This window comes from Podarcis liolepis, assembly GCF_965112155.1.
Source record: "Podarcis liolepis genome assembly, chromosome: 14".
Taxonomy (NCBI): domain Eukaryota; kingdom Metazoa; phylum Chordata; class Lepidosauria; order Squamata; family Lacertidae; genus Podarcis; species Podarcis liolepis.
The window spans coordinates 41432419-42009134 of NC_139569.1; the positions used below are offsets into that span (position 1 = coordinate 41432419).

General features: G+C 44.5%; 1 protein-coding gene and 1 long non-coding RNA gene across 25 annotated transcripts; one reads left to right on the top strand and one right to left on the bottom strand.

The window, feature by feature from the left end:
* Positions 1-14363: 14363 nt before the first annotated feature.
* Positions 14364-455958, bottom strand: SEMA6D (semaphorin 6D). 24 transcript variants are annotated; one of them, XM_083475637.1, is made up of 22 exons: positions 455719-455958; positions 435068-435243; positions 296525-296592; positions 207691-207715; positions 61072-61231; positions 60603-60714; positions 58752-58812; positions 58567-58629; positions 56678-56779; positions 54680-54770; positions 50251-50370; positions 47000-47088; positions 44552-44769; positions 44292-44423; positions 43015-43170; positions 40278-40451; positions 38612-38752; positions 38446-38523; positions 36667-36758; positions 36226-36282; positions 29459-29626; positions 14364-18865 (listed from the first exon to the last, which is right to left on the bottom strand). In XM_083475637.1, exons 5-22 carry the CDS (start codon positions 61178-61180, stop codon positions 17559-17561), a joined length of 3270 nt encoding a protein of 1089 aa, XP_083331763.1. In that variant the 5' UTR covers positions 61181-61231; positions 207691-207715; positions 296525-296592; positions 435068-435243; positions 455719-455958; the 3' UTR covers positions 14364-17558. The 24 variants fall into 24 exon arrangements, with proteins under 24 accessions (XP_083331763.1, XP_083331760.1, XP_083331764.1 ...); XM_083475634.1 differs by lacking the exons at positions 29459-29626; positions 36226-36282 and having other exon boundaries at positions 36667-36728; XM_083475638.1 differs by lacking the exons at positions 207691-207715; positions 296525-296592; positions 435068-435243; positions 455719-455958 and adding exons at positions 108107-108127; positions 280199-280204.
* LOC310693725 lies at positions 14367-27088 on the top strand. The gene is made up of 2 exons (XR_014519367.1): positions 14367-19335; positions 25876-27088. It is a non-coding gene; the product is annotated as an uncharacterized lncRNA (long non-coding RNA).
* Positions 455959-576716: the final 120758 nt, after the last annotated feature.

Sequence of the window (576716 nt, forward strand, 5' to 3'; positions counted from 1 at the left end):
GGCAGCAGGAGGCCCCATTAGCTAAAGTGGTGCTTCAGGTTAAGAACAGTTTCAGGTTAAGAACGGACCCTCGGAACGAATTAAGTACTTAACCCGAGGTACCACTGTACTTGAAACCATTGAGAGATACTTCAAGTGAATATCAGATCCTTGTTTCCCTTATCTCCCTTTTCTAACTGGTAAGAATTAGAAAGATGTGGGTTTAGTTTCCACAGGGTGCATGAGTTCCCTGTGGGGAGAGACTGTGGCTTTGTGGTAAGCACCTAAAGGTTCAGTTCTGTGTATCTAAGATAGCTGGGCTAGGACTACAGAGCTGCTGCCAGTCAGAGGAGACTGCATTGGAATAGACAGCCTAATAGTCTGACTTGGTCAGAAACACCTTCATGGGTTCATTTGGATGAGACTGTGACTTCTGAATACAGCAAAACTTTGCGGCACTCTCCAGATATTTGAGAGAGAATATTTCAAACACATATTTTTGTGCAAAAGTCTCTCTTGTTTTCACCTGAGACACCATAGCAACTAGTTTACAGGCATCGTAATGTCTTGCTATATTAGGAATGCATAGCCCACAATTTGTCTCTTTGAAAAGTAGATTGATTGGGGGGGGGCATTGTTTTCTCCAAAGAGAACTTCTGTCAGTTTCTGCTAACAAAATCTGAAACATAAAAGCATTCAGGGGAGGTGGAGAACGGGTAGCAGATAACAGTTGTGAATATACAGTTGGTTTTCTGGACTGGCTGCTGCTATAGTGGTAGTTCTGCCTCCATTGCTGGAGACCGTATGTATCTGAATACCAGTTGATGCAAACTACAGATGTGGAGACTTGCTTGTGGGCTTCCCATAGACATCTGGCTACCCACTATGAGACTATATGCACCACTGGCTAGGCTGTTCTTAGGGAAAATACTTAAGGATAGAACTGAAAAAGAATGACGTTCTCAAGAGTCATGGGCCAGGAGTCAGCTTTGCCTGCTGAACAGCAGCCTGAAGGGGGAGAAAGCCGCTTCCGACCTCGGGAGGAGGTGGTGGTGTGGGCTTCACGCCCCCAACACGTGCGCGGAGGCTGGCTCCGAGTCTCCGCGCGATCTGGGGAATCCGCGGGCCACGCCATCCCCTGGCCAGCCAATCGGCAGGCTCAGGGGGTGTGGTTTGCCCCATTTAAGACAAGCGCGGCCAGGGATCTCCCTCTTTGGCCGCTCCCTGCTTCGGTTTCCCACCCGCCCGCCCTTCAAGGTTCCCCTTCTGACCTTGCTATGGACCTCGGTTGGTCGCCGTTAAGGTAGGATTTTTTTCCACTTGGCAAATTGGCACCGGCCATTTGGTTTTTCGCCTACCTCATAGCAAATCGTCACAGCTTTCTTGGTTTTGGCGGTTAGTCATTGGTATGGGTATTGTTATGTAGATGTGGGGGGGGGGGAGGAGCGCCATCACCTCCCCCAAATATTGAAGGGTAGTCTGATAAAGGATTCTGGGGAGTGTGGCCTCGTCCCAAGCCTATGGAGGTCAGGGCTTAAAGTCCACCCCCGAGCGGTGACCCCGGGGGAGTTCCTAGTTGATGTGCATCAGCAGGGCTCCCCCTGCTGGTGTTAACCCTTCCCGGTCTTCAAGCAAACAGGCTGAAGCCAGATAGTCGGAAAGGACCAATGCCTAAGCCAATACTGCTCATCACCTGTAACCAATAAAGTTGTGGCCAATTTTAGCCCATTAACCTAAAATAACGGTGTCATGTGTCTTTATTCCTACTGGTGGGAGGCGGGAACTCACCACGCAAGTGATTCCACCTGCAGCTGATCAGCCTTCAAGGGCACAGAGGAGAAGGTGATGATGAGAACCAGCTGGCTTCTTAAGCAGAGCTTCCTGCAGCAGTCAGACACTTGGTAACAACACTTGCTGCTTCCTGCTTGTCTTGATTGTTGCCCTCATGATCACCAGATTCCCTGATCCCTGGACTGTCTGACCATGTAGATTGCTGTTCACCTGACCCTGGGACTGGACCTGACTTTGGATGCTGACTCTATACCCAGGCAAGTGCACCTCAGAGACGCTTCTCGTTGTCTGGTCTCCCGCTCTACGGAGCTCTGCACGTTGTTGCTCAGCAATGGGACCATGGCATCAGGTGTGCTTTAAATGCTTGGAAGGGTACACAAAAGCAAGGCCAAAGCCGCTGGTTAGGCAACTCATTTCAAGCAAAATAAAAAAATTCCTTCCAGTAGCACCTTAAAGACCAACTAAGTTAGTTCTTGGTATGAGCTTTCGTGTGCATGCACACTTCTTCAGATACACTGAAACAGAAGTTGCCAGATCCTTCTATATAGTGAGAAGGTGGGGAGGGGTATTACTCAGAAGGGTGGTGGGAATGGGAGATTGGCAGATAGCTGAGATGAGCCTGTTGACGACTCTTAACGACTGTAATAGGTCTTACAGGAAAAGGCAAGGGGTGAAAAGGTGAGAAATGGCTTAGTCATGTATAATGGGTCTCTCCATGGTTTTAAGTTTGGTAATGAGTTGCAATTCAGCAGCTTCTCTTTCCAGTCTATTTCTGAAATTCCTTTGTAGTAAAACAGCTACTTTGAGATCTTGTATAGAATGTCCTGGGAGATTGAAGTGTTCTCCTACTGGTTTCTCTGTTTTGTGATTCTTGATGTCAGATTTATGTCCATTTATTCTTTGGTGTAAGGTTTGGCCTGTTTGTCCAATATAGAGAGCTGAAGGACACTGTTGGCATTTGATGGCGTACACAATGTTGGACGATGAGCAATTGTATAGTTCATTTCAAGCAAGTCTGTGTTGTGCCTGGTGGGCTTCCTGTAAGCATCTGGTTGTCCACTTTGAGAAGACAATGCCATACTGGATGGCCCATAGGCCTGATCCAGAAGGCGCTTCTTATGCTTTTAATGTTCATGGAAGAGGAGAGACAACACTCCCTTCCTTCCACCATGCACATTAGGTTATATGTGAAGTGAGTGTTTATCACACAACCCTGTCTGTGATGACCTACCGTAGTTGCATGACTCTAGTTTTTTAAAAAGAGGGGGGTTGTTATTTCCCCTGGTTTGCATACCACTTCCACCACAATAACTGGAGCTGTGGCCCAATGGGTATGTAAACCAGGTGGTCTAAGGCCTACAGCAAGCATAGGCAAACTCGGCCTTCCAGATGTTTTGGGATTATAACTCCCATGATCCCATGATCCCTAGCTAACTTCCATGATCCCTAGCTAACAGGACCAGTGGTCAGGAAAGGCCTACAGCATCCCAGGGCCTCTCCAGGGGAATATAGTGTTTAATGATAATGCATTTCAGTAGTCTAACTAATTGGTTACCAGGCCATAGGAACACATGCAATAGAACAAGTGGTAGAATGGACACTAAAGCTGCCATTTTGAGTGCACTCCTATTTTTCTTTAACCCCCCAATTTCAAGTTTAAAAACAAAACTCGATCACATGAGAGAGTGACACCCTAGTTTTCTATTTATTTGTTGTTGTTTAGTCGTGTCCGACTCTTCGTGACTCCATGGACCAGAGCACACCAGGCACTCCTGTCTTCCACTGCCTCCCGCAGTTTGGTCAAACTCATGCTGGTAGCTTCGAGAACACTATCCAACCACCTCGTCCTCTGTTGTCCCCTTCTCCTTGTGCCCTCCATCTTTCCCAAAATCAGGGTCTTTTCCAGGGAGTCTTCTCTTCTCATGAAGTGGCCAAAGTATTGGAGTCTCAGCTTCAGGATCTGTCCTTCCAGTGAGCACTCAGGGCTGATTTCCTTCAGAATGGAGAGGTTTGATCTTCTTGCAGTCCATGGGACTCTCAAGAGTCTCCTCCAGCACCATTTCTAGCCATTTACCCAGAGCAGCATTCAACAATAGCATTCCCCAGCCAATACAGTCCGTTCTACCACACCACAAAATTCTGCCACCTCATTGCTGCATGTGTAGATCAATCTCTGGAGGATGGGGGTCTCACAGCTTCGGAACAACTTCTGAGAATGCGTCTAACTGTGTCATTTGAAGCGGTGACAGTGCTGTTGCTTCTCTTAGCTGTATTGTATTTGCTGGGTAAAAGTGCACCATTCCCACTCTACAAATGAGGACTTGAGCATGAATGAATGGCAGCACCTGTGCAAGACTGTTTAGCTAGGCCAGTGATGGCCAAACTTGGCCCTCTAGCTGTTTTGGGACTACAATTCCCATCATCCCTAGGTTAGCTAGGGATGATGGGCATTGTAGTCCAAAAACAGCTGAAGGGCCAAGTTTAGCCATCACTGGGCTAGGCCGTGGCTTGCATTTTCCTTCAAAACTGGAATGCTCTCCATGTTTGGCTGCCCCCCTTGATATGAGTGACCAGAGCAGTTGTCCTTTTGCATTCCCCCACTCCTGGTGCTGTTTAAGCACTTAATGATCATCTATCCAGATTACCAGAAGCCCATGGGTCTAAATCACTTGTTAAGGGTTTAAGCTGTCATTTAGTAAGTATGTTAATTGATATTGCAAGGGATATCTCCAGGTATCTTCCTAAATGCCAATTATCTGGTTCAACATTCTGGCAATTTGAGTTTGTTAGTAAGAATCTAATTACACTAGTTTACTGCTGATGGAATTACACAAGAAGATTTCTCTCTTACATACTTATTAGGGCACCATAAGTGATCCTTAGCAGTCTGTTGCTATTCAATTAACAAGTAATAACTTTCTTAATGAACCTAATTGAAATGCTTATATGAGTCAGGCACCTTACAAATAAATAAATAAATCAGTCTCCCCCCCCCCTTGGAGTGCTCTTCAGATACACTATTCCTGTTTACTTGAGCAAGAACCAGTAAGAGCTATGGTTAGTTGGGTAGTTCCTGCTTGATCTGTCACCATTTAAATTAGGTTGCTGTGTTGTGTTTCAGCACAATCAATGTCCATAGGTCCCACATGTCCTAAATCGAGTCTATGCTAATCTCCTCCCTCCCTGCAAACTTGTCTATAGGGGCTGAGCCACACAACCACTATTCCCTCACCAATTATTCCCAACTGAAAAAGGAGCGTTGAAGCCAGCCTTAGGTTGTGATACCTATAAACTTATTCATTTATTTATTCACGATCTGTTTACCTACTTACTTCAACAATGCATATGCTGTTTCCAAGCAGTGCCCACAACAGGTTTGCAACAGGATGAAAATCAGTTGAAATTAGCCATAAAACCAGAAACAATTACTTAAAATGCTCCCTGAAATTTTAAAAAGGTCTTCGCCAAGCACTTTATATAATAAAAACCCCCAAGTGCTTTGCACAAGAGCAACAAACTAGAAATAGTAACATTAAATAAAACCTCCTTAAAACAGAAGAAAACAATTTATCATAGCTTTGAGCAGTGTATAGAGAATAAAACTATGGCTGCCATACGTTCGGACTTTCCTGGACACAACAGAGATGCAGGCGGATTTTTGCTGAATTAGCAAAATGCGCAGGAAAACCCAGACGTGTGGCAAGGGGGGTAATTTTTTAAAAACCAAATCCATAAAAATTACAAAAAAAGCCCCAGAACTATTTTTCCTTTGGGAGAAAAGTTCAACAACTTGGGGAGGGGGGAGGTTCACTTTTGGGAATATGGCAAACCTAATAAAACGAGTTAGAGTTCAGGAAAGCTTGGGTAAACATATAAGTTTTTAAGAGGCGTTTAGAGGCAGTTGTTGTCTCCCAAGTTACCTGGAGTAGGGTATTCTGAAAAGCAGCTGTGATCACTGAGAAGGCCCACTTCTGAATTGTCAACAAATGATAATCCACTGCTTTTGGAGAACCCTTAAGGGTTTCCTTACAATATATTTAAGCTCAGTTTGGTTTGTACTCGAGGAGGTGGTCTGCTAGGTACCCGTATTTTTCACTCTATAAGATGCACCAGACCATAAGACGCACCTAGTTTTTGGAGGAGGAAAACAAGAAAAAAAATATTCTGAATCTGAGAAGCCAGAACAACAAGAGCGATCGCTGTGCAGCGAAAGCAGTGATCCCTCTTGCTGTTCTGGCTTCTGGGATAGCTGCGCAGCCTGCATTTGCCCCATAACACACACACACATTTCCCCTTACTTTTTAGGAGGGGAAAAGTGAGTCTTATAGAGCAAAAAATACGGTATGTTGGCCCTAAGTAGTTTAGGGCTTTAAATCTCAGCAACAAAACCTTGAACTCTGCTTAGTAGCTAATAAGCGCCCAACACAGATCTTTCGGCATTGAAATACATAATTTGTTGTTTTTTTTCACATGGAGAGAAATTATCTCTTTGCTACCTGTGGACTTTATCTGCTCTCCTCAGTTAAAGTTGAACCCTCTTCATCAAAGTGGGGAGGAGGAACCATCTGGATTTGATTACTCTTTTTAAAAAATTATCCATCCATTCCCTAAATCAGATGTGGGGAATCTTTGTCCCTCCAGATATTGCTAAACTACAGCTTGCATAATCCCTGGCCACTGGCCTTGCCTGCTATAGCTGATGGGAATTCTAGTTAACATATGAAGGGCTAAAGGTTTCCCACTCCTTCTATAAATCTTTAGTGGTCTTGCTCCACTTCCAGACCAATCCAAATTGCTTTCCTCCCCCTCTTTTTTGTTGACTTGTTGTTGTTTAGTCACTTAGTCGTGTTGTTGTTTAGTCATTTAGTCGTGTCCGACTCTTCGTGACCCCATGGACCAGAGCACGCCACGCACTCCTGTCTTCCACTGCCTCCTGCAGTTTGGTCAAACTCATGCTGGTAGCTTTGAGAACACTGTCCAACCATCTTGTCCGTCTCCTTGTGCCCTCCATCTTTTCCAACATTAGGGTCTTTTCCAGGGAGTCTTCTCTTCTCATGAGGTGGCTAAAGTATTGGAGCCTCAGCTTCAGGATCTGTCCTTCCGGTGAGCACTCAGGGCTGATTTCCTTCAGAATGGATGGGTTTGATCTTATTGCAGTCCATGGGACTCGCAAGAGTCTCCTCCGGCACCATAATTCAAAAGCATCCATTCTTCGGCGATCAGCCTTCTTTATGGTCCAGCTCTCACTTCCATACATCACTACTGGGGAAAACCATGGCTTTTACCTTTGTTGGCAAGGTGATGTCTCTGCTTTTTAACATGCTGTCTAAGATGCTCCACTTCCAGACCAATCCAAATTGCTTTCCTCCCCCTCTTTTTTGTTGACTTAGTATGCCATTTAACTTGCCTCCCCTTTCTTTTTTGCTGGAGACAGCCTATACACACTTAATCGCCTTTGTACTGTGACTTTAAAAACCAATGGAACACTTAATTCATTGTTGTTCTTTGCCACATGTCAAGAATATATTGGTGCAAAAAGGGATTTCAAACTATCAAACACAAAGCCATTGGACAGCAGTATGTCTGACATTGTCTGATGACTATTTTAAGTTCCAGTATTGGCTTTATTCTGTGGGTGGTAGTGGATCATACGTGCATTTGGCAACGGATGCCGCAGTTCTGCATCAAGACTTCACGAAGCTCGGGTGAACCAGTGCAAAATTTCAATGTCACCTGGGAGTCGCTTCTCAAACAGTAGTTTTCGGACCAGACAGTTGGTTGAAATATTGCGAAGCACATACATATCTGTTGGATTAGCCCAGGGGTCAGCAAACTTTTTCAGCAGTCCACTGTCCCTCTGACCTTGTGGGGGGGGGGGATGAGACTATATTGGGGGGGGGATGAACGAATTCCTATGCCCCACAAATAACCCAGAGGTGCATTTTAAATAAAAGCACACATTCTACTCATGTAAAAACACCAGGCAGGCCCCACAAATAACCCAGAGATGCATTTTAAATAAAAGGACACATTCTTCTCATGTAAAAAGCGCTGATTCCTGGACCGTCCGTGGACTGGATTTAGAAGGCGATTGGGCCGGATCCGGCCCCCGGGCCTTAGTTTGCCTGCCCATGGATTAGCCCTCTGATACTTTTTTGTTGTACAAAATACAAACTAAATATAGTGAATGGTTCAGGAGGTAAGGAGGGAGTGGTGGTTGTGAGAGATATATGGAACAGTTTGTTTTTAAACTGGCATTAAACAGGCAGTTGATCGTGGTGGACTGATGCCAGCTGCCATTGGTGCCAAACACCCATTTTATTCCTTTTGGAAGAGTTACTGTGTGGGCTGCAACCTTTGCTTAAATTTTCCAGTTACCTGGATTTAGTGTCACAATAACAGGATAGAGAGTAATAGCTTTTGTCGTCTATCATGTCGTTTGCCTGTATATTAATGAGTCCCTTAGTACTCATTGCGTTGAAAGGCCTTAATGGCCCCTTCACAGCCAGCCAGCAGTAGTAGTTATAGGGTCAAATATACATATGTATACTCTGGCTGAAACAGAGTGAGTAATTGTGCATTAAAATATATTTCACCTCTTACAAATGTCTGTGAACAATTTAACCGAAGCAGTGCGAAATTGCTACTAATGGCCTAGCGGAAACATTACAAATAAGAGAAATGGCGGAGGTCAGGCTGTCAGTTCTCATGCTGGTTACAGAAACAATGCTAGCATGGGACGAGAACACTATATAATCAGTAAGCAAGACCTGTCCTCCTTTTAGCTAAATAAAGCAAAACTAAATGAAACTAAGCCCATTACAATTATAGGGTCAAGGACACGTAGTGGTTTTAGGCAACAATTGCTTGATTTGCATGCGGGTTCCGTCCCGTCCCCCCCCTTTTCCTTTATAAGAATAGTAAATAAATAAACTACAAGCATTATTTTGTTATTATCTTCAATTAGAACAATAAAAGTGCAGTAAACAGGGCTAAATGTTCTAAACAATGAAAACCATTAGCAGCTGGGAAAAATGAGAAAATGTCTTCGCTTGGCACAAAAAATGATTTAAAAAGTAGTGCCAGGTAAACTTGCATGGGGACAAAAGTGCATGGATGGGGTGGCACAACTGAGAGCGCCTTCTTGCCAGCTGCCATCCACCTCACTGCAGAAGTTAGCAAACATATGGAAGAGCCTCTGCTAATGATCCTTCTCCACAGGAGTTTTTGGAGGCATCAAAACATTATTTTATTGATTCTGACACTGTTCACACTGTTATTCCCCCTCCACCCATCTCTGTGCTTCAGTCGTCAGCCTTGCCTTGCCTGCTTTTAAATACTTGCAGCTAAGACTTGCATCCTAGAATCATAGAACTGTAGAGCTGGAAGGAACCGCTGGGATAGTCCAATCCAACCCCCTACACAAGGCAGGAATGTGGGGCTTGAACCCACAGCCCTGGGATGAAGAGTCTCGTGCTCTACCAGCTGAGATGTTCCCATGGCCTGCCCCACATGCAGATTTAGAAATAATTACAGTGGTACCTCAGGTTACATACACTTCAGGTTACATAGGCTTCAGGTTACAGACTCCGTTACCCAGAAATAGTACCTCAGGTTAAGAACTTTGCTTCAGGATGAGAACAGAAATCGTGCTCTGGTGGCGCGGCAGCAGTGGGAGGCCCCGTTAGCTAAAGTGGTGCTTCAGGTGAAGAACGGTTTCAGGTTAAGAACGGACCTCCGGAACGAATTAAGAACGTAACCAGAGGTACCACTGTACTCCTTTAGCGGAGAAGATTGGGACCAGCCAATGTGTGTCCCTTCTCAGTCCACTGTGCAACTGCTAACTGCTGGTGCCTGCGCCCCCTTCTTACAATTATTTCTTATTGAATGGCCCTTCATCATCATCATCATCATAATTTATTTATACCCCGTCCATCTGGCTGGGTTTCCCTAGCCACTCTGGATGGCTTCCAACAGAATATTAAAAACAATATGGCATCAGACATAAAAAACTTACCTAAAGAGGGCCGCCTTCAGTTGTCTTTTAAAAGTAAAATAGTTGTTTATTGCCTTGACATCTGGAGGGAGGGCGTTCCACAGGGCGGGTGCCACTACCGATAAGGCCCTCTGCCTGGTTTCCTGTAACCTCACTTCTCGCAGCGAGGGAACCGCCAGAAGGCGCTCGGCGCTGGACCTCAGTGTCCAGGATGGATGATGGGGGTGGAGACGCTCCTTCAGGTATACAGGACCTTCAAACGTAGGACTCCTTCAAATGGAGGGCTGTCAGCCCTTCAAAAAGAGAACTGTCTATACTAGTGCTTGTGGTCACCCTGCACCCATTACCATGGCAATAGGTGTTTCAGATTCCAATTCTAGATGTAATTACATACTCACTGCTACTGAATTCAGGCCCCATGTGCACTGTACATCTGAAGTAGTAGCATACCACTTTGAACCGCCATGGCTTCCCTCAAAGAATCCTGGAATCTGTAGTTTGTTAAGGGTTCTGAGAGTTGTTAGGGGACCCCCTGCCGTTCCCTGGGAAGAAGGATTGACTGTTAAACTACTCCTAGAACCGTAGCTCTGTGAGGGGAATTCTAGGAGGAAAGAACAGAGTATGCATGCAATCAATAAAAATTTCCTGAAATGTCCCCTCTAATATTTGTCTTGCTTGGAGTACGTTATGCCTCTATCAGACAAGATGATGAAGGCCTTCACATATCAGGGACGGGAGGCTCTCAAAATTGCCAGACGAGCTGAAGCAAGTGCTGAAAAGAAGCAAAACTCAAGGCTCTGTTTCCCGTCTCTGACATTGGGCAAGGTCGGAATCTGACAAAAAGCATCGCTAGGGCCCTATTATCACCCTGACCTTAAGCTGCAGGATCTTTATGTAATCATCTCAGTGGAGAGCAAGACTGCGAGCATTGGGCTAAGTGGGGTATTCTGTGACCCAATGTTTCCAATCAGGATGCATATTGCACACTTGGTTAGATCCCAGAAGGAGTTTGAGCCTCTTTCTCCCCTTCAGATATTTCCTCTCTCAGGGTTGTTGTGAGAGGAGAAGTGGAATAAGCCCATGCTCCTTGTTTTTTTTTGAGGGAGAGGACCAAATGTGATGGATAAGGACTCCATCGCCACACATGAACGAACCCAGACACTGTGCTCTAAACTACACTAAATCTGCCATTGAATTTCCCCCTCTGTTTGCTGCTCTGTTAGTCTTTGGGTTGAGACCCTAAAGGTCAAATAACTTACCTTTTTTAAAAGTGTGTTTCTGTGCAGATTTTCTCTGGTCCAAAATTAATTTTGCAAGAGTGGCAGAGTTTGGTTTCTGGAACAGGGATTAAAATCACAAGGACAGGACTAAGGGCCAAATCAGATGATGCATGTAGTGAAGTCCCACGTTGCTGCTGCTTGAGATTAAATTTGCTAGTGGCAGTGGAGAATCAGAATGGGAACTATGCTGTGTGTGTGAAGGATGGGTGAACCTCCTTTCCCACCATGATGCTGTGTTTACAAAAAGTACCCAACTGAAGCTGCTATTTCCCCAAGAGGATAGCCCTCATTATTTTGCATTTTTTTAAAAAAAGCAATAGATGAACTACAACTAGAGTTTTGAGGGGAATAATTAAGTTTGACCCTGATGTTGGTGTGAAACTGGCAATGCTTATGTGCTTCGTATCATGCTTCTTTGATACAGACGTGGGTGGCACTATGTTCTAAACCACTGAGTCTCTTGGGCTTGCCGGTTGGAAGGTCGGCAGTTCGAATCCCCGCGACGGGGTGAGCTCCCATTGCTCTGGCCCAGCTCCTGCCAACCTAGCAGTTCGAAAGCACGTCAGTGCAAGTAGATAAATAGGTACCACTGTGGCGGGAAGGTCAACGGCATTTCCATGCGCTCTGGCTTCCATCACAGTGTTCCGTTGCTCCAGAAGTGGTTTAGTCATGCTGGCCACACGATCCAGAAAGCTGTCTGTGGACAAACATTGGCTCCCTCAGCCTGAAAGCGAGATGAGCGCTGCAAACCCAGTCACCTTTGACGGGACTTAACTGTCCAGGGCTTTTTTTACTTCTTTGAGATCTACCATCTTTAAATACACTACATGCTACCAACTTTTGGGGGTCAGGGGGCACATATGTAAATTTGAGAAAGTGTGTGGGCACAAAAATGGGTGTGTGGCATAACACAACATGGCTGCCACATCTAAACAAGGCAGGACTACAAAATGGTGTAGACATTGTTCACCATACTCACAGAAAGCAGCTCTTTGCACAACTCTGTCTCAGATGGGTGGGTGGGCAGGTACCCAATCTGTACATTTACTGAAATATGGACATGTTTGATAAGCCATGCTTAATGTAGAAGAGAAAACAAGGTCTCATGCTTTGTGGATTTTTGCAAGCATATTTGCTTTTGGGAGTGCAATCTTGGTGACTTCTGAAATAAATAAATCAGTGCAAAGACACCGTAAATATTCAGCTGTCTCTTCTGTAAACGGAAACTCACGTTTTCTGCTCAGATTGTGTATGTATGAACAGAACAGTATTATGAACTTAATTTTAAGCACATGCACATCTCTTGGCCCGTAAAAAGTTGTAGGTTAAGCTTCCATGTATTTACATTTCATACTCAGCCCACCTCCTCAGGTTAGCATCCCTTCTTCTTTCTTCTCCCCCCATGAAAGTATGCAGTGCTTGTTGTCAAAGGAGCCAGGAAATTTGATCCCTTTGGTAGATTTACCTTTGCTTCTTTCTCTAGAAGAATTATACCAGTAAAATTCAGCACCACTGAAGAAACTGGATGAAATGGGTGGCACAGCAGTTGTCAAAAGCTGGCCAAGAGACCCCTGGGAGGTGGTAGTGGGAATTTGTGTTCACTGCTTGTACAAATTATGTGCCTCCCACAACAAATGTGGGTGCCCGTGGGATCAAATGCATGCTTGTTCTACAAGTCATTGAGATTGTGGCAGCTCAGCGTACATTAATAAAATCAGGACTCTCCACGAATTTTATTTAAGGCTCAGTATAGACATTCCACTCACACAGTCAGGATTTGTTAGCATTTCAGATTCAGGGAACACTGTGCAACTGGTGCTACAAAACCCCCTTTTAAGCCTTAAGCAGCAGAACGAGGCCAGGAGAATTCAGAGGTGGGAGAATAGACTGTGCCACTTCACACCGCATGCAGATGGCGGAACACATTTATGAATGCTCCCTTATGTGAGCAACTCAATGCAAACAGAAAGTTAGCACAGCAGGGGACAGACTGGGCTGCAGACCCTTGTTCCCCAATGGGCTAATTCTTTTATTTTTTTTTTTTTAAAAAACTTTCATAAAGGTTTTTGTGTATGTGTGTGGGTGAGTGTTCAAAAATAATTATTTTCCATACATAGATAGATAATCTGGAGTGGGGGAATGGATCCACAGACAAATGGATTGGATGATGCAGGAAAAGGTAAAGGTAAAGGGACCCCTGACCATTAAGACCAGTCGCAGACGACTCTGGGTTGCGGCGCTCATCTCACTTTACTGGCCAAGGGAGCTGGTATTTGTCTGCAGACAGCTTCCGGGTCATGTGGCCAGCATGACTAAGCCGCTTCTGGTGAATCAGAGCAGCACATGGAAACGCCGTTTACCTTCCTGTCAGAGTGGTACCTATTTATCTACTTGCACTTTGACGTGCTTTCGAACTGCTAGGTTGGCAGGAGCTGGGATTCAGCAACAGGAGCTCATCTCATCGCGGGGATTCAAACTGCCGACCTTCTGATCGGCAAGCCCAAGGCTCAGTGGTTTAGACCACAGCGCCACAGATAGAGGGTGGCTAATCTCTGAATGACTCCAACTGATTACTGTGGACAGGACTGGCTCCATGTTTGAAGGAGACTTCGATGGGTGCTCTCCTGTGTAGATGGATTACCTGTAGCATAGCAGAGTGGTAGGCTGTTTTCTTTAACTGTAAGAAGATGCCAGCTGTCATTCATCATTCCCATGACGATCCAGACAGCATGTTTATTTTGGGGCATCAAGGGGAAAACAAAATGGCAGCTGGGACTCGATATTGGTGGTGACAATGAGGACTGGCACACACACTGTCAGGGTGATGTGGCTCTAGCAGCTGCCCAAGGATGCCACGGGCCAAATATGGACCAATGCCTGTAATCTGGAGGACCATTGGGCCAGGGTGTCATAATATGCCCAGTATCCCTGCCTATTCTATGCATCAGGTATGAACAGTGAAAAGACACAGAGGTAAATGCAGTTGCCCATCTTGAAACTTCAGAAACAGGGTTAAAAGACTAGCATGTGTAGGTTGTATGTGCAAGTCCTAGGAAAATAACAGCAAGCTGCACTAAAAGACGTAATGCCACCAATTCAGTGGGTTCTTGGAGAGGGCAGGTGCTATGTTGTATGAAATGAACTCCTCCTCCCAGCATGGATGGCTTTACTTGCTTCAATAGATGGGTCCTGACCAGAGGGCATTGGCAATGGGCTTCAGCTACCTATGTGCAGTTTCCCATTCATTCCCAAAAGCTTAGCATAGGGATTGGGTTATGCTCACTGCTTCTAAACGTATAATCAAGTGAGATGCTTGCTACTTTTGAATAGTTTATTTTGACTTTACATGCGGTGTTAAAAACCCAAAAGGACGTATTATTTACACATCCACAATACAAGTTTACAAGATATCTATACATGTTAAAGTACTCTATAGACCATATAGAGCAGCTTTCATTTTTTTAGGGTTACTTTTATAAGCTGTACCATTAAAAAAGATACAATCTGCATTTACCTTTGCACAAATGGATAAAGCATGTTTTTTTATTTATTTTTTAATTAAAAAAAAACAAACCCCAACCCAAAGCCCAACAAAAATTATAAATTAACAGAATAAAGACTATGTTGAATGTTAAAAAGATTTCAACATAAATACTGAGCGAACTCACATTACCATCTAACAAGGCAGCACAATGTTACAGAAAGTTATTTGGGTTCACATAACATTTATGTTTCCGTTTCACACAAGTATGTATTATTCATTACTATTTGTAAAGTGAAGTCAATTCTTTTTTTTGTCATTTGATTCTCATTTTAAAATTATTAGTTGCAAGAGTGAAAATATTTTTAGGTGGGGGGAAAACGATCCTAAGTATTTTTGGAGGGGGAAGTAAAGGTCTTCAATGGTCAACATACAAAATGGAAAAGGGAGAATAATTCTATATATTCAGGAACAAGGATCCCTTTTATTTGAGACAGAGAGAGATGGAGATATTTTCTTTCCCCCCTTAACATGAAATAGAAGCCAGTGTTTTGGATGGAAGGTACTTGTCCTATCAGCTCACGACTATCCCCCTGTGTGGGCTATACGCTGATGGCAACGTTCAGCAAACAAGTACTAGGGCATCATTTGCAAGCTAAGATCACCATCTGTGATGAACATCAGCTGCAAACACGTACCACAGCAGCCCAGTAAGAAGCGTGCTCAGCTTTAGCAGGTGTTCCATTACCCCAGAAACCTCATATGATTTCACATTATAACTGTTTGATCCTTAAGCTAGTTAGGGGTGGGATGTTTAGCGCGAAAAAGGTTGATTTAATGCTGCTGTCTCCTCAGCTTAGAGGTTGCCTTTTCATTGTTAATTAATTGTTCTTGTGGGGATATCCCCCCCCCCTCTTTCTTTCATCTTTTCGGATACTGTTGAGAGAACTTACAGCTGGCATGTGGGGAATTGTGATGTGCTGTTACCGAGAACACTTGACAGGGGTTTAGTGTAGGGTTTTCTTTTTAAAAAAGGAAAGAAAATCATTTTCATGAATAAGGCACAAAATGCACAGATCCAGGTAAACACACAGAATATTTACAGAATATTGTCATTACCGGCATGACTATGGAGAAACCACAAGCTAAACAAATTGATTGCACTACTGTCAATTTTTTCTTGGGCGGATCCTGCCAAGCCTTACTGATTTATCTTCATTTCTGTTGGAAAGGGCTAGAAAATAATATTAATAATGTGAACATCTTATTCCACATTTCTCTTCTGTCTTTTCTTTTGTAGAAAAGGGACATGGCTCACATATGCCTCACAAGTAAACATTTCAGAGTGAGGAGGGCCACGCTATGATGGTGTAAACCAGCCTTCCTCCACCTGGTGCTCTCCAGATGTTCTGGTCTGCAAGTCCCATCAGCCCCAGCCAGCACGGCTGTGTTGTCCTCCAAAACATCCAGAGGACACCAGCGTAGGAGAGGCTGGTGTAAGCACTTGCCATGGATGTAGGCAGTAGTAGTTCCTCTTATCTCACATTGGGCTAAGCAAATATACATGCCATAGGTTTGCTCCTCAATTCCTTGTTCGCTAAATACAGGTGGGTACATGAACTTGTTGGGGGCCAATGAAGCAATTCTTTGCATCTGGAAAATATTTCCTTTTTTCTCTTAGGGTCTTTTCTACTTGGGAATGTCGCGTTTCCCCCTTTCGTTGCCCTTCTCATTCCCCCTGCCTTTCTTTATTTTGTCTCGGTTTGGGGGAAGGCGGTGTTTAAAAACAAACAAATGAACTGCTTTTTGAACCAGGGAGTCTGACCATAATGGAAACTTTGTTCTGGATGAAGAACAGTTAGAAGTTCTAAAGTTTGCATTCAGGTTGGGAAGTCAGGTGGACTGAAAGACCAGCTGAGCACTGGAGATGGGGGAGAAACCAATTTGGTTCACATTTTCATGTTAACCTACCTTAATTTGTGCTTCCCGAAGCACCATGCAAGCCCTTTGGAATTTGCATTTCGCTGAAGTAAAAATTTCCAAACTGCTGCAGAAATTGGGCAAACTGAATATCAGAAAAACGAGAAACCAAAATGGACTGATCTAACCATCCTTACTGCCGTGGACCTCTATTAATGCTACACTTGGAATTTAGACATCTGACTCTATAGCAGCATAATTTAGAATGAGCACATTTGCACCATTTCACATAGTAACCAGTTCTGCCCAGGGCAGAAATCTGACAGCACAAAGCTTCCCACATGAGATCCGCTGTACACCTCATGCAATCCAAAATAATCTGAACCAGAGCCATCTGTCTGTTTAGTCAAACTCAAATGTAAACGTTTCTGTAACTTAAAAGATGCAATGAGATTGAATACCTCCTAGCTTTGTGCGCACACTCACACCCTCACACACAAACACCTTTATTCTCATCATAAACAAAAATGTCATCCTTTGGAGGAAAAGAAAAATGCTACAGTTGGACGAGAGACCAAAGTTCAGCAAGTTGCTTATTAACCAACATACTTGTTGAGACATTATCATTTGCTGACATTTGTGCAAGAGGCAAGGCAAATGCATACATATTAAAATGTTCACATTTCATGGGAAGACCACACATTATGGCAGTCTAAAAATGAACCCCATTTTATTGTTATCGTTATTATTATTATTATTATCTTCAAGTATTTTTGCTCGCAGATCTTTTCCCCCTCCCCCTTTCCTCCCCAAGTACTTTCGCTCAGGTAGTTCCCCCTCCCATTGTGCTACATTTCTCCTCTGCTCCAAACAAAAGAAACGTGAAGGGCCAGCACCTTCCTTTGTTATAATCTGTTGAGCAAGCTGAGCCTTGCTTTAAGCCAGGTGTGTGGCAAAAGCCCAGATGTTGCTGGAGTAAGAACAGGTTCTTTGGCGGCTTGTTCATTCTCTCTCTCTCTCCGTGTGTGTGTGTTTCTCATGACAAGCGAGTCACTGTCTTATCGTCTGTCCTGCAACATCATGCCACACCTCTTGACAGAATACGCAAGTCTCAGTAGCTGTATTTGTTCAGTGGTCTGACTGAAGGCGTCTGGGGAGCGAACGAGGGTTTGGGCGGCACGTCTGGTTTGAGGGAGGGCGTCCTCTTTATCCCTGTCCGAGGGAGCGTTCCATTGCTCGTGTAACTGCTTTGCCTAGACAAGGAAGGCTGTAGATGGACACTCACTGGTGCCCCTTGCATGTAGTCCATCTTGGAGCCTCCTCCGGGAGGTATGTATCCCCCGCGGTTAATACTAGGCTGCCGCGACAGCAGCACGCCATTGGGCGAGTTTAAGTTTTTAGGGAGGGCTGATATAGAATGCCGCTGCGATGAATTTTTGTGGTAGCCCCTCTGTCTTTCCAAAGAGGTCATGGGTACTGCCGGCGTGGTAGGGACGTCCACCCGTTTTGTCGGACTGTTTCGCGGAAGGGTGGATGGAGGAGAATACAAAGAGGCTTCCCTGTTGGGAACTTTAGGCGGGATCTCAGTCATGTTTCCCATGGGATCCAGCATTAAAGTTTGGTGAGCCACCTGGAGGTCTCCCATAATGGCTTTGGGGTTGCTAGGCATTTCGTTCAAATGTTTCAGGAAATCGTTCAAGGTGTTCCTGGAATCCACAGACCTCCTGTGGTCTCTCTTGCCCGATGACTTTGAGTGCGGGTGCTCCATGTTCTGCATCTTCTTGTCTGCTTTGTGTGCGTTGGAATTTGAGAAGGACATGTTGTAGTCATGGGTGGCATTTGGAAGAACAATAGCGCTGGGGATGTGTCCGTGACTTAGAGGAGAATGAGGTGGAGGACTGGACGGGAAAAACTGAGGGCTCTTCAGAGGAGTTTCTTTTCTAGAAGCACTGAGGTTGTTCTGTGCTTTGTCCATCTGACTTTTCATAGACTGCAAAGTCTTTTGCTGCAGCACCGGCGTGGATTCTGGTGTTGGAAGAGCTGCCAGTTCTGGCGGTTGTCCTCTATGGTCCACCATCATCATGGACTTTGTGTCGGCCGTTGGCGGCATCTCTTTTCTGCTTGTTAACAAGTTTGAATACAGCTTGGGAGAATCGATATTCTGTTGATACTCCTTGACTGGGCTATCGAAGAGGCCGTTCAGCTTGGCAAAACTCCCGCTCGAGTCCGTACAGGACTGAGCTGACTCTGCGTCTTTGTGTATCTTCCTGGACTTTCTCACAAACATATCCCGGTAACAGTAAACAGCCACGCCTGCAATAAAGGCTCCCAGCAGAAAGGCGGCAAAGACGCATGTGATCAGGACATTCATGTGCACCATTTGGTTAGAATCTCCTGACTGGACTTCCCACCTGACACCTACAACAAACACATGTGGTATGGAGAGATTAGAGCGTGTTTTATTCTGCATGACCGTAAAACAAAGCTTGCTTATCTTAAGCTGCAGTACTAACCAGACATAACAGAAACCTAGCACCACTGCACTTGAGAGAGAGAGATTTGCACAGTAGGGGTAGGAATCACGTCTTCTGACATGGATATCCTCCTCAGGGAGTCATTAGTGGTGTATATATACATATACCAACAGATGTTTTTAAGTGCTAAGTGGTTTCTGATGTATTTAATTCAGGTGGAGACTAAAAACATAGCGGGCACAATCCAGCACAATTTCTATTTATTTTAATGGGAGAAAGTTGAAGCACGTTCATAACTCTCACATTAACCCTAACCTTAACCCCTAATCCTAACCTGAAATTGTTTGAAGTTGGCAATGATTGCACCCCATGTACGAAACAGTCCTCACTGAAATCTGAACATGTTTAGAGTTGGTGTCAGGGGCTGCCTCAGGTCTCAGCTCACAAAAGACCAACGCCAAGCTCTTCTTATATACAGGGATGTTTATTGCAGTTCATTATAGATTCCACAACCGAGGCGTGCAGCCCCGTGTCTTTAACGTCAGACGTTTGAAGTCCCCTCTGACTCGCTCCCTCCCCTGCACCAACTTAAGAGGCTTGTGCTAGACCACCTCTTCCTGTCTTTCCTTTTCCGCAGGGTCTTTCTGCCCCCCTGGGTTCCTTCCCTCCTGCTCTCTCCTGAAGCGGATTCCTGAGATGCCTGTTCCCCCCTCCTTCGTGCTTTGGGGCTGGGCTCCTCCTCCGGGCTTTCTTCATTTCCGCGCGCCTCCACATTTGAACTTGGCGCGCGCTCGCTACCCCTGACCTTCCTTTTGACACTGACACTACTCCCTGTACTACTCTCCCCCTCTTCCGGCAGGACGTTCTCCCCAGATCTCCTTCCCCTGTCTCTTTCCTGCTCCGCTCCGTGTGTCACACTGGGAACCCCCCTCTCTTCCCTTCGTTCCTGCTGGGAAGTCGGCCCCGATCTCCCACTCCCGCTCGGGGTTTCCCTGCTGCTTCCCTGCTCCTGGCAGGTCCCCCCTGTGACCCCCCTTGTCCTGACTAGGGGCGCCCCCTCCTGAGAATCCTCCGATTCACTTGAGAGACTCATGGAAGATCTCAAGTCATTGTCCTCCTCTTCCTCACTGTCCTGGGATTCTTCCTCGTCGCTCTCCGTCTCCTCCCTCACCTGTGTCTCTGTCTCTGAACCCCTGACATCCATCCCCCCCTCGAAGCCCCCCCTTCCCCCCTCCCGCTGCTCGGGCGCAGGTTCCGGGGGCTCCGTCGTTGCGGAGGTCGCTGCCGGACACAGGTCGTCGACGTCGATCTCCTCTGCTTCCAGTTCATTGTTTGTGTACTCGAACCCATTGTCCTCTCCCAACATGTTCACGTCCTCCCCTCCCCCTGTTGCCTGGGTGGGGTCTGCTTGCCAAGGACCCACCCGCCACCTCATGCGCCAGTCCTCTTCTGGTTGATCGTCCCACCAGTAAGAAGGGTCGGTGTCCACCCCCGAACACGATCCCCTTGGAGGGCTCGACTCTGGCGTCGTCTCCTCTGCGGAGGAGAACCCTCGGAAGGTGCTGGCGGAAAGTGTGGGCGTAAAAAGCCAATCGTCGAAAAACTGTGCTGGCATGGGCCTGTGTGGGAAAAGGGCATGGAACTCGTCCTTGAGGAGGGGTTCGTCCAAAGCGTAGTCTGGCACCCAACTGTTGGTGCTGGCCGGGGCGCCCTCCCTGGCGAGAAAATATTCTACTCCCTCTTCCCCCCATCTCGAGTCCAGAATCTCTGTGACCTCGTTGACTGGTTCGTCCTTAGGTGACCTCCCCCTCTTGGGCGACTCCCTGCTTGGTTCTGGTGCCGTCCCTGACTCCTGAAATCTGTGTGGGGCCTTGTAGGGGGTGAGCATCGACCTATGAAAGACCGGGTGCATTCTGGAACCCTCGGGGAGGGTCAATCGAAACGCTACGGGATTGATCCTGGCCTCAACTTGGTACGGCCCTAGTTGCCTGTGTCCTAGCTTCTTTTTAGCTAACGACTTGGCCGGCACCGCTTGGGCCGCTAACCATACCCAGTCTCCCACCTGGATGTCTTCCCCCTCCCTCCTGTGTTTGTCGGCCTGCACCTTATAGGCTTGTTTAGCTAGCTCTAAATGTCTCCGTAGCTCGTCGTGCACCTCTTGCAATTCTGCTGCGAAATGGTCGGCTTCCTGTGGCTCCCCCTCCCCCGTCGTTACGAGCCCCGGGAAGGTTCTGGGATGCCTTCCATTGTTAGCAAAGAACGGCGTCACCCCTGTAGACGCGTGCTTCGTGTTGTTGTAGGCAAACTCAGCCATCGGCAGGTAATCCACCCAAGCCGCGGGTCGCTGATTGGCGTAACATCTCAGGTACTGCTGCATGATCGCGTTGACCCTCTCTGCTTGGCCGTTGGTCTGCGGATGTCTCGCCGACGACAGGTTGATTTTGACGTGCAGGATCCCTAGGAGCTTCCGCCAGAAACTGGACACAAACTGGCGCCCCCTGTCAGACAGAATGGACCGTGGCAAGCCATGCACCTTGAACACGTGGTCGATGAACAGTTTGGCTGTCTGCTCCGCTGTCGCCACCTTCGCACAAGGAATGAAATGCGCCATCTTGGTGAACAGGTCTACAACCACAAGCACCGCCGTCTTGCCTCGCGAACTGGGCAGATCAGTGACAAAGTCCAGCGCCACCCTCTCCCACGGTTGCAGTGGCGTTTCCAGTGGTTCCAGCAGTCCCGCTGGCTTCTGGTGCACTGGCTTGGACCTCTGGCACGTGTCACACCTGGCGACGTACTCCGCGACCTCCCCTCGCATCTGGGGCCACCAAAAGTCTCTGGCCACTAATTCTGTCGTCTTTTCCTTGCCGAAGTGGCCAGCGCTGGGTGCGTCGTGCAACTGCTGCAGAACTTTCGCGCGGAGATCGTCTCCCGGAATGTAGAGAGCACCTTTACGGGTCAGCAGGCCGTCGCGTATCTGGAACTCGTCGTCCTTCGCTGTGCCCCTCCGCACCTCTTCCATCTTGGACTGTGCGAATGGATCCGCCTGCAACGCGTGACGCACCGCCTCCAGGTCCACGGCGGCTGAAGCGCACGCCCACGCCTGCGGTGCAAAAATGTGCTTGGCTGCCACCGGTGCCGCTGCCTCGAGATACTGCGGTTTCCTGGAGAGCGCATCTGCTATGACATTGTTGTCGCCTGGGATGTACTCTATCCTGAAATCGAAATCCGCAAAGAACTCTGCCCAGCGTATGTGCCTCTGGCTCTGTAGCTTCGCCGTGCGCCAGTACTCTAGGTTCTTGTGGTCCGTGCGGACCTGCACGGTGTGCTTGGCTCCGATGAGAAAGTGCCTCCACGCCTTGAAAGCTGCGTGGATGGCCAGCAACTCCCTGTCCCAAATGGTGTAGTTCTGCTCCGACTTGCTGAGCTTCCGGGAGTAGAAAGCACAGGGCCTCCAGTTTCCCTGCGGGTCTTCCTGTAAGAGGACGGCCCCCACCGCTCTGTCAGATGCGTCAGTCTCCACCCTCATGGGCCTGCCAGGATTCACGTGTAGCAGCTGTCCTTCGGACGCGAAGAGACTCTTAAGTCTCCTGAAGGACTGCTCCGCTTGGTCCGTCCAGGTGAACTTCTTCTTCTTGGAGCTGAGAGTGTCCGTGATAGCTGCCGTCTCCTTGGCGAAACCCTTGATGAACTTGCGGTAAAAGTTGGCGAAGCCGACGAACCTCTGGACCTCTTTCCTATTTCGCGGGCTCTTCCAGTCCAACACCGCGCGGACCTTGGCACTGTCCATGGCTAGTCCCCTGTCGGACAGCCTATAGCCCAGAAAATCCACCTCCGTCACGTCGAATTGGCACTTCTCCAACTTGGCGTAGAGCCTGTGCTCCCGTAGCCTCTGCAGGACCTCCTTCACGTCGCTCTCGTGAGCCTCCGGCGATTCTGAGAAGATCAGAATGTCGTCGAGGAAACATACGCACTTCTTGTAGAGGAGTCCCGCCAGCACATGATGCATAAAAGCTTGGAAAAAGTGGGAGCCATTTTGGAGACCAAACGGCATAACTCTGTATTCGTAGGTGCCCAACGGCGTGAACATGGCCGTCTTCCACTCATCACCCTCTCGCACACGTATGAGATTGTAAGCTCCGCGGAGATCCAACTTGGTGAAGATCTTCCCTTTCCGCACCGTCGCGAGCAGGTCGTCGATCTTGGGCATGGGAAAGGCCGCGGGCTTTGTTTTTGAGTTTATGAATCTGAAGTCTACGATGAGCCTCTTTTGGGGCGTGTCCTTCTTCTTCACAAAAAACACAGGACTGCCCCCTACAGCCTTCGATTCTCGGATGAATCCCCGCTGCAGATTGTGGTCTATGAATTCCCGGAGCTCCTGCAGCTCCTCCTCGGACATGGAATACAGCTTCACAGGCGGCAGTGTTGTCCCTGGCAAGAGGTCAATAGCGCAATCGTAGGGCCGGTGAGGTGGCAATTGGTCAGCCTCCTTTTCGCAGAAAACCTCCAAAAACCCCTTGTACTTGAGGGGTACTGCTTGCGCCATGCTGAGACGTAGCTGCTGCCCCTCCTCTTGGCCCTCCTCCTCCTGACCGGTCTGGATGCAATGCTGCGCGCAATAGGACGAGCCGAAGGTGAGCTGCCGCTGGTACCACGCCATGGTCGGGCTGTGCCTATCCAGCCAACTCATGCCTAACACTATAGGCGTGTCTGACAGGCGGGTGACGTTGAAACTGATGACTTCTCGGTGATTGCCAATCTGCATCACCATGGGCGGCGTCTGTTGTACCACTTGCCCCCCCAGCAGTTTCCTGCCATCCACTGTGACGACGTTCAATGGCAGCGTGGCTGGCAGAAGCTCTATGCGATGCTGCTTGACGAACTGCACCCCCACGAAGTCTGCGTTGCTCCCACTGTCAATTGTGATGGGGACCTCCAGGGTGCGTCCATTAGGTAGCTGGAGGGTTGCAGTGAGCTGCACTACAGGTTTGGGTGGCAGGGGGTCTGTAGGCTGCAAAAGCGCTGGGGACTGCTCTACTGACTTGCCTGGCTGTGCCCCAACATTGCTGATTCCAGCCAGGCATTGTCGTTTCCCTGAAACAGCTCTTCATGCTGTGCTGCTGCATTTACTGTTGCCAAGGCTGCAGTGTGCTGCCGGAGCCTCTGGGGACACTCTTTCGCCATGTGCGTTGCACAGTCACAGATGTAACACTTTCTGTTCCCTCTAGGAGGCTTCTTCTTGACTGTTCCAGACGCTGGGGCTCCGGCCACTGACTGAGCCTTAGCACTCCCCAGTTCCATAGGCTCCTCCCCTGGCTGCAGCTGAGGGGAGAGACGCGGACGTCCTGGATCTCTGGGAAAGAAAGGAGGCACTCTGGGCGGTGCGTGAAGCTGGCTACCCCCCTCATTGCGCCAAGGGCGTTCTTCCTGGCGCACTCCAATGGCAAGCGCTCGCTGCACCACGTCTGCCAGGGTTTTAGGTCTGTCCCCCCTAGCCAACTCGTCCTTCACAGGGCCAGATAGCCCCTCCCAAAATAAGTCTCTGACAGCCAAAGAATCCTTCTCCCAGCGCAGCACATTCAGCAAGGCGAAGAAGCGAGCATGATACTGACGTACGGAAGCCTTGCCCTGCCTTAAACCATGGATTTGATGGCGTGCCACATCCACATCCACACTAGACTGGAAGCAAGCGTCCATGCATTTGATAAATTCATCAGAGTCCCTTCGAGCAGGACAATCCTCACGCCACAGATTGCGCAACCAAGCCCTCGCTTCCCCATGCAAGTGGGACACAATGAACCCCACTTTCTCTTCCTCATCTTTAAAGTCGTCGCGAAGCAAGTGCAACGCATATTCTACGTCTGCTTTAAAACTGGGGTATTGCTGCAGGTTCCCATCGAAGTGGGCTACCAAGTTGCCCCCTCTTCTGCCCAGTGCTACTCCAGCCGCTTTGGTCCCCGGGAACCCCACCTGGCATGCATGATCCCACCTGGCTTGCAGATCTTGGCACCGCTTTTCTGCCTCTTCCCCCTTCTTCTGGGAGACCACTACCTCAGTGGTAAGCCGGGAGACTGCGTTGCGTAGCTCAGCTATCTGCTGCTCCATACTCAGGGCTGCCAAACTTCGTGAGCTTTGCAAAAAAAAATTTTGCGTAGTTTTGGAGGGGACTTACTGTCAGGGGCTGCCTCAGGTCTCAGCTCACAAAAGACCAACGCCAAGCTCTTCTTATATACAGGGATGTTTATTGCAGTTCATTATAGATTCCACAACCGAGGCGTGCAGCCCCGTGTCTTTAACGTCAGACGTTTGAAGTCCCCTCTGACTCGCTCCCTCCCCTGCACCAACTTAAGAGGCTTGTGCTAGACCACCTCTTCCTGTCTTTCCTTTTCCGCAGGGTCTTTCTGCCCCCCTGGGTTCCTTCCCTCCTGCTCTCTCCTGAAGCGGATTCCTGAGATGCCTGTTCCCCCCTCCTTCGTGCTTTGGGGCTGGGCTCCTCCTCCGGGCTTTCTTCATTTCCGCGCGCCTCCACATTTGAACTTGGCGCGCGCTCGCTACCCCTGACCTTCCTTTTGACACTGACACTACTCCCTGTACTACTCTCCCCCTCTTCCGGCAGGACGTTCTCCCCAGATCTCCTTCCCCTGTCTCTTTCCTGCTCCGCTCCGTGTGTCACACTGGGAACCCCCCTCTCTTCCCTTCGTTCCTGCTGGGAAGTCGGCCCCGATCTCCCACTCCCGCTCGGGGTTTCCCTGCTGCTTCCCTGCTCCTGGCAGGTCCCCCCTGTGACCCCCCTTGTCCTGACTAGGGGCGCCCCCTCCTGAGAATCCTCCGATTCACTTGAGAGACTCATGGAAGATCTCAAGTCATTGTCCTCCTCTTCCTCACTGTCCTGGGATTCTTCCTCGTCGCTCTCCGTCTCCTCCCTCACCTGTGTCTCTGTCTCTGAACCCCTGACAGTTGGTCTCCACCATAATTTATCCTACATTTGATGTGTTATATTTTCCCCAATTTACACCACCAGCATCATGCATATACATTAATATGCAACATCTCTGTGATAATATGGATGTCTAATCCATTTGTCCATCATTTCAATCCAATGAAAGCGCTCCAGTTGTCCAGTTTGGTGGAGCAACCCCACAACACCAATACAGCCCCCCCCCCAATTTTGGAGATTTCCCCCTTCATTCTTAATGCAGGTTTTGCCCCCTGTGCCAAGATAAATATTTCTGCTGGGCTGTCTGATCAGAAGGATGTGAAATGATGGCATGGGCTTGCTGTAGCACTGTGCTGCAGTTTGGTCTTTCCACTCATCCTTTCTGGGCCCCTTGCTCTTAGCTAACTTATCAAAGCTGACCACAGGCATCAAGCAGGGCATGGCTGTTGGAGGAACCTTGCTGACCAGTTCACGTTGCCCTCTTAATAGGGGTATTGTTCTACAGTTGCACCCCTCTCTGACACCCGCTTGGCTCTTGGGATCAGGGGCCCTCTAGATGTTGTTGGACTCCCAACTATCATCAGCCCCAGCCAGCATGGTCAACAAACTGGAATGATGGGAGTTGTAGTCCAACATCTGGAGGGCTACATGGTCTCCACCTCTGCTCTGGATCTTATAGCTATTACAGGCACCTGCAGAGACCTGGTCGAGCTCTTACTTAGGTCTATCTATACTTCTGATAGGAGAGAGTGCACTGATATTGCCTACTCGTCCTTATAGCAGTGCCATGCTTTTCCTTGCTCCAGAAACCAAGGAAACTACAATATCAACAGCTGTTTGCCTTCCTTGTTCTGTCTGGCAGCTGGTTTTTATTTTATTTATGAAAGTATTCACGACCTGCCCTCTATCAAATTGATCTCAGGGCAGAGTATAAGAAGATATTTTAAACCACTGTTCAGTTAATAAGACAAAACAATGAACAATAAGCTTTAAAAAAAACCTCACAGGGTGGCTTATTGTTACACAGCAGAGTTAACAATTCCTAAATGACTGAGAAAATAGCCAACCTCTCTGCTACGCTGCCTTCCCAACTGCAGGCAAGAAGAGCCACCACAAGAGAGAAAAAGGAATGCTACCAGTTTGGAGAGGTCATTTTCTTTTGCAAATGGAAGCAAATCATAGTTATGGGGGTGAGCAGACAGCAGAACTACCTCTCTGCATGCCAGGAAGGCTCTTTTTCCATGGCTGCCTTTAATGGCTGTCCGTTCTAGATGCCATCACAAGCATAAGGAGACTTCCCTTGACAGGATGGCAATCTCTGACCTGCACCTCTGTGTCTATTAATCTGGAGAACTGGACTATATGAGTAGCATTACTACACTCTGCCAATCCAAATGCACACACTTTGTCCTGAAATATCCTTTTAAGACTCACAAATAGTAGCTGGTGTGGTATTAACATTAACGATTTCTGCTAGAAAATTGAGGTTAGAAGGTGCTACACTGCCAAGCTGCAATTAATAACTCGTGGAAGGATTTCTCTTTCAATTTCCTGCCCGACTCATGAATCAGAATCAAAAGCGAGATAGGATTATGCAAATATTGTGCAAAACTCTATAATGTGCAGATTTGCATTGTTAGAACTATGCTAATATTTTTACTCCCCCCTCCAAAATGAACGCTTTCTCACTTTGCTATTTTGCAAGTGGTATTCTCTGCAGCTTAAAAAAAGAAGTCAAGATTACCCACCCATTTTAAGGCCTAGACTTCAGTGAGTAATGAACTTTTGGAACAGAGCATCATTTAAAAACCATCCGGCTAATGAGAGGTATTAGTAGTTTTCATAATATAGAATGCATTAAATTTTGTACTAGAAGATCAAACAATAGTATTAAAAAAGGAAAAGAAAATCAAACTTGCACGTTAATATCAGAGCTTGCAGGTTTTTGTTTTTATTTAAAGCAACCACAGACATTGCACCGTTAAGAAGATGTTAGTTTGGCAGAATGCACCTAATTGTGTTATTCGGCACAGTGGGAAAGTTAAAACAAAGAAGAGTGTTATGTGTGGTTTGTGTGTGTGTTAAGAGGCAAGGCCTTTGAAGAGAGTTGAAAGGTTCAGGGTTATTGGTTTTAATGGCATTGTGCAGAAGAGGGGAAAGGAGGGGAAAGGCTGAGAAAGGCTTACTACAGAAAACGCTACCGAGCGTGACTGAGAGAGCGCGTGAGCAAATCCTGGCAAAAGCAGACTCGTTTTAAAGGACAACCAAGCGATAAGAAACACCTGAAGCAAATTACGAATGCGCTGCCACAATGGCCAAAAGGAAACCTGATACGTTTCGCTGAATACTTGAATGTGAAAGGTTTGCTTGAGAACTTATGACTTATTTTTTCTTTTTTTGAGAAAAGGATCATGCAGATATGTGCCATTTACTATGAGGTGTCCAGTTTGGGTATCCAGATAACAGAGGACGAGCCAGTTTGGATGAGAAGATGAGGGGCCTGTTCAGATGTGAAGCTCACTGGTGACCCAGGGCCCCCCACACTCTCTCATTTATTTTTCAGTTGTGAGGATGAAATGGGCTATTCCATTTTTATCTTCACAACAATCCTATGTGCTGGATTAGGCAGAGAGAGAGAGAGAGAGAGCGAACATCACTCAAAGGACTCAATAGTACAGCGTCCTTTTAATGGAGGCCTCTCCAATCTGTGTCCAACTGACACCTCATAATGCGGAAGCTGCTATTTGCAGGGATTTCCCCCTCCCCAACTTCCTCATGGATACACAGATCAAACAGACACAGTATATGAACCACTGCCTGATCTATGTACCTACGGTCAACCATGCAGTACCACACTGCCCTTTATGGAGTACATGATTCTTCTTACAGGGTGATGTTAACATGTGGAGTTGTTCTTAGCGGGAGAGATTTAGGAAACTCAAACTCCCACAGTTTTGAGGTGTATCTCACAGAAAGACACCTTAGCGCCGATAAAGGATGCAGCAGTTGGAAGGAAGCTGGTGCTGCAAGAGTTTTTGAGGGCCTTTTGTTAAAAGCCAGAATGCTCTCATTTCTGCTGTGGTGGATTAATGTGATTACTTTTGCAAAGCTGTGCTGCGGCGAGCCTTATGCGAGAGAGTAAAACTTCGACATTGTGGGCTAGCCAAAAGGAATATCGCAGACCCATAACAAAGTACACAAAAGGCAGTGTGGTGCAGGAGGACGCTTTTCCGGGAGTAAGCCCCATTGAACTCAATGGGATTTGATGCTCGGCTGACATGCGCTGTTGAGCATGCAATAAATGCGTATGCAAAACAAAATGCGTATGCCAACAAAATTTGGCTGGGGGTGAGAATAACAGGATGAGCAGGAGTTTTCAACAAAGTGTTCAACACAGTGATGCAAACTCTGTTTTGCTGCTCATCTTGTCTCCCCAATCCGCCCCCCTCCTCCCTGCTCCGTTGGCCAAAATGACACCTTTTTTATTACATACAAAGGATGATATTGCATGCACATTTTGATAAGAACAAGCGTTTGAATTTGAAACTGCTGAAGCTATCAGGTTTCCTTTCAACCGTAATAAAACCCCTGATTAGGCCTTACCCTTCGGGACCCCTGATAATGAATCAGAGTAATCAGAGGTGTTTGGGTCATCTTGGGCTACAAATTTCCGGGAGCCAGTCACTTTAGGTTTCCAGGAACCAATCACTTTGGGTGAGAAAACTGGGATACTTTCCACTGTGGTAACAGAAGTTGAGGGTAACGCCATGTCTGTGGTGGCAAACAGATTTTGCTTTTATTAATGTGCATTGCAGTCAGGTTCCTGCCCCCCACTCTATGGTGTGTGTGTGTCTTTTTTTATATGAAACCCTCAACAGTTAGTGACTTTGCACGATGACTGCTAAATTGTATTTGGAGAATAGGCTTAATAGGAGTTGCACGAGGAACAACGGCATTATACTGTGACTTGCTCTTTAAAATCAGATTTAAAGTCAGGGACAGGAAATGTATTGCGAATTATTGCCATTATTCAATGACTGTGGTGCTTAAATAAAATCAATAAGGAAGATGGAAAATGGAGGAGGGTGGGAAGGAGAATTTAGGAATGGAGGAAGCTGCCTTATTCTGTGTCAGGCTGGGTTTCTGATTCCCCCCCCCCTGTCAATTTATTATTATTACATTTATATACTGCCTTTCATCCGAAGATCAGAGGGCAGGTTACAGTATAAAAACACGTAACATAATAAAAAATAAAATCATAACCTCCCACTGCCCCCCCCAAGTTTAAAAGGTCATTGATTGTTTCGTTAGCCAAATGCCTGGGTAAAAAGGAATTTTTTTATCTTCATTACATATCTTTAGGCACCAGACAAGCCTCCCTGGGGAGAGCATTCCACATTTGGGGAGCCACCACAGAAAAGGCATTTGAAGAGCTAATCCCCATTACCTAACACATTTATGATGGGGGGGAGTCATTCTAAACTGAGTGTCTTGCTTTGCATCCAGCTACTGGAATCAATTTAGCAATTTGACATAGATTTATATACTATGCACACAATCCTCTGGGTGCAGAATTGAGACAAGACAGTACGGAATGCTTGTAATACATTTATTGTGACTTTATTTCCCATACTTCTCTCTGTGTGTGTTTAAGACACTTTGACTAGAAGCAATATACCGTATTTTTCGCTCTATAGGACGCACATTTTCCCCTCCCAAAATTAAGGGGAAATGTGTGTGCGTCCTATAGAGCGAATGCAGGCTGCGCCGCTAAGCCCAAAGCCAGAACAGGAAGACAGAGCACTGCAGAGTGCTCTGTCTCGCTGCTCTAGCTTGGGGACGGCTGCGCGCAAACCTCTGCAGGGCAGCGGGGTGAAGGCACCCCGCTGTCCTGCAGAAGCTAGCAAGGCTGTTCCCAAGCCAGAACAGCACGACGGAGGGCTCCGTCTCGCTGCTCTAGCTTGGGGACGGCTGCGCGCAAACCTCTGCAGGGCAGCGGGGTGAAGGCACCCCACTGTCCTGCAGAAGCTAGCAAGGCTGTTCCCAAGCCAGAACAGTGAGACGGAGGGCTCCGTCTCGCTGCTCTAGCTTGGGGACGGATGCGCGCAAACCTCTGCAGGGCAGCAGGGCGCTGCGCTCCAAAGGCTTCAGGGATCTTTGAGGTTGGCGGTGGGGGAAAGCAGCGCTTCCCCCCACCGCCAGCCCCACAAACTCTGGTGAATGTACATTGAACACACCTTGTTTTAGAGGGGGAGAACAAGAAAATCCCCCCCCCCCTGTTCTCCCCCTCCTTCGGTCCGGTGCGTCCTATGGTCCGGTGCGTCCAATGGAGCGAAAAATACGGTATGTATAGAGAGGTAAGGAGCTCACAGACTTAAGAGTCCTCCTGACTGAGCAAAGGTCTCACTGAGATCTCCTCCCAGACCTTCTAGCGTGTGTAACATTTAGTGTTATGGCATCAATGAGGTCTAGCCTCTTGCAGTGCCAACAGGGCCTCTTCTAATGGGCCTTGGGAAGAATATGGCAGGTGTGGATGTTCTGGATATCTCACTTTCACTTGCAAAAAGGAAAAGGGAAAAAGGATTGTGCCTTGAGCTACAGCAATACCAGCTACTGTATAGCTACGGTGGATTCATAGCATTGGGTGTGAGCCTTTATCAGAAATAGCAAGGAAGCTTTCAGGCAATTGGTCTGTAATCATGAGGGCCAGGAGCTTGCTATAACTGGACAAAAGCAAAACTTGGTATTCGTAGCATTCTATAGCTCATATGCCACAATTCATGTTGACATCAGGGGTGGTGTCAATTTCTAAACCTCCTGTGCATATCTGCAGTGGAAAGCTTTGGGTGAACATGACTACAAATCCCTATTAATCGACAGTGTGGGAATCAAGTGCATCATGTCAACATTTAAAAGTAAACCTGATTTTTTTCTTCATCCATTCATGCACAGGCAGAAAGGGCACATTTTTCACACAAGGGAACTGCGACTTTCCTTCCTCCCCACCAGAATTAGTTTTTGGACAAACAAAATCCATCAAACACCATTCTTGTTTCATTACAGAAGTGCAAATAGCATCAAAGAATCGTCTGCTGTCAAACTTCCAGAAGCATTAAAAAGCATGTGGGAAAAAATTGTAATTGGCAGATAGAATTAAGGAAACATCAGAGGAGCGTACTCTGTACTGGATTGTGCTCTCATTGAAGTCCAACATGGAATTTTGCCTTTTGAAATAAAGAAAAAAGCAGCAGTCTAACCATTTAGGAGGAATTTGGGATGGAAATGCTAAAAAAAAACCCCGCCACCAGAAGGGAACTGATGCCCCTGTTACAAACAGGGCTTCAAAGCTTCTATTGGGAGATTCGACACAGATAAAAGAAAGTACAGTGGTACCTCTGGTTACATACGCTTCAGTTTACAGACTCCGCTAACCCAGAAATAGTACCTCGGGTTAAGAACTTTGCTTCAGGATGAGAACAGAAATCATGTTCCGGCACTACGGCAGCAGCGGGAGGCCCCATTAGCTAAAGTGGTGCCTAAGGTTAAGAACAGTTTCAGCTTAAGAACGGACCTCCAGAACGAATTAAGTACTTAACCTGAGGTACCACTGTACTGCTTCACACAGCACAAAGTTGAACTGTGGAACTCCCTCCCACAGGAGGCAGAGATTGCCTCCATCTTGGATGGCTTTAAAAGAGGATTAAACGAGTTCACGATTAGGTTATCAATGGCTATGCTTGACTTCACAGCTGGATGCAGTAATACTTCCGATTGTCAGTTGCTGGAAACTGCAGGAGGGGAAAGTGTGCTTGGGCTCTGCTTTCAGGTTTGCCACAAAGACCTTGTTGGCCACTGGTCTGATCCAGCAGACCCTTCTTAGGTTCATGTTCTGACACCTGCCTCCTTGATCATTTGCCTCCTGTGCTGCTCAGGAATTCTGGGAAACCAAAGCACTGGGAGGCTCTGAAAGGTTCAGTCTGCCATCTTGATTCAAAATGGTGTCCCATTGTATCCAAACATGGACAAGACCCCTGCTCCCAGGAACCTTTCAAATCACAGAATTGTAGAGTTGGAAGGGGACTCTGGTGATCATCTGGTTCCAACCCCCTGCAAGGCTTGCCCTGCAGACCAACCCCTTGAAACAGTCTGCCTTTTAAATTATCAAATTATCCAAAGCAAGTTGCATAATTTGGTTACAAGGTCTTAAGTCCAAATGCATAGTGAACAGACATGCCAACAACCCTTCAAACCTATATAACCCACTAATTGTAAGGGCCGGTCTTGCTTGAGAATTCTCAGAAACAAATTATTATTATTATTATTATTATTATTATTATTATTATTATTATTATTATTATTATTAATTATTATTATTACAGTGGTATATCGGGTTAAGTACTTAATTAGTTCAGGAGGTCCGTTCTTAACCTGATACTGTTCTTAACCTGAAGCACCACTTTAGCTAATGGGGCCTCCTGCTGCCACCGCGCCGCCAGAGCCCGATTTCTGTTCTTATCCTGAAGCAAAGTTCTTAACCTGAAGCACTATTTCTGGGTTAGCGGAGTGTGTAACCTGAAGCGTATGTAACCCGAGGTACCACTGTATTATGAATAATACTGAGATTATAAATGGGTAATGCACTCTGTCAGTTTCTAGGGCTGCCCCAACCCAGGCAACGATAAACCAGAATCTGGCCTTGGGAGCTGTGCTAATTAAGGCTTTTAAAGTCCAACATAGTTGGGAGCAGCAAGGCAAGGCTTCTCCTTCTGGGAACAAGAAGACACAGTCAAAGCACAGGGCAGGGCTGTTTGAAAGCTCTTTTACAAACAGTCCTGCCACTGCTTTTTGCATCTCAGGCACCATCATGCAAAATCTGGTGACCTTATCTTAAGATGCGTCCAAAATGTTGCAGTCCAGCATCTTGATGTAAAGCGGTGTCACAACAGTAGCCAAACATAGATGGGAAACCAGCTCCTCTCTCTTGGGAATCATTGTGTTAAGTTTGGCAGCGATATCTCAAGAGGTGTCTGAATGCATAGCGAGTGGACAGACAGACAGGTGGACAGACAAACCACAACTCAGCTATGTCAGGTATAAGAGCTAATGGTGATGATAATACAGAATACCTCCACATACAGAGACAGTGGGCAGCTAGCTAACCTTGGTGGGAAACTGAATGCTGGACTAAAAAGTAAGAGTCCCTCCTGGATCAGACCAAACACTGTTCCCATAGTGGCCAGTCAGATGTCTATGAGAAGCCAAAGTAGGAAAAGTGCTGTTCCTCTACCACTTGTGTCCTCCAACAACTTCTATTCAGAGATGTACTGCCTCTAATCCATACGATATAGCCATTATGATTAGTAGCCATTAATCCTCTCAGCCTCCATGGATTTGTTTAATTTGCTTTTAGAGCTGCCCAAGATGGCAACTATGTGGTGTGAAGAAATGTTCTGAGTATTCTACCACACCATTGGATGGTATTGAGTTCTACTATTTATTTGTCATAGTTTTACATATATCGCTCTATGTATACCTCAAAGTGGTCTCCATTAAAATATTGACTTTATTATTAATGTATAACACATATATTATAATATTTTGAGAGCGGAAGAAAAACTTCCCCTTCTACATTTTCTCCATAGTCTGGTCATATTACCCCTCTTACTCAGTGTAAGTTGCAACCTTTCTTTCCGCCCCCAAATGATAATCTGGACTGCACCTTTCCCAGATTTACAATATCCTACCTGAGATGTGGCAACTAGAACTGAACCAAAACATTTAAAGCCCTAAACGGCCTCGGTCCAGTATACCTGAAGGAGCGCCTCCACCTCCATCGTTCTGCCCGGACACTGAGGTCCAGCGCTGAGGGCCTTCTGGCGGTTCCCTCATTGCGAGAAGCAAAGCTACAGGGAACCAGGCAGAGGGCCTTCTCGGTAGTGGCACCCGCCCGGTGGAACGCCCTCCCACCAAATGTCAAAGAGAAAAATAACTACCAAACATCTGAAGGCAGCCCTGTTTAGGGAAGGCTTTCAATGTTTAATAGGTTATTGTATTTTAGTGTTCTGTTGGAAGCCACCCAGACTAGTTGGGGAAATGCAGCCAGATGGGTGGGGTATTATTATTATTATTATTATTATTATTATTAAATTGTGGCCACACCATAGTAAATTACAATGTGTAAAAGGCATTGTAATATTAGCAGTTTTATCTTTGATCCCTTTCCTAATGATCCAGGCAAGGAAATTATTTTTGTATTCAGTTTTTAATTCTAAGTTTACATATCTAACTGTGCGGTATATTACAACCACTTTCCTTACTGTTGTTACTTTCCCTACTCAGGTAAGATGCTGAGATTTCAGTAACAACACACAAAATCCCAGACCACCGATTTTTGGAACTGAACTCTATGTTTCAGTACCTAAACCAAGACACCTCTTGGAAAGCTATTGTGTAATTTCTCTTGCCGCATGAGAGCTGAGGGATCAGAGTTTAGGAGGGGGGAAATCCATATGTAGGCAATTGAAATAGTATTGCAGACATGAAAAGCCTATTGTAAGTTTGCCTGTTGTTTGGAGAATGGTTGGGTTTCCTCCGTAAAGGAAGCACAAAGACAAGTCCTGTGATGCAAGCGAGTGGGAGGGGGAAACCCCCCCCCCATCCTTCTCACTCTTACCAACAGCTTATTAAAGGCAAAGCCGTCCCCTCATTTGCTCTGTAATTTTTCTGGAAGAAGCACAAAAAACTTGAAGCGATCTGATGCTAAATGCCACCTATTAGTGGATATGATGCTATTAGCACAAATGCATTTCTGAAAACCTTTGAAGATATCAACACATTTCCAACATTTCAGAAATACACATTTTTTGGGGGGGGGGAAATGTGCATTTGCTTTTTATAAATAGCCGGGACGACACAGGAGGAGGAGGAAAGGGAGGAGATGAAGTGGACCAGGCATCTAACTGCTAGGGTAGCATTCATGAAGACATGGTTGAGTGGAGGGGGAAAGAGTAGAAGCTTAGTGGAAATTTCGTGCAGTGAGAATGTCATCTATGTTAATCAGGCTCTTTCACTTAATAAAAGATGTGTCTCAGTTAACAATGAGCTCTTAAGCATGCAGATACACAAGGTGAAAAGTGCTAAGTGAGAGAAAGACTTGGCTGTTCCTTGACCATCAGAAGAGAGATGAGTAAAAGCAGAAAAGCAAAAAATATGGAGGTCTTGCCAACTGCACCAAAGGAAAGAAAAAGGGAGGAGGAAAAGAAAAGTAAAAAAGAAAAGGGGGACGAGGCTGTCTGAAAATGCTGAACTGAAGGAAAGAAAAGTTCCATTAACTGGGGGGGAGGAGAAAAAAATGATTGAAAAAAACTAACCAGATGTTGGATCGCCAAATATTTTGTAATCTGGTGTAGTTGTAGTAGGCAAAATTTCTAAAAGAATTAAAGGAACACGTAATCAGTGAAAAGTAACCGAAAGGAAAAGCAAAATAGATTTCCAAAGCTGAAAATCAGAAAACAAAACACAATAGGTTCACCCAAAAGGAAGAAAAAAAAAAGGAAAAGGGGAGGGGAATACCTGTTTTAATAAGTTGACATCTAGACCTTCATGAACAATACATGAAGGCTGGGAGAAAAATGGCCAAGGGGGGGGGGGGTTCCACCACCCAAGATCAAGTGGCTTAGGTTTGTGCTAAATGGTTTACAAGGGGGCGGGGTGCTCCGTGCCATTTTTGTGTGACATCTACACCGACTAGAGTGTGGCCCGCAAACCAAACCATGCCACATTTTCAAGTTGGCCCTGGGACTTGTGCTTACCGTGGCAATCCCCGAGTTGTGCGGTGTTGCCATATTCCACATCTTGCTCATATCCTCCAACGCTGTGGTTGTATGAAACAAACAAAGATAACCTGCAATTAACAGCATTAGTTGGGGAAGAAACCAATGGCCACCGTCATTCTCAAAAGAAACACAAAAGCCGCAAAACATGTTCATTCAGCATTTGCTAAGCAGCAGTTCTCAACCTGTGGGTCCCCAGATGTTGTTGGACTACAACTCCCATCATCCCTGAGCTCTGGCCTTGCTAGCTAGGGGTGATGGGAGTTGTAGTCCAACAACATCTGGGAACCCACAGGTTGAGAAAGGCTGCTGCTAAGGGGAGCTGGGCGCTGGATATACAATGAAGGGAAGAGATTTCGTCTTCAGTGACCTCTACTTGGAATCTCAACCATTTAATGGCTATGCCTTCTTCACAATAATCCTTGCAACTTCAAGCCGGTTAAATAGCCACGGCCAAATAATACCCAACCCACAGGGAAGATTTCCTACACAGGCCCCAATGAAATGAACGGGAAGCAGAGATTACTACGACCACGTGGTGTTGTATCTGCTTACAACAGGCATAGGCAAACTCGGCCCTCCAGATGTATGGGACTACAATTCCCATCATCCCTGACCACTGGTCCTGTTAGCTAGGGATGATGGGAGTTGTAGTCCCAAAACATCTGGAGGGCCGAGTTTGCCTACTTCTATTCATCCCAAAGGGTCTTGCTCAGGAGAACTTACCACTATGCCTCCCAAATTATCTAACGACAGAGCTGTCCAACACAATCTGACCCATAGTTCCCTGCCCTGTTTTCCCTGGCAACAAGGCACCATAAAACCTTTTATACTTTTACTAGCTCCTCTGATCACTGTATTGGGGAGTGGAAATGTAGGCCACGTTGGACAAATATCATGTCCAGATTCAGAGGCAGTATGGCTATGAATTATCAGTTGCTGGGTTATTGCAATGTGAGGTCTATTGCCACCACCCTTCCACTCATGTCCTGCTTCTGGAGACATTAGGTTGGCTTCTATGTCAAACGGGATACTGGTAACCCTTTGGTCTCATCTAGCAGGGCTCTCCTAATGTTCCTACGCTCACACAACCCTGATCCCATGCTGGGACTTCCCCAGGGAGAAATGTCCACAACTGTGCTGTCATCACTGAGATGGTCTTGTATCTCGTACCAACTGATCAGATATTAGTTAATGATGGGCCACAGAGCAAAGTTAAATTTTATTTGTCCAGCTGGTTCATATGGGTGAAAACGGCCCTTCAGACAACCTGGTCCCAGATGGTTTAAAGCTTCACAAGATTATTAACCCCTCTATAAATTGAGCCCAGAAACGACCATATTTTTCGCTCTATAAGACGCACCAGACCACAAGACGCACCTAGTTTTTGAAGGAGGAAAACAAGGAAAAAAAAATTCTGAATCTCAGGAGCCAGAACAGCAAGATGGATCACTGTGCAGTGAAAGCAGCAATCCCTCTTGCTGTTCTGGCTCCTGGGATAGCTGCTCAGCCTGCATTCACTCCATAAGATGCACACACATTTCCCCTTACTTTTTAGGAGGGAAAAAGTGAGTCTTATAGAGCAAAAAATACAGCAGTTGGTAGTTAAGATGATTTTATGAGGTCCATTCTGCACATCTCAACCAATGACTTTCTGTTTCAAGAACACCTGACCCATGCTGCATATTAAAACCTATTTAAAGGTGCTGGCGTTGACTAACACAATGCCGTTTATTTATTAAAAATCCTGCTACTTACAACATGCTTGATTTCACTCTTCCGCAGGTCCCATGGTTCAGCCAGCCACAGTAAGGATCTCGAGACGCAATGCAAGACCTGTGGCGAGAGGAAATTAACCTTTTTTACTGCCTCCTAACCTTGGTGCACTCCATTGTATAGACATGTTTGGACAGAGAGGGCTTACTTTTTGCATGACCCGTGACGCTCACAACGGCTGAGTGGAATTCTAATGACACAGCTGGAGAATGCAACAAATAAGGCATGGTGCTCTTTGTCCAGTTGCAGGGAGATGACCTTCTTGTCCTCTTCACCATCCCCATTACACCTGTTCAATTACACAATTACACGCTGTTATTTCTTTTGACCCCCTTTAAATAATAATAATAATAATAATAATAATAATAATAATAATAATAATAATAAATTTATTTATACCCCGCCCATCTGGCTGGGTTTCCCCAGCCACTTTGGGTGGCTTCCAACAAAACACTAAAATACAATAACTTATTAAACATTAAAAGCTTCCCTAAACAGGACTGCCTTTAGATGTCTTCTAAAAGTTTGGTAGTTATTTTTCTCTTTGACATCTGGTGGGAGGGCGTTCTACAGGGCGGGTGCCACTACTGAGAAGGCCCTCTGCCTGGTTCCCTGTAACTTGGCTAAACTTTAATCCAGTTTATCACTTCTGAATTTACTATGAGGTGGGTTACATCCATCTATGAAAAAGCTGCATGCCAGGAATAAGAAAAGCCCAATTTCCTCGGAGCTTTTAGGAAGACATATGGGTTGATCTCAATAGAATTAAGGGTGGGAGAGAAAATATGGCAAACTGCTGTTTTATGAAGCTAGAACAGATTCCTAAATTAATAGAGGGTGGAGGGAGCCCGTGGCAAGGTGGTGCTTGGTGGGTCCTTTGCCACTATAAAAGCAAAGGGTAAAGGGGCCCCTGACCATTAGGTCCAGTCGCGGACGACTCTGGGGTTGCAGCGCTCATTACGCTTTACTGGCTGAGGGAGCCAGTGTACAGCTTCCGGGTCATGTGGCCAGAATGACTAAGCCGCTTCTGGTGAACCAGAGCAACACACGGAAACGCTGTTTACCTTCCCGCCGGAGCGGTACCTATTTATCTACTTGCACTTTGTGCTTTCCAACTGCTAGGTGGGCAGGAGCAGGGACCGAACAATGGGAGCTCACCCCGTCGCGGGGATTCAAACCGCCGACCTTCTGATCGGCAAGCCCTAGGCTCTGTGGTTTAACCCACAGCACCACCTGCGTCCCTTTGCCACTATATAGATTACTTATTTTGTATTACATACATACATTATTATCATCAGTACCATGTTTATATCCCACCCCTCCTCCATAAGAAGCCCAGTAAAAAAGGCTTTTATCCGCATAAAAATCTTTGCTCTGATATTCCTTGTTATCCCTTGGAATGATTACCAACTGCAATTTGGACAAACCCTACAATTTCCACAGGGAAACTGTCCCTCAATTGTTTTCTGATTGAATGTTCTGGTGGACCCCGTACTCTTTCTTTCATTCTAGTACGTATCAACCAACGTGTTTTGTGTGTGTTCATCAGCAAACAAGGGACTTGCTCCTACACCGGGGAATAGGGCAGTTTTTTCTGTCTTCAGAGTGGCATGCACAGGGAATTAGAATGCAAGGCGAGCTCACAAATATTTTCAGATGCTGCTCAAATAAACATTCCCCTAAGCGCTGGGAAAGCATCAGACAAGGGGGTGAGGTGGGAAACACATTTAAATTAGGTGGCAAAGCAGCAAGTGACTCAAACGAGACAGACGCTGTACAATGTCACCGAGCAGTTCTTGTAAAAGTATACCTACTTTGCATGATTGTATGCATCAATCTCTTCCAGTAACACGCTGTCATTCAAAGAAGAAGGTTTGGTCTTTGCCAAGATTTTAAGTACCATTCCAGCTTCAGAGCCAACAAAGATGACTGTGTAGTTTTGATACGGGCCGGCAGAGTGGTCCACTGCGATCGCTGTCAACCGATACCTGTCAAGACCAAGATCTCCTGTATAATAATTCCTCTACATTAGAGACCCCAAAAACTTGTTCCTCCTAGGTGCTGAATATGGAAGTACCACTGCTTTTGCCTGGTTTGGGGAGGCAGCAGCTAACACCACCAAATTATACACTCATCTCTATTTATGCTGTTTTCAATCAACACTTTGGGGGATGCTTTTAGCTCCCAATGGCCCTATGGCTGGGAATGTAGGGAGTTGCAGTCCTTAGACATCTGGTGGGGCAAAGGCTCCCCATCCTTGCACTAAGGAATGAGAGGGAAGGAATGCTATGTTTAACAAGCCAAGTGTTGTGAACAGTTGAGTAACAACCGGAATAGTCACTGTCTGGAAACACAGCTGAGTGACAGTCAAAGACTCGGACTCATCCTCCAAAGTGGTTTTGGAGAACCATTTATGGTTTTGGCAACTGTAATCAAATCCCACTCATGCTAGCTCATGCTTCCATAGACATCCCCCACAGCTTGGTGGCCAATTTGCTAGTGTGTCAATGACAAGAAACCTGATACCCATTCAAGGGGGACTAGAATAAGTGATCTGCTGATGTGGCAATCCTTGAACTCAGTGGAACTTGCCTCTGAGTAGGCATATCGAGGGTTGCGCTGTGTTTCCTTTCTCCACCAAAGCCAGTGGGTTGTGGTTGGAATGATTCACTCAGAAAGTCTGCAGGACAATTTGAGCCAGTGTGGAGCTAGTGGTTCAAGGGTTTAAGCCCCTACTCAGCCACGAAGCTCACTAGGAGACCTTGGGCCAGTCCCTGTCAATCAACCTAACTTCCATCATAGGGTTGTGAGGATGATATGAAGAGGTGGAGAACCTCGTAGCTATGTTGCTGTTTATAGCATGTTGTACCATCCTAGATGGAGGTGGGTGAAGAGCCGAGTGTAAATCACGCTTAATGCTGCCAGGCATTTTTTTCTAGACCAGATGTTTGCTTTGCAACAAATATTTGGCTGGGGATTGGCTGTGTTATCTGCATGGTTCCTGGGAATGCTTAAGAGTGAGGTTTGCATGTGGAACATTTTCAAGAATGTACTTGGGAGAGGTTACTGGAGTGGAGGGGCAGAGCTGCCTCTTATTTTGTTCAGTTGCTAATGATGCTCTCTGATGGAATTTTATGGCATTTTTGTATAGAAAATCTAACAAAGCCAATTCTGTAACAATGCTTATTTTGTTTTCCTGTTAATCATGCCATCTTAAATGTCTATTCTCCATTATTTGACCTTCATTTGTAAGGGTGGGGTTTTTTTTGTTTTTTGTTTTGGTATTTTGCAATGTTATGTCAGATGCTTGGAGCTGGGTTGCAAAACACATTGAGATTTTTATTTCTTTGGAAATACAAAGCCGTATAGAAGAAACGGTAAATAAGATAAAGATCCCACGTCTGACAACATTGCATTTTGCATCTCCCTGCCCTCCCACCGCAACCCTGGGCTTCACATCACTGGCCACAGGGGCAGGAAAGCAGAGCACAACATTATGCCAGACATGTACACTCTGCCCTGCGCATGGCCAGCCATGGGTTGCTATCACACATAGTCCTGCTCTTTGTGACACCTGCGAGAACCAGCTCTCCCATACTGCACAACCTCTGGTTAGATCCAAAGAAGTGTGTAGTTGTTTAAATCAGAGAAGAGCTTCCCCCTTTGGGGCAAGTTTTTGCAGGCGGCACATACCAGTGGTGGGGACAGAGGCAAAAAAGGCTGGAACATGATGTAGGGTTGCCATATTTTGAAGAGCAAAAAAGAGGACACATTTGAAGACTTCTACTTTTAAATGTAAGGGTGGTGCTGTGGCTTAAACCACAGAGCCTAGGACTTGCTGATCAGAAGGTCGGCGGTTCGAATCCCCGTGATGGGGTGAGCTTCCGTTGCTCAGTCCCAGCTCCTGCCAACCTAGCAGTTCGAAAGCACGTCAAAGTGCAAGTAGATAAATAGGTACCACTCCGGCAGGAAGGTAAACGGTGTTTCCGTGCGCTGCTCTGGTTCGCCAGAAGCGGCTTAGTCATGCTGGCCACATGACCCGGAAGCTGTACGCCGGCTCCCTCGGCCACTAAAGCGAGATGAGCGCCGCAACCCCAGAGTCGGTCACAACTGGACCTAATGGTCAGGGGTCCCTTTACCTTACTTTTAATTATGGATCACTGTGACGATTCTACCCGTGAAAAAGAGGACATGTACTGGAGAAAAAAGAGGGCACATGGAAACCCTCAACAACAGATCTACGAATTGCAGAGTTCCCTGGGAAGGGGGACTGACTGTTAAACCACTGTGAAAACAGCAGCTCTGTAGGGGGACAGGGTGTCTCCTAACAACTGTCAGCAGTCTTAACAAACTACAGTTCCCAGGATTCTTTGAGGAAGCTGTGACTGTGGCATAGCACTGCTTTAAATGTATAGCGCAGATGAGGCCTTAATCAGTCCCGTGTAGGAAAACCTGATTTCCCCAAAGTCCTGCCCGGTGTGGCTGGCATAGTATTACGTTTCAGATGTGCAGCGGCTGAGCCTCATGTCGCAACAAGGCCTCCTTCCTTACCTGACCCTTGTCTTTGTAAACCAAGGCTCCTCAATGACGGAGGGAACGGCGGAATCCATCAAAGGGTGGGATTTGATGAAAGAGAGGGTTTCATCTGGGAAATCAATGGAGGTTTTGTAAGCCTCTGCTAGGCCGTGTTTTGCACAGCACCCAGGTCTGAAAGGAAAGCAACATTTTTTTCCCATTTTTTTTTTTTTTTTAAGTGAAGGGAAGGGGCAGAATTCTGAAGGAGCAGCGCGAACAGCCAAGGCAAACTGAATTTGGAGCCCAAACGAAAACTGCTACTTTGGGACCATTTGAGACAATCGCTCAGCACAAGGCTGGCCAATTGCTTTGTTATTTCAGGTTCATGATGAGGGAGTCATCTGAATTTCTGTCTAGATTTTGGGATTTTGCACATTTTTAGGAAGGTTTACTTGCAGCATGCTGACGTGCCAAGCCTTTGATTCCCCACTCCTGGCTCATTCTCAACATCTGGACAGGTGGGGGAAATGTTCTTCCATTAAATATCAGACAGGTGCAATCTCTATCATCTTCTCATTGCCTACTGAAGAACTTTCTACTCCAACAAGTCTTTCAAAAATCTCTGTATTTGTACTTTACTTAGTGCATGTATCACTTTCCACACGCGTCTCAGTGCTTGCCTTTTATATATATTGAGCCATTTTCTACTTTCTAAGCTTGGGTTTCAGCTGTTTTGCCTTTGCCCCCAGAAAACCTGCTCTTTTGCACTAAATCAGAATAAATGGCAATCTGCTATCAGAAAACCCGGTAGCTGTTTGCTCTGATTCAGCACTAAACTGCGGGTTTTCCAGGAGGAAAATGGCAGGCATAACAAATTCTTTAGTTGAGCCATTTGTCATCGGAATATAAGAACACAAGAAGCTGTCTTACCCCAAGTCAGACCATTGGGTCATCTATCTCAGCACTGTCCACCCTAACTGGCTGCTGTTTCCCAAGGTTTCAGGCAAGGGTCCCTTCCAGCCCTAACTGGAGATTTCAGTGATTGAACCTAGGTATTTCTGCATGCAAGACAGAGGCCTTGCTCCCTTGCCATGTGCAAGGTGCAGTTTGAAATTAAACATAAACACTGATTTGATCTGTTATTTGTATGCTGCTTTTCCATCAACCAATTTGAGCTCAAAGCAGCTCACAATTCCCAGCCAGAGACACATGGATGGACCAACGTGTTCTTCACTGATTCCAAAACAGCTGTACAGATGGGGCCATGACAACAACATCCTAATAACAGATTATCATCCATTTATTTCCTTTACCTCGGCCTTGGTACTTTGTCTTCAGGTACAGCTGTCCAAACAGAATCTGGAGTCTTTTGTTCCTTAAATCTTCCTTTGAAGACTTTCTCAATGTCCTCCATGCTAAAGGCACACACTGCGGAGCCGGGGATGCTGTAAAAAGACACACGGGAGAAGACGTTGCAGAGAAGCCAAACAACAAAGCGGCGACGGATTAAGCGTCGGCAGTGAACCGGAGAACTTCCCTCTCTCTTTTTGACGCCGGGTCGCTCATCTCTTACCTGTTAAGCTGCGTAGTGAATACGCCGACAACAGTAGGGGCTCCGTTGATTTCTATTATGTCTGTGATCGACTGGAGCACGTCAAAGTAGAAAAACGAATCCCCGGGGACGGAACAGTTGAGACGCGCTTTCAGGAATGACGTCCAGTGCTTCTCCAGCACCCTCTGAGAGCCACCCATGTCGTTTTTGCATATGCGAGCTACACGGGAGTACACAGCCTTGCGTGGGGGACAATAGGAAAGGAGGAAAGTCAGGCTGGCAACTAATCCATCTGGAAAACCACCACTGTTATAACAGCAACTTTGGTAAAAGGAAAGCAACTTCTTGTAGGTTCCCTACGCCAACTCCATTGGCAGGGGTGGGGAACCTTTCTCAATGTATTTATTATTTATCCATTATTTTTGTTAGTCGCTTTTCTCACCAAGTGACCCAAAGCAACTTATATTAAAATGAATCAAGATTAAAATGTTGACAATAGGACCCATAGAGGGGATTGGGAGGGGGGAGTCCCGAGATTCAGAGTGATCTCTTTACATGGATGTCTATTTGGTATAGTTATAAATTCATATTTGTAAATAAAAATAACAGGGTGGGGGGGAATCAAGAACATCCATGTAAGGACACACAATTATACAAATAAAAGGCAGGACTTAGGCAATGGACCACAATGCCACCCATCAAATTAAGGTCCAAAAGCCTAGCTAAAGAGAAAAGTACAGTGGTGCCCCGCAAGACGAATGCCTCGCAAGACAAAAAACTCGCTAGACGAAAGGTTTTTCCGTTCGCGATTTGCCTCGCAAGACGAATTTTTCGTATGGGCTTGCTTCGCAAGACGAAAACGTCTCGCGACTTTTTTTTCTTTGACTAAAAACAAAGACATGTTTTGTTTATAAAGTTAATTTATTTTCCCTTAAATTTTTTAACTGCTCTTTACAGTATGTGTGACTTTAAAGAGCAGTTAATAAACTGTTGTTGTACCAAATTTGGCTTTGTTTGGACTTTTTTTGACCATAGGAACGCATTAATTGATTTTCAATGCATTCCTATGGGATTTCGTGCTTCGCAAGACGAAAAATTCGCTAGACAACAAAAATTGCGGAACGAATTAATTTCGTCTTGCGGGGCACCACTGTATTTGCTTGGCATCTAAAAATGGATAAAGATGGCACTAGAAGTGCCTCCCTGAGGGGGCATTACAGAAGTGGGGGGGGGGAGGAAGAGGCAACCACTGAAAAAGCTTGATCTCATGTCCCCCCCCCCCGAACCTCCTATGGAAGGGACACATGAAGAAGGGCCTCAGATGATGATTGCAAAGCCCAGGTCAGTTCATGTGGGGAGAGGTGGACCTTGAGGTACTGGAGTCTTGAACTGTACAAGGCTTTGTTGGTCAAAACCTGGGGAAAAATTGATAGGCGGTTGTGCCAGAGCTGGCATTGTATGTTCAGACTGCCCTGCTCTGGTCAGCAATTTGGCTGTTGAATTCTGCACCAGCTGCGGTTTCCAAATGGTCTCTAAAGGCAGCCCAATTTATAATGCATGCCTGTTGTCCAACCTGGAGGTTTACTTTCAATATTTATATAATGTCATGCAAGCTTCTCCAGACTTTCCTGCTTTTCTTAACCATTGTACAATAGGCTAGTTTCTACACACATTTTCTATCCTCCATCCTGGCAAACAAGAGGAATTATCAGAGTTCAAGGTTACATTCCAGCGAGGTGAAAACACTCATGGAAGGGGTGAAGCAGTCTCGCTAAAGGGTGCCGTGTGGGTTAGGAGTGGGCTTCGGAGTCTTGAGGGCCAGAGACAGATGCCACCGGAGCTAAGATTTCTCATTCCCGCCACAGAAAAAGGAAGTCATGTTTTGATTAGGGCTCAGCAACTATGAAAACCTTGGGTCAAACCTAGCCCCATACTACCTATCTCTCCAATTGCCCAGCTCAGAAATGGGGTGTAGATGAGCCCCAGGTCTTTTTTGAGGGAAGGGAGTCAAATTAGTCCTCCAGCAAATCTAGTTGCCGACCAGTTTATAGAGACAACCAATTATAAATCCTGGTCTTGTCTACATCTGTGTTGCAGCACTAAAATAAGAGCAGGAGGTTCATTTGATTCACAGGTGAATTTTCCAAGCGATTGTGTTCCAAGTGTTTGGGTAGGGAGGAGGCCAATTTGGATTTTCACTGACAGGGTGAACCTCTTTACAGATGGAGTCCAGCTCTAGAGAACAAAGCTGTGAGACTGGGTGTTGGGTTGGGTTGGGTTGGGGGGACACAAATTCCACCACCTCCTTCAGCAATTAGAAGTATGAGAAGTGCCAGCTTATTATTTTCAAAACCAGTCGTTGAACAGAAACGACTGCGAGCCACTCCATAGCAAGCATATTTTCAGCCCGCTACAAATCACCCAGAGACTTTGTAGCTTATCATAACAAACAGCTGTATTTACTCTTACCTTGCCTAAGTTATTATGCTCCACGGCAATCTCTCGAAAGAAGAAATACACAAAGTTCCCGTATTCAATGGCATGAAGGAAATGGGGCTCTGCAAGATTCAAGGAAGAGGAGATCTATGTTGGGAGGATTTTGCTTGGTTAAAAAAGGAGGCACCTTGCTACATCTGGGTTAACAGCCCAATATGGCATGAGAAAGAGGCATGGGGTTGCAGCCAACCAAGTATTACTCAGAGTAAACCCAATGGCATGACTATCTTAGGTCCATTCATTTCAATGAGTCCACTCTGAGTGAAAGTTGCTTGGAAACTTTGTAATGGCCACTATGCTAGCACAGGGGTGAGCAACCTAAGGCCCATGGGCCAGAAATGGCCCATGGAGGTTATTTAACTGGCCCACAAGCCGCCCCTGAACCGAGCTGCCTGCCCGCGCACTGCGCTAAACTGCGGTGCTGAAAATTGCGTCTGCGCAGACACCAAAAATCGCGGGCACGCACACGCGATCCAGCCCACAGAGGGATCCTGCGGGACCGATCCGGCCCAGGTAAGATAAACCTTGCCGACCCCTGTCTAGCACAACATCACAACAGTGAATTTTAGGCAAACGATGAAGCATTACTGACACTGTGCAGGTGCGGCTCGGGAAAGCATTAGAAAACCCCATGTAAGAATAAGAGATCATCATTTTTTTTTAAAGGAAGCTCTTCCAAGAGCTGCTGGCACATCACAGAAGTTCAGAGTTATTCTGTCAGAAACAAATCACCACCATAGGATCTCAATGGAAGAGGAATGCATAAAGTTGTCTCATACCATGTTTAAGGGGAAGGACTGGAGCTCAGCAGTACTGGAACACATCCTTTGCATGTAAAAGGTCACAGGGTCAATCCCAGGCACCTCCGCGGAGGACTGGAAATGAGCCTTCTCTGTACACCAGGAAAGTTGCTGGCAATGCAGATCAGGAGTAGCAAACATTGTGCCTTCCAGATGTTGTTGGACTCCAAATCCCATCAGCCCCAGCCAATGTGGGATGATATTAGCTGTAGTCCAAAAATATTTGTAAGGCACCACACTAGCTATGCCTGGTGTAGACAACTCTGAATTAGATGGACCAATGGTCTGAATTGGAGTAGTTTTCTATGTTGGAGTTAGACCATTGGTTCATCTAGCCCAGTGATGGCCAGCTGTAACTGGCACCAACTCTCCAGAATTCCCAGGCAGGGACTTCTCTCAAAACTTGGTACCCAAAGTCCTTTTTAATTGGAGGTGCATAAGAATGAAAGGTAGTATTACAGAGATGAGGAACCCATGACTTCTCTATATGATTTCAATCACCCAATTCCCATCAGCTCCAGCCAACATGGCCCAGTGGTCAGGGATGATGGGAACTGCGGTCCAGGAACATCTGGAATACCAATGTCCCCCATCCCTGCAGTATTGGCTCTGCCAACATTTATGCTACTGCAGAGGAAGGAAAACGGCATTCAAATAAACCTGGCACATACTAGGTTATTACTTCCTTTTTGCAATGAAGGGGGGTGGGGGTGCATTTCCTTCAGAGTAAAGAATGTCTGCATACACCCAAAAGAGGGACAAACCTATCAGATCGAGCGTATGATACTGTGGTTAGAGTCTTGGACCAAGAATTGGACAGCCCATATTCAAGTCCCAGATCAGCCATGAAGCACACACAGTGGTATGATTTCAGTTAATTTATCAATTGCCTTCTCAACCACCATCTCAAGGGGATTTACACATCAAAGACATTTTAAAGATGTTCAAAACAGTTAAAATCTGTAATCTTGGGCCAGTCACTACCTTTTGGCTTAATTGACTAGGGAACCCTAGAGTTCCTTAGATGAAAGGTAGGGTATATAAAGGGAAGAGTCAATGGGTCCAGCCTGTTCCATGTGCCTCTCACAAGATGCTCTCTTGCAGCAGCTCACTAGAAAGCTCTCTTAAGGTTACAGGCATTACAGTCTTCATTAGTGTTACAAACAGGCTGCTGTTGCAGCTGCTATGCAGATCTGGTGCCTACGGATGCCAAAGTGTATCCTGTAGTTACAAAGTGAAATCCACTATTCAAGGCACTTTAGGACATCCAAGTACAGATGAAGTTGAGCTTCAATGAATGTGCAGACTTTAATGTCGGCTAATGGACTGTAAAAAGGCCTCCGAGGAATTGTATTGCAGCTCCGGCCTTTTGTTACTACAGCTTCATTCATTAACTTATTGCGGATTGGGGGGTGGGGGTGGGTGGGAAAGGGTTTCATTCCTGGGCCAGATCTTTTGCTGGATGAAGACAAAAAGAAGAAGTGGGCTTTGGGTTGTGCTCCACTGAAAGGAGAATATATGCTCACAGCCATGGAGCTTGCCCCGATTCTTTTTCACACACCCACAAACTGCAGCTGGTTACATATAATATCAGATCCTTCATGCCACGTATCAGGACGTGGGTGGTTGTAGCTCTTTCATTTAAAAGAACTTACAGAAGAAAAAGATGCAATTTTAATTTTGTGGGCAACTGTATATAGAACTATATCAAATTTTGATATGACTAATGCAGAGCAATCTTATACATGGCTACTCAGAAGTAAGGCCCACTGAAATCAATGGTACTTTCCCCTAGGATTGGAGTCTTAAGGGGCTAAATAAGTTATTCCCAGACTGCGTACTGGGACACAGATTAGAGAATTTACCACTATGCCTATTTTAGATTCACTTCAGTTAAACGCTATGTTTGAACCTGCACAAACTGTGTTTAGTTTTAGCTATGGTTTGTTTGAAGCAAGACAACTTCAAACCATAGTTTACAAAGCAAAGTCTGTGCTTCAACCCATTGAAGTTTTCATTAACCATGGTATAGGTGGTTCGGATGCAGTGCGGAACTGTGGGTGATTGAAATCTGCAGTGAAAGCTGTGTCAGAAGAGGGAGGGAACGAGGAGCAAGGTCCCAAGGCTTGTGCACGTAACCATAAACAATGGTTAGGTTCAAACAAATCAGTGAAAAAAATCAAACAAGTATACTCTTACAAGTGTACCTCCAATTTTTATTTTTAAATGTGCCTCAGTCCTCAAAGAGTGAGCTAAAGATTTGAACACTGAGAAAGTCTAGTCATCAGCAAAAAGAGTGATTGCTTTGTAATTATTGGGTTAAACGAAATGGAGAATATCACCACTCCACAATGCACACAATCTCCAGCTAGGGGCCTACAAAGACATTACAAGCTGCAATTATTAGTATTTCACTATAAGTACCTTTAATCCACTTGGAGTCGTATTTTATTGTTCTCAATGCTGACCCGTCCCCCATGCTTCGGTAAATTACCGCATCACTTGCCAGAAAATCTGCAACCGTTGCAGAATAGAGTTTGCCATCTGAAACAATAGAACAGATGAGGCATTTAGTATCCATTTTAATTCTGAGTAACCTCTTATCATTTTTGTATTCTTTGGGCCACGGGGGTTATGCAGACACCACAGGCTGGAACAATCTAGCTCCCTCTTGGGTGGTTAGGCTCTGAAAGTTGGCATCCCTTCGTTGAAACGGTTTCACAGACATGGAACCCATCTGCTTGGACTGCATGATGCAGCCTCCCCCAAACTGGTGCCCACCATATGTTTTGGCTTACGTAAGAGTGCACAAACGAGTCCCAAAATATGAAAACAGTACTGTATTGAACTCTAATGTATATATTTTTAAAAAATGCTACACTGAAACAACAGGGGATGAAAAATATATTAGAAGACAAAGCACTGGTTGAAAGTCTGTTTCAACTAATTAGTCCTTTTCCATCCTGTCCGTTTAAATATGGTATCCTCGAGATCACAGTTCGCTCTATAGGACGCATCAGAGCATAAGACACACCTAGTTTTTGGAGGAGGAAAACAAGAAAAAAATAATTTTGAATCACAGAAGCCAGAACAGCAAGAGGGATCTGGCTTCTGGGATAGCCTCTTGCTGTTCTGGCTTCTGGGACAGCTGAGTGAAGCCTCTTCAAGGCAGTGGGATGAAGGCTGCCCCTGCTCTCAAGATGCTTCGTGCAGCGAAGCCAGGACAGCAAGAGGGATCGCTGCACAGTGATCCCTTTTGCTGTCCTGGCGTATGGGATAGCTGCGTGCAGCCTCTCCCGGGCAGCGGGATGAAGGCTCCCCCTTCTGAAGGCAGCCCTTTTCCCTTCTCGGGGAAAAGCCCCCAAGAGCCGCACACACGCTCCATGTGGCTCTTTAAAGAGAGTGCTGAGCAGAGCCTCCCGCCTGCATTCGCTCCATAAGACGCACACACATTTCCTCTTACTTTTTAGGAGGGGAAAAGTGCGTCTTATAGAGTGAAAAATACGGTATACGTCGTTTTGGTCCATTATCATACAGGCTCCCTCATTGTTTGAACATTATCCTTGGTTTACAGAAGAAGAGCCCTTCTGGATCAGGCCAATGGCTCACGAGTCCAGCATCCTGGTAAACTAGGTAATTGTGGGAAGCAGTGCTGTGCGGTCAGTGGTCTAGGGGGACAAGGCTAGGAGAACGTTCCCTATACGTTCCTGGAAAATCAGAGTATTATCTACGTGGGGCTGCCCTTGAGACTGACCCAGAAACTCCAGCGGGTGCAGAATGCCGCGGCGAGACTCCTTATGGGGTCTTCGCTGTGAGATCACATTCATCCGGTACTATACCAGCTGCACTGGCTCCCGGTGGAGTACAGGATCAGGTTTAAGGTGCTGGTTTTAACCTTTAAAGCCCTATACGGCCTAGGACCCTCGTACCTATGGGACCGCCTCTCCCGGTATGCCCCACAGAGAAACCTACGGTCTGCAAATAATAACACCCTCAAGGTCCCAGGCCTCAGAGAGGTTAGGCTGGCCTCAACTAGAGCCAGGGCCTTCTCGGCTGCGGCTCCAATCTGGTGGAATGCTCTGTCACAAGAGACTAGGGCCCTGCGGGACCTGACATCTTTCCGCAGGGCCTGCAAGACAGAGTTATTCCGCCAGGCCTTTGGTCAGGGCGCAGCCTGACTCCCTCCTCTGGCAACCTGCACAAAATTTTGCTTAACGGTTGCCATCAATTTGATTTAATTAATTTTTATAATGAAATATTTTTAGATTGTTTGACTATTTGACTGTTTGATTATTTGATTGTTGTTAGCCGCCCTGAGCCCGGCTTCGGCTGGGGAGGGCGGAATATAAATAAAATTTATTATTATTATAAAGCCTGATGCCTCCTTCTCAAAGCCAAGGAAGCTTCTGCCCAGCTTAGGGAGAGAGGCTCAATGCTCACACATGTGACGTTGCCCTCACAAACAGGTGCCTCTGGCCCTAACCGTTCCCCTGCGAAAAATTTCAGCACATGCCACTGATTCGGAGGCATACTAACTCCAACACTGTGGGTAGAATGAAGCCATTGCAGCTAGTATTGATCAGTTCCAGCCAGCATAGCTGATGGTCCGGGGTAATGGGAGCTGTGGTCCAATGGTATCTGGAGGGCACTAGGTTCAGGCCATTGGTCAGAGGGCAACATCTGGTGGGACTTCTCTGGGTCAAATTAGTCAAATGAAACCTTACGTTCAATCTTATGATAATTTTATTGAAAAACAGTGCATTTAAAATGTACTGGTGTCATAAAGTACAGGGAAATGTAAATTCACACATTTTATTAGGTATGTTATAATGGATCCTTGTATAATTATACAGAGACTTTATGCAGATCAAGAAAGTAATACATATTAGAAGCTTCCATTAACATACTTTTCATTAACATACTTTTCTGTGTATCTGAAGAAGTGTGCATGCACACGAAAGCTCATACCAAGAACTAACTTAGTTGGTCTTTAAGGTGCTACTGGAAGGAATTTTTTTATTTATACTTTTCATTACTTCACTTTTGTTCTCTTGGATTAATATTGCCTATTGTATATATGTGAAATAATAAACAACATCTCATGACCAATGAAGAAAGGTGCCTTCGATTAAAATAGGTTTCTCTCTCTCTTTCTCCATGGACAGACAGACAGACAGAATGCAGCAACACAGAAAAAAGATACAGAGGGCAACCACCATCTTAGAAGAAGCATTCTCTCCTGTACTAAAAAGGTATGCATCTTTTAAGATAATGCCTACTGTCTCATTTAGCCAAACCTAGGGACACAGGTGGTGCTGTGGGCTAAACCACAGAGCCTAGGACAGAAGGTTGGTGGTTCGAATCCCCACGACGGGGTGAGCTCCCATTGCTCGGTCCCTGCTCCTGCCAACCTAGCAGTTCGAAAGCACGTCAAAGTGCAAATAAATAAATAGGTACCGCTCTGGCGGGAAGGTAAACGGCATTTCCATGCGCTGCTCTGGTTTTGCCAGAAGCGGTTTAGTCCTGCTGGCCACATGACCCGGAAAAACTGTCTGCAGACAAATGCCGGCTCCCTTGGCCAGTAAAGCGAGATGAGCGCCGCAACCCCAGAGTCATCCATGACTGGACCTAACGGTCAGGGGTCCCTTTACCTTTAAGCATACAAAACTGTAGCATCCTCACAACGTAACAATGACTGATTGATTGATTGATTGATTGATTGATAGATAAATAGATAGATAGATAGATAGATAAATAAATAAATAAATGTATATGTGCCTCATCTAAAAACAAACGGTTGTCTCCAATTTAGCACCAAGTCAAGGTCACTTAGTGGCATACTTGTGCTGGCGAAATGTTTGTTATTGTGCAAGAAAACGTCTAAGCAGGTTTGCTGGCAACTTTGTTGCACAATAGACCGTGCAGTGAGTTTTTGCTAGTGCAATTTTCCCAAAACGAGAACTCGCCTGTCTGCCCGCTCCAGATCCCTTGCGCTAGTGGATGGAGAATGTTGGATGCAACCCAAGGAATCAGAGCCACACAGTCCACCAGCCCTTGGGAATTCCAGAGCTAGAACATACAGTGGTACCTCGGGTTAAGAACTTAATTTGTTCCGGAGGTCCGTTCTTAGCCTGAAACTGTTCTTAACCTGAAGCACCACTTTTGCTAATGGGGCCTTCTGCTGCCGCCTCACCGCTGCCGCACGATTTCTGTTCTCATCCTGAAGCAAAGTTCTTAACCCGAGGTACTATTTCTGGGTTAGCGGAGTCTGTAACCTGAAGTGTCTGTAACCTGAAGTGTCTGTAACCTGATGTTCAACAGATGACTGCCCAGCCTCTGCTTGAAGACACACACTAAGGAGAACTTCTACCACTCCTTTTCTAATTAGAAATGCTACCCCGCCCCGCCCCCCCCGCAAGTGTGCAAATCTGTGCAGAGTCAATTGATTCATGAACCAATTAACAGTGCAGTTCTATTCAGACGTATGCCCCATTTAAGCTATAGGATTGCAGTGTAAAATTTCTTCAAGTCTGTTGAAAGCCCTACTTACAAATGGAAGTGCAAACAGGATTCTCTCCTCCACCCCAGTCATAACTTAATTAAAAGTTGATGGAACCACCAGGGCTACAGAAAAAGAAACTACTTTGGGGCCCAGAATGTTCCAGGACAGGGGTGTGTGTCATTTAGTCATCTCAACCTAAACCAGTTGACAATGTGATTACTAATTTCCCAAAAAGATGTATTAGACTTTAAAGAAAAAACCCCTCTGCAGAGGCACATTGATGTGATACAATTTCTTTAAGCTTTCTCTGTATCATTTTTCACCAGGATTCATGAGAGAAAATGTTCCTACCAGCAAAGAGGGCGACGTTGGTTTGCCTGGCGTCGAACGGGCACCTGGCTAAGCCGCTGAATTCTTCTCCATCGTACTCCAAGGTATTCAGCTGTGGAAGAAAAATAAATTGTTTGGCGGTGTCACATCAAGCTCTGCAGGAAGCGTGATTTTTTGGGGGGGGGCAATGCTGCTTTGCATACACCATCATTCACTCTGTCAGACTTGATCTAATCTTCCATTTAATGCTTAAGAACTGGTTCTCAAGGAGCTGTGCAAAGGACGATAGCTTTTACATCCACAAGGCTATGCGTCATGGTGTCTATATGTGACCTCCAGGTTCAGGGAGGCAGAATGCCACTAAATTATCAGTGCTGGGGAACAACAGCGGGAGAAAATTTCATTCAGTCCACATTTTTAAGCAAACTAACCTAATTCACATTTTCCCCTCCAAATATCTGGGACTGGAACGTAATAATCCTTGGGATTTTGCATCCCTCCAAATTTTGTGGTACAGGGTTGTTTCCGATGCTACTCAGAGCGGACCCATTGAAATTAATGAACCTAAATTAGTATGACCATTAACTTCAATGGGTCTACTCTGAGGAGGACTAGCACTGGATCAACCCCCAGTTCTCAGCTCGACACCAAATGAAGATCACGTTTTTATTGCTACAGTCAATGACCAGCACTAAGGAAACAAAATACGAAGCACGTAACACACATTAACTGAATGTGTATAACAGAGTAAAAGAGAATAAAATTAGGTAAGGCAGACAAAAAATAACACAGAGTAAAATAAAATGGGCATCATAATCCTCTCATCAACTCCAAGCGTCTGGGATCAGTTCCTGGCTGTCTGCCGCAACACAGCCCTTGGTCAAACTGGGATGCAAGTTGATTCGAAAGAAGGACATAAAATGCATCTGATCATCCTGGAAAATTTGATGAAGATTTTTACACTAGTCACTGTAAAAGGAGCAGTACAGGAGATTGGAGGGTTTAGATCCTACCTTTCAAGGAAACGATTCTCAAATGCAGATCACAACAGGCTGCAATAACACAAAACGTAAATCCTCACCCCTGGAGCCTTTAGTCCTCAGACCTGGTGCCAGAGGTCAGAACAGCTTTCTCGCCATTGGTTCTGCAACCAGCATGGAACAGAGCTTTCTGCAGTGATGAGCCACTAGGTAAAGGGACCCCTGACCATTAGGTCCAGTCGTGGCCGACTCTGGGGTTGTGGTGCTCATCTCGCTTTATTGGCCGAGGGAGCCGGCGTACAGCTTCCGGGTCATGTGGCCAGTATGACTAAGCTGCTTCTGGCGAACCAGAGCAGCTCACGGAAACGCTGTTTACCTTCTCACCGGAGCGGTACCTATTTATCTACTTGCACTTTGATGTGCTTTCGAACTGCTAGGTTGGCAGGAGCAGGGACCGAGCAACGGGAGCTCACCCCGTTACGGGGATTCGAACCACCGATCTTCTAATCGGCAAGTCCTAGGCTCTGTGGTTTACCCCACAGCGCCACTCGCGTCCCTTGATGAGCCACTAGTCATGGCTAAAAAACAACTGCCAGCCCTGCTTGCTGATGTGCTCCCTGGTTCACATCACGTCCAGCCAGATCAGCAGGGCTTTGGCTGAGGATTGCTCATAAAAGTGAACCAGTGTGGCTAGAATGCAACCTTGGGACACTAAGGTTGAATTCCCCACTTAGGCTATCTCTGTTCACTGGGTGAACAGAGATAGCCTAACAGATGCTGATGGACTCCAACTCTCATCAACCCCAGCTGGTTTCGGACTACCACTCCCATCATCCCTGGTTATGGACCATGCTAGCTAGGGTTGATGAGGTACACTGGCTAAATCTGGGCTGGTTCCTATCAAGTCAGCCTCATATATCTCACAAGAGGGAAGAGAACCATGAACACCACCCTCATCTCCTTGGAGGCGATGATGAGGAAGATACCCACAAGAGCAACATGTAGAGAAGCTTCTGTCTTAGTGCGCTGAGGTCCTTACCCTAAGGTAGCGGCACATGGGGTTAAATGCATTGGTTCCACAGACAAACACCATCTCATCATTCCTGGGGACAAAGACTTTAATAAAATTATGGCATTCGTCCTGGAAAAGAAGAAGAGAGACTGGTTTATGTTACCATTTACTCACAAATATGGTTTGTTTATTAGAGAAGTGGAATGTCGAGATGACAAATTTTGAGTGACACAAGAACAAAACTAAAAGAGATAAAAATTCAAAAGATCCTGACATTTATATTGCAACATCCCTGTTTCTGATTGTGTTTTATTATGAATACACACACACACACACATTTTATATACCACTTAATCAGAAGAACCTGTAAGCCGCTTACATAAAAATATAAAGTGGTTGTCGCTTTGACAACAAGTACAACATAATAAAAGTGAATGAATATTGATAAAATCAACAGTTTTAAAACAAATATGCACAATAAAATTACATGTCTAGGTAGGTTTGCATAAGCAAAAGAGATTTTAGGAGATGTCATAAACAGTACAGTTTATGCCTGATATCCATTGGCAGGGAGTTCCAAAGTGAAAGCACTGCCATACTAAAAGATTTGATTTCTTGCATGTTGGCTGACACTTGTAAAAATGCCAGTTCTATATATGAAGGGGTTGAGTGAGCACATAGGGGATAAGGCCTTCAAGAAAACCGAGCCAAAACTGTTAAGGGGTTCATATACTAACAGTAACACCTCGAATTGTAACCTGTTAGAACTTGGACTTTTAACAGATCAGCAGGCTGTGTGCAGATCTTTGAGCACAGCACTGGAGAAATCTCACTCCTGCCAGGAATCGTGCTGCAATAACTGCACTTTCTGCACTGAGCGTAAGAGAAGGTGCACATGGTGTGTATTGCTGTAACCTAGTCTTGGGAGTTGGTTATGCCTGGAGTACTGAGGAAAAAGCTACCAAGGGGCAGGAGCAGACACAGTTATCATATCAGCTGAAGCAGACAACAGATGTTCCTATATACTGAGGCTATCTGAGCATTTAGGGGCAGTTGCATAAAATGCAAATTCTTGTGTCTGTAAGTAGAATCCAAGTCCCATCTCCACGATACATTTAAAGCAGTATCATATCACTTGAAACAGGCAAAAAATCCTAGGAACTGTATGTACAGTGGTGCCTCGCAAGATGAAAAGAATCCGTTCTGCGATTCTCTTCGTCTAGCAGTTTTTTCATCTTACGAAGCAAGCCCATTGACGGATTAGCGGATTAGCGCTATTAGCGGCTTTTAGCGGCTTTTAGCGGCTTATCTGCTGATCGGATCAGCTGATAAACGGCTAGAAAAAGGGGGGGAGGGGAAAAAACCAGCAGGAACTCGCAAGACATTGTCATCTTGCGAAGCAAGCCCATAGGAAATTCGTTTTGCGAAGCACCTCCAAAACGGAAAACTCTTTCATCTAGCGAGTTTTCCGTCTTGCGAGGCATTCGTCTTGCGGGGCACCACTGTATGTATTTTTTTATTCACTAATACGGCTTGATTGTAAGGGGAAAAAACCCAGTGCAGTTGTTTGTTATGGGTGCAAAGAGTTGTTAGGAAACCTCTATTCTCCTCATAGAGCAGAGGTTCCCAGAGTGGTTTAACACATTCAATCTCTCTTTCCGCGGGTCTCTAGGAATTGTAGTTCTGTGAGGGGAATAAGCACCGTTCATAAACTACAGTTCTCAGGATTCTTTGGGGGCAGCAATGACAGTTTAAAAATGACATGATACTGCTTTAAACGTACTGTTCAGATGGGGCCTCGTTCATTATCAGTTGTACATTGGCTTCAAGCCCAACTTTTAAAAACATAAACAAGGATTTAAATATTTTTCTGCTTAAAAAAAAGGTGTATGGGGGAGGGGAACGACAAAACGTACTTTGTGTTTTCCCTTCATGGCGCAGTTCTCTCTGTCCTGTTGCCTTGACCGCCATGTTAATTTCTGTTCCAATAAAATGAAGAAATGAAAATAAGAACATTCTAATGTTTAATGTAGAATTATTATTATTGTTTCTTTTTTAAAACAACAACAACCACCCCCAAATTAAGCTGTTATTCCAATACCTTGCTTGGAGCAACTTCTCCCTTTGGAATGTCGTTCAAGTTCACAGTGTAAACTTGATCCCTGTAAGAGCAGAGGAAAAATAGGAATAAGACACTATCAAATCCCCTCAACTCACTGAGAATGAACATTCAAATAGGAAACGAACATTAACTCTCAACACACCAGGTCTGAGAGCGTTTATGAAGGACTACACACATGAAATGGACTTTATATTGATGTAAATTACAGAGGTCAGCTGTGAGAATGGACTAACATCAAGAGAAGGATGAAGAGGAGATTAAAGAAGAATGAAGTAATTCTTCATCAGGAAGTAGAGAACATATGTTTGCAACAGGAGTGGGAAACCTATTTTTTAAAAAAGAAATTGTATTAAATTTAAATAATTTGGACTGATTTGTATTAATTTGGAAAACCAATAAATAATAATATTTATATAAAAGAGAATGAATATCCAAATAGCACCCGCCTAGTTCTGTTAAATGGGGATACTGTGCCACTGGGATTATGAAGGAGGACTTCGTAATGGCACCAAAGCTCTCTTACTGGGGTGACTATCTTGCAGAAGGACCCTCTCTGCTATGCCACAGAGAAGGCCCATAGTGAAGAATAAGTGCAGAACAACAGTCACACATTTATTTTAAAGTCAAATAGTTTTCTCAAAGTTACAAAGAATCAAGTTAAATACTAGTTAAATTTTAAAAAATCCAGTTATCCCAGGGCACCAAATGGGCAGAATAGCAGAAGGCAAGTCTGCATTTACTACTGATGAAGCAATTGCGTAAACTACTGTCAACTGGGTAAAATAATGTCTGTATGAGCTTGCTTACTTTTCCATAAGTTAATGGCACAGAGAACAAAAATGGGGGGAAACGAAAACAAACAATTCAGATAGCGGCCAGGAATACCCCCCAAAGGAGTTTGACCACACAACTCCATCTCCCTGCAGCTACAGTTCTGGAACAGATCCATAAAACCTCCACACCATATAGCTGGATCATACTACACTGGGAGGAGAAGCATTTGGGTATCAACTAGGGATGGAAGAATATGTCAATCTGGCTTCTGTCAGTTTCTCATTTCATTACAGTTCTCCACATTTGTGCCGTGATTCATGCAGCGATTTGACACTTTTCAAAAAATACATTTTTTGAAAAATTGTCAGCATTTTAGTGCTAATTTCCCCGAATAAACACAATTTCTGACCATTTTTCACATTTTCTCAAGCCATTAAATAATGCACTTTAGCATGTTATTTTCAACCAATACATACATTTTTATGCATGCTTTACCATAATCTAAGGGGTTTGGGGGCACATTACTTGCATCTCTATAAATTTGGAAAAGTGCACATTTTGGAGGCATCCCAGTTCGTTTATTGTTTCAGAAAGTGAGAATTAGGCAAGTTCCCCTTTAATTGCCAACTTAATTGCATTTCTCCTTCTTCCCTAGTACCAAGGACACCTACTCAAGGGAGGCAGTTGGCAGTGCTGCCAGAAACCAGGGACTGATAGACTTGCACATACCTGGTTTCCAGTCTAGAAATGTGTGTCTCATACATGCATTACCATTTAACCCTACCAGGCTTCTTGGGGGTATCTGTATAAGCCCTGTTCAAAAGAGGTGGCTGGATTAGATGGTCTGATCTAGCAGGGCTTCTCTTCTGTAATATATTGTGTCCCTCTCCCTCTGTGCATTCATTTTCCCCTTCCAATTCTATTTCCCGATCCCATTCTCTACAGATTACTTTTAAACAAGGTGCACAGATTAAATGCAAAACCAACCAGGGCAGGGGTGGGTAGGAGGGAGGGAGAGAGAATTTTAATTTAATCAACTGACTGCGGGAAAATTACCTGCCAGCAATATAAAGTGTGTCTCGAATTTTCAACATCAGTTGAAAGTCCAGCCTATGCTGGGATTCATTGCCTGAAGGGCGTCCTTTAAATACTGGATATTGCCTTGAATCTGCAAGTAAAAATGGGTTACGCCATCACTCAGGATTATAGAGCTAAAGAATCAATAGACAACATTGATTAGCTGTATATACTGGGAGCAGAAGGCTTAAACTAAATTCCTTGCATAATGCGCTGAATATAAATGAATAAATGGCAGGAACTCTGCAAACACGCTTTAAAACAAACAAACTTGAACTTACTGCACACTTTTGAATGCTATTATTATTATTATTATTATTATTATTATTATTATTAATGATGGAATTGCCTAATAAGTGAAAAGCCAAGTCAATCTCAGAAGGAACAACTGCTTTCCCTCAACAACAACAAAAAATAAATGGCAAGTTTGTTCCCACCAGTTACTCACAGTGGTAGTCGACAACATTAATAGGGTCGTCGTCTTCTGGGAAGCTGACGGCAGCACTTTGGGAGGCGGTCAATAGCATCACGCAAGCAGAAAGCAGCAAGAGCCTCATGACTGGTGTGTACGGAGGGTGTAGAATGAGCCACTTGGTAATACTATTTACCTGCAGGGTTTTAAAAAACAAAAAAACCCTCTCAAAATAACAATAAAAGACACAGAGGGAGGTTGATTCTACTTCAATGCCCGGAGCCAATGAGCGACTCCTTAATTCACACTTTATGCTAGTGAAGATTGTGTAAATTATGTTGCATGAAAGGTCTCTTTGTGTTTGTCGACAGAAAAACTGCTATGTGACAGCCCTGATTAAAACTTTTCTGCGACATATTGACATTTGCTAATTTTTGAGCTAAATTTACAAGTGGGTTTCTTTTCTGGAGGGAGCTGACGAATGTCACCCCGGCTGAATCACAAGGATTGCAAACAGAACATGCAGCCTTGCTGACTTGGCAGGAAGATTGTTAACGTTGGGATTAGAATATTAATTAAACTGCAATCTCTTTCCCTTCTCCAACTAATTGCCACATGGTACCCAATAAAGCCTTTGCCTGTAAGTTAACCAAAGCTCCTTTACAAAATTCAAGGCACATCCAATCCATGTAAACTCCAAGCCAAGTTTTTATTTTTACCTGGGGGGTGGGGGTGATTCTCTGTAAGAGTATTTTCTTGTTCCAAATTATCATTTGAATACTTAATATCCCAGGCTGGCTAACAAAACTGAGCTAGATGACCAAACTTGTGCGTTTCACAAATCAACCACCTCAGTTTATGATAAAGCTGCAACAATTGTTGTTTTGCCCCACAAAACATAAGGAATATAGGAAGCCGCCATAAAACAGGTCAGATTATGCAACTTGCTAGACCAATACTGTCTACTCTGACCAGCAGAGGCTGTCCAGGCTCTGAGGCTGAAATCTTTCCCATTATCTGCTTCCAGATCCTTTTATGGCGCAGCATTTTCAGAAGACATTTGGAGGAGAAGAGGCCTGTTGCTATTAGTAACTGGCAGCAATTGATGCTATTGTGCATTTTTATGGATTTTATGGATTCTTATCTACCTGTTGTGACTTAGGCCTGTGCACAGGGCAGTATATAAATCATCTAGATAAATAACTAGAAAGGGCATGGATTGAACCTGGAACATTATGAACACAGAAAGCTGCCCTGTACAGAGCTGGACAATTGGTCCATGTAATAATAATGAAGATGATAAATTATTATATGCCGCCGAACTGACTGGGCTGCTCCAGCCACTCTGGGATGCTTCCAACAAACTAAAACATCAAACCCAGTAAAAGATTTAAAATTTCCCTACAGGGGGCCTTCAGATGTCTTCTAAAATAGTACCTTATTTCCTTGATATCTGATGGGAGGGCGTTCCACAAGGCGGGTGCCACTACCAAGAAGGCTCTCTGCCTGGTTCCCTATAGCTTTACTTCTCACAGTGAGAAAACCTCCAGAAAGCCCTTGGAGATGGATCTCAGTGTCAGGTCTGAACGATGGGGAAGGAAATGGCTTTGGCCCAGGTATCCTGGGCCAAAGCCGCTTAGGTCTTTAAAGGTCAGCACCAACATTTTGAATTGTGCTCGGAAATGTACTGGGAACCAACGCAGATCAATGTTACATGGTCCCGGCAGCTGTTCCCAGTCACCAGTCTTGCAGCCACATTCTGGATTAGTTGTACTTTCTGGGTCACCTTCAAAGGTAGCCCCACACAAAACAGGGCTAGTTCAGTATTGACTGGCAGTGGCTCTCCAGGGTATGATCCACAAGGCCTCCTTGAAAGGTCTGAGAATTTTACCAAGGGTATAATGGGGGAAATGTTCTGCTAGGCAACCTGGTCTCAAGCTGTTTAGGGCTTTTATGTGATAAAACCTTGATTGCAGCTCAGTACCTAACAGGCAGGCAAGTGCAGATCTTTCACCACGGGTGTAATACGTGTACAGCCTTGAGCATGCTAGCTGCTGCATTCTGCACTGGCTACAGATTATTAAACAAGTGCAGCCCTATACACAGTATATTACAGTAGCGTTACCATGGGGCTACCAATGCGTTAACCAAAGTAGCCTGATTATTCCTATCCAGGAATGGGCATCAAAACCCAAAACTGGTAGTGGGTGCTCCATGCCACCAAGGCCACTTGGGCATCCAGTGGCAGAGCTGACTCCAGGCACACTGTGTACCTGCTCACAGGTGTGCAACCCCATCCAAAACAGGCAATACCTGGATCCAGAGATCCCCCCACTCTCAGAGTCTCTGTCTTGTTAGGATTGTCTCAGTTAATTAGCCCTCATTCAGCCAGCCATCAGAGAGTTCAGCAACATCTGGAAAACCACTGGTTCACTATTCCTGTGTTGGTCCATTTGTGCCTTCAAACCCAGCGTCTAAGCTACTGTGTGGACAGGCAAGGTACACAGCCTTTAATGAAATTCTTAAGCCCGACTCCTAGATCCCCTGCTCAGTTTTAGCTGAATCACAAACCTCTTATAGTCTTCTAAAAATGGTAGCTAAGGAGAGATGGTCTGTGATCTGAGCAGTGTGTAAAAATGCAGAGGGGAAAAGGGGTCAACATTTGTAAAGCGTACAATTGGAAAACTTTCGTAATCCCTTTTTTTTTTGCCCCAGATGAGCACTGGTTTACAAGAGTATTCACGGGAATGCAGGATGTGATTCTAGACCTGGCTACCATTGCAAGCTTGAGCTCATCCCAGTCCTTAATTGATTTCTGGGCCGGCTTGCTTGAATGAGGTCATTTTGGAATCAGCCCGGATGGGGGTACTACTTGGCAAAGCAAATTGCGAGGGAGTTCTTAGCCATTAAGAGCTGACCCGAAAAAGATGCAATTTCTAACTGTTAATGATGTTTCTGCATCACAGGTCCACCAGTCCAGAACTGATGGGCTGCCCTCTTTGCCAAGATTGATGAGCAGCGGTGGCTAACAGACACTAATGATTCCTGGCATTTTCCCTCTGCTCTTCCCCGTCCCGACAGCCTCCCATGATGAAGCATCTAACATTAAATTGCTAATGAATAAACGTAAACAAACCAGAAGGACTAAGCTGGAAGGAGAAAGAAACAGCACAACCCAAATGCAACCAAACACAAGGTATTTTGTAACACAACCGTTTCAGAGCGGGAGGCAATAAAGCACGTAAGAAGGACTCTGCTGTCCTTCTCTGGGGTGGAGGGACATTTTTGATCCAAGGGTCACATTTTCTTCCAGGGGCCACAAGCCAGTGATGGATGCGGCCAGAGTCAAAAGTGGGCAGAGCAATTGATGTGGTCTTAGCTTTGCATGTGCAAAATTCCAGTAATGCAAAAACCACACACACACACACACACACACACACACACTTTTCTATCCTCCATGAGGAATGATCACAGTTCAAAGACACATGTCAGTCATGTCAGCAAAACACTCAAGAAGGCTGTGGAGGGGACCAAGTGTGGGGAGAACCTGGGGAGAAAGAATGGTCTACTAAGAGTCCTGGGGGTTGGACAGATAGGCCTGGAGAGCTTTTCTGTGCATCAGCTGAGCAGCCTCAACAAGCCTCTGGCTTGTGAGGAGACCCTCCTCAGAGCCTGAAGAAGATGTCCTCTTTGGAATCCGAGAAGGGTCTCTGCATGAGCTGGAGGGGTGACAGGGCTTCCTCAGCTGACATGCAGGGCAGTGGCTGTTGCTACTGCTGCGCCACCCCACATGCCAGCTGTTGTGTGGGGAGGCTGAGCACCCTCAGCAAAGCCCCACTGGCCCACCAGCTCATGAGGAGACCCTCCGCAGAGCCCTAAGAGGTCCTCTTTGGGCTCCAGGGTGGGTCTCCGCAGGAGCCAGGAGGGTTCTCTTGGGTCCACCCCATTTTACGGAACTTTGCGCATGGGCACAGGGGTTCGGAACATGACCCCCAGAATAAATGGAGACTAATCTGTACAGGAAATCTAAAAAGGCAACTGCCTACCTGATGAAATTTTGAAGAGCTTTGCTCTGTGGCTAAAACAACAACACTATAAAATTTATATACCACTTGACTTAAAAAACAAAAACAAATCTTGGTGGTTTAAAACCCTCTCAAATAACAACGACCTGTTCTTCAACAGAAGGTCCTAGGATGGGTTACAGCATTATAGAATACAGCATTAAAAAGTTGAAAGCAAATCACAATCTCAACTAGAGTCGGTCCTAATATTGTGTGTGTGTGTTTAGTGCCAACGGGGAAACGACTTCCCCCATTTTGCGGGAAATGGACGAAATATTCCACACTCCATTTCACAGCTGCAGCCCTGGATAGTAATATTGATAGACCTCAAAGAGTTGTTCTGAGATTTACTGAGAATAATGTATCACTTGGAAGGACAGCATAAATATCATCCTGGTTGCCTAAAGAGAACAACAAGGCCTTGTGAAATTCTCATCGAGGCAGTTACCTGCATCAGCACAAAACCCGCAGGTCAGTTTCTCTTTGCAAGTGCGCTCAGGGGACAACCGAAGTGCAATCCATACTGAAGGCAGGGGTGTAGCCTGCACAATGAATCAGGGAGTGGTATTTGTGCAGGCCTGGGCTGTCACCCACCAAACTGCTCTTGATTCACGAGGCACACTATGTACTCTAACACCAGCTATGACGAATGGACTGTCTAGACATGAATTTGCAACCAAATCTAGGAGGTCGCTTAGTATAAGGAGTTAAAAAATACAACAACCACCACCCCACCTCTGACACACCTTCCCTCTCAGCCTCCAGGATCAAACCCAAACAATCCCTCAGCTCACCCACAAAAAAATCTAACACTGAGAAAAGTTCCTGGAAAAAGCGGGCATTGCCTTAGTCTTTCTCACTAGACTTGCTTTTTATGGGGAGGCCCAAGATGGGTGGTACTTCTTCTGGCTGCCCAATGCTGTTTCCCATTCAACTGCACTCTCCACACTCAGTTCCGGGTACAGCAAGTTTGTTGGTCCTACAGATTCCCATCCCTCCACTCACAGCTCTTTCTTTAAATAATAATTTTTATTGGTTTTTACAAATATTTTCAAACATAATAACATTTTCACATAACAATATAATAAAATTTTGGCTATATAAGCCTGAGACTTCCCTCCTCCCCGGCTGATGGTTTTCAAACTTATTCTCTATTATTGCATTTTCTTATATTTTTATTACTATTAAATCACGATCTTATATAAATGATTTCTAAGTTGCACTTAATAATAAATGGCAATTTTAACCTCACAAAGCTTCTTGTAGCCCTACTAGCGATGCCAGTTTACAGTTGTCTTTCAAATATAACATAAATTTATTCCAGTCTTTCAGGAATGTCTGGTCCTGTTGGTTCCAAATTTTCCCTGTCAATTTGGCATAGTCCAGTAATTTCATCTGCCGCTCTTCTTTCATTGGTAATCACAGCTCGTTCTTCATCATCTCCTCCTCCTCCTCCAGCTGCTGTCCAAGGTTTATCTTGTTCCTCTAGTAGCCTCATTTGAGGAGTTAATTTTTCAGCCACAGCTATCTTCCATGGTGTTATTATGACCTTGAGCAGGCCACTGCCTCTCTGCCTAACCAACCACACAGAGCTGCTGTGTGGATAAAATGCAGATGTAAAGAACCAGGTATTCCACCTTGGGGTTTCTTGGGGGAAAGACAGGATATCAACAACTACAACAACAACAACTGATGGGTTGTGATTTTCCCAGGAATATCTGGGTGTACTAGACTAAATGGACTTCTCATCTGATCCCTCCTGGAAGATCTTTTTGAGGTTCAAATCCTTGAAGGTCATTAGATAGTTATGATCAAACTGCTGTACCACTGACAAACCTACCAATAAGGTAATTCGGTTAAGAATTCCAAACCGCCATCCAAAAGAGTAACCTTTCAAGTTAAGTCCTGGAGTCATTTGTTTCGAATAAACAGAAAATCAGCAGACATCAGAGAAGAACCAATTGATCTTCTCTGAGTTAACCACACTTATGGATTGTGAGTTGCTCTTCTTGCCCTTGGAGAGCTGTATAAATTGGTTGACTGACATTGGAACAGTTGGTGGCGCGCACTTCTGTACACTGCGGCCAGAGAGTCAGATGGTAAAGTTACACGGAATGATTTCATGCCTGCATGTGCCAGGTTCTTATCACTGCAATTGGACAGCGCTCCATTGCTGCCATCAAGGAGGTTGGGACAACAGACTCACGAAAACATTTCGTACACATTCGGTCACCATTTTGCGCATGTTCTGATTGCAATGGCTAAATTATCAAGTCAGAGAAAAAGACCCCTGCAAAACAGGTTTGACAGAAGCCAAGTGAGTCCAAATGATGCCATTTTATTACAGCATTTGACATAATGACTGAACCCAGGGAGGTTTACAGGAAAATAAAAACTGGGATTTGAGGGCAAATATGGTGTACTGTATATTACATGAATGTTCCCTTTCCTATGAGCAGAGGTAAAGGTAAAGGTACCCCTGACCATTAGGCCCACTCTGGGGTTGCGGTGCTCATTTCACTTTATTGGCTGAGGGAGCCGGCGTACAGCTCCCGGGTCATGTGGCCAGCATGACTAAGCCGCTTCTGGCGAACCAGAGCAGCGCACGGAAATGCCGTTTACCTTCCCACCAGAGTGGTACCTATTTATCTACTTGCACTCTGACGTGCTTTCGAACTACTAGGTTGGCAGGAGCAGGGACTGAGCAACGGGAGCTCACCCCGTCGCGGGGATTTGAACCGCCAACCTTCTGATCGGCAAGCCCTAGGCTCTGTGGTTTAACCCACAGCGCCACCAGAGCAGTGGTAGATGTATGCAATACCAGGAGCACAGTCAAGTTGCCATTGCATGAACTGACCATTGATCCCAATGAAATCTTAAGACATGTATAGGATTGCATCCTAAGTGCATACAAGTTGTAGGTAGGAAAAACACTGATGCCCTTGAGCTCCGCTTGTGGGCTTCACCTAGGCATCTGATTAGCCACTGTAAGAACAAGGTGTGGAACATGATGGGATTATGGCCTGATTCTGTGGGGCTTTTCTTATGTTCTGTCAGCTTGAATGAAAAGAGATGCAGAGGCTCAGACTTTGGCAAGTCTCTGGGAAAGAAAACTAAGAATGCAGCCACTGAGAATCTCTCTCTCTCTCTCTCTCTCTCTGCCTGCTGTTGCAATTCTGACTTGGTGAATAGATGGAATACTTCACAATTCCGCTGAGCAAAACATTGAGTCGCCCAGAGTCCCTTCTTGAGGCCCAGCAGCTCCTTGAACCCCTTTTAGATACTATTTTCATTGCAAGAATACTTTCAATTTCCCAGAATCATGTGGCCCTCTTTGAAAAGCGATGCAGCCTTAAGTTGTTAAATCTCTAAGAGAATTGCTCGGAGAACATGTTTGTCTCTGAGCTCACTACTGGTAAGGACCTGACCTCGGAGAACACATCCTGGCACACTCTCATTAAAGACCTCCTGAGTGGAAGAAAAACCTGCAACAAAGGCAAAAAAAATTCATGGGAACATGAAGGTGAGATCTTTTTATTCCTGGTAATCCCTTTTAAATAACTCTCACCTTTTGCTCCCTCATTCTGTCAAGGAAAGTGCCTATAACTGCAGAGAAGAAAGATCTTGCCCAGTGCAGGAGATGAAAAAGTCTGATCTGAGCCAGATTAAGTCTGCAAACCCTGTCCTGTAATTTATGTTAGCTTTTTTGGGTTGGGGGGCGGCGGGATAAGGCACGAAAATGAACAGGAATAAATCTGCTCAGAGTCTATCCAGATTAGCCTAGTTGATCTGTTAAGTAACAAGCTTGTCCACCCTCGAATTGGAGCAAATTGTTGCTGAGGCACTAGAGAAGAGGGCCACCATGCTTTTTGGGTCTGTGTGCACATTTACAAAGGGGAGAAACTGTTGTAGGCACCCCACTTTCTACATTGGTTGCAGAAGAATGCTTCTTTCAAGCCTAATTTCAGTAGGGGGGGGGGAGTGGGACAGATACCCTGCAGGCATGAAAGAACATCTCTGCAGGCCCAAGTGTGCCCACAGGCATGGCACTGCCAACCCCTGCACTAGAGAGTGTAGGTTACATTTTTTGGAAGTGCAACAGCACGGATCATTCCGTTTGTAGCTTAAGGGTTAATTAAGTAATTTTTGAAGTAAACTAGCCAGGAATGGGATGGGGGAGGTGTGGCTTAGCAATGAGAAACTGCCAATAAAACAAAACTTTAAAATTAAGTAGACATTAAAACATGTATCAAATATAGACAGACAGAATAAAATTGACAAATGTACATCATAAAGTTTGTCTGGGTATGGTTGCCTAAACAAATAAGTTTTAGCATGCATTGAAAACAGTACAGCAAAGGTGCCTGGTTAATAATAGTAATAACCACGATTATAATACAATATTTCTGCCCTGGATATCTGATGGAAACCTTCGCTAGTATGTTTCCACTGGCAATTGAAGACTTTTAAAAATTTATACAAGCATTTCCAGACTATTGATCACCAACTTGCTCATCTGTATCTTTCTTTAGCTTATTTGCAATATGGTTGAGCAGTCTGTTTCAATCGTTTCATAGAAGTAATGCTTAAGACAAGGATGAAGAACTTCAGACCTGGGGGTGGGGTCACATGCAACAGCTACCTGTCCCTTTAAGATCCCCTGAGGCCACACCTCCTTTGCTAGGCCACACCCCTCAATGGACCTGCTAGGACCTGCTTACCCTGAGCATTTTTGCCTGGAGGGAATGAGTCCTTGAACTCCGATTATGCCTCTTGCTTGCCTGGATGAAGGATATAGAGACATGTTTATGTGCACAGTGGTGTACTGTGCTAATGTAAAATTTACATTCTGTGCTCTCCTCCAAGTCATGACTTCAAAGAACTAGGAAAACTTGCTAAAGCAACTGAGGCATTGGAGTCTCTTCCCTCCCTTCTCAAATGTCAAGGTTGACAGGGTCTATTTTGTTCTACCTAGTCTTTTATCAAGCCCATCATTTTGTCCGTCTGTCTCTGAAGTAGGTCATCTGGGCCGTAACTTACTATTCCTGTGTAGTTCTGTGTGGCTTCAGAGCACCTCTACCAATGTGAACCTACGAGGACCCTTCAATTTTCATCTGAGGCTCTTTCCAGGGTGCTCTTTCAGAGGGTGGTGGAAATGAAGAGAGCTTTTCAGTGGCGAATCCTCGCTTGTGGCAGGCTCTCTCCAGTGAGGTCTGCCTGGTGCCATCATTAATATCCTTTCAGTTCTAGCTAAAAACTTATCTCTTCTCCCAGACATCTGATGGATTATGAAGATTTTGCTGTCTACTGATGATTAGTTTTGCTGTTTAAGTTTCAGCTGCTTTTATTGTAACACATTTTTCTTTTTCTGATTTCAGGGCATGCTTCAAATTATTTTGCAAATAATATGCGCAAATAATATTTATGTGAAACAGTAGTACAGTGGTACCTTGGTTTACAAACTTAATCCATTCCGGAAGTCCGTTCTTAAACCAAGGTGTTCATAAACTAAGGCGTGCTTTCCCATAGCAGCGGGGGACTCAATTTACAAATGGAACACACTCAACAGGAAGCGGAACATGTTCTTAATCCAAGGCAAAGTTCACAAACCAAAAGACCTACTTCCGGGTTTGCAGCGTTCTTAATGCAAGTTGCTTATAAACTAAGCTGTTCTTAAACCAAGGTACCACCGTAGTAGTATAAATAATGAATTGCAACTCCATCATTTTCAAGACTGATTCCAATATACTTGTGGCCATTCCAATATTATCGTATTTCAATTAATTTGTTTATGTAACACTTATATGAATCAACATTAGTTATTGCCACAATTCTGCCTTTTCCTATTTTGCAATTATTGCGCATCTGCAAAAGTATTTTTCTTTTCTTTTCTTTCTTTTGCACAAATCCACCAAAGTTTTTGTGGAATATTGGTCACATTGAAAACCAGCTTCTTTACACAAAAAGCTATGAAGAATACTGGGTCAACCAACCTGGAAACTTATATCATAGTCTTAAACAGAAATTGTACTGTGACACCAACGATGGTTCTCATCTATGGGTGAAACACCCATGAGGCCAGGGGAACTCATGCTATTGAAGGAACAGCAACAACTTTTGCCTAAGACTGCAAAACCAATGTTGCAATGCAACACTGAACGAAATACACATATGATCAGGACCTTTCACTGAAGCAAACGACTCACATTATTGAAGGAACTGCAACAAGTCCTATTTAATGCTACAAAACCACCAATGATGCAACCCAACTATGAGTAAAACAGATGTACAACAGGGACTTTCAGCTGAAGCAAGCAACTAGTAATTTTGAAGGAATGACAATCTCAAGGATCTGGCCAAAATTTGAACAAGCAGATGTTTGGGGCTAGGACAATGGAACTGGGTTTCACACATATTGAGCTCCACAAATCCCTCTGCATATCACTGGAGTTGAATGAACCCTAACTAATGGTGGGTTGTAAGACATGATCTACTTATATCAGATCATTCCCATTAATTTTAGTAGGACTGTTCTGAAGAACATGTTTTTAATCACGGCCACTGGTCTGTTACATCCAAATTAACTAAACACATTTATATCCCACCTTTCCTCCAAGAAGATCATGGTGGTGCAACATGACTCCTCCCTTCCCCATTTTATCCTCACAACAAAGCAGATTGGGCTGAGAGACTGTGACTGCCCCAAATGTCACCCAGCTTTGTGGCCAAGTGAGGATTCAAACCTTGGTCTCCTACTCTAACCACAACACCACTCTGTGAATGGTCTGGACATCAACAAAAATGCATAATTTACAACAGTGAGGAAGGTCCATACTTGTCATACAAAAACGAAGTGGACTAATCATTCAAACTAGCTATTATTCACAACAGGGTACAGATCCCCTGGGTCAACTGGTTGGGGAAATCTATAAACAAGACAATGACTCACACCATTAGCTGCAGGGCTATTGCGATTACCGTCGATCAATCTTGGATTACAGCACAACATTAGTTGGGCAGAGGCTACAGAATACCATCCTTCATTCTTCATTAGGCAGCCTATGGACCAAATACAACCTGCCAGACTTCTCAGATTGACCCTTAGAGATGATGTCTTTTCTTCCCCTCAGCTCCCTGATACTAGAGCTGGGAGTCCAAAACATTTGGAAGGCCACAGATTCCTCATTCCTAACCTGGTAAATGCTAAATCCTCAAGGGCCCTCAGGAAGAGGAACTGATACACAAATATCGCCTAGCTCTTAAGTTTTTGTTTGTTAATAGATCCTGGCAGGGTCGGAGTGAAACAGGAATAGCGACGTTCCCAAAAAGGGGACTCAGGAGTGAGGGGAAAGAGAGGGAGGAAAATAAAGCACATGGGCCTTTGTTTAATTTGCAGTGCCTTTCAAATTAGTTATGAAGTATGAAATAGCTGAGTAGTGGTTTGAGGAGTAGCAGCAACACTCACAAGTTTAGTGAATAAATTCAACTTCTAGACAGCTATGGAAAATGATCCTGTATACGTAGCAAGAAGTTATATGCACGACAGAAATATCCTGTATGTTCCGGTTTGTGTGTGGGGGGGGGGAAGGCAATATAAAAAGCCCAGAACACCCCCCTCCACATTTGGCTCCCCCCAAAATTGCTAGGGATTCTTCACAGGGATAAAGGTAAAGGGTAAAGGGACCCCTGACCATTAGGTCCAGTCATGACCGACTCTGGGGTTGCAGCACTCATCTTGCTTTATTGGCCGAGGGAGCCGGCGTACAGCTTCCGGGTCATGTGGCCGGCGTACAGCTTCCGGGTCATGTGGTGAACCAGAGCAGCACATGGAAATGCCATTTACCTTCCCGCTGGAGCGGTACTTATTTATCTACTTGCACTTTGACGTGCTTTCGAACTGCTAGGTTGGCAGGAGCTGGGACCGAGCAATGGGAGCTCACCCCGTCGCAGGGATTCGAACCGCCGACCTTCTGATTGGCAAGTCCTAGGCTCTGTGGTTTAACCCACAGCGCCACCTGCGTCCCTAATCTTCACAGGGATACCACCTATGTATTTGGAGCTGGCTCAAATGTGGGTGGAAGTGGCTATTGTTGCTTAGGAATCACAGTCTTCTTCCCTCTCCTATTGCAAAAGGTTGTAGTCAAATCAGTGGTTTCCACAGAGCATCTTGGAGAATGCTGAGATCATGTGAACATGTTGTGATCGTGTTCAAGCCTCCCTGAAAGATCACTTGCCCACCGCTATCGAGAATTCCCAATGACATGCAGAATGGAATTGAGCACTGGGTGTTTTCCAAGGCTCACAGTCTGTGCACGACTACTGTGAGGACCAATGGCAAGAGGGGTGCTTCCTGCCTTGGCAGATATAGACCTGGCCTGAGTGGCCATCCATGCCCATTGCACGTTAAGAATGGCAAAAGCTTCACAACAAATATTCGGGAGCTCCTTTTCCTGCAAGTGGAAATGGAAAGTTCCCCCTGGAGGCTTGCAACTCACCAGGCGAAAAACCACACCTTCCAATTTCTTTCTTTTTTTGCCAAGGCAGAGGTGGCAACTCTGTAAGGTCCGATAAATTATTGTACCGCCTTAAGTTGGCCTCCCTACTAACAAATGTACATTTTGCATGTAAATGAAAGCTTTTAATCCACTAGCTCCTAAATTACTCAGAACATGGGTTGTTGTTGTTTTTTTAAATCCGACAATTCCGTGGGGAGGAAGGGGGAACTCTGCGCATGATAAGGAGCAAATAAGCAATCTGTTGCTTTAAGATACTGCAAAAGCTTTAAAGAATAACAAAAAAGAGCTATGTATTAACACCTCTTGATCTGTTTCAAAGTTGTTGTGGTTTCATTTATTATTATTTTTTTTAAAAAAGGTTTATAATGAAACTACTACTGAATATCACAGCTTTGATCTTAATTGGCTTCAGTTATTTGCAAGCTTTTAACTTTTCTGGGAGAGCACCACATCGCTCTCTCTCTCCCCCCACCCCCTAATCCCTCCTACAAGCTGACAGAACGCTTGGAAGCGGATAGGGTGACTTTTAATGATGCAAATACTCACTGCTTGATTAGACACACTTTGAGGACAAGAAGTCTCTTGTGGTAAAATAAATAAATAAAAATACTCCGCTCCAGCTGGAAAGGAAACCAAGGCACCATCCTAAACCATAAGTGATGGCTTCAATTAAATTGATTTAAAATTCATTTTTTGACAGGTCCATTTTGCTCCGTTTTCCCATCCCGTTCCTACCACCGCCACCCCCCTCCTTCTTTCGCTGGGGCGAAGTGAAAAATCTTCCAGCCGAAAGCAGCCTTTTGTTTCCACGGATAAATCTACTGTCAAAAGTCCTCTCTGTTTTATATCACTCCTGCGGGACAAAGCTGCTCTTGACAGTTTGCCAGGGTCTCCGCTCTCGCTGGGTTTCTAGGACAAAGTGCAAGGTACCGTTGTTTATGCAGGCTTCTGATTAACTATCCTGACAGCTCTATATACTGTTAATTTAAACTGACTGCCTCACACTGCGCCCCTCAGATCATTATGTCATCTTATTTTTTTTTTGCATCAGAGGCACCCCATGAGCTCCAGATGAACACAATGGAAGTTCAAGCCTATGTATGCTGCGTTTTCACAAGCCTCGCCCCTCACTCCACTCCAGAAGACATAATGACAACTCCTGGGGGGTCTGGGGGGCCTTGCATTTAATCACACAACGGGTGCTGCCCAGATAACAGTGGGTGACATGTCTACATGAGCCCTGAAACTGAACTGGATCAGAGCAACAATGGAAGGTTGCATGCAGAAGTTCCTGTGTTCAGTCCCTGGCTCCTCCTGTTAGAAGAAGAAGAAGAAGAAGAAGAAGAAGAAGAAGAAGAAGAAGAAGAAGAAGAAGAAGAAGAAGAAGCAGCAGCAGCAGCAGCAGCATTTGGATTTGATATCCCGCTTTATCCCTACCCGAAGGAGTCTCAAAGCGGCTAACATTCTCCTTTCCCTTCCTCCCCCACAACAAACACTCTGTGAGGTGAGTGGGGCTGAGAGACTTCAAAGAAATGTGACTGGCCCAAGGTCACCCAGCAGCTGCATGTGGAGGAGAGGGGAAGTGAACCCGGTTCACCAGATTACGAGTCTACCGCTCTTAACCACTACACCACCCTGGCTCTTAGAAGGCTCAGAAAACAGATGGTAAGAAGCACCGACTTGTAAGACCCTGGAGAGCTTCTGCTCAGGAGACAATGCTTGGAACAGGAATAAGACCATGCTGTGGGTTAAACCACAGAGCCTAGGGCTTGCCGATCAGAAGGTCGACGGTTCAAATCCCTGTGACGGGGTGAGCTCCCATTTCTCGGTCCCTGCTCCTGCCAACCTAGCAGTTCGAAAGCACGTCAAGTGCAAGTAGACAAATAGGTACCGCTCTGGTGGGAAGCTAAACGGCGTTTCCGTGCGCTGCTCTGGTTCGCCAGAAGCGGCTTAGTCATGCTGGCCACATGACCCGGAAGCTGTACGCTGGCTCCCTCAGCCAGTAAAGCGAGATGAGCGCCACAACCCCAGGGTCGTCCACAACTGGACCTAACGGTCAGGGGTCCCTTTACCTTTAGCCGCAGTAAACAACTAGGGGAAGGACCCTCGGCACCAGCTGTCCCATTACTTCCAGGGATTAGAAAAGGAATGGGGAGCCTGTAGCCCTCCAGATCCTGCTGGACTCCAACTCCCATCACCCCTGGTCAGTATGGCCAATGGTCAAGGGGCGATGGGAGTAGCAGTCTAGGAAGCATCTGAAGCGCCACTGGTTCTGAGGCCTAGATTAGAAGGAACTTTGATCTCAACCAAACTCTTCCAGGAGATGTGTTAATGCAGTTGTGGGGAACCTAAGGCATGGGGTGTTGTGCCGATGAATGTGGTTTTCAGGCTTCTCTGTCTAACTGTTGTGAATCTCTTGAGGCTATAAAATGGATCAGACAAATGTACGGAGAATAACAGTGCAATCCCGTATGTGCAGATGTTAGAGAGAACTTCCTGGTGGTACAAGTTGTTTGAGAGGCTGCCTCAGAAGGTATTCATGATTAAGCAAAGGGTGGGTGCACATCTATCAAGTAGGGCTGGGTGGTATCTGGTTTTCAACATCATGATATATCACCAGCTAAATATTGAAATATACTAATATATCACAATGTCTGAAATGTATCTTGGCTGCTTTTTCCACTCCACCTTATTTCCTTCTCCCTCCTTAAGGATGAAATAAGGTAGGAAACCAGGCAGAGGGTCTTCTCAGTAGTGGCACCCGCGCCATGGAACGCCCTCCCATCAGATGTCAAAGAAATAAACAACCATCTGACTTCTAGAACAGTGTTTCCCAACCTTTTTTGGGCAAAGGCACACTTGTTTCATGAAAAAAATCTCGAGGCACACCACCATTAGAAAATGTTTAAAAAATTAACTCTGTGCCTATATTGACTATATATATATATATATATATATATATATATATATATATATATATATATAGTATATATAAAGACTATATATAAAGTATATATAAAGACTACGGATTTGTGTCACTGCCCATTTCCATGAAAGATTTATTCATGCATTTTGCACAATGCCACAATCCCACATGCAACTTTTAAAAAGGATGGGAAACACTGGGCTATGCAGCTGAGGGTGCACCGCTTATTGCCAGCAGTGCAAAATAGCTCTGCTTTGCTAATACCTGTTTAGCTGAGTAGGAAGGAGTTACAGTCCAGCAGCGTAGTCCTGTGTTATCCTAGTGCATTGGCCTTTTCAGGAAATTGGAGTCAGCGGGCACAGTTGTGAAAGCAGGGGACAGATTGGAGGTTTCAGCCTTGGGTATCTGGATGCCTGGCCTACCCAAAGATGGAAAGCAAGGGCAGAGGAGCAGACCTGGTTGCTGTCTGACTGTATGCTTAGAGCAGGGCTGGAGAAGGGGCGTGGGGCGGGGCTGACGTTGTCGGTCATCTGGAGGCTGCCCCGGAGAGACGGAGGCACGCACTCCCCTGGACCACCTTGACGCGCATGTCGTAACCCGGGTCACCTCAGTCGTGCGAATGCGCGTCCAGCCAGGCCTCCCCCGCCGCGCTTCCCATTGCTGGGATTTGCCCGGCTTTCAATCTCAAGGGAGGGAGGGAGGCTGCTCAAGACGCGAGTCGGAGGGGCGGCCTTCCGGCGGCTACGAGGGAGGATTTCGCCCCGCCGCCTCCACAACCAGGCGCCCCATCCCTCCACCTTTTGCACGCGCCTCCTTCCCGCACGCTTATGCACCCGTTCTTACGTGCAAAAGGCGGCGGCAACTGCAGCTCCTCCTCCTCTAGAGACGAGGCGGGCACTTGCTGCTGCTGCCACTCGCTGGAAGCTCACGATGGCTCTCCGTCAGCGAAGGCTTAATGGTTCCTCCCCTCCTCCTCCCCCCCCCCCGCTTCCAGGACGAATGGTACAGCCGGAGAAAGAGCGACACTCGAACTCCCGTGAGGAGGAGGAGCCTCCGACTCCCCTTAACACCTTCCGCGCCAGCTGCGGCTCTCCCTCTCTTACAACAGCCCTTCACATTTCAAGCGGTATCTCCTACCACTTTAAAGAGCGGCGACTTACCCCCCCCAAGGAATCCTGGGAACTGTATTTTGTTAAGGGTGCTGAGAACCGTTAGACTCCCACGGCACACCAGGCAACATCTCGTGGCACACTAGTGTGCCGCGGAACACCGGTTGGGAAACACTGTTCTAGAAGACACCTGAGGGGAACCATGTATCGGGAAATTTTTAATGTTTAATGTTTTACAATTTTTTATGTGCTGTAAGCTGCCCAGAGTGGCTGGGGGAACCCAGCCAGATGGGTGGGGCATAAATAACAAAATTATTATGATGATGATGATGATGATGATGATGGAAGAAACAGCCGAGATATGTTACCCACCCCCCCAGCTGAGCAAGCCCACTTGCCACACTGGCTTGCAGAACACTCCTGGCGCTGGAGGGAGTTTCAGACGCAATATATTACCTGCTCAGAAATTCTGAAACTGTTATCACGCTCTGAACTTCAAACCAGTTTCAGGCGATACATTGACATACCGCCCAGCCCTGCTATCAAGGATACCACAGTAGTGGGCTTCTTGCATCATCAATCTAAGGGCCACATTCCTTTTGCGGCAATCTTCCAGGGGCCACATGTTAGTGTCGGGAGAGAGCGACATAAATGGGCGGAGCAACAAATGCAAAAATTATCTGTGTGCCAGTTTTTAAACACATTCCTCCCCATCCAGGCCAGGAAGCAGCAATATCAGGCTGCAATGATACATGCTAGCTAGGCAGCGCTAGTGAGGCCTGGGGAGAGGAATATGGTCTAAGGAGAGTCCTGTGGACCAGATGAGGTCCTGAGAGCCTGTGGTTCTCTACTCTTGGAACTTTGGGGCTTTCTTCAGCTTTAGGATCCCAATATTTTCAGTGTTGGTGCTCAACTTTAAAGCTCTAAGCAGCCTTGTTCCAGTATACCTGAAGGAACCTCTCCACCCCCATTGTTCTGCCCGGACACTGAGGTCCAGCTTCGAGGGCCTTCTGGCGGTACCCTCCCTGCGAGAAGCCAAGTTACAGGGAACCAGGCAGAGGGCCTTCTCGGTAGTGGCACCCGCCCTGTGGAACGCCCTCCCACCAGATGTCAAAGAGAAAAACACCTACAGTGGTACCTCTGGTTACGTACTTAATTTGTTCTGGAGGTCCATTTAACCTGAAACTGTTCTTAACCTGAAGCACCACTTTAGCTAATGGGGCCTCCTGCTGCCGCCGCGCCGCTGCCACGTGATTTCTCTTCTCATCCTGAAGCAAAGTTCTTTACCTGAAGCACTATTTCTGGCTTAGCGGAGTCTGTAACCTGAAGCGTATGTTACCTGAAGCATATGTAACCCGAGGTACCACTGTACCAGACTTTTAGAAGACATCTCAAGGCAGCCCTGTTTAGAGAAGCTTTTAATGTTTAATAGACTATTGTATTTTAATATTCTGTTGGAAGCCACCCAGAGTGGCTGGAGAAACCCAGCCAGATGGGCGGGGTATAAATATTATTATTATTATTATTATTATTATTATTCAGCTTACTGCCAGGTAAGAGTAAATATGGCAAGACCCTATCAGTAGCTATTCAATGTGACAATGAAAAAGTGGAATGCCAGTATACCTCTGTAAATCAGACGATGGGGATGAGGAATATTTTCACCATTGCGCTCTGACTTCCAGTAAAATCTGGCTGGTTGCTAAATGGGAACCAGCCACCTTCTCAAATTTAATTAACAATAGCTGTGACGAGTTATTTTGGCTCTCTGGTTGAGAAAGCACCCTCTCCCACAATATATTGATTGGTGTAGAATACACATGCTCTCAGCCGCTATAACGTTAACTCCATTTAATCCCGAGAGCCAGTATGGAAACAAAAACCTGGAAGGACTCCATAAATCTCATGGGGTGATGCTGGGCAAGTCTGTTTTATCTCTTAGCCCAGGAATGTAGAACCTGGGGTCCTCGGGACGTTGTCGGACTCTGACCATTAGTCATGCTGGCTGGAGCTGATAGGAGTTGAGAAGCTACCTCGCAGCGTTGTTGTGGGGATAAAATCTTCTGGGAGCAAGGAAGAAGCACTTCCATCCTGGCCAAGGACCATTCTTCTATTACATGATTTTGCTAACAATTCCATCTAGTTTCCATATTAAAGGTAAAGGGACCCTTGACCATTAGGTCCAGTCGTGGACAACTCTGGGGTTGCGGCGCTCATCTCGCTTTATTGGCCAAGGAAGCCGGCGTACAGCTTCCAGGTCACGTGGCCAGCATGACTAAGCCGCTTCTGGTGAACCAGAGCAGCGCACGGAAACGCCATTTACCTTCCCGCCAGAGCGGTACCTATTTATCTACTTGCACTTTGTGCTTTCGAACTGCTAGGCTGGCAGGAGCTGGGACCGAGCAACGGGAGCTCACCCCGTCGAGGGAATTTGAACCACCGACCTTCTGATTGGCAAGCCCTAGGCTCTGTGGTTTAACCCACAGCACCACCCGTGTCCCATATAGTTTCCATATTAATCTCTATCAATATGTAGATATGTGTTTTGAAATGTTTAAACTACTGAGAACAGAATCACAACATTCGAATCAGCGTGAAATCCAATGGAGAGACTTTCCTGAGAAGGACTGGTTGTTAAAACTACTCTGGGAACTGAAGCTCTCTGAGGAGAATAGGGGTCTCCTAAGAACTCTCAGCACCTTTAAAGGTAAAGGTAAAGGGACCCCTGACCATTAGGTCCAGTTGTGTCCGACTCTGGGGTTGTGGCGCTCATCTCGCTTTATTTGCCGAGGGAGCCGGCGTACAGCTTCCGGGTCATGTGGCCAGCATGACTAAGCCGCTTCTGGCGAACCAGAGCAGCACACGGAAACACCATTTACCTTCCCGCCAGAGTGGCACCTATTTATCTACTTGCACTTTTGACGTGCTTTCGAACTGCTAGGTTGGCAGGAGCAGGGACTGAGCAACGGGAGCTCACCCCGTCGCGGGGATTCGAACCGCCGACCTTCTGATCAGCAAGTCCAAGGCTCTGTGGTTTAACCCACAGCACCACCCGCGTCCCCTTCAGCACCTTTAGCAAACTTCAGTTTCCAGGTTTCTTTGGGTGAAGCCATGTCCATTTAAAGTGGTTCAATACTGTTTTAATTGTATGGTATGGATGTGACCAGAATCATATCTGAATCAACAACATTGTGGCATAAGCTGGTCTCATGGGGTCAGGGTACCAGATTCAAATTTAACACACTGTATTGCTTTTAATTGTGACATGAAACAATTAGCTAATGTGCTGTAATAACGGATCTGTAAATGCTTCTTTCGTGCTGGAAAACAGCTTCTGCTGCGAACGTTTCACGGTCTCTCCTTGCTCAAAGAAGATTAAAACTTTAGAAGCATTTGTTTGCACCGTCACTCTTATTTACTGTTTTACATCAAAAGGCATTAATCTGCCATGTGGACATCTCATATTTCTCATCTGAGACAAAGTGCAATAAAAACATGGAAGTCAGGGAAAGGCAAAACCAATTTTACAACACAGACTGAGCAATTGTTTTGCAGCATAGCCCTCAAATGTAAAGACTCTTACATTTTCTTTTTTTTAAAAAAAATGCCTAATCAAATGCAGACGCTGTTCCAGTCACGCTAAATTTTCACATAATGGCAGGAGAACATTTCTTTCTAGCCGAGCGTCGGGCATTTGGATCACATTATTACATTTGCTACTGTGTGGTTTTTGTTTTTTCTTTAACTTTGGGAATGTGCATTTGCAAACACATTTTGTACTGGTGTGAATGCCTTGCTCACACAATTGCTACAGCGGGAAATGTTTGCTCCACTCTGTTGTTGTTGTTGTTGTTGTTGTTGTTATTATTATTATTATTATTATTATTATTATTATTATTATTATGTCTGCAAAGGTGGGATTGCTACAATGCATCCACACCATACATTTAAAGCATTATTATACCATTTTAACCAGTCATGGCTTTTCCTGAAAGAATCCTGGGAACTTTAGTTCAAGAGTGCAGAGACTTGTTAGCTGAGAGCTACAATTCCCTGAGTTCCCTGGAAAGAGTGACTGACTGTTAAACCTCTCGTGGTTTGACAAAACAGAACGTTGCTGGCCTGCTTTCTTTCCATCCCGGATGAATTCACAAGCCCTGTTGTCTGAGGTTATAAGGTCATGATGATATCTGCATCCTATTAACTTTTCCATTATTTTGCTTTGGATTTAATCCCAAGGTCTTCCCCTCCGCAAGTCATTTCCCCCTGGTCTCTGGTTCCCCGTTTCTGTCTCTCCAGTTACATCATAAAAGCACTACAGCATCATAGGAACATGTCCCATGATGCAACAGTCTTATTATTTTAACGAGGGGAAATGCTAGGAATAAACCCTTCCTCCTTGTTTGCAACCTTCAAGGTCATTTTGCGCCACCAGTAGGATCAAATGGTAAAGGTTTTTCCTGGATTGCTTCTGGGTTGTTGTAGAAAACGGTGTGTTAATTAGGCTGAAACCAACTCGCTAACATGCCAGTTTTCCATGTACAGAGGGGTGGCGATGTGCCCTACTTTACAGAGGAGGGTAGTCTTCTATTTTAGGGGTGGGGAGCCTTGAGCCCGTGGACCAAATATGGCCCTCTGAGCCAGAAGCTCCATGCAGACAAAACCCTCCCTTCAGAGTTTTTGCCTGGCTGCAATGTGTGAAGAACTGTGAGTGGAGAGACTTTGTGCTGGCCACCAGGCAATGGCTTTCCCCACCTGCTTTGCCCCACCCTCCAGACCGAGGAGTCTTTCCCCTGACCATGCCTTTAAGAATAGCAAAAGCAGTTGGGAAGAGAGAAGAGGTGTTCAGAAAACAGTTGTTGTGAGTCTTTGTTTCTCAATTTTGATCCTTTTACATGGTCTTGTATGTAATTATGCATTGAGACTTGCTGTTTTTTTAACTGTTCATAGTTTGTTTGTTTATTTATTATATTATTATTTATTGCCATTGTTAAGTATAAACTGCTTCCTTATTATTTGATGACGTTTAATTTTACTGTTTACCATTATATTCTAATGGCTTATTGAGTATTGCTTTATCTGATATGTTTGTTTCAAAGTTTTGTTTATATTACAACTTTTTGTATTGGGTCAGATTGTTATGAATTGTGTGATATCTGCTGTTTTTTATTATTATTTTGGGGGGTTTCTTCAGCTTGTAAACCGCCTTGCGTATGGTAATATGGAAAGGCAGTATGAATACAAATTAAAAGTGAACTGAACTGAACTCTTGCCTAGCTGGAAGCTGATGGGGTTTATTTAGATGCTAGCCTACTGTACATAGGCTAACAACTAAAATATGTGGTTGTTGCCTCACCCACTTTTGCCTGTGGCCCCATCCTCAATGGCATGTGGCCCCCAGCAGCTTGCAAAGAAGGGAATGCGTCCCTCTGGCTGAAAAAGGTTCCCTACACTTGCTCTGTTGAAGACATCTGTTTGTAGAGCACCCAGTGTAAATCTGCTTTAAAGCTGAATAATTGTAACAAGGGAGGTGAGAGGCCTCAAGGTGTCTCTCAGTAGTTAGCACCTGAACAGCAGCAATGCATAGGTAGCAGCCTTGTATAGGACCAGTAGGGCCCAGGAAAGGTTTCTTCTTATTCTCTGTTTTTTTTTTAAAAAAATAATGTTTATTAAAATTTCACAAACATAAGAGAACCTTCAAAAATAAAAAATACAACGACAAAACACATAACAAATACACAATAAAATAGAAAAAAAGAAACAGTTAACAAAAGAAAAGAAGGGAAAAAACCAAAAAAAACTGAAAAGCAAAACAGATAATAAATTAGTATTTTCATATCTTAAACTTCATTCACTACTTTCTTGACCTCCTCACACCTCCCTTTTTGTATTCCAGTTCAAAATATTTAATTCAGCAAGTCCTTACCCTCTAGCATTTATCCTCACTCAAGATATTAACCTATTATCAATATCAATTATCCAATTGTCGATCCCTATTTACATTATCTTAGAAATCTTTTTACCAATACCACTTATTTTCCATCAGACATTGTTTTAACATTCCTTAATTTTACAGTATTTTTTTTACCCAGGATAAAGACCAGATCAGAGAATAAGAAGAAATTAAGGTTTCTTCTTATTCTCTGATCTGGTCTTTATCCTGGGTAAGTTCTCATTCACTCTGATGCAATGCAAAAAAACAAAACAAAAAACTTTCTAAAAAGCAGCACAGGCTTTAAAAGGTCTAGACTTGACAATGGAAGCAGACGAAGCAGGCTTAGAATGGTTTGCTCAATCACTGTAAAAGCAACTCATAAAAGACACATTAGAAACAAGCTCTGCTTCGTCTGTTACTCAAAAAAAATAAAACAAAAAATTCCATAAACTAAGAGGTGATGCAATCGGGTCGTTCATGGCCACGACTGCAAGATTTTGTGCTCCTGGATGGGGAAAATGAAACACTTTTCAGCGACACATCTTTGAAATCGCCATCTTTAAAAAAGAAGGGAAAAAAGCAAGCATCAAAACCTTTCAGCTTGACCCCTGCTGGAAATATAATTAAGCTGCAAAATGTGTCATTTGATCAGCGTTGTCCAAGATTACCAAAAGTCATGTGGTTAAAATATCTGCAAGTCACCTCCTATTATTAAGCCACGTTCTACACATGCGGAGCCTGGATAGCTCAGTTGGTTAGAGCGTGGTGCTGATGATGCCAAGGTTGCCGGTTTGATCCCCTTATGGGACAGCTGAATATTCCTGTATTGCTGCAGATTAGAGTAGATGCTCCATGGGGTCTCTTGCAACTCTACAATTCCATGATTCTGTGTAGCAAAATGAGGTGGTGTAATGGACTGTACCACTTCTGGCTTCAGTTGGACACTTCTAATTGCTACATTATTCTTGTTTACCCTCCCCACCAAAGACCCTTAAAGAAATACAGTGGTACCCCACAAGATGAATGCCTCGCAAGATGGAAAACCCGCTAGATGAAAGGGTTTTCCGTTTTTGAGCTGCTTCGCAAGACGAATTTCCCTATGGGCTTGCTTTGCAAGACGAAAACGTCTTGCAAGTGCTCCAATTTTTTTCCCGCTCCCCCCCTTTTTCTAAGCCGCTAAGCCGCTAATAGCCTTTTAGCCGCTAATCCGCTAAGCCTTTAATAGCCGCTGTCAGGGGTTCAGGGACGGAGGCACAGCGGAGACAGGAGATGGAGAGCGAATAGGAAGAATCTGAGAACAGCGGGGAGGAGAATGACAGTGATCAGAGGGATTCCATGAGCCTCTCCAGCGAATCAGAGGATTCCCAGAAGGGGGCGCCGGTGGTCAGGAAAAGGGGGGTCCTGGGGGGGACGCACCAGAAACAAGGGGCCAGTGGGGATTCCCAGAGCGGCAGCTGGAGATCAGGACCAGCTTCTCCACCAGAGCATAGCGGGGGGGGGGAAGGTTCCTGTGTGTCAGGGGCAGCGTCCCCTCCAGCAGGGAGAGGGGATGAGTCAGGGCTGACCGCGCCTCCATCGGAGAAAGGGGGAATGGAGGGGAGGTCAGAACCAGCCATCCTCCCGGAAGGGAGGGGAAGCAGTGACGGGAGTAGTGTAACGATCAGAAGAAAGGTTGGGAGCTGGGCGCGCGCGCCAAGTTCAAATGTACAGGCGCGCGGGACAGCAGAGCCCCCGGATTGGGAACCAGGTCCTAAAGCCCGCCGGAGGGAGGGGGAACAATCCGGGGATTCATCAGCGTCGGAAGAGTCTAGGAAGAGCAAAACCCCAGGGGGCAGGAGGACCCAGCGGAAGAGGGAACGAAGGAGGAGGTGGAGCAAGGCAAGGATCTTAAACTGGTGTCGGGACGGGACCGACTCAGAGGGAGCTTCAACGGTCTAGGGTTACAGACGTAGGGCTGCGCGCCGCTATTGTCAAACCGCAAATGGACTTCAATAAAGACCTTTGTATATAAAGAGAAACTGGCGTTGGTCCTTTGTGAGCTGGGACCTGAGGCAGCCCTGACAGCCGCTAAGCCTTTAATAGCCGCTAAACCGCTAATAGCGCTAATCCGCTAATAGGGTTGCTTCGCAAGACGAAAAAACCGCTAGACAAAGAGACTCGCGGAACAGATTAATTTCATCTTGCGAGGCACCACTGTAATAATCTAGTACATACATCAAGGAGAAAGGTCTGCCTAGTCTGTGACCTGCGTGCTCATTTTCCACTTGCAAGGAGCTGATTTTTTAAACAAACAAACACAAAAGCAATTTAAAAAAACCCCTATGAAACGGGAACAGCTCGTTCTGCCGCATGTGTGCACCAGCCCGCCATTAACAAAGAATTAAGAAATGTCTCATTTTTCATTTCTGATATGCACACATATCGGAGCCAAGAAATTACCGCCCAGCAGCTGATCTCTCTGCAACCTGAAGAAAACCATTAGAGTCTGAGAGGCAGAAGATTTTTTATTGTTCCTTTTATGGATCACCTGAAACTGGGCTCTTTTTTTCCCTTGACAGATTTTTCCACTGTTTTCACACACCCCCACCTCCTCCTCCCACAGATCTCTTTCTTCAGGTGGAAAAATAACAGAGACCAGCTACCTCTGCGTCCCGTGCCAAAGCTGGCAGTCAACCAGCAGTGGAAAGCGAGCCTCTGCTGGCTTGCTGATTATCCAGTCCTAGGGAGTGAATGTGCCACTTAAGAACAATGCCAAGCCTGTTCTCTCTTGGGTCTCTGTGTGTCCAAGCTGTTATTATTTCAGTGCTGTTATAAATGTGAAGGCAGGTACAGTAAATTATATTCTTGCCTTAATTTTTAACCCAGCTTTAACTCTTAATGAACAGAGGGGAAACAAGATATTTTATTGGGTCCCTAACACTATTAACTGTCTTCATTATAGGATTCTCTTTTAAGATGTGCAATTTTCCAGAGTCTAGCATTTTCCCTCGCCTCCTAATGATCCACTGCTCTTAAACCTTCTCTTGTTCCCCAACTGAATCTCTGGTTTCACTGCAATCTCTAAACCCTTCCCTTGCCTTAAGGTCATAAAGCATGGGTTGGACTCCAAATCCCATCAGTCCCCAGCCAGTATAACCAATGGTCTGGGACAGGCATCCCCAACCTGCGGCCTTCCAGATGTTTTGGCCTACAACTCCCATGGTCCCTAGCTAACAGGACCAGTGGTCAGGGATGATGGGAATCCAAAACATCTGGAGGGCTGAAGGTTGGGGATGCCTGGTCTGGGATGTTGTGAGCAGTAATGTGAAACATTTGGAGGCCCCCAGGTTGGGAACAGCTGACCTACATACCGTATTTTTCGCTCTATAAGACGCACCAGACCACAAGACGCACCTAGTTTTTGGATGAGGAAAACAAGAAAAAAAATATTCTGAATCTCAGAAGCCAGAACAGCAAGAGGGATCGCTGCGCAGTGAAAGCAACAATCACTCTTGCTCTTCTGGCCTCTGGGGTAGCTGCGCAGCCTGCATTCGCTCCATAAGACGCACACACATTTCCCCTTACTTTTTAGGAGAGAAAAAGTGAGTCTTATAGAGCAAAAAATACGGTACTTTTGCTAAAGTCCAGATGAGTGATGAGCAGGTGGACCTCTCACCTCCTTCAAACACTGTTTAACCCATAGTTATGGTCATTTCAGCACCAATCATATGCCCCCTTGCAGTAGGGTTTTACTTCTGAGTAAAAATGCAAACGATTGCACTAATACAATTGTACTAAGATGATTGCACTAATGCTAATGTATATATATACACATACACACACATTTGTAACGAGCATTTGTTGTTGCTTTAATAATTTTACTCAACATTTTTGAAACCACACTGTGTGCTTCTTGCAACAGATAAACTGCTTATAAAATAATAAATGGCTATTCTTGCTAGGCAACCATGAAGAACTTGACTTCCACAAGCCTTAACATTAAGAGTTTAGCGGGTGCAGAAGGGAAGGTGATCGTACAACAAGCTCACAACCCTTAGTTGTCGAGGGAGGAACTCGGAAGCATCGCAACAGCCCATTCAAGGCAGAAGGCCTCCTCGCGATATTCAGAACCCACCCGTTCTAAAACTTGGCTTCATCCCAATGACTTCAGGGAATAATCTTGAGGTTTAAAACTCTTGGGAACCTCACTGCCAACCCAAGCTCTACATGAGACAGTTTGGCTCAAAATGGGTGAGCGGTCACTTAGCATGACCCCACCGCACAAAAGAGGAAATACATCACAAAAGAAGACAACAAAGCGGCAAGACATAAAATTTGCACGTGCTAACTTCTATGCATGAATGCAAACTTGAGAATTAATTACTAGAATTCAAACAGAAATGCAAGACATCTCACCATAGTGGGAAGTCTGTTGGCCAGGTGACTGGTGTGCCTGCCTAGTCCTGTGTTCAGGAGTTAAACTGTTGATGGGCAACTTCCAAGGCACCTCTTGCTTCCCTTCTTCGGGCATCTTTCAACTAGACTGTCATCCAACAGAGGGCCGGCATCTCTGAAGTAGGTTGTTTGGCCACATAAGGGTCTGCTGGATCAGGTTGATGGCTCATCCATTCCAGTATCCTCACAGTGGCCAATCAGGTGCCTGCGGTAAAGCTACAAGCAGGGCCTGAGCACAAGAGCACTTGTCCCTCCTGCAGCTTTCAGCAGCTGGTATGCAGAAGCATTAATGCCTCTGACTGCCCCATCTGTATCCCCAAGCGCAACTATTTATCCAGGCCAGGTCATGGCATAAATGATGCTGATGTGTTCTCTGCCCTGTGGTAATGCAGTGGTATTTCTGGTTGCGAACGGGATCCATTCCGGAGCACCGTTCACAACCTGAAAGGAATGCAACCCGCATCTGCACACGCGCGGGTTGCGATTCGCCGCTTCTGTGCATGCACATGACATCAATTTTTTTTTCCTGCGAGTGTGTGAGGCAAAGCCCAGAAGTAACCCTTTCCAGTAGTTCCAGGTCGCCGTGGGATGCAACCTGAAAAGACGTAACCTGAACCGAACGTAACAGGTACAGTGGTACCCTGGGTTACATACGCTTCAGGTTACAGACTCCACTAACCCAGAAATAGTACTTTGGGTTAAGAACTTTGCTTCAGGATGCGAACAGAAATCACACGGTGGCAGCAGCGGGAGGCCCCGTTAGCTAAAGTGGTGCTTCAGGTTAAGAACAGTTTCAGGTTAAGAACAGACCTCCGGAACGAATTAAGTACTTAACCCAAGCTACCACTGTACTGAAGTTCATACATTAGTGACATTCCCTAAAGGTTGGGAATTTGTGGACATGGCCTAATGGCCACACTGGGTTGTTGGAATAGAGCACTGTTTCCCAAACTTTGGTCTCCATCTGTTTTTGGACTACAACTCCCATCAGCCCTAGCTAGCAGGAGCAGTGGTCAGGGATGATGGGAGTTGTAGTCCAAAAAAACAACAACAACAAACCAGCTGGAGACCCAAATTTGGGAAACACTGACCTGCATAGTGTGAGCAATATTGCAGCTGTTAAGTCTGCATTCTTCACGTTATTCATTGGTTCCACTTTACTGAGAAGAGAGGAGAGCTGGATTTTGCTAGTTTCCCCTCAGGGATAAGGTGGAAAGGGTCTGCTGGGGATCTTTCAAGTGCCAAGGTGACAGAAAGGAGTGCCTGATATCGCCCATGTGCAGAGGTCCTTTTGGCAAATGTGTTAAGGACCATTTGCTTCACAGGCTTACCAGACAGAGGACCTGGAATCTGTTCCAGGACATTATTGCTTGGGGAAACGCAGCAGGACCAGCTGACAAAATTATTCCTTTCGAAGAAAAGAAATGAGTGGCATGACTTCGACGTTTTTTTAAAAAGAAAAACAAATGGAGAGAGAAAAGGCATCCTACTGCAGTGTGGTCCATTATTTGCATCAAAGCTGATTTAGTTCCACGGCCTTTGAGCCAGCTTAATTCTAAGTACCTACTGCTTAACTGGACTCTGGATCTGATTGATAATAATAAAAATAATGCAAACAGCGGGAGAGAGGGAAGAGCTCATCCTTCAGCCACTAGCCACTGACCGAGGGGGTTTTTATGCAGGCAAATATGATGCATTAATATTGCCAAGGTCAAAAAGTCTGAGGGTAATTGTGCTGTGTTAAATGTATTAATCAAAGCTTCCGAGGGGCCAATTTAATCTGTAAACATTTGGGCACAATCCAAATGTCACCTGCCTGTTTGGGTTGTTTCCAGTGTCATTAATTTGGATTTTTGCATTGTTCTTATGGATAATAATCCTTCGCTCCCATGGCAACATGACAAGAACAATATAATGAATTGTTTTGATTGTTAAAAAAGAAATACATATTTATTTTTTGTTTTATTTTTAAGTTGCCCAGCCTCTCAACAAGTTGACTGCAGGAATGGAGGGAACTATTCACACTCTACAGCCATAACTCAGTGGTTGAGTCTATGCTTTGCATGCAAAAGGTCTCAGGTTCAATCTCAGGTGTCTCTGGGTGGAGCTGGAAAAGACCTCTGCTTAGAGAGACACTACTGGTCAAGGATACGTAATACTGAGCTAGATGGACTAATGCTCTGATGGATATAAGGCAGCTTCTAGGGCTGGGCGATATCTAGGCTGGATCTACATTGACCGGTTAAACGTTATTAAACATACAATTATATAATGTTCAATGCATTTTCCCATTGATGCTGGCTAGCTGCTGTGCAGCGCCTTCTGGTGTCTCATGTTAATAACACCTATTTAACGTTAAAAACCACGATTGCAACAACAACAACAACAACAATAATAATAATAATATAATAATAATAATTTATTATTTATACCCCACACATCTGGCTGGGCTTCCCCAGCCACTCTGGGTGGCTTCCAACAAAATATTACATCTGCCTTCAGATGTCTTCTAAAAGTCTGGTAGTTGTTCTATTTGACATCTGGTGGGAGGGCGTTCCACAGGACGGTGCCACTACCGAGAAGGCCCTCTGCCTGGTTCCCTGTAACTTGGCTTCTTGCAGTGAGGGAACTGCCAGAAGGCCCTGGGAGCTGGACCTCAGTGTCCACCCCTGGTTTTCAGCATTTTGATAAATCACCAGCTAAACATCACGATATGCTAATATATAACAATGTCTGAAATAAGGATGGAGCAATGTAGAGATATTGACTGGCTGGAGGTCCCAGGCCTCAAGGAGGTTAAACTGGCCTCAACCACGGCCAAGGCCTTTTCGGCTTTGGCCCCAGCCTGGTGGAATGCTCTATTGCAGGAGTCCAGGGCCCTGCGGGACTTGACATCCTTCTGCAGGGCCTGCAAGACTATGGTTGTAATTCGTGGGCAGTCATTTAATTTTATCCTGATTCTAATTTTTAAGCTATATTTTAATCAATTGTTTGATTGTGTTTTAATGTATTTGATATTTGATGTTAGCCGCCCTGAGCCCGGTCTTGGCCAGGGAGGGCGGGGTATAAATAAAAATTTACTTACTTACTTACTTATCCCACATTGTGTTTTTTGTGTAGCGCGCGCGTGTGTGCGCACACACACACACACACACACACACACATCATGATTCACAATAAATTGCCAGATCAAAAATGATGAAAATGATTATTACAATAAGGACTTCAGACGGGTTCTGGACAATACTGTTCAGTTTCTGTTAATTGGTTCTCGTGGGAAACTTGCAGATTCTAGCTTCACCAATTAACTCAAGCTGGTGTCAATTTACTCTTGGCAGAAAGCCCAGGTCTGCTTGACCTAGAAACTACTCACTCTGATTGGTTAACGAGCAGCACTCAACTCTGTTATCAAGGGATTGTTAGCTCAGTTTGGTGTGAGGTGTGTTAGGAGTTAGAAGTGCTGTGTATGGTTTTGGTTGAGAGAAAGAGAGAGAAAGAGAGGATTTATTTTGCTTTTGTTTTATATGCAGAAACTCTGCTGGTTTTATTTTTTCCTTTTAATAAATCCTGTAAATAGTTATTCTGAGTCTAGCTGACTAGTCATTACCGCCTCAACTAGCTTCTTTGCTGTGCAGGAAAACTCTGCTACGTTTGGGCTAAAGCCAGTAGGGCTATGCCTGACACTTCAAAGTTCCATGAGGTTATGGGCATTGTGCTGCCAGCCTGAGTTGCGGTGGTGTCAGCATCAACGGCGTTGGTTCCAGTAGTTCCAGAAGTTGTTGTTCCTGTTGGTGCAGCAGATGGACACTGGCTGGTTCCTGACTGTTGTGAGCTGGTGACGCAGTGGACACAAGGACAACAGCTGCAGCGTGTGAGTGCTGGGTGCTGTGGTTCCTGTTTTCTCTCTCGGTGGTCGTGAGTAGCTGGTTCCGGGTTCCAGGGACATCGCTCTCAAGATGGCCTCACAACCAGTTCAGATGGCTTTTGAGCGTCTGAATGACTCCAATTACTTGCTGTGGTCGGAACGCATGCAGGCAGTGCTGCAGAGGGATCGTCTCTGGCAAGTGGTGAGTAAGTTTCCTACGAAGCCTGATGATGAAGACCTCGATAAAGACCAAAGAGCAAGGGCCACAATTGTCTTGGGGCTGGAAGATTCCCAGTTGCCATATGTGAGGGGAATCAAGACAGCTAGAGGTGTGTGGCAAGCACTTAAAGAACTCCATGTGCGTGAGACAGCGGTTTCCAAGCTGTTCATTCGCAAGGCATTGTACAAGGCAATGTTACAGCCTGGGGTTACAATGCAAGAACACCTACACAGTTTACAGTTAAAGTTTTCTGCACTACAGGAAAGAGACTGTGCGTTAGACCAGCAGGAGAAGGTGGCTATTATTTTGAGTTCTCTCCCGGAAAGCTGGGATAATTTAGTTTTGTCTCTAGAAGGCATACAGGAGCGTGATTTATCAGTCAGTTACGTTACTGGGCGTTTGATTGAAGAATGGCAGAAGAGGCAAGAAAGGTTGTTGGCTGCAGAGGCTTCTACAGGTGGACGGTTTGGAAGGAGTTCTCATGCCGTGCCAGAGGTGAAGCAAGAGCAGCGTACCGGTGAGGAGTCAGCGTTTGCTGTTAGGCGTTGTTTCCGATGTGGGTCTTCAGCGCATCTAAAACGACAATGTCCGGAGTTGGTCAAGTCTCAGTTGCCGGTGCAGGAGCAGAGACGAGATCAGCAGCAGCAGCAGCGTAAAAAGAAATTCTTCAAACGAAAACAGTCGGCTCAGCTGGTGACCGGCGAGGTCAAGAGTGCTGATGAGAAACAAGCGGTCTGGGTGGTCGATTCGGGAGCATCTCGCCACATCGTGAATTCAGATGAATTGTTTGTTTCCAAGAACTCAGCACAGCGCAGCCAGGTGGCTCTAGCAGACGGAAGTACTTCCGAAGTGATTTCGGGGGGCGCAGTTTTTGTTCCTTGTCTTCGTGAATGCCTGCAAAATGTACTTTGTGTGCCGTCATTAAGGAGCAATCTGATGTCTGTAGATTGTTTGCTGAAAGCTGGGTTCAAAGTGTATTTTGAAGGAGACAGTTGCATTATTAAGAAGGCTGGTGAGATTTTAGGCACTGCTAAGTCAGAGGGAGGCTTGTTTTGGCTTAAAGCAGGATCTCAAGTTGCAGCAGTAGTCAGTAAATCTCAGCCTGCAGTGAATAACAAAGCTATACATGACAACTGTGTGCACTTATTGCATAGGAAAATGGGGCATGCTTGCTGGAAAAGTGTACTAAAAATGTCTGAATTGGCTGATGGGGGTAATTTAAAGAGTTGTAACAAGTACCTTGATTGTAATGTGTGTAAAAAGGTTAAAACCCACAGAGTCTCTTACCCCAGAAGTGACAGAGTTAGTGAGTCACCGCTACAGCTGGTTCACATGGACGTAATTGGTCCATTTGCTGTAAGCAGGGGTGGATCGCGCTTTTCACTAACAATTGTGGATGACGCCACGCGTTACTCTTGGGTTTTTCCCATGAAAAATAAGGGTGACGTGTTCACTAAGTTTAAAGGCTGGGTGGCATCTGTGGAAAGATTTCTGTCCGTTAAACTCAAAAGGATTCAGACGGACAGAGGTGGCGAATTTATGTCAAATGCCTTTAGAGATTGGTTACAAAAGCGTGGCATTGGGCATAGAAAAACGAACGTTTTTTCCCCAGAGGAGAATGGCGTTGCAGAGCGAAAAAATAGATCTTTACAAGGTATGATGTTTGCCATGCTTGAGGATGCTGATTTGCCCATGTCTTATTGGGGGGAGAGCATGCTCACCGCGTGTTATCTCCAAAATAGGCTCTTTCATCAAACAATAGGTACAACCCCATACTTTAAATTGTTTCAGAAAAAACCCAAAATTGACCATTTGCATGTGTTTGGATCAAAAGCCTGGGTATTAATTCCAAAACAAATGAGAAAGAAGGGAGATCCTAAGACCAAACAGTTAGTGTTTGTGGGTTACCAGGAGCTGGGAAAAGGCTTCCGCTTTGCTGAAGGGACAAATGGCATTGTGATCTCCAGGAATGCCAGTTTTTGTGAACATAGTGGCTGGGAGAGACTACATGCCAATACTGAGGTTTGGTTTGAACCTTCCCAGGAGCTTCATGACTCTGAAGGTAGACACAGAGAGTCAGAGTCTGAGGGGGAGGAAAGTTCAGATAAGAGTTCTCAAGAAAGTGGAGTTAGCCAAAGACCAGTTGCTAAGCAACAAAAGAGAGGTCGTAGTTCTGAGGAGGAAAGTGGGTCAGAAGAAAAATTTTCTCCCAGAAGATCTAAAAGACAAAACAAAGGAGTGCCTCCGGTGCGTTTTTCCCCAGATACTGCAAATGTGTTTAGTGTAAGTGCAGAACCCAAGAGTTTTCAGGAGGTGTTAAAGTTACCAAAAGAGGAGGCAGAGCGCTGGAAACAGGCAATGGAGGAAGAGATGTCCTCTCTGAATGAGCATAAGGTTTTTACACCAGTGGCAGCGCCTGAGGGGGCAAAGATTGTAGGCTGCAGGTGGGTGTACAAACTTAAACCTCTGGTGACAGGAGAGTACAAATACAAAGCTCGTTTAGTGGCTCAAGGATACTCTCAGAGGCCTGGAAAAGATTATGACGAGACTTTTTCCCCTACTGCTAAGGGGGACAGTGTAAGGTTGATTCTAACGCTTGGAGCAAAGAGAAAACTCCTGTTAAACCATTTTGATATCCAGACTGCATATTTACATGCATCAATATCAGAAGACCTGTATCTAGCCGAACCGCCTGGTTATGAGACAGGTTCAAATAGAGTGTTGAAATTAAACAAAGCTCTATATGGTCTCAAACAGGCTGCAAGATCTTGGAACAAATGTTTCCATGAGGCTTTAGTGTCATTTGGTTTCAAGCAGAGTACAGCTGACAATTGTGTTTATGTACGTGGTACAGGCAGTAATCAAGAGTTTTGTCTGATTTATGTAGATGATGTATTGTATGCCTGTAAAACAGATAAACAAACTAAAAGGTTTGCCAAGCAATTGTCCAGTAAGTTCAAAGTGAAGGACTTAGGCCCGGTTAGGACATATCTAGGGTTGGAAGTGTGCTGGGCCCAAGATGGCAGCTGCCTAATTAGTCAGCAGAACAAAGTTAAACAACTACTGATTACATACAGGATGCAGGATTGCAGAGGGGCAGCGGTGCCTATGGATCCAGGTTTCATAAAAACACTTCACATAGATGAGAGTCCTGAATTTGAACATCCTGATGTATATCACTCTGTAATTGGAAGTTTATTGTATCTAGCACAGTGGTCCAGACCTGATATTAGCTATGCAGTAGGCATATTAAGTAGATTGGTCTCAAAACCCACACTAAATGCCTGGAAAGGGGTAAAACAAGTTCTGAGGTATCTCAAACAGACAATTGGCTATATGTTACAATTAAATTCTTCAGAGGATGAAATGTTGAGTTGCTACTGTGATAGTGACTGGGGAAATTTGCCAGATAGAAAATCTGTCACAGGACTAGTTATAATGGTCGGTGGAGCTTTAATCAGCTGGCGGTCACGCAAGCAAGACGTTGTAAGTGTGTCATCAACGGAATCAGAGTACGCCGCATTGAGTGAATTGTGCAACGAGGTGATTTATTTCAAGCATTTGTTAACAGATTTAAATGTAAATTGTGGAGAACCAGTACAAGTTTACATTGATAATCAGGCTTGTATAACCTTAAGTAAAACAGAGGGTTTCAAATCGCGTTCCAAACATATCTCTGTAAAATACCAAAATGTACGTTGCTGTGTACAAGACAATGTAATCACCTGTACTTATGTGTCAAGTGAAGAAAATGTAGCAGATGTGTTAACTAAACCATTGGCAAAGATAAAGAACAAGCGAATGTGCAAGGGTTTAGGTTTGCTGGAAAAATAATCTCCTACATAGGTGTATTTGGTGTTAATTGTTCAGCAGAATCTGTGAGGGGGTGTTCAGTTTCTGTTAATTGGTTCTCGTGGGAAACTTGCAGATTCTAGCTTCACCAATTAACTCAAGCTGGTGTCAATTTACTCTTGGCAGAAAGCCCAGGTCTGCTTGACCTAGAAACTACTCACTCTGATTGGTTAACGAGCAGCACTCAACTCTGTTATCAAGGGATTGTTAGCTCAGTTTGGTGTGAGGTGTGTTAGGAGTTAGAAGTGCTGTGTATGGTTTTGGTTGAGAGAAAGAGAGAGAAAGAGAGGATTTATTTTGCTTTTGTTTTATATGCAGAAACTCTGCTGGTTTTATTTTTTCCTTTTAATAAATCCTGTAAATAGTTATTCTGAGTCTAGCTGACTAGTCATTACCGCCTCAACTAGCTTCTTTGCTGTGCAGGAAAACTCTGCTACGTTTGGGCTAAAGCCAGTAGGGCTATGCCTGACACTTCAAAGTTCCATGAAATACAGTCATACCTCGAGTTGAACGTGCTTCTGGTTGAACGCGTTTGAGTCATGCTCCGTGGCAACCCGGAAGTAACGGAGCGCGTTACTTCCAGGTTTCGCCGCTTGCGCATGCGCAGATGCTCAAAATGATGTCATGCGCATGTGCTGAAGCGGCGAAATGCGACACGCAGACACGCTGTCGCGTCTTGCATTCCGTTTGGGATGCGAACGGGGCTCCGGAATGGATCCCGTTCGGATCCCGAGGTACCACTGTATATTGATATATCGCCCAGCCCTAGAAACTTCCCTTGTTCTTAACTCAAGGAACTAGATTAGGACCAGAGGTAAGGAACCTGCGGCATTTCAGATGTTGTCAGATATATAGCTCCCATCACTTCCAGCCAGCATGACCAGTGGTCAGGGGTAATGGAAGTTGTAGTTTAACATCATCTGGAGAATCAAAGGTTTTCTCATCCCTAACTGCCTTAGAGCCAAAGCAAGCGCCTCTTAGGAGGTCTGTAAATCTCTCTAGTTCAGTACTGGCAGTAGCTCTGCAGGGTCTGAGGCAGGGTCCTCACCTGCCAACAAGACCCTTTAGAGCAGAGATGGGGCACTTGTGGTTCTCCAGACGTTCCTGGATTTCAGCTCAGCATCCTTGACCCATAGCCAGGTTGGCAAGAGGAGTTGGAGTCTAGCAACATCTGGAGGGTGAAACAACAACACTTGGAGTGCCAGAGACTGGAACTGGGACTTTTCTGCATGCAGTGCATCTGCTCTGCAACCCAACTACCTTCCTTCCAAAAATAAATGCATATGCAATACAGTGAAATGGCCACATAGGAACTGCAACACATCACAGCTTCTCGGAGCTTACACAGGTGGTGTTTGTTGGGGGAATGCAATCATCTGAGGTTCTGTAGGACCTACATTAAATCTTGACCTGGAAACTCATGAAGCAGCTCTTAGAAGCAGCGATCCAGTGGCAGCAGTTTGTTCATTTCCAATTCAGTTAAATAAACCAGTTAAGACCTCACGGCTTGGTTGTAAACGGATCGATTCATTTTAAAGATTTATTTCCTGACCTGTTTACTTTCATTTCCCCAAACTTCTTCCCTTGTTCCCTTTGTCTAACAAAGGCTTCGAGCCCCTCTGAACAGGGAAGTTTCCAGAATTTGTAGAGCACTTGGGATACTGTCGGTGCAAAATAAATGTTGGGTAACATGAAGGAGCCACTTCATGGCTGAGTAGGGGTTTTTTGAATTTGGGGCTTCTACCTCTAAGCACAAACACCAGATCCATTGCAGCATACCAGTTATTTGTTTGGTTAAGTTTATGGCTTAATTCAATGGGCCTACGCTAGTTTAGACCCAATTTTACAATGGATCGGGCTTATGAATGGTATATTGAAAAACTAAATGCAGTAATTAACTTTTTTACTTTTTTCATATAGGACACTCAACGTCCTAAATCCAGAAACAGTAAAACCAATGTTCTCAGGTTTAATTTGGTTTCTTCCAACATACACCTTAATTCCAAGTACTAATTTTCCTAAAGCCACTTCCGGCTTGCCCAGGAGGTGGGGTTGCGGGCTTCACACCCACCCCACCTGAGCAGGGGCTGGTCGCAGCCCCCGCGAGAGCAGGGAAATCCTGGCCGGGCCTGCCCCCCCCCAGCCAGACAATCAGCTGGCTGGGGGGCGTGGCCTGTCCTATTTAGGGCCGGCGGAGAGGGGGCTCGCCCTCTTTTCGCCAGCGGTGACCCGGGGGAGCTCCTAGTCGACGTGCCTCGGCAGGAGACTCCCCCGATATAGTGTTAACCCTTCCCTGTGTCTCCAGCAAATGGGCTGGAGCCGGATAGTCGTTAGGACCAATGCCTAAGCCAATGCCTCTCATTCCTGAATTCAATAAAGTTGTGGCCTAATTCGCCCAATTAACCTTACATTATGGTGTCTCGTGTCTTTATTTATCCTGGTGGGGGGCGGGAACTCGCCACGCAAAGTGCTTTACAACTTGTGTTGTTAAAAGGGGAAGCCAAAGCAGATTGTGGGGAACCCAAAGCAGACTGATTCAGATTAGTTCACTTCCAACTAACTCAGAGAAATTAATTCACTGGTTCAAATATCTCTGGATTACACCTGAAAGTATATTTTTCTATAATTTCTGAATGAACTGAACATGAATTAAGTTCCTTTTCAGTGGAACTTTGGCTGATTTCTAATTCAATTCAATAATTTATAAATCGAGAGTCTTCATCATGCTTAACTCTGTGTCTGATTATGACCCTTGCATTTACAATTTTTACCAACCTGACAAGTAATGCTGATGATTAAGCTTAAATATTGTAATATGGGGGGGATGGATATAAAACGGTTGCTCACATTACACCATGGGTGTGTTTTGGTGCCTCCTTAATCTTCTGAAGTATAGCAGAGCAGCTTGAAAAATTCAAAGAGCTGAAAAAATTGCTGTGGACCACATTAATGAATTGGGAATCAAATCGAACTGGAATAAAATTAGTTCCCTTTTGGAGGGCAGGACAGGGACTTGAACTGGAACGAATATCTTTTTGAAGAGGATAAACTGGAACTGAAGCTAATTCTTTTTTTACATGAACTCCCCAAGGACTGAATCAGACAGAAAGCTAAACTGAAGTTCAGTAATACATGAAGAAGCCTTTGGGAACATCCTCAAGGAGACTGAAAGCATCTGCTTCTGGTTTCAACTAACCACAGTTTGTGGTTGTGTCTGAAGCAGAATGAAACAACTTATCCAAACAGGCCAACTTTAAAATGCTGGTTATGATCTTGGCTTGTTTGGATAAACCGGAATTAAAACTAACTATTGGTCTGGGTTTAGACAAAACAACCAACTGTGGTTAGTTTAAAATGGATGCTGATGCTTATCAGCTCTTCATGGCCTTACCAAAGGAGAGGGGAGCAGGGACCGGACTCATGCACTGCTAAACTATGGCTTGGTAATACATACATCCCCAGAGTGCCTCACTGGAATGGGGCAGGGATGCTATGCTAGCTTCTTAGCAGGTGGATCACTGCTGGTTACTGTAAGGGTTAGGAGTAAATTGGCAGGGAGATTGATGTGCTGCAAATGCACCAGATTGGCTTTGCTGGCGAGTTTGCACTGAGCCAATCTCCACACCCTATTGGTAAGTAAAAGCGAGCCGCCTACTGGAAGTCATAGGTGCCAACTCATTGGGGCCCTGGGTGACTGAGCACCCACAAAATTCCCCACGAAGGGGCCGGGCACCCACAAATTTTGGTGCCAGGGCCATGCACGCTGCATGGCACCAATGTGCCAGGAACCCACAGTTGCAGGGCTAAGCTGGCTCTCCTGCTGGAAGTTCAGCTTATTGACTCTGATACACCCAAATCAGAAAAAGAATATCTGACGTGCAGCAGGGAGAGATGATATCAGGGACTCCTAGATTTGTGTGCAACTGCCCTATGTGGTGAAATAATGAACTGCAGCTGAACACCCAGTGCTATACCAGCTGCACTGGCTCCTGGTGGAGTACAGGATCAGGTTTAAGGTGCTGGTTTTAACCTTTAAAGCCCTATACGGCCTAGGACCCTCGTACCTACGGGACCGCCTCTCCTGGTATGCCCCACAGAGGACCTTACGGTCTTCAAACAAAAACATTTTGGAGGTCCCGGGCCACAGGGAGGTTAGGCTGGCCTCAACCAGAGCCAGGGCTTTTTCAGCCATGGCCCCAATCTGGTGGAACGCTCTGTGACAAGAGACTAGGGCCCTGCGGGACTTGACATCTTTCCGCAGGGCCAGCAAGACAGAGCTGTTCCACCAGGCCTTTGGCCAAGGCACAGCCTGACCCCCTCCTTTGGTAATCCTCACAGAACTCTAGCCCAATGGTTGACATTAATTTGATTTGAAAGCCTCTCCTGCCACTTTCACCAATCATGGATAATCATGGGAACGGTAGTTTTTTAAAGGGTGCTGAGAACTGTAGCTTTGTGAGACCAGCACCCTTGACCAACTACAGTTCCCCAGACGCTTTGGGGAAAGCCACAACTGTTGAAGTGGTTACAAGGGTGCTTTAAATGGATGGTGTGGGTGTGGCCTTCCTCTTTCCCCCTTCCGCTTGGCAGGTGTGCCTGCTATGCTGCGTTGGGGCAGGCCTAGAAGTACCCAGCACAAAAGAAACTGCCCGTTATGGATGTTAACTTTAGTTACCATAGCCAGACAATGCTGCCAGTGGTGTGGAAGAAAAAATGGCTGTTGCCAGCTGTGTTGTTCACAGTCGGATGGTTTCTTCAAATGGTTATAGAGCCAGTAGCCTGGTGTGGCCAAAGACAGGATGATGGATGAGCAACACAGAGTGTCCAAGTCAAAAGAATGGCAGAAGTTCACTTCAGGGTTGTTAAAATGCAAATCTAGTTTAGTTAACCAAAGCGTGACGGGCATAGAAAAAAATTAAGGAAAGAAGCACACCTCAATATCTTATTATGCACACGCAAATATTTATATATGCAAGTTTAAGTGGAGTTAATATTAGCCCCAGTGAATGTGAATAGCTGGAGAATGTGCAGAATAACCAATATGCGTGCATATTAACATGATATGCTAGAGAGTATGCCTACACTGGGTGACAATCCTACATGCACCTACTTCAGAGTAGGCATGAATAGAATTGAATAGAATTGTGCTGTTAATAGCACAAATAGCAATTTCCTCCATTGTGGGAGAAATGAAACACATTTTTTGGATAATGCACACGTTCACTGACGCGTAGAACTCCACACAACAACTATATTCCTGATAGAATTTGTTTTAATTTTATCTTTGTCTTAAACTGCAGTTAACTGCAATTAATTATGTGTCTAAATTTATGCACATTTCCCAAATCCTCCTGGTTAATGTGCAACAATTACCAGATACTGTGTGTGTTCTCTGGCTTTCCCAATTAATGTTCTTAAATTTACTGTAACAAATCCACACTGAACCCTCAGATTTAATCTTTGTTGTTATATAAACACTGACATTTGGAACGGAAGCATCGTCTCCTCTCTTTTAATATTTTTTTCACAATAAATGAGCCAACAGCTGCTTTAAGGCATGACCAGGAAAAGAAAACAGACATCTCTCTCTCTCTCTCTCTCTCTCTCTCTCTCTCTCTCTCTCTCACACACACACACACACACACACACACACACCCCTATTGAAAAACAGTTTGATAAAGCTAGTAATGTGATTTTTCACTGAACTGTTCTTCCATGTGACATGGGAACAAATCTGAACATACTTTCTTTTCAGCCTGAAGTTGGCAGCTATTCACTGAGCAGAGTAACAACTTAATAAAACGGCTTAGATGGATTTTAATGGCAACTGCTGCAGCTTATCGAAGGCATAAAGAGAGATCATCTGTCCTCCCAGTAGTTTTGATGAAAGCAACATTTGGGCTGTTTTAATTAGATTCAGGATTTTTCAGACTGAAATTAACACCACACTCCACCACAGTAAACATTCTCCTGTCCTTTTTCTCCTTAGCTGCTCTTGGGGTAAATTATTAATTTCTGCAGCCATGAGATGTGTGTTGACTTTCTGGACTAGAATTATAGGTATGTTTAATAAGTAAATATGCAGCCGCCTTCTCGTTTTCTCTTTACCTTGCCAAAAAGAAAAGTACTTTACAACCCAACAAAGCTGAAAATGTCAGTTAAGAAAGAATGCAAGAAATAGACAGACTACAATGTAAATGTTTCCCATATTTTATGGGACAAGTGCTAGGCTGGAAGCCTTCTCTTGCTGAGTACGGGAAGGAATGGAATGAGAATTCCCAAAGCTCTTGTCTTAAATCTAAGAATCCTAAGGGAGAAGGGAAGTGATTGAACAGAGGTGTTTTTTCATCTTAATGTTGGCTTTTCTGTGAAATCGACAACAGAACAGAAACATTGTTTTCTCCCTTCCAGGATAATTGGGCTTACCCAGCAAAGTTTATTATTGGTGACAGAGACAGGAGTACAAACAAAAAGAAGCAACGTGTCACAACCAGCTTATGGAACTCACAGCCACAAGGTTGTGGTTGTGGCCAGTACCACAGATAGCTTATATAGTGGTTCTCAACCTGTGGGTCCCCAGATGTTGTTGGACTACAACTCCCATCATCCCTAAGTTCTGGCCTTGCTAGGGGTGATGGGAGTTGTAGTCCAACAACATCTGGGAACCCACAGGTTGAGAAAGACTGGCTTAGAACATGGGTAGGCAAACTAAGGCCTGGGGGCTGGATCTGGCCCAATCGCCTTCTAAATCCGGTCTGCGGATGGTCTGGGAATCAGTGCGTTTTTACATGAGTAGAATGTGTCCTTTTATTTAAAATACATCTATGGGTTATTTGTGGGGCATAGGGATTGGTTCATTAGATAGATAGATAGATAGATAGATAGATAGATAGATAGATAGATAGATGATAGATAGATAGACAGATAGATAGATAGATAGAGTCTGGCCCCCCACAAGTTCTGAGGGACAGTGGACTGGCCCCCTGCTGAAAAGTTTGCTGACCCCTGGCTTAGAATCAGGGAATCATAGAGTTGGAAGGGACCCCGAGTATTATCTGGTCCAGCCCCTTGCAATTGCAGGAATACGCAGCTGTCCCATACAGGGATTGAACCTGCAACCTTAGCATTATCAGCACTGCGCTCTAATCAACAGAGCTATCCAGACTCTTTTTTTAAAAAAGATAGGATTGGGCAGGTTCATGCAGGAGAGGTCAATCAATGGCTATCATTGACAGCATCAGCTAAATTGTGGAATAGCAGATGTTGGAGACCATCGATGCAGGTGAGCAGTGGAACTTCCCATCCAGACTGTGAGCTTTCCACAAGCATCTGGCTGGCTGGCTGCCTACTTATGGAAGCAATTTTTAAAAGCATCCCACCTTGGAAACCAAGGTATTAAATTGTGATTCATTACAGAATAAATCCAGATGTTCTAAGCCATGGGTTGGGTTGACTGTAACCAACACAGGTATGGTGACATTGATTTTTTAAAAAAAATATATTAAAAAGCTGGAAGAGGTGTTGTCCGCCCCACCCCACCACTACTCTTTTGCTGCACTGTATTCCTTTTAACCAAATACAGTAGCTCAGTTTTGCACAAATGGATGGGACGTGTTCAGACTGGCTGTTTTCAGGAAAATGCAAGAACGCAGCACACGGGACCCGCTGCTGTAACAAACTGCTGAGATCAAGCTGCCAAACAAACAAGCAAAGGCTGTGTACATGCTGTACCTTTAAGGACCCCCCCCCCCAAAAAAAGGAATATTGGAAACTGTAGTTTAAGGGTGCCAAAATTGCAGCCCTGTGGAGGGTAAACTACAATTCCCAGGATTATTGGGAGGGGGTGCGTAGGTTGAATGTACTTTAAATATTTGGTGTTTGAGCAGCCTAAACTGAACTAAAAATGTTCAGATGGACCACTATAAAGCGCTCTGGTGTTTTGGAAAAAACCCCAATGCATTCAGATAGCTGGCTAGCACAACAGGGGCTGAGGCTGTCACTGGATTCCTGGCAGAGATGGCTGCATCACACAAAGCAGGTTTTGAAGATGATGTCCTGGCCTAAAGAGCACAGGTAGTGACAGACTGCAGAGTTAAGAGGAGAAGGCTAGGGAAGTGTTTGGTGTAACTAAGGATGCCAATGAAATCAAGCAGATGCTTAAACAGCCTCTGGCTTATACTTTTGGCTCTGCTTTTGAACATAAATTTAAAATTTCTACATGTTAATGGATTTCAAATGGAACAGCTTTTTTTTTTTAAGCAGCTGAGTTTTCGATTAGATACTACAAAACACATTTAAGGTTTACGATTGAAAATGGGGGGGGGGGGTTACAAAACTCATCTAGAAATTTCTGCTTTTTTGAGCCAGAGTAAATGTTTATGAGATATCTGCCAACCAAACAGAATATGCCTGCCATTCAGCCCATTATACATGGTTATGCACAGCTTCATTTACTGAGTCAGATATGCAACGCTACAGGGTGCTGAGGTTTTCAAAACTCCCCCTAGCAGAACTTAAAAACAGCTAACCCTCTTTCACAACAAAAGTAATATTGCAGCAGTTTGGTGAAGAGACCTTTCTTCCATATAGCAAATGCTCTCTGAAAGAGCTTTGCCGAAGAAAAGTGTTTTCAGAAGATTATTTTTTTATTCATTTCATCGGTATGGGAGCAATCCCACACAACAGCAATGTAATTTTTAAAATAAAAACATGAACATCAACAACAACAACCTTCTTTTCTAGCACTAAAGCTTCAGTCCTATGCACCTTTATCTGGGAGTAAGCCCAATTGGGCTTGCATCTGAGTAGACATGCATAGGGTTGCTTGGTAAGAACTTTCAGTGCGGATCTCAAGTCAGCAAAGCATCTCAAAATCTGTTAAAGACAATGTTTATAGCCGTTCACAGTGTGAGTCATTTTGGTAAGTGAGCATTTGCTGTGGCTGCTCTTAGTATAAAGGATGCATCTATTTAAACCAGCAGTCCTAATTGCACAGTACACAGAAACTACGGTCTTAATTGCATACTATATCTATATCTATATATCACATTCAGCCAGTGACCAGTCAGTCACATTACTGCTGATGTATGCAAAAACGAATAAAAATGCCTACCCCAGTCTATTCCCGCTACATCTCTCGCCCCTATCTCTCCTAACAGAGATGGGGTTTTGTGTGTGTGTTTGTGTGCATAAGAAGAAGAACACTATTAATATATGTTCAACAGAAATCATAGTATGGCAAATGCAGCTTTATCAACCGTATCAGGCAATTCGGAGACCAGGAAACTTGTGCTATTCTGGAACTGCACTGTTAATGGGACTAAGCAGGAGAGCAGCTACAAACTGCAGCATAGTGACTCAGTAGCATCCTCTGCCTGCAAGCTACCCCCAACCAAAGCCTGCTCACTTGCAAGTGAGTACCTCCAGTTTCAGGGTAGCATTTCCAGGGGGCAACCCATTCAGCTGCTTTGTTCCAAACATATTCATCTTTGTTCCGAATTATTTGCAGTTTTCTTGCAACCACCCAAATCAAATAAAGGAGCTCCCTTTAAGGACGATGAAACATTTTCCACTTCAGAGGAGCTGGTGGAGTCAGAATTTCTATGCAAGATTTACAAATTACGAAATGGGGGGTGGACTGTGAAGGAGTAGGGGGAAAGCTTCTTGAACCCTTTTCCTAATTACTCTGTTAAGGCAGCTAGATCAGATGTGGCTGTTCTAGAAATATATAAAGCAAATAGGTGTTGGGGGGGTGGAAATGAAAGGAGAAGTTTCACTTCTTTCCATTTCAACAGGAGACTGAGATGGAAGGGAGGAGGAAATAGCAGTCCTTGCCACTACGCGGGGCTAATTCAGAACTGACTCCCTTATTTGTTACTATCCATAATTGATGGGTAGCTTGTAATAGAGCTCCCTCTATCTCCCAGAGCTTGGCTACTAAGGAGCACGGGAAGCAGCAGACTGCTTCCACCAAGGCTAGCCACTAAATCATTCAGAGTTTGGCTTGCACTTAGCAGGTGGGCTGGAGAGAGTAGGGGAGACACACATACAGACAGAGAAACAGGGGTCCAAGCCTGTGTTTTCCTGCATGCAAACTAATCCAAGCAACTTATGCACAGCTCCAAAACAGAGGAGAGGAGAGCTGTACCAGCAGCATCCCTGGCAATGTCATTGACAATGATGCTCATGGAGGCGGTGTGTGTGATGCTCTCAGACAAATACAGCCGTTCCCAAGTGACCCAGGTAGTTGCTAGTGTCATGGGGACAGACCTTTTCATTTGATTTATTCATGTGTGTGTGTGTGTCCCTGCCTCTCCAGTCGACAAAGTTCCCAGATACAAAGATCTACAGAAGAGGAGAGCAACAGAGAACGGTGATCCAGGGACCTCCAGGATCCCTGCAACCAATCTGCAAAGCGATGCCTACATGGGAGTTTTACAAACCACCCCCTTTTCCCCATGTCCCAAATACTCACACTCGCACAACCATCTCATGGCAGTGTGGGTCAGCACCTTTTTCTGCCCAGATTGCCAGCCCCTCCAGGAGGATAAGAAGACCCTGGGCTGAGCAGAAACCGACAGGTGGGCACATCACCCCTCTCAAGGTTTGCCAGGTCTGCACCACCGGAACCTATTTGCAATGCCAACGCTAAAGCCTTGGAGTGCTAAGCAGTTTCTGAGCGTTTGCAAAGCCTCAATGCTCCCGTGCCCCTAAAAAAAACCCAGCAGCCAGATGCATCACAGCCTTGTGACTCACCCATCCTGGGGTGGAGAGGACCTGCTTCCTAGAGGTAAGGGTTGCAGCTCAGTGGTGAAGAAGGTCCCTGGTTCAATCCCCAAGTAGGGCTGGAGAGACCCCTTTCTGAAACTCTGGAGAGCTGCTACCAGCCAGTGTGGACAGTACTGAGCGTGATGGGCCAAAGGTCTGAGTTCCTGTGCTCCTAGGCTCTCCAAGCAATCGCAAGCCTGAGTTTTCAGGAATCCCGAACCAAGCTGGCCAGCCAATGCTCTGCGGACCTCCGATGTTTTACCTGCTGGTGCTGCTCAGATCTGACACACCAGCACAAAACCAGGTGCCAGTTGCTGCTCTCCGTTCCCTACCGGTCCATGAACGATTTCCAGCCCTTCTCCTCCTCTAATCCTCTGTACCGCCAGAGGGGTAAAAACAAGCACTCCCAACCCTACCCCTGGTGCAAAACCGTCTTGCGACCAAAGCCCCCCAGCTGTCCGCAGGGCTCTTGGCTCCTTCATCCTCCTCCTGTTCCTTCTCTCCTGCTCGGCTGGCCCTTCAAGAGAGCAGCATCTCTCTCCGCCTCCTTGTCGCCCAGCACCCCTCCCTCCGCAGCCGCCGCTTTCTTCCCAAAGCGCAGCCAGCCCTTGCGAAGGGAACCGCTCCGAATCCAAACTTGGCTGGTTCGCTCTCCCAGCCCTAAACCCCGCACGTTTGCTTTCTCGCCTGCAGCCGAGAACGCGATCTTCTCGGTCCGATTCCTCCAAACCGAATAACTCACAACGAAATAAGCGTAAAGAAAGAAAGAAAAAAACACCTACGCACAGAAAAACGGGGAAGGCAAAAAAAAGAAAAGAAAAGCGCAAGAGCGCATCCGACACTGGCAGACCTTGCAACTTTTCAAACGACCATCTAACACGCAGGTCGTCGCCTCCGAAACGCTTTTCGGCAGCTCTCACCTCCCCACAAGCGGCAGCGCCTGCAAGCAACGAATCAAAAAGAAAATAACCCAGGGACCGGGGGGGGGGGCGCGGATATCCGCACGTCTCTGCTCAGAAGCCCCATTGACTCCAATGCGACTGACTCCCGGGAAAGTATTGTTGCAGGATTGCGCCTTAACCAACACCCGGTTTCGTCTCGGGACTCTTCCCGTCCTGCCTCCCCGTGCACGCATAGACCTATATATAAACACCCAACACCATTTTCCTGCCCCAGCGAAGCTCCGCCGCGACGCGCGTTGCAAGACGATCAGCTGTCCTGCGTGTGTACGCCATTCAGACAATAACTAGCCAGCCGTGAGATGCTGAGACGCGCTGTCGCAGCTCGGCTTCTGCCAAGCAAACCGGGGGAGGAGGAAGCGGGGGGGGGGAATGGCTTTTGCGATCGGCTTGTGTGTGTTTGTGGAAACGTAGCTCTCCTTACCTCATCCACGGGCTTGGTGGAGGGGAGATGGAGAAGGAAGCCGCCGCGGGAATACCAAGAGCGAAGGGTGGAGAACGAATGGTAGTAATAATAATAATAATATCTGCGATCAAAATATCAGAATCGAATCAAGAGTCGAGCTCCAGCTCGGCGCTTCCCCGCGAGCGTCGCGTCTAGCCGTCCTCATCCTCGCAAACCTCCTCCTGCAAAAACTCGCGGCGGCAGCAGCAGCAGCAGCAGCGCCGGGACGCGCCGGCAGCAAAACAAACCCGAGCGAGGCAAATGGTGTAATACGATCCATCTCCAGTCACTCCGGCAAAAGGAGCCCAGAGGGGGGAGGCAGCTGCCGCCGCCGCCGCCGCCGCCGCCGCTTCCCTCCCAACCATCAGGCGGCTGGAGAGCTCAGGGTCCCACCCCCTACAGGCTGGGATAAGGCGAGCAGATTTGGGCAGCTCGCCCTCACTGGCTGCGGCGAGGCCCCCATCTCTCCCTCCGCCCCTCCATCGCTCCCTCCTTCGCTGTCTCTTTCCCTCTGACCCTTCAGTGGCCTCCCCACCACCACCCCCGCTTCCAAGGAGCTGCTACAACTCCAAACACCTCCGTTACACTGGCAAAGCTCGCGCAGTGGTCATGAAGGAGCCGTCTTTCTCTCTCTCGTTTTCCCCTCCCTCTCCTCTCTCCTCTCCTCTCCTCTTTTATTATTCAAGCCTTATTTCAGACATCCTGAGGACAAACAATAGCTGCCAACAGGCTCTGAATGCACACAGCCCTCCAGGAAAGTTAAGAAAGTTAAGACCCAATTCTTTTCCCCCCTTCTCAAATCATTCGCTTTGTCTTTGTCCCCAATCTTCCCTGCAATCCCTTCCTTCCTTCTCTTTTTCTCTGCGCAACACCTCTTCAATGGTACTTAAAATGCTGTTGCTAATAATACGTTGGTTACCTGCCCTCCTCCTGAGGTTCCAGGACAGGTTACAACAATTTAAACACAATGTTAAAAACACAACGTGAAATCACAGAAACAAGGTGGGCTCTAAAAACCAACTTTCTTTCTTTCTTTCTTTCTTTCTTTCTTTCTTTCTTTCTTTCTTTGCTTCCTTCCTCCCTCTCTTTCTGTCTCTAAGCTTCTCCCCTCAACACGGTTTTTTTCTCGTCCTTCACCAGCGAGCCCACAACTATTCTCCAATCACACAACTTTATAAACATGTATAAGTTATCAGAAGTCAGACAGGTGGGGGAAAGAACTCCCATCAAACCACACACACACACACACACACACACACACACACGAACACGTTTCCTTTTTCTCAAAGATTGCTTGCTCAAAATTTCTCATTCCTACTTTAAATGACAGTCCTTCAGTACACTGTAATTTGGCAGGATAATGAGAGTCCATTTTCACAGACAAGGTAAAAAAAAGGGAAAGGAGGGGTGTGGGAGATCTGAAATGTCTTCAATAAAATAGGGGAGTAATATATAGGGTTTTTTGGTTTTTTTAAGTACCATGGGTTCAATCTTGGAAATAAATGCCAAGAATTGACGATGATTTATTAATTTTTCTGCTGAAACATGAATCATTGAAGGCATAGAACGGTAGGGAAAAAATGCACCACTTGGAAAATTGGGGAGGGGGATGTTTCTCTGAGCTTTATTATTTGAGCTTGGAGGGAAAGCAGAATTTCATTTCAAAAAACATATTGCAGCAAAAACTGATTTTCTCTATCAAGTCCAAGGCTGAAAACCTGCTAAGTAAAATCACCGGGAGTTTGGCCACAGGAGCAGCAAGGCACCCCAAGGCTTCAATATATTACTCCCCGTGGTTATTCACTAACTCTGCAAAGTTGTTAAATTGCACTTGTAACTTTGCCTTAAAAGGCGCTTGGTTCCTCCTTTCACAGACCTGGTCAAGATCTCATATTTACTTGCAAGAAATATTTGTGGCACAATTCTCCCCGTGCAAAAAGCAGAAGCTGACAAAAACTCCTTTTATTTCGATGGGAGTTTTGCTTAGAGAGTTAACAACTGATGTGATTGTGGGGTAGAGGAAGAGAGAGAGGTTTAAAGGTTTGGCCCACAGTACATTCTCTTCAGTGACTGCCAACAAAGTTTCCCAGCCATGGGAATGGGCCATTTTTGGCAGGCAAACCTTTGGATATTTCACTCTGATGTTTTCGGGTGGTGACAGACTGAAGACTACATCACTGCGGCCTTCTGTACAGCTGACATTCAACAGACCCATTTTCTGACACCAGAAGCTTTTGCCTCTTTAGAAGCATAAGGGTATTCTTCACGTCTCTCTTTCCAAGAGAGTAACCCAAATGATGCGGGTGTCAAAATCTGCACACTCAGTGTAGAAACTAGGGTGGTAACCACATATGTCATCTAAGAATCAAACTGCAAACCAGAAGGAGATATATAGATATATATGGAGATGCAATGTGTGGGTATCAAGGGGAAAGTCTGTGAGAGGCTTGAAATGTTTTGAGGCAGATCCAAGATGGCATGAGCATTGCAAAACCCGGACAGCCACAAAGCCATGCCCACAAATACACCCCACTGGTTTTCCTAAAGCAGTGTCGCCTAGAAAGTAATGAGGAGGAGATAATTTAGCGGCAGTACGATAGCCACCATGAAATATTGGAAGGGCTGCCCCATAAATGATGGAACAAATCTGTTTCTTGTTGCTCCAGAGGGCAGGATCCAAACCAATATGTTCAAATGACAAGAAAAGTGGATTTGGACAAAACATTAGGAAGAGCTGACAGTATAAATGGTTTGACAGTGTGACAGAGCGTCTCAGACGGTGGGGTCCTCTACGTTTAAACTGGCATCGTGCCACTTTCAACAATCTCCCAAAGAACCCTGGGAAGTGTAGTTTATTAAGAGTGCTGAGTGTTGCTAGGAGACCCCTTGATCCCTTGCGGAGCTACATTTCCCAGTTTCCTGGGAAGATGGGTTCATTGTTAAAGCACTCAGAGAATTGTGGCTTTGAAGCTTCAAAGCAGCCGATGCAAGGGGACAGCAGCCCTTGCAGAGAGCTCTCGGCACTAAGCAGGATTGCTTTCCCCCATTGGCAGAGGGCAAGATCCTTCTTAGTGCTGGGCTTACAAGAGTGATCAGGGACGTGGATGGCACTGTGGGTTAAACCACAGAGCCTAGGACTTGCCAATCAGAAGGTCGGCGGTTCGAATCCTCACGACGGGGTGAGCTCCCGTTGCTCGGTCCCAGCTCCTGCCAACCTAGCAGTTCAAAAGCATGTCAAAGTGCAAGTAAATAAATAGGTACCACTCCGGCGGGAAGGTAAACGGCGTTTCCGTGCGCTGCTCTGGTTTGCCACATGACCCAGAAGCTGTACGCTGGCTCCCTCGGCCAATAAAGCGAGATGAGCGTCGCAACCCCAGAGTCGGCCATGACTGGACCTAATGGTCGGGGGTCCCTTTACCTTTACAAGAGTGATCAGGCATCCCAACTCTTGGGTGTGCCCAAACTCAGTACTCGAAAGGAAGTATGGAGAAGTCTCTTCCCTTCTCTTTTAAGCCTGATCTAGCTGTAATCTTAAAGATGGCGATGGAGACTCCCAATCGCTTCTCCCCCCCTTCCCTGAAGCTACCAAATCCTCTTTTAAATCTAAATCTAGGAAGCTGCCTTATACTCAGACCATTCGTCCCCCTTGCTCCCTATTGTCCAAATGGACTGAAAAAGCAGGGGGGTGGGTTGAACTTGGTACCTTCTGCAGGCAAAGCAGATGCTCGACCACTGAACGATAACTAACCATCAACACTTCTTCCTATACACATAAGAATGTAACATGTCACGCTCTGCAGTTTGCCTGGCTGCCAGAGACATCATGAGGAATGGCAGGCCAACTGTTTAATGTGGGGGACAACGCTTTGTGCGGGGCCACTGTTATTATTTTTACATTTAGGTTTTAAAGTACTTATCACAGTTGTATTTCATAGAATTGTAGAGTTGGAAGGGACCCTACAGTCCAGCCCTCTGCAGTGCAGGAATATGCAGCTGTCCCATTCAGGGATCAAATCAACACCATTATCAACACCATGTTCCACCCAACTGAGCTATCAACTTCATTTCCCTCTGATCTCACTACAGTGGTGCCTCGCAAGACGAAAAGAATCCGTTCTGTGATTTTCTTCGTCTAGCGGTCTTTTCGTCTTGCGAAGCAAGCCCATTGACGGATTAGCGGATTAGCGGATTAGCGCTATTAGCGTTATTAGCGCTATTAGCGGCTTTTAGTGGCTTATCTGCTGATCAGATCAGCTGATAAGCAGCTTAGCGGCTTAGAAAAAGGGGGGGGGAGGAAAAAAAACCAGCAGGAACTTGCAATACATTGTCGTCTTGCGAAGCAAGCCCATAGGAAATTCGTTTTGCGAAGCACCTCCAAAACGGAAAACTCTTTCGTCTAGCGAGTTTTCCGTCTTGCAAGGCAATCGTCTTGCGGGGCACCACTGTACTAACATTTCCCCCCTCTCTCTACACACACCTGACAGATTTTAATATTTATATTTTTCATTTTTTTGTTTTTATTTACAGTGGTACCTTGGTTTACGAACTTAATCCGTTCCTGAAGTCCGTTCTTAAACCCAAACCATTCTTAAACCGAGGTGCGCTTTCCCTAATGAGGCCTCTCGCCGCCGGTGCCCTTCCACCGTTCGGATTCCATTCTTAGACCAAAGTAAAGTTCTCAAACCAAGACACTATTTCTGGTTTTGCAGAGTTTGTAAACCAAATCATTCTTAAACTGGACTGTTCTTAAACCGAGGTACCACTGTATATGCATATATACCATTTAGCTGTCCCACAATCTGATAATAATTGGCTCGTGGTGACATGGCCTTTTTACTGGTGGCACCCATGTTATGGAACGTGCTCCCTGGTGAGACAGGAGAGGCCCCCATCTGAATTGAATTCTGCTGACTTCTGAAGCTGTACCTGCTTACACAGACACCCCTGTGACTTCTCAGCCCGAGTCTCCTGTTTTAATTACTGTGTTATTCTAATGGGATTGTTTTATTGGATCTTTTAATTATGAATGTTTATATTTAAATGTTTTAATGGGATTGTTTCACCGTGTATTTTAACTGTGTACTTTAATTATGGATGCTTATACTTTAATGCTCCTGTAATTGGTTTTTCTACTTGTAAACCACTTAGAAGCCCTCCCCCCCTTTTTGGATAAATAAACAAACAACGCCATGTGTCTGATGAAGTTGACTCTGGACCACTAAAGCTCATGCCATAATCAATGCGGCAGTCTTTAAGACTCTGCAAAGACTCTTTGCTATTTTGGCTGCAATGGTAGGTGTCTCCAGAAGAAAGTCTCACTGGGTTTTAGTCCTACAGAAGTGTGACTAAGATTACAGCCTAAATTGGCTGCCCCTTTGGAAAGGAAGACAATCTAGTTTGCACTTGGAGACTTGAGCAAAAATTTGTATTGTTTGAGTTGAGATGCCGTCAACATACCCTTTGAGGGTGGAGCAGAGGGGAGGAACAGGAGAGCAGACCTTTTCAGTGGTGGCTCCCCTCATATGGGAGGCAATCCTTAGGGAGGCACACATGACACATCACTTTCTAGTTTAAGACACCAGGGGGAAATGTTTCTTTGTAACCAGGATTTTGGCCCTGGAGGGTTGTAGATGTTTGTGGCCTCTCTTAGTGGGATAGGCCTTTTCTCTCTATATATATATATTATTAATTGTATTTATTAGTCACTTCTTCACCAAAGCAACCCAAAGTGATTTATAAAAATGGTACAAACATTAAAACCAATAATAAAAAATGAAGCAAAATGTGAGCCTCATAATCTTGAAAACATTGAAAAAGGCCCCCCCCCCTCTCTCTGTGTGTAGGCACAAATTCTGCACAACAATTGCTTGTAAATTCAGGCCTCTATTGACATGATAAACCATCAGCTACATGGGGAGGAAAGCTCCTTAAATCCTGCAGACATAATATGCCAGCATTGTGTCAATAGCAAGCAGATTAAAGAGCACATTGTGAAGCTATTTAGCCTTATCTTTGAATTATCCTGGAAGTTGTTCCTCACTGCAACTCTTAACCCGACCCCCATTCTGACAACTTTTGGGAAGGAATGTTTTAAGAAAATTAGAAGCAGAGGGCTATTGAATGCTTGTTTATCTTGGAATAGATTCTTTTTAAAAAGGCACACACTTCAACACATTTGTGATGCAGGTGGGGGTGGGCCTGTCTCTTTTAATTTGACAGCTTGGACCGAGTAAGAGTGGAAGTGGATGCTAGCTAAGTAAATAAACACACCTAGCAAACCAGGATGTGGACAGGAGAAGAGCCCTGCTGGATTAAGCTGCAGGGTCATCCAGTCCATCACACACTATGACCAAGCAGATACATATGGGAAGCCAACAAGAGCGCTCTCCCAACTTGCGATTCCCAGCCACTGGTATACAGAGACTCACATCCTTCAAATATATAAAAGGATGTCATATAGAGGAGGGAGAAAGGTTGTTTTCTGCTGCTCCAGAGAAGCGGACACGGAGCAATGGATCCAAATTACAAGAAAGAAGATTCCACCTAAACATTAGGAAGAACTTCCTGACAGTAAGAGCTGTTCGACAGTGGAATTTGCTGCCAAGGAGTGTGGTGGAGTCTCCTTCTTTGGAGGTCTTTAAGCAGAGGCTTGACAACCATATGTCAGGAGTGCTCTGATGGTGTTTCCTGCTTGGCAGAGGGTTGGACTCGATGGCCCTTGTGGTCTCTTTCAACTCTATGATTCTGTGACAGTGGAGGGAGAACATGGCCATTGTGCTTGGGAGCTGCTTATAGTGTCATCCTCCATGACTTTGTCTATACCTCTTTTACAGCTATCCGGGTTGGTGCCCATCACTACCTTTTATAGTAGCAAATTCCATCATTTTAAGTACAGTGGTACCTCGGGTTACAGACGCTTCAGGTTACAAATGCTTCAGGTTACAGACTCTGCTAACCCAGAAATAGTACCTCAGGTTAAGTACTTTGCTTCAGGATGAGAACAGAAATCGTGCTCCAGTGGCATGGTGGCAGCAGGAGGCCCCATTAGCTAAAGTGGTACCTCAGGTTAAGAACAGTTTCAGGTTAAGAATGGACCTCCAGAACAAATTAAGTTCTTAACCCAAGGTACCACTGTACCTGCAGTGTGAAAAAGAACTTTTCTTGCCTGCCCTGAATCTTCTCATATTCACTTTCATTGGATGGCATTATGCGATTGATAGTTGTACTTTCAGTCCCTCCCTAATGATCCCTGATACGGAATTTGCCTTTCTTACAGCTACCACACACTGGATTCACATCTTCACCAAGCTGCCCATTACAACCTCAAGGCCTTGTTGCTGGTCATTCGCGGCCAGTTCACATGCCATTAGGCAGAAACCTTCCTTTCTAACCAGGCCTTTGGTTGATTTGATTGGCATCCTATGCCCTTTTAAAATGTGGTTCTTTTTTGTAGTGGGGGTGTTATTGGGTTGTTGTTTTTGTTTCGATTGTATATGCCAAGCGTCAGCAACCTTTTTCAGCCATGGGCCGGTCCACTGTCCCTCAGACCATGTGGTGGGCCAGACTATATTTTTTTTTGGGGGGGGAAATGAACAAATTCTTTTGCCCCACAAATAACCCAGAGATGCATTTCAAATAAAAGGACACATTCTACTCGTGTAAAAACACCAAGCAGGCCCCACAAATAACCCAGCCTGGGAGTCATTTTGGACTCACAGCTGTCCATGGAGGCGCAGGTTAATTCTGTGTCCAGGGCAGCTGTCTACCAGCTCCACCTGGTACACAGGCTAAGACCCTACCTGCCCGCGGACTGTCTTGCCAGAGTGGTGCATGCTCTAGTTATCTCCCGCTTGGACTACTGCAACGCGCTCTACGTGGGGCTACCTTTGAAGGTGACCCGGAAACTGCAATTAATCCAGAATGCGGCAGCTAGACTGGTGACTGGGAGTGGCCACCGGGACCACATAACACCGGTTCTGAGAGATCTGCATTGGCTCCCAGTACGTTTCCGAGCACAATTCAAAGTGTTGGTGCTGACCTTTAAAGCCCTAAATGGACTCGGTCCAGTATACCTGAAGGAGCGTCTCCATCCCCATCGTTCAGCCCGGACACTGAGATCCAGCACCGAGGGCCTTCTGGCGGTTCCCTCACTGTGAGAAGTAAGGTTACAGGGAACCAGGCAGAGGGCCTTCTCGGTAGTGGCGCCTGCCCTGTGGAACGCCCTCCCAGCAGATGTCAAAGCAATAAACAACTATTTTACTTTTAAAAGTCATCTGAAGGCAGCCCTCTTTAGGGAAGTTTTTAATGTCTGAAGCTGTACTGTTTTTAATATTCAGTTGGAAGCCGCCCAGAGTGGCTGGGGAAACCCAGCCAGATGGGCGGGGTATAAATAATAAATTATTATTATTATTATTATTATTTTAAATAAAAGGACACATTCTACTCATGTAAAAACGCGCTGATTCCCAGACCGTCTGCGGGACGGATTGAGAAGGCGATTGGGCTGGATCCGGCCCCTGGGCCTTAGGTTGCCTGATATATGCTGTGGTTTTGTATTCTGATTTTGTTCTGTGAACCGCCCTGAGACCTCTGGGTGTAGGGCGGTGTATAAATTCAATAAATAACTAAACGAAGTCCCAGTGTCTCGCCAGCATTATGATGGTGAGATGGTGACAAAATCTCCGCAATACGATGATGTGGTTGGAAATTCTGGGTCTGCTGATTCATTGAGCAGCAGCATGTCCCTGTCTGTCAGCACTGACTCAGCATCTCAGAAATGCTGACAGACATCTCCTAAGCCTTGGCGGTGAGTCATGTCCTGATCACTGGTGAGGCAAAGTAGGCTGAGGCTGAGGAGAGCAGCAGCTGCTGGAAAGGGTGCTTAGTGCAACCACCCAACAGGTGCTGGTGGCTCTAGCTGTAGAATCAGAGAATCACAGATTTGTGGAGTTGGAAGGGACCCCAAGGGGGGGTGTAGTAGTTAAGAGCAGTAGACTCGTAATCTGGTGAACTGGCTTCTTGTCTCCGCTCCTCCACATGCAGCTGCTGGGTGACCTTGGGCTAGTCACACTTCTTTGAAGTCTCTCAGCCCCACTCACCTCACAGAGTGTTTGTTGTGGGGGAGGAAGGGAAAAGGAGATTGTTAGCTGCTTTGAGACTCCTTAGGGTAGTGATAAAGCGGAATATCAAATCCAAACTCCTCCTCCTCCTCCTCCTCCTCCTCCTCCTCCTCTTCTTCTTCTTCTTCTTCTTCTTCTTCTTCTTCTTCTTCTTCTTCTTCTTATTCCCAACTGAAAGTTATCCTTGGTAATGGAGAGCTGCTCTACCTCCATGTATCTCTATGTGGCCCTCTGCTTATTGGCAGCCCGCACACCTGGTGGCATCCAGTTGGTGACCAGCCAACAGCAATGGGGTCCCATTGATAGATAGCCCTAGTCCCCCTTCCTCCCATTTTAAGATCTTAGTAGTCTAAATTATCAGAATGAGCAGTTGGGAATAATGTGGTCTGTATAATATTCCGTGCTGATAAAATTACATTGACCCATTTAGAGTGGTCTTCAATGGTAGCCCTACTCAGATTTGACCCACTGAAGTCAACGAGCATTGCTAGTTTTGCTTCATTAATTTCAGCAGGTATACTCTGAATAGGACTTAATTGGCTACAAACCTTAGATGAAGAATGGGCAACATGATTGGCAACAACTGTCCAGTTTTTTGGACCGGGTTCTATCCTAGCCCTTCCTGGAGATGCTGGTTGGACCTGGAACTCACGGAGTTATGGCCAATTCCCACCAAGTTCATCTAGCCCAGCCAATGGTCAGGGATATTAGGAATTGTAATTCAACAATATCTAGAAGGCCACAGGTTCCCCAACCCTGATCTGGATATAATCAAGGATGGAGACAAAGCACCACACACAGTATGGATCTTCCGAGCAATTGAGGTGATAGCAGACCTTCGCTCATCATCATTCACCGAGATACGAGAGCAGCCTTAACATCACAGAGCTGTATATTTCATTGCACACTTGTAATCCTTCAGCACAAGGATAAAATAACTTAACCGCATCTACATACTGCAAGGAAACAGGGCAGGTTTTACGGATCCACTGATACCATTTGATACCTGATGTCCATTTGGTATAAGAACAATACTGTCCATCTTGGTTACTCTGCAAAAGTACTCAGCATTTTCACATGTCAGTTTCATTCTGCTCAGCGCTGTTCATACGTACAAAGTTTGTGTGGCATCGGATCATAAAAATCAAATAAAATCCAGGCCATATTGCTTTCCCATTTAAACCAGATTTATCGTTTCTGCAGAGAATCCAATAAACAAATAAATAAAAGCCCTGCATAAATGTTAAGTCCGGATTAAACAGGAGGCAAACGATGAATTGGCATTTTGATGAGGATACAGTGGTACCTCGGGCTACAAACACCTCCGGTTACAAACACTTCGGGTTACAGACTCTGCTAACCCGGAAGTAGTACCTCAGGTTGAGAACTTTACCTCAGGATGAGAACAGAAATCGCGTGGCAGTAGCGGGAGGCCCCATCAGCTAAAGGGGTACCTCAGGTTAAGAATGGTTTCAGGTTAAGAACAGACCTCCGGAACGAATTAAGTTTGTAACCAGAGGTACCACTGTACTGTGGTGTGGATGCTACCAAACTTCTATTCGTGAGCAGCCCTGAGTTCAGAATAAACTGCCACGTGGAACTGCCCTTTTATATAGCTGCCAATTGGTTGCCTTTATGGAAAGAAAATGGCCCTGTTTCTCCCTTATTTTTCTTCCCATAAAGCACTGCTTCTGTCCCAGTGCATTTTGGTGCTGTTGGAAATCTTTTCACGCTATTTTCTCCCCAAGTATACACAATTCAAATGTAAATTGGTATGTAACTAATTACTGTGTAGCTTTAATACTTGTTTATCACAGTAACGGCTTTGGAGTCACACTTGCAAAACGGCGCACGAAGAGTCTTGCCATGAACTATGGTAATTATAACAATGAAATAGGATGTAATTATTAAGGCTGCATATAATTAGGGCTAAAAATTAGCATTCAAACTGGTATTTAGAGACTAATTTGCAACCCACAAGCGGAGTTACTGGTAAATATCAATCCTTAACTGATAATATTAGTTTAGTGTGGACTGCTAACCTTCAATCAGGATAATCATAGAGAGCTTGGTTTCCTTCGCCCCTGGTGGGTCTGATGTGGTGAAGAAATGCTGAGAGGTGGAACAGAGAGTTAGTGAGTATGGAGCGGGGGAATATTTACTGGGAAATGTCCCTTTATCTTCGTTGATTTATTAAACAAACAAACCGGTTCTACTCTCTTCTACTTAAGAAAGTGGAATCCTAACAAAGAGAAGCTCAGACAAGACCAGGGGTCCTCAAACTTTTTCAGCAGGGGGCTGGTCCACTGTCCCTCAGACCTTGTGGAGGGCCAGACTATATTTTGTGGGGGGAAATGGATGATGAGCGGCACATGAAAGAGCTCCAGAGAGCGGCTGGCACCAACAAAGCCCAGCCCCTTTCCTCCTCTAGGCAGGGCAGGGAGAAGCCAGGAGGAGGGAGGGAGGCGCCGCCGCCGCCGCCGCCGCCGTGTGAGGGAGGGGGAGGGAGAGGGAAAAAACGTATGCACTGGTGATCCACATGGCAATTCCTGGACTGTCCACGGGCCGGATTTAGAAGGCTATTGGGCCTGATCTGGCCCATGGACCTTAGATTGCCGACCCATGGACAAGACCCCATGAAGGGATCTTGTGTTAAACAGGTAATCTAGACCAGGGTTTCCCAAATTTGGGTCTCCAGCTATTTTTGGACTACAGTTCCCATCACCCCTGACCACTGGTCCTGCTAGCTAGGGATGATGGGAGTTGTAGTCCAAAAACAGCTGGAGACCTAAGTTTGATAAACTCTGATCTGGACTATTGTGTGAAAAACACAACACATTGTCAACTGTCCCAATTTTCCCAGGACATGCCGGAATTACAGAAGCTTCTGATTGGATCCTGGAATGTCCCTATTCCCTGCTCCAGCACTGCTGCTACTGAACTTGGGAAGAAGGATAAGCCGGCGCTTGCAGCTGGCGCTTGCAGTGGTGCTGCGCTCTCTGGCACCAGAAGATGTGTCCCTTTTGGTGCCACACTCTCACACGAGTCAGCTGGCTTGCACAGGCGCGTGCCACCGAAATACCTGAATCCTAATTTTTGCCATTTAGCAATGACAAACATAGACAGCATCTTAAAAAGCAGAGACATCACCTTGCCAACAAAGGTCCATATAGTTAAAGCTATGGTTTTCCCAGTAGTGATGTATGGAAGTGAGAGCTGGACCATAAAGAAGGCTGATCGCTGAAGAATGGATGCTTTTGGATTATAGTGCTGGAGGAGACTCTTGAGAGTCCCATGGGCTGCAAGAAGATCAAACCTATCCATTCTGAAGGAAATCAGCCCTGAGTCCTCACTGGAAGGACAGATCGTGAAGCTGAGGCTCCAATACTTTGGCCACCTCATGAGAAGAGAAGACTCCCTGGAAAAGACCCTGATGTTGGGAAAGATTAAGGGCACAAGGAGAAGAGATGACAGAGGACAAGATGGTTGGACAGTGTCCTCAAAGCTACCAGCATGAGTTTGACCAAATTGCGGGAGGCAGTGGAAGACAGGAGTGCCTGGCGTGCTCTGGTCCATGGGGTCATGAAGAGTCGGACACGACTAAACAACAACTTTTTTTGCCAGGGGAATGTTGGAGAGCATGGGATGGGTCCAGGGGTATGACCTGATAGCAAATGAGGCTGGTGGATGAAGTTCAGCAGGTCTAAGTTTGGTCAGTGCCTAGATGGAGGGGCTACCTGGGAAATACATGCAATGCTGCCTTGGACTTCATGATAGAAGAAAGATGGGATAGAGATGTAAGAACATAATAATAATAAACCTATACTGTGGAACTTGTTTCCTCCAGGATCACATCCACACCTGGCATTTTAGGCACTGTTATGCCACCTTAACAAGTCACGGAGGATCCTGGAAACTGTAGTTTGTTAAAGGTGCTGACCTTGCAGAGCTGCAATTAGCAGCACCCATAACAGACTACAGTTCCCAGGATTCTCCATGACTTGTTAAGGTGGCATCAAAGTGCTTTGGTGCTATGGCGTGGATGTGACCCAGTAGTCATTCTTTGCTTTGAAAACCTTTCCCCTCTGCTTTTCGCCACTCTTCCTTTGCCTACTTTTTGAGCTTGCAATCCTGAGACCAGGGCTTCATGGTCTCATTAACTGATGTGAGCTGTTTTGCGCGACAACACTTATCTGAAAAGCTTTTTAAAAAATCTTTTAATCTGCTGTTAGATTGGTTAATGCTGCTGACTGCCACTGTGAGATGTGGAGGGTCGGGTGTCCTTTTTTTTTTAGTTACTGCATTGTAATTTGTCATCTTCTGATTGTTTTACTTATAATTGTGAGCCACCCTGGCGTCGTAATTGAACTGAAGGGCGGGATACGATATTGTAATAAACAAACCAACCAGCCAACCATCAGACCCATGCAATTATTTGTTTGGCTTTCTCTTCAGGGGAGCAGGAGCTTTGATACTCCTGTGGAAAAGGAGTTTGGGTGTGGTGGGATGTCATGGTGGGAAAGATTCTTGGGCTGTGTACGCACTGCACATTTTAAACACATGGCTTCCCCCATATAGAAAGGTTTATTGTTTTGTGTACATTCAAATGTAAGATAAAATATATGCAAAGGGACTTGACAGGAAGTCAAAGTTGAAGAAAAGATTTTGGAAGATAACAGGGGAAAAAAATATTTACTTTAATTATTACCATTTTGTGTGCAGGTGTGGGTGTCTGCACATATGTGTGTTGTTGTATGCAATGTTTTGGAGAAAATAAGACGGTAAATAACAAATAACAAACTAAATATCGATGTATGTAATTTTTATTTCTTAATTATATTTAGTGGTAGTATGGCTGTATTGTTTTTTGTAACACAAAATCATTCAATAAAAATTATTTTTTTTAAAAAATTAAACACATGGCTTCCCCCAATGAATCCTGGGAACTGCTGTTGACCCTGCACAGAACTGCAATTCCCAGCACCCTTAACAAGGTACAACTGCTAATACAGTGGTACCTCAGGTTAAGAACTTAATTCGTTCTGGAGGTCCGTTCTTAACCTGAAACTGTTCTTAACCTGAGGTACCACTTTAGCTAATGGGGCCTCCCACTGCCGCCACATGATTTCTGTTCTCATTCTGAAGCAAAGTTCTTAACCTGAGGTACTACTTCTGGGTTAGCGCAGTCTGTAACTTGAAGCGCCTGTAACCTGAGGTACCACTGTATATACCTTGGGGGGAATTATGTGCTCTTTAGATGGCAAGACCAAAGTCCTTTTCGGGGGCCTAATCTGGCCCCTGTGGCATTTTATTTCCTGGGGTAAAATCTTGAAAAAACCTTTTTTTTAGGATTGAAGTTGTTGAGGTTAACAACTTTGGTCGGCCCTCACGGCCCTTCACTTGATCAAATCTGGCCCTCTTTGAAAAAAGTTTGGACACCACTGAATGGCGTATATGCAGACTAAAATACCATATTGGTCTGAATATAAGCCTCACCTTTCCCCCAAATTCCTACCTTGTAAGGTGTAGCTTATATTTGGGTGCAGCTTATATTCGGGCCAATACGGTAAGATCAAATGCAGGAGTTGAAACCCATGTCCCAATGGTGCAGCTGCCCACCTTCTCTACTGACGTCACAGCCTGTTTATTGGCAATTATGTCAAATTCCCCTTGGAAGCAATAAGCCTGATCTTTAATCTGCCATAAGGGACTTGATCCAAGCTTCCTGTTCATTGTTCCTAATCCCTGCCACTTGGGAGAATGGGAAAGTGAGGCAGTGGGGCTGTGTCTGTTGCTGAATTATGGGCAGGCCATTGCAACCAAGGTAGCCACCCGAGCCCCGTATTCACAAAAGCATGTAATCCCCACACCAGACATCCCACTTTGTACTTGAAGACATCCCTGAAAGCAGGCACAGGACTAAGGATCATCAGGGTAAATAGCCAGTATCTCATGTAAACACTCTGCTAAATCCAGTAGAACAATCTCTTTAGTGTTGTTGTTTTTTCAGTGGAGAAAAATGCTTGAAAGAATGCTTAGGGGACGGAAGCTCACGGGCCCTTTTCTGGCATCTGGCTGCGCATCTCATCCATGACCTCTTGGGTTTCTCTCCATATTGGCCCGTCTACATTCAGACTTTATGCTACTCCAGCCTTCCCTGACCTGGTATGCTCCAGATGTTGCTAGCTGGACTCCCAGGTTCTACCAGCTCTACCTAGCATAGCCAATGGCCACGGTTTATGGGAAGGGTGGTCCATCTGGAGTGTACAGTGGATGCTCAGGTTGCGAACGTGATCCGTGCGGGATGCATATTCGCAACCCGCAGCATTCTGTGCACACGTGGGTTATGATTCAGTGCTTCTGCACATGCGCAAAGCACAATTTAGCGCTTCTGCGCATGCGCAACCACCAAAACCTGGAAGTAACCCGTTCCAGTACTTCCAGGTTTTGGCTGTCCATAACCCGAAAAAACGCAACCTGAAGCGGCTGTAACCCGAGGTATGAGTGTACCAGGTTGAAGGAGGCTTCTCTACTCCATCTGTCCCAAGGGTCCAGCTACTCAAGCGAGCTCTACAGGGATCAATCTGAATGGTTTGCTGCAAGGTGGAGGTCCAAACTTAGGGAGAGTGGAAAACTGAATCCAGTAGAAATTCTGACTATTAACTGGTATATAAAATATACGGAATTCAACTCCTGGGGCTAGAACTTCTGCTAGACTGATGTAAGTAGGATTAGCAGAGAAAGGAATGTAAAGGGCACATGTGTTAGCACTTGGTACCCACTTATCATGCATGCAATGACTCAGAATGGGGCAATGAAGCTTATGGGTTCTCTAAAAGCATCCTGGTATCCTCTTCTGCTAAAGCTGTTGTGGTCAAAGTGGCGCGGTGGGTTAAACCACAGAGCCTAGGGCTTACCGATCGGAAGGTCGGCGGTTCGAATCCCCGTGACGGGGTGAGCGCCCGTTGCTCGGTCCCTGCTCCTGCCAACCTAGCAGTTCGAAAGCATGCAGTGCAAGTAGATAAATAGGTACCACTCCGGTGGGAAGGTAAACGGCGTTTCCGTGCGCTGCTCTGGTTTGCCAGAAGCGACTTAGTCATGCTGGCCACATGACCCGGAAGCTGTACACCGGTTCCCTCGGCCAGTAAAGTGAAACGAGCGCCACAACCCCAGAGACATCTGCGACTGGACCTAATGGTAAGGGACCTTTACCTTTATCCTCTTCTGGACCGTTACCTTTATCCTCTTCTGCTAAAGCTGTTGTGGTCAAAGTGCCCTGTGGTATCTGCCCACAACAGTTCCCCAAACAGTTCCCCCCCTTTTACTGTGTAGCCCCTGTATCGTTATAATTTTGGTGTGCATTGTGTTCTGTAGCTTGACCTGTATTTTGGAAAAACTATTCTATTTTAAAATGTATTTATTAATTAAAAATGGGTCGTTTGGAGACCAGACTAATCTGAAAGAAGGGCATTAATGCCATATTTGAAAACAATTAAAACATCTACTCTCACAGCCAATAAAATCAGGGACAGGTATTTCAGCCATTAGAGGTAGCCAAGATGAATGCCCCAGTGAATGCAGGAGGGCTCATTTCAAAGTAGACATATATAAGATTCTACTGATTAAACACTTTGGGTATTATCTGGGTTTATTTACCAAGGCATATGGCATGCATAGGTGGAGGGGTGCAAGCTTGATGTTCCTGCCAGCAGAAAATCCACTGGCTCACATTAGATGGCCAGAGATGCAGCCCAGGCAGCCCGCCAGCTACCTGCCAGAGCTCAATGCTCCCTCCCTTCGCTCTGTCTCAGTTTCAAAATGATTTCACACATTGCATCATCCTTAGCTGAGCAGGGAGCAGGGAGGTGTCTCCAGCTATTTCAATTTCTGGGGGCATTTACTTGCAATTTCTTTGACAACAGAAGTGGTAGGCATGCCTGGTCACTGACTATCAAGGAGCTTTCTAGTGCAATCCTGTACAGGTGTGCTCAGAGGTCAGGCTGAAATCTAAACAACCTTCCTGCTTTGGTGGAGCTGGGATTGGATTGAGCCTCAGCCCACAGAGCAAGGCAAGCATCACTCCACCAGCGGACAACTCCCTGTTCCACCTGCTGAATGGGTGAGCGCAGGTGGAATACTAGTGGCAGGATCCCTGCTGCTGGCAACCCGCCGAAAGCTTCAAAGCTGGGCACTGCAGGAGTGGGAAGGGGCTGAAGAAGCCTGGAATCTATTGGCCCTACTGCCGGCAGAACCGCTCTCACTTACAGGAATGGACAAATCTGTCAACTTCAATTCTCCAGGTTTCTTGTTCTTCCAATCGCATACTCAGTTCTCCCCATTTCTGTAAGAAGCTGTGATTTTTATTATAATTTTTATAAAGCCCTCATGAAAATTCATCAGCATTTTAGTGCAACCTTCTACTAAACATATTTTTTGGATTGTCTATAGTGTGCATCTTTGCCAAACAATTTATTCTACTATAATGCATTGTTGTTCAATATTGTCACCAACATATGCATTTTGATGCACCCCTTTCCCCTAGTAAAAGCATTTTGTACACCCTACTTGGCTAGAGAACTTCATTGCAAAATTCAGAGAACTGTGAATTTTCGAAGGCTGGCCGTGTTTCACTTCACATACTGTTGTGAAATGTGCAAAGCTGGCAGGTTTGCTTTTAAATGTGAACTGAATTGAATGGCTCTCCCATCCTTCATTACATCAGGCCTGGTCTGGACATAACCACCAGCTTCAAGGTAGATGGAAGGGTGATTTGCTTGACCCTGCCTTCTGCCCTAAATGGCCTGAGCAATGGGTTTGTGGTTGTGGTGGTGACTCCCACAATCATTCACACCCTGCCTCTGTGTGCCTGAGGTCTGGAGCTCATTCTGTCCCCTGCCAGCCATCTCTTATCTGTACCCAGACTCTCTCACAGCAATCAGACCACAATCCTATAACTATACACATTGGGCGTTCTTCAGCATTTGAGTTTGATTTGTTGTTCCTTGGCTAAGTACAGCAATGGACTGAATGCCATGCTATCAAAACATACATATCAACGGCAAAGATTTTCCAGAGTACACTCGATGCCAGTTTACTGCTGCCAAACCAGAGTGACAGCACAAGTGCCACAGGTGTCGGCAGAAACCTACTGCCGTATCACTGAGACGGCAGACGCGTCACTTGCACTTTCTGCAAATCTAAAGATGGGAGAATGGCTGGGAAAACAAGAAACAGGGAGAGGTGTTGTTTTCCAAATGATAGCTTGACAGTTTGAAGCACTAAAAAAGCCAACAACACAACAACACCTAAGAATTGACAGCGCAGCAGAAGAAAACGATGAAGAAATTTTTAACAATGTTTCAGGACTACTCATCAGAGGAGGCTGCTTTATACTGAGTCAGACTGTTGATTGATCTAGCTCAGAATTGTCTGTATCGGGATAGGGAACTTGTGGCCCCCTTAAGGTTGCTGAACGGCAGCTCCCATCAGCATGTCCAATGATCAGGAGCTATGGGAGTTGTCGTTTAGCAGCAACTGAAAAGCCATCAAAGTTTCCCCATCCTTGATCCACATTGGCCGGCACTGGCCAGAGACGATCCTAGCCCTACTTGGAGATGTGGGACTTTCTGCACACAAAGAATGGAACTTTCTAGTGATGGCTGGAGACTGATAGAGCAGAAGATAGTGAGCCAAACAGTATATAGAGGCAGAGGTAATGACAGGCATAAGGTAAAGGTAAAGGGACCCCTGACCATTAGGTCCAGCCGTGACCGACTCTGGGGTTGCGGTGCTCATCTTGCTTTATCGGCCGAGGAAGCCAGCATACAGCTTCCGGGTCATGTGGCGAGCATGACTAAGCCACTTCTGGTGAACCAGAGCAGCTCACGGAAACGCCATTTACCTTCCCACCAGAGCGGTACCTATTTATCTGCTTGCACTTTGATGTGCTTTCGAACTGCTAGGTTGGCAGGAGCAGGGACCGAGCAACGGGAGCTCACCCCGTCGCAGGGATTTGAACTGTGACCTTCTGATTGGTAAGTCCTAGGCCCTGTGGTTTAACCCACAGCACCACCTGCGTCCCTTACATGACAGGCAGAACCATCTAATTTTGTCTTTATTGTCCTCCCTGATGACTTCTAAAGGGCCACACTGAGATGAAGAAGGAGGAAGCAGATAGCCAGGCCACCCTCTGGACTGGTTAGGTGTAAGAAACAAGGTGGGCCTGGAGGAATCACAACTGAGGTTGGTGGGGCTGCTCTAACACTGAGCAATGACCCTTCCTCTACTTTTGTGGTTCTCCGAGCAGTGAAAAGAATGCTTTAGACAAGTTTTCCCAGGTATTTATAAAGAGACACACACAAAAGAAAGACTCTGGGGGAATGCATCTTATCACCCTTTGGAGCACTGTGCCCGTGTGTTTTCCCTGTTTTAGAACGCAAACATTTTTGGCTCAGCATGAACACCCCAGCCACAGGGCCATGAAGAATGTGATGGCGATAAACATTATGTAACCCACCCCCAACATCAGTAAACAGAGCTGCTGTATAAAGGGACGAGTGTGAGGGGATGTATAGTGTCTGGCAGAGAAAGGGCTCCCTCGTTCTGAGAGGGAAGGGCGCCAGCTGCATGGTTTCAGTAGGAGGACTGTCCACGACACACTGGAACAAACAGAGGCCGCAGCCCAGCTGTGGTGAATTAACTCATTCTCTCGGGACTTGATCCTGAAATGGTTTAAATCAGCAGGAAAAGCCTCCGTTAATTTCAGAACTCATTGTATCCAATAAACAAGGGTGGTCAACCTCTACAGCCAAGGCAGGAATCCTTAAATCCATCAAGATGAGAGAGAGAGAGAACTCACACTTGTTTTATAATAAGTGAACAAAGGGTTTACAGTAAGGAGAAAGCTACTTCCTTGAGTTCTCCTGGTGATGTGCCTGGTTAATTTTTTTAAATTATTATTTTTATACACTGCCATAAAAAACCCCCACACATACACAAAACTTTCAGACCAACAGTTTATATAGAGGAAACTGTACACTGGTTGATTCTTATTCCCTTGTTTTACGAAATTTGCCAAATGAATCCCCAAATCTGTTTTTTTTTTTTTTTTTTTTTTTATAAAATTTTTATTGGTTTTACAACATTTTTAAGAAAAACAAACAAACATTAAAAATGACAAACATACACGTATAGTTTCAAACATATTTTCATAAACCTCTTTTCTTGGACTTCCCCATACCCCCCCTCTCTGCATCCCAATGTCCGTAGTTCAACTAGCAACTCCCAATTGTTGCTTTCCAATCTCTATCCTCTTAGTCCTCTTTTATAATCTAACCTTATATCCCTGTACCCCTTTGTTTCTGGAAACCACGGCATTTTAGCATTCATTAAGTTTGTAGTAGTCCTTAAGATAACTTTTAAATTTTCTCCATTCTTCTTCCACCGTCTCTTTTCGTTGGTCACGGATTCTGCCTGTCATCTCGGCCAGTGTCATATAGTCCATCACTTTCATCTGCCATTCTTCCAAAGTGGGTAAATCTTGTGTCTTCCAATACTTTGCGATGAGTATTCTTGCTGCTGTTGTGGCATACATGAAAAAAGCTCTATCTTTCTTTGTCACCAATTGGCCGACAATGCCCAAGAGAAAGGCCTCTGGTTTTTTAGGGAAGGTACATTTAAGTACCTTTTTCATTTCATTATAGATCATCTCCCAGAAGGCCTTAATCTTCGGGCATGTCCACCAAAGGTGATAAAAGGTACCTTCAGTCTCTTTACACTTCCAACATTTGTTATCGGGCAAATGATAGATTTTTGCCAGCTTGACTGGGGTCATGTACCACCTGTATACCATTTTCATAATGTTTTCCTTTAAGGCATTACATGCCGTAAATTTTATACCGGTGTTCCATAACCATTCCCAGTCAGCTGACATAATATTGTGTCCAACATCCTGAGCCCACTTAATCATTGCCGATTTAACTGTTTCATCCTGTGTATTCCATTTCAACAACAAGTTGTACATTCTAGATAAATTCTTAGTGTTGGGTTCTAACAGTTCAGTTTCTAATTTTGATTTTTCCACCTGGAAACCGACTTTCCTGTCCTGTTTAAAAAATTCCATTATTTGGCGGTATTGGAACCAATTTTCTACTTTATGCTTCAATTTCTCCTGACTTTGTAGTTTGAACTTATCTCCATCCTGTTCTAAAATTTCCCAATACTTCGGCCATCCGACCTCCATATTGAGTTTCTTCACTGCTTTAGCCTCCACTGGCGACACCCATCTAGGGGTTTTGTTTTCCAATAGATCTTTATATCTTATCCAAACATTAAACAATGCTTTTCTGACAATGTGATTTTTAAAGGCACTGTTAACTTTACCATACCAAAGATATGCATGCCAACCAAAAGCGTTATTGAAACCTTCCAGATCCAAGATATCCGTGTTCTCGAGGAGCATCCATTCTTTGAGCCAGCAAAAAGCTGCTGCCTCATAGTACAATTTTAGGTCCGGCAGGGCAAAACCCCCTCTTTCCTTAACATCTGTCAATATTTTAAATTTAATTCGGGGCTTTTTGCCCTGCCAGACAAATTTCGAGATATCTTTGTGCCACCTCTTAAAACATTCCATCTTATCAATAATCTGCAAGGTCTGAAACAAAAATAACATTCTAGGCAATACATTCATTTTAATTACTGCAATTCGGCCTAACATTGACAGTTTCAAATTTGACCATATTTCTAAATCTTTTTTAATTTCTGACCAGCATTTTTCATAGTTGTCCTTATACAAATTCTGATTCTTAGATGTTAAATAAACCCCTAGGTATTTAACCTTCTTGACCACAGTCAAACCTGTTTCCTCTTGAAATTTCTCCTTTTCCATATCTGTTAGGTTTTTCCCTAAAACTTTGGTTTTTTGCTTGTTCAACTTAAATCCAGCTACCTGGCCAAACTGTTGTATTATTTCTAAAACCCTTTTCGTACTAGTGTTTGGCTCTTGCAAAGTCAATACTAGGTCATCTGCGAACGCTCTTAACTTATAATGTTTAGCTCCGACCTGCACACCTTTGACCTGCTGGTCATTTCTTATCATATTCAGCAACACCTCCAGAACTGAAATAAAAAGTAATGGGGAAATCGGGCACCCCTGTCGTGTTCCTTTTTCTATCTTAAGTTCCTCAGTCACAACATTGTTTACAATCAGTTTAGCTTTTTGTTCAGAGTATATTGCAGCCATACCATTCTCAAAGCCCTGACCTACCCCCATCCCATGAAGATTCTTCCTCATAAAACTCCAAGAGATATTATCAAAGGCCTGAATCCCCAAATCTGATTGCACTCTGGCAGAATTCAATTCCCAGGCACTGCTTTGTCAAGATCTTTATGGGAGTCTCACCAAGAAAATTCCTTCCCTGCTCTTGGAATTTGGTGTGCACCAAGAAGGCGTTCTGCTATGGCCTTGAAAGACTGTAACAGGGAGCATATCCTCAGATCAGATTACCTTTGCACAGTAGGCCATTTCCTTTACACTTGCACAATCCTCTCTACCTTCACTGGCGATGGCTGTGGCTTGGGAGAGGGTGTGGCCAGGGTCAGATCAAGAGGCCTGGAGGACCACATTTGGCCCTTGGGACTGCGGTTCTGCATTCCTGATATGTAACTAACAAGCTGCTGTTTTGAAAATTTGCAGCACGGCCCCAGCTTCCTGTTGTGAGAGAGGGCAGAAATTATCCTTCTCATGTAGTTCATGGAACATGATTTATAAGAGTATGTGCTATGTCCAAACTGTCCATCATTATAACAAGCAGAGGTGGTTGAAAGGGTCCTTTTTCATTCTACAGCATAATGCCGTCTCGTACCCAGCACACATGAACACACAAATATTCTCCATTCAGAATATCAGCTTAAACTTGGATGATGTTTCTCTCTTGCCTGGATGGAGGATCTGGAGGGGTACGTGACAAAGTGAGTAGAAACTGATGGCTATGTTCTCCTTCCACGGTCAGAGGCAATATGCTTCTGAATACCAGTAGCTGCAAGCTGCAAGAGGGGAGAGGGTTGCTGTTGTGCTCAGGTACTGCTTGGGGTCTTCCCATGGGTTTCTGGTTGGCCACGGTGGGAACACAATGCTGGAATAGATGGGCCATCCAGCAGGTGCTTCCTATGTAATTATTATTATTATTATTATTATTATTATTATTATTATTATTATTATTATTATATTTTTTATACCTCACCCATCTGGCTGGGTTTCCCCAGCCACTCTGGGCAGCTGTTATGTTGTTGTCACATTCTAATATTGTTTATTATGTTGTTGTTATGTTCCATTATTATTTGTTAAAATGTATACTGTGCTCTCCATAGATTGTAGAGTTGTAATGGACCATTGGATCAACTGATCAAACCATCTGCAATGCAGGAAAGATGCAGCTGCCCCATAGGTCAAGGTAAAGGTACCCCTGACTGTTAGGTCCAGTCGTGGATTACTCTGGGGTTGCGCACTCATCTCGCTCTATAGGCCGAAGGAGCCGGCGTTTGTCCGCAGACAGCTTCCGGGTCATGTGGCCAGCATGACTAAGCTGCTTCTGGCGAACCAGAGCAGCGCATGGAAACGCCGTTTACCTTCCCGACAGAGTGGTACCTATTTATCTACTTGCACTTTGACGTGCTTTCAAACTGCTAGGTGGGCAGGAGCTGGGACTGAACAACAGGAGCTCACCCCGTCACGGGGATTCGAACCGCTGACCTTCCGACTGGCAAGCCCTAGTCTCAGTGGTTTAGACCACAGAACCACTCACGTCCCTCAGCTATCCCATACAGGGATCCAATTATCAGCACCATGCTCTAACCATCTGAGTTATCCATGTCCTCCAGAAGGAACTCAGGGTTTGAAACTACAAACAATAAAATGGATAATACAATAACAACTTAAAAACAATTCCAATATAGGTGCAGACTGGGAAAGCTCCCCTCTTGGCTGAGAGAATGGATGCTTCTTGAAAACACGGATGTGTTGGATTTGGAAAGTTTCAACAATGTATTTGGTTGGCATGCATACCTGTGGTATGATAAGGTTAAAGCACACAAAGCGTTTAAAAACCATATTGTTAGAAAAGCATTGTTTAATGTCTGGATAAGATATAAGGATTTGTTAGAAAATAAAACCCCAAGATGGTTGTCACCAATGGAAGCAAAGGCTCAGAAAAAACTCAATATGGAGGCCAAATGGCCGAAGTATTGGGAAATTCTGGAACAAGAGGGAGATAGATTAAAATTGCAGAGTTTTGAAAAATTAAAAAACAGAGTGCGAGACTGGCTCCATTATTATCAAATAATGGAGGCATATAATTTGGACAAAAAACTAGGCTTCCAGGTGGAAAAATCAAAATTGGAAACAGAATTGTTAGATCCCAAAGTTAAGAATCTGTGAAGAATGTATAACTTGCTGTTGAAATGGAATACTCAGGATGAAATGGTGAAATCTGCTATGATAAAATGGGCACAAGATGGTGGACATAATATTATGATGGCTGACTGGGAACAGTTATGGACCACTGGTGTGAAATTTACGGCATGTAATGTCTTAAAAGAGAACTTAATGAAAATGGTCTATAGGTGGTACATAACACCAGTCAAGCTTGCAAAAAATTACCATTTGCCTGATAATAAATGTTGCAAATGTAAGGAGACTGAAGGTACTTTCTTTCACCTTTGGTGGACATGCCCAAAGATTAAGGCATTCTGTGAGATGATCTATAATGAAATGAAAAAGGTATTCAAATATACCTTTCTGAAGAAACCAGAGGCCTTGCTTTTGGGCATGGTTGGCCAATTGGTGCCAAGGAAAGATAGAACTTTTTTATGTATGCCACAACAGCAGCAAGAATACTTATTGCAAAATACTGGAAGACGCAAGATCTACCCACCAGGGAAGAATGGCAGATGAAACTGATGGACTACATGGAAATGGCGGAAATGACTGGCAGAATCTGAGACCAGGGAGAAGAGTCGGTGGAAGAAGAATGGAAAATTTTTAAAGTATATTTACAAAAACATTGTAAAATTAATGAATGTTAGAAAGATGCTGGAATGAATTGCATGGTTTTAGCAGAAAGGTTATAAAGAATTGAGTAAAAATAGATTGTTAATGGGTCAAAGTATAAAATTTAAGGTTAAATTGTGTCAAGATAAACTATGGAACAAAGTTGGAGAAAGAGGGAAAGGACTTGCTGAAACAACTAATTGAATTAGAATACAAAAAGGGAGGTGTGAGGAAGTCAAGGAAACAAGTAAATGAAAGATAAAGATATGAAAATACTGGATGTTAGTGTTTTTAAATGTTTTTGTTTTTTCACTCTTATTGCTTTGTTGTACTGTTTTTGGGTTTTATTTTTTTCCCTTTTCTCTTTTTTCTTAGTATCGTATTTTTCTTTTATTTTTGAAGTATTGTAATCTTTTTTCTTTTTTATCACTGCCTGCTTTTCTTTTTTTTGTAATTGTTAAACTTTAATAAATATCATTTAAAAAAAGAAAAGAAGGGAAAGCTCCTCTCTTAAAACACTTGTTGAAAGAGGAAGGTATTCAGTAGGTGCTGGAAAGACAATGTCTGTCCAATATTCAAGGGGAGGGAATTCCCTCAGGACACTTAAGGCCTGATTCCTACCTTGTGCAGAATGGAGCTCCTGATATGATGGTACCTGCAGGAGTCCTCAGAACATGGTGATCAACTGGGTATATAAGGAGTATGGAGCGTAGCAGGCAGGCTAGGTGCTTCCTCACACACGTAGTACGCCATCCCTGACTCTACAACCTTGCCTGTACATGCAGGAATGGATATGTGCAAGTAAATTGCCTATGCATGTTGAATTGTAGACACACAGGAAACATTAAGAAACAATAGGGTTTTCCCCTTGAAGAAGTCAGTGGCACAGCTGTCAGAAACAGCAGGAAACAGCTCCAACAATGAGTAGGAAACCCAGCATTTTTCTGCAACCATCTCACACTCAAACCTGTGGTTAGTAGGACAGGCGATTACTCACTGCATATAAATACCACAAGATACATTTATCTGTAGATTAGCATCACATTACTCTGGTTACATTACACAATTCAACATGAATAATCTTGGTTGGAAAGCTCGGATTTCAAGCGTTGCACAAAAGCCACAAAAGGGATAACAAGCGATGTCTCAGGTCTCCCTCCATTCTTTTCTATCTTTCAGCAAACTTTTAAAAAGAATACACTCCACTCCCCCACCCAACAGATTAGGCACTTAGGCTGCGGTTTCATTTTTCAAACTGAACCATAGTCTAAAACATTTACAATAGGGAGGAGCACCATTTTGGCTGCCCCATCCAAGGAAAGGTAATACAGAGTCAGGGGATTTAAAACTAGTTTAAAAAGAATGAAAAGACATCGTATCTAAAACCAACAATTAAAATACAATTTGCCCTGACACCTGCCCAGTGATCAGCATCATCTGCACCTTGGTTTCCAAAAGCCTCTCTCAACAGGAAGGTCTTATCCTGCCAGCAGAAAGACAACAAAGACAGAACCAATCTAACCTCTTTGGGGAGGAAATTCTATAATATGGGAGCAGTCACAGAAAAGGCTCTGTCTTGCATCACTACCAACTGCGTTTCTGATATTGATGGGACCATGAGGAGGTGCTCACCTGAGGATCTTAGCACCTGGGCATCTATGGGGAGATATAATGTTTCAGGTAGTCTGGGCCCAATACAGAAAGCAAAATATATCTACCACCAATTCACTCTGTGTCAATAGCATACCCACAATAAAACATTAGTCTGGATGGGCCCAAGTATTGTGTGCATGTTTGTGAGGAAGGGGGAAATGTAGATGTTCGGAAAAGTGAAGATAGAGGGTTTCTATCACCCTTCTATATTATTATTATTATTATTATTATTATTAGCCTTTTAGCTGTCTCAAAGACTTATAAACATACAATAAAAACAGCCTAAGACAGTTTTCAAAACAGTAGAAACAACAACTGAAGTTAGGTTTAAAAAACAATTCAAAATGGACACCTAAGGCAGAAAGACCTTTTCAATCATCTGGAAATGTTTGCCATAATGAAAATGTCTTCGATTGTTTCCAGAAGGTACACACAGTGAGCACCTGCCATTTCTCAACAGACAGGAACAGCTACACTGAAATTCCTGTTCCGACTCTTACTGTGGGGTGGGCTTCTGGGATTTTAGGAACTTCAAGGAGAAACATGAATGCAGGGACCTACCAGTTATATAAGGGGGGAAAAGGGTCTCTAAAGAAACCTGGTCCTGAGCTGTATGCTGAGAACTTGGAATCACCCAGTGGGATAAACACAGAAGTTATGAAAGAATAATTCTGTCACACCAAGCCCAGTTAACGCCTAGCACAAAGGATGGTGGTGCCAAACGCTGGCAGGCAATTGGAAGGAAGTGCAGAATGAGCAGGCAGACCCACCAAATGAAGAGGAGAGGGGGTTACTGCATTCGTTAGTAGCTTCCATATAAAGAGTCCCACAAAGAACATCATTAGAACCAAGGGAGGTCTTCATAAACCTCTGGACAAGGTTACCTAAAAGAGAGTCTTCTCCACTGCCCGGTAAGGGCATTAAGATCAGCAGATGGAATCCAGCTTGTTTTGGCATGGGCTGATGGTGATCAGCTTGTAGTAACAGAGAGATGAGCTTTTTCAGTGGTAGCACCTGTGATGTGGAATGCTCTCCCAAACCTATTTGACTGAACTGAGCTTTGTCCAGACCACAGCATCTTCATAACGGATTGAGTATCATTGGAACTGGAGGGGGAGAGTAAAGGAGGTATCTCAAAGAAGATGGACAAACTGGAGTTTGTGTGTCATGTGTAATGTGACCACATCCATGCCATATCTGCAAAGCACCTTTATACCACATAAATCCGTCATGAAATCCCAAGAATCCCGAGAACTGTAGCTTCCAAGTGGTCTCCCAACAGCTCTCAGCACCCTTAATAAGCTACAATCCCCACGATTCTTCCAGGGGATGCTATGATTGTGAAAGTGGTATAAGATTGCTTTAAAAGTATGGTGAGGCGGATTGGGGTGGATTGAACCTTAATGAGTCCATTCATCCCTCTCTCATGCATGAAAGGGGTAAAGGGACCCCTGACCATTAGGTCCAGTCGTGGCCGGCTCTGGGGTTACGGCGCTCGTCTCATTTTATTGGCCGAGGGAGCCAGTGTACAGCTTCCGGGTCATGTGGCCAGCATGACTAAGCCACTTCTGGCGAACCAGAGCAGCGCACGGAAACGCCGTTTACCTTCCCGCCGGAGCGGTCCCTATTTATCTACTTGCACTTTGACATGCGTTCAAACTGCTAGGTTGGCAGGAGCAGGGACCGAGCAACGGGAGCTCACCCCGTCATGGGGATTCAAACCGCCGACCTTCTGATTGGCAAGTCCTAGGCTCTGTGGTTTAACCCACAGCACCACCCGCATCCCACCATAAGGATCCAAGAATTAGTTTACTACTGGTATGTAGTAGGAATGGAGAACTGGCCATCTGGATGTTGTTGGGCTACACCTCCCATCATCTTGGACTGATGGCCTTGCCAGATGTGGTTGATAGGAGCTGGAATCCAACAACATCTGGAACACCCTGAGATCCCCACTTGGTATGCGTGACATACAAAGATATGCTAAGATACATACAGTGACTTCTGCAACCTCCCTGGCAAATAAACATAGAGCCCTGGGAACATAGAAAGCTGACTTATACCCAGGCATATTTTGGGCTCATCTAGTTCAGTCTTGTCTGCCCAGAGTCTGACAAGAGGTTCTCCAGGACTTCAAACAGGGTTCTCTCCCAGCCCTACCTGAAGATGGTAGAGACTGGACCTTTTGCATACAGAGTAGACGCTCCATTACTGAGCTATGGCCCTTCCCCTTTCAGGGTTCAAGAGGAGAAGTGTGCATTTGAGTTTCACATGCCTAGAAAGTTTGGTATTTTGAAGGAAACCATTGAAGGACTTTTCCCGAGGCAAATGGTTGGCAGGCAGATGAGACGGGCGAGGCATTTGGATAAGACCCTGAATGTTCTGGGACAGCGTTTTTGGGAAATCATTCCACAGCTGAACTGAAAGAAGGGCTTTGAAGGTTTCTATTTGGGAGATATAGTATGTTTTGTGTTCTGTCTGTCACATTTTTCATGATTTTGTGATTGGGTTTTAGTTCTTTCTGTTACTAACTCCCCCCAGCCCCAGACTGGATTTCTTCACAACGATGAAAGGACCCTTCTTCTCTCACTGAAAGAATTTATTATAGAATGAAGCTGAGAGAAAGACCGGACTATAAAGGAGGAGATGATTGCCTCCAGCATATATGCACTAATTTAATTATTTTGCATTTGCTTTACAGTTAAATGCATTATTGACTTGCCAATAAATGGTGTCCAGGTTTTATAACGAACGTATCTCTATGCTATGTGGAGCATCCTCTATTCTAATACCAAAGTCCTTCTCCAAGTGTGGCCCCTTACACAGCAAATGGCACAATCCATTCACAAAGGGATTCACAGCCACAAGGAAAGCCCATATTTTGCAAAAGACGACGACAACAACAACAACAACAACAACAACAACAACAACAACAACAACAACAACAGTATCATCTTTAGAGAGAGAAAAAATTCCCTTCAAAATGGCCCAGTGAGAATTGAGCATACTTAGAAGATGCAGAATGATGACTGAGGGCCTTTCTGCACTTACCATTTAGATTTGGCACACTGGATTTTCGATAAGGCATTTTTAAGAGTGAAATTGCAGCTGACTGTCTACAGCTTTAGCCACGTGTCACTGTTATGATCGAGTGAGTGTGGCAGATTTTCCTCCCCCCCCCCCCTAATGACGGGCTATGCCTGAACTGAAAAAAGTTCTGTGGCTTTACACCCCTTCCTGTTCCTCCTGCCAATAAATGTCAGGCTTATATGCATGCACATGGGGGCAGCTGTTTTGTGGCTTTTGTTTGTTTATCTTATGCCTAGGATTTCAGAATTCTTTTTTTTAAAAAAATATTTTTTATTGATTTTTCCATGTACAGTGGACGCTCGGGTTGCGAACATGATCCGTGTGGGATGCATGTTCGCAACCTGCACCAGCGCGTCTGCGCACACGTGGGTTGTGCTTTGGCCTTCTGCGCATGCGCAAAGCGCAATTTAGCACATCTGTGCACGTGCGACTGCCGAAACCCGGAAGTAACCCAATCCGGTACTTCCGGGTTTCGGCGGGTCCGTAACCCGAAAAAACACAACCTGAAGTGTCTGCAGCCCGAGCTATGACTGTATACTTCTTCTAACAATATATCTTTAACAATTTTTCATATTTCCACCCTCCTCCCCTGGACTTCCCTCATACTCCCATTTTTTTTATTTCCATATTGTTCACCCTGCGTATTGTTTACCCAACATTTCCCCAATACGTATAGTCCTATTTTTTGTTGTATACAGGTGTGATTGTTTACTCAAACCCCGCCAATGAGTCCATTTCTTTATGTTGCCTCTTCATATATGTTGTAAATGGTTCCCATTCTCTTTTAAAGTCTTTGTTGTCCTTTTCATGTATTTTTTTCCTGTTAGTTTTGCCAGTTCTGCATATTCCATAAGTTTTCCTTGCCATTGTTCTTTCATTGGTATTTCTTCTGCCTTCCAAGTTTGTGCTAATATGATTCTTGCAGCTGTTGTTGCATACATAAATAATTTCCAATCTTCTTCTTTTTTTTTTACACCTTGGTCTAAAATCCCTGGGAGGAATGCTTCCGGTTTCTTAACAGAAGTTTCAGAATTCTAATCTTGTGGGGGCATGAGTGATGAGAAGAGGAGTTACATGTCTGCCTGAGTTACGGCGAACCTGGTTATTGTGGTGAGACTTTGTCAACAGCTGAAGACTGCTGGGCAGCCCTTTGACTCAGTACCATTGGCTCTTATCTACCACCTATCTCTTCTGAACTGAGCTCAGAAACTGACAGCTCACACTGGTTAGAGGGCAGGGGCACAAAACAGGTGCCTCCTGAAACATGGCCAAGCACACAAAAACTGGGGCAATGCCGCACAAATGAAAATATTGAGGATTCACTTCACACAAAGTGGGATCTGTGCACTAAGGTGGAATGCCTGGGGATGAACAAAGCTGGCGAAAGTTCCTCTTTGGGAATGTGCCCATTTGAACAGTCCCAGTAAGTAATAATTTGGCTTGCCATGACATAGGGCAAATCGGTCAGTTTCAGTTTCCCCGTTTTTCATTTCCACAATCTTCAATTCTCCACATTTCCATATTATTGTTAACAAGCACTAAAAGCATGGTATGGTTGTCTTCCTTTTAAAAAGCTCCTTGTTAAAATCCAACAGGATTTTAGGGCAGATTTCTCCCAATACATGCATTTTGGGTAGAGTTTTGGAATTTAATTTTGAGGGAAAGGATAAATATTACTAAAGAAACTACTGGTTGTTGTCCGAAATTAATGCTACTGAATAGTTTTGGTGATACAAATGTAAATGTAATGTTCAAAAGAATTGGTATTCTATATGATCTTGGGAGCAGGAACAGTATTTCCCCCCATTTTTTGAAATAAATTTTATTTGATTTTAAAAGTATAAAATTATAACAATACAACCATACACACCCGCAATTCAACTCAATGGAAAACAGCCCCAAATCTTACACTTGCCACTTGGTAGTGCTCACTCTGGAATATCACTATAATGGAGAATATCATACAAAAATTTTGACAAGGACTTGAACCTCTGGACACTTTTTATATGATTTGGCATTCCTTTATAACATATACAGCGAAACCATCAATTTCAAGACAATCCTTGTCACAAGCCTGGTAAATTTGAAACTATGCTCAATAAAGCTGATAGTTTTTACTTGGACTTTGTTCAGGGGAGCGGGTGGAGCTGTGGTCTAAACCACTGAGCCTCTTGGGCTTGCCAATGAGAAGGTTGGCGGTTCGAATCCCCACGACGGGGTGAGCTCCCGTTGCTCTGTCCCAGCTCCTGCCAACCCAGCAGTTCAAAAGCATACCAGTGCAAGTAGATAAATAGGTACCACTGTGGCGGGAAGGTAAACGGTGTTTCCATGCGCTCTGGTTTCTGTCATGGTGTTCTGTTGCACCAGAAGTGGTTTAGTCCTGCTGACCACATGACCCGGAAAGCTGTCTGTGGACAAACACCAGCTCCCTTGGCCTCAAAGTTAGATGAGGCCCACAATCCCATAGTCTCCTTTGACTGGACTTAACCGTCCAAGGGTCCTTTTCCTTTGTTTTATGTTTACTTGGACTTATTTTTAATCATGTGCATCTCTCATTCTTTTGGTTTTTTATCTTTTAATCTTTGTCTGTTGTTATAATTGTTCTCTCTGTTTTATACACATTATAAAATGGAATAATGATGCATTTTGAAATGTTACTTTCCCTGATACATGCATCAACTTGAAGATTTTACTCAAGCATGTATACTTTTGTACACGTTACCTGGCTGGAGAATTGCGTTGCAGAATTTGGAAAAGTGCAAATTTCAAAGGACTGCTGGGTTTCAGTTTGTGTGCTGTTCATTAAGTGCCCATAAGGTAAGTTCGACTCTAAATAGGAATTCAATCCAATTTCACCCCCAATTTCTGCCATGACGTGTGAAGGAGGGCCAATGACTGCATGGTTGGAGAGGCTGGCTGAACAAGCTGCAAGAGCAAAGACAGGGTCAGCAGCGAAGCCTCTGCTTTAGCATGAACACTGGCATATTCCCAACAATGCTGACTCCTGGCGCCTGCCTCGGAAGGAAGGATGGCTCCCCAGGATATATTTGCCAAGGCCACAGGGGCTGTGTGCAAAAGTACCCTAAATCCCTATTAAGCAGACTTCGGTTGCAGAGAGAATCTCAGTGTGGCTGAAATTTAGAGCCGCCTGCATCCTCCTGAGCCTCATTTATTGCCATTTGATTTTCATAAGCAAAGACAGGGCAAGCTGTTTGGGCTTTTTGTTTAAGTTACCAAAACATATTTCAGAGACAAGAAGTTGTTGTTTTTAACTGCTCCTGACCTCAGTTACAGCAAAGTATGATGTTGATGAATAGGAAGGTGGGATTTTAATTTCAATTTTAATGCCGTTGAGCTGCAGAGGATTTCAAAGATAAAACATAATGAAACACATCCCATGTGGAAGTCAACGTACATGTTATGTTTTGGGAGAAATGGTTGCTTATGATCAAGGACAAGAGAAAAATAAAACACCTGGTAGCTTCTATATTAAGAAAGAGAATTTTGCCTGGGCTTTCTCATGGCAGTCTTAACCAAGCAAATGCGAACATTTGTCTAAACTCCTTCAATCAAATGCAGATAAATGAGATGAAATGGATTTCCTTAAACTCCTGCAATGCATAATACAGCCCACAGTACGTGCGTAATCTGTGATGACATATAGGTTTTCGCCCTTGGCGATACGCAGTGGGTTGTCCACATAGAACGATGCCTACTTTGGTGTCAATAGGAAAGTTTTACCCTCCAGAGTCTGATTCTGTGGGACACTGGTAGGTCCCTCTAATTAGCTGTCAACAGTGCTAACCTTATCAGAAATGACAGTTTGTTTGGAAAATTATTCCTGGTTGTTTTGGGTTTTTGTTTTTTGGTAGGGAAATAATATTTTGCTTCCCGTTCTATATTTTACCACTGCCCCAAAGAAACAATTCCATAGTATAGTCACATTAAAAAATCTATAGGTAGCATGATGATTTTTCAGTTGCCAAGAGCTAATGTGCAGAGCCATTCTATGAGCAAACATGCATTCAGCCTTCATTCCATCCTAACGAAAGGATAGGCTGTAGGGTTGTCACCATGAAAAATTGAGATTCAGCCAGCCATCACTCAACCTGTCTTAGGAATGTCACCACCTGTATAAGTGGGATCCAGGTTGGGCGCAGGAGAAAGGCATGCACAGCGTTTCGTTGTGAGCATGAAAATACCTCTTCCAATGTACAATTTTCAAGAGCATAGGCACTACTTAAGTTACTGCAGAGAGCTGGAGATATAATAATAATAATAATAATAATAATAATAATAATAATAATAATAATAATAATAATAATAATAATAATAATAATTTATTATTTATACCCTGCCCATCTGGCTGAGTTTCCCCAACCACTCTGGGCGGCTTCCAATCAAGTGTTAAAAACAATGCAGCATTAAATATTTAAAACTTCCCTAAACAGGACTGCCTTCAGATGTCTTTTAAAGAGAAGATAGCTGTTTATTTCCTTCACATCTGAAGGGAGGGCGTTCCACAGGGTGGGCGCCACTACCGAGAAGGCCCTCTGTCTGGTTCCCTGTAACCTCACTTCTCGCAATGAGGGAACCGCCAGAAGGCCCTCGGTGCTGGATCTCAATGTCCAGGCTGAACGATGGGGGTGGAGACGCTCCTTCAGGTATACAGGACCGAGGCCGTTTAGGGCTTTAAAGGTCAGCACCAACACTTTGAATTGTGCTCGGAAACGTACTGGGAGCCAATGTATGAGGTCCCAGCGGCCACTCCCAGTCACCAGTCTAGCTGCTGCATTCTGGATTAATTGAAGTTTCCGGGTCACCTTCAAAGGTAGCCCCACGTAGAGCGCATTGCAGTAGTCCAAGTGGGAGATAACTAGAGCATGCACCACTCTGGCAAGACAGTCCGCAGGCAGGTAGAGTCTCAGCCTGTGTACCAGATGGAGCTGGTAGACAGCCGCCCTGGACACAGAATTAACCTGCGCCTCCATGGACAGCTGTGAGTCCAAAATGACTCCCAGGCTGCGCACCTGGTCCTTCAGGGGCACAGTTACCCCATTCAGGACCAGGGAGTTCCCCACACCCTGTCAGGATTCCAGCCGAGGTCACGGGTGACTGGCCTCACTCGAGGCGTCCGGCTGGGATCCTTGCTGACCTTCCATCTGCGTCTCCCGGCAGGCAAGGTCATAAATCGGCGATTCCCCTCAGACGTGAGGAGAACACACCCTCCTCCTTCTCTCCCTCCCTGCATTCCCCCCAGGGAGGGGAGGAAAGACAGACAGGAGTCCTATTTACATGTTTTATTCCTGTCACTCAGCAGTACAGAGAAAACGTGTCTGTACCCTCCAGACTCCAGCAGAAGAATCACAACTCCACCCCTGTACTTCCAGCACAGGTCAGATGACACTCTGAGCTAACATCCGGTGCTCAGAACAGAGAAAGGACTGCCCCCTTTCTCCACTAGTACAGTTGCAGACCACAACATCCTGTTTTGCATTCCAGCCACCTGCAGCTGACTTTTGCATTGCTGCTTTTTCCTGACACACCCACCCGCCCCGTCCCCCAAAAACAGTACTTCTGTCTTGTCAGGATTCAACCTCAATCTGTTAGCCGCCATCCATCACAAGTGCATCTTATCTTCCAGGTTATGCCACTTTGCCCATACAACAACCAGTGGAGCACTTAGGCTGCATCCACCCCATACATATGAAGCACGTTTAGAACACTTCCCAAAGCGTGTTGTAGCCTACCCCTCACAGAGTTCCAACTCAGAGAACCTTTAACAAAGGACTGGGTAATTTAAAGCCTTTGACTTAATGTTCTGGTGTGTGCTCCTTTACATAGCTCAAAATGGAATATAGAAAGCTTCCTTCTACTGAGTCAGATTTTAAACCCTTGAGGCAGAGGTTATGGGATATTGCATACAGCCATCTTCACTCTTGATCATATGTAACCTGAGGACTGTTCGTGTCCGGAATTCAGTTTGGGCATGATTTTCAATTACCTTCGTATCTTACGAATTTGTCAGTGCCCAATTATCGCCGACTGTTTACCAAAGCCAGATTAAATGTATTTCCATCTGAAGTTCTAAACCATAGACTGACTGGTATGCCTCATCAGAACAGACACTGCTTATGTTCTCAGGCTGTCGATTGTATGAAGCATAGAAACATAGACTCCATTACAGTATTAGGAAAAACTGCTTGAAAAAAAATGTGTGCATCAGGCAAAATTGCATTAAAAATATGAATATTAAGAGTAATCTGCATATAAGCAATTTTCATGTGGACTTCCTCAAATTGCCCAGCTCATGCAGAAATGCAGAGAACTGAACATAAGACTTGGAAAAGGAGAAACAGGGAGAAACTAAAACTGAATGGTTCAAACCAAACTTTGAAATTCATCAGCAGACTTGTTTCAATGGCTGTGGCTGATCTTTCACCATTTTGGACCAACCACTATGCAACACAGCTTGCCTCTAGATAAATTACCAGACTGCTCTGGTTTATCCCCAGCCCTTACAAAAGCACTAGCATCAGGGCACTCCAAACAGTTTTGTGGTTCTGTTGCTCACATTTGCTTACTGATCTTTTCTTTTTTTAATTTCCAAAAAGCGAAGCCCCTAGGGATGTCAGGGTGTGCTATGAGAAGAACATGACAGCACTTCAAGAAAGTGGGAATGCACACATGCTGCTGGGTGTGATCTGGTTTTGGGAAAAGCCAAAGGAAATCAAGGGGTTGGCAGTTCATGTTGGCAGCACATCGCCAAGGGCATCCGGCCTTAACTTAGAAAATCTGCTCACATTCGCAGAATGCGCTGGGATTATTAGCATAGCAAATTGTACAATAAGCAACTGAACCATGCTGAAGTAATTACAAAGTCTGCCAAACAGTGTTTAGTTGGGGGAGAAAGGTCAAGGTAATAGACCTAATATCTAATGTGATGGAGAGAGAGAGAGAGAAATAGGGAGGGAGGGAGGGAGGGAGGGAGGGAGGGAGAAAGAAAGAAAGAAAGAAAGAAAGAAAGAGAGAGAGAGAGAGAAAGAAAGAAAGAAAGAGAGAGAGAGAGAGAGAGAGAGAGAGAGAGAGAGAGAGAGAGAGAGAGAGAAAGTGAGGCAAAATCAGGCTGAACAGCTCTGTATTTGGCAAAGGATACAGAACTCTCCCTCTTTGTATTTTCCCCCTCATGGGAAGTGCAATCTCAAGGCTACATCACACTTCAAACATGCATCCAAGATATTGACCAACATATCCACAGGGTAAACAGTGTAAGAGCCAGGGGTACCAACTCTAAGGTGCCTAGATCCCTTGGGGGGGGAGGTGCCCCCACAAACTGATGGACAATAAATAATAATAAATAAATAAAGACATGCAGAACACACCCAATGGCTCCACAGCTGTATAAATGCAATATATAAAATAAATAAGATAAATGTCCCTAGGATGCACTGCACTGTACTGTTTCTGAGCACAATTCAAAGTGTTGGTGCTGACCTTTAAAGTCCTAAACGGCCTCGGTCCTGTATACCTGAAGGAGCGTCTCCACCCCCATCGTTCAGCCCGGACACTGAGATCCAGCTCCGAGGGCCTTCTGGCGGTTCCCTCATTGCGAGAAGTGAGGTTACATGGAACCAGGCAGAGGGCCTTCTCAGTAGTGGCACCCACCCTGTGGAACGCCCTCCCACCAGATGTCAAAGAAAACAACAATGACCAGACTTTTACAAGACATCTGAAGGCAGCCCTGTTTAGAGAAGCTTTTAATATTTGATGCATTACTATATTTTAATATTTTGTTAGAAGCCGCCCAGAGTGGGTGGGCGGGGTATAAATATATTATTATTATTATTATTATTATTAACCTTCTGGTGGTTCCCTTGCTGCGAGAAACCAAGTTATAGGGAACCAGGCAGAGGGCCTTCTCAGTAGTAGTGCCCGCCCTGTGGAACACCCTCCCATCAGATGTCAAGGAAATAAACAACTACCTGACATTCAGAAGACATCTTAAGGCAGCCCTGTTCAGGGAAGTTTTTAATGTGTGACATCTTAGTGTATTTTTGGTCTTTGTGGAAGCCACCCAGAGTGGCTGGGGAAGCCCAGCCAGATGGGCGGGGTATAAATTATTATTATTATTATTATTATTATTATTATTATTATTATTATTACTACAATTACAAAGGTGAAATTTGTATTCATTGATCTGCAGTGGCGGCTAGTGCCCACTGACACTGTAGGGCAGAAGGCAAGGAGGCCAACAGAAGGGATAGCCAGAGTCAACAACAGGCAGAACCAACTAATTCTAGCGCTCTTCTCACTCTCCTCCTCCCTGCTGAGTTCTACAAAGACAGCACTAAGACTAAGGAAGAGGAAACTGCCACAGGCAACGCTACTCTTGGGCTGCTTGTAAGTCAGATGGCAACCAGGTGGGATTTTGCTGAGGGCAGATTGATGACTGGTAGGGCAGTGCCCAGATCTCCTTAATAGGGCAGCCTCTGCTGTTGCTTTGCCCAGTTTGCCTCTGGCTCCGCCCACCATGGACATGTGGCCCTCAGAAGGTTGTGCAGAAGAGAATGTGGCCCTCGGGATAGAAAAAGAGGTTGCACTGTCCCTAAGAAGCTCAACGAACAAGCAACAAAAGAAAGAGGAAACCAAAACAACGTTGCCAATCCAGACAGAGAATGCAAAAAAAGTGCGGATGCTGATTTGTGTTCATTTGCATTTGTTACTTCATTTAAATACATGCACAATGAAAACGTCCCCATGTCTAGATATCCCAACAGATGGGTTGCTTGAGAATGGCTCACGCAGCAACCTTACAAACAAAGGGATGAATGATACTAATTGTGGGGCTTATTTGGGTACCGTTCTGCTTGCCAGGGACTATCAGGTTTCCAGCTATTAGGTGCCAACCCTAAAGTCACCCAGCTTGCCTAAGGAAATGCCCCCTGCCCAACAAGTATGACTGATATATCCAAATACAGGCATAGTTGGCTCTGTTTGACTCAGCCAATAATTCTCCCCCCATCAGAACAGAGTTCCCCCTGTCCTGGGACTTTCGCAGTCAACTTTCTCACTGTGTTGTGCACTGGCAAGCGTGACGGCCGCTATCCAAAAGGCAACCTACTAAAGGAAGACGAGACGAGCTTCCTGAATTCATTGCTAAGGAGCATCCCTTTCCACATCAAAACAGGCATGTCACCACAGTGGGCAAAACGCCACTCCGACAGATGGACAGGCAGAGAGAGCCATGCCAAAGACCCAGTCGGTACATCAACCCTGAGTAATAGGGAGCTGGAGCCCGGGCCAAGAATGTCAAAATGTCTGGTGGCAAAATTGCTGCCATGGCCAACGGCTTAGCAGGCGAGGCACTGCTGTTGCTGCTCCAAGTGGCTCTCGGAGCTGGGGAAAGCGAAGCCTCTCATCCCCGCTCTGCGAGAGGAGGGGCAGAATATCATGCAGACCCCTCTACCTTCTCCACATCTAGTAGGAATGGCCCCAGATCATTGGATGAAAGGCTGCCTTTGCAAGGCAATATTTGTGACACAGAAAGGGCGGAAGAATAGGCCAGTTTCGCTTTCTCTCTGTTTTCTGTTTCTCCAATTCTTAAGCATGGTTCTCCACATTTCCACAGCAGTTTGCATTCATTGTTATTTTTCAAAACCCTCATGAAAATTTTACTGTGAATCTCTCCTATTAAGCACAGACCTTTATATGCAGTTTTGACTAATGCACACGTTTCTCCATGCAATGTACTTTATTTTCACTAATATGTGGAATGTCGTCCTTAGTGAAGTGTACCTGTCTCCATCATTACTAACCTTCAGGAGGAATCTGAAAGCATTCCTGTTTACCCAGGCCTTTGGTGGCTGGAGAATACTGTTCCTGGCAACCTCGAGATCACTGGATAGAAGCATGTTTGTAATTGCAATTGCTTTTCGACTGTTTTTAACTGTAACAGCTTTTAGATGTTTTTCATTGTATTTTGTTGTTAGAATGTTTTAATCTCTTTTAGAATGCCTTTGCTTTGTTTTCCTTTGTAAATTGTATATCTGTTTGCTACCCAGGGCCCCTTTATAAATTATAAGTTCAACAAACAAACAAACAAACAAACAACCTCACCCAATATGCAAACATAGGTCACACCTACAACATACATCTAAAGCACATTTAAAGCACATAGCTTCCTCCAATGAACACTGGGAGCTGTAGTTTACCTCTCACAGGGCCACAGCACCCAGCACCCTTAACAAACTACAGTTCCCATGATTTTTTTTGGGAAAGCCATATTCTTTAAACACGTGTTAAATGTACGGTATGGATGTGACCACAATTTAGGAGGAGAATTGCAGTATGTAGCACGTGGTTCAGTTAACATCTCAGCAATCTATCATTCCCTCTATTTCTGATGTTCAGGACATGTGTGCTGCTGCTTATGTACCCAAAAAGACACCACCCATTGCATGAGAAGGAGGTATCAGCAGGTCTGTGGGAACCCCAAGGTTTACAGAACCCCCAACAACCCGATGAACCATGAAACGAGAACTGAGCATCCTCAACGGCCACAGAATGCTGGCTGGCTGTTGGAGGGGAAAGGAAAATGAGTGGAGAGGGGGAAATACAACAGAGCATGGTCCATGTGGGCAAATGGGGCACCAATCTCAGCCAGTCTGCACCTGCCTGACTTCTGACTTATAACCAGTCCAGAGGGCGGCCCTGGCTGTCTGAATCCTCCTCCTTACTCTCAGTGTTGCTCTTGTAGAACTCAGGGGGAGTGAGAGCAAGGGGACAAAAGTAGAGTGAGTTGCCTCTGCCAGTTGTTGGCTCTGGCGCCACCTACTGAGGGCCTCCCCGTCTTCCCCCCCACCAGCCCCATTGGACACTAGCCACCACTGGGGAAATGGAAGAGTGTGCCATGGAAGGTGTCATGGCTGGCTAGCTGGCAGAGTGAATAGGGGCACTCCATGCCACAGCATTTTGTAGATGTTGTGGAAGTCCCATTGGTTTTAATAAATTGGCTAACGGGTTCTCAGAGTAGTGCCCCCCCCCCACAGGCCTGTCACCTTCTGCATATCCTTCTATAGCACCTGGTTCCGCCACCACCACCAGGAATTAACATTTAAAAAGGGCCCCTAAATGCATATTGCTAGGAGGAAACAACATTAGTTACACATTACCAGAACAAAAACTAAATTAAGCAGCAGCTCATTTCCTTTGTGCCATCAATATTTTACTCAACCGTAGCTGGGATGCTTACAGTCACCAACAAGAATTAATCATTCATGTGCTAATGTACATCCATTTTTATTTTTTTTAAATCATCACTTAAGTAATCATTTTCTGCCTATGCTGAGATGTGTGATGCTGGCTTATAAAAGTGCAGGGGGGGAAAATATCAATACAAATTAAATAAAATTTAAAGGTTGATATCTGTGAAACAGATGCAAGGGGAAAAGTCATCTGTGCAATAAAATGGCAATTATCTTCAAACACAATCTCCTCCTCGCCCCACCAGTCTTAGTGAAAAATAATCTGCAACAGCCTCTGAGGTTTAATTTTGCTGCTGCGGTTCATACCCCAAATAATTCCATGTATCGCACTGTGGCCCATCCAGATCCTTCAAAGCGGCCGTCTACTGCCCTTCTCTGAAGAAAGCACACAGACACAACTGTTTTAACTGCTACTTATATTGTTTGGCTTCCCCACAGAGATTATTTACAGAGAGATGCACTGCTCTTATAATGGTATCATCCCACATTTATACAACCCCTTTCATTTCCCAAACTAAACATTAAATGCCTTACTGTAATGCTACAGCATCTAGAGATAAACCCACACTGGCTGGGCCCGATGTGCAGCACAAGAGAGTTGGGGTGAGGGAGGGAGAATGCTTTTTGTTCCTACATCAGCCTTTCTCAACCTGGTGCCCATTGGAGGTTTCCGACCACAGCTGGCAGCATGTCAGCAGTGGCTGATTGGAACTGTGGTCCAAAACAGCTGGAGGGCACAAAATTGGGGAAGGCTGATCTATGGAGCAGGAGCAAGAGAGCCAAAATAGATAAAGGTAAAGGGACCCCTGACCATTAGGTCCAGCCGTGACCGACTCTGGGGTTGCGGCGCTCATCTCGCTTTATTGGCCAAGGGAGCCGGCGTACAGCTTCCGGGTCATGTGGCCAGCATGACTAAACCACTTCTGGCGAACCAGAGCAGCGCACGGAAACGCTGTTTACCTTCCCGCTGGAGCAGTACCTATTTATCTACTTGCACTCTGACATTCTTTCGAACTGCTAGGTTGGCAGGAGCAGGAACCGAGCAACAGGAGCTCACCCCGTCGTGGGGATTCAAACTGCGACCTTCTGATCGGCAAGACCTAGGCTCTGTGGTTTAACCCACAGCACCACCCGCCAAAATATAAGGACATGATTTGCCCCTGTGCGCCTGGTTTTTGTTTATTTCTGCATTTCGTATCATCTGCAGAGAGACCGTTGTGAAAGCAATTAATTGTAGACTCTGGATTTCATGCTCTTATAGGGCCCCCGCCTCCAGCAGCCTGCTTTCCACCTGAGCCAAAGAACTGCAGTGACTCTTCCTCCTCCATCCACACTCAGATCACGGCTTGTGCAAAGGGTGGTATATAAAACATTTAAATCAGGGTGGGAAACTCTGGGAGGTAAAGATAACACTGTGGTCCTCTCTGATCAACCCTCAGGGCTGTCCTCAGGCCAGATCCAGCTGCTCAGGCCATATCTCTCCCACAAGAACTACTTCCCTGAGACTTTTTCAAGTGCATTTGTCCAGCTAGACTGTTTTCTTGAAGTTTGAGAAGGCCCTTTACTTGTCTGGATGGAGGATGGAGAGAGAAGCATGTATAACTGTGGGTGTAGAAAATCCTGGTTTGTTTTCTTGGTGGTTGGAAAAATGACCTATTGTGCAAAGATAAAAGTTGTGGCAATTGTTCCTCCCGCTGTTTGACCTATGGATGTGCCCAGTCTTGCTTCTGGCCTTGCTCACGACCAGGATGTGGTCACTGAAAGATTCCCTAGGATGGAATGTGACCCCTGGACTGAAAAAGATTCCCCATCCCTGATTCAACTGAATATAGAAATCTGCAGACTTTTGGGCTTCACCACCATAAAAAACTCCCCTCCCTTCCCCGGAAAACCCGACAGCTTGCCCACTAAGGGTAAATGTAAAGGGACCCCTGACCATTAGGTCCAGTCATGGCCGACTCTGGGGTTGCGGCGCTCATCTTGCTTTACTGGCTGAGGGAGCCAGCATACAGCTTCCAGGTCATGTGGCCAACATGACTAAGCCGCTTCTGGTGAACCAGAGCAGCACACGGAAACATTGTTTACCTTCCCACCGGAGCGGTACCTATTTATCTACTTGCACTTTGATGTGCTTTCGAACTGCTAGGTTGGCAGGAGCAGGGACTGAGCAACAGGAGCTCACCCCGTCACGGGGATTCGAACTGTCAACCTTCTGATCGGCAAGCCCTAGGCTCTGTGGTTTAACCCACAGCGCCACCTGTGTTTTGGGATATTTTAATCCGTCCCACTAAAGCCACTGCACTTCTGTGATTTTCTCTTCCTCTTTTTTGCACCTGATGGTCTAGCATGGATACCCAAGATCTTTGGATCCTGTTGAGCCTTTCCTCTCATGCAAATAAATTGAAACAATCTAAGCAAGCACATCTTTGGGAGAAGCCACAACCTCATCTGGTAGTCTGGACACAACCATCAGAATGTAACTTTATGTAGGACAACTTCTGCCGAATAGCTACTAAAATCCAGCATGCCACTGCCGATTCTGAAACTCTTGTCACATGCCAGCACTCGCTCGGAGAACTCTACTTTATTTCAGCATCATTAAATGATAATGTAAGGTCACCAGTAGCATGTGAAGCAATAAATGGCTGCTAGATGACGTGTCCACCAGACCTGAAAACCATTAATGATGAAAACTGCACTTATGATCATACATTAGGCAGAAAAATAATTACACATGAGCACAGACTTTTAAAAAGGGCATCTTAACTACCCTCTTGATGTATTGTTAGTAACAGAGAATCAGCCAGACTTAATGGCAGGAGAACCTGTTGATCAGGTTGGCTGCTGCACAAAGGTAAGACTTCTACCTACCTGCCAACTCTACATAGATGTACAGATGTGTGTGTGTGTATCTGTTTCTCTTTTACTTGGGAGCAGAGCATGTCTCCTCTTCAGGGTGTGACATCTGCCATTGCATATCACGAAAGGGCAACAAATTACTAGATATTTAATTTATTGTTATTGAAGTTTTACTGCCAGGGAGGGGGAAGAGCTGGTGCAATTTTCTGCTTCAGGTTCCCTATGATCCTATCGTGGAGGGCTCTGTTCCACACACATCTCACTGTCATCTTTGGTGCAGAGCTTTTCCAGGGGTTCTGCAGTGCTTCAAAAATCTACAAAAAACTTGTTTGACACACAACAAGGCCCCAATAGATATGGCAGCTTCAGGCTCTCAAGGCCGGAATGCTCTGCACCGTACTTCATCATTAGCCGTAATGTTTACTACACCGAAGGATGCATTACTTTTTATAGAGCGCCTAAGAAAAGATTTGATGGATTTAATATCGCATGACAGTCCATTGTCTTGCTGAGAGTTTATAACCTGCTACTGCAGCTTTAACCCCAGCAACAAACACCCAGCTTTTACTCATCGCAAAAACAAGCGGTGATCTCCCTGCCCCCCACTGCCAGTGGTCTATGCCTAATGGCTCCAGTCAATGTAAAAAGGAAAAAAAAAAAAGACAGGGAAAGAGATGATGTGCTGGATGATGGGACATCTGAAGGACACCAGGTTGGCTAATGCTATCAAACAGGTTCATGACCAGAACTAGTTGTGGAGGTCAGAGTCAGGAAGATTTCCAAAGCTGGAGACTAATGAACAAAACAGGGAACTGTGAACCCATCAAAGAGCAGTTGGAGACACTTATGGTGTCTTCACATTACCACCTTAGAGTGCAGTGAAGTTTTTGTATTTTTCTGGTGTTTCACAGGTCTTTCCCTGCTAGCTGTTTGCATCAGGTTTGTTTCTGTGTGTCTACACACAAGAGGGTGTTGACGTGTAGGAATGTTTTTACCCTATGCAATGATGTTCACACCACAGTTAGAGACAATCTAGGAATGGCTTAGCGACTCCAGCTGGTGCGATGCTGATTTGAGAAGCAATGCATCAAATGGTGGTAACAAATTAGAGGATACATGTGCATTTTGGGAAATGTCATGTCAACACAGATTGAAGACCCAGCACTGGAAACACTGTAGTAAATGGGAGTGTGAACACAGCCTTCTAGAGTCAGATCCTCCTCTACCTGGTCATCTGCCGAAACACTGCTTGCAGTTGGATCTTCTTCCTTCGAAGTAGATCCCTCCTTCCAACCAGAGTAGACCCCTGGTGTGAGTGACTCTGGGCTTCCTGTTGCCATCTTCCACCTTAAGGACCAGAGGATGATGAGGGAGAATCATGCTGTGATGGCCTGGGAATCGGATTCTGATGCTGAACCTGAGGAATCCCAGCCTGCACAGGATTCCCCACCTCCAGAACCAGCTGAGCCGGGGCTGGGGCATGAGCCTGAAGGGTCCTCACCTGTGCTGGATCCTCAGGTGCAGGCACCAGCTGAGTCTGCTCTGGCTCCTGAGGGGATGGAGGACCCATTGCCTGCAGGTGCTCCACTCTCAGCCCCATCAGGGGAAGCTGAGGTTGCCTCTCCTGAAGCTACAGAGGCTTAGGGCAGAGAGGCAGAGGGAACTAAGTTCCCGCAGGAGGAGTGCTTGCCTCCAGGCCAGGAGAGGCGAATCACCTGAGGATCGGAGCCGCCCTATGCCTCAGGGGAGATAAAAGCCAGCCAGCCCCAGTCCCAAGTTGCGGGAGCAACATTGTTGGTTGTCAGTTCCAGCCTGATCCCTGTCCTGCTTCCCTGCCAGAACTCCTGACCTCACCTGACGCCCTGCCTTGCACCCAGCTTCAACTTCTGCGGACTGCCTTCATTTTGCACCATCGACCTCGGACTGGACTCGGACCTCGCCTCTCGGTTAGCCCCCAGGACCAGCACACATGCTATGTAACCCCACATAATTATACGACAGACTTTCTTGCTGTACAGGTGGTCATTGCATTGGAAGGGAGGGAGATATTTGCTCTGACTTGGCAGAAAACAACCTTTGCTTTGTCGTATTCAGCAGGGTCATCTCCTAGCCCAATGTAAAGAATGGGGAAAGGTTGTGGCTCAGCAGCAGAGCATCTGCTTTGCATGCAGAAGGTCCCAGGTTCAATCCCCAGGTAGGGCTGGGAGTGATGGCTGTCTGCAATTCTGAGGAGCTTCTATCAGCCAGTGCAAACTATATTAAGCAAGGTGGGTCTGCGTCAGCACAAGGAAGTTTCCTATGTTCCTAATGCTAATCAGACACATTTGGACCATATCAGCAAACACTGACTCTTCAAGCCAATGGCATCAATCCATGCATTTGACACATTTGTAAGAAAGCTATCAGTTAATATCCCTGCCCTGGCACAAGGACATGGGAGTCATGAAATCTTTAAGTAGCTGTTAGGAGTTGAACTGCAGGCTGAGGCAGAGTTTGCGCGTCCCTTAATAAAAGCAGGGCAACTTATCTTGGGTCTGCCACCACCTCCCTTTAACGCCAACGAAAACTTCTCAGCGAGTGTGGGACCATCTCTGCTATTCTTCTGCTTACTTCCAGGAAATCATTTGACCTTGTAAAATTGCAAGTATGTTTTTCGTTTTTTAAAAAGGCGTTATCGGTAATGTTGTCAGCTACCGTGGAAGGAAAAGCACATTTTGTTATTGCAAGATGAAGGCCATTTTCAAGTGTAAGGAAACAAAAGAGATTCTGCTGTAATGAAGTTGCTGGAACGAGAGCACACGGTTGGAAGCTGGTGACTTGATGAAATAATGATTTATGGATTCTTTGTTTCCGATGAGCAGTTGTAATATTTTAATACATTTCCCCACCAAAGTGTTTTTCCTGTCCCTCTCTTGTATTTGTATATGGAGATCCTCTGCTGAGATAGCTCCACCGGAGACAGCTTGAAAGAAGATTCTCAGAGGAGAAAAAGCACATCTGGCCGAGTTCTCGCCAACTTCTGTTTCTGGGGTTGCAACCCTGAGCAAACACCTCCTTGGATTGCAGCTTTGGCTCTGCAGTCGTTTCTCGGCTCCAGATGTACACTTCTGCTATCAAAGTTTGGCTGACTTGCTGCAACAGTGCCTTTGTTGTGTTGTGGAGCAAAGGAAGTTATTGGGAAAAGAGAATGTAATTGAAACAAGCAACTCTATGCTCAAAAAGGGCAATCCTAGCCCTACACATTCCACCTGCTGTAACTTTTATCCCTTGCCAATGTATTGCACTGATTTGACCACTTAAGCTTTGGCAAAAACCAAAACCCAAGACTGAGCTCTTCATCCAGCAAGAGCCAGGACATGGGCCAAGGTCTACAATGAAATCCAGAACCTCCCAGTGTCCCTGTTTACTAGGGACAGTATTGGATTCACAGAAGCCATCCCAGTTTCTGAGTTGATACCAGAATGTCCAACTTTTTCTTTGGATGTCCTTATTTTCATCAGAGAAATGTTAGAAATGTTGGAGGGTATGGTAGGATGTCCCTATTTTCATTGGAGGGTAAGGAGTCATGTGACTCCTGAATCAAGGGGATACGTTAACTATACAACCTTTGGAAGACATCTGAAGGCAGCCCTGTATAGGGAAGTTTTTAAACATTTAATGTTTTATTATGTTTTTATATATGTTGGAAGCTGCCCAGAACAGCTGGGGCAGCCCAGTCAGATGGGCGGGGTATAAATAATAAAATTATTATTGTTACGGAATAGGACATCCCTGTTTTCATTGAAGAAATGTTGGTGAGTATGAAAAGGGCTTGCAACCATGTCATTTTCTTGGCCTACTCAGAGTAGACTCATTGAATCTAATGAGCACAACTTAGGCCCATTAATTTCAGTGGGCCCACTCTGAGTGAGACTTAGCCAGATGCAGTCCTTCTACATTTTCTGCTATTTGTGAGATTTGGCAGGGTCGCCTCCTGATCCAGGATAAAGAATTGGCCATAGCTCAATTCCCTGCACCTCCAGGGAGGGACCCCTGTCTGAAATCCTGGAGACTTGCTATCAGCCGGTACAGAAAATACTGAGCTAGATGGACTTCAAGCAAATGTTGTATATGCACAATGGGGCTACTCACATCTTCTGCCAGGCTGGTGGATGAACAAGGCTCAGTCGGTGTGGCCAAAGCACAATCCTTCTCCCACTCTACCTGTTCAGCACATGGCCCATTTAAAGGTAAAGGTAAAGGACCCGTGACAATTAAGTCCAGTCATGGACGACTCTGGGGTTACGGTGCTCATCTCGCTTTACTGTCCGAGGGAGCAGGCATACAGCTTCCGGGTCATGTGGCCAGCATGACCAAGCCGCTTATGGCGTACCAGAGTAGCGCACAGAAACACCATTTACCTTCCCGCCAGAGCGGTACCTATTGATCTATTCGCACTTTGATGTGCTTTTGAACTGCTAGGTTGGCAGGAGCAGGGACCAAGCAATGGGAGCTCACCCCATCACGGGGATTCGAACCGCTGACCTTCCGATCAGCAAGCCCGGAGGCTCAGTGGTTTACACCACAACGCCGCCTGTGTTAGAAGGTGTAAAAAAAGACATTTCTGTATCAATGGCAAAGCTAACATAAAACTCCAGGGCCATTAGATCTTCAACGCAGACAGGCGCATGAGCAAACTTTTTGGGAGATGATACACAATGAAATGAAAAAAATGTTTAAAATAACCTTTGTTAAGAAGCCAAAAGCTTTCTTATTAGGAATTACAGATACTGACATTCCAAAGGAGCAGAAAAGGCTTTTCATGTATGGAACAACAGCTGCCGAGATGTTACTAGCCCAGAGATGGAAAGAAGACAGGGTCTCTACCAGAGAGGAATGGTAAACCAAGCTGATGGATTATGCCAAAATGGCAAAACTGACTGGAAAACTCAGAAACCAAGAGGATAAAAACTTTATAAAGAAGGGGGGGGGGATTTAAGTTGTTTAGGAGACCACTGTAAGGAGATGGAAACATGGGCAGGATTTTGATCTCCCTTGTACTGTAACAATTGGCATGGATAATATGGATTGATATAAAAGTTAGAGTATGGAAGAATGCAGTTTTAATGTTCAAAATAAGACCCCCATAGAAGACCGTTAGAGATTGGGAGGAATCTCTGTATATGGATATATATTTGGATTTTTATAACTTTGCATTTGTAAAACCAAATAAAAATGATTTAAAAAAAAGGGGGGGGGGAGAAATAAAGACTCATCACAAGGAAAAAAAGAGAGACCCTGGCCTCTAGATAGCTTTCTTCCAGATGCCAAATCCAGCCAAGTGGAACCGAGTTCAAGCAAACAAAATTAGCACATTGAGAAAGTGGGTCGGCTAGAGCTGTGCAGAGTTCAGTATCTGGAGAAAGAATATAAGAGCCTAAGAACAGCCCGGCTAGATTGGGCAAAAGGCTCATCTAGTCCAGCAATCTGTTCTCACGGCAGGGAGCACCACGCTGAAGACCTGAATGCAGGAAGACTCTCCTCACTTGAGATCTTCGGCAAATGGGTATTCAGAGGCACATTGCCTCCAGCAGTGGAGGCAGGATACAAACACCACGGCTAGTAGCTATTGATAGCCTTATCCTTCATGAATTTGTCCACCAGCTCAATTCAGTTCTCCACCCTCTCATTTATGTAAGCCTGAGTTCTTATATTTCATTCCTTAAAGCTCTGTGAGCAAAACTTTATTTTGTGCGTCTTTTAACTTACAGCGGATATTTAGAAAGCCAGCACCAAATAACTGCACCCATTATATTTTCTAGAACAGGGGTGGGATCCTTTATCTCTCCAGATATTCCTGGCCTAAAGGTAAAGGGACCCCCGACCGTTAGGTCCAGTTGTGGCCGACTCTGGGGTTGCGGCGCTCATCTCGCTTTATTGGCTGAGGGAGCTGGCGTACAGCTTCCGGGTCATGTGGCCAGCATGACTAAGCCACTTCTGGCGAACCAGAGCAGCGCGCGGAAACACCGTTTACCTTCCCACCGGAGCGGTACCTATTTATCTACTTGCACTTTGACGTGCTTTCGAACTGCTAGGTGGGCAGGAGCCGGGACCGAGCAACGGGAGCTCACCCCGTCGTGGGGATTTGAACCGCCAACCTTCTGATCGGCAAGTCCTAGGCTCTGTGGTTCAACCCACAGCACCACCCGCATCCCTACAACTCCTACAACTCCCATAATCTTTGATCATTGGCTATGCTGTCTGGAGCTGATGGGAACCAAAATTCCACAGTATTTGAAGGACCAGAGGTTCCCCATCATCTTCAGGTGAGGCGGGGAATGTCCCTCCTTCTCTGGAGAGCTGATGCCAGTCGGTGTAGACAATGTCTAGATGAGTTAGATGGGCCAACAGTCTGACTGAATATTAGGCAGCTTCCCATGTTCCCCATCCCTGCTCTAGATGGAAACGTATCTGGCCTCTATTCTGGTTCATTATAAGTAATTTGTCTTGTCCGACAACCATCTTTGCTTTCCAGAGTCTGAATAGCAGTGAGTTGTTGAGAAAGCCATTCCATCACCTGACTGTTATTACTATTATTATTATTTTACCACAGGGCCTATTGAGGCAGAATTCAGTGTGCCCTTTTGTCACACTTTTATTTCTTCTAAATTAGCTCTGAGTAATACATGATTAATTTAGCAACAGCTCTGGCGCTCTGTGGAGACCTCCTCGCCATTTGCCCTCATTACCTTTCGGGCCAACAAATAGGGAGACCACATGAAATGGCAGCCCCATTGAGCTCACCAATTCACAGTGTTCAGCAGGTACCCATCCCCACAGTTCTTCCTGTTTGCACACCTTGCTTTTTAAACTTACTATGAACAAACCAAGCAGAATCCGCCAGCTGTACATACCTGGCCATCATAAATATATCTATTGATCATCTTGTGGAAAAGGCTTTCTCTAAATCATGTAAGTTTGTAATTAAAACTCAGACTTCCAAAAACTTTCCCGCTCCTAACACGTGAACCTTTCCCCCCACTTTCTTTCACAAAAATTTGCTCTCTGGTTTTTAATTTTTAAGTCACCACAGCCATATTTCCATTTTTTTTATATGAACTCGGAGCTATCTGAGCTTGTTCAAAACAACTACCAGACTTTTAGAAGACATCTGAAGGCAGCTCTGTTTAGGGAAGCTTTTAATGTTTGATGCATTACTGTATTTTAATATTTTGTTGGAAGCCACCCAGAGTGGCTGGGGAAACCCAGCCAGATGGGTGGGGTATAAATAATAAATTATTATTATTATATGCACCACCAGTGCTCTTTTTCTAGAAAAAGATGTGCTGGAATTCACCACTTGTTCTTTTGGAATGGCAATGACACCCACCTGGGAGGTGCTGGAACTCAGTTCCAGCTGAAACCCCCCCGTACACCATGTTTAAAACAGCCATATCTATTCTTCTTTGTAAATGTATTCCATTATTTCAAACAGCAAATACAGACAGAACTCAACGGTCCAATGCAAGCAAATCATAGAAAGCCACAATTTTCACAAATACACAGAAATAAATTTGTGCCTCAAATTACTACTAATACTCTTGTCTTCCTTAACAGAGAACCTTTGCAACCCTGTAATTTTGACAGCATGTATCAGCAGCTCCCACCATTGAGGTCACATCCACACCATACACTTAAAAGGGACATGGGTGGCACTGTGGTCTAAACCAGTGTTTCCCAAACGTTTTTGGGCAACGGCACACCTGTTTACCGGGAAAAAATCTCGCGGCACACCACCATTAAAGCCCCGCCCCGTGACGTCAGCGCGCAGCGTCACGCCGGGAGGGACGCACAAAAGTGAAAGTTTTTTCCCTTCCCCTTGCCGGGGTGGGAGGAGGCAGCAGAGCGAGGGATTGAGGGACGGCGGCAGCTGAGGCGGCGGCGGCTGTTGTGGTGGTGGCGGCGATAGCGGGCGGAGGAGGAGCCGTCGCCGGGAGTTGCTGCTGCTGCTGTTGCTGCTGCTGCCCGGACATGCCGGCCTCCTCCTCCTCCGCTGTCTCGCGCTCCTCCCTTTTGCGCGCGCTGCCCCGCCGCTCGGCACCAGCACCGCGGAGCCGCCCCCGGCTCGACGCGGATCCTCGCCGCCGCCTCTCGCCGCCCGACTCGCCCGCCTCCCTCCCACGGCACACCAGCCGGTGTCTCACGGCACACTAGTGTGCCGCGGAACACCGGTTGGGAAACACTGGTCTAAACCACTGAGCCTCTTGGGTTTGTGGATCAGAAGGTCAGCAGTTCGAATCCCCGCAACGGGATGAGCTCCCGTTGCTTCTGCCAACCTAGCAGTTCGAAAGCATGCCAGTGCAAGTAAATAAATAGGTACCGCTTTGGTGGGAAGGTAAACAGCATTTCCGTGAACTCTGGTTTCTGTCACGATGTCCCGTTGCACCAGAAGTGGTTTAGTCCTGGTGGCCACATGACCCGGAAAGCTGTCTGTAGACAAACACTGGATCCCTCAGCCTGAAAAGCGAGATGAGCACCACACCCCATAGTCACCTTTGGCTGGACTTAACTGTCCAGGAGTTCTTTACCTTTTACCTTTATACATTTAAAACGTATGGTTTCCCCTTAAGAATCACGGGAACAGTTGTTTTTTAAGGATGTTGAGAACTGTAGTGTGTGTGTGTGTGTGTGTGTGTGTGTGTGTGTGTGTGGTAAACTACAGTTCCCAGGCTTTTTTGAGGAAGTTGTGTGCTTTAAATGTATGGCATGGATATGACCTACGGCGCATAAGATGCCGGAAGAGTAATGGTCTGCAAATTCCTGTTCATGAAAGACACAAATGGGAGCCACACTTTTTCAAAGTGATCGTCATTTACCATGCTCCTTAGTACCTTGCTGTGTCAAATGACCCTCAAAATAACACACAGCAGCAGGCAGCGATATGAGAGGAAGCAAATAGATGCTATGGCAGCTGAGGCAGCTACCAACTATTTCAATTTCAAAACATTCTGAACCCAGGGCAAGAGTGGCAGTGGTCTCAGCATATCAGGCACCATCTTCAGGGTCTCATGGGATGAATAAGAGCAATGAAGGGGGGGGGCTGAGGGATCTTGGGCCACCCTCTCACTGCTCTGGCACTCTCATTAAAGGGGGACCCTATAAAACTATTAAATCCAAAAGTCTACCATTGAGTACCTTCACACCTTTGCAGATGATAGGAAACCTGGAGATAATCTAAGTTGGAGAAGCTAGTAGGTTCAGTGTGGAGAACCTGATCAATGCACAGAAAACCAGCTCACTAGATGTGATCCTGTCCCCCTTCTTTACATTTTGAATATCCCTGGACTTCATGTGTTGCAGGTGCAACCAATGGCTTGGACACAGTTCTGTTTCTTGATAGAAAGCACTATTGAAAGACTTGCCAGGGGCTTAAAGAGTTGAGCCGTGTGGCCTGAGATGATGATGATGATTTATTGAATTTATATACCACCTTATACCCGGGGGTCTCAGGGCGGTTCACAGAGTAAAATCAAGATATAAAACCACAAAACAAAAACAAAAACAATCCAATAGCCCCCCAATTATGCTGATTATCAAGCTACAATGTCTTCTTGAGTACTTCAAACAAGTTGTGTGGTTCTTTAGCTCCTTAAGACATACAGTGGTACTTTGGGTTACCGTACATACGCTTCAGGTTACATACGCTTCAGGTTACACACTCCGCTAACCCAGAAATAATGCTTCAGGTTAAGAACTTTGCTTCAGGATGAGAACAGAAATTGTGCTCTGGCGGTGCGGCAGCAGCAGGAGGCCCCATTAGCTAAAGTGGTGCTTCAGGTTAAGAACAGTTTCAGGTTAAGAACAGACCTCCGGAACGAATTAAGTACAGTGGTGCCTCGCAAGACGAAATTAATCCGTTCCGCGAGCCTCTTCGTCTAGCGGTTTCTTCGTCTTGCGAAGCAACCCTATTAGCGGCTTAGCGGATTAGCGGCTATTAAAGGCTTAGCGGCTATTAAAGGCTTAGCGGATTAGCGGCTAAAAGGCTATTAGCAGCTTAGCGGCTTAGAAAAGGGGGGGAAGCGGGGAAAAATCGGAACACTTGCAAGACCTTTTCATCTTGCAAAGCAAGCCCATAGGGAAAATCGTCTTGCGAAGCAGCTCAAAAATGGAAAACCCTTTCGTCTAGCGGGTTTTCCGTCTTGCGAGGCATTCGTCTTGCGGGGCACCACTGTACTTAACCCGAGGTACCACTGTACAGAATCATAGAATCATAGAGTTGGAAGAGACCACAAGGGCCAGTATAAGGCACTAACATTATTTTGGGATGATTCCTTTATGTGCTCAATGAATTGCATATAATTTCACAGGTGTAATTGTGTATGTGTGTTTAAAAAAATGCCCCTGTGAAATTCTACAATATCTGTTGAGCACATCCGCAAATGATGTGGATGCGATTCTTTTGCTCTGCGTTCTGACCCTATTCTAGTAATCGGTCTCTTTTGCCTGTTGTTTGGTTGTCTTAACTGTATCTTGTTTTGAAACTGTTTTGTGGGTCTATGGACTGCTATATATATATATATATATATATATATATATATATATATATAGACAAAGCACTCAAAGCAAACGAGTTGTTGACCAAGGATTTAAAAGTTCTCCTGATGGAGAGAGAGAGAGAATACCTAAGCAATACTCCACTCTTGCAAAGCACTTGTGCACATTCCAAAAATTATCAGGCGGCAGCTTGCTCTTTAAAAATGACCCAGTCATACTGCATGAGGATTTCCCCAACCAGTGTCTCTCCCCCCCCCCCATCTCCTGCAATTAGATCAACTTCTAACACACAAGAAATACACCTTGCTTGTTTTGCTGGGTGCACAGGCATGTTTTCTTGCATCAGAATGTACAGACATAACTGCTGGCAAACGATGAGAGACCTGAAGAAGTTTTATTATGCCTCTAAACACCAGGTGCTTTCTGTGTGTCTGCTGGGGTCCAGAGTGCCTGGAATATTGCTTCTGCACTCCCCTAAATTTAATTTTATTAGCTCTAACCTGGTGGACGGGTGTAAGTTTCAGCAAGGATATAATAATTATTAATGTAGCTCTTCAATGAGTCAAGGCAATTTGCACAGATTATTTCTTGCATTTTCAAGAAGGTGAGATTACGTACTTTGATCCTGCACAGGAGAGCACTGAAAATCACTTTGCATTGTCTGGGATTGCATTAAACTATGCTGGCTGTCTTCTGAGTACCTTGCAAGACAATGGATCACCTCTGCTAAGGGATGCATGTGAATGCTGTCCCAGAAGAAATCTTTCTGAGTCCTTTCTTGGGAACCTAGGGTCAAGGTTAGAAGGTGACCCCATTTTGAAGAGCTGAGATGGCTCTGATAATAAATTTACCACTCCTTCCTGTGAACACTAAGGAAGAGCATGCCAGTATTCTCAGTCATCGTTCCACTCTGTCTTGTGGTGGTCAATCTGCATTTTAGTATTCAGTTCAGAGGAGGAATGGGCAAATTTGTCAATTTCAGTTTTCTATGTTTCTCATTTTTTTAATCTTAAAGCTAAGATTTTTGCTGCAATTTCCAATTCCCTCCTGAAAAAAACCCCATGAAAACTTCTCAGCATTTTTGTATGGATTTCTCCCAATAAAGAGCTTTGTATGCAGTTATGACTAATAATTTTGTATTATGGTGCTGGAGGAGACTCTTGAGAGTCCCATGGACTGCAAGAAGATCAAACCTATCCATTCTGAAGGAAATCAGCCCTGGGTTCTCACTGGAAGGACAGATCCTGAAGCTGAGGCTCCAATACTTTGGCCACCTCATGAGAATAGAAGACTCCCTGGAAAAGACCCTGATGTTGGGAAAGATGGAGGGCACAAGGAGAAGGGGACGACAGAGGATGAGATGGTAGGGCAGTGTTCTCGAAGCTACCAGCATGAGTTTGACCAAACTGCTGGTGGCAGTGGAAGACAGGAGTGCCTGGTGTGCTCTGGTCCATGGGGTCACGAAGAGTCGGATATGTCTAAACAACTGAAAAACAAATGACTAATAAACAGATTTTTCAATCAAACTCCACCCCCCAATATTATGAGAGCCAGGGTGGTGTAGTGGTTAAGAGTGGTAGACTCGTAATCTGGTGAACCGGGTTTGCTTCCCCGCTCCTCCACATGCAGCTGCTGGGTGACCTTGGGCTAGTCACATTTCTTTGAAGTCTCTCAGCCCCACTCACCTCACAGAGTGTTTGTTGTGGGGGAGGAAGGGAGAGGAGAATGTTAGCCACTTTGAGACTCCTTTGGGTAGTGATAAAGCGGGATATCAAATCCAAACTCCTCCTCCTCTTCTTCTTCTCTTCTTATGCTCTTTTCCATGCCATTTTCACTAATATACGCATTTTGAGTCAAGAACAGAATCATAAAATTTGGAGAAATGCAAATTTCAAAGGATGGCTGAGTTTTGGTTCACATATTAATTTATTACGTCTATTACATACAGTTTTGGAAAGTGCAAAATAGGTTGTTTCTTATTAAAATGCAAACAAAGTAGAATTTCCCCTCCCACTCCTCGCTCTGGACACCACTACCTAAGCAGGATGTTGACAAATGAGAGATGACAGCAGAGTAGGGTGATGTCAGAGACCAGGCTGAGGAGTACAACTCTGATGAGGAATGGTGGGAGCCTCCGCCAACATGGCCACGATCCTCAAACTCCACAGGAGCAGTGTTGATTTGGAACAATGGCTCTCTGAGGGGCACAGTTCGGAAGGCAATAGCTGGACAGATCTGGGAGTTGAACAGCAAGAGGAAGAATGGGAAGAGAATGAGCTAGCCGACTCTCAGTCCTAAGGCTAGAAGATTAGATAAGGTGGCTGCACAAAAGACTCAATAGTTGAGACATCAGGTGGCTAGGAGACAAGAGGATGGAAGTGACTAGAGAGAAGTGGGAGGAACCTTAACTGGGGAGCACCTGCACTCCGAGAATGGTTGCTTGTTCTTTTGCTGGGTTTATTAAACATTTCTGGTACTGGTAGTAAGAGACTGCTTTCTCTTTGTACTGCTTATCTACGGACAAGGGGGGAGGAAGCTGAGCCCCCAAAGCCTGACAGTTGACTAGGACAGTGAGGAACCTGGAAACAAAGTCCTATGGATGAACTGTGAAAATAGCTGGGCATGTTAAGACTGAAGAAGAGAAGATGAATCTGAAACATCATAGAGGTATTCAAAAATTCCGAAGGCCTGGCATGCTGAAGATGGATCACTGCATAAACGATGGAACTTGCTCCCACAGCAGACAGTGATGGCTGCCAACTTAGATAAGCTTTAAAAGAAGATTAGGCAAATTCATGGAGGATTGGGCTACGAAAGGCTATTATTCTACTTCCACAGTGAATGCCAATTGGTGGGAATCACTAGTGTGATGCTGAGGACCCACTAAGCTTCCCATGGGCATCTGTTTGGCACAGGATGCCGGCCTAGATGAGCCTTTGGCCTGATCCAAAAGGGCTCTTCTCATGTTCCTATTCCTAATACGCTCTATACAGCTGACTGTGCCCCCAAATACCCCAGTAATAAGATCATTAAGTTTGCAGTTGATACAACGGTGGTTGGTTTAATCACGGCTGGAGAGGGGGAGGCGGCTTATAGTAAGGAAGTTGAGCAGTTGGGGGAGTGGTACAGGAAAAACAACTTACTCCTTTACTTAAAGAAAACAAAAGAGATTGTTGTGGACTTTAGGAAATGTAAATTGAATATTCAGCCACTCATTGTTGAGGGGAAGTGTGTGGAAAAGGTCTCGGTGTTTCGATTTCTGGGAATGGAGTTGAGAGGTGACCTAACCTGGGGGAAAAAACAGTAAAGACCTGATAAAGAGAGCACAGCAGAGGTTATATTTTCTGAGAATCCTCTGGAGAAATTATCTCTCAAAGGACCTGTTGATGGCATTTTACCATTGTACTGTTGAGAGTGTATTAATTTATGGTCTGTGTGTGTTGTTTGGGAGCTGCACGGTCAGGGGAAAAACAATGCTGTCCAGGGTTGTAAAGACTGCGGAGAGAATAATTGGGTGCACTCTTCCCACCTTGGATCAAATCTATGCTTCCAGGTGTCATAAGAAAGCTGCAGAGATAGTGCAGGATAGTGCGCACCCCGGAAATGATCTCTTTCAGCTTCTGCCTTCTGGAAGAAGGTACAGGGTTATAAAGACTAGGACTAGCCACCTGAGAAACAGTTTTTATCCAAATGCAATTTTGGTTTTAAACGCAGTGTAAGGTAGTCTCTGCGGGAGTATATTGTATTTAATTATGGGGTATCAGAGTTTTTAGGGGGTTAACCAGGCTGGGATAGCAGGCTTGTTTGGTTTTTGAATGTCTGATGTAGATTTTTTCAATTTCGTTGTTCTGTATGGGACAATGACAATAAAGATTATCGTAAAAAAATAATAATATCGTAATCACAGACTACTGCATGTAGCTGATGGGAGATGGAGTCCAACAAACTCTAGAGAGCCAGGTGTTCCTTAATCTTAATTTAGAGCAAGACTGACCAGGTGCCAAGGGAAACAGGCCTCCTAGCTGTTTAAGCTGCAACACATCTTTGACTGAGCAGCTGACTATACACATACAATTAACCAACAGAAACAGCAAACATACACACCCATTTGCCTGTGAGTAAAGTCACTGAGGTAAATGGGGCTATGTAAAAAAATTAAACCTTTTTGGGATGATGTCTATTTAGAACTTAAAAAATTGTTAGGGGCCTCTTTAACAAAAAACCAAAACTAAAACCCAGTGGCCTTCTTACTGGGAATCACAAGATTGGATACTCCTCCGAAGGTGAAATATATCTTTCTACACGGTACCATTGCCATGAGAATTTTAATTGCGAGTAACTGGAAAAGTGATAAAACCCCTTCGAGGTCAGAATGGCTACAGAAATTAGTCGGATATGCAGAGTTAGCCAAATTAACTGAAAGAATGAAAGATAAGTCCAAACAAGTATTTATTACAAAATGGGAACCTCTGAAAAGATATCTTAAAAACAACTGTGGAAGTCTGAACTCGGTTGCTGCTTTTGAATAACCTCTGTGGTTGTACCAAGTAAGAAATAAGGATACAGGAGAAGTAATATTTTACTGTAAAATGAATAGATAGGTTTATGCAAAAACTTAGTTAATTAGAAATGAAGTATGGAGAAGACGGGAAGTCAATGAACTACAAGGAGATTTATTGTCAATTATATAAATTTATCCTTTTTGGTGAATGGTGTAATTTGTAACAAGTGACGTAAATACTTTCTTTTTTTGCATTTTGTTGGTGCGTAAGCAAAAATAAATAAATAAATAAATAAATAAATAATAAGTAGTAAATGGGGCTTGCTGTAAAGTATACCTGTATAGGATTGCACTGTTAGCTGTGTACAAGCATGCTAGCTTGCCACTGCAATTGAATGCTGATGTGACTCACGCATGCTGCACAACATGATGTGTCGCATGCATGCTGCGTGGGTTGGGCGTGTGACATCAGCATGACGTGTGGCATGCACAATGGATGTGCACATGGTTGCCACAGAATATTGAGGGGTCCTGGCCCCCTCCTTGAGAATTTTGGGGAGGGGACTTGGCCCCCCAGCCCCCCTAGATGATGCCCCTGGTTGTGTAGAAAGGGAACTTTCTGCAAGGCGTGTTCTCATTAATAGAGAGCACGTGTTGCAGTTGGGGCCAGGCAAGACACCTGTCAGGGAACTGCCATCGGAGCATCAGGTGGTGGAGGGGCTCAGGGAGGAAGAAAGAGACTCAACAGCTGAAGCAGGGACCAGCAGGGGGAGGAGTGGGTCTCTGAGGGAATGCGAGCAGGAGGGAGGGCTCAGGGACGCTTCCAGCGAGAACAGTGGGGAGGTATCTGAGTCTCCCATAGGGAGACCCACACCTCGCCGGAAACTGTCACGCCGTGAGTCCAGGAGACGCGTTTCCGTTAAGGAGCTCCTTTGCTGGAAACGCTTCCGCAGACAGCCACTGTCGGACTCTACTAGTGACTAGAGCAGACATGTCTGAGGAGCTCCGTCACACACGGAGGTTTGTGGGGTCGCACAAACTCTGAGGGAGCACATTTTACACACAAGCAGCTAATCAATCCCTAACAGCAGTCCGACAGTCTCTGTACGCTGCCTGTGCAAGAGAAAGCATCATGAGCGAACCAACCGGAACCGGAGGAGCGGGGGCTGGAGCTGGTCCAAGCTTGGAAGATAGATACCGAGCGTTGGAGGTCCAACTGGCGCTGCAGACGGCGAGGCTGGAGGAGAGAAGGGCTCAGGATGCAGACAAGAAGGGGAGAGCCACTCAGTTCCCCAGAAAGGTACCAGGATTGGTGCAGAAATTTGGGGGGGACCCCAAGGATAACCATGCCTTTAGGACAGAGATGCAATATGCCATTAATGTGCAGTTCGATGAGTTCCCTGATGAGGAATCGCGAGTTGCTTTCGTAATTGGGCATCTTGAGAAAGGGGCGAGAGACTGGGTTCGACCCCTAATGGCAACGCACAATGACGTACTAAAGGACACGATGAAGTTCTTTCGTGCAATGGATATCATGTTTTCCAGCGATATTGAGGAAGGGGTGGTGCGCAGACAGCTAATGGCTTGCAAGCAGGGAAGTCGATCTGTCCGTGAGTACTGGACTGAGTTTACCATGCTGATTCACAGACTGGGTTGGGATTTATCGGCGCCACCCATTCAGATGCTATTTGAAGAAGGTCTTTCTTCGGCGGTGAAAGACGAGCTGTCACGGAGCCCCAGGGCGGGGTCTATGGATCAGCTGACCAAATCTGCGCTGACCATAGGAGCGCGGCAGGAGGCAAGAGCCTTGGAGAGGCGGGAAGGGAGAGGGGAACGTTGGAAGGAGTTCCGCATTCCAGACATTCCTGAGCCAGCTTTCCCGCCGGCAGAGCCGATGGAAATCGGAACAGCGCGCACGCGCGCATTTTCAAAAACCAGCGAGGGGGCTAAGAAGGAGGGAAAGGGCGCCCGGAAATGCTATCTCTGCCAACAGCCAGGCCACTTTGCCAGAGTCTGCCCCCAGAGGAAGGAATGGCAAGGGATGGTGGGAGCTGTTGAGGGGGGAGAACAGGGGGGAACGGAGCAGGTAAAAGCCAACGCCTGGTTGCCACAATCGGGGCACTGCAGCCAGGCCAAAGAGCAGTGAAAGTGCCCGTGCCAGAAGCTCCTCGACCTGCTCTAGTGATTGAAGTGTCGCTAGAGCTGCAAAATGGGCACCCCCTAAAAATAAAGGCGCTATTGGACTCAGGCAGCTCCTGCAATTTTATGAGCAAGGAGTTTGCTGCTGAACACCAGATACAGACCATCCCTTTAAGCAACCCCCTGCAGGTGACCACGATTGATGGCAGGGAGTTGTTGGGAGGAGGAGTCAGCTTGCAGACTGTCCCAATGATAATGAGGGTGGCAAGGCACACAGAACTGATAGCGTTTAATGTGGCCACCCTGGGAGGCGCTCCCATCATTTTGGGAATGAGCTGGCTAGCTCTACATGATCCGCTGGTTGGCTGGCATCAAAGAGTGGTGTCCTTTGGTTCAGCACATTGCTTAGAACACTGCAAAGGGGAAAAGGGTTCAGCAGGGGCCCAAGCCACCCTAGCAGGGACTGAAGTAATGGAGAAGGTGAAGGTACCACCACAGTATGCAGATCTCAGCGACGTGTTCAGCGAGAAGGAAGCTGACCAACTACCACCTCATAGGCCCTTTGATTGCCAGATCAATTTACTCCCTGGAGCACAGCTTCCCGTGGGCAAGTTGTATGCCATGTCAGACAGAGAAATGCAGGAGTTGCGAGGGTTTATTGACAAGAACCTGAAGAGAGGCTTCATCAGAGAGTCCAAAGCAGCAGGGGGTAGCCCAGTGTTTTTTGTGGACAAAAAAAACGCGGACAAGCCGAGACTTGTATGTGATTTTAGGAGGTTAAATGCAGTGACTGAACCAGTGGTTTTCCCTATGCCCAGGATTGATGATATTTTGACCAGGGTGAGGAAGGGAAAGATTTTTACAAAGCTGGATCTAAGGGGGGCGTACAACCTGATACGCATAAGGAAAGGGGATGAATGGAAAACCACCATGTTTACCCCTTTGGGGGCATTTGAATACCTCGTTATGCCATTTGGATTACAAGCAGGCTCAGCGTGTTTTCAATCTTTTATGAACCACGTACTGGGCCCTTTGCTCTACAAGAATTGCGTTGCTTTCCTAGATGATGTGTTGGTGTATTCGGAGAATGAGGAGCAACATGTGAGAGACGTCAGAGAAGTGTTGAGCAGACTGCAAGCCAACAGGCTGTGGGTGAAACTGGAGAAGTGTCGGTTCCATACCAAGGAGGTGGAATTCCTGGGGTACCGCCTGTCAGACAAGGGATTGGCCATGGATCCCGGCAAGGTACAGGCAGTGCTGGAATGGAAAACACCCAAAACCAAGAAGGATGTGCAGAGGTTCCTAGGGTTTGGAAACTTTTATCGTAAGTTCATCCGCAACTTCGCCCATCTGACGGCGCCCATCACTGACTGTCTCAGCAGTAAAAAGAAGTTTGTATGGACGGCGGAGGCGGAGCGAGCGTTTGAGGAGCTGAAAAGGGCCTTCGCCTCTGAAGAACAACTTCTGCATGTGGATTTACGAAAGAAGCTAAGGGTTGAAACAGACGCATCTGACAGAGCCATAGGGGCGGTGCTTCTTCTGCAGCCGGGGAAGGAGGAGTCAGAGTGGCGACCGTGTGCCTTCTTTTCGCGAAAGCTGAACAAATCCGAGAGGAACTACACGGTGTACGGCCGAGAACTTCTTGCTATTCATGAGGCGTTCCGGAGATGGAGGCATCTGCTAGTTGGTGCACAACATAAGGTGCAAGTGTGCACGGACCATAAAAATCTAGAGTACTGGAGAACTGCGCGAGTGCTCAACCAAAGGCAGTTGAGATGGGCCCAGGAGTTCTCCAAATTTAACTTTGAGATTTGTTACGTGCCAGGCCCAGAGAATGTTAGGGCGGACGCTCTCTCACGCAAACCTGAATATTTGGAGGGGGAGGGAGCACCCGAAGAAACCCATATCATTCCAGAGGACCGCTGGGTGTGTGGAGCGACTTTGGTGGGGCAAAGGGAATTGGTAGAGGGTACGGTGCATGATGCATACGCCCAGGACAAACTCAGGGGTCTCAGGAGGGAGGAAGACAAATCCGGTGGTTTTGAGGAGAGAAACGGGGCATTGTATTATAAGGGAGCGTTATATATACCTGAAGGGGAATTGAGGGAGAAGGTACTCAAGCAGCTGCACGATAGCCCCACAGCAGGGCATTTTGGGCAACACAAGACCATGTGGCTGGTTACCAGGGAATTTTGGTGGCCCAAGGTCAGGGAAGATGTGCGGGAGTATGTGAGAGGGTGTGAACAATGCCAAAGAGCCAAGGGGGAGAGGCGGGCGCCGGCTGGTTTATTAGAACCACTGCCCACACCTGAAAGACCGTGGGAAGCAGTGGCAATAGATTTCATGACTGATCTGCCAAGGTCTAGAGGGAAAACAGCCATCATGGTTGTAGTAGACCTGTTAACTAAAATGGCCCACTTCATAGCCTGCTCACATGCGGTTACAGCAGAAGAAACCGCCAAATTGTTTGTAGAGAATGTGTTTAGGTTGCATGGCGCCCCCTTGAGGGTGGTTTCAGACCGAGGGAAACAATTTACTTCCAGGTTCTGGAGGAAGCTCATGAGCTTACTGCATGTAGAGGTTAATTTTTCAACGGCCCGTCATCCAGAAACCAACGGGCAGGCGGAAAGAGCAAATGGGGTTCTCCAACAATATTTGCGGTGTTATGTTAATGACAGAGAGAATGATTGGGTGGAGAAGCTGGCGTTGGCAGAATTTGCCTACAACAATGCAGAGAACGTGTCCACGGGGATGAGCCCCTTTTTGGCTAATCACGGGTGCCATCCCAGAGCCTTCCCAGGGGGGGAGGGGGAGAACTGGAGCGTTCCAGCTGCAGAACAGTTCGTTGAAGAAATGGAAGCGATCCATCGCCAGCTCCAACTCAACTTAAACAGGGCTAAGGAGGAATATAAGAGGCAGGCAGACAAAAACAGAAGGGAAGGTGAAAGCATCAGGGTGGGGGACCAGGTGTGGCTGTCAACCCAAGGGTTGCCGTTCAAAGGAGGTTGTAAGAAATTAAGACCCAAAAGGCTGGGTCCGTTTGAAGTCATGCAGCAGGTCAATCCAGTGGCTTTCAGGCTCCGGTTACCGAACCACATGAAGCTGCACCCAGTTTTTCACAGGTCGTTGCTGTCACCGTATAGAGGAGACAGTGAAGGGAGGGTCACTAGGGGACCAGCAATGGAGGAGAAGGAACACAGCTACCATGTAGCGGAGATCCTCGATTCCAGGTGGAAGGGAGATCAAGTAGAGTATTTGGTAATGTGGGAAGGGGAACCGGAGTCGGAAAACACCTGGGTTAGGGCAGAGGATGTCAATGACGAAGTTTTAATAGAGACTTTTCATCAGAGGTTCCCACGTAAACCTCAGCCTGTAGCGAGGTTCCGAAGGGAATACTTTGCCACCACCGACGAGGAAGAGGAGTTGGAGGGGTTCCCAGATTCTGAAGAGGAAGAGGATTCAGCGAGCCAGGACGACGATCGATGGAGGGAATTGTTCGAGACGTCGGAAGATGAGGAAGATTCTTTTCGGGGTTTTAGCCCTTCACCTCCCAGGGGAGAGGAAATGGGAGGAGGTGAGGGGGGCCCTGGAGGGGAGGTGGATGTCAGGGAACTGCCATCGGAGCATCAGGTGGTGGAGGGGCTCAGGGAGGAAGAAAGAGACTCAACAGCTGAAGCAGGGACCAGCAGGGGGAGGAGTGGGTCTCTGAGGGAATGCGAGCAGGAGGGAGGGCTCAGGGACGCTTCCAGCGAGAACAGTGGGGAGGTATCTGAGTCTCCCATAGGGAGACCCACACCTCGCCGGAAACTGTCACGCCGTGAGTCCAGGAGACGCGTTTCCGTTAAGGAGCTCCTTTGCTGGAAACGCTTCCGCAGACAGCCACTGTCGGACTCTACTAGTGACTAGAGCAGACATGTCTGAGGAGCTCCGTCACACACGGAGGTTTGTGGGGTCGCACAAACTCTGAGGGAGCACGTTTTACGCACAAGCAGCTAATCAATCCCTAACAACACCCCACTGTTGCCGGGCAGTTTGGTTAAATGGGTCTGGCAAGGATTGGTTGCCCGAGTTGCTGAGGTAAAGTTGATGTTGCCAATTTGGGGGTGGGAACATAGTTTATTTAAGCCATGCTCACAGCGATCTGCTTTCTCTTTCGCTGTGGGCACCGGATCACCCGCCTGCCTTCCCTTGTTTGGGCTTGCACTTGACCTTGCTATGCCTGTCATGGGGTCGTCCGCCTTGGTGCGGGGGCCTGGTAGGAATTTGGTTCACATGGCTGATTGGCTGGTGCCATTTAGTTTTTGCCTACTGCGTAGCAAATCGTCACAACTTGTAAGGTTGGCAGTTAGGCATTGGTTAAAATTGGTTGGTGGAGGGGTAAGGAATTGGCTGGGCCTGCCCCTCCAATGCTGCTGCTGCAAGGGAGTTCCATTAAAGGAATTCAGGGGCTTATCATCCCTTTGTCCAAACCCCTGGAATCGGGTTTGGGCCGCGTAAGCCCCTGGGAGCATGAGGGGAAGAGCTGAGGGCCTGTGTCGCAGCTCCAGTTCTACCCAATATTGTTTCCCCTCACTGACTTTCGCTGGAATCCGGGAGTCAGTTCTGTTTCCAAGGCGGAGGAACAGATAGTCATAACCAATGCCTAAGCAACCACTCACATCTATGTATATGTTATGTACTGAGTTGAATAGGATCCAAACTGCAGCAGTCTGATTGGTCCCAGAACAATAGGATCCAAATTGCAGCAGTCTGATTGGTCCTAGAACAATAGGATTCAGAATGCAGCAGTCTGATTGGTCCAAGAACAATGCAGCAGTATGATTGGTTGGCAGGAACCACCCAATCATGCTCCAGATATAAGTGAATCCACAACCTGATTGGCTTACAGTAGAATTCCAGAATTAACCAATAATGTGCAGCCCATTGTGTAAATAATGTATATAAAGCAGATACTTTGAGGGGACTTTTATTCATTCCTCCTCACCACTATGAGCTGAATAAAGAGCATGTGATGTGCGAGTTATTGGGGTCGGGGTGTTTTGGGGGACCTCAGTACGCAAGTACAGCGCTTTCACGCTACGCTGAAAAGCTATACCTGCCAACATGCCGTCTCCTGTGCAACAACAAAAAGTACAGGAGCCGACACTCTCCATTTTGTCTGGTCACACTCAGAGGAAGGTAGATAAAAGTAGGAAGTTGGCTGGGAATATTCAGAGCAAGAAAAAAAAGGGGGGGGGGAGTCCAGTGCTGCCGATTGTATTGAGAAGCAGTCCCTGAGTCTGAAAGGGCTGAGAAAGATTGCTTTTAATTAATGGCAAGTAATAAATTCATTTGGAAAACTGCGACGGACTCCCAGATCTTCAGGGAAGAAGGAAAGCATGTCCAGCTTGGTTGGATGAATTATTTATTGTGTATTATTCTTTTGGCTCCACTTGTCTTGCCCACCTCCGTGAATGGGGACACCCATTAGCTCAGCCTCCACACTACATGGAGGGGAGGGGATGTCAAATACTGCTGGTGCCAAACCGGCCTCATTCCTTCCATTCACCGAATGTCACTCAGTCAGTCTCTCTTTAACCTGCGGGCGGCCTTTGGGAGAATTAAGATGGAAGCAACTCACAGTCCTAGTCATGTAATCCTGTTAGCACAAAGCGATTCTCAATAGCTCTCGATGGTGCGTAGCAGAATTGGCTCGATGAATTAAAAACAAAACAATCCTGTTTTTTTATGTACAAATCAGCGCTTGTTGACATGCTATTAAATTGTTTTAATAGCCTGCACTTATGGAAGCATATATCTTTGTAGTTAAAATCCAATACCTTGTAAAGTGCCCTCTATACACAAAATATTAGGAGAGCTATAATCACAGAGTTTAGCTGTGTACTAATATAGGAAGAATAAATGGCGTGTCAGGTAGAAAGTGCTCCACAGATCTCTTTCGCCAGGCTGAATGGAATGTCGCCCAGTGGAGGTTATAGATAATGATAGCGCCCTCTAACCGCTGCCTGGTCCTTGCATAAGAGGTGCTTGAAGCACTACAGGGATCTAATTTTAGTTCATTAGCTGTACAAATTCACTGATAAAAAAATTGCATTCACAACCAACATTTCCGCACTCATTTCTGTGTCACCATTTGCATCATTGCCTAGAGGCAGGCATGTCTGTCAATTTCAGTTTCTCTCATTCTCTCTCCCCACCCCTCTGCCCCAATTTTGTTCAGTTCTTCACAGTTCTACATCAGTTTGTGATTTTTTAAAGAAAGTCCTTATGAAAATTCACCAGCATTTAAGTACGAATTTCACTTAATATACACAGTTTTGTATGCAAGTTTGTCCATTGTACACATTTTTGAAAGGCCACCTTCCCTAATACAACACAGTTTAATGATATTTTCACTAATACATGCTAATTTTATGCAAACTTCCACCCTGTCTGCATGTTACTTGGTTGGAGAACTGCAAAATTTGGATAAGTGCAAATTTCCAAGGATGCTTGGGTTTTGGTTCATCTAGCATCTTGGAAAATACAAATTAGGTTGGTTTGCCTTAATTGCAACCTGAATTACATTTCTTCCCCATCCCTAATTCTGCTCCCCCCACCATGATCTCAAGGTAGTATACATAAAAGTTGTTTCAATTTTTATTCTCTGTGTGACTGGATTTGGAGTTAGGTACCCCTGCCTGTATGGGCCAGTCGTGTCCGACTCTAGGGTTGTGCGCTCATCTCACTTAAGAGGCCGGGGGCCAGCGCTGACCAGAGACACTTCCGGGTCATGTGGCCAGCGTGACGAAGCTGCTCTGGCGAGCCGGCACCAGCGCAGCACACGGAAACGCCGTTTACCTTCCCGCTATAAAGCGGTACCTATTTATATACTTGCACTTAGGAGTGCTTTCGAACTGCTAGGTGGGCAGGAGCTGGGACCGAAAGACAGGCGCTCACCCCGCCGCGGGGATTGGAACCGCCGACCATACGATCGGCAAGTCCTATGGATTGGGAGTTAGCCTGGTCCAATTACACCACTATACCAAGCTGGCTTGCTCCTTATAGCTGAAGGCCATTTTACATTTGGACTTGGGTATACCCAAGGACAAAATACATAGTCCTCTTGTTGAAATATGAAGAGAGCATTCTTGTAAAAATTTGGGACTTGTCTGTTTAAAATGGCCCACTTGGCAAACATGAACCCAGAATCAGGTTGGAGAATTTGATCCAGCTGGGGGGCTGAATCCAGAACTAGCCCACCCTTTGCAGGCCATTTTTGATATTTGGGCAGAGCCAACCACCTGTCAAGTCAGTGCAGGCTTACCTGTGATCTTAGTCATGTAGTCCCACAGCACTAAGACTAGAGATAAGCATTTGCCTGCTTTTAGAGACTGGGTACGTGCTAATCTCACAGTGCTAAGACTGGATGCTGCCTTAGCATTCCATCCTCCCAAAGAAAACGTTCCTACTTGTATCAGCCCCCAAGCTACATGGAAGGTAGCTTGTGGGGGCTTGTGGGGTTCATTAAAAGAGTTGCACAGAGCTAAGGATCTAAGCAGCTTCAATTGGGACCTTAGGTAGCCTGGTCACCCAGACCCAGTTACAACTAGTAACCCCAACCTTTGAGGTTCCCTGTTTCTGAGAGGCTCTTTCCTGCCTAGGAGCCTGGTTCTTCTGGACCTTGTCATAGTCATTACTGAGCAGCAACATGCAGAGCTCAGTGGAGTGTGAGACCAGCCAACCAGAAGAGTTTCTGAGGTGTACTTGCCTGGGGATAGAGCCAGCATCCAAAGTCAGGTCCAGTCCTAGGGTCAGGCGAACAACAATCCACATGGTCAGACAGTCCAGGGGTCAAGGGTCATGGGGATGGGGTCAAGGGTCAAGACGAGCAGGAAGCAGCAAGGTAAGAGTAGGAACTCGAAGCATTGTTACCAGCAATGTCTTGGAAGCTCTGCCTCAGAAGGCTGAAGCCAGCTGGTTCTCATCAGCACCTTCTCCTCTGTGCCCTTGAAGGCTGATCAGCTGCAGGTGGAATCACTCTGCCTTCTCTCCCTTCAGCAGGTGAAGCTGACTCCTGGCCCATGGCAGACCTTGATATGCAGGCTTCATGAACAGGTTGCTGCCTGCACCTACACTTAATTATGCCAACATCCTTAGGGTTGGTAGGAGTTCAACCTTCTGTTTCTGTAAGGAAGGCAGGAGCATTGTCCACAAGTCCTTCTGGGTCCTTTGCTGCAGAGGGGCTTGGCAATGCTTCTTCTGAGGTGCTGGAAGTGTCTGGGATAGAGCTGGAGGCAGGAGGCCCCATAAATTCACGACATGTAGGTCTTCATCTGATGGGGATGCATCTGAGAAAGCCACTTCCGAACTCCACATGCGTGGAGGCTGGCTGTCAGCCTCTGCGTGATTAAGGGGATCCCTGGCTTCGTCATCCCCTAGCCAGCCAATCAGCTGGCTTGGGGGGCGTGGTTTGCCCTATATCACGCTGGCGTGGCTGGGGATCTCCCTCTTTTGCCGCCTCAGCTCAATGGGTTTCCCACCCTCCCGCCCTTTAGGTTTCTCCATGGACCTTGCTATGGACCTCGGTTGGTCGTCGTTAAGGGGCCTGGTAGGAATTTTTTCCACTTGGCAAATTGGCACCAGCCACTTGGTTTTTTGCCTACCTCGTAGCAAACCGTCACAACTTCCTCGGCATTGGTGGTTAGGCATTGGTAGGGGTATTGTTATGTAGATGAAGGGGGGAGGAAGCGCCATAGCCTCCCCTGCATATTGAAGGGTAGTCTGGTAAAGGATTCGGGGGGCGTGGCCCTGTCTGAAGCCTATGGAGGTGAGGGCCTAAGGCACGCCCCCGAGCGGTGCCCCCGGGGGAATTCCTAGTTGATGTGCATCAGCAGGACTCCCCCTACTGGTGGTTAACCCTTCCCGGACTTCAAGCGAACAGGCTGAAGCCGGATAGTCGGTTAGGACCAATGCCTAAGCCAATACCACTCATCACCTGTAACCAATAAAGGTGTGGCCATTTTTAGCCCATTAACCTTAAAGAACCGTATCCTGTGTCTTTAATTCCAATGGGGGGAGGCGGGAACTCAACACGCAACAGGACTAGCTCAGCCATTACAAGACCTGGCTCAACACTGGGCATCCTTGGGCCATTGCCAGAGCCCCATGACTTGACGGGACCTTCTGTCGACAACTGCACTATGCCCTGCTTAACCATTTCCTTCCTGGACCAGAGCCCCAACTAGCACCAGGCAACTGGGTTTGGCCGCCATTTTGATTTCCCACAATGCCCTCAGAGAACATTGCGCTGCAGCATTATGGGAAATGGAAATAACAGCAAGATGCAGTTATTGGGGGTTATTTAGAGCACTGACATTGCCTGCTACTGCAGAAGGACCTATCGATAGAGCAGGGGGCAGACCTGGATCCCCCTCAAAGCTGGCTCAGTCCCGCACTGCCTTTTTTAAAAAAAAACTCTTCCAGTGTCTGTTAGCCTTGAGAGACAAAACATTTCCTGCCCAGAGCAAAGCTGTCAAAATGGTTCATTGCTGTTCATTGTCAAATGGAGATCTTTCTCAAAAGTCAAATGTTCCAAAGGGTCACTGTGCCATTGTGGGGCTGAGTAGCCCTCAAATGGTCACCACGAGCCTCGGGATGGTTTTCCAGAAGGTCAGAGAATGGCTTCTATTTGCATCTAAAAAGAGGCGGCCTGGCTTTCTTAGTTGCTTTGCTGCTTTCTCCAAACAGAGCCCCATATGTAGAATTTCCCCTGCAGATGGCATGACAGAGCATGCATGGGAATGTCTCCAAAAAGCTGCAGCCCCTTTCGTTTGTTCCGCGCACAACAGATTATCCCTGGTGTCCTATAATTCTCTTGTTAAGTGTCACCGAATGTCTTAAATGTAGCAAAGACATCTGGTTCGCCAGCCAAAGGCTTTCAGGAAATCCAACTTCCAAGCCGTAAAGCCAGTTTTATTGAGACGTCGGTTTCTGGATGCATATTGTAGGGCTGCGTAAACTAGTGTTTACATTCAAAGAAATTCATGCTTCCACTGGGAGCAGTTCTGGCCTCTAAGAGGAGTCTTCTTTTGGCAAGGAAGAAAGCATGTCCAATCAATAGACCTGCTAGAGGACAGGCGGATATGCAGAGACAGACGGCTGTCGACAGAGAAGACGGTCACTAGCGGAGAATCGGATGTCCAGTCCGCTGACTTGGAGTCCAGTCAAATGTTGGACCCATCTGCCAATGTGACTTTTGAGTTGCTTTGGCAGGACTGAATTCATTTGTGAAATTTCAAGAGAGACAAAGGAAGCAGCACGGGGTGTGTGGGGGGGGGAGCAGCGAGGGGAGGAGAGATGTGCAAAACAACTTCCACAGCCTGACATGTTCCACCCTAAATTAGAAGCTAAAGAAAGCAGGCTGTATTTAAGGCATTTTAATATAAATTAAGTCAATGGTGACATCTTTAAAATAGCGCACTCAGAATGAGTCTGTAATAACAGACTAACAGATGTTGGCACTTTTATTATTAATTATACATTTCATTATCATGTGATTATTGTCAAACATTGTTTGATAGCAAAAGCCGCATCCATGAATCACAGCATTTGCTATCAAAGCCGCTGCCCGTGCCTGCATTTTTAATGCGCCGACTTTAAGAAATTAATGCAGTGTGGTTAAAAAAAGAAAGGAAAGAAAAGAAGATATTGGCAGCCTCCAATCAAGCGTATTCAAATGACTGCATAACGCGAGAGCACGCCATCTAAATAAATAAGGAGAGCTTTTGTTATTCTGCTGCCCCCTTCCCTCCACCAGCCAAAGAAACAGTGGCTGACACTTTCAAAGGGAAGGTCCATTGCTCATTGGCAGAGTTGCGCTTTGCCAATAGTCTCAGGCTCAATTACCAGCATTTCCAGTTAAAGGACCTCAGACAGAAGGAACTCTGCAAGTCAGTGCAAACCATGACGGCTAGGCAGAACAATGGACCGACCTAGTACAGTCATACCTCATGTTACGTCCGCTTCATGTTACATTCTTTCAGGATATGGCCCGCGGCAACCTGGACGTACCGGAAAGGGTTACTTCCAGGTTTCGCCGCTCGTGCATGCGCAGACGCACAAAATGATGTCACGCGCATGCGCAGAAGCGGTGAATCGCAACCCACACATGCGCAGACATGCAGACGCTGGTTGCGTTCTTTTCATGTTGCGAACAGGCCTCCGGAATGGATCCCGTTCACAACCAGAGGTACCACTGTATCCTTGAAAATTTGCACTTCTCCAAATTTTGCAGTGCGGTTCTCCAACCAAAAACGTGAACGCAAAGGAACACCAAGAAGAGCCGGCAGGGGGCTGGAGTAGATTACCCTCAATTCTATGATCCCATGATCAGGCCAGTGGCCCATCTGGTCCAGCATTCTGTCCTCACAGCAGCCATGGGAAGCCCCCAAGAAGGATCTGAGTGCAAGAACCCTCTCCTGCCGATCCTGCAACTAGTACTGAGGCATATTGCCTCCGACAGTGGAGCAAGAAAACAGCAATCGTTGCTGGCAGCCATTGGTAGCCTTGTCCTCCAACTTGTTCTATATTAGGAGAAGGTGTGCATAAAAATGTACATATTCGTGGAGCAAAATGCCCCCAAAATGCATTAGATCAGGCAAATTTGCATGCTATTAGGATACATGCGTACAGTCCTTCCTTGGGTTACAGACACTTCAGGTTGCGTTTTTTCGGGTTACGAGCTGCTGAAACCCAGAAGTACCGGAACGGATTATTTCCGGGTTTCTGTGGTCATGCATCCACAGAAGTGCTAAATCGCGCTTTGTGCATGCTCAGAAGCATTGAATCGCAACCTGCACGTGCACAGTTGCAAATGCTGCGGGTTGTGAACGTGCATCCTGCACGGATCATGTTCGCAACCCAAGCGTCCACTGTACTAAAATACTGATGAGTTTTGGTGGTGATTTTTTGGAGAAATTTGGAGAATGGAAGCGTTGCCAGATTTGCCCATTTCGGCAGAAGGCTAAATACTAATATCCATATTTCACAAGAAACATCATAATTCAAATGGTGATGGGACAAGTGAACAGGTACTTGATTCTACCACTGCATCAAAAATAACATTCAAGGGTACAATATAATAATAATAATAATAATAATAATAATAATAATAATAATAATAATTTATTTATCTGGTAGAGTTTCCCCAGCCACTCTGGGCGGCTTCCAATCAAGTGTTAAAAACAATACAGCATTAAATATTTAAAATTTCCCTAAACAGGGCTGCCTTCAGATGTCTTTTAAAGAGAAGATAGCTGCTTATTTCCTTCACATCTGAAGGGAGGGCATTCCACAGGGCGGGCGCCACTACCGAGAAGGCCCTCTGTCTGGTTCCCTGTAACCTCACTTCTCGCAATGAGGGAACCGCCAGAAGGCCCTCGGCGCTGGACCTCAGTGTCCGGGCTGAACGATGGGGGTGGAGATGCTCCTTCAGGTATACAGGACCGAGGCCGTTTAGGGCTTTAAAGGTCAGTACCAACACTTTGAATTGTGCTCAGAAACGTATTGTGAAATATATCTAGAGGGTGACTAAATTCCATATATGTTTGCCTCTCCCTCTGCCTTACGTCCATTTAAAGAACCATCCTGAAGCGCTGAGTCTCTGTAAGTGTCTTCGAATCACATTACATGTAGCCTTAAAACTGCAGCATCAGCAATTACTACTGTAAATAGAATAAATATCTCCAAAAGAACACTCTGGAGGCAGGACTCAATTTACCCGGTGTGCCACATTGAGTAGATCAGGGCTCTCCTGATCAGTAGAAAGACCTAACATCTGAGACTGGGCGGGTGGGCAAGTTTGCTTCATATCTGCAAGGCCAGCAAAAACCACCATCATTCAATAAATGGTAAAATGCCACAAAACAAGTTAGTTCCAAACATCTTCTCATTTAAAAATAGTCAAGCGGCACAAGACCAAAGTGAATTTATTGTGAACTTTTTTTTTAATAAAAAAGAATGGATTGCAAGAGAGGGTTAAAGAGTATTTGCTAAAACAAGCCATAACTATCCTTGTCAAACTCCATCATCCCGCAATGCATGACTGACACACTTTTTCGCTTCTGCAGGGCAGGAAAGAACTCAAGGACGTGAATGGTAATAACCGTGCTGCCTTCCTGTTCCTCACGTGCTTGATCTCAGGATCAAGCCCTTTCCCCAACGAGGCCCTTGCTTCATTTTCACTGCCGGCACCCAACCGTTACAGTTTCTCTGCAGCCATCGCTCACGAGAAAGCCATTTTAATGCCATTTTTTTCCTGGGCTTATGTTCTTTAAAGTGCTTATAATCTATGACTGGAAAATATCCATTACCCAAGAGCTGTGATTGTAACAGCAGATTACTCTTGGCTGACTCACAGAAAATTGTATAGTTCAAAAAGGGGGGGAATGAAAAAAAGATGCAGGGCTTTTAGACAAGAACTTTTTTTAAAAAAAACAACAACAACTCAACACAGGAGAAACACTGATTATCCAAATATCAGTTTCCCATAAGGAAAGTAAAATTAAGATTAAAAAAAGTTTTGCTGGGTCCTCCCATGCTACTGTAGCCCTATTGTTGAACACTAAAGATTTATTTATTTTAGTTGTTTGTGAGCCAGTTACTTTAAATAATCTCCAACGCTCTAAACCTAACCTCATTTTCAACCTCACTGAGTGTTTCCTCCCTCAGCCATCCAATGAAACAGACAGGAAGTTTAGTGCAGACAACAGGAAGTACATCACACAGTATATAATGCATTTATGGAATCAGGTGTCAGAAGACATTGTGGTGGCAGCATGAACAGTGGTCAGGGGTGATGGGAAGTGTAGTCCAATGACACCTGGAGGTCACCACATTGGCCATATTATGGGATTAGACAAATTCAAGTAGAAAGGTCCATCAATGGCTACAAACAGTGACAGAAGAAGGCAGAGAGTTCTGTTCCTATTTGTCTTTGTTGCAACCAGTGCTGTTTCCATTCTGCTGCAGTTCGGTTTCTGCCAAATACTATTCATCTTGCTAGTGTCATTTATGTTAATTATTTATGTGAGTTAAGAATTCAACATAATCAATTTTGTAATTATTTCTATGTCATTATTTTCAGTGCTAGGACATTTAAGTGAAAAACAAAACACCATCAATTACCCATCAATTGGGGACCCTTCCTCAACCAGCAAATAGTGATTGGTGCTTGATGAACTGATTTCCATTCTGAACATGGAACAAATAGGTGAAAGCCGACAACTTCCACTTCTGTTTCTGTTGGAAATCTCCAACATCCCTAGCTGCAAGTCAGAGGGAGAATGCTTCACAGTACCATTTGTTAAGGGAAAACAAGGGGCTCATGTCACCTATGTGGTTGTGGGAGATGGGATAGGATGTTGGATTATTATTGTATTTATTTGTTTGATTTTTATCCCACCTTTTTCTCCAAGGAGTGCAAAGTGGTGTACATGTCTCTGCCCCCCTCCTTTAATCCCCACAACAAGCCTGTGAGGTATGTTAGGCTGAGAGGCAGTGATTGGCGCAAGGTCAACCACTGAGCTTCATGGCTGAGTGGGGTTTGAACCCTGGTCTCCCATCTCCTAGATTGACACTCTAACCACTACACCACACTGGCTTTCCAGATAGGCCTTTGGTCTAGTCCAGGAGGACTCCTCTTAGGTTCAGTCCAAAGCACCAACACCAGCTGATATTTCGAGAGGCGAAAAAAGAGGGAAAAACTGGGACATCCCTGTAAAATCCAAGGTTTATTTGCCGAAATTATACCTCTACTAATTGTGAATAATGAATGAATCAAAACAAGTAATAAACTCCTCGCAAATAAATGGAGAGGAAAGGAAACCACATTAGTAGAGTCAATAAGTTTTGCTGATAGTTTGTCTGGTGCCTGATGTTGAATTACACAAGAGAATTGGACTGAGGCCAAGAATTGGTGGACGGAGTCTAGTCATCCAAGATCTGTTATCTCAGGTGTTTCTCCGAGTTCATGATGGAAATTCACCTGGAAGGAAAGAGGGCCATGCCTTATCTGCCAGCAGTTCAAATACTGCATGTAAGCAATTTAGGTCAAAATGGCAAATCACTCAAATCTATGCTAGTGGCAGGCAAAGCCTGAGGCAAATGTTGGGAGAGTAACAAATGAGAATTTCACCTTCTTACAATGGGTTACTTTTTACATGGTCAGGGTTCAAGCACACATTCCAGCCAGGCAGAAAACTCTCAAGGATAGTGCAGAGCTATGGTGAGGGTTATGGTGAGGGGAGATTCCCAAGGGTCAGGCAAAGACACTTGGAGGGCAACATTTGACTTCTGGCCTCAAGGTTTTCTATCCCTGTCCTAGACCCTACAGTACCACTGCCAATCAGAGTAAACAATACTAGCAGAGGTAGATCAGCAGACTGACTCAGTGTAAGGTGATGTCATGTGTTAATTCATACAGTGGTACCTCGGGTTAAGAACTTAATTCATTCCGGAGGTCCGTTCTTAACCTGAAACTGTTCTTAACCTAAGCTACCACTTTAGCAAATGGGGCCTCCCACTGCTGCCGCACCGCTGCCGCACGATTTCTGTTCTCATCCTGAAGCAAAGTTCTCAACAAAGCCTTTCCCTACTCTAAATAAAATTTCTGGAGCAGAGGTTCTCTTAAAGATCTTGACTGAAGGATGCTCCAAGAGGAGATGGCAGAAGTGTTCCATCAGATAATCCAGACTGCAGCCATTTTGGGCTCTAAAGATGGGGAACTCAGGTTCCCTGAGTCACTTGCTTGCAATGCTTCTGAGCTGTGGCCCTGCAGCAGCTGTTGGACTCCATCTCCCATCACTCCTGACCATTGGCTATGCTGGCTGGGGTTGATGGCATTTGGAGGGCCACAAGTATTTTCCACGTATTGAGAATTTTCGGAATCAGTTCTCTTGACCAGAGTTGGGCATATAGACATGGTTGAGTTGGGAAAGAGAGTAATTGAAGTTTATCTATCACACATAAATTGTGAAAGAACTGCTGTGACCTGAGCATGACCCAGGGCTTCTGCAGACCAAGTATGCTGATGACTGCCTTCAAGAATCTTCACCTGGGTGGGCCTTCTGGGAGTTCCTGCAATGCTTCCCCTGAGCACAAGCCGCTGAAGACATCATTTAAGAATGCAAAAGGTCTTGATGGTCCCTTTGATATGAGCATTACTGTAACGTGCACTGGGACAGGCTCCTTCTTGAAGAAGGTGGGTTTTTCATACCTCCTCCACATGTGCCTATTTCCCCCCATATAGTGATGTGTTCCATACAGCAGATTACCTACCAATTGTATTTGTTAAAGGTAAAGGTACCCCTGACCGTTAGGTCCAGTCACAGACGACTCTGGGGTTGCGGCGCTCATCTTGCTTTACTGGCCGAGGGAGCCAGCGTTTGTCCATAGACAGCTTCTGGGTCATGTGGCCAGCATGACTAAGTCACTTCTGGTGAACCAGAGCAGTGCACGGAAATGCTGTTTACCTTCCCGCCGGAGAAGTACCCATTTATCTACTTGCACTTGACATGCTTTTGAACTGCTAGGTGGTCAGGAGCAGAGACCGAACACCCTGTCGCAGGGATTCGAACTGCCGACCTTCTGATCGGCAAGCCCTAGGCTCAGTGGTTTAGACCACAGCGCCACCCACATCCCTTACAATTGTACAGTGGTGCCTCGCAAGACAAAATTAATCCGTTCCGCGAGTCTCTTCGTCTTGCGGTTTTTTCGTCTTGCGAAGAACGGCTATTAGCGGCTTAGCAGCTATTAACGGCTTAGCGGCTATTAATGGCTTAGCGGCTTTAAGAAAAAGGAAACAAACTCGCAAGACGTTTTGTCTTGCGAAGCAAGCCCATAGGGAAATTCGTCTTGTGGAACGACTCAAAAAACGGAAAACTCTTTCGTCTTGTGCGTTTTCCATCTTGCGAGGCATTCGTCTTGCGAAGTACCACTGTATTTGTTAGGGGTATGCAAAAGATGCAGATGAATCCCAAATCAGGAACCGAAGTGGGGCTGCTTTGGACAGATATGGAACCTTGCAAACTTGAAGCAGAATCTCTCTTCTTGGGAACTCTGAAGGATTTTGGGGTGCCTCAGATATTCAGATGCTAAAAAAATACAAACAGTGCTGCAGACCCTATTGGCTGCTCCTCACTCCTGCACTGAAAAACAAGGGAGTAAGGAGTAGGGCCACAGTGAGCACAATGACATTGTGAACATCTCCTCTCAAGTTTGTGCATATGGTGTGAATGTCTGTAATGAAGGGCCTCTGTTGCCTATACAGGCAACTCCCCATTTATGTGACCCAGCAGGGCTCTTCTTCTGTCTTCTGTCTTACAGTGTTTTTATCATTAAGCCAGACTTGGACCAGTCAGTCCTTCTAACAGGGAGAACATGTCCCTCCAGATGTTGCATCATCCCTGACAACTGACATGGTCAGACCACACCTGGAATACCATGTCCAATCCTGGGCACCACAGTTTAAGATACAGGACCGTCTGTATACCTGAAGGAGCGTCTCCACCCCCATAGTTCAGCCCGGACACTGAGGTCCAGTGCCAAGGGCCTTCTGGCGGTTCCCTTGCTGCGAGAAGTGAGGTTGAAGGAACCAGGCAGATTGCTTTCTCGGTAGTGGCACCTGCCTTGTGGAACGCCCTCCCACCAGATGTCAAGGCAATAAACAACTATTTTACTTTTAAAAGACAACTGAAGGCGGCCCTGTTTAAGGAAGTTTTTAATGTCTGGTGCTGTATTGTTTTTAATATTCAGTTGGAAGCTGCCCCAGAGTGGCTGGGGAAGCCCAGCCAGGTGGGGAGGGTATAAATAATATATTATTATTATTATTATTATTATTATTATTATTATTATTATTATTATTATTATTATTTCCCCTCAAACCTTATGAAGAAAGGTTGAAGGAACTGGCTATGTTTATCCTGGAAAAGAGGAGAGTGAGAGGAGATATGATAGCCATCTTCAAATACCTCAAGGGAACAAGCTTGTTTTCTCCTGCTCTGGAGGGTAGGATTCGAACCAATGACTTCAAGTTACAAGAAAGGAGATTCAGACTAAACACCAGGAAGAACTTTCTGACATTGAAAGCTGCTCAACAGTGGAACGGACTCCCACAAGAGGTGGTGATCTCTCCTTCTTTGGAGGTTTTTAAGCAGAGGGTGGATTGCCATCTGTCATGGATGCTTTAGTTGAGATTCCTGCATTGCGTGGGTTGGACTAAATGACCCCTGGGTTTCCTTCCAACTCTATGATTCTATGACTTTGCTGGCTATAGTTGATGGGAGTTGGAGTCCAAAAGCATTCAGAAGGCTGCAGGTTCCCCATGCCTGATATAGAGGATTCATTAAAACAGAGGACTTTCCCCTGCAAAGTAGGCCACTTTAGGGCAATGGGCTCCCCCAAGAATCTAATGTTATGCACCAGGTTTTGGAATCCTTGGATGATTTGTCTTTCAGCAGTTAGTGAGAGTATGTGCAGCAATAAAACATCACAGAGAGCCTTGTGGCACCTTAAAGACTAACAGATTTATTGTGGCAGAAGCTTTCGTGGCCTAGACCTCACTTCATCAGATGAATGAACTGTTAAGAAATACAGCCTGTGGCATTTCTCTGCAAAGCAAGGGCGAGACATTCTCTCCACTCCCTTCCTTCATTTTTCTGTGAGATCATCCTGCTCTAAATTTCATCTTTCCTTTTATTTCCAATGTTCCGGCTGTGAACGCCGTTGCTCATGTTGTGGCTAGTACCCACTGGGACTGGATAGAGCCAATCACAGGCAGAACCAATTAATTCCACTTTTGTCCCCATCCTGCTCTCTGCTGAGTTCTACAAAGGCACTCATAGTTAAACTTGCTTGCAGAGGAGGCAGTGATGCCCACCATATTGTGCGGATGTACAGAGGAACTGGACAACTTCATGGCTGCTAGCTCTGATGGCTATACTCTGCCCCATGTTCAAAGGCAGCAGTGCTTATGAATACCCATTGCTGAAGTCAGGATAGCTCCACTGGTTAGAGCATGGTGCTGATAACATCAAGGTTGCAGACTTGATCCCCATATGAGACAGCTGCATATTCCTGCATTGCAGGGTATTGGACTAGATGATCCTTAGGGTCTCTTCCAACTCTATGAGTCTATTGGCCTCATCCTGCAGCCTCTTCTTATGTTCTTCACAGGTACAGGCACTATTTTTCTCAAATTTTGTGTGTGAAAAATTAGCTTGCTTCCCCCTTCCTTCAGTATACCTGAAGGAGCGTCTCCACCCCCGTCGTTTACCCCGGACACTGAGGTCCAGCTACAAGGGCTTTCTGGCGGTTCCCTCCCTGCAAGAAGCAAAGTTACATGGAACCAGGCAGAGGGCCTTCTCGGTGGTGGCATCAGCCCTGTGGAACGCCCTCCCATCAGATGTCAAGGAAATAAACAACTATCTGACTTTTAGAAGACATCTGAAGGCAGCCCTGCTTAGGGAAGTTTTTAATGTTTGATGTTTTATTGTGTTTTTAATATTCTGGTGGGAGCCGCCCAGAGTGGCTGGGGAGACCCGGTCAGATGGGAGGGGTATAAATAATAAATAAAAATAAAAATAAAAACAAAAATAAAAACATAAACTTGCTCCCCTGAATAACAAACAAGGATCCTCATGGTCCAAACATTACATTCAACAAGTGTGCAATCTGTGTACGCACTCATGCTGTTATTCATACAGAGCATTCAATGAACACACAGTCTGGGTACCTGGGTACACGATTGCAGAGTTACACATACCATCAAGCGTGCATTCTTTCGCACAAACACTTACACATATGTAGAGACAGCTTGCACCTTTGTCTGGTGCAGCATGTGAGCAATGCTTCACTCTCCTTGTTTGCTGATGAACTCTTTGTCCCAGTCTGATGTTATGCAGGCGCATTTGGGGCTATGCCCTGCTGATCTCAGGGGGATTTTCAGATTACCCGTCGGTGTGCACAGAACTGCAGCCTTAGTGTGTCTTATTTCCCTTTGCCAAATGTTTAGAGGGTCTGTGTTTAGGGCTGATCCACCTCCGAGGCAAAGCTTCAGCTGGTGAGTTTTGTAACTCAAGAAGCTTCCCCAGACCAAGTCATATTAAAAGACCATCCCAATTAATGAAGCAGCTGTGGGAAGGATTACTGAATCAACCCCAGATTTCGAGTGAGCTTGTCTAGCTATAAACCGGCCATTAGCCATGCAAGGGTTTTCACCTCCAGTCACACCATGTCCTCCTAGACTACTTAGGGTGAACACGGTTTAGTTTTATGAAGTTCAGCTAAATTAGTCTGTGACCTTTTCAAGATTAGCACATGTGGTGAATTTTCTTCATCGCCTCTCCCCGCCCCCAGATCTCCAGCAGGAGTGCTTATGGACTGCATTTCACAGAACCGAAGAAATGAAAAATATATATAGAGGAAGGGTCTTTATTCACATTATGCAAGGCTGTGCATTATTTGCACAACAGAATATGAGAACAGCAAAGGAACACACCAGTGAATGATAAAGAACTAAAAGTGGTCATAGTGCTTTTCCATCCAGGTCCTATGGCTAAAATTAAGGGGGTGGAGGGAGGAAGAAAAATAATAATAGAATTTCCACTAGATCTGATTCTCCACTTTTTGATAAGGACACCACTTTCCACTTTGTGGAAAGAGGGGGGCAGATAGGGGGAAACTGCAAGGTGGAGAGGCTAATAGTCACTTAGTTTGGGGCCTGCTTCCAGCCTCACTATCAGATAGATGCCCTGCCTTCTTTAGAGATAGAGAATGGCTTTTTCTGGAGAGCTGGTGCAGCGTGCTGGCTAACAGACCATGCTATCAAAATGCAAGTGCCAAAGACACATGAAGACAGAGGCAGCACACAAGTGTTTATAAGCCAAGGCTAGAAGGCTCCAAGCATAGATGGGTGAAATGGAGTGTTTGGTTTTGTAGGACAGCATTGATATAGTGGGCATAACAGAAACCTGGCAGAATGGAGAGAACCAGGAGGGAAGGATTTACCAGAGGTGGCATTGATCTGTACATCAAAGACAGCAATGAGCCCAGCAAGTTAGAAATCTCAAAAGGGAACTGTCACGGGAAATGGGGTTGCTTGTGTGTAAATCTCCAGCCTTTCCAAACTGCTTAGGGGTGGTTGTGTTTTCCCTGACTGAGCAGCCCTTTGCGCTGCTGCTCAGTCGCTAGCAGAATCCGTGAGTGGGCGTCTCCTAAATTTCCTCCAGCATAAGAATTCCTTAACGGACAACCTTTGCCTCGCCTCTCTGCGCGGAAGCCTTCTGCGCAGAGTGGGCGTGCCGAGTGGTGGTGGTCCACCCTCCCCACTGACTTCACTGGAAGAGTCTCGGAGCCTCCCCTCCGAACTGCTCTCTGCCTCTCCCTTCTTCCTGGTGTCACCTGGACTTCTTTCCCCAGAGGACGTTCTCTCTCTTCCCTTACTAGTCCCCTCTCCTGCAGAATCTGGGAGCCTCGCCTCTCCACTATGCTCTGATGTCAGTTCCCTGACAGGAACATACAATTTGAAGACTGGGAAAAGCTGTGGAAAACAGACTTAAAATTCACAGATTGCTCTCTTCTGAAAGAAAATTACATGAAAATGATGTATAGATGGTATATAACACCAGTACAGATTGCAAAAATGTATAAAACTGGGTCAAACAGATGCTGGAAATGTAAAGAAAAGGAAGAGACCTTTTACCATATGTGGTGGGAATGCAGAGAAATTAAAAAATTCTGGGAAATGATATATAATGAGCTGAAGAAGATGTTCAAAATAACATTTATTAAAAAACCGGAGGCTTTTCTGTTAGGGATTGTAGGACAAGTCCTGCCAAGGAAAAGAAAGAATTTATTTATGTATGCAACAACAGCGGCAAGAGTCTTGATAGCACAAGGATGGAAGAATGAGGAAACCCCGACAAAAGAACAGTGGCAAGAGAAATTAATGAACTATGCAGAACTGGTGAAATTGACATGCAAACTATGAAACAAGGACAACTGTGACTTTAAAGAAGAATGGGGACCTTTTATAAATTATTTAAAAAGACAACAAAATGAATTGGACTCCTTGGCAGGTTTTGAATAAACATACACAAATTTATTGAGGGTTAATATAGTAGACAGATAATATAAGGATGTATACAATTTTATAATATGCATAAGATAAACTTGGTTGAGAAATCAGAGAGAGGAGCTGAGGGAAGTCATAGAGGGGAGGGAGGGAGGGATTGTTGGGGAGGTGGAAGAAAAAATGGAGGGGGAATAATGAAGATGATTTGTTTGAATAATTTGTTACGTGAAAATTGTTAATAAAAAACTTTTTTTTTAAAAAAAGAAATCTCACAAGGGACAGACTGCTCCACAGAATCACTGTGGGTGGTGGTGGTGGTGATAATTTTATTATTTACATGCCATCCATCTGACTGGGTTGCCCTGGATCCGGCCCCCCAGGCCTTATTTTGCCTACCCATGTGTTAGATGGTGAGATACTGGTGGCATTTTGCCTTTTCCAATATACTAGTGCCATGTGGTTTCTGCCTTATGCAGATATGATGTTTCAGTTAAACAGTCTTGCATATGCTTTTAACATTAGAGTTGAACACTGCCATCCCCCTTTTTTTTTAACCTGCCTCTTTGCCTGCAAGTGGCTTTCTCTGTTGTTAAAGTAGAAAAAGCAAGCAGTTAATTTATATCTACATTAATAAAGAGAGAAAGAAATCACAGAGTGGTACTTGGCCTGTACAACCGTGCACGCTGCAGTTATTCAAAATGTGATCACAGTCATCACATAACACTGCTTGGAGCTTTTGCTTCACAGTGATTCTCTAACTATGTTTCCCTCCCATCAAGCTGTACCTATCAATAGGAGGAAAGTTTACACGCCATCAGATTGTTGCCATGGGAATGGGTTAACTAGTTCTGAGAATTAGGGGAGGGAGAAGTTTGTGTCTCTATCATATCTGTCCTTGACTCTCATTGGGCATCCTGTTTCACACCTAAAGAACTATGGATCTCAAAAGTTTAACACTGCTGTTTGTTGCAAGGGAGTTAAAAGGGTTTTTTTTTTTTTGTAAATAAAATTGCAAAATTATTCCAGCCTCTCTTGAGCTACTTGCGTACTAAGGCTCTTATTTTGGAGGGGGAAATCCACATATTTCTGTTTGTCACAACTATATAAGGCTGCGTAGACCAGGGGTCAGCAAACCTTCTCAGCAGGGGGCCAGTCCACTGTCCTTCAGACCTTGTGGGGGGACCGGACTATTTTTTTGGGGGGGGGGGAATGAACGCATTCCTATGCCCCACAAATAACCCAGAGATGCATTTTAAACAAAAACACATATTCTACTCATGTAAAAACATGCTGATTCCAAGACCATCTGAGGGCTGGATTTAGAAGGCGATTGGGCTGGATCTGGCCCCCGGGCCTTTGTTTGCCTACCCATGGCATGGACACTCATGTTTCTTCACTCCAACTGATTTGGGAAGCAGTGTAGACACAATGTAAGCCATATCTGTTCTGTCATTTCTTAGGAAAGAGTGTGCATTGATAAGTTTCTCCCCCCAAACCAGAATCAGTCCAAATTGAGGAAAAGACAAACCTAGATGCATTGTTCATTACCGATCAGTCAATGGTCTGTATTTTCTTCTTATACACCCGACTCCCCTTGATTTTACGGTGAGCCTAGAGTACCATCACGCTACAGATGGGAATATTTTTGTATCAGGCATGATAGTACATATGGCTCCATAGTGATGGCGTCCAAAGGTCTTCCACCTTCATTGGCACTATAAACACTACCGTGAGGAAACATAGTACATAAAGTAACTCAGTCCCTCTGGTAAGGCGTGAAGGATGCCAAGGATATGGGTTGTTTGGACTCATTCAATTTACAGTCTTGTGAATAAAGGAGCTCATATTCCAAAATGGGCCATGTGTTTGTCTGTCTTTGGATAGGTAAATTTATCCACTATCAAAGCTTCCCATATGGTTCCTTTGTGGGCCATCTGGTGTCTGAAGGGGGAAGGGGAGGAGGTAGAGAATCTTTGCCACTTTGCGGCGATGATGGTTGGGGCTGCTAACAGGCGGGGATTTCAACAAGGACAGCTGCATCCTTGCTGGACGTCCTCCCCCCCCCCCACCTGCACCAAAACACTCTTTCCTGAGCTCATTCATTCTTTATGTGAACAAAATCACTCCCCAGCCATTTAGCAGGTTTAAAAAAGAGCAGGTCACTTTGCAAGGCCTTCCACGTACAAAGGGGAAAAAAGACGGGTGACAAATTTATCTATTACCAATTTGGAACATTTTTAAAAATAAAAAACCAAGGTGGACAGGTGGTCAGCCGGTGATTGATCCTGAACCATAAACATTCAGGGGTGCTTGTAAGTGAAACCTACACCTTTGTGTAAGAGAGCCAATATGATATACTGTGGTACCTTGGGTTACATACGCTTCAGGTTACATACGCTTCAGGTTACAGACTCCACTAATCCAGAAATAGTACCTCGGGTTAAGAACTTTGCTTCAGGGTGAGAACAGAAATCATGCTCCGGCAGTGCAGCGGCAGCAGGAGGCCCCATTAGCTAAAGTAGTGCTTCAGGTTAAGAACGGACCTCCGGAATGAATTAAGTACTTAATCCAAGGTACCACTGTACTGGTTAAGAGCATGAGACTAGGACATGGAGCACCAGTGTTGAAATCCCCACTCAGCTAGGAAGCTCACTGGCATAGGGGCCGACTCCTGGGGGGCCAAGGCAGTTTCGGTCCCCCCATTTTTTTTAATGAGGGGGCCGGGCCCTGCCAATATTCAAAGGCATTGAGTGCATCAGCCCACCCGATCCTCTGAAGAAGCTGGCACCTCTGATTACTGGGTGACCTTGGACCGGTTTCTCAGTTCAACCCACCTCACAGGGTTGTTGTGTGGACTAACTGAGGAGTGGGAGACCCAAGTACATCACCACGAGCTCCTTTTTTTTACTTTTTATTATGTATTTTGTGTTTGTATTTTGTGATTTTATGTTGTAACCGCCCTGAGACTTGCGGGTATAGGGCAGTATACAAATTTAATTAAATTATTATTACTATTATTATTCTTATTTAGCGAAAAAGTGGGATATAAATGCAACAAACGAATAAAATAAATAAGTTAGCAAAGGTCATTTGGGCATCTAGAGATTCCATTGCTATAAAGTTCATTATGTTTTGTTTATTTCATTTACTGTAGAAGATTTATATTCTGCTTTTTTACTAGAAGCAACAACAAAGTGGCTAACAGCACATATGAACTGAAAGATACATCAAGAAGCACTCAAAACACCCCAAACACAACAACCAGCCCCACAAAGTCAGGAGCTGACACCACAGTTCCTTCCTAAAGGGCAGCTGCTATAACTTAGGAGCATAGGAATATAGGAAGCTGTCTTACAACAAATCAGAGCATTGGTCCACCTAGCTCAGGGGTCTGCAACCTTTAAGACAAAAAGAGCCACTTGGACCCGTTTCCGAAGAAAAAAAAACTGGGAGCCGCAAAACCATTGCAACATTTAAAACAAATATAACACTGCATATATTGTTTCTTACCTTAATGTCCGATCTGACAGCGGGCGGGAAGGTGACGTCAGGAAAGTGCGTGACTAACGCATGCACCGCCCCCATGCGACGTCACAGCCAGTACAGTGCCCGCCACAGTGGGGAGTGTCGGGGCGCACAATGCGCCTCCTCCCCTCGCTAGTATCCGCCCCGGAGTCGCGGCAAAGGTGTAAAAGAGCCACATGCGCCTCCAGAGCCGCGGGTTGCAGACCCCTGACCTAGCTCAGTCTTATCTACACAGACTGGCAGTGACGCTCCAGGGTTCTGGGTAGGGTTTTCTCCCAGCCCTATTTGGAGGTGCTGAGGATTGAACCTGGGACCTTCCGAAATTCAGGGGGAGGGGCACGGTATATCCTGTGGTGCTGTTGGTTAGAGTGTGATGCTGATAACGCCAAGGTTGCAGGTTCGATTCCCATTTGGGACAGCTGCATAGCCCTGAATCGCAAGGGGTTGGACTTAATGATCCTCAGGGTCCCTTCCAACTTTATGATTCTACTATTCGATGATGATCATCATCAGCAACATGTATTTTATGCTGTGTTTGGGATTTGAAATGCTTTTTATTTATTTATTTATTTAAAAAAATATTTATTAGAATTTCAAAGAAGTTACAAAAAAAGGAAAAAGAAAAGGAAAAAAAAGGAGAGCAGAAAATACAAAATACAAGAAAGTATAAACAATTAAAAACAATTCCATCTTTACATGTCTTATCTTTCATTTACTTGTTTCCCTGACCTCCTCGCACCTCCCTTTTTTGTATTCTAGTTCAATTAAGTATTTCAGCAAATCCTTTCCGCTTGGTTTTTATCCTAATAATTTATCTTAATGTACTATAATTTTACATTCTCGTTTCACCACTTAAAAAATCAATTTTTACCTAATCTTTTATATCATTTCTACTAAAACCACATTGGTTCATTCCAACATCCTTCTAGCATTCCTGGATCTTGCAATGTTTCTGTAAATAAATTTTATTTTTTTTCCAATCTTCTTCCACCAACTCTTCACCTTGGTCTCGGATTTGAAATGCTTCAATCATTCTGCATTTTAATTTTGTGCACATCACTTTAAGACATATTGAAAAAGTGATGAATACACACACACACACACAGAGAGAGAGAGAGAGAGAGAGAGAGAGAGAGAGAGAGAGAAATACCTCCGCGAATGTCTGCCTTGCCTAGAGTCCATTCCGGTGAATGTCTGCGGCAAACCCGGAAGTACCAGAATGGGTTACTTCCGGGTTTGCCGCTCATGCATGCGCAGAAGCGCAAACTGCTCCGCGCATGTGCGCAGATGTGGTGCTTTGTCCTGCATCCTTTTTCGCTAGCGGCTGGGGCTCCGGAACAGATCCCGGCTGCAAAACGAGGTACGACTGTATACACACACACACAAATATATGCATGGTTCCCACCACCACACACAATAAGGTGGTACCAGCAGGTTGGGGAGAAAACCCTGAGCCTGCCAGTCTCTTCTCTTTAAAGAAGGGGGGGACCCCTCTAAAACCATCCAATGATAACTGAAAATACTCAGTGCTTACAGAATGTTGAGCATCTCCAGATAGCACTTGGAGAGACATTTTGTGGCGATCACGCACAAAATCACCACTGTGATTGCTTCTGCGCTGCCACCAACCCATTTCTCTCGGGTACACACGGAGTCCAGACAGTTGTCAACATTAAATCAAATAAGCAAGTTTATTTTATAAGCATTAACAAGGTTATGGTTTCAGATCATTTTTCTTGTCAGTTTCTTAATCTTAGTTTCTTTACCGGCCTATACCTTCCTAATAACTTCTAACTGATTATCCCAACTGTCTATCTGACTCCTCCTAACAGTTCCTCTCGCTCTCTCACATCAAAACTCGACAAACCCACTGCCTATTCCTCCCTCGTCCATCTCCAACTCCCAACTGACTTCCCAACAACTCCAACCCTAACTCTAACTCCTCCCCTTGGGTTCTCACTGGCCAATCACTTTGCACTCATTTAACCTTTTCCGTATGACCCACCTAGGAGGCAAACGCCACACTGTCTCAAAAGCTTGAGAGGTGCTATCAGCCAGTGTAAACGATATCAAGCTAGAAGAAGCAATGGCTCTGAAGATTCCTATTTGGGAAGGGGATGTGGCTCAGTGTCAAATTATGTCAGGGGATGGAATGAGGAGGAATGGTTGGGACCGCCCCCCGAATCTTCCTGAGAATGGGAGGACAGTATAGATTTGCAACAGTGATTTGAAACAGTAGAATCATAGAATAGAATCATAGAGTTGGAAGAGACCACAAGGGCCATCGAGTCCAACCCCCTGCCATGCAGGAAACACCATCAGAGCACTCCTGACATATGGTTGTCAAGCCTCTGCTTAAAGACCTCCAAAGTAGGAGACTCCACCACACTCCTTGGCAGCAAATTCCACTGTCGAACAGCTCTTACTGTCAGGAAGTTCTTCCTAATGTTTAGGTGGAATCTTCTTTCTTGTAGTTTGGATCCATTGCTCCGTGTCCGCTTCTCTGGAGCAGCAGAAAACAACCTTTCTCCCTCCTCTATATGACATCCTTTTATATATTTGAACATGGCTATCATATCACCCCTTAACCTTCTCTTCTCCAGGCTAAACATGCCCAGCTCCCTTAGCCGTTCCTCATAAGGCATCGTTTCCAGGCCTTTGACCATTTTGGTTGCCCTCCTCTGGACACGTTCCAGTTTGTCAGTGTCCTTCTTGAATTGTGGTGCCCAGAACTGGACACAGTACTCCAGGTGAGGTCTGACACTATTACTTCCCTAGTTCAGAGGCTGCAAAGGGGAGAAGCTGGGAAATATTGAGAGAGGAGCAGCAAGAAGAAGAAGAACCAGGGGGGAGACAGCTGACAGACTCAGTGTCTTTGGAAAGCATTCCTGACACACACACACTCTCAGGACCCGGCGTGCATGGAGAGTAGGAGAACAGAAAGCTCAGAGGCAGAAAGCTCAGATCAGCCGACACAGGGATGACGTAGAATAGGAGAGAGGGGTCGGGACTTTACTTGGAGCAATGCCATTTTCTAAGACATTGCTTTGTCTCTCACTGTGAATATTGAATAAAGTACTTGGTAAGAATTTATCTGCTTCTTGGCTGCCACCAGGAGAGGGACAGGATTCCCTGAAGCCTCACAAAGCATTTGCTTTGTTTGCCATTACAGTGGTACCTCGGGTTACATGCGCTTCAGGTTACAGACTCTGCTAACCCAGAAATAGTACCTCAGGTTAAGAACTTTGCTTCAGGATGAGAACAGAAATCGTGCGGCAGCAGCGGGAGGCCCCATTAGCTAAATTGGTGCTTCAGGTTAAGAACGGACCTCCGGAATGAATTAAGTACATAACCAGAGGTATCACTGTACATGTAGCACAACATCATCATACCGACTCCGCTATATTTTCTGTGGCAGCCATGCAAACAGAAGTAGAGGCAGAAACCTGACAAGGGGGCATAATAAACCTGCCTTACAGCTAAGACAGGCATGGCTTAGACTCAGCTGGGAGAGCTAGAGTACAGTGATGCTGAGGCTGAAGGAAAGGAACAAACAAAAAAACAATTTAGTAGCAATATTTCCCCCCTGTAAAGTCTCGAAATGATTGGAGCCATTTTTATAGGGGATTTGCTGTAATAAATTTCGCTACCAATGAGGTCAATAAGAGAGCAGAGTGACTCCAGGGTTTTTATCTACTGTGCACGGGTTATATTGCCGAAGGAACTAAAGAAAAAAGAGCTGGTATGAGGCCTTGCATTTTCAAGCCTCGGTTGCTGTAGTTTCCCTTATTTATAGCTATATCAACACAGAGGAGGGAATGCCGAAAGATACATATGGTGCTGCACTTCATAAAGGCACAGCAAAGTAACAAAAGATGAAAGGACAACTTGCCCCAACTATTTGAGGAAGTGTCAAAGCTTTTGTGGCAGAACACCCATTCTTTAATAGAGCATTTTTCTTGGACTCCCAGAAGGGCAATGTTTCCTTTGGGTCTGGGGCCCTGAGCTGGAGGATACTTGTTGCAAAACGCACACCAATGCGCCAAGACATATGCTGCAATGTTAGTGTTTTCATGATGACAAGGATTCTGAGGGTGCCCCCTATTGGTTGCTCCCCCAAAGTGAGGCCTTTGTGAAACTTGTGCATTCATCTTACAGCGTGCACCGTGAGCTTTCAAATTCAACATTAGCAAACAAAGCAGTCTACTTGTGTGGACGCTTGTGTACCCTCAACAGGTCTTCTTTTCATTCCTTGTCCCACAAAGAACACGTGCGTCGACACAAATGGCATCCATCACGTGCCCTGCTACAAATAGCTTTTAAAGTCCCTTCTAGTTTTAAAAAGCAGATTGGGTGGGAGGTTGCTTGCTCTTGATGGGCTTATGCTTCTTCTGAAGGACAGGTTCATAGCTTGGGGGTTCTCCTGGATCTTTTGTTGTAGCTCAAGACCCAGGTGGCTTCAGTGCCCTGGAGTGCCTTCCATCAGCTTTGGCTGGTGTTCCAGCTATGCTCCTCTCTGGACAGGAATAGCCTAACTACTGTTGTCTATGCTCTGGTAACCTCAAGGTTAGATTACTGCAATGCGATATATGTAGGGCTGCCTCTGAAGACGGTTTGGAAACATCAACTAGTGCAGAATTCAGCGGTCAGGTTGCTCACCGGAGCAAGACGGTTTGAGCACATTACACCAATCCTGGTCCAACTGCAGTGGCTCCCAATTAGTTTCCGGGCCCAATTCAAAGTGCTGGTTTTGACCTATAAAGCCTTAAATAGCTCAGGACCACCAAACCTCAAGGACCGCCTCTTTCCATAGGAACCTACCCCAGACCCTGATATCATCTTCTGAGGCCCTCCTTCGTGTGCCTCCTCCTCGAGAGGTCCAGAGGGTGGCAACACAAGAACGGGGCCTTCTCTGCAGTGGCTCCCCGTCTGTGAAATGCTCTCCCCAGGGAAGTTTGCTTGGCACTTTCATTACACACCTTTAGGCGCCAGGCAAAAACGTTACTTTTTAACCAGGCCTTTGGTTGATTTGACTGACATCCTATGCCCTTTTAAAGTGTGTGTGGGGGGTGTGTGTTATTGGAATTTTTTAAAGTTTTGATTATGTATTTTGTTGTTTTATATTCTGATTTTATCTTGTGAACTGCCCTGAGACCTGTGGGTATGGGGCAGTATATAAATACTAATACAGTGGTACTTAATTCGTTCCAGAGGTCCGTTCTTAACCTGAAACTGTTCTTAACCTGAAGCACCACTTTAGCTAATGGGGCCTCCTGCTGCCGCCGTGCCGCCGGAGCACTATTTCTGTTCTCACCCTGAAGCAAAGTTATTAACCCGAGGTAATATTTCTGGGTTAGCGGAGTCTGTAACCTGAAGCATATGTGTCAGGGAACTGACATCAGAGCGAGAGGCGAAGGGGAGGCTCCCAGATTCTGCAGGCGAAGGACCCAGCACCAGGGGGAGAAGCAGCTCGGTAGAGGAGGAAGGAAATCAGCGCAACACCAGGGATAAAGGGGGGCAAATGGGGGAAGCGGAGGGAGAGCTCCGGGATTCTTCTCTGGACATCAGTGAGGAGAGCACAGGTCCTCCACTACCCACGCCCTCCCTGCGCAGAAGACTCCCGCGCAGTGAGAGGAGGAGGCAACTGGGAGTCAGACAGTTTCTATGCTGGAAAAGGTTTAAGAAACGCCCACAGACAGATTCTGCTAGCGACTGAGGCAGCCACGCTGAGATGGGCTGTGCAGTCAGAACGGTTTAACCAAGGCAATTAAGCCTAGAACGGCGGCAGTTTACGCACGAGTAACTCAAACCCATTACAGTATGTAACCTGAGGTACCACTGTACTAATAATGAAGGAAGTTGGCAGGCAATGCTATTGAACTCCCTGGACTGGTTGTAAGTTAGAAGATCGGTGGGTAGGGATTGGCTGAGGGCAAACAGGGGTTGGTAGGGTACTGTCACATATGCCATAACTGATCAGCCTCCACTGACCTGTGGGCAGCATTGGGGGGGGCAACCTGGGGGAGAGGGTAGCATTAGCAGAATGAGTCTCTGGGGTTCCACTCTCCTTCCTAGAACAATTAATGCGGCCTTTTTTGAATTCCCATGCAGGGCTAGCGAGTTGATGCAAAAGGGGTTGCAGTTCTTTCCGGCTTGGTATATACCACATTTTCCGCTCTATAAGACTCACCAGACCACAATACGCACCTAGTTTTTGGAGGAGAAAAACAAGAAAAACAATATTCTGAATCTCAGAAGCCAGAACAGCAAGAGGGATCGCTGCGCAGTGAAAGCAGCAATCTTGCTGTTCTGGCTTTTGGGATAGCTGCACAGCCTGCATTCGCTCCATAAGACACACACACATTTCCCCTTACTGTTTAGGAGGGAAAAAGTGAGTCTTATAGAGCAAAAAATACGGTAAACAATAGTGCTTGTGTGGGGTGTGCAATGATGTACACAGTAGGCCTAGACAGTCTCTCACCCCCCCCCCCAATATGTCATTATGGCGCACTCTATTTAAAATGAACGTAGCTAAAAATATAACAGGAAATCAATGAGTAGCAGATGGAGACGGGTCGGGGGAAGGAGGGGGATGGGAAAGCCTGTCAACTGGGCCAGCTTTGTCATTGCCTTGGGTAAACATGGAAGATTGCAGGACAGCAGATTAGACCAGACTGAAAGCAAGATGAAGGCTTCTCCTTCAAATGAAATGGGCTAGCTTTTGGAATGTTTTCTGAAGGATGCAAACAAATGAACGATTTCTGGCAAGACAGATCCATCATCCGTGGGACTTGGCCATGGATTGCATTTGACAAGTTGTGTGGCCGACAGGTGAATTAATTATCTTTACATGTCTGCTGTCAGGACCTGGTTCCCAACACTCCTCTGACAACCATGTACTCAGAGTAGACCTATAGGAATTAAATGATCTGAGTTAGTTGTGTCCATTAATTGGAACAGATCCACTCTGAGCGGGAGTAATATTTGATACAACCCACAGTGTATGGACAATGCTTCTATGACTTAATTTAAAACTCCTCATGGACTGTGTAATTTGAATTCTAAGATCTCACTTCCCTGGCCCAAGGCTGCCTAGACTCTCTGTGATGTCAGAGAAGATCAACCAATGGCAACTAGAGAGGAGGGCTAGTCAGAGAGACAGAATGAGAAGCCCAAAAAAAGGCCCATCATTGTGGAGCCGGGGGGCGGGATGTGATTTCTCTTCAAAAACTTCCATTATCCTCTCACTTTAAACTATTTTGGGAAACTGTAAAATCTCGATGAATACCCTCCCTCTACAACAAAACCCCTTACAAAGCAATCTGGATTTAGCAGCAAAGCTTTGATGACTACAGTCCATTGAGTTAGTTATCCTGGTTAATTGGATTGATGGTGACAACTGTAATTACCAGAGATGAGACCGCTTCTCTTGTAATTACTTGTCAATCTTCGGAGTGAGTTTGACTTTAAGGATATGTACAGTAGATTCTCCCAATTACAAGCAGGTTAAGGAGAGCATGATATATTGGAACTAATCATGTTTGTTATTGTGTAGAAGAAGTAAAGAAAAGGCAGCAGCAGCCAAGAGAATGTCTAATCAGAAGCAACTTTCCAGATTCAAAGGCATTAATCCACAAAGCTTTACCGCTACGTGGCTTAGCAAGATAAACACACTACTGAGGAATTGAAAGGATTTTTTTTTTAACCTAAAGAATTACAAATTACTCAAGAGCATTGCAATGCCAGCAGTCACATTTTTTGTTATTACGTTGTTTAAAGAATAAATGACTTTTTATTTCCAAAATACACATTAAAGATGGGAATAGTTTGAAATACTGTAATGAGCTTTTGCGTGTAGGTATAGGTCCCAACATTTAAATATTTGCTACCCGTACAAAACCTCTGCAGAACAGAAACTCATGCCTTACCAATAACTGTGATTCAGAATTTGCTTAATGCTCACAAGTCAATTGTTATTTTAATTGAAACGACACAGGAGGGCAATAAGGGAATTCGGATTATACTCATCTGTACCTGGAATGTGTTTATACCAGAACTGCTCCAACCTTTACAGACTGTAGTCCAAATCCAGAGATGCACAAGGATAGATCACCTCCATCAACATTATAACCCTGGTCTAGGGCTGAGCGATATCAGCTTTTCAACATTGCGGTATATTACCAGCCAAACATCGCGGTCTGGAGATATACAGTCATACCTTGGGTTGAAGTAGATTTGGGATGAGTATTTTCGGGTTGCGCAGTAGCGGTGAATCGCGACCTGCGCAGACGCGGGTTGCGTTCGCTTCAGGATGCGAACGGGGCTCCGGAACAAATCCCATTCGCATCCAGAGGTACCACTGTACCGCAATGTTGAAAAAACAAGCTGCGTTGGCCTCAGCCTGCGAGGCGCCAGGTGAAATTGCCACAGCTTTCACCGTGGGAGCTGAGGCAATTTCACCCCAGCGCTTAGAGGGCTGGGACAAGGCAGCTTGTTTGCATGGCTCAGCTGGGAAGAAGAAGAAGAAGAAGAAGAAGAAGAAGAAGAAGAAGAAGAGGAGGAGGAGGAGGAGGAGGAGGAGGAATTTGGATTTGATATCCCGCTTTATCACTACCCGAAGGAGTCTCAAAACGGCTAACATTCTCCTTTTCCTTCCTCCCCCACAACAAACACTCTGTGAGGTGAGTGGGGCTGAGAGACTTCAGAGAAGTGAGACTGGCCCAAGGTCACCAGCAGCTGCATGTGGAGGAGCAGGGAAGCGAACCTTGTTCACCAGATTACGAGACTACCGCTCTTAACCACTACACCACACTGGCTCATCCCTAGTGCCCCGCCCCCTGCTTGCGTGGGAGCCAGTGCTGGGCTGGGGGAATCCTTTAACCGCTCGGCTGAGGGGAGCAGCCACCGCGCACTCCTCAGCCGAGTAGTTTAAAGATGCAGAGGGAGGAACAAGCTGTATCAGTGCCTCACCAATGCAGCCTTTTTCTCCCTCTTCACAGTATGAGGGCAGAGGGGGCGGGCAGTTTCACACAGCGATATATCGCTGTTTAAACCGCCACCGCTCCTGAGTCCCTCTGCTAACAACACTCGCTGGAGGAAGTCGCTAGCAGAGGGACTCGGGAGCAGGGGTGGTTTTACCAACGATATATCGCTGAGCAGGGTGGATTTGATTTAAATTGATTTAAATCACGATTTAAATCACTAGTCAGTAAGATTTGATTTAAATCTTTTTTTTTAACAGAAAGACTCATTCTTGCTGGTATAATCTTAATATATCCAACCAGATGAAGGTTTCATTTTTAGAACAATCAATTTCCAAAGTAGTTTTTACAGTTATATCAAAAATTACTGATTTGGTTATACTATTAGAAATAGACAGATAATATTAGAAATAGACAGATAATTAGGAAATTATTGTGAGGTTTAATAAGTTAACTGTTTATATTTGGACAACTTTTCTGCTGTACTTTATTGGAAGGAGAAAAATAATCATTTCCTTCATAATAATGTAAACAATTTATTTAACTAAACCAATAACAATATAGCATATGTTTCCATGCTTGTTAACTGATGTTGTTAAATGGTTTGGTGTTTTGTTTTGTTTTTGAAACTTAGACTGAGTTTTAGCACACATGAAAAACTCAAAACAAATCCTTATTTCCTGATGAATAGCCTCTGGACTATAATGTAACTTAAATAGAAATCTCTTTAGAAGATTTTTCCTCCAGAAGCATTTTATTTTAAAAATCCAATTTAAATAAAAAGAATCTGATTTAAATAAAAAAAAGTTTTAAATAAAAAAAACCTGATGATGATGATTATTAATTATTTTTAAAATCATTGATTTTTATCCACCCTGTCACTGAGTGAAATCGACATATCGGTCTGCCCCTCCTACTGGTCCTGGGTGATATGTTGATATATCACCCAGGCCTACCCTGGTCACCCGCTTGACATGCTCTGAGAAAAAAATAAATTGCCAACTGATGTGGAAATGACAAGATCGGGAAAACAATAAGTTGAGAGGAAGCAAAATTCAAAGATTCATTTATACCTAGATACAAGTAGTATTTTATGGGATATGTTAATTATAACTGCTGGTACACAAATATGAATAGGCTTGTGATTTTATTTCCAGCATTTAAAAAAAAAACCAAATAAATACTAAGAGTGGTACATTTAAATATATTACAATTTATTTGATATTCACAATATAAATTATCCCTCCATTTCATTACATGAACAATATATGCCCAACTCATATTTGAGCGATGACCACAACCTGGGATTGGGCATGCAAAATTAGTTTTGAAATGTCTTGGAGGCCCAGGGCTGTCCAGTTCACTTCAGCCTTCAGCACAAATTTTTGGAAGAGTCTTAAAAAGGAATAGGATATTTTTCATGCTTTTTAAAAAGGCACAATGCCTAAACTCTTTCCAGAGCAGGCACATCATCCTGACGTCACCTGAGATTTTAATAACACAAGTGGTGCCCATTATATATGACCTCTTAAGTTGAGTAACAATGGAGCAAAGTGCCCTCCTTTTATGCTCTAATCTCCGAAAATGAGATCCAGACATTTCCAGCAATCCTTTGATTGATACTATTTGAAAGCTGAACAACTTGGTTAATTAGCAGTCCTGTAGGGGCACTCTCTGAAGTGCACTGAAAACTATAATTAAAATATTACATTACAGCAGTATGAGAAGGCAATCTACTTTTCTTTTCTCTCTCTCTCTCTCCTTCTTTTTTAAAAAATTCTAAGCCTAAAAACACTCTTTCCCAAAGGTGCTCTGCTATTCTCGTATAGACCTCTACAAAGGACCCATCCTTTGTGATCTAGCTTCAGAGGTTAGGCGCTTGTCCTTTTGTTATAAGAAAGAAAGATAAAACACCTCTCTTGTTAAGGATCTAAGCTCGAGCCGGTCACTTCCTGCTTGATCTCTGGATCTTTTAAATCCCAAACACAACTAAGGAATTGTGACTGTTCCAGTTTATAGAACCAATGCCATTGACAAAATATACTTAACTTAAAGATATATATATATATATATATATATATATATATATATATATGGGGGAGGGATCAACAGGAACAATACATGATTGACTACATTTGACCCTTTTCACTGTGTATATATGTTTCTTTTCTGATAACAGAGATGGGCGGGGTATAAATATATTATTATTATTATTATTATTATTATTATTATTATTATTACTCCCAGCCTATGAACCTGTTCCTTCAGAAGGAATGCAACCCTTCCCAGAAAAGATTGTACACAATCCACAGTACTTCTATCTTATCAGCATTCAGACTCAGTTCCATAGCCCCTATTCAATCCATCACTGCTTCCACACCTGTCCAGCACCTTAACAGCATCTCCCGGTTCCGATGGAATGGGTGTCACCAGCATGCAGCATTTATGATGCATCGCTAACGTTGACACTTCCTGGGAGTGTTCACAGAACCAAGCATTACAGAGGTCATTCGTGGGAGTTCTTTGCACACCAGGGGAAAGCGAAAGCCACGGAGGTACACTTGCAAATCTTCCTCTGTTAAAATTTGCATCCTGCCTTTCTACCAATGGTGAGCAAGGCAGCTGATGCCCATAACGTGAATACAATAAACTATAAGAAAATGCAATACGACAGCAATACAGTACAAAATAAATAACACGAAAATGAGTCTTGTAAAATGTCAATAAAAGCAACCCGCTGTCTTTTGCTTTTTGATAAAAACCCAATATCAATGTATTTACATTTATTTTGCCTTTCTAAGTAAGGATGTCACCTACAATGGAAGGTCATTAGAGATGGGGTTAGTTGGGCCTCCCTGGAGAAGGAGAGCAGTCACCAAGAAGGCTGCATCCATGCGAGGTTTCAGACAGATTAGGTGTGGGGAACTGTATTACTGGACATTCTACAGGTGTGTCCTCTATTACTATATAGCACACACACTCCCTCAGATGTGGGGAACCTGTGGCCCGCCAGATGTTGCTGGGTTCCATTCAGCATGGATGAGGGATGCCAGTGGCAGTGCCTGAAAGAGTTACTGCTGGTCAGAATAGATGATAAAAGGTAAAGGTAGAGGGATCCCTGATCATTAGGTCCAGTCGTGACCGACTCTGGGGTTGCAGCGCTCATCTCGCCTTATTGGCTGTGGGAGCCGGCGTACAGCTTCCGGGTCATGTGGCCAGCATGACAAAACTGCTTCTGGCGAACTAGAGCAGCACACAGAAACGTCGTTTACCTTCCCGCCGGAGTGGTACCTATTTATCTACTTGCACTTTGATGTGCTTTCGAACTACTAGGTGGGCAGGAGCAGGGACCGAGCAACGGGAGCTCACCCCATCGTGGGGATTCGAACCACCAACTTTTGATCGGCAAGTCCTAGGCTCTGTGGTTTAACCCACAGCGCCACCTGCGTCCCAGAATAGATGATACTGGGCTGCAAAGGGATGTCAGACTTGGCACAGGCACTCAGCACAGGCAGCTTTGCATGCACCTTGCCAGACGGAGTTTCTCTTGATTTAACATCTCTGGCCAATGTAGAAGAAGCACCACTTATATGCCATTTATTTAGGTAATACTGATCACAGAGCATTAGCACATCGCCACAGTGGAAACCTTTTCATTAGGCTGACTTTGAGAAACACATACATGCATGCTTAAAATGCTGGAAACAGTGGCTCATAAATCATTAAAGATGGACAGTACTTACCTCCTTCAGATGTTAAATGTTGAAACTAGAATGGAAAGAGAGAGAGAGGGAAGAAATGAAGCAATTCATACAATCTCATTCATGTGCTGTTATGATTTGTTCTACGCAGTTGCAGTTGCACCTACAACTAGAACTGAACTGACATAAAACTGACATAAACATAATCTGATTTATACAGTCTGCTTTATACAAATCAATGGGATTTCAGTTTTTGTTAGGATAACTTCCCCATTTAAATGAAATTGGAATGTTAACTAAAACACAGAAAGGCTGGTTTAGGATGCAATGCTAAGCTGAGCATGGATGCATGAGTGTGCAGATACCCACAGCAAAAAATAAATAAATCCATCTGTTCTGCCTCTTCCCTGTTCTTCTGGCTGCCATGCTATCAAACCATAGTTTGCCTTAGTAGTATGTTGAACCCTGGCTCATGGTTTGTTTTGCTCTAGACAAACCACATGCCCTAGCCCAGATTTGTCCTTGGATTGTTTCTTGTGGTTGGTCTGGTGGAGATGCTCCAATATATTGGTTCACATCAATGTCCTAAGTCTTTACTGATGCAAGCGAGTTCAGCAAAGCATGGCCCATTTGGGCTGATGGGGGCACTGATCTCAACCAGCCCCCACCTGCCTGCCTTCTTATTTATAACAGTTCCAGGGGGGTAGCCCTGGCTGCCAGCTTCCCCCTCAGTATCAGTACAGTGGTACCTTGGGTTAAGAACTTAATTCATTCTGGAGGTCCGTTCTTAACTTGAAACTGTTCTTAACCTGAAGACCACTTTAGCTAATGGGGCCTCCCGCTGCCGCCGCCACCGCAGCGTGATTTCTGTTCTCATCCTGAAGCACAGTTCTTAATCCAGTGTACTATTTCTGGGTTAGCGGAGTCTGTAACCTGAAGCGTCTGTAACCTGAAGCGTCTGTAACCCGAGGTACCACTGTAATGTCCTTGTAGAACTCAGGTGGGAGCAGGATGGGGATAAAATTAGAATTAGTTGATTCTGCCTGTCATTTGTTCTAGCGTCACCTACTGTTGGCCTCCTATGCCTTCTGCCCTACGTATCTTCATGTGCAGCAGCCACCAGTGGGAAGGGTCCAGCATGTAGGTGTATGCATGCTTCTGACATTAATTTAAGAGCCTCAAGGACAGAGTACCCAAAATGTTTGAGGATTGGCTCTCAAAAATCCACAGGTGTTGTGCAGTGGCATTTCAACTGTTGACACCTCTCTCTCAAAAGTGGACACAGAATCATAGAGTTGGAAGCGACCCTGAGAATCATTAAGTCCAGCTCCGTGCATTGCAGGAATATGCAGCTGTCCCATATGGGAATTGAACCTGCGACCTTGGCGTTATCAGCACCATGTTCTAACTAACTGAGCTATCCAGGCTGACAAATCGCAACAGCTTCAGAGGTAATGATGGGCACCATGAAAACAGCAGCATTTCTTGCAGGAGCCAGTCTCGGATGAAGTAACTTGTGCTTTGGGTAAGTTTTGCTCCGTAACTTTTATGCAAAGACAAATCTCCAAGACCAGCTGTTGGGAAAGCCCTTCCCTTGCAGATCTTATTCATCCCTGAATTTCAACGCATTTTGCAACAAAGCCTGCAGATGTATCAACTCCTTTGGCGCAATCAACTACACAGACCCAGATATATAAATACATATCCTTTTTATACTTTGTGACTAGATATAGAATCCTTTCATTTTAAATAGTTCAGGGATAATGAAGTATTTCAACCTTTTCTAAAAAAATTGCTGCAAGAATATACAAGCTGTTAAGTTTAGTTTAAAGCTCAGGGTCCTCTTTAGATTTAGTTTCCCTCTCCAAACCCTTAAAAGAAACAAATTATATTTCAACATGTAACAATGCCGACTAAATGTGATGATATCAATTAGCACACTTTTGTTTAGAGCATAATGTATCCAAGTACATGAATAATCCAAGAAGATTAACATCTTGCCATGGAACAAGCTTTAGCTGCCTGCTCACTCATACATTCCCAGGGGAGAGCTCCAGAGATGTATTAAACTGATTTACTGATTTTTGTTGTGTTTTATACTTGTTTTATGAAAGAAACGTTTTTGTTGATTTTATGCTGTGCACTGATATGATATCCCACCCCCAAAGTTGGTGCTATAGGTTTTGATTGGGTGTAAATTAATGAATGAATGCGAAGAGGTTGTAGTCCTCTTCGGACATTATCACCCTAAGATGGAAGACAAGTAGAGTGGCACTGTGGAGACATGCCCCAGGCACTGCAACTGTGTGATGAAACGAAACTTCTGCAGCAGGGAGATTTATGTATCCACAGAAGCTCTTCACTTGACTGAGGATCCTGGAAGATCAGGGTTCTCAGTCGCATGCAGAGTCATCATGGATCCAAAAGCTCCATGAGATACAGAAGTTTACTTTTATTGTGTGAGTGGTTCAGATAATTCGCATGACCTCACGAATGGGTCTAAATATGCATCCCAGTGGTCCTAAGACAATTCAGCTAAATGCACTTAAAATCTTCATAGTGATGGGCAAGAGATTTGATGGGGAAGCTGTGAACCAGAGCTTGCCCACCCTTCAAAATTCACCTTTCTCCAAATGTTGAAATCACTATTACATATAGCAAACAAGCCCCTATCACCGATAGTTGTTCAAAACATTTCCCCACCTATTTCTAACTCCTGTGCTTATATATCTCGAATTTCTGATAAGATGCCACATATTTTGGACAGTAACCACTTTTAAGATGTAGTGTTTCAAATTCAGCAGGTGGTCTGAGCAGATTCCGATTACCGTAATTTTCGCTCCATAACACACAGTTTTTTCCTCCTAGAAAGTAAGGGGAAATGTCTGTGCGTGTTATGGAGCGAATGCCTACGGATGGCAGGGGAATCTGCTGCAGTTGTGAGCAGTCCGTGGCTCGCTTTGAAACAGCAAAGCGGGTGTAAGCGGCTCCTGTCAGCGAGCCCAGCCAGGGAGGAGGGAGAGAAGCAGAGCGGGGTTGGCTGCTTTAAAACAACCCCGTGCTCTCTGTCCCTGCCTGCAGTTTTTTGCTGTCCGATTTTGGATTAGCCATTGTGTGTCTGTGTGCTTGAGCTATCGTTCTCCTCCTCCTGCTTCCCGTTCACTCTCCCAGCGCCCCTGCGCTCTCCTGTGACTTTAGGATTGATACTCTGTGTGTGTGAGGCATCGTTCTCCTCCTCCTGCTTCCCGTTCACTCTCCCAGCGCCCCTGCGCTCTCCTGTGACTTTAGGATTGATACTCTGTGTGTGTGAGGCATCGTTCTCCTTCTCTTGCTTCCCGTTCACTCCCCCAGCGCCCCTGTGACTTTAGGATTGATACTCTGTGTGTCTCTCTGTGTGTGAGGCATCGTTCTCCTTCTCTTGCTTCCCGTTCACTCCCCCAGCGCCCCTGCGACTTTAGGATTGATACTCTGTGTGTCTCTGTGTGTGAGAGGCATCGTTCTCCTTCTCTTGCTTCCCGTTCACTTCCCCAGCGCCCCTGCAACTTCCAGCGCCCCTGCGACTTTAGGGCGACTTTAGCACATATCCACATGGATCCTCAGGATTTTTGCATTGGGCTACCCCAAACTCACCGTCAGATCACATGTCTGTGGCCACAGCATGAACGACAAAAATCATACATCCACTGTTTCGTTTAGAATATTTTTTTCTTGTTTTCCTCCTCTAAAAACTATGTGCGTGTTATGGTCTGGTGTGTGTTATAGAGCGAAAAATACGGTAGCCTAAATAGATACTAGACAGCCTTGAAGTTGTAGAAATAAAGAAAAAGGAAAGAAATGCATAACCCTGTTGAATCAACTCATCACACAAAGTAAAAGTATTGTCTGTAAATAAATCTTCAATTTTTCCTAGTTTTCCATTCTTTCTCTTATGATAAACCCTTGCTGGTCAAAATGTATTAGTTGCAAGTAATGGCATTCTATGAGATATTCCGAGAACCAATTTTCCCCTGAGTTTGTTCTAAATTTTATTTATTGCATCTCTGATTGATCATGTTCTAGACCAGGGATGGCAAACCTGGGGCCCTCCAGATGTGGTTGGATGGCAACTCCCATAAGACCCAGCCAGTTTGGCCAATGGCCAGGGATGATGGGAGCTGTAGTCCAACAAGGTCTGGTGGTTCAAGAGTTCACCATTCCTGATCTAGACTCTTGGACTTGCTCCTAGATCCATTCATTTAGCAGTAATGAATGAATTAAAAACTTTAGAGGGTACTTTTACAGGGAAACAGTATACAGTATTTGCTAGATAGAATGAATATCCTTGCTCACTTACACAATGAATTTTAATACCATCAATCCATTGTAGCATGGGCATTCCATAGCGGCAAATCTAACATCCGTAAGCTTCTTTGCTTAATATTTTGTGTTTTAGATAATCCTATTTAGATCTAATTAAAATTAAAACATTTCTTTGTTAACTGTACTGATCTTCCCTGCAAAAATTATTAAGAAGTATGCCAGAGGTGGTTTAAATGCTTTCTTTTTATTGTGCTTTAAGAGATGTGAGCAACAAGACAGTTTTGCAGCCTCAAGAATTTATCTGAAACTTTGGTAACTGTTTTCTCTAAAAGTAGGACTAAAAACAGAGTCCATCTGTGGCAAAATACATAGCTAATGTTCCATGGAAGATAACCCTCTCTGATATCCTGGAAAGCTACTTCCAGTCAGTGCAGACAATACTGTTTTCTATGTTCCCAGAAAGCCTGGGGATTAAGGCTTTCTGGGAGATGATTTATAATGAAATGAAAAGGGTATTTAAATATACCTTTCTGAAGAAACCAGAGGCCTTTCTCCTGGGCATGGTTGGCCAATTGGTGCTAAAGAAGAATCAAACTTTCTTTATGTATGCTACAACAGCAGCAAGAAAATTTATTGCAAAGTATTGGAAGACACAAGATTTACCCACTCTGGAAGAATGGCAGATGAAGGTGATGGACTATATGGAACTGGCGGAAATGACTGGCAGAATCCGAGACCAGGGAGAAGAGTCGGTGGAAGAAGATTGGAAGAAATTTAAAGACTATTTACAGAAATACTGCAAAATTAATGAATGTTAGAATGATGTTGGATTGAAGTTAAGTGGTTTTTAGCAGCAATGTTAAAAGGAATATGTAAAAATGGATTGTTAACAGGTGATAATTTAAAGTTATTATATTTTAAGATAAGAGATTAAGGTAAAATCAAAGAGGGAAAGGATTTGCTGAACTAACTAATTTGAACTGGAATACAAAAAGGGAGGTGTGAAGGGGTCGGGGAAACAAGCAAATGAAGGATAAGACATGGAAAGACTAATCTGTTTTTTAATTGTTTTTATCTTGTATTTTCATTTTTTATTTTTTTCTTTATTTCTTCTTTCTTTTTTTGCTTATTTTTGTAATATGTTGAAACTTTAATAAATATCTTTAAAAATAAAATACTGTTTTCTATGTTCCTACACAGCTCAGAGCATCTCCCACTGATTTTAATGGAACTTCCCATTTTTGAATATAGGAATCTTAAGGCATGATGATTAACTAGGGATGCCCTTTGATAATGCTCCAGCGGTTGTTTAAAACTGAGCTTTAAAATGTATCTTCTCTCAAATTTTCAGGGACGAGATTTTGAAATTAACCTTCCCTTAACAGTATGAATGAGGAACGTTCCCTCTGGCATGATATACAATGAGACTGAAATATCTTTAAAGTTTTGCTCTTTATGCACCGGAGAAGGAATGTGCTAGCCAATTCCTTTGATACTTTTAGTCAGAACATTTCAAAAGTTACTTTAGAAACAATCAAAACAAAAGAAATCCCAAATCTTTGGTTTACAGAATTACTAGATTGCATTTTTTTCTTCCTTTCTTTTTGGCCTGTGCGGAACAAAAGATTTGATGTAATTGGAATCAAGCCTGAACAGAAATGCGGGTATCCAGACTGCTTAGCTTAGCTCTTGGGTAGGTTAGTTAGAAGGACACTACAACCTTCGTGTGTTCTGGAAGGTTTGTAATCCATATTTTATTCATTGCATGGATGAGTTTGGGGAGATTAATGCTCATCACACCAACTTGTCACTAAATTGTCTAGACAAAATTTATTGCTACCTTGCTGCTGTTCCATTCAATCACAAAAACAAACATGGCAAATGACACATCATAGGGCGGCAGTCAATAAAAATGTATATGTGAAAAATCTAGGCACTGTATAATAAATAGAATACGCAGTGGGACACTCCCATATAGCAGTAAGCTAAGGCTAATTCAATTCATCACAAAGAAGGGAATCGTAAGGACTCACACAAGGCCTGTCAACATCACCAAAACCATTAATGTTACTAAAGTGTAAAATGGTTAAGGCCAGGCCAAGGCTGTGAGTAGCCATCCTTGAATGGAGACCTGGAGGCCATGGGTGCTATCCAGCTACACAGTTGTGACAACACAATGACTTTTAGCTATGCAATGTGACTTCCCCACCCTTTCCCCTCTCCCCTCTAAATCTGAGGGAGTTAGGAAGAAATCCCACAGCAGATTTGGGGAGGGGTGAGAAGGAAAATTGCATGGCACAGCTAAGAGTTACTGTACTATCCTAACTTTTTGTTGCTCCGTATTCCTAAACCCAGAGTCCCTAGGGCCCAGTGGCTGTGGTGGAGGAGGAAACTGAAATGCTGCGGTCAAACTTGTCTGAGGAAGTCTACACACCTGGTATTTTTGCAAGCAGGAAATTTCCTGTATTGGCATATGCAGGAGTAGATGACTTTTGAGTCACTTCCAACTCTGTGATTCTATATGGTATGTCAATGCTCCGTTCTTTTTTTGTGTGTGTGTCTGGGTGTCTGGACAGAGTTATGACACCTGAGTGTACAGCCCAAAGGCCACAATCTGATTCAAATCCCAGAATCCAGTGAAAAAATTAGTTGTCAGAAATCCTGGAGCCAGTCATTTTAGACCAGGGGTCAGCAAACTTTTTCAGCAGGGGGCCAGTCCACTGTCCCTCAGACCTTGTGGGGGGCCAGACTATATTTTTTTGGGTGGGGGGAAATGAACAAATTCCTATGTCCCACAAATAACCCAGAGATGCATTTTAAATAAAAGGACACATTCTACTCATGTAAAAACACGCTGATTCCCAAACCGTCTGCAGGCCGGATTTAGAAGGCGATTGGCTGGATTTGGCCCCCGGGCCTTAGTTTGCCTACCCATGTTGTAGACAATAGTGAGCTTCAGGGACCAACAATCTGACTTGGAATAAGTTGCAACTTGGTATCTAAATTGTTCTTTGTGTGCAGGTTTGTTTGTTTTTAAACCATCTCCTTATACATTGAGGATACGAGAATAAAGGCTATCTACAACAATGTGCTTAGCTAGAATATTTGGTGGCGCAAAGCCCAGGCACCCTACTCTCTCCCTGCAGCAAATCTGCACTTGTGCCTTCAAAAAGGGGCATGTTTAAAAGAATTAATGTGGTAACAGGTTCATTTTCAGGAAGCCAGAGATGTTATTTAGATAATTACCACCCAATTAAATCTAAGGGCACAGATGTCTTCCATTAACAGAGACAGGGAAACACACAGTTATGAAACATTAAAATTAATAGCTGAAACTACCGAAAGACCTAAGAGAAGGGAAGTTATCAAGAGTAAATTAAGAGCCTTTCCAGATACTTAGCGCTATCCTTGCACTATTCATTGACAGCAATACAAGACCTTGTGCTCAAATTGTTTAGGATATTTATATCCTGGTTTGTAGAACCAAGAGCTAATTTCTCTAACCTGGTGCTGTCCAGGCTTTTTGGAATCTAATATCCATGAACCCAACTGGTGTTGACAATGGTCATGGGTCATGGAAACTGAAGTCCAAAACATCTCAAGGGTTTACCCACTTGGAGAAGGCAGCTCAATGTGTTCTCAATGCTGCTTACAATGAATGATCAAAATACACCCAGATAAGCACATCCTTTTGTTTGTAAGCCAGCTTTCCATAGTTAAGCCCATGCTCAACATGAAAAAAACTACATACTTGCAAACATAACAAAAGCAGTCACAGACAATAAATAAGACATCAGAAAGCACACGACCAAATTGAAACCATTTCCACATAAATCATAATAAGATCTCAAACAAAGATACAAAAAATTAATATCAAGGATAGCAACAGTTGCCCTGTCCAAATCTAGCACAAGGAAGAGAAATCATTTGGTGCCATAGTTTGCCATCTGTTTGCTTTTTAGTTCATGGAAAAAATAGGAACAGGATTCGCCTTGCTCTTGGGTGGGGACGAGGGTAGAGGTTCAGACAACACAGTCCTTTAAAACATGGAATACAACTTCTTTTTAATTAACAGAGACAAATGTGGGTGGAACAATGAATATAAAATGTTACATTTGTACAGTAGGCTGTGTTTTACACATAGTCACACATCCCTCTGTAATTTAGGGAGGCAAGAGGCATTGTCAAAGTTCAAGGACTCCTTCCAGTTGGGCAAAAGTCCTGAAGAAAGACTGGTTATGGGCATGGATGAGGAGTTCTGGCCTGGGGAACGTCCTAAAGGCCAGGTAGAGAGATTTGGAGGGGTGCACCTGGCCCCTGGGCTTGAGGTCTCCCACCATGATTTAGGGATTTAGAGCATCATCAGGATGCAGAAGTCACTGAGTTGCATTTCTCATATTCATCAGGCTCCCTGCCCTGCCTCTTTGGCCTTGAGTGTCTTTTAAAAAAATATTGTAAGCCTGCAGGTAGGGGCTGTCCTGTTCTGATTGTTTGTAAGTTGATCTGGGATCCTTTCTGGCTGAAGATTGGGCTACAAATGCTCTAAATAAATACATAAATAAGCTCAGCAAGGCCATGCGGCCTCCAAACATAGCAGGCTTCCTGGCTTCACCTTTTCAAAGAGCCATTTTCTGTCCAATTAGAACATTGGCCTTTCTAATCTTGAACTGGAAACACGGTTCACACCCAGGACATCAAAAAAGATGTGGTTCCCTAGCTGGAGACACTAGGGACTCAACATGATGGCTGTGCTTTGCCTACATGGTTGGAGGCAGTATGCTTTGGAATACCAGTTGCTACATATTGTAAGAGGTGAGAGCACTCTTGTGCATTGGGTCTTGCTAGTGGGATTCCCATTGCTGGATTACATGGGCCCTTAGCCTCATCCAGCAGGGCCCTTCTTATATTCTGTGCAAAGCCCCTTCCCCTGTGCTGTTGCAACTTCTTTGCGGCATTCCAAATCCAAAATCCAAAGGAGAGCCAACAAAGAAGCTGAGCCGAAATCCCTAATCCCCATTCTTCGGTGGATAAAATGGATGATCTATTGGCATCAGAAGTGCAACCGCAACCCAGAAGAAAGTGCACATGATGAGCCCATAGCCCAGTACTCTTCTGGGCAAAGGATAGCACATTTCCATCCTCTGTCTCAGAAGTCCCTGAACAATCAGTGTCTTCCTCACTCCATCTGGTTAGCAGACTGCTGGAACAGGTTGGGCACCTATAATCGAATAAGCACTTTTCGGTAATGATGGGGCTAATAACAGAGATGGAGTGGCTACTCCTATCTCTATAAAGTACAGTTTGACTGGCAGAATCCGAGACCAGGGAAGAGAGACAGCGGAAGAAGACTGGAAGAAATTTAAGGACTATCTTAGGAAACATTGTAAAATTACTGAATGTTAGAATGACGTTGGTTTAGAAATTATGTGGTTTCTAGCTGTAATGATTAAGTAAAAAGAAAAGAAAGGCTAAAAATTTAAATGGACAATAAGGGAGAGGATTTGCTGAATTAATAATTGGAAAGTGGAATACAGAAAGGGGAGGTATGAGGAAGTCGGGGAAGTAAGTTGCAAGAAAATAAGGGATTGAAATTATACTTGTTTTTGTTTCTTTGTTTGTTTGTATTAATGTTTTGTCTTGTTATTATATAATCTGTGAAATTTTAATAAAAATCTTTTTTTAAAAAATATAAAGTACAGTTTGATTGTTGGTGAAGCATTATCAGAGCTTTGCTCTCCTATAGCTCAGCACTTGCAATAGAGCAGATTTCTGTGGGGTGGCGGTTGGGTGATCTTATTTTTACAAGGGTGCTGGGGGATCTCCCAATTTTAAAAGCCTTGTTGCAGATTGTAGATTCTCAAGGCACATTTCTTAGGTAAGAATGCCCATGGGAATGAAGCTACGCTGTGTCATTCCCATAGGTCTTCTCATGGGAAAAACATGCCAGAAAGTTTTCCAAAGAGACACCTCGACACTGCTACCTAGGGATGGATGAATCTGTCAATTTTGGTTGCTCTTGGTTTCTCAATTTTATGTCCAGGGTTCCATATTTCCAAATCTGATTGGGCCTTAAAAAAAAAAAAGTCTGCATGAATGCCCATCAACAAATTAATATGAATTTCTCCTGATATGCAAATTGTTTTATGCACCTTTGCCAAAATCTACACATTACCCCCAAAACATTTTTGTATGCTATTTCCATTAATATATGTTCAACACTTTACCCCAGTATATGCAGTTTTTTACCCATTACCAGACTGGAGAGCTGAATTCAGAGAAGTGAAAATTTCAAATGACGGCTGTTTCTGTTTACTTATTGTTCCGGAAAGTTTGAAACCTATAGGTTCACTTTTAAATACACACTGAAATGAACTTGTCCCCCATCCCGTAAGGCAAGCCAGCACCCCTTGAATATTTACATATTCCGCTGTTCCACATTTTGAGGGGCATTTCACTCCCCCACCCAAAACGCAAAGCAAAGAACTTGGATGAAAACTTCGACTCAGCGCTACTGAAGAAATGTCGGCAGGCCTTGGAAGAACAAAGCATAGAATCCTCAGGCATCCAGTAGCAGAGTGCATGGGGAGGACATGACCTGATTTATAGCTTCCACATTTATTACTAAGCATTTTTAAAGAAACCGCTGCGGCCATGTGCAGTTTCGATTTTAAGGTTAACCTGATCAAGAAGATTGACGTCTAGTTGGAAACGTCTGCATCTTCCTCAATGGAAAAAAAAGAAAGAATGTCTCTCAAGAAAATCCAATGCTAGATACCAAGCATTTTATTTACTACGGTCACTTCCAAGTTTCATAACAACTGCTACTCTGGAAAAATCCTTAGTTCTGTGATACAGATAAATTCTGTCTCTTCCTCTGGTCCTCCTCCAAAGTTGGACTCTGCAAATTTCTAATCTCCATTGCACTTTGCAGCAAGGCCCGACCCCAAATTCCTATGTTTTATGTGGGCCAAAGTTTTGTTATTGGCAATGAACTAGACTTGGACACCAATTAGTATCTGGGAAGATTATTAATTTCTTTTTGGAAAATTTCCCCCCTTAGTGATTGGATCATTTCAGCTATTAATATACACAACAGAATCTTCTCTTTGGTGACACTCTGTGTAAGGGATGCATGAATCTGTCAATTTTTGTTATCACTCTCTTTTTTCCTATTTTAAGTTCTGTGATTAAGACATGCAACAGGATCTTTGATCAGTTTCTTGCTTTTCCAAGCTTAAGTCTGGTATGTTACATTTCTGCACCCATTTCTGCTTTTTTAAAAAAGTCTTCACAAAAATTCACCAGCAATTTAGCGAATGTTTCTCCTAATACACTCATATTAATAGGCCTTATTAATATGCCTTCTTTAACCTGAAAGGAGATTCTGAGTAAACATCAGGAAGAACTTTCTGACAGTGAGAGATGTTTGACAGTGGAGAGGGTTTTTAAGCAGAGGTTGTCATGTATGATACTTGTCATGTATGATCTAGTTGAGATTCCTGCATTGCAGGGGGCTGGCCTGGATGACGCTTGGGTCCCTTCCAACTCTACAATTCTATGATACCATAAATGCATCCATTGGGGGAAAGTATACATAAAAAAAAAATGGGACGCGGGTGGCACTGCGGGTAAAACCTCAGCGCCTAGGACTTGCCGATCGCATGGTCAGCGATTCGAATCCCCGCGGCGGGGTGAGCTCCCGTCTTTCGGTCCCAGCTCCTGCCCACCTAGCAGTTCAAAAGCACCCTCGGGTGCAAGTAGATAAATAGGGACCGCTTACTAGTGGGAAGTTAAACGGCGTTTCCGTGTGCGGCTCTCTCTGGCTCGCCAGAGCAGCTTCGTCACGCTGGCCACGTAACCCGGAAGTGTCTCCGGACAGCGCTGGCCCTCGGCCTCTAGAGTGAGATGAGCGCACAACCCTAGAGTCTGTCAAGACTGGTCCGTACGGGCAGGGGTACCTTTACCTTTATACATAAAAATGCAAACTGTGGAGGTAACGCTCAAAACATGTATTACAGAAAATCACTTGCCAAAATGAGGCATATTAATATGACTTTATGAGGAGAAACATGTGAGATTAAGAGATTGTCCCAGAGGAAGCCATGGGCAGCTGGTGGCAAGGGGACAAGACTGTCCTTTCTGTTGTACTGAATGAACACGTACAATACTTCCATCTACTGTTGACATCTCTGTCTTCTTCCCTATCAGTCCTAATGCGCACCAGTCACCACTGGTATGTGTACAACCTAGATCAGAGCTATGGTGCCAGAGCAAGAGCCATATCTTGCCATTTTCTCAATATCATTCCCCAGACGTTGTAACTAGTCTTGTGGATTAAGCACATCAACATATTTTTCTTTGTAGGACCAGTAACAGCTTGGGAGAGGGTTGTTGATGACGTGATTTAATATTAGAGGACAAGCTGTCTTTTGAGGAGGTTTGTTCACTATCAGTGATTTGTTCACTGAGGAACCCCTGATGAACCCCCAAAGGACTCCTGCCCCCTCAGAACACACTTTGAAAGCAACCTCAGTGCTTCATAATGATAGTACAGAGTTTGAAAATGCTCTTCTCATCTCTGTTTCAGTAGCCTTCTGTTATTAAACTTCCCATTGCTCAGGGAATAAGGAAGGAAAGCCAAAACTCTGTTTTGGTGCTTGAGGCTAAAAAAATTATTAATGGGAAGCAGCAGTCTCTCCTCAGACTTGTCTGCAGAATTTTTGGTCTATGGCCATTCAATGGGAGCTAAGATTTTCATAAAAGCCAACATTCATTCCCCTGAATTTGACCGTTTCTGGAATTCTGTTGGGCACGCGAGCCTTCTTCATCAAAGTGTACCAGGTTGAAGAAACCTGATTTATGGAACAAACATGACAACATTGTGAGCTTTTATCAAAAGTATAAATCTTCAAGGGGAAATGTGCCAGCAGGGGGGGGGGGAATTGTTCCCCACAGCTGTGAACTGCAGCAAAACAATGGCTTAAAAGTGCAATCAATAACCTCCCATCATAACACACTCAAGTACAGCAGGGTCCCTTTCAAGGTGGTGTTGGAAGGCGACAACTCCACCTTTTATTTAGACCACAAAATGCACTCAAAGGATCACACCAGACACAGAAAGGTATGTGTCATAAAGCTCATGGCACCAAATTGCAGGGCTTTGATCTTGCTTTACTGTTGACTCTGTCCTCCTTCCCTTCATTCATTGGAGGAAACATTTCTGAATTATGTTGTGGGCTGGCCTTACTGAGAGCTGAGCTGAGAGGATGGAAGGGCAATTCTGTCAGTTTCTGGATAACACACCACTAGATTCAACCTGCAGTTCTGTACAGTGCCTTCTACTTGGGCCAGGTAGCTAAGCGTCTTGGACTGGCCAAGGCATGGTCTACACCAGGGTTTCCCAAACTTTGGTCTCCATCTGTTTTTGGACTACAGTTCCCCTCATCCTGGTCCTGCTAGCTAAGGATGATGGGAGCTGTAGTCCAACAACAGCTGGAGACCTAAGTTTGGGAAAAACTGATTTACACAGAGCCATGAGCATCCAGTTCTAGTCCCAGAATAGCATCACTTGGGTGGTCCATCTGGCCTGGACAAAGATAACACCCAACCCCCTAGAATTACCCAAATCTGATGCTGCTGCAGCTTATCAGCAACCCTTCCTTATGGGGAATTGTTTCTCCTAGTACTGCTTCAGGCTATGGAAGATTAGGAGCAGGGGCACCAGAGAGCTGGGGAGAGGAATGTACGCTAACATGCTCAGGGCACTGCCAGTGCATGACGGAGTCAATCCAGTGCTCCTACAGGTACTCTTATGCTACTTCTGAACAATCTCAGTACAGTGGTGCCCCGCAAGACGAATGCCTCGCAAGACGGAAAACTCGCCAGGCGAAAGAGTTTTCCGTTTTGGAGGTGCTTCGCAAAACAAATCTTCTATGGGCTTGCTTCGCAAGACGACAATGTCTTGCGAGTTCCTGCTGTTTTTCCCCCCTTCCCCCCTTTTTCTAAGCCACTAAGCCGCTTATCAGCTGATCCGAAAAGCCGCTAATAGCGCTAATAGCGCTAATAGCGCTAAGCCGTTTATCAGCTGATCCGATCAGCAGATAAGCCGCTAAAAGCCTCTAAAAGCCACTCATAGCACTAATCCGCTAATCCTTCAATGGGCTTGCTTTGCAAGACGAAAAAAACCGCTAGACGAAGAGAATCACAGAACGGATTCTTTTCGTCTTGCGAGGCACCACTGTACATGGCAGCGCTGTCAGGGCCAGGAAGCCAGGTCTTCAGTGGTGCCCCTTCCTGCTGACACCTACTGACAGTCCCAAACCTGATTCTCCCTCCCATAACTGCTTCTTAGATTAGGAAGCAAATCAGATGTGCTAAACGCGCACACATATTTAACACAGACATCTCTGACCTGCTGACCTCCAGAGGTTATTGGACACCCAACTCTCAACAGTCCCAGCCAGCATGGACAATAGTCAGGGATAGAACAACAACATCCGAAGTTGGAAAAGATTGTTTTGGATGAAGGACAAAAGAACTGAACAACTTTTAATTCCTTTTAATAATGGGGAAAATTTGTAACTTATCTTAAAAACCATTGTAAACAGTTAAAATCGTTAGTAGGATTGAAATATCACTTGTAGCTTAATGGTGAATTTTGGACACAATGGTGTTAACAGCTTTAGCAAAATACACATATATCTTATGGGGCAATAGGACAACTTTAAAAAATAAAATAAACCCAAACAATTACTGTATTTTTCCATGTATAAGATGCCCCCTATTTTGGGGGACTCAAAATTAAGAAAATGGGGGGAGATTGCCCCTGTGTATAAGACTACCCCCCCCTTAACATTATTTTTAGTAAAAAAAAACCTAGTCTTATACATGGAAAAGTATGGTAATTTCAAAGTGTGACAGCGTGTGGATATAATTACCAGCCTCATAATGGAATTTTTAAATGATCCCTCATCAACCAATTTGTGCTGAATACACTGGATACCTATTTATTCAGCCTCTCTCGTGCTCATCCCAAGGTCTTTTGCCTCCCACTCCCATCCGCTGCCCCTGTGGCATAAAACATTAACTTCAGACATTGAAGGGAAGTAAAACTACAGCAACAGATAAATACCAAAATCCCCCAAAGGTATGGTTTCTGGAGAAAATGGATATTTTAATTCAGTCACTTTGGCTTGCTGTGTTTCTGCTTAATTTGCAGTTCCTTCCCACAAGAGGGGCAGACAGTGCCGGGTTGGGGGGAACTGGGCATAGATTATGGCTCACCAAAGACACAAACTTTCGGACTGTTTGGCAGCCAGTCTATTGTTACTCCTGGGAGCGTTCCAGGTCTCTCACAGCATGTGGGAGCACAACATGGGCTCAGGACGCTTTCTCTAGGCTTTGTGATTTTTATCCCTGGAGACTGAGGCAGTGCAAACACCAGCAGAATGTGATGCATGTACATGAAAAATGGAGCTGCCTTGAATTGGAATTGAACAGGCCACTGGTCTGTCTAGCACCGCTTAGCGTGGTCTATTCTGAGTGGCAGGCTAGGCCTCAAGTCTTTCTAAGACCCAAATACTTCTTTTTTTTTTAACAATAATATTTATTAATTTTCAATAGACATAACAAAAAAGAGAATATGCAACAACACAACACCACAAAAACACAATAAATAAAAAATAAAAAAGAATAACAGACTTAACATACCTAAACAGAAAAAAGAAACTCAATTAATTAATTAAGATCCATTTCCATAAACATTTTAGTTGACTTCCTCTAATCTCCTCCATCTGAATTTCCTCTTAATTTGAATGTAGCAGTTTCCAATATCATTATTTCATAAATTTTTTTTGTTTCAAATACTTTTTTTTTATTCATTAAATTTGAGGTGGAAAGGACTGAACTTGATGCTCCATCATGCAAAGCAGGAGGAAACAGGAATAAAATATGCTCTTTTTCTCACAGACCTTCAGTGCCCCATATAGTCAGTGGAGGTTTGTGCCCACTGGGCAGAAGATGGGGAAGCCAACAACAAGTGCTGTGCACACCAAGGGCAGACAGAGCTAACTAAATCTGGCTTTGCCCCCATCCTCCTCCTCCTCCCCTCTGCTGAATTCTACAAGGACAACACTGAGTTCTAAGGAGGAAGAGGAGGAAGCTGAGAGGTAATGCCAGCCCCTAGACTGGTTGTAGGTAAGGAGATAAGCAGGTGAGAGCTGCCCGAGGCCAGACTGAGCTTGGTGGGGCAGTGCTTAAAGTACTAGCATCCACCTGTGGACAAGTGCGTCACTTTGGGTTTTTTTCTGTGCACATTTATTTGCAGGGCTGCATGTGATACTTCACCATTGGTCACCCCACAGATTATCCCATCAGCCGTGGTGTCAGCCATTGTGATTTTAAGCGTTTTAACTAGTGACTGTGTATAATCCGCTTTTGTCTTTTTACACTGCCCGGATATGTTTCACATGATAAGTGGCAAGGAAATACTTTTAGGTGTATAAAATAATTAAATTAATGGGATTCCTGCAACTAACAATGCACTAGGATCCTCTTGTTACAGTTCTGGGACTCCTGCAAATAACAAGGCAATAGCACCCTCTCTTACGGGTCTTCTTTACATTCAAGCATGCAACTGGACAAACAGACTCAAATTCTACTCAGCCATGAGGTCTGTTGAAAGTCCTTGAGTACATTTCCTATGGCCAAGGGCTCATCCACACTTTGTCTTGTCCTGTCGCTCCCCACCAGGAAAACCCACTCTTTGCCGCTCAATCGGAGCAAACGTCAATCGGGTTTTCAGCGGATTGAAGTTTGCTCTGATTCAGCAGTAAAGAGCAGGTTTTCCCAGGACAACTGGAAGGGGAAACAGAAAACTGCTCACACACATGCTTTCTAGGTCCAGGACAAGTGATCAAAGCATGTGATCAGTGTTTGGGAAGCTGCCAGTGACATGTATTCTGCATATTTGTCAAGAGGGCAGGGGGAAGAAGAGAGGTTTTATATATCTCAGGCAACTTGACCTTAGGAAAGATCCGTTTTTTGGTTTCTCAAAGTGTTACTTCCTTTGTTTTGCTCATCCATGGAGGACGAGCAACTGAAAATGGCAGGACTGTATTCCAGATAAGGAGGTTAGCAAGTCAGCTGCCCTGGGAAGCAAACTCCTGACCTTTTCAAGTGAAAGGTAAAAGCCAAGCTAGGAGGGGCTTGTGTACAGCCCTCTGCCAAGACAGAGCTGAGCAACATGCTCAGGAGAGCAGTAAAGCACACAGCCAGGCTAGCAGCCCAGGCTAATGCAAACATAATGTGCCATGCAAAAAGATATCCATCAAGGCTTTAAGATGACAAATCTAGCTGTGCGGCAACATAACACCACTGCAAAAATAAAAATATCAGACTGGTGTCAGATTTCGGATCTGGCCTCAATATAACCCCATACATATTCATTTCCTTTTCCATTTGTTGCCCTTAAAAATAAACCTGTGGTCTTGGTTCACATGCAATGCCAACCTGAGCTGTGCCCCTAAATAGAATGGTTGGAGGGTGGAGCAGCCTTTCCACTGCTCTGCCTCCAGAACCGCAGGATAATAGTGTGCAGAGCTCATGAGGGAAATATATTTCAAGTTCAGCCCACCTTGGATTTCCTTCTCAGAACCAAACACGGCACCCCACAGTGACCTCCTGAGACCTCTGTGAAGTCGTTCTACATGCTAGGCAGAACAAAGCAGTCACATTTTGGGCTGAGCTACTTCAGACTCCCCTCCCCTCCGATTTCCGAACTCTTCCCCACACAGAAACCCCTTGGCATGTAGTAAACACTGACATGTTCAGAGACTGGGCTACACTAATCCTCCCGATTGCGCCACTTTTCTAAATGCAAAAAGGTTTCTGTGTACAGTGGTACCTCGGGATAAGAACTTAATTCATTCTGGAGGTCTCTTCTTAACCTGAGGTACCACTTAGCTAATGGGGCCTCCCGCTGCCGCCATGCCACCGGAGCACGATTTTTGTTCTTACCCTGAAGCAAAGTTCTTAACCTGAGGTACTATTTCTGGGTTAGCCGAGTCTGTAACCTGAAGTGTCTGTAACCCGAGGTACCACTGTATAAATGCAGGGAGAATATTCAGAAATATGAACACCCTCACTGCTGCCCCCGACTGCAGCCTAAATGAGTACAGGGCAGAATTCTGCCGCCCAGTTCTGTGTCAGATGTTGAAGGGATGAGGAGAGAAGCCATTCATGCATGTATACTAGGGGGTGCTTCTATATTGTAAACTGCCCTGTGATCCTTGGATAAAAAGTGATATAGAAATTTGATAAATAGTTCTGTTCTATACTACCTAAAATGTATACAAACTTATTCATGTATGCATGAATATTACTTGCTCAAAACGGAATGGATAAAAAAACTTATGGAATATGCAGGAATGGCGAAACTTACCGGAAGAATAAGAAATCAAGATAGCAAACTTTTTATAAAAGAACGGAAATGGTTTGTTGAATATTTACAGATAAATTGTAAACAGATAAAAACATCGGCAGGATTATTGTAATAACCTGCAGTTTCATAAGTTTCATAAGAGCATATATTTAAAGAAGATGAATAAATGAACAAATTAAGGTTATTTGGATATGCAGAAGCTATTAAAAATAAATTTAAGGAACAGCAGAAAGTGAGGGAAGGAAGTCAAGTTTTGAAATGTCAAAATGATTGTAAAATCAGTGAAATGTTTAAATCTGAAAAGTATAAATATGTTTTAAAAGAAATTTGATAAATAAAACAAATAAGCATACAAAACCCTCAGGCCTGGGCTAATTGGGCTTTGAGAATTTCTTCAGACAGCATCCCTTCTTTAGGTTCATCCCTCCTCAAGTGCTTCTGCCTGGCTGAGATGTGGTCTTGAACTATAGTGGGAGAGGCATGTATAGAAACCGCTGACTTTTGGGATGTATCCTATTGCATGAAGGTAAGATTCAGACCTGTTACTCTACCCACTTTGCCTCCTGGAAGGCGACCCATAAGGCAAAGTGGCCTCAGGCTGAAAAGGTTTCCCTACTGCCCCCATTTGCATTTTATGTTTAGTTTGCTCCTTTCTATTAATTTTGGAAACGATTCAATCATTCCCTACAAACTTAGATGGCAGTTTGAGGCAGAGTGTGTTAAGAGAGAAGGTGGGGGAAGTAGGAGCATGTTTCACTTTGTACACTGGAAACATTATTATTATTATTATTATTATTATTATTATTATTATTATTATTATTATATTATATGGATACTACAGGTGTTTTATGTGGATTATGGTTACAGAAACAGACGAATACAGATACTGATTGGAGCAAAACCCTTTACAACCGACAATTATCTCACAAATTATATGCATTGTCTTGGTTTTCCCTTTTGCTGTGATGGTTTGGTATTTAAAATTCAATACAATTTAACATTTTAGAACTTCAATAAGCAGGTTGTCTACTTAGCAATTATCAAAGGAGTACAAGCAAAGTCACAGCACACCAAGAAACTACAATGAATCCTACAATATACCCAGGTAGATGTGTGTGTGTGTGTGTGTGTGTGTGCGCGCGCGCATGTGTCTCCGCAAAATAAAATCATATCACTGTTACTTCTGAAGCAGCTTTTAACAAGCGGCTGGTTAAACAAATTAATTGGCAGCCGGCAGCAGAGAGATGATACATTAAAGCAAATATTTGCATTCTCAGAAGCATAAAAGAAAGCCAGAAAGTACTATCATAGCTGTGATGGAAACTTAATAAATAGTCTTACTTACTACATCTGAATCTGAAGTATTTTCCACCTTCACATATTACCTGACCTTCCTCCCCATCCCCTTAACAACTTTTGATAAGGCTTGGGAAAGTGCATTGATGACTCTCCACCTCACATGCTCTTTCAGCGCATGACGAGTGGTTGTCTGAGCCCCTCAACCGAAAATATATAAAAAAGTGTGGGATGATTAGAGGTGTTAAGAAGGCATCAATTTCCTTTCGGAATTATAGAAATCGCATGCAGCAATGTTTTCGTTCCGCTGCATTTCAGTTTCTGAGAAAACTACATTGTTGTTCTGGTTCCTACAAGATGGTGCACTCAAGATCAAGAGGATGGCTTCGCCCCAAAAGCTTTACTGCTCAAGTCAGTGCAAGACTATGCAAAACTCTAGAGCCGGTGTGGTATAGTGGTTAAGAGTGGTAGTCTTGCAATCTGGGGAACCGGGTTCGCGTCTCCGCTCCTCCACACGCAGCTGCTGGGTGACCTTGGTCCAGTCACACTTCTCTGAAGTCTCTCAGCCCCACTCACCTCACAGAGTGTTTGTTGTGGGGGGGGGGGGGAAGAAAAGGAGAATGTTAGCCGCTTTGAGACTCCTTCGGGTAGTGATAAAGCGGGATATCAAATCCAAACTCTTCTTCTTCTGCTGCTATTCAAAGGCACAGCACCTAGCTACTCACAAGGCGCAGATACACAAAGGCACATCAGGTGATCTGGCTACTTAAGCAAAGGCACTGATCCAACAACACGTCCCTGCAATCCCCTTATAAAGGAATAGGACAGCCACAACTTAGCACGGCAAGTGGCTCTGTTCCTTAGCAGGCAATCTAGCACTTCGCCTGGAGGAGGGCAGAACCTGTTCCAGCTGTTTGTGCCTCCATTAGCGTCACTGGGACCTAGGTGATGGGGGAGATGCCCCTGCTTTCTGAGAGGTGGGTGGGGCACCCCATGCCACAGTAGCAGGGCTAGACAATTCCATAGGTAGAGTGGGTGGCATAACAGTCACAGAGGAAGCATCAGAGATGGCCTCTGACAGCCGCAGAGAGGGCAACAGGACTTGTGGCTCTTGTCACGGTAACTGGAGGGGTGTGAGAGCAGGTTGAAGGAAATCACACACACTTGGGTCCTCCCCAGGATCCACAGCATCGGACTCCCCTGAATCAGGCAGTCACCACCTCTTTGCATCATCCTGACTTGGTCAGTCCTCGCTCTCTCATTCTGGGCCTGTGACTATTGAACCAATTAATAGTCTAGCCGTCTGGGCTAACAACTATTTGTCTTGCTGCCCGCTATGACAAAACGTTGTGTAATTTATTATGTTATTCCACATCAATCATTTCAACATTAAGAAAAACCCCCAACTCAGACTGTTTCCAGACTGCTGACAACCACAACAGAAAATACTGATCACATTTGCAGAATATAAGCAAACATCAGCAATTCCCATTCCCATTCCCACTAGAATTCTCTGATGATACAATTGCTGATACCTATGTCATCCACAACCATCTTGCTGCTTCTTTTTGAACAGCTCTTGGAATTCACCCTACTCTACCGCTGTGGTTTGTGTGCATCCGGTGAGCATGCCTAATTCATGCAAACACCTCTGGAAACGCCCCAGTCCTCTATGTTCTTGACGTAGGAGGGAATCAGTGCACGGTTAATTCACTATGCCCAAATACTACTGACTTCTATTGGAGTGCGTATGGCTTGCAGAACTGCGCCTTTTACAGTCTTTTAACTCACCTTCCTCCCTGCCCCTGCCCCTACCCCATTCTGGAGGTGTTGCAAAACTGGATTCTGAACTCCTATTATTAAGGAAGATCCCAGGTCCTGACTTGTCAACGTGCCAACAAAGACTATTATGCTTGCCTGAACTGGTCTTTATTTCTGACTGAACCACGAAGGTCCTTTCAGAAAGACTGAAAGTATATGTGTGTTTGTGTTTGTGTGTGTGTTTGTGTGTGTATGGAATACAGTTATGCCAAAGAGCTTCCAACATCAACAATTCCTCTCCCGCTAGATTTCTACAGTCCAAATCTCTGGCAGCATTCAAATTTGGATATTACATGCACATTAGAAGTTGCTGTGAATATACGCAGAGAGCAAATTTATTTACAGTTAGCAAATCTTTTCCAGAACGATCTGTGCATTAATACAGTGCTCAAGAAAGGAGGCAGAAACATGATGGCAAGCTGTATTTTCTGGGGGAACACACATTTGAAACTGCATGGGAGAAACAGGGCAATGGGGAAGCAGCAATTTTGAGCGAAAAACTGACTTGTGGCTAAGAGTTAGGTACCCCTTTCCACCCTCAATGGGGCTGCTTCACACCCTCTTTGAGTAATTTTATCTGAATGGAATAAATAACTAACTGATAATGCATGTACAGTGGTACCTCGGATTACATATGCTTCAGGTTACATATGCTTCAGGTTACAAACTCCGCTAACCCAGAAATAGTACCTCGGGTTAAGAACTTTGCTTCAGGATGAGAACAGAAATCGTGCTCCGGCAGCGCAGCAGCAGCAGGAGACCCCATTAGCTAAAGTGGTGCTTCAGGTTAAGCACAGTTTCAGTTAAGAACGGACCTCCGGAATGAATTAAGTACTTAACCCGAGGTACCACTGTACATAGAGATTAGCTATAGTACGAAAGGAACATTTGCATTTGTCGCTCTGTCCACTTTTGCTTCTGGCCCTACCCATCACCAGCATGTGACTCCAGAATTTTGCCCAGAAATGCATGAAACCTTCAGGCTGAAAAAGGTTCCCCACTTCTGAAACAACTAGATCCAAAAGCCTTATGGGAGGCTATACATCCCCTTCTAGGGAGGGAACACCAATATTAAGTTACCTATGGACTACCTAGCTATGAATATGTTAAAAAGGCAAATCAATATCTATCCACATTATTCACAGTGTGATGGATAACGCAGCAAGACTGACTTGATTTACCTTAATTTGCAAATCAATTGGCTTCACACTTATGAAAAACTGCTAATCAATTTTAGATCAAAATTAATTGAAACACAGAGAGAGCAGCAAGCATAGTCAAAATGATCTTTCATAACCCGGACAGCATGGGTGAGTTATTTCATTTTCTATTTTATTTCGGAAGGTGTTTGTGGTCAGGACTTATTAAGCAGTATTTGAAGGAGAAAGTGTTTGCCCATTGTTCTGTGTACCTGTATATGTGTTTTAAGCTATCTGTGCCTTATAAAGCAAAAACTGAGGGTGACTCCAGGTGTCAATCCTGGGGGAACTTGACAAAACAAAAACAAAAACAAAATACAGTGGTACCTCGGGTTACAGACACTTCAGGTTACAGACGCTTCAGGTTACAGACTCTGCTAACCCAGAAATTTGGATAAATATGCACATGATGCAACAAACTCCGACCCATAACAGTTATACCACAATAAATCAGTGCCTCCTAGTTATCTGCTGTTTTTAGAAGAGTCTTGAGTATTAAAAACTAGCACATGATAGAAGCTTGTATGAGTAATAGTAGCTCCAGCAGCATCCTGTAAAGCACACTTTATAGGGCAATTTTATACCATATTGGCCTGAATAGAAGCCTCACTTTTTCCCAAATTCCGACTGTGGAAAGTTAAAGTGCGGCTTATATTTGTGACCTTACGATATGCAGCCTGGGGCGCGGGGCAAACTGCGACAGGAGACAACAAAGTCCCCTGTCCTCTCCCCCAAGGCCAGGAAGGGAGAGAGCGAGGAAGGGGAAAGGCCGTCGGCAACGCATTGTGGCTCCCCCTTCCCCAAGTATGCAGCCAGGAGCAGCAAGGAATGGAGCGGCTTATATCCAAGTATTTCTCTGTCTCTCTCTGTCTCTCTCTCTCTCTCTCTCTCTCTCTCTCTCTCTCTCTCTCTCTCCCCCTCCAAGTTTAAAGGTGCGGCTTATATTCAAGTGCGGCTTATATTCGGACCAATACGGTACATGCATAGCTATCAACTTACAGATTTGAAAATAAGGGACCAGCAGCCAAAATAAGGGATTTTTGAACACAGGTATGTTCCACTTCTGAGCCCCTCCGAGCCAAAGGCAGAAAGCCCAGCCAGCAGCCAAACGAAGCCTCAGGCAGTGGTTCCCACAGTGCAGCAACCCGGCAAAGGGGATGCAGCAAGGAAAACCACTGTCACCTCTCTGCTGGGAAGCTCTGAGCAAAGGTGAGTCCCCAGGGAACACAGCCGATTTGATTGGCACAAGGCATGCAAGCTCCACCCCCCAGTCGTTCTTTGACTCCTTATTGGGTGAGCAATGCAGCCAAGCAACACAGTTGGAGCCTCCCTCCTCCCTGGCCAGCAGGGAGGGAGGGAGGGAGAGAAGCTGCTTCCTTTGAAACCCGGGAAATTTAAGGGACATCATCAATAAGGGACAGCAGCGGGACACGGCACTGAGATAAGGGAGTTTCCTGCCAAATAAGGGACAGTTGACAGCTATGGGTACATGTCTTCTCAGAAGGAGAACAGCACAACTGGGAGGATTCTCATAAGTCCTCTTGTCCAGCCTCCTGCTGGTGTGGTTAGTAGGCTGCTACAGCATTCCTGATTGATGGCCATCCAACCTGGGCTTCAGGGGTGGGGTGCTGGATGTATTTGGCAGCCAAAGGGCCATATCCAGAACAAACCCACCCTCTGCTGACCATTTTGACTGGTTGGTGGCATACAAAGTGTTTGACAGTTCAAGATGTGGCTGCAAAAGAAGAATCTTCTTTTTTTATCCTGGTCTCTTCCTTTGTATCCCCAGCTTGAGTTTCAAGGGTCTTCTGGCCATCTCCCATCCAGGTGGTGGCAGGCAAATGGGGCTCTGCCCTGCCAATCAGTCTGCCCTCAGCCAGCCCCTACCTGCCGTCTTCATTACTTACAACCAGTCCAGCTCTCTGCACCTCCTATGTCTCAGTGTTGTCTTTGTAGAATTCAGCAGGGAGGAGGTCAAAACCATAATTAGTTGACTCCAACCAATCTTTGGCTTGGGCTCTTACCTTTCCTACAAGGAGCCCAAGGTTAGCCTCCCCACGTTATCCTCACAAGAACCATGTGAGGTAGTGGCTGGCCAGTATCACCCAGTAAGCTTCATGGCAGAGTGGGGATTTGAACTCTGGTCTCCGAGGTCCTAGTCCAATGCACTCACCACTATGCTACACTGGCTCCTTGCCTTCTGTCCTGTCAGTCCCAACAGGCACCAGACTCGCTCTGCTCCCATCCTGATAAAACTTCAGAAATACATCTGCATTGCGTGCATCCAGGCTGTTGACTGGACTCCCTTAGAAGATAATTCTTTTTCATTTTATCCTCACCTCTCAGAGGGTTAATAACAGTGCACAGCTGTAAAGGAGAAGAACAGTTCTGGCTTGAATAATAATACTGTTGAATTATAGGATCACAGATGCAAGATTTACCAATTTTAAGGCAGGAGAAGGCTCACCCCCCCACACCACTATTGCAATGACAGGCACTGCTTCTTCTGCCAATAACCAGCGACTGGAATTGCCTGACTCCCACTGCATCCACTGCAGTTATGCCTTTTGTTTTGCTAAAAAATATATCTCCTTTTGTTCTCCCTGCCTTTTCTCTACCTGATGCTTGGCTCCCAGCTCCTGGTGTCTATAGTAGTATCTGTTGCTAGACTGTACCGTTCCTGTGATGAAGTCCCGCCAGCAGAGGCAACAGAATAGGTGATGGATGGTGCAGATGATTCAAGGTCATCCGACTGGTCCCCTTCCCAAGCTTCAGGTGTCTTTACAGTACAACACTTGCCTGGTCTCATGGCAATGCTAACGTTCAGGTCATTATCTTGGTGTTCTTCTTGTTGTTGTTTTTTAAAAGATTGATCCAAGATACCAATCTGAAGCCAGTGAAAGGAAACCAGGCAAAGAAAGTCCATAATGGTGAGTTTAGTCACAGAGAATCTGGATTTCCTTCTACTGCTTTCATTTAGCACTTCCCAAGCAACCACGAAATTAAAAGAAGCCTGCTTCTTGGGAGAAAAGCAATGACAAACCTAGACAACATCTTAAAAAGCAGAGACATCACCTTGCCAACAAAAGTCCGTATACTTAAAGCTGTGGTTTTCCCAGTAGTGATGTATGGAAGTGAGAGCTGGACCATAAAGAAGGCTGATTGCCGAAGAATTGATGCTTTTGAATTATGGTGCTGGAGGAGACTCTTGATAGTCCCATGGACTGCAAGAAGATCAAACCTCTCCATTCTTCAGGAAATCAGCCCTGAGTGCTCACTGGAAGGACAGATCGTGAGGCTGAGGCTCCAGTACTTTGGCCACCTCATGAGAATAGAGGCTCCCTGGAAAAGACCCTGGTGTCGGGAAAGACTGAGGGCACAAGGAGAAGGGGACGACAGAGGACGAGATGGTTGGACAGTGTTCTCGAAGCTACCAGCATGAGTTTGACCAAACTGCGGGAGGCAGTGGAAGACAGGAGTGCCTGGTCCATGGGGTCACGAAGAGTCGGACACGACTAAACGACTAAACAACAACAACAAAGCAATCATGACTTGAAACTTTTTTTAAAAAAAGGAAGTGACTGTGTACATCAGGGGTCAGCCGTGGGCCAGTCCACTGTCCCCCAGACTATGTGGTGGGCCGGACTATATATTTTTTTTGGGGGGAATGAACGAATTCCTATGCCCCACAAATAACCCAGAGATGCATTTTAAATAAAAGGACACATTCTACTCATGTAAAAACATGCTGATTCCTGGACCGTCCACGGGCCAAATTTAGAAGGCGATTGGGCCGCATCCGGCCCCCAGGCCTTAGGTTGCCTACCCCTGGTGTACATCCTTCTCCAGCCTACATGACCCCCAGATGTAAGTCAACGGTATTGTACAGTTTAATTCATTGCTGTTTATCTGATACAGGTGAGGACCAGTTTCAAAACTGACCCCGCCTCCATCGCAAAGGATGCTGTGCTGGTTACCCCAGCTTGAGCAGACCCAGCCTACTTGTAGAATTGCTTGCTTGCCCAGACTTGTGGCTCCGCACTGCACAAATGACAGTGCCCACCCTCCTCTTGCGAAGGCGAGCTAAGGAGGTGTGCCAAGTGTTGGGATGCCGTCTTAGCTTACACCTAGCCATGAACTCCTGAGCTCTGTTTTAACCACTGATCCACACACCTCACAATGTGATGTTTGGGCATTGTAGTGAATTCTAGAATAAAGCATTTGGAAACAACTACACCAATAATCTCTGTATCGCTTCCATGAATGGTAGTCGGGACAGGAGAATTGTGAGGGTCAGTGGTGTAATGTGGGTTGCCAGTGCCCGGAGCCACGTGGCAGGGAGGGAAACGGATGGAGTATGCATGCACATTCAACGACATGATGGCATCTACGTCACCCAGGAAATCACATCCGAAGAGATAAGAAAAGAAAAGTCATTCTGTCGTCTGGAAAGTTCACATCCTGGTTTGCATGGAGAAGTGGTTTTCAATGGAGCCCAATGATGGAAGTGGGTGTTGAAATTTTGTACCCCCTAACAATTTTGTGCCCAGGGCATCTGCCTCTGTGGCCCCCCATGCTACACCACTGCTGGGGGATTATCCCAAGGTCAGGAGGGCGACATTTGAGCCCCAGTCCTGAGGTTCCCCACTCCTGACCTACACCATATCTGAAGGTATGAGCAGAGCATTTCCCCAGCTCTGTGTGTCCTTTTCTTATACATTGCTCTCTAATCTACATTATGCTGAAACAGCAATATCTGTCTGACTTTTTCACTGGGGCAGCTAATCAACTATCAATATCAAAATTAATTATGGCATGTCATTATGTTAAACCTTTTTTGTGTGAAGTAGTTGTAGATACATATCACATAATAACAGCCAGCTGCATTAAGGTAATTATTTTAAGGAGCCTTAACTATCTGATCATAAAAGAGCCTAATTTTGATCCTTTAATTAGCTGATTTAGCATTCATGATGGAAACATATGAATACATTTGCTCGTGTCCCTTTGGACCTCCTTAAAAACTGAAACAGTAATGCCTTCAAGAGGTTATTCCAGCAGGGACATATTTAACAAATAAATAAAATTAAAGTAATTATTCTTTAGTCAAGGAGTCAGCAAACTTGGTTTGAATATGAACATGGGACATAGCACCCTACCAGTATCAATGATTAAAAGTGCTTTTAAGGGCTCCTCCAGACAGCCAGGTTATTGAACATTTATCCTGATTTGCTTACACGTTGTTTACTTGGAGATTAGACTATGTCAAGCCTTTATTGAGCATTTGTTCTGATCTGTTTGTGGGGAGTTTATACGACAATGTGGACAGGTTATACAACATCCTGATCTGCTTGTGTGGTGCTTTCCATGCCTTCCTGTTAAATTATCCCTGTATCAATTATTGAAGAAGCAGTTTATCTGCTGAATATGTTGTGCCAGTTTGGGTATAAGAAGAGTGTATGTAAAAGGGAAGATGAAAAGGAAGACATGGCAAAGGTCAGGTCTAGTCAAGTGGGAAGGGGAGAGTTATCTGGAGAAAAGATGCAAAATTAGAAAGCGCGAGAAGAGAACTGAGCAGCAATGAAAAAACAAACAAACCCAGAAACAATATGAAGTTCAGTGAAAGGTGGAGAGAGAGAGAGAGATTGAGAGAGAAAGGTAAACAACTTGTCTTCACATTCTTTGGGGATTGCCTAGCTGATCTCTCATACAATGCTTCTATTGAAGCAGCTGGTTCATTAAAAAAATGAAATTATAAAGAAGAGAAAGGAATGTTTCTAGACGGCGGAAATGAGAAGAAGGATGATGCCTCGAAGCAGCCTTCCCCCAAGCTGGTGCCCTTCGGATGTTTTAGACTACAACTCCTACCAGCCTCAAGCCGCATGGCCAATAGTCAGGGCTGGAGGGAGCTGGGGTTCAGCAGCACTTGGAGGCCACCAGGTTGGAGAAGGATGCCTGGCCACATAAGAGGGGACATAGCTCAGTGCTTACCCTGTTTTAACTTCAATTTTCTAAGTTCCCTAGCTAGGCATTTTTTGCAATTCTGACCAGGGGCGCCGACTTATAAAAAACATTGGGGGAGCCCGCGAAAGCTCATGAATAATAAATAAGCTCATGAATATGCAGATAAAGTGGCGCCGCCTCCTCGTGAGCGAATAGGGGAGAGCGTGCTGCGCCTATTAATCAGCTCCGAAGGAAATTGGGTGGAGTTTTTGCTTGGGAGGGAGGGCAGGAGGCATGCAGCCCGACCCTGTGCATTTTGGGCTGGGGGAGGGGCGGCGGTGGCGCTCTGCTGGAGGGGCGCCCGAGATTATTGGGGGGGCAGAGCCCCCCCAAACGAATTTTTGAGGGGGCTCGGGCCCCCTCAGGCCCCATGGAGTCGGCACCTATGATTCTGACATTCCTTATCAAACCAAGTCTGTCTTCTAAACTTTTTGTTTTTTATCACACTGGTTGTGGTCATCAGTGGGCGCATTCGGTTGATTTTGTTCTCATAAAGTCCGATTATGTTTCCTGTTTCTAACAACATTTCCCCCTTTAATAAAGCTAATTCATGGGAATCCAGGATCTGAATCATTTTTTCTTGGACCTGTGCATTCCATTTTAACCTTCTATTTCCAAGTACCAGATATTCCGTTTCATCCAATAATTTAGGAAAGGCAGGAGAAACGAATGATGTCAGAGACAACTCAAGTGGAAAGTGGGAATTATCCTGAAGGTATCTCGATTAATTGGCACATCATTAGATGTTAGGATATAATCTATGATGCTAGTAAATCCTCTGGGGGAGATAAAAGTAAAATAATCCACTTGATCCCCTTGACCGTGCCCATTGCATAACAAAAGGTGGTACCTTCCAGGTTCAGTGGTACTTCCAGATTCCAGGTTCAATCCCTGGCACCTGCGGGTAGGGCTGGGGTTGGACCCTGTCTGAATCCCCAGAGAGCCAGTGCCAGTAAGTGTAGACAATATTAGATGGACCCAGCAGCGGAGCATTTCCTGCTGGCGCCCAGGGCATGTGCCAGAGCAACCCACTCCCAATGGAGCCAAGCGGGGCTATGCTATACGACACAGTGGGGAGCCTGGCCATTGGAAGGTTGCATTCATGGCATCCTGTGAGCCCAGTGCTGCTTTGTGAGACTCACAAAAGTGGCACGAGACTGGCAGGGCGAATGCCTGTTGCGTTCTTCTCATGAGAAGGACTCAACAGCTCGCCACATCCTGCCAGCTGTGAGGAATAAGGTAAAGGTAAAGGGACCCCTGACCATTAGGTCCAGTTGTGACCGACTCTGGGGTTGCGGTGCTCATCTCACTTTACTGGCCGAGGAAGCCGGCATACAGCTTCCGGATCATGTGGCCAGCATGACTAAGCCGCTTCTGGCGAACCAGAGCAGCGCATGGAAACGCCGTTTACCTTCCCGCCGGAGCAGTACCTGTTTATCTACTTGCACTTTGACGTGCTTTTGAACTGCTAGGTTGGCAGGAGCAGGGACCGAGCAACGGGAGCTCACCCCGTCACGGGGATTCGAACCGCCGACCTTCTGATCGGCAAGTCCTAGGCTCTGTGGTTTAACCCACAGCGCCACCCACGTCCCTAGCTGTGAGGAATACTCCCCCCCCCAAAAAAAACTGTGCCCGGGATGACGGCCCCCCCAGCCCCTCCCCACGCTATGCCTCTGGATGGACCAATGGTCTGGCTTTATATAAGTCATCTTCTTATGTCCCTAAGCAGGAATCATGGTCTCTTATTGAATTGTTCAGAAAAGTAGTACTCGGCTGACAACTCGCCTGTGGAGAGCAGGAGCCATTCCTCAGTCACTTAAAGAACCACTATTGGTCCCGTTTCTGAGCCCTCTCCAACAGTTTCTCCTGATGGGATCCAGATTAGTTGCTCTGCTTATTATTTCCAACTTTTTAAGATCGCTTCCTACAAAATACTTCAAAGTAGGTAAGGAATCCATTGAAAATGGACTATAAAGCAGATTTCCCTCCCGTCAGTCCAAAGCCCCCATCATGGCAAAGATTCTTGCTATGAATGGCTTTGCCTTCATTCTCCACAATGAAAGTTTTTAAAACACACACACACAAACTATACATAAATAGTAACACAAATTGCTTTGCAATATACATTATTTACATATTCATTGATGTGTAATTGCCGCTGTTCTGACAGGTGCCTCATTGCTTCCCCTTTTTCTCAAGTGCTGCTTGTTGATTATCCATGCATATCAATTGCTAGAGGTAGCCTATATGCACAAAAGCCAGAACCAAGTAGAAAATCTAAAGCAGAAAGCCAGCGTCAGGTGCACAAACCTCCCCTTAGTTTTCACGCTTACTCCTTTCACTTCTGCCTTAAGGCAGGGTGTCTGTTTTCCCTAGTTCAGTGCTTCAGAGAATCATAGAACTGTAGAGTTGGAAGGGACCACAAGGGTCATCTGGTCCAACCCATTGCAATGCAAGAATCTTGTGCCCAACATGGGGCTCAAACCCGCAGCCCCGAGATTAAGTGTCTCGTGCTCCACCAAAGCCACTTCCGCCTTAAGGAGGAGATGCAGGCTTCACAGCCCCTCCACATGCCCAGGGGGTGGGAGAAGAAGAATTTGGATTTGATATCCCGCTTTATCCCTACCCAAAGGAGTCTCAAAGCGGCTAACATCCTCCTTTCCCTTCCTCCCACACAACAAACACTCTGTGAGGTGAGTGGGGCTGAGAGACTTCAAAGAAGTGTGACTGGCCCAAGGTCACCCAGCAGCTGTATGTGGAGGAGCGGGGACGCGAACCCGGTTCCCCAGATTATGAGTCTACCGCTCTTAACCACTACACCACACTGGCAGGCCAGCCCCTGCACGATTGGGGGATTCCCGGCTGTGTCACCCCTTGGCCAGCCAATCGGGTTGCTCTGGGGGTGTGGCCTGCCCCTTAAAGCAGGACGCAGCCGGGGATCTCCCTCTTTGTCCGCCCTCCAGCTGCTCCGGTTTTCCAACTCTCCCACCCTTTAAGGTTTGCTCTCTTTGACCTTGCTATGGACCTTGGTTGGTCGCCATTGAGGGGCCTGGTAGGAATTTTTCCACTTGGCAAATTGGCACCAGCCACTTGGTTTTCGCCTACCTCGTAGTAAATCATCACAGCTTTCTGGGTATTGGCGGTTAGGCACTGGAATAGGTCTGTAGATGGAAAGAAGGGAGGTAGCGCCATCACCTGCCCCGCATATTGAAGGGTAGTCCGTTAAAGGATTCCGGGGTGTGTGGCCCTGTCCAAAGCCTAGGGAGGTTAGGACCTAAGGCACGCCCCAACGGTGACCCCGGGGGAGCTCCTAGTTGATGTGCATCAGCAGGACTCCCCCTACTGGTGGTTAATCCTTCCCGGACTTCAAGCAGATGGGCTGGAGTCAGATATAGTTGGTTAGTCCTATGCCTAAGCCAATACCGCTCATCACCTGTAGCCAATAAAGTTGTGGCCTTTTCTATCCCATTAACCTTAATAGTTGTGTCATGTGTCATCGTTCTACCTGGGGAGGTCGGGAACTCGCCACACAACTGAGCTACCCACAGGCATATGGAGCCCAAACATCAAGATAAGCATAAACATGCTTCAGAAGAAGGCCAGTCTGCAGCTCTTAGGTTTCAGTTCCAGCAACAAAACGACTGTATTTTTCACTCCATAAGGTGCACCTGACCATAAGGCGCACCTACTTTTTTTTGGGGGGGGGGAATTCAAGAAAAAAGATATGCGGCTCTTGGGGGCTTTTGCGGGAGGTGGGGGAAGTGAGAAAGCCTCCTCTGTCCCTTCCCCCACCTCCCACAAAAGCCAGGGATAGCCGCACAAAGCCTCCCCAGGGCAGCGGGATGAAGGCTCCCCGCTGCCCTGCGGAGGCTTCGTGGGCTACCCCAGAGCTGCTCAGGAGCTTGTCAGGGCTGGCAGGGGAAGCCCGGGCCCCCCCCCGCCCCAGGGACCACACATTCGCTCCATAAGACGCACAGACATTTCCCCATAGATTTTAAGAGGGGGGAAAGCGCATCTTATGGAGCAAAAAATACGGTAGGTGTAGCTTTCTTATCACTACAAAAAGTTGGCCTGCACCTGGGTAGTGAGTTACTGCAGGTAAGGAAGACATGACATCAGGTAGCCTTTGCCAAAAGCGGATGCACACTTCATCGTACCACTCACCCCTCACAGTCCTGAACTAGGTGCCAGGATTATGTCACTTCAGTAAGTTCGATCTATAGAACGAATCCCAGGCACACAAATACTAGAAGGCATCTCCATGGCAGAAAACCAACATCTTCTTTCCACTCTGAAACTGTATTTCCTTTGGGGAGTGTGCAGAAGCAGTTCCTCATTTCGAATGGGGAATAATTCTTCCACCCTCCCTCCTTCTCTCTCTTTTCTTTTTGGTGCAAAAACAGGAAGAAGTCGAGCTTTCAAAGGCAACAAGAAAAACATTGCATTAGTGCGCCGACATGCAATATCTTTCTAAGATCTGGAGGGAGTTCTCTTACCTGCTGAGATTGATGTAGTGCCAAAAAACACTTGCGTCTCTGCACCAATCCTCATCAAACGTTGGGCATGTTTTGTTGGAAGGACAACGTCTTCCCAGACTCTGAGCTGGGATTTCTTCAGATTGATTTTCCACATGCAGCAAGAGAGCTGAAATGTTGGGATGCCTTCACCTGTTTTATTTCTATTCCCTTTAGGACTTTGGCATGGTGGCAGAAAGTATAGACAGCTTTGTAAAGTTCAAAAAATGGTCACATCGTAATTTAAAACGACTCGATTGCAACATGATGGGATGCCACGGGGGGAAGAAACACAGAAAAATACAATCCACTGTGGACGTCTGCTCAAAGCCCATTGAGAAGAATCGAAGCTTTGGAAGAATGCTCTTTTCATTTCCATGGAATCTGGAGCAGACAGGAATTGTGGCACCCCTCCCTTTACAGTGGTGCCCCGCAAGACGAATGCCTCGCAAGACGGAAAACTCGCTAGACGAAAGAGTTTTCCGTTTTGGAGGTGCTTCGCAAAACGAATCTCCTATGGGCTTGCTTCGCAAGACGACAATGTCTTGCGAGTTCCTGCTGGTTTTCCCCCTTCCCCCCTTTTTCTAAGCCGCTAAGCCGCTTATCAGCTGATCCAATCAGCAGATAAGCCGCTAAAAGCAGCTAAAAGCCGCTAATAGCGCTAAGCCGCTTATCAGCTGATCCGATCAGCAGATAAGTCACTAAAAGCCGCTAATAACGCTTATAGCGCTAAGCCGCTTATCAGCTGATCCGATCAGCATATAAGCCGCTAAAAGCCTCTAAAAGCCGCTAATAGCGCTAATAGCGCTAATCCGCTAATCCTTCAATGGGCTTGCTTCGCAAGATGAAAAAAACCGCTAGACGAAGAGAATCACAGAATGGATTCTTTTCGTCTTGCGAGGCACCACTGTATTTTCACGGAACTCTTCCTACATGCAGCAGACTTTTTTGCAAAGTAATCTATATGTGCTTAAGAAGCTTCTGTAACACCTTCAAGGTTGCACTCACAGTTCAGGTGGAACAGTGAGCAGTTCCATTGAAACTCAGGGTGGTTGGGGCAAGCTGGTCAGATGGACAGGGTACAAATAATAATGAAATATAATAATCTCCCGCCAATTGTCAGTGGATGACCAAGAGTTCTGCTTAGGGATGGGCAAATCTGCTTATTTCAATCTCTCTTGGTTTCTCATATTTTATCTACCCAAAACGGCGTTTCCGTGCGCTGCCCTGGTTTCACCAGAAGCGGTTTGGTCATGCTGGCCACATGATCTGGAAAAACTGTCTGTGGACAAATGTTGGCTCCCTCGGCCAGTAAAGCGAGATGAGCGCCACAACCCCAGAGTCCTTCACGACTGGACTTAACTGTCAGGGGTCCTTCACCTTTACCTTTTAAACTCAGCTCTCCACATTTCCACAACAGTTTGCTTTTCTTTTTAAGTCATTTTTTTTAATCAGCATTTTAGCTATGACCCCTTTTTATTTTTTTTGCAAAGGAAATTCTGTTTATTATTTTCACAAATATACACATTTTAAAGCACACTTTACCCCAGTATATTCATTTTTGCTCACATTATGTGGTTGGAAGAACTGTACTGCACAGCTCAGATTTCAAATGATGGCTGTGTTTCAGCTTTGGAAAGCGCAAAACAAGCCGATTCACCTTCAGATGAGAACTGACTTGAATCCCACCACTAACCTCACTTCTAGTTCTGCTATTATCAGAAAGGGTGAACATCTTCTATGTACTTTCTCTACACTGTACATCATTTTGTAAAGCCTGTTCCCTCCTTAGTTGGCTCCCCCCCCCACTTGCACAAAAGCCCCAAACATTGTACCCTTTCCTCTTCAGAAAGATGCACCTGCTCTTATGCTCTTTGAGTTGCCCTATTCTGCACCTTTTCCAGCTTAACAATATCATTTGTGAGATATTCCCATTGGATGCAATGGAGTAATGTAATATTGATTTATAATTTGATTTGTTAAATTTGTTCAATAAAAAATATTTTTAAAAAATCAAAACAAACAAACATCCAAGCTTGCTTTGCTTGTTTTGAAGTTGCCATTCCTACTCATAAACCTTCCAAATGCAAGGTTTTTCATCTCCTTTTTTCAGGGTTTCTACTCTAGAGTAGCCTCATACCTCCCTCCTGCAAATAAACCTGCTATTAGAAAATCCCAAATTAGCTCCCTTCAGGCCCGTTTTGTGGCCTGACTCCTGAAGGTTCTGGTACAAGCTCTTGGTTTTTGTTGTTGTTCTTAGCATCAAAAGGTTTCATACTCCTCTACGAATCTAAAGACACTGAAGAGAAGCAGAGATCGAAGATAAAAAGAACTAACAACTGAAGAAATAATAAAACAGTTCAAATAAGCAAAGCAGGGGCACAATGTCTGCGACCACTATAAGTGGCGTAGGCAAAGTTTATGAACAATCACATTTCCCCAGCAACAATGCTCACTCTTGAAAGGCCTTTTTCTAAAGGCCAAGAGATCATTTAGAAAAAGGAATTAAACTGATTTGCTGAAAACAGCTGCACCCTATTTGCAGGCAACAAGGGATGAACAAAAAGCCTTCCGTTCATAAATAACTTGGGTTTCTAAACTTGCAAGACATTTCTCAATATTAGCACACTGAACACATGGGTATTCACAGTGCTAAATTTAAAAATAGCCAGATTTGACAATGGAAGCCATGTGGCAGTCATAAAAATGGTAAAATAATAATAATATTAATATACTTATTTATGCAGTGCTTTTCCTGAGTGCTCAAAAGTACATTGCTTAAGTCAATCTTACATCATCCGTGAAATACTAGTAGGACAGTATTAGCACATACCTTCAAACATTTCTCCAATGAAAATAGGAACACCCTATTTATTCTTATTATAAATAATAACAATAACAACAATTTATTATTTACACCTTGCCCATCTGACTTGGTTGCCCAGTCCACACTGAGCAGCTTCCAATATATATATAAAAGCATAATAAAACATTGAACTTCCCTCTACAGGGCTGCCTTCAGATGTCTTCTAAGGGTTGTATAGTTACTTATCTCCTTGGCTTGGGGGCGGGGAAGTGTTGCATAACTCTGTACCCTCCAACATTTCTCTGATGAAAATAGGGATGTTCTGAGGAAAAGTAGGACATTCCAGGATCAAATCAGAAAACCAGGATGGCTTCTGTAAATCTGGGTTGTCCCTGGAAAATAGGGACACTTGGAGGGTCTGTTATCACTCCCTGTTCCATGTAGTATAAGTATGTTGAATAGAAAGAAGAGGGTGCCCAGTCAGTCCATACCAGTACAGTGGTAGCTTGGGTTAAGAGCTTAATTCGTTCTGGAGGCCCATTCTTAACCTGAAACTGTTCTTAACCTGAGGTACCACTTTAGCTAATGGAGCCTCCCACTGCTGCCGCGCCACCGGAGCTCATTTTCTGTTCTCATCCTGAGGTAAAGTTCTTAACCCGAGGTACTATTTATGGGTTAGCGGAGTCTGTAACCTGAAGCGTATGTAACCTGAAGTGTCTGTAACCTGAGGTACCACTATTATCATTTATCACCATCATCATTAGTGTATTTGGAGGGGGTATAAAAAATGAGGGGCCAGTACTCATATATTGATAAAAGTGCTTTGGGTGTCAGCACAAAATGGCTACCATGGGCAGTAAAATAAATTAAAAAGTGCCAGTACTCTGGACTGGTCAGTAAAGTCACAAAAAAAGTCCCGATCATCTTCATATTTTTAGCACCTGGGGATGCTATTCAGATTTTGGCCTCTGGCACCAAAACTCCTTAGAGCATCTCTACGTGTAACAATGCTTCAATCGTATTATCACCAATTCTTGGTTGGTGCAGGGAGAAAAACAATTCGGATCTGCTTGGGTTTTTTTTGGTTAGGAACGTAAGAATGTAAGATGAGCCCTCTGGATCAAGCCAATGGCCCATCTAACCTCATCCTGGTCTCAGAATGGTCCCCTGGGAAACTCGAAAGCTGGGTTTAAGTGCAAGAGCACTCCCCCAGCAACTAGTCTTCAGAGGCACACTGCCTCCGACTGTGCAAGTGGAACACAGCCATATAGCACTTTTTCCTAGAAGCTGAATGTAGGTTGAAATGTTAGGCTCTTTTAGCATCTCTTTTGACAGCTCGTTCCAGAACACAGAGAGCAAACTCTTCGTACCAGCAATGTGGTTCTCCAGCCCATAAGAGAATATAAGGTATATGTTATAACTGTAAAATGACTTCCTAGACAAATCTGGGAAGCACCAACATAAGCCTCATTTTGGCACCAGGTCAAGACTATTTTATTTATCAAAATCTTTCACAGTTAAACTGTGATTTCCTGTTTTACGACTCTGCCATCTTAATGTTTACTGGATGATTCATCCTTGCTGTGTCGCGCTTATGGTACGGATCACTGCTTCATTAAAAATATTTTCTTCTTATTGCTCTCTTTGCTTTGCTTTTTATTCTGTTTATTGTTCTATCATTATGCTTTAAGGATCATTTTGTGGCTTAAATGTTTTAATGTACTTTTTATTGGCTTATCTGTTGTGAGCTCGTTTACAGTCCACGAAAGATGAAAGCAACTGGTAGGATAAAGGTAAAGGTAAAGGGACCCCTGACCATTAGGTCCAGTCGTGAACGACTCTGGGGTTGTGGCGCTCATCTCACTTTATTGGCTGAGGAAGCCGGCGTACAGCTTCCGGGTCATGTGGCCAGCATGACTAAGCCGCTTCTGGCGAACCAGAGCAGCGCACGGAAACGCCGTTTACCTTCCCACCGGAGCGGTACCTATTTATCTACTTGCACTCTGACGTGCTTTCGAACTGCTAGGTTGGCAGGAACAGGGACCAGGCAACGGGAACTCACCCCATCACGGGGATTCGAACCGCCGACCTTCTGATCAGCAAGCCCTAGGCTTTTTTTCCTTTATTTTTTTCTTTTTCTTTATATTATTCTTTATGTATGGCTTGTTATTGATGTATTTAGGCATTACAATAGCTCATGAGTTTGGAATAGTAACTAACAACCCCTTTGCTGTTTCTCCTCAGTTTCTCCTTGGCGTTGGGTAAGTTTCTTTTTCTTTTCTTTTTTAACCTACAGAAACCTTATTAATTTGGATATTTGATGACATGGCTTCAGTTATTACAGCACCAATACTAGTCAAGAAGGGGACATTTCTATATATATAAAATTCAGGCAATGAAGAACCAAATGAGCCACTTGCAATAACAGAATTGTGTTCATTTTCCATCTCCCGAGGAATAAGGCATTAAGTTTAATATTTTAATTCAGTGTGGAATGGATCGGCTTCAAGCCCTGAAAGTAATTCCATACCCCTTTCTAAGACTGGCTGCATATTCTTGTGAGAATTCTTGTCATTTGCAAGAGGTAACAAAAAAAAAGCTATATATTGAAATTACACAGCGACCCCAATTGCTTCCCCCTTTGCAACGATGGTGGGCAAACTATTTCTTTGCATTCATTGCTCTCCTCCTGATAAATCCAACAGAAACCTTATTTGCATTCAGACTGCCTAAGATTTAATAACACACTGATGGACAAAAGAGAGATTAGGAGGCATGCAGGTCCATCTTGCAGAAATGTGTGTGGTAATGAACCACTGGTGTTTCCTACGTAGGTTTACGGGGGTTACAGAGGAAGGCGGGATTCAAAGTAGCCTATTAGAGATTAATTACAAGGCAAGTGCATTCAGTTATATGTCAGACCAGATTTGGATGGCCATCCCATGAAATTACGCACAAATGCCTCTTTGTACCCTTTCTAAATCTCTGCCTAGGTAATTTGTGAACAAATCATCTAATTTTATTCTGCATGTCCTGCTTTTTTTTTGGTCATGGGTTTTTTTATTTATTTAAAAATGCACATGCAGGAACAAGTTAGAGGGCTCCTGTACTTTGAATGAAGCTAACGACTGCACATCAGTCCTGTTGCAACACAGTCCAAAAGGCAGAGTCACAGGTTTGTGGTTGTGATGTGACTGCAGCTCAGTGTCAGAACAGATGCTTTGAATTCAGAAGGGCCCACATTAAATCCCTGGCATCTCCCAAAAAGGATCAGGAAGCACAGGGTGGGGGTGAGGAAGAACTCCCTCTAAGACCACAAGAAAGTATCACCATCACCACCACCACCACCACCACCACCATCATCATCAACAACAACAACAACATAAGACAATATTAAAACCAGCTGGAACAATTTACAATCCAAATAATACACTGGGTCTTAGAAACAAGTATCTAAGGTGTCAAAGGTTGGGTAAAGAGACGTGTCTTCAGCATATGGCAGCTATACAAGGAAGGTATCAGGTTCAGGAAGGGAAGGGAAACCCACAACTTAGGGGCTGCCACAGAGAAGGCCCTCTGCTGAGCTACCACCTCTTGAACTTCCAGGTGGCAGAACTACCAAGGTACCTCTTTTGCCAATCATAACACACAGGGCTTTCTGACAACCAGAACTTGCTGGGGCTCAGTTCCAGCACCTCTCAGGTAGGTGCCATTGCCATTATAAGAGAACAAGGGAGGCGTTCATGGTGAATTCTGGCACCTCTTTTTCTAGAAAAAGAGCACTGGTAACACACAAGAAGGATTATAGCAGGCATCCCCAAACTCAGCCCTCCAGATGTTTTGGGACTACAGCTCCCATCATCCCTGACCACTGGTCCTGTTAGCTAGGGATGATGGGAGTTGTAGTCCCAAAACATCTGGAGGGCTGACTTTGGGGATGCCTGGATTATAGGGAAGGAAGAACCATTTTCAAGATATCTTTTAGCAGTCATTTAAACAGAGCAGACGGAGTCCAAAGTGAAAATTATGGCAATACTTTAATAAGCAAACTGAACAAACTTGAGTCGAAGCAGACGGAGTCCAGGGAGAAAATCAGACTCAACAGAACAGTATATAACTCGGCACACCTTCTATAAATACAGGAAGCGGACTTAATTATGGTTAATTGAGAGGGGGATCCCCCCCTTGTATCTCTATGATGGTTGACATTTCCTTCCTGAGTAACGTAGTCCAGAGACTGGTGGCCAATCAACTCCAGTCACTCTTGAATGAAACTGTTTTTTCTAGATCCATTTCTGTTGGGCCTCAGACACGGCTTTGTGGCCGAAACAGTCTTGGATGCTGTTATATACTAACCTTGGATCCTAGAACAATAGGAAAGTAGGATCCTAGAATGCAACAAATGGTTGGCTTGCAGGAGAAGACCAATCAGGCTCCAGGAAGAAGTTAATCAGTCTATTAGGCTGGTAGGATCGTAGAATGCAACAACAGATTGGCCTGCAGGAAAAGACCAATCAGGCTCCAGGAGGGAAGCAGAATCAGCCAATCAGATGGGACTCATTGTGTAAATAATGTATATTATATATATAATGTAAGCCTGAGGTTTGGGAGGCAATTCAGTCACTGTTTTACAAGCTGCAATAAAGAGCATGAAATCACTACAGGACTCAGAGTATATTTCAGATGCCCTTTGCTGAGAGACAGACATGGAGAAAGTGGTTCTACTGATTCTTTTGGATCTCTCAGTGGCTTTTGATCCTTTCTGGATGGATCCAGATGGAGAGGAGTATGGTTCTGCTCCTACTTAGTGGAGGGCATCCCAGAAGCTGGTCCTGGAAGACTGCTGCTTGGCACGTATGCCTTGGGGTTCCACGGGGTTCTATCCTTTCTCCCATGGTGCCTAGCATCTAATGTAGAACCATTTTTCACCCCCAAGGGCAGGGGTCAGCAAACTTTTTCAGATCTTGTGGGGGGCCGGACTATATTTTTTTTGGGGGAAATGAACGAATTCCTATGCCCCACAAATAACCCAGAGATGCATTTTTAATAAAAGCACACATTCTACTCATGTAAAAACACACTGATTCCTGGACCGACTGTGGGCCGGATTTAGAAGAAGAAGAAGAAGAGGAGGAGGAGGAGGAGGAGTAGTTTGGATTTGATATCCCGCTTTATCACTACCCTAAGGAGTCTCAAAGCAGCTAACAATCTCCTTTACCTTCCTTCCCCACAACAAAGACTCTGTGAGGTGAGTGATGCTGAGGGACTTCAGAGAAGTGTGACTGGCCCAAGGTCACTCAGCAGCTGCATGTGGAGGAGTGGGGAATCAAACCCGGTTCACCAGATTACGAGTCCACCGCTCTTAACCACTACACCACCCCGGGCCTTAGTTTGCCTACCCATGCTCAAGGGCTTCTTCCCTTCTTCCAGTCTACAATGACTGGTAGCAGCTCTCCAGGGTTTCAGAAACGGTTTTCTCCTGGCCCTACCTGGAGATTGAATTTGGGACCTTCTGTATGCAAGGCAGTAGATAAATAGGTACCACTCCGGCGGGAAGGTAAACGGCGCTTCTGTGCGCTGCTCTGGTTCGCCAGAAGCGGCGTAGTCATGCTGGCCATGTGACCTGGAAGCTGTACGCTGGCTCCCTCAGCCAATAAAGCGAGATGAGCACCGCAACCCCAGAGTCAGCCATGACTGGACCTAATGGTCAGGGGTCCCTTTACCTTTACATGCAAGGCAGAGGCTCTACACCTCGGACACAGCCCTTCCATTCCCCTCTGCAGCTCCCCACACCACTTCCTACACTGTTTTAAAGGGCAGACCAACATCCTGGAGCATATGACAGGGCAAGAAGACTGCAGAGAAAAAAGGGGAATCAGTGAGAATAGCCTTCCATGCGTGGAAACTCATGGAAGCCTGTGCTGGATCAAATAGCCTCCCATTAGTGGAGAGGCTCAGTTGGATGCAACGCCATAAATGCATGCAGTTGCAGCATTAGTTCTGTTCTGAAATGGCTGCTACCTCCCGTCTGTCCCGAGGGAGAGTGCAATTTAGGAATGTAAACAAATAAATTAAAAGTTGCAGACAAAGCCTAGAATTATAATCATGCTTACTCATAAGCAAGACATACTGACCTAATCATGAATAAGTGGATTTAAGATTAACCCGGCTATAATCTTGCAAAGCTGCTCGGAGAGAGATTATTCACCTAGAAATATAGCAAAACACAACAGCCCAAAAGTCTGCAGCAAGTGGGGAGGCATACAAAATTAAGTCGCTTGCAGAAGTTCTGCAAGGACCGTAGCCAAGTGGTACAGCCTCAGATTGTTATAAGAATTCTAAGGTCTCAAATATAAATGTTCATAAATGCACAAGGCAAACACATAGGTGATAAGTATCACGTGTCTGAAATAGTACAGGAGAACAATCCTGAAGTCATTTTGACTCTCCCAAATTGACCTCACACATTTCTCTGCAAGGAGGAAGGAAATGGGAAAGCCTCCCCATTGTCTTTTTGCTTACAAATCCTGTCTTAAGGGTGTATTTGTGTATGAATAGGGTGAGCCTGTGACCTGGATTCAGGAGCTGAAGTATTATCCATCACAAAAGAATGGCCAGGCTGCCCAGGTAATGCAATCAGTGACCATTGTCAGGTCTTCTGGCAAACAGGATATCTGCTGTGGACCGCCTCCTTCTGTGATGTATGTATGATGTTTTAGGGGGGTGGTCTTGGGCTACAGGGTGGGCAATTTCAAAAGTCTATATAAGGGCTTGCACACCATTGTTCAGGGTTCTCCTCCCTCCTGCGTGTGGTGAGTGGGGTCCCTGTTTCAACAGTTTAATAAAGATCAGGCTTACTAGCCACTTTGTTCTCAATATACTCTGGTTGGCCTCTGTTATTTTCTCCTATCGACAGGGAACCCACTTAGGGACTAAATCTTCTTTGGCAATCACTCATAGCCGAGTAAGATTGTCTTCCATAAACACGATTTTAACATAAGGTTACCAGATGTCCCCATTTCCTGGGGACAGTCCCCAGATTTACAAATCAGTCCCCATACAAATTCCATTGAAGTTGAAAAGTGTCCCTGGATTCATTGAAAAAAATCTGGTAACCTTATTTTAACAATGAGTCCGTAAGTGACTGTGGAGGCCAATTCTGGATACACACCCTTCCACAGTGGGGACACAGGTTTCCGGGTGGGAGTTGATCGCGGTGAGGGTTTGCCAAGCGTGCCTTCCTCCTAGCACGTTTCTCCCTTGCATCCTGAGTTCGAATGTCCTCAAAGCCCATGACAGCTTTGGTAAAGGCTGTTCTCCAATTAGAGCGCTCACAGGCAAGTGTTTCCCAATTGTTGGTGTTTATACTACATTTAATACAGTTTAATAAAGATCAGGCTTACTAGCCGCTTTGCTTCTCAATATACACTGGTTGGCCTCTGTTATTTTCTCCTACAAACAGGGAACCCACTTAAGGACTCTATATGGGCTCTTGGATATGCCATAAGGGAAAAGGAGCAGTTTTTCCCCTCATAATAAATTCATTTCCTGGCATCTCCAGGTATGCCTGGGAAAGATACCTCCCCAAATCTTTTCCCTGGAAAGCTGCTGCCTATTAGTGCTGACAATACAGTGGTACCTCAGGTTACATACGCTTCAGGCTACAGACTCCGCTAACCCAGAAATAGTACCTCGGGTTAAAAACTTTACTTCATGAGGAGAACAGAAATCACGCTCCGGCGGCGTGGCAGCAGCAGGAGGCCCCATTAGCTAAAGTGGTACCTCAGGTTAAGAACAGTTTCAGGTTAAGAACGGACCTACAGAATGAATTAAGTACTTAACCCGAGGTACCACTGTATTGAGGTAAATGGGGGAGAGGTAATGGTCTTGCTTCAAACGTTCCCCTGTAATTTAATGAATCACATTTGGCTCTGGACATCCATCAATCAATGCCTGGATGTGCTTGTGTGCACAGTGGTACCTCAGGTTAAGAACTTAATTCGTTCTGGAGGTCCGTTCTTAACCTGAAACTGTTCTTAACCTGAGGTACCACTTTAGCTAATGCGGCCTCCCGCTGCCGCCGTGCTGCTGCCGCACGATTTCTGTTCTCATTCTGAAGCCAAGTTCTTAACCTGAGGTACTATTTCTGGGTTAGCGGAGTCTGTAACCTGAAGCGTCTGTAACCTGAAGCGTCTGTAACCCAAGGTACCACTGTAATGTTAATCTATAGGGAAATCAAGGAGATGTGAACTGGGCTACACCCTATGTCTTCACATTTATTGTACATCTCGTCTTCAGAGAGAGCTGGCCCCCGGATTAGGCAGCATTGGGGAAGAACAAAACCGTCCCTTCTGTCTCCTGCCACAACTGCCTAGGAAGTAATTCTTTCTATAATGGCAGAATTTACTGGTAAAGTATAATATAAAAGCCAAATTAGGGCCAGCTTCTCTTCTCCTTCGTTCTGTAAATGAGCAGTGAAAAAGAGAGAGAGAAACGTTCGGGTTTGCCTCGCAGTACAGCAGCTAAGTCTGAAAGCCCACCACAAATGCATCCTGGCAGTTAAAACCAAATCATGGACTAAGTTAATTCAAATGCCAAAGCCTGCTTTTATGACCTTGTTTTTGTTGCTCTCTGCAAAGCAGTTTTACTCTCAATCCATCCTGGAAATGTCTCAGACTAATAAGGCTACACAGAAGCTAATAATGTTTTGTTTCTTTAAATGCTACTCTGGAAATCTCTAAGTCTGCTCAATAAAGATACACCTAATTCTCATATTTGCTTCTAACCTTTATTCCTATTTCTGATTTGACGGGTGTGTGTGTGTGTGTGTGTGTGTTGCTCATGGGGGATTCGTGTTAGAAATCTCACCCCCAGCCCCTTAGACCAAAGTACAGTGGTGCCTTGCAAGACGAAATTAATTCGTTCTGCGAGTTTTTTCGTCTTGCGAATTTTTCGTCTTGCGAAGCACGGTTTCCCATAGGAATGCATTGAAAATCCAAAAGGAAACAAACTTGCAAGACGTTTTCATTTTGCGAAGCAAGCCCATAGGGAAATTCGTCTTGCGAAGCAACTCAAAAAACTAAAAACTCTTTCGTCTTGCGAGTTTTTCGTCTTGCGAGGCATTCGTCTTGCAAGGTACCACTGTATTCAAGTGAAGATATTATGGGCTGCTGAGGAGGGGAATATCACACTTTCCAATCTCTTACCAATATTCCTGAATCCTCAATGGAAGAAGACCAATTAGTCCTCTCTAGAATGTGTATCTCCTTTCAGAGTAATCAAAGCAGCCAAAGAACACCACTTAAAGCCTCATTTTCCAGTTAATAAAGATGATTGGCTCTACTCTATCATGTGTTTATGTGCAAAGTTTAAACTCAAAACGAACCAAACCCCAGAACCAAACACAACTTTGTCTGCACCAAACTGTCTACAGTCCTAAAACAGGAGTAACTAATATGGTGCCCCTCAGAAGTTGTCGGACTACAACTCCCATCATCCCTTCCTATATAAACTTGTTTTTAACTTTTGCTTCTGTCGACAAGTTTAATGCATACTTTATGCTCTTTTGTAAAGGACTTGGGTTTTATTTACCAACTAAACAGCACACAACTTCTGTTAAATAAATAAAATAAATAACCTATTTTCACCAGACACCTAAAATGGCTTAAGAAATAAATTCCCTTAAGTAAGCTTGAGACAGACCTGAAGTCATTTAAATGTCTAATTCTGAGTGTACTTATGCCTATGGTAATGTTTACCATCTGCCTGACTCAGCCTGTTGAGGTAATTGCAGCCCTATAAATAGGCTCACATATGCTACACATATTTGGACCTGAACTACAACAGGCCTGTGAAACAACTGGAAATAATATGCGCTATGACTTCAGTGAGGACTGAGGACAGCTGGAGAGAGTTCTGGGGGTTCTTTGCTTATTGCCCAACTTTGTTCTAAATCCTGCAGGCACACAGAGAGAAGAGGGCAATGGTTTTGTTGACAGACACAATATTACTGGGTTCTTCCCGAATGTGTGCACTGCCTACTAGATGAGACTTAGGCCCATGCAGTGAGCTTTAATAGTTCTCTGAGCTACAGGCTAGTGCCATGTTGCCTCACAGGGTAGTTTGTAAAAATAAAGAGATGTGTAGTATTTTTAGGTCAGGGGGCTGATATATAAATACTCTCCCTGCATCCTGTCCAAATACAGTGGTGCCTCGCAAGATGAAATTAATTCGTTCCGCAAGTTTTTTCTTCTTGCGAGTTTTTCATCTTGCGAAGCACGGTTTCCCATAGAAATGCATTGAAAATCAATCAATGCGTTCCTATGGAGACCGTCCGGGGACAGAGGGGAAGCGCCGCGCGCCTTCCCCTCTGTCCCCGGACCTGTTTTAAAGCAAGGGAAGGGGCAGCGGGGAGAATCGCTTCTCCCCGTTGCCGCCCCTTGGTTCAAAAGGGGTCCGGGGAGAGAGGGGAAGGCGCGTGCGCCTTCCCCTCTGTCCCCGGAGATTGCGGGGCTTGCAACAGGGAGAAGCGATCTTCTCCCCGCCGCCCCTTGCTTCAAAAGAGGTCCGGGGACAGCGGGGAAGACGCGCTGCACTTCCCCGCTATCCCCGGAGCTTGCGGGGCAAGCTTCGTTTTGCGAAGCAAGCCCATAGGGAAATGCGTCTTGCGAAGCGGCTAAGAAAATGAAAAACTCCTTCGTCTAGCGAGTTTTTCGTCTTCCGAGGCGTTCGTCTTGCGGGGCACCACTGTATTCTGGTCCCTCCAATGTGTGTGTTTCGGGGGGGTGTGGTTCAAGTTTGTAGCAGAACTAGTCTGAGGCTGACTGACCAGTGTTCATGGGTTAGAAGTAACCTGATGCTGATTGGCTAGTGCTCATATGACAAAAGCAGCCTGACATTGATTGGCTAGTTCCATGATGTCACCGAGAAATCCCCATAGCAGTCGTGCACTGAAAAAAAAAAACTTAATTTTTTTTTAAGGTGAAGAAACTACATAATTGTATAAATTTATATGTGCCTGCCTCTCTTTCTCTCTCTCTCTCTCTCAGAAGGAGGGAGGGATGGGGGAGAAGTCTAGTCTGGTTTGCATTTTAATGTGAACACCTCAGCGCCTAGGACTTGCCGATCGTCAGGTCGGCGGTTCGAATCCCCGCGGCGGGGTGCGCTCCCGCTGTTCGGTCCCAGTGCCTGCCAACCTAGCAGTTCGAAAGCACCCCCGGGTGCAAGTAGATAAATAGGGACCACTTACTAGCGGGAAGGTAAACGGCGTTTCCATGTGCTGCGCTGGCTCGCCAGATGCAGCTTGTCACGCTGGCCACGTGACCCGGAGGTGTCTTCAGACAGCGCTGGCTCCCGGCCTCTTAAGCGAGATGGGCGCGCAACCCCAGAGTCGGACACGACTGGCCCGTACGGGCAGGGGTACCTTTACCTTTACCTAATTTGTGCTGATCAAAACAAATGCAATGTACTCAAATGCAGCTAGGCTTCAAAATTCGCAGAACTCTAAACTCTGCAGTACACTTCAATCAAGTAATGTGTACAAAAATTCATGTACTAGAGTGTGCATACAAATAATGAAAATAACATAAAATGAATTATCTTAGGGGAAATAGCTTGCGCAAACGTGCATATTAGGAGAAATGCAAACTAAAGACACAGGTTTGCAGTTGAGTGCATTTGCACAGTTAAAGCTTTTGTGCCGGCTACACTGTTTCCTAGAGATGTCTGATTTGGTGACAGTGACACACACTTTGGACTCACTATGGCTGATGGAATCACAAAGAGTTCTGGAATGCCTTCCCATCAGATATCAAGGAGATAAAGAACTACACAGCTGTCAGAAGACATCTGAAGGCCGACCTATATCAAGAAGTTTTTAATGTTTGACGTCTTATTATGTTTTTATATGTGCTGGAAGCAGCCCAGAGTAGCTGGGAAAACCCAGCCAGGTGGGTGGAGTATAAATAATAAAGTTGTTGTTGTTGTTACATTACATCTGTATTAATTTGAAGTTATTTCTTGGAATCCATACCCACAGCTGAGGTTACCAGTAACACATTATTATTATTATTATTATTATTATTATTATTATTATTATTATTATTATTATTATTATTTTAAGAATTTACACGCCATTTCCTACCCCCACCCTGATAGTTCAGAGCAGCTTTCAAGATACAAAATGGAACAACCATTATATATATATAACAACTAATTTACACTCCATTTCCTACCCCCACCCTGATAGTTTAGAGCAGCTTTCAAGATACAAAATGGAACAACCATTTTATATATATATAACAACTAAAATTATCTGAGAAAAGCTTAGCAAGCAGGCCACAAATAACGATAATAACAATCTTGGAAGACAGCTGACGGAAGCTGTAAAACAGTTGTCAAAGAGAGGTGGGGGGGGGGAGAGAGAATTTGGCTAACTGTTATCTGGGCAGACTCAGGGCCTATCGGCACGATACATATAAGGCAATATCATATCATTTTAAGCAGTTAGGGCTTGCCCCTTACAATCCTGGCAATTGTTAAGGGCGCTGAGAGTTGTTAGGAGACTTCCCATTTCCCACACAGAGCTACAATTTTCAGAGTGGTTTAGCCATCAATCCCAGGATTCTTAGGGGGAAAGCATGACTATCTAATGTGACATGATACTGTTTTAAATGTATAGTGCAGATTGGTCCACAAGCACCCTAACTGGTTGATGCTCTCAAATGTAGGTAAGTATGTGATCTCGGACTCGTTGGGAAGTTGCTCTAGCCCATTGGTCATTTCGATGGCTTTTTTTCCTGCACCTCAATGTCATTTCCAATTTGAAACCAAAGGTAAACAAACTGTCTCTGTAGGTTATAGCAAATGCAAGTACCTGCCACGTTGGGACAGCCCTTGGTGGGTCAGGTGAGTGTGTGTGTCCTTTTTGGACCAGTTCAAAAGTGCAATGTGGTAAAAGAAAAGAAACAGTAAAATAAACAGCTGGTTGATAGACTAAATGATCCTGTTGCAGACATTTATAGGGATGATGGAAGACAGGGAGCTTTTTAATAGCTTGGGAATTTGCTCATTTCCTTTACAGAAGATGGTATGAGTTGCTGATAAACGAGCCCTCTTGGACTTACCTGGCTCCTTTCTGATCAAATTTTAAAGTAAACCAGTAACTTTCGCCGTGTGAGGACAGGATGGCACTTTGGGCCATGCATGATAGTCAAATGAGGGGGTTACTTTTTCCAAGAAAGGAAATACAGAGGAATTGGAGTGCTATCAAAGTGAGGAAGACTTCCTGTTCTATAAGCTGGAGTTACATGTGCTGGAAATATGGGAGGGGTGAGGAACTCTGGTGATAAACACTAAGCACCATTAAGAACATCTGGAAAGTTAAAATGCACAACCATAATTTCACATTTGCTATGGAGGCTTTCCTAGGGTTGACTGTTCCACCCATTTTCTCACGTTGATTGACATTTTGTTTTGAATTTCTGGTACTGCTGAATGTGATGTCCTTGTTTTACATGCGCAAGATTTTATTTATTTGTTAAGAATACTTACAATCCACTTCAGAGCCTTGGAAGCTTCACAAAGCAGCTTACGGAAGAATCTCACACTCAAGTCTTTAGCCAGGAAGAGAAATAACATGGTTTCCCTATGGTGCCAGAATTATTCAGGTGGCATTTCTTGCCCTTATCATTGGGCTTCCCTAGTGTTAACATCAGAAGACCCCCTGCTGAATCTAACACAGCTTTCTGTTCTCACAGTGGCCTACCAGTTCCCACCAGGAAGCCCATAAACAGAATGTGAGTGCAGAAGCACTCCCTACACTTGTGACTCTCTGCAGCCATCAGGGCTGGGCCACCCATGAGACAAGCTGAGGCAACTGCCTCGGGTGGCAGGATCTACAGGGGCAGCAGATTCTGAGGTAGATTATTATCCCTTCCTTGTTCCTAATGTAGAACTTCATGTTCTACATGAGCACACAGAGATGGATAGTTCAGATGCTTTTCCTTCAAGATGTCATGGTCCGGTTCACAGGCGATCGAAGTCCCGGCAGGGGACGTCAGGACCGGGGGCAAGATGGCGGGGTGGGAGCAGGAATGGGGGTCCAGAAGCCAGGAGTCAGGAAGCCAAGAGTCCAAGGGTCAGAGAGCCGGGAGCCAAGAAGTCATGGGTCCGAGGATCAAGAAGCAGGGAGTCAAAAAGTCGAGGTTCAAGGATCAGGAAGCAAGAAGCCCAAGGCAGGAAGCGTGTTGCTGTGGCGAAGAGCCAAAGGGAAATGCTGACCTTATATCCCTTCCCAGCTCTTGCCACCAGGTGCTGTGAGTTACCAATTGGCCTCACCTGTGAGGCCGCGCCTTGCCTCTTCAGAACAAACTTAGGAAGGCCCCAGTCCTGCAAAGTCATATTGGTCACAGGGCCTGGCTCCTGCACGCACACCTGACACAAGACTGAGTTTCAGCTAGTCAGCCTCAATTCCTTTACCTCAGAGGTCATAGCTGGTGCTTAAGGCAGAGGCTAAAGGTCAATGAGAGAGCTGAATAAAATTATGCATGGCATGCAGAAAGTGGAGAGAGGCATATTTTTCTCCCTCTCATAATACTTCATGGGCATACAAAGAAGCTGAACATTGGAAGATTCCGGAGGGATGAAGCACTTCTTCACTCAGGACTATGGAAATCACTCCCACAGGAGGCAGGGATGTCCACCATCTTGGATGACTTCAAAGGAAGATTAGAAAAATTCATAAAGGATTCAGCTGTCAATGTCTACTGTCCATGATGTCTATGCTCAGTCTCCACTGTGAGAGGCAGCATGACTCCATATACTAGCTGCCAGGGCTGGCCCAATGCATTTTGGAACCAGAGGCAAACCACAAAATGGTGCCTCCCTCCCCGCCACATTTCCACATCAATTTGCCATTTCTTAAAACACATCCCTCATGAAGATTCATCAGAATGTTAGTGCAAATATCTCATAAAATATGCTGCAATTTTCTCTAATATACACATTTTTGCAAAACAATTTTCCCTGATAAAATGCATTCTTGTATGCTGTTTTCACCCTGGTATCTTCTTCTTCTTTGGTGATCACTCGTAATCAAGTAAGATTGTCTTCCATAAACATGGTTTTAACAATGAATCCGTAAGTGACTTTGGAGGCCAATTCTGGATCCATAGGCCTTCCACAGTGGGGGTATTGGTTTCCGGGCGGGAGTTGATCACAGTGTGGATTTGCCAAGTGTGCCTTCCTCTTAGCACATTTCTCCCTTCCGTCCTGAGTTCGAGTGTCTTCAAAGCCCATGACACCTTTGGTAAAGGCTGTTCTCCAATTGGAGCACTCGCAGGCCAGTGTTTCCCAATTGTTGGTGTTTATACTACATTTTTTTAGATTTGCCTTGAGAGAGTCTTTAAACCTCTTTTGTTAACCACCAGCATTACACTTTCCATTTTTAAGTTTGGAATAGAGTAGTTGCTTTGGAAGACGATAATCAGGCATCTGCAGAACATGACCAGCCCAACGAAGTTGATGTTGAAGAATCATTGCTACAACACTGGTGATATTTGCTTCTTCCAGTACAGTGGCACCTCGGGTTACATACGCTTCAGGTTACAGACTCCGCTAACCCAGAAATAGTGCTTCAGGTTAAGAACTTTGCTTCAGGATAAGAACAGAAATCGTGCTCTGGCGGCACGGCGGCAGCAGGAGGCCCCATTAGCTAAAGTGGTGCTTCAGGTTAAGAACAGTTTCAGGTTAAGAACGGACCTCCAGAATGAATTAAGTACTTAACCCAAGGTACCACTGTACACTGGTATTAGGTTGCCTGTCTTCCCAAGCGATGTGTAAGATTTTTCGGAGACACCGTTGATGGAATCTTTCGAGGAGTTGGAGATGGCTTTTATAAGTGGCAGTGGCGTAGCGTGGGTTGTCAGCACCCGGGGCAAGGCAAGTAATTTGCGCCCCTTAACCCGTGGATTTGCGCCCCCTAACCCCCAGATGTTGCGCCCGGTGCGGCCGGCCCCCCCTGCACCCCCCACGCTACGCCACTGATAAGTGGTCCATGTTTCACAAGCATACAGTAAGGTTGGTAGTACTAAAGCTTTGTAAACAAGCATTTTGGTTTCCCTGCAAATGTCATATCTCTTCACACGTTATTTGGCTGGGTAACTGCTTAGCAAAATCCAGAGACGTGAATTTCAAAGGGTGGCTGCGTTTCAGTTAGTATATTGTTTCAGAGAGTATGAATTAGGTAAGTTCCCCTTTATATGCAAACTGAATTGATTATCTTTCCCCATCCTTAGCTGTGGGACACGAGTGGGCATTTGTCCTGGTGCCATTCAATCCTGCTACCCGCCCTGCTGGATTTCCAAAGCACCATGTAGGGGTCAGAAATACTTGCGGAATGGTGTTTCTTCCAATTCCAGGTTGTGCCTGACATCCGAACAGCCAACCTGATTGCCAAAACTCAAATGTTGCATTGTGACCCACACAGATGTTAATTACAGAGCAGAGCAAATGTAGCCAAGAAAGGAAGTTTTGCTGCTGACTTCAGTTGGCGTCAGTGTGAGATTTGTGTTGACTCAATTGTGTGCGGACGTGAAATATTAGTATGTAAGCTGGAAAGCCAGCAGGGGCATATAATGGAAAATTGCTGGTTGTTCCCTGGCCATTTGATTATTTTTTTCCTTCACACTTGATCCTTACATTGGTGGTCCTCAGAGACTCAGTTTATTTCAGGCCAAATACAAAGTGTGTCTATAAAATATATATTGATTACTTTAACAAGCTCATTAAATTTGATTGTCCTCCGTTAAGACCCTTTGCTGGTTCTCTCTCACCACCCTCTGGAGCTGAAAGACACCTTTTATGCTAAACCAAAGGCACCTTGCAACCACCTCTCAGTTTCATTATGTAAATGTATGATGGAACGTGGGTTTGGGGTTTCAGAATTCAAAACACAGCCACTAGCTACAAGCCTCTTTTTGTGTTCACGCTGCGGGGAGGCGTATACACAGCCTGACACTTTCTTACACAGCCATAAACTTGTTTTACTGCTCATAAAGAAATTCAGATGTGAAACACAGGCCATAGAGAAGGCTTAATGCCTCTAGAAGTCAGTAATGGATTTGCACTGCCAACCGCTACAAGCCCAGTAGTTGGGAAAGATGAAAACGGCCACATTTTACCAGGGATGGTGGTCAATGGTTTGCAAGCAAAATTGCCGAAAACGCAAGATGGAGATTCTATACTGCTTGGATCAGGGATGGGGGACCATCCCTGATCCAAAATCCCAGATGTTGCTGGGATTTCAATTGGCATCAGGCCTGGCCACCATTGCCAATGCTCAAGATAAAGGCAGCTGCATTCAAACAACATCTGATCTAGATCATCCCTGGCCTAGAACATGAAGCCTACCAATGTCCTTTATCCATCTATTATCCATTTGTGAGACCTTTTTGCACCATGGCAGTCAGGTTAGAGATATAGTGGTACCTCGGTTTCGAACGTCTCCGTTGACTAACGTTTCAGAACTCGAACACCATAAACCCGGAATGAAATGCTTCGGTTTTTGAACATGCCTCGGAAGTCGAACAGAAAACGCAGCTTCCAGAGAGTGCAAGACCCTGAAGCCTAGCTGTCGGCTATTTTCGGTTTTCGAACGTTTCAGAACTCGAACAGTCTTTGGGAACGGATTACCTTCAAAAAACGAGGTACCACTGTAGTTATTTCAGTAAGGCTTTTGACAAAGTCTCCCATGATATCCTTGTAGCAAAGCTGGTAAATGTGGGCTGGACCAAACCCAAACAGCACTCATTAGTGTTTCCTCATCACCCTGGAAAAAACAGACAAGTGGGATGCTGCAGGGTTCTGTCCTGGGTCTGCTGTTGTTCAACAGTTTTTATAAACGACTTGGAGGAAGGAATTAAGGGCAGGGGTGTCCAAAAAATCTTTCAAAGAGGGCCAGATTTGATGAAGTGAACATGCATGAGGGCCGACCAAAGTTGTTGGCCTTTTTTAGAACCATGAGAAGGAACTGCCTGTGGGGGCCGGATTAAACTGACAGGTGTGCCAGATTAGGCCCCCAAGACGGACTTTGGACATGCCTGAATTAAGGGCATGCTCCTCAAATTTGCAGACAACACAAAACGGCACAAATATAGGATGGGGAACACTTGGCTTACTAGCAGAACTTTTGGAAAGGATCTAGGGTTCTTAGTAGATCCCAAGCTTAACATGAGTCAACAGTGTGATGCAGCAGCAAAAAAGGCTAATGCTATTCTAAGCTGCATCAACCGAAGTATAGTGTGAAGATCAAGGGAAGTAATAGTACTGCTCCATTCTACTTCGGTCAGACAACACCTGCACAAAACTAATATTTTCATTTATTGCTCTGCCCACTTTTGCCTCCAGACCTGCCCTCCACTGGCACATGACTCCTGGAAGGTCACCCAGAAGGGGATGTGGCCCCTGGGCTGTAAAGATTCTTAACCCCTACATTAAAGCACTTAGCCTCCTGGGGGCAGTTTGAAAGCTGCAGCAGGTGCAGAATACTGCCAAAGTGTTTAATTTTACCCACAATCCTCTCCATGTGGCCCTGTGGTCTGCATCACTGAAGACGCAAATTCAGACATTGGTCATCAAAACTACACAACCATTTCAGCTGAGAAAAAGTCACCAAGTAACTCGTAAGTACAGCATCTTATGGTATTTTAGGACAAGGGGAAAAGAAGAAGAAGAAATACAGTCACAATAGAAGTATGTTGAATGATGGGGAAGGCAACCATTGTTGGTGAAAGCCAACAGAAGATGTTTGTTGTGAAAAGAAGTTGCATTAACTGCTCTGCAGCCAAATGGTCTATTACTAAATTACAGAAATGATCCACACAGCTAATATTAAACAAAACAAACAAACTTCAAAAGGAACGCTCTGAGCGCCTGTCAGGCTTGCTGTCTGCAAATTTAATGTTGCTCAGGATTTCTTCCAGGACATTTGCAAACTCCTTTTGCAACCCCTCGTCCAGTTGTTTCCCAGTCAGCAAAGACAGTCTGCTGCAGACGTTTTCACTTCCTTGGCTACTGCTGAGTTTCACACACTCCATCCAACTTGAGTGGAAAGGCCAAAGTTACATTACTAGACTACTGAAGCTGCTGAAGCAAACTCATCGCTCTTTGTGGTACTCCATTCACCAGCGTGGTGTAGTGGTTAAGAGAGGTAGACTCGTAATATGGTGAACCAGGTTCGCTTCCCTGCTCCTCCACATGCAGCTGCTGGGTGAACTTGGGCCAGTCACACTTCTTTGAAGTCTCTCAGCCTCACTCACCTCACAGAGTGTTTGTTGTGGGGGAGGAAGGGAAAGGAGAATGTTAGCTGCTTTGAGACTCCTTAGGGTAGTGATAAAGCAGGATATCAAATCCAAACTCCTCCTCCTCCTCCTCCTCTTCTTCTTTTTGCAGCCATTTCTTACTGGAATGAAGATACTGCTGCAGTCATCACCAAGCCAACCTAATAGCCAAAAGTGCATGGGGACTGCAGGTTGTTAGAATCAAACTCCTAAGCGCCACCCAGTTCCCAAATATCTGGTATCATCCACTGACTTTCTTCAATATTCAATAGGCTTCAACTATTCCAAAGGCGGGAGGGGGGCTGGATCTGGCTGGGCTGGCGGATGGATCCTGATGTCTCAAAGGTGGGACTGCCTACTTGTCGACCACCTGATGTCAGGTGACCCATTTTTAACAACTTGGAACCTTGGACATATATGGGACAAGGCGATCCTCATAGGTAAAGTGGCCCCAACGAGGACATATTGTGGATGACCAAGAGGCCACTGATGGGATCAAGCATTCAGGGTTGAGATGTTTTCCCTTCCCCTTAAACCTTCCCTCATATCTTGCTTCTCTAATACTCCAGCCTTCAAACTCTGATCTTTTATTGGCACGCAGGCTGCTCAAGATGCTATAGTTAAAGGTTGTGTCAGCACTTTTACTATAAAACCCATTTATGAGAGGTTTATAATGCGAGCTATAAAAGCACACTCTGAGATGAAAGGTGCTGCACGGAAAGTCTCAGGCTGGTTTTTCTCTCTCCCCCACCCCCCACCCCCTTTTGGCTTTCCAGGAAAGAAAAAAACAACCAACCACACAAAAACCTTCCACATAAATTGGTTTTGCTATTTTAAGATTATATGAGCAATTTTTTTTTATTTAAAAAAGCCAAGCTCACTTATTTAATGAACTTTTGTTTGAATAGATCAGAACCAGCAAGTTCAGAAATCAGATGGCTTTTATTTTTATTTTTATTTTTTTTAAAGCAAATGAAATAAGACCCACAGTCCTGGCTTGAGATCTGTAATCGGATTAGCGGTGATGCTTAGAAACTTTCATCAGCTGAAGAGGGCCAGGGGGAACTTGCGGAAAGCAAAAAATAGCAACAAGCAGAGGATGGCAACTACTTGCTTTCCTGGAGGGTCATTTTGAGACTGTCTGATAGAGTGTCAGGTCATGTATCCACAGCAATGACTAGAGGAGGAATGACTGCTAAGAAGAGCACAGAGACAAGAAACACCATAATGCGTCTACAGCAGCACAACCAGTCGCCTTCATCTGCCCCAGCTGTAACAAAACATGCCTCTCCCATATCGGTCTTTGCAGCCACAAGCAGGTGCTGGAACCCTCCAACAGTTTGACTTCACCACCAAAGGCCTACCCCACCATTGCCTCCTGAGATGGACGGATGCCAACATTTTGAGAACCTAGTGAGGGTTGGCAAGCTGGCACCTCCTCTACACAAGACCTGAAGTGGCCTGAACTTTGGTTCCCACAAACCAGCTTTCTAGTCTTTGGTGTCTTCCAGAAACTTTGGACTATTACTATTTCTGACCACTAGCTGTGCAGTCTGGGTCTGATGAGAGTTGTAATCAGACAGACACCTGGAGGGGATCAGCCTGGCAAAGGTTGCTGTAAGCTGTTTCACATTGCTTAGAAATCATTGTACAGTCATACCTCTTGTTACGTTCGGTTCAGTTACGTTCTTTCAGGATACGTCCTGCGGTGACATGGAAGTAACGGAACGGGTTACTTCCGGGTTTCGCCGCTTGCGCATGTGCAGATGCTCAAAATGATGTCATGCGCATGCGCAGAAGTGGTGAAATACGACGCACAGACACGGGTTGTGTTCTGCTCAGGTTGCGAACGGGGCTCTGGAACGGATCCTGTTCGCAACCAGAGGTACCACTGTAGTTAAGTGCCATATAAATTGTTTAAATAAAATAAATAAACACACCCTCTTGATGAAGTCAAAATAGTCCCATCACAGATCGAATACTGCGGCCAGAATTTTCATTCTTCTCAAAGCAGTGCACCTTTCCTGATTGAAGATATTTTGCTGGCTGGGGGTAAATGACAATTTGCCTTCACATTCCACATTGAATCTTACTTCAGACATTAATGACAGGACAATAACAGTGGTCCTCCATCACCTGCGAGGGCTGGCTTAATCTAAAGAACTGACTAAACACTGTAGCCCTACTTAAAAGACATGATCTTTCTCTTTGCTAATATTCCCAGCTAATGATGGGAAGTAAATACTTTGGCCGCCACCCACCAGAGAGATGGGCACACTTGAACTCTCTGAAATCACTCTGGGCTGGACGGTGGCAATCATCTCTGGCACATAAAATACCAACTTGCTGAGAATATCATGGATCATGCATTTTTAGAAAACAAAACGAAGGCGTGTAAAATAAAACGAGTGTGTGCATTTGTGTCTCCACTCTATATTTTTCAGTTCTCAGTTTCACAAAGTTTGCCTTAGTTCAAAAGTTTGGGCCAGCCCAAGCTTCTAGCTGGATTGAACTGAAACTCAGCGTGAAGCCTGGAGGCTGCACAAGTTGTTTTCTAAATGATGTTTATTCGGCCTGGTTGCATATTTGCCCTCTGGATATTTTGGGCTAAAACTCTTATTGCGTGTGGAGGTCCCCAAGCCACCCCTCAAATAATTCACAAATCACACGTAATTTTACTTTAAGGTTTTTGGCACTATTTTGGCCACAACTTTATTAAAATACAAATTCTGTGAGTGGCTGCTTAGGCATTGGTTATGACTATCTGTCCTCCCGCCTGGGACAGAACTGACTATCCGAACTCCCTCGGAAGCCAGTGAAGGGAAAACAATGTTGGGGATCAGTTGAGCTGAGCGACAGTCCCTCACCACTCACCCAACCAGCTCTCCAAGGCTTGCCGGCCCTGGTCCCATTTCAGGGATTGGACGAAATCGTGGCAAGCCCCAGGATTCCTTTAACGGAATTCCCTTCCAGCACCATTGGAGGGCCTTCACCACCAATTTTTATAACCAATGCCTAACTGCAACCTTACAAGTTGTGACGAATTGCTAAGTAGTGGGCAAAAAACCAAGTGGCACCAGCCAATCAGCCAAATGGATAAAATTCCTACTAGGCCCCTGCCCCAATGGCAGACGACCCCATGACAGGCATAGCAAGGTCAACCGAATCACAGGGCGGGCAGGCGGGTGATCCGAAGCACTCTGTGAAAGAGAAAGCAAAAGCAGTGTGCCCCCAATATTTATAGCCTTTGGTCCCACCCACCCAATTTGAAACATTCAATTTGCCCCAGCAACCCGGTCAGCCAATCGTTGCTTCAGGCAATAACCATTAACCTGCCTGGCAACAGAGGGTTGACCTGGCGGCCCCCACCGCAACACATGCTCTCATTTAGGGAGAACACGCTTTGGTCTCACCGAACATGCACAATGATTAGGGATTACGGGAGTTGCGGTTCTCCAATGGGTTGGGGAAAACAGTCGTTTTGTTTAGAAGAAGTCAATGCAGTGGTAGGAATCCTTTCTCAGCCTGAGGGCCGCCTTTCCTTTCTGGAGAACCTACTGAGGGCCACATGCCAAAGGTAGATGGCACCAGAGGTAAAACTTTCTCAGGAATGGAGTCTGAGGAACGCCTGTAAAACTTCCATAGTTTAAATATATGCTCTTTGGCTTAATTCAGATGTAATTCCCTTTGGGAGAACACCCTTCTTATGGGTTTTATACACTATTAGACCTACTTAAAGGTAAAGGTAAAGGGACCCCTGACCATTAGGTCCAGTCATGACCGACTCTCCCGAGCAACGGGAGTTCACCCCGTCATGGGGATTCGAACCGCTGACCTTCTGATCAGCAAGTCCTAAGCTCTGTGGTTTAACCCACAGCGCCACCCGCATCCCTTTTATTAGACCTACTTACAATAGATCTATGTAATGAATGGATCTACATTAGCTGTGTCCATTAATTTCAATGGTGCTACTCTGAGCAAAACTGAGTTGGCAACAACCCTATGTACTTCTTTTTTTCTGTGATATTTTACAGAAACTTTTTTTTAAAGGCCTGCTTGCTATACATCTCTTTTTAAACAAAGTTCTGTTAGATTCAATTTCTTCTTGAAGAGGACTTTGCCTTCCTACTCAGAAAAAGAGAAAAAAAGAAAAAGAAACAAAATAAAAATAAAAATAAAGGAAATGTGTCAAATTCTTTGAATGTCTTTCAATAGCTGAATGCTATTTCTATGAGAAATCATTCCTAATTACTACTCTCTCTAAAAGCCTGTAACAGACAAGTCACAATCAGGACAACAGTTTCTTTATTTATATATCTATATATTAAAAATTCTCTTGCAATGCAAATAAGTGTCGTGCTCTAACTTATTTTACTCGTTAAAGAAAAAGTCATTATTGCTTTAAGCTGTAAAGCTTCAAAATATAAGAATTAAAAGGAAGAAAATCGATCTTGTCCTTTACTAATGTTCTTAGCTACTGGGAAAAATAAAATGTGTATACATGCACACATACACAAACACACACACACTCATCATGCCTTCCATCCTTCTGAGTTACATTTAAAATTCTATTAGTGTGCTGTTGGAAGAATGTCATACATTTCTAGAAGCAGAAACTGAATTAATTTTTATAGATCTTATTGTTCCCCCCTCCATTCTGCTTTGTCCCCTTTTCCCCTCCCAATGTTTGTAATGCTGTCTTAGAAACTTGGAAATATAATTTTCTTCCTCCTGATATTGTCTTTTTCCATTAGGCAAACATTGATTGTTTTCTCCCCTGTGTTTTGAATGGAGATAGAATTAACACACCAACAAAACCCTTTTTTCACACAAGTTTACGTAATGAGTTCCTAAGAAAAGTTATAATCAACTTCAGAACATTTGCTTTTGTTTAGTTGTTCTGAAAGGCCACAATTTGACCTGCAAAGGACTGACTGTGGCAAAGCTACTGCAGGAGAGACAAACCAACAATTGAAATGTGATTATTAGACTATGCACAGAGACTTGCAATTGTGAAGCAGAAGACAATACACAGAGTCTTCCATGTTTTACTCAAATTTAACTTTTTTCCTGCCAAACTGATTTGTTATGCATTTGTTGTTGTTTCGTCGTTTAGTCGTGTCCGGCTCTTCGTGACCCCATGGACCAGAGCACGCCAGGCACTTCTGTCTTCCACTGCCTCCCGCAGTTTGGTCAAACTCATGCTGGTAGCTTCGAGAACACTATCCAACCATCTCGTCCTCTGTCTTCTCCTTTTCCTTGTGCCCTCCATCTTTCCCAACAACAGGGCCCTTTCCAGGGAGTCTTCTCTTCTCATCAGGTGGCCAAAGTATTGGAGCCTCAGCTTCAGGATCTGTCCTTCCAGTGAGCACTCAGGGCTGATTTCCTTCAGAATGGATAGGTTGGATCTTTTTGCAGTCCATGGGACTCTCAAGAGTCTCCTCCAGCACCATAATTCAAAAGCATCAATTCTTCGGTGATCAGCCTTCTTTATGGTCCAGCTTTCACTTCCATACATCACTACTGGGAAAACCATAGCTTTTACTATACGGACCTTTGTTGGCAAGGTTATGCATTGTTATGCATTATGCCTGTGCAATGGTTAAAAGGAGACTTAACTATGGATGTCCACACAGGCAAGCCATTGTTGGTGAACAGCCTGCAAGTTGGAATCAAAAATCTTCATCTGATGCATGTTTGCAAACCAAGGTTTATGACAGCTATACTTTGATGTGTTGTCTGAATGGATGAACCATAGTTACAGCCAATACGCCACAACAGACATGAGATAGATCTTATTGAACTCAGTCCTGAGAGGATGGAAATTGAAGCAGACACTCAATTTTAAACCATGGCTTGCCCTGCTGCATGCTTGAAGCTCAAGCCTCTTGGGTTCAAAAGGGTTTCAGTCCTAAACCGTGGTTAATGCCAACTATGGTTTCACATGATGTCAGAACAAAGCCATTGGCATTTTTAATTTCTACTGCTAGGGTCCAGAGCTTTAAAAAAATCCCAAAGCTTGAGAAATAAAAATACACATGTCCTCAGTAGTCTCTTGCTTGCCTGAAAAGTATGGAGTTATATTACCATTAGAAGATTGTATACATTCCCTGGTTGCTGTTTGTATTTCAGACAATCGCCATATGCAGAGAAGACAATGTTGGCAGTTTCTGCATTTGGGACATTTTATGGTGACACTGCATATACAACTAACATATGACTGTGTGCTTATATCTGTACAGTATTTAGGGTTTTTGTGTGTGTAAACAATACCATTGAATGATATATGAGAATAAAAAAATGTGATTCGTTTGTATTAACACACACTCTACATCTATAATACTCTCTTACAGATTTTTCTTCTTCTTAGTGGAACTTATCTCCAAGTAAACATGCATAGGATCAGGGCAAAGCATGACAAGAGAATGATTTGCAGCAATGCAAAACAAACAAACATAGCACACAAACAAACCTGGTCAGATCAGCATTGGGCTTTTGCTACCTATACACACTTAAAACTCAAGAGCCACTAGATCATTCCCAAAAGTCATTAAGGGCAGTTTCCACAGAGTGCATTGACTAGCACTGAAATTAAAAACTGAGCAGAGAGGATTATTTTAAATGTGCCCTCCTTTGTTCCCTCCAGCCATCCAGATACTTTGAGAACAGAGAGCTAGATATTGAAGAAATTGATGCATGCCTCTGCAAGCCCAGAGAATAGGGTGTGCTGTAAAGAGAGCACACAAAGAACTGTGTGTGATCATGTTAGGCATCATGCACAAGAGACACCTATCCTAGGAAGAGACAAATCCAGCAATTTCAGCCTGTTTTCACCCATAATCCAATTCTGTCCCTTTTCCTGTGGTTCCTTTTCCTGTGATTGTTTAATAAAAACAAACCTCTCAAAAATATGCATTTAAAGTGTGTTTGCTCTCAAAAACAGGTACAGTGGATGCTTGGGTTGCGAACATGATCCGTGCGGGATGCATGTTCACAATCCGCAGTGTTTGCAACCCGCAGCGGTGTGTCTGCACACACGTGGGTTGTGCTTCTGCGCATGCACAAAGTGCAAGTTAGTGCTTCTGTGCATGGGCGACTGCCGAAACCCATTCTGGTACTTCCGAGTTTTGGCGGTCCGTAACCTGAAAAAACACGGGACGTGGGTGGCGCTGTGGGTAAAAACCTCAGCGCCTAGGACTTGCCGATCGTCAGGTCAGCGGTTCGAATCCCCGCGACGGGGTGCGCTCCCGTTGCTCGGTCCCAGCGCCTGCCAACCTAGCAGTTCGAAAGCACCCCCGGGTAAAAGTAGATAAATAGGGACCGCTTACTAGCGGGAAGGTAAACAGCGTTTCCGTGTGCTGCACTGGCTTGCCAGATGCAGCTTGTCACGCTGGCCACGTGACCTGGAAGTGTCTTCGGACAGCGCTGGCCCCCGACATCTTAAGCGAGATGGGCGCGCAACCCCAGAGTCGGACACGACTGGCCCGTACGGGCAGGGGTACCTTTACCTTTAACCTGAAAAAACACAACCTGAAGCGTCTGTAACCCGAGATATGACTGTACATCAATTTGTACTTTGATTCACTTAAATTGCTGAGGATTGCACCAACACATTCAGAGAAATAAGGGTGCCAATGGATAAGTGTGTGTGTGTGTGTGTGTGTGTTCCACCCTAAGACCTCATGGTGAAGTCTGGATAAGAACGTCATCATCATAGTTACTTCAGATCAGAATTTGCAATGATTAAATTGCTTGACCATCCATATTTTATGCTCACTCTAAGTTTTCATTAAGAACTATGCCTCCATGAGGAAGATGGTAAGCAGCATACACCTATGAAACTGTACTATGTACATTTAGTTTTGTCCTAAGTGTCTTTGTACTTTGTATTCCCCGAGGTGTGTTATAATAGCCATATGCTTTGGAGCAGACCAGCAAGGAGAAGGTGCAACAGTACATCTGTACAGAGCAAATCCATTGCTGAGATATTAGATTTGGTTCATGCTTTATGGTGGCTGTCATTCAACACATTTACATGGTGTGTTCTAGGTGTGCTGCCTGTGTGCAAATTGTGAAGGAGGGGTGCCTCTCTCGTGATTTCTATTTTCATATCAATTGCTCCCAAAACAATAGGGGAAATTAACTGAACAATTCCGTTTTAAGCATCCCAGAACTATAACGGCTGCCCTTGCAGAAAAATGGCTGCAGTTATCTCTCTGAAATTTGGCAGGATTCATCTCCTCAAAAGCAGCTATTATGCTTGTAAATTTCATCTTTTGCTGCTAAAACAGAGTTGCAGATGCTTCTTTTTTTGTGGGGTAGTAAACTTTGAAGGTGGCCAGTAAACTCCCTCATGTCTGAAATTTGGGACACTTTATTCACTTCGGACAGGATAGCTATGCCTGAAAATTTAATGTACTTTTGTCAAAAGGAAAGAAGTTACAGTGGTACCTCAGGTTACATACGCTTCAGGTTCCAGACGCTTCAGGTTACAGACTCCGCTAACCCAGAAATAGTGCTTCAGGTTAAGAACTTTGCTTCAGGATGAGAACAGAAATTGTGCTCCTGCAGCGCGGCGGCAGGAGGAGGACCCATTAGCTAAAGTGGTGCTTCAGGTTAAGAACAGTTTTAGGTTAAGAACGGACCTCCGGAACGAATTAAGTACTTAACCTGAGGTACCACTGTATAGCAGTTTACCTCCAATAGCATATAGAGACACAAAGCTTTCATTTGTGTTTCCCCTGAATTGTGATACAGACAATTGGACAAACTGTGCAACCTCCTAGGTGCGTCAGACTGAATCTTGTTCTTTTTCAGAGTGCTGAGGTGGGATTTGAGCCAAATCTCGTTGGTGCATAGTTCCATTACTCAGCCAGATTCCCCTGAACGCAGTCCAAGTCATTGTTTTACAAAACAAAGTAGTAATAGACACACATGCACAAGAGGGCAAACTCACCCATGGTATTTTTAAGAGTACCATTCCTTGCAGGTCTGAAAAACAGCAACACAGTTTCTCAAACATAAAGTGCTGTCTTCAGGGTCTATATAGGCAGCAGCTCAGCTATAGCCAGCCACTACAATTAAGTTGCAGAACTGAAGCGTTTTTCTTGCTGAATCAAGTTCCATAAATTGATCCTAATCCTTTAAACCTCTCCCTCCTGAAAAAACAGAACTGCTCATTTGTTATTGAACCAGCCTCCCCCCTGCCCTCCACTCGTTTGACAAAATCATATTAAAAGAAATTGATTTCTGCAGCTCATACTCCTACTGAATGAGGCAGCATTGTATCTCATTTGCTCGCTGGAATTTTGCTAAGCAAAATGAATTTATGTATTATGTATCTATATCTATTGAATTACATATAGTCATGCATATTACATATATTTTGAAATAGTATTTGTGTGTGTGCATGCATCCACGTACGGGTTATATTTTGTGCGTGTGTGTGTGTGTATACATATTACAGCCTACAGTTTGTCTGTGTTCCTGGCTTTAAAATAATCTAATTTTTCTAGGCAACCCTTACTGTGCTTGAGATTCCCCTAGGATGTAAACAAAATAAGCAAACATATTCTTTCAGGACTATTCTCGTGGTGCAGCCAAGGGAAGCAATATGCTATATTACATTTTTAGCACCTCTTTTTCCGACTCTTGTGTATCTTTGCCAGCTGTACGGATGTCAAATGCAATTGCTCATTTTTTTATTTTTCTTATTTCAAAGGGCAATTAAGATATTATATATATATATATATATATATATATATATATATATATATATCACTGGTCTATTGCCAACACACACAATATGTAAACCATAGGGAGAAGATTTGAGGATCTATTGCTCCTGCTAAAAACAACATCAATGATCAAACAACTGTTTTGCCTCCCTTAACATCAAAATGCCACTGTAAACAGAAGGTTGGTGGACTTAGCCGTTAGGAGCCGTCGTTCCCAAACCTTTTGTGGCTGTGCTCCCTTGGTTCCACAAATTTAACTCCAGAGTTCCCTACCCTACCCTACAAAAATCATTCAGAATACCTGTTTGCATGACCCAATGAGGAAGATAATAATGCAATAAAATTCAACACAGTGACAATTAATTGCGCATGTATTAAAAACCCAATCAAAACTATTTAGTTTAATTAATTCAACAAAATCAATGAACTTAATCCAGTGAGACCAGCTTTTCAAAGTCTGATAGTCATTTATACCTCCAGTGCCCCCCACTGGCTTACCTCTGAGTACCCCCAGGGGTAGCAGCCCTGGAACCCATTGGGTTAGAAGTTTCTCCAGAGTAGAACTATGGGGATTCCTGCATCATTTAGAACCCTACATGATTTTGGTTCTAAACCACACTGGGTGTCCCTACAGGTAAGCGTGGTTTCACATTTCAAAACCTTCAACCACCACGGGTTGGAAGGAATTTAGCATTTTTTCTCCCATTCTCTGTTCTAGTGTGGATTTTACATCCAAGCAGAATGTCCAGAAGGGGTTTAAAATTTAGCAACTGAGATAAGAATACACTGATTAAAATAAAATAAAAAATTATAGGGCAGGGAAAATAAAAAGTTTTGCCTGGTACCAAAGGAGGGGGGAAAACGTTGGGTGGTGTCCAACTAACTCGTTCTGTCAACCCAACGATTTCTCTTTGTGCAGTGGAACTTTCCCCCTCTCTTCCCCCTCTTGGGCCTCCTAAATCCATTCTAGGGTTTTCCCCAAGCCTTCAGAGCCGATGTGGGGACGGTGAGGGGTGCGGAAGTGGGGCAAGTTCCATTGTGCAAGTGGAAACCCACTAAGATAAGCCCCAGGACAGACTCTTTTGGAAGAGCGTTTCACAAACGCAATTGGTTTTATGTTTTGTAAACAACTTAGAAAGTTTGAAGTGGTCAGTAAGTAGCATATAAATAATATATGTAATTAAAACAGGGGGCCATCACTGAATAGGCCACGTGAAAGGCTACCTACAGTTGTTTAAAAGGCATGCCCCCCCCCCCTGCTCCGGACAAAAATGTCTTTATTGCCATAATGATAGCAAAGAAGGCTCCAGGTGAACCAGTCTTAGATATGTGTGTGTGTGCTGTTATTCAATGCACTACAAAACATGTACATTACTACTGAGTAGTAGTAATGCAGCCTTTTGTCTACCTCTGCCCTGCTGATCCACGTGACCTATGGTAGCTCAGCCTCTGAACGTGTAACTGAAACAATCACACGTTCTTTCCCTGTTTACTCCTTCCTTCTATTTCCTTTCCTTATTTCTCAGTTGTCTCTTCTTTCTGATTTCTGAGATCGGAAGCCTCTCAGGACAAGGGTCATGGAATCACAGAATCACAGAATTGAAGAGTTGGAAGGGACCACGAGGGTCATCGAGTTCAACTCCCTGCAAAGCAGGAATCTTTTGCCCAACGTGGGGCTTAAACCCACAACCCTGAGATTTAAGAATCTCATGCTCTACCAACTGCGCTATCCCAGTCTTCTACATCCATACCATACACCCAAAGAGCTCTTGTGCCACTCTAACAGTCATGGCTTCCTCCAAAGAATCCTGGGAACTGGAGTTTGTTGTGGATGCTGAGAGCTGTTAGGAATTATGATTCCCAGCATCCTTAATAAACTGCAGTTCCCAGGATTCCCTGGGTGAAGCCATGTGTGTTCAAGTGGCACAAGAGTGCTTTAAATGCACGCTCTTCATATGACCCAAGTCAACTCTCTATCCATTGCATCACACTACAGCACATAGACTACTGAAATCAGGTTTGGCACCAACACCTGGCAACCTCGGGCAAATGCCCGATTCCAAGCACTCACACCTTCCCTAGCTTCTCAAGCTCTAAGCCACCATGTGCATTTCCTTGCCTAACATTCTCTCTCAAGGCATTGTGGGAAACATAAATGGCTCTCCTTTGGTCCCAGTGCCAGGCAAGCGCACCAATGCAGGAAGAGTCCATTCAAATCTAGAGCTGGTCCTACAAAGGTTGATTAAAGCAGAGCTCATCTGACCAACTTGGATTGCGCAGGTGTGATACATTCTCTGCTGAAGGATGGCAATGAGTTAACTAATCAACATAACTTTTTCTTCCTTCTCTCTCTCTCTCTTTAACTCTGCAGAATAATCAGTTCGGAAAGTTAAGTCCTGCAAGGTGAAAGAGAGAAATCGTGCCATCCTATTTTTCGCCTTCTTCTTCTTCTGAGGCATCCCTATTTTCCCTTCACAAATATTAATTTGAAACTGTGAAAAAATAATGCTAAGTGGCAGAACCCAAGGAGGAAATTATCTGTCGCTCCTATTCAGAGCTATACATTTCATGCCAAATTGAAACCCGAGGTTCATTTGAGCTGTTTTTGACGCTTCTCTGTGGCAGAAATGAAAAGAACCGGCCTCGCTGGAGGGTGGGTCTGCGACACTTAAGCGTGTCTCACAGCTACTGCGCTCGTCCCAGATGTTCACATTGTCACAGCTGCTACCCATAGTGAGGTGGAGGGGGGGGGGAACCACACACTTCTAGGCAAATAACACAAAAGACATCTCACTTTCCTCCCTGCTCAGATGGGATTGCTTGTGACTCTCATTGAGCGGAAGCTACGCAGAGAAGTGTTAGCATACTTGTGTTATCTTACATTTCTCCTACAATATGATCCTTAAATTATAGAATTGCTAGCTTCCCATCCGTTTCTGGGGCCAATTCAAAGTGCTGGTATTTACCATGAAAGTAGGGATTAGGAATTAAGGAACGCGGGTGGTGCTGTGGGTTAAAGCACAGAGCCTAGGACTTGCCGATCAGAAGGTTGGCGGTTCGAATCCCCATGACGGGGTGAGCTCCCGTTGCTCGGTCCCTGCTCCTGCCAACCTAGCAGTTCGAAAGCACATCAAACTGCAAGTAGATAAATAGGTACCACTCCAGTGGGAAGGTAAACAGCATTTCCGTGTGCTGCTCTGGTTCACCAGAAGCGGCTTAGTCATGCTGGTCACATGACCCGGAAGCTGTACGCCAGCTCCCTCAGCCAATAAAGCAAGATGAGCGCCGCAACCCCAGAGTCGGTCACGACTGGACCTAATGGTCAGGGGTCCCTTTACCCTTTACCTTTAGGGATTAGCAAACTCAGGCCCAGGGGGCAAATGTGCCCCCCTCCACCTCTATCTCCGGCCCCTTGGACTCTCTCAGATGCAGTGGCGTAGCGTGGGTTGTCAGCACCTGGGGCAAGGCAAGTAATTTGCGCCCCCTAACCCGTGGATTTGCGCCCCCTAACCCGTGGATTTGCGCCCCCTAACCCTAACCCCCAGATGTTGTGCCTGGTGCGGTTGGCCCCCCCTGCACCCCCCACGCTACGCCACTGCTCAGATGCTCCAAATGTTCCTATTTTCCAGGGAAAATCCCACATTTACAAAAGCAGTCCTGTTTTTTTATTTGATCCTGGAATATCCCACTTTTCCTTAGGCCAGCCAATAAGGATGGCCTGGAAGCTCAGCCAGGGCAGAATATGGTTGCCAGGTTGGGGAGTGGGTAATTCTGGGTCAGTTTGCATTTTTGGTGCAGAAAGCATTGGTGTGGTGTGCAGAGATCTTTCCTATTCTAATTAATTCAAGGAGGTTCTGGAAGCTTCTCTGTGGGAAAGAAACAAGCAGAAGGTCCATGATGTGTGGATTATTCCTTCAGAGCAGCTGGGTGAAACTGGTTCTGTTATCTCTTCTGTCAAGTCATGCTGACTATAATAATAAGGCCAGAAGGAGCCTAGGTTTCACTTTCTCTTTATATCTCATTTCCTTCTGGTGTGGTGTTCTGTATACAGTGGTACCTTGGGTTACAAACTTAATTCGTTCCTGAGGTCCGTTCTTAACCCAAAATCGTTCTTAACATGAGGTGCGCTTTCGCTAATGGGGCCTCCCGCTGCTGCCAGCATGCAATTTCCGTTCTAATCCTGGGGCAAATTTCTCAACCTGAGGTACCACTTCCGGGTTAGCAGAGTCTGTAACCCGAAGCGTTTGTAACCCAAATTACCACTGTATAGTGTTAAGGTTTAGTCATATTATAAGTTATTGTAAGTTTAACTTAAGTTTGCTGCAACTGGATTTCTTATGGACAGTGCCAATCCTGAATACATCGGATTTGAGACCGTTATGCTCATTTGCCTTCAGCAGCAGTAAAGCTCTGCTGGATGAAATATAATTGCCTCTGGTCTATTTGGGAGGTGGGAATCCTGCAATGTGTTTAAGTTTTTACTCTGCTAACTATACATTGGAATCTGCTCTGGATCAGCATGGAGTAGACTTCCATGACATTCTGACGGGATCATGCATCACTGGTCTTGAAAGTGCTGCACTGGCTAGCATAAAAAGGTAAAGGACCCTTGACCATTAGGTCCAGTCGTGACCGACTCTGGGGTTGCGGCGCTCATCTCGCTTTATTGGCCAAAGGAGCCAGTGTACAGCTTCTGGGTCATGTGGCCAGCATGACTAAGCCGCTTCTGCCGAAGCAGAGCAGCACACGGAAACACCTATTTATCTACTTGCACTTTGTGTTTTCGAACTGCTAGGTTGGCAGGAGCAGGGACCGAGCAACGGGAGCTCACCCCGTTGCGGGGATTCGAACCACCGACCTTCTGATCGGCAAGTCCTAGGCTCTGCGGTTTAACCCACAGCACTACCCGCGTCCCACCGGCTCGCATAGAAAGCCCTAAAAATCACATTTCCAAGTCTCAAGCATCCTGGGGCTTACGATTGCCAGTGGGAACCATGCTGCTGGTGCCACTGCGTGTCGCCTGGCTGATGCTGACCCATAGCAGGGTCTTCTTCATAATGGTCCTCCACTTACGGAACACCCTGTCTACTGTGCTGCATCTCTTCCCTTCATTATCAATGTTCAGGTGAAATTTTAAAGCATTCCCATTCATCCAAGCATTTGGCAGCTTGACAGCAGTGAACTTTGAAATTAATGGATGTGAGGATAATATGTGGTTTGTTTAAAAGTTTCATTTTTGGGTTTTTTTATAAATATTTTTTATTAAATTTCCATTATAACAATCCAATCAAATCACATTAAGTATTCCAAATTATACAAATACATATCATATAGTCCAAATATTCTGCCAAATTATAAATTTTTGCTGGGGCTTCCCATACCTCAAGTTCAGTGGGGTTCTAATCATCTTATGTTTCTACTGCCTTGAGTTTCCAATAGTTCCGTCTTTAAATCTTCCTGCTGTTATCCTTCCTTCTTTCGTGGCCTCTGAGTTATCTCCACACGCGAGTTGAAACAAACAATAATGTGCTTCTGTGTGAAATTTGTAAGACTCTACTTTTTTTGCAGCTATTAAGTCTGTTGTTTGCAGAATAGTTTCGTGTTGTTGTTGTTTTTTAAAAAAATCTATTATTTGGGTTGTTTGCCACTATGGGCTCCATTGGGAAGCCATTATTATTTATTATTATTATTATTATTATTATTATTATTATTATTATTATTATTCCCATTTGCCTGAGAAAATGCTCATTTGAATTCAATGAGATTTCCTTCTACGCAGACACGTATGGGACTGCCTTGTAAAAGTAAACATTTACGTCAAGTGGAAACAATATAAAGTACATTTTCCAAATGAGATGGTCTTGTTTATGAGTTAAGTTCAACAAACACCTTCTTGAAGAACACAGAAACAAACTCAGTTCCACTAAAGTAAATGAGAGCTGGCCTTTGGGGAGCTTTCAACCTGCTGCGTGAAGGATGCTATTCCTGGATCCCAATCTCTCTCCCTCCCTCCCTCCTAATGCAATTGCTTACTTCAGCACAGGTGTGCCTTCAAAGGCATTGATGGTTACTTTAGTTGCAACACAGGAAGCAGAGCTAGTGGTTGTCTAGTGTATCAAACATCTGTGTGGAGCCTCTCCACCCCCACCTACTTTCCTGGGGTGTATCCAAAGTGCTTTGAAATGGATCAGGAATCACATTATCTCAGATATAGTTGCCAGGTAATTTCGCCACTTTCCCAAATTATCCTCAGTTGTAGTGTAACTTTCAGCATTCCAGCTCTGTGGGACACCTCGTTCCCTTCAACATCTGACAGAAGAAAATAGGCCCATTTACTTGGCTTTAAGTAAAGTAGTCATGATGGATGAGTGTTCCTCGGCTCATATTGCAATTAATGTCACCTGCCCCGTGCAAAGCTTTCTTCCATATATTGGGAGATGGAGGAAGCAGAGGTCTTTCTGAAAAAGGGCTGAAGAGGGAAAGGCTATAGCCAAGTAACTTCTACTCAAAGTAGACCCATTGCATTTAATGGACCCAGACTGGAAAAACGAGAAACACTAAGGCTGGGTAGACACTATACCTTTAAAGTACAACAGAAGCATTCTTTTCCTTAAAAAAATCCTGAGCATGGGAGTTCACAGAGTTCACAGAGTTACAAATCCCAGCAACTCTTAAACAAGCTACAGTACCCAGAATTCTTTGAGGAGGGAAATAACAACAACAATAATAATAATAATTTATTAATTATACCCTGCCCAGCTGGCTGAGCTTCCCCAGCCATTTACCTACCCTCCACAGCAATACCTATTTATTTACTTGCACTGGTATGCTTTCCAACTTCTAGGTTGGCAGGAGCTGGGACCGAACAATGGGAGCTCACCCCGTCACGGGGATTAGAACTGCCAACCTTCCGATCGGCAAGCCCAAGAGGCTCAGTGGTTTAGACCACAGTGCCACCTGCTGACCCACAGAGATGGTATGGGGGGTATGTACCTTGTCCTCAGAGGCTCCTGTTTACCTGGAAGCCTTGTGGCAGGACTCAGCCATCCCCAAGACCTATGCAAAAGCATCCGACCCCTGAGATCCCAGCTGCACTTTGAAGGAAGCCGCGATTCCATTACGCGCACACAGAGATCAGGTTTGTGTTTAAGCTTCTAAATGCCGCCATAATATATATCTCACCCACTTTATCTTAATCATGGTATTTTGTGGAACAAAGGGGGAAAATGAATAAGTGGCACCATTTTCCCCATGCATCTTGAATTATCCCTTGTCAAAGGAAGTCTGCTTTCCCAGCCAGAGCTAATTTAAATCAATCTGTCATTAGACATGATAAATAATACTTACTGGGGGTGGGGACTACAATGGTGGCTTAGAGAATTCTGCTTTATTTCTTAAAAGTTCTCAAACAAGTACTCTGATGTAATTGCTGAAAGCCAACTTCAAACGGCTCCATTTTAATGCAGCTGCTGGCAAAATGTATAGCTCTCACCATCTTAATTATCTGCTCCCCCCCGCCCCGCTCCAATCTGTACTACAAGGCTTATATATGAATAGAGATAGCATTGTGAGGCAGATTTTGCGCCTTAACTATAATAACTTAGAAGAGGGGCAATCATTACAGAATAGGTTGAAGTCTGCTCAGCGGTGGGTTTAAGTCAAGTAGAACTGCAGGTGTTTCTGTTTTCCGAGTTTGGAGATTAACTTTGCTTAAAACCCAAGCCCTCCGTGTGTGTTGATGGGGAGGGTTACCTCTGGGGGCACAAATTACTTAATAGCAACACTTGGCATGTTCACTTCAGGCAAGAATCAAACACAACTGGGGTGGAGGATAACCGAGCACTGTTGAGAAGCTGCCTTTCTTGCCCGCGGTAATATTTCACATTCATCTTTGTGCCGTGATGATTTCATGCCACTGAAGAATTAAGCTCCCATCACTTAGAGATAGGTAAATCTGTTGATTTCAGATGCCTCTCAATTTATCCAGTTCTCCACATTTCCACACCAGTATGCCATTTTTGGGATGTGGGTGGCACTGTGGGTTAAACCACAGAGCCTAGGGCTTGTTTGAATCCCCGTGACCGTTGCTCGGTCCCTGCTCCTGCCAACCTAGCAGTTCGAAAACACCTCAAAGTGCAAGTAGACAAATAGGTACCGCTCCGGCGGGAAGGTAAACGGCATTTCCATGTGCTGCTCTGGTTCGCCAGAAGAGGCTTAGTCATGCTGGCCACATGACCCGGAAGCTGTACGCCGGCTCCCTCGGCCTGTAAAGCGATATGAGCGCCGCAACCCCAGAGTTGGCCACGACTGGACCTAATGGTCCGGGGTCCCTTTACCTTTACCTTTATGCCATTTTTAAAATCCTCTTAAACATCCACCAGTGTTTTAGTGCAAATTTCGCCTTGTATACGTATTTGCTTTGTGATCTTGCCTAATATACACATTTTTGCAGAGAGATTTCCCCTAATAAAACACTCCTTTACATGTTGTTTTCCCCAACAGATGCATTTTTATCCACACTTTACTCCAGCACGAGCATTTTTTTGTGACATATTACTTGGCTAGAGAGCTGCACTGCACGATTGTGAGAAGCACAGTTTTCTAAGGATGTCTGCGTTTGATTCCAATCCTGTTCCAGGAAGCTCATATTAAGTGGGTTCACCTTTAAATGAGAACTGAATCAAATTTCTTCCCTTCCCCTCCCCATCCCTACTATTAAGGTTATAGTTATAATCCCCTTGGTGCTATGCAGACTCCATTCAAGTCAATGACACAGACGCTGGTGATTTCATACACTTTGGAAATGATATCTCTAGAAATTAGACACCTCTAGGGATGGAAAATGTGGCCTTCATTTTGTAAGGAAAACCATCCAAATTATCATCTCCTGGACTAATGCATGGATTGGAATGCAACAATCCTTTGGGTTTCATACTGTTCTGGATAGGTAAAGGGGCCCCTGACCATTAGGTCCAGTCGTGGCCGACTCTGGGGTTGCGGTGCTCATCTCACTTTATTGGCCGAGGGAGCCGGTGTACAGCTTCCGGGTCATGTGGCCAGCATGACCAAGCCGCTTCTGGCAAACCAGAGCAGCGCACGGAAACACCGTTTACCTTCCTGCCAGAGTGGTACCTATTTATCTACTTGCACTTTGACGTGCTTTCGAACTGCTAGGTTGGCAGGAGCAGGGACCGAGCAACGGGAGCTCACCCCATTGTGGGGATTCGAATCACTGACCTTCTGATCAGCAAGCCCTAGGCTCCGTGGTTTAGACCACAGCACCGCCCGCATCCCTACTGTTCTGGATACTGTGGTATAAATTTCAGCCCCAAAATTCTAACAGAATGTGTAAAGAACAGCACCATACATTGAAAGCTCTTTGATACCACTTGGACAGGTGTGGCTTCTCTAAAAGAACCATGAGAACCATAGTTTGTTAAGGGTGGTGGGCGAAATGTTAGGATGCTGTATTCTCCTCACAAAGATATACTGTTCAGAGAGCGGTTTGGCAGTCCATCTCTCTTCTTACAGAACAACTGCAGTTCTGTGAAGGTTGTAAGGCAGGCATCCTCAAACTCAGCCCTCCAGATGTTTTGAGACTACAACTCCCATCATCCTAGCTAACAGGACCAGTGGTCAGGGATGATGGGAGTTGTAGTCCCAAAACATCTGGAGGGCTGAGTTTGGGGGTGCCTGCTGTAAGGGGTCTCCCAACAGCTCCAGCCACCTTTAACAAACCACAGTTCCCAGGATTCTTTGAGGGAAGTCATGACTGTTTAAAATGGCATGCGATGGGGCCATTAATTCAAAAACAGAACTGACTTATGATTCACGTCAAATTGACACTGTCTGGAAATGGACTGATCCACGCATCCCTACAAAATACTTTATTTTTTCCCCAGCAGTGCCAAAAAACCCCAACCCATTTTTTGAGTGATATTTTGGGAGCTCTTCAAACAACCACAACACTTATCTATTTAAATAATTCTCAATTTCAGTTTCTCTTCCTGATGCAACCCTGTCTGTCTACATGAAGTCATGATATCATTACATTCACTTTGTGATCCTTAATTGGGTGGAATAAGCCACATGACTGATTCAGGGAAAATCAGCCCTGAATGCTCACTGGAAGGACAGATCATGAAGCTGAGGCTCCAATACTTTGGCCACCTCATGAGAAGAGAAGACTCCCTGGAAAAGACCCTGATGTTGGGAAAGATGGAGGGCACAAGGAGAAGGGGACGACAGAGGGTGAGATGGTTGGACAGTGTTCTCGAAGCTACCAGCATGAGTTTGACCAGACTGCGGAAGGCAGTGGAAGACAGGAGGGCCTGGCGTGCTCTGGTCCATGGGGTCACAAAGAGTCGGACATGACTAAACGACTAAACAACAACAAACCCATATTTAAAAAGGGGGAAAAAGGAGAGTGCTGCAGATGTATCAGGTTGGGGAGGCAATGGCACTGAATTGGACTGACAGGGAGGTGCACAGTTGGCTGGGTTTTTTAACCTTAGAATAGGAAGTAAAGGAAAGTATAATTGAAAGTGACATACAATTTCCCCTACTTCCTATTTTCAGGTTTAAAAACCCAGCCAACGAAGTTCTGGTTGGCTCCCAACATATTTTTTATTAATGGATTAGAATTCTTGGTACTTTCACTTAGGACTACCATAGAATGATCTGGCATTTTCAAAATCTTAAAGCAGAATGCTAAATTTGGAACCCACTCTTTAAAAATGGCAGAAAGCAACTTTGCCATGTCTGCTAATTAGCAGTATTGCACTTTCTGTTATCTCCAGCCCAGTCAAATACGTTATTTTATTCTTCTGTGCAGCCCAGAACTTCATTTTAGACAGAGATCAGGACACTGTGCCCTTTTGCGTGACCTGATTCTAATCATACACAATGAATTAATAATAAAAAAGAGATTTATATTACCCAAGGAAGCCCAATTTTCCCCAGAACATGACCACAGCCTAATTATACCACTCTTCCTCATTTCTCTCTGGTCATCTTGAAAAAAGCCTTTTTCTTCAAACCCGCCCCCCCCCACCCCACCACTTTAGTCCTCCTACTATTAAACGATTTTCGTTTCGAGATATGAATGATATTTTAAAGCAAGGTAAGGCTATCATTTTTAAAGTTAGGATTAAATGTGTGGACACCAAAGTGTTTCTGAAAGTTTGACATGCATATGGGATGGGGGGCAGAATATAAGAAGAGGGAAAGAACAATTTTTTTTTCCATTTGGAACGAGGACAATGAGCTCAAAGGTATCAGCAATGCAGGCAGTTGCCTGGAGTGTAGGGGTGAGGGACAAAATCAGGTCAGCTTGCATTTAAAGACAAGCATATGTAGTTTCCCGAAACAAAAATGCACCCATCCTTTCTATTATTATTATTATTATTATTATTATTATTATTATTATTAATACAGTGGTACTTCGGGTTACATACGCTTCAGGTTACATATGCTTCAGGTTACAGACTCCGCTAACCCAGAAATGGTGCTTCGGATTAAGAACTTTGCTTCGGGATGAGAACAGAAATCATGCTCCAGTGGCGTGGCGGCAGCAGGAGGCCCCATTAGCTAAAGTGGTGCTTCAGGTTAAGAACAGTTTCAGGTTAAGAACGGACCTCCAGAACAAATTAAGTACTTAACCTGAGGTATCACTGTATTATACCACCCTATACCTGGAGGCCTCAGAAAAGATCACAATATATAAAATTAAAATAAAAACAATAACCCAATACCACCACCCCAGAAAAGAGCCACATTTTAAAAGGGTATAGGATGTCAATCAGGTCAGCCAAAGGCCTGGTTAAAAAGGAACATTTTTGCCTGGCGCCTAAAATGCGTAATGAAGGTACCAGGCGAACTTCCCCAGGGAGAGCATTTCACAGAGGGGGAGCCGCTGCAGAGAAGGCCCCGTTCTCGTGTTGCCACCCTCCAGACCTCTCAAGGAGGAGGCACACGAAGAAGGGCCTCAGAAGGTGATCTCAGGGTCCGGGTAGGTTCATATGGAAGGAGGTGGTCCTTGAGGTATTGCTGTCCTGAGCCGTTTAAGGCTTTATAGGTCAAAACCAGCACTTTGAATTGAGCCAACTAATTATAGCCAGTGCGGTCGGACCAGGATTGGTGTAATATGCTCAAACCCAGAAGAGCTCATCTTAGGCATTTAAGTGAATGTGCTTAAAGGAGGAGAGGCAAGCTTGTGCACCAGTAGGCTCCCTCTCTGATCTATGAACATTCAGAGGAATACGTGAACCGGCCCTTCGTGCATAGAAAATGGCATGCGTGGGTTGTCTACATAATTGCAGATCCTGCTCTCTTTAAAATTTCGGGTTGCAAAACAGTTTGCACTTGCCCAGGGCCTACTCACAGTCTACTGAATGTGCAGAATTCTGGGACACGGCCAACAGCTGCAATCTATCTCCCCTCCCCAGATCACTCACGGTACATTGGTTGTCTGAAAGGGGATAATGACCTCTTTGGCGCACACCAACCCAGTTCTGTTCTGCTGTGCAAAAGACAAGTTCAGACTTCAACTGCCATCAGCGGAGTTAAAATGGGATCATATAGGTTTAATGGGCTTTTCGAGATAGGCCAGAGGTACGGCTAATGCAACTCAATATTATCTCTGCAAATATTAATTTAGCCCTCCTCTTTAAGTCATGGGAAAATCATGTACACATGCTGCACCCATCAATCTGATCCCACTATCGGGAAACTCTCCCCCTCCCCAAGACTCCCTCCTCAACAAAAATAATTTCTATGGAAAAATAAATACGCCCAGGTTTGCTCTGTTTATGTGTTTAGTGAATTCATTGCTTTTTTCCCTGCTCCAGTTTTATCAGCGTAAATAATCCATACAGTTTGCCTGGCTCAATTGCTTGACTGCATGCTGAGTTTCTAATAGCAAAAACCTTTCTCCCACTTGAAGGAAATCTAAGCGTCAATCATTCAGGGATTCAGGCGGCAATCCTATACCCACTCACCTGGGAGTGAACCCTGTTAAACTCAGTGGGATTTACTTTGTGCTGTGGATCTGCTCAGTCGGTAGAGCACGAGACTCTTAATCTCAGGGTGTTGGTTTTGAGCCCTGCGTTGTGCAAAAGATTCCTGTATTTCAGGGACTTGACTAGATGACCAACTCTCACAGAGCCAGTGTGGTGTAGTGGTTAAGAGTGGTAGATTTGTAATCTGGGGAACCGGGTTCGCGTCCCCGCTCCTCCACATGCAGCTGCTGGGTGACCTTGGGCTAGTCACACTTCTTTGAAGTCTCTCAGCCCCACTCACCTCACAGAGTGTTTGTTGTGGGGGAGGAAGGGAAAGGAGAATGTTAGCCGCTTTGAGACTCCTTAAAGGGAGTGAAAGGCGGGATATCAAATCCAAACTCTTCTTCTTCTCTTCATAGGAGTCTATGATTCTATGACGAACCTCTGGCCCATGGACCTAATTAGGTCCAGCAGTGGGGTCCTGTTTGGACCTGAGGCAATTTCCCTGACACCACACCCATCTGCAACATCAGCTGTAGGTCAGGCAAGAACATGGCTGCAAAGTAACAGGGGCCTAAAGTGCACTTCCAATTATTCCTCAGCAAGCAAACGCTTGCTGACAGCTCTGATTGGCTGCGCTAGGGAGCTCCCCATTGGTTACAGCGTGGAGATTGTTATGTACTGAAGTTCTCACCCTGGGCCAGCAGGGGGATACTGTAGATAGTTTTCACTCAGGTCCACATATGCAAATAAGGGATTGAAAGTGATGTTCAGAAATGGTTACTGTTGTATTCTAGTGGAGCTCTATATAAGCAGGCTGGCTGAACCCTTCAGTTCAGTTCTGTTCTGCCCTGTGAATAAACAAGAGCTGTTTGAAGAATCGTTGTGTCGTCTGATATGTTCACCCAAAACTTAACAGAGATTGAACCACTTTGAAGTTTCCGCCTTATGTCACAATGGCGCTAGGTGGTTGGCAGGTGGGTATCCTTATCCACCTGTCAAAGTTGGCCCCATATTCAGTGTTTTCAGAGAGGGAACAGCCTGTGTACCCTACATTCTTCCTCCTGGAAGAGGGCAGTTCGTACAGATGTTGAGACTAGCCTGTTCTGCTTGCTTTAAAATGCCCATGGAGAAAGCAGAGTCCATCTGAGTAGCAACTGGAACACGCAGAGAGGAATGGACAGGGAAACCTCAGACCTGTTGTTACCTGTTGCGTTTCCCCAGGAGAAGTTGCTCCCAGTCACACACTGCTCTCTTGTCGATCATACTGCTTTAACTGTATAGCGCAGAAGGGCCCAAGGATTCCCCATAAATGTTTCACATAATGTTTCTGCAGAACCTCAGCTTTTACAGTATGTAAAAAAGAAGCTTTGCTATTATCTAACAAATACGAATTCAAACAATTCTTCCTAGCAGAATCCTGCTTGCCGTGTCAACAATTTCCATTTTTGTGTGTTGTCGTAGCGTAACCTGCTTCTTACGCAGCTGTTCGACAATTTCCATTCACTCCCTGGCTCTGTAAAACTGCATTAACAAAAAGTTGAAGTATTCATTTAAGGGGAGAGCAAGCTTTCCCCCAATTAAGCTGTGTTCTGATTATTTTTCTTCCTTAAATTCTTGCCACAAGGTAGCATATCAATTGCTTTGCTGATTATATTGTACCACAAAATGGAATTTAATAACATATTTCTGTTCTTTCCTTCCAAAACCAGATCTGGTTTTATAAGCTGCAAAATAATTCTCTTTGGAAGTATCCAAGTGCTAAGGATCTGTTTGCAGTAAATTTAATATCACTGTATAATTTGTATTAACTGGATGGAAGAGGTAATGGCATAATCATTTTTAGAGTGTTTAAATAGCATTGGATATTGATTCTAGTTGGGCCAAACTTCTAAGCTTTAATGGCAAAGCACATAAGCGCATGAAGTCATACCTATGAAACCTGGTTCAATTATTATTGTACTATATTTACTTAAAATATTTATATCTATACACTGCCTCTTTTCCTAAGAATGAATCTCTAAAATGGCTGGCGGTAGGAGATAATTGAGACATATATAAAACAGGATTTTTTAAAAAATAAAATAAAATAAATGCTGTGACGACTTATGAAGGTACTGGGCATTGATGGGGACTGGTGGGTAGGGGGTGAGTGGAGTCAATCTGGGTGGGGAGACACTTTGTCCAGATCCCTCTCAAACCTGGTGGTGCCTCTGATAGCAATATCCCATGGAGCTGCTTTGAGCTCTATGGAAGATAGAGGGAGGGTATAAATTAAAAACACTGGACAGGGGAGACCCAGATTCAAGTCTGCACTCAGACATGATGCTCACAATGTGGCCTTAGCTAGCCTATTTGTGTGTTCAGACCCAGAAACCTCCCCCCCCCCCTAAATAAATTCACACAAGACTCAAATTTTGGTTCTGGTTTTTGGCAGAATTTAGGCCACAAGTTTATTGACTGCAGAAAGTAAGTGGTTGCATAGGCTCGGGTTCGACTAGCTCCCTGCCATGCAGGTAGCGCTGACCCAGGTTCCACCATAGGTCAGCCAAGGGTGAACACCTGGATAAGTGGAAAGCTGGGAATGGGCTAACTCCGCCACCCAAATGTCCCCCTGGACTTAGGCACGGGGACAACCCCCTCTCAGGGGTTGACCAAACCATCGAGTCCCTGGATTCCTTTAACGGAATACCCTTCACATAGGGATGGCGAGAGCGTTCTCCCATCCCTATCACCTGAACCAGAGCCTATCCACAACCTTACAATTTGTGACGATTTGCTACGCGGCAGGCGAAACCCAATTGGCAACAGCCAATCAGCCAAGTGGGGAAAATTCCTGCTGTGCCCCTGTCCCAATGACAGACGACACATGACAGCATAGCAAGGTCAAGCGCACAGGCCTAAATATAGGGAGAGGTGGGTGGGTGTTCTGAAAGAGGAAGCTCTGGGTCACGTGCATGGGCATAAATAGGTCCCTCAAACCATTTGGACTGCGTCCCATTGGCCAGATTGTACCCAGTTTTGAGGGACCTACCAATTGAGTATTGTGGCTTACCAATTGAACCCACCCACAACACAGGGTGTCGGTTGTCCAGGTCTCACTGCAATACATGCCGTCTTTAAGGGAGGACCCAATTTCACAGGGTTGTTGTGAAGATATGGCAGCCGAAGGGCAGGGGAACAACTGTGCATGCCACCTTGAAAGGGTTATAAATATGAATAACCAATAGTGATTTATCATTGATATTATTTTGTAAATATTACTTTATACTTCCTTACAAGTCAGAGTTCAGCCTTAAGCCTCAGTGTCGAAGACTGCACTGATCAGTCAGCCGAATCTACATTTTATGCCCGAGGACTTCACTGGGAGCCTTAATGACAACAGGCTGATGTTATATTTGGGGTACATTATTCATTGCATCATTTGCAGATTAAACACTTGGTATCAGCTCCACTCTCAAGAAGAAAAGACATAAAGCTAACGTATTACACAAAGCAATAATCCTCTATTGAGACATCGTACAATAGCGCTGGTAACATTAGTAGGCAATATTTATTATAAACAAAAGGCGCTATTGAGGTTTTCAGCTCATTAGAGGGAGGTCTGGGCAGATGACTGCATTATGGGAAATCTAAAGGGTTGTGAAAGGAAAGATTTGTTTATCCACAAATGCATCCTCATAGATAAATTTGGAAGATCATTAGGCATTTTTTAAAAAGGAGCTGAGATATATATTTGTATTCTTTATTGGTGATGCTGGATTTTTAGCAGGGGAACAGGCAATAAACACTGAAAAACAAGAAATAGTTTTTAGCTTGATGACACTGTGTAAACCACCAATTTCCAAACTGTCTCTGAGGTTTCCTGGGCAGCTTTAAAGGCAGCAGAGGAGAATCTGGAGCCCACTAGATGTTGTTGGGCTCCAACTCTCATTCACCCCAGTTTGCATGGCCAAGGATGATGGGACCAAGGACAGGAGAATCTGTCAAGTCCAGTCTCTATTTTCCCTATCCTAAATTCAGGTCTAATATGCATTTTGCTTGAAATGCACATTTTTTTGCAAAGCAATATTTGCTAGTATGATGCATTTTTTGTACGTTGCATTTTGACTAGAGAACTGCATTGCAAAATTTGGGGAAATGAGGATGACTGTTTCAGTTTTCCTGTTGTTTTGAAAAGTGTGAATTAGGTAAAGGTAAAGGGACCCCTGACCATTAGGTCCAGTCGTGGCCGACTCTGGGGCTGCAGCGCTCATCTTGCTTTATTGGCCGAAGGAGCCAGCCTACAGCTTCCGGGTCATGTGGCCAGCATGACTAAGCCGCATCTGGCAAACGAGCGCAGTGCACGGAAACACCGTTTACCTTCCCGCTGGAGTGGTACCTATTTATCTACTTGCACTTTGACATGCTTTCGAACTGCTAGATTGGCAGGAACAGGGACCGAGCAATGGTAGCTCACCCCATCGCGGGGATTCGAACCGCCAACCTTCTGATCAGCAAGTCCTAGGCTCTGTGGTTTAACCCACAGCGCCACCCGCGTCCCTGTGAATTAGGTAGGTTTGCCTTTAATTGCAAACTGAATCAAATTTCTCCTCCATCTCTAAGTAGTCAAGAAACAACTGTTAGAGGGCCACAGACCGACCGCTCCATTCACAAGTCTCACTGTTGTGATCTATGAATGGGGTCAAGAAATGGTGGATTTCCTGTGATGCACTGCTGCAGAGAAATGTTGACTATGTTGACTATGGGGTTCACCCAAGTGGCCCTATAGGGGCTAGCTAACATGGTGTTTGAACTGGCTGCCCACCCTCAAAAAGACTTCAGAAGTGTTAAGCAAATCTATTATTTCTGCCTTTCAAGTCACGTTAGGCAAATTCATTTCCCAGGAGGTGGAGGATTAACTAGTAGACTGGGTTTTTCTCCATCTTCCTTTCAACACTGACTGCACTGGAAGACACGTAATGAACTAATTATATAAATCAAGATTTTGGGGGCGGCCTACTTATTTTGTGTCTGGTTTACAGATACAGGAAATCTGGTGATGGAATGGCTTTGCCGCTTCAAATACAGCTGGGGCTATGGGATACACTTTGAACGACTCTCTCTGTGAAAAAACTCTCCCAAAAAGATAAAAGTAGCCCAACAAGGAATGAGCCCAATATGCCTTTAAAAAACAAACAAACAAAAACGTTTACATTGTGAAATGTTCAAAATGGGGACAAAACGACAGGACGAGTATGACAGCCTCAGGATTCTGACCACCTCATTCTGCCACAGGTGGAGGAGACTAGGCTTGCATTCAGACATGGGGACTGTAGCATTAGTTTTCCTATTTATAATCCCAATGCTTCTTTCCCAGATCCCAATGTTCCCTTTTCACTTTATTTATGTGTTGTACTGTGTTGACTGTGGCTCTTTGATCAATATACCACCATGTTACGCTAAAGTTCCAATGGTGGGAGGAAACTGCATGCCGGGATACAACCCCCGATTTTGTCGTCGTATGAAATTACAATGCAAAACCTCTATGATTTTCCAGGTTTAACGTGTTTGCAAATTGATTTTATTTTTTTTAATGAAAGCGAACAATACGGAAATGAGCACTAAACGTCCTTTACATTCTGCTAGGTTTCCAGTAGCAGCATTTACATTGTGTGAAAGATGACACAAAACGTGGAAATTGTCAGGCAAGGAAACATCAGGAAAACAGAATGAAGTGTTGTCTGAAAGCCGCCTACGCCTTGACCCTCAAGAGCAGGAATGTACCATATCAGCAAGTACTAGCGCCAACATAGGTTTTACCGATCGGATAGGACAAGGTTTCACATTTCAAAGGCACACAATAGCCTTCTTTAGTCATTCAACTTCCAAGGAATGAGTGGGAGAGCAGGATTGAGCCCAATAGCCTTCCCCATTCCGTCAGTCTCCATGTGTATGCAAACGTGTGTTGGTGTGCATGCTGAACAGAGTCTTTGACCTGGGTGAAAGAAAGCCTAGTTTTGCTCCTGCCTGGGGGCCAGATGGAAAGGCTTAGAGGGCCACATTTGACCCCTGGGACCTGATGTTCTCCAACCTTGGCATGGCTACAGTTAAGAAGAACCATCTCTTATTGGGAAGGCTGGTCAACTAAACTCATCACAAGTGTACCTAAATTCTAGTTTCTAACCAACTGTTAACTTCCAGAAAGTTCTAAAACCACTCATTAATTTCAAACAACAAAACCCAGCAGTGAAGCAGCAGACCAAACCCACCATATTCTAAAAGAATCCAGGATCCATCCTCCTCCAACCCCCATTAATGACAGAATAACCCACTACTGATTTGGCTTGGGACTGGAGCTCCAGTTGTTAACTTTTGCAAGTGGGCAAATATTAGAGAAGTTAAGATAAGAAAGTAGGGCTTGGAAGCCTATTTTCTTCTCATTTCTGCATTGCATGTGGCATAAAAATAGATTCCTTTTGTTTCCGTAATGGATTTTACAAAGCAATCGCAGTGGGCTGGCAGCTCTGCAATCTGACAAAACAAATATTTCTTTTCACGGAAAAGTACATATGAGTTCCCACCACCCCCATCACCCAAAAAATCTCGTGAAGCTTTTCAGAACCCAGCACACGTCCTTTCCTTTTCGCAACTCATTTTCCCCTCTTTTTGTGACAACTGAGGCAATAATTCACAGCTCACTGGGTCTCCTAAATAACCCCCTTTATATTTACATGGTAGGCACCCCCCATTACCCAGCAGGAATCAGCTGTACTGGCAGCCAGTCATTACACATTCTTAAGATGCTGGAAGTTTAACATACCCCTTCCCTAGTTAGCATCTTTCTTCTCTTTTCTTTTCTTTTCATTCATTCTTTCTAATAATAATAATAAATTCCCCTCACGTGGTTACTATCTTAAAACCATACAACAACATAACTGTGCCATTTTGCAATTTTCAAGTGCTTCCTTCTCTGGGCCTCATCCAGACTCCCACATTAAAGCTCAGATGTGTTTCATCATGCCAAAGACTGCTACTTCCCTTCCCTCCCCCTCCCTCTATAGGAGATTAAATGAGGCACTTGAGTTTCTTTGCGAAACTTTTCTAAGTGTCGACTCGCTCAGCCTTACGCACTGCAGTTAATTTAATCCGGAGGCATTCAGGAGTCTGGGAAAGAACAACACTTTCACCCGTCGCTAAATAACGAGAGCTTTCTTGAGAGGCCAAAAATGAACTTGAAAAGGAAAGGGGGGGGGATATCTATCTGTATATACAGTACATGAAAGATACATTGTTTGGTTCCAGAAAAGAGTTCTTTAAAAACCAATTTAGCAGTTGGTATGGAGGATTAACTACTAAGATTCCTGGGTTCAGACAGATTTCTTATCAACCCTAATTTTATCCTGGATTTTTAAAAAGGACCTTAATTTAAACTGTATCTTGGTGTCTCCATATGTCTGCCAGAGTCAACTACGTGCCTCTGCATCTCCTACATCTGGTATCAGCCGCACCAGGTGACTAAAGCCATGCAATCCTCAGATCTTGGGGTGCAGCTCCACCTACTGAACCTGCATCCATTCCAGTGTCCATAAAAAGCCACAGGGAGAAAGCATATTCTTTACTCCTCCCCCCACATCCTCCAATCAACTTAAGTGACTCCTATGAACCCATCTGTCTGTAAGTTTGGAAGTTTTGTACCTAAGCACCCCTTTCTCAGGCCTGCTATATCCATACCCACAAAACACAAGGGGAGTGTAGAGTGATTTTTATTTGAATACACCCTTAAAAAAACCACCTATAATTGCTGTTGGGAGAAGAACAAATGCAGCTATCATTCTGAAATTTGCTTCAATGCAAGGACAACCATGCCTGAAAATTTTATCCAATTCTGGCAGAAAATTAAAAATGTTAAAGATGCCCAGCTGAAGAGCTCCTAGATGGATTTTCCTGTAATATGGTAAGCTTAATCTACTATCGAGAGGCTACCATGCCTGCAAATTTCATCCATTTCTGTCCAAAGGGAAAAAAGAGACATATTTTATTAGTGAACAAGGTGGGAACTAGAGTTTGTTTTTCTTGAAGCAGAATTGACCCTGAGTCAAATTGAGCAGAATACAAAGCACCTGGGGAAGAGGCGAGCTGCTTCCCAAAGTGCAGATTCTAGGTCTGAAATGCATATTGAGGTTGGTGTACAGTCACTCTTATTGAACAGTCCTCTGAGATACTAATTGCTTGAGTTACTAGTCATCCATGAAGCATATGCCGAGCACATTCAAAATGGTTCAGAATTATCTCCCTAAGTCATAAATCTTTCATAGGTACAATTATGAGTGAACAGTGGTAGAAAAAGCACATGCAACAGTTGAAGTCAGGTTGGTTTACTGAAATAAAACTGCAAAATTAAATTTAGATGAACTTAATTAAAAGGGGAGAATTAATTTCATATGGACATTCATCACATGCCCATTGAAGCCCTTTCTTGTGTCAAGAAAATATATTGAAGTGTGAATTCAAAAGCCACATAAATGCTGAAGTGAAGTGTGAAGGGATGGACAAATAATGTAGTCTTGCTACGAGCGCATGATGTGGGTGCCACAACCCCCAGTCAAGTTACTGAAGAAATAATGCCCTTTTAAGAGACTGTTGACTCAATGTGGTGGCTGGTGCCCATTGAGGGTGCCGTGGCAGAAGGCAGAGAAACCAAACAGTAGGTGAAGCCAGAGCCATTGAGAGGCAGAACCAACTCGTTCTAGTTTTGTCCTCATCTTCCTCCCTGCTGAATACTGCAAAGGCAACACTGAGACTAAGTAGTAGATAGGTAGCCGTGTTGGTCTGCCATAGTCAAAATAAAAAAATTCCTTCCAATAGCACCTTAAAGACCAACTAAGTTAGTTCTTGGTATGAGCTTTCGTGTGCATGTATCTGAAGAAGTGTGCATGCACACGAAAGCTCATACCAAGAACTAACTTAGTTGGTCTTTAAGGTGCTATTGGAAGGAATTTTTTTATTTTGACTGAGACTAAGGAAAAGGAAGCTGACAACCCCCCAGGACTGATGGTAAGTAGGAAGGCAGACAGGTGGGGGCTGGTTGATTGCAGAGTGAGATCTTTGAAACAAGCCTCCATTGATCTCAATGGAAGTGTTGCTAGGGAACATGGTGAAAGGCTAATTTAAAATGGTACAGCCCTTCCAAAATGGTACCATGCCAGTTTTCACTTGAAAAGTTTTCATTGTTTGGAATGCCCACCCCGTGTTAATATCTGCCGACTAAGAGAGAAGGGTCCCCCCACAACCACCTTTCTTCAAGTTGCTAAGGTTTAACCTGGGTAGGAGAGGCCAGCATGGAGGGATGGTGCAGCAGATCAGCAGCGGAAATGGGGCAGAACAGCAGTGGCATTGGGGCTGCACAGATGCACCAGGGGAAGCAATGGATTGGCTCAGCTGGTGCCCCTGTACGGTCCTGACCTCACTGCTTCCCTACTGCCTGACTCTTACACCATCCTGGTAAGTGGGAGTAATGCCAGAGTCGGAAGGGCAGCTCTGTAGAATCAAACCATGACAGTAGCTGCTCCTGAACATGGGTCATGATTCTCATAAGAGAGTAACCAATCCACTCAATTCCCCCCCCCTTTATTCCAGCAGAGGTGTGTGTCTGTGTGTGAAGGGGAGGGGGTTGTTGCCTCTTCAACAACTGGAAATGAGGTTGTTTCCCCCCTTAAATCTACTTAAGGTGACCACTTTCACACTTAGGGTGGACACATGGAAAAAAGGGGAATCCATCAACAAAACAAAAAGGCAGTGCAGAATATGTTTTTGATTAGCATCCACGTTGCACATGCCAATTTACAGGTATATATGCAGGCACAGAACTACTGCTATAATTTAAATAGAAACAAAAGGCCCCTCACCCTAGAGGGGAAGACTGGGACCAGGCGAGCTGCTCAACCTGCTGACCTGGTGCTAACCAGCAGTTAAGACAACTTCAAGGCCCCTCCAGCAATCCCATCTTGGAGTTCCTTATCTCCAAACCAGAGAGCCTTTCAACCAGAGGACTCATTCAAACAGAGAATGCTCTCTGCACAGAGGGACACGTGGCGCCCTTGGAAATACTGCAACTCATCCAGAAACCTGGCAGCAGATCCTGATCTATCTTCTTGCCTCCAACTCAAGGTATATCCTGATAGATTTGGATCTCTTTTCTAAGTAAGGAAACGGGCAACTGAACTTCAATATTTTTACACTGTAAACCAACCTGTGATCTTTGGATGAGTGGCGGTATATAAATTGAATAAATAATAAGACTATTGGTGGCCCAGACCTTAAAGAATTAGCAACAGATCAGCGCTGCTATGAAGGCATGCCATCTCCATCTGTTAAGGGGAAAAGTCGAATTTTCCATGTGTCTTTATTCCCCCACAAGCACCAGGCATATGTCTCTAGCTCTTACCACTGATTCTTAAGCGGTTGGCGTTGATGCTCCCATACGGGCTGACCTCGGCTCAGATGCAGGCAAACCTGTTGAAGAGAGAGGAGAGAAGGGTATTAATGAAATAGATGCTTGTTTTCAAACTTCAGGCACACATGGGAAGTGTGGCTTGTCAATGGCTGGAAGGACGTTTAATGATGAAACCAGGGCGTCTTGCTGGCTCAGTCGCTCCCGAACTTGCACTGCAGAGCCACTCGCAGCAGAAGAGCCCGCCATGGCGCTCCGAAGAGCCCGCCATGGCGCTCCATGGCGCTCCGACCGACGGGCGGGATCTTCCCCGGACTCAACTCTCGGGCCCCGGACTCTCAGCCTGGCACCCCTAAGAGCTCAGCGCCCGGGTGCCCTGCACCCCTAGTGCCTATGGGTAAGATGGCCCTGGATGAAACCACTAAAAGAGGGAAATGAACACCCACAACAAGCACACGGCAGCTACAGAACCTGGCTACTGATTTCCCAGAGAGTACCGTATTTTTTGCACCATAACACTTACTTTTTTCCTCCTAAAAAGTAAGGGGAAATGTCTGTGCGTGTTATGGAGGGAATGCCTATGGGTGGCATGCCTACGGATTTTCCTCCTCTAAAAACTATGTGCGTGTTATGGTCGGGTGCGTGTTATAGAGCGAAAAATACGGTATTTTGATTAGAGGCATTGTGCCCTGATGCATACAGTCGCCACCACTCAACCAGGAAGGAATAACAGAGCACGGCATGGTTAGTTTTAATAAAGAACATTAAAAGATACATACAAAAAAATTAAAGGTCAGCACAGAGATGGACAATAAAGTACCAATTATTTCATTAAAATCCCCAAGATGCCTCCAAGTTCAGAGAAATTTCATTCCTCTCAGTTCTCCTTCGGGAATCTTTCTTCAAATATCAGAAAACAAGGATAAAGATCTGGCATTTTGCAAGGAGCATGCACTAAGGATGTTTTGACATAAATAATTATGATCGTATTATGTGGGGCCTACACACAGGCTGAGGGATGTTGCTGCTCATCCAGCCAAGGTCATACCCACACCACTTTTAAAGCCCTCTTACACCACTTTAATAGTCCTGGTTCCCTCCCGAGAGAACCTTGGGAACTGCACTTGCTTAAGGGTGTTGAGAGCTGTTAGGAAAGCCCACACAGAGCTCCAGTTTCCAGCACCCTTAATGAACAAAAGTTCCCATCATTCTTTGGGGGAAGAGCATTCTGTGGATGTGAGGTGGGTTCTCTGAGTACTTCACATAAACAATAAAGCACAACTCACAATAAAAGCGAACATGAAATAAACCACAAAAGCAAAAACCCCAGCAACTTGCCTACCCTCCCCAGCTAAAATCAGCATAAATCCCTGCAGCTAAAAGGGTAAAACCAGCATGAAGCTGAGCAAGGGGACAACAGTGCAAAAAACCCAACACAACCAGTGGATTCTAATAAAAAGAGCAGTGGTTCTCTTTACTTGCTGCCTAAACAGGGTGCCAACACTCAAAAGGCCTTCTCCTTAGGTGCAGTCCACTTCACTTTATTAGGTGGGGGAACCTTAGACGGGCCTCCAAAGAAGATATCAAGATTCAGGCATGTTTGTATGGGGCAAAGTGAGCCTTCATGAAACACAATTATCCTTCAACATTCTCTGAATTTTGCCAGGCCATTATCCAACCAAACAACACATACAAAAATGCATATATTGAGGGGAAATGGGCACAAATATGCATAAATTAGTGAAAATAGCCTCATCCGCACGATAAATCGAAAGCTATTGCACAACATTGTGGGAGGCAGTGGAAGACAGGAGTGCCGGGTGTGCTCTGGACCAAGGGGTCACGAAGAGTCGGACACGACTAAACGACTAAACAGCAACATAGCACAACAACTTTAAATAGTCAGGACTTCCCCAAAAGAATCCTGGGATCAAAAGTTTGTTAAGGGTGCTGAGCTTTTATTCCCCCACCCCCAAATTAGAAAAAGGTTACTCTTAGAAAAGCTTCTACTGATAGAATACAGTTGTTTACTGTTATTCAGAGCGCGAGTCTTAGAAGCACAAACCTGCCTTTGGGTATGAGGGAGAGTGAATACATCACTGGCTTATTTCTACTTCAATTCCAAGGCTACCGGAGTTGTTATCTGGTCAGCTGTGCTTTGTTTTACAAAATGATTGGTTAGGATTTTGGAAGTGTTACTCATTCAATAGTATAATGTCATTTTTAAAAAGATTGGCTTTTAATGTCAATGTTTGCTCTGTATTTGATTTTTTATTCTGTATAGAGTTCTGAAATTATTAATTTTGTTGTCTTTCAGTTCAGTTTGGTATGTTGCTAGACCTGTTTTGTATTGTATTTGACCTGCGCTTTGTAGGTTGGTCCCTTTGTACTGTGTCTTATTTTTATATTGTATATTAGTTTGAGTTTTTGTTTGTTTGATAATCAATCTTTGTATTGTATGTAGTTTTGATATTCTTTCGTACGGTACTTGTCCTCTGGTTTGTGCAATGTTCTGAAACTCTGTTATACTGTATTTAATTGTGATTTTCTGTAGATCGCTTTGAGAGTCTTTTGAATATAAAGCAGTTAAGATATTTACTAAATTTCACACACACACACACACACACACACACACACACACACCTTTTTACCTTCCTTGGTTTCCAAATAATGCCTTCAGCCACTCTGGAAGGAAAGTACAAAGAGATTCCTTATGCCAAGTGTCCATGTTTGTGGAGGTGGAAAATGTAGTACATTAGAGCTCATTTTTTGGGGAAGACCATTTGAGAACAAGTGCTTGCTGGACCCTGACTGATATTTGTGATCTGTTAACAAACCACAATAAAATATTTACAAACAAGGTGGCTCCTTTTACAGCAGCGGCTCAAGAAATTTGCCACGATTTTCCAAAGATGTCTGCCATGGACTGCAACAAGGACCATCTGCAATAGTATTTTGATGCTGTAGTCAATCTTGGTTTGCACTGATAATTATTAGGGTTGCATGTTATTAGTGTTATTATTAGTGCTATGTTTTGTCCCTGCTTTCCTGTTGCTTGTCCTGCTAGGAGTTTAGATTTGCTACTGATTTGTGATTGCCGGTACCTGCGCTATCCCCATGTTTTGTGATGGCCACTGTGCCACAGACAAATAAAACTGCTCAGCATCCCTGCCTTCATATCATCATAGCTTTTAAAAAAATCACCTGCAAAAATGGGGGCAACCTTATGTATGCTACAACAGCGGCAAGAGTCTGGTTAGCACAAGGATGGAAGAATGAGGAAATCCCAACAAAAGAACAGTGGCAAGAAAAATTGATGAGCTATGCGGAATTGGCCAAATTGACATACAAACTGTGTGATAAGGACAATCGTGACTTCAAGGAAGAATGGGAACTTTTAACAAATTACTTAAAAAGACAACAAAATGATCTGGACCCCTTGGCAGGTTTTGAATAAACATGGTGTTATGTACTGAGTTGAATAGGATCCCAAATGCAGCAGTCTGATTGGCCCTAGAACAAAAGGATTCAGAATGCAGCAGTCTGATTGGTACACAGGAGCCACCCAATCCAGCTCCAGGTGGAAGTGAATCCCCAACCTGATTGGCCTACAGGAGAATCCCTGAATTAGCCAATCACGTGGGACCCATTGTGTAAATAATGTATATAAAGCAGGCATTCTGGGGGAACTTCCATTCCTCCTCACCACTATGAGCTGAATAAAGAGCATGAAATCCACTCTCGACTCCGAGTATATTTTATATCCACAAATTTATTAGTTGAACACATGATAGATAAGGCAAGGATATGTGTAATTTTATAGCATGCAGAGAATAATATCTGCAAAGAAATCAGAGAGGGGAGCTGAGGGAAGTCCTGGGAGGGGGGGGGAGAGGGAGGGATGGGGGAGAAGGGGGAAAATAATGTAGTTGATTATTTGGATTGATAATTTGTTATGTTGAAATTGTTTAATAAAAATATTTTTTTAAAAAAACAAAACTAAAACGGGGGGCAACCATAACAGCTCAGTGGTAGAGCACCTGCCTTGCATGCAGAAGTTTGCAGGTTCATTTTCTGGTATCTCCAGACTTGGAACCCTAGAGATCCACTGACTCATGCTCACGCAGACACAGAAAGAAATTAATACCTTTTTTAAAAAAAATGAAAGCAATATTATATGTGTGCTCTCAAAATCTGATATGACATAGAGGAGCTGTGCAGTCACAGTAAGAGAACTCTGCAATTTAAAACTTTTATGTGTCAGGGTGGTCGGGGAGTGAACTATGTTTAACATTGGATTGCTTTTAATGCTGTAATATACATAGCAGCTTCGAGGGCTTTGCTATCAAGAAGACATACCTACAAGTGTAGAGGGTCATGTAAATCTCTGCAGGATCTGGTACGACAACGAGAGCTCTCCAACGAACAGCAATTTAAGCAAATGAACAAGGAGCTGCGGTCTGGTTTCATCAGCAGAGTGGTATATCTTGCCAGGGAACGGCATAGGAAGAGGAGGCAGCCGCCAGGGAACATTTTTGTGGACGAGTTCATCTTCATGCTCAAAAGACAGCAGTATGGCCCACCAGTACAATTAGTGTTCCAGTGATCCGAATCAGCTTCTGCATCTCTGGAGATAACAGTTGACTCATCCCAGGCAAAATGTGGGGCAAGTGAATTCACTTGCTTTGCTTTGTCGTTGTAAGACATATGTTGAAATAGATTCAACGCCAGTCCTGCTCAGAGGAGACTCATTGAAGTGAATGGATATGACTAGGAAAGGATAAAATTTACAGCCTGTAATGCTTTGAAGGAGAATATGATGAAAATGATGTATAGATGGTATATTACACCAGTGAAATTAGCTAAAATGTATAAGACAAATAATAAATGTTGGAAATGTAAAGAAAAAGAAGGAATGTTTTATCATATGTGATGGGAATGTAAAAAAGTAAAGAAAATTTCTGGGAAATGATATATAATGAGATGAAAAAGATGTTGAAATACACATTCTTAAAAAAAAACCAGAAGCATTTTTATTTGGTATTATAGGACAGGACATTAATAGGCAAGATGTTAAATTGTTTTTATATGCAACAACTGCGGCAAGAGTATTATTAGCCCAGAAATGGAAACAAGAAGAAATTCCGACGAAAGAAGAATGGCAGACAAAATTAATGGACTATGCAGAATTAGACAAAATGACAGGAAGGATTCGAAACCTGCGGGACCAGAGATTTACAGAAGATTGGAAGAAGTATGTGAATTATTTGAAGAGCAACTGTAATCAACAAATTACGCTAGTAGGACTACAATAAGTTTTGTAAGGAGAAATATACGAAGTGTTACAAAGTATAAAAAGATAGAGATATTGGTTATGAGTTTGAAATGTAATAGGGAAGATAAGAAATGCATACTGAGAGATTAGACTGGAAAATTTTCAGACAGGATTGATGGAAGTCAAAAATTTGAATAAGATGTAAAAGTATGTTTAATTACTGTTGGAAATGATATGTTAAAAAAACTAATAAAATTATATTTTAAAAAATGAAGTGAATGGATATGACAAGCTTAGGATATGACAAGCTTAGGTTCATTACGTGTATAGGTCGGTCTACTCTATTTTGGGTAGGATTTAGCTGGGGGGAAAACCCACTGTCCGTTCCTTTGGGAGATTCTTTTCAACTCTGAATATGTAGCTAGGCTAGAGTAGATGTTGGCCTCCAGTTGTCTGCAGAGTCTTACTCTCATCAGCCCCAATCAGCATGACCAATGGTCACCAGGACAGCTGTAGTCCAACAACACTGGAGGGGTATAGGTTGGCCACCACAATCTACATTGCATTACTAAGGGTTGTTGCGTGGCAAGTTCCCGCTTCCCCCCATCGGAAATAAAAACACATGACACCAATATTTTAGGTTAATGGGCGAAAAATGGCCACAACTTTATTGGTTACAGGTAATGAGCGGTATTGGCTTAGGCATTGGTCCTACTGACTATCCAGCTTCAGCCTGATTGCTTGAAGTCCGGGAAGGGTTAACCACCAGTAGGGGGAGTCCTGCTGATGCACATCAACTAGGAGTTCCCCCAGGGTCACCGCTTGGGGGCGTGCCTTAGGCCCACACCTCCATAGGCTTCGGACAGGGCCACACCCCCCGGAATTCTTTACCGGACTACCCTTTGCTATGGGGGGGGAGGTGATGGTGCTTCTTCCCCCCCTCTCATCTACATAACAATACCCTTATCAATGCCTAACAGCCAATGCCAAGGAAGTTGTGACAATTTGCTACGAGGTAGGTGAAAAACCAAATGGCTGGAGCCAATTTGCCAAGTGGAAAAAATTCCTACCAGGCCCCTTAATGGCGACCAACCAAAGTCCACAGCAAGGTCAGAGAGCCAAACCGAAAGGGCGGGAGGTATGCTGACACGCCTCCCGCCCCCCCGCCCCCAATTAGAGGGAATAAAGACACCTACATCAGCCACTGCCAAGCTCAGTCACAGAGAGAAACCTGTCTTCAGAAAGGAAAGGTGAATGGGTGGTCACTTTTGTCTTCCAATGAAATTGGGTATGTTTAAGGGAGCATGTTCAATGCAAGAGACACAGCTAATACAAACAAGAAGAGTGCAGAAAGAGCAAACAGTCTCTAATGCATTGTGGATTTCTGAATCGATGTTTACTGAGATCTTTCACAGGTGCCAGAGGTAAACTGGTGGTCGTTCTCCTGGGCAGAACAGTGCCAGCCCCTGAAGTAAATAAATCGCATTCAGACCCAGCTATTTCCTCCTCATTTGATCTCAGAGCTGCTTAGCATGTTTTTCTAAACCTGTAAAAAGTTTTCATGGTCAGGGGTGGAGGTTTTCCCCACTGAGCTGAAGATTTGATTAACCTAAGTAAGATTTTATGTGGTATTAAATTAAAATCCTAGTGAGTTTTTAATACCCAATCTAGAAATTCTCTCTAGAGAGGGTTGAAGAATCTGATTATGTTACACATAAAAGGAGTTTATCACCCTGCTAGTGAAATCATATTATGTTATTCTATCATTAGGGTGCAAATGAAGTGTCCTGTGCAAGTGGACACAAGGTCAGGATGATTTAAGAACCTAAACCTTGCTGTGTGTTGACAGCAGAAGGCAAATGAGTGGAGAAGCTGAACTTAAGCAAGGGCCAATTGAAGGAAGCAAATTCTACGTAGAATCGTTGGGGCGATGGACAGATTTGCTCATCCCTAAGCAAGAGTTGTAAGCTCAAGAAGAAAGCTGAAAATGTAGCTTCATTGGCCCCAATCCCTGCCTATGGATTTAAGACAATTTCTTAAAAGCCAAAAAAAACAACAACTCCCACTTCTTAAGAAAGCTATGATTGCATATCATGAAATATAAACTGCTTTTGTGGACTATGGGAGAGAAGGGAACTTGGTATTTTGAGAGCAATTTCAGGCCCTTGAAGCCCAGCCTTGAGGGTTCTTAGAGAGGCAATTTCAATTTAATATGCTGCTCTTGTCAAAGGTACCCCTCAAAGCTAGCTGTGAGTTGTCTTTGAACCAGGCACACGATAATTCTTCAACAGTTGCAATCCTCCAAATTTTCTGATGCAATTTTACTATTGACCAACATGTACAAAAATGGACATGTTAATGGGGAAATGTGAATAAATATTGCTGGCCCGGGGGGGGGGCACCCATATGCTTTGTGCCCACAGACTTTACCCACAAAAGCTACACATGCAATCTGGGACTTCTGCATTTTCCCCCAGGTCCCAGATCATGCAGGAAGAGTCTACAATTTCAGTGCATTCAGGCTCTATGCACAAGGACTCACCAGGCATGAAATTCAAGAATGGTGTAATAGGTATGAGTTACTCATGCGTAAGCTGGTGCCTTTCTCGGTTAATTTGCCTTGTTAAACCTTTCTGACTGCACAGCCCCTTCTCATCGTGGCTGCCTCAGTCACTGGCAGCATCCGTCAGTGGGCGTCTCTTGAACCTCTTCCAAAATAAAAGTTGTTTGACACCCAGTCTCCTCCTCCTCTCACTGTGCGGGAGTCTTCTGCGCAGGGAAGGTGTGGGTAGCGGAGAACCTGGGCTCTCCTCACTGATGTCCAGTGAAGAGTCCTGGAGCCCTCTCTCCAATTCCCCCGTCTGCCCCCCTTTATCCCTGGTGTTGCGCTGATTGGCTTCCCCCTCTACTGAGCTGTTTCTCCCCCTGCTGCTGGGTCCTTCGCCAGCATCATCTGGGAGCCTCCCCTTCGCCTCTCCCTCCGATGTCAGTTCCCTGACAAATGGGTACTTCTGCTGTAATTCCACTCCCCTCATTTGTTTATTTACACTTCCATCCTGCCTTTCTTTCCTCCAAGGATCTCCAGGTGGTTTGTATGATTCTTTCCTTCCCATTTCATCCGTTCAGCAGCCCAATGAGGCAGGTTAAGTTGAACAGTGGTGACTTTCCCAAGATTATAATGGCTGAGTGTGGATTTGAGCTTTAATCTCCCCAGTCTTTGTCTGACACTCTGACCACTGCACCACACTGCTTTCATGTCCAGCCCCCTGTTTTATCAGTGTATTCTGTTTCCGGTTGTTGGAAGAGGGTTTGTTAGAACACGCTACCTGAAACCCACAGATGATGTTTTATCAAACCCACTTGAAAGCAATGACACATGACACAGAATAATAGAATCACAGAACTGTAGAATTGGATGGGATCGCGAGGGTCATCTAGCCTTGCAGGAATATCAACACATGGTCCCCAATCCAATTTGAAACCATACCGGACCCTGCTTCACTTTGCAAATATGCTAGCAGAAAAGCATACAATGACTAACTATCCACAAACTGCTCAAAATTATTATGGGCATTGCACATTAATGGTGCGTTACTAATTTATGAAACCGTTATTGCTGTATGAGATTATACCCCATAAGTTATATTTTAATGCAATACTAAAATGGAACATCCTTCTTTTATCACTTCCATGTGAAAACGTACACACACACACACTTAAAAATGTATGGAGATATTATGCTCTCTTTTCTTTCTGCCAGATATGCAATGACAAAATATACACATAACGTCGAGACCACAGCTCAGAAGTAGACCAGGTGCTCTGCTATCTGAAGGTCCATCCCTGGGAATTCCATGTAAGGCTGAGAAAGATGCTAAAGCCCTGGAGAAATGGTTGCTGGATAGTACATCCAATACTGGCCTGGGTGGATCAGTGGTCCAGCTCAGCGTGAGGCAGTTTCAAATGGAGAACTTATGCAGTTAAACAGGATCTATGTAATGTTTATGTATTTGCTACCTTTATGCATGCATGCACCTCAATCCATGTGTGTACTCAGTCCAAGAGTACAAAAGGCTGGTAGGCAAACAGCACAAAATATTGGCTTAAGAACCAGATAAACATTTAATTTCCATTTGTCCCACTCACGTGCTAACACAAACACTGCACTAATCCTTCACTGCAAAACAACAACAGCCCTTAAAAGTATATACAGTGGTACCTCTGGTTGCGAACGGGATCCGTTCCGGAGGCCCGTTCACAACATGAAAAGAGCACAACCTGCAGTGGCGCGTCTGCGCATGTGCAGGTTGCAATTCACCGCTTCTGCGCATGCATGTGACGTCATTTTGTGCTTCTGCGCATGCGCGAGCGGCGAAACCCGGAAGTAACGCTTTCCAGTACTTCCGGGTCGCCGCGGGAGTTGAAAGGTATGACGGTACAGTGGTACCTCGGATTACATACGCTTCAGGTTACATACGCTTCAGGTTACAGACTCTGCTAGCCCAGAAATAGTGCTTCAGGTTAAGAACTTTGCTTCAGGATAAGAACAGAAATCATGCTCCAGCGGCGTGGCGGCAGTGGGAGGCCCCATTAGCTAAAGTGGTGCTTCAGGTTAAGAACAGTTTCAGGTTAAGAACGGACCTCCGGAACGAATTAAGTACTTAACCCTAGATACCACTGTATGTTGCACCCAATTCTCAGAGTGGTTTAACCCTTCTCTTTTTAGGGAGTTCTGGGAATTGTAGCTCTCGGGGGGGTGTTGCTAACAACTCTCAGCACCCTTAATATACTACAGTTCCCATGACTAGGGAAGATGTGACGGTTTAAAGCAGCACGTCCATTAGAGCTGCCACATCCTCTTTCTTCTCCACCAAAGCATATTGCATGTATCTCCAAATTATAAAAAAAGCCCACAGCTTAATGGAGTTTAACAGCAGGATCTCACATAAAACATCCCACTGAAGTGTGTGTGTGTAGGGAGGAACACTCATTCAGTGTTTGCCAGCTCTTTAATCGGGTAATGTTATTGTGGATGTTCTGTGTGATGAGCTGTGTGGGGGTTTCTAAACATGTCATGGACTTAAATCATTTTCTTCTCCTCATAAAAATCCAAACCAGCACGGAGCAAAAACCCTCGCTTTTGGCTTTTGGTGAGCAGGAGGTGATGCCGATCTGTAGAGATGGCCGCTGAAGAGGAGGTGTCGTTATCTTTCCGTCGGGCCCAGCTTGGCAGTCGTGCCAAATGCAGTTTGCTTTTGCTTTAGCCACAGCTGCCGACTTATCAAAAAGAGAAGCAGCAGTTTGGCAAATACCACAAAGGAGTCAGCCTGGAACAGGGTGGGGAAGGGGGCAAACCTGAACCAAAAATGTCAGGGAACTGCCATCAGAGGCAAAGGAGAAGGAAAGGGTCTCAGATTCTGCAGGGGAAGGTCCAAGCGCTAGAGGGAGACTCAGCCGGGAAGAAGGGGAAGAGAATGAGTGTAACACCAGGGATCCAGGAGAGCAACGGGACAGGGAGGTGCAGGGGCTCCAGGACTCTTCGTTGGAAGTTAGTGAGGAGAGCCCAAGCACCCCACTGCCCACGCCCACCCTGCGCAGGAGACTCCCGCGCAGTGAGAGGCGGAGACGCTTAGGCGTCAAACAACTCTTATGTTGGCAACGCTTTAAGAAACGCCCACAGACAGATTCTACGAGTGACTAAGGGCAGCCACGCTAAGATGGGCTGCGCAGTCCGGAGGGTTTAACCAGGCAATCCGACGCTCAAACGGAGCAGGATTACGCACGAGTAACTCCCAACCACTACAAAAAACATTCTTTTAAAGGAAGAACTAAGAGTTATGAGTGCTCCTGAGACCTTCTTTGAGAACGTAAAAACGCTGAAGATTATTTCCAGTGGAAATGCAGAAATGTATGAAAGCTAAGGGGGCTGTTCAGCCCTTACCTTATTTATTTTAATTATTCCTTGCCTTCTCCCACTAAGCCCCCAAGTCAGTTGGCAGAAATAAAACTCCAATAGAGTGAGGGAAACAAGTGAAGAAAGGCCATAGCCCAGTGGAAGATCAGCTGCCTGGCATGCAGAACACCCCAAGTTCAAACCCTGACTTCTCCAAGTAGGGGAATCTGGGAAGCCACCGCCAATCAGTGCAAACAATACTGAACTAGTGGAAGACACAAGATCTACCCACCCTGGAAGACTGGCAGATGCAACTAATAGACTACATGGAGATGGCGGAAATGACTGGCAGAATCCGAGACCAGGGAGAAGAGCTGGTGGAGGAAGATTGGACGAAATTTAAAACTTATTTGCAGAAATATTGTAAAATTTCTGAATGTTGAGGACATTGAAATGAAACGCAGGGGTTCTAGCAACAAGCTAAAATGTATGATTTGGATAAATAACAGATAAACTAATAGGACATGAATTTGCTGAACTAATTTTTAAAAGGGATACAAGATCGGGAGATGCGAGGAAGTCAGGAAAATAAGTTAACTAAAGACGAGAAACTAAGAAAAAGGGAATTTTTGTTTTTTCTGTATATGTGTTTTCTTTCTTTCTTTTTTGTGCTCAATGTTTGTCTTATTGTATTTTGTATTCTTTTCTGTTTCTGTATTTCTTTTGAATTTTCTTATTGTTAAAACAAACAAACAATACTGAACTAGATTTGCAGGGGTGCAATTAGTGCCAGCACCGTCCGTTAAGAGTTTGGGTGTAATCTTCGACACCTCCCTTTCCATGGAGGCGCAGATTGCAGCTATAACAAAGGCGGCATTTTTTCATCTCCACCAAGCTAAGCAGTTGGCTCCTTACCTCTCTCGCCCTGACCTAGCCACTGTGATCCACGCGACGGTCACCTCCAGACTGGATTATTGTAACTCGCTCTATGTGGGGCTGCCCTTGAGACTGACCCAGAAACTCCAGCGGGTGCAGAATGCCGCGGTGAGACTCCTTACGGGGTCCTTGCTGCAAGATCACATTCACCAGGTACTATACCAGCTGCACTGGCTCCCAGTGGGGTACAGAATCAGGTTTAAGGTCTGGTTTTAACCTTTAAAGCCCTATACGGCCTAGGACCCTCGTACCTACGGGACCGCCTCTCCTGGTATGTCCCACAGAGGAAATTACGGTCCTCAAACAAAAACATCTTGAAGGTTCCAGGCCACAGAGAGGTTAGGCTGGCCTCAACCAGAGCCAGGGCTTTTTTGGCTGTGGCTCCGATCTGGTGGAACGCTCTGTCACAAGAGACTAGGGCCCTGCGGGACTTGACATCTTTCCGCAGGGCCTGCAAGACAGAGCTGTTCCACCAGGCCTTTGGCCAGGGCACAGCCTGACTCCCTCCTTTGGCAATCCTCATAGAACTCTAGCCCAATGGTTGCCATCAATTTGATTAGAATTAATTTTATAATGAAATGATTTTAGAATGTTGTACTATTTTATTGTTGTTAGCCGCCCTGAGCCCGGCTTCGGCTGGGGAGGGCGGGATATAAATAAAATTTTTTATTATTATTATTATTCGATGGACCTATGTTCTGGTTCGGTATAAGGCAGCTTCCTGTGTTCTTATGGACCTAACTAGTTTGTATTTTATCAATTTATTTTGTCTCAGTCCCACAAATGTTAAGCCTAGTGCCAACAACACCTACACTTTGGAACTCCCCTGCTACTTGACACCAGGCAGGCGTGCTTGCTGTACTCTTTCTGGTGTCCACTTAGAATGTTTTTGTTTGGGCAAGTCTATCCAGAAGTGTAAAAGTTATACATTTTAACTTTTTTCTAGCTTATTGTTGATTTTAATCTGTTTTAACTTTTTTAAATACTGGTATTTAAGTCTTTTATTGGATTTTTTTTTAAAAAAAAACCCCATAAACTATTTAGAGGTTTTATTACAATCAAGTGGTAGATCATTTTTGTGAAAGAAAGAAAAAAGCTTGATTCTCAGGTGTAAACTTTGTTGCTACTCTCTCTCTCTCTCTCTCTCTCTCTCTCTCTCTCTCTCTCTCTCCTGTCTAAGATATGGGCACATAAAGCAAAGCTGGCTTCATTCTTTCCTCCCTAAGTGTTGACATTCACAACCCCAAACTGCAAAGAAGCAGCCAACCCAACTCTACATACTTAGAAGATGAACGCGATCTCGATCGCTTCCCCAGTAAACGAAGAAATTGGCCTTCAGCTGTTGTCTTTCTTTCTTTTTTAACATCAAGGCGGCATTTAAGCTCACCAGCTCCCAAAATAAAACCCGAATTTCTGAAAATGTTGCCAGCTGTTTCCTTATGTTGGACTTGGCAACTGCTTCTAGAACACAGTTAAGTACAATTTCTGGGCAAGAAAGGCAAGTATGAATTAAAACACACACGCTCTCTCCCTCTTGCTCCTTCCCCCAAGAAAAAAGGATGTGGCAGCACTGAAAATGGCCCCAGATGAGGCGATGAGGCACGCAGGCGCTGGTATGCTAAGCTAACACCATGCAGGAACACTAGCTAGCACAGAGGCAGAATCCCATAGGCCCCACACCTGTATTTCACTGCAGAGGGTAGTTCTCTCTTTCAAGAGATGCCCAATCAAAGCCTGGTTTGATAAGGATAATGGAATGGTAGGGCAGTACCCAATGGGAGCCAGTTGTGGTATAGTGCCTGTTAAGTTGTGGGTGAACATATCAGACGACACAGCGATTCTTCAAACAGCTCTTGTTTATTCACAGGCCAGGACAGAACTGAACTGAAGGGTTCAGTCAGCCTGCTTATATAGAGCTCCAGTACAACGTTACTGTAACAACTTTCTAAAACTATCGAATCACTGAACGTCACTTTCGATCCCTTATTTGCATAACTATCTACAGTATCCCCCTGCTGGCCCAGGGTGAGAACTTCAGTACATAACAGTGCCTAAGAGTATCGGTCAAAATAAAAAAAATCCTTCCAGTAGCACCTTAAAGACCAACTAAGTTCTTGGTATGAGCTTTTGTGTGCATGCACACTTCTTCAGATACACTGAAACAGAAGTTGCCAGATCCTTCTATATAGTGAGAAGGTGGGGAGGGGTATTACTCAGAAGGGTGGTGGGAATGGGATAATGTATAATATTATACATGACTAAGCCATTTCTCACCTTCTCACCCCTTGCCTTTTCCTGTAAGACCTATTACAGTCGTTAAGAGTCGTCAACAGGCTCATCTCAGCTACCTGCCAATCTCCCATTCCCACCACCCTTCTGAGTAATACCCCTCCCCACCTTCTCACTATATAGAAGGATCTGGCAACTTCTGTTTCAGTGTATCTGAAGAAGTGTGCATGCACACGAAAGCTCATACCAAGAACTAACTTAGTTGGTCTTTAAGGTGCTACTGGAAGGAATTTTTTTATTTTGACTATGGCAGACCAACACGGCTACCTATCTGTAAGAGTATCGGATTAGACCTGGGAGACCAGGGTTCAACTCCCCATTCGGCCATGAAGCTCAGTGGGTGTGACCTTGGGCCAGTCACTGCCTCTCAGACTAGCCTACCTCACAGGGTTGTTGTGGGGGTTAAGAAGAAGAAGAGGACTTTATTTATACCCCAGCCACTCTGGGCGGCTCCAAGCAGAATATTAAAAACACGATAAAACATCAAACATTAAAAACTTCCTTAAACAGGACGGCCTTCAGATGTCTTCTAAAAGTCAGATAGTTGTCTATTTCCTTGACATCTGATGGGAGGGCATTCCACAGGGTGGGCGCCACTACTGAGAAGGCCCTCTGTCTGGTTCATTGTAACCTCACTTCTCGCAGTGAGGGAACCGCCAGAAGTGCTTGATGGGTGTACTCTTGACCATGTCCAATGCTGGATAAAACCCTAGGTTTCTGAAAGAGGAGGTCATAACCAGCAGAGCCCATAAGAAAGACCTCACCTGGGGTACTGTGTCCAGTTCTGGGCACCACAATTCAAGAAGGACACTGACAAACTGGAACGTGTCCAGAGGAGGGCAACCAAAATGGTCAAAGGCCTGGAAACGATGCCTTATGAGGAACGGCTAAGGGAGCTGGGCATGTTTAGCCTGGAGAAGAGGAGGTTAAGGGGTGATATGATAGCCATGTTCAAATATATAAAAGGATGTCACATAGAGGAGGGAGAAAGGTTGTTTTCTGCTGCTCCAGAGAAGCGGACACAGAGCAATGGATCCAAACTACAAGAAAGAAGATTCCACCTAAACATTAGGAAGAACTTCCTGACAGTAAGAGCTGTTCGACAGTGGAATTTGCTGTCAAGGAGTGTGGTGGAGTCTCCTACTTTGGAGGTCTTTAAGCAGAGGCTTGACAATCATATGTCAGGAGTGCTCTGATGGTGTTTCCTGCTTGGCAGGGGGTTGGACTCGATGGCCCTTGTGGTCTCTTCCAACTCTATGATTCTATGATTCTATGAAAGCTAAATGGTATGGAACAACCTCAGGCAAAAGAGTCCTTTCCGCACGCTGAGGTGACAATTGAGGGGGAACAAAAAGGAAAGTAGAGAAGTGGGAGGAGGCCTGCTCATTGACCTACTTCAGCCCTCGTGGAGGGGGTGAGTTGAGGTGGTGGTGGGGAAAGCCCTCCCTGCACTATATAGGGATACATCCTGGAGGAGGTGGAGACCTGCTGCAACATTTTCTTGCAGCTCCCCCCCTTCCCAAAACACATACCTTGATAGACCCTACCTTGAAAAAACGGACTGGGGAAATTGCAGCTGCTTACCCAACAATATTAAGCTTGGAATTCTTTATCTCAAAGCCTGTTTTCTAATGCAAAATTACATTATTGATGATTTGAAAAATACTCATCGTGCCTTAAAAAAAAAAAAACTTTGAAAAATATTCAGACAGCTCCCTAAATGATTGTATAGGAGCCTGGACACTGACTCATGAGTTCTGCAGAGAAATATATTACCATCTGGTTCTATGAATGTAATTATGCTGTCGCTTAGACCTGACTGATCACCTTTCTGGCGCAAGAGAACCATGTGACCCGCCCTGCTATATAATCACTCTTAAAGCGTTTTTAAAATGCACGAAGGGAACGCGAGAGGCAAAAGAACAAATTATCTGACACGGAAGGCAGGAAACACACATTTAAAAATGAAAGTGGCTTTCTTAACAGATTGTTATTCAGAACTAGATAAACGGCGAAGGCAGCCACACTCTTTTATATGCTACGGGTGTTCTAATTATGTTATGTTTCTCCCACCACCTGGGACTCACGATTGTTTCTTTTGGCCTTGTGAAGTGTGCCCTAATTCAGCATTACAAGGGAGCAATGTATGAAGACAAGTCAGAGGCCTGTAGGAAAACAAACAAATAAATTCCCTAACGACATATTTTAATGATTTACTTTAGGGTCTTTCGGCAGGTATTAATACAACCTTTCAAAAAAAGCCTCAGTGCATAGGAGAGGCATTGCACACCCACAGGTACAGTCCCTTTCCCAGGAGTCTGTACATTCCACCATGATTTATTTCAATGGGGGGAACCCTCAGGCTCATGGGCTGAATTTGGCCCTCCTGGCCTCTCTATGTGGCCCCTGGGACCCTCCCCAGGCCAAACCCCTCATTGGCTCTACTTCCTGCCATCCTCTATTTTTTTTCCCCTGGCTAGAATATCTCCTTGCTCTCTGATCATGCCTCTTGCTTGGCCAGATGGAGAACAGAGATGGGTGTTTGGCTGTGTGTAGAAACAAGCCTTCTATACACAGGTGAAATTTACATACGTTGTCCCGCCCACCTTTGCCTCTAACCCTGCCTACTAAGATTACGTGACTCCCCCAGGAAGGTTAACGCAAATGGAATGTGTTCCTTTGGCTGGAAAAGTTTACTCGCTCCTGATTTATTACCTACTTATTACCTGATTTATAGACCACCTTTCTGGGCACAGAAGATTTCATAAATATACAGAGTAATAATCATTATGAAACTGAACAAAGTCACAATCCAATTAAAACTACATTACACCTCCCTTAAAACAGAGTAATTAATACCAACAGCAATTAATAAAGAGCAGCCTGGAATGAAAATATTTCAAAGGTTTCTTTCTTTCTTTAAAAGCTTCCAAAGACGGGGCCAATTGTCCATCCTCTCAAGCTTGATGAAAGCCCCATAGCTGGTAAATTTGTGGTTGATACCCAACACCTATCTCTGTTGGGTAACACCAACAAATGGCTCTCCAATACAGTGGATAAGTACAGTGGTACCTCAGGTTACAGATGCTTCAGGTTACAGACGCTTCAGGTTACAGACTCTGCTAACCCAGAAATAGTATCTCGAGTTAAGAACTTTGCTTCAGGATGAGAACACAAATTGTGCAGTGGCAGCAAGGCGGCGGCGGGAGGCCCCATTAGCTAAAGTGGTACCTCAGGTTAAGAACAGTTTCAGGTTAAGAACGGACCTCTGGAACGAATTAAGTTCTTAACCAGAGGTACCACTGTACTAGGGCTGGACAATATATAAATACATCATTCAAAACCGGTTTGAAGTCCATATCATGATATTGGTTTCATTGACCTGGCAATATATTACAAATCATGGTGTGTGGGTGTGTGGGTGTGTGTAAGCACACACTATGCAAAAATCACAATACGGGAAAAACTGTGAAGCCAGCCAATGCCTCTACATAACTCCATCCATATATCATACATTGTGATATATCAGTATATTGCAATGTTTAGCTGGTGATATACAGTGGTACCTCGGGTTACATATGCTTCAGGTTACATACGCTTCAGGTTACAGAAGACTCCGCTAACCCTGAAATAGTACCTCGGGTTAAGAACTTTGCTTCAGGATGAGAACAGAAATCACGCGGCAGTGGCACAGCGGCAGCGGGAGGCCCCATTAGATAAAGTGGTACCTCAAGTTAAGAACAGTTTCAGGTTAAGAGCAGAGCTCCAGAATGAATTAAGTACTTAACCCGAGGTACCACTGTATCACAAAGTTGGAAACCAGGTATCACTCAGCCCTACTGTTTGCCTCTACATAGTTCCATCCTTATTTCAGACATTGTGATATATCGGTATATTCTGATGTTTAGCTGGTGATATATTGCGATGTTGAAAACCAGGTATCTCCCAGCCCTACTGTGTACACAGCAAGTTTAGCTGGGGTTGCTGTGCTGTGACATAGTGGTTAAAGTTGTGGACTAGGGCCTGCGGGAGCAGAGTTCAACTACCTGCTCAGGCACAAAGCTCACTGGGTCACCATGGGCCAGTCACAGTCTCCCAACCTAACCTACATCAAAGGGTTGTTGTGAGGATAAAAAATGGAAAGGTGGAAAAACCATGTGTGACCAGCTCGATTTCGTTGGAGGAAAGGAAGGGGGGGGTATAAATGTTATAATAAGTAATAAAGTAAGCTAAATGTATAAAAGGGATGCGGGTGGCGCTGTGGGTTAAACCACAGAGCCTAGGACTTGCCGATCAGAAGGTCGGCGGTTTGAATCCCGCGACGGGGTGAGCTCCCATTGCTCGGTCCCAGCTCCTGCCCACCTAGCAGTTCGAAAGCACATCAAAGTGCAAGTAGATAAATAGGTACAGCTTCGGCGGTAAGTTAAACGGCGTTTCCGTGGCTTAGTCATGCTGGCCACATGACCCGGAAGCTGTAGGCCGGCTCCCTCGGCCAATAAAGCGAGATGAGCACCGCAACCCCAGAGTCGTCCGTGACTGGACCTAATGGTCAGGGGTCCCTTTACCTTAAGCTAAATGTATATGCTCTCTCTCACAAACACTTGTCCATCTGTAGAGACACCCTGAACCTGTGTTCAGTGTAACATGTGAACAAGCTTTCTACCTCCCAGGGGCAAGAGCGGAATAGTAGGCTTCTGCAGAAGATCTAACGCTAGGTCTGATGTTGCTTGGGGGTTTTTAAGCAGGGGTTCGATGGCCATCTGTCATGGATGCTTTAGCTGAGATTCCTGCATTGCAGGGGGTTGGAATAGATGACCATAGAATCATAGAATCATAGAGTTGGAAGAGACCACAAGGGCCATCAAGTCCAACCCCCTGCCAAGCAGGAAACACCATCAGAGCACTCCTGACATATGGTTGTCAAGCCTCTGCTTAAAGACCTCCAAAGTAGGAGACTCCACCACACTCCTTGGCAGCAAATTCCACTGTCGAACAGCTCTTACTGTCAGGAAGTTCTTCCTAATGTTTAGGTGGAATCTTCTTTCTTGTAGTTTGGCTCCATTGCTCCGTGTCCGCTTCTCTGGAGCAGCAGAAAACAACCTTTCTCCCTCCTCTATGTGACATCCTTTTATATATTTGAACATGGCTATCATATCACCCCTTAACCTCCTCTTCTCCAGGCTAAACATGCCCAGCTCCCTTAGCCGTTCCTCATAAGGCATCGTTTCCAGGCCTTTGACCATTTTGGTTGCCCTCCTCTGGACACGTTCCAGTTTGTCAGTGTCCTTCTTGAATTGTGGTGCCCAGAACTGGACACAGTACTCCAGGTGAGGTCTGACCAGAGCAGAATACAGTGGCACTATTACTTCCCTTGATCTAGATGCTATACTCCTATTGATGAGACCAATGGGATCCCTTCCAACTCTACAAATCTTACTCGATTTGCATTTTCCAAATTGTCTGCAAGGACTGTCCCGTATTGAAGAGAGTAAAATAATCCCATCAGGACATTACCACCGCAGTTATGATTGTCACCAGAGCACATATGGAGCTCTGGATCAGGCTGATTTACTTCAGTGGAATTAATATACATTATTATGGGCACATTCTAGTGTTCAGTCAGTGAGCGCTGTATGGCAACTTTATGCATTGTCGAGCCACTATTTACAACTTGCAACACACTTACGACAATATCAAGTGACTGCTCAAAATGCTTTCTGAACCATCTCACTCAGTGTATAACCGGGATGCTTTCGGCAGGCGGAAAACTTAGTATTTCAATGCAGTTGCAATTTATTTTGCTAAAATATTTAAATCTGTGCTTAATAAAGCACGGGATGTGTGTGAACCAGAGAATCCAGGATTGTAATTTTAAATTTATACTCTGAATAGAATAAATTATTAAGGCCACTGTAAGCTATTCTGCATGACAAGGGGTTGGGGGTGAATAAGATGCGCTAAAAGTAGATCTCTCTCCCCCCCCCCCCCCGCCCATTCTTGTAGGTCTTTCTATAAGCCATTTGACAATATAGATGGGTTGGGCATTCTACCCCCATGTAATGAGGATACATTTTTAATATCTGCAATACAGAAGTCTCATTCTCATGCTAAATCAAGGTTAAAGTGTAACTGAGAAAAATCTGCTTATCTAATTAACTCTCTTGTGCCTAGAAAGTTATTGCAAGACTGCAGCATTAAAAATTATCATAACGTTCTTTAAATCATGTATTAATTAAGCCTTGGATTATATATGACTAAGAAACAGGGGAAAGAAACCATGTATATAGTGGTTCTATTAACTTCCTATTTGCGTAAATGCCAAACTACTGCATAATGACTCTTCTCTCCCTTCCGTTATACATCTGATTTCATTGCGTCGCTTGAATTAGTTTTCCAGGATTTGTAAATGAAATACGGTCCCTTTATTTTGCTTTTGTTTGTCCTAGATGAGGGATGAGGAACACGTGGCTCTCCAGATGTTCTCCAGTTGTGGAACTGGCACTTTTACAAGTTCCACATAACATTCATTCCACACTTACAATGAATCAATCCTGCACCTTCACGTTAGAACTCCTTGCCCATTGACACCAGGCAGGTACCTATGCTGTACTGCGTTCAGTGCCCACTAAAAACAATTTTGTTTAAGCAAGCCTACCCAGAGATGTACCTTTCACACATATTTTAATATGGAATTTCATTTCATAATGTATATGTTTAAAACTACTGGTTTTGTTTTGAAAATTTTTAGGCTCATGTGTTTTCAGTATCTGATTTCATTAGTATTTTAATGGGTGAATTGTGTAAACCACTTTGAGGTTTTGATGATTAAGTTGTATATAAATTCTAATAAACAAAAATAGATAAAAATAGGTCAAATACATATTGGAAATGTAAAGAAAAAGAAGGTACTTTGTATCATATGTGGTGGGAATGTAGAGAAGTTAAAAAAAAGGGAGATGATATATAATGAATTGAAAAAAATGTTTAAAATGACATTTGTAAAAAAAAACACCCAGAAGCATTTCTGTTAGGGATTGTAGGAAAAGACCTGCCAAGGAAAACGAAAAATATATTTATGTATGCAACAACGGCGGCAAGGGTCTTAATAGCACAAGGATGGAAGAATGAAGACACCCCAATGAAAGAATAGTGGGAAGAAAAATTGATGGACTATGTGGAACTGGCAAAATTGATGCATAAACTATGGGACAAGAACAACTGTTTCTTTAAAGAAGAATGGGAACCCTTTATAAAGTACTTAAAGAAACAACAAAATGAATTGGACTCCTTGGCAGGTTTTGAATAAACATACACAAACTTATTGTTAACATAATAGATGGATATTTTAGAGATCTTTACATTTTTACAATATGCAGAGAACAATATGTGTTGATAAATCAGAGAGAGGAGCTGAGGGAAGTCATAGGGGAGGGAGGGGGGTTTGTGGTGCTGGGAGGGGGAAAATGGGGAAAAAACATAAATGTTGAAATTGTTGAAATAATTTGTTATGTGGAAATAATCAATAAAAATTCTTTTAAAAATAGATAAAAATGTTTGTTGGACTACAACTCTATGTTGGAGAGGGTTGATGGGAGTTAGAGTCCAGTATTACCCGGAGTGCCCTGATTCTCTATCCCTGTCCTAGATGGGTAGCACACCATCATTTTAGAAGCAAGACATGCCCAATAGCTAACACCATTTAACTTTAGCCTGATATAGAAGCTTGAACTCTATCCTGCCCCTGTGTACTGCATGGTTGAGACACCACAGGCAAACCATGGTTTTGCTGCTGGGAATGTGTTGAAGACTCCTTTGTCCTTCATACACACTGATTCCCCCCTCTGCTTCCATGTTTAATCCAAGCTACAGTCTGCTTTGTTTTGTTTTTTTAATAAATGTTTTTATTAGGAATTCCAACATAACAATTTTAACAAAAATATACATCATCCCCATTACCCCCCATTACCCCCCATTCCCCCCCCCCGAAAAATTAAAATTAAAACCCTTCCTCCTGCCCCCGCCCCCCCGAGACTTCCCTCAGCTCCCCTCTCTGGTTTCTCGACACATAGTTTTATCTGCATGTTATAAAATTGTAATAATCCTCAATTTATCTATCTATATATTACCAATAAAGAATTTGTGAATGTTTATTCAAAACCTGCCAAGGAGTCCAGTTCATTTTGTTGTTTCTTCAGATACTTCGTAAAAGTTCCCATTCATCTTTAAAGTCACAGTTATCCTTATCACGTAATTTGTGTGTCAATTTTGCCAATTCCGCATAGTCCACCAATTTTTCTTGCCACAGTTCTTTAGTCAGGATTTCCTCATTCTGCCATCCTTGTGCTATTACAAGCTACAGTTTGCTTTGATCCAGTGGTTGCTGCTGCCCATTGGAGCTGGCAGGGTAGAAGGCAGGGAACCCCAACAGTAGGCAGAGATGCCTAGACAATGCTAGGCAGTACCAATTAATTCCAGTTCTGTCACCATCCTCTCCCACACTGAAATCAACTAGGGCAACACTGAGACACAGAGGAAGAAGATGACAGGTGGCGTCTCCTCACGTATGACATCAGGGTTGGGGCAAGTAGATGGGATTTTGGAAAAAACAGCCCAGTGGGAGGCCTGGTGAACCAAGCTTGGCTCATGGCTTGAAGGCACGTTACCACCTAGTGTAAGGTAAGTTGAACACACCCTACAGGTATGCATTTCCTCCTGTCATGCATGAAGTGGGCAGCTCTTGTATAGCCTAGGATAGTGGGTTTGATCCTCAACATTTCCAATTACAGTGGTACCTCAGGTTAAGAACTTAATTCATTCTGGAGGTCTGTTCTTAACCTGAAGCACCACTTTAGCTAATGAGGTCTCCCGCTGCCGCCGTGCTGCCGCCGCACGATTTCTGTTCTCACCCTGAAGCAAAGTTCTTAATCCAAGGTACTATTTCTGGGTTAGCGGAGTCTGTAACTTGAAGCGTATGTAACCTGAAGTGTATGTAACCCGAGGTACCACTGTAAAAGCTTCCTAGGCAGCAGGGCTGGAAACCACAATAATCAGAGCAGGCAAATGATGAGGCAAAACTGTGGTCCGTCAATATAAAGCGGATTCATATATTTCCTTAAGTTTACATCGACAAGGTTTTAGAGCAATACCTACTGGAAACTCTCCTCCTCCCCCTATACAACCCAATTACCATATATACTTGAGTATAAGCCGACTTCTTCAGCACATTTTTAATGCTGAAAAAGCCCCCCTCGGCTTATACTCGAGTGAGGGTCCTTTCAGGCTGCTCCTTCTTCCTCTGCCGCTGCAGCCACCGGTGTGGTGAACCAGCTTATACTCAAGTCAATACGTTTTCCCAGTTTTTTTGTGGTAAAATTAGGTGCCTCGGCCTATATTCAGGTCGGCTTATACTCGAGTATATACGGTACATATTTGAAATACATTTAATATTGTTTGTAATTTGTGAATGCTATTCCTAATTTGCAATGCCTTTCTGGGTCTGGACCAAATTAGCAAGATACTGCTGTGACTTCCCCTGTTAATTATATTCCCTAACATTTATAATTAAGGAAACAACAGCAGAAGCACCCTTATTCTTTGCACATCTTCAGCAAAAGGTACAATGCAGATTTATTCCCCCACTTCTTGCCCAAAGATTCAGCAAAATTCATTGCCTGTTTTGCATTACTGCAAGCCTCTGTTTTGCCTTACATAGGCAGGTTTGCTTGAGATAAGGCTTCACTATTTAGAGCTATAGATTCCTCTGCTTCTTGGCTTCAAAAAATAAGTCTTGCCTTTTTAAAACAAGCATCTCTAAACCATCACCAGAAAATAATTATATGCTGGCTGGGAGGTAAATTAAATCAGAATTAGCACATGCTAAATATAAAATTGGTTTCTTAGCCTGAATTCATTAATCTAGCATGGAAAAAAAGGACAAGAGAAAAAAATAATACATGAACACACATCTCTCCTGGGCAATGGAACTGCAATGGAAAGAGTAACTCATGAAATAAATGGAAAATGGAAGGTTTGTGGATTTCCTACACCTTTTTGGAGACACAGTTGCAATAATGCTGTTATGCAAATCTTTGGTGCAATCACACTCAGAATACTGTGTACAGTTCTGTCCGCCTCACCTAAAAAAGGATATCCTAGAGTTAGAGAAGAGTTTTAGAAAAGGGCAGCCAAAAGAATGGGGAAAGATTGCAGCATTTAGGACTTTTTAGTTTAGAGAAAAGATGAGTATGAGTTGACACGGCAGAAGTTTATAAAATTATGCATGGCATTCAGAAAGTGAATGGAGATTTCTCCCCTCCTGCTCTCATAGCAGTAGAACTCACGGAATTCCTAGGAAGCTGAAATGTTGGGGGATCTAGGAAAGATAAAAAGGAAGCCTTTCTTCACACAACATATAGTTAAGCTATGGAATATGATCCCTCAAGTGGGAGTGATGGCCACCAACTTGGGAGGCTTTTAAAGAAGACTAGACAAACCTAGACATTATCTTAAAAAGTAGAGACATCACCTTGCCAACAAAGGTCCGTATAGTAAAAGCTATGGTTTTCCCAGTAGTGATGTATGGAAGTGAGAGCTGGACCATCAAGAAGGCTGATCGCCAAAGAATTGATGCTTTTGAATTATGGTGCTGGAGGAGACTCTTGAGAGTCCCATGGACTGCAAGAAGATCAAACCTATCCATTCTGAAGGAAATCAGCCCTGAGTGCTCACTGGAAGGACAGATCGTGAAGCTGAGGCTCCAATATTTGGCCACCTCATGAGAAGAGAAGACTCCTTGGAAAAGACCCTGATGTAGGGAAAGATGGAGGGCACAAGGAGAAGGGGACGACAGAGGACGAGATGGTTGGATAGTGTTCTCGAAGCTACCAGCATGAGTTTGACCAAACTGCGGGAGGCAGTGGAAGACAGGAGGGCCTGGCGTGCTCTGGTCCATGGGGTCACGAAGAGCCGGACAGGACTAAACGACTAAACAATGACAACAAAGACAAATTCATGGTTGATAAGCCTCTCAATAGCTACTAACCATGATGACTATATTCTACTTCCACTGTCAGAGGAAATACACTTCTGAATACCAGTTGCTGGGAAATCGCAAGAGGGGTGAGTGTTGCTGCAGGCTACCCACAGGTCTCTGGTTGGCCACTGTGAGAGCAGGATACTGAACCAGATAGGTTACGAGATTGATCTATTTTAGGTTCTTATGTTAAGAACATGAGAGCAGCCTGTTGGATTAAGCCAATGGTCCATCTACCCACCAGACATGCATGTGAAGCCCAGAAGCAGGACCTGAGCACCTGAGTATTCCCCCTTTCCTACAGTTTTTAGAAATGTTTATACCAGGGGTCTGCAACCTTTAAGACAAAAAGAGCCACTTGGACCCGTTTCCGAAGAAAAAAAAACTGGGAGCCGCAAAACCATTGCGACATTTAAAACAAATATATCTGACAGCGGGCGGGAAGGTGGCGTCGGGACGGTGCGTGACTAACGCACGCACCGCCCCCATGCGACATCACAGCCAGTACAGCGCCCGCCACAGTGGGGAGTGTTGGGGCGCACAATGCGCCTCCTCCCCTCGCTAGTATCCGCCCCGGAGCCGCGGCAAAGGTGTAAAAGAGCCACATGCGGCTCCGGAGCCACGGGTTGCTGACCCCTGGTTTATACAGTGGTACCTCGGGTTACATACGCTTCAGGTTACAGACTCCGCTAACCCAGAAATAGTACCTCGGGTTAAGACCTTTGCTTCAGGATGAGAACAGAAATCGTGCTCCGGCAGCGCAGCGGCAGCAGGAGGCCCCATCAGCTAAAGTGGTACCTCAGGTTAAGAACAGTTTCACATTAAGAACGGACCTCCAGTGGAAGATTGGCAGATGAAGTTGATGGACTTTTTGGAGCTAGCTGACCTGACTGGAAGAATCCGCGACCAGAAAGAAGAGGAATACCAAGAAGATTGGAAGAAATTTAAGGACTATTTGAATAAATATTGTAATATAAAAAAAATAGAAATTACTTGAAAGTACCAAATAGGCCTAGGATCAAATTAGGATTTAACTAAATAAGTGGGATTTACAACAGTGAATAAATTAGATTACAATTGGAAATATATTTGCTTAATAATGATATTGGAAAGCTGTTGCATCCAGATACAAGGAAACTCAGAAGGGAGGGACTAGGGGAAGTCAATAATATGTTTATAAGGTTGGATTTTTAAAGAAATAAGTTTGTTTTTATTGTTTATTTGTCTATTGTTTTCTTTTCTGATGTATTCTTTTGTCTTTGTTTTTGTTTGTTATTTCGTTATGTGATATTTGTTATAATTGTCGAAAACCTAATAAAAATTTTATTAAAAAAAAATAATAAGAACGGACCTCCAGAACAAATTAAGTTCTTTACCTGAGGTACCACTGTATAGCTAAATTGGGAAGGGATCAAAATTATTGGGGGGGAAGGCAAATACATGTAATGTATGGCCTCTTCATCTTTCTTTCCTTTTTTTGCAAATCCAAAACAGCAAAGTATCAAACCCACAGTGCCACTAAGACCCAGACACAAAAACTTAAACATCACCCAGTAAACCTGAAAGTGTTGTGCCAGAGAACAAGCTATTGTTTACCAGAAGGCATTTCATTTCCTTCAATTGCCAGCAAAGAGCTGGGCTCCATTCAGCATGCTTAAGGTCCATACTCAGAAATGAAGCATATTGGGAAGAAAAGCAGCTGAGAGCAACAGATAGGCTCTCTTTCTCACACACACCCCATAGGGCTGAGCATTATCATGAATTGCCAGCTGTTCAGTGACTCATGAGCCTGATAGGGATTAACAACCAAGATCACTGTTTTGCAACTCTACCTTGTTGACTCCTGAAAAGCAAAACACAAACTTTTACAAATTTCATCCTCCAGACGCCTGAAGCATTCAGGATTGCAGCAAAAAATAGTCATCTTATTTGGATGAAAACAAACCTCCTGGTATGCCCTGCGGAGGACTTTAAGCTCCACAAATGACAACATTTTGGAGGTCCCAGGTCGCAAGGTGGTTAGATTGGTGGCAACTAGGGCCAGGGCCTTTTCAGTACTAGCCCCGACTTGGTGGAATGCTCTGCCACAAGAGGCTAGGGCTCCGTGGGACTTGACATCTTTCTGCAGGGTCTGCAAGACAGAGCTGTTCCGCCTGGCCTTTGGTTTGGACTCAGTCTGACCCTTTTGTTTCCCTCCCCTTTTGGTTTTGATCTATGGGCTACTTTTAAAACGAGGCTGCATTTTCAATTGCATTCTAACCTGTATTTTAAATTGGGTTTTTTGCCCTATTATGTTTTTACTGTACAGTAGTAGCTCGGGTTAAGTACTTAATTTGTTCCGGAAGTCCGTTTTGAACCTGAAACTGTTCTTAACCCGAAGCACCGCTTTAGCTAATGGGGCCTCCTGCTGCTGCCGCGCCACCGGAGCACGATTTCTGTTCTCATCCTGAAGCAAAGTTCTTAACCCGAGGTAATATTTCTGGGTTAGCGGAGCCTGTAACCTGAAGCGTATGTAACCCGAGGTACCACTGTAATTTTACTGGTGTTAGCCAATTTATTATTATTATTATTATTATTATTATTATTATTATCGGTAGTGGCGCCCGCCCTGTGGAACGCCATTCCAGCAGATGTCAAAGCGATAAACAACTACCTGACATTCAGAAGACATCTTAAGGCAGCCCTGTTCAGGGAAGTTTTTAACATGTGATATTTTACTGTATTTTTGGTTTTTATGGAAGCCGCCCAGAGTGGCTGGGGAGGCCCAGCCAGATGGGCGGGGTATAAATAATAAATTGTTGTTGTTGTTGTTGTTGTTGTTGTTGTTGTTGTTGTTGTTGTTGTTGTTGTTGTTATTCGTTATGGATGGTGGGTAATGCCTCAAGACCACTGAATGAATGGCCACCACTAGTGCAATGCATTTAGAATGAATCAATCATTCTATTGTGGACAGAAGTCTTCAGGTTATGAACTAAGAACTGGTCCATTGAATCTGATGTTTCAGAGGAGCGCCTGTCTTCTATGGTCTGCTTTGTAATCAGGGAAGAGGGGTGGAGAAAGCCACCAACCACATACCCAGCAGTTCTGTAACCAAACTGCTGAAACTCTAATGATGGGGTAGGCAACCTGTGGCCTTCCTGATGTTGGGGCTAAAGCTCCTATCACCCTTGACCATTGGGCATGCTGGCTGGTGCTAATGGGAGCTAGGGACAAAGGTCATGGGGTCTTCACCCCTGTCCTAATGAAAAGAGGTCTCCAGAGGAAGAGAGCTAAGTGGTGTTGCTGCTACCATCACTGTGCCATCAGGGAAAATGTGTCTATATCTGATGCACAGTGTGTGTCTATGTTATAGGTGTGAGGCCTATCAGTGGTATCCTATGGAGCCCCCCATGAAATCTAGCACCATCCCTGGATCCAAGGTTTGGGGGTGAGGCAGAATAGATCAAAGCATTTAAAGGTAAAGGGACCCCTGACCATTAGGTCCAGTCGTGACCAACTCTGGGGTTGCGGCGCTCATCTCGCTTTATTGGCCGGCCAGCTTCCAGGTCATGTCGCCAGCATGACTAAACCACTTCTGGCGAACCAGAGCAGTGCACGGAAGCGCCGTTTACCTTCCTGCTGGAGTGGTACCTATTTATCTACTTGCACTTTGACGTGCTTTTGAACTGCTAGGTTGGCAGGAGCAGGGACCAAGCAACGGGAGCTCACCCCATCACGGGGATTTGAACTGCTGACCTTCTGATTGGCAAGTCCTAGGCTCTGTGGTTTAACCCACAGAGCCACCCGCGTTTAGGTGCCTGTAAAATTGCCAAACAGTCCCAAAGCTCTTAATTCACAAGCACTGGCAATTTAACTTCTGCTCATTAGGAACTCAACAGGTGTTCTCTTTCCGTTCTGTTGGGGATGAATGACAGGATGCGAACAGCAAAGGCAATTACTGGACTGGGGAGGGTGAGGGGAGTCGGGAAAGGCTCTTTCTGTACTCTTTCTACATCTCCTGTCAAATCTCCACTCCACTCCCACCCAAGTTAAGGTGGCTGGCTGTGCACGCTTCTTTATGAGCCAAGAGAAAGGCAAAGGGCCTCCTCTGGTTTGCACACTGCGAGTCCGCAGAAAAGGAAGGAAGAAAACATGGCCATTCTCCACATTGCATGCTTCCATTATACACAGGGGGCCAGAGGAAGACAAAGTCTGCAAACCAGTGGAGAATAACGTTTAATGAGTAACTGACATCATTACTGGAATCATTGCACGGTTTCGCCCTGAATAAGTAACTTCCTTAAAAAACAGAACAAGCAGAGAGAAGAGAGAGAAAGAAAATCCAGAGCTGGCACAGCTTTGCTCATTTTTATATTGTCTGCACACATTTGCTTACTGTCCCTTGACAAACTATCCGTACAGAGGCATAATAGCCTCCGCTCGAGTCAAACGATGATTTGGGTTTTGCAGATTAACGTTTGTGTTTTCCTAAAAGCAGTAATTTTGCAAAGAACCAAGGACCAAGTTAGGAATTGGATAGGAATTAGCTGAGCACAAGCTAAAAACATGCATTCATATAAAGACTGGGTGGATGGTGTTTTCGGGCCAATGGCTTTCGCTGCCCATCCCCTCTACTATGCAATTTTGTCAGGCTGTTTTCGTCAGAGGGCACGGCCTGAGTTTCTGTCAAAGGTACTGACAAACTGCTTGTTTCAGATCCAGCTGAATGTTTTGTTAAAATATAGGTCGCAAAACAACTCAGCGTGACAAAATTAACACCTACCACGGGGGAAAGAGTGTCTCGGTTTTAATAGGAATTAATGAAAAATAGAATAAAGAACTATGATTAGATAGAGAGGGAGGGAGGGAGGGAGATGGTGGGAATCTTCTTTGGAATACAAACCTTCTCATCTCATAGGTATGGCCTGTGATCATCCATTAGCAGAAGAAAGGTACTGTGCAAATAAATAAATAAATGGTAGGAAATGAAGAAAAATGCTAAGGTAGCTAGGAAAACTGAGCTCTTAATGGGCTGACTTAGAACCCCGAGCATCAAGGATGTGAGGCAGGGCCTGTCTGGTGTGAGAGAGTTGGCCCCTCATTCCATGTAAGATATTCAGTGTGGACCCTGCCTGTCCAACCAGGGCAAGAAGCTATCCTAGACTAAGGAACTGTTCCAACCCAACTTTGCCCAAAGTCAAGACAAATGAAAATTGTAGTCCAAGGGCATCTAGAGGGCCAGAGTGTCCCCAGCCCCTTCAAAGGCAGCCCTAGTCCTCTGACTATCAATGCATTTATAATAATAATAATAATAATAATAATAATAATAATAATAATAATAATTATAATTATTATTTATTTATACCCTGCCCGTCTGGCTGGGTCTCTTCCAACAAAGTATTAAAATACAGTAGTCTGCTAAACATTAAAAGCTTCCCTAAACAGGGCTGCCTTCAGATGTCTTCTAAAAGTCTGGCAGTTGTTGTTCTCTTTGACATCTGGTGGGAGGGCGTTTCACAGGGCGGGTGCCACTACCGAGAAGGCCCTCTGCCTGGTTCCCTGTAACTTGGCTTCCCTGACAATATGAAATGTTTGTATTAGCAGGGCTTTTTTTCAGATGGAACTCGCCAGAAGTCAGTTCCAGCACCTCACAGGTGGGCACCATTGCCATTATTAAAAGATCACTGCACTGGGGGAAAAGAAATTCCATTAACTTCCATGGGAGCTCCCCCCTCAAAAGCAAGCAGAAGGTGGAATGAGACACAGAGGAGGGCAAAAGGTTAAAGCCTCTTTACCTCCCATGCGAGAATTTCAACCCAAACTGAGCCTGCCAGCCCTGTGACTGCTATTCGTAGAAGAAATACGCAGAAGTCCCAAATATTCTTCATCAAGTGTCCAAGGAATTGAGGTAACTGTACAGCTCTCATATGTCAGGAGCAGGGAAGTTCCTACTTCAGAAGGAAGATGGAATGGGAAGCTGTCCAACCCTACGGAAGAAAAAGCTAGACAGAGCCCCCTTGGGTGCTGTTGACGTGCCAACTTCCAGACCAATATGGCTGTCTAAGTCACAGACCTGACATTTGTACCAATTTCCAACCCTGTTAAAAGATTCTCCCTCATGGAAAATGCCAGTTCTTATGCAGAAAATGGTTTGGACAAAGTTACAAGTAAAAGAGTGAGGGAATAAAAATAGTTGTGGTGTTGGGCTAGATGGAATCATGGCTCTGGAAAGTGTGAATTCTACCAATCACAATTTATCCTCACATGAATCTTTAGACATAGGCCATTTGTTATTCTATTTTACTGACAACAGGGGTTGTAACTGACTCTGAGAAATAATGAGTTGCCCAAAGCATATTGCCTTGACTCACCACCAATAGATTAAACCACTGTAACGATTCTTAAAATCATAGCAAACTGCAGCAAAGTAGTGAAGAAGAAAAATACTATGCTAACAGAAAGGTTTTATTTTGAAAGAAATCGGGTGCCTTAATGGGTGCTATTGACTCAACCAATATATTAAATCACTGTAAAGATTTTTTTTAAAACCATAAAAAAGACAACAAAGTAGGAGAAAAATAGTATGCTAACAGAAGAATTTTACTTCCAAAGAAAATGGGTGTCTTTCCATCGCTGTTTTAAAATAGGAATACAGTGGTACTTCGGGTTACAGACGCTTCAGGTTACAGACTCCGCTAACCCAGAAATAGTACCTCGGGTTAAGAACTTTGCTTCAGGATGAGAACAGAAATCGCATGGTGGCGGCACGGTGGCAGCGTGAGGCCCCATTAGCTAAAGTGGTACCTCAGGTTAAGAACAGTTTCAGCTTAAGAACGGACCTCCAGAACGAATTAAGTTCTTAACCCGAGGTACCACTGTATAGGAAGCTGCGTTATACTGAGTCAGACCATTGGTCCATCTTGTTCAGTATTGTCTACGCCAGGGTTTTGCAAACTTCAGCTGTTTTTGGACTATATCTCCCATCATCCCTGACCACTGGTCCTGCTAGCTAGAGATGATGGGAGTTGTAGTCTTGGCCTATACTGACAGGAGTGTCTCCTAGTCCTTTCAGGAGATGCTGGGGACTGAACCTAGGACCTTCTGTCAACAAAGCTCTGTCACTGAGATACAGCCTTACTGAACCCCACTGACACTTTGCTAAGCCTGGCCATAATACACCTATGAGATAATGTTGCAGAATGCCCCAGCATGAATTAATTGCAGCGTTAAAGAGATGTCACTGTTGGCAGCTTAAAATACGGGGAAGGCATTATTATTTTCCTGAGATACAAGACATATTAACTACCACAGAAATTGTGACAGAGTTCTGGATTAGTGATTAGAGCTCTGTGATTTCATTCTAAAGAGATTTCCATTTTCACTTCATTTCAGAAAAGCATAATGTGAAAAATCAGAAAATCAGCTCTGGGAAGCTGTCAGTATCAGGAGGGAAATGGTGTTGGTGAGTGTCTGGTGGTGGTAGACACAGTCTACTTAAGACCTTTCTCCTCCCTCTTAAAATTGCCCACAAGAGAGAAGATGGAGAGAGGGGCCTCTACTTCTTCTCCTGGTGGAAAAGCAATTCAGGGAAAAAGCAATTTTGGCCAAATATCCAAGAGGGGGCAGGATCCATCAGCCTTCTTGCCTTGGGATTTATCTGCCTTTCTGCTCTCAAATACAGCCTTTGAGGCTGGTTTTCGGTTGAAAATGTATTTTTCTTTTTATTTTATTTTGCAGGGGACATTAGGGCTGTTGAAACATATCATTCCCATTTGATCTAGCTAAGACCCAAATCAATATCCAGTGTGGTTGGTTGGTATGTTGTGATTTTGCTTGACCTTTTGCTGTACAGTGGATGCTCGGGTTGTGAACGTGATCCGTGCGAGATGCACGTTTGCAACCCGCAGCGTCCACAACCTGCAGTGGTGTGTCTGCGCATGTGCGGACTGCGATTCAGAGAGTCTGCACATGTGCAAAGCGCAATTTAGCGCTTCTGCACATGCGCGACCACTGAAACCCGGAAGTAACCCGTTCCAGTACTTCTGGGTTTCGGCGGTCTGCAACCCGAAAAAACACAACCTGAAGCGTCTGTAACCCAAGGTATGACTGTATCTTCCTTTTGTATTAATAACATGTCCATTGGTTTGGGGCCCTTTAGGCCCAAAAGCAGTAATAATAATAATAATTTATTATTTGTACCCCGCCCATCTGGCTGGGTTTCCCCAGCCACTCTGGGCGGCTTCCACAGAGACCAAAATACACTAAAATGTCACACATTAAAAACTTCCCTGAACAGGGCTGCCTTCAGATGTCTTCTGAATGTCAGGTAGTTGTTTATCGCTTTGACATCTGATGGGAGGGTGTTCCACAGGGCGGGCGCCACTACCGACAAGGCCCTCTGCCTGGTTCCCTGTAGCTTTGCTTCTCGCAATGAGGGAACCACCAGAAGGCCCTTGGCGTTGGACCTCAGTGTCCGGGCAGAACGATGGGGGTGGAGACGCTCCTTCAGGTATACTGGGCCGAGGCAGTTTAGGGCTTTAAAGGTCAACACCAACACTTTGAATTGTGCTCGGAAACGTACTGGGAGCCAATGTAGGTCTTCAAGACTGGTGTTATGTGGTCTCGGCAGCCGCCCTCAGTCACCAGTCTAGCTGCCGCATTCTGGATTAGTTGTATGTAACTAAATCATAGTTGTATGTAAACAAACCATAACAGAATTTGTTGAATGCAAGAGGAACACATCCCTGCTACTGAAGCAGCACAGGGCTGTTGTTAAGAGTGTTCGGATGATGCATGTGGCTATTGTCAACACAACACCTGCCCAGTCTGGAGAGTCAACCAGAGACCTATTTCCCCCTCTAAGAAAGTGGGTAGATTTGTGACTATAAAGATGAACGAGACGCTATTAAAAAGAAAAGGTGGCAAAGAAACTTGCACTCTTCTTCTTGACTCTTCATTGCCCCCAAGGTTGAAAGATGTCAGCCTTTGCTAATGCTAGTTAAGGCAGGGGAAATCTGCCGAAGTGCTAATGACATGAAGCTTGTTTTAATTCTCACCCAACTTTCTCCCCCTCCTCCCTTTCATTTCCTTTTCATCTCCTTGCTTTCCACCTTCTCGGTTGCTGCTGCTTGATGGATGCTGGGGAGATAAAGAAAGGATAATTTCTTGCCTGCAACGCTTTCCTTGTGCTCTTCTGTGGTTTTATTTTTATACTAAAGCGTGAAATATTCCTACTGTGCTGCCAGATGTTCCATAATCCTATTTTTATACAGCCCAAAGGGCACGAATCTCAGGTAATGTCTGTCCTGCAATGCCTTGAATGATAGGCATAGCTGGTGCTAAGACTCACAGGAGAGGAGGGCAGAGAGCAACCAGGTTTCTGCTAACAAAAAAACAAACACCTCGCCTCATGTTGTGTTAATGCAAACAATATATTTCAACCACAAACACTAGGTTCAGATTGGCTTACGTCTGCCATAAAAAGCTAAGCTGGCATGATAAAAGCACAATGATCCAGTATAGCAGACAATAGACTGTATCCAGCTAAATTGTACTCGGGGTAGACTCATGGAAATGATGCGCTCTATATTGAGCTACCTTTGAAGGTGACTCGGAAACAACAACTAATCCAGAATGCGGCAGCTAGACTGGTGACTGGAAGTGGATGCCGGAACCACATAACACTGGTCCTAAAAGATCTACATTGGCTCCCAGTACGTTTCTGAGTACAATTCAAAGTGTTGGTGTTGACCTTTAAAGCCCTAAACAGCTTTGGCCCTGTATGCCTGAAGAAGCATCTCCCCCCCCCCCCCACCCCATCACTGAGGTCCAGCTCTGAGGACCTTCTGGTGGTTCCTCATTGTCAGAAGCGAGGCGACAGGGAACCAGGCAGAGGGCCTTTTTAGCAGTGGTGCCCTCCCTGTGGAATGCCCTCCCATCAGATGTCAAAAAGATAAACAACTATATAACTTTTCATAGACATCTGATAGCAGTTCTGTTTCAGGAAGCTTTTGATGTTTGTTTGTTTGTTTGTTTGTTTGTTTGTTTGTTTGTTTCCCTCTGTATTTTTGTTGGAAACTGCCGAGGGTGGCTGGAGTAACCCAATCTGATGGGTGGCGTATAAGAAATTAACTACTACTACAATTTAGAATCCCCACGACGGGGTGAGCTCCCGTTGCTCGGTCCCTGCTCCTGCCAATCTAACAGTTCGAAAGCACTTCAAAGTGCAAGTAGATAAATAGGTACCACTCCGGTGGGAAGGTAAACGGCATTTCTGTGTGCTGCTTTGGTTCGCCAGAAGCGGCTTAGTCATGCTAGCCACATGACCCGGAAGCTGTACGCCGGCTCCCTCGGCCAATAATGCGAGATGAGCGCCTCAACCCCAGAGTCGGCCACGACTGGACCTAATGGTCAGGGGTCCCTTTACCTTTACCTTTACAATTGGCCTATGGTCATCAATGATTCTACTTTGAGTAGGACTAGCATTGGTTACAACTGAATGTATTCATATCAATATTTTAAAAGTTTTTTTTTACTTTTTTACGGGGAGCACGCAATGTTTTCCATGTCAAGTTCTGTCCTGCTTTTTAAATATCTGAGGTGGTGTATTTAAGAACAACTGTGAAGCTGCCGAATACATGCAAAATAACTCACCTGAAGATGCAAGTTTATTTCAGAAATGAAGTGCTAGGACAGAATAGCCAGTCTCATAACCAACAAAATACAAATCCTTCCCCATATGACTACTGTCACCTTTTCACATACCGTGAGATTGGCTTTCAAATTTCCAGGAAATAAAATGTAAAATAACAACACAGGAAGTTGGTTTCTAAGTGTCCAAAGACAGAAACGTATATTATCCCAAAGATTAGAAAGTTAAATGGTGTAGAGAAAGTAGACAGAGAGGTTTTCTTTGTTTCTTGTAACACTAGACTAGGCAGGACATCAATTGAATCTAAATGTTGGAAGATTCAGGACAGAAAGCACTTTTTCACAAAGCACACAGTTAAACTATGGAATTTGCCGTGATGGGTACCAACTTGGGTATCTTTAAAAGAGCAGACAAATTAATAGAGGAAGCAATCTGTTTTTGCCTAAATTTGGATACAACTGGATATCATTGGGATTCAAGATGGTTGACTGAACCTTTCAGAACACTTATTTTAACCATGGATTTCAAAACTGCCCCTTTTTTTGGAGGAGGTGGTCTTGAAATTCCTGAGCAATGCTGTGTATTAAATGCTAATTAAATGTGGGACTTCCGGGTTGGCGCGATCTGGAAATGGCGGATTCCCTCCGAGTTCCGGAGGGAATCGTCTCAGCGGTGGATGGGTCTTTGCCGTGCCGGCGACACGGGGACCCTTAAAAACCGCAGGCGCGGATGCCTGCGGACTGAAGACTCGGCGGGTGCCTTAAGCGCCCCCCCTGATCCGCGAAAGGGGATACGGGGGACGGCGCGGCACTGAGAGTCGTCTACTACCGCCGCTGAGAGAAGCCGCGAGCCATAACTGGAGAGCGCTGACTTCCTTCCTTGAAATTTGGACTGAAAAAAAGAACCCGTGAGTAATCTGGAACTGAACTTTAAAAATTTTACCTTCTGAATTAGAGACGACCGGGGGGTGTGCTAAAAGGAAGTCCCCACCCCCCCCCCTTGCAGAAGATCCAGAGCAACGATTTATGAACTAAGCTGGAGTGCCTACCCGGTAAAGGGTGAGTTTCAAAGAGACAGTAACTTCCAAGATTTGGAAAGGTAAATTTGAGCAGGAGAGTGGAGTGTTGGAAGAGCCTTCGTTTTGTGGTAAACAACCCTCCCTCCCGGGCCCGGGAGCGACCTGCTTTGGAGCCTGTACAGAGGAGCAGAATTTGACAGCTGTCAAAGCTGTCAAATGGACGGTTAATAGTGGAAAAATTGCTATTTAAGACCTCTCCGGATTAAAAGGAGCTACAATTGAATCAAAAGTGTGGGAAACAAAGAAACAATAACAGGACAGAGGATTGTTGGAGAAAAGACTATTAAGTAACCAGATTCCCTCTAGGGGGAATTCTGTGGAATTACAATGGCTGTGGGTGGAAAGATACTGAGAGAAATCGAAAGGATGTTTGCACTGGTGGGAACCTTACAGGAGCAGACTACAGTTATGACTGAACAATTGATGACCTTGAATTTGGAAACAAGTAGTTCTGCTGAATGTGATGAGGACCAGGGTGAGAAGGAACCCACAGCTGAATTTGAAATAATAAACAAAGAAGAGGAAAAGACAAAACAAGAAAGAGAACAAGTTATGTGGGAAAATACAAACCAGAAGCCGACATCTGGAGAACACAAGCAAGGAGACTACTGGATTAAATCCATTTTAAGCCTACGAAAGATACAGAAGACGAAAGTGGAGGCCCTGGGAGTTTATAAAATTCAGGAATTTGAAATAAAGAAGTACAAATGGGGCCTCCACATAGACTTTGATTTTGACTATCATCAAGACTTAGGCCTTGTGGAAATTTTTCAGCAGTTGTCTTTAAATATGGGAAGAGAATATGGACTGACTGGATTGATTGCTAAAGAAATCTTTCGAGATCTGATGACCGACAAAAAGGGCTACCAACAAAACCGGCGGAGAGGGACTGAAAAGGACTTGAGAGCCTCGGATGTGCGGAATCCAGGCTAAAAACTGCTATTTTGGACATGTTTTGGGAAAGGACGCAAAGCGGGGATGGGAGGGAGAGAAGCATTTAAATTGAAACAACACTCAAGACCAGGGGGTCTAGTTAATAAGAAAATTAGTCAAGAAAAAATGAGAATCGAGGGAAGAGAATTGGGGTCCAACTTAGGGAAAATTTATTTTTGTTTTTATAAAAGGACTAATATTAAGATGGAAAGAAATGTTAACTTGCTGACATAAATTTGGGAATAGGGATGCAAGGGAGGGGGTGGGGGGAAGTCAAGGACCAGGGTTAGAAAATAAGATTTTTGGGAATTATACATGTTTGTTGTCTTTTATGTCTGTTTTGGTGTTATGTGTTTTGTCTTTGTCTATATAAAAAGTGAAAACCCAATAAAAATATTTTAAAAAAAATTAAAAAAAAAATTAAATGCTAATTAAATGTGAAGTACGGTAATAAGATTTCTCAAGATAGTATGTAAAGTCTGAGCAGGTGTGAGCTCTTAGATGTACCTTAATGCCATTTTGGAGGCAGTGTAATGATGATGGCACTAAGCACCTTTAAAACTTCACTTCTGTTCTATGGCATGTCAAACAGCTGGAATCTGTCATCAAATATGGCATCTTAATAATACTTCATTTAATATATTTCAGACTGCACTTAAAATATTTTACAAAACATTCTGATTTCTTTACTAACATAATAGCAGCAGCAGCAGCAACAACAACAAAAACACATAGATGTTGCAAGCGCCTAAAGGGAAGTGAAAGAATAGGTGGTTGGGTTTTTAAAAATGTATTTAGAGGCTTCTGTTTTACCTGAACTTGGAGAAGATACCTCTTGACATTGTAAAACATAACATTTCCTTTCAATGGCATTGAAGGTGTACAGCTGTCACTTGTTTTAAGCAGTGTGACACCATCTCTTACTCTCCAACTTCAATTAAAAACCCCTACATTTAATACTTTCCCAGTAGTGATGTATGGAAGTGAGAGCTGGACCATAAAGAAGGCTGATTGCCGAAGAATTGATGCTTTTGAATTATGGTGCTGGAGGAGACTCTTGAGAGTCCCATGGACTGCAAGAAGATCAAACCTATCCATTCTTAAGGAAATCAGCCCTGAGTGCTCACTGGAAGGACAGATCCTGAAGCTGAGGCTCCAATACTTTGGCCACCTCATGAGAAGAGAAGACTCCCTGGAAAAGACCCTGATGTTGGGAAAGATGGAGGGCACAAGGAGAAGGGGACGACAGAGGACGAGATGGTTGGACAGTGTTCTCGAAGCTACCAGCATGAGTTTGACTAAACTGCGGGAGGCAGTGGAAGACAGAAGTGCCTGGCATGCTCTGGTCCATGGGGTCACGAAGAGTCATACAAGACTAAACGACTAAACAACAACAACATTTCATACAAGCTGGGAAATCTGCGGTGTTCTTGTATCTTATAAGAGCTTCCACAGAACTCTGAAAAGTACAGCATGCATATTAAGCAGCAAACTAGGAGTACAGTTCAAAGGCCAAAGGATTTAGGCTCCAGAATTATGTTCACTTAACTGCGCTGTGGCACTGTGGAAGGGACGCGGGTGGCGCTGTGGTCTAAACCACTGAGCCTAGGGCTTGCCGATCGGAAGGTCGGCGGTTCGAATCGCCACAATGGGGTGAGTTCCTGTTGTCCGGTCCCTGCTCCTGCCCACCTAGCAGTTCAAAAGCACGTCAAGTGCAAGTAGATAAATAGGTACCGCTCCGGTGGGAAGGTAAACGGTGTTTCCGTGCACTGCTCTGGTTTCGCCAGAAGCGGCTTAGTCATGCTGGCCACATGAAGCGGAAAAACTGTCTGTGGACAAATGTCGGCTCCCTCGGCCAGTAAAGCGAGAGAAGCGCTGCAACCCCAGAGTTGTTCGCGACTGGACTTAACTGTCAGGGGTCCATTACCTTTACCTTTTAACTGCTTTATGGCGCAAACTGGGACTTATTTCTGAGTAAACAAGCACTGAATTACACTGTTATTCACTGCTCAATTTAGGCGATACAGCGTACATTTTTATTTAATCAACCAAGAAGCTCTGAAGTGGGTTACGTCCTATCCCGATTAAGTGAACACCTGTTTACAGGCAAGGCTGGTGCCCATTGGGGCTGGTAGGTTGGCCAACAGTAGATGAAACCAGAGAGGAAAGCCAACAGTAGGAGGAGTCAGAGCAAATGGCTAGCAGAGCTAGAAGCAATGAGAGGCAGTGCCAACAAACTCTGCTTTTGTTCCCATCCTCCTCCCTGTTGAGTTCTACAAAGGCAGCATCACAACTAAGGAGGAAGAGGAGGCAGACAGCTTGTCCCACTCCCTAGACTGGCTGTAAGTAAGGACAGATGCAGGTGGGGACAGAATGAGTTTGGTGGGTCAGAGCTCCACTTGCCTTTATGGACCAGCCTTCACTGACTACTTAGCTTCACTATACTATAAGCATGGAGTCCCAACTACCATCAGCCCTAGTATGCCTTGCCAATGGTCAGGGAACATGGAAGTTGTAGTCTAATGACATAGCGAGGGCCACAAGCTCTTCATATCTCAACTGGGTGCTCCAGGACCATTATGCTATTAAGGTACAAGGGAGTCTACTACATATGCATGGAAGAGATAAAATACAATTTTATCTCTTCCATATACAGTGGTACCTCAGGTTAAGAACTTAATTCGTTCTGGAGGTCCGTTTTTAACCTGAAACTGTTCTTAACCTGAAGCACCACTTTAGCTAATGGGGCCTCCTGCTGCTGCCGCACCGCCGCTGCGCGATTTCTGTTCTCATCCTGAAGCAAAGTTCTTAATCCGAGGTACTATTTCTGGGTTAGCGGAGTCTGTAACCTGAAGCGTCTGTAACTTGAAGCATCTGTAACCCGAGGTACCACTGTATATAGAAACTAGATCTCCTTGTGCATTAAAAAATAGGAAGAATTATGTTAATTTTTTTTAAAAAAGCTGGCTTTGACTTCACTTCTGAACATAGGATGATTCACTGCTTAGTTGAGCAACACAGCCGCTGTTTTAAATTAATTAGTTTTTAATTATATTCGGCCTCTTCCTTGGAAAACCCAAAGTGGCTTGCATGACTCTATCCAATGACCTTCCATGGTAAGTGAACACTGTTTCAGTAAAGCATGACTCCAAGAAGAGCCCGAAAACGCAGGCAGCTCTGTTGATATATTATTATATACCGTATTTTTCGCTCTATAAGACTCACTTTTTCCCTCCTAAAAAGTAAGGGGAAATGTGTGTGCGTCTTATGGAGTGAATGCAGGCTGCACAGCTATCACAGAAGCCAGAACAGCAAGAGGGATCGCTGCTTTCACTACGCAGTGATCCCTCTTGCTGTTCTGTCTTCTGAGATTCAGAATTTTTTTTTTCTTGTTTTCCTCCTCCAAAAACTAGGTGTGTCTTGTGGTCTGGTGCGTCTTATAGAGCGAAAAATACGGTGCATGTGTATAAATATGTACATGTACATGCATGCACATATATAAAAGATCGTCAGTAGAGAAGATTATATGAGGTTGCCCTTGGGCTTCTTTTGGAAGTTGCAGCTGATGCAGAATGTGTCGGCCAGACTGCTGATGGAGGTGCACAGCCAACAACATGTGACTCCATCGTTAAAACATTTGTACTGGCTGCCCATCTACTCCTGAGCCAGATTCAAGGTCCTCGTATTAACATACAAAGCCCTGAACAACTTAGAGCCAAGTACCTTAGGAACTGGCTGATCGCTTATATTCCAGCTTGATCACTGAGATCATCTGCAAAAGCAGCGCTGGTTGTTCCTTGAGTTGGTGAGGCTCCCTTGACATCTGCATGAAACCGAGCCTTTAGTCTAATTGGCCCAGCCTTCTGGGATGTTCTTCCAAAAGAAATTCAGCAGGTGTCATTTTTATTAACATTTAAATGCGTTTCTTTGTTGTCAGGTTTATGTGGACCAGTATGAAATTTTATTTTTTTCTAGTAGTAGTTAGCACCTACTCCATTTTAAATTTTTATGTGGATGAATTTGTTGTAAACCACTGTGATATTTCTGATGGAATTGCAATATACAAATTATTATAATAAATAAATAATAAAACACAGCTTAACAGGCTCAAGATGAATGCAATCATATGCAGAGTTTCCTGGGAGTAAGCTTCACTTTACTCAGAGGTCTTGCTTCTGACAGCATAGGTTAAAACACCCTGGGCTTTAGCAAAAGACCTTCAGCCAGCTGAAATGTAGTCTTAAACCAGGCATAGACAAACTCGGCCCTCCAGATGTTTTTGGGACTACAGTTCCCATCATCCCTGACCACTGGTCCTGTTAGCTAGGGATGATGGGAGTTGTAGTCTCAAAACATCTAGAGGGCTGAGTTTGCCTATGCCTGTCTTAAACTCTTGATGAGAAATGGAACACAATCTTGCAAAGAAGTGTCATCATTTAAGCCAGAGCTTTCCAAACTTTTCATGTCCGTGACACACTTTTTAGATATGCATCATTTCACAGCACAGTAATTCAGTTTTACTAGCAAACTGCAGGTTAAACTAACACCTTTCCAGCCCCGGGATGAGCACAGGGAGCGTTCTTGTGACATACCTACACACAGCAGCTGACACACTAATGTGTCGTGACACACAGTTTTGAAAGCTCTGATTTAAGCTGATACAAAGGAAAAGAAAGTATCCAACTTCTGCTTGATCATTTCCCTCATTCTGACTTCTTCTGTGCTAAAGGTAAAGGTAAAGGGACCTCTGACCATTAGGTCCAGTCGTGGCCGACTCTGGGGTAGCGGCGCTCATCTCGCTCTATAGGCCGAGGGAGTCGGCATAGCATGAGTAAGCCACTTCTGGCGAACCAGAGCAGTGCACAGAAATGCCGTTTATCTTCCCGCCAGAGCATTACCTATTTATCTACTTGCACTTTGACATGCTTTTGAACTGCTAGGCTGGCAGGAGCAGGGACTGAGCAAAGGGAGCTCACCCCGTCATGGGGATTCGAACCGCCGACCTTCTGATCAGCAAGTCCTAGGCTCTGTGGTTTAACCCACAGCACCACAAATAAACATGAAAGCTTCATTATCACTTGCCACAGGAGGAGGACCTGTCAATTGCCCAGCATTTTATCAGACAATGTAATCACTTCCATTCTGAAAAAGTCCTGGAGCAGCATTCCTTTGTGCCAGATCCTGCTACACCACCAACTAGGACCAGTGGAAGCCCCAGAGCCCCAAGAGGAACTCAATCCAGGAAGATGCCCCGACTCAAAGATCCTGGAGAAATGGGGTATCTATTGTGCCCTAACGGGACTCATTCAGCCCAACAGGTTCCCAGGACATCATCAGCAGAGGTAGCAAACAACTGCAGCTGATGCGCAAACTAAAACACACATTTGGCAGCATAAAGCATCACATTTGAGAGCCCGACATTAAACCTTTTACTTTAAATACAGGGCTGGGCCTTGAGTTTCATTTATTTCATTTGTGAATCACTTCCGAAACATTTTAAAGCAATTAAAAAAAAAAAAAAACTACATTTGATATTTATCTACTTGATAGATAAAGCAATTTAAAAATTAAAAAAAAAACCTTCATTTGATAGCAATTGCAACCTCAATAGAAAACGGATTTATTTATTTAATTAATTTTGTGATCGCAGGATTCATTATTTTGCTTTTCGGTGCATATGCCTTTAAGAGATGAACGTGTCCTAAACCAGTAAGCCAAAGCTGCCCTACTGAAAGAAGGCTAGGCTAGGATATACATATTTTTAAATAAGCAGGTCAGCGGCATTTGCGAGATACTTCATAATTAGTGTCTGCAAAGTCTTTATGAAAGGAAAAGCAGAGAACACGAAACCCTGTTAGCATCTTGGACTATGATCTGGGACAGCTCATGGGAACACCAGAACCTTTGCCACCTCTAATCAAATACTCAAACTTTGCTTTCATGTCCCCCACTGGCCTACTAAACAGACCCTAAAGGATGTGCTCAAATATCTGACGATAAACTTATTTTGAAGAATCGAGAACCTTGTTCCCTGGTTGTTGTTGTTGTTGTTTAGCATTCCTGGGGATGGATAGTTGCACATGCAAATTTTAGACAGATTAGGTTGTTAAGTAGAATCCACTCTGTCAATCTCTTCTATATGTCCCCTGCCAGCAAACAGAAGGACAATGTGGATTTAAAGCCCTTTTGAAAGCCACACAAAATTTTCTTTTAAACAGGATGGCAAACCGCCATTTCTAACCATCGCAGCCGGCCTTTATCTTGAATGACAACCATGCAAGTCTTGTTCTGCCACCACGACACACAATATCAAGTGTTGATGGCTACGTGTTTTCAGCAAAAATGTCATGTTTAAAGGAAACATTTCTCCAGACTTGTTTTTGTTTTAAAGTGGAAATAGTTTTCCGAGTGGTAAATCATGAAAAGACTTTACAAGAATAATTGCATGTGCACATGCACAAAAGCACACAGGATTATTAAATCTAACAAAATGAGTCTAAATGGAAGTGGAATCGTATGTGAAAGTGTAAGGAGTGCTATGAGGTGGTCTGTTTACATACACATTTGCAAAATCCTTTTTTCACCCTGCTGTTCCGTTATTTTGCACAGTGAATGCAAGGGTTTGGACTAGCCTACTAAAGGTGAAACCCCCAAAGGGAATTGCTACAATAGGGTTTCGCTTTGGTTCTAGGAAATCCAGCTGCCCTGCAGCTCCAGCCTTGTCAGTTCTATTGACAATGTGCTCAGTTATGTCTTGTTTAAAGCAAAAGGACAAGGCATGAACAGCAAGTCTGACCACATGGAATCTTGGAGGTAAGAGAAAGGAATAGGGGCGCAAATCAGTTTTCCTTCATTCCCTCTCCTTCCCACCCCCAAACAAACCACAAGATTGGATATCTGCAAACATTGGGCCACTGTGCAGACCTCCCAAATGTTATTTTGTGAACTGTGCCAAATCAGCCCATTGTAACTTTGCAGAATGTAGCGGATTATACTGATTAGCAAACACAGCAGTAAAGTGTTCTGGGGAAATAGGAAATACAGTCCAATACTTCAAATAGTTATAAAAAAAGATAGGATTTTGTTGTTGTTGTTGTTTTAAAGTTGAACCTGACAAGCAGAGGAATGGGTAAATCAGCCTATTACTGATTCATACCATTTTTGCCTGTGTTTACTCCTAAGTAGCAGTGGGGGAGATAATTTGGGCCCATCTTTTAACGTGAACCTACCAAATTCAATGGGAATGAATCTACACATGAACTAAAATGGGAGTCCACCTTTGAAATTAGTAATAATAATAATAATAATAATAATAATAATAATAATAATAAATTTTATTTATACCCTGCCCTCCCTGGCCAGAGCCAGGCTCAGGGCAGCTAACACAAAATTACAGTAAAAACATAATAGGGGGGGAACCCCAATTTAAAATACAGGTTAAAATGCAATTTAAAATGCAGCCTCATTTTAAAAGTAGCCCATAGAGGGGCTAAACCATAAGGGGAGGGAAACATAAGGGTCAGACTGAGTCCAAACCAAAGGCCAGGAAGAACAGCTCTGTCTTGCAGGCCCTGAAGAAAGATGTCAAGTCCCACAGGGCCCTAGTCTTTTGTGACAGAGCGTTCCACCAAGTCGGGGCCAGTACTGAAAAGTACTGAAAAAATTCATAGTATAGTTCTGTACTTCTATGAATTTTGTGATGCGTGTCTCTGACACCATAACATGTACAAAAGTACATGTACTGTTGCTACTATTATTATTAATATTATCCTGCCTTTTCCTCAGACTAGAACTCATAGAATCATAGAATCATAGAGTTGGAAGAGACCACAAGGGCCATCGAGTCCAACCCCCTGCCAAGCACGAAACACCATCAGAGCACTCCTGACATATGGTTGTCAAGCCTCTGCTTAAAGACCTCCAAAGCAGGAGACTCCACCACACTCCTTGGCAGCAAATTCCACTGTCGAACAGCTCTTACTGTCAGGAAGTTCTTCCTAATGTTTAGGTGGAATCTTCTTTCTTGTAGTTTGGATCCATTGCTCCGTGTCCGCTTCTCTGGAGCAGCAGAAAACAACCTTTCTCCCTCCTCTATATGACACCCTTTTATATATTTGAACATGGCTATCATATCACCCCCTAACCTCCTCTTCTCCAGGCTAAACATGCCCAGCTCCCTTAGCCATTCCTCACAAGGCATCGTTTCCAGGCCTTTGACCATTTTGGTTGCCCTCCTCTGGCAGCTTAATAAAATACAGAAACACAGATAAAATACAGAAAGCTAAAAACATATTAAATATAATAGTGTAAATGTAATTAAACTGTAATAGAATTAAAACAATATAACAATGAAACTACTAAAATGCAGATAATAAAAACAGCACAACACTTTTATACTTTAAAAACAGCCACTTCCCAAAGCCTAAAACAGTCTTCACCTTCTGGTAGAAGGAAAATAATGAGGGAGCCAGTCTAGCTTATCTAGGGAGTTCCAAAGTCTGGGAGCAGCCACTGAGAAGGCCCTCTCCTGTGTCCTAATCAAGGATACCTATGTGGGTGGTGGGGCTGAGAGAAAGGCCTCCTTCAAAAATCTCAGAGCCTGGGCAGGTTTGTACGGGAGAATACAATCCTTCTCACAGCCTCGGTCTAAACTGTATCCTGAAAGTACACCGTATGCTGAAAGTATCCTGAAAAATGCATGCAATGGATTAGTCAGGGAAACATGCTTGCAAAAATGTGTATGTGAGAAAAATGTCATATAAAAGCATGCATATTAGGAAATGAAATTTACACTAAAATGCTGGTGAATTTTCACGAGAGCAACAACAGCAGCAGCAGCAAACTGGTTAAGAGATGGAGAGAACTGAAGACTGCTAAAAACTGAGCAGCTGAGAAAACCAGAAACTGACAGATTCACACATCCAAATGAACAAGCCTTGTTTCGTCCCATTTTTGCATTTATCTGTGAATCCACAGAAACCTTCACATTTAAATGCTATTTGTAAACATATTTTCTCTCAACACATACATGTTTCTGTACATATTTTTTACACCTTTTTGAGCCAAGAACTGTGTCAGAACATTTGGGAAGTTCAAAAGCCAACACACAATTCTGTTCTGATCCATGCATTCATGCAAGGAGCGCGGATCAAGTCAGTTCATATCAGAACTGACGAAGATCAGATTCCTCAGCCGTCGCTAAACAAGCAAGCTTTTATTAAGGCTGAAAGACCTGGTATCGTATGTAGGGAGATGCAAACATTTCAACGTTTGGAGGGTTCCCCCCACCAAAAGGAAGTTTCCTACAAAGAAGCTTGTTTTAAAACGAGATCACAAAGAGGGAGTGGAAGAGCTCTAGGAAGGCTAAAGCCGTCTTAGAAACCGTAAACAAAGAAGAGTTCTATCAGGAAGAAATACTTCAAGAATCCCATGGAAACAAGCCAATTGATAGTTTATGAATTGGCTCCTTTAACCTACATTCTGTAGGGCGGTCCAGCAAGCCTCTGCAATAACATGGTCTCGAGTTCTCCGATTCATAATAGTCAGCTTAACCTTTTCTCACTATGCTAATAGCCCAAATTAAGAGGAGCAAATTTGAATGCCTTTGTCTCAAGATGAACTCGCACAATGTCACACATGAGTTGCTCCGCTTTGGTTTCATGGGATTTAAAATTCATTTTACACTGGAATCCAATTTGCTTGCTCTTGCTCAGTTCTCAGAGGGAGCGGGATCTAAGAGGACCTAAGCTAAACCCCCCACCCCCTCCAATTTAGCCCATTCGCCATTCAGAAACAGAAGCCTGTTACACTGGCTCAGAAAAAACAACCAGGGGAATGTTACGCTTCTAGATAACAAACAGTGACAGCATGTTGATTATCATCGAGGATATAGTAACCACCTTGCTGAATCAGACCTGAATCAGAAGTGTCACAAATGTGGCACGGTGGAAATTTGTCCCTCCCATGTGATGGCAGTAGCTGGTAGAGAGGGGCAGTGCTGTGTTTTGCATGCTGCATTTAGCTCTGCTGATGCACCCACACAGCACCGGCACGGCTGCCACCTCTCCCATCTCCATCCTAGTAAATAGCACCAATTCTGCTGGTGGGAGGTCAGGTCCATAGCGGCTCCTCAACCTAGCAGCTGCTACCGTCTCATAGTCAGAGAATCTGAAGCTTCCATTTAGCATGAGACCAGCAAAGGCGGACTTAGGGCAGCACAACCGGTTCCCCTGCATGGGACGCTGAGCTGAAGGGGTGCCTTCCTGCCTGCTTCCCGAAGCCTTGTTAGCACATGCCTGGCTTTGGGAAGAAGATGGGAAGGGCTCTAGGACCCTTCCAGAGCCCTCATGCCTCCTTTCCCATGCCAAACATCTCACTTACCTGACTTTGGGAAGGTGGCACAAGAGCTCGGTTGTCAAATTATGGTCTCACACAGAGCACCATATTGCCATGGTCTTTTCCTGAGACTAGTAGTGACTAATAGACCATGAATATGTATCACAGTAGTGATGTATGGAAGTGAGAGTTGGACCATAAAGAAGGCTGATCACCAAAGAATTGATGCTTTTGAATTATGGTGCTGGAGGAGACTCTTGAGAGTCCCATGGACTGCAAGAAGATCAAACCTCTCCATTCTGAAGGAAATCAGCCCTGAGTGCTCACTGGAAGGACAGATCCTGAAGCTGAGGCTCCAATACTTTGGCCACCTCATGAGAAGAGAAGACTCCCTGGGAAAGACCCTGATGTTGGGAAAGATGGAGGGCACAAGGAGAAGGGGACAACAGAGGACGAGATGGTTGGACAGTGTTCACGAAGCTACCAGCATGAATTTGACCAAACTGCGGGAGGCAGTGGAAGACAGGAGTGCCTGGTGTGCTCTGGTCCATGGGGTCACAAAGAGTTGGACACGACTAAACAACAACAACATGTATCACAAGTAGGGATGGGGGAGAAAATTTATTCAATTTGCATTTAAAGCCATGTTTATCAAATCCACACTTTCTGAAACAATCTGAGATCCGAAACGTAGCCATCCTGTAACACCTGCACTGATCCAAACATTGTGCTGAAGTTCTCATACCAAGCAGTGTTGACAAAAATGCACAAATTGGGGGAGATTCCAGGGATTACACTTGAGACTTTCTACGTGCAAAGCTGGTGCTCTATCCCTGAGCCTACATCCCTTCTCCCAGACTCATGATTTGACTGACAGTTCCTATTTAGCCAAAATGGCCCTACTGATGCACTAAGGGGACCTATACAGCAGATGTGGGGGTGACCCCAAAGGTTTGTAGAAGCTCACAAAATCTTTAGGAGGGAAGTATCCTAAGGGGGAAGGGGGAAGCCAGCAACAGTTCAATGAGATGTTCCTGTAAAGTTGGCTGAGTGTTGGAGGGGCAGGGAAAATGGAAAACTGGGAGGTATGTAGGGAGGGTGTAATGGAGTATTATGATAGAAGCCAAGACTGGTTGGTGGAAATCCTGAATAGGAGCATTCAAAACTGTTGCAAGGCTTACTTATTTGGATGGATTTCTGAAGTTGTTGTGAAAATGAGCAGGGACTTGCATTATAACCAGGGCCTGATTTAGGTTTGATGAGGTGCTAAACTACTGAAGGTAATGGGGCCCTTTATATGTCCAACTGTCCATTGTCAACAACAAATTGTTGCTGTTTGTGTTGAATATATGCTATGTGGTAATTTATGGACCTAATAGGTATCTAAAGCCATTTGAACATGAAGGATGTAGGCAACCTATATATAGAAATGAGCAAACCAGTGATATTTTAGGGAGTAGGCTAGCAGGAGGGGCCCATTACTTACATCATAGGAGCCTACACAACACAAAACAAAACAAAACAAAACACTGTTGCTGTATGTAGGCTTTATTTTATTTTTATCTTATATTTTGGAAATGTACATCCAGGTTTTTTTCCTTTAAATTTTTTTGGGGAGCCCAAGAAAGTGGGGCCGTAGCTATAGCTTGTTTAGTTTACATGTAAACCCAGCACTGTTTATACCTCCCTGTTCACTTTTTGTTGTGGCTCTTCAACCACAGATACATTTCCCCATGATATGTTTAGCTACAGTTGTCTTGGATATCTGACAAATGCTTCTTCTTTCCTTTCCTTTTACATTTCTGCCATAGCAATTACACAATGATTTTATTGTGAATGCTCACAATTATTTATGATAATGTGAACAACCCTATTTACGTGGGTACACATTCAACGGCTACCGGGAGGATATCTAAAATACTTACATTTTTTAAATAATTGAATTAACAATCTGTCCCTTTCTTTATTCTCAGTCTGTAGGAGAAATCCCTTTAAAATCTTTTTCATTTCTTTGATGGGAAAAGCAAGTGTCTGCGTAAAAGAAATATTGAAGGAATGCTCAACCCACAGATGAAGCTCACTTACACTCAGCTAATCATCAGTTTTTTGGTCATACTTTTCTGTTGTGGGAGTCAAGCTGTAGTCTTGGTCCAGATTCCAAACAATTTCTAGGGATGCTTAACTCCCTCGCTATTGATGGCAGCTGTGATAATAAAAACAAAAAGGAGTCTTGTGGCACCTTGAAGGCTAATAGATTTACAAGTATGACCTACAACAAAAAGCTGCAATGTTGATTGTTCCTCTTCAGGAGTCTGGGAAGACATTGATGCCCTTTTGCAGAATACTGCACTCCATTCTCCCCCATTTTCTGTCTCCCCCACCTAACTGTCAAATGACATTCCATACCCACTGAACATGCTCAGTCCTCACCGAGTTGTTTTGCCACCCACACCCAATTTGGGCATCCCCCCTGCTTTTCTTTTTGTACCTATGTAAACCTTGGGGTTCCCACAAGCCTGTTGATACCTCTGCCTTGTGCATTTTCTGTTCTATGTTTTGCTACAGGAAGATCAACACTTAGGAGAATGAGCTCACTATAGATATATAAGATTGTAGTGTAAGCATGCATAGAAACAGGTGCATGGAGTATTACACAAGTTAGCAGGCAAATGCACTTAGATATGAGATTATTTCCCCTTCTTCCTCTTTTGCATAGATTTCTTCTTCCATTCCAAGCTGCAGATCTAACCTCAAATAGGATTTCAACTGCAAAAATGGGATCGCTAATGTCCGCAACCTGTGGTTAGTGAAATGTCAGCATAAAGCTAACCTGGAATAACTCAGAAAATGGATATCATTCATATCCAAGAAAAGAGGAAGCTGACCAGCCCACAAGCCATTTCCTGTCTTTCAGCCATGACAAAGACTGGAGTAATGCTGGAGCAAACTCCTCAGTCTGTGGAGCATGAGACTCTTAATCTCAAGGTTGTGGGTTCGAGCTCCATGTTGGGTAAAAGATTCTTGCATTGGAGGGGGTTGGATTAAATGATCCTAGTGGTCCTTTCCAACTCTACACTTCTATCAGTCCATGATTCTTAGAAAAAGCTAGCTATTTCCCATACCACAAAAGAATAGGTCTGGTGATTCCAAAGCCAGTTTTCCACATCCTGCCACGTCCTTGGTGTTGTCATGTGGAATGTGACAGGGTGCGTGGACCTTCCCACAACCACACTGGTGAGCCTCGACCTCCCCTAGCCACCCATTGCCCTCCCTCCAAGCTTTCTTCCAATTCATCTTGCTTTCTGCTTCAGTGGAACGGAAAATGACCCCTCTCCCTGCTTCTCTAGCACCTGGCACACAGCTACAGATGCATGCCAGACACCAGGACCATAGGGATTAGTTTCCAAATCTCTATTCTAAATCCACACTCTTGGTGCTTGGACCACAGCATGCCATGCAATGAAGAAGGGAGGGAAGAAGAGAGATCTCCCTGCGGTCAGCACATGGGCAAGATAGAGGGTGAAAGTTTTTCTCTGTCTTGCAGAAACATTTAAGCTGAAGAACTTTTGGGGCCATAATGTGTAATGAGAGCCAGTGTGGTGTAGTGGTTAAGAGCGGTAGTCTCGTAATCTGGGGAACCGGGTTCGCGTCTCCGCTCCTCCACATGCAGCTGCTGGGTGACCTTGGGCCAGTCATACTTCTTTGAAGTCTCTCAGCCCCACTCACCTCACAGAGTGTTTGTTGTGGGGGAGGAAGGGAAAGGAGAATGTTAGCCGCTTTGAGACTCCTTAAAGGGAGTGAAAGGCAGGATATCAAATCCAAACTCTTCTTCTTCTTCCATAATGCTCACCTTGTCTTTGATATGAGAATTAAGAACCATTTCAATTCATTATCTCCAGGTCTGGGTATTTTAACCTGATCAACCACTGGTAGGTAGACTGGGCTGCTTTACATCTGTGACAGTCTATGTCACCGCAACCTCTGTGAGCTCTTGCACATACTTGGTGTATCAGTGACACGAGGCTCTTTAGTTGCCATCTTACGTGCCACATAGCTTATGGGAACATGAGGCCCCTGAGACCTCCCGGCAACCCCAACATGGCACACAAATTTGCCCTTGCCCCTTCTGTGTTTCCATCAAATCCTCTGCTTCCTTGCAACTACACTGGCAGAGGATGTCCTGGAAATATGTTATCAAAATAAACGAACATCACATCCCATGCTGGTGTTTTTCCTGCTTGTTCTCTGCATTTCCAGATGAACGGTTTTTCAGAGCACAGCCAAGGAAGACGCCACATTTTCCACCTGACCAACTCAATACAGACTTAATATCTCAATGGACTCCAGGCATACCTGTATATCATTTTAAGCTGAAATGTACTGTAACCCATCATGATCTTTACAACTCTCATCTCCACTTTTTTGCCTTTCATTTTTTTCCGGTGAATTCTTATAAAACAGATGTTGCCATGCACGCAATAACCTAGTGTTTCCCCACACAACCCTTTTCTCACCAATCTATTCTGTTTTTTAAAATTAAAACATTTTACTTGTCAACTGTTCTTACTCACCAGAATGATATCTCATTTAGGATCCAACCCATCCCTGTGATGTGGGGACTAACAGATGGGTAACAAAAGTGGATCCTACAAGCCCTTATGGTTGGAAAGGGATGTCTACTCCAAGGATGGAAGGAGAAAAACCTACCATCCATTCCTCGGTGGTCTGAACATCTTCCTGTCCTTCTCTACATTTGATCATATAGCTCATAATCAACAATCTCAATATCTATTGGAAGATATGGACTACTTAATATATATTCAACTTAGGATCAATGGATTATTGCTAATGTGAGCTGACATTGTTTCTATCTGTCTATCATCTGTCTGTCTGTCTGTCTGTCTGTCTGTCTGTCATCTATCTATCTGTCTGTCTGTCATCTATCTATCTGTCTGTCTGTCATCTATCTATCTATCTATCTATCTATCTATCTGTCATCTATCATCTAATCTATCTGTATTATACACCTACATTAACACACACACACCAATTTGGATTCAAACTAACTGCAAAAATTAAATCCTTTGGGTTTAATTGTCACCCACCAGCTCCTTATTAACTCATCCGATATCTCCTTCACCCACTCTTTTCCATTTCCAGTTGTGCTCTCCAAAATTACTATTTTGTTAACATGCTGTTACATATCAGGCCACATAAGAAGCATTTTGCACTTTCCTCTTTGCCATTCACACTTCATTGCCAGTCTCAATATCATACTAAAAACACACACACAACTCTGTAGGATACAGGATACAGTGTGTAAAAGCAGGCCATTATGATTTATTGTAGCAATAACACACCTTTTAATAATACAATTAGAGACATATTTCCTTAATGCCTTGGGATAACAGGATTTAGCCTCTTTTTTTAGCGAGCAAACGCTGCGTCGATTTGAAAAGGAGGATGTGCAATTCGGCACCTAATAGATTCATACGGCTTTTCAGTAGCACTCAGGTGGGAAATGCAAATTTCTAATAATATATATTACCAATAGTTTTCTAGGAAAAACAGGCCACCTAAAACCCCTAATCTTCCAACCCTGATTTTCAGGCTCAATTCTTCTCTTACAGCTCTTCAAAGCTACAGTTAAAATGTAAGTGGGGAAAAAATATCTTCAGCCCATTATAAACAACAATAAAAGGCCACAGCACAGAGTGAGTTGATAGCAGTATATCACTCTCGGGACTCTGCTTTTGAACATAAACAACTCAAAACATTCTCATTGTAGACAGAGCCCCTAGAGGGACTTGGAATTTGCTATTTGCGGTGACTATCCATTTTCCTATGTATTTTAAAATGATGAAATTTACACCACACAGAGATCTCCCCCCGTCCTTCCCCCCCTTTTTTATTTCCAGAGGAGATGTTCAATGTCTTAGGGCATCAACCACCATCGCTTTTAGTGGCATATATTGCTAAATCTTTTGGCTCCAACTTAGGAATTTACTGTCCTCTGTTTACTTGTGTGAAGCCACTGTTCCACCATGTCATATCCAGATGCATGGCTCACACTACTCTGTGCTTCCAGAAATAATAATAATAATAATAATAATAATAATAATAATAATAATAATAATAATAATTTATTTATACCCCGGCCATCTGGCTGGGTTTCCCCAGCCACTCTGGGCGGCTTCCAAAAGAATATTAAAATACTATGATACATCAAACATTAAAAGCTTCCCTAAACAGGGCTGCCTTCAGATGTCTTCTAAAAGTCTGGTAGTTGTTGTTCTCTTTGACATCTGGTGGGAGGGCGTTCCACAGGGAGGGCGCCACTACCGAGAAGGCCCTCTGTCTGTAACTTGGCTTCTCGCAGTGAGGGAACCGCCAGAAGGCCCTCGGTGCTGGACCTCAGTGTCCGGGTAGAACGATGGAGGTGGAGACGCTCCTTCAGGTATACTGGACCGAGGCCGTTTAGGGCTTTAAAGGTCAGCACCAACACTTTGAATTGTGCTCGGAAACGTACTGGGAGCCAATGTAGGTCTTTCAAGACCGGTGTTATATGGTCTCGGCGGCCGTTCCCAGTCACCAGTCTGGCTGCTGCATTCTGGATTAGTTGTAGTTTCCGGGTCACCTTCAAAGGTAGCCCCACGTAGTGCAATATAGTTGAGAAACACAGTGCAGTTCTACAGCACATCAAAGCACATTGCAGCCACATGCTTACACCAGAAGAGAACCCACAGGTGTCCCCACTGTTGCTGTTTAGTCGTTTAGTCGTGTCCGACTCTTCATGACCCAATGGACCAGAGCACGCCAGGCACTCCTGTCTTCCACTGCCTCCCGCAGTTTAGTCAAACTCATGCTGGTAGCTTTGAGAACACTGTCGAACCATCTCGTCCTCTGCCGTCCCCTTCTCCTTGTGCCCTCCATCTTGCCCAACATCAGGGTCTTTTCCAGGGAGTCTTCTCTTCTCATGAGATGGCCAAAGTGGTGTACCCACTAGGCAGCAGCAACTAAAGATACTGTGTGTGCGCCATGCAGCTCTAATAACGTAGCAAAACATTTGCTCCCTTGGCTGCATAGAACCAATACAGTGGTACCTCCAAAACCTTCAAAAACCTAGGCGCAAAGGGCGGTCCATTGAAAGAGCAATTTCAATGGGAAAATGGGGGTGAGGGGCACAGCAGAAGCCATTTCACTTCCAAGGCGCATTCGAAAATGGAAGCATTTACTTCCAGGTTTTCGGCGTTCGAAAACCAAAACATTCAGCTTCTGAGATGCTTGAAAACATTTAAAGTACACCCCTCACTCCAAAAAAATCATGGGAACTGTAGTCTGTTCTCAGAAGGGTGCTGGGAATTGTAGCTGTGTGGGTGAACTACAGTTCCCAAGATTCTTGGGAGTGGGGAATGAGCTTTAAATACACAGTGTGCACACAATTCAACACTAAACAATGATTAGTTTAGCGGGCTGAGATTAGCTCATCTGAGAACAGAAATCCACCAAATGGAATTCAACTGCCTTACACAGAAACACATATATGAAACTGAGTTGTCACCAGCCTTGTGTTTGTATGGTGAAGGGCAGTTTAAACACATACATAGTAAATGAACCTTTGCGCCAAGCGTGGGAAGCATGCACTAACAGGACTGCAACTGTGGTGGTCTCAGAAGTTTTTGAGGCAACGGTGACATTTCAGAAGTGACATTTGTATCCTTTCCAGCTCAAGCAAGAGTAACGTTGAGGAGCTTATAAGACTCTCTCTAAAGAATATGTCTTTGGAGCAAGGCTGGCTCACGATAGTGTACTGCCTGAAGCAGAAGAGCAAATGGCACCTCTCCGCAGTTAAGGCTGCATATCAGACTTGAACACAGGGGGAATGGGCTTCTGTCTATGGGAAGGACTGTAGCACAGTCCAGGAGTACTTCCATTGCAAGTAGAAGGTCTCCAGTTAAATCCCTGGCACCTCCAGGTAGTTCTGGGAATGTCCCTTGCCTGAAACCCTGCACAGCCACTGCCAGCCAGAGTAGCTAATACTGAACTAGATGGATCAATGGTCTGGCTCAATATAAAGGAGGTTGCCTGAGGCAACTGAGTCGCTTTGCCTAATGATAGGGCCAGCCCTGCTAGAGGAGGGGAACTCTAAAGCAAGGATGCATAACCCTCTCTGTGTTCTCCATCTAGGTAAGCAAGAGGCATCATCAGAGTTCAAGGACACATTCCAGCCAGACAAAGCAGGACTAATGTTAATACATCACCTGGTGAAGGGGTGTGTTTTGTGGCCAGGGGAGTGACCTGAGAGCTAGAAACATAGGTCTGGAAGGCCACATTTGGCATCCTGGTTGGAAGTTCCAACCATCACCCCTTTTAAGATCTCAAATGAGCCACTTAAGATCTTCCAAATGAGCTTATACACTCTCAATTCAACAATATAATAATAATAATAATAATAATAATAATAATAATAATTAATAATAATAATAATTTATTATTTATACCCCGCCCATCTGGCTGAGTTTCCCCAGCCACTCTGGGTGGCTCCCAATCAAATGTTAAAAACAGTACAGAATTAAATATTTAAAACTTCCCTGAACAGGGCTGCCTTCAGATGTCTTTTAAAAATAGCTGCTTATTTCCTTCACATCTGAAGGGAGGCTGTTCCACAGGGTGGGCGCCACTACAGAGAAGGCCCTCTGTCTGGTTCCCTGTAACCTCACTTCTCACAATGAGGGAACCGCCAGAAGGCCGTCGGCGCTGGATCTCAGTGTCTGGGCTGAATGATGGGGCTGGAGACGCTCCTTCAGGTATACAGGATAACAAAATATTCTCACCTTCCCACTTCTGTTTCTAAGGCTCCATATGTGCTACAAATTTAAAGAAGCAGTGTGCCCACTTTAAACAGTCAAGAGTCTCCTCAAAGTTTGGGATGTGCAGTTTGTTAAAAGTGAGGAGAGCTGTTAACGGTAAAGGTAAAGGGACTCCTGACCATTAGGTCCAGTCGTGGCCGACTCTGGGGTTGCGGCGCTCAACTTGCTTTATTGGCCGAGGGAGCCGGCGTACAGCTTCCAGGTCATGTGGCCAGCATGACTAAGCCGCTTCTGGCGAACCAGAGCAGCACACGGAAACACCATTTACTTTCCCGCTGGAGTGGTACCTATTTATCTATTTGCACTTTGATGTGCTTTCGAACTGCTAGGTTGGCAGGAGCAGGGACCGAGCAACGGGAGCTCACCCAGTTGCAGGGATTCGAACCACCAACCTTCTGATCAACAAGCCCTAGGCTCTGTGGTTTAACCCACAGCACCACCCACGTCCCGAGGAGAGCTGTTAGGAGACCCCAATTTTCCTCACAGAGCTGCCATTCCCTGAGTCATTTAACAATCAATTCCTCTTATCAGGGAACCCTGGGAACTGTAGCTCACAGAGGCGAATTAGGGGGTCTCCAAATTCTCTGCACCCATAATGAGCTACCCTTCCCATGATTCTTTGGTGGAAGGTATGACTGTTTAAAGTGGCAAGGCACTGCTTTCAATATATAGTGCAGATGGGGCCTATGTCTCAGAGGCCCGAAGAGGTAACAAGTGGCTGAACTGAATAAACAAAAAGGGTACAGACTGCAATAGGCAGCTGGACCACACATGCACTAACAGAGAAAGGGAGAAAGAGACAGACAGAGAGAGAAGTGAAAGCAAGAGTTCATGGACTCAATACTTCCCCCTCTGACCCATTCATTTTACAGATTCACCTATGCTTCAGAATAATGGATAAAAAGCACCAACAATTCAGGCGGAGGGGGATAAAGTGCTTCAATATTAAAGAGCCTGACCTATACATAAAAGGACCCTGGGAATATGTCCAAAAAAAGTGGGGGCAGGAAGAAGAACAGCCATTTTAATAATTAACCAAAGTCAGTCGGTCTTCACAGATGAGTGGTTCTTTGCCTGCCAACTAAAACACTCACTCTCGGCTATAGAACTACATGGAACCTTGCCCAATGTAAAGCCACGGCATTTGGCCAAGTGAAAAACTAGGACAGTTTGTTAATGAGTGTAATAACATATCTGGAATGTACACATTGCTTACACCACGTTAGCTACTTGTTGAAAAGGTTCCCAACTTCAGTGACTAGAGCCATCATTTTGCCTGGCAGTCTTCCCAAATTCAAATCCCACCTTTACACCATATCCCTCAAATAGTTCATAGTGTCATTGGAGACAGGGTGAAATGGTACAATATATGTACCACTTTCCTCTGAATGAGGCCATAGCCATCTTGTTTTGGAGGGGAGGGGGCAATTTTGAGCAGTAATTCTGAGGCATGAAAGCTTTGAAAGAGATGTTGGGACTCCCAAACCTAGATCTCCCAGCGTCTCAGTACTGTATAGTACAGTCCCCCAAAAATCAGCTGTAAGCACATTCAAAACAATTCTATTTGTTCTAATGACATATTATGAAACAGTTCCGCTCAGGTGTACATAGCAGATTACATACTGGGTCTTTTTCATGAGATCAGATGAACAGCTGCACCAATTTGGATACCTAATGCTCAGAGTAATTTAACACCAATGAAATAAAAAATTCCAGCATGTCCCAGTTCAATTAACCTAGCAGGAGGCAGGGCAGCAGCTGCAGGCCGCGGAGAGCATGGAAGTGGCTACGGAAGGTACAATAGGGTCCCTGCCACTTCCCAGAGTGCCGAGGATACGTCTCTGGTGGGTAGAGCAATCATGGTAGTGGTGATTTGATCATTAGGAACATAAATAGTTGGGTTTGCAAAGGGCACACAGACAACAAGCTGAATTGCCTGTCCAGTGCAAGGACTGCAGATGTTGCTCATCGCCTAGATACCCTGGTAGACAGTGAGAGGAATCAGTGGTTGTGGTGCATGTCGGTACCAATGACATGGGAAAAGGTAGTCCAAAGGACCTGGAAGTCAAATTTAGGCTCCTAGATAGGATGCTGAAAACCGGGACCTCTAAGGTAGCTTTCTCTGATATGCTACTGGTTCCACATGCAGGGCCAGCCAGTCAGGTGCAGCTTTGTGCTCTCAATGGGTTTGGATTTGTTAGGCACTGGGAAACATTATGGTAAAGGTGAAGGATCCCTGGGTGGTTAAGTCCAGTCAAAGGCGACTATGGGGTTGCGGCGCTCATCTCGCTTTCAGGCCAAGGGAGCCGGCGTTTGTCCACAGACTGTTTTCCGGGTCATGTGGCCAGCAGGACTAAATCACTTCTGGTGCAACAGGATACTGGACTAGATGGGGCACTGGCCTGATCCTTCTTATGTTCTTACATCCTTCCTATGTTCTTAGGATCTGGCTAAAAATCAATAGGAGTTAGGCTTGTGGATTTAATTAAGGGCCTCCAACATCTATCCCCACCAATGAAGCAGTAATTATACTCCATGATGAGTCTGGGTACAATTATCACCTCAATATTACAGATGGGATCTCAAGAGAACATCATCCAGAAATCTTATAGCTGAGCTTTTCTACATAGCTGAACCTAGCTTATGCTTTTAACTGTTCCATTTGCACTAGTAGATAAAAGGAAAATACAAATGGGAAGCAAAAGCAAGCCGGGCGGGCGAGGGGGAAAGGAAATGTTGGATCCGGCACCATTTGTCATTGTCCAAGCTCATCAACAATATAGGATTATAGGACAGCACCGTTGGAAGAATAAAAGCTTTTGCGGAACATTTGTGAATCATATTAGAGTCGGATTTGTAGTAATACACTTAAAAGAAAATAAATCGTCTCCTCCACTTCCTGCCGCAGCACAGCTAGAGATTCAGCTGCCATTTAATATCACAGCCATCTGAAGAGCTTAAATGCCTCCCGCACAAAGTCATCGTCTTCAGGGAACATCCCTTTCACCCCGGAGTTGCACTCGCTTACAATAGCCAACATAAATGTGAGACAGGGGCTGGGGGAGAGAATGGGAAAAGACATTTCTAAATGGTCTTTTAAAATACAGGATTTATAAATGCCAAAAATTGGTGTGTGTGGTTTTTATAGTGTTTGGGTTTGAGCTTTTTAGTTTGTTGTTTGGGGTAGGTGGTAAGCAAGACGCATAGCTGTCAAGCGTCCCTTATTTGGTGGGACAGTCCCTTATCCCAGTGCCATGTCCCGCTGCTGTCCCTTATTGATGAGGCTTCGTTTGGCTGCTGGCTGGGCTTTCTGCCTTTGGCTCGGAGGGGCTCAGAAGTTGAACATACCTGTGCCCGGAAAATCCCTTATTTTGGCTGCTGATCCCTTATTTTTGAGGCTGCTGGTCCCTTATTTTCAAATCTGTAAGTTGACAGCTATGGCAAGATGCAGCGTTTCCCTCTATTTCAGTGGAGGCAGGTCCATTTGGGGAAGTGGTGCAATGCCGAAGGGAGCCCCAGGGGAACCTTGAAGGAGGCAAAATAGTAACCCAAAAACCCCAATGAGGATGCTCAGTGGGAGGGCTAGGTAGTGATGTGAGGTGAGAATATTGTCTGGGGAATATTTTCGAGAATGAGAATATTCTCAAGAATATTGTCTGCCAGAAAATTCTCCGGAGAATATTCTCCACAAACTGTAAATTCTAATGTAAAAACCAGTTTTACAACCCACATTTTAAAAAATCTAGTAAATAAAAAGTCAAGCTGTGATATTGCCAGTGTAAGTAATAAATAATGATTTTTTTTCTGATCCAGATACGTTACTGGGCATTGTGTCATTCACCATTGGCAGTTCTGAAATGTGAGCGACAGAAAACTTTTTCTTCTTCTTTTAAAAATGCTATTCATTTAATCTGATGAACAATTGAATTCGTATGTATTTCAAGTATATGTAATAGACTTTCCCCCCTATTTTGGTGTGACCTTATTCTTAGCAATTCTATACCCTTGGCCATACAGTGTGATTTTTTTTCTTCCAGAAAGTAGCTTTAATGCTTCAAAGAATATGAATTCACTGCATTGCCCCATTGAATAAAAGTACAGTTTTTGGTTACCATCTGAACAAGTTTACCCATGAATATACATGTATATTAACTAATTATATCATTTTCAATGCATTAAAATGAATATTTTCCTACTTTAAATGAAAATTCTTTAATATTCTCATTAATTGAGAATATTCTCAAGAACATTCTCAAGAATATTCTCCAAAAGATTATTCTTGAGAATTTAACAGCACAAGGGCTGGGCGATATACCAAGATATCGTCCAAAACTGATTTGAACTCCATATTGTGATAGCAGTTTCATATTTTTTTGACCTGGCAAAATATTACAAATCAAGATGTGTTTGTTCATGTGTGTGTGTATGCGCATGCTATGCAAAAATCACAATGTGGGCGAAACCATTAAGCCAGCCAATGCCTCTAGTTAGCTCCATCCTTATTTCAGACATTGTTATATAGCAGTTTATCACAATGTTTAGCTGGTGATAAATCACGATGTTGAAAACCAGATAAAGCCCAGCCCTACGGAATGCTGGCAGACTTGAGGGTGGAGGCAGAGAAAATTGGACCAGAGAGGAAAGAGAATGGCATACCTTGGAAGGAAGCATGACAGAGTGATTGCAACAGTGAACACACCTTTTCTATATTAAAAGGTAAAGGTAAAGGACCCCTGACAGTTAAGTCCAGTCGCAGACAACTCTGGGATTGTGGTGCTCATCTGGCTTTACAGGCCAAGGGAACCGGCGTTTGTCTGCAGACCGTTTTTCCGGGTCATGTGGCCAGCATGACTAAGCTGGCGCAACAGAACACCAAAACCAGAGCAGCGCATGGAAACGGCGGTTATCTTCCCGCCGGAGTGGTACCTATTTATTTTTGAACTGCTATGTGTTTTTGAACTGCTAGGTTGGCAGGAGCAGGGACTGAGCAACAGGAGCTCACCCCGTCGCGGGGATTCGAACCTTCTGATCGGCAAGTCCTAGGCTCTGTGGTTTAACCCACAGCGCCACCCACATCCCTTTTCTATATTAGGCAGACAAAAAAAAAATCTTCAAGCAGTATACAGACCTCAGGCCCTCACAAACACATATTAATGGAAAGTTTAGCTGCAATTGAAGTTAAAATTATGGGGGTTGTGCCAGCTGAGTTTTCAAAGGAAAGCTTAATGCTTTAGCATCACAAAGTTCTTTGTATTTCAGCACAAGATCCCCCCCCCCCTTTATTTCAACAAGAGAAATTTTCTTCCTTTGCCAATATATCCTCTGGATTTAACACTAAAGATTTGAGCCCTGCAGGCAGTAGGAGTCTCAAGTTCATACTTTTCAAGCACTCAAGAGGATAAGGAGTTTGGAGGATATTTTCACAAACCCTACAGGAAATATTTAATCCCTCTGCATGATTTTTTTTAAAGAAAGCTATCCCCAGAGATTTATTTTATCTTGTCTATTTATAGGAACTGCCTTGCTGGACCAGGGCAACCACATGTCTATTGCACATTTTGCCAACATGGTATCCTCAAAAGCCCATCTAGTCTAGCATCCTGTTCTTTCAGTGGCCAACAGGATGCCTGTGGGCAACCTGCAAGCAAGACTTGAGAACAAGAGCACTCTCCCCTCCAGCCATGTATCACAGCTAGAAGTCATCATCAGTAGCCTTCTCCTCCATTCATTTGTCTGTTGTTGTTTAGTCGTGTCCAACTCTTCGTGACCCCCTGGACCAGAGCACGCCAGGCACTCCTGTCTTCCACTTCCTCCCGCAACATCAGGGTCTTTTGCAGGGTGTCTTCTCTTCTCATGAAGTGGCCAAAGTATTGGAGCCTCAGCTTCAGGATCTGTCCTTCCAGTGAGCACTCAGGGCTGATTTCCTTCAGAATGGATAGGTTTGATCTTCTTGCAGTCCACGGGACTCGCAAGAGTCTCCTCCAGCACTATAATTCAAAAGCATCAATTCTTTGGCGATCAGCCTTCTTTATGGTCCAGCTCTCACTTCCATACATCACTACTTGGAAAACCATAGCTTTTACTGTACAGACCTTTGTTGGCAAGGTGATGTCTCTACTTTTCAACGTGCTGTCTAGGTTTGTCATTGCTTTTCTCCCAAGAAGCAGGCGTCTTTTAATTTCGTGGATGCTGTCACCATCTGCAGTGATCATGGAGCCCAAGAAAGTAAAATCTCTCACTGCCTCCATTTCCTCCCCTTCTATTTGCCTGGAGGTCATTTGTCTAATCATCTTTTAAAGCCATCCAATCATTGCTTCCTATGGAAGTTCTGGCTTCTTCAACCTCTACCCTCCAGATGTTTTGGGCCTGCAACTCCCATGATCCCTAGCTAGCAGGACCAGTGGTCAGGGATGAAGGGAATTGTAGTCTCAAAACATCTGGAGGGCCGAGGTTGAGGAAGCCTGTTCTATCATGTCAACTGTTACCCCTCTCTTTTCTTTAACCAAAAAGTCCCTTTCCTCCTAGCAGAATTGCTCCATACCCAAGACAGTGGTCTGTTTCCGAACCTATCTTGCAGGCATTTGGACCACAACTTTCATCATCTCCAGCCTGGCGTAGTCGAAAACATCTAGAGGGCATCACATTGGTGAAGGATGATGGATTTCATCCAGTTTTGTATATCTTGTATACAGTACATTAGGGGAAACCACGTTGCAAAAAATATGTCTATTAAGGAAAACTGCACGCAAACATGTATAAATTAAGAGAAAGTTGCACTAAAATGTTGATGAATGTTCATAAGGACTTTTTCTTCTTCAAAAACAAAAATTGCAAACTGCTGTGGAAATGTGGAGGTGTGAATTTAAGATTGGAAACCTGGCGAATTTTGGAATAACATATATGACGAATTTAAGCAATTATTTAAATTTACAGTCAAAAAAAGGCCGGAGGTCTTCCTATTAGAAATATTGCCAATACAAATTAAGCAAAACACAAGACCAATGTTTATCTACGCAATCACTGCTGCGAAAATACTGGTTGCCAGAAGTTGGAAATGCGAAACAACACCAAGAATAACAGAATGGCAAACACTCATGATAGAGTATTTCGAATTTGCAAAGCTGACTGGAAAAGTCAGGGGAACCTTAAATTTAAAAGTATACGGAGAATGGAAAATATTTAAGGAATATATAAGACTATATTGTAAAAATGATATCATCCTAGCAGAATTGAATGATACTTGTGTATAATAAATAAATGGAATAAACAACTTAGAGGAAAATATGGAAAAAGATATAAAACCAACTGTGCTCTAAAATCAAGACAATAGAAACAGTATAATGAGAACGATTGGAAGTTTTCCACAGAAGACTATATTGGATAAGACATGATGTTGTATAAATGACAAACCTAGACAGCATCTTAAAAAGCAGAGACATCACCTTGCCAACGAAGGTCCGTATAGTTAAAGCTATGGTTTTCCCAGTAGTGATGAATTGATGCTTTTGAATTCTGGTGCTGGAGGAGACTCTTGAGAGTCCCGTGGACTGCAAGAAGATCAAACCTATCCATTCTGAAGGAAATCAGCCCTGAGTGCTCACTGGAAGGACAGATCCTGAAGCTGAGGCTCCAATACTTTGGCTACCTCATGAGACGAGAAGACTCCCTGGAAAAGATTCTGATGTTGGGAAAGATGGAGGGCACAAGGAGAAGGGGATGGCAGAGGACGACATGGTTGGACAGTGTTCTCGAAGCTACCAGCATGAGTTTGACCAAACTGCGGGAGGCAGTGGAAGACAGGAGGGCCTGCGTGCTCTGGTCCACGGGGTCACGAAGAGTCAGACACGACTAAATGACTTAATAACAACAACTTTTAATTGTTACTTTCTTTTTCTTTTCTTGTTACTTTTAAATTTCTTTGTAAAGAAATTATTTGTACCAAATTGCTCATCATTCAGCTTCTTTTAATGACCCCTGAGGTTCTACTATCATGAGATAGGGAGAAAAACCTCTCTGTGTCCACTTTTTTCACATCGTCTTTTTTTTAATACTGTCTTCATATAAGTCAGCAGGGAGGAGGATGGGAACAACATCAGAATTAGTTGGCTCCATCTATCATTGATTCTAGCTCTGCTGACCAACAACAACAAATCACTTATACCCCACCCATCTGGCTGGGTTTTCCCAGTCACTCTGGGCGGCTTCCAGCAGAATATTAAAATACAATGATTCATCAAATGTTAAAAGCTTCCCTAAACAGGGCTGCCTTCAGATGTCTTCTAAAAGTCAGATAGTTGTTTATTTCTTTGGCATCCGATGGGAGGGCATTCCACAGGGCGGGTGCCACTACCGAGAAGGCCCTCTGCCTGGTTCCATTGGCTCTGGCTCCACCTACTGTTGGCCTCCGCAACATCCACCCTACCAATCCCAATGGGCACCAGTCTTCACTGGTGTAGGAGAACCAGAACGATGGTCTCCTCAGAAGCAATGGCCTGAAAGCACTTTGCTGAGGTTAAGCAGAGATTTTTGTAGTCAGTGCCTGAATGGGAGACCACTGCTATACCACCCGGTGCCACATTATTTACTTATTTATTTTATAAAATTCATATGGCATTTGATTGTAAAAACCAGCCAGCCAACCAACCAACCAACCTCAAAGAGCTTTATAAAACATAACCGTAAAACCAAGAAAAATCCACATGTTGTTGTCAGTTTGCATTTCTTAGTACAGAAAGTATTGATCTGATGTGTAGAGATCTTTCCTGATCTGCTTAGTTCAAGAGGGTTCTGAAAGCTTCTCCGTGTGACAGAAAAGTCATGATGCTTGGGTTATTGTTTGGGTTATTCCTTCAGAGAATCTGAGTACAGCTGGTTTAAACTGGTTCTCTTACTTCTTTCTGTCAAGGTCATGCTGAATATAAAAGTAGGGCCAGACGGAGCCTGGGTTTCACTTCTTCTTTCTATCTCTTTGTTCTAGTGTGGTGTTCTGTTCTATATGCTATACAGTAGTGTTAAGATAAAAAAATTCCTTCCAGTAGCACCTTAAAGACCAACTAAGTTAGTGCTTGGTATGAGCTTTCATGTGCATGCACACTTCTTCAGAAAGCTCATACCAAGAACTAACTTAGTTGGTCTTTAAGGTGTAAGGTGCTACTGGAAGGATTTATTTTTTTTTTTTGACTATGGCAGACCAACACGGCTACCTATCTGTAACTGGAACCATAGTAGTGTTAAGGTTTAGTTATTAAGTTTAAGTTAAGTCTGCTGCAACTGGATTTCTTATGGACTGTGCCTATCCTGGATATATTGGATTTGTGACCATTATGCTCATTTGCCTTCAGTAGCAGTAAAGCTCTGTTGGATGAAGTACAATTGCCTCTGGTCTATTTTTGGGAACTCTGCAACGTGTTTAAGTTTTTTCCTGCTCTGGACGACAGTTTTATGATGTAAGAAAAGGCAGGGCAATAAGAGCTGTATTCCACTAAATTATACTTGAGTAGATCCACTTAAATGACTGGTCACAAGTTATTCATGTCTATTAAGGTCCATGGGTCTACTCTGAGTATAACTAATATTGGATACAACTCTGTGCATGCTGAACAAATAATAGGCTGAATAATATGTTTGCATAGCCAATATTGCAGCAAAACAATGTATTTCTAAGCAATTTAGTGAGATGTGGGTGAGGTGAAAAGTGAAAGTAACACACAGTGTTTCTTTTACACTTCTACCCATGATGCCCCGTACGCAGCAAAACATTGTGCTCAGTTAGCTGCAAAATTGCTTCCCAGCTTTCCTGAGTCCCTTCTGTTGCTTAATCAGCACTCCTAGAAGCAATATTTTCTGTCAATTGATTGACAAGAAGGCACTGCTTTCAGAAATGCTGAATCTACAATGCAGAGGGACTTGGTTAAGACTCGCTGTGACTATGACAAATATAAATGGCACAAAAGGGTTGCTCTGATGAGCTGCAGAGGCACACGGCTTTCAAAAGAACGGAATCAGGTAGGGAGGCTTCTCAAAATCTGTTGGTAGGAGAGCTGAACTAGATCAGAGTATGGCTATGGCAGAAAAACAAAAATTGTCCAAAGGTCAGATGGAATTCCCAGGTTGCATTTACACAAATCATTCAAATATGAAGTAAGATGGAATTTGTAGCGAGGCTTCACTCACAAATCTAGAGACAGGAGGCATTGTTCAAATGTTATTGCTGGGGTCAATGTGTAGTTTTGAAGAGCTATTATTTTTTCTGTCACTTGAATTATATTCTTGTACAGTCATACTTTGGGTTACAGGTTGTGTTTTTTCAGGTTATGGACCGCCAAAACCCGGAAGTACCGGAACGAGTTACATCCGGGTTTGGGCAGTCGTGCATGCGCAGAAGAGGTAAGTCGCACTTTGCGCATGTGCAGAAGCGCTGAGTCGCAACTCGCGCATGCGCAGACACCCAGCTGCGGGTTGTGAATGCTGCAGGTTGTGAACACACATCACACACGGATCACGTTCGCACCCGAGCGTCCACTGTATTTTATTGTTGGACCTTATTTTGAATAATATGCATAATCGATATATGATACATGATTAGCGGAAAATATCTCATTTTAATAAACACACAATACAATTATTGTATATTACTAACTCAATATGTTTTTGTTAGGCTGTTGCTTATTAGGATTGTGTTACACCTTGCAACTGCTAGCGAATTGTGTACATTTTTGATCTTGCAAGTAGCTTTGAGCATGGATTACTATGGAGAAGTGGCATACAAATAAATGGTGGTGAATTTAAATGACCGCATGAGTCCTCCAAGCAGTTACAGAAGGCTCTGCTTCAAATTTCATCAGATAGGAGCCCTACAAACCTTTAGCTGGAGATGATGGGGACTAAACCTGGGACCTTCTGCATGCAAAGCATATGGGCTGCCTATGGTCCTTGACCTCAATGAGAAACATGGCATTTTCAGTGGCAGCCCCAATGCTTTAAAATACAGTGGTACCTCAGGTTAAGAACTTAATTCGTTCCGGAGGTCCGTTCTTAACCTGAAACTGTTCTTAACCTGAGGTACCACTTTAGCTAATGGGGCCTCCTGCTGCCACCACGCGATTTCTGTTCTCATCCTGAAGCAAAGTTCTTAACCCGAGGTACAATTTCTGTGTTAGCGGAGTCTGTAACCTGAAGCATCTGTAACCTGAAGCGTCTGTAACCCGAGGTACCACTGTATTCTCTCCCACAACATCTGTGGATTGAACTGCAACAACACCAGAGGATTCAAGGTTAGTGAAAGGTGCTGTAGTCCTTAGGGACCAAATAGAGAATCTGCTCCATAGTGAGACTGTGTAAACCCACCAAAACAATGTATTCTTTATGCTTCTGTGGAATATATTTCAGAGGTGTTTGGTGTATTGTGTAGTAGCTTAGCAAATGGAGAATATCCCATGGGCCTCAGGCTCCTCAACAAGCTTTCGTAAATCTAAGCGCCAGTAAGAAATGGAGCTCTCCAGACAAAACTTATTGAACTGGATTAGTATTAGAATGATTATGGGCTGAAAATATTGTCGTCCTCTTGCAAACAACAATAAATAGGAAAACAACCCCATGCATTAAAAAAATAATCTACTCTCCATTTGGGAAAATGTTTTTGGACTTCAACTTCAATCACTCTCAACCTGCATAGTTGAGGGTCAAGAATGATCGGAGTTGGAGTCCAAAACACCTGGACAGCATTGGATTGGGGAAGGTTGCTCAAAACATTTTCTAGCCTAAATCAACCCCGAACCCCCATGCAAAAATATTATATATAGTGCTATATTCACTGCAGTGTTGAGTGGCTTGTTCTGCTGGCACGATACTTTCTCCTTGTACATGGGAAAAATCTCTCCCTCTCTTTCCTTGACACTCCCCTTAATCTCTTATGGATTTCCTCCAATCCTCTGGAGCAGATTTAGGGATGGCATGGAACACACATGTGGAGAGGAGAGGGGAGAAATCCCATTGCACTAGCTAGCACAGCTACTTAGTTGAATACCCCCCCCCACATCAGTTTATAACATGCTCCCATGTATAAAACAACCCTATTTTGTTGTTGTTGTTGTTTAGTTGTTTAGTCGTGTCCGACTCTTTGTGACCCCATGGACCAGAGCACGCCAGGCACTCCTGTCTTCCACTGCCTCCCGCAGTTTGGTCAAACTCATGCTGGTAGCTTCGAGAACACTGTCCAACCATCTCATCCTCTGTCATCCCCTTCTCCTTGTGCCCTCCATCTTTCCCAACATCAGGGTCTTTTCCAGGGAGTCTTCTCTTCTCATGAGATGGCCAAAGTATTGAATCCTCAGCTTCAGGATCTGTCCTTCCAGTGAGCACTCAGGGCTGATTTCCTTCAGAATGGATAGATTTGATATTCTTGCAGTCCATGGGACTCTCAAGAGTCTCCTCCAGCACCACACCTATTTTTAGGAACCCCAAATTAAGGAAATGGGGGGAGATGGCCCTGAGTTGTTTAGCTTTCTGGGGGGGGATTGCTGACATTTGCTCACCCGCCTGACCGCCGCTGCCAATCACCCGCCTAGCCGAAGACACCAATTTTCTTCCCGCTCGCCACCAGGAGCTGCCAATCGCCCGCCCAATTGTAACAGCAGCAGCCAATTGCCAACAGGCCTTGTTGCAGCCACCAATCACCCGCCCAATCGCTGCTGACAATCTCCTGCTCGCGGCTGCCACCAATCGCCCCCCCCGTACTATTCGTGTATAAGACAACCCCCAATTTTTAACATTTAAATAATAATAATAACAAATGACTTATACACAGAAAAATACTGTATGTCTTCCTCTACAGCAGTGGCTCTCAAAGGGTGTGGCACGCCACAGAGTTGTGACACATGTGGTAGAAAGATTCAAACCCAACCCAAGAAAGTTTTAAACATTTCAGTGTAGTACAGTATCATTTTTATTTTATTTTTGCAGAATATAGATAGGGGCATTTTCAAAACCAAACGCTACTAGTTGTTGTTTCTTTTTGTTTTCCAATGTATTGCTTATCAATAATAATAATAATAAAATTCAGTGCAGCACAAGCAAATTTTTATTCTGAAAAGTGTGGCCCAGAGAAAAAAGTTTGAGAAGGAAACCTTCGCTGGTGAGTCCACTAAGTGATGCTCCTGTAGTATCTCCCTCTGTTTTAATGGGCCTTTGGTAAAAGCAGAGACTGCACCCCTAGGCAACAGAGCAAGATCTGAGAACGTAAGAACTGCCAGGCTGAAGAAATAGTCCATCTATCACCCAACATCTGATAATGGCCAGTACCAGCTTTCTCAAAGGAATGAAGCAGGGTTGGGTGATCCCACTCTAGCCTGAAGGATAAAATTTCTTTCTATAGACCTAGAGTGAGCAGCTGTCTTATGCCCTGAAGCTATAGAATATCCATATCCCAGAATTTATTTATTTTTTACTCTGCTCACTGTAAGTGTGGAAGTTGTCATTCTACAAAGAAATGCTTAATCCGCTTTGGAATCCTGCTAAGCCTTTTTATAGAGCTCGGTGATATCATATGTCATTGAATGCTACCCACAGTTTATTTCACTGCCTCCCTGTATTTAGCCAGGTAATGTAGCCTCATTTTATCAGTCTACCGGCAGGTAAGAGAGCACAGTGTTGGGTTCTATTCCTCTGCTGGTGCTATATGCAGAAATGAAGATGAGCCTTTAATGGATTCCTTTACTATGTGGTGTGGGTAGAATTTGGTCTGGTCTGCATTATTAAGCAAATCAGCTAATTTGCAACTCCCAGGTGGGGAAAACACAGACTGGAATGTAATCATCCTTCGGATTCTGCACTTTTCCAAGTTTTGCAATACTTTTCATGTCTCAGAAAATATAGACCAAAATGCATATTTTATCCTAGAAGTGTGCGCATTGAGATAAAATATGTAAAAAGGTGAAATATATATACATATATATGAGATTTTCATTTCTAATATTTCACTTCCTGCTGTTTATAGGATATATTTTGCTAACTTTTTAATGGCTTTTACTCTGTATTTTTGCAGCTGAGTTTTATTTTGTATTGTTTATTTTCATATTAAAAGAAGATATTTTAACTAGTTATTAGTTGCATTTTATAAACCATGGAAATTCTTGGGGGGGGAGGGGGTTGTATTTGCTGTTTATTTAAGATTTTTCAAAACGTGTTGTAGAACACTTAAACAGTTTTGCTTCAATGTAACCAATGTAAAATTGTCCAAACAAACATTATTTTCTGATGAAATAGGTCATAGAATCATATTGCAGAGTTGGAAGTGACCCTGAGAGTCATCTAGTCCAACCCCTCACATTGCAGAAATCTCAACTGAAGCATCCATGTCAGATGGTCACCCAACCTCTGCTTAAAAACTTCCAGTGAAGGAGTGTTCAGCACCATCTGAGGGAGTCCACTGCTGAACAGCTCTTCCCATCAGAAAGTTCTTCCTGATGTTTAGACAATACTCTCCTTTCTTGTAACCAGAATCCATTGGTTTGGATTGGTCAGCCTCCAGAGCAAGAGAAAACAAGCTTGCTCCATCTTCCATGTGACAGCCCTTTAGATACTTGAAGTTGGCGATCATTTTTCCTCCCAGTCTCCTCTTTTCCAGGCTATCATACCCAACTCCCTCAACTGTTCCTCATAAGACTTGGTTTCCAGACCTTTGATCATCTTGGTCACCCTCCTCTGCAAGCATTCCACTAAATTATGGGGCCCAGAACTGGACACAGTACTCCAGGTGTGGCCGACTTGAAGGAATTGAGGGGATGACCACCAAATTTACCGATGACACTAAACTGGGAGGTGTAGCGAATGCCGCAGAAGACAAAACTGGGATTCAATATGACCTTAACATATTGGAGAACTAGGCCCAAACTAACAAGATGAATTTCAATAGCGACTAATGTAAGGTTCTGCACTTAGGCAGAAAGAAACAGCTGCACTAATGGGGAACACCTGGCTTACCAGTAGTACAGGTGAAAAGGATCCAAGCTTAAAATGAGTCAACAGTGTGATGCAGCTGCAAAAAAAAGAGCTCATGCTATTCTACGTTGCATCAACAGAAGCATAGTTGCCAGATCAAGGGAAGTAATAAAGGTAAAGGTACCCCTGCTCGTACGGGCCAGTCGTGTCCGACTCTGGGGTTGCGTGCTCATCTCGCTCTAGAGGCCGTGAGCCGGCGCCGTCCAAAGATACTTCCGGGTCAATTGGCAGAAATGACTGGCAAAATTCGTGACCAGGGAGAAGAGTCGGTGGAGGAAGACTGGAAGAAATTTAAAGACTACTTGCAGAAGCATTGTAAAATTAAGGAATGTTAAAATGACGTTTGATGGAAAAGAAGTGGTATTGGTAAAAAGATTTTTAAGAAAATTTAAATGGGGATTGATAAAGGATAAATGCTAGAGGGTAAGGATTTGCTGAATTTAATATTTGAACTGGAATACAAAATGGGAGGTGTGAGGAGGTCAAGAAACTAGTGAATGAACTATAAGAGATGAAAATATTAATTTATTCTTTGTTCTGTTTTTTGGTTTTTCTTTTCTTTCTTTTTTTCTTCCTTCCTTTCTTTTGCTAATGGTTTGTTACTGTGTATTTTTTATATGTTTTGTTCTTGTATGCTTTTACTCTTGAAGTTTTTCTTATGTTTAAATCTTGAAATTTTTTATTGTTTGTGAAACTTTAATAAACATTATTTTTTAAAAAAACAAAACAAAGACACTTCCGGGTCATGTGGCCAGCGTGACAAAGCTGCAGCTGGCGAGCCAACACCAGCGCAGCACACGGAAACACCGTTTACCTTCCCGCTATAAAGCAGTCCCTATTTATCTATTTGCACTTAAGGGTGGTTTCGAACTGCTAGGTGGGCAGGAGCTGGGACCGAACGACGGGAGCTCACCCTGCCGCGGGGATTCAATCGGCAAGTCCTAGGCTTTTACCCACTGCGCCACCCGTGTCCCATAAGGGAATTAATAGTACCACTCTATTCTGCCTTGGTGAAAAACAATTTTTCTATGGATTTTTTTAAACACACACACATACAGAGAGAGAGAGAGAGAGAGAGAGAGAGAGAGAGAGAGAGAGAGAGAGGTTAATGCAGAAACAGAATGCAACAAACTTATACATGAAAGTATCCAAATTAAAACAGAACAGAAACAAACTAATCTATCCCATCCGTAATGAACACTGCTACTATTAAGGACTTTTCTTAAGTGCCTGTCAAGTCGTGTTAAAGATAATTTGGGGTGGGGATGGGGTCTTTGGTCAGAATATGAATAACAGTGGACAAGCTTACCCAAAATGGAAGGCGTGGAGAGTATGTGTATTAATTTAGCAGCGCTTAGTTTATTTTTTTGCTTGCTATTCTTTGAATATTATTAATACTGTTTTTATAGATTATAAATGCTGCACTGACTTGTTAAGCATATAACACAACTTTTGCTTTAATTGTGATGTTTAGCTTATTTTTTAGTTTTCACTTTGTTCACAGTGTTTTATAGATGTCACTGATGGTTTGCTAATTATTCTGTATGATTTATGCTGTTGTTGTGTTCTATTATGTTCTGTCATGTTATTATGATTTATTGTTTGTTAGCCGCTTTGGGGTCCATTTGAATGAAAAGTGGCATAGAAATATAATAAATCAAAAGACAAGTTGGCTAGCATTTATCTTCTCATGCCATGCTCAGTCCCTAACAAGTGATGGGCAGTTTTTTATGTGACTCTCTTAGGTTGTGCCAGGCAAGGATGGAGGCTTAGTTTCTACAGGATGAATGCCAGAGGGGGAAAAAATATTTACTGCACAAACATTTGATACATGCTGGCCATGTTTAAATGCACTTACTGTACACTGGCCCAGTTGCACATTAATTTAGGAAAATAGGAAGCTGTCATATGCAGAGCCAGAAGATTGGTCCATCTAGTTTAGTATACAGTATTTACTGCTGTCAGCAGAAACTAGAGCATTTTGCTAAGCTATGGCCCCTAACCTAGAATTCCAACAGTTAATGGCCTGTGAGTGTGCAGTGGTAGCATGCAAATGATGCACGGTGCAAGTGGCAAGCGCATCTTTAAACATGTCCACACATTGGTGACTTACACACATTAGGTCTAAGTCCAACAGGCTGGACAAATCAATAATTTCTTCCAAACCAAGTACCAGTACCTAAATCATTTGCAATGGCACAGAGATTCCTTGGCAGATGAATCAGTACAGAAAAGGTTCCTAGAATATTGGAAGCGTGAAACCCTACTTGGCCTAAAAAATAATAATACAGTGGTACCTTGGTTTATGAACTTAATCCGTTCCGGAAGTCTGTTCTTAAACCTAGGTGTTCTTAAACCAAGGTGTGCTTTCCCATAGCAGTGGGGGGCTCAGTTTACAAATGGAACACACTCAACAGGAAGCGAAACATGTTCTGCTTCCAAGGCTAAGGTCACAAACCAAAACACCTACTTTGCAGCGTTCTTAATCCAAGTTGTTCATAAACTAAGCTGTTCTTAAACCGAGGTACCACTGTATTCAAAAAACATTTGCACATTTGAAACAGACAACCAGTCCAGTTCAAATCTCTGCAGACACAGGCTGTATTCAGAAGTGGGGTTTATTGCATTATTTTACTAGCTATAATGCTAGAGCACTTCATTCACAATTTCTAGCATTCCTTTCACATTGCAGTACTTGCTGCATTATGGAACTGTGATTTTTTTAAATCAATATGCCACCGTGTTGCCTTAATTTCACACCATTGGCATGACATAACAATGAGCATAGGACATGCTGCCACTCTCCCAACCCTCTGTGTGCATGCACACTTCTTTTCCATAGTTTTGGCCCAAATACCACCCAAAATTTCATTACATAAGTGATTGGGGTGTTCTCCATGAAAACGTACAAGACAAAAATCCTGTGATATTCTGGGTTTCCACGGTTGCAATCCCCCCCCCCCCGGCTAAACAATTAACACAGGGGGGGGGGGAAATCACTAAACTTCTGTTACATTTCCAGAAGTGGATTTTATGTTGTGTGAAAGATAACGTAACATGTAAAAATTAACAGAGAAGCAAACTTCTGGAAAGCAGAGCGTTCCTCTGCTACATCTCACCACCCTGACAACTCCTAAAATGCTTCAGGCACTTATGATGAGTTGACTAAAAAATATAATCAGGCAGTTTTACAGGATGGGGTACAATTAATTGAGACGCCAACAGTGTTTGCCGAAAAACATCCCTTCTAATCCAATTAGTGTTATTTAATGCCAAAATGTCATCCATCACTTTGCCGATCCTTTTTTTTAATTTTTGTCAGTTGTCTTTGAAGTTCCTCGCAGTCTTCCCCAGGACATTCCTAAATTCCTCGTCATTTGCGAAGTTTCACTAGCTCATTGTCCACTCAAGCTTTCATTCAAAACATGAAAAATGTTTCGTCCCAATGTGCTGTGGTCAGAACTGCTAAAACCAAGAGGAATGATGGAGGAAACATCAAAATTGGGAGGGGTAGGGAGAATAAAGCCAGTAATGAATTTAAAATATAAAACTTGTTTTGTCCCCCCCCCCCAGCCAATTCCTCTGATCTGATTCAATGCAAAACCATTCTACAGAAGTGTTAATTAAATTTGGAGTGGGCAGGCATGCTTGTATGAGCTTGCACACCCATATTTCAGGCTACATATTACAATTAGAATGTGCAACAAAATCTGACAATGTTCCAGCCAGCCAAACCTTCTTTCAGGATAAAAAAGGTAAAGGACCCCTGACAGTTAAGTCCAGTCACAGACGACTCTGGGGTTGCAGCACTCATCTCACTTTACAGGCAGAGGGAGCCGGTGTTTGTCCGCAGACAGTTTTTCCGGGTCATGTGGCCAGCATGACTAAGCCACTTCTGGCGAAACCAGAGCAGTGCACGGAAATGCCGTTTACCTTCCTGCTGGAGTGGTACCTATTTATCTACTTGCACTTTTTTGAGGGGCGTGCTTTCAAACTGCTAGGTTGGCAGGAGCTGGGACTGAGCAATGGGAGCTCACCCCGTCGCAGGGATTCGAACCGCCGACCTGATTGGCGAGCCCAACAGGCTCAGTGGTTTAGACCACAGCGCCACCCGTGTCCCTCTTTCAGGATATTCCACCCCATTTTCTTGTTCCCCCGGTTTTTCACCCCCACAGGGCAGCATTATGTGACCAGTGAGCACACTCAGTCCTTGTTATATGGCTTTGCTGCTTTCTTAAGTTTTTGTTTATAAATATATATATTTTCTACATCTGCAAACTTTGAGGGTGCACTTGATGATGAACTGTTTTCAAACATTGTGGTCATTACAAGAAATGACTGGCAGAATCCGAGACCAGGGAGAAGAGTTGGTGAAAGAAGACTGGAAGAAATTTAAAGACTATTTACAGAAATATTGTAAAATTAATGAATGTTAGAAGGATGTTGGATAGAAACTAAGGGGTTTCCAGCTGTAATGCTTTAGGAGATACGAAAAAAAAAGGTTTATAAATGGGTAAAAGCTTAATGGTAAGGATTTGCTGAACTAACAAATTGAAGTGGAATACAAAGAAGGGAGGTATGAGGAGGTCTGGGGAAATAAGCGTAAGGAAGATATGTTATGGAAAATTATTTGTTTTTTTAATTGTTTTTATGTTGTATTTTGCATTTTGTTTCTTTTTATTTTTCATTTTCATTGTTATATTTTAAAAACTTTAATAAATATCTTTTGGAAAACAAACAAACAAACATTGTGGTCATTACAACTTAACACTTAAGTTCACTACTTAGGCTACATGAGGTTATTCCTCAGAAGCACCTGTGTTCCTGGCCATCTCACTAGTTCTATACACTGTGACTATCATTCCAGTTAAATGAGTCAGTGTATTAGACATTTATGCCAAGATGGGCTTTCTTTGTATCATGAGCGAAGGTGGAGCATGGAGGAACTTAGGTGATTGGTTGTTTATCGGTTTCAGTGTATTAAGGAAAGCTCAGCTGATGTTAACTGATACAGGGACACAACGGAACAATCTGAGGACACAGGTCCACTGCATATAAAAGTGTACGCACAATATTTTCCACTCTGAATGTTGTTGGCATCCGTCTGTCTCAAGAGACAATGGAGTGCGCCTCCAGGGGTGAAGTCAAACTGCTGCATTAGCTGCACTGAAGTGACCTCCCAGGGGTGCTGTCAGAGACTGGGCAGATTTGGAGGAGTGGTGGAGACCACCACTCCAAGGGACTTAGAGAGGGTAGGAAGAGGAAGGGAGTATGGAACCAGGATCATGGTGGCTTGGGATGGGACACATCCCAGAAGAAGAAAGGAGCTGGGAAATAATGGGTGATGAAGAACAAGAGTGAGATAGCAGGTGCACCAGCCCTGGAGTCAGATGTATTAGAAACAGTACAGCAGCCACATAGTCTCTAGAGAGTATGCTAGAGCCCCCTTCTTCCCCTAGAACCAGGTGTGCCCTTCATGTCTCAGAGCAGAAAGCCAAACAGAGACAGAGGGATTTCCTTAAAAGACACCGTAGACAGCAGGAGGAGTCTGCGGGCTAGGAAGTAACTCCCAGGGGGTGAGGAGCGTCATTCTGAGCAATGTCAGTTCAAGCATTGAGGTGTACATTCCATCTCTCTCTGTGTATTCATTGATTGAATTAAAAGCATTGAAAGAAGCTCTCAGAGTCTCTGATTTTACCAGGAAGCTAGCCAGTGAGCTGTTGAAGGCGCCCTCCTGAAGGTGCAAGCCTGGCCATTGTGTATAGAAGTCCTGGGCTTCCCAGACCACAAGACTTCCCCTCTTGGCCTTGCTGATGAGGTCCAAAGGAAAGCAGAGGAATGTGTTTGGCACCAGCTTGGCTGCAGGAGTTGCTGGAAGGAGGCGTACAAGGCACCACCCAACTGTCTTAGAGTCTCTACTTCACTCCACTTGTATTGGGTTCATTCCTTAGCCTTATCTTCTCCCAAAGATATCCCAAAAGGCAACAGAGGTTTAGGGTCAGAGTTTTCCTAGGTGGGCTACCTTCCCAGGTTGATGAGCCCCATCTTCCCCCCACTTCCCTCTACAGCATGTCAAGAAATCACCTTCTTGACCGTTGGACCCACTATTGGTCTCATCCACTCAATCCGCTGGAGCCTGACTTCACATTCAGGAGAATACCCTAACTCATCAAGGGTTTGAGAGCCATTAACTACCCTCACCTGGGGTGTGGCCGCTGTCACATGATGACAACTTCTAGAAGTCACAGGTGAGAGCCAAGTTTCTCAACAACTCCCTTTCCCCTCACTGTCCTTCACCTCATTTGTCCTGTTATTTCATCTTATTGGCAATTCATGTACTTGCCAATGATGTCACATTCTGATGGGATGATTTCATCTAGGCACAAAACCACCCCAGTGGATATGTTCAGATTAGACAGCCTCATGGGTCAAGTGATGGATGGTCAGTGAGGTCAGAGAACAGCAGCAGCCGGGGCATCATGCAACACAGAAGCCATGCAAATATTTGACCAGCAGAGTATTTCAGGTAATTGGTTCAGCTGCATTGAATATACTAATTTGAAACAAATATCAGTATTAGTGAATATCTGGCAGTCATTCAGTCTTCAGTGCCAAGTTGGGCATCACATAACAGCTGCGACTCAGCTGGCAAAAGACTGAGCAGCGTCGTTACTACCTATGTGTTGATATTACATTTCTTTGCACAGATTTTATTTGGCGTAGTTTCCAGGGGATCCTAAAATAATATGTACAGCATTTAACAAGCTGATTGAGGAACGGCACAGCATATTAATGATATTACTTCATTTATTTAGATTCTGCACCCCCCCCCGCCCTGTGAGCTTACTTTATTCTCTTAAAAACTCTTGGAGGTAGGTATCAGGGCTGGTTCATATGCAGGTCAGCACTCAAGACCCAGAGCCAAGTATATAAGTTAGCTCTTTATTCAAGAAAATATCATATCAGGCAGCAATGCCTACAAACAGGACTGGCCCCCATGAAACAGTGGCCAGTACTGACGGCCTTTGCCTTCTACATCCCACTAAGTCTTCTCTCCAGCCAGATGTCTCCCAAGCAGCCTTAAACTACATCAGGGAGGGGCTACCTCTGCTCTTTGTTCTGCTACACATAAAGTGCTCCATGACCTTGGAGATAAGGCAGGGGAGAGGAGCTTACTACAGTAGGAAAGGCAAGCTCCACGGATGCTTCTGCAGCCTCTGCTCCCTCCAGCTCTGCTTCACACCCAGAGTCTGAATTGCTTTCTGCATCTGGCTCTTCTCTCTCACTCAAGCCTGTTGCTTCTTCAGCAACCATTCTGCACCCCTCCCTTCATCCTCTGACCTGTCCTCAGTGTCCCACCAACCAGGCTTCCCTAAGGGGTTCCCCGGTTGGTGCCCCACTGACAGTAGATTAGTTTGCTCAAGGGACCATCAACACACACACACACACACACACACACACACACACACACACACACACACTTTTTGCTGCTTTTTGAAAAACAAAACAATTGTTTCCATTTTTTAAAAAAGCTAAAGTGAAAATATTGTTGAATATGCTGGCTCTGCAGACAAAACTATCATGCTCTTCATATTCAGAGTCACATAACACCTGTCTTTCAATCTTTAAACCTGACTCATCTTGTAGTTTATTTTTACTCTCATCATTCATTTTTTTTAAACCAGGAGTTCAGTTTTATCCTTATTAATTTTAAGACCTGCTACTGCTCCATTTTTTTAAAAAAAAATCTTTTCTAGTGCTTTTGGGATTGACTCTATTGGTTCTTCCACAGATATCAACACATTGTCTGCAAATGCTTTTAATTTATATTGCCTCTGTCCCACTGTTGTATCTTTAATTTCTTGATTACATCTTATTCTTTGTACCAAAACTTCTAAAACTAAACAACAAAGGTGACAATGTGCAGCCTTGTCTCGTTCCTTTAGTTATTTTGCAATTCTCAGTCAGAGAATTGTGGAACAATTGTGGAATAGGGATATAAAAACTACAGCATGTTATGGTTTAAGAGAAAAGTATATGAAAATGATACATGGATGGTATTTAACACCTAGTAGATTGGCAAAAATGTATAAATCAAAACTGAGTAAGTGCTGAAAATGTAAAGAGAAGGAAGGTATTTTTATCACATGTGGTGGTCTTGTTGAAAGATTAAAGCTTACTGGGAAATGATATATAATGAAATGAAAAGGATGTTTAAAACTTATGGAATATGCAGAAATGGCAAAACTTACTGGAATAATAAGAAATCAACATTTTAAAATAAAAGAATGGATATGGTTTATTTACAAACAAATTGTAAACAGATAATGACATTGGTGGAATTATTGTAATAACCTGCAATTTTAAAAATAATATAGAATTAAAATAAATAAATAAATAAAAGCATAAGTTAAGTTAATTTAAAATATGCAGGAAATGATAAAACAAATTTACGGAACCACAGAAAGAGGAAGGAAGTCGAATTGTTTGAAATGTTACAATTTGTTATTTAGGTACTGGTACTTGGTTTGTTATGTATACAAATGAAAACTGCATTTTTTTTTTAAGACTTAATGTCTGTACATGGATTTTCCTTGGAAGACAACACTTTGTGTTTAGTAATTATTTGTTGAAAAAAATTCAGTGGAGTTTATAAGTAAAATAGCAACATAACTGTGCAAAAGTTTTTCTCATGCTGAGAATGTGAAATCATTATTTCCGATCTTCAGAGATGAGTATCACTGCCAATGGAGCCAAAACAGAAACCACTCACACACAAAGGGAAAAGGCATCAGCAGGCTTGAGAGAACTGTAAGATTTTCAGAGTTACATAGAAACTTTAGCAGGGGAACTAAGCAGGGGGGACAGACCCCCCCCCCCACACACACCAGGAACATGAAGTCAGGTGTGGGGCAGGTAAGAACACTGTTTCAAATGAAAAATTGGGAGCTTAAAGTGGAGTTACCAGAAAGGATGGTAATACAGTGGTACCTTGGGTTACAGACGCTTCAGGTTACAGACTCTGCTAACCCAAAAATAGTACCTCGGGTTAAGAACTTTGCTTCAGGATGAGAACAGAAATCGTGCTCCAGTGGCGTGGCGGCAGCAGGAGGCCCCATTAGCTAAAGTGGTGCTTCAGGTTAAGAACAGTTTCAGGTTAAGAACGGACCTCCATAACGAATTAAGTTCTTAACCCAAGGTACCACTGTAACACATTTTATCCAAGGAGGAGTATGCAGTTTTCATTCAGTGGAAGCCACTTCTCCCTCCCAGTACTGCCATTGCAAGCCTCCGTGAGGTGTCCGTTTAAACTTCTGACATCAGGATTTTAAAGAAGCAGCATGGGGAGCCTTGCAACACATATGGCTGGCAAAGCCCCTCATCCCTGCCCAAGGGCCCAACTGTGAGCTGCTTGGGTACCACTCACAAAGGATTTTGATGAGTGTGATAGTATAATGACAGGCCACCTGTTAAACTGAGCTTCCTGCTGTCTATTTTCCTCTAGGAGGTTTAGTTTGGTCAGAATCGAGTATACACTTCCAGAGCTAATGCTAATTACATTGTTGTTGTTGTTGTTGTTGTTTAGTTGTTTAGTCGTGTCCGACTCTTCGTGACCCCATGGACCAGAGCACGCCAGGCACTCCTGTCTTCCACTGGCTCCCGCAGTTTGGTCTAACTCAAGCTGGTAGCTTTGAGAACACTATCCAACCATCTTGTCCTCTGTCGTCCCCTTCTCCTTGTGCCCTCCATCTTTCCCAACATCATGGTCTTTTCCTGGGAGTCTTCTCTTCTCAGGAGATGGCCAAAGTATTGGAGCCTCAGCTTCAGGATCTGTCCTTCCAGTGAGCACTCAGTGCTGATTTCCTTAAGAATGGAGAGGTTTGATCTTCTTGCAGTCCATGGGCCATCAATTTAAAAGAAGATTCAACAAATTCATGGAGGATAAGGCACCGTGGGTTAAACAGAGCCTAGGACTTGCCGATCAGAAGGTCGGCGGTTTAAATCCCCACGATGCGGTGAGCTCCCGTTGCTCGGTCCCTGCTCCTGCCAACCTAGCAGTTCAAAAGCACATCAAAGTGCAAGTAGATAAATAGATACTGCTCTGGTGGGAAGGTAAACAGCATTTCTGTGCGCTGCTCTGGTTTGCCAGAAGCGGCTTAGTCATGCTGGCCGCATGACCCAAAAGCTGTACGCCGGCTCCCTTGGTCAGTAAAGCTAGATGAGTGCCGCAACTGTTATGTACTGATGTTCTCACCCTGGGCCAACAGGGGGATACTGTAGATCAGTGTTTCCCAAACGTTTTTGGGCAACGGCACACCTGTTAGCCGGAAAAAAATCTCGCGGCACACCACCATTAAAGCCCCGCCCCGTGACGTCAGCGCGCAGCGTCACGCCGGGAGGGACGCACAAAAGCGAAAGTTTTTTCCCTCCCCCTTGCCGGGGTGGGAGGAGGCAGCAGAGCGAGGGCAGCTGAGGCGGCGGCGGCGATAGCGGGCGGAGGAGGGGGCGGCGGCGGGAGTTGCTGCTGCTGTTGTTGCTGCTGCTGCCCGGACATGCCGGCCTCCTCCTCCTCCGCTGTCTCGCGCTCCTCCCTTTTGCGCGCGCTGCCCCGCCGCTCGGCACCACCACCGCGGAGCCGCCCCCGGCTCGACGCGGATCCTCGCCGCCGTCGCCGCCTCTCACCGCCCGACTCGCCCGCCTTCCTCCCACGGCACACCAGCCGGTGTCTCACGGCACACTAGTGTGCCGCGGAACACCGGTTGGGAAACACTGCTGTAGATAGATGCAAATGAAGGATCGAAAGTAACATTCTGTGATTGGATAGTTTGTATGCAAATGAAGGATTGAAAAGTGACATTCTGCGATTGGATAGTTTTAGAAAGTTGCAACAGTTACAATTGTTCTGGAGCTCTATATAAGCAGGCTGACTGAGCTCCTCAGTTAGTTCTGTTCCAGCTTACAAATAAAGAGCTGCTTTGGAAGAATCGCTGTGTCAAACCCCAGCGTCTGCCACAATTGGACCTAATGGTCAGGGGTCCCTTTACCTTTAAGGCTATGGCCACTAGCTATGATGGCTCTGTTCTACATCTGTTGCTGAAGGCAATATGCCTCTGAGAACAGAATGCTGGACTATTGCCCTGAGCCAGCAGACAGGCTCTTCATATAAGTAGTATGAGAAGTAGTGGTAGTAGTATTGTTCAGTACTGAATGTAGATTTGCAGTGGGGGAGGGAAGGAGGATATGCAAAGCTCTTGGAGATTTCTGTTGAAACGTAGAGGGATATACAAGTCAAAAAAACAAACAGCAAAATTAAAGAGCACTTTTTAAACAAACAAAGCCAACTGTGCCAGCTTTGCGAGCTGGGAGAGAAAACAGAAGTGTCTTTTCCAAACACTTGCTGAGAATGGATGAGCCAATTCTGAACAGAGCTGATGGGGATTTGCTCATCGCTGATACCAGCAGCTCCCACATGTGTAGGCTTGTGTACAGATAGACACATGAAACAATTAACACATGAAACATCTTGCACGGGTGAGGACAGAACCCCAACACTTTCCTTAATAATTTCATTGCTGTGACCCTAATTTGCCTGTAGGGAGACATCAATACAGATGCATATTTTAAAAGCTTTCCAGCATTCCATTTTTTTTTCTGGCAGGGAAATGCCACGATGATCTCACAAACAGTAGCACAGCAGTGTGATCATCACATAAAGATCTATTTGTCCTCCCAGAAGTGCTCTGGAAAAGGGGGCACCGGGAGGGGCAAAGAGAGAGAGGGACCAGTGTTGTCTTTAATATGTCTTCGGGCGCATGAGTCGCGTAGAAACTCATTAGAGCATCTCTCCTTATCATAAGAATTCCGATTAAGCTGAAAAACACGAAGTGCTTCAGGCCAAACAAGCAAGTGTGTCATCATGTATAGATCTCTTTTATGTAATTCTTGTAAATCATCTCCAGGAAGATGATTTTAAGTGGTGAAGTGTAATTAGGATAATTGCTGCTTTGCCGAAGTAGCAATAAGTTATACCCAGTAGGGACAGACAAAGGGAGCAGGGAATGAAGAAGGTGGTGCTTAAACCAATTCTGAATTATTTCAACTTGAGCTTTGTTGGAATCAAAAAGGTAGAGGGCATCCCCGAGGGTCATCTAGTACAACCCACTACAAAGCAGGAATCTCAACTAAAGCATCCATGACATAGAGATGGATGGATTTTAAAATGCACAAGGTTTGCTGTACACCACTACTTGCTATACACCACAAAGACCATCCATCATCTATCTATCTGTATGTATGTATGTATGTATGTATGTATGTATGTATGTATGTATGTTTCCACTTTCTTCCAAGAACCTCAAAGCAGTGTATAATGATTTCCCGCCTACATTTTATCTTCACAGGATGGGAGATACAGTGGTACCTCTAGTTACGTACTTAATTCGTTCCGGAGGTCCGTTCTTAACCTGAAACTGTTCTTAAACTGAAGCACCACTTTAGCTAATGGGGCCTCCTGCTGCCGCCGTGCCGCCAGAGCACGATTTCTGTTCTCATCCTAAAGCAAAGTTCTTAACCTGAGGTACTATTTCTGGGTTAGCGGAGTCTGTAACCTGAAGCGTATGTAACCCGAGGTACCACTGTAATGACAACATTCAGGAGTCCCCTGCGAAGTCAGACCAAAGGTCTATCTCAAGGGTCAGCAAACGTTTTCAGCAGGGGGCCGGTCCACTGTCCTTCAAACCTTGTGGGAGGCTGGACTATATTTTGAAAAAAATAATAATGAACGAATTCCCATGCCCCACAAATAACCCAGAGATGCATTTTAAATAAAAGCACACATTCTACTCATGTAAAAACATTAGGCAGGCCCCACAAATAACTCAGAGATGCATTTTAAATAAAAGGACAGATTCTACTCATGTAAAAACACGATCGTCCGCGAGCCGGATTTAGAAGGCGATTGGGCCGGATCCGACCCCCGGGCCTTAGTTTGTCTACCCATGGTCTATCTAATCCCACATCCTGTTTCCTACACTGGCCAACCAGGTGCATCTGGGAAGCTCCTAATCAGGGGCTCCAACTCCTTGGGGCTGAGCTCTTTTGAGCCCCCCCAATATTTAGGGGTGGGGGGCCAAGCCCCCCACGTCAAAAAAGTATGGAGCTGATTTTGGCATTGCACAGGACACCGTTGAAATTTGAGACGCTAAGGTCCACCACGGATAGGAAGGATAAAATATAAATCTCTTAATTTAATTGGGAAAAAAATGATAAAATTTGAGGGTTCTTGGGGGCCACATGTGACTTATAGGTTGGCTACCCCTGCTTTAAAACACAACGGTCCTTGATTGCCCTATGACATGTTTGGACTAAATCCCACCAACAAAGAACTGTAGGATACAGAAACCACAGAGGCCTTTTCAGCTGCAGCTCCTCTCTTCAGCAACATGGGGCCTTTTTGTGAGGTTTTGATAATGGGGGGATTTGATAATGAACAAATACAGCAGCCTAAAGATTCTGGTCTTGCCACTGAATACCAAGAAGCTGCTTCTTCCACCACTGCCTTCTGCAGTTCTTTAATACTCCTCCGTTCCAATTTCCTGCTTCTCTCATACTCCCGACCATTACAACCTGAGGAGATTGGTTAGCTACCATTACTAATCACTGCTAAATACAGAACTAATGGGGAAATATCTCTGATCAGTTTCAGCGCTGATGAATCACCCCCCTCCCAGCATATCTGCACATAATAGAAGAGCACCGGAGCCAGCGCCGTGGTAGTTCATTTTGCGCATCGTTGCTTATCTTAAATAATACGTCAGAAAATAATATTATTATTCAAAGGAAGGGAAATGTTTGCATGTGGTTTGAGCATCCCAGGAGAGCGGCATTTCTAATTATCCTTGATTCACTGCAGTCTCACTAAATATCACTTCACCTACTCTCGGCTTCCCAGATTAACCCCTGTCTCCCTAGATGTAGCTTTAATCATTTATCCACACCAAAGCACTCCTGAAAATACAACAGGAACAACTGTTGCTTCATTGCTGGGCTGATCAGCTGCAGTCTTAATGCCAAAGTTAAATATCCCAGAGCAATCTAAAAATTACCCAGCATGAAAATCTGAATGTGCATCATTTGCTCTTTAATTCGGGTAAATGCCCCCCCCCCATTTGCTTATCTGTCAGCGGTAGCCAGCAATAAGCTACTTTATGTTTTCCACTCCATCAGTATATTGTTGCATCTTCCTCAATAAGGAGATGAGCTTTCTTTCATTTCTCTCTCCCTACCTAATAGGACATCTAGTTCAGGAGGTTTCTTTTAAGTTCCACAGATGGCTAGAAGATGCTTGCACTTGTAGCTACCTGCTTCGGTGAAACAGTAGATGGTGAAGAGAGGGAACCTGTGGCTTTTGAGATGTTGGTGGGCTAGAATCCCCCATTGTCCCTGACCACTAGCCATGCTGGCTGGGGCAGATGAGAGCTGATATCCAACAACATCTGGAGCGCCACTGGCTAGCCACACCTGCTCTAGAGAGAAAAAATAAATTGGGAGACTGGCTGATACTGTATAATCTGCCAAGGAAACAGAAGCCTTAGTTCTGCAGTTAAATGGCCAGAAGGATACCTGAGGCATTCCAGGAACACGTTGTTTGCCTTTGGGAGCATAAATGGCGCTCCAAAGACTAGGATTGTGTCTTGCTCCCCTATGCTCAGTTACAAATTCCTCAATAGTAGTGATCAGAATTTGGAAGCCAACAAACCCATTCATAACAAACATTATTTAAGCCCCACCTGCCCTATAAATTTAAAGCACTATTATGGCACTTTAAGCAGATAGGGTTTGCACCAAAGCATCCTGGCAATTATAGCTTGTGCTGGGAGTTGTTGAGTGACCCCTTTTCCCCTCACAGAGCTATGGTTCTCCAGAGTTCCCTAGGAAAAGGGATTGACTGTTAAATTACTATGGAAACTATAGCTCTGTGAGGGGGAAAAGGGTCTCCTAGCAACCCTCACCATCTTGAACAAACTACATTTCCCAGAATTCTTTAGGGAAAGCCACAACTGTTAAAGGAGGTATGATACTGCTTTAAATGCATAGTGCAGATGGGGCATAAATCTTTAGTACTTACTTGTTCCAAAGAGAGTCACTACAAACATTTCCACCATTTAAGGAAGTGGGGGAGTATGACGCCTTATTTGTCCTTTCTTGTAGTCATACATAACGTTCCTACTTCAAAGTACCGTACTTTTCTGTGTATAAGTCTAGGGTTTTGTTTTTTGTTTTTACTTTAAAATAAGGTTAAAAGTCTGGGGGCATCTTATACACAGATAGTGAATATGCCCATTTTCTAAATTTGGGGTCCCCAAAAGTAGGGGGCATCTTATACATGGGGGCATCTTATCCACAGAAAAATACGGTAAATGGGAAGAATGCCCCCCCCCCCCACTGGATCAGATCCCAAGGATAGCCAAAGAATGGCTTTAACCATTTCCCTACCACCTTCCCAATACCGACAGAGCTCCACACACCAGCTCTTTGCATTTTGCATTTGGGGGGGAGACAAATGGAAGCCTTTCTTTTAGAGCAATCAGCAGGGTTTACCATCCATAGCAGTGAAAACATTTCAAGAACATATTCACATAGGAAACTGTCTTATCCTGAATCAGGTCACTCTAGCTTAGTGTCGTCCAACATGGACTGGAGCAGAGCAAAGTGTGAAATCACCAAACACGCATCCAAGAATTGGGTAATGGTAATAATAACAATAACAATATGCCAACTGTCTGATGGGGTTTCCCCAGCCACTCTGGGCAGCTCCCAACAAAATACTAAAACACAATAAAACATTAACAAAAAACCTCCCTGAACAGGGCTGACTTCAGATGTCTTCTAAAAGTCAAATAGTTGTTTATCTGTTTGACATCTGATGGGAGGGAGTTGCAGAGGGAGGGCACCACTACCAAGAAGGCCCTCTGTTTTTAGGACCAGTGTTATATGGTCCCAGTGGCTGCTCCCAATCACCAGCATAGCTGCTGCATTCTGGATTATTTGCGGTTTCCGAGTCACCTTCAAAGGTAGCCTCATGTGAAAACATATTCAATGAACTAAAGAAGATCTTCAGGTATACGTTTTTGAAAAAAACAGAGTCATTCTTGTTGGGAATGGTGGGAGAGGATATTGATAAGAATGACCAGAAACTGTTCCTATATGCAACAAAAGCGGCAAGGTTATTGCTGGCCCAGATGTGGAAACAGCAACAATTGCCAACAGTAGAAGAGTGGCAGTACAAGGTTATGGAATATGCAGAAATAGCCAAATTAACAGAGAAAATTCAACAACAGGACGACAAATCATTTCAAAAAGAATGGGAAAAATTTATCTCATATATAGGAAAGATAAGGTGAAATTGTGAAACCAGTAGAATCGAAATAAACCTCATAATGGGAAAATACAAAGATAGTTACTGGACAATAATAACAATAAGAATTAAAAATGTATAATGTGACCAATGCAACTAACAGTATTTGTAAATGAATATAGAAAGACAATAAGAATTGTATATATAGAAAGATTTATTTGTTTACAGACACTTTATGGACAAATGTGGAAGAAGAAGAACTATATACAAAATGGATAAAGACAATGCGAAAAATTTAGAGACGATATAAAAAAGCCAGAAGAAGGAAGGAGGTAAGCCACCTCTTAGGAGCAAGTATAAATGTAAAATGTATTGTAATATATGTATGTATTGTATGTAATAAAAATCTAATAAAGATTATCTTGGAAAAACAAAAACAAAGGTAGCCTCACGTGGAGCTCATTGCATTAATCCAAGCAGGAGATAACCAGAGTATGGACCACTCTGGTAGGACAGTGCGCAGGCAGGTAGGGTTTCAGTCTATGCCTGCTTTCACTTTATAAAAGCTGTTCACATCATAGCTCATTATGTGACTAGTGACTCTACTAGTTTGGCCTTTAGAGGCTAGGCCAGCCTAGCTTCCATGACTTACTAATAAAAAACCATTTCAGGCTAGAAGTAAATGAGGCTAAGTGCAATTAAAACAAGACACAGATCTGACGTATCCAGCTCCTTGCAACTTACTTTTCCCAGCTGAAATGGAATGGGGGTATTATGAGGGGAGGTTGGTGTGGGCGAGAAAACAGGTGTTTCAAAAAGAGGAGGAAGATCTTTTGCAATACGTTTAAAAATTGCACCTGGTTCTCTGTGAGGATATTTACAGCACAATTTGTTCATTTATTAAGCAAAAGGAAGCCTCCCTTGCCACTAAAGTCCAGAGTCATGATGATGAAATTCAGCCAGTGCAATATATTATTTCTTTCTTAAAGAAACAGGCTTGTTGAAAAACTGCACACCGGTCTGCAGCTTTTACACTGTTAAAACCCATAAATCCCATTTCCAATTAACATCTCTCCATTTATTTTGTTTCAGCTACAGAAAGCATCAATATATATTTGCATAAGGGGTTGGCTGATATCAGGCTGTTAACCCTGCTGTAGTCAGATTCACAAAGGTTGTGGGAATCTGTCCCAAGAGAGGTTATTAGACTGGCTCCCTCTCTGTTATCCTTCCAACAGCAGGCAAAGACCTACTTATTCAGACAGGCTTTGAAAACTAAGGTGCAGGTACCACTGGGCACTGGGCTGCTGTCAGAGTAAACTATACTTTAAGGCTGGTTTTAAATATGTTTTAATATATTGCACCTATTGTTTTTAAAGGTCCATATAGTAAACACTATGGCTTTCCCAGTAGTGATGTATGGAAGTGAGAGCTGGACCATAAAGAAGGCTGATCACCGAAGAATTGATGCTTTTGAATTATGGTGTTGGAGGAGACTCTTGAGAGTCCCATGGACTCCAAGAAGATCAAACCTATCCATTCTGAAGGAAATCAGCCCTGAGTGCTCACTGGAAGGACAGATCGTGAAACTGAGGCTCCAATACTTTGACCATCTTATGAGAAGAGAAGACTCCCTGGAAAAGACCCTGATGTTGGGAAAGTTGGAGGGTACAAGGAGAAGGGGACGACAGAGGACAAGATGGTTGGACAGTGTTCTTGAAGCTACCAGCATGAGTTTGACCAAAATGCAGGAGGCAGTGGAAGACAGGAGTGCCTGGCGTGTTCTGGTCCTTGGGGTCACGAAGAGTCGGACACGACTAAACGACTAAACAACAACAACAATAATAATTGTTTTTAACTAGTCTGTTTCTATTACTGTGGATTTCATAATGGTGATTTTAAATGCTGTAAGTGGCCTTGAATCCCCAGTTGGAAGAAAGGAGGGGATATGAATACATTGAATAAATAGCACCCTTCGTTTTGCCAATCCAGAATCTGTCTTTGTACTTTGATAATGCCCCTTGCTTGAGTTGATGGAGGAGAAAGATGAGTAAATGCTCCACCCACTTTTGATCTTGGCCCCACCCACCACTGTTATATGGCCATAAGGAAGTGGGCTGGAAATTAATATGGCCCTCAGGCAAGTTCCTCACCCTTGCCTTGAGGAATTTTCATCCTGTAAGGCGAAACTAAGCAAATGTCATGGACTCCCTAGACACAGGAATGGTGGGAGAACCACCAGCTGGGGATCCACCAAGGGACGAAGGCTCAAAGCCCAGGGAGTGGTGATGGGATAACAATGAGTGTTCAGAGGGAGAAGACCGGGAGGAGGAGGTGTCGGAAACTGAAGGAGTAACAGGGCTTAGTGACCTGGGAGAATCTATGGCAGAGAGAAGCCCAGAATCAGAGGCCGAAGCAGAAGAGTAGAATGAGGGTGTCATGGTCCAGTTCATGGGTGATCAAAGTCCCAGCTGGGGACGTCGGGACCAGGGGCAGGATGGTGGGGTGGGAGCAGGAACAGGAGTCCAGAAGCAGGGAGTCAGGAAGCCAAGAGCCGAAGGGAAAATGCTGACCTTATATCCCTTCCCGGCTCTTGCCACCAGGTGCTGTGAGTTACCAATCAGCCTCACCTGCGCAGCTGCGCCTTGCCTCTTCAAAACAAACTTAGAAAGGCCCCGGTCCTGCAAAGTGCTACTGGCTCTTGCACACACTCCTGAAAGAGGGAGGCCAAAAGGCTGAGATGAGTCGGACTGGTGAAGAGTCACTGGTGTCTCCTCTTGCTGCTGTGAAAAGCTCCCCTCCCTCCTGATCTCCCAGAAGCAGAAGAGGAATGAAAAGGGCAGGTGAGAGATTGGCTGCACCCAGGTGCCATCTCCAGTTGCTTGGGGAAAGCCCTGATGAGAAGGTGAGGACTGTCACATCATAGCAAAACTCTGCTCTCAAACTCCTGCTTTTTCCTACTACCTGAAAGCTGGCACAATGCCCCTATTCCCTTTCCCTCTCTTAATGCACCATCACTTTTCGTTTGTTCTTCTTAATAGCCCATCACCCAGGCTGGCTTGGCTATTCCATCAATTGAATCCAGTGATGGATCCAGGAATTAGAAAGGGGCCCATGCGTTCGGCCTACCTTTCCCAATAACAATATATTTTTTAAATAAACATAAATTCAAGTAAGGCCAGAGAACAAAACAGCATGGCACCTGCCATTAAAAATCAGGAGTGGTGGTGAGGGAACTGCATTTACCATCTTTATTTTCAATCACGCCGGCTTAAAATAGAAAACAGGAGAGCTGCCAAAGTTTCCTTAAAGAAAGAAAGAAAGAACGAAACCTTGCGTGCAACTTATTTCATTTGCTGTACCTTAACTTGGCAGCTGTAAGGCAAAGTTTAATAAGCCTGTGTTTTATGAAGAACCATGAAATGTTGGAAAGGCAATTCTTTTATATGGCCAATAGGTGTTAAACCAACATGCCGCCACTGTAATTGACATTTACGTGGTCTGTGTCTGCTCTGATGGGACAATAACTTTACACTTCACTACGCTTCCCCTTTTTTTAAAGAAAGAAAAAGAAATATAATTAGTTACTTATTATTGGAGCTAGATGTCTGTACGGCATCAGAAAAATCCCTAAAATGTTTTCATGATCGGAAGCTTTTTCAAAAAATTATTCATACCGATACAAAAATTACAGGCGTAAATCCACATACAAAAACATAAAATCTCTAAATTGATTTAACAAATAGAGAAAGGAGAACAAAAGAGCAAGAGCTCAATAAAAACATAATTATCATCATGTTGTTTCAGTGTTCCCAATAGAATCTGGGGTTCAGCATTGTCCTGTATTTTATTACACGTCGCCAAAAAATGACTCCACTCCTTGACAAAAGCACTGTCCATCTACCTGCCTACACTTACTCTTACAACACTTGTTAATTTTACCAAATGGACATTACCTCATGCTTTTACAATCCCTTTGTCTAATGTGGGGGCATTTACATTTCTCCAATAATTGGAAAGAGAGTTGAGCTGCTGTTTAAAAACAGCACATTATCAACACAAAAATACAAAATGAAAGCACAAAATGCATAACAAAAACAAACCAATACCCTCCCCCAAACACATTTAAAATGCCATAGATAGAACAAGAAAGTGGTAGGTCCTCTGCGTGGAGAAGATAGAGAAATACTATTGGGTGACAGAGAGGAGGAAGAACAGTTCAGCACTTACTTTGCCTCTGTATTCACCAAAAAAGAAAGCAGTGAAAAAGTAAACCTGGTGATAACAGAATAAACAATGTGAGGAGGGGTCTGCAGCTCAAGATAGGAAAGGAGGTGGTAAGGAAACACCTTGCTACTTTAAATGAATTCAAATCTCCAGGGCCTAATGAGTAGCACCCAAGGGTACTAAAGGAGCTTGCGGGTGTAATCTCAGATTTCTTTGAGAATTCTTTGAGAATTCTTGCAGAACAGGTGAAGTCCCCACAAACTGTTGTCCCCATCTTCAAGGGAGCGGGTGGAGGAAGAGACCCACGTAACTACCAACCGGTGAGCTATCACAAACTTCTGAGAAGTGTGTGTTTCAAAACTAAGCTGCATTTCGGTTTGTGTTTTTTGGGGGGGAAAGCACAAAGTATGTAGGTCAGGCTTCCTCAAACTCGGCCCTCCAGATGTTTTGAGACTACAATTCCTTTCATCCCTGACCACTGGTCCTGTTAGTTAGGGATCATGGGAGTTGTAGGCCAAAAACATCTGGAGGGCTGAGGTTGAGGAAGCCTGATGTAGGTCAACATGAACATGGGAAGTGACCTGAATTTGTCTCCCACCCCTACTTAAACTGTTGATGTTCGAAGGAGGTGGCCGTTCAGGTAACCTAGTCTCAATACTGAGCACAGGTGCCTGCACTTACTTCTGGTTTTGAAGTCTTTTTACACACATTTATTAGAAAAGGGGCAGCCAAGATGCAAAACGATGGATAACCTTCATCTGCAGAGATCTAGTGGCTGATATCCTTTGACATCCAGTCAGTTTAATTTCATTCCCTCCCTCCCTGAACAAACAAACAAAACAAAGACAATCACCAGCTACAGAGGCTAAGCAAAGCAGTCTGCAAGATTAGACAGCGAGCCATCATTATAGTAATTGAAATGTCCAAGTTTTAACAATGTTCAAATGCCCAGTGGTTCGTGGCCCTGTTATAAGCCTCTAGTTTTACATAAACCCACCGCATCAAGTCAGTCAGATCACAGCCAGATAAACCAAATGAACTGGAAGGACTTTAAAATTAGTTGCTGCAGACTCTAAACATAGTATCAGATGGTATTTAATTGGCATGGGTGTTTTTTTGAAATGATTTACTAAAGCAGCCACGGACAGTATCCCATAGCTCTCCAACCACAGCTCTTCAAAAGCCATACTTTACATTGGTCCTGACAGCTAAGAAGGGAACGATCACTATTTTAAGGCAGGCATATAAATGCCCATCTGCAGCTAGAATGAACTGCATCTATGTGAGACCAGGCAAACTTTGCTCCCAGGAGGCAAACTCTCCCTGCTTTGATTGCTGGGAGATTGGATGGTTTGGGTTCTTTAGTGAGCGTTCATTCCGATTTGCTTGTGGGTGAGGGGAGAGGATGTTGCATCAAAGCACCTATTACCTGTCATGGCACTGTCAGTCAAGGAACATCCAGAGAAAGGAATTAACTCATTATTATCAAAAGTACCCTTACAAGTTGTTGTTGTTGTTGTTTAGTCGTGTCCGACTCTTCGTGACCCCATGGACCAGAGCACGCCAGGCACTCCTATCTTCCACTGCCTCCCGCAGTTTGGTCAAATTCATGTTGGTAGCTTCTATAACACTGTCCAACCATCTCGTCCTCTGTTGTCCTCTTCTCCTTGTGCCCTCCATCTTTCCCAACATCAGGGTCTTTTCCAGGCAGTCTTCTCTTCTCGTGAGGTGGCCAAAGTATTGGAGCCTCAGCTTCAGTATCTGTCCTTCCAGTGAGCACTCAGGGCTGATTTCCTTCAGAATGGATAGGTTTGATCTTCTTGCAGTCCATGGGACTCTCAAGAGTCTCCTCCAGCACCATAATTCAAAAGCATCAATTCTTCGGCGATCAGCCTTCTTTATGGTCCAGCTCTCACTTCCAGACATCACTACTGGGAAAACCATAGCTTTAACTATACGGATCTTTGTCGGCAAGGTGATGTCTCTGCTTTTTCCTTACAAGTTAGGAAAAGGCATGTCCACCAGTCCTACATCTCTCAGTACTCCTCAGTGTGCACACACTGAGGCAATTGAAGCAACCGAGAGGCCCCACCTTGACCTCAGTTTATGTATCTCACCCACCTGAGCTGTGCACAAGCAGGTGAAGGCTCTACCTGTGTGTGACCTGCCTCTGCTCCTCCCACTTCAATCCTCTTCTGGTCCTCGGAAACAGTGGAGCAGGAAGAGGAGCTGTGGAAGCCCTTGACTGGCCTGACCTCTCTCTCCATCCTCCTGCACATCTTCTTCTCTCCCCAATCCTGCAGCTTCTGCCTCTGCCTCTCGTCTTCTGGTGTTGCAGGCTCCCCCAGATCCCTGATCCCTTCTTCCAAGTCAATCTCCAACCCCTCTTCCCCCGGTCCCTCATCATCAGTATTCAGCCACCACTCCTCAGCATCCAGCCACTCCCTGACATTATCCTACACTTTCCAGTGCATTTTTCCAGTGCATTTTCCAGTGTCATTTTTCTTATCGCAAAAGTCCAGTCTTCAGGGGAAGTGGATTTGCTGACCAAAGCTGTCCAACCATTGATGACTGTGCAACATGAAGTTGCCAGTATGTGGCTGAATCCCACCCTAAAATAGCTGCAGTCTGAAAGCCCCCTAAGCTTCCTAGACTGTGCCACTTCAGCCTACAGGAGGCATTGGAGAAGAATGTATGTTGATATATTCCCCAGCCTATCCTCAGGTGGCCCTGGGTGGTACATTGCACAGAAGGGGTTGCTCTTTGAATGCTTCCATACATTCCATACATGATACCACTTTAAATAATCATGGCTTCCTGCAAAGAATTATGGGAGCTGTCATTTGTTAAGGGTGCTGAGAGTTGTTAAGAGATCCCTAGTTCCTTCACAGAGCTATATTTCTCAGAGTGGTTTCACAATCAACTCTTCTTCACAGCTTTGGGGATGGAATACAGATCTCCTAACAACCCTCAGCACTCTTAAACTACAACTCCCATAATTCTTTGACTGTTCTAGGTGGTATCACGGTGCTTGAAATGTATGGTATGAAGATGGCCTAGTTCTCATCCAGAAGAAGACAAGCAGCTCGACGCTGAAAACTGCATGTAGCCAAGATAGCTCAATTGCAAACAGAACTCAAAAGCAGTAACTGTTTTAGAACCAACTAAAATGGTGGCGCTGTGGGTTAAACCACAGAGCCGAGGACTTGCCGATCAGAAGATAAGCGGTTCGAATCCCCGCGATGGGGTGAGCTCCCCTTGCTCGGTCCCTGCTCCTGCCAACCTAGCAGTTCGAAAGCACGTCAAAGTGCAAGTAGATAAATAGGTACCGCTCTGGCGGGAAGGTAAGCAGTGTTTCTGTGCACTGCTCTGGTTCGCCAGAAGCGGCTTAGTCATGCTGGCCACATGACCCGGAAGCTGTACACCGGCTCCTTCTGCCAATAAAACGAGATGAGTGCCGCAACCCCAGAGTCGGTCATGACTAGACCTAATGGTCAGGGGTCCCTTTACCTTCTACTAAAATATCACAAATTAATGAGCACGCTTTTGGGTCCACTGGAATATTTAAGCCAAAACAAAAAACAGAAAAACCACCAAAAACACACAGATGTAGGTGGGTAGAAGGAGAATATGTGTTGGGCAAAATGGAAGAGCCCAGATCTGTCAGCTTCAAATGTCCTAATGGAAGGATTTCTTTATTTTATTAAATATCTGTCGCATCCATCCTTACAAAGGAGTCCAGGGCAGCAAACTTGAAAGCAACAAAGCAATACAACAACAACAACAACAACAACAACAACAACAACAACAGCAAAGCAACAACAACAACAACAACTTAAGGCATTAAGGACATCTAAAAACATTTAAAACCAGCTAATTATTTCTTGCAGCTAATTATTTCTGAATTGCTGGAAACAGTATCTTTCAGCCATCAAATGCCTGGCTGAACAGGAATGTTTTTGAATCCCTCCTGAAAGTCAATAATGAGGGAGACAGAAGATTCAGCTTACCAGAGGGGTGATTCCAGAAGAGCTGCCAAACTTCAGACCCAACCCTACCAATCACAGGGCTTCGGATGGCTGATATTGGGGCAGATCCTCTCTTGGTTCCCAAGCTGTTTAGAGCTTTGTATGCTAGAAAATCAAACCTCTCCATTCTGAAGGAAATCAGCCCTGAGTGCTCACTGGAAGGACAGATCCTGAAGCTGAGGCTCCAATACTTTGGCCACCTCATGAGAAGACGAGACTCCCTGGAAAAGACCCTGATGTAGGGAAAGATGGAGGGCACAAGGAGAAGGGGACGGCAAAGGACGAGATGGTTGGACAGTGTTCTCAAAGCTACCAGCATGAGTTTGACCAAACTGCGGGAGGCAGTGGAAGACAGGAGTGCCTGGCGTGCTCTGGTCCTTGGGGTCACGAAGAGTCGGACACGACTAAATGACTAAACAACAACAACAACATGCTAGTACTAACCCCTTGAACTGAGAACAATGCAGCACTTTCCAGGACCAGTGACAGGATGAAATTTACAGTCAAGCAATGCAACCCTATGCATGTCTTCTCAGATGTTAAGTTGAGTGGGAGTTACTCCCAGGTAAGTGCATACAGAACTGTTGCCTTGCAGCACAATCTGATGCATGTTTACTCAGAAATAAACTCCACTGTGATTAGTAGGACTTACTCCTAGGTAACAGTGTAATCCTAGATATGTCTACGCAGCGGTAAGACCAGTTGAGTTCAATGGGATTTCCCCCTTGCTAAGTGTGTATAGGACTGCAGCCTCAGTGTGCTTAAAATTTCAACTTTACTCAGAGTAGACCATGCATAGTGCAAATCAATTTTCAGCTGAAGTATGGCACGCTACAATGAAGCAGTAATTGAAGCTTTCTTTCTGAAAATATAAAAGCTATGGGTATTTCAGGTGTAGTTTGCAGCAATTGTGATGTTGCTGAAGGTACACAATGGGCCTAATCCTTTCCAAGATAATGTTCCTGATACGTTTGAAGCAAACAACACAACAACAAAAAGAATTCAAATCTGTGACGCATAAAAATATTATAGGTGAACCACAACAGTGGCCATCTTCCAGCTTACACAAGAAATCTCCTCTGCTGGTGAATGGATAACTCCTTTTGACAACAGCACGGAAAGGTCAATATGCTCTCCTCCTTTCAAATGATCTTTCTGATTAACTTGAAACAATGAGACACAAGCCAAGAATCAATCGCAGAACAATGCCAACCACCTGCTGTCATTGTTTCAGCTGAATTTTTCAGGTCACACTAAACAGAGCAATCGAACATCTTGAAGCACTTGCTGCTCTGGATATCATCAAGTGAAAGCGAAGTGATTTTTACTGACATCATCGATCAGGAAGATGCTCTTATTAAACTTCAGGCGAGACTTGGATGCTTTGCAGAGAAAGAAAAATGAAACTTGCTCAGAAGTATTTGACTATACATTGCTCATAGTGGTTCCACACACCCGATTCCCTCAAAATGAGGTGATCCTACCACAACAGTTTGCTTCGCTTGGAACCAACTTTCCACAACAATAATTATTTATTATTAACATGCCGCCCATCAGATTGGGTTGCCCTGGCCACTCTGGTCAGCTTCCAACAAATGATAAAACCACAGTGAAACATCAGACATTAAAAGCAGCACATATCCAACACAGAATCACCCCAACTTTTTGACATGACTAAATCTAATCACGTCGGGACGCGGGTGGCACTGTGGGTAAAACCTCAGTGCCTAGGGCTTGCCAATAGCATGGTCGGCGGTTCAAATCCCCGCGGCGGGGAGAGCTCCCGTCTTTCGGTCCCAGCTCCTGCCCACCTAGCAGTTCGAAAGCACCCTTAAGTGCAAGTAGATAAATAGGTACCGCTTTATAGTGGGAAGGTAAACGGCGTTTCCGTGTGCTGCGCTGGTGCCGGCTCGCCAGAGCAGCTTCGTCACGCTGGCCATGTGACCCAGAAGTGTCTCCGGACAGTGCTGGCCCCCGGCCTCTTAAGTGAGATGGGCCGGCTCGCCAGAGCAGCTTCGTCACGCTGGCCATGTGACCCAGAAGTGTCTCCGGACAGTGCTGGCCCCCGGCCTCTTAAGTGAGATGGGCACACAACCCTAGAGTCGGACACGACTGTCCCGTACGGACAGGGGTACCTTTACCTTTTTAAATCTAATCACAACACTGAAATGATGCTACTGCTTACAGTTCATGTATCAACACGGCTGCTATGGATGGTCAGATCTATCAATTTCAGCTTCTGTTGTTACCAATGCTAAATTGGGTTCTCCACATTTCCATATCAGTTTATTTATTATTTTTATTTTTATTTTTTAAAAGTCCTCATGAAAATTAATCAGCATTTGGGTGCAAATTTCACCTCATGCAGGTAACTTTCATCTTACACTTATTATACTTATATGATTGCAGCTTTGTACAGGTGGGGGAAAAATAAATTGGAGAGAGGCAGAAGCCCACTTGCCATTTATTTATTTATTTCCCCAGCCCACCTGTGCAGAGCTGAGATCATGGGCTTATCTGGCTCTGGTTGAAGGTGTGAGGCTCTGCCAGAGCCTGCACGCCACCTTCTCAAAGCCAGGTGAGCAGTCCTCCACCTTGTAGGGTGCGGGTGTTGGGGTTCCTGGCTTTATGCATTTTTGTGTTTAAGCATGGACCCCTGGAAGCGAACGCTTGTGTAAGATGCAAGTTACCTGTATACATTTTTTTTTTGCACATTTAATACAGTGGTTACAGACGCTACAGGTTACAGACGCTTCAGATTACAGACTCCGCTAACCCAGAAATAGTATCTCAGGTTAAGAACTTTGCTTCACAGAAACCAGAGGCCTTCCTCTTGGGCATAGGTGGCCAATTGGTGCCAAAGAAGGACAGAACTTTTTTTATGTATGCAACAACAGCAGCAAGAATATTGATTGCAAAGTATTGGAAGACACAAGATTTACCCACACTGGAAGAATGGCAGATGAAGACGATGGACTACATGGAACTGGCAGAAATGACTGGCAGAATCCGAGATCAGGGAGAAGCGGTGGTGGAAGAAGACTGGAAGAAATTTAAAGACTACTTGCAGAAATACTGTAAAATTAATGAATGCTAAAGGGATGTTGGATTGAAAATAAGCGGTATTGGTAAAAAGATTAACAAGAATATGTAAATATGGATTGACAATGGTTTAAAATATATAGTTATAATAGGTTAAGATATTGAGTAAAGATAAATGATAGAGGGTAAGGATTTGCTGAATTAACTATGTGAACTGGAATACAAAAAAGGGGGTGTGTGAGGAGGTCAGGAAACAAGTAAATGAAATATAAGACATGAAAATATTGATTTCTTTTTAATTTTTTCTTACTTTTTATGTGTTTTGTCTTTGTATTTTTCTATCTCTTTTTCTTTTATTATTGTTATTCTTTTTTATTTCTTATTTTTAATCTTGTAACTTTTTATTGTCTGTAAAACTTCAATAAATATAATTTTTTTTAAAAAAAGAACTTTGCTTCAGGATGAGAACAGAAATCGCGCGGCGGCAGTGCAGCAGCAGTGGGAGGCCCCATTAGCTAAAGTGGTACCTCAGGTGAAGAACAGTTTCAGGTTAAGAACGTACCTCTGGAATGAATTAAGTTCTTAACCCGAGGTACCACTGTGCATCACTGTATGTTATTTTTACTAACATATGCAGTTATATGCACAGTTTACCCCAACATATGCATTCCTGCACACAGAAGTTGGCTGGAGAACTGTATTGCAAAAGTTAGAGGGGTGTAAATTTCGAAGAACCGCTGTGTTTTGGTTCGTGTACTGTTTTGGTTAAGTATAAATTGGGTCAGCTCATCTTTAAATGCAAACAAAACCTAATTTCTCCCCTAACTGCAGCACCCCCACATTCTAAGGCTTAAGCTGCAACCATTTCTTTCTTTGCTTTTCTTTTTTCCAAAGCACCATTCCCCTTACTTTAAATTCCGTTAATGACACACAGAGTAATCATTCGTCAATCAGTGCAGTGTTTCTGAGTTAATGGTAATGCTGGCTACCATCCATTTCATTCACTCAGTAGCTGTGGGTGGGGAAGGATATATATATATATATATATATATATATATATATATGCCATCAGGAATACATAATTCATATTTATTTAACCTCTCCATTGCCTGCAAAGCATGCCTTGTGACTCAAAATGGCTCGCAGTCTCCATATGAGAAATGATGGTTATCATTTATTTAATACGCATTGCCACAGCCTGAGGAGGGAAAGTTTAAGAAGTAATGTCAACAGACAAAGGATCATACTCAGAGCCATCTACCTAAGCTCGTGTTTCTCCCCGAGGCAAAAGCCTATGCGAATTCATTCAGGGCCCTTCTATTATTCATGCAAGAAAGTGCCGATCATAACTGCAATATGAAAACTGGGTGGTTCTGAACATGTGGTTTGAAATATCATGAAATTAAAACCACGGGTTATTAGCTGAGATTTCTGGGATTCTCATTTAAAAGCACCTGCAGCAAAAAAAAAAAAAAAAGCCTAAAAGAAAGGGGAAGGGGAGGGGAACGCGATAAAGGAAGTAATTGATGCCACAAGTTTGGAAAGCAAACCTTACTTCAGCAAGAGAGAGAAATAAACTATGCCAGTCTGATAATACAGTGGTACCTCTGGATGCGAATGGGATCCGTTCCGGAGCAAACACAACCCGCGTCTGCGCATACGCGGGTCGCAATTCGCTGCTTCCGCGCATGCGCGTGACGTCATTTTGAGCATCTGTGCATGCGTGAGCGGCAAAACCTGGATGTAACGTGTTCCATTACTTCCGGGTTGCAGTGGAGCGCAACCCGAAAACGCTCAACCCGAAGCTACTTCAACCTGACTGTTGGGAGATCAAAGCAGAGCCAACAACACAATGGCAAGGAAGAGCATCCCCAAGAAGACACAATCCACATGAACTCACAGTTGACTAGTCTTAAAGTAATAGTCCACAGTCAGACACTGCAATAGATTAAATAGCAGGGATGGAAAACCTGTAGCCACTGGAAGAAGGCCGCCTTGGGTGACTGGGCCACCACCAGTTCAGGAGCAGAGGAACGAAGGGAGGGAGGGAGGGAGTCTGATGTGATCAAGTATGTCATTCTTGTTTTGAAATTTTTGAAGACTGCTGAGTCCTCATGACTCATTTATATAGGAGAAGGTGATCTCAGTGTTGTGTTGTTGTTTTTAAACTTAAGCTTTAGTGGAGATTGATGAAGAGAGTTTTCTGAAGATCCAAGTATTTATTACCTCGCAGCTCTCAGAGCCAAGCTACCTGTTATGTTCTTCTCATTCCTGGCCCAGGTCTTCCAACATTACACAGTGCCAAAACTGCAGGCCAAAGCTCGTGTGCCAAAAGCAGCTGAAGAGGAACACTGTATATAAGTGTTTATACGGTTATGTTAGACGCTTCTGAGAGTCAAGATGGACCAGACGGACAAGGTGGGAAGCTTGGTCTTAGAAGACAGCACTGATAATGGAAAACCTGGTGGGATGGAGAGAACAATGCCAGGGCAAAAAATATTAATCTTAATTTCACATTTTCACTCAAGGAGGCTGAACTCATGATGACCAACTAGCAATGAGACCTTGAGGTCATAGAGGAAAGCTTGATGAAGATGTTGGTCCAGCAGTTGTGGAAAAGACAAATTCCATGCTCAGGATCATTAGGAAAGGAATCCAAAATAAAACCGTGACTATCACAATGCCATTGTGCAAATCTATGGCTTTCTTCTTTGGAATACTGCATTTGGAATTCTGGTTGCCTCACCTTGAAAATGATGCTGCAGTGTTGGACAAAGCTGTTGTTGTTTAGTCGTTTAGTCATGTCCGACTCTTCGTGACCCCATGGACCAGAGCACGCCAGGCACTTCTGTCTTCCACTGCCTCCTGCAGTTTGGTCAAACTCATGCTGGTAGCTTCGAGAACACTATCCAACCATCTCGTCCTATGTCGCCCCTTCTCCTTGTGCCCTCCATCTTTCCCAGCATCAGGGTCTTTTCCAGGGAGTCTTCTCTTCTCATGAGGTGGCCAAAGTATTGGAGCCTCAGCATCAGGATCTGTCCTTCCAGTGAGCACTCAGGGCTGATTTCCTTCAGAATGGATAGGTTTGATCTTCTTGCAGTCCATGGGACTCTCAAGAGTCTCCTCCAGCACCATACTTCAAAAGCATCAATTCTTCGGCGATCAGCCTTCTTTATGGTCCAGCTCTCACTTCCATACATCACTACTGGGAAGACCATAGCTTTTACTATACGGACATTTGTTGGCAAGGTGATGTCTCTACTTTTTAAGATGCTGTCTAGGTTTTTCATTGCTTTTCTCCCAAAGAAAAAGCTAAGGGACAAAGCAAAGGGCAGCCAAAAATTAACAAGCGGATGGAACAACACCCCTAAAAGGAATGGTTGTGGCAGCGTTTGAGGCTTTTTAATTTAGAGAAAAGGCAAGCTCGAGGAGAAATGATAGAAGTGTATTAAATTATGCATGGTATGAAGAAAGTGTATAGAGGAAAGGTTTTCTCCCTCTCTCATAACATGGACATTCAATGAAGCTGAATGCAAGGCAATTCAGGATGGAGAAAATAAAGTACTTCTTCGAAAAGCACATGGATGAATTAAGAAAAAGCAGGAAAAGGAGCCGCCAGTTTGCTGCTAAAAATGGCCCTGTCCTGTCTTTTTGGGGCAAGCAGCAACTGGGGGCAGGGGTGGGATTTTCAGCAGGAAACTGGCATGGGCTGAATCATAGAGTTGGAAGGGACCCAAGGGTCATCTAGTCCAACCACCAGCAATGCAGGAATCTCAACTAAAGCATCCATGACAAATGGCCATCCAATCTCTTACTAAAAACCTCCAAGGAAGGAGAGTCTACCATTTCTCGCAAGAGTCTGTCCCACTGCTGAACAGCTCTTACTATCAGAAAGTTTTTCTGAATTTTTAGTCGGAATCTCCTTTCTTGCAACTCGAAGTCACTGGTTCAAGTCCTACCCTCCAGAGCAGGAGAAAACAGGCATGCTCCCTCTTCCACGGGACAGCCCTTAAGATATTTGAAGATGGCTATTGTCTCTCCTCTCAGTCTCCTCTTTTCCAGGCTAAACATACCCAGCTCTTTCAAGAACTCCTTTTTAGGCTTAGTTTCCAGACCTTTGATGATCTTGGTTGCCCTCCTCTGCACACGTTCCAGCTTGTCAACATCCTTCTTAAATTGTGGTGCCCATAACTGGATACAGTATTCCCGGTGTTGTCTGGCCAAGGCAGAATACAGTGGTACTATTACTTCCCCTGATCTGGACACTATACTTCTGTTGAAGATGGGGCCTGTTCTGGATCAGGCCTCCATAGCTTTTAAAAAGCACGAACAACGTAACATGAAGGGTGCTAAGTAAGATCTCCAGACATCTCTCTGTTAGAATTCCTGATCTATGATTGCAGTCATGGGATTTTTGTCTATCACATGATGGTGTATGTTTTGACCCCACAGAGTGGGAAGTGACGAAGACAGGATGTTTGTGTTACTGTGTTCTGTGAAGTGGGACTATTGTCCTTTGTTCTTTGTCTCTTTGTGTCTGATGCTAGAGAGAGGGGGAGCCATGTTGCAGTGTGTGTTTATATGTAAATAAAGTAGATTAGCCAAAATGCTGAGTTGCTGAGGTCTGTCACGTGCATGATGCGCAAACTCTGTGGATATCTATGTGTGCTGGTGTCTGTAAGCATCGGTCGCTGTGATGTTCGGGCTGAAGAAAGCTTATGAAGCTCCCGAACGATCGACCAGGAGGGAGAGAACATGCCAGGATCCTACTCAAGTTTAGGCTGAACTCCTAGCACTCCCTTCAATCCCCTGAAACCAGCACTTCAATTCACACACACACACACACACACAATCACCTTCTTTTTATCAGTGAGTCACAGGATTCACCCATCTTCCCTCTCAAGCCTGGTTCAAGATCAAATTTTCAAGAAAAATAAAAAATAAAACATGCAGGACACCTCACATCAGACCCCTTCCTTCCTCCACCCAAGAAAGCTTGGCTCTTCTCTCTCCAGCAGAGATGTGGAAGTTATGGCCTTCAAGGTTTTGGTAGACCCAAACTCCCATCAGCCCCAGCCAGCATAGTCAGGGATGATGGGAGTTGGAGTCCAACAGTATCATTTGCATCATTTCCCCCTCCCTGTTATAAAATATGGAGTTGTAAAAATGTTAATGGCCAAGACAGAAGGCGGCAGAGGAGATGATGTCAGAGGGCACAGACCCTGCTAATTACTTTTTTAAGAAATCTGTCCCGGGATTGCAGCAGTACTTGTCTTTCCTCCAACAGATGCATACCTCTTTAAAATCTTTACATTTAGGCCTTTCCTGCTTTATTAAAAGTAATGTGTATAATTAAGAACCCTTCTGGTCCGCTGGATAAATGTGGTACTTAATTATATGGAGTACTTAAATGACTAATTTTCTCAGCATACTACGAGTGCATCTATTATGCATGTGCCTATGTGCAAACCATTAAAAAAAAAAGTTGGAGGAGCAACTGGGAGGGCGGGTAGGGAATATATAAATAGGAACATGAGGCTCTTTCTTTAGGTTATCACCAACTCGTTCTTAATTGTACTTAGATGCAATCTCGCCCCCCCTCCCAATGTTCAATTGCCTGTGCCAACTCTGCAATTCCAGCAGCATGTGTGGGTCTATCAACTCACATCAGCTTCATACAAAAAAGTTCCCACTCCTCCCCAACCTTCTTCTTTCCCACACAACGTGGGAGGAAACCGGAACCCCATCTTCCGGGGCTGTACTGCCATGTGACTCACGTGACACATGTGAGATTGCAGCCTTGGGGGGGGGAGCACATTTTTCGGGATGAGAACGTGCTCCAAAATCGTGCACGGACATGGCTCCCAAAATGGCCGCCATGCTCTCATGGGGTACGATGACGCGATGTCCCATTTTTTCCAGGACAGTTGCAAGATATTATATATCCAAAAGAAGCAGGGACAATGAAGGAGGTCAGAAATGATATTAGACATCTGTGGCTGCCACCCTATTTAACAGGGGTGGGGAACCTGCGGCCCTCCAGATGTTGTTTGCCCCCATCATTCATAACCATTGTGCTTTGCTGGCTGGGGCTGATGGGAGCTGGATCCAACAATATCCAGAGGCCCACAAGGTCCCCATCAATGATACAGGCAAGCTTCCCTGGGAGTAACTCTGACTGAACTCAGTGGGGCTTACTTCAGAGTAGACTCAGCAGCAGGATCACACCAAATAAGGTGTTATGTCCTGAAGTTCTCACCCTGGGCCAGCAGGGGGATACTGTAGATAGTTTTGGAATGTAGATAGTTTTCACTCCACATATGCAAATAAGGGATTGAAAGTGACGTTCAGTGATTGGATAGTTACAGAAAGTGGTTACTGTTGCGTTCTAGTGGAGCTCTATATAATCAGGCTGGCTGAACCCTTCAGTTCAGTTCTGTTGTGGGTCTGTGAATAAACAAGTGCTGTTTGAAGAACTGCTGTGTCGTCTGATCTGTTCACCCACAACTTAACATAAGGTATTTTTTATGATGCAACTCTATGCCTATCCAATCAGAGGCTCAACTGTACAGCAGGGATGGGAAACCTGTAGCCCTCCAGATATTGTTGGCACCCAGCTCCTATCATCCCTGGCCACTGGCCAAGCCCCTGGAGGTGATGAGAGTTGGGTGCCCACAATATCCAGAGGCCCACAGGTTTCCCACTTAAGGCAGTCCTATCCATAATGACAAAGGTGCTTCATTTCATTTTGAGAGCCGTTTGCACAGAGCAAAATGCAGGAAATTAAAGCGAACGTTCAATCAAGGCTCACTAAAATAACTGTTTTCTCCCACACAATAGTGCTGCGAATTATCTGCCATTACTACTATGGCTCCTGATAGCAGCTGTGATTAGGAAAAAAGTACTTGCACTAATTTGCACTTGACTAATATGCAGAGCGCTTTGATAAATGTTTTGATAATATTATATGGCTCCATTTCCCCTCCTCCCCCCTCATAATTATTCCTGCTTCACCAGGAGAAGACCTGGGGTTGGTAACAAGCAGGCAGGCAGGCGTGGTAAAAGGGGTTGCATCTTTCATGAAATCATACAAAGCCCAGACAAGCAAACCAGACGTTTAGTTTATTTGTGAAGGTGTTCAAATCCACTCCTAATAAATATATAGCTGAACTAGACCACATCAACAATCCAGAATAAAATAGCAGTCCCCTAATAGAAAGCAAGATATATATCAAGAAGAGTTATTCCTGAACATGCATGATAAATCATATTGGGTCACAAGAGACAGAGCTTCAGCTATGCTGCTGAATGGGTATAATAGCCTTTTTGCTACTGGTTAGGATTTCCTTCCATTTCGAAGAAACAACCGTGATTTGTGGTTTGCGAGCAATATTTCAAGCAAATATGGCTAACTGCCTGACTCAAGCTGAATTCTTTCAAGTAGCATTAGGCAGTATAACCATCGGAAATATTATTGCAACCTCCCAACGTATAAGTTCACCGCCTGCATAAAAAAAAGGTTCCGTAAGTGGGAGAATATACTGGCTTCAGTGTTAACCAACTGAAAGCAGTTGTCACTGAAGCAGTTGCATATTGAACAGAACTGAACGGCTTAGGCAGATCATAAGTGGCATAGTTAGTTAATGAGTTGGGCTTGGAGACTGCAGAGCCAGGTTCAGTTTTCACACCATATTCCCTCTAATAGCAAATGTGGCTGGTCAACTCAACTTCCTTGAGTTCTAATTTGATGAGAAAGGGAAGAAACCTTTATCTAGGAACAGCTGAATGGGGCGGTCATCTGAATTACCCATAATGCTCCTAGAGCAAGGCAACTTATGGGGTATGGTGAATGCTTAGAATGGCAAGTGGCTCTCTGTCCTCTGCTTTTGACAACAGGCAAGCCTGCTGGAAATGGGTGGAGGGAATAATAATAATAATATTATAGAATTTATAATATAATAAAATTTTATTTATATTCCACCCTCCCCAGCCGAAGCTGGGCTCAGAGTGACTAGCAATAGTAAAAGTAATACAGCATTCTAAAATCAATTCATTCTAAAATCAATTCAAAATCAAATTAATGGCAACCATTGGGCTAGAGTTCTGTGAGGATTACCAAAGGCTGTGCCTTGGCCAAAGGCCTGGTGGAACAGCTCTGTCTTGCAGGTCCTGCGGAAAGATGTCAAGTCCCGCAGGGCCCCTGTCTCTTGTTAATAATAAAATTTTATTTTATTAATGTCAAGAGAAGTCCACTAGAGATGACTAATTTGCCAAATGTTTCGGAAGCCGAACACTGAAAACCCGGAAGTGAATGCTTCAGTTTTCAAACACGCCTTGGAAGTCAAATGGCTTCCAAGGTGCGTTTTTCATTTTTTCCCCATTGAACTTGCCGACAGCCCTTTGATCCAGAGTTTTTGAACGTTTTGGAAGTCAAACGGACTTCCGGAACAGATTATGATCAAAAACCGAGGTTCCACTGTAAAGGGGTAGCACATTGAGGGGGAACTCAGGGCACAGCCTGCCCCAGTGTGATAAGGTATGCTGTACTTCTATTTAAATTACAGTGACTATTTCTAAAATTTGCTTCCCTACATTACACACACACACCCTACAAATCTATCTTCTCTTTTTTGGTGATGCATTTTTTTTCTTTTGACAATGAATAAGTGGCTGCCCTACATGGAAGTCAAATTATATGTGATGTGTGTGTGTGTGTGTGTGTGTGTGTCCGCGCACACACACTATTGACGACATTCGGGATGCTACAAGTGAGAACAAAATGAATGATGTTTCTTATACTATAATTAGACCACAGCTGAATCTTCTCAGCTAGGTTAATTAACACCCAACACATTTCACTATTCAAATAAGTTGAATCTGAATATAAAATCTGCTTTAATTCTGTAAGACCTGAGAGAGTTGTGGCATTTACCAAACAATCTCTCTTTGTGCGTGCACACAAAATACTTGATGCGCCCAAATATGTGCCATCAGCAGAAATTTCTTAAGGATAGAAACTGTTTCTATTTCAGGCCTGCCTTTCAGCTGGAACCTATTGGCTGTGATTTTTATCTTTGAAGGATATATTTCTAACTTGTTATATTTAGTGGGGGGAAGGTGCTTCTATGAGCAGTGGAAGTATATTGCATTTCTGGCATATCAGTAAAATATGTCCTCCCTTGGGAAATAAGAAGGTGAAATCTGTTTTATTCTAATGGTCAAAGATACTCAGTAGATTCACAGTAGAGTCCTACTCAATAGATTCACAGAAATTAATAAAGTTAATAAACTCCATTAATTTCACTAGGCCTACTCTGAGTAGGACTTAGCTGGAATACAGCCTACTGATTATCGGACCTTTGCAACATCTGACCAAAAGATTTGTTCACCATTACATTTTTTAGGATTTATTATGGACCCACAAGGAAGCTGGGATAGGTCCTCACAGTCATCATTTGTTTCAAAACAAATCATCATTTGTTTCAAAATCTAAGGAAGCATTTTCAATAACCTCAGACATTAAAACAAAGAAAGAAAGAAACTCAGGACCCAGATTCTGCCACATTCTCTCCAACAGGAACTGGACATGAAGCAGTGTTCTAACAGGGTTTAGAAACTATTCAATAATCAAAAATCTACCAGCAGTTTACATAAAATTCACATTAAAGTTACAGATAAAATAATTTGTCAAAAACAACTTAACTGAAAAATTCCCAAAATACAAAAAAAATAGCAGCTTAAAATATATGTCCCATATATTTTGGATAGTTGTTTGTTCACAATGCATTTGAACCCCTCTTAAGATATCAAAAGTTTTTGTCTAAGTTAGGATACAATTGGACACCGCATGGAATCAAGATGGCGGGCTGAAGCTTTCAAAGCTACACTGATTTTTGTCTCTGATTTCCATGGGTGCACTGCTTAGAATTCCAGAGCAAGGCCAAGTACGAAGCTGCTAGTACATTATAAAACAAAATTACATATTAAAGTACACGTCAAATTTACATGCCTGGTCAGGCTTGCCTTACGCATGAAGGCTTTCAGCAAGTGCTGACAATAGTACAGCCAAGTGTGGGCGCTGCCCTAAATCATTACATTATTGGATAGTGTATCACTGGATATCGTATTATACAAGGAGCTGTGGGCTTGTGAGCTCGGAGGGACTGAGATAGTTAAACACTGCCTTTACTGCAGCATAATATACCATATGCCAAGAGTTTGCAAGCAGTGGTCAATGGTCCACCAGGGGTCCTTGAGCTTCACTGAGGCAGTCCGTGGCATGTCAGTGGGTTTGTGGTTGAAGATGGGAGGATGGCAAATTCCTTGCATTAAATATTCATCTTGATTTTTAATGGTACTTTCATTGCTACTTTTATTTCACCGTGTTGCCATTTGATTTCTATAGCATTCAAATGGCAACACGGTGGAAAGCATTGTACATTGCAATTGCTACAAGAAGTAGAAAAATCATTAAGCAGTCCAGCAAGAACCTGAAGCGGTCCATGGGGGGAGGGGAGTTGGGAAATTACTGTCATTATGTATTACAGTGGTACCTCGGGTTAAGAACTTAATTCGTTCTGGAGGTCCGTTCTTAACCTGAAGCACCACTTTAGCTAATGGGGCCTCCCGCTGCTGCCACGCCTCCAGAGCACAATTTCTGTTCTCATCCTGAAGCAAAGTTCTTAACCTGAGGTACTATTTCTGGGTTAGCGGAGTCTGTAACCTGAAGCATCTGTAACCCGAGGTACCACTGTAACTGTGTGTGTGTGTACACACATACACCAACACATAAATACAGTGGTACCTCGGGTTACATACGCTTCAGGTTACAGACTCCGCTAACCCAGAAATAGTACCTCGGGTTAAGAACTTTACCTCAGGATGAGAACAGAAATCACGCGGTGGCAGCGAGAGGCCCCATTAGCTAAAGTGGTAATTCAGATTAAGAACAGTTTCAAGTTAAGAACGGACCTCCAGAATGAATTAAGTTCTTAACCTGAGGTACCACATACCTATAAATTGGAATCAAATCCCACTTTTAAAACTTGCACACTGCATCAGGTCCTGTAAAAGATTTTAGCTCTGAAGCCATACATTTGGCACGTGTCCCTAAACACAGGTATGAGAAGGATTTCCAGTGCAGCGTAGAGCCATTAGAAAAGCTACTTCCAGATAATGCTCTTTGAGAACCTTGTCCGTGTATTCTCTTCACACTTAAAGAAAACGCCGTCGCCGCCACATGCCGCTGTGACAATCCTCCTTGGAGGGCAGCTTTTGCCACAACCTGCCCTAATCCCCAGGGATTACGTCCCCCTTCTTCTTTTCCCAATTCTGCTCCACCCAACAAAAAAGCCCTCTTAGCGCCTCATGCACTTAGCAGCATGCGAGTTCCTCCTAAGCTCCACGGAGGAGGGATGCCGCCATTTGTTCTGTAAATGAATTCGAAGAAGTAGCTGAGGCAAAGCAGAGAACCAGCATGATGCGCCACACCTAATTATGCTCTGTCCATTACAAGCTCTTAACCATTTCTTCACTCCCCAAGAGACGACGTGATTCAGAAATGACGGAGCAATTCTTAAGGGCCTCTGGCAAACCACTGAGCATCAAACATTGCATATTTAAATGCACAACTCTGTGCATGCTTCCTGAGAAGCAAGTCTCTGCTTAGCAGGGGTGGAGAGAGAAGTCAGGTTACAGAACATATATTTATAAATTCGAATAGGGGAAAAATCAACCACAGGCTACCTGGCATACAGCTGGCTCCCTCTTCTAACATCAGCAAAAAGAAAAATGCTGGAGGTGAGCAACAGGGGTGACTCCTCTTCTCCAGCCTTCTTGAAATCCTAACTGCTAATCCAGGTTTTATAGTACACCTTGCCTGGCCTTGCTACCCAAGCCAAAATTCTCTGCCTTACCTGTTTGGGGATATAGGAAACTGCCTCATACAGATTGCTGGTCTATGCTGCTCAGTAAGTTTGATATTGATTGGAACTGGCTCTCCAGATTTTTATCAACCGTACCTGGAGAGTCTGGGGATTAAAACTGGTAGTGGCGGGGTGAACCACTTTGGGCTACTTGGAGGAAAGGTGGAATATAATTGCAGTAATAAATAAATGAATAAAATACTTGCCACGGGGCAATGCCACCCTGGCGAAGTGTGGAAACAGAAAGGAAGTCTTGCTCTTCTTTGTCATTTAACCTTGATTTACAGGAGCAGACTTTTTTGTCTGATCAACCCCGGGGGCAGTCATTCTTGGGCGGGTAGGTCTCTAGCCTCCTCTGTCCCCGTCCCCCCCAATGCTACCACTTCTGACTTGCAATCGTGCAAACAACTGTTCGTTTCTGTTTCTCACTGAGCAGCTGCTGGGAGTCACAGGACTCTGTTTACATTCCAGAGACCTTGCAGTCTCACGGGAAAGGGAAACGGGACGTGGTTTCCTGTTTCCTTTGTTCAGTTGCTCTCTGCTTTCATAGAGAGAGGATGTCTTTTCTGTTCTGCGTAGTTTAGACATAAAACTCTTTACAATGTAGCCAAACCTCTCGTCTCTTCCCCGTGCTGGGAACCCTGCTGGATAGAATGTGCTTGAGGCCTTATCAAGGGCTCAGGTCATTAAACATGTCGGAGGCGATTTCAAAGGCTCGGCTCTGAGGAAGATGAGGCCCTATCGGCTTGGCTGAGCGGAGTTCCGACAACCTATTGCTTTGTTTTGCCCATTATGTTAGCTGGCTGTATCTGAAATTGCCCAGAAAAATGCCAGGTGAAATATACTTGTTATTTGAACCGGTCATGTGAAGTCATCAGATTTTAATCTGTACAGAAAGATTGATACTTGTCATACTCGCCAGCATGGTGTAGCAGTTAGTGTGTTGGATTAGGAACTGTGAGACCAGAGTCCAAATACAAACTTAGCCGTGAAGCTCACGAGGGTGATTTGGGTCAGTCACTGTCTCTCAGTCTAAACTACCTCATAGGGTGGTTATGATGGTAAAACAGACAAGAAGAGAACTATGAATGTTACCTTGAAATCAGAATAATACCTGAATCACGAGAGTGTTCACGCTTTTCTCAAAATATCCTCAGTTTGTTTGTTTTACAAATAGCACTGAAATGTTCTCTTAAGAAAGTACCAGAAGTGTTTCACCCCCTCTAATCTTCAAGGGCAAAGGAGTGAAAGAACTTGTATTATGAACCTCAATTATATACACTTTGAATTTAAAAAGGAGCACACAAGCATGACTACAATTTAAAGAAAAACCACTTTGCTCAGCAAAACTCCTACATAGTTAATACTAATTTGCCACGGATATGATGGTTTATATCAATAAAAAAAAGTATGGAGGGGCTATTCATTCTTTTCTTTTGTGCTGCAAACAAACTGCAGGGTGCCCAAATTGTTACATCTCCAGGTATAACTACTGAACACACATAATTTAAGAAATACCAAGGCATTGAAGCTATGCAGAGGTAGAGAATGCTGTGGCAATCTGGCAGGTTGACTTGCCACTGCAGATATTGGAAAGAAGTTATTCAGCGAAGGGTCACAGTGCGGCAGCAAAGCATCTGCTTTGCATGCAGAACATCCCAGAGTCTGTCCCTGGTATCTCCAGGTAGGGCTGGGGGGAAATCCTATCTGAAGCCCCAGAGAGCCACTGCAGTCACTGATGACAGTGCTGAGTTAGATGGATGAGTGATCTGATTCAATATAAAAGCAGCTTCCTGTGTCCCTGTATTGCAGTCCCAATGGTGTACGGCAGTGGCATAGCGTGGGTTGTCAGCACCCGGGGCAAGGCAAGTAATTTGCGCCCCCTAACCCGTGGATTTGTGCCCCCTAACCCTAACCCCCAGATGTTGCGCCTGGTGCGGCCGGCCCCCCCTGCACCCCCCACGCTACGCCACTGGTGTACGGAAGTATCCCAGATCCTCCTTTCATTCAGTTCTAGTCAATTTACTTTTCAAGTTCGATCTTTGGCATCTCCAGTTTTAAAAGGATATGGTGGTAGGTGATAGGAAAATCCTTCCTCCACCCAAGACTCCGCCATTGCATGTTGCCAGGGACCAGCAAAGGTTTTGGATGTACTACTAGTAAGCCAAGTGCCGTCCCCCCCACACACATATGACATTTGAGGAGCTGGTTCTTCCTGCCTAAGTGGAGAACCTTAGATTTGTCCCTAGTGAAATTCATTTTGCTAGTTTGGGCTCAGTTCTCCAATCTGTTAAGGTCATTTTGGACCCTTATTCTGTCTTGCACCCCTCCCAGTTTGGTGTTACCTGCAAATTTGATGATCATCCCCTCAATTCCTTCATCCAAGACATTTTTGTTTTGACCTTTAAAGCCTTTCACGGCCTAGGACTCTCGTACCTATGGGACCGCCTCTCCTGGTATGCCCCACGGAGGACCTTAAGGTCCATATATAGCAACACCCTAGAGGTCCCAGGCCCTAAGGAAGTTAGATTAGCCTCAACCAGAGCCAGGGCCTTTTCAGCACTGGCCCCAACTTGGTGGAACGCTCTGTCTCTTGAGACCAGGGCCCAGCGGGATCTGATTTCTTTCCGCAGGGCCTGTAAGACAGAGTTGTTCCACCTGGCCTTTGGCTTAGAATCAGTTTGATTGTTTCCTCCTCTTTCTTTTTCCTTTCTCCTCCTATGAAGAGTTGCACCCTAATGTTTTAATGCTGTACCTTAATCTTTTAAAATGTATTTTTTTTAAAGTAATATTTATTGAACAATTAATAAAGGTACAGAAAAAAGAAAAAAAAACATTTAACAGAATAAAAGAAAAAGAAGAACAAAGAATACCAACAAACAAAACAGAAAAAAGATCAGGTTTTTCATATCCTATACTTCATCACTAATTTCTTGACCTCCTCACACCTCCCTTTTTGTATTCCAGTTCAGATATTTGGTTCAGCAAATCCTTACCCTCTATCCTTAACCCACTCAAGATATTAACCTATATTAAAAATACATTTCCCCTCATTATCAATCTATATTAACATATTCTTATTAATCTTTTTACCAACACCGCTTATTTTCCATCCAACGTCCATTTAACATTCATAAATTTTACAGTATTTCTGTAGATATTCTTTAAACTTTTTCCAATCTTCTTCCACCAACTCCTCTCCCTGGTCTCGGATTCTGCCAGTCATCTCGGCCATTTCCATGTAGTCAATCACCTTCATCTGCCATTCTTCCAGAGTGGGTAAATCTTGTGTCTTCCAATACTTTGCGATGAGTATTCTTGCTGCTGTTGTGGTGTACATAAAGAAAATTCTATCCTTCTTTGGCACCAATTGGCCGACTATGCCCTTTTAAAATGTATTTTAATCTACTTGTTTTTATTATTGCTTGTTAGCTGCCCTGAGCCCGGTCTTAGCTGGGAAGGGCGGGGTATAAATTATTATTATTATTATTATTATTATTATTATTATTATTATTATTATTATTATTATTATTATTTATTACATTGAACAACAACCAGCGCAGGGCAGAACCCTGCAGCACCCCACTAGTAACATTTTCCTGGGATGACTAGGAACCATTTTAAGGTGTATTATTTGGGTTCGGTCAGTCAACCAGCTACAAATCCACCTAACAGTTACCTTGTCCACCCCACAGTTTACCAGCTTTCTCAAAGGAATATCATGGTGACTTTGTCAAAAGCCTTGCTGAAATCAAGGTACACTATGTCCTCAGCATCCCCCTGATCCACCAAGCTTTATGTGGTTACACTCCCTCTGAAGGAGTGGGCATGTAGTTTGGGGTTACTTCTGGATCCTTTGCTGTCACCTGAGGCTCAGTTGGCCCTAGTAGCATGGACTGCCTTCCATCAGCTATTTGGACAGTGATAGCATAACTTCTATTGAGCATAACTCTGGTAACCTCTAGGCTAGTTTACTGTAAGACATTACACATAGTGCTGCCTCTGAAGACAGTTTGGAAACTTCAGCTGGTGCAAATTCAGCAGCCAGGTTATTCACCGGGGCAAGACGGTCTGAGACTCCAATATTGACCCAACTGCAGTGGCTGCCAGTTACCGTATTTTGCACCCTATAGGACGCACTTTTTCCCCTCCAAAAATGAAGGGGAATTCTGGGTGTGTCCTATGGGGTGAATGCTGAAACTTGGAGAGCGAGAGGGGTCGGTGCGCACCGACCCCTCTCACTCTCCAGGCTTCAGGAAGACATCCGCAACCTAGGCAGCCCTGCGGGAGTTCCCGCAGGGCTGTCTCGGCTGCGGATAGTAGTCTGCTTCCCGGAGCGCCGGGCGCCCTGAAAGCAGAGCGCCCGGCGCTTGGGGAACACATCCGCAGCCTAGGCAGCCCTGCGGGAGGTCCCACAGGGATGTCTAGGCTGCGGGTAGCAGCCTGTTTCCTGGAGTGCCGGGCGCCCTGAAAGCAGAGCGCCCGGCGCTTCGCGAACACATCCGCAGCCTAGGCAGCCCTGCGACCTCCCGCAGGGCTTCCCACGCTGCGGATAGCAGCCTGCTGCCCGGTGGGCGGGGCACCCTGAAGCAGAGCGCCCCTCGCGCTGGGCAGACATCGGCCAGCCCCACAAGCTCGGGGGACAGCAGGGAGGCGCAGCGCCGCCATCCCGCTGTTCCTCGACCTGGTTCGGTTTCCCCAACCTGCTTTTTTGGGGGGGGGAAATAAAGGGGAAAAAATTCCTTTATTCCCCCCCCCCAAAAAAACTAAGTGCACCCTATGGGACGGAGCGTCCTATGGGACGAAAAATACGATAGTTTCCATGCCCAGTGCAGGGCCAGGAGGACAAACAATCTAACCTGATGCAAGACAATTCCCAGGTTTGGCCTGGTATAAAGGAATTTCTCAAGTTCCTAGATACCCAAGCCTGTGTCCCATAAACGCAAGAGCAAATGTGTCTCTTGTCATTTTTATGAAGCTTTATTAGATGCACGGGATGTGGGTGGTGCTGTGAGTTAAACCACAGAGCCTAGGACTTGCCAATCAGAAGGTCGGTGGTTCAAATCCCCGCGACGGGGTGAGCTCCTGTTGCTCAGTCCCTGCTCCTGCCAACCTAGCAGTTCAAAAGCATGTCAAAGTGCAAGAAGATAAATAGGTACTGCTCCGGCGGGAAGGTAAATGGCGTTTCCGTGCACTGCTCTGGTTCACCAGAAGCGGCTCAGTCATGCTGGCCACATGACCCGGAAGCTGTACGCCGGCTCCCTCAGCCAATAAAGCGAGATGAGCGCTGCAACCCCAGAGTCGGTCACGACTGGACCTAATGGTCAGGAGTCCCTTTACCTTTACCTTTATTAGATGCACATGTTGAAGCTACAGATTCCTTTGTTTTATAAAGCATTTGTATGAATAAGAGAGAGTTTGGCAAAAGACCATGTCTTGCAGTTTGCGTGAGACATAGAAGAGAAGGTAACAGCAAATGCTTTTAGCACATGCTGCTTTTCTTGCCCTTTGTTTGCAATTTAAAGATTCAAAAGAGGGCCTCTCCTCTGGACTTTGTGCATCCCACTCCACTCCATCCCCCAAATGAAACTAAATAACAAACCAAAAAAAAAAAAGGCTTTCTATTCTGCAGCAAAAACACAGGGAGGCTATTTTTAGCACTTACTGTAGTTGTCACACTTCTGTCAAAGCCTACAATAAATAGAAGAAAGGTGGTTGTTTTGTGATATGTATTTTGAAAAAAAAGACAGACCCCATTACATCTCTTAAGAGCAATAAGGCACCCCATGTAATGCCTCTGAGGACAGATTATCCTTCTTTTCTGGTAGAGTTGTTCAACCCAACATTACCGATAATATACCTGAGGCAGATCTTAATCCACCTGAAATAGACTTCATAGTGTGTGTCGCTACTTAAAGATGTACAGCGACTGAAGATATACAAATACCCCCTCAGACATTGCATGTACAGTCAGCTATTACTTCTGAAACCACCATTATTTAACTTTTACAAACCTCTACAATTTCGCAGCACCTAAATTTCCTTTAGAAAGGGTGGCGTATCAGTGACAGAGAGGATGTTTAAGAAGAATTAACTTCAGCAATAATCCTCTTAAACAGAGTTGTGCTACTATAAAAAAAGGATAAAATAAGTGGTTACAGGGCAAGGTGGGAGAGAACAAGTGATTTATTGCCTGGGGATTTGAATACTGTAATTCCTTATAACTAATGTGGAATCCTAATATCAGACGACAATAAGCCTGCCGCCTGCCTGTTGCCAACGCACAATGGAAGAAGACGGGAGAGAAAGAGTAATGCTGGAAAGGTTATCTTTATTTAAATATAACCGCAGAATAACCAAAATTATTTAAGCACAGGCAGGTGGGATTGAATTGACATATATGACAGAAGCACTCTTCGGGGCATGTAAATAGCTGCATTTCATGGCTCCTCAGAGACAGCATTTGGGGAAAATTTATCCCTCCCTTCTACGGGAGCCTTGGGTATGTGAACTCAACATGCAAACAAGGCCATTATGTCCGCCAAGGTGAACACACCAGGTCTTAAGGGCAGCCTCGCTCAGGGTGTCATATTTCCATAGTCCACCCCTGTTGCAGTCTAAGGCACCAGGCTGGGATATCATTTTTTATGCCAAACTCAAGCCTATGAAGATAGGCCAAGTGTGAAAGAAGCATGAACTAAGTCCACCCAGGAAGCTTCGTGGTGAAACAAAGTCCATCAGTTCCTAGGTCGATCAACAAAGAAGCATCTCAACTGCTCTGCCTATGAGAATGTTTTGAATTATGGTGCGGGAGGAGACTCTTGAGAGTCCCATGGACTGCAAGAAGATCAAACCTCTCCATTCTGAAGGAAATCAGCCCTGAGCGCTCACTGGAAGGACAGATCCTGAAGTTGAGGCTCCAGTACTTTGGCCACCTCATGAGAAGAAAAAGAAGAAGAGGAGTTTGGATTTGATATCCCGCCTTTCACTCCCTTTAAGGAGTCTCAAAGCGGCTAACATTCTCCTTTCCCTTCCTCCCCCACAACAGACACTCTGTGAGGTGAGTGGGGTTGAGAGCAGCTGCATGTGGAGGAGCGGAGACGCAAACCTGGTTCCCCAGATAACAAGACTACCGCTCTTAACCACAACACCACACTGGCTCTCTCCCTGGAAAAGAAGACTCCCTGGAAAAGACCCTGATGTTGGGAAAGACTGAGGGCACAAGGAGAAGAGGACGACAGAGAACATGATTGGACAGTGTTAGAAGCTACCAACATGAGTTTGACCAAACTGCGGGAGGCAGTGGAAGACAGGAGTGCTTGGCATGCTCTGGTCCATGGGGTCATGGACAGTTGGACACAACTAAAGGACTAAACAACAACAACAACAACAACAACAGGAGACTGTTTTAAGGCAGTGCCCTTGGGAAAACTGAGCAGGGGTGAAGTTGACTCCTGCAAGTGAGCCTTTGAGGAGGGATGGTATTTTTGTCTCCCATTAACACTTACGTAAGAACCAGTTCCAAGCCTGAGGTCAGTCTAGGTAGACTTTCCTGGCTCCTTTTGATCTAAAATGTGCAAATAAAACAACATTTTAATAAAAATTTGTAGCAAAGGTCAGTGATGCCAACTTGAATAAAACATGGGGGGCAGGCAAGCCCCGCCCCATATAATCAATCACATGATGTGGCACACACACACCATTTGAATGGCAAGGCCCAACAATAGGGGGAGAGGGGCTCAAATATTTTATTGGGGGGGTGAAGACCCCTCGGCTCCTTGGAGATGTTATTAAACTACAAATCCTATTATCCATGACCACTGGCCATGATGTCTGGGGCTGATAGTGTTATGTACTGAAGTTCTCACCCTGGGCCAGCAGGGGGATACTGTAGATAGTTTTCATTCAGGTCCGCATATGCAAATAAGGAATTGAAAGTGACGTTCCGTGATTGGATAGTTACAGAAAGTTGTTACTGTTGCTTTGTAGCTGAGCTCTATATAAGCAGGCTGGCTGAACCCTTCAGTTCAGTTCAGTTCTGGCCTGTGAATAAACAAGAGCTGTCTGAAGAATCACTGTGTTGTCTGATATGTTCACCCACTACCTAACAGATAGAACTTGGAGTCCAGTAACATCAGGAGAATGGCAGTAACCCCCGCCGCTCACCTTTAGTTATTTATACCCCACCTTTCTGTGACAAAAGAAAATCAAATTCAAAGTGGCCTATAGCTGATATATCACAAGAGGCAAAAGAGGGTCCTAAGTTTTCCCTGTGGTCGGGGGGGGGGGCAAGCCTAACTGATACCCTCCTTGATGTTTATGGCCACCATTGCCCCACAACTGCCTTGGATGATAATAACTGTATAATTATAATAAATTTTCAGCAGAAAATCTGTGCTGGGCCCTGATCTTACATCAGCAGCATGTCCTGGATCAGGGCCAGATGGGGGCATTGCTGCCTTTTCTCCAAAATGAAAGTTAGTCTTGGATATCACACATAATTTGGCTCACCGTAATCCACAAAGTGCATTCAAAAACCAAGGTCAGAGTGAACTCTTGCAAATGCTGCAGACTGGTTTGGCCATCAGTCTGGTGGAGATAGAAGCACTTCTCTGCCCCACCCCACCCCCACCCCACCCCCGGCCCCAATCTCTCACGCAAAGCCTTGCAAATATCATCCTTTCACCTGGAAAAAATTAGTCTACAGGACAATACTAAGCATCTTTTGTTACAGCTTGTACACTCCAGGCGTAGGGGAGATATTGATATTAATACACGTCTCTCACCCTCACTATTTATTCCTATGAAATTTCCTGTGTAATATGTACTGCTCTTAAAAAAAATAAAATACCTTAAGTATCGTTCCAAAGCCGACAGAGACGCTTAAACGTTATTTGGATATAAATCATAAAGCAATGGCAAATTGCAAGCACTTCCTACAAAACAGATGGACCAGATAAGGGAAGATGGAGAATCTTCTTGCCGTAAAGAGACATTGTTGTGAGGACAAGCTGTGTACCAGCAGGCACCATTTCCACCCGCTAGTCACTCAGACCTGTCTCATTGCAACAATGATTTAAGCAGCTGCTTAAAATGGCTGTAGTGCAAAGATATATGCTGCAATTCAAGACCTAAATGGCCCAGGTGACTCCAGGGTCAAGCATTACTTTGGAGTTGTGCTTCTTGATCAGCAGCACCCCACTCCCCTGATGCTATACATGATTGCACAAACTGTAAAAGTGTCACACACAGAGGCACCAGGTCACAGAATTAACATCTCCACACCACACCAGAGAGCTTAAATGAATAGCCCGTACGTGTTCCCCTAAAGGTCAGTGTCTGCATGTACTGGCTTTATGCAGGCTGTTCGTGGAGGTCCAATTCTGTCTGCTATCCTTAAAGATCTGTTTAGTTCAGGAGAGGAAGTGCTATTACGACTTAGCACTTGGTCCTCAAAGACAACAGCATCCGCAAAGTGTGGTTCCTTGACTCCTACCCAGTTGGCTCCATCCACATACCCTCCAACATTTCTCTGATGAAAATAGGTAAAGGTAAAGGGACCCCTGACCATTAGGTCCAGTCGTGACCAACTCTGGGGTTGCGGCGCTCATCTCGCTTTATTGGCCGAGGGAGCTGGCGTATAGCTTCCGGGTCATGTGGCCAGCATGACTAAGCCGCTTCTGGCGAACCAGAGCAGCACACAGAAACGCTGTTTACCTTCCCGCTGGAGCGGTACCTATTTATCTACTTGCATGCTAAGGTGCTTTCGAACTGCTAGGTTGGCAGGAGCAGGGACCGAGCAATGCGAGCTCACCCCATTGCGGGGATTCGAACCGCCGACCTTCCGATCGGCAAGTCCTAGGCTCTGTGGTTTAACCCACAGTGCCACCCATGTCTCTTCCTGATAGGGACGTCCTATTCCAGGGATGTCCAACCAAAAGATTGCGATCTACTGGTAGATCCTTAGCTCATCCTGGTAGATCATGGGATCTTTATCGTGTACAAAAAGCTAAAAAAACTCTGTGCAATCCTCCCCCCAACTTTGGGCATCCACCCACCCCACGCACGCTCCTCCTCCCTCCAATGACAATGGGTAGATCACTGCTAGTTTTTTTATACTGGGAATAGATCACAGTCTCTTGGGAGTTGGATATGCCTGTCCTATTCCGTCAACGTCATCAACATCACAATTTTACTATTTACCATATTTTCCCATGTATAAGACGCCCCCTATTTTTTTGAACCCAAAATTAAGAAAACAGTATTTTAAACTAGGGTTGCCAAAACCATGCTGGCTGGCTGATTTAGTCTCATTTACACACATTCATTCGAAATAAGATGGGTTTATGAAGCAATTCTATATCCTCCCACAACACTGACAAAACGGTAGTCAATATCCTGGAATCACTGTTCAGCGTTGGACATCATATTCGCTGAATACACAAAGCTTCACAGCTTGTCTTTCATCGTACAAAGTTTGGTACCTCGCTTCATTTAAAGATTTCCAGAGACTTTGAGACTAAAGATTTCATTTTGAACTTGTTATGGTTTGAAGGAATTCTATAAAGATTGTCTATTACGTATGTATATGGTCATCGTGTTGCCTAGACATTGTGGACATTCTCTTTGCAACACACGGGGTTTGTTTGGATACTTATGGCAGCAGCGCTTGGGTTGGCGAAGGATTTTGCTCCTCGCCCTCCTCCTCCTGCTGCTGCCTGGAGTTTGAATGGGGGAGCTGAGCACCTCGCTGCTGCCATGGTGGTAGCTGTCAAACAGTGACAGCTACTGGGAAAGTGCCATCTTCAGGGGCGATCAGCAGCAGCCGCAGAAAGTTCTTGAGCTTTTTTGGGGGGGGGGGCAATTGCCCTCAAAGTTGTTAAGCTTTTTTAGTCCGAGTGGGCAAACCACAACCCCTGATTCTCCCACCAAATGTCGGCTCCAGCCCGCCAAAAACCTGTGTATAAGACAACCATCTGTTTACAAGATGACCCCCATTTCCCCCCCCCTTTTTATAGCAAAAACCATAATCTGATACATGGAAAAATACGGTAAAACCCACCCATCTGACTGGGTTGTCGCAGCCACTCTGGGTGGCTTCTAACATATAAAAAAATATTAAAACACAAAGCATTACAGGACTTCTCTATACAGGGCTGCCTTCAGATGGCTCGGTGATCAGGTAACTCCATACCCACCAACATTTCTCTGATGAAAATAGGGACCTCCTAAGGAAACGTGGGACATTCTTGGGTCAAATGAGAAACTGGGATGGCTTCTGTAAATCCAGAACTGTCCCTGGAAAATAGGGAAACTTGGAGGGTCTGCTCTCCATAGAACTGGGAAGGGGAATCTGTGGCCCTCCAAACATTGCTGAACTACAACTCCCATCATCTCTGGCTACTGACTATGTTGGCTTGACTGATGGGTGTTTGAGATCAACATCATCTGGAGGGCCATAAAGACAAGGACTTCCCTACCATAGAAAAACAAAAGCTGCATTTACAAAATGAATTTAAAGCACATGGTTTTCCCCATGAATCCTGGGAACTGTAGTTTGGCATGGGTGCTAGGAACTATAGCTCTCTCTGTGTGAAACCACCATTCCCAGAATTCTTTGGGAGAAGCGATGTGCTATCAATGTATGGCATGTATGCTGCTATAAGTTGCATCCAGGTGACCGTGGAGGATGACCACCACTCACCTAAAGAAGTAGAAAACTGTTTCATTGCACTAAGTGATTGTGTTGCCTTGAAACAAAGCAGTGCAGCGAGACCTTTTGATGGCGTGCAAAGTGTGCCACGAAGTGTCAGCTGAATCAAGTTTTAAGAGCAAAGTGGTTGCCGTGCTACACTCGCATGCAGGCATATGCCCCCAGCTTGTAAGCCAGCAAAGGGTGAAGGGCCAAGCAGATCCACAGAGAGCCCAGGAATGATACAGACGCACATCAAGCTTATGCACTCCTATGCTCCCAGAGACTGTCAGTTTGAATCTATTTACGTTTCCCCTTCTGGTGTTTTGAGGATTAATCCAAAGCTTCAAGCACTGTTCATAGATCCTTCTTTTTCTTTTTAAGGGCATCTGGGAAACCTAAAACAAAAAATGACCAAAGGTCAGCTGAGTGAAGGGGTCATTATTCCCCCCCCCTACACTTCAGCCATGGGGGCGAGCGGTGTAGCTTAAGAGCTTCCAATCTGTTCTATCTTTACTAAAAAGACTATCATAGCTCTGCTGATCCAGAGACACCACTGTAGGACTACAGCTAAGCCAGAGCTAAAACCCAAGCCAACCTAGCCAAACAAAAAGTTTCATGGGATGGAGAATGAATGAATGAATGGGTGGATGGATTTATTATGGTCACAGACCAGAAATCATGGAATAGAGAGGGTGTGATACAGGGATGAGAAACCTGTGGCCCTCTAGATGTTGCTGGACTACAACTCCCATCATCCCTGACCGTTGGTCATGCTGGCTGAGGCTTGGGAGAGTGGAGTCCCCCCTTCCCTGAGGCAATGGTTCTTAGCCATAGGGCACGTCTGTCAGGATCCCCACCCTTCCTACAAGTGTACAAGTGGCACTCAGGAACAACCAAGAACACCTGGTGAAGTATTTCCTTCCTAGAGTTTACTACAGCCCACTGAGACAGTCTGAGACTGTAGTTAGCCCCTTCACTTGGAGCAGGAATTTGAACACAGGTTTCTTACAAGGCAGGCCGTGCTGTGTCAGACCAAAGGCCCTTGTAGTTCAGCATGCTGCTGCTGGGAAACTCAGATGCAGGACAGAAGGGTAGCAATCCTCATCTGTTTTGCCTCCTGTTTCTGGTATTCAGAGGTATACTGCCTTCGAGTTTGGAAGTTCTATTCAACCACCATTGCTGAAAGTTGCTGATAGGTCTGTCTTCCCTGGATTTCTCCAATACTTTCCTCATCTCAGGAACTGCTGGACTCATGTGCAGCTCCCCATGTGGAGAACCACTGAACTGCAGGTGACATTGTCTCAATAAAAGCACCTTCAGGCCCTGGCCCAATTCCACACACCCTGGCTGCCCGCTGGATTCTCCTGGGCGGGAAGAAAAATAAAAGAGCTTCCTGTTTCAGTTGACCCTTGTCTAAGCAAAAAAGAGAGAGAAAGGGAAAGGAAAGGTCTTCTTGCACTTTGGTGTGTAGCTGTATCATGATTGTTCTTCATATGCTCTGTCTCATCCCAGTGGGAAACCTGGCCGCTGATTTCTGCACCAGCTGAAGTTTCTGAACCATCTTCAGAGGCAGCCCCATGTATAACGTGTTGCGGTAATCTAACCTAGAGTTTACCAGAGCATAGATGACAGAAGTCCCTATCTGGACCTCCTGGTCCAGATAGGGGTGAAGCTGGGCCCCGAGCCAAAGTTGATGGAAGGTATTCCATGCCATTGAGGCCACCTGAGCCTTAAGTGACAGCAAAGGATCCAGAACTTCATCCTAGCTATGTGTGTAGCTTGGATGGGGAGTGTAGCCCCATCAAGAGGAGTCAACTTTCCAACCATCTAGTCAAGGGCGTCTCAGTCTTATCTGGATTGAACTTCAGCTTGTTGGTTCTCATCCAGTCCATTACTGAGGAAAGACATAGGATGATTAACTACATGGACCACTGGCCTGACCCAACAGGGCTCTTTATATATATCTGTCTGATATGAGTGATTTATACAAGCATAGAACAAACACAAAAGCTTAATAAGAAAGCTTTGCAAATACCACAACAAATTCATGCTTTCCACTGGTTACACTCAGAACTGGATATGAAGCTTACAATCCATAACATTAGATCTATAATAGTTATAACTCCTTATGATCCTACCTAGTATAATTGATTTATATATGACTATTGACTTAACTGTAATAAGATTTGCTAAAATTGCAGAAAAGCCATCCAACATTACATGCAACAGCAAGGTCTGTTGATTAAAAATAAAGGAACTAGAAACATTTACAAATAATGATGTACCAAGATAAACATTTGCAGAATATTTAGAGACCAGCGGCAGAAAATCCAGTAGACACCACTATTAAAAAAAGATGCCCCACTGAATGACTTTCGGCAGCTCAAGAAGAAAAGCAGTATTAAAGCAGAGAAATATACTATGTTATAAACCAAAGAGCCAAAATAGAAAGTGAAATCATTCCAGATTTCACACTTCTTTTATTAGGTATTTTTCATTTCACAAAGAACATAAAAACTTCCATCAGATATTGTAAAGCTATATAAATAGACAGCCTTCTGAAAGACATATTGTTGTTGATGATGCCACTGCAAAGAGAGCAGCTTTTATATTTTATGAATCCTAACAGTGACAGAAAGGATGTTAGGCGGGCATTAGCAGAGTCGCAAACACCACCAAGGACTGAATCGGAGACACTCCCTTGCTCCAGACTCGCTATAAATCCTGGCAAGACAGTGGCCCTGTTTGCACAGAATGCAAAGTCAAAAATCCTGCCTTGTGGCAGATGATGCATGAGAGCTCTGCATTAGCACTCAAACACTCTGTTCCTCCCTATGAGCAACTGATCAAGAGCTGAATCCTAAGCAATTATTATAATATATTTATGCCCCACCTTTTTTTCCTGACAGGGACTCGAGGCAGCTTACAAATAACATAAGAGCAGCTAAAAACATAGGGGGGGGGTCATTTAAAAACAATTAAACATAAACAGAATTTAAAATGATCTGTTAAAAACATACAGACACTCACAACACAAAGAGCATGGCACTAGCCTCATCAAAAGCAGTCAGTTTCCAAAAGAATGGAAGAAGATCTTCACCTGTCAGCAGAAAGACAAGGAGGAAGCAGCCACCAAGAAAGCCCTCTCCCATGTCCCTACCAAGAATGCCTGTGAGGATGGCAGGACCGAGAGAAGAGCCTCTCCCCAAAATCTCAGGACCCAGACAACTTTTTCTTCTTCTTTGGCAATCACTCGTAGCCAAGTAAGATGGTCTTCCATAAACACGGTTTTAACAATGAGTCCGTAAGTGACTGTGGAGGCCAATTCTGGATCCACACATCCTTCCACAGTGGGGACATTGGTTCTTAAATTGTGGTTAATGGCTTCCAAACAAGCCAGTATATGGACCATTGCTTCCTTGTTCACATGCACATGGGGAAACTTCAGTTAAATGTGCAATCTTGGCTTTTTCAGCCAAGGTTTGAAGGGGCTTCCAGACCATGGTTTGCAGAAGCGGCTTTCCAGATGCAGTGGAACAGCTACACTGCTTTCTTAGAAGGTGGGTCACTGTTACATACCAGGAGGGTAGGTCATGCACTGCACAAACCTCCCCACCACCTCACCTCTCCCAGGAAGCATCAAGGACCCACCAGCCAGGAACCTAGCGTAGCAGCAGTGCCCCACCTTGCAAGCCACTCCTGCTGGCTTGTGTTACCCATTGTTGAGCTTTTTCTGTGGGAGCTAGGCAGTCTGATCAAATCACACCATTCCTGCATCAGTTCCATTGTTGATCCACCCATGTACAGGTTCAAATACAAGTGATAATCTTTGAAGCCTGAACAGTGTGGAAACAGCTTATTTGAAGGACCATCTACACCAATATGCATATGCCCAGGTCCATAATAATAATAATAATAATAATAATAATAATAATAATAATTTATTATTTATACCCCGCCCATCTGGCTGGGCCTCCCCAGACACTCTGGGCAGCTTCCATAAAAACCAAAAATACAGTAAAATATCACACGTTAAAAACTTCCCTGAACAGGGCTCTGCTCTTAAGTTCACCACTAAGGTTGGTAAGGGACAAGGTCGTTACAGTGGCAGTACCACAACTTTGTAATCCCCTTCCCCAAGAACTTCACATGGCCACCTCTCTTGTGGTCTTTAAGCACTCCCTAATAATGTCTTCATTTTTGGGGGGAGGATGCGACAACATCACAACCACCAGGCAAGCCATCAGAGACTCTTTCGTTGCAAGGTCTGGTAAGTGGTCACTCGCTCACCTGGCCTAATGGAGTCAATACAGCCCTTTGTTCTCTATTCCCACCGGAGCCAGCATGCTCTCACACCACTGCAATGGAAGTTCCCCCTTGGATGTACTGGAATACTGAACGAACTTCAAAAGAGTTTTAGCAACACATGTCCAAATAATGACTCTCTGCAACACATCACAATCCACTTTTCAGCATGGTGCTTTTGAAGCTTTTGCAAGTCGGATGTGTTAGCAGAGTCCCTTGAATAATGCAGAGTCCACAGATAAAAGGAGTCCTAATAACGACTTTGTTGAGGAAATCGGAACAAAAACAGCATATAATTTGAGGAGAAATGAACAAAGAGGTTTTGTCTGCCTAACTTAAAGCCTTATACATAGCAGGAAAACACCCTCAGAACTACACAGCCAATCAGGGCACATGTTACCTCAGCAAACATCATGCTGCTATAATTCTTGCTAAGCACCAGCTCCACCAACCCCCTTGATTAGCTGACTTACTGACAACTTAATTAACCCTTAAGTTAAAAGCTGAATGATCCCTTCTGTAGCACTTCCAGCAGAAACTGAAGTTTGTTGTCACTCTGGTTCCCCTCTTAAGCAAGCATGTTTGGGCCCATTCTCCAGACATGTGCATCCAACTGACACTACTCTGCTTGCAATAGTTCATCACCTTTGGTTGTGCTAAAACTGCCACCACAAATACAGATTTCTTAGCGTGGAGCTAGAGATTACACTGGACACAAGAAAGATGCCAAAAAAGGTGCAACAACGTTGCATTCTCTCTAGGTATGCAAGGACGAAAGAAACAAAATTGAGGCATGCTTCAAAATAGAAAATTATAGGGAACTCCCTCCCTGCTTGACCACACCTATTGCAGCAGGGATTTTAAGTTAATAGTACTCTACTTGTTTATTTGCTGAATATATGTTTCTGCTGACAGCTCCTGTTTGTTTTAAACCTGGTTTTATTTTGATTGTTCTATTATTTTATTTCTTATGTTTGCAACACTCAATAACATAAACTCTCCCTCTCTCTCAATGTGTTTCAGGGGGAAATCTTCCACAGGGTACTCAAAGAACAAATAATAAATCAAATTTTCAAATCTCATAAAATTCTCATCACATACTGTATATAATAAGCAAATAGTGAGTTTGTATATTACATACATTTTGCATTATGATTTTTTTTTAAAATGCCGTTTTCAATGTGTACAAGGAAGGTTTCAGTACCATTTTGAGGCTTGTCCTGGGTGTTTCTCTCCCACTCTCTTTCAGTGCATACACAACAATACATTTAAAGCACATTGCTTCCCCCAAAGGAATTCTGGAAACTGCAGTTTGTTCAGGGTGCTAGGAACTGTACCTCTTCATGGGGGTTAACTACAGTTTCCAATATTCTTGGGAAGGAAGCCATTTCCATTAAATGTATTGTTTGTATGCAGCCTCTCTTTGTATTTGATATTCTCCTCTCTTTCTTCTTTATCTGTTCTTTCTGTGTAATGTTCAGGCATAACTACACTTAAATGTTTCGTGCGTCACCACCTTGTGAGTTTTGGTACATCCCATTCCACACGACTGCCTGCTCTTTAGGGGGGCAGAGAGAAGACAATTACAGTGGTACCTCTGTATAAGAACAGCCCTGTTTATGAACTATTTGGTTTACGAACTCCGCAAAACCGGAAGTAGTGTCCCGGTTTGCGAACGTTACCTCGGTCTAAGAATGGAATCCGAATGGTGGAAGGGCACTGGCAGCAGGAGGCCTCATTAGGGAAAGCGCCCCTCGGTTTAAGAACGGTTTTGGTTTAAGAATGGACTTCCGGAACGGATTAAGTTCGTAAACCGAGGTACCACTATACAGCAAATGGGGGAAGATAATTGAACATAAGGCTATTTTTCTCAGTGTCAGTCACATGCTTGTGTTAGCATCTTGTTCTGCCCAAATCGCAACAGAGAGCCTATACACAGAGGCATGTTTATTAGAAATGTATCTCATGATCACCACCATTTCAGCTGATTATGTAAGCGGGATCTCATTCTTTGAGACCTCCCTGCTATCACATACTTTTAAAAAACTATTTGTGTGTGTATTTCAGGATGGAGCGGAGGTGACATTTGCTGAACCACCAGAAGAGCAAATGATAGAAAATACAGCTCTGATGGCAGCATGAGCTATTTTGTCTCTCGAGTTCCTACTGAACTGCAGTGACACCTCCTGGTAAAAGACAAGAGGCTTAAGAATGTTTTCATTACCTCCTTGTGAACTTTCATGTCCATTTTGTGTGTGTTCCCCACCCACCCAAAGCAGGCGAGGGACCTTCTTCAGCCTTCTGGTGGAGACCAAAAAAGGGTTTTCTGCTGACTTTTTAAAAAACAACAACAATTCACAATTTGTGTAGGAACTTGGGAATGTTCCAAAGCAAATAATCAACAGTAATAAAAAGAACCCTAAACAAAATTAAAGCAGCAGTATCAATAAACTTAACTTTTATGAAAGGGACAATTTATAACACACGGCATCAGGAAATCCATGACGAACACTCCCACATTTTTTAAAAATAATACAGATTACAGAACAAAAAAATTACAGCCATGGCCCATCAAACAAATTGATCCAATGTCTTTACAAAGAGTTGCATTTAGCTTTCACACACACACACAAAAGTGTGACTAGTTTGATAGAACTTCATGCCTAAAAATGTAACAGAAAGTCTTCAATAACAACTTGATAACAAGAAGAATTAGGGATATTTATATAGGTGGGGTCTGCTCCTACAACAAACTGATTTGACCCTCTCCATCCATCTATACACGACAGCCCTAGGGATAGGTCAATCTGTCAATTTTGGTTTCTCTCTGTTTTTCAATTTTCAAATCTTAACGTCTGTTCTCCATATTTCTGCATCACTTTCTGATTTTTTTTTAAGCCCTCATGAAAATGCATAAGCATCTTAGTACAAATTTATCCTACCACACACAAACACATTTCTCTGTGTATTTTGGGCTATGTATACAACTTTGCAAAGCCATTTGCTCTAATATAATGCATATGTGTATATGTCATTTTCACTAAATAATGCATTTATTTGCACACTTTAGTACAGTGGTTTGCAAAGTGGGCGGTAAATGATTGCCAGACATGGAAAAGCCAGTATCACTGGATCAAGTTAATCCATTTTGCTGAATTAATTAAACTAAATAGTTTTAATTGGATTTTGAATAAATGTGCAATTAATCGTCACTGTTTTGAAATATCTTCCTTAGTAGGTCATGCAAACTGCTATTCTGAGTAATCCTCTTTACAGGGTTGAGGGCACTGGGCATGAGTTCATGGTACCAAGGGGGCAGTGACCTGAAAAAGTTTGGTAACCACTGCCCTGCTCTATGCTTCTTTGTACATATGACTTGGCCAGAGAACTGACCTTCAAAACTCAGAGGAGTGCACATTTCAAAGGATAGTTGTGCTTTGGTTTGTGTATGGTTTGGGAGAGGATAGACTGGCCAAGGTAAAGGTAAAGGGACCCCTGACCATTAGGTCCAGTCGTGGCCAACTCTGGGGTTGCGGCGCTCATCTCACTTTATTGGCCGAGGGAGCCGGCGTACAGCTTCCGGGTCACGTGGCCAGCATGACTACGCCGCTTCTGGCGAACCAGAGCAGCACACGGAAACACCGTTTACCTTCCCACCGGAGCGGTACCTATTTATCTACTTGCACTTTGACTTTCGAGCTGCTAGGTGGGCAGGAGCAGGGACCAAGCAACGGGAGCTCACCCCGTCGCAGGGTGCTCACCCCGTCGCATGACCTTCTGATCGGCAAGTCCTAGGCTCTGTGGTTTAACCCACAGCGCCACCCGCATCCCATGATTAGCCAAGTTTGCCTTTAAATGCACACTAAATTGAATCTCTCCCCTGCATCCCTGGAAAGAACTGAAGCAAAGCCATAACTCAAGGACCTAAGCCCGTGGCACTTTCCTATTGCTGACGAGGAATTTCTGTAAATCATCGGAATGATTGCAAGATCTCCCAGTTATGGAAAAGGGGAAAGCACTGGTTAGAGTTTTATAGACATGACCCTGGCTCCAGGGCAAGGGTAACATAGCAAATTTATTTATTTGCTTTATACCCCACCCCTCTAGCACCAAAGCGCAACTCATGGAGGCTTGCAACATTTAAAAATTACAGCTTCACAAAACACTACTGTAAAACAATAAGTGAACAAGACAGACAAGCTGTAAAAACAGTCTACCTGATAAAGAAGCCTACCATGATAAAAAGGGCTTTAGCAAACAGCAAAAAAAGAAAAGAAAAAGAGTCCGATATAGTCAGGTCAATTCCAATGCCTAAGCCAATACCGATCACATTCTGTAACCAATAAAGTTGTGGCCAAATTTTGCCCAGTAACTTTAACCTAACATCCATGTCCTTGTGTCTCACTCTTTGATGAGGGGGTGTTTTCGGGGTCTCGACATGCAAACATTCACTGCTCTATGCAGTGTCTGCTGTTTCAGTTCCACCACCACCCCTGTCCCAGGTGCTGATCCTTTCTGGATTAGCGCCCCGGCTGATCCTCCCTTTTCAAGCATCCGAGTAAATGGGATTTCATAATGCTCCAGAGTCAAATCTGATTTGGTTAGATGGCAATGCCACTGAGGGACATCCGTAGTGAGTCCAGTCCGAACAAGCAAGTCAACATTTCCGCATGAATTAAAAATAAAGGAAGGTGCTTTTCAGAACTGCCAAAAAGTCTGTTGGCCATCTTACCCTGAAGTTGAAAATGACCTTTTCTTATGCATATTCATCTTCGTAAACTGCAGACTGCTGGGATTAAAACTACTGCTCAGCATTTTCTAAGTTTTGTTTGTTGCTAGGGCTGCAGTCTTTAATCAGCTAGGTCCATCAGTCAAAAAGAGTTTTAATAAACTAAAAAAAGGAATCCCAGATTAACAGGGTGCTAACACTTTGTCTTTAAAATGTTGATTGTTTTTTACATATAAACCAGGATTTCCTAAACTTCTGCATTCATTGTCCTCTTGATGAGCTTATAATGTGGTTGTTGACCTCACACCCAAATTCTTAGCAATGTAAATGAAATTAACTTGAGAAATATCAATATATAATCAACATATATAATTACCTTAAAAAGTGAAACTCTGCACTGTATACATTTGTTTAACAATAAAGCAGCATGGCCTGAGAATTGTATTGTGGATTTTGTCTTATTAAATACATTGTGTCCTGGTTCTAAGGGAAAGATGGAAAATAAATGAAAATTAAAAATACATTGGTTCATCACAGGCAAAGGAGGTGCACTCTGTACATCTATCTCCATGCTCTTCAATTCTGAGGCCCATTTCATGAACCTCTTTACCACCACAGGGCTCTTTTTGACCCCCGTCTTTTGACCTCTAGGTCTTTATCCCCCCCTTTTCATGGTCCCATCAACCCCAGGGGGTCATTACCAACCACTCTGTGAAACCCTGGATTAAATAAACATGCAGATGGTGACAGCAGTCACGAAATTAAAATATGCCCGCTTCTTGGGAGAAAAGCAATGACAAACCTAGACAGCATCTTAAAAAGCAGAGACATCACCTTGCCAACAAAGGTCCACATAGTTAAAGCTATGGTTTTCCCAGTAGTGATGTATGGAAGTGAGAGCTGGACGATGAACGCCGAAGAACTGATGCTTTTGAATTATGGTGCTGGAGGAGATTCTTGAGAGTCCCATGGACTGCAAGAAGATCAGACCTATCCATTCTGAAGGAAATCAGCCCTGAGTGCTCACTGGAAGCACAGATCCTGAAGCTGAGGCTCCAATACTTTGGCCACCTCATGAGAAGAGAAGACTCCCTGGAAAAGACCCTGATGTTGGGAAAGATGGAGGGCACAAGGAGAAGGGGACAACAGAGGAGGAGATGGTTGGACAGTGTTCTCAAAGTTACTAACATGAGTTTGACCAAACTGCGGGAGGCAGTGGAAGACAGGAGTACCTGGCGTGCTCTGGTCCATGGGGTTATGAAAAGTCGGACACCACTAAACAACTAAACAACAACAAATCAGATAAATTATAAATCTGGTTGATAGCCTTACTTATTAGAGGATTTCATTTCTGCAAACATGCCAGCTGACTTTAGATTGTTTCTCTTCTACCCAAATGAAAATGAGGAGGGAGATTATTGGCTTTTCTCCTCCTCTTCTTTAGAGAGGTAATTATGACATTTTAAAAACTACTTTGCACATCCGGCAAAGCAATCAAGAAAATTCATTTGACAGCCACTGTTTTTTCCCAGTGTCGAACTGTCTGCCAGAGTGTAAAAACTGTGACAACGCGTTCAGCAGAGCTCCGAGTGCAGGCACATCTGTTGAGCGACATGCTGCAGCACATTAAACGCAATGCAAGAGGAGCAAGGGAGGCGCACCATTTCACTTAAGAAGCAAGCAGAACGCCAAACGAGCCGCGTTCCTCCTTCTGCTGCACGCAAAAATTAAAGAGTCTACTTAGAAAGCAATCTCTGCAAGTTTTAAGCACAGAGAAAATGCGGGAGAAAGAACAACCACCACCCCAATTTGGGCATAAAGGGAAGCAAGTAAAGTTTCAGAGGCAGCAAATAATGAGATGAGTGAATCAAAGCTGGGGGGAGGAGAGATAGCAAACTGATTACATGCATAAAAACACAAAATGCTATTCTCTCAGATAAATAGGTTTGGGGAGATTTAGATGTTTTGGATTCTTACTCCATCTCACTTTCAAGTAGCAAATAATATGTTACCAAACCATTTCCCTACCGGATGCATCCCATGACATAGGAGAGGAAATCTCAATTTTAGAAAAAATAAGATTTTAAATGCAGAAAGATTGGAATTTTAAAAGTAATTGAAAAAAAACTTGTGTTGCTCTTTATCAGTTACTTTTAGATTGTATTTCTAAAAATTGTTTTTTAATGTTGTGTTTTAAATTGTTGCAATCCACCCTGCAACCTTAGGGTCAAGGGCAGGCAATAAATTAAAATAATAAATAATTTAGAAAAAAACCACATTTCAACTAGAATTGTTGTTGTTGTTTAGTTGTTTAGTCATGTCCGACTCTTTGTGACCCCATGGACCAGAGCACACCAGGCACTCCTGTCTTCCACTGCCTCCTGCAGTTTGGTCAAACTCATGCTGGTAGCTTCGAGAACACTGTCCAACCATCTTGCCCTCTGTCGTCCCCTTCTCCTTGTGCCCTCCATCTTTTCTTTTCCAGGGAGTCTTCTCTTCTCATGAGGTGGCCAAAGTACTAGAGCCTCAGCTTCAGGATCTGTCCTTCCAGTGAGCACTCAGGGCTGATTTCCTTAAGAATGGATAGGTTTGTTCTTCTTGCAGTCCATGGGAATCTCATACAAACTGCCAAATCCTTGGCTGTTGATGTCACGCACCTCAACCTCTTCCCCAAATGCACATGTATTTGGTGAGTCTTGCTCAAATCACCCAGAACATTCCCAAGTGCTTAATTCAGCCTTCCCCAACTTGGCGCTCTCTGGATGTTTAAGACTACAACTCCCATCAGCCTCAGCCAGCACAGCAGAGAGCAGGAAGTTAGTTGGAGGTTGGGAGCAGGGAGGGGACAATCCCTCTTGAAACTAGAGCCGAGCCAAAATTTGCAAATTGTGGAAGTGGGTGGAGATTTCAGGTATTTGTGTATGTGGGCTGTGCAGGGTGCTAAAAAAATATTTAGGGAGGTTTACTGGGGTAAACACAGTAAGGTAGGGATACAGGTGGCACTGTGGGTTAAACCACAGTGCCTAGGACTTGCCGATCAGAAGGTCAGCGGTTCGAATCCCTGTGACGGGGTGAGCTCCCGTTGCTCAGTCCCAGCTCCTGCCAACCTAGCAGTTCGAAAGCACGTCAAAGTGCAAGTAGATAAATAGGAACCGCTCTGGCAGGAAGGTAAACAGCGTTTCCGTGCGCTGCTCTGGTTCACCAGAAGCGGCTTAGTCATGCTGGCCACATGACCCAGAAGCTGTCTGCGGACAAACGCCGGCTCCCTCGGCCCATAGAGCGAGATGAGCGCCGCAACCCCAGAGTGGGTCATGACTGGACCTAATGGTCAGGGGTCCCTTTACCTTTACCTTTACTGGGGTAAACAACGACAGCAGCTCTTCTTTCCTTTTTTTAGAAGAAAGATCTCTCGCTATCTTGAAAAAGAAAAAGAAAAAGAGGGGATTCTGTAGAGTTGGAAAAAGCTCAGAAAAGGGCAACCAGAATGATCAAGGGTATGGAACAGCTCCCCGTGAGGAAATCTTACAGCATTTGGGACTTTTTAGTTTAGAGAAAAGGTGAGTAATATGAGACGCGACAGAAGTGCATAAATTTTTTCATGGTGAATAGAAAGTAGATAGACTAAAGCTTGCGGCCATAACAAGGAAGCCAAGTGTCGAAAGATGCTGAAAGAAAAGAAAGTTAAAACTATGGAATTTGCTGACAGAAGAGGTAGTCATGGCAACCAACTTGGATGGCTTTGAAGGACGATTCGATAAATTCGCAGTTGCTAAGCTATCAATGGCTACTAACCCGGCGGATACATTCTACCTCTCCAGTTGGAGGTGGCATGCACCTGAATACTTGGTAGCTCAGCTAGCAGAGCATGAGACTCTTGATCTCGGGATCGTGGGTTTGCCCCCCATGTTAGGCAAAAGATTCCTGAATTGCAAGGGTTCGACTAGATGACCCTTGTGGTCCCTTCCAACTCTAGAATTCTGTGGTTCTGGAAATTGCAAGAGAGTGCTGTTTTACTCAAGTCCTGTTTGAAGGCATCTCACAGGCATCTGGCTGGTCAATGTAAGAACAAGATGTTGCAGTAGGTGAGCCCCTGGCCTGATCCAACAGGATCTTATTATCTTCACAACAAGTAGCAGCCTGGAAGCAGTCATACCCCAATATCGCTTCCTAGGTGGGACACTATGAGCCCCTCCAAATTGGTGGGGGGTTTCACAGGTGGATTCTGCACATGCCACAATAGTGGAGGACTGATACTGGAATGTCCACACATCACTCTGCTTTAGTTGTTCTGCAATGCTTCCCAGTGTTGGAACATTATTACCATCCGGATGGGAACTGTTGCACTAGAGTGCAACAAAAGCAGGACAAAAACCCAACAACAAATTGGTTGTATGAGAAGCCAAAGGATTTCAGCAGGAACCTACAGGACACGCGTAAGTTAGAAACCAAGCAGTATGTCCACCCGAAAACTTTTGCAACTGCAAACAGTATTGAAAAGAGGGATTGCCGTGATGGGCACAAATAATCATGATTGCACAATAAAAGGAACATCTGCAGGGACCCCTTCCAAAACCTTTTCCAGAGAAAACCACTGGTGAGATGAAAATTTCAGGCCACGTTTACTTGAGATACTAAACCTATTTGTTCCAGTGTTCACAATAGCTTGCCTATTGCACCATCAGTTTGCTGCTCATGTGTGCCCTAAGTTTATAGTCTCAAAATCCCCCCCCCCCACCATCTTAATGCTGGACTTGCCAAGAAACCAGTAATTAGGAACAGTCCCATTCAAAAGCAATGTGGAAGACAGCGTCCTTGCAACACCAACAGGACATTGCAAAAGCGTTTTTGGGGAAATTCAACAGCTGAAAATGCTGAGGATTAGGATGTTTATTCCTATACCTGGCAGGAACAGGATGGAACACCAGGATCCTTTCCGGCTGGTTGCCCACATCCGTTACTGCCAGATGTTCATCTTTCTATGAGTTTGGGGCTGGAAGACAGATCAATTTCCCTGGAGCTTTTCCACCACTTAAAAACTAAACATGCAGCCGGCAGGAGAAGCCACAATATGGGAAGCAGCCTCAGGATGACTGCCAATTTTTAAATGACAAAAAAACCCCTAATGATGGAGACAACTGATAACTTTTTTAGAGAGAGATGAAAGTACAGTAACATGACAGAGGCATCATTGGTCAAGGAGTGTGTGTGTGTGTGCATGCGCGCGCATGCACACCTCCCCCCAAACACACCAGTTGCTCAACCTGAAAAAGAAATAGCGTACCTCAATAGCAGAGCACACAAACTGCATACAGAAAGTCCCAGACTCAGTTCCTGGCATCTCCTTCCAAAAGGACAATGACTGGTTGATTTAATTACCATATTTTTTGCTCTATAAGACTCACTTTTTCCCTCCTAAAAAGTAAGGGGAAATGTATGTGCATCTTATGGAGCGAATGCAGGCTACGCAGCTATCCCAGAAGCCAGAACAGCAAGAGGGATTGCTGCTTTCACTGCCCAGTGATCCCTCTTTCTGTTTTGCTTCTGAGATTCAGAATATTTTATTTCTTGTTTTCCTCCTCCAAAAACTAGGTGTGTCTTGTGGTCTGGTGCATCTTACATAGCGAAAAATACGGTATATGCTTGTTCTGCCCCTTCTTCCAAGGATCTCAGTGCAGGTGGCTGTTTGTTGGTGTGTGTTTTAACCCTCACATTTTATCCCACTGACACGTGTATTAAATCAGATATAAAGGGTGTGTGCATGTACGCCAAGCCACACCACCACCTTCTCATTTTAGAAATGTATGCATGCAGCAAGCTCACCCTTTCCCACTCACTGCCTATGCGTACATTTTAAAGGGGGAAAGGAAATGATTTTAAGGATCCTTATGTCATTCTCCCCCTCCCCAATTCCCTGAAAACTTCCGGGGGTTTATATATATATATATATATATATATAAATTACCTGATCTCGTTTCCAGAGTGACACCAGCCCTTTAGCTATCCGCCATTCTTCTGTTCTCAAGTGCTGAACTTGGTTCAGACTGTTCTGTGCACGCAGTTTTCAGCGATCACATCAAGGTGCCTTTTTTGTGCTGTTTTGTTCAATGTCTCTTAGGTGCACATGGATGCATCAGTAGCCTGTGAGGAGAAAGGGGGAGGGAATGAAAGATGAAAACTGCAGGTAAATTGTGCATACGCACATCAGTGTTGAAATTATGTTAAGTTCTCCAAGTTAAAGAAGAAGGCGAGCAAAGCAGAATGCAGGGACCATAGGTCAATGGTAGAGCATCTGTCTTGCAAGCAGAAGTCCTCCGGTTCAATCCTGGCATCTCCAGGTAGTGCTGAGTCTCCTGACCCAAACCCTGGAAAGCCACTGTCCATCAGATGACACTGAGCTAGATAAACCAATAATCTGGCTCATATTAAGACAGCTTCCTGTGTTCCTTTACTCCTATACAGTGGTACCTCGGGTTACAGACACTTCAGGTTACAGATGCTTCAGGTTACAGACTCCGCTAACCCAGAAATAGTACCTCGGGTTAAGAACTTTGCTTCAGGATGAGAACAGAAATCACGCAGCGGTGGCACGGTGGCAGTGGGAGGCCCCATTAGCTAAAGTGGTGCCTTAGGTTAAGAACAGTTTCATCTTAAGAACGGACCTCCAGAACGAATTAAGTTCTTAACCCGAGGTACCACTGTACTCATGTAACAATAATGGGACAGAGAACGGACACTCAACCCTATATGATTTAAGAATGTGTCCTTTTTATCTGGCACAAGAATCATCTCAGCTTTCATCTTTTTCAATTCTGCTTGTATTTTTCAGGGCACTGACGTGACATTTTAGCAAAGCACGGCTTGAATTATGTGACAAGATCCATAGAGGCACGAAATGGCATCGTTTTACTGCAGGGGCGGCCTAACTTCAAGCTTGCAATATCTACTTTGTATAGAATGAAACTCCATGCTCCTTATTCACTACAATGAGGAATATAAAGGGTGAGGAATTCATTACAATGAAGAAAAGAAAGGCCGTAACCTTTTCTAAACTTTTGGCCAAAGCAGATGGAATTCAGAGACACAGGAGTTCCTCTAGATGGATTACGTATGCTGTGTTTCAGATAGAGGAGCTACAGGGCAGAATGCACCAGTGAGAGTGATACTAACTAAGGAAGCAGCATTGTTCCCAGAGATATTATTGTGGGGACAGATTGGTGCCCATTGGCCAATGAAGGCAACCATCTCCCTCCTCCCCCGCCAAGAATACCCCAGGGAAGCCAGAGCTGCTGAGAGCAGCCAAGTTAGGGCTTGAAGTGATAAGGTGCTTTTCTGATAAAAGAGAGGGGGAAAGAGGGAGAGAGAGGGAGAGAACCTTAGTCACCCACCTTTAAAAGTAACCCAATGTTCCTTCTTCACTAGCACAAGGGCTCTTGCACTAATGGACAGGTGAGCTATAATATTGTACAATGGGTGGATGTAATGCACCAGCAAGCAGAAACTCACTGTGCAACTGAATGTGCAATTTCTTGTGCAATGAAGTTGCCAGAAACCTGCTTAACCAACAACATTTCACTAGCATAAAATGTTTTGCCGTCGGTATACTGCTAAGTGACTTCATCTTAGCACTACTTTGGATACATCCATTAGAACTTCTCCTAAGATCAATCCAATCTTTGGGATATCCCCCCCCATCCTTTGCCTTTTTTTAGTGAAAGTCACTGAGACTAAACACTTCTGCTCAGCACCAGAAGCAACATAAACAAGACAGGCCAGTACTAATACCAACAGAAAAGACGTTTTGACACACTATGAAAGCCAGGGATTTCCTGATACACACATTATTCACTTAGCTAAATCAGCTCTTATTATTTATTACTATTACCACTATACTACCAATGGGAAGGAGGCTGAGTGCAAGCGCAAAGACAAGATTCAAGGAAGGGATTTCCCAATGCATTGATCTCTTAGCCATTATGCCAAATCAGCAATTATTACTGCTTATTATTAGCATCATGCTGCAAATGGGAGGGAGTCCAAGAGAATGCACAGAGAGAAGACTCAAACCAGGGATTTTCTGACACATAATTTTAGTCTTAGCAATTGTACTAAATCAGCTAATAGCAATATCAGCCACTGGCAGTTTACTGCCATTTCATGTTTATCTCACACTAAGTAGCATTAGGGCCGGTGCTGCCTGGCTGGTGGGATATTAGGATGACATTTCTGCCATCTCACCTCTACTCCTTGCCAAGCTTGGGAGCCCTGCCATGCACAGGACCCCAGCCAGCCATTGCTACAGAGAAGCTCAGTTCAGCTGGAATTCTGCACATCCCCTGGATCCATGTGATGTTTTGGCTTTGTTCTGAGCAATAAGCATGGCACTAATAAGCAAAGCTCAAGCCTTGAAGGCATCATGTCTTTGGAGGAAGCACTATTGGTTTGTACCAGATATCCTCTCCATAGTAGCTGCTGCACAGATAAATTTCCCTGCGACAACATATATGCATAGTGGATCACCTCAGTGCAAAACGAATTGGTCATTCCCTTGAACATCTGCTATATTGAACGCAAGAAGATGGCTTTACTTAACATTTGTTAACCCTGGGCAGTAGCAATAAGGCATCCTTCAAAAAGCACTTCTCCCAGTGATTGGACTAAGTCTCAATTTACATTTTTGGGGAAATGCCTCCACTATTCTCTGTGAAACACGCTTCAGTCACCTGGCTGTGAGTTCTTATTGGCCAGATAACCTTCATGACTACTCTGCCACTACGCAGCATGAAGGATGTACTGGTATGACTATAAAAACTCAGTGAAAGGGTAAAGGTAAAGGTACCCCTGCCCGTATGGGCCAGTCGTGTCCGACTCTAGGGTTGTGCACCCATCTCACTTAAGAGGCCAGGGGCCAGCGCCGTCCGGAGACACTTCCGGGTCACATGGCCAGCGTGACGAAGCTGCAGCTGGCGAGCCAGCATCAGCGCAGCGCACGGAAACGCCGTTTACCTTCCCGCTATAAAGCGGTACCTATTTATCTACTTGCACTTAAGGGTGCTTTCGAACTGCTAGGTGGGCAGGAGCTGGGACCGGAAGACAGGAGCTCAGTACTTTGGTTAAATTACCATGAAATGTCCCTGTCACCCAGCCCTGTCCTTCAGGAGATTGCCTTCTGTGTTAGAGCTAATACCCATCAGGAAGCCACTTTCCTATAAATCAGGCATGGCCAAACTTGGCCCTCCAGCTGGTTTGGGACTACAACTCCCATCATCCATAGCTAACAGGACCAGTGGTCAGGGATGATGGGAAATGTAGTCCCAAAACAGTTGGAGGGCCAAGTTTGGCCATGCCTGCTATAAATGGATATCTCTCAGTACCTGGGAGGAGGTTTTGCTTTTGTTTGTTACTATGTTATGTATTTTTGTGTTTTTATATGGTAAACCACCCTGTGATCATTGGATGAAGGGTGGTATGGAAATAGCTCAATCTTTTCCACTCAAGCTGTTCCATAGCCCATCCTTCTTTCCAGAAGACAGCTCTGCGTGATTCTTTTCCAAGCTTGCTCCAACCTTGTGGACAGAAAACATTTCTTCCTTCTGCCTAGCTAATCCCCCTTATTTAATTTCCACATCTCCTTGCTTCTCAGACATGTTTTTTTAATAGGCAGTATCCTTGCAAGGAACCACAAGCCAGAATCACCTGAAAGGAATCTTCCCACCTCAAGGAACCAAGTACAGTGGTACCTCGGGTTACAGATGCTTCAGGTTACAGACGCTTCAGGTTACAGACTCCACTAACACAGAAATAGTACCTCAGGTTAAGAACTTTGCTTCAGGATGAGAACAGAAATCCTGCTCTGGCAGCACAGCAGCAGCGGGAGGCCCCATTAGCTAAAGTGGTACCTCAGGTTAAGAACAGTTTCAGGTTAAGAACGGACCTCCAGAACGAATTAAGTTCTTAACCCAAGGTACCACTATATATGTAGGATAACTCTGGGCCTTTCTGGCAAAGGAAGTCTGAAGGCCAGCTGAATCTGCATGGCAGGAAGCAGAAACTGATTCTTCCTAACTTTCAGAGATTCCACCACTCAAAACCATCACAGGGTCTTGGACCCAGCTTTGCCCATGTTGCCATAGATCAGAGGGACAAATCAAGGAACTGCTTCCTTTTGCTCCTCCTCCATCAAGAAAGGTAACTATTGCATGCCAGACCCCTTGCTCACCTACAGTTCTAACGAGGCCCAAACTATTTGCATGTGATACCTCCTCTGTTCCTGGTGTGCTGCAGTTTCCCTACTGAACTCCCAAGGGTCAACCTATATACAACATCTATCTGTATCTCTACTGGGAACTGTTTAAGCTTACGGTCAAGACAATGTGGTTTACATGGCCTATGTAATTTCCAGTGGCGTAGCGTGGGGGTGCAGGGGGGGGCGGCCGCACCGGGCACAACATCTGGGGGTTAGGGTTAGGGGCGCAAATCCACGGGTTAGGGGGCGCAAATTACTTTCCTTGCCCCGGGTGCTGACAACCCACGCTACGCCACTGGTAATTTCTAAAAACACACCATTTTACTCCCCTACACTTCTGTAACTGGCGCTCCCAGCCACTCACACTTATTTCACACCATTTTATGTACCACAGTATTTTTCATCATAATAGTATACTGTGCTGTTCTCGCTAATCCCCCAAAGCGAGCAAGATAGTATCAGCATTAATTAGTTTTCACCCATTTCCTCAAATGAAGCAAAGTCATATTGTTGTTTATAAAGCAACTGTGCCCGTTGCAATAATGTCTGTTCTGGTTTATCGTTTCTAGTAAAGATACATGCAAGGCAAGCCCAAGGTAACATGGCATTATGGGATATTATCTGCTGACGCAGGGGTGTGGAACCTCTGGTTTTAGGGCTGCCTGGCCCTCGCGATTCTCCCCTGAGCATATCCCTCACAAGCCCTGCTCCACCGCCTCCTTAAGCGCTTTAGCCTGTCTGGAATATGTCACAGAACTGTGATGCTGCCTCTTGCTAAACCAGATAGAGGGAGATGTCTTTCCGACTGCACAGCAAGCTTCATTCCAGCCATGCAAAGGGAAGTTTTGCATTAGTTCTTCACTCACTTTTGCCTCTGCCCACACTGACATGCAGACCCCACAAGGATGTCCATAAGGGAATGTGGCCAATCAATCATAAAATAAGCACCAGATGTTGAAAATAACTATGAAGCTGTCCAAAGCATCAATGCGACTCAAGTCACCATCACACCATGGCACCCTTTGTTCAGTCCCATCACGCCATTAACTTGTCCTTAATTGTGCACGGTGGGAAAGTCGCAGTGAGGAATGGTTGGCTATATTGGATACGGTTCCTATGTAATTAATGTTGTTCAAGGACTGGAAGGATGACCCAAGGCATGATTGATTGAGCAACAGAAGAAAGAATTGATCAAGTTAGCTATGGGAACCTGGGAGCAAATGGAACATTGGATTTGGAATTGATTAGATTGAAAATGAAATAACGATCAGTAGGAATAATATATTCAGAACGTCCAAGAATTGGCCTGATGCACCAAGGAGGAATCATAATGTAGGGCACACTAGAAGATGGCATTAAAAGGGAGAGTAAATAAAGAGGAGAGAGAATAAAATATTATGATCTCTGAGATACTAAGAGAAAATGGGGAGGGGGGTAGAGAGGAGGATATTAAGAGCAAAAGGGAGATACGAGCATTGCAAACAACCCCAATGCTTTTATAAAATATATTTCCAAGTTGGAATTAATAACGGTATTTATTTATCTGATGTCCAGCTGACCTCTCAATCCTGAAGAATCATCCAACACAGCTTAGATAAAAATAATAATGCAACACAGAGGCTCCTTTGATGCCCCCCATGAGATAACAAACTCTCCCTTCCACACCCAAGACTGCAGGTCCTTTTAAGCATCCCAAAGCTGAGAGAGAGATGCAAGCTGTAACAGCTTGATGCCAGGAGGTGGGTGTTTGGGTCTTCTACTGCCACCTCTGACTCTCTGTCTGTCCTCTTGGACACTAAAAAGACCCATATCCCTGGGGCATAGGGAGTAAGGTGCACAGAGCCAGGAAACAGAAAAGCCGGGCAATAAGATTAATCATCAAAGCTAGGTGGTGTAGCACTGATAGAGGAAGGATCATAGCTCAGTGGTAGCACCAGTCAGTGTTGACAACACTGAGCACAACTGACCAATAGTTTGGCTCTGTAGAAGAAAGTGTTTCTGTGTTCTCATTGGTTCAGAAAATAAGCTGGAAGTAAAGGAGTCCCTAGTTCAGATCTCACTCAGCCATTGGTAACCTTAAGCATCCTACCACCTTAGCCCGGGTGGCCACCACAATTTCATTTGTAACAATGGTATAAGCTTTGCTACTTGACAGGGGATTTGGTTTGATATTGTAACCCGCACTAAGCCTTTCTGATCAGACAGAAAAAAAGACCCAGTATGTAATCCTGAATAGGTGCATATCACTGGTTCTACGTGGACTAAAGACGAGCATTCTATCTTTAATGGTCACTGGGAATCTGGGCCTGAACATGGTGCAAATGGACACCGGTAGGTAAAACCCGACAATATAGCAACCCTGTGTTTATTTGCTATTCGTTTGTTTGTTTGATTGATTGATTGATTTTGCATTTCATTGCAAGGTCCCACAAAGTTACAACATCGTAAGATACAATTTAAAAAACCAAACCAGATAAAACCGTGACAGTTATAAAACAAGCAAAATTGCAAGTGGAACCAAACCATTAGCTGTCTTGCCTTGCTCTATCATTGCATTGTATGACATCTGTGGCTATGGCATAAGCAAGTAACAAATTCCATCAAGAGCATATTGCAAATGGGAGGGAAGCTCTTTTGCTGCAAATGCATAATTGAACTGTTATTTCAAAAGGCTGAATATACTTTAACTATAAGTGACAGGGATTAAGCTCAGTTGGTAAAGCATAAGACGCTTGATCTCAGGGTTGTGGGTACAAGCCCCACGTTGGGCAAAAGATTCATACATTGCAAGGGGTTGGACTAGATGGCCCTCACAGTCCCTTCCAACTCTACAATTCTAGGATTCTGTCATATAAATCCCCCTTTATGGATCACTGCCTTGCCGTGGCGAAGGGGCTTGAATAACTCAGAGAAGCTATGAGCTATGTTGTGCAGGGCCACCCAAGATGGACAGGTCATAGTAGAGAGTTTTGACCAAACGTGATCCACCTGGAGCAGGAACCAGCAAGCCACTCCAGTATCCCTGCCAAGAAAACTCCATGGACAAAGACAACAGGCATATAAAAGTTATGATGCTGGAAGATGAGCCCCTCAGGTCGGAAGGCGCTCAACATGCTACTGAGGAAGAGCAGAGGGCAAGTACAAGTAGATTTAGAACTGATGAAGCGGCTGGGCCAAACCCAAAAGGTCACTCAGTTGTGGATATGCCTGGAAGCGAAAGGAAAGTCCAATGCTGTAAAGAAGCTATCAGCATGAGTTTGACCAAACTGCGGGAGGCAGTGGAAGACAGGAGTGCCTGGCGTGCTCTGGTCCATGGGGTCACGAAGAGTCAGACACAACTAAACGACTAAACAATAACAATCATATAAATAATGCAGTCTACTACTGAGCTATGACCCAGGGTGCATGCTCTAAGAATGTTTTAAGGAAACATCTGAAAAGATTGTATATGACAGCCTTTTTTAACCTGGTGTTCCCCCGATGGTGTTGGGACTCCAGTTCCTATCCTCATTGACCTCTGGTCACCACCTTTAGAAGTTCAGGACATGGCAGCCCAAGAGAGGACATTCTTTGTGGCAGCCCCTTCCCCACAGAAGGCACCTTCACTATGCAGTTTCTGCCCTAAGATGAAGACACAGCTCTTTACCCAATCCTGTAAAAACTATATATTAGAGCCCACCATACTCACTGGACTGTAATTGATTTTAACCAACTGTATTTTTAAATTGTTGTAATTAGGCTGGGTTAGGGTTAGGATTAGTTTTCCATCATGATGACAGGTGGGAAAGAAATCTAAATAATCAACAATAACAACAAAATATCCCATTTACTTACTACATGGGAATTTAAAGATTATTATCTCGCCCACAAGAACAGGCTGCTAACAACAAGCTGTTGCACTTGTGGAGTAGCTATTCTACCCTAGGGACGGAAGTATCTGTCAATTTTGGTTCTATTTTTTTCAATTTTAAATTCAGTTTTCCACATTTTGCAGCAATTTGCATTAAAAAGTCCTCGTGAAAATTCACCAGCATTTCAGTGCGAATTGCTCTTAATAGTCATGTTTTGTAGACAGCTCTGACTAATGCACATGCTTTTGCAAATAATGTTCCATAACATAATGGACTTTTGTGTGTCATTTTCACCAATATATTCATTTTTATGGACGACTACCCTTAAGTTGGGGACGCAGGTGGCGCTGTGGGTTAAACCACAGAGCCTAGGACTTGCTGATCAGAAGGTCAGTGGTTCGAATCCCTGCAATGGGGTGAGCTCCTGTTGCTCGGTCCCTGCTCCTGCCAACCTAGCAGTTCGAAAGCACGTCAAAGTGCAAGTAGATAAATAGGTACCGCTCCAGCGGGAAGGTAAACGGCATTTCTGTGTGCTACTCTGGTTTGCCAGAAGCGGCTTAGTCATGCTGGCCACATAACCCGGAAGCTGTACGCCAGCTCCCTTGGCCAATAAAGCGAGATGAGCGCCGCAACCCCAGAGTCGGCCACGGCTGGACCTAATGGTCAGGGGTCCCTTTACCTTTACCTTTACCCTTAAGTTATGCACTTCTGTAAACAGTGAGTGGAGAACTGCATCGCAAAATTCAGATAAAGTGCAAATTTTGAAGGACAGCTGTGCTTCTGTTTCACATATTGTTTTGGGAAGTATGAATTTGACAGATTTGGCTTTTTATGTGTACTGAATCAAATTTCTCCATCAATCCTCCTATTGCTAGGCATGCAGATATTGTTCACACTGTATAGTGCTACCCAGCAGGACCTTTAGATCAGAAGGATTATGTTTTACACAAATAAAAGCAGATGATGATTATTATTTTAAGAATACCTGCAAGTTAAAACGAAGCATTAAATAAATTGCTTTAACAATCTATTTCATAAAGAATTCTACCACCTTTGCAATCCTGGCAACCGGCTCACTTAAATTTTTCTCAGATGCCCTTGAAAATCAGCACCTCACTGGATTTTGCAAGGTCAAAAGAAACAGTCAGCATTCTCATTTAGTTAATCCCGACCTCTCTTTGTGTATGTGACATGCCCTCTGCTCTTAAGCAGATTTAATCAGCACCAGAGCTCTTCCTCCACGCCCTGGTGCAACAGTCTCGGCATGCTCAACAGAAAGCTTCCAGACCCGAACTGCCTGGAAATGAATGCAAGGTTTGCTCACATTCATTTTCTTATTACTCTGACCTCCGATTCAAGGTTGCTAGTGTCTGGGGAGGAGAGAGGAGAGATTTTGTGTTTGGTTTGCTTATATTAACCAGTACCATGGGTTGCATCCAATACTAGTCCTACTCAGAGTAGACCCACTGAACTTAATACGCATGAATAACACAGACCCATTAATTTCAACTTAACAACCCTGTATTTATATAAATAAGAATGGAGACCAGGTCTAGCTTTGGCTGATTGGCATCCCATGCCCTTTTAAATGTGTTGTGGGAGGGGGAAGGATCTACGTGGGGCTACCTTTGAAGGTGACCCGGAAACTACAACTAATCCAGAATGCAGCAGCCAGACTGGTGACTGGGAGCGGCCGCCGAGACCATATAACACCGGTCTTGAAAGACCTACATTGGCTCCCAGTACGTTTCCGAGCACAATTCAAAATGTTGGTGCTGACCTTTAAAGCCCTAAACGGCCTCGGTCCTGTATACCTGAAGGAGCGTCTCCACCTCCATCGTTCTACCCAGACACTGAGCTCCAGCTCCGAGGGCCTTCTGGCGGTTCCCTCACTGCGAGAAGCCAAGTTACAGGGAACCAGGCAGAGGGCCTTCTCAGTAGTGGCACCTGCTCTGTGGAACGCCCTCCCACCAGATGTCAAAGAGAACAACAACTACCAGACTTTTAGAAGACATCTGAAGGCAGCCCTGTTTAGGGAAGCTTTTAATGTTTGATGTATCATAGTATTTTAATATTCTTTTGGAAGCAGCCCAGAGTGGCTGGGGAAACCCAGCCAGATGGGCGGGGTATAAATAATAAATTATTATTATTATTATTATTATTATTATTATTATTGATTTTGTACTTATTTTTATTATGTATTTTGTGTGTGTTTTTAATATTGTAATATTATATTGCAAACCACCCTAAGATCTACAGATGAAGGGTAGTATTTCAATTTAAATAAATAAATTGCTTTGCCCATAGGCTGAAAGGGAGGGTGTGTCAGAAGGAAAATGAATTTATATTGATTTATATATCCTAGCAATTTTGTCTCAATGAAACTTTTTTTTATGCAACTGTGTATTTTTGAAGTTTTTTGAAGTTGCCTGCTGCTGCTTCAGTTTTTTGTACCCCACTCAGAGATATTTTTTTTAATATACTAAGCAGTAAAGAAATTAAATAATCAATGAATCATCCTCAGTCACCCAAAAGTCTCTTGCCCAGTGTGTTTGGAGCTGCTTCCCAAGACACCTGTGGGACATTACATCTCTTACTTCCCTCATACCCCTTCTCAAAACCCAACATTTCTATGAAAAGTTAGCACCAGCCCTTAGTTCAGCCTTTCTCAACCTGTGGGTTCCCAGATGTTGTTGAACTCCAACTCCCATCACCCCTAGCTAGCAAGGCCAGAATTCAGGGATGATGGGAGTTGTAGTCCAACAACATATGGGGAGGGACCCACAGGTTGAGAACCGCTCCCTTAGTTCCTTCAATCTACTATAGGCTCGGATCACCTCCACAAACAGTAATATAACATCATCTAACATTGTCATCGTCTAACATTGTGTATGCCATCAAATGCCAACAGTGTCCTTCAGCTTTCTATATTGGACAAACAGGCCAAACCTTACGCCAAAGAATAAACGGACATAAATCTGACATCAAGAATCACAAAACAGAGAAACCAGTAGGAGAACACTTCAATCCCCCAGGACATTCTATACAAGATCTCAAAGTAGCTGTTTTACTACAAAGGAATTTCAGAAATAGACTGGAAAGAGAAGCTGCTGAATTGCAATTCATTACCAAACTTAAAACCATGGAGAGACCTGGTATGAACAAAGACATTGGATTATCTCATTATACATGACTAAGCCATTTCTCACCTTCTCACCCCTTGCCTTTTCCTATAAGACCTATTACAGTCGTTAGGAGTCGTCTACAGGCTCATCTCAGCTATCTGCCAATCTCCCATTCCCACCACCCTTCTGAGTAATACCCCTCCCCACCTTCTCACTATATAGAAGGGTCTGGCAACTTCTGTTTCAGTGTATCTGAAGAAGTGTGCATGCACACGAAAGCTCATACCAAGAACTAACTTAGTTGGTCTTTAAGGTGCTACTGGAAGGAATTTTTTTTATTTTGACTATGGCAGACCAACACGGCTACCTATCTGTAACAGTAATATAACAGTCATGGTTTCTCTCCCAAGAATCCTGGTAACTAGTTTGTCAAGGGCGCAGGCAACTGTAGCTGTGTGAGGGGTCTCCCAACAACTCTCAGCTCCCTTAACCAACTATAGTTCCCGGGACACTTCTGACAAAACCATAACCATTAAAAGTGATATAACAGAGCTTTAAATGTATGGTGCAGATGAGGCCAAAGTCACTGGGTGATTCCATCAGTCCAGGCAGGAACAGAAACAAGCATATATTGCTTCTCTATCTAATCCCTCCCAATATTTCCTTTGTGCTGAATTTCAGGTTGTAAACTCTTTAGGGCAAGGACTCTGCAAAGCACTACACACAGTGGCAGAGGTGGTTTGTTTGTTTGTTTGCTTTTGTTTTTTGCAAAAAAAATAAAATCACCCCAGAAATCTGCCTCTGTGTGATCTGTGTAAGGTCATGAGTTTAGACAAGAGCTGGGAGCTGAGCGGTGGGAGAAATAGCAAGGTGGTATGAAGGCAGACTGCTGGAGACTATGGAGTGTGTGACGTACATGGGTGCATCACCGAGCCGCCACCGTAGTGGCAAGATCAAACACAAGAAAAGGTTCCCATCCCTTTTGCACATTTGTGACATTTGTGCATTTTGCACGATTTGTGCATTTTTTTTCGCCCTTCCTCCCTGCCTCACCCTCACTCTGGATGCTTCTGAGTACTTACTGTACGTCATGTAAAATGTATTAGTTTCCAATGTGGCTATTGTAGTAAAATGATTTTTTTTTGGGGGGGGGAGGGTTGGGGCAGAGATACAGCTCATGCCAAGGGCTGCCAAGGGCTGCCAAGGGCACAACAGTCTCTCCAGTTATGGCTCTGACACCATACAAGTATGCAAGCTGACCAGCTTACATTGGGCCAGTCACAGACCTTCAGACTAATCTCCCTCACAGGGTTGCTGTGAGGATAAAATGGCAATGGAGAGAAGCATCCTTGAACTTCTTGGAGCAAAAGTGGAACATAAAGAATAATAAGTAAACAGCCTCAATGGGGCTTACATCCAAGTAAAGTTTGACCAGGGATTCCAGCCTCTGCTATGAAGATATGCGACACAGAATCTGATTTATTTTTCGTTCCAGGTATGAGAACCAGGCTATTCATCAAGAAAGAAGCAGCTTAGGAAATTCTCACGGACTGTAGTGGTTCAAGTGTTGGATTGGAGCCAACAAGCTCTAGTGAGAATTGAAATACAGCACAGCTGCCATCCTATTTACCTGGGAGTAAGCCTCAATGGCCACCTCACAAGAAGAGAAGACTCCCTGGAAAAGACCCTGATGTTGAGAAAGATGGAGGGCACAAGGAGAAGGGGACGACAGAGGACGAGATGGTTGGACGGTGTTCTCGAAGCTACAAACATGAGTCTGACCAAACTGCGGGAGGCAGTGGAAGACAGGAGTGCCTGGCGTGCTCTGGTCCATGGGGTCACGAAGAGTCGGACACGACTAAACGACTAAATAACAACAACAAAGCCTCAATGGACCCAATGGCTTACTTCAAAATAGACATATATAGGTCTACACTGTGAAGCAATTTGAACTCTGATGCACTTTCTTAGCCTTGCCCACCTTGCAGGTTGATGCAAGGATAAAATGGTTGGGTGGGGGAACAAGGAGTGGTTTTATTATTATTATTACAATAAAATGTAACAATAAAGAAATATAGTGAGGTACTTATGGAGGCATACATTGTTCTCCACTTTCCATCCTCACAAGAACCCAACAAATTAGTTACAGATAGGTAGCCGTGTTGGTCTGCCATAGTCAAAATAAAAAAATTCCTTCCAGTAGCACCTTAAAGACCAACTAAGTTAGTTCTTGGTATGAGCTTTCGTGTGCATGGTATCTGAAGAAGTGTGCATGCACACGAAAGCTCATACCAAGAACTAACTTAGTTGGTCTTTAAGGTGCTACTGGAAGGAATTTTTTTATTCCAACAAATTAGGTTAGGCTCTGAGACTATGAATGCCTCATGATTTCCCAGTGAGCTTCATGGCTGAGCAGGGTTTGAATCGCACGGCCTCCCAGATCCCAATCCAACAGACTAACTACTATATCACATTGGCCCAGGGTGAAATCAACAACTTCCTTGCTATCCACGAAAGCAGGCTGTGTTTCATAATATGTCCCAGGGAAAGCAGGAAGAAGAGATTATTCACAGGCTTACCTGCTTGAATTGTGCAATGGTTTGTTTGTTTTTAAGTGTCAATTGACCATATGAATAGCAGAACATGTGATTGCCTGGGATCTGCTAATTATCTCAGTGATTTCAATTGGGAGCAGACAACATAATGGCCCCAAAAAATGAACACTTTTGCGTATATAATTTAATAAGTAATAAAACTATCTCCTGCCCAAATCCTTTATGGATTGGCAATTTGTAACCTGTCAATCTCCCCGTGGCTGCTAGATAATGAAAGTCAACAATGGTTCCTTTCTTCAAACAGAAGCACAAATCCAGTAACTGTTTCAGCAAAGGCACTTTTCCTGCTCTCAACATGAGAACACTGTCAGAGTTAAGGCAGAAATCCTAAACACACGTTCTAGACACAGAACAGCTTATTTCTGAGGAAACATGCATAGGATATCATGGTAAGATCTGGGAGCCGAGTTCAAATCTCTCTTCAGCCACGAAATCACTAGGTGGCCCTCATGCCAGTCACTATTCTCTCAGGTTCAGACACTTTTTCCCCATCCTGAAATCTGAAGGGAACAACATTGGCTGAAATTGCAGGGCTGATGCAAGAACGATAACAAAAGTGCTTCAGAACCCTGAAGTGCACAGCTATGGATGGTGTGAGAACATTCAATTCTGCAATGCTTCTAAAGCAAAGCAGGTACTATATATATATATATCCAACAAGTGCCTTGATAGAACATGAAAGTAGAGTCCTACTGGATCAGACCAGCATATTGTATTCCAGAGTGGCTAGCTAGATACCTTCAGGGACCCCACAAACAGAGCCCTTAAGGCAAAATCTCTTTCACATCCCTCTCTTTCACCCCTCGGAGCACACAACTGGCATACCATACAGGGGCACAATGCATATGTGCAAGTGCCAGGGGCCTCAGGCCTAGTTGTCAAGCATAGCCCTTCATCAGGGGCATAGGAGTTGGCCAGGTTGACTTGTGCCAACAATGCAGACCAGCGGGGGGGGGGGGGGGGCAAAAAATTGTGCTTCTCCACCTTGGCTTGGAGTGTCTAGGAGCCCGCCTGCTCACTCCCTTGGCTGCTGCTCCAATTCTTTGGGTGGCTGGTTGAAGGGATGTGGGGAGAGGCACTGAAAATATTGTTTGCTGTTTTGCTGCAGCAGACTAACAGAAGTCGAGCACACTGTGACTCTGACCTCATCTGCACTTTCCATTTCAAGTCTTATACCACTTATATACCACCTGACAAAGAATTCTGGGAACTGTAGGTTGTTAACGGTGCCAAGAGTTATTCGGAGAACCCCATTCCCCTCACAGAGTTACAGTTCCCAAAGTATTTTAACAACCAATCCTTCTTTTTAAGGATCATGGAGATGTCCTTGCAAAGGTTGCAAGGGACATGGGGACACCAATTCAGCTCCTTCCCAAATGCTCTCTCCTTCATGCCTCTTTATCTGGCCTTAGAAACTCTCTCCAGGACACATCCCACCCCCAGCCAAACCCTCCTTCAAGAGGCCATGTCCTTCACCCGCCTTAATTCATGTGCTTTGAATGGGAGTGTGTGTTGCCAAGTTGGAAAGTATCCTTGAATTCTGATCACAACTCTTGCTTGCCTGGATGGTAGATGGAGCAAGACGTGTGAGGATGCTTAGAAACAATTCTACTGTACCAACACAATGTTTATATTAATCACTCCACCTCCTTCGGCCTCTGGCCCTGCTCTCTACTGGCATGTGGCTCCAAAAGCTTGCCCAGCAAAGAGTGCAGCCACTGGACTCGGAAAGGTTCTGGAACAGAGGTTCCAGATAGCCTCTGAAGAACCTTGATAAAGTTGATAAAGATGTGATCCTATGCAATTAAGGCTGCTTCTGTACTATACACTTAAAAGCAGTACCATGCCAGTTCAAACATTCCTGGCTTTCCCCAAAGAATCCTGGGAGCTGTCATTATTTAAGGTGCTGAGAGTTGTTAAAGGGACCCCTGACCATCGTGACCGACTCTGGGGTTGTGCGCTCGTCTTGCTCTATAGGCCGAGGGAGCCGGTGTTTGTCCGCAGACAGCTTCCGAGTCATGTGGCCAGCATGACTAAGCCGCTTCTGGTGAACCAGAGCAGCACACGAAAACACCGTTTACCTTCCCACCGGAATGGTACCTATTTATCTACTTGCACTTTGAGGTGCTTTCGAACTGCTGGGTTGGCAGGAGCAGGGACTGAGCAATGGGAGCTCACCCCGTCGCGGGGATTTGAACTGCCGACCTTCTGATCGGCAAGTCCTAGGCTCTGTGGTTTAACCCACAGCACCACCCGCATCCCTGAGAGTTGTTGGGATATCCCTATTAGCCTCACAGAGCTACTATTCCTGGAGCTCCTTAAAAAGAAGGATTGGTTGTTAAAACACTTTGGGAACTGTAACTCTGCCAGGGGAATGGGGGTCTCCAAATAACTCTTGGCACCACTAACAACCTACAGTTCCCAGAATTCTTTGTCAGGTGTCAAGGAGGAGCCATGGCTGTTTAAAGTGGTATAAATAAAAAAAATCCTTCCAGTAGCACCTTAAAGACCAACCCTTAGTTGGTCTTTAAGGTGCTACTGGAAGGAATTTTTTTATTTTGACTATGGCAGACCAACACGGCTACCTATCTGTAAAGTGGTATAAGATTGCTTGAAATGGAAAGGGCAGATGAGGTCAGAGTCACAGTGTGCTCGACTTTTGTTAGTCTGCTGCTGCGAAACAGCAAACTATATTTTCATTTCATTTCACTTTTAATTTGTATCCCGCCTTTCTATATTACTATACACAAGGCAGTTTACAAGCTGAAGAAACAACAAAATAGACAGCAAATATCACACACCTGATAACAATCTGATCCAATACAGTAAAACTTAATAAAAATTTAACTTTTAAATAAACAACTTGTATCAAAGAAAGCAATATTCAGCAATCCATTAGAATAGTAAACAGTAAAATAAAATATCAGCAAACTATAAACAGTATACAATTACAAAAAATAATTGCTAAACTATAATCAATAAAAATAACAACCAGTCGCAATGCATGGAAAACCATCTAAAAGGATCAAATTGAGAAACGGAGACACAAAATTTATAAAATCATTTTTTAAAAAATATCCCTGAACTCTGCTTCTCTTTTCACAACTGTTTCTGCTGTTCTCAGAGTCATGGTCTGGGAAAGACTCCTAGGGCTGGAGGGTGGGGCAAAACAGGTGGGAAAATCCACTGCCTGATGGCCAGCAAAGTCTCTCTCCTCTCACAGTTCTTCATTTGGAAACATCTCTCTTATGAAAACTCCTAGGGCCAAATTTCTTCCAGTTCAGTCTAACTGATGTACAGAATTTCTTCATTTTCACAAGACAAGTCGAAAGCATTCAACCTGGGTGTAGGTTTTCACAGACTATCCCAATGGAAGTTACTGCCGCTGACCTGTCCAATGCATTCATTCAGTGGTGCTCACTCCCTAGCCTCTTTCATAAGTTGGGCCAACCACCTTTTACAGCTGCCTAAGCTAGCTGCCATCACATCATCTATAAACCCATCACAAATGACTTTCATCTGCCCAGATCTACTGCCAATCAATTTGGACAACCACTCGACATTCTAGTATCATGAGGGAGGGGTGGAATGTCTCTCTATCCACTTTCCCCAAGAAGAAGAAGAAGAGTTTGGATTTGATATCCCGCCTTTCACTCCCCTTCAGGAGTCTCAAAGCGGCTAACATTCTCCTTTCCCTTCCTCCCCCACAACAAACACTCTGTGAGGTGAGTGGGGCTGAGAGACTTCAAAGAAGTGTGACTGGCCCAAGGTCACCCAGCAGCTGCATGTGGAGGAGCGGAGACGCGAACCCGGTTCCCCAGATTACGAGACTACCGCTCTTAACCACTACACCACACTGGAGACGCATCATTTTATAAGCCTCTACATGTCTTTCTGTGCAATGCAATCCTAAACTCATCTACACAGAAGTACAACTCACTGAGTCCCATTGTTATGATATCCTTATCAGTATGCACTGAGCTGCAGTTTTTGCAGTGGAATCGACTGGGGGTGTGTGTGGAATAATATCTACTGAGTTCAATGGGAATTTCTCCAAGGGAAAAGGATTGTAGCAACCTAACCAGTGGCGTAGCGTGGGGGGTGCAGGGGGGCCCGGCCGCACCGGGCGCAACATCTGGGGGTTATGGTTAGGGGGCGCAAATCCACGGGTTAGGGGGCGCAAATCCACGGGTTAGGGGGCGCAAATCCACGGGTTAGGGGGCGCAAATTACTTGCCTTGCCCCGGGTGCTGACAGCCCACGCTATGCCACTGAACCTAACATATACATAAATATGTCTGCAATGACTGGATTTAAGTAAAACGAATACTTTCTTTAAAATGCAGTTTATAACACAAGTACTAAGCACTGTTAGTTGACAAGTCTAAACATTTTGATCAGCTGCAGCTACACCACATTCTCGAAAGATGTACAGAATTTGCTGACTGAATTTTCGTATTTTAAAAAGAGAGAGAGAGAGCAAACAGAAATAAAAGCTAGAAAAGTCCATTTTGCATTTAAAGCTGGAAATTCGGAAATCAAAAGGTCATTCAGGCTGGATTGTCGTATGCATTTATGTCCCAGTTTCTCTCCTAATCAAAATCCACTTGAAAAAGAATCCGTGTTATTGTTACATTCAAGCAGTACGAATGCAGGGCCCAGACAGACACCAAAAGAAGATCAATAGCAAGTCAACCAAACGCTGTGATTTTAATGTAAGAATGGCAGTGAAAATGGAAACCACCAAAATGCATACGATTTCTAACCAGTTTTAAGCGGTACTCAGCTTGGACGGTTAAGAAATCAGAGGATTTAGATAACCAGTAAAGGGCGATAGTAGGGGAGGTGTTAGAGAACAGCCACCACAAAAGAATCAAAGTGTGCATACATGCAAGCTTTGAAAAAAATAAAATAAAAGAAGCTTTAACTCCTGTGAAATACTTCAAAAGGTATGGCGAACACCCAAAAGACTAAACACATTCATTATGGCATCAGCATTCATGGACTAGAATCTACTTCACCAACCCTACAGAAAGGCTTCTGCCAACATAAATCGCTTGGGTCTTTAAGGTGCTACAACAAAAATGAACAAAATCACCCCTCTGTGAATTGTAATGTATTTATTTCCCATGTTAAAGGCAACCTCCAGCGGTGTTATCCTCCCACCGCCATTCTCTGTATAAAGTTAGCAGCTCACTTGCAGCCACACACACCCACAAGCTAAATTTCCCCTTTGAAATCAAGCTGGGACTTTCAACAGAGATGTTCTGATGTACTGCATCTCCCTAGGGAGAAAGGCCGGCTTAGGAACTCTCCGCCTCAGTAGACCAGAGAGCTTAGCAACTCCATCCACAACTGTCAAACTCAAAAAATATATATGTCCCAGAAGGGCCGTTTGGTTGGATTGGAAGTCCTGTGGCAGTCACAGACACTGTCACTTTGTGCAGACATGCTGGGTTGCGTAATCATTTCTGCAATATTTTGGTCCAATACCATGTTCGGCTGAATACAAAGGCAAGGTAACAGGCAATAGAATTGTGGGTTAGCAGCAAGGGAACACTGTCCAATGGGTGTTCTGTCACACCCTATTTGGAATGGTTGAACATGTGATGCAAAGGCAGTATTGATTATGTCTGAACTACGAGCTTCTCTCCCTTTAAGCTTTGGGGGATGGGGGCAGCCAGGGGAGGGAAGAGACCTTTAACAGCCCATCTCCAGGGTTCTTTGAAGGGATGGGGAATGTGAGAAGTGAAAACCACCAGAGGAGGTGGGGAAGGGGGGGTGTTGGCGTGCAGGAAGAAGAGAGAATAAGAATTCTTCAGCCTATCAACCATAGAGCTGCCGAGTACCCAGCTGGGAGAGTAATTGGAAAGTGGAAACATCCTTAAAAAAATTGCAAGAAAGGAGGAAGAAAGCACAGAAGATTTATTAGAAGGAACTGCCAGGCTGAAAACAGTGCACAGACATGGGAGCCAGAAATACAGCATCAAGGAGGGTGGAGTTTTTTTGTAATTAGAGATGCTAAAAAATGTGCAAAAACAAAAATAAAAACAAAAAACCCCACCTCGCCCCCCACAAGCAGAGACACTTCGTTTTCTTCCCTCCCCACTTAAAAATAAGCTGGAAGTTTCCCCACTATGAGTCAATTACTAGCAGATATTATTATGGTATATACTATGCAACGTGTTCTATATGCAGCGTCCTATAGTTTCCAGATGCAGCGGAGAGGAAGGGAAGGTTGAGAAGCCACAGCGACCCCCCCATCCCTCCCTCTCCACGCAAGATGCACAAATCATGGCTGGTAAAGTCTGGAAAGGAGACAAAACGTCTCCCAACAGCTTCTTGGAAGGGCAAGAACAACACGGCTGCGAAAAGAGAGAGTGAAACAATCACAAAGGAGAAAAGAAATGGGGCGGGGGCGAGGGGGGGTCGCGCTGAGGAAAGAACCGAGGGATTTTTTTTGGGGGGTCGTCTTATTAAAATCGCGCGTGGGTTGTTCAGTTTTGCGACAAATGGGACCGAAGCTTACGCGGGAGCCAGCCCCGTTGGACTTACTTCCGAGTAGACCCGGGCGAGCTCGTCTGGATATGGAGACGCCGCCCAGCCCGAGTCCGGCGTAAAAACACTTTGGCCCTCTTCGAAGAGGGCGGCTGCGTCGCGTTTAGAGAAGACACCCCCTCCCCCGCCGGCCCCTGTCCAAACGCTTCTAGCGAGCATTCCCACGTAAGAATAGACCCAGGTGCCAACCCGCCGCCGGCCACACCCACAGCGCTGCCTCACCGGCTGGCCAAGTCCGCCTGGAAGCCCCGACGGCAGCGAGGGAAGGGAAGCAGCGGCAGCCGCGACGGGGAGCCGGCCTCGCTCTCGCTCCGCTCCCCGCGTCTTTAGGTCGTTTTCCCCGACCGCCCGGCGAGGTCTGTCTCCGCTGGCGGCGAAGAGGCTCTCCGCCCGCGCCAAACTCCCCTCGCGGTTTCACTTCAGCCGAGCCCGCCTCCTCGGCCCTCCCACAGCCATTCGCGGCTGCCTGGCGGCTCCCGACGAGGAGGGAGGCAGGCAGGCGAGCGGGCGGGCGCGCGCGCGGGCAGGAGACCCCAACCTCTCATGCGCTTTCCCTCGCCTGCCCGCCCGCGCGCTCCTAAGGTTGCGCGAGTTAGGCGCGCGTCAAGCTCTGGACGCCGGTGGACTCGATTCGGATCCGGCTGCGAAACGTGCGCGAGAGAGACACCCACACACAAACATACGCAGTGAGGGGCGATTTAAGGTCCTCTTACTACAGCTGTGTTGGACGCGTGGCCCTCCAGACATCGGAATGCTGCAATATGCTGAGCATTGGTCATAAAACGTAACCCTAGAATTGTAAGGTTGGAAGGGATCTCGAGGACCACCAATCCAGTGGTCCCCAACCTTTTTTGGCCATGCTCCACCTAGTAAAGGTAAAGGGACCCCTGACCATTAGGTCCAGTTGTGGCCGACTCTGGGGTTGTGGCGCTCATCTCGCTTTACTGGCCAAGGGAGCCGCCGTACAGCTTCCGGGTCATGTGGCCAGTATGACAAAGCCGCCTCTGGCGAAGCAGAGCAGTGCATGGAAGCGCCGTTTACCTTCCCACCGGAGCGGTACCTATTCATCTACTTGCACTTTGAGGTGCTTTCGAACTGCTAGGTTGGCAGGAGCAGGGACCGAGCAATGGGAGCTCACCCCGTCACAAGGATTTGAACCGCCGACCTTCTGATCAGCAAGTCCTAGGCTCTGTGGTTTAACCCACAGCGCCACCCACGTCCCTATTATGCTCCACCTAAGCATCTCTAAAATCCTGATTTCCCACCCCCACCCCCATATCATTCTTATTATTCAAAAAGTGAACTCTTATTCCTGTGAAGGAAGCCTAAAAGGCCAGTACAAGCTTCCAAATTGCTCCCTTTAAAAATCAAATCCCCCCCCCCCGTGGGGTGTGTGCCCCACATTCAGAACCACGGATCTAGTCCAACCCCCTGCAATGCGGGAATATGTAGCTGTCCCGTATGGGGATCGAACCTGCAACCTTGGCATCATCAGCACCATGAGCTGTCCAAGGGTCCATCTAGGCAGGAATCTCTCTCACCTGGGAGCTCCTGTGTGCAAAACAGAAGCTCTAACCCCGAGCCAAGTCCCTTCAAAGTGAACTGACTTAATTTGTGCCTCCCAGGCTGACGCTTGTGAGGTGGGTGCTTTGCCAGTGAGCCATGACTCGTTCCTATGTCTACCACCATCGTTGGCCATTGGCTATGTTGGCTGGGGCTGATGGGACCCAGCCATGGGCAAAGTTAGGGGTGCCTACAGGCAGAAAAGGAGAGGAGGACCAGCCCACCTATGAGGCAAGGTGAGACAACTGCTTCAGGCAGCAGGATCCACAGGGGCTTCACTGTGGGTCCCAATGTAGATCTTTATTCCATCCTTGTTGCCAATTTTCACTCTTCAGATCTTCACCCTTGCGGGGAGCTGGGATGCCATTTTGTGGTTCGCCTCAGGTTGCCAAAATGTCTTGGGCCAGCCCTGAAGAAGAGACAATCAAGCCTTTGGAAATCCATGGGCTTACAATGCAATGCTGCTCATGCCTACTCAGAAGTAAGTCCCTTTGGTGTTTAAATGGCTCCCCCTCCAAAAATGAAAAAGAAAAGGTGTGTCTAGTAGATTGCCGTCTTAAAACCTGTGGACTTCAGAGAACTTGACTCATACAAAACAAAAGGATTTTTGCATGAACATCACAAGTATAAATCGAGCCTGATGAAAAATCCACGGGCTGTCATCTTCTTTCAAGATCGTACTTCTGGGTTCTAGATGGGCCTTCCAGGCTGTTAAATCATCTTGTGTTTTGCCACAAACAAGTATTCAGATTCTCGACAGAAATGGATGCGTCTGAGCTAAATGGAGCTCAATGCTGCCCGTTATTTCATTAAGAATTTTTACTTGCAAACATAACAAAGAGAAATGGATGGAGAGATAAAGGCATTGCTAGCTGGCAATAACAGCAAGAAGATGCTATCATTCCTAATTTAAATGTCTAGATTAATAGATGCAGTCCGTATGTCTAATGATGATGGTTATCAGAAGTCTTCAGACCACTGGAGATGCAGGGATTGAACCTGGGACCTTCTGCATCCAAGGCAGAAGCTCTGCCACTGAGCCACAGCCCTCCCCCAGAGAAGCCCACAGGTTCCTCTTCAGGAGCCTGCAAATTCAGCCTGCATTGGCATGCCATAGTGTGGCTTACCTTGTCTTCATATCAAAGTGGCATCTATTTCCTATTGAACTGCGCTATCTTCCCCTTAGATCCGTGGGGAACCTTTATCTCCTTGTTCTCTCTTTACCTTTAATTTCTTTTCTAATCTTCTAGAAGCCTTTGTCCTCCAGATGTTCTTCTGAGAAGCACCACATGCCCTAGGATCCCTTCAACCGCTCCTTCCTCCTTCCTGTGCCCCCCCAGAGTTTAATCTCACCTATTGTTTGCTTTCCTTGCCCTCCTCTCCTCATATACTAGGGTGTGTTGAGGGTTTTTTGTTTGCTTCTTCAAATCCTTGCGGTTCCCCTGAGCCTCCTCCCCTTCCTTTGTCTTTTCCAGTCCTCCTGTGTCTCTTTTGCCCTCCCTGTAATGCAATCCAATTCACTCTGCTTTTTTATTCATCTGAGGCTTAGGGACACCATCCATAATGAGGGTGCATTGACTTACTGCCTCCTCCCCATCTCTGGATATTCAACAGCCTCTTGACTCCAAGCAACTCTCCCTCCCCACCCCCTTTCCCCCAGTTCCCATCCCCAGCTGACACTGCAAATGCTCTTCAGCAATCAATAAAGAAGTGGTTTGCCTTAGCTGTGGGGGAAAGGTATCAAGCAGAGATTTTCCTCTTTAAAAATGAATTGTTTTGCTCGCTTCGCTCTGTGCTGTGCTAAGCTTCCTGTTCAGTTCAAACTTGGGAGGCTTCCCTTTTCTCCCCACCCCCTTCCTTGTTCTCATGGGCAAATGTGGGGGGGGGGACAGAATGACAGATTCCAGCTGGATCTGTGTTTTGGTGTGTAAAATGTATTACTCTATTGCAAAGTACAAAGGCAATTGGGACTCAAGGCTGCTGGGTTACAGCTGCTTTGTAATATGCAGTGCCAGAAAATCCACATGTGGGTTCAGAAGCGGTAGATGATAAGATCTGGATTGAAAGCAGCGTTTGTGGACAGAGGAAGCAAGGGGGAGAGGGGTGTTGTATTTTCCAGGTTTGTGGAGAGCACAAAAGTCCAAGGAGAGGGGTAAGATTCATAGCACAAAGTTCCAAAGTCTGTTTCTTAGACATGTTCAAAACTAACACGGCAAAGTAAGGTAAAGGTAAAGGGACCCCTGACCATTAGGTCCAGTCATGACTGACTCTGGGGTTGCAGCGCTCATCTCGCTTTACTGGCCGAGGGAGCTGGCGTACAGCTTCCAGGTCATGTGGCCAGCATGACTAAGCCGCTTCTGGCGAACCAGAGCAGCACACGGAAATGCCGCTTACCTTCCCGCCGGAGTGGTACCTATTTATCTACTTGCACTTTGACGTGCTTTTGAACTGCTAGGTTGGCAGGAGCTGGGACGGAGCGATGGGAGCTCACCCCGTCACAGGGATTCAAACCGCCGACCTTCTGATCGGTAAGTCCTAGGCTCTGTGGTTTAACCCACAGCGCCACCCGCGTCCCAACACAGCAAAGTAGAGATGGTATTTCAAGAGCACTTGAAATGATTCTCCCCCACCCTGTCTTAATCACCAGAGGTGCATTGGGTCCTGAGGAATAATCACATTTTTCTTTAGCAACACAAGAAGCCAGCTTATACTGAATCAGACTATTGGTCTCTCTACCTCAGCACACTAACTGGCTGAGGCTCTTCAGGGTTCCAGGCAGGAGTTTATTCAAGCCCTGCCTGGAGATGCCAAGGATTGAATTTTGGGCCTTCTGCATCCAAGGCATATGTCCTACCACTGAACCACAGCCCTTATTTATTTAGATGCCACTTGCTGCCAAAATACCCTTCTAAGCAGTTTACAAGTATAAAAACCAGTTACATAGTCATTCACATATAAACAACCACAATTAAAATGCGTAATAAAAGAATACCAGTCTGAGATGTGGGAATATTGGGTGGGTGGGTGGGTGGGTGAGAGAGAGAGAGAGAGAGAGAGAGAGAGAGAGAGAGAGAGAGAGAGAGAGAGAGAGAACAATGGTGGAAAGCCACAGTTGTTGAATTTCTGAAAGGCTAGACTAGTTGTGACACTCTGGTGTTCTGTATCAGGCTATTACTGAGCTGGCCCCTATTCTAATCCCCCATTGGTCCTAAAGGTCATTGGGCCAGTCATGAACTCCCAGCCTAACCTTCCCCATCAGGTTGTTACAATGATAAAATATGGGTGGTTACTTATGTATGCTGCCTCGAGCTCCTTGGAAGAAAGGCAAGCAGCTAAAAACTCAGCAATTACTGTTGATTAGAACCCAGGTCATTAAAAATTCTCAACTTGGTACCTAAAGTGCTATAGTCAAACCTCGGTTCCCAAACACCATTTTGGAACATTTCGGCTTCCGAACACCAAAAACCTGGAAGTACCGTAAGTGTTCTGGTTTTTGAACGTTTTTCGGAACTTGAACGGCTTCCAAGTCGCATTTCTCCTTTCCCCCCATTGAAATTGCAGGCAGCCCTTTGATTTTCGGTTTTCGAATATTTCAGAAGTCGAACGGTCTTCTGGAATGGATTACGTTCAAAAACCAAGGTTCCACTGTATATGGATTGTGCTCAGTAGTTGCCTTAGAGAAAGTATTGGTTTCTACTTGATGGATACATCAGATAATGTGGTTGAGTGATTCCCAGAGAAGGTCACCTGATGGGAGATCTCATGGTATGGGCAGCTTTGCATGGGATGGCAGTCTTAATTGGAAGGGCCATCAGCATTGGTGGTGTGCTGGTCCCGGGGGGGGGGGGTGAAGGTACTATTACCGTCGCCAAAGTTCAGTCCAGAGTCACTAGCAGGGTAGACGATCACTAGATGAGACGCGAGGTCCGAAACAGGGAGCCGGGCGGGGGAACAGGAACACCGGAGAGTCAGAAGCAGGAAGCCGGGCGAGGAACAGGCACACTGGGAGTGCAGATCTAGGTCTGAGTAAAGCAGGTACTCCACAACGACGTTGCTCCCGCAACCTGGGACCAGGCTGCCTGACCTTTATCTTCTTCTAAGGCCGGGGGTGGTCCCGGCCCCCAGGAGCCCCACCTCTCCTGGCCTTAAGGCGAGCACTCCTCCTGGGAGAAACCAGTTCCCTTCGCCTCTCTGCCATGAGCCTCTGCAGTTCAGGAGAGGCCGAAGGGTTACTGGGCCCCGGGGGAGGCTCACCTGTAGACACTGAGTCCTCCAGCACCTCTGGGGCCAGAATGGTTTCACCTGGTGCCTGCTCCTGAGGATCTGGCACAGGTGCAGGCTCCTCAGCATCTAGGCCTTGCCCCAGTTCAGCCGGCCCTGGAGGCGGGGACTCCTGTGCCGGCTGGGATTCCTCCGGTTCACTCTCAGACTCGGAATCCCAGGCCATCACAGGTGGGGTGTGTTGTTAAATCAAAATGTTTTAGGACCAAGGCCACTGGGTGGTACATTTTCTGCCACAAGAAACTGCAAGTGCTGTTGTTTCACACATTTGCTTCGGCGGAGTCAAACGCATGACAAAATGCCTCCACTGATAAAGAAGTAAACACTGACAATTGTATTTTGGGTTGTTTAACAGCTGAGCAGCCCAGGGGCCTGATCTCCAAAACCGTTCAAGCAGAGTGCTTGGATTTAAACCACCCTCAACCCAATCTTATCAGGCTTATTAGGCAGTAAGTCCCACAGTGCTCACTGGTGCCTACTCCCCAGTATGTGTGCACAGCAAGCTATATCCCATTTAAGTCTGTTGGATTATGCTGGCTTAAATCCAAAATGGATTTGGGGAGATATATAGATATATAACATAATGTTCTATTCATTCTCGCAACAGCCATGTGGGGTTGGCTGTAATCATTCTGAATCCACAGATTGGGGTGGGGGTGGGGGAGACTAAGAACTGGTATCTCACTGAAAGTAAACGAAGGAATTCACAGCTGATCCAAGTCTCCAAACCCCTAGCCTTCCAGATGCCAGCCCAAAACTCTGGTCCAACGCCTGTCTCAATTGTAATTTCCATTTGTAGCAAAAGACTCTGTTTCACTCCCCTAGCACCGACTGCCAAACTACACGTTAAATGTGTAATTGGGTATTGCATAGGCCTGTTTTCTCTTTTAAAAGGTGCCAGATGCAGGTGTGTGATCAGGATGAGTTCCACTGTGTGGTGGGGAGAGGGTTTTTAACTCTTTCCAGCCGTGCTGCAACCCCCCCCCCATGAAAATGCGTCTGCAATAGGAAACACTTTTATATGCCTATTGTCTTTGTCCATGGAGTTTTCTTGGTGGAGATACTGGAGTGGCTTGCTGGTTCCTGCTCCAGGTGGATCACGTTTGGTCAAAACTCTCCACTATGACCTGTCCATCTTGGGTGGCCCTGCACGGCATAGCTCATAGCTTCTCTAAGTTATTCAAGCCCCTTTGCCCTAGAAAAGACCCTGATGTTGGGAAAGATTGAGGACACAAGGAGAAGGGGATGACAGAGGACGAGATGGTTGGACAGTGTTCTCGAAGCTACCAGCATGAGTTGGACCAAACTGTGGGAGGCAGTGGAAGACAGGAGTGCCTGGCGTGCTCTGGTCCATGGAGTCACGAAGAGTCAGACACGACTAAATGACTAAACAACAACAACATTGGAAACATGATATTGGCTGAGAATGGCCCTAGATTTGATCCACCAGGCCTCTTCTTAAGGTTATAAGAAGAGCCCTTCTGGATCAGGCAAATGTCCATCAATTTGGCCCTTCATCCTGTTCTCACAGTGGCAATATGGAAAATCTGCAAGCAGGGCATGAGTGCAGCAGCCCTCTCTTCTCTTGTGATTCCCAGCAACTGGTGTTCAGAAGCATACTGCCTCTGTCAGTGGAGGTAGGCTATAGTTGTCTTATGGTTGTGTGTTCCCCAAAAGCCCTCTGTACACTATACATGCCATGTACCTTAGTCCTCAAAACTCTCCTCTGGGCAACTCTCACCAACTCTGCTCCACCTCCTCTTAGAGGGCTTTTGCTGGGCTGGAAAGCAACCTTGGATTCTGGTAAATGTCTGTCTTGCAGAAGAAGCGGCTCCTACTGGGAGCTGTCTCTGGTCCTGCAGAACTCATCCCCTCTTTTTTCTTTGTAGCTCTCATTCCCAGGACCTTGCGATCCAGTGCTTGTACAATGCCAACTTTGGATCATACTTTGATTCAGAAAGGAGACTAATCCCAATAAATTGCCAAATGAAAAAAGATTATTTTAAGTAGCAGGCTTGGATAATCACAACCAGCTGAATTTGTTGTTGCCTAGCCAATGTTTAGCATGATGCAGAATTATCTCTCTGCAGGCAAGCAACATGGGGCTTGTGGGTATAGCTCTGCCTTGGAACCCCTTTTCAAAACTAGAGCTCATGTGAACTTAGTAACAAGAGGTATCTGAAACAAAATGTTGCAGCATGGAGTACTCCTGTGCAGGATACAGTCCCTCCCTTCGTCCCTCCTGGTTCTCCATTTGACCCTCCTATCCAGATTGCGTATGCTTAGTCAGTTTTGGGACTGTGTGTGAGCACGCGCTGGGGGTGTTATTAATTTATTTTGTACTTCTACAAACCCTGGTGTTTTCCTGAGCCTGGTGATACCTTTTCATGTGTGGACAGTGCTGTTTTGCCTGCATTACAGTGGCACTCACTTCTGAACATCGTAATAATAATAATAATAATTTATTATTTATACCCCGCCCATCTGGCTGGGCTTCCCCAGCCACTCTGGGTGGCTTCCAAAAAAATATTAAAATTCTGTAATACATCAAACATTAAAAGCTTCCCTAAACAGTGAGTGAGAGATGTTGCAAGGAATGCACATATTACAAGGAACTGGTCCTTGCTTCCTCTCTGCATCACCTCCCTGCATTTCCTTAGGATACAAAGGCAGTTGAATGTTCTCCAAGCAGAAGCCTGGGGCCCAGAAGAGTCCTTTGGCACTTGAGCTGACACCTCATAAGTAGGTGTTTGTACTAGCTTTTAAAGGCCTAAACTGCCTGGGACCGCAAGTACCTAAAAGAGCCCCTTCCTCAATATCAGCTATATTGGACCCTGCCATTGACAGGTGAAACCTTGGTGGTGGTGGTGGTGCCAACACTGGGGTCTAGCTAAGTGCCATTGGCCCATGATGGGGCCTTCACAGTAGTGGTTCTCCATTTGTGAGATGCCCTCCCTGGAGAGGTGTCTTGCCTCCCTCTCATTATTGGCTTCCATGAGGAATCTAAAAAGCATTCCTGCTTACCCAGACATTTGATGGCTGAAAGAAACTGTTCCAAGCAACCCTGAAATTGCTGGTTGAGAGAATTTTTTAAAAATAAAAAAACTGTTTTCAGAATGTTGTTATGTTATTGGTATTAGAGGGCTTGCTGCCCTGGATACCTTTGGTGAGGAAGGGTGGGATATAAACTAAATACATACTACTGTTACCACCAATGCTATTAATAATATTAATAATAGTAAACAGGCTTGATATACAAGCCAGTGGCAGTTACAGCACTAACAGGCTTCACAGTTAGGGCAACTATTCCAGATATCTTTCTCATATTCAGGTCCTTCCATTATTCCTTTTCAAATTTTCCTCCCTCCTTTCCTCTTCTTTCTTTTTCTGACTATCCTGTCACCCATTCTAGTATTCCTTTTTCAAAAATAGTCCTCCCAATTTCCTATCTTACAATGAAATTCGGAGGCTCTTTTTGAATACATAAAGGTAAAGGTAAAGGGACCCCTGACCCTTACGTCCAGTCATGGCCGACTGTGGGGTTGCGGCGCTCATCTCGCTTTATTGGACGAGGGAGCCGGCGTACAGCTTCTGGGTCATGTGGCCAGCATGACTAAGCTGCTTCTGGAGAACCAGAGCAGCGCACGAAAATGCTGTTTACCTTCCCACCGGAGTGGTACCTATTTATCTACTTGCACTTTGACGTGCTTTCGAACTGCTAGGTTGGCGGGAGCAGGGACCGAGCAACAGGCGCTCACCCCGTCGCGGGGATTCAAACCGCCAACCTTCAGATCGGCAAGTCCTAGGCTCTGTGGTTTAACCCACAGCGCCACCTGTGCATATATAGTGAGTCTGAAAGGAGATCAGGGGGACACTGCCTGCTTCAGGCCAACGATCCAGTGTTTATTTTGTTTTGTTTTCAAAGCATCTGTTTATCTGCTCAAACTCTACTTGCGGACATTACCTTGCATCATAGATTCATAGAGTTGGAAGAAAACCTAAGGGTCATCTAGTCCAACCTCTTCCAATGCAGGGATACACAGCTGTCCCTTATGGGGATCAAACCTACAACCTTGGCATCACACATATCCGCACCACATTCTAACCAACCGACCATCTAGGCTCTTGCAGTGAACTTGAAAAGCCAAAGCTTCTGACCTGTGCATTAGATTTTGTGCTTGCTTGACCCCGCCAGGATTTCCTCTCTGACTTCCTTGCCAGTTCTTTTGCAAATGCGAGATGCAGAGTCCTGATCAGAAGAAATAAAATAAAATCTGGTCCATTTTGAGTGTCCAGCAAATCAGACGTGTGGCTGAGCATCACTGAAAGCCAGGCATCCTTCCATCCATTTGAGAAAAAAAGGATAATACTTTGTAATGCAATATCATCCTGAATATAATTTTGCACAGTACAGATAAGGAAAGTATACAGAAGAGTCAGGCAAAGCCTGTTTTCCTGCTCAAGATGTTAAATGCCATTGAAAGAGCAAGTAACCGCAAAATCCTGTTTTAAAATTCAGTAACCAATAATAAATTTCAGGTTGTAAATGCTGATATATACCACCTTTGCTCTCTCTCTCACTCTGTCTCTCTCTCAAGCAACTGGCTGGATATGAAGTTAGTTTATATGAAGGCGTTTTCTGGAGATGACATAAAATTGCAAAGGCATGACAGGAGATTCCACCTATGTTTTATGAAGGCCAAGATGGCTGAAAGCAGACTAACATGCACCTGTTAAAAGTAGACAACCCACTAGCTGGGAAACCAGATACCAAGACGAAATTCAATTTTCCCTTGCAGATAAAAAGTGAAAAATATTAGTGTGATAATATGGAAAAGCTGGGGATATGTTTATTAAGCAGAACAGCCTGTGGACTGGTTTAGCACCATGTCTGTAATTGAAAAGCCAAACCAAGTATGGCTATACATTGATCCTTGTGATTTAAATAAAGCCATAGAATGTGTCTTTGCACGCGCGCGCGCACACACACACACACACACACACACGATTTCAGGTGGAAATAAATTTCATTTAAATCTAAAATATAGGAGAATCTGAGCAAATATACCGTATTTTTCTGTGTATAAGACTGGCCCCCCCTAAAAAATAATGTCAAAAATTAGGGGGCGCCTTATACATGGATCTCCCTGCATTTTCTTAAATCTGAGTCCCCCAAAATAGGGGGTGTCTTATACAAGGAGGCATCTTATAGACGGAAAAACACGGTATATAAGCAACTTAAGCTTCAGGTTCTTAATATTTGCACTTGTTGGGTGTCATACGTTATTTTTTTTTATCCCCTATCCAAAGAGCTGTATAGCTGCCAGGTATGTCTTCAAGTGGCAGTCAATTAAATGGCCTCCAGTGGAAGCCAACTATGAAACAAGCAGAGTGACTTGCTCAATATGCAGCGGCGGCCATCATAGAATACATGTGATAAGTCAACAGGACTTCAACACATGGTGCGTTTCTGCCACAATTGCCATAAAAGGCAGCTTAGCAAAGTCCCATTAAAAAAAATATCAGTATACTAAAAACATAAAACAGCAATAAAATCAGAAAGCAATACCATTAGGAACACAGGAAACTGTCTTATATTGACTCTGACCATTGTTCTATCTATCACAGTATTGTCTACTCTGTTGGACCAGCAAAGGCTTCCCAGATTTCTGGCAGGGTTCTCTCCCAGCCCTACCAGGAACTGCATGGGAACAGCCTTGGACTGTCTACATGCAAAGCATTTGCTCTAGCACTGAGCCACAGACCTTCCCCTGAACAGCTGCTACATAGCAGAGGCAAAAAGAGCAACCCAGAAAATCAGTTCAGGAAGAAATCCTCAGCTTCTGGGAAGGGTGGTTTGGAGGCCACTGGAGGATGTGGACCTCCCTGTCCACAATCACAAAGAAAGAGTTCTGCAGTCAGAAAGGTGCAAGGTCTTCCTGGGACACTGATGGAAAGCCTTGCCACCATTTCCAATCTGCCCTTGGTGTTCTGAGGATAAACCATTTGGTCCAGTCGTGGCCGACTCTGGGGTTGCAGCGCTCATCTCGCTTTATTGGCCGAGGGAGCCGGTGTACAGCTTCTGAGTCATGTGGCCAGCATGACTAAAGCGCTTCTGGCGAACCAGAGCAGCACACGGAAACGCCATTTACCTTCCCACCGGAGTGGTACCTATTTATCTACTTGCACTTTGACGTGCTTTCGAAGTGCTAGGTTGGCAGGAGCAGGGACCGAGCAATGGGAGCTCACCCCGTCGCGGGGATTCGAACCACTGACCTTCTGATCGGCAAATCCTAGGCTCTGTGGTTTAACCCACAGCGCCATCCGCGTCCCTTGTTCTGAGGATAGTAAGTCCCCAAATTCCTCATTCAAGAACAAGGGACAAGCTATATTGGCTCTGAATCTGAGCATACAGTAGTTGGTTTGTGTTTTTTGTTTTTTTTAAGAGCAACCAATGAGGAAAAAGAAGGAAAAACTGGTAACAAGCTCTTCTCTCACCTTCTGCCCTGGCTCATCACAGTCCAGCAGAGGTGCTTTTCTAAAGGATTATAGCAAACATGTTCATACATCTCTGTTGGGATGGAGTTCCTAAATAGAGGCACAGAAACATCGAATATATCTAAGAGCAGACCTCTGTTAACCTTACATGCTGACATCCATTCTAATGATCCCCCTCTCCCAATTTCATATCTTATTTATTTTGGGCTGTGTCCTATGTTCTCTTTCCACTAGCACAAGGGCTCTTGTGCTAGTGGACAGGTGAGTTTTAATGTTACCCAACAGAGGACTTCAGTGCAACAGTTGCACTAGTGGGAATCTATTGTGCAACAGATTGCACAATCTCTTGCAAAGCAAAGTTATGAGCAACTTGCTTACGTATTCACTTGTGCAACCATCTTCTGCTGGTGTAAAAGATTCGCCAGCAGGACAAGTATACCACTAAGTGACTTGGGTACAACTGTGTTGGATAAAACTCTTTATTTTATTTATATTCTACTTTTCTTGCAGGGAACGCAAGGTGGTGTACATGGTTTCGCCTTCCTCATTTTATTCACACAGGGTCAACCAGTTAGTTTCATGACTGAGGGGGGATTCGAACCGCGGTTTCCCATGACCTAGTTCGAAAGCATGTCAAAGTGCAAGTAGATAAATAGGTACCGCTCTGGACGGAAGGTAAACGGTGTTTTTGTGCGCTGCTCTGGTTCGCCAGAAGCGGCACAGTCATGCTGGCCACATGACCCGGAAGCTGTACGCCGGCTCCATCGGCCAATAAAGCGAGATGAGCGCCGCAACCTCAGAGTCGGTCACGACTGGACCGAATGGTCAGGGGTCCCTTTTAGTCTAGCACGCTAACCATAGCTCCACAATGAAACTACAACACACAAGTTCCTAGGCACTGTTATCTGCATGAGATATCCTGCTGACTCCACGATGCTGTTGTGAAACAGTGAGTGCAGGACATCATAAATAAACCTGGAGCTGAGCTGAAGCAATCTTTTTAGTTTAGTTTGTGTCATTGTGGAAAAGTACCTCCATTTTTTGCTGAGCTTTCAACTGCTCCTTGACATTACATCTGTTTAGACAGAGCTGTGCCTACAGACAGTTTGTTTTTATATAAGCCTGTGGCATACTCATTACCTTGCTGCAGGAGCAGGGAAGCTTTTTCAGTCTAAAAGCTAAATTCTCTTCTGGGCAACCTTCTGGAGGTCACATGCCAGAGTCAAAGAATCATAGAATTGTAAGGCTGGAAGGGACCCCAAGGGCCATCTAGTCCAACCCCCTGCAACACAGGAAACTCAGCTAAAGTATCCATGACAGAGGACCATCCAACCTCTGTGTGATGGCCTGGGAATCTGATTCAGAGGCTGAACCGGAGGAATCCCAGCCTGCACAGGAGTCCCCGCCTCCAGGGCCGGCTGAGCCGGGGCAGGGCCTTGAATCTGAAGCGCCTGCACCTGTGCCGGATCCTCAGGAGCAGACACCAGATGAATCCACTCTGGCTCCGGGGGTGATTGAGGACCCATTGCCTGCAGGTGCTCCTCTCCCAGCCCTGTCAGGGGAAGGTGAGGCGGCCTCTGGGTCCAGTAACCCTCCAGCCTTTCCTGAGCTGCAGAGGCTCAGGGCAGAGAGGCGGAGGGAACTAAGTTCCCGCAGGAGGAGTGCTCACCTCCAGGCCAGGAGAGGTGAGTCACCTGTGGGCTGGGACCGCCCTATGCCTCAGAGGAGATAAAGGCCAGTCAGCCCAGTCCCAGGTTGCGGGAGCAACGTTGTTGGAAACCTGTTTCTGCCAGCACCCAGACCTGTTCTTCTGGAGTTCCCGACCATGCCCAGCTTCTTGCTTTGGTCTCCGCTTCGCCCTTGGTGGACAGTCTCCAGACCCTTGACCCAGGACCAGACTCTGACCACGTCTCACGGTAACCCCCCCCCAACACACTCTGCTTAAAACCCTCTAAGGAAGGAGAGTCCACAACCTCCCAAGGGAGACTGTTCCCCTGTCAAACAGCTCTTAGAATCAGAAAGTTTTTCTGCATGTTTGGTCGGAGTCAAAAGTGTGCAGCACAATTTATTTCATGTTACATTTGTACAGTAGGCTAGTTTCTTCACACACATTCCCTCTCTGCCTTCCAACTAGGCTAGGGTTTCCCAAACTTGGGTCTCCAACTCTTTTTGGACTACAGTTCCCATCATCCCTGACCACTGGTCCTGCTAGCTAGGGATGATGGGAGTTGCAGTCCCAAAACAGCTGGAGACCCAAGCTTTGGAAACCCTGATCTAGGCAATTCAGAGATGTTGGGCTTGTAGCAAAATGTGAACTCTGCTCCAGTGTTGTCCTGGAACCTTCCACCTTTAAAGGTTATTTTTTTATCCTAGCAACTTCAAACTTCCCAAGGATTTTAAAATTCCACATTTAAAGGGGAAGAGGTCTGGGACAACCCTTGGAAGGGAAGGATGCCATGTTGATGTCCCTGCGTTAATCAGGAGACAAGCCAGTGTGAATCCACATTTTGCTCCGGGTTCAGCAAACCCATTATCAGAGTTCAAGGGCAGGTAGCAGTCAGGCTAAAACACTCAAGGAAGATGAGAAGCAAAGTCAGCACTGGGTGTACCTGGGACAGGTGTGTGGCCTGCGGAAGGATTCTTAGGATCAGACAGAAGGGCATGGAGGGCCATGGTCTGAGGTTCCCCACCACTGTCTGGTGGGTTGGTCTAGAAGATGAGCTGAGTAAAGGAGGTCTACACACATTTCATCCAGCCTCACAAGCAAGCTGGCTCTAGATGCATTGGTGGTTCTAGTCCTCCTAGTTTTGGTTTGTGGGGTCAAGAAGGAGATTTGGGGTACTTGGAGTCTTCATGTTACTGTCAGAAAGCTTGTAATTATTCTCCCCCAATGGTGCGTGCATATGTGTGTGTGTGTGTGTGTGTGTGTGTGTGTGTGTGTGTATGTAACACTTGTATACAAATAAATGGGGGGAAATGGAGCCAATTAAAAAAGGCTGTATTCCTGGAGTTCTTCCATCAGCAAGAAACAATTAGGCGCTTGCAAAATGACTCGCAATGGCAGCACGATAACAGGAAGGGACTATATTTCACCAGGGCTGACAGGTCTGCAATAACTACTTGGGTAAGTGCACTATAGCATTGGACTCCAGGGAGATTAGGGTCCCTCTATGGTTTATTAGAGGCTCTGCTTAGAGGATATGATTCTTCTGGTCCCTCCACTGGGCTCTTTTAAAGCTGCCTTGCATTTCCGTTAGGAACCTATTGGTTCTAATGCTTGTGAGATCTATGCATGGACCTAAATACTTAACTGTTAGATTGCAACCATTATGAATCATGGCATGCATCTGAGTTGTTTACAACCATCCCATTTAAGTGCTCCACACTGTAAAGCACTTATTTATTTTTTTGTCAATTAAGCAGCATATAGATCTTGACAAATAAATCAGCACAAGGGTGGTAAACGTTTATCCCTCCAGATATGGCTTGACTACAGTTCCCATCATCTCTGGCCATTGATCATACTTCTTGGGGCTGACGAGAGTTGGAGTTCAACAGCACTTGGAGTGGCTCCCCTTTATCACATACACAGCCCAACAAGACAACGACCAAAATCCACCAACAGCATACTAATAAATATGGCTAACCTGATCCAGACACCCACCCACCCCACTCACACATGAAAACAAAGCTCACCACAGCCAATCAAAATGAACAACCACACCCTAGGCCAACCCCAGCCACTCTCTCAACCACCAAAGGAACACAAACGAATAGCAGAGAACCTGCACAAGCGACGCTGACACAAAACCCCACACATATATTAAATAAAACAGAAACATTGCCACCTGACCCCAGCCCCACTCACCTTTCCTCCCATCACCTCTTCCCCCCCTTTTCTTCCTATTATAACACTAATGTCTCAACAAATGAAACTGATCTGTAGAAATGTTACTTGGGAAAAAAAAGAGAGACATTGCTCATACTTTTTGTTGTTGTTGTTTAGTCGTTTAGTCGTGTCCGACTCTTCGTGACCCCATGGACCAGAGCACGCCAGGTACTCCTGTCTTCCACTGCCTCCTGCAGTTTGGTCAAACGCATGTTAGTAGCTTCGAGAACACTGTCCAACCATGTTGTCCTCCGTCGTCCCCTTCTCCTTGTGCCCTCAATTTTTCCCAACATCAGGGTCTTTTCCAGGGAGTCTTCTCTTCTCATGAAGTGGCCAAAGTATTGGAGTCTCAGCTTCAGGATCTGTCCTTCTAGTGAGCACTCAGGGCTGATTTCCTTCAGAATGGAGAGGTTTGATCTTCTTGCAGTCCATGGGATTCTCAAGAGTCTCCTCCAGCACCCTAATTCAAAAGCATCAATTCTTCGGCAATCAGCCTTCTTTATGGTCCAGCTTTTGTAAACCAATAATAATAATAATAGTAATAATAATAATAATAATAAAAAACACCTGGAGTGCCATGGCTTTCCCACCCCTGCTTTAGCGTGCTCCATTTACAGACATCTTCAGTCACATTGTAATTATTGTCTTACAATACCATTTCATGTTTTGTGGCACTTGGGGCTTCTCCAGACGGGTGTCCCCACCCCCACCCTCAGGAATTTTCTGCAACATTTCATTGAGGCTGCATTCACATGGCAGTTTATTCCATTTTCATGACTTCCCCTAACTGTTAAGTTCTGCATTACAGTATATTTGAGCTCTCACATGACATAAAAGCCACTTCTGTAACTGTAGTGGAATATCGTGCAAGTTTGGAGCTGATTTCTCTGTTAGCTTCCAGGGGTTTGTGTGTGTGGAATCACAGCTCACAGGGTGGTGATACATACCATAATACAGTATATCACAAGAAAACTTAAGTGTAATATGGAAATGAGCAGTTAGGGAAATGTCGTGAAAATGGAATAAACTGCCATGTGACTGCATCCTGCCTCAATAATATTGCAATAAAGGTAAAGGGACCCCTGACAGTTAAGTCCAGTCGCGAACGACTCTGGGGTTGCAGCGCTCATCTTGCTTTACAGGTGAAGGGAGCCAGAGTTTGTCCGCGGACAGTTTTTCTGGGTCATGTGGCCAGCATGACTAAGCCACTTCTGGTGCAATGGAACACCGACACCAGAGCAGCGCACGGAAACGCCATTTACCTTCCCACTGTAGTGGTACCTATTGATCTACTTGCACTTTTGGCGTGCTTTTGAACTACTAGGTTGGCAGGATCTGGGATCGAGCAACGGGAGCTCACCACATCGTGGGGATTCAAACTGCTGACCTTTTGATTGGCAAGCCCAAAGGCTCAGTGGTTTAGACCACAGTGCCACCCACGTCCCTAATAGTGCAATAGCGGTGGTATAACAACAACAACAACAACAACAACAACAACAACAACAACAACAACAACAACAACAACAACAACAACAACATATTTATACCCCACCCATCTGCCCATTCTGGGCAGTTCCCAATAGAATATTAAAAACACAATAAATACATCAAGCATAAAAAACTTCCCTAAACAGGGCTGCCTTCAGATGTTTTCTAAAAGTCAGGTAGTTGTTTATTTCCTTGACATCTGATGGGAGGGCATTCCACAGGGCGGGTGCCACCACCGAGAAGGATCATCCACACATCCTTCTGTTTTATAAGTTGCTCTGCAATGATTCTGCATTATTGCCATCAGAAGGGACACTTTGGTGTGGGGGACACACACACATCCAAACCCAGAAACACTTGACATCTTTCCGCAGGGCCTGCAAGACAGAGCTGTTCCACCAGGCCTTTGGTCAGGGCACAGCCTGACTCCCTCCTTTGGCAATCTCCACAGAGCTTTAGTCTAATGGTTGCCATCAATTTGAGTTGAATTAATTTTATAATGAAATGATTTTAGAATGTTGTACTATTTTATTGTTGTTAGCCGCCCTGAGCCCGGCTTCGGCTGGGGAGGGTGGGATATAAATAAAAAATTATTATTATTATTATTATTATTATTATTATTATTATTATTATTATTTCAATACTTAGGGAAGTTTGCAATGATAAAATCCCAAACCCCATTATTAAACAATGCAAATAATCAGTACAGTGAGTGGCTGTATCAGGAAAAAAAATGCAAATGGATGCAAAGGCCATGTTGGCATAAGAAAGTCATCAAGAGACATCTGAAAATGAAAAGTGATCATGCCTGCACCATCTCTGCTGGAAGAGTGTTCCAACGCATGTGGGAACTGTCAACTAAATGCCTGGCAACAGGGGACAACTAACATGTCTTCTCCAGATTGTGGTATAAAAAGTTGCAGAATTTCTGCAGGAAGTTACGGGATGTGCACTAATTGGAAAGAGCAGTATGAACCCCTCCACCAGAAAAAAAAAGCCCTTTGCAAGAGCAAAGGATATTGAAAGTGTGATTGTGCTGTACAACTGGCCTGATACTGTCATGAGTGCCAATCATCATGAATACATGATAAAACAGATGTCTGGATGGCCTGTTAGAGGCAAAATTTAGAGGCTAAATCATCAAACTAGCAATCCTTTGCTTTCTCTAAGTTGGCAAGGTTAGTTCTCTTGCTGTTCTTTATAGCATGGCTTAGTCAAATATTAATCTGCTGTTCATAAATGGTTAAAGGTATTGAATAGCAAGGATTCAGCTTGCCTTTTCAGATTTCCTAATGCCTGCCAGACAAAGATTTATAGCAAATGTAACACTTAAAGCACATGCTTTTTGTGTGTGCCGCTTGCGTTTAAGAATTGATCCGCAAAAGAGCAATCAGGCCAAGAGATAGATGGTCTACAGTGCTTTCTGTCTATTCCCCGTGTTTGCCACCTCTAACCCTCCTCTAAGTAGACAATGGGGTTTTCACTTTGGTTACATGAATGATTATATGTAGTAATGGTTCTTCAGCATTTTAACCTTCACACTGAATTATTTAAAATGATGTGTGTGTGTGTGTGTGTGTGTGTGTGTGTGAGAGAGAGAGAGAGAGAGAGAGAGAGAGAGAGAGAGAGAGAGAGAGAGAGAGTATGAAAACTACTTCCGGAAGAGCTTTTTTTTCAGCCTTCCATTATGTAAATCATTGGTGAGTTTTCAGAAGGAGAAAGATGGCTCATTATGCCTCTCCCTCCACCTGTTAAAAAAAACCAAGAACCCTGAAAGCGGACAGACTTTAATAGCACCTCCATCAATGAAATGTTGTAAAGATCCAGAAAGATAATGATTGTGAACCACTTTGCACATTTTAAAGGGCGGTGTCAATTATCCTCATCATCCAGCTCAATTGATCTTGCTTAAAGTCTAGAGGATGGATCATAAGGGAGTTGATACTGGCTTATGTGCTGTGTGTGTATCTTTTGTTGACCAGACATCATATTTTTGGGGGACGGGTGTCCGGGGAAAAAAAGAACACTTTCATTTTTGTTTTGAAAAATCAAGTCTAGAAATGGAAAGGAGATAAAGTCCCAACCAGAGAGGAATGGCTGATGAAGATGATGGACTACGCCGAAATGGCGAAAATGACCATAGAATCATAGAGTTGGAATAGACCACAAGGGCCATCGAGTCCAACCCCCTGCCAAGCAGGAAACACCATCAGAGCACTCCTGACATATGGTTGTCAAGCCTCTGCTTAAAGACCTCCAAAGAAGGAGACTCCACCACACTCCTTGGCAGCAAATTCCACTGTCAAACAGCTCTTACTGTCAGGAAGTTCTTCCTAATCTTTAGGTGGAATCTTCTTTCTTGTAGTTTGGATCCATTGCTCCGTGCCCGCTTCTCTGGAGCAGCAGAAAACAACCTTTCTCCCTCCTCTATATGACATCCTTTTATATATTTGAACATGGCTATCATATCACCTCTTAACCTCCTCTTCTCCAGGCTAAACATGCCCAGCTCCCTTAGCCGTTCCTCAGGAAAAACAAAGGAAAAACAAAGACCAGGAAGAGAAGAACTTTAATAAGGAATGGGAAAAAATTTATAACTTATTTAAGAGAACATTGTAAACAACTAAATTGTTTTGGCAGGATTTGAGTAACACATGCAATGTACTAAAAACTAACGTAAAAATGGATTATCTAAGAAAAATAGAGATAATAGGTGATGCAGTCAAAAAAGATTGAAAATGGAAACCATGGAAGGGTGGAGGGGAGTCTAAGGATTCAGGGAATCCTAAATGAGGGTGAGGATGTTTATTGTTTCAATTTAAACCTGTAGTGTAAAACTGAATAAAAAAGATTGTAAAGAAGAAAAAGAAAAATATTTTCCCCGGACTGGGGCTCAAGGTGGCTTACATTTAAACAACATGGATAAAACACAAAAATGGGGGGAGGGGGAGAAATAATATTAATAATAATAATTTATTATTTGTACCCCACCCATCTGGCTGGGTTTCCCCAGCCACTCTGGGTGGCTTCCAACAAAGATTAAAAATACATTAAAATGTCACACATTAAAAAAGAGGGCTGCCTTCAGATGTCTTCTAAATGTCAGGTCATTGTTCATCTCCTAGACATCTGATGGGAGGGCGTTGCACAGGGCAGGTGTCACTACCGAGAAGGCCCTCTGCTGGTTCCCTGTAGCTTTGCTTCTCATAGTGAGGGAACCACCAGAAGGCCCTTGTGTCTGGGCAGAATGATGGGGGTGGAGATGCTCCTTCAGGTATACTGGGCTGAGGCTGTTTAGGGCTTTAAAGGTCAGCACCAACACTCTGAATTGTGCTCAGAAATGTACTGGGAGCCAATGTAGGTCTTTCAGGACCAGTGTCATATGGTCTCAGTGGCCACTCCCAGTCACCAGTCTGGCTGCCGCATTCTGGATTAGTTGTAGTTTCTGAGCCACCTTCAAAGGTAGCCCCACATAGAGCGCATTGCAGTAGTCCAAGCGAGAGATAACTAGAGCATGCACCACTCTGGTGAGACAGTCTGCGGGCAGGTAGGGTCTCAGCCTGCGTACCAGATGGAGCTGGTAGACAGCTGCCCTGGATACATGATGATGATGATGATGATGATGATGAAGAATATCCCACCTTTTCCCCAGACTGGGGCTCAAGGTGGCTTACATTTGAACAACATAGATAAAATACAAAAAAGGGGGGGGAGAGATAATTATTAAAATGTAATAAAATTATAATAGAATTAAAGCAACATAAAAAATATCAAATCTATTAAAATACAGATAATAAAAGCAATAAAAACAGCACAGCATCATTAAAAGCATTCTAAAAACAACAACCAGTCAGTTCCCAGTGAAAGGACAAAGAGCCAGTCTAGCATCTCTAGGAAGGGAGTTCCAAAATCTGGGAGCAGCCACAGAGATGGAAGAAGAAGGTGCTGAAAAACTAGAAATCACAACACATTGATGTAAACAGTTGGTGCCAGGTAACCAGGTTTCAGGAAGGAACGCTTTTGCCCACATCAACCAATCTACACACTTGCAGTCATCATCCTCTGAGATGTGTCTCCTTGCCCTGTTGCCTTCAGATGTTCAGTTGACAGAAGTCAAGAACAGGGTCCGTCGCCACCCCCAAGCTCTGAAGGACACTGGACCAGCCCCCTGCTGAAAAAGTTTGCTGACCCCTGACATAGAATGCATTAGTTTAGTCCAAGCAGAATAGGAGGTGCAAAATATGGCAAACAATGGAGACAAGCTTGTGTTGCTGTGAGTGATGTTTACTGCAGTGATGATTCCAACTCCATCGTCTGGAATAAAGGGGAAGTTGAAGACGGATGTAAGGATTGCATGACTTTGAAGAAAACTGCTAGACAAGCAATTAAGCAATGCATGCATGGTTAAGCAACATTGCTTTTAAATGGCACATCCCACACTTCTTTCTAAAATAAGGCAACAGTTATGCTACAGCGTACACTGAAGCATTCATAAATGCAAATTTGACAAGAAGTTTTGATTTGAATTGAATTGTCCTTCTCTAGGTAGCATGGCAGAATGAATCAAAACTTGATTGCATCATTTACATTCCAAGTTTGGTCTTCAAGCCTCGCTGATTTGACTTAAATGAGCATCCCGTAGCTGTTCATTAATTAGGACCGATAGTTCCTTGAGTTCAGAATTGGTTCCTAAACAGGTGTTTTCTTTCTGTCTTTGAAAGAGAAGAACAAATCCACCCACAATCAGAACACCTAGGTATATTTGCAACATTTGGATACAGAATGTTCCTAAAGGTGTGAAACGCACAAAAGAAATGAAGGTATTTTAGCAGCCATGTATTTTAGTCTACCTGTCTACTCCTTTTATATTTTTATATCCCGCTCTTCAACTCTGAGCGGTTCTGAGAGTGGCTAATCGTTTAAAACTGATCCATTTGGGCTATGATCCTAAGCACAGTTACATGAAAGTCAGCCTTGTTGAACTCAGTGGGACGACTTCTACTCAGTGCAATAAGCCTTAAATCAGGGGTGTGAAACTTTTTGCAGCCCAAAAGCAATAATCCAGGGGCCACATACTAGAATGGAAAGGGCCAGATCCAAAAATGAATGAATTCCTATGCCCCACAAATAACCCAGAAATGCATTTTAAATAAAAGGACACATTCTACTCATGTAAAAACAAGCTGATTCCCGGATCGTCCACAGGCCGGATTTAGAAGGCGATTGGGCCAGATCCAGCCCCCGGCCTTAGCTTGCCTACCCATAGAATCATAGAATCATAGAATCATAGAATCCTAGAGTTGGAAGAGACCACAAGGGCCATTGAGTCCAACCCCCTGCCAAGCAGGAAACACCATCAGAGCACTCCTGACATATGGTTGTCAAGCCTCTGCTTAAAGACCTCCAAAGAAGGAGACTCCACCACACTCCTTGGCAGCAAATTCCACTGTCGAACAGCTCTTACCCATGCTCTACGTGAAGCTACACTTCAAGATCCAAAAGAGATTCATTGCACTGTAGGCTACAGTGGTAGCGACTGATGGACCAGTAGGATGTATAGCAGGGAGCCCAACGGTAGGTGGAGTCAGAGCAGATGACAAGGAGCCAACAAGTGCAAAACTAAGCCTAATGGGGAGGAAGCTGACAGCCAGTGACATCTCCTGGCCGGGGGTGGGCTAAGAGGTTGCATGAGGTTGGTGGGGCCACATTTGCCCTTATGCCAGAAACATCTGCATCCTTAAAGGTAAAGGTAAAGCGACCCCTGACCAGTAAGTCCAGTCGTGGACGACTCCGGGGTTGTGGTGCTCATCTAGCTTTACTGGATGAGGGGGCTGGCGTTTGTCCACAGACAGCTTCCGAGTCATGTGGCCAGGATGACTAAGCCGCTTCTGGCGAACCAGAGCAGCGCATGGAAACGCCATTTACCTTCCCGCCGGAGTGGTACCTCTTTATCTACTTGAACTTTGACATGCTTTCGAACTGCTAGGTGGGCAGGAGCTGGGACAGAGCAACGGGAGCTCACCCCGTCGTGGGGATTCGAACCGCCGACCTTCCGATCGGCAAGCCCTAGGCTCTGTGGTTTAGACCACAGCGCCACCCGCATCCCTATCCTGCATCCATATGCAAACACGCCCTCCATCCTCTGTCTAGGCAAGCAAAAAGCATGATCACATCTGAAGAACAAATTCTTGTCAGGCAAAAGCAGCTGTGGAGGTGGCAGAACAGGGTCAGCAAGGAGCATGTCCTCGAGGGAGGGGATGTGACATTGAGAGTGCAGTCATGGCCCGAGGAAAGTGCTGAGGGCTGCCTGGAGAGTCCTGGAGGGCTGCGTTTGGCCTGCAGGCCAGAGGTGCCTCACCTCTGGCTTAAACAGATGGAGATCCCATCACACAGAGGAGCAGCACCATAGCAAGAGGATTCTTTGTTGAAATCAGTGTGTTCTGTTCCTCTTAGATTTGTTCCAGGCCTGGTTTGGAAAACAGGCAGTGGATCAGACCCGTCAAAATGGATCCAGCTTGCAACATCCTCCAGCTTCGAGTCACATTTGTCTTAGCTCCGGCGTTGCCGATTTTCCCCTTTGCTCAGCAAAACGACAGCACCTAGCAGCCACTTACCATATTTGATTGTTCTCTGATGACTTTAAGCACAAGCAGCTTCCTTTTCCTCATCAGCGCAGGGACATTTTTTTTACTTAAAAGCATCAGCGTCAGCTATAAGATCCAGTAAGAAAAGGAACGGCGGTGGTAGGTGGGCGGTGGTAGGTTTTTGGCACTAATAGCTTTTCTCTTGCATTTAATCTAACCCATCTCTTGGATGCTATGACATAAGTGACACTGCTATTATACATCCTAAATACCCACTTTGAACGGCGGCAATGTCTGTTCTTCACAATGGGTTTGCATAATGCAATCTACCGCTCCTATTTATGACCAACTCCAGGGTGCTATTGGGGAAGGGGGAGAGAATATACCTTTAAATCTACATAGCTCTTTTTCTGGAAACACATAATTAACTGGTTATTCTGCTGGAGTCATTCAAAGGGGGTTTGGGTTATTTCAGGATGTGACAGTCCTTCTAACAAGCCTCGGATACAGCATTTCCATCAACTTATACGGTGCCTGCTTTAAAATGTTTCTTGTAATCAGTTGGAGAATGTGTGTATATGTGAGAGAGCACGCTAATGGAAATTATCTGCACAACTTTCGGAAATTAGAACTTTGCCTCCTGGGTGAACTGTTAAACCACTTCTGCCTTAGGAGGAGGTGGGGTTGTAGGTACTCACAACCCCCTCACATGCACAGGAGTGTGGTCCGCCCTGCACGACTAGGGGGATTCCCGCCTGCATCACTGCCCAGGCAACCAAGAGAATTGTTCTGGGGGTGTGGCCTGCTTGATTTAAGCAGGATGTGGCGGGAATCTCACCTCTTTTCGCGCTCTGTTTTTCCCACCCTCATGCACTTTAGGTTATTTCATCTCTTGACCTTGCTATGGACTCTGGTTGGTCGCCATTGAGGGGCCTGGTAGAACTTTTTCCACTTGGCAAATTGGCTCTGCTACTTGGTTTTTGCCTACCTCGTAGCAAATCGCCGCAACTTTGTAAGGTTTGGCAGTTAGGCATTGGAATAATGCTGGAGAAGAGAGGAGGGGAGGTAGCGCCATCACCTCCCCCGCACATTGAAGGGTATTCCGTTAAAGGATTATGGGGGCGTGGCCTTTTCTGCATTTGCATTGGCAGTGTGGATTATCAGGGTGGATGGGGATGGAGGTTCAAGCAGCACATATTTAAGGGAATTTGATTTTTTAATATATATAATATTTTATTAGGTTTTATCAATAGAAAAGTTTAGAAAAATACAAAAACGAAAAAGATACAAAATTACAAAATACAAAAATACAGACATTGAACACAAAGAAAGAAAAAGAAAAAACACATATAAAAGAAAACAAAAATTCCCTCTTTCTTAATTTCTCATCTTTAGTTAACTTATTTTCCTGACTTCCTCATGTCTCCCATTTTTGTATCCCTTTTAAAAATTGGTTCAGCAAATTCATGTCCTATTAGTTTATCTATTATTAATCCAATCTTACATTTTACCTTGTTGCTAGAACCCCTGCAATTCATTTCAATGTCATCAGCATTCAAAAATTTTACAATATTTCTGCAAATAAGTTTTAAATTTCCTCCAATCTTCTTCCACCAACTCTTCTCCCTGGTCTCGGATTCTGCCAATATTTCAGGGAATTTGAGACCCGTAAAAGCTAGCCTCTCTTTCTAAGACACATTGTAGTTTGGCCCAATGGCTAAATAAAGTTCAGCGAACTCTTTGCCCAACCAAAAATTTACCAAGAGGCTAGTTCCACTTTCCTAATAATTCTGAATTGTGTTTTAAAAGGCCTGTCCCACCCTGATATATACTTTTTGCTAGTTTCCCACAAGTTCACACATGTTTTTAGCACAGGCATGGGAGTCTTGGTGCTTCCAAAGGTTGCTGAACTACAACTCCCATCAGCTCCAGCAAGCAGGGTCAATGGCCAGAGATAAAAGGAGTTGCAGTTCAGCAGGATCTGGTGAGCCAAAGGACCTCCGCACACCTGATTTAGTGGAAATAGTTTGGCATAACTAATTTCAACCGAAATTGAGGGACAACCGTGGGACAGTCAAATCTGTACAGTTTTCTAACCCATGCTACTTTCACCTTTTCTACCCTCCATAATTTTATGCAGGTACATTTCTTCATTAACGAATTTTTAAAAATCCTTTTGTACAATTTAGATCTGTATTTCCTCATAAAATACATATTAAATCCACATTTTGATATGATTACACCTCTGAGACCTCACCGCAGGCAGAGAAGCACGGAAATCGGTTTGATAGCTAATTTTCAACCTACGTGTTCACCCAAGAGGTGAAGATCAGGCTATTATTTTATAGGAATTTTCAAAAGAACAAATTGCTGAAGCGTCTCTAGGAAAACCATTCTAAGTTCCTTTCCACTCCAATGTCACATGCAACAAGTAGAGGAACATTTGAAAAAGGTACTGACTTTTACAACAGTTCTTCCTTTCTTTAACTCAGGTTAAAGAGTAAAGGCAATCTCTTACTGAAATGCAAATGACTCCACAGCAGAGACAGTCATTTAACATTCAACTGTTCAGAATGCTGCAAATTATGTTCATCTGAATTCATCAAAGTATAGAGAAGTGTTTAAAAACTCTTCAAGATAAATTCATGACTGTGCATTTTATTATCATACATGAAACACAAAAATTAACAGCAACCGTTAGCCAGCTCGGATAGAGCTGAGGAAATTAAGGAGGAGGAGAAAGAGAGAGAGAGATAATTAGGATGCTTAGAAATTGCCATTACTACTAATTTGTTATTTATGGAATTGGAGATTTGAGCTTGCAAAGTACTAAACATTCTCAAGCAGCATTGGATTGAAGCAGCAAATGTTGACCTCCTTCTCGTTTATGCTCAACAAATCTGGAAAGTCACCCACAATTTCAGTGGAAATATTCTAAATAAGAATCCTCATATGGATCCTTGTTCTTTACCAGAAGATAGAAGTTGCACAACTGATAAATTATAACGTATGTTCAGCATGTTTCTATCAGTGCTATTTTTCTAGAAAAAAAGATGATGGAGCTCACCATGAACGTTTCCCTTGTTCTCTTATACAGTGGTACCTCTGGTTACATATGCTTCAGGTTACATACGCTTCAGGTTACAGACTCTGCTAACCCAGAAATAGTACCTCGGGTTAAGAACTTTGCTTCAGGATGAGAACAGAAATCGTGCTCTGGCGGCGCGGCAGCAGCAGCAGGAGGAGGCCCCATTGGCTAAAGTGGTGCTTCGGGTTAAGAACAGTTTCAGGTTAAGTACGGACCTCCGGAACGAATTAAGTACTTAACCCAAGGTGCCACTGTAATGGCAATGGTATCCACCTGAGAGCTGCTGAGTTCTGGTTCATTCAGCCCTGGTTTCTATCCTTCTGGAAACTGTGTTGAAAGTTATTTTCATGACAAATCAGAGATTACCCTACACTCCCAGTTCTTCTCTCTGCCCCCCTCCCTTCTCTCCCCCGCCTCTCTCTTTCTTCAATTCTTGTGTTTCCCTTGAATACTTCATATGGGAAAAGAGAAGCAAACAGAATATCAGTTTGTAATAGAGAAGAGACTGAACAAGGCTTATATCCATCACCGTATGTGTGCACGCATATAGGACCTTCTCACATTCCAGATGTTCAGACATATGGGAAGAAGAGAGTCAATGAATTGGAACCTCTTGATATAATCATTCTTATGACAAATTCTCTCGCTCTGCAGTTCATTGAATATTTTCCAGCCTTGTCAGACTAGTTACAGTTGTCGTTCACAGCTGTGGCCACACCTGCAGATTTCTCTCCAACATTCCTTTCATTATGGTAAGATGAGAATAATACATCTGAGATATGCAGCGTATACCAGATGTGATCTTTCCATTCTACATACAATGAAAAGTTATGTGGGTAACACCAGTGTCAGAAGTGTCAGGGTGCAACTCAGCTTGCGCTGTAAAAGGCAGATAAAGAGGAACCTCCAAGCTCCTTAGACTGCCCTTTATTCTTGTGCTGACGTATTGATCTTCCTTCAGAGTGATATTCTTTGAGTTTCTGACCTGACCTCTCCTCCTCCTCCATTTGGAAAGCTCTCTCCACCTCAAATGCAAAAGCAAGTATGGTTGCATCTCCACCTTAGTCAGACAGAACTAGGGATCGTTCCTATGAACAGTGTATTTCCTGTAATGAGGTTAGCTTTCTTAATTTCCAAACCCAGAGTCTCCATGTGTTTATATTCAGGATAAAGTGTGCTCCTTGAACAAAGTTTCTGTATTCAGTTCAACTTCTGTTGAGCAGGTCAAATCCATGTCCAGGGCAGCTGTTTATCAGCTCCATCTGGTACGCAGGCTGAGACCCTACCTGCCCGCAGACTGTCTCGCCAGAGTGGTGCATGCTCTGGTTATCTCCCGCTTGGACTACTGCAATGCGCTCTACATGGGGCTACCTTTGAAGGTGATCTGGAAACTACAACTAATCCAGAACATGGCAGCCAGACTGGTGACTGGGAGCGGCCGCCGAGACCATATAACACCGGTCTTGAAAGACCTACATTGGCTCCCAGTACGTTTTCGAGCACAATCCAAAGTGTTGGTGCTGCCCTTTAAAGCCCTAAACGGCCTCGGCCCAGCGTCTCAACCCCCATCCTTCTACCCGGACACTGAGGTCCAGCTCCAAGGGCCTTCTGGTGGTTCCCTCACTGCAAGAAGCCAAGTTACAGGGAACCAGGCAGAGGGCCTTCTTGGTACTGGTGCCCTCCCTGTGGAACGCCCTCCCACCAGATCTCAAAGAGAACAACAACTACCAGACTTTTAGAAGACATCTGAAGGCAGCCTGTTTAGGGAAGCTTTTAATGTTTGATGTATTACAGTATTTTTATATATTTTTTGGAAGCCGCCCAGAGTGGCTGGGGAAGCCCAGCCAGATGGGTGGGGTATAAATAATAAATTATTATTATTATTACTTAACTCCAAATGCCATTAATCAATGGGCACTGCGTGATCTGTGCACTACAATCTAGATTCTTGATGGGGCCAGGCTAAAGTCGAACTATGCTGGGATCAGGGCAGATAGGAGCTTAGTGCTGGGTGTCTGTAGCCCTTCTGAACAAGAAATACACCAAGGAGAGCCTAGACTGGTGTAGCCACTGTAGTGCCCTCCAGATGTTGTTGGACCACAACTCCCAGCCAGAATGACCAGTGGTCAAGGATGATGGGAGTTATAGCCTCTGGATGGCACCAGAGTAACTATCCTTGGCATAGACAGTGTGGTCACACTCTGGACAGAATTTAGCAGCCAGGTTGCTCATTGGGGCAAGATAGTTTGAGCACATTACACCAACCCTAGCCGGACTGCACTGCCTGCCAGTTAGTTTATGGGCCCGATTAAAAGTGCTAGTTTTGACTATAAAGCCTTAAATAGCTTAAGACCACAATACCTAAAGGACTACCTCTTCCCATATGAACGGACCTGGGCCCTGCAATCATCTGAGGTCCTTCTTCATGTGCTCCGTCCATTAGAGGTCTGGAGGATGGTGACATGAGAGTGGACCTTTTCTGTGGTGTTTCTCCACTTCTGGAATGCTCTCCCCAGGGAGGTTTGTCTGGCAGCTTCATTACATAGCTTTTGGTGCCAGCTAAAAATGTTTCTCTATTATTATTATTATTATTATTATTATTATTATTATTATTAGAATTTATATACTGCCATATACATGGACTACTGGAAGATCAAACCTATCCATTCTGAAGGAAATCAGCCCTGAGTGCTCACTGGAAGGACAGATCCTGAAGCTGAGACTCCAATACTTTGGTCACCTTATGAGAAGAGAAGACTCCCCGGAAAAGACCCTGATGTTGGGAAAGATGGAGGGCACAAGGAGAAGGGGACAACAAAGGACAAGATGGTTGGATACTGTTCTTGAAGCTACCAGCATGAGTTTGACCAAACTGCGGGAGGCAGTGGAAGACAGGAGTGCCTGGCATACTCTGGTCCATGGGGTCATGAAGAGTCGGTCACGACTAAACGACTAAACAACAACACCGCCCTATACCCGGGGGTCTCAGGGTGGTTCACTGAATAAAATCAAGATATAAAACCACAAAATACGTAATAAAATTAAAACCAACATTTAAAAAAATAAATAAAAAGGGTGTAAATCACATCAACCAAAGGCCTGGTTAAAAATGAATGTGTTTGCCTGGTGCCTAAAGGTGTATAATGAAGGCATCAGGCGAATTTCCCAGGGGAAAGCATTCCACAGATAGGAAGCCACTGCAGAGAAGGCCCATTCTCGTGTTGCCACCCTCTGGACCTCTCAAGGAGGAGACACATGAAGAAAGGCCTGAGAAGATGATCCCAGGGTCCGAGTAGGTTCATATGGAAGAGGCAGTCCTTGAGGTATTGCGGTCCTGAGCCATTTAAGGCTTCATAGGTCAAAACCAGCACTTTGAATTGGGCCTGGAAATTAATTGGTAGCCAGTGCAGTCGGACCAGGATCAGTGTAATATGCTTAAACTGTCTTGCTCTGGTGAGCAACCTGGCTGCTGAATTCTGCACTAGCTGAAGTTTCCAAATTGTCTTCAGAGGCAGCCCTACGTATAACCAGCCTTTGCCTAATTAACATTCTATGACCTTTTAAATGTATTTGTGGGAGTGGGATTTTTGGTTTGCTTTATTATTTCATGGTCCCTTCCAACTCTACAATTCTATGATTTTATGAAGGCTACTTACTGGAAATCACAAGTAGGGAGAGTGTTTTTTTTGCATTCAGGTCCTCTTTGTGGTCTTCATCTGGGCATCTGGTTGGCCACTGTGCGAACAGGATGAAGACTAGATGGACCACTGGTCTGATTCTGCAGAGCTCTTCCTATGTACTTCTGTAATCCTTGATACTGGCTCTTTACACAAGCTGAGCCTCCCAATACAGTGGTACCTCGGGTTACATATGCTTCAGGTTACATATGCTTCAGATCATAGACTCCGTTAACCCAGAAATAGTGCTTCAGGTTAAGAACTTTGCTTCAGGATGAGAACAGAAATCATGCTCCGGCCAGGCGGCAGCAGCAGGAGGCCCCATTAGCTAAAGTGGTGTTTCAGGTTAAGAACAGTTTCAGGTTAAGAACGGACCTCTGGAACGAATTAAGTATTTAACCCGAGGTACCACTGTACAATATCAGCAAAAACTATCCAGTTTGTAAGATGCACCTGTTTTCATGACGATTTGAACGTCAACCCTGCCTTAAACAAGCAAAGCCGATGAAATGGTCTGGAATTCTTCTGCAGAGCATTTCAAAAATTTAATTTTGTCCCACCGTCTTTACTGAATGCATCCCTGGCAAGCAAATGGATAGCACAGGTAAGTTTCTTTATTAACACACTCTCTCCCCCCCCCTCCTCTACCAGGTGGAAATATTGCTTTGACCCCATTTTGCCCAAAGTAAAATACTGCTGTAGATTGCGGGAAAGTTTCATCTGTATTTCCTCTCCCCTTGATTGCTTTTTGTTCCTCCTTATTGGTGAGGATTCCAGCTCCCACCCTTCAGCACTGTCATTAAGCGCCAAACGCATCAGGTACCGAAAATAGCTTTGCCGGATCAAATTCCTGCCATCGCATTACTGCTCGCTGGAAAAAGAGCCTAATTGGCCTACGGTGATAATAGGTTTGACTCTAAAGTACTGATACCAATTTACAAAGCTTTACATGTCTTGGTTCTGTCTTCTGGAAAGACTTAATCGAGAGCCTTTGTTCCACTTCTAAATGGCCTTTATCTGTTCTCCTGTGTACCTAATAGATCATATCCATTTACTCCGCTAGCTATGAAATGTGATTCCTTTGTTTCACAACACAAAGTGCCATCTATTTTTAGGCCTGAAACCCACCCCCTCCTCTCTCTCACCCCTTCCCCCATCCATTTGCCTTATTTAGCTTTTTAAATATTTATTTTGCCACATTTTGCATTCTTTGTACTTTTCCCTCGGGGCATTGGTACAAAAATGCACCATTGAAACATTGCAGGCGATTGATTTTATTTTATTTTTAAGGCAGCATGACAAGGTTTAGGTTTCACTTGCTCAAATAAGATTAGGAGCAGAACATGCGGGAAGAAAGAAAATGCCCACCGTTAGAGGGAAATCAAAGAAGGATCCTAATATAGATCCCTGGGAAGCTGCTGCCAGCCCGTGTAAACAATACTGAGGTAGATGGACCAGTGCTTTGACTTGGTAGCTCCTTATGTTAATAATAATAATAATAATAATAATAATAATAATAATAATAATAATAATAATTTATTATTTATACCCCGCCCATCTGGCTGGGTTTCCCCAGCCACTCTGGGCGGCTTCCAAAAGAATATTAAAATACTATGATACATCAAACATTAAAAGCTTCCCTAAACAGGGCTGCCTTCAGATGTCTTCTAAAAGTCTGGTAGTTGTTGTTCCCTTTGACATCTGGTGGGAGGGTGTTCCACAGGGAGGGCGCCACTACCGAGAAGGCCCTCTGCCTGGTTCCCTGTAGCTTTGCTTCTTGCGGTGAGGAAACCGCCAGAAGGCCCTCGGTGCTGGACCTCAGTGTCCGGGTAGAACGATGGAGGTGGAGACGCTCCTTCAGGTATACTGGACCGAGGCCGTTTAGGGCTTTAAAGGTCAGCACCAACACTTTGAATTGTGCTCGGAAACGTACTGTTCTGTCTTGTACTGTTTTCTTCAGGCCCATATAGGAAAATGCAATTTGTGGGTCATCAGCACATGAATGTTTCGGCAATTGTTACAGTCCTGTTTCCTGGTTTAGAGAAGGGACTGCGAATGAGTGGTAGAGCATGTGCTTTGCATATAGAGCAAAGCAGGTGGACCTGTATGTCTCTAGATGTTAGATGTTCTTTAATTCCAATTACATCCACTTCAGTCAACATGGCCTGTGGATTATGGCAGGGACTATGGCAGTACAACAACACTGGGTTGTGTGAAGCAGTTGCTACAGGTAGCAGCTGCTAGGTGATGGGAAGTACCAGTGAGGCGATGAAGGGCAGAACACTGTGTGGCATATAGCCTGCCATTTTCACCCAGGCCTAACCCCCTACCTAATAATAATAATAATAATAATAATAATAATAATAATAATAATAATAATAATTTATTTATATCCCGCCCTCCCCATCCGAAATGGGGCTCAGGGCGGCTAACAACAGTAAAAATAACACAGTTTACATAAAGTCACAATCAATTAATTGAAATACATTCTAAAATCAATTCATTTTAAAATCAATTCAGAGTAAAATTAATGGCAACCATTCGGCAAGAGTTCTATGAGGATTACAGAAGGAGGGGGTCAGACTGTGCCTTGGCCAAAGGCCTGGTGGAACAGCTCTGTCTTGCAGGCCCTGCGGAAAGATGTCAAGTCCCGCAGGGCCCTAGTCTCTTGTGACAGAGCGTTCCACCAGATTGGGGCCACGGCCAAAAGAGCCCTGGCTACCTTAAGGTGAGCTAGAGGATTCTGTCTTATCAACAGTGTTGAAGTAAGATACAGTGGTACCTTGGGTTAAGAACTTAATTCGTTCCAGAGGTCCATTCTTAACCTGAAACTGTTCTTAACCTGAAGCACCACTTTAGCTAATGGGGCCTCCTGCTGCCGCCACGCCCCCGGAGCCCGATTTCTGTACTTATCCTGAAGCAAAGTTCTTAACCTGAAGCACTATTTCTGGGTTAGCGGAGTGTGTAACCTGAAACGTATGTAACTTGAAGCGTGTTGTCAGGGAACTGACATCAGAGCGAGAGGCGAAGGGGCGGCTCTCTGATGATGCGGAAGAAGGACCCAGCAACAGGGGGAGAAACAGCCCAGTAGAGGGGGAAGCAATTCAGCGCAACACCAGGGATAAAGGGGGGCTGATGGGGGAATCGGAGAGAGGGGTCCAGGATTCTTCACTGGACATCAGTGAGGAGAGCCCAGGTCCTCCGCTGCCCACGCCCTCCCTGCGCAGGAGGCTCCCGCGCAGTGAGAGAAGGCGGAGACTGGGCGTCAAACAACTTTTATGCTGGAAGAGGTTCAAGAAACGCCCACTGACGGATTCTGCCAGTGACTGAGGCAGCCACGATGAGAAGGGGCTGCACAGTCAGAAAGGTTTAACAAGGCAAATTAGCCTAGAGAGGCACCAGTTTACGCACGAGTAACTCATATCCATTACACGTATGTAACCCGAGGTACCACTGTACAACAGATGACTTATGGATGTGGAATGTGGAAGTAGCAAAATGTTGCAGGAGAGCCCCAGCATCTAGTTCAGTATTGTCTCCAACCAGGTTGGGGAACCTTTTTTCAGTTTGAGCACCACATTCCCTTGTAGGCATCCATCTGGATGCTGCATGACAATTGTGATTGGAGCCAGAGGCAAAAGTGGGTAGACTCTTATCTTTTTACAGGGGGGTACATTGCAGCCAAAGGGACACTGGTGGCGCTGTGGGTTAAACCACTGGGCCTAGGACTTGCCGATCAGAAGGTCGGCAGTTCGAATCCCCACGACGGGGTGAGCTCCCGTTGCTCGGTCCCAGCTCCTGCCAACCTAGCAGTTTGAAAGCACACCAGTGCAAGTAGATAAATAGGTACCGCTCCTGCGGGAAGGTAAACAGCGTTTCTGTGCGCTGCTCTGGTTCGCCAGAAGTGGCTTTGTCATGCTGGCCACATGACCTGGAAGCTCCCTCGGCCAATAAAGCGAGATGAGCACTGTAACCCCAGAGTCGGCCACGACTGGATCTAATGGTCAGGGGTCCCTTTACCTTTACATTCCAGCCAAGCAAAAACCAGAGGTTTCTACAATCTCCAGTCTACTTCATGTATCTCAGGCATAGGCAAACTCCGGCCCTCCAGATATTTGGGACTACAATCCCCATCATCCCTGACCACTGGTCCTGTTAGCTAGGGATGATGGGAATTGTAGTCCCAAACATCTGGAGGGCCAGAGTTTGCCTATGCCTGCTCTAAGCTTCACTGCTCCACAGCTTGATGATGGTCAGCTGACTTCACAAGCCAATAGGCATAAACAAAACCCTTGATCCATGATCACATCTTATTCACAGCTTATCCATGATCACATCTCCAGATCATCAGGCTCAGACCCTATCCCAGTCTGTCGCAAAGCCTAGTCCAAGGCCTGACACAAATGTGCTAATATAATGAAATAATGGGCATTTGGGGAGATTGTGGATGGATCCTGCTTTGGTCCAGTCACTGGATAGAAAGAAGGAAGCCAGGTGGCAAAGGATTTGTGGCTATATAGAGACAATCTCCAACCATTTTTGAGATTGTTGGCCACAGCAGATCTGTACTTATCCATTTTGGAAATTGTTGACCCAGCAGGTTCCCAGTTCTTAAGAAATAATAATTTTAAAAATCTAATTTTCCCTTTCTGAACCTCCAAGCTCCCTGCAATATCTCATTGCCTGCATGAATACATGTTCCCCAATGCTTCTATACTAAGCATGTCAGGTAAAACAAACAGGCTCATTGACTGTTTAATATTCATCTATTAATGTGAGCTTTATGTTCTTGTTATATTTCATTTATAAATGGCTTCCTATGATACAACTTGAAGTGATTTCACAGTACTGTCAAGACTGTATGCAGAACAATTGCATATATAAAAATGTGTTGTTTTGTTTTGTTTTTTTAAAAAAACTTTACATATCTAAAAGCAACTGTGCAGATAAAAACAATTTCAGGTAAGTTCAGAAACTGAATAGATAAAACTCTACTCCCAGAAGGCTTGTTGAAAGAGGGAAGTCTTCTATGGATGCCAAAAGGACAATAAATATGGCCAGTGTCTGATATATAATGTGCACAGACACGTACATGCACATCTATATTCCAGACTACATGAAGCTATGTGATCATGTGCTTGAGGACAGAGTACAGATCAAAATGGCTGTTTGCAACATTTCCTCACAAACTTGCTACTGAACTGAAATAAAGGGTGTCTGGGTAATTGACCAAACTAAACCAGTAACAATGCCCTCGGTACTATTTGCCTTTGTGCAAGTAATCTTCAGTGTTATGGATTGCAAACGTGATGTTGCTTTGTTGGTAAGTGATCTAAATGAAAAGCAAATGCTTTGCTGATTTTTAATTACAGACTGGATGAGTTCATATAAGTAAATCTCTGTTCTGATTAATCAGGGATTCCATCATCCCAGGAGGCAACAGCTCAGGTGAGAGAAAATGAGATAAAGCCATTAGCCAGGAAGAAGAGCAGGACAGGTTCAGGACCTCGGACAGCACTACAGGTCATGCTTCTTGGCATGAATTCAGGACCATGACTAGCAACCTTGCAACTATGGTAAGGTTACTTCAGCACAAGTTTGAAGTGGTTTTGTAACCCTAACTAGGAGTGTACTTCAGGAAGTTCCAAACCCTCACCCACCCAGCTTACATTTGGCTATTTTAAAGGGCTTGTGTCTTGTTCTGCAGCTGCAACATACAGTGGTGCCTCGCAAGACGAAAAGAATCCGTTCTGTGATTCTCTTCGTCTAGCGGTTTTTTCGTCTTGCGAAGCAAGCCCATTGGCGGATTAGCGCTATTAGCGTCTTTTAGCGGCTTATCTGCTGATCGGATCAGCTGATAAGCGGCTTAGCGGCTTAGAAAAAGGGGGGGAGGAAAAAAAACCAGCAGGAACTCGCAAGACATTGTTGTCTTGCGAAGCAAGCCCATAGGAGATTCGTTTTGCGAAGCACCTCCAAAATGGAAAACTCTTTCGTCTAGCGAGTTTTCCATCTTGCGAGGCATTCGTCTTGCGGGGCACCACTGTATTGGGAAGGCCTGTAGCTCAGTAGTACAGTATCTGCTTTGCACACAGAAAGTCCCAGGTTTGATCCTTGGTATCTCAAAGTAGGGCTGGGGGAGACCAGTGCCTGAAACCTGGAGAGCCACTGCCAGTCAATATAAAAGAATATTGATCTGGGTCAGCAGTGGGGAACCATTGACCCTCCACATGTTGTTGAACTGCAACTGCCATCAATCTCAGCAAGTATGATCAATGGCCAGAGATGATGGGAGTTGTAGTTCAGCAAAATCTGGAGGGCCAAAGGTTCTCCATTCCTGCTCTAGATGGATCAATGGTTGGACTCATTATAAAACAACTTCCTGTGTTCCTACATCTACTACAGTGATCAAGGCAAACTCATAGATTTAACTGTGCATTTTCATTCTTTCTAGCTTGTGTTGTTGTTGTTGTTGTTCTTGTTGTTTTGGTACGTAGGTAGATCCAAAGTGATATTTGACCATAACTGATTGGACTCAGAAAAAGAGAGTTCTGATTACTTGCATAATGTGATTGTTACCATAGTTTAACACTCACAAGTGATGTCTATTAGATAATAAGCCTTATATAAACTACAGTACAGGGGAAACAATATACAACAGGTAACTGGCAGTGTCAGTCATTTTATATCTAGATATATAGACAAGACCTGGAGGCTAGAATGACTATAAACCCGGGTTTCCAATAGGAAGTTTACAGCACTAAAAACAAATATCTTGTCCAGCGGGCCTTTATAGCATAATTCCTCCTAGGTAATGAATCTGACTGTCTAAAGGAAAAGTCAATATTTGATACTCAGTGTGCTTGAGTTTATACAACATCCTCTGTTAAAATAATAAGAATTTAGAACAAATTATTTTAATGCAACCATAAAAAGGAAAAGAAAAGAAACAGAGTTTATGATGCTTGTCGAAAAACAGTGTTGGCAAAGCAATATCCCCAACAATAAGACCAGCAGACTTAAGTAAGCCCAATAAATCTAGCCCTTATAAGTTAGATAATTGGGTCCATTTTTCAAACAATAAAAAGCCACCATTTTATGTCATAAAAAGCCTCCTGTTGGCTGGCAATCAGATGAAAGATTTTATGCTAATGGGAGAGTGGGTGAGGTTTCATGACAGCAGTTCTGTACTGGAGCCCAAAACCCATTACATAAGGCAGGTAGGGTGATTTCATCCACCATTTTTGAAAATAAAACAAAATTTTATTTTTATTTTGTTTAATGGGGTGCATGTAATACTAAATCTGAAGGACTCTTGTCTGCTGTGATGTCATGGGCATCATGCTGCTAGAAAGTTATGTGACCTTTTTCAGTGATGAACAGCGTTCAGACAGTTTTCAAAGCATTTTATATACATTAGCCTCCCAAGCTTTACATTTCCTAAAGTAGCAAGCTGCTCTAATATGAAGTGACCTGGTCTGCAGCTCCCAGATGAATGTGCAAATCAGACTGTAGTTTTCCTTTGGATTTTGTACTTCTCTGAATTTTGTGATGCAGTTCATGCATATAAAATCGTGCGCCTTAGGATGCAATACATAGAGAGCAGTGTACCTTGAGGGAACATACCTTTAGAAAAGCATATTTTTGTGTAAAAAATACACATTTAAATATGATATTTCATGCATGTTTTTTAAATTGCATTTTAATTTTTAGACTTATGAATGAACATGTGCAAAACAGATATGGACTGGGAATGGAATGATTTGTCCATTCCTTCTTGAAACTATGTTAAACTATGGACTTTGCTCAGATGGGCATCTGGCCTGATCCAGCTGCCTTTTCTTATGCTCTTACGTTCTTAAGATATCAATACTCCATTATGCCACATAGGTAAATTATTTGGGCTGAAAGGCAAGGGTGGTTGCATTTGACTGTAGCCAAAAATCCACACCACCACTGCCAGCTTTCGTCATTTTATGGCTCTAAAAGTGAGCAGGCTATTGTGGCCAGTTTTGGGTGGTGGTGCTATATTTTGATTTAATTTGGGAGACTTCCGGTTCAAATACAGAGTTACAGTGAGAGCCTTCTGGTGGTTCCCTCACTCGGAGAAGTGATGTTACAGGGAACCAGGCGGAGGGCCTTCTCAGTAGTGGTGGAACGCCCTCCCATCAGATGTCAAGGAGATGAGAAACTATGCAACCTTTAGAAGACATCTGAAGGCAGCCCTGTATTGGGAAGTTTTTAATATTTAATGTTTTCATATGTTTTTGTATTTGCCGGAAGCTGCCCAGAGTGACTGAGGCAACCCAGTCAGATGGACAAGGTACAAATAATAATTTTTTATCATTCTTGCATGGGCACTTTCCCTCTCTTTTCTTTTAGATTTTGCCTCAGAGCTATAGCTCTTTACCAACAAGGGGAAGAAGGCTGCATCAATTTTAAATTGGGAAAATAAGGATCTGAGGCAAAGGTTTTGTAGTGAGGCACAGCAGGGCATTGGACCTGATGGAGAAGGGGTAGCCAGATATATGAGCACTGATGAAAGATGTAAAATATTAGGCATAAAAGTGAACAGTAAGAGCACATGTTCTCCTGAGCAATGCTTACTAATGTTTCTCATGCTGTTCTTCTGACTAATGTAAATCATTCCACACTTCAGCCATGGATGTAATTACCTGCCAGAGTACTAAAAAAAATGATTAAAATATAATGGCATTGGCTAGCCAAATACTAAAAGCATCTTAACACGTGGTTGCAGCTATGTAGCAATAGACAACAAGAGATTTTTGAGATTATATCTGGAGCTTCTACTACTGAGCCAGGTTGTTATATTAATTTTCAAAGCCCTGAACAAGTTAGGTTCAGGGTACCTCAGAGAGCGCCTGAACCCTGACCTCCCACTGGTCATTCCTTGAGTTGGTGACGCTTGTTTGACAGCGACAAGAAACAGAGCTGTAGTCTCCTTGCCCAGTCCTGTGGAATGTTCTGCCGGTAAAGTTCCAATAGGCATCCTCTCTGTGTCAACTTTTAAAGGCCAGCTGAAAACTTTTCTATTCCCCCTAACCTAAGCAGACAATTAAGAATACATCATCCCACATGGTTACATATATATCCACCTACCAGGAAGTTTAGTGCCGTGCCTCTGCCCCATCCAGTGTTTGTGCATTCAGAAGTTTAGTTATTACTGGGTGAGAGGGACAAGGTGGCAGGAAGGTCTGTGCAGTGCAAACACATTGGTGGAGCCAGGCTGACTGCTCCGTTAGTTTGCTTGCACTGCACTGACCTATTTGATACTTTGTTTTTTGGGGTAAAGAATGGGGAGAGGCACAGAGCCCTACCTTCCAGGAAGCTAGAGTAACAGCTCTTTGCCACCTAGTGAGCCACTTCTGTCAAGCACATTATAGGAAGCATAAGAATGGTGTGTGTGTGTCTTTTCCCACACTGATGCCAGCTGCTTACATGGGATTAGCAGTTAGTGCTATCGGACCACCATTAAATGGCAAACAATTTAGAAGACACAAAATTTGCCCACACTGGAAGAGTGGCAGACGCAATTGATGGACTACATGGAACTGGCTGAAATGACTGGCAGAATCCGAGATTTGGGAGAAGAAACAACGGAAGAGGAATGGAAAAAATTTAAGGACTATTTACAAAAACAATATAAGTTGTATGAATGTTAAGAATTTACACGATTCGGAAACTATAGCTTCAGCGATTAAAATTGGGAAATAGGAAATTATATTTTAAGTAAGAAAAGGTTAAAATCTAAGGTAATACTATGTTTAGTTTAAGATATAAGTAATCGATGAAAAGTATGTTAAACTTAGAGGTATAGTATTTGAAAAGTACAAAATAAGGAATGAAACAAGGTAATAATTTGCTGATATCTTTATTATAAAGAATGCAGGGTAAGGGAGATGTGAGGAAGTCCAGTTAGTTATTTAAAAAATGTGTTGAATGGTTGGTTTTTGTTCTTTATTTTCTTTTTCTTATTTCTTGTTCTTTTACTTATTTCTTCAGTGTATTTCTAACTTTGTATTTGAAAATTGAATAAAATATTTATAAAAATAAATAAATAAATGGCAAACAATTTAGAAACAAGGTGTATGTGTTCATAATTCATATGCGCACCACAGCCCTGTTGGCCAACATTCACCCTGATGCACCTGACAGGCCCGAACACCACTCTGGCTCCAATATTAGTGGAGTGGGATTAAATAGCCTGGTCTCCAATTCTCCTGTATGGGGCAAATCACTCCAAGTGGTTGGCCACATTACCCCTGCGCAAGAGTCCATTTCTGCTGTTCTTTCAGGGGAGGAGAATGTAGCAAATGTATCCCACATGGAGAAGGAACAGAACTGTTGGAAGTATCGACCTTCGGATAACTAAAGAGTTGGTCAAGTACAAGTGACTAGTTGCCATTATAGCTAACAGTCAAATACAGTGGTACCTCGGGTTATATACACTTCAGGTTACATACGCTTCAGGTTACATACTCTGCTAACCCAGAAATAGTACCTCGGGTTAAGAACTTTGCTTCAGAATGAGAACAGAAATCGTGCTCCGGTGGCGTGGTGGCCGCAGGAGGCCCCATTAGCTAAAGTGGTGCTTCAGGTTAAGAACAGTTTCAGGTTAAAAACGGACCTCCAGAATGAATTAAGTACTTAACCCAAGGTACCACTGTATGTAGCTTGGCAGTAGTAACATACTACAGGTATGTTGCTGCAGTGATGTTTAACCTGCTGAGACACATGAACCTTATTTTTCTTTTTTTAAAAAAATGTATCTACAACCCCTCTTCCAGCCCTGTGATGCTGTAGCTGTAAAATCTGAGTTTGCAAAAGAGGAGGATGGCAAACATTTTCAAGCCAGTTTCTTTCGTTAACTAAATAAGTCATCACATTTCATTTTGTTGGGAGACTGGGCCTTCTTTGCATAAGCAAAGAGTTGTCCAAGTAAAGCTGATAAGTTGTCACAGTAGCTAATGGTGAGAGATGTCATTTGACAGAACCAAAACCTATAAGTTATTTGCCATGAAAACTGACAGAACGTGTAAGATCAGGGGTGGGTAGCTCTGGGGTGGACCAGAACACTCTAAATATATGCATAAATGTCAATTTGGAGAATTTCTTCATCATCCCTTGCTAGGAGATTAGGCAGCACTAGGACCACAGTGGGCAAATGTGATGTACTGTCTGCTTTGAGCTAATTCTGTGACCTAATCAGGCACTGAAAGTTATCTAGTGCGTCAGGGTGTAACGGCTAACCAGTGATTAAAACCACAGGACTAGGATTGTAACTGAAACTTATCTGTTTGTTTATTGATGTACACTGCTTCCTTCAAAGCATATCATTATCTCCATATGGAAAATGATATTATGAACTTCAAATCAAAACATAGCAAGGTAAGATAACAAAACTCTAATTAGAAAATAATATAGATTAAAAGAAACCTGAATGAGAATATCATTGTAATTGCATTGACAAAGTAGAGTCATTTGAATGATAGGTTTAGGCTTTCTGTTTCCTACTCTGATAGTTGGCCCTTTTAACTTCCTTCATCAAGTGACTAAACAGCAAATGCATGGCAAAGTCCAAGATCATTCTGAGTAGAAGGCTGTATTGCCCACATCACTGACATTTCACGCAGAGAAAAAGAACAGCAGCAGAACCTAAAATAGTTAACAGAGATTTTGTTTTAAGAGCCGAACGCCACTGTTTCCACAGTGAATGATCAGCCTCAGAGGCAGAGTATCAGAAAGCCTTTGAATGGAAAGTCATGATTTCAATAGAAGCTTGATTATATTCTACCTGCTCATTTGAAGAGGAATTTGAAGATATCCAAGAATGAATATCACACAGGAAAATTATGCAAAAAGATCAACCACTTTATGCCATCTGTAGGGACCGGGAAAGTATATGGAAGTATTTTCTGCATACCAATGATGTTCCAAACAAGGAGAATGAATAATGTTACCCAAGGGAAGACGGTAAAATGCAAACGTTGGATATGGGTGGGAGTGAGGGCTGCAGGCGGCATATTTGGAGTGTGTCAACTCTTTGCAACAACAATTCCACAAATAAATGGTGGGAGATAAACAGTATGAGAAAGCAGATAAACAAGACTAACAAAACTAGTATTAGCATCCCCAAAGAGCAGATAAGCCCAGGCAAGCAGTAGACCTGAGACAGCTACATTTAATTAACAGGAAAGAGAAGACATAACATACATACACACCAATCTGTATCATGGTGGATAGCTACCTCGAGTCCGATGATAATGTTTTTAAGATGTCCACATCCACTAATTTAGTTCTTTGAATTTTCAGCTGTTGGCAGGTGCATTGCTCCTGTGAGTGGCTAATGTGTGATGGGCCCAATAACTCCTGCAGGCTTGAACCAGAAAAGATGGCAGCTAATCTCTGAACTATGAGGATGGCTTCTTAGGTTGAACAGGATGTGGAATTTTTTCTGGCTGGTAGGCCAGATCTGGACCTCCCCTACGGCAGGTGGGTGGAGCAGCCCACCTCTCAATCACCTGACATTATGATGATGCAGATGAGCTGCTTTGCAGGCATGCTTTCAGCGCCAATCAGCTTTCAGAGAATGCTGCAACCCCTGCTTTGTCCAACTGTAGGTGCAGCAAGCTGTCTGCAGAATCCCATGCGTGCTGGCATATGGATAAGCCCTGAGCCCTTTTGAATGTGCACCATCAGTGGCAGTCAGGGTGTATGAGGTGTTAGGAAAGAGGTAGTACCTCGGGTGAGGGACATATTGTGCTCCTTCTGGGGTAGTTTGTCCACCTTTGTGTGATGGCCTGGGATTCGGACTCGGAGGCTGAACCTGAGGAATCCCAGCCTGCACAGGATTCCCCGCCTCCAGAACCAGCTGAGCCGGGGCTGGGGCATGAGCCTGAAGGGTCCTCACCTGTGCTGGGTCCTCAGGTGTAGGCACCAGCTGAGTCTGCTCTGGTGCCTGAGGTGTTGGAGGACCCATTGCCTACAGATGCCCCACTCTCAGCCCCGTCAGAGGAAGCTGAGGTTACCTCTGGTTCCAGTAACCCTCCAGCCTCTCCTGGGCTGCAGAGGCTCAGAAAAGGATATATCAAGAACTCTGGCCAAAAGTTTCAATATAAGGAATAATTCCTACTCAAGAGTAAAATGAAAAACGTGTGTATTCTGCTAAGAATAACACTTTGAAGCTAGTAGTAAATTTAAACACAACGTGTAAGTACGATAGTTTTAAAGTAATGGTAAGTTTGGATACAACGTTTAAGTACAGAAATAATGTAGTTTCAAATATACAGTGATATAGTACAAAGGTACATGAAATACCAGTGCACAACAATTGTTTTATACAAGTCTCAATAGCAGTCAAAAAGAGTCCACATTATATAAAATCAGAATAAAGAATAAAGAATAAAGGATCAAATAGGGCCAAAAAGGAGTATCCGGAGTGTGAATCAGATGTACGACTCAGTAGTGGTAACCAGGACAGGGCCCTGTTTCGGAGTACACGCCTTCTTCAGCTGGTAATATCAAAAAATATGTCAAGATAGATCAAGGTGCTTCAATCCATAGATCATAAATATAATAAATTATATACATTCTAAAGTATGTTAACACATATCATGATATTTGGTTCAGAGGCTCAGGGCAGAGAGGCTCAGGGAACTAAGTTCCCACAGGAGGAGTGCTCGCCTCCAGGCCAGGAGAGGCAAGTCACTAGAGGATTGGGGCTGCCCTATGCCTCAGGGCAGATAAAAGCTGGCCAGCCCCAGTCCCAATTTGTGGGAGCAACATTGTTGGTTGCTAGTTCCTGCCTGAGCTCCTGACCAACCCTCGCTCCCTGCTTGCAAGCCTGTTCCTGACTTCACCCAACTCCCTGCCCTGCACCCAGCTTCAGCTACTATGGACTGCCTCCATGTTGCACCTTTGACCACAGACTGGACTTGGAGCTTGCCTCTCGTGTAACCCACGGGACTAGCACACTTTGGTCCTCACCCTGCGCTCAACTCTCACCTGTGGCTCCTAGAAGCTGTCAGCATGTGACATTGGCCACACAGGGAATGGCTTCGACTGGCCAGCTAAACCAGGTGAGGGTAGCCAGTGGGTCTCAAACCTTCAGTGAGTTAGGGATTTACTCTGCATGCAAAGACAGAGTATGATTGAACAGACAAGACCAATAGTGGGTCCAATGGTCAAGAAGGTGGCTTCTGCACATGCCGTAGAGCAGGCATGTCCAAAGTCCATTTTGGGGGCCTAATCTGGCCCCCATGGCAGTTTATTTATTGGGGTAAAATTGTAAAAAAAGCTTTGGTCGGCCCTCACGCATGTTGAGTTCATCAAATCTAGCCCTCTTTGAAAAAAGTTTGGGCACCCCTGCTGTAGAGGGAAGTGTGGGGCAGATGGGGCTTGTCAAGCTGGGAAGGTAGCCTCTCTAGGAGAAGGAAAACTGTTCCTAAACCTTTTCTGCCTTGCAGGATATTTTGGGAGAAAAAAGATCTAAGGAGTAAATTTGGAGTGGAGTCCCTAAGATGGTTGGATGATTCCTTGTACACCTCCTTCCGGCAATTCCTGCAGCCACGCTGGTGCCATACATATTGCTTTGCATTCCTTTGGGCCATTTCAGTGAAGCCAAGAGTGGGGTATTGTCTTCTGGGCATCCCAGGGCCTCCACACACACTTGCACCCCAAGGAGATCACTTTGGTGCTGCTAACTCATAGTTTGACTTCACCCCCAGAGGCGCACTCCATTGTCTCTCAAGACAGATGATGCCAATGACAACAGTAGCAGTCAGCTGATTGACACTGGGGTACACCTTCTATGGACTTGCTTTTATTGCCCACCAATCTGGGAGGGGAGTATGGCCCAAGCAAAGCCCTGGGAGCTAAATGGAACAGCCTGGAGACCCACATTTGCCTTGGGCCTGAGTTTCCACAGTCCTCCGACTTTTTTGTAGCATGTGAAAGTGATCCAGAAGGGGCTTTGTATGGACATTTCATTCTAGAATCAACAGAGACCGAGTACATTTTTCCTATGCAGTCTACCCACAAATTAGACCAACTGTATATTTTTTTTGTCCCTGCAAAGAGCTTCATGACAACTGGCTTCATTCTGAATAGAAAAGCTCATTGCAGATGGATTCTGACTTACTCCAAAGTGTGTCCATTTGAAAATAGCTCTGGGCAGTCCCAGCAGTGGGTGGGGTGGGGAGTGCTGTATTAGGGACCCAAGGGGAAGATTTTCAAGTTGGTGGGTGTTAGGATCGTCCTACGTGTAGGACCCTGGCAGAGACACATGCCCAACTGGCATGTTGTCTCCCTCATGGTTGTTCGTTTGGGAGCTTCAAAGCTTTCTCCAGCCCAAACATCATAGCAACTGATACCAAGAGGCATTAGCACACTTAGGATCCTGCAGAGTATTTGCAGTTTGCGTAACAGAACTCAGCAGCACAGCATTTTGGCTAATCTACTTTATTTACATATAATACACTTGGAGCATTCTGACTTAGCTCCTTCCTCTTTCTCACCAGACAGCAGAGAGAACAAAGGACAATAGTCCCACATCACGGAACACAGTAATACAAAACATCCTGTCTCCGTCACTTCCCACTATGTGGAATGAAAACATACACCGTCATGTGATAAAACAACAATCCCATGACTGCAAGCACGGAGCAAGAATCCTAACAGGGATTGCCTAAGAAGTAAGCAAGTGGCTGGTGGAAGTGTGAATGACACACTGGAAGTGTGAATGACAATCACTGGATCAAGCTAATCAATTTTGTTGGATTAATTAACCTAAATATTTTTAATTTGATTTTGAATAAGTGCAATTAATTGTTACTGCTTTTAATTTTATTGTATTCTTCTATTCCTTAGCGGGCAAACCACTATTATGAATAATGCTTTTTATAGGGTAGGGGGCACTGAGGATGAATCTATGGAACTAAGACAGCAGTAGCTCAAAAAAGTTTGGGAACCACTGCGACAGAAAGCAGCATATTGAGGATCAACATGAATGATTCCATAGTGAGAAAAAATTGCATTTTTGTGCAACAAATGTGTAAATTTGTACAGTGCCATCTTTTGCCAGTGAGCTCAGAAAACAAATAGTAGCATGAGAAGGAATAAAGAGGAACACTGAAGAACTTGCCAGAAGAAGAGGTTATAAAATATATTGAAAAAATGCAAACACTCAGCTTGTAAGAGTATCAAGGCTTTGGCATAATAAAAGGCTTCCTAAGAGGACTTTAATTGAAACTTTATATGTGTTGTTTGCATCTCTCTTAAATGTGACGTTCTTGCTCCAAATCATTTCCCCCCCAAATCTTCATTTTGGAGTTGAATATTGGGTACGTCGTCTGCCTTACTATGCTAAAGAAAGACAAAGTGAGCTATTAGCATGCGGAAGAGGCGACGAGATGTTATGATATAGAATGTCACTCATTTTTATGAGTCGCTGTCAGAGTCTGCTGCAATAAACTTACTATTCCACACCGACTGTGTGTGATGTTCCAGAATCTCTGCACAATCCTTATTAAAATTTCAATAATTGTATATCAAACAAATCAAGGCTGACTTTTATGAAATGGTTGCTCCTTCAAGTCATTGAGTACAGATCTTGTGGAGGAAAGCCAAACCTCCTTGTATAATTCCATATTATCATTATTTTACAGTAATTCTATCTTTTTTGGACTCCCCCTCCCCCAATCCTGGTTTTCATTTTGTGAGTAAACTGCGTAGCTTCCATTGTGGTTTGCTGTTGCTACTGGCACAAAGTGTCCTGTACTGTTACAAGAAAGATTTCCAGGTATTCGTTTTGCTGAATGTTTTTATGTCTCTGTGGAATTGAAGAGACTACTACTATACCAGTCTTCCTCAACCTGGACCCTCCATGTACTGGAGAGAAGAAGGAAAGAGGTGTCAGAGAGTCCATTGTGGCGTACTGTGTCAACAGTGTACTAGTAACAGTGAACTAGCTGCCAGGAAGCTGCCTTGCAGCTTTGGCCCACCCAGCAAGCCACTTCTAGTTGGACTCCAACCCCTATCAGCTCCAGCCAGCATGGACAACTATCATGAACGATGGGACTTGTAGTCCAAAATGTCTGGAAGATACCAGATGAAGGAAGGCTGTCATAAGCCTAGGACCCTCGTACCTATGGGACTGCCTCTCCATAAATAGCAACACCCTAGTGGTCCCGGGCTCTAAGGAAGTCAAATTAGCCTCAACCAGAGCCAGGGCCTTTTCAACACTGGCTCCGGCCTGGTGGAACGCTCTGGTTCATGAGACCAGGGCCCTGAAGGATCTGATTTCTTTCCGCAGGGCCTGTAAGACAGATTTGTTCCGCCTGGCCTTCGGCTTGGAATCTATTTGATTCCCTCCCCCTCTTCTTTTTTCCTTTCTCCTTCTGTGATGGAACTCCTATTTGGGGACTTCCCTGGCTTTTTTTCTGGCCCATGTAGGACCAGTCTGGATAGTTAGCCTGGCAATTTGTTTTTATATTGGGTGTTAGCTGCCCTGAGCCCGGTCTTGGCTAGGGAGGGCAGGGTATAAATAACAACAACAACAACAGCAACATCCACTTTCAAACTGAAACCATTGTTAGATTTAACAAATCCTTAAATGAATTTTATTCCTATAAATAACAGATATTATTATCCTTAAATGTTTTATTCCTGTAAATAACAGATATTAGAATCCGTTCTGTGATTCTCTTCGTCTAGCGGTTTTTTCGTCTTGCGAAGCAAGCCCATTGAAGGATTAGCGGATTAGCGCTATTAGCGGCTTTTAGCGGCTTATCTGCTGATCGGATCAGCTGATAAGCGGCTTAGCGGCTTAGAAAAGGGGGGGGGGAAACCCAGCAGGAACTCGCAAGGCATTGTCGTCTTGCGAAGCAAGCCCATAGGAAATTCATTTTGCGAAGCACCTCCAAAACAGAAAACTCTTTCGTCTAGCGAGTTTTCTGTCTTGCGAGGCATTCGTCTTGCGGGGCACCACTGTAAAACATTGAACATTTTTTAAAAAATCCTTCCCTATACAGGGCTAGTTACTTATGCCCTTGACTCGGGGGTCACATGACTCAATTCCCTCCAAGATTCCACCAATGAAAATAGGGACGTGCTACTCCTTACCCTCCAACATTTCTCCATAGAAAATAGGGATGTCCGAAGGGAAAGCGAGACATTCCAGGATCAAATCAGAAACTGGGACGACTTCTGTAAATCTGGGACCGTCCCTAGAGTGTTAGAGGCTCTAGCAAACCACTGCTGGCCAGGGTAGGCTATACTGATCTACATGGCTCAGCTTTCTATGTACCTAAGCTCAGCTGGGTCTCCTTATTTATGACAAGTATTTTTCCCATTCTTTAAATGGCTTTTACTTGGTTTAATGGCTGCAGCATTTCATACGACCCTTTCTCTGCAGCTTGGCACTCCCCCGTTACTGTTCCCTGTACCTTGGGGCTGGCAGAAATATTGCCATGACATACATACATAAATCTCTGACAAAGACCTGAAATCAGCCTTTTATATCATCGTTTAATACTTCAGTATTTTTGGGCCAGCCCAAGGGTAGGCCCATTTGTCATCCCTGCAGGCGAGAGATGCACCATTTGTAAGAAATCTGGTCAGTGAAACTGTAAGGTGGTAGCTGACAAGGCTACTTAGACCCAGCGCTTGTCAAACTCCAGGATCTAAAAGGCTGAGATGACTGTGCATGTGAAAAAAGAAACACAACCCTGTCAGTCCTGACAGAGTGAACAAAAGGCAATTGAATGGGGGAAATTCTGCGGTTTTACATAGGAAGCTGCCTTACACTGACTCCAGTCATTGTGGACCATGAGCATGCATGATGGGACTTGTAATCCAAAATATCTGGAGGTTGGAGAATGATGTCTTATACTGTCTGCCTTAGTAACAGTAATTTATTCTTTGTACCCCGCCCATCTGGCTGGGTTTCCCCAGCCACTCTGGGCGGCTTCCAACAAAGATTAAAAATACATTAAAATGTCACACATTAAAAACTTCCCTAAACAGGGCTGCCTTCATATGTCTTCTAAATGTCAGGTAGTTGTTTATCTCTTTGACATCTGATGGGAGGACATTACACATGGTGGGAGCCACTACCTAGAAGACCCTCTGCCTGGTTCCCTGTAACTTGGTTTCTCGCAGCGAGGGAACCGCCAGAAGGCCCTCGGCGCTGGACCTCAGTGTCCGGGCAGAATGATGGGGGTGGAGACACTCCTTCATGTATACTGGGCTGAGGGTTAAAGATCAACGCCAACACTTTGAATTGTGCTCGGAAACGTACCGGGAGCCAATGTAGGTCTTTCAGGACTGGTATTATATGGTCTTGGTGGCCACCCCCAGTCACCAGTCTAGCATTCTGTGTTTTTTTTTAAATTAAATTTTTATTGTTTTCCTTACATAATTGTCAGGGGTTCAGGAGCAGAGACGCAGAGAAGGGAGGAGACAGAGAGCGAGGGGGAGGAATACGAAGGAAGGATGAGTGGGGATGATGACCCGAGATCACCGAGCCTGTCTAGCGAGTCCGAGGATTCCCAGAAGGGAGCGCCAGCAGCCAGAGCAAGGGGGGAGAGCAGGGGGACACCCCAGGAAGAAGGGTCCAGAGAGGGATCAGAAAGCAGCAGTTGGAGATCGGGACCCACGTGCCCAGCCGGGAGCAGCGGGGAGAAAGGGGACCAGATATCGGGCTCCGGAGACTTTCAGAAGGAGGGAGGGCATGAGTCAGGAGTAGTCACGCCCACCTCGGGGAGCGAGGAAACGATCAAGAGGAAAGTGGAGAGTTGGGCGCGCGCGCCAAGTTCAAATGTAGCGGAAGCTGGCGCAGTCAGCAGCCCAGAGAATGAGCCGGGTCCCAAAGCCCGCCGCAAGGAGGCGGAAGGGTCAGGGGGGTCCGCGTCAGAAGAGAGTAGGAAGGGAGAGACCCAGGGGGGCAGGAGGACCCAGAGACGGAAGGAAAGGCGCAGGAGGTGGAGCAAGGCTAGGGTATTAAGCTGGTGCGCTAGAGGCGGAGACTCAGACGGGTCTTCGTCGTTCTGACCTAGAAGAAGTAGGGCTGCACGTTGCAGTTTGGAAATGGAACCTGTAATCCAATAAAGACTCTTTGAAACTGAACGCTGGCTGACTTGGTCCTATGTGAGCTGGGACTGGGCGGCAGCCCTGACAGTAATCTTTTCCAACAAACCATAATAACAAACCAGTCTAGCATTCTGGATTAGTTGTAGTTTCCAGGTCACCTTCAAAGATAGCAGGCACCACTCTGGTGAGGCAGTCTGCGGGCAGGTAGGGTCTCAGCCTGCGTACCAGATGGAGCTTGTAGACAGCTGCCCTGGACACAGAATTGACCTGTGCCTCCATGGACAGCTGTGAATCCAAAAGGACTCCCAGGCTAAATGACTCCCAGGCTGCGCACCTGGTCCTTCAGGGGCACAGTTACTTATTCTACTGCCCACTGTACATAGGTTTGAATTGAAATTATTGCTAGATTTAAGAAATCATCGAATGAACTAATTGGATGCTTTATTTCTGTATATAACAAATGTCAGAATGTGGCAAAATAAGATGCTGAACTCGATAGGGTTTTGGTCTGATCCATTCAGGCTCTTTTGATGTCCCTCATCTTTTTCTTAAAAAAAAATCAGCAGCAAAACATTAAAGCAAACAAACTGATATAAAGCCATCAAAATGTTGCAAATATCATGTTGAGAGGGAGGGAAAACACATGTAAGTGAACTCACTACATACTTTGGAAATAAGATATCTATAAATAACAAACATGTAGGGTCGATTACAACAGCAAACTTGCAAAATTAACAACCTTGGAGAGAGTCGGTTACATGATACTTAAATAAAGAAAATCCAAGGTAATGAGATAAAAGTTCACTGAACAAAAGGTGATCTAGGTTCTTCTGGTAAGGAATAAGTGAAATAAATCTATTATTAGTATTGGTATTATTAGTATTATTTCCATTTATAAATAAATTAAGGGTGAATAGTCATCATAAAATTTAGTTCTGAGTACTCTGCAATGTTGTGTTAGTTTGTCCACAAGCACAGCCTTTCAAACCCCAAAATACCAGTTTTGCATTGTTTACAATCACTTCTCCATAAAAATGTGGTCTCCATTTGGGCTGCTGCCCAATGTTCTTCATCTTTTTTTTCTCTTTTTAAAAATATTTTTATTAAAGATTTATTTTTATTAAAGATTTAATATTTTTATTAAAGATTAATTTACAAAAGTGCATTGTCTCTTTTCTCAGGCTGTAAAGTCTTTTCTATATATCAGATACATATGATGTGAGACATTGGTGGTGTATACAGAATAAGGGTCTTCATCTTTTGATTGAACCAAAGTTCAACCCTGTATTATTATTTAATACAAGTAGTTAAAAAAATTATGGTTGGCAGTTGCCATCTTGGAAGAGGTATCCATTCCTTCTTCCATACATGCAGGAGGGAGTGCTGTTTCTAAAGCAGCGACAGATGCCAAAACTCCATGTGTCCATCACTTAAAATCACGAGCAGAAGGTCATATCCAACATAGTTGTTTTGTTCACACAAGGACCTATGGCCGCTCAATTCCCATCCAAATCTGCTCTGAAGAGCTGGAGAAACCCCAGGACATATTGGAGGGAGACACAGGGGGAATGATGTTCCACTGCAAAAGCAGAAGTTGTGAGAACAGGATGACTTATATGGATACAGCCCATAATATTCCTCTCTCTCCCCCCATCCAAACTGTACTTTTGCTTGCAGGCAAATTTATGCAGATTTATTGAACGAAGCGATTAAAGCTCACACAATGAATCATTTCACATTCATCCCGTCGGGCGAGAGACCCGAACTGAGGATGGAGCATGGTCTGAAAGATGGAATATCAATGCAGCCCATTGCCCCTCCGTCTTGGTTTCTATATTGCTGGCTGGGTACTTCTGCAACTCTATAAATAAAGCGTTCTGTAGCTCCTGCTGAAATCATTTGCAAAATTTCCATTGACCATCGAGTGGATGCAGGCCACGCTTAATGAATCTCCTTAATGCGTGTGTGTGCAGCCTCATTTAGAGCTATTAGACTCTGCTGGCAAAGATGCCTTTAAGATCACAGCTGGTGTCTCTTAAGAATAATGGGATTTGCCATTCCAGCTAGCAGTGCCCTGTGTCATGGAGCATGCACATCATCCAGGAGTGATTTCAACATTCACTGCAGTGTAGCTACACTTACACTTCCATGCAGGGTGGACATCAAGGTTTGGCCTCACTGGGCACCTGCCAAGGCCCATGCAACTGACCATCAGAGACTCCTTCTCCTACCCTTTGCTGTTGCTGCCTTCTCAGTTGTCTTCTCCATGCATGCAAACCATGACAAGAACACACAGCAACAGCCATGTCCTCCATTTATTCATTCATTGGTTGCTTTTTTGCCACAACAGCTCAAATCAACTTACAATATTGTAAACAAACACATAATACATTAAAACCAGAATTAAAAAAAATATATATTAAAGGCAATTCTGTTTTTAAAAAGCTAGATTAAAACTTCCCACTCAACTTCGTTGGACTGGGCATATCATTCAGATGCCTGATTATTGTCTGCCAAAGGAACTACAGTGGTACCTTGGGTTACAGACGCTTCAGGTTACAGACGCTTCAGGTTACAGACTCCGCTAACCCAGAAATAGTACCTTGGGTTAAGAACTTTGCTTCAGGATGAGAACAGAAATCAGGCGGCGGCAGCAGCAGTGGTGCTTCAGCTTCAGAACAGTTTCAGGTTAAGAACAGACCTCCAGAACAAATTAAGTTCTTAACCCGAGGTACCACTGTATTCTATTCCCAATTAAGAATGGAAGGTGAAATACCGGTGGACAACAAAAGAGGTTTAAAGCATAAGCACTGATAATTGGCCTGTGAGTGCTCCAATTGGAGAACAGCCTTTACCAAAGGTGTCATGGGTTTTGAAGATGCTCGAACTCAGGACGAAAGGGAGAAATGAGCTAAGAGGAAGGCATGCTTGGCAAACCCTCACCATGATCAACTCTGGAAACCTATGTTCCCACTGTGGAAGGACATGTGGATCCAGAATTGGCTTCCACAGTCACTTACGGACTCACTGTTAAGACCATGTTCATGGAAGACAATACTACTTGGCTATGAGTGAAAGCCAAAGAAGAAGATTTTTTTTATGATTTGTATTGTAAACTGCCCTTTGAGCCTTGGATTAAAGGGGGGAATTATTTATTTATTTAATACATACATACATACATGCATAAATCATTGACAAGCAAAGAAAAAAGAAAGGAGAAGCCAAATGACTAGGCAGTGATGACCAACATGAGGATACCCTGGTACAGAAACTTCAGCGGGTGCTAGACTGTTGATAGGGACAGACTGCCTCTTGCATGTTACTCTGGTGCTCAGCAGGTTGTGCTGGCTGCACTGGGCCATGTTCAAGGTTATTATATTAGTTTACAAGGCCCTTAACAACTTGGGTCCAGGAGACCATCTGATTCCTAAAATATCTGCTCGGCCACTGCTATTTTCAGGGAAATCTCTGCTAATGGTCCCACCTGGTTTGCATGGATGACTTGTAACTATCAGAAGCTTTGCATTCAGTACTGTGGGTGCAATCCTGTGCAACCCCCTTGGGGTTGATTAGGCACAATGCATAATTTTCTACATCTCTCTTTTTTTTAAATGTTTTTTATTAAATTTCTGTTTTACATTTTAGAATCTTCACTTAAACAACCTTAAAATATCAATGACTTCCCTTCCTCTCTTTCCATGGTTCATTTTGCACAACATAAATCCCTGTATATGTAGCATAAACTAAACCATTCAGTATTCCATTATTACATCCATCAAAACTTATTTACACTGTTGAATTTATCTTAATGCTGCCCACGTTTTCAAATATACACAATTTTCCTCCATATATTCAATAAACGTTTTCCAATCTTTAAACGTATGTTCTTCTTGTTCTCTTATTCTATATGTTAGGTCCGCAAGCTGCGCATATTTCATCAGTTTAAGTTGCCATTCTTTTTTGGTTGCGACCTTGCTCATTTTCAGTTGTATAGCTGCTCATCTCCTTGACATCTGATGGGAAGGAATTCCACAGGCTGGATGCCACTACTAAGAAGGCCCTCTGTCTGGTTCCCTGAAGCTTCACTTCTCGCAGTGAAGGAACCACCAGAAAGGCCCTCGGAGCTGGACCTCAGTGTCTGGTCTGAACGATGGGGGTGGAGACGCTCCTTCAGGTATACTGGGCCACGGCTGTTTAGGGCTTCAAATCTCTGCACCAACAGAGTGCAAGCCTGCCAGTCATGACTGTCTAAAATTAGAACAGTTGCCACCACCCCCTTTGTTTAAATATGAATGTGATGCGGCTGAAAAAGGCCCAGGTGAGTCAAGCCTAATAGGACTTATTAAGGATATATGCCTTTTATGTTTCCTAAGTTCTTTAGCAGCAATGTTTTATGAGATTCAATCACATCATTAAGTTCAGTCCCTGAACGGCGAAGACCAAATCCTTCTGTGGGCCGCAACGATGCTTAGAATTATCAGAAAGGCTGTGTGCGAGAAACTGCCAGATTCTATAGGATTGCAGGGGTTCGTATGTTCTAATTTAGCAGCGAGTCCTGAAGCTTTCCATTTAAAAGAGAGCGAGAGAGAGAGAGAGTAATTCTGCTAATTAGCTGATCTTGCTCTAACATGTAACCACCTTTGGGAAATATAAAAATGGTTTTATTAAATCAAAAGATAGGGTTTCTCTTCCAACTCATGGGCGGGCATTAGTGATCAGATATTCCCCACAGGTTCGTCCTGGTGGCATTAAGGGCTGATTTGACTTGCCGACATCGCATTAGTGAGGCATCTAATCCAATTTAGGTCAAAGCAGGGATGCTACATCCATTACGGCATTTGGAGCATCATTAGAAGCAGATTGATGGGGGGGGGGGCTGAAGAGAGAAGCATCCCTGAATCGGCCTGCAACATGCTGGCAAATTGCTGCAATTTTTTTTTTAAAAAATAGCGATCTCCCTGCTCCCTTTCCCATTTTTTTTTTATAGCAACCAACCTTTAAAGCAACCAAAATCTGCAGAGATTGCTTTAATTTCAGGAGTATCTATTCAACTATTGAAGAAGAAGAAAACAAAAACCCCTACTGCTTCAGCTTTCTTTAGAATATAATTTTATTGAAAGTAGTGGTAGCAAAGCAGACCGGTGATGAAATGATCAAATAGTGTAGGTAGAATGTGCACACTTTCAAAAGCATAGCTAGGACCAACACGTCACATGGCAACCTTGGGCATTAAAGGTAAAGGTAAAGGGACCCCTGACCATTAGGTCCAGTCGTGGCCAACTCTGGGGTTGCGGCGCTCATCTCGCTTTATTGGCCGAGGGAGCCGGCGTACAGCTTCCGGGTCATGTGGCCAGAATGACTAAGCCGCTTCTGGTGAACCAGAGCAGCACATGGAAACGCCGTTTACCTTCCCGCCAGAGCGGTACCTATTTATCTACTTGCACTTTGATGTGCTTTCGAACTGCTAGGTTGGCAGGAGCAGGGACCGAGCAACGGGAGCTCACCCCGTCGCAGGGATTCAAACCACCGACCTTCTGATCGGCAAGTCCTAGGCTCTGTGGTTTAACCTACAGCGCCACCCACGTCCCACCTTGGGCATTAATTTGGTCCTATTTGGACTCTTCCTTGCTTGTCCTCACCTGGAACTGGTATTCCGAACCATACTTGTTCAGCCCATGACACTCTCTTGACCCTTGCTGGGGGTGGGTGGGCAGGGGAGTCCAGGGAGTGATTAATGACTCTTGGTGCAAGGGTGTGTGGCTGACAGGTGTCAGGATGGTACAATGTAGCAGAGGTGGCAGAGGCGTAGCGCCTCAGTGGTGCCACAGGGGGCACTGCAACTATGATGAGGAATGGAAGGTGCAAGGTGGTGGGTCGCACCAAATTTCAGCATTGCACAGGGAGCTGCTGAAAATGGAGACCCAAGTTCCACCACTGAACATGGGCACTGCTTACAAAAAGCTTTCCTTGGACCTGGATGTTTGACATCTATCGCCTGGTCACAAGTATCCAAGCTACAGACACTCTTGGAGGAAAGTGATTATTACCTTTTCAGCCTGGGTTGATGAGTGGTTTATGGACGGAATTTGCCTTGGTCTTGCTGTTCTCCTGGTAGCTGTCAATGTCATTAACCACAGTGCTTTGTCTTCATGGAACTGGGAGCTGGTGGCGCTGTTTTTTATGGTGGTTCTAATCCTGATTGTGGGTTCAGGTTGGGAAGACAGGGTTGGGGAATGATGTGTCTGCACCTTCGCACTTGTACTGCAGTGTGCCACAGGAAAATAACATACACAAATACACTATATTGTTTTGAAAGGTGCATATATTAGGCAAAACTGCAGACAAAAATTCTCACTAAAATGCTGACTTAAGGTTGGATAGATGAGATATTGAGAGAAACTGAAACGGACAGATTTGTCTATCTTATTTTGCTGCCTGAAGCAACCCCCCCAAGGCTGTCGCACCCAATGTACTCTCCTGCTAGAGTCTGTGCTTTTAAAAAGTCTTGCACTATTCAGGCACCAGTTCCTGGCTTCATCCCTCCCACCACAGTGGGTTGTATGGAGCAGGTTGCTTCAACCCTGCTACAAAGTAAGGCTGGTCCTTTTAAAGCGAGGAGCTGCATAAGAACCACTGGTGGAGGAACGGGGGTATGGAGGGAGCAGACTGCACCTGGCACCACTGTTCTGGTAGGGCGCCATCACGGCAGCCCCCTTGGACATGCACCTGATGGGATACTGCTGGGAAGATGGGAGCATCAGGCAGGCCCCCAACTGGCTCCAGCCACCGGCCGGCAGCCGGTCTCCCTTGGAACAGCATCAATCGGTGACAGATACGTTTAGAAACCCGTGCACACTCTATCAGCAGAGTGACTAAATCTTCTCACAGCAGAAGAGGGGGACAGAGAAATGTGTAAGCGTAATGTACAGCATTTTACTCAGCATAGTTCAGGAACAAAGGAAAACATGTCTGCTTCCCTTCGTCTCCAGCAAAACAGCAGCAATGCAAAAACTATATACAAGCAGAAGATCCCAGCAGATGTGTGCTGGAAGTAAACAGGCATGTGAGACACATGCCTGTACTCTTTTAAGGTGGAACGGAACTATATCCTAACAGCGCCGTGCACCCCCCCCCCGCACACCAGCGCGCCACAGCCCCAGAACGTGCACCACGCCCCTGCGGGTGGCGCGCCATGCCCTCATGGACAGTGTGCCATGCCCCTGGGGGCGCCAGCCACACCCATGCCTGCTGTCTGCCCCCGGTAGCAGAGGAAGCAGCTTTGCCACTGATAAGAACATGCTCCATGTAGCTTAATGTCTATCTATAGTGACGGCCAGCACTTCTCCAAGATTTCAGGCAGGGACCTCTCCCAGCCATACTTGGCGATGCCAGAGATTGAACCTTGGACCTTCTCCATGGAATGCAGATGTGCCACCGCTGAGCTCTTCATCTCCATCAAAGAGATACATCAAAGGGCTGTTATACTAGCAACTCGGCAGCCAGAGACTGATGACTTTCATACTGAGTCTAATGGTCCCATGCCTTCCTGGAACTGCTTGCGCCCAGATCCAGAGCTTGTGTGGGGAACCGTAACAGTTCCTAGCCAAGGAATAATGATTAGGTGTTCCTGGCAATCTGGGTCCCTGATCAGTGGATGGCTATGTAACACAGACACAGCAAATCTGGCATTTGTTTGGAATAGGCCCTTGTGATTTGGCCAATCTAAATCACTAGATATTTTCCCATCTCTTTTTAATTTGCCTGCTGTGTTTCTGGCACAGGTTCCTCCCCAGCAGCAATGAACGTAGAAGACTTATGTGGTGTGGGTGGGTGCAATTAGCCAAAGCTTTGCTCTCTGTTTGCCTTACTTACCATTGTTCAGCTCAGAGGGCAGCCTTAAAACAATCTCCTCCAAGAGTCAACTGCTTGCCAGTGGCTTTTATCAATGCCAGCAGTGAAAGATGTACCTAGGTACCCCAGATCAAAAAGTGACACAAAATCATGGAATTGCTTGGAGGAAAGTATCCCAGTCCAATGGGGACAACTTGTTCCCATATACAAAGTGTGACCGGAAAGTTCAGTGAATGGTCACAGAAATCGGACAGCGAGAAATATTCGAACATACAACCCTACAGGCATTCAAAGTAGGCCCCCTCTGATACAATGCACCGTTGACAACATTTTGTAGAACTGTTGGAAACTTTTGGAGAAGTCCTCTTTTTGTACTGCTTTCAGTTCCCTTGTCACAGCAGCTTGGACATGTGAAATGCTGGAAAATCTGTGCCCGGTAAGCTCTTGAAAAGAGCTCCCAGAGCGAGCGGGGCTAGAGATGGAGGCACTTGGGAATAGGCTTGCTTTCTTCAAGCCTGGCGAACAAGAGCAGCGCATGGAAACACCGTTTACCTTCCTGCTGCAGTGGTACCTATTTATCTATTTGCACTTTGACGTGCTTTTGAACTGCTAGGTTGGCAGGAGCAGGGACCAAGCAATGGAAGCTCACCCCGTCGCGGGGATTTGAACCGCCGACCTTCTGATCGGCAAGCCCTAGGCTCTGTGGTTTAACCCACAGTGCCACCCGCGTCCCATGTATTGTTCATTATATCCAAGCTAACTATTGCTTCAAAAGAGGGTCCCCAAATATTTTGATTGATACATTGTGTTAATGGGATTGTCTTATTACATGTTTTAATCATGACTGTTTCTTTTATGTTACAATTTGATTGTTTGATTGTTAATTTTAATTATGGAGGTTTATACATTAATCTTTGTGCAACCTTTTCTTTTCGTTGTAAACTTCTTAGATGCCTATTTTGGTATTAAGTGGCATACAAATAATAAATACGGTAATATTAAGAATGCGCATGAGAATTGCATTGTGAGCGGCAAGGCTACACTTCCAAAAAACTGATTGCTCAGTGCATAACTCTGGGATAAAGGTGTTGCAGCTGCTAAACACTTTGTTTGATATCCACAATTGTGACAAAGTTATTGTGTATTCTGCAGAAGGTCTGTTCTGCTCTGGGACTTTCTCCCTGCACAGAAGCAAAAGAAGGCTGTAGCAGTTTCTGCATGCAGTTGGTAACTTCCAAGTACATTTGGGAAATCAACCAGGCCTTCAGTAGTTTCTGCTGACTATTGAGGAGAGGCAGGGGGGAAACCCTCTATGAATACTTACATCAAAAGTTAAAAATGCAAGGGCAGAGGGGGACATCACACTTCAGAATGCACCGCCGCATTTGCAGTGTCCAATATGCCAAACTAGGCATGGTATGCAACCTTATTTCCCCTGCAGTTACACACATGCATATTAGAAATCAGATTCATCCTCACCCCATCCTGGGCTGTATCCCACGTAGCAGTAAGTTAAATTCACTTAGTGATAAGCTTGTCATGCTGGAAGAAACATTTTGCACATAGAAAAACAAGTACATTGGCAAAAAAAAGTTGCTTAATGGATTGCTCAGTAACCAGCTGTTTCACGCAAGCTTCCGCTAGCACAATCACTGCATTGGATTCCTATCAGAGGAGCTCTTGAGCAGGTGGGCAGAGAACATTGGATATGGCACACTGATTTCTAAAGGACCTATGGAGGAAGGTGGACTCTGCAGAATAGCATCTCCAGCAACTGATGCTAGGAATGTTTTAGCGAGACAGTCATGCCCCAAAGGCAAGAATAGAGTATTAGAGTTAGAAGGGATCTCAAAGGCCAATTAATCTAACTCCCATGTTAATGCAGAAAATATTGCACTATAGCACCCCTAATAGGTGGGTCATCTATCCCCTGTTTCACTGGAAAACAGCACAAACTATCTGTAAAGTTATTTAGTGGAAAATGTCCTTTCTTGTCCCCCCCTCCTCTGGAGCAACAGAGAGAAACATTTGCATCATCATCAACGTGGCAGTTCTCCAAATGGTTTACAATAGATCTGATATAGCTTCTTAAGAATTTGCATGCCCAGGCACAGGAAGCATGCAGCTCTGTGTGAGGACCAGCTAGGAGTTAAATAAAACACAGGACACCAGGTTTGGGTGGAAATAGGCAACAATTTTTTTAAAAAAAAATTATTACAGATGTAAAAAGCTTTTGGTGAAGACACCAGGTATGTGCCCAGGTTCACTTGCTGGTAAGGTGTTTTTTTAAACACCCCCCTTTTTAAACACCCCCACCCACCCATATATCTGGGTTTTGCCAGACATTTTACGGAATCAGCAAAAATTCACCTGGGAAAATCCAGACAAATTGCAGTCCTAGTGCTGGTTAATCATAAACGGTGGGTGGGTCAACCTTGGGTCGTGGGAAGTCCCTTGGCATGCATCAAGTGAATCAATCCACCAGTGCCACTTCTCTAATGGAGTGCTATGGCCAATTGGCCAGCATTTGGGCTCCTGGACAACGTTACTCCTTCCTGGGCTTCTTTAACGAGGTACCTGAATGACTAAAGATCCAACCCAATGCCTTTTCCACCAAAGTTGCGGCATTTGCTAAGAGGTAGGCAAAAAACTGCAGACAGGCCAATTTCTCTGCAGGGAAGATGACTCCTTGGTGAAGAATACAGTGACCAAATGATCCATAGCAAGGGCCTCACCCTGGCCTGCCTGCTCACCTTCGGGCAGGACCACATTTAAACAGGGTGGAAAGGTGGGGAATCACAAATTAACTGAGCAGATGGAGCCCAGGTTTAGCTCAAATTTATTAAGATTGGTTGGACCCAGATGGCTCCAGGTCTCGGTGCCACTTGTTCCCCATAGCTGTGTTCCGTTTGGTCCATTTAAATCAGGCATAGGCAAACTCTGGCCCTCCAGATGTTTGGGACTACAGTTCCCATCATCTCTGACCACTGGTTCTGTTAGCTAGGGATGATGGGAATTGTAGTCCCAAACATCTGGAGGGCCAGAGTTTGCCAATGCCTGATTTAAATGGACCATTTCACACCAATTCATGTATGAGGATGTCCCTCTTAGTGAGGATACACTGGGAAGCAAACAGCCATTTCACTTGAACCCCAACTAAGTGGCTATTATTCTCCAATGTCTTGAACCCTTTTTCATAGGCAGGGCAGTGGTGTGCTGACCAAAGAGGTTACAGTTTGGCTTCCCCACTGACTGGGGCCACCCAGGCTCCCTCCGTGGTTTTCCACTTGGGGCAGGATACAGAGCAAAATCACTCGCACTAGGAACTGGAGGAGTACCATGGTGTAGGGAAAAATGCTAGTGTTGACATTTTGTACAGTGGTGCCCCGCAAGACGAATGCCTTGCAAGACGAAAAACTCGCTAGACGAAAGAGTTTTCCGGTTTTTGAGTCGTTCCGCAAGACGAATTTCCCTATGGGCTTGCTTCGCAAGACGAAACGTCTTGCGAGTTCTTGCGAATCTGTTTCCTTTTTCTTAAAGCCGCTAAGCCGTTAATAGTCGCTAAGCTGCTAAGCTGCTAAGCCGTTAATAGCCGCTAAACCACTAATAGCCGTGCTTCGCAAGACGAAAAAACCGCAAGACGAAGAGACTTGAGGAACGGATTAATTTCATCTTGCGAGGCACCACTGTATGACCTTCTGATCTTTATTCATTTACCTTTTTTATGCCCTTCTTCACACACACACACACACACACACACACACACACACACTTTCCATCATATAGAAAAGCTGTGAAACATAAGAACATAACTGCAGGCAGGGGATTTAGGAAAACAAATACAACACCAGAACAACGCCACTGAGGTCTCTTCCTGATTCTGCTGATTTCAACAAGCTTAGAATAGAGTCCATGTATGTGAGGAAGTTGCTTAAGGCAACTTTTATAGCTGAGTAAGAAATCCCAGCAGTGTGAGGTCTTATCATAAAATTTGACAGGCATTTTATTAGAGGAAAGCTTTAAGGAGATGCTGTTATAAATACATTGATTGCCTCATCTTGTCCTTCAAACCAGCTGCTGATACGAGGTGAAGGAGGAGAATACCCTCGTTTATTCAAAATATGCATGGCTGTGAACTTCTAGGTAGGTAGAGTGGGATCATGCCCACTTTCCCTAATGTTTGCAGATGAAAAACTAGAGGAAGACTCAGAATGTAAGAGTGTAAGAAGAGGCTTGCTCGATATGGTTTAAGGTCCATCTATTCCAGTTTCCCATTTCCTGATGCCTGCCATGGCATGATCTGAGAGCAACAACACCCTCCCTACTTGTGATTACCACCAACTAGTATTCAAGGCAGAGACATCACCTTGCCGACAAAGGTCTGTATAGTTAAAGCTATGGTTTTCCCAGTAGTGATGTATGGAAGTGAAAGCTGGACCATAAAGAAGGCTGATTGCCGAAGAATTGATGCTTTTGAATTATGGTGATGGAGGAGACTCTTGAGAGTCCCATGGACTGCAAGAAGATCAAACCGATCCATTCTTAAGGAAATCAGCCCTGAGTGCTCACTGGAAGGACAGATCCTGAAGCTGAGGCTCCAATACTTTGGCCACCTCATGAGAAGAGAAGACTCTCTGGAAAAGACCCTGATGTTGGGAAAGATGGAGGGCACAAGGAGAAGGGGACAACAAAGGACGAGATGGTTGGAAAGTGTTCTCGAAGCTACCAACATGAGTTTGACCAAACTGCGGGAGGCAGTGGAAGACAGGAGTGCCTGGTTTGCTCTGGTCCATGGGGTCACGAAGAGTTGGACAGGACTAAACAACTAAACAACAACAACAACAAGTATTCAAGGCACACTGCGTCTGAAGGGAAAGGTAGGACATAGTCATTGCATACCCTCCAAGTGTCCCAATTTTCCAGGGACAGTCCCGGAATTACAAAAGCCATCCTGGCTTCTAAGTTGATCCTGGAATGTCCTCATTTTCCCTGCCAGTGCTGCCACCACTGAGCTCAGGGAGGAGGAAGAGGTGCTTGTCTCAAGCTTGTCCTGACACCCATGGCCTCTCCATGGCTGCTGCTGCCAGCCTCCTCCCTTGGGCAGCTCATAGTGGCTGCTGGAGAGGATGAGGAGAGGCTGCTGCATGTGGCTCTGAGGAGCAGGCAGAGGGCAGGGCCACCCTACTCAGGAAGAAAGCAGGAGCAGAACAGTGCGCAAGGAGTCCCGATTTTTTATTTTTTTTAAAAAAAGCTTTGTGTGTCTTCATCTAATCTGGTCCCTTTCCTTCAGTATACCTGAAGAAGGATCTCCACTCCCATTGTTCAGCTCAGACACTGAGGTCCAGCTCCGAGGGCCTTCTGGCAGTTCCCTCACTGTGAGGTTGCAGGGAACCAGGCAGAGGGCCTTCTCGGTAGTGGCGCCCGCCGTGCGAAACGCCCTCCCATCAGATGTCAAGGAAATAAACAACTACAGTCATACCTTGGGTTAAAGTAGCTTTGGGTTAAATCTTTTCAGGTTGCGTCCCGCGGCGACCCAGAAGTAACAGAACGGGTTGCTTCCGGGTTTCGCCACTTGCACATGCACAGATGCAGCGAATCATGACCCGCGCATGCACAGATGCAGGTTATGTTCTGCTCAGGATGCGAACAGGGCTACGGAATGGATCCCATTCGCATCCAGAGGTACCACTGTATCTGACTTTTAGAAGACATCAGAAGGCAGCCTTATTTAGGGAAGTTTTTAATGTTTGTTGCTTGATTCTGTTTTTAATATTCCGTTGGTAGCTGCCCAGAGTGGCAGGGGAATAAATTATTATTATTATTATTTCCAAAATTTATTTATTGGTGTGTGTTTTCTTTTCTGTGAATCTGCCAAACGACAAAATAAAATAAAATAGGGGTTAAGGGGTTTTCTCAGGACTCTGGAGGGTGTGTGTGCTGTGTCCTGTTGGTGGGGTGGTGGTGGCACTTGCCCTTCTTCTGATAGGAAATGCCTTGCGGGGGGACAACAAAAAATGGGGGGTCAAGGAGGGTCAGTTGCAGGGAGTGAGAAATATCATCTGAACATTTCATCTGAGGAATGTTGGAGAGCATATCATTGAGGCTATTGGCCATTGCTAGCCATATCCTCCAGAAATTTGTCTAATCCTCTTTTAAAGTCATTTGGGGCCATTGCTACATCTTATGGGAGCTAAGTTCATAGTTTAACTACGTACTATGGGATGCAGGTGGCGCTGTGGGTTAAACCACAGAGCCTAGGACTTGCCGATCAGAAGGTCGGCGGTTTGAATCCCTGTGATGGGGTGAGCTCCCGTTGCTTGGTCTCTGCTCCTGCCAGCCTAGCAGTTTGAAAGCATGTCAAATTGCAAGTAGATAAATAGGTACCAATCTGGCGAGAAGGTAAACGGTGTTTCCGTGCGCTGCTCTGGTTCACCAGAAGTGGCTTAGTCATGCTGGCCACATGACCTGGAAGCTGTACGCTGGCTCCCTCGGCCAATAAAGCGAGATGAGCGCCGCAACCCCAGAGTCGGTCACGACTGGACCTAATGGTCAGGGGTCCCTTTACCTTTACCTATGTGGAGAAATACTTGTTTAGTCTTTCCAGAATCTTCTAATATTTAGCCTCATTAAGCTGTCCCTGAGTTCTTGTATTATAACCCACTTTCTCCAAACCATGCCTAATCTATCCCCTCTATCATATTGCCTCCCTTACTCATATTCTTTTTACCTAAACGAAAACCTTTCCTCACTGGAAGTTAACCCTCCAAATTATATATATTCACATACATTTTCTTTGTTATATATTTTAAGGTATGCTGAGTGGTTAATGGACAATCAGCCATTTTTCACATTAATCAGATCTCATGGCAAATGTGCACATAATCCTCCCATGAAGAGAAAATTATGCACATTTTCTGGTCATTATGCATAAACTTCACCCCTCTGGTCAATAGTACGCATGGAACTTTACAGAGTACAAGAGCAGAGTTTACAATCAACACGTTGGGCTGCGCCCACTTGGTGAGCTGCTTCTGCAAAAGTGTGTTCCCAAAATCAGAATAGGGAGAGGTCCCAGGAAAGATGGACTCCCCCCTGATAAGTAGAAAAACCTGGGAATCTATGGTTTGTCTTCTCTTGGGGAGAGTGGGGCACACAAAAACCCTGAGAAGACAAGCATGCCAGGGATTCATCAGAAACTTTACATTCTTCAACAGGATTTCACATGCAAAGCAGCTTCAATGTCAGTGGATTAATGTAATGCGACCAACCTCATATAAATGAGCATGACAGGGCCCACAGCATGTGGCCTCAGAAATTGACATTTTACATGTTTCGGAACCAAAGGCTTCCATTGCACTTACAAAGCAAGAGCCAGGAGATCATGCTCCCATCTCAGTGACTAAAATTACACAGAAGAACAGGAGGCTATATCCTGCCCCTTGCAGCCTCTGTGGTTGCCAGATGATTGGCAGCTCTGCTGCACAGCACTTCCAGAGTTGAGGCAGTGTGGCAAAGTGCATGGAGTCTCCAGACTAGGGGTTGTCAGGGGCTGGGCAGAGGAGGAGGAGTGGTGGAGACAGCCAGTGTGGTTAAGAGCAGTAGACTTGTAATCTGGTGAACTGGGTTCGCTTCCCCGCTCCTCCACATGCAGCTGCTGGGTGACCTTGGGCCAGTCACACTTCTCTGAAGTCTCTCAGCCCCACTCACTTCACAGAGTGTTTGTTGTGGGGGAGGAAGGGAAAGGAGAATGTTAGCCGCTTTGAGACTCCTTCGGGTAGTGAGTGATAAAGCGGGATACCAAATCCAAACTCTCTTCTTCTTCTTCTTCTTCTTCTTCTTCTTCTTCTGCTTCTGCTTCTGCTTCTTCTTCTTCTTCTTCTTCTTCCCCATCCTGACCCTTCCATCAGGAGGAAGAGGAAGACAGTATAGATTTGCAACAGGGGTTTGCGGAAGGTCACAGCTCAGAGGCAGATGAAGGGAAAAGTTGGGAAATACAGTGGTACCTTGGTTCTCAAACACCTTGGTTCTCAAACACCTTGGAACCCAAACACTGCAAACTCAAAAGTAAGTGTTCCGGTTTGTGAACTTTTTCGGAAACCGAACATGCTCTGTTTTGAGTGTTATTCTGAGGTCTGTCTGTTTTTGCTATTTATTTTGCGTTTTTGTTCTTGTGGCTTTTTTGTTTGGTTTTTGCGACTGTGTGGAACCCGGTTCAGCTACTGATTGATTGATTGATTGATTGTGTGACTGCAGTACACTGTTTGTTGCTCTCATTTTATGGATCAGTGGTCTCGTTAGATAGAAAAATTCATGTTAAATTGATGTTTAGGGGTTGTTTTTAAAAGTCTGGAATAGATCAATCCATTTGGCATTACTATCTCTGGGAAAGTGTGCCTTGATTTTGGAACGCTTTGGATTTGGAATGGACTTCTGGAATGGATTAATTTTGAGAACCAGGGTACCACTGTAATGGGAAAGGAGGAGAAGGCAGAGCAAGAGCTACAGCTGGCGGACATGTTGTCATTAGAATGCATTCCAGACCCTCCATCTCCCAGAACCCAGTGGGCCTTAAAAGTAGGAGAGCAAAGAGCTCAAAGACAGAGGGCACTTAGTGGCATCCGTAGAGGAGATGACGATGATGAATGAGGAAGTGGGAGAGATGGGTGGGGTGGAGATTCACTCGGGGCAACACCATTATCCAAGAGGCTGGGTTCTATAGCCTCTCTCTGTAAAGTTTGAAATAAAAAAGGACCATAAGAAACTTTTCCTGGTCTTTATAATTTCCTGGGCAACCAGCCAGGAATTGCTGACAGAATCCTTGTCATGAATCAAAGATTCTTGAGAGCCGAAGATGCAGTAAGGCCTACAATGCCCACGTAATCATTCAAGCCTAAGTCTGCTAACTACTAACTCTTAACAGCAAACTGCTAAGTCACTGTGACTCATCTTGGGTGATGACTCATTCTCCCTATAAAAGTAGCCAATCTCTCTATGGGGCTCAGTGAGAGAGCTGTATGGATTGTGGATGGAGTAGTCTTTGGAATAGTGCTGTTGTTGCTGCTATGTAAAGCTAAGGCAGCCAGAGTGGCTCTAGGACTCTAGCAAATCAGTAACTAAGACTGTGTCTCTGTGAAGAGTCAGGTAGCTGCTATGAGCACTCTGTGCATGCTCTTTAACTATGCTGTTTATGATCGACTTTATTTTTCTCAAGGACAGTGGTACCTCTGGTTGCGAACGGGATCTGTTCCAGAGGCCCGTTCGCAACATGAAAAGCCTGCAACCTGAAGCGCCGTATCTGCGCATGCGCGTGACATCATTTTGCACTTCTGCGCATACACGAGCGGCAAAACCAGGAAGTAACCCTTTCCTCTAATAAGTAAGACTATTAACCTGATTTATAATTTATCTGATTTGTTGTTGTTTAGTCGTTTAGTCGTGTCCGACTCTTCGTGACCCCATGGACCAGAGCACGCCAGGCACTTCTGTCTTCCACTGCCTCCCGCAGTTTGGTCAAACTCATGCTGGTAGCTTTGAGAACACTGTCCAATCATCTCGTCCTCTGTCGTCCCCTTCTCCTTGTGCCCTCCATCTTTCCCAACATCAGGGTCTTTTCTAGGGAGTCTTCTCTTCTCATGAGGTGGCCAAAGTATTGGAGCCTCAGCTTCACGATCTGTCCTTCCAGTGAGCACTCAGGACTGATTTCCTTAAGAATGGATAGGTTTGATCTTCTTGCAGTCCATGGGACTCTCAAGAGTCTCCTCCAGCTCCATAATTCAAAAGCATCAATTCTTCGGCGATCAGCCTTCTTTATGGTCCAGCTCTTACTCCCATACATCACTACTGGGAAAACCATAGTTTTAATATACGGACCTTTGTTGGCAAGGTGATGTCTCTACTTTTTAAGATGCTGTCTAGGTTTGTCATTTCTTTTCTCCCAAGAATGGTTAAGATATTGCATAGCAAAAATACCACATTCTCCTTTGTGGGTAAATTTCACGAATGCGTGAAGTCAGCATGTGGAAAGGCAGAAATAAACACCCTCTCACACACAAGCCTTCATGCATCCTGGATACTAATGTCTTTTCTGGTTTTCTCTCTCTCCAAATGATAGAAATCTAGGCACTTTCTGCTTTTAAGATTAGTAGCTGAAACACGCAAGCACTGAATAATGTACTGGAGTCTGACTTGCAAAAGAGAAGGGACCCAGCCTCCTCCCAAACCCAGGCAGAGGATCTCTTTGAGAAATAAAGATGGCATCCTTAAATAGGTTTCACATAACGATACAATAAAACCATATCCTGAACACACCCTCGCAGTGAGGAGGGATGGAGGTAAACATCTCCTGTCTAAATTTTCTAGGCAGCAGGGAAGCTTCTATTACATTGGCAGGTTTATAGAGGGACTTAATTATATAATCTGTTCCTCATCCTCTATGCCTTGGTGATTCTTCATGCCATTATCTACAGCTCTGGCAGAAAGTAGCTTCCAGCTATAGCTAAAATAGCAAGTGGGAATTCTGCTCACATTCGGGCAAGTTTCCCCTGCTGACAACTTACAGGTTTGGGGAACAGTCATTTGAGGGGAGAAGCCACCATTTCTGCCCAAGAAAGATTCTCATTGCATTAGCTCTCCTACCGATTAATCTGTACAAACCTGAGTATAGAGGAGTTGCAAATCTATCTCATCTGAAGCATAGCTGTCAACCGTCCCTTATTTGGTGGGAAACTCTCTTATCCCAGCGCCGTGTCCCTCTGCTGTCCCTTATTGATGATGTCCCTTAAATTTCCCGGGTTTCAAAGGAAGCAGCTCCTCTCCCTCCCTCCCTGCCAGCCAGGGAGGAGGGAGGCCCCAACTGTGTTGCTTGGCTGCGTTGCTCAATAAGGAGTCTAAGAATGACTGGGGGGGGGGTAGAGCTTGCATGCCTTGTGCCAATCAAATCGGCCGCGTTGCCTGGGGACTCGCCTTTGCTCAGCGCTTCCCAGTGGAGAGGTGACGGTGGTTTCCCTTGCTGCATCCCCTTTGCCAGGTTGCTGCGCTGTGGGAACCACCACTTGAGGCTTTGTTTGGCTGCTGGCTGGGCTTTCTGCCTTTGCCTCAGAGGGGCTCAGAAGTCAAACATAGCTGTGCTTGGGAAATCCCTTATTTTGGCTGCTGATCCCTTATTTTCTTTTTTCTTTTTTTAAATATTTTTTATTGTGTTTTTTCCAGATAGAAATACAAAGTCAGATATACAAAGAAATAACAGAAAAGAAAAGGGAAAGAAAAAGAAAGTCATCTTTTCAAAACATTTTTCCATAACCAACCGGACTTCCCCGCGTCTCCCTCACCGTGCGTTCTTTACAATAAAATTATTCAGCAAATTATAACCTTATTTCGTGCATTCTTTTGTTCCTTCAAATAATTAGAATTTAGGTTTAAAATACTTATTGTCAATTTACCCTAAAAACATATGTAATGTTATTTTAAACATTAGTCCTTTCATTAATATAACTTAATTTATCATATCTTAGCTGATCCCTTATTTTCGAGGCTGCTGGTCCCTTATTTTCAAATCTGCAAGTTGACAGCTATGATCTGAAGGTCTCTGGAAACTTTATTATTTATCTATTCCTAATTTGTTATGTGTTAAGTTTCTCGTTGATAAGTCGCCAGGCTACCTAATTTTCGCTTTCTAAAGCAAAATGTGAATCAAAGCACTTTGAAAACATAACTTCTTCAAATTTTGTGGCCTGGTTCTCCAAGCAAGAGCTTATCCACAGTTAGCTTTTGGCCTGCATTTTCGAGGCACAGGTCTACACTTTAAAGCATTGTGTCTGAGTGCTTTTTTTGGTTTTATGTTTTGCTCTTGAGATTTCCGTGTGAAAACCTGCTCTTTAAAGCTGAAGTGCAACAAACAGCTTGCTCTGATTCAGTGGTAAAGGACAGGTTTTCATGGGGAAAGCTCTAAAATAAAAATAAAATAAAATACTTGGACACAGAGTTTTAAAGTGTGGACTGTTCCTGGAAAGAACGGGTGAAAGGTAAGCAGGGGCGCCAAGTAGGGGGTGACAGGGGGCAGGTGCCCCCCCCCCCAAATTGCAAATCAAAGCTCCCCCCCCCCAGCAGACTTCAGACATAGTCTAAAAACTATGTGTGTGAATTTCCGGGTGTCAAAAAAGTTATTTATGTATGCTACTACTGTGGCCCGTGTTTTGTTAGCCCCAAAATGGAAAACGAGCGAGGTCCCAACTAAAGAAGACTGGCAACTTAAGCTGATAGAATATGTGCAGCTTGCAGGCTTAACATATAGAATAAGAGAACAAGAAGAACATATGTTTAAAGAAGATTGGAAAATGTTTATTGAATATATGGGGGAAATTGTATACATTTGAAAATGTTGGCAGCATTAAGATAAATTCAACAGTGTAGATAGGTTTTGATGGATGTAACAATGGAATACTGAATGGTTTAGTTTATGTAAAATATGCAGGGATATGTGGTATGTAAACTGAACCACAGAAAGAGAAGAAGGGAAGTCATTGATATTTTAAGGATGTTTAAATGAGTATTCAAAATTGTAAAACAGAAAATATGAGTGTGTGTGTGAGAGAGAGAGAGAGAGATTATTACTATTGTTAATTTGAAAACTTGAAAAATAATTTATTTTTATTTTTATTTTTAAGTTCTGCAGTGGCCATGTTTACATGGTTGCGGTGTTATGTACTGAAGTTCTCACCCTGGGCCAGCAGGGGGATACTGTAGCTAGTTATGCAAATGAAGGATTGAAAGTGACGTTCAGTGATTGGATAGTTTTAGAAAGTTGCTACAGTAACGTTGTACTGGAGCTCTATATAAGCAGGCTGACTGAACCCTTCAGTTCAGTTCTGTTCTGGCCTCTGAATAAACAAGAGGTGTTTGAAGAATCGCTGTGTCGTCTGATATGTTCACCCTCAACTTAACATGAGGGTCAGCCACATAACATGTCAGCATGTCCCATGATTTCCAGGAGACAATCTGGTGAAGAAGTTGAAGCAGAACAGGAATGTGGTACCTGCCGGGAAACCCCCATACGCACGCAGAGCTTCTGGACTGGGACAGTGAGGTAAGATTTCAATAAAGCATTTAGGATCGCAAACTGGTTTAACTTGACCTATTTAAATACTTGGTTAGACCATATCCTAGCAGGATAAATCTCCTGGTTTCTCTGTCTTTCCTGAAAAAGATGGTGGCAGCCGGCTTCCTGACACAGGCCGTGAAACATGGCTGGTGAACTAAATTCATCCTGATAAGTCCTAAATTGTGCCGCCCAGTACCAAATGCATCGCTCCTGTCAGGATATTCAAATTTGCTTGGACTCTTGTAACGAGTCATGAATTATTTTGTACCAAACATTAATTCTGCTCCAGCGCTGGGCTGTGCAAAGCCCTCTGCTGCCATTTATTGCTTATTTCTGATCTAGAGGAACGAAATCCGCTGCCACTTATCAAGCGATAAGCAAGTTATAGACTGAATCCTTAAGCACATTGTTGCTTATATTGACGGAAATTATCCCAACCTGGTCCCAAATTGAATTTTAATCCTCTTTTGCAATATCCAAATCTAAATCCTCATTCTCTTTATCTCTGCATTTTGTATAATCCACTGAACGACTCACCAGTTAAGCACTACACATATTGGGGAAATTGTCGGGAGGGGGAAATTGGGGGGGGGGGCTGACAACTTAGTTTCCAAAATATTAATTCTCATTTTTTTTTTCTGCTGAGCTCATTGCAATGCAAGACAACCAGCTCACTTCCTTAGAAACAGATGCTGGCCAAATTCTTTCTCTTTGTGTGTGTCTGGGTAGCGTTGCAAGAAAGGAAAACAAAAGACATGTGCTCTATTTTTGCCAGGACAATTTGCAGGTGGATTACACTCCTGCATGTGTCTCTATGTTTACAAAAGGATAATGTGTTATTGTTGTTATTGTTATATATTTATTTATACCCTTTCCCTAATGGGACTCAAAGCGACTGACGGATAAAAACAAGAACTGCTTAAAACATAGAAAAATGAATTGCTGAACTTTGACAGAATTTTAAAAAGCCTTAAACATCTCAGGACCGCAATACCTCAAGGACCGCCTCTTTCCATATGAACCTACACAGACCCTGAGATCACCTTCTGAGGCCCTCCTTCGTGTGCCCCCTCCTTGAGAGGTTCGTAGGGTGACAACATGAGAACGGGGCCTTCTCTGCAGTGGCTCCCTGTCTGTGAAATGCTCTCCCCAGGGAAGTTCGCCTGGTGCCTTCATTACACACCTTTAGGCACCAGGCAAAAACGTTCCTTTTTAACCAGGCCTTTGGTTGATTTGATTGACATCCCAAGCCCTTTTAAAATGTGTTTGGGTTTTTTTTGGGGGGGGGGGAGATAGATAGATAGATAGATAAAAACATAACTGTTCAAGTCACAAGAAGCCTTGTCTATAGGATGCTATCAGTGGCTACTACACATGATGGCTGTGCTCTACCTCCAAAAAATAATTTTGAGGTATTTATATAATAATATATACCGTATTTTTCACCCTATAGGACTCACTTTTTCCCCTCCAAAAATGAAGGGGAAATGTGTGTGCATCCTATGGGGCGAATGCAGGCTTTTGCTGAAGCCTGGAGAGCGAGAGGGGTCGGTGCGCACCGACCCCTCTCGCTCTCCAGGCTTCGCTCAGCTCTCCGCAAGCCACGGGAACCCGGCGCCCAGCTCCCGCGGCTTGCAGAGAGTTGCCTGCCTACTGAAGCCTGTGTGCGCTGAGCTCAGCGCGTCCAGGCTTTGCGCACCTCTCCGCAAGCAGTGGGAGCCCGGCGCTGGGCTCCCACTGCTTGCGGAGAGTTGCCTGCATGCGCTGAGCTCAGCGCGTCCAGGCTTCACGCAGCTCTCAGCAAGCAGTGGGAGCCGGCGCTGGGCTCCCACGGCTTGCAGAGAGCTGCCTGTTCTGGGGTCTGGGGTCGGGGGAAGCTCGGGCTTCCCCCTCCCCAGCCCCGCACCTGGGGGGGGAAAAATAATCCCCCCCTTTATTTCCCCCCCAAAAAACTAGGTGCGCCTTATGGGACGGTGCGTCCTATAGGGCGAAAAATACGGTATTTATATAATATTTGAATAATAATAACACAGTTTATTATTTATATGCCACCCATCTGAGTGGGTTGCCCCAGCCACTCTAGGTGGCTCCCAACAAAATATATAAAAAACCCACAATAAAACATTAAAAAACTAAACCAAAAGATACAAACACAAGTATGAAATATGAATGAACAGAATAATAATTTTATTCTTATCTTCTTATGCACTCCTTCACATCAGATAATTTTCTCTCTTGTTTAAAATAAAGAATAATGCTACATAGCATTTAAATTTTGAAAGATGCCACAACTCACCCATGGTCATGACAGAGTTTGTTACTGGGTCTTGACCCACCCATTGGAGGACAATGGCTCATCTCACGCTACATAAGTTCAAGAGATGAGCAAAGTCCCTCTCAGAAACCGTCACCTTGTTACATGTCAGCACCTATTTTCAACTCTCTTCCGCTTCCTTCAAGAGCTGAGGAAGAGACATTCTAAACTTGCCCCGTTGGAGAGATAACCTTCAGAATGTAAATCAGCAGCCTCGTGCCCCGATAGCCCAGCAGTGCAGAGAAACCTGTCTCCACCTAAACAATCACAGCAGCAGAGGAAGGTAGCAAGGGGAAAAAAGCATCTGCTGCCCAGCTCGCTGTTTGTCTCGATAATGTGATTGCTTAGATCTGAGCTGTGATCATTTAAATGTTAATAACACCATTAAGGCAAAGATGGGCAAAGAAACAAACCATCAGCTGCAGAGATGAGGCTAGATTTTGCTCATCTCTGCTATTACAGCATAAATCAGGACCCTGTACCAGGTATAGCAAGCGAGCCACACAAAACGTGAGCACTAACTAGGTGTCAAGCCCAGATTTTTCTCTGCAGGTGGCAAAAATCCCTACTACCAGGATGTGTGTGTGTTTTGCTGGGGTGTTTGGATAATAGGAAACTGCTTTATACCAACGATCCACCTAAACTGACTGGCAGTGACCCTCCAAGGTTTCATAGTGAAGTCTTTTCCTACCCTACCCGGGGATGCTGAACCTGAAACCTTCTGAATGCAATGCAGGTGTTTACCACTGTGCACCTTGAACTGCAAACTCTTGTTTACCTGTTACAGATAGGTAGCCGTGTTGGTCTGCCATAGTCAAAATAAAAAAATTCCTTCCAGTAGCACCTTAAAGACCAACTAAGTTAGTTCTTGGTATGAGCTTTCGTGTGCATGCACACTTCTTCAGATACACAGTGTATCTGAAGAAGTGTGCATGAGTGTATCTGAAGAAGTGTGCATGCACACGAAAGCTCATATCAAGAACTAACTTAGTTGGTCTTTAAGGTGCTACTGGAAGGAATTTTTTTATCTTGTTTACCTGGTTGGAGATGTGTCTTGCTATACAAAAGCTTGTGTTCATTGCCCTGCCCACTGTTTGCCTCTGGCTTGCTCCTCTGGTTGCTTTTGAAGGAATGTGACCTTCAGTCTGAAAAGGGCTCCTTGCCAGCATGGTGTAGTGGTCAAGAATGGCGGACTCGTAATCTGGTGAACTGGGTTCGCTTCCCCGCTCCTCCACATGCAGCTGCTGGGTGACCTTGGGCCAGTCACACTTCTCTGAAGTCTCTCAGCCTCACTCACCTCACAGAGTGTTTGTTGTGGAGGAGGAAGGGAAAGGAGAATGTTAGCCACTTTGAGACTCCTTCGGGTAGTGATAAAGCGGGATATCAAATCCAAACTCTTTCCCCATGCCAACATCATTCCTGTCATGTGGGAATCCCTTGCAGATGGCCTGGAGGCAGGTAGTCAATTCATGTATTCATAGCAGTGACCAGAGGTGAAATGACTGCTGGAAGGAGCACAGAGAGAAGAAACGCCATGGTGTATCTGCAGCAGCACAACTGGACGCCTTCATCTGCCCCAGCTGAAATGAAACATGTCTCTCCTGCATCAGTCTGTTGACCAACAGCTTGACCTCACCCCCAGAGGCGCACTCCTTCATTGTTTCCTGAGACAGATGGATGCCAACCTAACATCCAGCTTCTCCCCCCCATTGTAACTGAATGACCCAGTGTGTTCTAGTATCCTGTGGAGAACGATTTCACTCATTCACGCTTTTCATAATATTGCAACATCTGATCCCATCCATTTTATTTTCTGAGCAAAACTCCAGCTATTTCGGGCCCTTCCTTCATGGAGAACTTGATCCATCCTTGTGATTGTTTTGGGAGGGGGGGAATGGCTGGCTGCTGTTGATGAGTCACCCTTCCCTACTGTGTGTGAAGGTACAATTAATTACTAAATCTTGTGGCTCATTTGACACTCCATGCTCTACTTGTGCAGGGAGGACTGTGCTGTGGCAATCTGCTTCTCCGTTACGGTTGGGGGCTTAGCAGAGCTAGCATTGCACCAGCTGCCACGCTTTGGCACCCTGCGAAGGGGGAAAAATTGTTACTTTTGATATTTCCCCTGTGAGAGAAGAAACTGGAGATGAGTCTCCAGCTATGAAACAAGAACAACTCCATGCAAATGAGCGGAGTTTCTAAAAGTGGAATCATGTGAATCTTGAACAAAGGAAGCTGATTTAGTCCTATCCTTGGTCCATCTAGCTCACTATTGTCTTCACTATTGTCTGTCGGCTGCTCTCCAGGATTTCAGACAGGGGACATTCCCAGCTCTGTCTGGAGATGCTGAGGAATGTCGCCATGGACCTTTGGCATGCAAGGCAGATGTACTAGCACTGAGCCATGGTTCTTCCTGGAGGGACGCGGGTGGAGCTGTGGGTTAAACCACAGAGCCTAGGACTTAGTGATCAGAAGGTTGGTGGTTCGAATCCCCGTGACGGGGTGAGCTCCCGTTGCTCGGTCCCAGCTCCTGCCAACCTAGCAGTTTGAAAGCACATCAAAGTGCAAGTAGATAAATAGGTACTGCTCCATGGGAAGGTAAACGGTGTTTCCGTGTGCTGCTCTGGTTTGCCAGAAGTGGCTTAGTCATGCTGGCCACATGACCCGGAAGCTGTCTGTGGACAAATGCCAGCTCCCTTGGCCAATAAAGCGAGATGAGCGCCGCAACCCCAGAGTTGGTCACGAGTGGACCTAATGGTCAGGGGTCCCTTTACCTTTACCTTATGGTTCTTCCCTAAGAGGAAACAAACACATGCAGCCCAGTAGCTTCTTTGCAGTTCTCCAGGATTTTATAAAGGGGGAATTCCCTGCTCTGCCTGCAAATTCCAAGGGCATTCTTCATGCTAAAAGAGATACTCATCCACTGAGTTACGTCCCTGTCCTAAAGGCTTAGAACATAGGGTGCTTCTTTAAACTGATCCAGACGATCAGACTATGAGAGGCACCATCTTGCACCTAAGATTGAGGGGGGCCCAGCATGCAACACACACGTGTGACGTCATGCGTATGACACGTGACATGCATGCAACATTGCATCCTCGGAAGGAGGTCGAGCATGGAGGCCAGAGCAGTACAGCTTCCTCTCTTGCTCTCAGGAGGAGCCAGCCACTGAACCACGCCACACTCAGCTCTGCACTTGGCCTCCCCCACCTCTTCTGCCAGCTGATATTGAGGGGGCTTAAAGACACCTCTTGGGATGCAGGTGGCGCTGTGGGTTAAGCCACAGAGCCTAGGACTTGCCGATCAGAAGGTCAGCAGTTCGAATCCTCACGACGGGGTGAGCTCCCGTTGCTCGGTCCCTGCTCCTGCAAACCTAGCAATTTGAAAGCATGTCAAAGTGCAAGTAGATAAATAGGTATCGCTCTGGCGGGAAGGTAAACGGTGTTTCCGTGTGCTGCTCTGGTTCACCAGAAGCGGCTTAGTCATGCTGGCTGCATGACCCGGAAGCTGTACGCCAGGTCCCTCGGCCAGTAATGGGAGATGAGCACCCCAACCCCAGAGTTGTCCGTGACTGGACCTAACGGTCAGGGGTCCCTTTACCTTTCTAAAGACACCTCTGCCCCTAGGAGTTGGCGTGCCTGCAGCCCATCTGGGTTGGCATTTTTGCATTGACTGACAGCCCTACTGCAACATTTCATGCGGGACTCCTTATCAGCCCTACCTGATGGTGCCAGGGATTGAACCCAGAACCTTCTGCATGCAAAGCAGCTGTTTTACATCTAAGCTACGGCTCTCCAAAAAGAAAAAGGTTCACAGGGGAGCATAAATATATTAACTTGAGGCCATCACCTCCTGCTTAAGATCCCCCTGCCCATCACGATGCTATCAATCCATTTCTAGCATTTTACTTGGCTATGAACTTCTCAGAATGACAAGAGGGTGATTTGGGAGATATAGTAAGGCTTCTAGGAAGCTTTTTCATTTTGGAGTTACAGAGTAAAGTGAATCAGCCTTTTGCTTTCTCCCAGGAACTACTTATCTCCAATCTTTCAATTAAAGGTCAAAAAATGAAAGGAGACGGACCAGTCATCTATTATGTTTCCCCACACCAACCATGCCTGTTGTAAGGGCACCTATCTCTTCCCTTTTTCTGAACCCCCCCCCCTTTTACATCACTGTGTCTAAAGTGGTTTGAGATGAGGTCTTCTGCTGCTTTAAAAATAATCTCCCCAGAATTGCCATTTTGTAGCATAAAAGGATGCCTTGATGGAAATGTTGGCCTGTCTCAGCCACCTCCTCCTCATGGCCACAGTTCCCTGCTCCACCAACAAACAAATAAAAAAATCAATATTTTTGATTTACAGCATTCATATTTTATCATTCATTTGGGCCTGAATAGAGACAATTGTTTCATGTCCTGCTATAGGTGCTCATGAACTCAGCATTACCAAGTCCATTGTTTTGTTACCTACCGTTGCTGTGAAGGCGATCACACAGGGTCCCCGGACGTTTGACGGTCTATTGATCCCTGTGCCACCTCTGTGATTGCTTCCCCGCTGCCACTGTCTGGACTCTCAGGTACACATGGAGTCCAGACAGTTGTTAACATTAAACCACATAAACAAGTCTATTTTATAAGCATTAACAAGTTTATGGTTTCAGATAATTTTTCTTGTCAGTTTCTTAATCTTAGTTTCTTTACCGGCCTATACCTTCCTAATAACTTCTAACTGATTATCCCAACTGTCTATCTGACTCCTCTTAACAGATTCTCTCAGTCTCTCACATCAAACTATCCTAACCCACAGACTTATCCTCCCTCTCTCTTCTCTAACACCAGACTGACTCCTTAACAACCTAACTCTAACTCCTCCCCTTGGGTTCCCACTTGCCAATCACTTCACACTCATTTAACCCTTTCCTTATGACCCAGCATGATGTCACCTAGGAGGGCAAACGCCACAGTCACTCACAGAAATCAGTACACCTATAGGTAAAAATGTAGCCCTGGACCCTAAACTATATATTTTGTCTATTTTTAATAAAGGTAAATGCAGGTTGTATGCTTGAAAAGTGTAAGAAGGGGCTGGGAAGTTGCTTCACACTATATGCTAGACAACTGGTTCAAGAAAGTTACGTTCATTGCTATTAGCTGCTTGTCAGTAGCCCTTGAAGCTCACTGCAAAGCAGCAGGGACCCAGTGCTAAGCTGGATCTGTCATTGAATTCTACTCAATATTGATCCAGAGTAGAGCAGAGTAAAAATTTGAACACGTTGCAGGATTCCCAAAAAAATAGATCAGATGCAATTGTATTTCATCCAGCAGAGCTTTACTGCTACTGAAGGCAAATGAACGTGATGGTCACAAATCCAATACATTCAGGATTGGCACTGTCCATAAGAAATCCAGTTGCAGCAGACTTAACTTAAACTTACAATGACTTATAATAAATCTAAACCTTAACACTGTATACAGAACCCCACACCAGAAGGAAGAGAGATAGAAAGAGAAAGTTAAACCCAGACTCCTTCTGGCCTCTTATTATAGTCAGCATGATGTTGATAGAAAGAGATAACAGAACCAGTTTAAGCCAGCTGCACTCAGCTTCTCTGAAGGAATAACCCAAACACCATGAAATTTCTGCTTGTTTCTTTCACACAGAGAAGTTTCCATAACCCTCTTGAACTAATTAGAATAGGAAAGATCTCTACACATCAGATCAGTTGATGTGAAGGGAAAGCAATCCTGCTTGGTGTGGATGTTTTCTGCCTTCATTTCATTTTATCTGCTCACTTATTATGTGACCGTTAATCAATTAATCATAAGAATGTTACTCCTGCTGGACCAGGCGAAAGGCCCATCTAGTCAAGTATTGTGTTCTCACAGTGGACAACCAAATGCCATATTTTTTATGAACATGTCTCCTCTTCCAGAGAGCCAGTGTGGTGTGGTGGTTAAGAGTGGTGGACTCGTAATCTGGTGAACCAGGTTCGCTTCCCCGCTCCTCCACATGCAGCTGCTGGGTGATCTTGGGATAGTCACACTTCTCTGAATTCTCTCAGCCCCATTCACTTCACAGAGTGCTTGTTGTGGGGGAGGAAGGGAAAGGAGAATGTTAGCTGCTTTGAGACTCCTTACAGTAGTGATAAAAGCGGGATATCAAATCCAAACTCCTCCTCTTCCTTTACAGTCATCCAAGTTGACTTGAAGAGACTTCAGGGCCAGTGCCAAGAGCCAGCACTGTTTTGCATCTATCAAGGCCCCTCCTCCTGCAAACACCCCTTCAGACACCTGCAATCTCCCGAAGAAAGTAGACAGCAAGAACAGAGAGGCCATGAAGTGGTATCATCCTGTTGCCTTGTGATCTCTCTCTACTTGGGTAGCCCTAGAGCAGCCTTTCTCAACCTGTGGGTCCCCAGATGTTGTTGAACTACAACTCCCATCACCCCTAGCTAGCAAGGCCAGAGCTCAGGGATGATGGGAGTTGTAGTCCAACAACATCAGGGGACCCACAGGTTGAGAACCGCTACCCTAGAGGGAGAGGGCAGTAGCAGCTTTGACAGTGATGAGGAGGAGGTGGTCATACTGAGAGAAGACCCCTTGCCTTCCCCTAAAGACAATTTTCCCAAGCCATACCCCACCACTTAATCTGTTATTGAGAATTTCCTGATAAACATGGGCTTGAACATAGAAAGCTGAGTCAGCCTAAACTGGTCTACCTAACTCAGTGTACTGATGTGTAGCAGCTTTGCAGGGTTTTCAGACAGCATTCTTCCCAGCCCTGCCTGGAGATGGCAGAGGATTGAATCTGGGACTTTCTGTATGAAGGACAGATACTTCCCCCCAGAGCTACGCCCCATCCTGGCTAACAACTGTGCAAGCAGAAATCTCACTGTGTCCATGTGCCAATGAGAGTCTTCAGCCTTCTTATCATCACTGCACATACAGATGGCCTGGGCCTCTCTCATCAACCTCTGCGACGGTTTTTGTCTGCTCTAGAGAGGCAGTGCAGTCCTTCAGACCATCAGCCTCCTTTTATTGGAAAGGCACTTGGCAGTGGCTTTTCTTTCCTCATCTTTAAGAAGAGGCCTATCAGCTGGGGAAGATCTTCAAGAACATGGAGTGAATCGAAAGATTGCTCTAACGCGCTTAGCTATTCTGAGCTTGACTGCCATTAAGTCCTCTTCAGAGCACGTCTCTCACTGCTGCAGGTGGCTTTGTTGCTGAATAAAGAGCCCACTGCAGCATCGGCGGTGAATGAGTCACCTTCCTAAAAATGAAACTTGAAAACTCTTTGATCAGACATTTCCTGCTTTAGCATTCCGTTTTGAGAACAAAGCGGGGAACTATTTGCGGCGAGGATGTGAGCGCCGAGATTTACACCGCGTTCTGATGAATTAACATATTTGTTCAGCAGCTGTCGGGATCCTTAACACATGCACACACATGCACAGAACGCTCACTCTGGGTGGGAATGCACATGAATGACAATAACAAGCAAAACACAAAGCCCCCTTTTGTTGTTGAAAGTCTTCGATATCTGTATATTTGTTGCGGCGGCGAGAAAAAAGGTACAGAGAGGGAGCAGAATGCGTTTCCTTTTTCAAACTGAGGCTTACGGAGTTGCTGCTGGCTGCTTCTAGGCTGTGGAGATCCGGGCTGAGGCAGAGTTTGGTCAAAGGATTTTAAAAAGCATGCTGTCCAAATTGGGAACCTGGGGCAGCAGGCAAGGCTGGGCTTCAGGACCCTGGATAGAGCACATTGGAGCTGGATGTGAGATGAAGGGTGAGCAAGCGAGACAACTTTGAGGACTCATCCAGACTTCCTTTTGTGCTGTGTGTCTAGGCTTCAAAGCCTCATGTCCAGGTGTTGTTGTTGTTGTTTTGCCCCAGTGCTTTCCTGTGAAAACGGGCTCTTTACCACAGAATCAGAGCAAATGGCAATATCAGGAAAACCCAAATTGCCATTTGTTCTGATTCAGCATTAAAGAGTGGGTTTTCCTGGGGAAAGCAGGAGTAGGGTGGGGAGCAGTAGGTGGGTGGGAAGCACTTGGGCACAGAGTTTTAAAATGTGGATCTGTGCCCTGAAAGCATGAGGCAAAAGGTAAACATGGATGAGCCCAGGGTGTTGCTCCAGGACTGGCCAAAAAGCCAGTGGAAGTAGGGAAGTAGCTGGTTTTAGCCCCATCCCCCTGGCAAAGATCACATCCAAGTTATATGGCTGTGGTTTGGCACTGTAGGGTCTCCACTCCCTGCCAAGTATTCTGGGAGCTGTCCTTTGTCGAGGGTGTTGAAGGTTGTTGCTGATCAGAAGGTCGGTGGTTCGAATCCCCGCAATGGGGTGAGCTCCCGTTGTTTGGTTCCAGCTCCTGCCAACGTAGCAGTTAGAAAGCACAAAATGCAAGTAGACAAATAGATACCGCTCTGGCGGGAAGGTAAACAGCATTTCCGTGCACTGCTCTGGTTCTCCAGAAGCGGCTTAGTCATGGTGGCCACATGACCCGGAAGCTGTATGCCGGCTCCCTCAGCCAATAAAGCGAGATGAGCACCGCAACCCCAGAGTCGGCCACGACTGGACCTAATGGTCAGGGGTCCTATATCCCTCCCAGTGCTACAGTTATCAAAGTTCCTGTGGTCTGACTAAGGCGAATCAAGATATGAGTATGGACATCTCCACCCCTCTCTTAACAACAACAACAACAACAACAACAACAACAACAACAAGCACTGATACAACACAGATCACCTTAGTTTGAGATAGGTAATAGATATTTATTTGCACCATCAACCAGCCATTGCAACTTGTGTACAAAAATGCAAGCATAAACAATGACCAAACTAAATTTAAAAGCACCAACCACTGCAATTTGTGTCTAAAGTACAAACATAGACAAACACAAATGATAAGACAAAATCATTGAACTAAATAAAAAAAATCAAAACATACAATTTCAAGCAACTGTTAGAGAATTTTAAAATATACAATTTTGAACAACTGTTTTCCCTTTCCACCAGTTAACATCTGACAATATGTATTTCATTCATAGGGGTTTCTTCACTTTTTTGTATTGAAGTCCTGGGCCAAATTCACATGTGCAAATAGGTATAAGGGTGGCTGCCAACTCAATTTCCCCCCAGCTGCACCATACAGCAAATAATTTGTGTGAGGAGCTTTTCATACAGCATTCCTTTTTTATTTTTCATTGCAAATATAACAAAATGGGGGGGGGGGTCAGTTCAAATTAGCAATAAGAGTAATCCATCAACCCATCAAAAAAAGATAATAATCCACCAAGCCTATTTTTTAACAACAACAACAACAATTTTATTATTTATACCCGCACATCTGGCTGGGTTTTCCCAGCCACCCTGGGCGGCTCCCAACATAATATTAAAAACACGATAAAACATCAGACATTAAAAATTTCCCAATACGGGGCTGACTTCAGATGTCTTTTAAAAGTCAGATAGTTGTTTATTTCCTTGACACTTGATGAGAGAGGGTTCCACAGGGCGGGCGCCACTGCTGAGAAGGCCCTCTGCCTGGTTCCCTGTAACCTCACTTCTCGCAGTTATATTAATAAACATTAACATAAGCCATCCATATATCCAAATAGGCAACATGCTTTGCCATTTTTCAGCACCCTAGTGCAAACGGTCTAGGTGGAGTGATTTACTTACATCAGAACCCAGCCCCTAGCTTTCGAGTCCTAAACATAGATTGATTAGGAACGACAAATGCCAACATTAGCAGAAGATTTATCACAGCTGGTCAATATGCTCCAGCTCATACCTGCTTTACTATTTTATGCTTTGTAATTATATGGCTGCCACAGTGTAGACATTCAACAATGTTATAATTAGAGAGTACCGTATTTTTCGCTCTATAACATGCACCCGACCATAACACGCACGTAGTTTTTAGAGGAGGAAAATCCGTAGGCATGCCACCCGTAGGCATTCCCTCCATAACATGCACAGACATTTCCCCTTACTTTCTAGGAGGAAAGAAGTGAGTGTTATGGTGCAAAAAATACGGTAATTAACTAAAGCAATTCATGAGTTGCTTTGGAACACAAGGAACTGATAGCACAGAGATAGGCAAACTGTCTCCATAATGATTTGCTGCTTTTACCATGAAAAGTCCATATTTTTACCATCTTTAGGCTCTCCACTGTCATTTCTGAAGAGAAGCATTGATATGTTTTTGCAAAAACTGGCATACTATTTAGTGTAATGATCTGTATGTTTTAATAGCACACAGACACACATATTCTATTAATGCATATATTTCTTTTACAAAAGCTATTTCTATTATAGCTGTAAGTCACATGGAGTCCCTGTCAGGGAAAAAGGTGGATGTTGATGATAATAATAAGAATGACATTTTATTTTATTCTATTTTTTATTTTATTTATTGTCTCTTGGTTAGTATTTATTCTAGATATTTGTAGCCCCCCAGGGCTACAGGGACACGGAACTTAGGCTACAACTGGAACGAGTGGTTGCCACTTTTAGTTTTTCATTTTTCTAGTTTTAAGTTGGCCAAGCTCTCCACATTTCCACATCAGTTTCTTATTAAGTTCTCATGAAAATTAATCAGCATTTTAGTTCACACTTCTCCTAATAAGCATGTGTAGAGAAATGTTTCTCTATATTCTATCCTCCATGAAGTATCATATTCAAATCCAGGCACTTGGTGCTTTCATGGAGGTGAATAATGAATCTTACTTCTTTTGCAATACTTTAATGTTTTACATTAATAATCCTAATGTTTTAATGTTGTATTTTAACCTTGTTTTTTAAATTGTATTTTAATCAGCTTGTTTTTATTATTGGTTGTTAGCCGCTCTGAGCCCAGTCTTGGCTGGGGAAGGCGGGGTATAAATAATAATAATAATAATAATAATAATAATAATTAGTTATTGAATAGGTTTGATCAAAGCTCCATATGGCGGATAATGTGCACCTGCATTTAAAAAAAAATCCATATGGAAGATGGAAGTTGTATTAATTAATTAATATTAAATGCATCTTGCATTCCCATTACAAATATGCTCAAAGCAGCTCAAGATAGAACAGAAATGTTAGTTCTGGTCAGAGTAGATGCATTCAAATCAATAAACAGAGGTTCATTTATTTCACTGGGTTTACTCTGAGAAGACCTCGTTCAGAGGCAACCTTGTTCTGAAAGTGGGAAGGTCCAGAATCCCACCAATGTGCGCCTCAAATCCTTCAAGAGCTGTTGCCAGTCAGTGTACTGAGATAGATGGATCAATTGTCTGACTCAATGTAGGGAAGTTTCTTATGTTCCTATGTAAGTAAAAACTTGACCTCTAAAAAAGCGAAGGCATTACACATGCATTATGCATGGCCCCATTGGAACTGTACATTCAAAGCAGTACTATACCACTTTAAACAGGCATAGCTTTCCCCAAAGAACCCCAGGAAGTATAGTATGCCAAGGATGCTGACAGTTGTTAAGAGACTCCTATTGCCATCACCAGGCTACAATTCCCAGAATTCCCTTAGAAGAAGGATTGATTGGTAAAGCACTCTGGCAAAGCAGATGGGGCCTATATGAGACCCTGCAAGTGTCCCTATTTTCCAGGGACAGCCCCAGATTTACAGAAGCCATCTTGGTGTCCGGTTTGATCCTGGAATGTCCTGCTTTTCCTTAGGATGTCGCTGTTTTCACTGGAGAAATGTTGGAGGGTGTGGAGTTATGCAACTCGCGAGCCAAGGTGATAAGAACCATTCAACCTTTAGAAGACATCTGAAGGCAGCCGTGTATGGGGAAGGTTTTTAAAAATGTTTAATGTTTTATTATGTTTTTATAGATGTTAGTAGGTGCCCAGAGTAGCTGGGGTATAATTATATCATCATCATCATCAACAACAACAACAACAACAGCATCCCTATTTTCATTGGAGAAATGTTGGAGGGTATACTATACTTCAGGCATAGGCAAACTCGGCCCTCCAGGTGTTTTGGGACTACAACTCCCATCATCCCTGACCACTGGTCCTGTTAGCTAGGGATGATGGGAGTTGTAGTCCCAAAACACCTGGAGGGCCGAATTTGCCTATGCCTGCTATACTTCATAGATCCAGATTCTTCCCAAGTCATTGAAGAAATATTACAAACTACTAGAAGAGAATGTGGGTTAACTCACTTTAATGCTCTTTGGAAACTTTTTTTTTAAAAAAATTAGCTGCAGTAAAATATATATGCAATCGTCTTGGAGCATTTACACTTCGCTTGAGGTGATTTTGTGCAAAAGGCCCACTCAGCACTTTGGAGCAGGCATGTGTGAAGCCATTTTCAGCTCTGTTTTCTTTCACAGCCTGGGCCAAAGAACTCTGGAAAAATCCATCTGCTCATCCAAATTTCAGGCAGTTCTCTGGTGTTGCTTCTTTACTTCTATTGCTCCGGCAGCATCACTTTTGCACTTAAGGGCCCTTTTTACGCACATGTACATTTCCATGCACTCATGACACATCACAGATTTTGAAGCCTTAAGGCTGCATAAAAAGACTCACTAAATGCTGGTGGTTTGGTGTGAGAGGACCCAAATATCACAAAACAGGGGATTTGATTAAAAGAAATACAGATATTTTAAATAATGCAGATATCTAGAGAATGCATAAAGATATTAACAGAGGTTACACATTTATGCACAATGGCTTTGGAGTGGATGTTAACATTTTGGGCTAAGGGTTCAGAATTGATGGTGCTACAATATTCAACATGATTTGAATGTCATTCTCTCTCTCTCTCTCTCTCTCTCTCTCTCTCTCTCTGTGTGTGTGTGTGTGTGTGTGTGTGTGTATTCTCTAGAATACAGCAACAAGGCTCCTTCTAAGGCCTTACAATGTTTTCTCGATTTAGTACTGAAGAATGTGACAAGGGGAAACTGCTCATACCCACACCTAGAAAGTGAGGATCAATTGCAAAACCTCTCGAACCAGACATTCTAGGCACAGGACTAGTGGAAATACGGAGGCACTCTAAGATGAGACAAGGTTCATATGTTATGTTCTAGCCAGGGGCTGGATCCCATAGACAAAGTGGCAAGGCTGGTCAAAGGCTACCAGCCGATGGAGAACTCCAAGTGAGGAACGTGGTCCAAAGAAGGTTGAGAACAGACAGAGACCTTTTAAGCCTCTGTCACCAGATTACTTCCTCCAGGCTCCGTCTGCTTACAGAGAAATTCAGAATCTGAAAGGGTGAACCCCCTGGCCTGAAGATGGGTCTTTCACCCCATCTGCATTATATATTTAAAGCAGTGTAATATCACTTTATAAACAGCAGTGGCTTCCCCCAAAGAACCTTGGGCACTCTAGTTTGTTTAGGGTGCTGAGAGTTGTTAGGAAACACACAACCCCATTCCCCTCACAGAGCTGAGAGTCATGGCTTTCCCCCAAAGAATTATGGGAGGTGTAGTTCGTTAGGGGTGCCAAGAGTTGTTATTCCCTTTGTTGTTGTTTAGTCATTTAGTCGTGTCCGACTCTTTGTGACCCCCTGGACCAGAGCACGCCAGGCACTCCTGTCTTCCACTGCCTCCCTCAGTTTGGTCAGACTCATGTTTGTGGCTTCAAGAACACTGTCCAACCATCTCGTCCTCTGTCTTCCACTGCCTCCCGCAGTTTAGTCAAACTCATGCTGGTAGCTTGGAGAACACTGTCCAACCATCTCGTCCTCCATTGTCCCCTTCTCCTTGTGCCCTCCAACATCTTTCCCAACATCAGGGTCTTTTCCAGGGAGTCTTCTCTTCTCATGAGGTGGCCAAAGTATTGGAGCCTCAACTTCACGATCTGTCCTTCCAGTGAGCACTCAGGGCTGATTTCCTTAAGAATGGATAGGTTTGATCTTCTTGCAGTCCATGGGACTCTCAAGAGTCTCCTCCAGCACCATAATTCAAAAGCATCAATTTTTCGGTGATCAGCCTTCTTTATGGTCCAGCTCTCACTTCCATACATCACTACTGGGAAAACCATGGCTTTAACTATACGGACCTTTGTTGGCAGTTATTCCCTTTACAGAGTTGCAATTCTCAGAGTGGTTTTAAAGTCAATCCTTCTTCCCAAAAACTCTAGAAAGTTTAGCTCTGTGAGGATGCAGAGGTCTCCTAACAATTCTCAGCACCCTTTGGACTTCCAGGGGAACTTATGGCTGCCTAAAATGATATACTGATTTAAATGTAAAATGCAGATGGGGCCTAAGTCTACAAAATGACTTCATGGCTACTAACCCTAACCCCCTAACCCCTTAAACTCCCTGCATGCACTGAAAAGCTTGCCATGATTTTGTGGCATTTTGGCTGGTCCTAATAAACGTATTGCCCAATGGTAGATTACAGAAAATTTCCTTATGGACAAACACAGCTACTTTTGCTTTTAAGATGCATACAGTGTTGTCGTGCCAGATCTCACCCACAAGGGCTTTCCACAAGATGAATGTCAGCACTGAAGAAGCCCTACCCAAAACTATTGTCAAAACATTTTTGCTGTTTCTTGACATTCCTCCTAGGCATTCACCTTGAAATTTCACTTTCAGTGAAATTCAGAGGCAATTTTAGCTCCCTCAAATAAACATTGCACTGGAGTCTTTCCTTTCCAACTAAATAAGGAATGATGGTGTTGATGGACTGCAGGACTTTTATTATAGGGTTACCCCTTACACAAATCACGTTATGAGTTTGCCATTATAGCCTACGACTCAAGCAAGCCCACTCTGCAGCTGTTCATCCAAAGCATTTTACCACAAAATCCAATAAACTTTTTCTAACTTTTAATTAAAAAAATAGAGAGAGAGAGAGACGAGAGAGATTGTAGAACTTGTGTTAAAAGTCTATCCAATAAAACCCACTTTCTAACCTGATAAAGTGTTATAACAGGACTTCTCCTCTACAAGTATTATTTAATAGTAATGAAGACTGTGTAGACAAGCAATATTGGAAAAGCAATAAAAGCTAGGTTGCCGTACATGACAGCTAATTTCTGGATCAATTGATTCACCTGCTATTGATGTGGTAGTATTTATGAAGCCTGACCCCCCCCCAATAAACCATTATGCCCAGCAAACCATTCTTCATTGCTGAATCCCAGACTACTTAGTGTCCTGACTTTTTCCTCTGATTTGCATACTAATAGAATTGTCCAAACCAAATTTTCCCCATTGATGAAAACCTGGCTTTGCCATCACACTTTTAAGAAGACCCAGGACACAAATGTATGGGAGAAAGGTTATATTCATTAAAATGTAACAACTCTAGGGCTCTGCCAAAAAAAAAATATAAAAAAAATTAACCAAAGCAAAATAAAGTCCAGGAAGAGAAGCCTGTTTAAAGAAATTGCTTGCAATCCCAGAAACACGGATTGGAAGAAATCCTCCCTCTTTTTTCTGAGCACCTCTAGTATGGCTTTGACAAGTGCACTGTGGCCGCACCAGCTTGTCATTCCCCCAGTGTGTGTGGCACCCCAAATGTTGTTGTTTAGTTGTTTAGTTGTGTCCAACTCTTCGTGACCCCATGGACCAGAGCACGCCAGGCACTCCTGTCTTCCACTGCCTCCCGCAGTTTGGTCAGACTCATGTTTGTAGCTTCGAGAACACTGTCCAACCATCTCGTCCTCCGTTGTCCCCTTCTCCTTGTGCCCTCCATCTTTCCCAACATCAGGGTTTTTTTTCCAGGGAGTCTTCTCTTCTCATGAGGTGGCCAAAGTATTGGAGCCTCAGCTTCACGATCTGTCCTTCCAATGAGCACTCAGGGCTGATTTCCTTAAGAATGGATACATTTGATCTTCTTGCAGTCCATGGGACTCTCAAAAGTCTCCTCCAGCACCATAATTCAAAAGCATCAATTCTTCGGCGATCAGCCTTCTTTATGGTCCAGCTCTCACTTCCATACATTACTACTGGGAAAATCATGGCTTTTACTACACAGACCTTTGTTGGCAAGGTGATGTCTCTGCTTTTTAGGATGCTATCTAGGTTTGCCATCGCCTTTCTGCCAAGGAGCAGGCGTCTTTTAATTTCGTGACTGCTGTCTCCATCTGCAGTTATCATGGAGCCCCAAAAAGTAAAATCTCTCACTGCCTCCATTTCTTCCCCTTCTATTTGCCAGGAGGTGATGGGACCAGTGGCCATGATCTTCATTTTTTTGATGTTGAGCTTCAGACCATATTTTGTGCTCTCCTCTCACCCTCATTAAAAGGTTCTTTAATTCCTCCTCACTTTCTACCATCAAGGTTGTGTCATCTGCATATCTGAGGTTGTTGATATTTCTTCCGGCGATCTTAATTCCGGCTTGAGATTCATCCAGCCCAGCCTTTCGCATGATGAATTCTGCATATAAGTTAAATAAGCAGGGAGACAATATACAGCCTTGCCATACTCCTTTCCCAATTTTGAACCAATCAGTTGTTCCATATCCAGTTCTAACTGTAGCTTCTTGTCCCACATAGAGATTTCTCAGGAGACAGATGAGGTGATCAGGCACTCCCATTTCTTTAAGAACTTGCCATAGTTTGCTGTGGTCGACACAGTCAAAGGCTTTTGCATAGTCAATGAAGCAGAAGTAGATGTCTTTCTGGCACCTCCAATAACCCCAAGCAAAGTCAGGCAGGGCAACAAGGAGTGCCCTTAACCCAATACTACGTCCTTGGATTACCCCATAACTCTTAAACTGTCTTTCCTGCCCAGACCAGCAGCCAGTTAAACCAATCAAAATGTCACACAAGATCTACCCACCCTGGAAGAATGGCAGATGAAGGTGATGGACTACATGGAACTGGCCGAAATGACTGGCAGAATCCGAGACCAGGGAGAAGAGTCGGCGGAAGAAGATTGGAAGAAATTTAAAGACTATTTACAGAAATATTGTAAAATTAATGAATGTTAGAATGATGTTGGATAGAAATTAAGTGGTTTCCAGCTGTAATGCTTTAAGGGAATATGAAAAATGGGTTGTTAATAGGGGAAAATCTAATGTTACTATTTTAAGACCAAAGATTAGGATGGAGTCGGTGGAAGAAGATTGGAAAAAATTTAAAGTATATTTAGAAAAATATTGCAAAACTAATGAATATTAGAAGGATGCTGGAATGAAGCTATATGGTTTTAGCAGAAATGTAATAAAGAATTAAGTAAAAGCTGATTGATAATGGGCCAAAATGAAAAAATTTAAGGTTAGACCGTTAAGATAAATTATAGAAAAAAAATTGAGAAAGATGGAAAGAATTTGCTGAAATAGTTAATTGAACTAGAATACAAAAAAGGGAGGTGTGAGGAGGTCGATGAAACAAGTAAATGAAAGGTAAAGAAATGGAATATTGGATGTGTGTTTTAGTGTTTTTGTTTCTTTTTGCTGTATTGCTGTATTGTTTTTTTACGTTTTTCTTTTTATGTATTGTAATGTATGTTCTGTTAAACTTTTTATTGTTTTCCTTTTTTCTTTTTTCTGTAATCTTTAAACTTCTAATAAATATCATTTAAAAAAACCAAACAAAATGTCGCCACTCCAACACAAAACTCCCAACAGTATGAAGTACTGTATTTTTTGCTCTATAAGACTCACTTTTCCCCTCCTAAAAAGTAAGGGGAAATGTGTGTGCGTCTTATGGAGCAAATGCAGGCTGCACAGCTATCCCAGAAGCCAGAACAGCAAGAGGGATTGCTGCTTTCACTGCACAGCGATCCCTCTTGCTGTTCTGGCTTCTGAGATTCAGAATATTTTTTTTCTTGTTTTCCTCCTCCAAAAATTAGTTGCGTCTTGTGGTCTGGTGTGGCTTATAGAGCGAAAAATACGGTAGGCAAAAAATGAGAATCCTGTATCAAATAATGGGCTCAACAAATAAATTCATACTCAACCCCCTAACAGGCCACTGGCAAAGCTCCAATGGCATAGGGAGGGAGGGAAGGAGGGCACTGCGAGGAGCAGACTGAAGCATTTGGGTACAGCGGGCTTCAGTGGTCATGTTCTCCACCCAACTGGCTCAAATGAGCTACATGCCCTGAACAAATTTCTCCCCTGAACCCAACCAGCTGAGTCTGCTTAGGAGAGGAGCTGGGGTAGCCTTTCCCAGCTAATTTCTCGGAGACAGAATGAATGGAACCTGAGACCTTCTGGAGCAGAGAAAGCATGTGCTCTACCCTTGAGCGGCTGCTCCTGCTCAATCTCTGTTCCCACTACGGTGGCTTGCAATAAATTTTCCCCAAAAAATGGGGGGGGGGGAGGGAGAAAAAATATTGGAATGCAAGTAAATAATAATTAGAGAGCCAAGATGTGTCCTGAAAGGGAAGATGTGTCAGCGAGCATTTGCATGTGCTGCACAAACAGACATTCTACTAATCCGTATGCTACTTACTTAATCAAATTTAGCAGGCCAGGCAAAAGGTCAAATGCTGATCACACTTTCCTGATCATGACAGCTGCTGATGCCTCCTGTGACTTTAATGCCACATACTAATAAAGCCTGCCTTGCTATTACCATGCTTGGGGGATTCAGCACAATCATGTTTGGAAAGCGTAATAAAATGTTTCGTTGTCGGGAATGTGTGCGTGGCAGAGCAGGAGGCAGAGAACGCTACATTTGCCATTCCGTATGTGCAACAAATAGCTGTGTTAGGTATGTTACAGCTAAAATGTGAAATGTCAGTACTTATTAATGAAAGGAGCAGCACCGGAAAGCCTGATGGAGGCTGACTGATGGGCTTGCTCATTTCAGCAAAGCCCGTTTGTGGCTAGGTACAGCCAGACGTGCTTCTCGGCAGAAAACAATGCATATCGTTTGAATGCCTTTCCAAAAGAAATCCATGATAATATTTTTACTGGTATGGGTGCCCACATACATCTATGTCAATCATTTTTTTTTATGGTAAATCACTTTCAGTTTATTTCCATTTATGAATCACTGCCTGTGAAACATCAGCAATGAAAACCTATATAAACCAATTTCAGATATAATTTCAGATCCAGTGCAGATACAGGGGTGCATGAGATGTTAGCGGAGGGGTAGTACCTCTGGTTTTCCCAGTAGTGATGTATGGAAGTGAACGCTGGACCATAAAGAAGGCTGATCGCCGAAGAATTGATGCTTTTGAATTATGGTGCTGGAGGAGACTCTTGAGAGTCCCATGGACTGCAAGAAGATCAAACCTGTCCATTCTGAAGGAAATCAACCCAGAGTGCTCACTGGAAGTACAGATCGTGAAGCTGAGGCTCCAATACTTTGGCCACCTCATGAGAAGAGAAGACTCCCTGGAAAAGACCCTGATGTTGGGAAAGATGGAGGGCAGAAGGAGAAGGGGATGACAGAGGACCAGATGTTTGGACAGTGTTCTTGAAGCTACCAGCATGAGTTTGACCAAACTGCGGGAGGCAGTGGAAGATAGGAGTTGGGAAAGATGGAGGGCACAAGGAGAAGGGGACAACAGCAGACGAGATGGTTGGACAGTGTTCTCGAAGCTACCAGCATGAGTTTGACCAAACTGCGGGAGGCAATGGAAGACAGGAGTGCCTGGTGTGCTCTGGTCCATGGGGTCACAAAGAGTCGGACACGACTAAATGACTAAACAGCAAAAGCAGCAAAAGAGCACAGGCAGCTGCTCTTACATAGAGCTCTTTGTAAGAGTGGAAGGTATTTCTGCTCCTTTGAGGGAGTCCCTCCTGGCTGTAGCTCCTGGACTGTATCATATGCTGCTCCAGAGAGTTCTCTGGTCCTCACCAGGGATCCTCACCTGTGGCCTTCTAAGTTGTTGTTGGGTTCCCATGAATCATAGCCAGCTTGGTCAAGGGCCTAGGATGATGCGAGTTGTAGTCCAGCAACATAGGGAAGTTCCCAGATTCCCCATTCCTACCCTCAATAGTGTTCTGTGTTTGTGGTACAGTGAGATTCAAAGGGTCTACTGTAGAAAGAGCTAGGTGGGAATTCTCCACTGTATAACCCAGCCTGCTATTTCAAGACTATTTAAACTAGCAAACGCAAACAATGAAATTGCAAATTGCCTGTCAAATGCCAAATACTGTCAAATATCAAGCACCAGTGAATGTTGAATGCTGACACCAAATATTGAATGTCTTCCACTTGACCGATATTCCGGCATCAACATTTGCAGAGGAAGGAAGTTTGCTTCGGTTGTAGAGCTTTTTAAAAACAGCAAGACATAACACCAGAATAAACATATCTGTTTGTCATGTTTGTAAGCCAAGGCTGTGCATTCAAAAATAAGAACAGTAAAAAGGGTAGCCATTCCCCAGAAGTGAAGGAAGAAAGATTCAGAGATCACTAGGGAGATATAAATAGAAAAAGAAGTATTTTTCCTTTCCAAGTACAGTAGGCCTGCAAATCTCATTATTTGCTGATAGGATTTCATATATCCCTCCCACCTCACCACTTTGAAACTAATTTAAAGTGCCCACACACTTCTTGGAGTGTGTGTGAAATCTTCTTTGGCGTCTCCATCTGCTTTACTTCAATGCTCAGAAGTTTAGCACAAATGATCAGGGAAAAATGTATTTGCCATTCAGCAGGAATCAATTTTTTAATTTAGTTCATGAAGTTAAAGGATTATCACATCAAAAGCGTCAGTTGACAAAGTATTAAATCAGAGCAGTGCATCCATGGGTCTCAAGTCTCCATGTGCCTTTACTCTGGAGCAGGTCAACGGGTTTAAATAGCACTTCTTTGGGGTAGCAGGAATGTGCTTTTGTTCTACTTCTCTGTAATGAAATAAAAGAAGAGATTCTGCTTCAGGAGAGCTGAAGGGAGTATAGACTTTCCTCCCACCTCACCCCAGATGCTGATTTCACTTATTCTCAGAGTGTATGGAGGGAGGTTGTTGTTGTTGTTCAGTCATTTAGTTGTGTCCGACTCTTCGTGACCCCATGGATCAGAGCACGCCAGGCACTCTTCCAGTGTCTTCCGCAGTTTGGTCAAACTCATGCTGGTAGCTTCGAGAACACTGTCCAACCATCTCATTCTCTGTCGTCCCCTTCTCCTTGTGCCTTCAGTCTTTCCCAACATCAGGGTCTTTTCCAGGGAGTCTTCTCTTCTCATGAGGTGGCCAAAGTATTGGAGCCTCAGCTTCAGGATCTGTCCTTCCAGTGAGCACTCAGGGCTGATTTCCTTCAGAATGGAGAGGTTTGATCTTCTTGCAGTCCATGGGACTCTCAAGAGTCTCCTCCAGCACCATAATTCAAAAGCATCCATTCTTTGGTGATCAGCCTTCTTTATGGTCCAGCTCTCATTTCCATACATCACTACCGGGAAAACCATAGCTTTTTCTATACGGACCTTTGTTGGCAAGGTGATGTTTCTGCTTTTTAAGATGCTATGGAGTGAGGTACAGGGCCCTATATGCTTGTTTCACTCCATCTCCTCAATCGGCAGCCTCCTACCTTGCATATTTGGAGAAGTCTACTAATTCCATCTGCTTTGCCTACAGAAAGTCCCAGGTTGAATCAAGGCAGGGCTGGGATTGTTCCCTGCCTGAAATCCTGAGAGTCGCTGCTAGTCAGCATAGACAGTCCTGATCTAAATGAATCAGCTAATGGTCTAAGGGTGAGGAGATCCTGCAGGCTCACCCCTAACTTGCAGAATGGCCACAAAGTGCACCATCTGCACATCTGGCCAACGTGTGAACTTAATGTGCAGAAAGCACCTGAACATTGTGTGTGTGTGTGTGTGTGTGTGTGTGTGTGTCTGTGTGCATTGATTGATCCTGGGTGAAGGAGCTCTACATCTGTCCATAAACACCTTTCACTGGCTGGCTCCCCCATAACTCATTCTTTCATGGGGAAGGGTGGTCTTCTGAACCCCTCTAATGTAGCTTCATTGTGAGTAGATATTTTTTATAAAAGAGTCTGAGTAATCCATATAACAAAGATGGGGAAACTCAGGCCTTGGCCTCAAGAGTGGCCCTTCAGGCCTTTTGGTTTGGCCCTTGGGACTCTTCCCAGGCCACACCTCTTCCCAGCCCTGCTTTGAGTGTCTTGGCCTGGCTGGAATAAGTCCCTGAACCTTGAGAATGCTTCTTGTAAGTGCATGTGTTGGAATGCTATTAAATATGATGGAACAGTGATTTCCATGCAGGAAAAATATATTTCAAATTCCTTAGCCAGTTTGATATTTTTATTTGTTAGATGCCAACCTTGAACAAAGATTTGATGTCTTTTCTCTCCATCCCTACAGATTCTATACTTTTTGAAGGTATAGGGATGGTTAGATTCCTGCATCTTTGTCTAGTCCTGGGCATAAGGGAAAGTAAATATTAGGAGTGATGGGAATGCATTTGCCTTTTGTGTGTTTGTAGGCTTTGAACAGTACATAACTGTGTTCTGTGCTTGCCTACAGTTCCTTGGAACCTGTGCAGAGTATCTTGGGTGGAGAGGGGGTGCTCTCTCTCTTCCCATTAGGCACAGAAAATAGCTTATCGGAAAACTCTTCTGCCCTCGCTAAGAACTGATTGCAGACCCTCCAAGTGTCCCTATTTTCCAGGGACAGTCTCAGATTCATCTTGACTTCTGATTTGATCCTGGAATGTCCCACTTTTCCCTAGGACATCCCTGTTTTCATAAATGTTGGAGGGCAGGGAGTTATGTGACTCCCGTGCCAAGGAGATAAGTAACTTTACAACCTTTAGAAGACATCTGAAGGCAGCCCTGTTTGGGAAGATTTTTAAAAAGATATTTAATGTTTTATTATGTTTTTATATATGTTGGAAGCTGCCCAGAGTGGCTGGGGCAATCCAGTAAGATGGGGAGGGTACAAATAAATTATTTCCTATTCCTATTCCTATTCCTATTCCTATTCCTATTCTTGGATGTCCCTATTTTCATCAGAGAAATGTTGGAGGGTATGTGATTACAAGTTTGTTATAATCCTGAGCAGCTGGGGAATTGCTTGCCTGGGTGGAGGATAGAGAGGCTTGTGTGAGTGTGTGTTAAAACAAAACAAAAAGACTAGCCGATTGTACAAACTTCAGATTTACATTCCTTGCTCCACCCCTCTTTGTTTCTGGCCATGCAAACTATGGGATGAGGCCCCTTGAAAGTTGCTCAGGAGGAAATGCAGAAAAGGTCCCCCACCCCTGAAATTATACCATTGAGTCGCCCAATCCATTAGCATTTCCCTCAGAAAATTGCAGGATAAAATCGCACCATTAAGGTCAGTCTTGCACCTTGAAGATTTCCTACTTCTCCTAGTCTCAATCCCCCCCTTCCTGGTTTTAAAACCGGCCACAAACAGTCGGATACAATTAGCTGGGAGTCTCACTGTATGCTATTTTCACTCTTCAGAAAATCGCTCCCAAGTTGCGTCTCAAGTTTCTCCCCTGAGTGGCAAAAATGAATTCAGTCCCTTCCATCTTTTGACAGAGCAGAGTCTCCTCCACTGAGGACACAGCCTTGTCGTGTGTCAGCTTTGCGTCCTCAGGCGGACCCAGACAAAGTGTCTCTGCAGCCGCATCATTCCTAGGATAAGAGAGCTGACCTTTTGGAACACAAATGGGCCTCCATCAGTGGGGGGGGGGGGGAATCAACAATACAGCCCTTTCTTTGTGCAGGCCCGGTAAAAATTCAGATCTAGAATTTCCCCAGAGAGTTCAAATGTTTTCATTTAGTGTTGTTTAAATTAAGTTATGTATCATTCTGCTTCTTCCATCTGGGCTTTTTCAAGCCCCCTCCACCCCCAGTATAATGCAATTCATTTCCTTCCATCCATGTTGTTTACCATTGGTGGGCACTTATTTTTAAAATTACATCTGCTTGAATCAGATCTGTTTTGCTCCAGATTCCATATGCTCTGGGCGTAAGCTGTTTCTCTCTTGAGCAGAAGTTTCAAAGGGGACTGAGAGGCTCTGTCACCATTGCAGAGGCTGAGCAATTGCCTCACTGATGCATGCTTATGTTAAATAAGCTTAGAGAATGTTTTGGGGAACCTGTGACGTCCACCTGTTTCTTTCCCCGGTCATCGTACAGATGAAGTAATTGCCCACATTGGACACCTTTGGAGCCCAAAGTTGGCAATGGTGCCCCTTTATAAGTTGCCCAGCTTCTCAGCTCAGGGACTGTAGGGGCCACTGTCGCCATCTCCAGGGGGCTGTGGGTGCTGCAGCCTGTCAATAATACATTTGTGGTGGCTGAGCCCCCATAAAGGAGAAAAGTTTAAAGAGAGGGACAGTTCTGCCTCAGCCAGCGACAGAAGGTGGGGTGAGAGAGAGAGAGAGAGAGAGAGAGAGAGAGAGAATGAACCAGTGTCTCTCTCCAGCTGACAGCAACTCATCACTGTCCTTTCAGTGGAGAAAGGCAGGATGGTAAATTTACATTCTTTTACTTAGTGTATGTGTGAGGTTCTTGTGTCAGCATCACCTGGGGAAGAAGGAAGGAAAAGGGGGAGAAAGGGAGGGGATGGAGGGAAGATTGGGAGAGAGGGGATCATGGTTACGGAAGTGTCGCCACCCCCATCGTTCTGACCGGACACTGAGGTCCAGCTCCAAGGGCCTTCACACGGTTCCCTCACTGCGAGAAGTGAGGTTACAAGGAGCCAGGCAGAGGGCCTTCTTGGTAGTGGCACCTGCCCTGTGGAACACCCTCCCATCAGATGTCAAGGAAATAAACAACAATCTGACTTTTAGAAGACATCTGAAGGCAACCCTGTTTAGGGAAGTTTTTAAGGTTTGATGTTTTATTGTTTTTTATATATATTCTGTTGGAAGCTGCCCAGAGTGACTGGGGATGTCTGGCCTGATGGGTGGGGTATAAGTAAATAATAATAATAATAGCAGAGGCAGATTGCTGCTGTGGGGTGGAGCAGCTGGAGAAGCGCTGCACTGGGAAGGAGGGCAAGGAGGGAGGTTTGGGAGAGAGGGGATCACGGTCACCGCTTTCCCTCTGGTGCTGTGGCGCCACGGTGGTGGCTTAGACCAGGGCCTGTACCTCCACCGCAAGGCCCCATGGCCAAGGCGCAGGCCCCAGTCCAGTTACTGCCGCGGTGCCAGAGTGCATGACCCACCCAAGGCTACACCATCATGACATTGCTATGTGACATCATGAGGTTGCAGCGCTGGGCGTAGTGCACTGGGCACCCACAGTGTTTGGAGGTTTGGGGCTGGCAAGGAGGATTTTTTTTGGGTTGGGGGGCTGGGCATCTTTTCTTGGAAGCTCTTGGTCTGGCTCAGAAAAAAATGGTCCAGGGTCTTCTGCAATTTGGGGTAGGGTGTTGGATCAGAAAGGCCCTCTAATGTTGTACAGTGGTACCTCGGGTTAAGAACTTAATTCATTCTGGAGGTCCGTTCTTAACCTGAAACTGTTCTTAACCTGAGGTACCACTTTAGCTAATGGGGCCTGCTGCTGCGCCACCACTGCGCAATTTCTGTTCTCATCCTGAAGCAATGTTCTTAACCTGAGGTACTATTTCTGGGTTAGCGGAGTCTGTAACCTGAAGTGTCTGTAACCTGAAGCGTCTGTAACCCGAGGTACCACGGTATATGCAGTTTATTTCAATACCCTCTTACTGGGAATACACAAACACACACACCAGACACTCTTCACGTAACAATACGTTGTGATTTTTCAAGTACCAATCTGAGATCCAAGTCATATGTGACCCAACAGAGCTGTGATTGGGGAGCTCCCGCAGTTTTGGTTTTGCTAATTAGCAGCCCCGTTAGGGGCTGCTTTGAAGATCAAGGGCACAGTTTTCTCTGTTCAAAAGGTGGAGAAGCTGTTTCCCTGTGGCACAAATAGCAGCCTTCAGCAGGTGATTTACACTAGGGATTTGAGGAAAGAGTTAAACACCACTCCCTAATTAGCAAAAGTAAAACCATGGGAGATCCTAATCATACTTTCCTCACTTCAGCATCTGGCTTGCACTGCCTCTCTTTTTGGTATTTTCACTGTGTGGTTGTTGTTGTTGTTGTTGTTTTGCTGCTCCAGTGCTCCAAGAAGGGCCTCTTCAGTGGTAGCACCCTTAGTGGGCCTCTCTTCCTAGGATTGCTTCCCTTTTCTAAGGAAGCAATCCTAATCTCCCCAGCAGGGCTTCATGGACCAGCAGGGCAACAGCTTCATCTCCACCCCTACTGGGGTGAAAGATGAAGAACAGGCAGATGGCTACACAAGTCTGGTGCAGTGATAGGGCCAGGATTTGGCCCAGTGTTGTCATGGAATCTGGTGCATATCACCTCATCCTCGCCACCAGGAAGCCCCATTTCAGGGCATTTTGCTGGTTACATTTCCACCCACCCACGTTTGGTGGGTGGAAGTTGTGCTCTGTCACAGAGGACTCCTCAGGTGGCAGATAATGGGAGACTGGCAGGGCAGAGGGACATCTCTAACCAATTCAATGCCTGGGGGTTTGGATTGCTCCGGCCATTAGTTATAATACTATTACTAATAATAATTTATTATTTATACCACGCCCAACTGGCTGGGTTTCCCCACACACTCTGGGCGGCTTCCAACAAAACACTAAAATACAATAACCTATTAAACAAAAAAGCTTCCTTAAACAGGGCTGCCTTCAGATGTCTTTTAAAAGTTTGGTAGTTATTTTTCTCTTTGACATCTGGTGGGAGGGTGTTCCACAGGGTAGGTGCCACTACCAAGAAGGCCCTCTGCCTGGTTCCCTGTAACTTGGCTTCTCGCAGCGAGGGGACCGCCAGAAGGCCCTCGGCGCTGGACCTCAGTGTCCGGTCAGAACGATGGAGGTGGAGACGCTCCTTCAGGTATACTGGTCCGAGGCCGTTTAGGGCTTTAAAGGTCAGCACCAACACTTTGAATTGTGCTCGGAAACGTACTTAGTTGCACTTAGTTCCCGCTGAAATCAACGAGGCTTAAATTAAATCATGACTAACTCAGTCTGGATCCGGTGCAAAGTCTGTTTACAGCATCTACATGCAAATGTCATTCTCACAGTACGGCTGGCTCAATTTGAGTCCCCACCCCGCTCACATTGATTAATTCATTCTTTTGATTCATTGAAGCTTCAACAAGGCAGTAAAATAAACAGGTATGCCTTGCAAAATGTCCTACGAGCTCTCAGCACCCTTAACAAACTGAAGTTCCCTGCATTCTTTGTCAGAAGCCGTGATTGTTTGAAGTGCTATTATATTGCTTTAAACGCAGAGTGCAGGTGGGGCTTTAGGTAAAACTCTCTAAAAACAGATTATACCCCCCTCCCCAGCACATCATAGATATTTATAAAAGCTGTTTGTCTTTTGTAAGCAATCCATTCTCATAGAAGTCAAAATTACCCACCACCTGTATATCCTTGAGTTAAGACTAAAAAAAAACCTTTTTAAACAAAGAAACTAAAAACGATGTTGAGACTTGAAAAATGCCTTGTTATATATGGCTCTGAAAATGATGCAGAGTTTAATACAGGAAAATCAGAATTTACATGCCATTTCAAAGTAGAAAAAGAAAGCACATTTCTAAAAATAGCAAAAAGATGTCTTAGCTGTTTCCCTTTGCCATAGACTCTCCTCCCTGGAAGAGAGGGGAGTGGTTGTGGACGGGAGCCCGAGCACCGCCCCTAGCAGGGGGCGTAGCCCCCTGCCTCCACCTCACCTGGCTGGCGCCCACGCCCCTCGGGAGGCAGCCAACCAGGTGCCTCGGAGGGGGCGTGTTCAGCAGCCTTTTGCTGTGGTGCCAGCCTCTCCCCGGGCTCATTCTTCGCCATCGTCTCGTTGCGAGTCACCCACCCTCCACTCCCTTAGAGTTAGGGCTTAGGTCACTGGCCTTGCTATGGACCTTAGGTTGGTCGCCCTGGTTGTCTAGGGGGCCTGGTAGGAGTTTTTCCATTTGGCATTAGGCTTTTTGGTTTTTTCACCTACCTCGTAGCAATCGTCACAACTTTTGTGGTATTGGTGGGTAGGTTAGGCATTGGAATAATGTGTTGTGGTGTGTCGAAGGGCTAGGTGTGGCCATCGCCTATGCCTTCAATTTTTGGGTATTCCGTTAAAGGAATCTGGCGGTCGTGTATTCCGTCCGATGTCTGCTTGGCGGGAGGCCATGGCACGACCCTCAGTGACATCAGGGGAGAGCCTATAGTTGGATTAGCATCAACAGGCTCCACCTACTGGTGAATAAACCCACTTGCTTTAGAGATCCACTGCCTAAGTCAATACCTTTTCCACTGCTGTAATCAATAAAGTTGTGGCCTTTCCATGCCCATTAACCTTATATCATGTGTCCTTGTGTATTCATTCCGCATCGCGGGGGTCGGGTCCTCGAACCACAACTCAGTTTGTGTTAAACTAGTCAGTATCTCTTAATCTTATGTGGTTCTGAAAGTCCCTTTGCTGATCACAGTAGTTTTTTGTTTTTTTAATCAAGATGGAGATTTATTGCCCCATAGAGTTCCCAAGCAAAAAAATGCAGGAATCATATGATACAAGAACCTCTCTAGCCCAGCTTTTAACACCCATGTAGCTTACAGATGCTTTTCAATAATTGCCCCAAACATCCCTTATATCACTGAACGTGCTGACTGGAGTTTATGGTTCAAAATAGCTGAAGGGTGCTAGGATTGTAGAAGGCAACTCTAGATGAAGAGGATTTACACACCCACACACTTACTTTCCCAGCACTACCTTCAATTGCTAGAAGTAATCTCCATAGGTAGAATGGAGGACAAACTCATTTGGGGCTTGAGACAACCCAGGCCTGTCAGAGTATGGTTGGGACACAGGTGGCACTGTGGTCTAAACCACTGAGCCTCTTGGGTTTGCCGATCAGAAGGTTGGTGGTTTGAATCCCCCCACCGGGTGAGCTCCTGTTGCTCTGTCCCAGCTCCTGCCAACCTAGCACTTTGAAAGCACACCAGTGCAAGTAAATAAATAGATAGCACTGTGGCAGGAAGGTAAATTGCATTTCCGTGCGCTCTGGTTTCCGTCATGGTGTTCCATTGCACCAGAAGCGGTTTAGTCATGCTGGCTACATGACCCGGAAAGCTGTTTGCGGACAAACGCCACTTCCCTTGGCCTGAAGCGAGCTGAGCACTGCAACCCCATAGTCGCCTTTGACTGGACTTAACCATCCAGGGGTCCTTTACTTTTTAAAGCTTGGGTCAATTTCACAATCAAATGAGTTGACCTTACCCCAAGCTCTGCTTGCTTAACAATGGAAGCTAAATAAACACTCTTTAAGTGTAGGGCCATTTAGGGACTTTACAGCTACTCTGCTAGGAAGGAAGGAATGCCATTAGTTTAGGGAGGAGGACTGTGAGACCAGTAGTAGATTTTAGTTTTTAGAATTTCAGCGGTATCCTATGTGAGGCCAAAATCCAGCACCTCCTGCCTTCTGTTCTGCTCAATTCGTAAGGTTATCACTACGAAACCCTGCAGCGCCCTCTGGTGTTGGCTCCCAGTGCAGCAGAGCCAGTCACACTGCCCCAAATCCACTTCCGCTGAAACTTTCCAGATGCTGTTGGCCTCCAACTTGTGTCAGACCTAGTCAGCATGGCCAAAGGTCAGGGTAGCTGAAGTCCGGCATTCAGTGTGAGCTGTCACATGTACAAGTTTTGGTGTGAAAAATCACTTGTTGATTTGTACTGCGCAGTGTACACAGACTGTACGCTCATTGAATGTAAGTTGTGAACAAAGGACAGAGAAACTTTGGATGACTATTACTGATCCAGAATGAAATTACATGCTGTGAATCAACTAGTCTGTATCCAATATGGTGTTGTGGTTGTTTAGTTGTTTAGTCGTGTCTGACTTTTCGTGACCCCATGGACCAGAGCACGCCAGGTCCTCCTGTCTTCCACTGCCTCCCACAGTTTGGTCAAATTCATGTTGGTAGCTTCGAGAACACTGTCCAACCATCTCATCCTCTGTCATCCCCTTCTCCTTGTGCTTTCCATCTTTCCCAGCATCAGGGTCTTTTCCAGGGAGTCTTCTCTTCTCATGAGGTGGCCAAAGTATTGGAGCCTCAGCTTCAGGATCTGTCCTTCCAGTGAGCACTCAGGGCTGATTTCCTTAAGAATGGAGAGGTCTGATCTTCTTGCAGTCCATGGGACTCTTGAGAGTCTCCTCCAGCACCATCATTCAAAAGCATCAATTCTTCGGCGATCAGCCTTCTTTATGGTCCAGCTCTCACTTCCATACATCACTACTGGGAAAACCATAGCTTTAACTATACGGACCTTTATTGGCAAGGTGATGTCTCTGCTTTTTAAGATGCTGCTTAATATGGTGTTAGGTTCCAGCAATATAGTGTTGGTCAAGTTAATTGCCCGAATGTTCACTGGGGGGATTTTTTAACCACATAGCTTGACTCTCCCCCACTCATTTTTAAGAAGGGGTGAAAGTTGCAGCACAGTGTCAAGTAAGACTGAGCGCTGTCATGATGGCTCCCCATTACTGTGATTTTTCAAGTGTACATTTATTTGGTTTCCTCCGCTCCCAAAACTCTCCCTGCCACTGCCATCAGCTGACTGCTCCTGAACTGATTTGATTGTGTGTTTGGACCAAAACAATCTTTGTTTTGCCTTCTCTCACTACTTCTAAATCCATGCATGACATTTAAAGAGTGAGGCTAATGAGGAATGATTACACTCTTCCAGCAATGTTATACTGTAACAACACCAAAGTCCAAATTACCGCCTGGGAAGAACAATAATTGCCTGTGATAATACATGGCATTATTTAAAGAGTAATTTGGGAGGAAGAGCGGGATATAAATCAAATAAAGAACAATAATAATAATAGTTTTAGTGCCCTGATCTAATTCACCCTCATAATATTCCAGGTCTGCAAATGTTATCAGAGAAGGAAATAAAGAGCTAATTCAAGCATTTGGAAAATAGCAGGCAGTAACAGTTTCTCTGGCTCTGCACTTTCTAAGAATTTAGTGCAATTGTGGGGAACCTTTGGCCCTCCGGATATTGCTGAACTACAACTCCTATCAGCTCCAGCAAGAAAGGGCAATGACCAGGGAAGATGGGAGTTGTAGTCTGGCAAAATCTGGAAGGTCAGTTCTCCAAACCTGGATGTTGTGCGTATGGATGAAGAGATCCATCATTTTTAGTTTCTCATTTTTCTAATCTTAAGGATGTCTCTGTCACAAGGAGGATGGAACAAGCTTGTTTTCTCCTGCCACTGGGATGCTATTGCAGGGGCTATACTCCACCAAGCAAACTGTTCCCGGACATGACTGCCTGTAGTGGCTTTCGTCATTCCTCCTGAGGCCTTGTTGGAAGGTAAATCTATGAATGTGAGCTGAAACTAGGGGTCCACACAGTGTGACACATCTCTCCTTTTGGCCTCTTTCTTGCCCCCAATCCGCCAAATCTCACTAAATAGTTTCCCACATGCTTGGCCCAGTAGCTTTAATCAATATCTGCGTCATTGTTGTACTAATTAATACAAGGGGACCTGAATTTGTCACTTAATATAAGCTTTGTCTTCCTATCTAGCGAAAAGAAAGGTGCTAATTATGTCTAAATATATGTCATTGCCTCTGATTGTTCTGGGAAACGTATGAAATGTATAGCTAGTTGATTCATTTGATTTTCCCTCCCCTTCTCTCCTCTTAATGTTGCAGATCAAACTGCAAGAAGAAGAATGAAATGTCACGGGCTGGAGCCATAGTTGCTGCTATACATTGTCAGAGATTGTTCACAATTATCAGCTAATAATGGCATTGCTTCCTACAACTCACTAAACAAAACTCCCTTGATCATGCAACACAATTACAACTAATAACCTTGGAAACCCCAACGTGAATAAGGAGACTATTTCAAAGATTATCTGGAGACTTATTTGAGTAGAAACTGGGGAAGATGAAGCCTACCAGATGGAGATTATTCTTTAGTAATTAAATAGACATTGTTCCTTGGGGTGCACATCACCATGAAAACATTTCCTTTAGCATAATAAAGCTTTGGCATCGCTGCTTTCCTTTTATGCCGATGAAAGATGACTTTAATATTTAACATGTTAATCAATGAATTTTATTAATAGATTTTATTTAGTCTTGGGGGGGGAAGGGGGGGGACCCAACTCAGCAACCTAGCAAGTGATACTCAATAAACAGTTGGAAGGCATTAATATTAAAAGGGAAATGATGAATACAAATATGGGGTGTGATAAAAATGCATATGCATTCCAGGCTCAAGAGACACTTACCTTCATGACTATTAATTGGGTTGCTCACAAATTTGCTTCCACACAATTGCTGTGGGGGAAAGATGGATGGAATCAGCTTGCTGCTCATTAAAGCTCTAGAGCAGCCTCCCCCAGTCTGGCATGTTCCAGATGTTTTGGATTACAACTCCCCTTGCCTTGACCATTGAGACCATGCTGGCTAGCATGGTAGAAGACTTCTGGAGGGCATCAGCATCCTTAACAAACTACAGTTCCCAGCATACATTGGGGGAAGTCATGTGATTTAAATGCGTGGTGTGAATGCAGCCCGGATTTTCTCTTTCCCCTGTGCCACCTTGTTGCTTGTTAGCTCCATGTTTTGGTTTCTCTTTAGCTCATCTCTCTCTCCCCCCCCCCCCCCAATTACTACGCTACGAAGCTCTTCTTTATCAGATGGTATCAATTTTGTTGATTCGGTTCATTTTTTCTTAAAGCAAACCCCTTAAGACTCATTTATTTTAGCTAGCCGAAGTGTAATTGTTTTTAGCCTTCACACCCTTATCTTCCAGTTCTTAGGCCCTTTTTGTGTTTTAATTCAATTTCTGGTACTTTACCGTCTAATTTAGATTGTACGGCCATTTGGCAGAACTGTATCTCTTTCCTACAATACCTACAAGTCACTTTGCAAATAGTAAGTGCATAGCAGCGATGGGGAAGGAATTCACTTCAGTTTCACGTCAAAGGCAAACCTGCCTCAACTGCACTTTCAGAAACAAGTACCGTATTTTTCGTCCCATAGGACGCTCCGTCCCATAGGACTCACCTAGGTTTTTTTTGGGGGGGGGGGAGAAAGGGAATTTTTTTCCCCTTTATTTCCCCCCCAAAAGCAGGTCGGGGAAACCGAACCAGCTCGAGGAACAGCGGGATGGCGGCGCTGCGCCTCCCTGCTGTCCCCCGAGCTTGTGGGGCTGGCCGATGTCTGCCCGGTGCGAGGGGCGCTCTGCTTCAGGGCGCCCTGCCCACCGGGCGGCAGGCTGCTATCCGCAGCGTGGGGAGCCCTGCGGGGAACTCCTGCAGGGCTCCCCACACTGCGGATATATGCCCGGCGCGAGGGGCGCTCTGCTTCAGGGCGCCCCGCCCGCCGGGCGGCAGGCTGCTATCCGCAGCGTGGGGAGCACTGCGGGGAACTCCCGCAGGGCTGCCTAGGCTGCAGATGTGTTCCCGAAGCGCCGGGCGCTCTGCTTTCAGGGTGTCCGACGCTCCGGGAAACAGGCTGCTATCCGCAGCCTAGACATCCCTGCGGGACCTCCCGCAGGGCTGCCTAGGCTGCGGGTGTGTTCCCAAAGCGCCGGGTGCTCTGCTTTCAGCGCGCCCGGCGCTCCGGGAAGCAGACTACTATCTGCAGCCTAGACAGCCCTGCGGGAACTCCAAAAATGAAGGGGAAATCTGGGTGCGTCCTATAGGGTGAATGCAGGCTTTTGCTGAAGCTTGGAGAGCGAGAGGGGTCAGTGCGCATCGACCCCTCTCGCTCTCCAAGCTTCAGCAAAAGCCTGCATTCACCCTATAGGACGCACCCAGATTTCCCCTTCATTTTTGGAGGGGAAAAAGTGCGTCCTATAGGGTGAAAAATACGGTACGAGAACCAAGAACACAGCCATTTTTCAAAATTCAGAATTCTCCACATTTTCCAATGCAGTTTCCCAGTCAAACAGTGTGCAACATAAATGCATATACTGGGGTAAAGCATGCATTTAAATGCATGTCTTCGTGGACACATACAGATATGCGCATATTAGGGGGAATTGCTGTGTGAGAATGTGCATCTTACGTGGAATTGCATACAAATGTGTATACTGTATTTGGGGAAATTCACACTAAAATAATGTTGAATTTTCATGATGATCTTTTTAATAAATAAAATTTGCAAACTGATGTGCAAATGGGGAGAAGCGAGCTAATGATTGGAAAAGAGAGAGAATATGTAACTGACAGATTTCTCAACCCCCAGTGCACAGGCAGGCTAAATGGGAACTATACAATCCTTCAGGTACTCACATCTCATTTAAATATAAGCACCAACACTTCGGATGCAGCTGTTGAAGCCCTAGCATGGTGTTTTGCTAGTTAATAGGCTCTACTTAGCATCCTATCAGTTATGTCAACGTTACAGCAGTTTCGGAGCAGTCTTCAAAGGCAACCCCATGTTTAATGCAGCACAGTCGTTAGAAAGCAGAACGCATATATTTTGCAAAGTTGCTTGTCATTTTGCTATGCATTCAGGCACCTCTTAAGATATCGTAACCAAATGTCACATGTTGGCTGCTGAGTCAAACCAACAGGTTTACACCCATGTTTGGATGCAAGTGGCCACCATTTTGAATCAAAATGCCAGACTGAACCTTTCAAAACATCATGGATTTTAACCACTGGTTTCAAAACTGCACCAAATCTGGGGTGCCTTAGAATTCCCAAGAAACACTGTGTAACCAGACTACTAGGAATATATATACCGTGGTACCTCGGGTTACATACGCTTCAGGTTACAGACTCCGCTAACCCAGAAATAGTACCTCGGGTTAAGAACTTTGCTTCACGATGAGAACAGAAATCGTGCTCCGGTGGCACAGCAGCAGCAGGAGGCCCCATTACCTAAAGTGGTGCTTCAGGTTAAGAACAGTTTCAGGTTAAGAACGGACCTCCGGAACGAATTAAGTACTTAACCCGAGGTACCACTGTATAAGATCAGTACATGTAATATCAGTGTGTGTGTGTGTATCAGTATAAACAGTTAGGCCTGGTGAGCATTTAAGGTCCTCATTCCTACTTCGCGGGTTGTCATCTGATTAGATTTCACGTTGATTCTGACTTGATTTTAAGATGTATTTTAATTGATTGCTTGATTTTATGGTAATGTATCATATATTTGATGTTAGCTGCTCTCAACCCAGTTTTGGCCGAGGAGGGCGGGGTATTATTATTATTATTATTATTATTAGTAGTAGTAGTAGTAGTAGTAGTAGTAGTAGTAGTAGTATATTTGCAACTATCATGGCTTCCCCTCAAAGTGTCTTGGTATAGGAGTGTGGTGGTAGTGCAGTCCCTGTTAGAGAGTTCTGGTCTTTTTTACAGTCCCAGATCCTCCAACCACCCCAATTTTACCAGGGCATCCCAGATTCAGAGAAGCATCCCTGGCTTCATGACCGACTCTGGGGTTGCGGCGCTCATCTTGCTTTATTGGCCGAGGGAGCCAGCGTACAGCTTCTGGGTCATGTGGCCGGCATGACTAAGCCGCTTCTGGCGAACCAGAGCAGCTCACATGGAAATGCCTTTTACCTTCCCACTGGAGCGGTACCTGGAGCGGTACTACTTGCACTTTGACGTGCTTTCGAACTGCTAGGTTAGCAGGAGCAGGGACCGAGCAACGGGAGCTCACCCCATCGTGGGGAGTCGAACCGCGACCTTCTGATTGGCAAGTTCTAGGCTCTGTGGTTTAACCCACAGTGCCATCCACGTCCCCATCTCCCTCTAACCCCTGTTATAATTCAATGCTGCCTTGTTCTTCTCCTGCCACGTCAGGAGAAGGGTGTGTGTGATCTCCACCACTCCTCATCCGTCTCGCCCTCTTGAGTCCAGTCCCTGACAAGCTGTGGTCTGATGGTTCTAGGCCCATGCTGGACCAGAGCACAGTGGAGGCGATGTGATGCCTCTTTCTCTCTGCTGTTCTGCCCCCAGGTTAGGCCTGATATGGGAGTGGAACTGCAGCCTGGTGACACTGGGCTGCCACCAAGGAGGTGGCCTTCCTATGCGCTATAAACTAGCATTGGAAGGAAGAGATGCTGCCATCACAGCCACCACTCCTCCCCGTCCCTTTTGCCCCTGGCATTTTGATGTCCCGGATCCATAGGCAAGAACGTTGGCAAGTATGCAGTTCCCGCTGGTTTCTTAAGGAAACAGAACATTTATCTAGCCAGTTCACAGTCATACTTAAAAGTGTCAATTGCTATAGAAAGAGTTTGTGGTATTTACTTTCATGTCCTCATTTGACTTTGTTTGTCATTCTCTCTTTTAAGGCAACAGATACACTTCCCTGTACAGTTGAGCCAAATCAAACGGCCTTACTTCGAAATCACTCTTATTAAATATAGATGAATACATTCGTTTTGATCCTGGCAAACTTCTGTGTTCATTCCTCTTGTCCTTTGCTTCTTGAAATATTTTTTTCTGTTCCCTCCGATAACATTTGTTTTCCTGGAGACAATCATGATTCTTGCCATGAAACCCTAAATAAGCTGAGGTCGATATGACTTCCTCCCTACCAAGCCTGTTTTTTATAGCAGCCTTACTGCCCAATCGTGGTATACATGTTTACACATAAGTAAGCCCATCGGGGCTTGCTGTCTAGAATAGGATAAGGCCTTTATGGCATAAGGCTGTAGCTCAGTGGTATAGCATCTGCTTTCCTTGACTCTCCAGGCAGGCTGAAATCCCGGATAGCTGCTTCAAGTCAATGCGGACAATACTGAGCTATGTGGACCAATGGTTCCTGGGTTAGTAAGAACATTTATGATCACACACTGTCATCATGAAAAAAGCCTACAGTGTTACTGGTGGGTTTTGGGTTGTTGGTTTTTTGCATCTAAACCAGGGGTGTTGACTCTCAGGCTCGAGGGCTGAATGTGGCTTCTATCTCAAAATCTAGGCTCCACTCTTTGCTGGCACTACTCCACATTCCCCTCGAATCCTTATGTCTGTCTGGAATGTGTCTTTGAACTGTGATCATACTTCTGTCAGGCAGCAGAGGAACCAACCCCCACAGCAGGTTGCCAGGAATGGACAAGCCAAGGGAAATAATAATAATAATAATTTATACCCCGCCCATCTGGCTGGGCCTCCCCAGCCACTCTGGGCGGCTTCCAACCATATATTAAAATACAGTAATACATCAAACATTAAAAGCTTCCCTCAAGAGGGCTGCCTTCAGATGTCTTCTAAAAGTTTGGTAGTTGACATCTGGTGGGAGGGCATTCCACAGGGTGGGCGCCACGACCAAGAAGGCCCTCTGCCTGGTTCCCTGCAACTTGGCTTCTCGCAGTGAGGGAACCGCCAGAAGGCCCTCGGTGCTGGACCTCAGTGTCCGGATAGAACGATGGAGGTGGAGACGCTCCTTCAGATATACTGGAGTCCTTACCATCTGCTTTTATTCAATATTCACAGAGAGAGGGGAATGTGGCCTTGGCATAATGGCATTGCTCAGAGTAAATCTCCCCTCCCCTTCTCTCCCACTTCCTTATTCGTCATCCCTTCTACGGGTGGTGCCAAGGGCCCTTTGCTTCTGAGCCCTTTGCTCTACTACTTTCAAGGCTGGCCGGGTTCTTGGAGATGGTGGGTCTGGAATGCTTTCTAGTGATAATGTGTCAGCCAGCTGCTCCAGCTCTGCCTCTTCCTCCTCTCCCATTACAGTCATACCTCGGGTTACAGATGCTTCAGGTTGCGTTTTTTCGGGTTACAGACCTGCCGAAACCCGGAAGTACCGGAACGAGTTACTTCCAGGTTTCGGCAGTTGTGCATGCGTAGAAGTGCTAAATCGCGCTTTGCGTATGCACAGAAGTGCTGAATTGCAATCCGCATGTGCGCAGACATGGGGTAGGGTTTTTCTATTCCTTGCTTTTTCCTGTAGGACTAATTGCAGTAGTTAACAGTCGTCAACAGGTTTATCATATCCATTGAGTCAATCACCCATCTCCTACTACCCTCCTGAGAAAACCCCCACCCCACCCTCCCACTATATAAAAGGGTCTGGTGACTTCTGTTTCAGTGCATCTGAAGAAGTATGCATGCATACGAAAGCTTATGCAGTGGTACCTCGGGTTACATACGCTTCAGGTTACATACACTTCAGGTTACAGACTCCACTAACCCAGAAATAGTAAGAACTTTGCTTCAGGATGAGAACAGAAATTGTGCTCCGGCAGCGCAGCAGCAGCAGGAGACCCCATTAGCTAAAGTGGTGCTTCAGGTTAAGAACAGTTTCAGGTTCAGAAATGGACCTCCGGAACGAATTAAGTACGTAACCAGAGGTACCACTGTACACAGAACAAACTTAGTTGGTCTCTAAGGTGCTAGTGGAGGGACACGGGTGGCGCTGTGGTCTAAACCACAGAGCCTAGGGCTTGCTGATCAGAAGGTCGGCAGTTCGAATCCCCACAATGGGGTGAGCTCACGTTGCTCGGTCCCTGCTCCTGCCAACCTAGCAGTTCGAAAGCACGTCAAAGTGCAAGTAGTACCGCTCGAGGTACCGCTCCAGTGGGAAGGTAAACGGCATTTCCGTGCACTGCTCTGGTTTCGCCAGAAGCAGCTTAGTCATGCTGGCCACATGACCCAGAAGCTGTACACTGGCTCCCTTGGCTAATAAAGCGAGATGAGCACCGCAACCCCAGAGTTGTCTGTGACTGGACCTAATAGTCAGGGGCCCCTTTACCTTTTAAGGTGTTGGTGGACAATTTATTTATTTATTTATTTATTTTGACTGCATCAGACCAACACGGCTACATATCTCAATCTAGTTTACTTATGTATGTGACAACAGCAGCTAGAACTTTATATTTATATGCACATAAGTGGAAGGAAAAAGGATTATCAGCTAAGGAGGAAAAGCTTATAAAACTGATAGACTATGCCGAAATGGCAAAAGTAACTACCAGATTAAGAGAACATAATGATAAAGTGTTTAAGGAAGAATGGAGTCCACTGTTGGATTACCTATCAAATTATCACCCATAGATGAAGTCACCGGCAGGATTTGAAATATAAGCAGTGGATTACTGAAAGATTTAATGGTAGTAGGATTTAGCAATAAAAATATGTGTGTTATAAAACAGCTAATAAAAAGGAGTAAAAATAAAAACATCAGTTAGGGGGTTGGGACGTCAAGAAGAAACTTTGTATGATTAAAAATTGTATACGATGATCAATGATTTTAAATATTTTTGGAAATAAAAATGATATGAAAAAAGAATTAAGCAATGCACCTGAATTCCCTGTTCTCAGAATGTTACCGGTGTTGAGGTACTGAAATCTTCAACTCATTTGATGCAAGTAGAGTAATAAGGGGTTTTCCCCCCCATTCTTTTTTGATTCTGGCACAACTGAAGCAGCAGCAACAGGAGACAGGAGTGTTCTAAAAATGGCTACTGAAAATGATCTACTGCAGCAGAGCCTACAGAAAGAGGGTGTGTTTTTTAAAAAATAAATAAATAAATAAATAAATAAATAAATAAAATCAAGTAATCATTGCACAGAGCCAACCTGGATGTTTAGGATGAAAGACACGGAAGACGAGTTGCATTGTCCTCTCTCCATCAACCGGGCAGCCGTTAACAATGGGGAAAGAAGAAAGAGACAGCAAGACTCAGAGGCACACAGGGAGGCTAAACTTGGAGATGGTGTTGGCAGGAATGGTTCACAAAAGCCTCTTGCTACAGCTCCCAAAACATGGGAAAGAATCCGAGGCATTGCCAAAGAAGCTTATTGCTGCAGAAGCCAAACATTTAAAAGAGGTGATAGTACCATTTTGATACAAGAGAACAGGGGAAGACAAAGGCCAAGAAGTACGAAGAAAGTGATATCTGGAGCTGTATCAGCTATTCCCTATTCAACAATCAAAGCACCATTAAGTTAACTTTACAGGAGAATTCACCCCCTGGAAGTAGGAAGCTGGAAGTCAGATATGGCAGATGATTCCACAGGAGAGAGGGAATATGGAGACCATTGGCACCTTGTATGATAAATCTGGAGAAGAGAAGGTTCAGAGGAGATGCAGCAGCTTTCTTCAGGTGTTCACAGGTGTCCTGGCCCTCACTGCCAGATGGAAATCACAAATTCAGGTTTCTCTTTCTGTCAGAATCTTCAATGTGTACATCTGAGTGATACATAGGCAAGGGTTAAAGGCATTGCAGGCAAATTACTTATTTAACTATAGAGAGAGAGTGATGGAGAGAGAGAGAGAGGGAGAGCACACAATATACATCACGAGGCTTAGTTTGGTCAGAAACAAGTATACACTTCCAAAGTTAACATTAAATACATTACTTCTGGTGAATGAACTACCATAGCTACTAGAGGGCCATGAAAATTTGTGTCTTGGGCTTTTTAGACTCACCTACCCATGTACGCGGGTGGCGCTGTGGGTAAAACCTCAGCGCCTAGGACTTGCCGATCACATGGTCGGCGGTTCGAATCCCCATGGCTGGGTGCGCTCCTGTCATTCGGTCCCAGCGCCTGCCAACCTAGCAGTTCGAAAGCACCCCCGGGTGCAAGTAGATAAATAGGGACCGCTTACCAGCGGGAAGATAAACGGTGTTCCGTGTGCTGCGCTGGCTCCCGGCCTCTAGAGTGAGATGAGCGCACAACCCTAGAGTCTGGCAAGACTGGCCCGGAACGGGCAGGGGTACCTTTACCTTTACCTTTACCCATGTACTGGGACACGGGTGGTGTTGTGGGTTAAACCACGGAGCCTAGGACTTGCCGATCAGAAGATTGGCGGTTCGAATCCCCGCAACGGGGTGAGCTCCTTTTGCTCGGTCCCTGCTCCTGCCAACCTAGCAGTTCGAAAACACGTCAAAGTGCAAGTAGATAAATAGGTACCGCTCTGGTGGGAAGGTAAACGGCGTTTCTGTGTGCTGCTCTGGTTCACCAGAAGCGGCTTAGTCATGCTGGCCACATGACCCAGAAGCTGTACGCCTGCTCCCTCGGCCAATAAAGCGAGATGAGCGCCGCAACCCCAGAGTTGGCCACGACTGGACCTAATGGTCATGGGTCCCTTTACCTTTACCATTACCCATGTACTATCTGAAACCAGAGAGGTGCATTGGTTGCTAGATGTAGTTTTTCCCCCTCAGCTCTCCTTCCTCACTATTATATCCCAGCTTGATCACTGATGTTACCCAGAAGTCCCCTGTGTTGTAGAGTCCTGAGTGACCTCAAAGCAAAAGTCAAGCGTTTAGTGTCCCTAGTCCTATCCGCTCTTCCATCACATATGTGGCAGGCATCCTCACCTTTGAGTTTCTCAAAGACCCTTTTATGCCAGCTGGCCTTTGTAGCTGTTAAATGTGGAAGGCATTCTAATAATAATAATAATAATAATAATAATAATAATAATAATAATAATTTATTTATACCCCACCCATCTGGCTGGGTTTCCCCAGCCACTCTGGGTGGCTTCCAACAAAATATTAAAAATACATTAAAACATCAGTCATTAAAAGTTTCCCTAATCAGGGCTATCTTCAGATGTCTTCTAAACATCAGGTAGTTGTTCATTTTTTTGACATCTGGTGGGAGGGCATTCCACGGGGCGGGTGCCACTACCGAGAAGGCCCTCTTCCTGGTTCCCTGTAACCTCACTTCTCGCAGTGAGGGAACCGCCAGAAGGCCCTCGGAGCTGGACCTCAGTGTCCAGGCAGAATGATGGGGGTGGAGATACTCCTTCAGGTATACTGGACCGAGGCCGTTTAGGGCTTTAAAGGTCAGCACCAACACTTTGAATTGCACTTGAGTGATTACTTCTATTGCTTTCTGTGGTGTTGCATTATTGTGAACAGTCCTGGTGTTTTATGATGTAGTTTTAAGATAAATATCTGCATTGTCTGAAGCACTTACTTCTCTGTAAGGCTCCTTGTAAGGAGTTATTTCAAAAAAAGATGGGAGGGGGTGTACAAAAATAAATAAATAGATAATGCCCATAGCCTTGTTGACAGGAGAGGTCTTGTGTATGTCATTTTGGCTGCATTCAGGTGCTTTTTTGCTTTCACACACTCTCCTCCACTCTTGGCCTGGGCATAATTCATTATTTCCTTCCTTAATCAACCTGCAGCTTGCTGTTAATAACCTCAAGAGATTTGTTCTGTGAGTCACTCTGAAATCTTGCCTCCCTTTCTGTTCCCATGAGAAGTGCTGAATGCTATAGGCCTTCCATTTCCCTTTGCCCATTTGGGAACAAATTTGAGAGTGAAGGATGAATCTCTCAGTTGCATTTGCTCTCAGTTTCTCATTTTTGCATTATTGAGTTCATCCTGTTGCTGCACTGGTTTGTCATTTTTTTAAAAATTCTGCATGGAAATCTGTACACATTTTTTGTGCCAATTTCTTCTCATATGTGCATTTTCTTTGTAGGCAATTGGGTTATAAATGTGTATACTAGTGGGGAGTGTCAGGTGCTGCCCCGTAATTTGTAGAAACCAAAGTATATTGTGATTATATGTATAGTGCAATTTCTTAGTCTGGACCTGTCATGCCAAGAAGTGAGCAAAGTCAAACCAAATTCATGTTTTGATCAACCATCCTGAATCAAAATGACACCTGACATTCAAATGTCAATGAAGACTGCCTCATGCAAATATTGGCAATGATATCTCAAGAGGTGGCTAAATCTGTGCCAAAAAAGGTCATACCACAGTGGTGTTCCAATCTGCCATCTTGATTCAAAATGGTGCCCGGCATCTGAACAGTGACAAAGTCTGCTATTCCCAGTGCTATTTTTCTAGAAAAAGAAAAGTCCTTCTGCTGAGTTTAACAATGCTATCTCAAGAAGCGGCTGAACCTATGCTGAAAATGTCACACCAAAGAGACATTTGGGTCTGCTATTTGGTAAGCTGGCATTTTCTGTTTCATTGTGTTGTATTGATACTTATTACTTTGGCAATCTTATGCAAACTGGTTTGTGAAGTCTGCCTGGAAAAGTGGTATATAAATACCTTATATCTGGAGTGGGAACATGCAGCCTTGTAGATAATGTTGGATAATAACTCCCGTAATCCCTGACCACTTGCCATGTAGGCTGGAGTTCAACAACATTTGAAGAGCCGAAGTTCCCTGCTTTCAATTAATTAAATTAAATTCAAGGTAAAGCTACCTTGCGTGGTCTAGTTTTGACACCTGCTTCATCTTCATATATGCACAATCAAGCCTGAAACAATATATATATTTATTATCCTTATACAAAATATGGCGGAAAACAACAGATTAACTGCTTGCTTATGCAAACGGCATAGAAAAAATTCTAAAGTGATGAGGTATACAACGGTTCAAATTTTCTGGCTTTGTATTGCTCATGGCAATTGCTTAACAAGACAGTTGAGTAATAACAAATTAACACAAAACCCCCCTGAAATTATCATTACTTAAATAGCAAGACTATTCAGATTTCTAAACCTTCTAGCCTTCATAAATACTTATCATATAGTCCCCACCATAACCCTTTGGAAAAGGTGCAATATGAATAGCTGACTTTTTCTGCACCCACTTTTGAATAATTCAGACAGAAATACCAAATGTGCTTTGCCCTAGGACAAAGTCTGGCCTCCGTTTGTATAAATCTACTCATTTTAGTAGTGCTAGTCTAGATTTGCACTGGAGTAACGCACTATCGAAATTCCTCATGCCCCTCTGCAGTAATTTCTCTTCCTGCAAGCTGGGAGCAAGCGTTCAATTTAAAACACCGCTGCAGGCCCCTGCGTTTCTTGCAAGGATCAGACACTGGATAGCTACCTGGGCTGCAGCCCCCGCATAAAAATTAGGGGTAGGTGGATACTTTCCATTGGATTAGACAATATTAGAAACTAAAGTGCGACATCAACAGCACTATAACCCAAAGGACCTGCTCTAAATCAGGTGATGGATCGCTAACGTGGCAGGATCAAGTTTAAATCATATTGCCTCACTTTAATAGATGGCAGTGCCATCGAAAAGTGGAGAGAGGAACTTGAAGATTTTGAACTCGGCCTTTAAATCACCATGCTAGATTTATGTCAACGATAACTGCTTCGAGTTTTCTATACTGCGGGCTATCTATGCTCACAAAGGTGGTGGTCTGCTTTTTTTCTTTGAAAGAGGGAAGGGCCATTCTCTTGTGTGTACAAAGAACCCACTATAACAGGGAGCATTGCATAGGATCGTAGCTAATAATCCGAGACCTTGGAAGCCATCTCATCTACCTCCCTGCAGAGTTGTCCCCACCTCCAGCGTTTAATGGATTTGCTCATTAGGTGTTAAAAGGCAAAGAGCAGTGATCAAGCACTTTTTGGTATGCTAGAGAGGTCTGCAGGACAAAAAATATGTTCAGTTTAACCACCGGCCAGCCTAAACTGGCAAAAAGTCTCATTTAGTAATGATATATAGCAGGAGTTGTAAGAGTGACACCCATGCATGCCACTATCCCTGTCAGTGCTTCTTGTGGCTGTTCTACAAACCTACCAAAAATCCTCAATATCTGAGAGACTGTCTCTTTTCCTGTTTAGTTTCTGCTTACAGTGGCTTCCTATAAACATCTGGTTGGTCACTGGGAGAACAGAAAGATGGACCATTGATCTTGATCCAGCAGGCTTGTCTCATATTCTTCTGCTTCTGTGCCTGCCAGCCTCACGGGGAAGCGATGGGCCCTCTGAAAAGCCTAGTTCTACCCAGCAGTGCAAACCTCTGTCGCTGGGCTCGCTAGAAGATATATGAGATGCATTTTCGGCCCCGTGATGTGAATGATGTCAAAAAGGAACCAGCACACCAGTGGAAATGGGAATGTAAATTTCTTCCATCCACCTGGGACGGTTTCATCAGTAAAGCGAGAGAATTACAGAATTGCCTTACAGCTAATTCCATTGATTTAAACTAATACCGCGTGAGCGTACCTCGTACGAGGGAACATTTCAAGGTCAACCCTCTAATTGGTAACAACCGAAATGCTGGTCTTTGGGGCTGTGTGTCTGTTTTAAATATAGCAATCCATCGCAATCAGAGCTGGATTCTTCAGAAGAATACTTTAATTAATTATCTCAGGTGGAGCTTGTCGGCTCACTAAAGGATTCCTCTAAAGTCGTATTCCCCAATTAAAACTCTTTCAGGTAAAGCGGGAGGAAGTGCAATCAAGTCAGACAATGGCGCATCTTTTGTTTTGCTCAGCTAGATGCTGAGCTCATCTTGTTAGGGGAAGGCAGAATGAATCTGGGGTGAACAGAGAAGCCCTGATGAATTTATTTTCAAAATAAACAAGACCAAAGATTGACTTTACATCACTTTTTTCTCTCCCCCCCCCCTTTAAGAGAGAATTTCCATGTGGGTTACTGGGCTCATGGTGAGCAGTGAATCATCACATCAAGATGGCAGAACAGTCAGCTGACTGCTTCGCCACATGCCCACAGATCATCCCTGTCAGGAGCTGCAGGCAGGTGTAGGTCAGCGATTAAAAAACAACACTTTGTGTCAGTGAAGTTAACTCTTTATTCAAAGAAACCAAAACGGCACAGGTCTAGAGATCTCAGTAACCGTTCCCAGTAGGCCTTGTCCCAGTGAGGCAGCTGCGAGGACTGAAGGTTCCCTGTGTAGAGGGATTGATTGTTAAGCCACTCTGAGAATTGTAGCTCTGCGAGGGGAATAGCGGCTTCCTAATGAATTTGTTCATTAGTCTCTCACATGCACTGGCCTGTAGTACATTCTCTTTACAAACAAACAAAATCATGTAAATAATGAACTGAGTACACCCAATCCATCTGCTTCCTCGGAGCCCACTGCAGAAAAGAACAGAAGCCATACACGATGCAGAGCATTCCATGGGTGAAGTGATTTCCACACACTAATTCCCTTGAAAGGAACAACCCAATAAGTCGAAATAATCTGGATGAAATGGAAGGAGGCACGAAGCTGATTTGGTGTCATCCTTACCCATCAAAGCCCCCTTAGCACAGTGCTATACATGCAGCACTGTTGAAGGAAGCATAGTGAACTGCAGAGAGATGCTCAGGAATAGCCTCATTAACTGAATCCCGCATAGGCTATGACAAATGATGAACTAATCTAAACTCCACAGGAGCCTTTTTTAAGGCACTCTAAATAATGGGGAAACTTATAAGATTGGCATCAAGAAGCTTTGAAAAGGTCTGGTGACTCCATCTTTCCTTCCTTATCAGTTTTATCCCTAGCTAATTCATCTATTCTCACTAGTAACTTCAGATTCTTACAAAACACAACCACCTATCCTCTTAGAATGGTATTTAAAAATGCTTAGTGAAATTATCATCCAAATAAACAATGGCATCTTTCTCATATCCTCCAACGTTTCTCCAATGAAAATAGGGATGTCCTATTCAATTATTTTATTTTATTTTAGATTTTCTTTTCTTTTCTTTATACCCCACCCATCTGACTGGGTTGTCCCAGGTGCTCTGGGCAGCTTTCAAAATAACTCCATACCCTCCAACATTTCTCCGATGAGAATAGGGACGTCCTAAGGAAAAGCAGACATTTCGGGATCAAACCAGAAACCAGGACAGCTTCTGTAAATCCGGGACTATCCCTGGAAAATGGGGACACTTGGAGGGTCTGCTTTCTTCAGATACAAGACTAGTGTCCCCCCCCCCATCCACACCTTAAGTGGGTTGGGACCTTTCCCCTTGATTCTGGCTGGCAGCTCTAGGCTTCTGCCCCATCTATCTCTGGCTGGTCTGAGATTCTCAGCTGTGGGGAAGCCACTCAATGGATGGCCTCCACCCACTACATCAGAACTGTTTGAATTTCTTCGCCTGCTCCGTAAGAATCTTGAGCAAATCCTGAGAATAATTGGGGAACCCAGGACAACGCTTTCCAGATATGAATTAGCTCAGGATACTACAGACTGGAGGGTGGTTGTTTGTCAGATTTAGTTTCTTCAGCTTT

What these genes read in the sequence shown, in the direction of transcription:
- SEMA6D (XM_083475618.1), bottom strand. Translation starts at nt 105,442, where the DNA reads ATGAATATGTTTGGAACAAAGCAGCTGAATGGGTTGCCCCCTGGAAAT. An exon ending in GATGCATACAATCATGCAAA is followed by an intron (nt 38,753 to 40,277) that starts GTAGGTATACTT and finishes GTAATTGAACAG; the next exon opens with GTGTAATGGGGATGGTGAAG. An exon ending in CGTCACGGGTCATGCAAAAA is followed by an intron (nt 38,524 to 38,611) that starts GTAAGCCCTCTC and finishes CTCTCGCCACAG; the next exon opens with GTCTTGCATTGCGTCTCGAG.